General features: G+C 42.4%; 2 protein-coding genes, 1 long non-coding RNA gene and 2 pseudogenes across 7 annotated transcripts; 2 read left to right on the forward strand and 3 right to left on the reverse strand.

Moving 5' to 3' along the window:
- The first annotated feature begins 39,026 nt into the window (after nt 1-39,026).
- On the forward strand, nt 39,027-97,231 carry TAX1BP1 (Tax1 binding protein 1). 2 transcript variants are annotated; one of them, XM_070424486.1, is made up of 18 exons: nt 39,027-39,135; nt 45,520-45,685; nt 49,850-49,952; nt 52,593-52,780; nt 56,210-56,368; nt 57,062-57,210; nt 57,303-57,393; nt 58,458-58,643; nt 65,364-65,588; nt 66,457-66,603; nt 69,608-69,731; nt 70,911-71,014; nt 73,486-73,611; nt 77,141-77,212; nt 89,484-89,667; nt 90,010-90,158; nt 95,438-95,520; nt 96,104-97,231. In XM_070424486.1, the coding sequence occupies exons 2-18, from the start codon at nt 45,527-45,529 to the stop codon at nt 96,303-96,305; spliced, it is 2,451 nt and encodes an 816-aa protein (XP_070280587.1). In that variant the 5' UTR covers nt 39,027-39,135; nt 45,520-45,526; the 3' UTR covers nt 96,306-97,231. The 2 variants fall into 2 exon arrangements, with proteins under 2 accessions (XP_070280587.1, XP_070280588.1); XM_070424487.1 differs by having other exon boundaries at nt 89,484-89,637.
- Nucleotides 97,232-98,334: 1,103 nt separating this feature from the next.
- JAZF1 (JAZF zinc finger 1) lies at nt 98,335-398,206 on the reverse strand. Of its 4 annotated transcripts, none has more exons than XR_011472676.1 (6): nt 397,886-398,206; nt 232,280-232,352; nt 139,185-139,381; nt 106,355-106,524; nt 100,339-100,616; nt 98,335-98,463 (listed from the first exon to the last, which is right to left on the reverse strand). XR_011472676.1 is itself a non-coding variant. In XM_070424490.1 (6 exons), the coding sequence occupies exons 1-5, from the start codon at nt 397,998-398,000 to the stop codon at nt 105,430-105,432; spliced, it is 588 nt and encodes a 195-aa protein (XP_070280591.1). In that variant the 5' UTR covers nt 398,001-398,206; the 3' UTR covers nt 98,335-98,463; nt 105,413-105,429. The 4 variants fall into 4 exon arrangements, 3 of the variants coding, with proteins under 3 accessions (XP_070280591.1, XP_070280589.1, XP_070280590.1); XM_070424490.1 differs by lacking the exon at nt 100,339-100,616 and adding an exon at nt 105,413-105,462; XM_070424489.1 differs by lacking the exon at nt 98,335-98,463 and adding an exon at nt 105,413-105,462 and having other exon boundaries at nt 100,544-100,616.
- LOC139016996 (neutral amino acid transporter B(0) pseudogene) lies at nt 192,056-194,165 on the forward strand (annotated as a pseudogene).
- LOC139016445 (uncharacterized) lies at nt 363,536-364,293 on the reverse strand. The gene is made up of 2 exons (XR_011472677.1): nt 364,127-364,293; nt 363,536-363,655 (listed from the first exon to the last, which is right to left on the reverse strand). It is a non-coding gene; the product is annotated as an uncharacterized lncRNA (long non-coding RNA).
- Nucleotides 398,207-461,116: 62,910 nt separating the features above from the next.
- LOC139016997 (large ribosomal subunit protein uL15-like) lies at nt 461,117-461,549 on the reverse strand (annotated as a pseudogene).
- Between the last annotated feature and the right edge of the window lie 95,293 nt (nt 461,550-556,842).

Consider the following 556,842-nt stretch of genomic DNA (forward strand, 5'->3'; position numbering starts at 1 on the left):
AGAAAGGAAGTTCCTGAGTCCTTGACTATTGTTATCTTGTTCTGTTGACCAATTGACAGTTTGACTCCAAGTTTCCAACCCCAGAATATCTCTGAGGGTTTACTAGACAGATAACTCCTATGGTCCTCCTGATGGTATCTGACTTGTGGCTTCCTTCCCTCTGTTCAATCCATCACATGGTTGCATCTCTTTTCTGACGTCCAAAAAAAAAAAAAAAAAAATCTTCATCTGTTAGTGATTCTCATCTTATTCTTTTCATTCTTGGGATTTCATTTCCTTTTTTTGATTTTTGTTCCTTTACTTTCACTTTAATTGCAGCCAGATCAAACACATGTGCACCGTCTGCCATTCAAGTGGGAAGCCTCTCCTTAATTTTTAGAGTCTCAGAATAATTGTGTTGGTTGTCATCATGCAGAATAATTTACCTGCCTACTTTTTCTAGCTCATGGTGAGATCTAACCTCTTATATAATTATATGAAAGTGAGCTATTTAGGTGGGAATGAAATGTCACCTTTCAGAAATATTAGTCACATAGCACTTCAGGGTGGTTTTAAAGTATCAGCATAGACATTATAGGAATTCACTTATCTATTTACCACCAAAGCATTTAAGGAAATGAAGCAAACAATGAATGGGTGTTCCTATTAAGCATTGGTAACAGCCTGAACTTTTTGTAGGCTGTTGGAGTGTGACTCAGAATGGAGTCATACTAGTCTGGAATTAAGTGGGTGTGAGTGAAATGAAATGATGCATTATTCATATTTTCTTATTAGCAATTCATTATAAACATATAACCTATAAGCAGTGTTGTGCTAGTAAATTTTTAACAGCCAACTCTACAGGGGTAAAAAGTGTGTGTGTGTGTGTGTGTGTGCACGCGAGTGTGTATTTAGTATTAATTTTATAATATAAAAGATGTGTGGCATACAATTTACAAATAATATAACATATACAATATTTATTATAATTCCCATATAGTCAATGGATTCTTACAGAATTATTTTGTTGACTTTTGCCAAGCTTTTGTATCTGTAGCCAACATATGGTTGCAATTGAACTATGATTTGACAAATGGAGTTACATCCTAATATGCTAACACTTTTCCTAATAAATCTATTGTCATTATACCTGACATATGTAGTCAATTTTTATGACCAGCTTGAAAAATTCCTGAAAATTTAACAGTTATCTCTTGCAAACTGGCACAAGCCAACTCCAATACACCACTGCCTATAAACTCCACTTCTCCAACCTAGGGCTTAAAATGAGAACCACTCTATTTTTGTTATTCAAATAATACCCCTCTGACATCATTAAAAATGTCCTTCTTCTCTGTAATCCCCTATTTCTAACCAATGCCCATCTCCCACCATAAGGAATCCATATACATTAGGGACTGGGCAGTTAGCTTTACTTACCTCCAGAAGAGACACTAGAAATCAGCGTCAACTAAGGTGTCATATTGGGCTAGGGCTAGGCTGTTGCTGGCATCACAGCCACATGGTGGCGCAATTGAAACACAAGAATTGCAGTTGCCTCAATACCCCCTCCACACACTCTCTCCACCCCCACCTCACCCTACACCCACCCCCGGCTTGCCCCCAGTCATGCAGAACTTTATAGTGAATCAGCCTACATCTCCTCTAAACACATAGCATCCCTCTCCCCTTTCACACACTTTTCCTTTCAGTACAGGAAATTCCATCACTGTCAACAAGCCCATGAGCTTTCTGCTTGCCTAGAAGTTATATAACAAGACCTTCCTGTTTCATCTGTCTGGGTAGATGACCTACTTGTTGACCTCTAGTTTTTAAAACCTGTTACCCATGTCTCCAGGGGCCTCCCTGTCTCAGATTTACCTGTGATGCAGGTAAATCTTTGAATACTAGTCCAGGGCCTGGAGAAGTTCAAGGCCTTTTAATAATATGTATGTCCTTCCTTATTTGTGTTTTTCTATTTTTTCACTGTCCACTGTATCCACATGGCCTGCTAGGTTATGTTCCACTTTGGACCCCAAGGGGAAAACTCCATTCTTTGTCATCTTTCATAAGAAATCCAACAAAAGTCGGGGTTTTTGTGTTTGAGCAACTTCATTGAAATGCTCTCAATTTTATATAAATATCCCTGGGATGGGCTCTGATTCACCCAGTTTGCATCATGTGCCTAACTCCAGGCCAGTGTATGGTGAGGAGGATGGGATAGTATGACCTAGTATATCACATCACAACTTCAATGTTGCAGGAGTATGAGTGGCAGCTCAGAATTGCAAGGAGTGAGGGAAGTGAAATACTCCAAAGAAAGTAGGGAAATGTTACCTAAAGATGAAAGACAGAAATGTGGAAAGAACAAAGGCAACAAAAATCCACCTTTGGTAGAAATTTGACTTTTCCTCATAGTTAGTTCTCTCTTTTTGGATGTTTTTATCATTCCTGGAGAACAACAGGGAAAAGTATGCTTTGTGGGAAAGAACTGTAAAGTGAAAGCATGGTTAGCATAAAGTAATGCTGAAGGATATTATTTGAAGCATTCCTTTGAAATATTAGCTTCTCTATTATGAAGCATAGATTTTTGTTCAATTAGTATTCTCCAAGTAAGGCACAATTTTTGTATGCTTTCAAATCCTTTGACATGTGGTATTACTTTAAGTTTTTGTTTAATGTGATATAATTTAGGACCTTCAGTGGAAACATTAAATCAGAAGATGCCTCCTACTAGTTAGGTAGAGGCAAAAAATTCAAAATAATCTCAGTGCTATTTACTCACCCCACTATTCCAGCTCTACAAGTTTGTGTCGTAGAGGCTTTTTCATCTCTGAAAATTCATATCTAGACATGAGAATTAGGTCTTGGACTATGAGCTGTTCCATAAGGAGAAGCATTAATAAAGGAGTCCCTTTGTCCTACTGAGTTTCTGGAATGCCTGTTGCTGTTTGAGCATCTTCCCTTTGGAAGACTATCTTGTATTCTGGGATCTTTGTAGCATGTGCATTCTCTTTTAAAAAGGGTTTAGAATAGCAGACTTCAACCTGGGCACTCATACTCCTAGGGTACATGAAGACTTTCCAAAAACACATGGTGATTGGATAGTTTTAAGGCAACCTACTTTCAGATTCTCAGCTCCTGAGTCTGCTAGTACCTCCTTTTCATGTTCATCCTCCCATCACACAGATGAGAGACATCTCTCTCCCAACCTGAATCTTGTCTTGGTGCGTTGCTCCAGGCTATAAAAATCTTGGAGGCAGTTCAAAAGGAATGATTAGATGTGTACTGCCTCTGAAGAAGTATTCTCCCATTCCCCACCTAAAAATGAAACAAAGAGAGAGCCTCAGTAAAAACTACTCAAGTCTTATTTTATCTAGGCAGCCAACTCTTGGCAAGTCTCCATGCCTTCTCTCTGTATCTCTCTGTGTCATTCATGTGGAATTAGGATTCAGAATAATATTACCCCAATCATTTAAATTTTAAAATGATAGACATTCAGTCTGATTTAGCTGATGAAGATTGGGTTGACAATATTTATATGGTGGACTTTTTTAATAAACTGAATGAGCCCCAAGGATTTGATAAAAACAAAGTTGGAGTATATATTCAAATTACAATACACCAGGAAGTACATTCTCTGCAATGATTTAAAGTTAAAGATAAACCATCTTTAGATATCAATGTAAAATATTCAAGGGACCCTATGTTTTCCAGAATTCTTTCAGGATTATATATGCAAATAATTTTGAAGACCCCTGGTCTAAAGAACCAGGAAATCACCTCAAACAATTTAAATTCTTCATTAGAAAAATATAATTGTATGACTTGCAACTATAATTAACCATGAAAATTGTCCTATTTAAAAGAAGAATGTAAAAGAATATAGCATTTTAGTAAAAACTCATACTTGCCGAAACTGGTTTGGCTCAGTGGATAGAGTGTCGGCCTGCGGACTGGGAGGTCCCGGGTTCGATTCCAGTCAAGGGCATGTACCTGAGTTGCGGGCACATCCCCAGTGGGGGATGTGCAAGAGGCAGCTGATCGATGTTTCTCTCTCATCGATGTTTCTAACTCTCTGTCTCTCTCCCTTCCTCTCTGTGGAAAATCAATAAAATATATTAAAAAAATAAATAAATAAAGCTATCTTGAGTACTTCCTCTTCAAAAAAAAAAAACTCATACTTAACTAAGCTAACATTTTTCTTAGGTTCACTTAATTTTTGTAACCTTAAGTCTAATCAAATGTGGGTTTCTCCCTGTTAAATATAGTTTGGTCAGAGGGCATACGAAAGCTTTCCATTCCATCATCTTGCAGCCTGTTTGTTTAGGTTGTTGGAGGGAAGTGGCTAGTTCTTAAATTCTATTTTCCCAATTTTTAAGCCTATTAAGCGTATATTTGAACCCCCACAGACTAAAACTTTATGATTACAGTTCTCCTGATGGTGGTTCCCCCCACCCCCACCCCATCTCACCCTAACCCCCGCTAATTATCAAAGAAGAAGAAAATAGCAAATTTTCCAGACTCTGGTAGCTCTCATGACTCTGTCTACCCTATGAAAAAGAAAATCACAGAAGCACCACTAACTTTTACCCCTCCCCCCTTTCACCTCTGCTGCTTAGATACCTTAGGGTCATTGAACACAATACGATGCAAAATTAATGAGTGAGGTTTGCTTCTATTAAAATGCCAGACGGGTTTACTGACCCAGAGCCAACCCAGTTTTCTACTACCAGAATTTTCCTCCCTGTTTCTAATAACTGAAAAATGTTGAAACATATAAAGACATTGTAAACACTTAGCAGCACCGTTTTCTAACTTCTTACCCATTAATTAGCTGCCAACTGAGAGCAAAACTTAGCCAGGGACATGGAGACCCCTGAGAACAAGAAGGAGAGAGAGTAGAGGTGACTACAAAGGGCAAAGGGAGATGTTTGGAGAGTGAGTGTGCCAGGGACAAACTTCCTATTGAACAAACTTGCCTCTGGCCAGGCCAGCCTTTGAGGACAAGGCCCTCTTTAATCACCACACTTAGACTGGCATAACCTTGGTTTCAGGAGAAATAATAATTTCTTAATGTACATTTTTAGTAGAGGGTTCATTTTAATTTCGTGTTTCTGTGTTTAATTTTTATTTTCCATCTGCACTGTAAACTTAAAGTTACTTCCTATCTGCACTGTTACTTAAAGCAGCAAATTGGCCCAGCTATATCTTTGAATACAGAAATCTAGTTTTCAGAAAGATAGTCTACCTTTAGAATTTGAGGGGTTTCTCTCATTTCCTCCCGTATCCATAAGATTTTCAATGTTATGCCTGTTTCATCTATAATTTGTGTTTGTATCCTGTAAAGATGTTTTTCTGTTCACTCATTTGGGGAGTAAAAACTCCATCAATTTTTTACCCCAAAAAAATAATCCCCAAAGGGTAATTATGTATTCCCTGGGGTGATAGGAGCATGTTCTGGTCTCATCCACGGAGGCTGCGGAGCACAGCCTGTGCACAGTGAGTAATTGTTTGTGACGATAAAGCCATAAATAAGCAAAATTAAGAAAGTGTGGATTCATTATCATCAGATAATGCAACGGTGAACTTGTTACTGGAAAGAAACGACTTAATTATTCATGCAATATATTTTAAAACGATAAGGGAACCTTTGGTTTGTAGAGTAACTCTTTGCCAGCTCAGACTAAATGAAGATTTAAGTGCAGTTAAGGGCATGCATATGCCCTAGAATAGCCAGAGTCATCTCTTAACTGGCTCATGCTAATAAGGATACGGAGGTCACAGAGGAATTCACTGAGACTTTGCCTACACAAAGCCCTAATTTGGTTAGTTTTGAGACAATGCCTTACGGATATGTTCTCGGCATCATGTAGGAATAATCTTAATTTTAAAATATCAACATGGTCTACTTTTTTTAAAAAAATATGTTTTATTGATTTTTTTAAAGAGAGAGTAAGGAAGTGGGATAGAGAGATAGAAACATTGATGAGAGAGGAACATCATCGATGGACTGCCTCCTGCACGTACCCCTACTGGGGATCAAGCCTGCAATCCAGGCATGTGCCTGACCAGGAATTGAACCAATCAAACCGGTGACCTCTGGGTTCAACATGGTCTATTTCAATTCCTCAGCAGGTACTGCTATGTTGAAAGCTTCTGGTTTCCCCAGCCTTCTTAGGTGAAACTAACAAATATTAAAAGATACACTGGATTACTTCTTCAAAGTACTAAATCTACTTTCCCTCTGAAGAGTAATAGGATGATGCATCAAAAAGCAAATTGCAAACCAAGGGACTGACTAGACATTTAAGATGAAATGTGGAATGAGAAAGCAGAGACAAGGAAACATGGATGAGGAATTATCTTGTTTGGAAACATAAATTTAAAGCATTTCCTTTGATGAACTTCGGATTAAGAGTGAGTTCACTCAGAAGCAACATCCAACTCACACAAACCACCTCCTGCCCTCCCCCCCTGGCATAATGGAAAGAATGTTTAATAAATTATATGTAAAAGACACCTCCAAGCTTCAAAATGAGATGGGTAAAATGGGATATAAAATGATATGTGTCTCTATGTATGTGTAGAGGAATAAGAAAAAGTTAAATTCTTATCTTTTGCGTTATAGACAAGTTTATGATATATTAAATGAAAATAGTAAGTTTTGGAGTAATGTATATAATAGGATTGCATTTCATGGGAAACACATGCAAAATTCAATCAATCTCTTTACCTTTCTTCTTTTTTTCCATCTATGTGTATGTGTGTAACCTATATAATTGTGAACAAATTATATAGGTTTGATTATACTATATAGTTTGTGAAAAGATGCATGTCAAGCTTTTAACATGTTTACCTTAGATGACAGGGACAGAGTAGAGAGATAAAATTGGCTTTTTTAATATTTAAAACTTTGGGGGGAGAGACCAAGATGGCGGCGTAGGTAAACACCGGAGACCGCTGCCGCAAACAACCATTTCAAAAATACAACTAAAAGACGGAACGGACATCACCCAGAACCACAGGAAGGCTGGCTGAAGAGAGACTCTACAACTAGAAGGAAAGAGAACAGCAAATCGAGGCTCAGAGGCGGCGCAGTGTGGAAAATACAAAGGTACCGAGGTGCGCGCGCAAAGCGGGCTGGTGGCTGAGGGCGCGGTTGTCGTTTTCTGTCGGGAGTGAGTCTCAGACTCTGGGCTCCAGATCCGGGCGAGTCTCTAGGGACCCAGACTCAAACGGGAGAAGCGGGATTATCCGGCATCAGTTGGAACGTGAGGGCAGCTTTCTCTCCGAGGTTTGCAGCGGCTGCCGGGGTTCTGAGAAGCAGAGCCTCTGGGAACGGGACTGAGAGCGGCCATAACTGCTCCCTCCGCCCGCCCTGTTGATCCCGCCCTGCCCAAACCCTGCGCACAGCCATTTGCCGATCGCCTCAGGCAAAGGCTGGATTAGCGCCTCCCCAGAAGGCAGACGTTTTCCATACAGCTGATTCCTACAGCCAGTCGGCCTGGTGGTCAAATCCCTCTAGTGTTAACTACAACAATTAAGGCTTGGCTAGAACAAGACTGCGCACAGAGACCACAAGGGGGTGCACCAAGAAAGCATAAAAGATGCGGAGACAAAAAAACATGACAGAAATGGAGGATATGGAGCTAAGAATCGCAATTTTGAGGGCTTGCCATAAATTTGTGCAGAGCCTCACGAAAACTAATGAGACCCTCGATGCTACGATAAAGAAATTAGAAAGTAAGCATACACGGACTGAAATAAAGAATATTATACCCAATAGCAGACCAGAGGAGCACAAGAATCAAACCAAAGATTCGACAAAAAACACCCAATTGGAAAAGCAAAATGAAAAAAGAATCCGAAAGTGTGAAGATAGTGTGAGGAGCCTCTGGGACAGCTTTAAGCGGACTAATATCAGAATTATTGGAGTGCCAGAAGATGAGAGACAGCAAGATATTGAAAACCTATTTCAAGAAATAATGGCAGAAAACTTCCCCCATCTGGAGAAAGAAATGGACTTACAGGTCCAAGAAGCGCAGAGAACCCCAAACAAAAGGAATCCAAAGAGGACCACACCAAGACACATCATCATTAAAATGCCAAGAGCAAAAGACAAAGAGAAAATCTTAAAAGCAGCAAGAGAAAGAGGCTCAATTACCTACAAGGGAATACCCATACGACTGTCAGCTGATTTCTCAACAGAAACTTTGCAGGCCAGAAGGGAATGGCAAGAAATATTCAAAGTGCTGAATACCAAGAACCTACAACCAAGAGTACTTTATCCAGCAAAGCTATCATTCAGAATTGAAGGTCAGATAAAGAGCTTCACAGATAAGGAAAAGCTAAAGGAGTTCATCACCGCCAAACCAGTATTATATGAAATGCTGAAAGGTATCCTTTAAGAAGAGGAAGAAGAAGAAAAAGGTAAAGATACAAATTATGAACAACAAACATGCATCTATCAACAAATGAATCTAAGAATCAAGTGAATAAATAACCTGATGTACAGAATGAACTGGTGATTATAATAGAATCAGGGACATAGAAAGGGAATAGACTGACTATTCTTGGGGGGAAAAGGGGTGTGGGAGATGGCGGGAAGTGACTGGACAAAAATCATGCACCTATGGATGAACACAGTGGGTGGGGAGTGAGGGTGGAGGGTGGGGTGGGAGCTGGAAGGAGGGGAGTTATGGGGGGAAAAAAGAGGAACAAATGTAATAATCTGAACAATAAAGATTTAAAATAAATAAATAAAAATAAATAAATAAATAAATAAAAATATTTAAAACTTTGTATTATTTCAATTGTTACAACCAGCCTTTATTAGTTTTATAAGGCGGGGGAGGGGAGGGGAGAGTCAACCCAAGGACTTAAATGCATGCATATAAGGCATAACCCATGGACACAGACAGTAGGGGGGTGAGGGCATGTGCTGGGGGTGGGGGGAGGTGGGAACGACCAGGGAGAGGTCAATTGGGGGAAAAGGAGACATATGAAATACTTTAAACAATAAATAATTTTTTAAAAAATTAAGCAAACTATATAAAATAACATGAGGCTGGCCCTGGCTGGTTTGCTTCAGTGGGTAGAGTGTTGGCCTGCGGACTGAAGGGTCTCAGGTTTGATTCCAGTCAAGGGCATGTGTCCAGGTTTCGAGCTTGATCCCCAGTGGGGGGGGCGGGGGGTGCGGGAGGCAGCTGATCAATGATTCTTTCTCATCATTGATGTTTCTCTATCCCTCTTCCTTCCTCTCTGAAATCAATAAAAATATATTTCAAAAATAAATAAAATAACATGAGGCTGAGTTTTACACAGTGTGTGGATTTAGTGGTAAATGTCATACCAGTTCAGGATTCATATGTAAATTTTCTAAATTTTATCTTTAAAAAAATCCATATTCATTTTATGAAGATTTAAAAGTATAGAAAACCACATACACACAAAGAAAATAAATATCATCAATAACTCCAGTCCCTAGATATAGATGTTATTAATGTTTTGGAGTAATTATTTTCTGGCCTTCTTTTCTTTCTGTGTGTATCCATGTGTTTATGTGTATTTTTTTAAAAAACAAAAATGTCACACACCTTGCACAACCTACTTTTTTAAGTCTAACAAAAGTAAGTTTTGTGAATAATCAACTATCCCTTCTTAGGATTAGATTTGACAAAAACTAAATAACAGTGATTTAAACACAAAAGTGGGCAGTTCACAGGTGGTGGGTTGGTTTCACAAAGTTAGAACTGTCTACCTAATTGTGAGGCCCAAAGAAAAAGAGAAAACGTGGGACCTCTTGCTTAAAAAGTAGGGTATGCCTGGCCGGTGTGGCTCAGCGATTGAGTGTCAACCCAGGAACCAAGATATCACTGGTTCGATTGCTGGTCAGGGCATATGCCTGGGTTGTGGGCTCTATCCCCAGTAGGGGGTGTGCTGATCAATGTGCCCTTCATCTTTATACTAATGTAAGTTTTAAATGCAAACATAAGAACATGTAATTTGTATATGGAATCTCTGAATCACATGATTTGTATTTCATAGCATGTGCATGCATCTGTACCTGGTTCTTACCAAAACAGTAACAATGCTACACAGATTGAAATCAACTATTTTTATTTCACTTCTTGATACACATGCAGTACCTTCTACCAACACTCTGACTTCAGCTTACTGATGAGTAAGAAAGAAGGACTGAAAGGAAAAGGAACTATGGGTTTTCTATCTTTTCCTTCTCCATGTCACCATTTACAGGTCAGTTGTTGACTACTTCAGGGAATTAACATGAGTAAGAAATGATACATGTTTCTGGGAATACCGTTGCCTTCTTTCTGGGTAGCAAGTGTGGCCTCTCGGAAGTGTCAGGAACCCAGCTTAACACGTTAAGCACCATGTCAGTCACCGGTGACTGAAACGGAAAGGAAGACAAAACAGGCTTAGTGCTTAACATGTTAATCACTTTTAGATATAACACACTTTCCTTGTCCTTGCTTTGAGTCTTGCTGAACTCTGGCTCATTGGGGGATCACTGGAATTCTGAGCTCATGGGGATATAGGTATACAAATGGGGCAACAAGGAACAATAAACAAGCATATTGCCTGTACCCCTCTTCTCACACCGATGTTCTATCAGACCTCATAACACACAACTTCAAAGACAAAATTAAGAATTTCAGATAGCAACAATAGAGCATTAGCCAAGCAAAAGGCCCTTCTGAGCAGGGGTTCTTGTGTAACTGCATAGTTTGCGTGCCTGTGAACCAAACATCCAACAAGTTCAGTGACCAAAAGTAACCTCACAGGGTGGTGATCGGATCATAAATTCCTGTCTGCATAGGTCAGGTGATAGTCACGCCCAGGCCTATAACTTTTGAAATAAAAGGTTAGTCTTTGCCTTGAACAAGCCCTGTCCATTGTTCTTGTGCTTCTAGTTTAACACATCTTTGAAAGGCCAGAGTAATCCTCTTTTCCAGACCCCTCAGAGGCATAAGCACCCTCAGTGGAGCACATAGTCTTGGTAACTATCCAGAAATCCAATCATAGATATTTGCTCACCTTGCTTTTTTCACCTTCATGTAAATTTTCCTTACATTCCTGCCTTAATTCCAGATGTATAAAAGAAACTGCAAAACTGTCATTCTCCAGAACATTTGAGATCTTGTTTCCCAGTGTGTCCTCAGTTTGGCTCAAATAACCTCTTATAAAAATTCTCTACAGATTTGGATGTTCTTACATCAACATGCCCATGCCATCCTGAATGAAATTAGGAAGTTACTAAGAAATATAGGTTAGTTGATATAGATAGGCAACTAATAGTCTCTGCCTTGCCAACCTAAAGATATAATTTATTTAACCAAATTTTTTTTTCTTTAATCCTCACTTGAGGATATGTCTTTATTGATTTTTAGAGAAAAAGGAAGGGGGAGAGAGAGAGAGAAACATCTATGTGTGAGAGAGAAACATCAGTTGGTTGCCTCTTATATGATCGAATCTGAAACTCAGATATGTGTCCCAACAGGAATCAAACCTGCAACCTTTTGATGTATGGGATGATGTTCCAACCAACTGAGCCACCCAGCCTGGCTAATCAAATCTTAATTTTTATATATGTGGGTTGTTTCTTTTTATCATTATCAATATAATTTACAGCCCGGCCGGCATGGCTCAGCGGTTTAGCATCCACCTATGAACCAGGAGGTCACAGTTTGATTCCCAGTCAGGGTACATGCCCGGGTTGCAGGCTCAATCCCCAGTGTGGGGTGTGCAGGAGGCAGCTGATCAGTGATCCTCTCTCATCATTGATGTTTCTATCTCTCTCTCCCTCTCCCTTTCTCTCTGAAATCAATAAAAGTGTGTGTATATATATATATATATATATACACCCGCACACATATATATTTTTTAAATATACATATGTCATTTACAAACTTTAAAATTGCATCTTTAAGTTTTTAAAAACTTATTTCTAAAGCATATTTCTTTGGAAAAAAATTTCCATGAACTAAATCAAATTAAACACTATATACTTAATTACAGTTGCAATAATAACGACTGTTGTTTTTCTTTTTAAAGAGGACAATTAAACATACCGATATTTGTCCTGACATGAACACTGTGTGGATGGCTGAAAATAAACACATGTCAAAGTATATACCCAAATAATCTGTCAATATCAGGATGCACTGTATCATCTTATACTAATATTATCTATTGCTAATATTGAATATCAGGATGCCTTCTATAATTTGATTTTAATGTTATCAAGTTTCTAGTATTGAGTATACAGATGCATCGTGTCATCTTGAATTAATATTATCTATTTGAAATATGCCAGAACATGAAACCTAAGTGAAAACTAACTATTGTTTACTTTTGCATTAACATTTGCCTAGCATATAATCAAGCTGTTCTTTACTTGATGAAAACTAGTTCTCTGTTCAGTGTTAGTAACTCAAGACTAAAATAACTTGAATGTTCTTAGCTCATTGGTCACATCTTTGCCAAGCTTATCAAATTATTTCCATATGAAATGTAAAAAAGAGTTTACTAGCCTCCAAAACACTTTTATTTGAAGTAAATAACCAGGAAAGAATTTACTTATTCTAACTATTTTTAACCAATTCTTAAGTGACAAGAACTTGTAATTTATTAAACAGAAAGAACAGTTGTCTGCATATTTGGATTCTAGTATGAGGTTTTTCTGAATGAATTTGGGTACAATTAGATTTCAGAAATGGAACCATTAAAATCTGAGTATTACGAGCAAACTATTATTTATAGAGTATAGTTCTACATACTCTAACATTTTGTCCTTCACATATAAATATCTGCATACACGCACCATCTGAGTGTATAAAATTAAACTACCTGAACACCTTTAAAAAATTAAAGTAAAACGTTAAAAATGTCTATAAAAAGAAATTCATTAGAGATTTCAAAATATCCGTAAGTGCTAAATAAGGTTTCCAGAAATCAGTGATTATGCTGAAACGTGTCACAAGGGGAACTGTTAACAAGTGTTACTTTGCCAATGGTAGGAAGATTGCCAACCTTTAATTGGCTTTAAAGTTGGTGTTCTATCAATGGAGTATTGTAAAAGGCAATAATGCCCACATTTATGATTTAAGCCTGCACCGGGAACTCTAGATTTGACTAAATGTGGCAGTATGCATTAGTCCTTCTAATTAAAAATATTCAAATGCCCACCTTTTACATTTGGTTAGGATGTTGATTATCATGTTTTTATTAAAAAACAGCAACAAAACAAAAGATGTTTGTTTCCACTTTACAATATACAATGACCAGTCAAACCGCCCCCCCCACCCCCACCCCTTGCTTTGCTATGCATTAACTCTTTTGTCCTAATCATTAGGGCCTAATGGAAATACTGAGAATAGTTCTGAAATAGGCTGCTGGGAAGATGGGATTCTACTGAATGAAATGAAAATCTGGCATGGCATTATTCTTTGAATTCTATAAGGGAGGTGTCCTTATTCATAAATGGAAATGAGCGATTATATTGTCTTTAATAAGCAGAGTAAACAATGCTTTCTCCATTGGTTTCTAGATTTCTGTGAATTCCTAACTACTGGACCCAGATCCTGGGGCAATGCAAGAGAACTCATGAATAACAATCTGAACAAACAAATATAAGTAAACTTCCAGTCAAACCATTAACAGGGAAACCTCAACAGCAAGATCATTTTCCAAGTGTGTGAGGCTTCAGAGAGTCGGAAAAGATCCAGTGAGCTTTTCTGAGGGCACTCTATTTAGTATTCAGTATTCGGCTTATTAACCTGGCAGTCGTGTCTTTCTGACTTGAATAGTTTTGTGAGTTAAGGATAGTTTACAACTTTTCTGACTCTTGCAGGTGACTCATTCATCAGATGGCCTTTCTATACTAGCCACGTGTTTCCCACTCCTCTTCCTCCTACTTCATGTGACATTGCACATTCCACATTTTAGCTCATTGAGCATAAGAAATAGGCAAGGCACATGCGGTGACCATAGCTACAAGGCCCCTGTGGCAGACACTGTTGGCTGTCTTCCCAAGGTCATACCAACTTTCCCGGCTTCCTTGCTGGCGTGGCAGTCTCCCACAGCAGAGACAAAAAATGCCAAGTACTCGCATTCTCAGCCTCCCTGGTGACCTTAATTCTGGCCAGTGATGTAAAGGGAAGTCTGCTCGGAATTTATGAGAAAGAAGAAAAGAAAGAAAGGTTTGTCCTCACTCTCCACCCGCCGCCTTTCTGTTTTTAATGTGATTGTGTGAAGATGTGATGCTCAGAACCCAGGAGGCCATGTTGTGACAATGGGGGTCAAGATCAAGAAATTGTAGTGCTGGCTGGGTAGCTCAGTTGGTTAGCGTGGATATGCCAAGGTTGTGGGTTCGATCCCTGGTCAGGGCACATACAAGAATCAACCAATGAGTGCATAAATAAGTGAACAACAAATCAATATTTGTCTCTCTCACCAATCTCTCTCTCTCTCTCTTTCTCTTATAATCAATTAAAAAACAAGATCAAGAAATTGCAGAAAAAACAGTGAAGGGAAACAGAGTTTGCCACCCCAAAGTAAGCCTCTTTGCAATATTGATTATTTTGAGCTGATCAATTTTAACAAACGGCAGACATGGGCGAAGCTCTGAAAAATAAGTACAAGTAATCCTTTTAAAGGACATTCACATTTATAAGGGAAATCTCCATTTGTAAGGGTGATTCCCACACTGCCAGAACTTGAAAGGCAGAGGATAACTTTTCCTCCCTAACACCAGCTTAGAGCTTTCTGGACTTTTGTTTTGTGATAAAAGTAAGTTATTTTTCACTTTAAAATTTTATTTATATTTTACTTCCATCCAAAAACATCTTAACTAATATTTACTCTTAAAATCAATATAGCTTGCCCACATGAACAGACTGATGATTCAAGATGACTTTCAGGCAGTTCATGGTACCTACCTGGTTATTTCTTGATCCAGTTTCTTTGTTGCTATGGAAAAGCAGTCCTCAACCAAAGGTATGAGGCATGATAGTAAGAAGCTAGGGAAATTCCTTGGCAAGTAGAATGGGGAAACTGAGACAGACAGCTGATTTAAACTGGCCTCATCCAGCACTCAGACCCACCTGCCTCCTTCTCCCTTGCACATCCACTCCCTTAAGCATTAAGCCCTGAAGACAGTGAGCTTCTGATCAGCATCAAATCATCTTAGGAACAAAGCCTCAGGTCTATTGACAACAGACACAGAGTTTTGGTCAAACTAGAGATAACATCTAGGCCAGCGGTTCTCAACCTGTGGGTCGCGACCCCTTTGCGAGTCAAACGACCCTTTCACAGGGGTCGCCTAAGACCATCGGAAAACACATATTGAATATATAATTACATATTGTTTTTGTAATTAATCACTATGCTTTAATTATGTTCAATTTGTAACAATGAAAATACATCCTGCATATCAGATATTTATATTACGATTCATAACAGTAGCAAAATTACAGTTATGAAGTAGCAACGAAAATAATTTTATGGTTGGGGGTCACCACAACATGAGGAACTGTATTAAAGGGTCGCGGCATTAGGAAGGTTGAGAACCACTGATCTAGGCCTTAGTTGTGTTTCAGCTCCAGGCTCAGAAAAGCAGCAAAATCAGACAAAGTGACACCAAGGCCGACATCAGGACCAGATGCAATAATTAATGACTCCCCTACCTTAGCACCAACCAATCAGTAGAGACCACGACCCAGCTTCTGTCAGTTCATTTTGATGAATCAGCATATTAAAAGACACACCTGCAAAGCTGATGAATATTCTATTGAGATTCTCCCCCGGAAAACGCCCCTAAAATTCCTGCCTTTAGAAAACATAACTCTTAAGACCAAGGACCCAGCGCACACTCTCTAGAGCACTCCCTAACCTTCTTTTTTCAGGTGTGTATCTTTGCTTTCTTTCTCCTAAACTCTAAGGGTCCCTATGAGACTTGCAACCAAGAGGGCAGTGGGCAGCAGCAGCTCATGCTGGGCTAACCCTCTGAACCAGTCTCCAAGGGCCCTTCTTTTGCCTCTGTAACTTGTTTCCTGAGTCCGCACAGCCCAGATGATTCACTTCTTCTGCTTCTGTGACTTTCTTTCTTCTTCTTCTTTTTTTTAAACCTCACCAGAGGATATATTTTTATTGATTTTTGAGAGAGAGAGAAAGGGAGAGAGAGAGGAACATCAATATGAGAAACATGGATTGATTGCCTCCTGTATGCACCCCAACCTAACTGGGGATCAAACCTGCAACATGGGTATGTGCCCTGACCAAGAATAAAACTGGCAACCTTTTGGTGTACGAAATTATGCTCTAGCCAACTGAGCCACCTGGCCAGAGCTGTGACTTTCTTTTTAAAGCACCAAGTCAACTCTCCGAGCAGCCCACTTGAATCTTCTCTTCTAGTGTACTTAAGCTTCGCACACTAAGTAAACTCCCTCTCGTGCACTAGAGCTCTTGGCTCTGATTTTTTTTTTTTGCCGAACTCAAGAACTGAGAGCAACATTGCCAGTAACAGGTATACATGTCATTTGTTGAGATTTAAGTCAAATCTAAATAGAACAATGGCTTGTTAAACAATTTATCCTTTGTAACAAAATTCAACCATCCCAACACTAATGCAATCTTTGTCCTTGATACTTCTATAAACATAAGACAGAATGCCTGTGGACATAAAAATGTGTTTCTCGGAAAAATAGACATTTAAAAATCATTGTGGATAGCATCGTTTGTGGAATGTAAAATATGAAAAGACTCCTCACTACTAAGAGCCAAAAGTAGTGATAAGAACTCAAAAAGAAAAACAAAATTGACTTCCATTTTTTTTGTTTATGCAACTCATTCTCATGTAATCACAACCTATAATAAAAATTGTAAGTATTTAAACTTGAGGTTTTGAGTTCATCTCAGGAACATTGGCAAAAGGAATCTTTTGCATCTATTCTCAGAAAAATTGGCAAAAAACCTACTGTCTCCCATAAACATAACAATTATTTGTTTAGACAGGAGAATAAAATATGAAAAGGATAGTACATTTGTTAGGAAATTGGCTTCAGAGTCAGATCTATCTATCCTGAGGCTATCACTAAATTAATTTGGAGCTCAAATATCAAATCTTGACTAAATTACCTTGTCTGATAGTCTCTCCCTTCTTCTGTTGGGGAGGAAAAATATCCTCTAACCTTTGAGTTCTCTGGCAGGACTTATAATCAAATTAATATGAAAAAAATTAGAAGGAGAAAAACATTAAAGTTTAATAACATGCATGCCTCTTGAATATACATAAGAGAGACCCAGAGCCCTAGCTGGTTTGGCTCAATGGATAGAGTGTCAGCCTGCGGACTGAAGAGAGACCCAGGAACACTGAGTAACTTGCCAAAATGGCAGAAGCCACCACCAGAAATACCACCTCCAGCTAAAGACAAAAGACGTTATGGGAGATTACCAGGGAAAGCACAGCAGACAAGGGTAAGATTGTTATTCAGATTTAAGTCCCTGTCTTCTTCTTGATAATGAAGGCAAGCCTGGCACAGAGAGGGAAACTATACAATGGAAATAAATAGTTTTCCTTACAGATGGAAAAGATCTTTACAAAGGGTAACTTGTTTTTCAGACTATCTCTCATCCCTGCTGTTTGTTAAAATTAACCAGCCTAAAATAATGAATATCCCAAAGTGGCATATTTTGGGCTGGCAAAGTCTGCTCCCCTTCATTGTAACTCAAAAGTTACTTTAAAATTAAACAGTTTATTTAAAACATATACTAGGCTTATGCCTTATATTCTCCTAGTGTGTTCCATTTGCTAGTGACTACAGTCAAAGATCAGACTTGCCTGGCCGGTGTGGCTCCGTGGTTGAGCGTTGACCTATGAACTAGGAGGTCATGGTTCGCTTCCCGGTCAGGGCACATGCGGGGTTGTGGGCTCAGTCCCCAGTGTGGGGCTTGCAGGCAGCCGATCAATGATTCTCCCTCATCATTGATGTTTCTATCTCTCTCTCTCCCTCTCCCTTCTCTGAAATCTATAAAAATATATGAAAAAAAAGATCAGAGCACCCTTGTTCATACTTAAACCATCAGGCCCACATTCCAGACAGGAAACAGGAAGGGAGTGGTTGGACCAGAACTTATTCTGATGGCTGGAGAATTGTCCTCTTTTAGCTGAGCACACTGTTGCCTGGGGGGAAAAAAGATAATTTTGTTACTAAGAAAGAAGATAAGAATGGATATTGGGTAGGCAACCAGCAGTGTGCACAGACCTCCACATGACAATGAAAATGAAGTTGAAGCAAGGACAGTATTCTTCTAGGGAACATGAGCATAAAGTTTGATTAAAACCTGGATTTGATACTACCTCTGCTACTTATTAGCTATAGGGCCTCAGGCAAGCTACTCTCTGAGACCTAATTTTCTCTTGAATAAATGGGGAGGGGAAAAAATGTGCTTAGCAAGGTTACTGTAAAGATTAGCTGAGATAATAAGAGGAGTTTTTAAATTATCTGCTGAAAGGTGATTATTAAAAAATATATTTTTATTGATTTCAGAGAGGAAGGGAAATGGAGAGAGAGATGAAACATCAATGATGAGAGAAAATCATAGATTGGCTGCCTTCTACACACACCCCACTGGGGATTGAGCCCACAACCTGGGCATGTGCTCTGACTGGGAATTGAATCCTGACCTCTAACGCTCAACCACTGAACCATGCTGGCTGGGCTGAAAGGTGATTTTAAAAGAAGAGATCCAGGGCAGGAGCTGTACCTAGAAGAGACTCCCAGGACAACTTCATGTTGAAAGCAAAAGCTATTTGGTTCTCACAGGTCTGAGAATGGTCTCCATGGGCTGCGTTCCTTCTGGGAGGCCCCAGAGCCTTTCTGCCATAGTGGTCAAGTTCTCTGTGATGGTTAATTTTCTGTGTCAACTTGGCTGGGCCATGGTGCTCAGATATATGGTCAAACATTATTCTAGCTCTTTCTGTGAGGGTGTTTCTGGATGAGATTAACATTTAAATAAGTGGATTTTGCGTAAAGAGACTGCCCTCCATAAGGATGGCCTCATCCAATCAGTTGAAGCCTAAACAGAACAAAAAACTGACTTCCCTTAAACAAGAGGGAATTCTGGCAGTTAGAGGCCTTTGGACTTCAACTGCAATGTTGGTTCTTTCCGGGCATCCAGCCTGATGATCTTTGGACTTGAACTAAAAATTTTGGATTTGTCAGACTTCAAAATTGCTTAACCCAATTCCTTAACATCTCTCTCTCTCTCTCTCTCTTTCGCTCTCTCGCTCTTGCTCTCTCATACGTGTGTGTGTGTGTGTGTGTGTGTGTGTGTCTTTTCTATTGGTTCTGTTTTTCTAGAGAAGCCTGAATAATACATTCTCTAACAGAAAACCCAGGGATTAACTTTATTGTAGCCTCTTTGAGCCTAGTTTTTCTGTTGGGAAAAATTACCCTATTAACACATGTCATTAAAATATCATGTATTTGATATCACAAGATGATGACTCAATAACAAGAATACTGGTTACAGTGAACTTCTGTTTTGAAGGGCAAGTGGGGGGTTGGGGAATGAACTCTTAGCTGTGTATAAATATACCTTGCCTACTCCAGCTATTTTAGGACAGACAATACCATCATACATAAGGTAGGGACTATATAAATAAAAATGTAATATTGACTATATGTTTTATTCATATTACTTTTCAATACTGAGCTGGTGATTTCCTGGAATGCTTATTAATGTGAAAATTAATTGCATTTCTAAAAACTTTTTGCAGATTTTAAAATACAATTTATTAGCAAATACAGCACAACCACAATCACTTTCCAACTGTGAATACATTTATTCATCATTCCTTGATACTTTTTCATCATACATCTCAAAGTGCATTCTTAGTATTTGGTTGAGAAAACGTCAAGTTGGTGCTGAAATAAAACTATTGAACTGGATGTGATTTTTCTATTATCCTATCTAATAATAGACAAACATGGTAATTAACTGTATCTCCAACATGCTTCCCATTGGCTAATCAGGGCGATATGCAAATTAACTGCCAACCAAGATGGCGGCCGGCAGCCAGGCAGCTGAAGCAAACAGGAGGCTTGCTTGCTCCAGTGACGGAGGAAGCCAACGTTCCCCGCCTGCCGCTGCCGGTCTCTGAGCTGCACTCTAAGAAACAATGTTGCAATTATAGAAGCTAAACAAACCCCAGAAACCTGCTTTCAGCCAGCTGGGCCTCAGAGCTGGAGTTGCAACAGTGTTTCAATTATAGAAGCCAAACAAACCCAGATACCTGCTTTCAGCAGCCGAGGTCTCAGAGCTAGAGCCGAGCCTCAGAGCTAAAGCCAGCTCTCAGCTCCAGTGACAGCCATAGAAGGTAAATAAATCCCAGAAAAAAAAAAAAAAAAGGAGAGGTTGGGAGCTTCAGTTACCCGCCAACCTGAAAACGGCCCTCAGCCCCTCACCCAGACTGGCCAGACACCCCAGTGGGGACCCCCACCCTGAAGGGGGTGTGACCAGCTGCAAACAGCCCTCATCCCCTCATCCAGGCACCCAAGCGGGACCCCCACCCTGATCCAGGACACCGTTCAGGGCAAACCAGCTGGCCCCCACCCATGCACCAGGCCTCTATCCTATATAGTAAAAGGGTAATATGCAAACTGACCCTAACAGCAGAAGGACTGGGAATGACTGGTCACTATGACACACACTGACCACCAGGGTGCAGACGCTCAATGCAGGAGCTGTCCCCTGGTGGTCGGTGCGCTCTCACGGGGGGGAGCTCTGCTCAGTCACAAGCCAGGCTGATGGCTGCCAGTACAGCGGTGGTGGTGGGAGCCTCTCCCGCCTCCTCAGCAGCGCTAAGGATGTCCGACTGCAGTTTAGGCCTGCTCCCTGCTGGCAAGTGGACATCCCCTGAGGGCTGCCAGGCTGCCAGAGGGATGTCTGATTGCCATCTTAGGCCCAGTGCCCCGGGGAGCAGGCCTAAGCCAGCAGGTGGTCATCCCCTGAGGGGTCCCAGATGCGAGAGGGCACAGGCCGGGCTGAGGGACCCCCCCCCCCCCCCCCCGCCCCTGAGTGCACAAATTTTTGTGCACCAGGCCTCTAGTCTATATTATAAAAGCCCTGTGGCCATAATGCCATAATGACCAAAGACTGGCGAGCATGGGTGGGCGGGGCTGCGCAATTTCGTGCACTGGGCTTCTAGGAAAATATAAAATTCTACATGTAATGATGACCAATTTACACAGGCAGACTAGGTAACTGAGAAAGAAGTGATATGTCCATTTATTATTCCTGAATAACTACTTTATGACTATATGCAGGCCTTTTGATCATAAAGTAAGAATTAATTTTCCACTAAAGACAATATATAGCTTTTCTGTATTTAGATGCTTTTGATCACTTAAAGCTTACTGCTTTATTTTTAGCTTTTGCATTCTAAACAGCTGAAATCGTTTTATGAATCATGCCAATACTCTTCATAACACTCCCTTGAGCTATGTTGGGTATAATCTTTGGGGAATATAAGGTTAATGCAATTAATTTATTAATGTAAGTATTTACATATCATAAGAGAAATACACATATACTCTGAGTGTGTTCAATTCTTAACATTTTTACTGAGATGTAGGTTAAGTAACAGAGACAATTAAATAAATGTCTTTTATATATTTTTTACCATTGATTTCTCCTATGCAAAACTTCATGTTGATGAATGTCCAAAGATATATGCTGATGATTAAATTTATATTAAACACATACACAAAACATTACTATATTTTTTCTATGTACGTAAATGCATGGGTATAATCTGAAAGGATGCATGCTTAATTGATGACAGTGAATACCTCTGGAGAAGTAGGTCTGGGAACAGGATTGAGCTAATGTTCTAAAAGGACTTTAGCTTTATCTACAATATATAGTATATTCATTATTTTAATAAAATAATTTTTTAAATGAAGATGTTTAATGTGGTTTTTCTTCTTTGCAAAATAGAATTGCTAACAGTATTAGCCATACCCATTAACTGGGTCCCTGTAATCTCATATCACTACTTGTGACCTTGATCACCTTCTTACCACAAGAAATGGGCATGATAGAGATTTGTTCCACATGAGGCTTCCCTCATATATAGATAATGGCCAAGAACAAAAAATTGACCCACGTAGCTCTTAAGGCTCTGTTTAGAGTTTTGTTATGCTATGCCCAGGACCAGGGCAAACACTGGACATGCAAAGATGCATGGAAGTGATCTTGTCCTTAAGGAAAGGCGGAGATAATGGGCAGACATAAATTAAAGAATGAAGATAAAGTAAGAGAAAAGCTAATGGAAGTCTGAGCCAAGTCCCTGGGAAACACAGAGAATGGGGTAATGAATGATGCTGAGGACCAAGATGAAGAAGGAGTCAGGGAGCAATTGTTTGACATTTAATTGGATTCTTTTTTTTCCCCCAGTTCCAGAATTTCCTTATTTTTCTTTATTAATTAAGGTATTACATATGTGTCCTTATCCCCCCATAGTCCCCCCCACCCTACCACTCATGCCCTCACCCCCCCCCTCCCCCGGTGTCTGTGTCCATTGGTTTAAGTGGATTCTTAAAGCAAAGTAGATGAGTGCTAGATGCACAGAAGATAAAGGGCAGAGAGTCAGGCAGAATTATTAAACTCCCTAATCAAAGACTGCCAGGGGAACCTATTGATGGTCCAAAGCTGGGTGTGTACATATTGAGGAAGGCAGAGCACAACTATTGTGGCATCTCTAAAAGGAGGAGTCAGGGAAGGTCACTCAGAGGCTGCAGTTAATCATCAGATGGTCTTTGGTGACAGTAAGTGTGGTCTGGGCAGAAGTTGGTCAGCATTTGTAAATGAGGTGAACTGGAAGAGCCATTTGTCCTTTCTATAGAACATATGAGTCTGAGGGTTAGTTATGAGTTTATCTGAGGTCTTACTTGGAAGATGTGAATCAGAGGAGCTAGGGTTCAATCACTTTGATCTTTAATAGTGTGTGTGGCACGTTGTGCTTCAGTGCAGTTGTTCTGTTTTGTGAGGCGGGATGCATTTTTCAAGCTGCGTTTCTGTTTCATTTCTCAGGATCCATTTGTGCACATGTACAGGGCATGAAAGGCCATAGCCTGATTATAAGTGTTGTGTGAAAATAATTACTGAGACTGGATGTCAGCTCTAAGGCCAGGCAGTGATAGATGTTTTTCTGTTCCTTGTTGCCTAGCAGGTCCCTGGGACTTTATTGGCAGCGGGACCATCCAGGGCTTCAGTGTGTGGCAGGAGAGCAAGAACAAATCTGTGAGCGCTCTGATGTCAGAGCCAGAGAAGTGTGTCCAAACAGGTTGTCAAAGCAGGGAAAGCCTGAGATGAGGATGTTGAGCCAGTGTAAGAAAGAACAAAGAATAAGTTGAACAAGTGAGATTCCTAGTGATGTGCTTGCATGTAATACTAGAGGCCAAGAAGTCTGTTAAAAACCCACACACCAGATAAGAACTAAATGGCCTCTGGAGTCCTTTCCATATCCAAAACTTAATGTATTCAAAGGATAAAGGACAAAGGATAAAAGAACAAGATAGAACAGATGGACATAAGAGAAAGAGGCGATCATAAAATACATACAATTTTATCAAGAATGGCTTTTATCCATTCAATAGAGGCCCGGTGCACAAAAATTTGTGCACTCGCGGGGAAAGGGGGTTCCTCAGCCCATCCTGTGCCCTCTCCCAGTCTGGGACCCCTCGGGAGATAACGACCTGCTGGCTTAGGCCTGCTCCCGGGTGGCAGAGGGTAGGCCCAATCCCTGGATGCAGCCCCTGGTCGGGCTCAGAGCAGGGCCGATTGGGGAGTTGGGGCGCCGCCCCCTGACACGTACAGAGCAGGGCCCATCAGGGGGGTTGGGGCTTCATACCCTGTCACACACAGGGCAGGGCCCAACAGGGGGTTCAGGAGCTCCCCCCTCTCACTCACAGAGTAGGGCCAATAGGGGAGTTGGGGCACCGCCACCTGTCACACACAGAGCAGGGCGGATCAGAGAGTTGGAGCGCTGCCCCCTGTCACGCACAGAGCAGGGCCCATCAGGGGGGTTGGGGCTCCGTACCCTATCACCCACAGAGCAGGGCCCATCAGGGGGTTGGGGAGCTCCCCCCTGTCACACATAGAGCAGGGACCATCAGGGGGTTGAGGAGCTCCCCTCTGTCACTCACAGAGTAGGGCCAATAGGGGAGTTGGGGCACCGCCCCCTGTCACACACACAGCAGGGCGGATCAGGGGGTTGGGACGCCGCCCTCTATCACCCACAGAGCAGGGCCGATCAGGGGGTTGGGGCGCCACCACTGTCACACTCAGGGCAGGGCGGATGGGGAGGTTATGGTTCTACCCTGTCACACACAGAGCAGGGCCTGTGGGGCGGGGGGGGGGGGGGGGGGGCGTGGGGTGGGGGGGAGTTGGGGCGCCGCACCCTGTCACACACGGAGCAGGGCCGATCAGGGGGTTGGGGCGCAGCCACTGTCACACTCAGGGCAGGGCCGATGGGGAGGTTATGGCTCTACCCTGTCACACACAGAGCAGGGCCGATTAGGGGGTTTGGGCGCTGCCCCGTCACGCTGATCCAGTGCCAGGAGGCCTCGAGGCTCTGCTGATCCTGGTGCTGGGAGGCATATTACCTTTTACTATATAGGATAGAGGCCTGGAGGCCGGCTGGTTTGCCCTGAAGGGTGTCCTGGATCAGAATGGGGGTCCCCACTGGGGTGCCTGGCCAGCCTGGATGAGGGGATGATGGCTGTTTGCAGCTGGTCACACACCCTTCAGGGTGGGGGTCCCCACTGGGGTGCCTGGCCAGCCTGGATGAGGGGATGATGGCTGTTTGTAGCTGGTCACACACCCTTCAGGGTGGGGGTCCCCACTGGGGTGCCTGGCCAGTCTGGGTGAGGGGCTGAGGGCTTCTTTCAGGCTGGCGGTTGTTGATTGAAGCTCCCAATGGCTCCTTTTTTTTATTTTATTCTGGGCCAGCTTTAGCTCTGGCTCTAGCTCTGAGAGCAGGTATCTGGTTTGTTTCGGTTCTATAATCGAAACAATGTATAACTTCAGCTCTGAGATCCTGGCCTATATTTGTTAGAATGTTTCAAACTGCCAGCTCAGAGGCCTGGCAAGTCAGGCGGGGAACGTTGGAGTCTGCAGTCACTGCAGCAAGCAAGCCTCATGTTCGCTTCCAGCTGCCTGGCTGCCGGCCGCCATCTTGGCTGACAGTTAATTTGCATAAGGATATGCTGATTAGCCAATGGGAAGGGTAGCGGTTGTACGCCAATTACCATGTTTCTCTTTTATTAGTGTAGATTGCAACGTCCCCTTGATGAGTGGTCATGTGCCCTTTCCATGAACTACTTTGAAAGGGTTCCTATACTACTTGAGAATGTGTCCATTTGTGTGTGGACAGTTTTAATATCACCGGGGGCGAAACTGGATCACCTGTAATTTCTGCTGGTTATTTCTGCCTCAGGCACTATACAGCATATATCTTATCTTCCACACAAAAGAGACCGGCAAATTTTTGAAGGAAGTGCCCAATTTTATCATCTCACCAGTGTTCCTTATTTCTGGCTAAAATTTATTTAAAAATTTTCTTTCCATTTTCATTCTGATAGTTTCTTATTATATACACAGAAATAAATTATAAACATACATATAATTTTTTATTTTCTATAGTTTGGATATTGATAGATATTTTTAAACAATTAATAACCTTTTTTTTTCATTTTAGAATAGCATTAGATTCCTAAGGAAAGTTGCAGTAAAATTACAGAGTTGCCATTCACCACACACCTAGTTTTTCCTGTAGTTAACATTATTATGGTAGATTTGTTATAGCTAATGAACCAGTAAAGTCCACACTTCACTCATATTTCCTTAGTTCTTACCTAATGTCAAAAAGTTCACATGCCAGTTTTCTGACCTTTATAATCCTGGTCAAAGTTCTCTTTAAATGCCCAGAAATAAACATGATTCTCCAGAAATAATGTAGCTAGGGCAAATCTCTGATAAGAACTAAATAGTGAACAAAAATAGAAAGGGAAGGGTTGGGAAACCCCAAGGACAGATGTGAGGTCAACATCTAGGAGGCTGTTTCTTAAAAGCTTCACACTTCTCATTGGTTAACTTATTTAATCTTCCCCAACAAGCAAGGAGATAAGTGCTGTCATCATCTCCATCTTTAGAGAGGCTTAGAGAGATTGCTTAACCTTCCCAGGGTCAGACAGAACCTTCCAATCCAGGTGTCTCTGACTCAGAAGCTCAGTGTACCTTTCACTAGTATATATTTTTTCTTTCTTTTTTTATTTTTTTTTGTTTTTCTTTTACTAGTATATTAAAAACAAACAAACAAAAAAAACATGCCATGTCTGCTATCCATGAACCACTAATTGCTCAGACAAGATGCCAACACGAGGGGCATTTAGCCATCCTCTGCAGGTGGGTTCACCTATTTTAAAAAACATTTTAGTTCCTACGATGTGGCAGAAATGGCTGCATTTTGCAGGAGGGACTTTGGAAAGAAAAGAAGGGCAGACTTGGGGACCGGGCTCCAGCTAATAACCAGGCTTCCAAGAACAATAAATGCTGGAAAACTTGTTTCATCATGTGATTGGAATTGGCAATAAAGAGGAACTATAATTAGGAAATCAATAGTACCCAAGTCCATAAATGTGCAATTTGTACTTCTGTTTAAGGTGAACAGGACATTTATCAGGGTTCAGAGGTAAATGGGTGACTCTTAAGAACCTCAAGGTTAAAAACCACTGGTTTACTAACTAGATTCTATGTGGTTGAGAAACTATGAAGAAAGTCCTTTCTTAAATCTTTTGATATAAATTGCCTATTTAATTGCTCATGTAAAGTGATTGTGATACGATAAGCATGTAGTGATGATCGCAGCCACCGTTTATTATGCCTCTGATGCTGAGAGCCAATCTCTGCCTTAAGTGCTTGACATTCTCTCATTTAATCTTCAAAGACTGTGAGGGAGCTATCCTAATCACCATTCCACAAAGAGTGAGCTGAAGCTTAGAAAGATTAAGGACTCATTGTTAGTAATTTAGTATTGAGCCAAGGTCTGAGGCTGGTCTGTCTAACTCCTGGATGGGGAGGAATAGGGTGCACTTTACCTGCTCCAACAGAAGCCGTATGAGTTGGGGAAAGTGTGATGAGTGGCTGACCTTGACCAGGTCCACCACCTGGGTTTTGGAAATAAAGGTGTCCTTCAGAGATGAAGCAGACAGAAATGTTCAACTAGTCCTGGGATGTGCCAATATGTTGTATTATGAGGGTCCCATGGTCCAGGTGCCAGGTTAGAACTTTAGGCAAAGAAGCTAAGCCTCACCTATGAGTGGATTGATGAGTTTGATATGGTTTATTCCAATAAACTTATGATACCGTTTTTTCAAAGTAATAGGGAAACCTGCTAGATACATCCAAGTATGAGGAAATAAGTGTTACCTACCCATGCGGGTAGGGGGAATGTGAGAAAGATTGGGGAGATGGAGACATAAATACAGGGAGAAGAAGGAGGACAAGCCTGGTGGTTGTCTTCTGAAACCACAGGGTGTTGTCTTCCTGCACGAAATAATGATAATAAACATTTTTTGAGTACTTACCGGATGCATGCATTTATGTGAGCACTTCACAACTCTGCCAAGTAGGTGCTATGTACATGAGAGAGGCTCACAGAGGTGAAGGAATTCTCATAAAGTCACTCAGGTTTGTCTGACGCAAAAGCTAAGAATGTATCATATTTCTTAATCCATGTATGTATCACCCATTGTTCAGGCTGACGTCTCTCAAACCCTTCTCTAAGAAGGCACGGAGGCAAAGAAAGGTGTGGAGAGAAGGGTCGTGGATGATCTGAAATAGAGTGTTTCTGGACAGGGCTCTCAGGGAAACCTATACAGGTAATTGTTTAGCTTGACTATGGGTATGAACTTTGTGTTTTCCTTGCTTATGTTCCTTTGTCTTCAGTCAAGTTTCTTTGGAAAATTCCAGTCTGCTTCCGCTGTACTGAGAGAAACAATGTTCTTTTGTTTATGCTTGAGCCAAAGAGTGAGAACAACACTTTCTCTGTCAGGGGTGGAGGGAAGGATGGAACAGGGTGGCGGGTGGCATGGGGTAACAGTTGATACAAAGTGAGAGAAGCCTAAAAGGGAGACGCTGTGCACACACACTCCTGGGTCCTTTTCTCCTGTGTGTATTGTGGCAAGAGGGAGGGCAGGGAAGGGGGCAGGTGCCTTTCCACTTGTGTAGCTGTCCTCTCTTGACTGCAGATGCTCTAGGTGAAACGGGCATCCTGTGGATCATATGGAGGGATCCTTTTGGGGGGTCTCTATAGAGGAGCTCATCACTGTTTTTCCGATTTGGGGTACATGAGCCTGGTGTCTTTTAAAGTCCACCAGTTCCTTCTTCTCTCCCCCTTGTTGGGGTCCTCTTGCCCCACAGGTAGTCTTCTTGGGTCGGGTACCCTCAAGATAGCGCCAACTTGCTTGTACAATCTTTTTCATTGTACACTTGGCCAGAGAAACTTCCACATCCTTGCCATGCCTGTTGGAAATCTGACTCATTGATAAAACAATTGCGTTGTAATTGACGCACTCATGTTTTACCAGCTAAGCCGAAAACAGTGCCATCTCTGAGAACATCCACTGCTCTGCGATAGTAAAGAAGCAGGCTGCTCCTCTACTGTCCCCTCTCCTCCTTATCATCACCTCCCAGTTCCTTTTTCTTCTGCATAAATAGGCACATAGAGTAGATGGACAATTCCAGGGCATAATCCTAACGTCAGCCGGAAAATGACTCTCTTCTTGCAGGCACTTCCCAAATTTATGAATTGACAGTGGTTCTTTCACTGTTCTCCTCAGGCGGCCTGTGGGGGATGGGACAGGAAGAAGCAGGAAAAAGCCTGGTGGAGTAAGGGAGCTCACAATCCTGATACATGATTTTGAATTCTTGGTTTTTTGTGTATAAGCTGCTGGTGACAAGGATGATAGTTGGAGTAGCAAATCTAGCTTTGCTTTTAGCAAATTCTGAGGGCACATATCTGAAGGCTTTCTTCAGAACTGAAGGTGGAAAGTACAGATATCGGCTTTTGCATCTAATGTTCTCAGCTTTAGGGTTTGCCCAGCAATCAGGCAACAGGAACAATTTTGTTCAACATTCAATTATGTGCATTACTGCAACAACAAAGGCACAGAAATGTGCGTTTCTCAATTATAGGGTCAATGTGAGAGTAAAATGAAATAGTGTGAGGGCTAACAGCCATGGTAGCTCTTAAATCAGTGGTAGCCATGAGAGTTCGACAATCCCTAATTTGAAACCTGTAGGGCGAACTGTGTTCTAGAATTCAGAAGTTTGGGGATTTTAAATTTGGTAATTCTACATATTATATAGCACCTCCAGGGGGTCTGGAGCAAAACCTTCTAATCAAATACATTTATATTTCTGCAGTGAAACATATAAATAAGTGGTTTAAATAAAGACATTAAGTAGTCTAATATCAGGTCTAATGATAACCTGTCCCTATATGTGTTCAGACCAGTATATGGTTTTGGCATCAAATGAATTGTGATTAAATTGTCAACTTTCAGAGTTCCTAAAATATCAGTTTCAGACACAACATTATGAACTTGAATGAATAATACAAGGTCTTTGTTCAAGGAACTGAAAACCATCAAAACAAGTCACTGGACTACAGTTATCTTCACTGCCAATTCCCAACAATGCATCATTGATCTGGCCCTTTGCAAAATAAACTGCTTCATTTGACCCATTCATGTTTTACGGAGCTAGCCTAAAACAATGCCCTTTCTAAGTGCATCTACCACTCCGGCTAAAGTATTTGGTGTCTAGCAGACAGACCTCTTGGATGGCTATAACAGTACTGAGATTTATTAAATGGTGCCCTGCTGGTTAACAAGCATTCATACAACTCTGAAACATGCCTCTAATTATAACCAGGGAGCGTCGGGCACAAGGCTAAGTTCATTGGGAATTATACCCACCTTAAAGAACATAGAGTACACCTCTTATTATTAGTCCCTTTAAAGTATTGCATTCTGGCTACTATCAGTTGCTTTATATATGCCATGGAATTTGGCCAAGCTCCAGGCAATCAAGGATTCCTTCTACTTTTGAATGGCTCTTTCTTTTTTTTTTAAATTTAAAAAAAGGTAGAATAAAAACTATAAATTTAATCCACAGAGTTCCCAGATTACTTGTTTATTATTTAGCTTGAGATATTTACTACCAATTAATTGACTCATTTAAAATAATATACTGTAGAAAGCTTCATGTTGTGCTAAAAATATTTTAATACTAACTTATTAGAGTAATAAGAGTGATATTTTTAGCACAATGTTTAAAGGGTCTTAGAGCTTTAGAATTGAAAGACTATGTTCGTAACCTCCATAGATTTGGCATGAAATATAATTTTGAAGAAATATTTAGGATGATAAACACTCAATTTAGATAGTTATCCCTGTAGGGAAGGGAATACAATCTCAATTGTATTGAGAAAAACTTATTCTTTAGACTGGATTAAAAGTACATGGGTATTTATTGTTCTTCATATGTTTTGAATGTCTCAAATATTTCATGATAAGTATATATATATTGCATTAACTCATTTAGGTAAGGGCAAGAGAAGCACAAAATATATTTCTATGTCAAATATCTTAAAAATGACCTACTATTTAATCCTCAGCCATCTTCCATGGATTTGCTTCCTGTGTCCTCTGATATTTCTTGAGTATTGAATGCCCTTCATGCTCAAAATTCTTTATAGGAATTAGTTGGTAGACAGAGGGAAAGGCCTGCAGACAAAGTGTCTGTGGAAAATGATTCCATTCTGAATGTGAAATTGGACCTTTTATTCTTACAGGGAGATTGATAGCGCTGGAGGGACCCCCGGCCTCCTCCAGAGGCCACTGTGATCTCATTTCTGCCTCCTCGGTCCATCTGCTCTTCTACGTCTCCTCCAAGCCTTACCTTTACATGATGCAGAAATCGGTCATTGGTCATGCTATCTGCATCTCTTCTTGTGTGCTTCCTTTCTCATGGAAGCTATTGAAGTAAGGCATCATTATTACATGAGAGTGGCCTTTCCCAGAATCCCAGGCTTTTTCCCATGAAACTTTATATGCTGTAAGAACCAGAGTCCACATCAGTCATCCTTAACAAGATGTGGGAACCCAACCATGGGCCTATTTGGCAGGCAGAAAAATCTCCTTCAAAACAAATGGTAAACAAACATTATGAAAATGCTTTTTTAGCATTGGTGACACAAATTTAGGATATTCAACCGTGTCTCATATTAAAATTTTATTCTCTTTTTAGATATCATCCCAGTAATTATATAACATTCCATTATGAGTGTAGTTCAGATAATAAAGGCCTTTGATATCATGAACATAGGTGCTCTGTATAATGCTTGCAATATGAGTGTTCTTAGGATCTTAGAGAAGTATGTTTATTCTCTGAAGTGAAATGTGCTAAAATTAAAATCTTCAAATAAACTCATGATTTTCAAAATGTGTTGCTTCATGAAGAGGAAACCTAGGTTTTGTTGGTGTTGTTTATCCTTCTGCCTGTGGTCTGCCCTTTGGGGAATGGGCTATTCTAAGTCCTTTTGGCACAGTAGCTGTCTCTGCTATTAACCCCCCAAAGAGGTGTGGAAAACAGCAGGAGCAGAATCAAGGAAGAATAGGAAATCAAACTTTGATGAGAGTGTCCAGAACTCACCATCGAGAGTGTTGTCACATTAAATAGGGTAAAGGAAAGAGACTCAGGGGCTATGTCCTGCACAGCTCTGGTTTGGTGAATGAAGACAAGACCCTGGTTTTATTGCTTCCATGGACAGTGGTCTGGTCAATTGTTTGTGAATCTGCGTAATGTGTTCTGAGGAGGTTGGACCTACAGCTCTAAAGATCCCAGAGTAAATTCATTTATATTGAAAAAGCAATCCAAAATTATCTCCTTCAAAGGATAGGTTGGTTACATATCTCCAGCAATGAAATACTCAAGCTTGGAACTCCCAAGTACACATTCAGTAATTACACACCAGAGAGGAGACTTCATTCAGGGAAAGCATAATTTATTCGTATTTAAACATTCCTTCACTGTTTGACAATGCAGTGATACCACCAAGGGGTACCAGGGATTTATAAACATTTGTCTTCATGCCATCATGCTGTAGAAAGCAGCCAAAGTGCTCACCTTAGATTCTCTTAGCCCCTTCCGCACAGACAGGGAGGCACACGCATTGTCAACGACACATGTAGAATTAATGTGTCTCATATCGCTTGGCCTCCTATGAGAAAATCACAGATTTCATGGCTCTTTCTAGCAGTTTCAGGAGTCCTGGCAGCTCTTGCAATCTGTAAATGTGGAAACTTCATTAATTCTAATTAAGTGTCAGAAATGAAAATCGAAAACACACAAAGAGGCTTTTCCTTAATAAGGAATGTTAATAACATGTGACCTTAGCTGTGTGACAAAGACAGTACTTGTACTAGAGGCTAAGGTGTGGGGACTGTTGTGGAGAGTATTAAAAGTGCTCTGAAAAGGAAATTTCATTATTTTTAATGATAAGTGTCAGGTGGGAGAAATGGGTAAACTGCTTTTTGTTTTTACTTTAAGTACATTGAATTTAAAAAAAACCCATAAATACACTACACTCTTTATAATGAAAATGAAAATTTATAAATCACCCAGAAGATATGATCGATGTAAATAAGCTGGTGATTTAGACACCTTTACTTTTTAGCTTATATTGTCAATCGAATGTCTATCATACAAATCAGATAATTGCTAAATCTCCACCTTAATTTCTTCAGATTAGACTCAGTGTAAATCATTGATCCAGGCTACAAGGTAATTTTATTATAAATTTAAAAATAGCTTTTAATAAACCAATTAAAGAAGTCTTTGTGTGCGTATTAAACATATATAAAATACTGCCTGGTGTTTTGCTAGAATCACTCTCAAATTGCTCTCAACGCTGCAGACTCCAGAACCTTCTCACTGAACCTGCAGCATCCGCTTTGGGCCTTGCACTATGGGTGGGAGTTTGAAGATAGTGGGGGTGGTGGAAGCATTCCAGTAGAATGTACAGATGGGAAAATGTGAAACATATTTTAGAAAGTATAGGTCCAGTTTGAGTTGTGGAAGAGGAAGTGGTGAGAGCTGCGGTTGAAAAGTTAGATTGGAATCAGGTGGTGACAGTTCTCGATTGCTATTCTGAGTTGGCACAGGACTCAGAAAGTAGTGGGAGAGAAATTATTAGGTATGTGCATCCAGCCTTGCTCAGCTCTCTCACTCCATAATGTGGTTCTGAGCCAAGGAAAGAATTACTTCTGATATCCAACCTTGATCTGTTTCTTAAGCTGGTTAAAAACAAGACTAACAAGTTGTGTGTGTATTTGGAGAAACTAGAAGCCTGAATCCTTGAGGTCAGGGACCTTGTTCTATTTATTTTGATATGCTTAGCACCACACTTAAATTTGGCATGCGATTATACTGCTTATTAACTGTTCATTCTGGTTTTTATCTTCTCAATCATTATGTAGAAAACAATAAAGGTAGGGCCACACCCCATATATTGCCTTATTTTTCGTAATTGTATTTTTAAATTACAAAAAGACACTGAACATGTATAACCAAACACAATGTGTTGTATTGGACCTTGGCTTGAAAAAAAAAAAGGTACAAAAGGTATTGCTGGGATATTTGGAGAAATTTGAATATGACCTAGATAGATGAGAATATTATGAAATTATTACTCATTCTCTTGGTGCCTATAACTAACTTTCAAATGTTCAACATGTACAGAAATAAAGCAAACATATCAAAATGTTACTAATTTTTGAATCTGGGTGGATGATATGTAAGTATTCATTTTACTATTCTTTTCCTTTCCTAAATGTTTGAAATTATTCATAGTAAAAAGTTGGGAAAGCTTTTAATTTGAAAAATATACTCCATCAGTCAGTGTTCTTGGTTTCTAATAAATAAACCAACTCAGGCTAACTTAGGGGGAAAAAAGTCTTTATTAAAGAGATAGTGGGTAGCTCACAGACTCTTTGGGAAGGCTTGAAAATAATACTGCCCTACAGGTCTTATGAAGAGCTCCTTGCCTGGCTCCTAGTGATGTCACAGCTGGTTCAGCTAACCCCACCTGGGTGCTGCAATTTCTGATATGTCTTTCCTCCCGAGTTGGGCTATAGCTGCCAGCCAGCTGCTGCCTCTCCTGGGCCAGATTGGATTCTGTAAGCCCCTGACTCATGTAGCCCATGCCCTGACCACAAGGGACTATGGGAAAGCACGTAGCTTGTATTTCAGTTTCTAGAGTGGAATGCTTTGCCTGCTTCATAAGGTGAGGAATTATCCAGGAATAGCAAAAGTGGTTCAGATGTGTTGGCCAAGAACAATAACAAAATTCAACTGCTTCTCCAATGGAAATAGATGTCTATATTATTAAAGGTAAAAGTTATACTTCCCAGAGGAAGTCACAGTTTGACATGCAGGCATGGGTGTGTGTATGTACCTATTGAAAGTATTGATAACATATATAGATTCTTTACATAACAATAATGATGGTAGTAGCTAATGTGTACAGAACAATTTCTGTGTACCAGATACCACTTTAATATATTTTTATATGAATTAAAGTAATGCTCACAATAGCTTTATAAGATAGATACAAACATAACTATTTTCGTTTTTCTATGAGGAAACTGAAGTTCCAAAGGTTAAGTAAATATTTAAACTATGCAAGTTCTCAGAGCTAGTAAGTGGTGCAGCCAGGATTATGAATCCAAATAGAGACTGTGCTCTTTAATGACAGCCTCTCTGATAATTATTGTTCTATTGTTTTGTGTATTCACATATCAGTATATTGGAGAAGGTGAAGACAAAAGGCAGTAACAGCTGGAAGGAAATACAGATCAAGGGAATTTTTAAAAAATTACTTAAGAATCTTGAACAATGTTGAAAAGACACTGGGAAAAATCCAGTGGAGATGGAGGGCTTGAATATATGATGATACAGGATTCCTGAGAAGGTGGGAGGGGATGGGATCTGTGGGAATAAAACCACATTTCAGCCTAAAACTTTGATTCCACCTTTGTTAAAATTAAAACTTTTAATATTTCCTCGAAATAACTTTTATTAATCAAAAAAACCCCACATTGGTATGCAAGTGACTCAAAAAATAAAGGTATGTGATGAGAAACACAGAGGAAAGAAAGAACCTTATTGACATTAAGTGCCTAAAGAATTCAAAGTACTGTGTTGGCCATTACTCTTCTCAATAAGATAAGGAAGAGAGGTTAGATAATATGTACATTCCAGTGACCTCTTAGTTGCACAAGGAACAAAGAACACTCTTAGGAGCCAGGTGGGGCAAAGGTCTTACTCAAGTATAAACCTCTGCAGGCTCGGTTTCTTTCTTTCTTTTTTTTTTTGTTAATCTTCACCCAAGGATATTTTTCCATTGATTTTTAAGGAGAATGGAAGAGAGAGGGATTCATTTATTTTCTTACCTTTGCTGTCATATGTTATAATAGAGAAACGATGTCTTTTAGATATTTTTCCAATCAAAATACAGGATAAGTGGTAAGTGGTAAGTGGTAAGTTAGGCCAACTGCCTAGAAACTACTTGAAATTGTCATTGCTCCAGAAATGTTATGGGAAACTGAGGGATTTATTTTGCAATAATTCCTTGACCAGATCTATGATCTCTTATTCACTATTTTGAAATCCAAAACCTTTGATCAAATGTGTGTTTTTTTAACATTTGGTGGCAAAACCTCTTCTGACCCAAATTCATCTGTCAATAAAACGTGACATGGAACCGTGGTCAAGTGGCAAAACCTAAAATAAGACTCTGTCCTGCCTCAGACCTTGTGGGAGGTTGTATAACATAAAGTATACTTTTCTAAGGTCTGAAAAATTCAGACTCCTGAAATCCATTTGGCTCAAAGGTTTCATATAAGGGATTATGGATCCATATGTCTTATAGCCATTGTATACATTGCTATACATATAATAGGTTAATTTTTAAAAATTCAATTAAATACAGAAACAGTATATATTTATCTTGCTGGAAAAATCATTGTCCAAAAACTTAAGGCATTATTATTAGCAGGACTAATACGACTAAAGTAAGTTAAAGTTCCAAAATGAATATCTTCATGGGAGAGAATAAGGTCTAAAAATTCAAGAAATTATTAAAAATAAATAAATACCTGCATAAAATGTTTTCCAATTGTAACTTTTATTAAGAATATTGTTTTTATGATTTCATTAAGTGAAAATCGGTGGTAATTAGAATATACAGAGTGACATCTCTGAAAAATTGCACTTATAAAGTTTACTGCTATATTTACATTTAAGGGACAAGTATTTCTACTACCAGAAGGTTATTACCAGTAGCACCAGTGATTATTGATATTATCATACTGTTTTCTTCATCTGTCAAATAAGGAAGCTGGGGCTAAATAACCTATTAAGGTTCTTCTGAAATTCTGTGAAAAAGTAGAATCTACAGACAAGATTAGGTTCAAAGATTTCAATTAACAGGAAAGAAATTAATCATCAAATATTGAGAATCTATTATTATTGAAAGTATTGTAAATTTAATTAAGTGGAAGTGAAGATGAAAGTGTATGAAAGAGGATTTTGTAGTTCTGTACTTAGGAAGTGTTACAATGTTTAGTGTGATCTAATTTATTATCCTTTCATCCCTGATGATATTGCAAATTTTATCAGAGTTTTATGGCAACCCAGGAGTATGATGACTAGAATAGAACACACTTGCTTCTGTGGAATTAGGATTCAGAGTGAATGCTGTGGATGAAAAAAGGGCCACTTGCTAACCTGACAAGCTCAGGGAAGGCCTGCATGGCAGTCTTGCAAACGCAAAGACCTAAAGTAACCACAAAGGATGGTCTGAAATTAAAACTTTAACTAAAAGCAGTTATGGTGGGTAGTCATGTCCTAGACTGGTATCTTCCCTGACAAAGGTCAGTCTTTACCTTAACTGAGTCTATTGTCTTTTTACATCTGAAAGAACATATCCTTGAAATACTTGGGTAACTTGTAACTTCCCTTTTTCTGGACCCCTGAGGGCACAACCAAATGCCCTGGGTGTCAGGACAGATACCACAAATTCCTTCATTGTTATTGTTATTATATTAATGTTGACTGTTAACTATCCTGTACCCACCTAAGTAAAAGAAGTATGTGTCTATCATTTTATTTTTCTCAGAGGTTTCCTTGCTTTGCTTTCTCCTGCCTCCCTAATCTATCAGCAATGGATTTCATGTAACCCACCTACATCTCCTCTTTTGATTGTAATGTATAAAACAACATGAAAAACTGCCATTCTCCGGAGCATTATCTTAATACAGTACATTGAGACTCAGCTTTCGGGCAGTTGTCGACAGTTTGGCTCAAATAAACTCACAAAAATTCTTTTCGTGTTTGAATGTTTTTTACCTTAATAATGCCTACTATAGGGAGGTAAGATCCTATATAATAGAAGGCTAATATGCAAATAGACCAAACTGCGGAATGACCCGCATTTCTGAGTTATCTGCTTTTACTGTGTTATTTTGTGTGTATGACTTTTGTCCTGTATTCTCTGTTCAATTATCTATATATATATATAAAGGCCTGAACAACCGTTACAACTGGTCAATTGGTGGCAATGATGCACACTGACCACGAGGGGGCAGATGCTCAATGCAGCAGCTGCCCCCTGGTGGTCAGTGGGACAGAAACCAGGCTCATGGCTGGCGAGCACAGTGGCGGTGGCAGCACTAGGGATGTTCTTGGGGAGCGGGCCTAAGCTGTCAGTCGGACATCCTCTGAGGGCTCCCGGACTGCGAGAGGGCACAGGCTGGGCTGAGGAACCCTCCCCCGAGTGCATGAATTTCATGCACTGGGCCTCTAGTATACTATAATAATCAAGTAATTTTATAAGTTACTAGAGGCCCGGTGCAGAAATTCATGCAGGGGTGGGGTCCCTCAGCCTGGCCAGCAATCGGAGCCAGCTAGCCAGGGTAAGGGACCATGGGAGGTTGGCTGGCTGAGGGAATTTGGTTGTGGGAGCACACTGACCACCTGGGGGCAGCTCCTGCATTGAGCATCTGCCCCCTGGTGGTCAGTGCGTTGTCATAGCCACAGGTCGATGGGTTGTTAGGTTGACCTGTTGTAATGGTTGCTTAGGCTTTTATATATATAGATAATTGAAGAGAATACAGGACAAAAGTCACACATACAAAATAACACATAGTAAAAACAGATAACTCAGAAATGCAGGTAGAAAGAGGCCACTGCTAGGGCAAGAGGAAATAGAATCATAGAGCATTAGAGTTGAAAAGCTCCTAGGAGTCACCGAGGTTTTTACAGAGAACAAAACCTCACAAATAAGAACAGGACAGTGTCAACAACAACAACAAAATAGAGTTAAAAATAAAACAACTAAAAGACCACACAGGGCCAGGGGTTGGGAGAGAGCCTTGGGGTGAGGGGTTGCAGCTCCAGCTGTGGGGTGGCTCCTTCACTTCTATGGCTGGACACATTCTGATCTATAAAGTGAAAGGATTCGCTTCAACAGATTTTTTAAGAGCCACGAAGTGACCTGGTGATTGTCCATATACCTCTGGCCTATCCTTTCCACTTTACCGGAAATTTACTTAATTTTCCGGTAAATTAAAAAGTCATAAATGCAAATCCAAACGGACCCTCTTTGGTTACGACTAAGTTTCAGAGCGAAATGACAGGGCCTAAGAAAGAGGAGGATCCGGGGAGGGGGAAAGGCAGGCTCAGACCTATGAGGGTAAAGTGAGTGCCGGCCAGACTGGAGGGGGAACGCGAGTAGGGGAACTCTCCCTTCTCCCAAAACGAGGCGGCGGAAGGGGCGGACCCATGGGCGGAAGTGACGTAGCCGGCTTTGGGCTCTGAAGGGAGGCGTAGCCGGTCACTGGAGGTGGCATTGGTGGCGGAAGAGGTTCGGCGGTTGATGGCGGCTCCGTCTCGGGAGCCTCAGTAGGACTCCCCGTTTGTCCGGGAGCCCCTCCCTGGGTAAGCGCTTTGCCCGGCCCGGCGCCCTATACGCGGGACCCCAGCGGAGCCCTTTGGGGGCTCGGGAGACGCCCCTCAGCTCCTAGACTCTAGGGCCTGGCGGGTCTCGGGAATGGTCTCCGTGGTGACGACGCACAAAATGACGACGCTATCCCTGTCGAGGACAGCCTTTCCTCCCGGGCCGCGATTGTGACAGGGAGTGGGCGAATTCAGTTGGCAGTGGATTTGGAAAAAGGCGACGGGTGGTTGCCCCACGCCGCGGGGAGGCCGGGATAAGCCTTCGCGAGTTGGGGGAGGCGTGTGGGACGTGGGCGCTATGGCGGGGGCGAGTGGCGGGGGACCCCCAAAGCAGAAACGGGCCTGCCCGAGGCTCAGCTCTCGGGCGAGTGGTGTGAGGGTGCTGCCGGCCTAGGTAAGTTTGGGCAAACCTCCAGGTCGAGTCCGGGAAGGACGCTGGGGTTTGCTGGTGCGGACGGAACCCCAGTGTTTTGGTTTGAGTCGCCGGTGGAGGAGGCGGAGACTCCCTGCGCCGCCCACGGTCGCGGCGGGCGGAGTTAGCCCGGTCTCCGGCCGCACCTGGGGTGCGGGATTAGATAACGCTTTTCTCCGGCTGTTTATAAATGGCGCTGAAGCACAGCGTTCCCGGGGAACTTAGCAGATCTCCTGGGAGAGAGTCACATCTTCCTTTGCTTAGGCAACTGTTGTTGATTTCACAACTCTCCTTCCGGTCCACCCGACACTCCGCTGGGCCGCAGTGTGTTGACACGTCGGGAGTGTGCGCTCCTTGCTTTGGAAAATTGGAAGGGGAGGGGGGCGGGTGGAGAGGGCGGAGAAGTGTGTGTGTGCGTGTTTGTTGATAAACATATATTATCCTATTCATAATAGCTTTGCTTGAAAACACTGTGGCATTTGACCTACATGTATTAGGTTTCAAAAAGTAGTTATGGATTACTATTAAGTCGGGGATTTAGATTGAAAAATCCAAATTTTTCAACTGTCTGCTTTCCGCTAATTGCAAGGTTTCTACAAACCGCGCACGGACAATTACTAATTATAGTTTTGGGGCTCAATTCCAAAAAGCTTTTAAAGAGATTACTTGATTAACCAGTTAATCTAAACATGGGTTAGTTGCCTTCAGGTGCCATTCGGGTGTAATGAAGGCCTTAGTTTTGTTCTTAGCAAGGGTGAACTTGATTTCTTGAAGGATTACTTGATCACATTAGAGACGAGGTCTTACTAGGGTTGGGTCTTTTTTTTTTCAAAGAACATTTTGTAATTTTTGTTTTCTATTTATCACATTTTTTAATTGTACACTTCTGCTTACAATTATGGCCTCAGCCATTTATGTGGAATTAACCAGTAAATTCCTTTTCCTTAACAAAATAACAGGTATCTTGGAATTTTAAGTTTCAACCTTTTTAATGATGTTGAATAATTATGAAAAATCCTAACTACTTTTTTCTATACTACTATGGCGGAATTATCTCAGGTGAAGCTTATTGGTTTGTATTCTTTTGCAATTTGCATACTGTTAAGTAAAATTTTGGCTGGATGAACGCCTGGCTTTTTAGTTTATTTTGCCTCAAATAAATCCGTAATAGAAGAGAAAAAAATTCTCCCCTCTAATATAGTATATGGGCCATGATCGTAGCATTTTAGAAACCAACTTTTAAAACAGTCTAAAATAGTAAAAAGTGATGTCAGTGACCCCTGAGCAGAGAACTCACCTGTAAAGAGTTCTGGAGGTAGATCCCTGTCAGAGTGCAAATTAACAGATGGGTGGCTTTTCTGCCTCCGAGAAAGAATGCTAGTAATATTTTTCTGGTGTGTAAACTAGCTGCTAGTCTTTGTTTAAGTTATAGTATGAATAATTGGAAACTATTAAAATGTCAGACATTTTATCCTTCATATATTTGTGTGTCCTATAGGACTGAAGTTTGGAGGTAATTATAAATTTTATATATTTTTAAGTGAAGATTTAAAAAAATAATTTTGCTAAGTTTGTCAACCACTACTTGTAATGCGTTTTCACAACTAATTTTTATTTGCTGTGGTTTTACTTTTATTATGGAAAATTTCAAACATACATAAGGAGAACAAAGTAAAAAGAACCACTGTTTTGCTAATCTTGTTTTATTACCTCCCTCAAACATTTTTTCCTCGTTGAGTTTTAAAATAAAATCCAAGACATCAGGGTATTTCACTTATAATTAGTTTAGCATGTTTAAGTGGTAAGAACTTTGAAAAAATACAATCATCATAATCATATCACACAAAACAAAATTACCTTATTCTTGAATTCTAATTGTTAGAACTGGAAAATTATGTAAAATATTTATTTAAAAAACTTAATTTGATTCTGTATATTTAATGTATAGAAGTTTTTAAATATGGTCTATTTATTTATTTGACTAATGCTTACATTTTTTGGGAGTTAGTCAAATAAATTGAGTATCAGGAGCCACTGGGAAAAATACTAAGATCTGTTTGGGGCTTGAAAAAGTTTCCAGAGGAAGAAGTAAAGATAATATTGAAATGCTCCCATTTCCCCAAATTTATTTTAGTTAACTGAATGCCCATTGCATATTATTTACCCTTTTCCTTAAATATTGATGAATCCCTAAAGTAACAAAATTGGCCAAAGACTTTATAGTATAAAGTTCACAACATAACACATGTAAAGGAACTCTAGAGATGTTAGGACTTTAGAGACTATATTAGGAAACCTGGAAGCGGGCACTGCAGACAGCATTGTTTTTGTTTCCCAGTTAAATGTATCTGGTCCTTTAGTTTGGGGAAATTTTTACTTAGCCTTGGTTTGCATCTTAATGTACCCATGTTTCTTGAGATGTGCTTTAGAGACGGGAAGAAACATTGGGTATTGGTAAAGCTGCTTCCACTTCCCCTTGTGGATAGTGGCCATATTTCCTCTCCAACTGAGGATGCAGTTTGTTCTTTTTCTCAATATGTTAATGAAGTTACACTTCCCAAGCATTACCACAAGGTGATGCAGTGATTTTGCACTTTTCCACTGGGTGGTGTATATGTGTGTGCATGTGTGAGCATGCATAGTGTATTAATTTGCCTGTGAATCATCTTGCTGCGTTGGTATTCTCAGTGAATTTCAACATTTTAATAAGTTTGCCTATCATTTCACTCCCTGTCATCTGTGTGAGGAGAGAAACAGAACTATATGGGAATTAGAAATTTTCATTTTACTATTTAAAATGGGTCAATTCATGTTGTAATTATATTCAGATTACATTTATCCTTAACTTTTTGTGACTAGAAGATATTGGAATTTAATTTTAAAAAGTAAGGTGGAAACAAGAGTTGAATGACTTGTAAAATTTCTATAGTTCTAATCACATTGAAATTTTTTGAAAAGGTTGGGGTGTTGGAGAGGGATTAATGAAGATTATTAATAGGATGATCACAAATTATTTTACTCTTCAGGTTTATATGCATCATGAATGTATTTAAAGTCTGATGTTAGAGTTTTGTATTAAAAACTTGAATTTGGGGGGAGGGTTTAAAATGAAATTTGATGTTTATATGTTTATTTAAAGCATGAAAATACATTTATATATACTGGTAAAAATTCAATCAATATAGTTAAAAGTCCTTTATTTAAACATATGCTTCATGAGTAAAGATTTAACTATATGGTGAGTACTTTTTAATCCCTCTTGATGCATTATAAGCATATCTAAGTACTATATATATGTATACTTTATGCTGTTTTATACCTTGAAAACTTTTCAGTGAAGTAAAAGTGTAAGGTTGGATTTTGGATTTTTAAATCACTATTGTAATTGAGGTTAAATAAGTTTAAATTCGGCTCCCTTGTTTTATAACAAATAATTACAGCTTTGTTGATTTAGTTTACTTTAGGAAATGTGTTAAATTTTAAGAAAAAAAAAAAAGGTTTTATTTTTATTCCGCTTCTAATTAAAAACATGGGTAACTCATTCTAAGCTAGCCTTATTTTCTCCTTACTGAATATCTTCCTCAGAGAAACTTAAATATTCAGTCTTTTCATAGAAAAATGTTACTGATTCACTTGCATCAGTTTAGGTAGTTGTATCTATTAGAAGTTTGTTCAGTTGATTCAGTTATAGTTTTTCTTAGTATTTTACCAGTAGTGAACATTTTTTTCAAAACTGGAATCTGAATGGGTTTTTTTTCCTTTATGAAACCACTGACTTGAAAAGAGATTATCATTAATGACTTCATTAGCATCATGACATCCCCCTAAACCCAGATTAGCTCAGACAATTCAAAGAGAAAGTAATAGAACTCTTTAGTTATTTTAGGCAGGGTTCCAGTGTTTATAAGTGTGACTTTTTTTATTTTCCTGGAGGTTTTGGGTTATCAGCTGGGGAGTATTGACAGTTAAGTGTTTCTGTGAAATAGGTTGCTGGTAATAGAACCTTCTTGTTAATGCAGAGATAGCTAGGGAGGATTAATCCTGAACACTCTCTTTAGCTCCTAATTCTGGCAAACCACAAGTGGGGAGAGTCTTAACAGACAACCAGTCTGGTATTTTACCACAGTGGCTTTCAGGTTCAGGATTGACAGACTCTTTATGGGATAGCTAATATGTTGTTTTAATAAAGCATTACTTTTAACATAACAGAAGCAGAAAAGACATACAAAGAAAGTGCTTGTTGTTTCAAAACCTTAAAAATTTGCCTTAGTATTTTAAACAGGTCAGCAAAAGGAATAGTTGTAAAAGCATATTGTCTTAGAACTTCCTAGCAATAAAAACTTAATAATTATTAAAATATGAGCAGAGTCTTACTGTTGTGCTTGCCATGTAGAAACTTCATTGATTTGTGAAGTAAATTAGATAAATTTGGTTAGCAAAAAATGTTCCTTTTTTTTCATTATTTTTTATTTTTAAAAAAATACATTTTATTGATTTTTTACAGAGAGGAAGGGAGAGGGATAGAGAGTTAGAAACATCAGTGAGAGAGAAACATCGATCAGCTGCCTCCTGCATGCCCCCAACTGGGGATGTGCCCGCAACCAAGGTACATGCCCTTGACCGGAATCAAACCTGGGACCCTTCAGTCCGCAGGCCGACGCTCTATCCACTAAGCCAAACCAGTTAGGGCTATTTTCTTCATTATTATAGTCTTGTTTTGAAAACTCAGAAGCAAGTACCATAGGGTTAGTTTCTTATATGTATTATGGAATCAGTGATGATACCGATTCTGTGTCACACTGTAGAGATAGCTTTTTGAAGTAAATCCTCAGTTGCTATACTAGTACTTTTGAAAAAAAAAAAAAAAAAAGTAAAATCCCCCCCCTCCCCCCCCCTGCAAAGTATAGCACAGAAAGCATTTGGATCATGTAGATTTTTGTAATCTATTTTAACTATACATCTGCTATCCAGTGCTTGGTGTTCTGTAAGCCAGTGAGCATTTACTGAATCCATTATAGATTTCTACAGTTTGTATTTAATGTAAAACAATATATTTTTAATCAGTAACTATGTGGAAATTAATGGGAAGAAAAAATGAATACTGGAAGTCAAGGTAGGATTATTGAACCCAGAATGAAAGGGTAGAATTGGTATAGGTAGAGGAACAGATAGGCTGAGCTATTTTAAGTAGATCAGCTGAGATTTTACATGGTTTGAGAGATCTGAAGGAGCATGTACCAGAAGCCAAAGAAGACAGTTTGGGTCTAGGTATTAGTGGAAATGAGTGAGCGATGGTAATGAAGACTTAGGTTGTTGAGTTAGGTCAGAGTCTAAATAGTAGTTCTTTGTCCTAATCACATACAGGATTAAGATTACTTGAGAAAGATGCTAAAAACAAAACAAAACAAGATGTTCATATACACGTGCCCACACCCAGGTCCCACTTCCAGAAAGTCACTGTCTTTTTCTTTTTTTAAGGCCCCTAAAGATTCTTATGTGTAGCTAGGGGATCACAAACATGGGTGAGGAATGCAGGCACTGAGAGATTAGCATATGTTATAGGAGCCAACAACCTAGGAGAGGGATGGATGGGTCAGGTTAGGGAGGAAAATAATGAAGTTCAAAGGTCCAACATAAAAGCTGTTGGTTGCAAAAGAAGCAAAGAGCTAGGCTTTCCTAGAGAGTTCATAGTTTGTTTTTTATTTTGGTTTAAAAGCTTTTTAGCTCCCACATAACTTTCTGAGTCATATTGGAAATTCTTTATTTCCCAATTTGTCTGTGTCTTTATATTTAATCAAGATTTTTAAGGAGGAGTGCCAATATTAAAAAGTATATGTCTTCTCAAAAATTATGATGTAGATATCAATGTAAGTTGCATTTAATGATACATTTTCTGAAGATTAAAGTTTTTCTTAGTTGGGTATCATTCAACTTGTGTGATTTACTTGTTTCAGATTCACAATGACATCCTTTCAAGAAGTCCCACAGACTTCCAATTTTGCCCATGTCATCTTTCAAAATGTGGCCAAGAGTTACCTTCCTAATGCACATCTAGAATGTCATTATACCTTAACTCCATATATCCATCCACATCCAAAAGATTGGGTTGGTATATTCAAGGTAAGAAAAACTTTCTTCCTATTTCTTCCATCTGGGTACACTCTATTTTCTTTTACACAGTTGATCAGTAGCTTTACTTGCTCTATCTTCACTCTACATTCAGGGTCATTTTTGTAACGTCACATATAAAACATTTACATTTGTAAATGTAAACATTTTGTATTTAACAGTGGGATAGTATACAACAAATGTTGGAAACTTGAATCCAGGCTTTGCTGTCTATGATCAAAAGGTTTGGCTTCACTCAAGGTCATGTGAAAAAATTTTAAGAATCTTTGTTTTCTTTTTCCATTTTCTCCATTTCTTACCTGAAAAAATGAGAAGAATAGAGCAGGGTAATGAGGTTGAGGAAAGGACATTCCTGGCAGGAAGATGGTATAAGTAAAGGCACAGAGATGAGAATGAGTAATTTTAACTAGAACAAAACTTGACTTAGGTGGTGTAAGATAAGGTTGGAATTAAGCTTCATTCTGTCTACAAAGGACCGAAGTACTGGCAGTGGGAAGTCTTTGTAAATATAGGTATGTAGGTTGATGTGTGGAATAGACTGCATGACCTTTCTTATGTTCTGAATTTTTTACTTAAAATTATAACCACTTTCTTATTAATATAGCTCTGAAACATTTTACCTCGTGGTGGGACATTTATGCTGTTTATGATATTTCTGTCTAAGAATCAGCATTGCATCCTCACATGTATGTGGCATTTTTTCTGTATTTTTCCTTTTAAATAGAAAGGACCTTTACTCTTGATAATACAATATTTGAAAACTACAGTATATAAAAAAGAAAGTGAATGGTTCTATCCATTGTAGCCCCCACCTTCCCCAGAAATAGCTTGTGGTTAAGTTTGGTATATATTTTTCTAGATTTAAAAATTCATAGGCTTGCCGAACCGGTTTGGCTCAGTGGATAGAGCATCGGCCTGCGGACTCAAGGGTCCCGGGTTCGATTCTGCTCAAGGGCATGTACATTGGTTGCGGGCGCATCCCCACTGGGGGGCGTGCAGGAGGCAGCTAGCTGGTCGATGTTTCTCTCTCATCGATGTTTCTAGCTCTCTATCCCTCTCCCTTCTTCTCTCTGTAAAAAATCAATAAAATATATTAAAAAAAAAAATTAAAAATTCATAGGCTCATTTTCTATATTTCTTTGTAGCTTTTATATTTGTACACATATAACCAGAAAATATATTTTCAGTGCTTTTCCTATTGTGTCTGTCTCCCTTTACTTCCTCCCCCCAAAATAGTGCCCCCCTGGACCTCAGTATCTCCCTCTCCCTCCCTCCCTCTTTAAAAGTGCTCTTTTTTAAAAAAATATATTTTATTGATTTTTTACAGAGAGGAAGGGAGAGGGATAGAGAGTTAGAAACATCGATCAGCTGCCTCCTGCACACCCCCTACTGGGGATGTGCCCACAACCAAGATACATGCCCTTGGCCGGAATCGAACCTGGGACCTTTCAGTCCGCAGGCCGATGCTCTATCCACTGAGCCAAACCGGTTAGGGCTAAAAGTATGCTCTCTTCACCCTAATGTTTTTCTTTTTCTCAATGTTTCTCCAGAACTTATTAATATCTTTATTTTTGCTAGGTAACCTTGATGTCCTTCTGATCTTCTTTACACTCCCTCTCAGTTTCCTTTATGAGCAATACTTCTTTCTTTCTTTTTTAAGAGCAATACTTCTTATCCAATATGTTTTTCTAACAGGTTAGTTAAAGATTTTCTTTTTCTTCCATGTTACCCTTGCTTAATTTACTTTTTTGCTCTTATTTCACTATTGCATTAGTAGAAGAATGATGCCAGTACTATTGTACTTCCCCAAACTAAACTATGTGAAACATCCATTGTTTTGGTTCCTTCCTTACTGTAGATACACCTACACCCTTTTATAACTGGATTAAAGTATAGGTCTTAGGAGCAATACATTCTGACAGTCATAGGTAACTTTATAACTGTTCCATTGTTCAAAATGTTGTCAGGAGATGGTAGAAGCACTAGGGGATATGAAAAGAACTGTAGAGTCAGTTCACTGTCCCTAAAAGTCTGTGTGTCTTTGAACTAATATGGTAACACTGTGTGTCTTTCAACTAATGATAACACCAGTATGATAATGAAATTCGTGCACAGGGTGTGTGTCCCTCAGTCCAGCCTGCACCCTCTCCAATCTCGGACCCCTTGAGGGATGTCCGACATCCCTCTCACAATCCAGGACTGCTGGCTCCCAACCGCTCGCCTGCCTGATTGCCCCTAACCACTCCCCTGCCAGCCTGATCGACACCTAACTGCTCCCCTGCCGGCTCGATTGCCCCTAACTGCCCCTCCTTCCCCTGCTGGCCTGATCACCCCTAACTGTCCTCCCCTGCAGGCCTGGTTTCCCCCAACTGCCCTCCCCTGCAGGCCTGGTTTCCCCCAACTGTCCTCCCCTGCAGGCCTGGTTCCCCCAACTGCCCTCCCCTGCAGGCCTGGTTCCCCCCAACTGTCTTCCCCTGCAGGCCTGGTTCCCCCCAGCTGCCCTCCCCTGCAGGCCTGGTTCCCCCCAACTGGCCTCCCCTGCAGGCCTGGTTCCCCCCAACTGGCCTCCCCTGCAGGCCTGATTGCCCCCAACTGCCCTCCCTTGCTGGCCTGATCGTCCACAACTACCCTCCCTTTCGGGCCTGGTTCCCCCCAACTACCCTCCCCTGCTGGCCTGATTGTCCACAACTGCCCTCCCCTGCCAGCCATCTTGTGGCGGCCATCTTGTTTGTTGGAGTGATGGTCAATTTGCATATTACTCCTTTTTTTTTTAAGATAGGATGTAATGATCACTGATGTACTAGGTATTGTGCTAAGTGCTTTACAGGGATTATTTTATTTAATAAACACACACAACCCTTTGAGATTGTTACCATTATCTCCATTTTAAAGAGGAGGAAACAGAAGTAATTTATTTGAAGTCATAACTAGTAAGAGGTATTTTCTGGTAATCTGACCTATTTCCTATACACTGTGCTTAACAAAAATTACCACTTAAGGAGTACACACCATGGTCAGGCACTCTGCTAAGTGCTGCTTTTATATTCATCATCTAATTTTATCTTCTTATAGTTCCAAGGGGAAAAACTTGAGCCTTAATAGGTGAGGTAAATCATTTACATCACAGATTCTTTAAACTTCCTTTTCATCAGTAAAGAGATGAAAATTATAATGTCTTTCAAATGTTTTTGACCCTGACACACACAAATTCTATGATGCAACCTAGCAAACAAAGGTGCTTGCAAATACATCTGAAACAGATTTTTTATGAAGCAGTACTTATCTATCATGTACTCTGATCCTTTTCTAATTCTATATAAATAAAAAAGTTAATGTCATGAACCACTAAATTAATATATTCCTACTGGGTTGTGACCTACAGTTTGAAAACACTCCTTTGGAGACTAAAGATTGTTAAAATTCTTCCAGCTTCAGTGTTCTGCAATCTCTAAAACTAGGTCAATCAGAATTAAGAATATACTTATAATTTAACTCGGTGGAGTATTATTTCTTGTAATATTACTGGCAAATAGAAACCTAGTACCTATTTTACACATCTCTAATCCATACTTAGCACACTGCAATTCATCTGGATAATACAGACTGAGATACATAATGTATACATGTTGTCAGTTGAAAGTGTTTTAGAGATAGGACATAGGTAGTCTATTTGTGTATATAAACATCTTGATAATAAAGGACTTTTTACAAAATTTACCAATTGGCTTCAAGCAAGACTTGCTAAAGGTGAAAGATGAGTGAAGTTAGTGGATTTAAGGGGCAGGGCTCTAATTAAACACTTAACTTTGAAGCATAAAATAATGTTTAAAAACCTGTTTAATGAATTCAAATTTTAAGCAAAATGTAAGTTTTTCTATTTGATACTAAGATTTTCCTTGAGAAATTGGATATCAAATTGCATTTTAATACATAGTAGAGAAACTACTGTTTCATTTATATAGATTTTTTTATAGCATTAGGTTACAGCTTAATAAAAAACCATAAAATCTGACATGCTGGTTAAAATATTATGATTTGTAAGCATATTAACCCATGTCTTAACTTTAGGATGCAGTAAAAAACAATATGCTACAAGATACCACTCTATATTAATTAAACTACTTTCTAATAATCTCCATGTTTTTTTTCCTTTAGGTTGGATGGAGTACTGCTCGTGATTATTACACATTTTTATGGTCCCCTATGCCTGAAAATTATGTAGAAGGATCAACAGTAAATTGTGTATTAGCATTTCAAGGTAAGAATTGAAAACTGCAGAACTGGGTGAAACTAGGTATTTTATTGCTATTAAAAATGATGTACCCATTGTAATGGTCTACTAAGGCATAGCCAGCATACCACAATTGAATTAATTAGTATCTTTTTTTAAAAAATATATTTTATTGATTTTTTACAGAGAGGAAGGGAGAGAGATAGAGAGTTAGAAACATCGATCAGTTGCCTCCTGCACACCTCCTACTGGGGATGTGCCCACAACCAAGGTACATGCCCTTGACCAGAATCGAACCTGGGACCTTTCAGTCTGCAGGCCGATGCTCTACCCACTGAGCCAAACTGGTTAGGGCAATTAGTATCTTTTGTTTAGCAAAAGTCATAATGTAAATATCTACTGGCAAAAAGAAACCTAGTACCTATTTTAAACATAGGTCACATGATATTTTATGTAGACATTATAAAGGTTTTTGCTTGTTAACTTTCATTGAAGAGTTGATTTCTTATCAGCTCTTTACTTTTGATGTTCTTTTTCCCAAATGAGAAAACAATGCTATTACTCATGTTAGAATAATATAACAAACTATAGGCCCAGTGCATGAAATTTGTGCACTGGTAGGGTCCCTAGTGGCTGCCGGCCAGGGCCTCCCTCCCTTTCCCCAGCTACCTGCCGCCACCAGCTGGGGCCTCCCTCCTTTCCCCTGGCCAGCCCATCCCCTGGTCCAACTTCCCAAAGAACTCTGTTGGAGGGGACAATTTGCGTACTATACTTTTTTTTATATTGGATGGGATTAGAGGTGAGAAAAAGACAGGGATGGGCAAAAGTAGGTTTACAGTAGTAAGTATGTGAAACAGTTTATTGTATTATTTTTCTATATGAAAATGTTTCTTCTTTTGGGTTTGTCTGATGCTTTGTCATAATTGCACTGAGGTTATACATTTTCAGGAAGAATACCAGAGAACTAATGTTGTACCCTTCTCAGTGTATTTTATCAGGGAGCACTATGCCCATATATCTTATTACTGGTACTAATCTTGATCACTTGGTTAAGGTGGTGTCTGCTGGATTTTTCCACTGTAGAGATAATAGTTTTTCTTTTGTAATTAGTGACTATTATAGGGGAGTTACTTTGAGACTGAGGAAATAATCTTGTTTCTCTTCAAACTTTTACCCACTCATTTTAGTTAGTATACATTACTGAATCTTGCTTACAATAGTTATTGTTGTTGTATTTGTCTGGTGATGCTCCTCTATTCTCATTTCTTGTATATTTATTAGTTGGAATTATGTTAGGAAAAGTCCTCTTCACCATGGACTCATGGATACTTACTTTATTCTATGGGATAAAGTCTAATACTATCATCATTTTTTTGCTCAAATTGTCTTAGCTTTTTTTGATCCTAGGTAACTCCCATCAGTTGAACTCCTGTGTTTTGTTTTATTTTTAATATTCCCTTCATCCCCCAGTGCTTTTTAAAGGACTTCTTTCTTACTTTCAAGCACCAGATGGTGTTCTTGGCTTACCTTGTATTTTTCTCTGCCCCTCTCTCTTATTTCTAAAGAGAAAGGCCAGTTATTTTTTTAAGAATGAAATCAAATGAACTAGATACATAAGAATGAGACTGAAAATTTTAAGATATGGAAGAATAACAGCCATAGTGATTACAGATTTCTGTTTAATAGTAACATCCAAGACAAGGTGAATATATTCATTTTTTGTAGGTTCATTTCACAGTCATTTAATGCTTCCTTTTTACAGGTATTCCAGAATTTTTATATTCTATATCTGCCCTCAATATTTCTGAGGTCTTGATATAGGATATAAAAGCATGTGTATAATGAATGGTAATATAAGGTATATTGTGGAAGTTGTTTTTCTTAATGTAAAAGATACCATGGGCGTTTTGGAGGGAAGGGAACTTAATTTTGAACTAGGATAATCCAGCAAAATTTGAAAGAGAAGGTAACAATTGAATTGAAGAAAGAAGGAACAAATAGTGAACACACATTAGTGGCCTGGATGGTATAAATACATTATAGATACTTTGGAACTCTGAGATAGATGGCTTGGAGTCTGTTTTACAGCTAAGAAACTCTGGGGCACAAGAGGTTAAGTAAATAATAGTTAGTGGTAGAGCTGGAATTCCAGAATAAAATCTGTGTAGTTCCAAAGCTTTTTTGTTCTACAGCATCAGTGGACCTCATCCTCTTTTCTGCTGTTACACAGTTTACACGTGTAGCATATTCCTTTTGTTAATATCTCCCTTTTACATGTAATGAATTGAGGGAAGATTTCTTTAAATGGCATGTTCTCACTCCTAATAATCCTCCTAGATTTTTATGCTTGTTTTTCCCTTGCTCCTCCTCCAGCCTTCCTTTCCTTGAAAACTACATTTTGACACTCTCCCACATGACTTAGTTTTGCTCTAGTGAAGATTTGGGAAAAGGATATTCTGGGAATATAAGCTTAGACCCAAAGTAGAAAAATTCGGGCATGTTAAGGGAAGAAGGGAAAGTCTAGTTCTGATAATTTATGAAAAATAGGAAGAAAGACATATCCTAAATGCCTAGAAACAGGGTCAGGAATGAGAGGATGTGACAAATATTGTTAAAGTAACATTTTATAATAAGAAGTTTAATAATTTTTGGTTAACTTCCTCTTAGGATATTACCTTCCAAATGATGATGGAGAATTTTATCAATTCTGTTACGTTACCCATAAGGGTGAAATTCGTGGAGCAAGTACACCTTTCCAGTTTCGAGCTGCTTCTCCAGTTGAAGAGTTGCTTACTATGGAAGATGAAGGAAATTCTGACATGTTGGTGGTGACCACAAAAGCTGGCCTTCTTGAGGTTAGTACCAACAGTGAGTTAGTGATTCATAGATAATTTTAAAAACAGAGCATGTAAAAACACAGGTTAATTAGCATAAGAATTCTTACGTTATGCAAGTGTATAACCTAAAAAGCAGATGCTTTTAAACTAAAATAATTGAAAAATACTTAGTGTATTTTTTCCTGTTTAAAAATCTTTATTATTGAAAATATCACATATGTCCTCCTTTATCCCCCATTGACCCCCACCAGCGCGCTGCCAGCCCCTACCTCTGGCCTTCACCACCCTATTGTCTGTGACCATGGATTATGCATATATGCATAACTTAGTGTATTTTTGAAATGCTTTAAAAGTCTTTTTATCACAACTGTGTTATTGCTTTCACTGTGGCAGGGACTGTCCCTAGGCTCTAGAAGTGTTTTGTGCATAGTAGATGTGCAATAAACAACTATTGAGAGAATTTAGACCTATAGCTTTCCTAATATTTCCTCACCCCCAACCTTTCTTTGGTGGTGGCCTACTCCATTAAGTGTAGAATGGTAGAGATTTGGAAGGTGAAGCTGGAGGGAAAGTAGTGTACAGCAATAAATCTGTCATTGGATCTGAACTTTATTTTACTGTACTATGAGCATACTCTATCCCAAGTGTGGCAGTGAATCAGGGAAGCATCCCAGTCTCAAGGTTTAAGTTGAATATTTTTAGAATGATTTTTTTTCCTTGTCATCTGATCAAATGAATAAGTTTGGATTAACCATACTGAAAAAAGGTGAAAAGCTTCTCACTATTTTTTTTAATTGAATATTTGGAGTCATTGCATTGGCTCCAATAGAAATGTACTGTGCAGATGCTCTAATAATGCCTTATGTCTTAATTTTTAGTAGTTATTGAAGAAGAAATTAGAACATTCTTTCAAAATATTTCTCAATATTTTTACCCTAAACCTAAGTACTGGAATGTTACATTTGTGTTTCTGTGAAATACAGCTTCTTTAATTGGTTCAGCATACATTTTTGGTTACTTTATATTCACATTTACTGACAGGTCATTGCTTTTCTTTATAGTCAGATGAGCTTTTTATATGTAAATATTTTATGACTGATTTTATCTTATTTACCTTAATAAACTGAGATTAGAGAAAAAAGACAAGAGGTTACAGATAACATACTTTATTTTTTTATTTTTTTTTGTGTGAATTCTTCCATATCTACCCTTCCCCCTTCCAGAAATTCTTCTCTTATCTTAAATAAAGAAATGTAACTTTTATAGGCTGACTGAAACATTTTGTGTTGACAACTGCCTGATGATCAAGGTTTTTAGCCTGGTATTTGAATGCTAGTCAAAGATGCTGAAACAAGCCCGGCTCTTAAGAAGAATGCTGTTAGTTTACATTGCAGCTTTTTGAATACTTGCTAGACCACCCTGACTTCAGGGCCGCTAACAGAAGAAGGGGCGTTTTGGCATCTGCATCTCTTGTGCACGTTTTCTAAGTAAATTGGGACACCATACAATTTATTTCACTTCTTCTTCATAAAGAAATGTAAATTGCTGTCTCTTAGGGAAATATTTGTGAGATAAAATGTTTTTATATTCTGACCAAGTTTTGGACAAGTCTTTTAAATTTTCACATTCAGCAAAATCTTTAATGATTTTATCTAAAACTGCACAAAAATAGTAGATATGTGAGACATTGTCTAGGGTACTATTGAAATTAAAAATGATAAATAAAATATAATGCTTGAGTGTGTGAATCTTGACTGGATCCTGGAGTTTTTAAAAAATTACTAATTAACTATTATAATGGTAGTGGTTGAATAGGAAATTGTTCTTATTAGGAGATGCTTGCTCTCAGTAGTTAGGGGTGAAGTGTGCAATTTTGTTTCAAATGGTTTAGTTCCCCTCCTCCACAATTACATAAATAAATTAAGTACTGAATATAAAGGAAAATAAAATTAAAATGGCAAAATATTAGTGAATTTAGGTGATGGGTATATGGGTATTCATTGTAAAATTTTAACTGCTATGTGCTTGAAAGATATCACAATACAGAATCGGGGGCAGGAATTTGACTTGTATACATTTTAATCTAATTTGAATTTATGTACCAATTAAATGAATCACTGGGGAAAAGTGGTTCTTTTATAATGTTCCTTTTGCAGTATATCAAGATGTATCTGTGTTTTAAGCTATGAGAAAGTTTAGAGCCAAAAGTCATTATAAAAAATAAAATAGGCAAGGTATGAAAGACGTTCAGTAAATAAATAAACTTTTCTCTTTTGAGGGTATTTACTCCTGTCATTTTCATTTGGTGTGATGAATGAGGTGGAAGGGTCATTCTAAAAACTTATAGCCATTCAACTTCCATAAAAACCATTTTAGACTTTAATCAGTTTGGTTCCATGACCCTGGAAAACTGACTTGGGGTCTATTGTTGGGCATACATTTTATTTATTTATTATTATTTTTAAAATACATTTTTATTGATTTCAGAGAGGAAGGGGGAGGGAGAAAGATAGAAACATCAGTGATGAGAGAGAGAATCATTACTGGCTGCTTCCTGCACACCCCACACTGGGGATCGAGCCCACAACCTGGGCATATGCCCTGACCAGAATTGAACCGTAACCTCCTGGTTTACAGGTCGAATAAACGACTGAGTCATGTCGGCCAGGCCATTTTATTTTAGCTAAATGTATACGATGCCTCCTCTGAATATACAATCTTTCCTCATTACAGTCAGTGATGTCTGCCTGTAAGAGAAGTGTTAACCATTTTAGTTACTATTTTAGGTCCCTTAATTCATTAATTTTTTAGAATATTAGAGTTTAGATTTCCTGAACAGAATAACTATTAGAATTTCCATAATAATTAATATAATGTTACAGTCCGCATTTTAGTCCTAAAGTTTGCATTTATTTATAAAGTTTTTTTATTTATTTTATGCCACATAAAAGGCATCACATATTGAAATTTATTCCTAATACCTTATTTAAAGAACCCTTTTAATAGTAATCCCTAGATGAAGGCCTTATGTAACATAAGAAAGTTCTTAATAGAGTCAACAATTTCCCATGATTTGCATTCAGGAAGAGGTATATATCTTCTTCCAAATTATTACTCAAGATATGCCCAGAGTTAAGTCACTTATGGAGTTTTATGCCTTATTTTTAGTACTGACTTGAAAAGTAATCAGTAGGAAACATCATAATAAAATTCATTAGTTGTACTTTTAATTTTTTTCTTCTTTGCCCAACCAAAGGAAGCTTCATGAACTTTTGATTCATGAACTTTTCTACCTGAATGCTAAATAAGGCTATTTGATATGAAGTAGTATGTAAAAATTCTTTCTGAATGTCTTTACTATTTTTTTGAAATGGGAAATCAATTTGTAACATTATAGGACTATTTAAAAAAAAAAAAAGACCCAGTATGAGTTTTTTTGTTTTACAGTTGAAAATGGAGAAAACCATGAAAGAAAAAGAAGAACTGTTAAAATTGCTTGCCGTTCTAGAAAAAGAAACAACACAACTTCGAGAACAAATTGAAAGAATGGAAAGAGAACTTAACCATGAAAAAGAGAAATGTGACCAACTGCAAGCAGAGAAAAAGGTTGGTTGAGTCTTACATAACTGATAGGAGTTGATAGCCTGAAACCCACTTTTTACAAGAACTGAACCAATTACAGTGAGTGAAAACCCTGTGTTGAAAAACAATAGCATTTAGACAGATATTTATACAAAAACAGATCAGTTTCTATCAACCTTCTGTCACAACTTTTTTTATGTTGTAAATGATTAAAATTTTGGATTTTTGGTACCAGGCTTGATGACATAGTGCCTGACAACTGTTTCTAGATGCTTTATATCTAAATGTAGAGTATTTGATTGATTTTGAGGGGAGGGCTTGGAAATACAATTAGGAATGATAAACACTGAATAAAGGAAAATATAATAAAGTAGTTAAATTACTTTTCCAAAAATCAGAATTCAGTGAAATGAGATGTAGTATTAGACAAATATGAGAGTGACTAATTAAATTTTTTTTTCTCATTTTCGTTGCCTGCCCTCTGGTGGAGAAGTTAGTGAAATCAACAAGAGTGTATGAAAATGCAAGAAAAAAGTTAATTTAGTATATGTAAAGTTGAATGTATGTTACAATTTCTGGTTTAGTTTTTAGTCTTAGTTTATAAACTTTCGAGGGGACAAATTTGGGATTAAAATTTAAGAATACATAGATTTCTGTAAGATGCATATTTTATCATACTAATTATGTTTCTCAAAATACTGTATTGTTCTTTCTTAGGAACTTACTGAAGTATCAGAAAATTTAAAAATGGAAAATGAAGAACTTAAGAGGAGATACAATTATGCTACATCCAAAGCTGTCAAGCTTGAGGAAGATATTCTGTTAGTGACAAATAAAGCAATTGAAAAAGAAACTGAATTAGACAGGTATTTCTGACACTTATAAAAGATATTTATGTTCTAAAAATGTTTTAACAAAGTTATTTCGTCTATATTAATGTTACATGACCTTAACCCAGTTTAAAGGACAAACTCAGGAAGGCCCAGTGTGAAAGAGAACAACTTGAATATCAGTTGAAGACAGAAAAGGATGAGAAGGAACTTTATAAGGTAATTTATTCTTTCCATTTCTGTTACTTTTCTGTTGCTGTATAAGAAAATTACTCTAAAACTTATTTAGTGGTTGGGAATTGGGAGCAGCTTAGCTGAGTTTTTACAGCTCAGGATCTCTTGTGTAGTTGCAGTTCAGGATGTTGGCTTGGGCTGCAGTCACCTTATGGCTTTTTTGGAACGGGAGGTTCCATACATTTAAAGAGTAAAGTGCAAGAAGTATGTTAATTCATTTATCTCTGGTACTCTTTTTGTTTTTAATATTTTAAAATTTATTTTAGAGAGGAAAGGAGAGGGAAAGAGAGAGATCGAAACATCAATGATGAGGGAGAATCATGGATCGGCTGCCTCCTGCATGGCCCCTGTTGGAGATCGAGCCCACAACCCGGGCATGTGCCCTTGACTGGACTCGAACCTGGGACCCTTTAGTCCTCAGGCCAATGCTCTATCCACTGAGCCAAACCAGCTAAGGCATAGCTCTGGTACTCTTAACCAAAGCAAGAGAACCCTTTATAGTGGAAAGTAGTTTTGATTTGTATATCTGTTGTAAGCAAATGAACAGTCACAGCCAAAGTTTCTGGGAAAAATTTATTGGGTTAATTAACAACAAATATATTTTCAGGCATACAGAAAATACGTGATATAGTAGTTTTCACAAGCAAAAATTGAATTGCTTAAGATGTTTTCCAGAATCTCATTATGCTTTTATATCTGAATCTGTCTGTAACCTAATGCCAAAAGAACAACCAAATCCATTTGTGATTTTAAAGAGAAATTAAAATTATTAAATCAAAGGAAAAGACTTTAGAGATCAGGTAATATTATTAGACCTTAGAATTATTAGTGACTTTGGAAAGTTAAAAAAAAAACTTAGAAAAGCTGTGTTGTTAATCCACATGGTTAGCTAGTCACTTGGCAGAACTTGTGTCTCCTGACTCCAAGTCTGGTAAGTCTTCCCATTCCTTAATCATATTTGGGTTAGAGACAGACAGTGGTATTTTAAACTTGGACTGACTTAGGTTATGGAGTTAGAATATTCTTGACATTTTTAAGCACTGTTACAGGTCCATTTGAAGAATAGAGAAATAGAAAATACCAAGCTTGTATCAGAGGTCCAAACTTTAAAGAATTTAGATGGGAGCAAAGAAAACATGATTACTCATTTCAAAGAAGAGATTGGCAGACTACAATTCTGTTTGGCTGAAAAGGATAGTCTGCAAAGGGCTTACCTGCTTACCACCTCAAGTAAGGTAAGTACTTTTGCAACATGTATTTGAAGATTGTAAAACATTATCTCTGTTAAATGTATACAATATGATGGTTTATATTTTTAATCTCTTCCCCAGACTTTTCTTTTGAAGAAGTTCAAACTTATAGAAAAGTTGGAAGAACAAAACAATGAATACATTTTCTCAAATAAAGGCAAACCGTCTTTATCTCCCCCATATATATGCCTTTTCTGAGCCATTTGAAAGTCAGTTGCAGGTATTATGACCATAATACCATTAGCACACCTAAGAAACTTAACACTGATTTTTAGTATTCATTTTGTATATAGTTCTAGCCTACATTCAAATTGTCCCAAATATGTTTTTATTTAACCTTTAAAATTTCTTGATCCAGGCATGGTCAAAGATCATACATAAATTTAGTATTGTGTTCTTGGTCTGTTCTAATCTATAGTAGTGTCCCTATACTTTTTGTCTTTTTTGACATTGATACTTTTGAAGAATTCAGGCTTGTCTGAGGGAATGTTCCATAATTTAGATTTGTCTGTTGTTTTCTCATGTCTAGATCAGGTCAAACATTTATTTTTGGCAAGAAAAGGCATAGGTGATGTTTTGTACATTCTGTTGCAGTCATATCAAAGGTCACAGTGTTAATTTCATTTTTGATCATGTTAGGTTTACTCATTTGTTTAAAGTTATGTCTGCCTGTCTCTTCATATATCAGTGCCTTTCCCTCTGTGATTATTGAGTAATCTGTGCGATAATACTTGATATCATGTGAACATCCTATTCCCCAGTAGTCTCTCACCCAGTGTTTTTTATCCCTTGATGATCCTCACCTGCATCAGTTATTACTTTAATGATTGCAAAGTGGTGACTTAAAAATTCTGTCATTCCTTTTACATTTATTAGTAGGTACTCCTCTATAATGAGGAGAGGTTCACTATTGCCATCTCCCCCTTTTATTATATCACTATGGTCTTTGGATTCTTTTTTGTTCAGTGTATTATGTTATCATCAATATTCTTTTTTTATACCCAAATAGTCCCATATTTAGTGAGGGGGAACCTTTTCAAACCTGCTTTTGTGTCTTTTTGATTCAGTCCCTTAATGCTTTGAGTGCTTTTGTTTTGTGGCACAACTGTATGTTAACAGCTTTAGGGATTAGCCATTTTTCCAAGGAGCTCTGTTTTTTTTTTTTTTTTTAGTAGGGAATAGTATTTTGAAACTGGATCCTGTTGCTACTAGGGGTTGTTTCCTTGTACTTTCATTAAACATTTTGTGTTTAATTTATATCTTTACTTCAAATCTAGGACCTTCCTTATCTTTCTCTATTTAATATTAATACTAGAGGCTCGATGCCCAAAAATCATGCAAGGGTAGGCCTTTACAGCTCCAGCTGCCTCTCGGCCCCATCCCCTACTTGCACCTGGCTTGGCCTGGCACTGCCCAAATCCGCCGCCACACACCCTGGTTCCCCAGTTCTGTGGAGCCCCGCCGGTCATTGGTCCCACAGAGTGTGGTCTGGGCCTCCTTCTTTGGGGCGATCGTGGAGTCCCCCCATTGATCACCCTGCCGGCCGGTGGCCTGGGCCTCCCTCTGCGGGGCGATCATGGGGCGATGGTGGGGCCCCCTGACCAATCGCATTGCACCCGCCTAGGCTGGCCTGGCACTAGTGGGTGTCATAATGTGGTTGTCTGGATAGTGGTTCTGCTGTTTGGCCGTTTGGTCGATTTGCATATTACACTTTTATTATTATAGATCTCTTTTACCAATGTGAGAACCCTTTTTCCAAAACATCATTATATTTGTTTTCTACCCAGCTATATATGCCAATAAATTCAGAATTATGTCAATGCCACTTCCAACAATATGTCTGCTAAATAAAATTAAGATCTATTCCAAAACTTTTCGTAGAGTATATTTCACTAAGGAAGTATAGGACACTATGTTCAGATTACTTGAATTAAAATTTTAAAACTTTGTTATGAATTTGTAGTACAGTTCAGTGTATTTGTATATATTTAAGTTTGTTTTTTTTTTTAAACATATTTTATTGATTTTTTTTTTACAGAGAGGAAGGGAGAGAGATAGCCAGAAACATCAATGAGAGAGAAACATTGATCAGCTGCCTCCTGCAGGCCCCCCACTGGGGATGCGCCCGCAACTAAGGTACATGCCTTTGACCAGAATTGAACCCGGGACCCTTGAGTCTGCAGGCCGATGCTCTATCCACTGAGCCAAACCGGTTCTGGCTATATTTAAGTTCAATATTTGTTTTTACAATCTTAACCTTTTAATTTTTTGAATATGTGAAATAGTTGCATCATACAAAAGTCAAAATGATATAAAAAATTTACTCTGATGTCTCAATCTCTTCCTTATAAAATCCCTGTTTTAACTTATACCCATAGGTAAACATTTTCTTTACTTTCTGCTTTTTTTTTTTTTGGAAAAATTAAGCTTATGTGCAGGTGTTGGTGTGCACATACTCCTTTTGATCCCTTTCTTTCTTAAAAAAAGATGCCATGCTATATATATTTTGTACTTTGCTGTTTTTCATTTAACAATATAAACTGGAAATCATTCCATATTAATTCATAGAGATCTTTCTAATTTTTAAAAATGGCTGTGTAGTACTACTTTGTGTAGGTTTACATTGATTTATTAATTTTTATGGATGAGTATTGTTTTGTTTTCAGTATTTTGCTGTTAAACATGCTCAGACATAGTTAATATAAATGTCAGACATACATGACATTTACATTTAACTAGAGGCCTGATGCATGAAATTCTTGCAAGGGGCTCGGCCCTTGCAGCCGCAGCGGCTTGCCTCGGCCCTCACAGCCCTGGCTTTGTCCGGAAGGTCATCTGGAAGGACTTCCGGAAGGACGTCCACAAGGTCGTTTGGCTGTCCAGTCTAATTAGCATATTATGCTTTTATTATTATAGATGATTAAGGTCCAAGTTACTTTTCAGGGTATTTAACGTAGCAGATTGCAAGTGTAAAGGTGAAAGGGTATTTGATTGCTTATTCATTGTTTAATAAAATGCTAAAAATTTCTCTAAATATCCTTTTCCTATTAAAGCAAGACTTCTGTGAGGAAAAACATACATAAGGAATACCTGAAAAAATGATTATTAATTGTTAAAACTTTTTAAAAATTATAAAAGCAATAAATACAGTATCATGGTAATAAGAGAATTCAAGTAGTACACGAAGGTACAAAGTAAAAGTAACCCTCTGGGAAGAGATCAACCAAAGAACTTGCATGCATATATGCATAACCCATGGACACAGACAACAGGGTGGTGAAGGCCTGGGTTGGAGGGTGGGATGGAGGCAGGCTAGAAGAGGTCAATGGGGGAAAAGAAGGGGACATTGTAATACTTACATCCTATCTAATAATAGACAAACATGGTAATTAACCGTACCTCCGACACGCTCCCCATTGGCTAATCAGCGTTATGCAAATTAACTGCCAACCAAGATGGCGGCCGGCAGCCAGGCAGCTGAAGCGCACAGGAGGCTTGCTTGCTCCAGTGTCGGAGGAAGCCAGCGTTCCCTGCCTGCCGCTGCTGGGCTCTGAGCTTGCACTCTAAGAAACAATGTTTCAATTATAGAAGCTAAACAAAGCCCAGAAACCTGCTTTCAGCAGCCGAGGTCACAGAGCTGGAGCCGAGCCTCAGAGCTAAAGCCGGCTCTCAGCTCCAGTGACAGCCATAGAAGGTAAATAAATCACAGAAGAAAAAAGAAAAAAAGGAGAGGTTGGGAGCTTCAGTCGCCCGCCAGCCTGAAAACGGCCCTCAGCCCCTCACCCAGACTGGCCAGACACCCCAGTGGGGACCCCCACCCTGAAGGGGGTGTGACCAGCTGCAAACAGCCATCATCCCCTCATTCAGGCTGGCCAAGCACCCAAGCGGGACCCCCACCCTAATCCGGGACACCCTTCAGGGCAAACCAGCTGGCCCCCACCCGTGCACCAGGTCTCTATCCTATATAGTAAAAGGGTAATATGCAAACTGACCCTAATAGCAGAAGGATTGGGAATGACTGGTCACTGTGACACACACTGACCACCAGGGGGCAGACGCTCAATGCAGGAGCTGCCCTCTGGTGGTCAGGGTGCTCTCACATGGAGGAGCTTTGCTCAGCCACAAGCCAGGCTGATGGCTGCCAGCACAGCGGTGGTGGTGGGAGCCTCTCCTGCCTCCTCAGCAGCGCTAAGGATGTCCGACTGCAGTTTAGGCCTGCTCCCCGCTGGCAAGTGGACATCCCCTGAGGGCTGCCGGGCTGCCAGAGGGATGTCTGATTGCCATCTTAGGCCCAATCCCCCAGGGAGCGGGCCTAAGCCAGCAGGTGGTCATCCCCTGAGGGGTCCCAGACTGCGAGAGGGCAGAGGCCAGGCAGAGGGACCCCCCCCCCCCCCCCCGAGTGCACAAATTTTTGTGCACCGGGCCTCTAGTCATATAATCTTTAATTTTTTTAGAAATGTACTTATTTTAACAAAAATGTGGTTATATAATATTTCAGAACCTATAAAAAATTGAAGGAATGTCTGGGCATCTTGCAAAAGGAGTAAACATACAGATCTTTCTCCTTCATTGCAACAGCTGTGTAGTGTCTCTCTTTAACAGCTATCTAGTATGTAATCAGTTTTAATTGTGTACAGTCTTTATTATAAGCATATTGCAATAAAAATTATACAGATATCTAGACACACACATATAAATCTGTATCATAAATTCCTCCAAGTGCAATTGCTGGGTTGAGTGTTAAAATATTCAGTTATTTAAAAAAAGTAATATACCAACAGTATATGATACATGCTACTGTTTGTAATGGCTGCGTAGACTTTCATTGTGTGGAGGATATATCAATTTACTTGTAATAAATTCTCATATTTTTAGACATTCAATAATTATTCATTATATTAATATTTTATTGAATTCCTGTAAAGTTTAAACCTATGTTCCTACCCTTTATTAATTTTATTAGAAACTCATGAAAAATTGCTACATTAAAAGCCATGTGCTTTTTAAAGGTGTTCATGAATGTTGCAAAAATCTGATTAGCAAGGTTATACCACTTACAGATTATGTAAGTCCAACTGTTTGTAAATTTGTTGATTATGCTAACCCCATCCAAATATTGGAGTATTACAGTTCTTTAAGCTTTAACAATTTGAAAGATGATGAATGGTATTTGTTTGAATTTTTCTATTTTATTGTTCATGAGTTGAGTATTTTTGGTTTGCATACTAGCCATTTCTTTTTAAAAAATATCATGTTCATGTCTTTCTCCAGTTTTATTTATTTATTTATTGTTTGTTTGGGATTTTCCTTATTGATTAGAAAAGTCGCTTATACCAGTGGTCAGCAAACTGGGGCTCGAGAGCCACATGCGGCTCTTTGGCCCCTTGAGTGTGGCTCTTCCACAAAATACCACGTGCGGGCGCGCACGTACAGTGCAATTGAAACTTCGTGGCCCATGCGCAGAAGTCGGTATTTTGTGGAAGAGCCACACTCAAGGGGCCAAAGAGCCGCATGTGGCTCGCGAGCCGCAGTTTGCCGACCACTGGAAAGTATTATTACTCCCTTCTTCACCACCCCTTTTTTCTATTTTGGTATATGGAAGCTGACAATATTTATATAGTTAGATCTAACACTGTTACACCTACAAAGATTTTCTCCACCATAACATTACATAAATAATCATTTACAATTCCTTCTAAGGAGCTAACAGTTTAACAACCAAGAATGGGTTTTACTTTTTCTGAGCTTACAGTATTTTTAGTACAGAGGTGAAAATAGGAAAGTTGAATGAACTAGATTTTTTGAGCTCATAATGTCTAGTTAATAATAAGGGAAATAATTTTATGGCAATTTTAACTTTTAACGATATTTTTAGGCTTAAGGAATGCTTAATTAACTTCATTTCCCCAGTGCCTCATCTTTTCTATTTGCATATCAATATTTTTTAAAAACTTAAGTTTTACCAAAACTTAAGTAATGGTATATTAATATATTGGTTATTTTTTAGGTTAGATAGTAGAAACATTGTTTAACGAAAATTTTTTTAGTTACATCCTGGCTGGTGGGGCTTAGTTGGGCATCGTCCTGTGCACTGAAAGGTTGCCAGTTTGATTCCTGGGCACGTGCCGGTTTGTGGGCTTGTTCCCCAGTAGGAAGTGTGGGTGAGGCAGCCAATGTATGGTTCAATATCTCATTGATATCTCTGTCTCTCTCTCTCTCTCTCTGTCTCTCTCTCTCTCTCCCCCTCTCTCCCTTTCCCTCCCCATGCCCTTGCTCTCTCTCAAAAAAAAAAATTGAAAAAAATTTTTTTGCGTTACAAAGTTTTTGAAATTATTTTTATTGGTGATTGAAAAAATGAGGGTCAGTACTTCCAACTGGAGAGATTCTGGGGGACAAGAGCTTTCATTCTGGTCTCAGTCAGGCCATGAAAGCACTGAATATGTTGCCTGAACTTCATATACTTCATTTTACTTGTATAAAGTGGTATTAGTGATAGTCAGTGCATAGGTTTGTTACATGTGTACTCCGTGAGGAAACTTAAGTCACATCCCTACTTTTTTCTATACATATACTTTAAGTTCTGAATAGAAGAGCAATATTTAATTTAAAATTTTGGATTTGTTGAAATATGAGTATAAATAGTTTCTGCTTGTATTTTTTAATTGAATGTTTTAATTACAAATATATTTATCTGCATTTCTTCAGGAAGATACATTTTTCTTAAAGGAGCAACTTCGTAAAGCAGAGGAGCAGATCCAGGCAACTCGACAAGAAGTTGTCTTTCTGAATAAAGAACTTAGTGATGCTGTAAATGTGCGAGATAAAACGATGGCAGATCTACATACTGCACGCTTGGAAAATGAGAAAGTAAAAAAGCAGTTAGCTGATGCAGTGGCAGAACTTAAACTAAATGCTATGAAAAAAGACCAGGTAAAAGCAGGTTAATTTTGAGTTTCCATTTTGATCAAAACTTATAAGAGTGAGTTACGTTAAAATAAATCAAGTCAGATTCCTGATCAGAATTTTAAGTTTCCATTCATTTTGTTTAGTCATTGAAACCTCTTGGGTTGAAATTAATGTATGCTTTAAGAAAAACTGCTGTAAGCAAATTCCTAATGGTTAATAAAAGCTGGACTATTATTGCTAATTAAACTTTGTGATGTCAGGTATATATTACTTTGCTCGAATTTCTTATTTACTAGCTGCATAAAAGGTATTACGGTTATTTAACAGAGCAATACTTGCTCCTCAGGAGGTGGATTATTCTCTAGTTTTTTAATGAATCTTTGTCGTAAGAATATAAAGCTGGATTTATTAGGAGAACTAACTAATATGGCCCTATAGCTAAATCTCCAAAATAAAAACAGAGCCTGGCCTGTGTGCCTCAGTGACCTATGAACCATAAGGTCATGGTTCAAGTCCCAATCAGAGCCCATGCCTAGGTTGTGGGCTTGGCCCCCAGTAGGGGGTGGTGTGCAGGAGGTAACTGCTGATCTGTGATTCTCAGCACTGATGCTTCTCTCTCCCCCTCTCCCTCTCTCTCCCCCTCTCCCTCTCTTTCCCCCTCTCCCTCTCTCTCCCTCTCCCTCTCTCTCCCCCTCTCCCTCTCTCCCTCTCCCTCTCTTTCCCCCTCTCCCTCCCCCCGCCCTCTCCCTTCCTCTCTGAAATCAATAAAAACATATTTAATGATAAAAAAAGCCAAAAAGGAAAAAGTGAAAATGAAGTTTGAATTTACTACTGTTATGATAGAAAATTTTTATCTTTTTCTTAGAGGAGTTGTTTGTTTATTTTTTTTTAGGAAAAAACTGATACACTGGAACATGAACTGAGAAGAGAAGTTGAAGATCTGAAACTTCGTCTTCAAATGGCAGCAGATCATTATAAAGAAAAATTCAAGGAATGCCAGAGGCTCCAAAAACAAATAAACAAACTTTCAGACCAATCAGTAAGTATAACAGAATTCATACATAGTGAAACATTTCTTTTATCAATATCTTTGTTTGCAAATCAAATCATCATCTACACTAATAAAAGAGAAACATGGTAATTAGCATACGACCGCTACCCTTCCCATTGGCTAATCAGCATATCCTTATGCAAATTAACTGTCAGCCAAGATGGCAGCCGGCAGCCAGGCAGCTGGAAGCGAACATGAGGCTTGCTTGCTCCAGTGACTGCAGACTCCAACGTTCCCCGCCTGACTTGCCGGCCTCTGAGTTGCAACTCTAAGCAACTATGTATATGTTGCAAATAAGAAGCTAAACAAAACCCCAGAAACCAGCTTTCAGCCTGCCGGGATCTCAGAGCTAGAGTTATACATTGTTTTGATTATAGAACGGCAAACAAACCAGATATGAAGCCTCAGAGCTAGAGCCAGAGCTAAAGCTGGCCCAGAATAAAATAAAAAAAGAGAAAAAAAAGGAGCGGTTGGGAGCTTCAGTCAACAACCGCCAGCCTGAAAGCAGCCCTCAGCCCCTCATCCAGACTGGCCAGGCACCCCAGTGGGGACCCCCACCCTGAAGGGGGTGTGACCAGCTGCAAACAGCCATCATCCCCTCATCCAGGCTGGCCAGGCACCCCAGTGGGGACCCCCACCCTGATCCAGGACACCCTTCAGGGCAAACCAGCCGGCCCCCAGGCCTCTATCCTATATAGTAAAAGGGTAATATGCCTCCCAGCACCAGGATCAGCGTGACAGGGGGCAGCACCCAAACCCCCTGATCGCCCTGCGGCTCTGTGTGTAACAGGGGGCGGGGCCACAACCTCCCTATCCGCCCTGCTCTGTTCGTGACAGGGGAAGGCACCCCAACCCACTGATGGGCCCTGCTCTGTGTGTGACAGGGTGCGGCGCCCCAACCCCCCCCCCCCCCCCCCACGGGCCCTGCTCTGTGTGTGACGGGGTAGAGCCATAACCTCCCCATTGGCCCTGCCCTGAGTGTGACAGTGGTGGCGCCCCAACCCCCTCATCGGCCCTATTCTGTGGGTGATAGAGGGCAGCACCCCAACCCCCTGTTCCGCCCTACTCTGTGTGTGACAGGGGGGAGCTCCCCAACCCCCTGATGGGCCCTGCTCTGTGCGTGACAGGGGGAAGCTCCCCAACCCCCTGATGGGCCCTGCTCTGTGCGTGACAGGGGGCGGTGCCCCAACTCCCCAATCAGCCCTGCTCTGAGCCCGACCAGGAGCTGCACCTAGGGATTGGGCCTGCCCTCTGCCACCCAGGAGCAGGCCTAAGCCAGCAGGTCGTTATCTCCTGAGGGGTCCCAGACTGCAAGAGGGCACAGGCCGGGCTGAGGAACCCCCCTTCTCCCCCCCGAGTGCACAAATTTTTGTGCACCGGGCCTCTAGTATATAATAAAAGCCTAATATGCAAATTGACCAAACAGCAGAACAACCGGTTGCTATGATATGCACTGACCACTAGGGGGTAGGTGCTCAATGCAGGAGCTGCCTGCAGGCCCCAGGCCAGCCAAGGCTGGTGCCAGCGGGGCCCCCCCAATCGCCTTGCCAGTCACCTGGCAGAGGGAGGTGACCAGCGGCAGAGGCGGGGGGGTGGGGCCTACAAGTGGGCGGCACCAGGCCGACCAAGGCAGGTGCCAGCGGGGCCCCCCCTGATCGCCCCACCAGTCTCCCGACAGATCGGCCCTGATTGCTGGCCAGGCCTAGGGACCCTACCTGTGCACGAATTTCATGCACTGGGCCTCTAGTTTATAATATTGAAAATACCATTCTTTTTAATATAATTTACCTCTGCTTGATTTCAAGTCATTGGCCTAATACTGTAATGATTAAAATTTTCTTTTTAATCCTCACCAGAGGTTATTTTTTACATTGATTTCTAGAATGAGTGGAATGGAGGGGTGGTGGGGCGGGGGGGTGCAGTGGGGAGAGACATCAGCGTGAGAGAAACACATGGTTTGGTTGTTTCCCACATGTGCCCCTACCAAGGGCTGGGAAACGTGCAACTGAGATATGTGCCCTTGACGACTGGGAATTGAACCTGCAACTCTTCAGTTTGAGGGCTGACACTCTAACCACTGAGAAAAACTGTCCAGGACTATAATAATAATTTTTTAATATCTGGTATTTTTATTTACTGGAGAACCAATGAAGGAAGCAAGGGCAATAGCAGGGGAAAAAAGAGCCTTCTTTTCACCATTTTCCTCTTAGGTTGATTAAATGTATATTTCATTTATTCATTACATACTATCGAGTCCCGAGTCCCTCTTTGGACAATGACGTTTGTCTTTGGTGTGGGGTTCACCATTTACAAATTGTCATTGGTAAGTTCTTTCCTCCTATTCATATCCACTAGATTAGGAAGAGTTAAAAATCATCAGCTAATTGTTTTATATTCCATTTGAGGGTGGGAAGGCAGATTTAATAAAATCAATTATAATGCCCCTGCTTTGATGTCTGTGTGTTTTAATGTGGGTCCCCAAATTGTGCTTAAATATAAGGTTTTTTATGTAATGGAGCCTTGGAAGTGAAGAAACACATTTAAAACCCGAAGTTGAAAAGCACCACAGTTTTCTTTACTAACCACATTTACTGTAAAGACAGTTTTGTTTTCTGTCTTTTTTGAAATCTGAAAGGAGACAAAAGAAGCAAGAAATGCATGAGATAAAGTAGGAAGGCTTTTGTAAAGAAAAAAATAAATTACACTTTAACTCTGAACCAAATGTATAGATTTTGGTTTTGGGCCTTTAAGTATATTATGACTTTGTAGTAGAAAACTTGTGAGATTTCTACTTTGGTGGTCTTTTGATGTTTTGACAAGTAAAAACATAAGGTTTTGTCTTTTGTAATATGAGTAAAGTGGTGTGTGTAACTTTAGTCTTTGCTGGCTTTTAGGACAGTTAATAGCTTTGTGGACTTTCAGTATTTTTTGATATGATTATAAGGGAGAAAATAGAATTCATTTAATAATTTATTGTTAACATTTTGAATAGGCCAATAACAATAATGTCTTCACAAAGAAAATTGGAAGTCAGCAGAAGGTGAATGAGGCCTCAGTAAACACAGACCCAGCTACTACTACCTCTACTATAGGTGTAAAGCCACTACCTTCTGCAGGTAAAAATGTTTTAGATTTTTTGTGTAGTGTCCTGCCTTAAATCGTATTTATACTTACTTATATTGCCTTATTCCAGGAGTAAGAATTTTAGGGAGTTTATAGAAATCTTTATAGTATATTTAAGGAGTTGAGGCAAAGGGAAAGTAAGGCTCTAAAAGTTAAAGTCATGCATGTGGTGAATATACAAAATGTGAGTGTGAACTAGTGTTTATCTTCATGAGAATATTCACAAGTGTTAAATGACCTGGTGTTTGTAAGCTTAGATTCGTATAGCTTTTGGGCTATAGGACGAAAGCCAAGAATTGAATTTTTAATTAACATTCCACTAAAATCTATGGAATTTTGAAACATTTCTGGCACTTCAGTTCAATTCTGTTAGGGGGAATAACTTGTAAATCCCGTTTGGTGTGTCTCATCTCTCTCTCTCTTCGGCTGCTTTGGATCAATAGGGTACTTTTCTCAGTGTACTTGTCAGTGGATAAGATAAAATTTTTTATTACTTTATTAATTTATAGAACAGAGTAGAGAGAAATAATGAATACATGAACAACATGTAAATTTGAATTAACTCTAGGATTTTACTTTTCCTCATTTTTTTTCCACCCTGTGTTAATGGTTTAGCAATAATGAAGATAAGTACTAGAGTATGTAAAAGTATATTTCCATGTGTAATGTTTGGGCAATTGATGTCTTATACTTTTAAAACGTATTGTAAATTTCCTCTACTATTAAATATTTAATTAGCTTCAGCTGCTACAGAACAAGATCCTATTTTATATTTCTGTACATCCTCTTAGTTACCTACATGGTGTTGTACAATATTTACTTAATAAAGACCTAGTGAATAGTGATGAAAGATTGGAAAAATGATTTAAAATGATTTAAAAATTTAGAACTATTTTTAGCTAATTAAAAAAAAAATGATCCTTTCATTACTGAACATGAACTTGGTTCTGGCCAAACTGACATTTAAAGACTTCTTACCTAGAGTTTATATATATATTATCCTTCTTTGTTTGTTTAGTGTATGAATATATATTTTTTAAATAGGTGTTTTTTTCCTTCAGTATTCCATTTATTATATTTCACAGTATCCTGATCTTTAAGTTATTCTGAACAGGAAAATAAAATAAAGAAAAAACCAATTTTTAATGACCTTATTTTCTGCCTTGTTATAGCCGAGACAGATTTTGACATTGTAACAAAAGGGCAAGTCTGTGAAATGACCAAAGAAATTGCTGACAAAACAGAAAAGTATAATAAATGTAAGCAACTCTTGCAGGTAAGCTAGCCACCTTGTAAGTGAAAGATATATTTATCAAATGTAATGGCTTAGGTTACCTTTATTGTTTCGCTTGATGGGCGTCCTAGGCTTTCTTTTTTATACAGCAGGTACATGTACTGGTATTTCGTTTAGCTGTTGAGAGGGCGTTGTTGTGTGTGCCTTTTCGTGTAGATCTGTATGTAAAATAGTGGTCCTAAAATTAGTTTTTCTTCACCTAAAGCACTTCTCTTGATAATGGGCAAGTGATTGAGGTTGGATATTGTTTGTTTTATTATCCGGATACATGGAACTTTATAAAAGAGAAGTGCTCCTTTTACATTTACTGAAATAATAGTAAAGATTTCTACCAAATCTTAAAATGACCAGATTTGCAAAGTGGAAAGGGAACATTAATCAAATGAGTTGTTGCCTTTACAGTGTTACTTACTTTGATGATTTTAAACTGTATTATTAAAATATTTCAGTTTTGTAACTGTCTTGGTAGCATTCACTTCTAGAGTATGTAAAGGACAAAGAAAAAATGCTTCTCATTTATATCTGATTTGGAGAAGGAGGAAAAGCTATTTTGTGTATGTAATTTTTGTTTGTTTAAATATTATTTTGTGTCGGTTTCTTTGCATGTGGAGAGGAGAGGGATCATTTTTCAGAGCTGGAGAAGTGCATATATTAGCTCAAGGTTACTAGAGTAATTTAAAATATTTTATGCTACTGCCTTGTAAATAATATTAATGTGATTTTTTAAACCAGATTTTAAACTGAATGTTTATGTTGCTTCAGATGATCTTTCTTTCTGTGGAAGTGTTGATTAGTACAGTTTATGCTAGAGTTCAAAGTAGTTATTTATGATAAGGGACTAAATTATTCATTAAGTATAAAACAATTCTGGATGAATATTAAAAATTCATCATGTACTATTGAAAGGAAGATAGATTGTTCCATTGAAAGTAAAACCTTCCTCAAGATACATTATTTCCTTTTACAACTGTTTGAAGTGCAATTGAAATCCAATAAAGTCTGTAATTTGATCACTTTTGCCTATTTAGCTGTGAAACTTACAATGTCAGGGTTTTTTTTTTTTTTGGTATCTGTTCGCAACTCATCCCTCCCTCTGTCCCCATCCCTGGGAAACTATGGCTTGCTTTCTGTCACTATAGATTAGCATACTGTTTGTACAGTTTCTGTAAATAGAATCATATGGTTTGTACTCTGTTTCCTGTCCTCTTTCAGCATAATTTTTTGAGACTTAGGCATGTTGTTGCTTATATTGGTTCTTAACTCCTTTTTATTGCAAGAGCTCAAATCTTTACTATTTTAAAAATTGGGTTATCTTACTGAGTTTGTGTTCTTTATTCTGGCAATAAGTGCTTTGTCTCATATATGTGTAGTAATTATTTTCTCCATTCTGTAGCTTGCCTTTTCATTTCCTTAATGGTATTTTTAGAAAAAGTTTTAATTTTGATGAAGTACAGAGTATGAACATTTTTTTTACTGTTTTATTCTTTTTATGTTCTAAGAAACATTTACCTAATTTAACTTATATTTTCTCTTACCTTGTCTTCTAGAAATTTTATAGTCTTACATTTTACATACAGATGTATTAGCCATTTTAAATTTATTTTTGTGTGTAGTGTGAGGCATGGTTTGTATAGTATGGTTAATCAGTTGATTTAGCATTCTTTGATGAAAAGACTTTGTTTTCTCCATTGACTTGCTCAAAGCATATTTTAAAACATTCACCTTGAACAAAAATCTTCAACATGAAGTTGGCCACTTTACCTTTTTGTCGTGTTTGTAACTCCTCCCTTTTAACATCTGAGTTCTAGAGTAGAGCAGTGTATGACAAGTCAACCTAGAAGTTGTCTTGGTCCGGAAATCCCAGAGTTTAATTTATCAGTGTCAGGAAACAATGGCACTAAAAGTATCTGATTTTTATTACCTTCCTTTACAAAAGTAATACATGGTTATTGTGAAATATGGTATTATAGGAATAAAGAATAAAGATGGTAAAAAGTACCATCATGACCCTGATACCCAGCAATAAGAGCTATTAATAATTTATTTTATATTTTTCTATACAGTACTACATAGACATCATATAAAATTGTTAAACAACTTTTGAAACAAAGATAGGATTACACTATGTATTTTGTTTTTGCAACTTGCTATTTTCAGTTAATGAATCTTGACATTTTTCTTTGTTAATTCCATTATGTGCATATAAAGTGGTTTATTCAATCTTCCACTGACAGACATTCGGTTATTTCAATTTTTATACTGTTACAACAGTGTTACAATATACATTTAGCGTATACCTTAGTATTTTTTTTTATAATTTAAGTTCTTTATTGGTTAATATATTACACAAATCCCCCCCCCCCCCCCCCCCCATTGTACCTTAGTATATTTGTGTGTAGATATTGGCTCTATATGGATTTAAAATCTTTTGGTAATTTACTAATTTTATTTAGGATGAGAAAACAAAGTGCAATAAATATGCTGATGAACTTGCAAAAATGGAGCTGAAATGGAAAGAACAAGTAAAAATTGCTGAAAATGTAAAACTAGAACTAGCTGAAGTAGAGGACAATTACAAAGTAAGTTTAATATTCATATAACTTAAGGCATAGTTGCTGGTACTTTTGAAAATGTGTTATCTATAATTTTTATCAATCCAATGCACTTTTTTTGTTTTATAATCCTCACTTGAGGATACTTTTTTCATTGATTACCAGGTCCAGGGATTGAGCCTGTAACTGAGGTACGTGCCCTTGACTATAAGTGAAATACTGTAGAATACATTTTTGCCAGTGTAACACAAGCCAACAAATAAGCCTGAATGGTAAATGATATTTGTAAGAATGTTAGAAAAAAATTAGGCTGTATAGCTAATTTATAAGGAAAAAGGTATTTTTCTAAGGAATAAAGTGTAATCTTATATATTCCAAGATATATATGTGTATGTACTAGAGCAGTGGTTCTCAACCTTCCTAATGCTGCAACCCTTTAATACAGTTCCTCATGTTGTGGTGACCCCCAACCATAAAATTATTTTTGTTGCTACTTCATAACTGTAATTTTGCTACTGTAAACAATATGTAATTATATATGTGTTTTCCGATGGTCTTAGGCGACCCCTGTGAAAGGGTCGTTCGACCCCCAAAGGGGTCGCGACCCACAGGTTGAGAATCGCTGTACTAGAGACCTGGTGCACGAATTTGTGCACCACTGGGGTCCCTTGGCCTGGCCTGTGGGATCAGGCCAAAACGGTCTCTCCGACATCCCCAGAGGGGTCCTGGATTACGAGAGGGCTCAGGCCAGGCCGAGGGACCCCACTGGTGCATGATTGGGGCTGGGGAGGGTTGCGGGAGATTGGCCAGCCTGGGAGGTGCCGCAGGAGGGCGCCAGGGCATGTCTGGCCCATCTTGCTCAGTCTCAATTGGCTGGACCCCAGCAGCAAGCTAACCTACCTGTCGGAGTGTCTGCCCCCTGGTGGTCAGGGCATGTCATAGCGACTGGTCGACTGTCTGCCCCCTGGTGGTCAGTGCACGTCATAACGAGTGGTTGAGCAGTCTTAGCATATCATTAGCATATTACGCTTTGATCATAATGGACCAGCCGACCAGACACTTAGCATATTAGGCTTTTATTATATAGGATAGTTTGGCATACTTTTGTGTGTGAATAAATAAAGGAAGTTCTAAATTATTTAACTTTACTAAGGCATAATTAATTGTACCTATTATTTAATTTTGAAATGTAATATTCTTAGCGACACCAAGAATTCCTTTAGGTTTCCCCCATTGGGACTGGAGCAGGTGGCACATTACTGTGTAAGGTAATTTTACTGGTAGTCCTTTTATCATCTTATGTCAGAAGAAATTTTGAAACTTTTGTTTCATGATATTACTGTTTCTGAAATTCTTGTGGATATTTTCAATGGCTGGCAACTTCACTTACCACTTATAAAGCTGAATACTGAATTTATATGAAATTTTATTTTTGAAGATTGACAAAATGATTTGGTAAAGACTTATTGAAGCCAGTTATGTATAAAGGACTATATTAGCTATTAGTCGGGTGATCTTTCATAAAGTAAGCTACAATGCTGTTCTTAAGGAGTTTGTGAACTAGTAGGGATTGTTAGAAGTGTAAAGGTGATATTCACATTCACAGCCTAGGTAATCATCTGTCAAACAATGAGGAGCTAAATAATATTTTTACTTCATTAATGACAAAAATGAACATATTTCAGGTTATAACAGCTGGTAAAGATCCTTGGCTTTTTGTTTAGTGCCCTTTCCCTTATTTTTCACTGTTTATAGACAAGCACTCATACCAGACAAGGCAAACTGTGATGAATAAGTCAGAGTTCTTTAGGACTATTTTGAATTAAGAGTTAGACATTACGGAGAAACCAGACCTTTGTAAGACCCAGTGGAGGAGAGAAGAAGCAGAGCTAGGAAAAGAAAGCCACAGCATTCTAAGCCAACAGATAAGCGTTGTTATCTTATATAATAAAAGCCCAGCAACCGAATGGCAGAATGACCAGAATGACCAGTTTACCAGTAGCTATGATGCGCACTGACCATCAGAGGGCAGATGCTCAATGCAGGAGCTGCCCCCTGGTGGTCATTGTGCTACCACAGTGGGAGCGCCGCTTGACCGGGATCAACGGCTGCTCCTGCTGTGAACCCTGGGCCACGGGCAGGAACCCGGGCAGGAACCCGGGCTGAGATCGTTGCCTCCTCACCCCCTAGCCTCCTCCTCCTCGCTCCTTGCCGCCTCCTCTGGGCACCAGCAGGCCTCGCAGTGCTGCCTCCGGGTTTACAGAGCTGACCCTGGAGGCTGGGAGGCAGGTTCATGACTGCCGTGAGACTGAGGCCTACTCCGCTACCTCTCAGTGCTGTTGTCCCTGAGCCTGGCCCCGACTGGGTCCCCTGGAGGGGTGAGTGCTCCGGCTCCATTGAAGATGCAGGACCAGGGAGCAGCCGCTCAGAGTGTGGGTCCACAGCTGCTTAGCTGACCGGGATGAGCAGCGCTCCCACAGTGGGCTGATCCCCGCAGGCCACACTCCCCACCAGTGCTTGGGATTTGTGCACCAGGCCTTTAGTATAAGTTTGGAGGTCAGAAGTAGAGAGCATCATCTGGGAACTGTAGTGGAGTAGATGAGACTTAAAAGACAGGTCAAAGCCAAATTTGGGTGCATTTTGCTGTTCAGACTTTTCTAGGGAGAAAATGGACCAAACTAGAGTGGGTCTGGTAGTGCAGAGAGGATTTGTAGGTGGGAAGGGTTTTTGAAGGCAAGAAAATGCGGTGGAAATATTCTTAGGAGAATTGCTACCTTCCTTGGTCACTTACCATTGAATAGGACATGAGTTTATCAAGGAAACCTTTGGAAGACATTCTAATGGGAAAAACTGAAGAGTAATCTTATTTGTATTTGTATCTATAATGTTTATACTGTAGTAGATGAACAATGGGTGGTTGAATGAATGAATAAATGAATGAGTATCTGAAAATTTTGGGGAGGAAGAGGCGAAGGGAGAAGCATTCTAACATAATTTCCTAGCTTCAATCACAGTAGGCTCTGAGATTGATAATATCAATTAACAAAAATAAAATTAAAAAAATAGAAAAGTAGATCTGAGACATTTTGCCCTTGCAGGGCAGAAAGATAACAGTGAAACATGTCTAACCATCAATTAAAAAGGCAGATTTGGAACTTAAGAAAGAGTGTGGCACATGAGTTAATACTTGTGATTTATTCCCATTAGGGTTATAGTTGAAAGCATAGAAGAAAGGGAGTTTTCAGAGAGAATATAGAGAGGAGAAGCCAAAGAAGATACTTTGGGGAATAACATATTTGTAATTGTGAAGAAGTGGACACACAGAGCATGAGAGAATGACAATGTTGGTGCAGTTTCATATAAACAGGAGAGAAGTTTTAAGAGTAAGGAAAATTGGTCAGTAATGACAGGTAATTCACAGATGTAAAAAATAAGAACCAAGGAGAACATATGGATATGGTAATAGCAGTTTTTTGACATAACAGTATAATATTTCTTGAAGTTTAAGGAGAGTAGATAATGAAAAAATTAATTACAATTTTTTTTCTTTATTCAGCTTCAATTGGCAGAGAAAGACAAAGAAATAAATGGTCTAACTTCACATTTGGCAAACCTCTCCAGGGAGAAGGTATTGAACCATGCTCTTTAAAAAAATGTTTTGTTTGTAATACAGCTTTATGAAGAGACAGTTTTATAGTTCATGTGAGGGTGGTTTTTTAAAAAAATAGTTAATGAATAAAGAAAACACTGTTGAGACTCTTAGATGGAAAATGTTTTTTTGTTAAGTATTTTAAAATATTTTACCTCATAATTTGAGAAAATGCTTACGTGTTGAAACTTAGCTTAGTCTTTATATTTAACAATAAAACAGATTTTACAATGTTCAAATTTAGGAAAATAGTAAAGAAATTTTAAAGTGTATATAATATATTCATCTGGTTTTCTTTTGTAATAGGAAATGCTTTAGAAGTTGTTAAATGATTTATAGCATGACCTAACATTCAATCAGAGCATACCTTTGTATTGTAAAAAATGCTTGTTTGTGGTCCTTTTGGGGGGATGTTCCCATTTCCTTTTAGAAGTCTATGAAGATAAAACTCTTTTTATAATACTACAATGTTATTTTCTCAACCCCTCGCACCCCACTCCCACTGTGTTACATTTGCGCACTGTGTGCAAAAGTAGTGGTGGGAAACTGCTGACATACTAATTTATGCCAAGGCAGTAGCATTAATAGTTACTGTAGTCATCCCAACCATGCATTCACAGCTTAAAAAAAAAAAAAGCTGCTTTCATTTTAAGATGATGAAATAATAAAATAGTTTTATTAAAGTTTGATCCTGGGGTATACATCTTTTTAATATTCTGTGTGATGAAATGGGAAGTACCCCCAAAGCACTTCTGTTGCCTAATGAAGTACAATGATTATTTTAAGGTAAAGCACTTGGGCAGTTGCTGGAGTTATAGCCTGAACTAGCCTCTTTTTCATGGCATATTATTTCTATTTTAAAGAATAACTAATAGAATTTGTTTTTTCAGACTAGGGTATATGGCAGACATTACTTGAAAAGAAATGAGTGAGCCTGTTACTTTAAGGAAAAAAAATTGATAGTATTTGTGTCAATGATAAAGTTCAATCTTTTGAGCAAAACTAGAATTTTGGGAACCTTATATCTGCTATCATAAGCTCGATACTTCCCAAGGCTTACAGACTTTTCTAATGAGATTGGTAATATTAAAACTCTGAGGTTAAATAACTATTTAGTGAAATGTGTCAGCATTTGGAAGATCTTCATAATTCAGTGAACCAATCTATAGTTTAAGTGACCACTGATAATATTCCAAAATGGTACGTGGTAAAAAATACTAACAAAACACCACTCAAAAGTGCTAGATAGACCTCCAGGTTGGATGACATGACTGTGATAGGTGCAAAATTATGACTTTTCAAATCCATCACTTTCCTCCCTACATGTCCCTTGGCATTCCATAATGAGGAAGAACCTTCCTTTGCCCTCATTTATGTTCCAGCAACAGTTCTCTGACATCAGTCAACTGGATGGACTACAATTCAGTTCATCTTGTACACCAACTATTCAAGTTATTGCAGACCCAGTTAAGGGTTCAGCCCCACGTGCTCCCTGCTCCCCCTTCGATATTTTGCTAGAATGAATCACAGAACTCAGGAAAATACTACTTATGATTATTACACTTTATTATAAAGTTGTATTCTAAAGGGCACAACTCAGAAACAGTCAGATGGAAGAGATGCATGGGGCAAGGTGAGGATGGAGAGCTGCAGAGCTTTCATGCTCTCTCCAGGCATGTGGCACTCTTAGCACAATGATGTGTTCATCAACTGGAAGCTCCCTAAACCTAGTGTAAATGCTTTTAATATGGCATCTCAGTATACAAGTGTGATTAAATTGTTGGCAAAATAATTTAACTCAGTCTTCACCCTCCCTCCCATCCCTGGTGAGTGCTAAAATTTCTAGCTCTCTGTAATCATGTGCTTAGTCCTTCTGGTGACCAGCCCCTCCCATGAATCTATCTGAGGGTCCACCAGTAGTCATCTTGTTTGCATGAATTCAAGATGGTCTAAGTTTAAAAGGACTTGTTATGAACAAGACACTCCTATGATTTAGTAAATTCCAAGAGTTTTAGGACTTGTACCAGGAATTGGAGACAAAAACCAAATCGATTTTTTTATATCACAAAGTCTGTATATGTATGTAAGTATATATGTCTTTTTAATTTTTTTTGAGGGCCCGTGTCTATCCATCTCTGTCTATCTGCATACCTACCTTCCTGCTTTCCTACCTGATAGATAATCATCAGTATAAACTCTTTTTAGTCAGTGGATTAGAATTTGTTACTGTTCTTAATTTGATGTTCCATAGTCCTAGATTTGGTTAGGGAGAGCACCTTCAAACTGTTTTCTGATATGTCTAGGTATCAAAAGAATGCTTTTGGTTTTTTGAGCACTTCATTTCTTTTTTTTTTTTTTTTTTTTTTTTTTTTTTTTTTTTTTTATTTTGAGCACTTCATTTCTTTACAGCACTGTAAGATAGTCTAGCTCCTCTTGTACATTTCTTACCTCATCTTTGGATTGGCCATTGTTTTATAAGGAAAAAGCTCTGGTCTCATTCTGAAAGCAGTTATTTCCTCAAGGAGGTGTGATTCCTTACTAATGAGAAATGGTACTTAGAAATCAAAACAGTGGCCTAGGTGTGCACATTTTTACTGGTTTTTAGATTGCTTCTAGATTCTTTCAGTGGACAGAAGTAGGAAACATTTACATTTTAGATAAGAGTTTTAGTCCAGGTTCACAGGGTTCTTCCTTGCCTTCCTCGATTGCTATTTGTACACCTTGTCCACAGTGAGAATCCTGGCACTGAACAATGTCAACATATCTATTTATTTGCTAAATCCAGTAATCCATGTAAAATAGTTTCAGAATTGCTCGCACCATACCACTATGAGAAGGAAACCTACTAAAAATAGAATTCAAGATTGTTTGCAGTTTTTTGTTTTTGTCCACTAGGCTCTCAGTATATTGTGTTCATGTGTTACTTGGCATTAGTTTTCTCTCCCCATCCCTCTTCTTTCTCCCTCTCTTTCACTTTCAGTGTGTGGTAACACAAAATAGCAAGTGGGTTAAAAAAAGACTGCTGTAATTAAACTGTGGATTAAAGGTAATTAAAGCAATAGGAACACAAATGAAGAGTAAGAAAATTTTTATTTCTGGTATACGTTTTGGTCAGCTGTATTATAAATTTAAAATGATGATCAAATCAGATATGATAAGTTGGATACGTATATTCAAATGCTTAGGACAGCTTTTTGAAATACATATTTACTTTTGTTACCAGCATTCGGGTTCTTGGGTTCCCCAAGAGAGAAATCAAAAGGAGGTCCTAGAGAAATTTCCAAACAGATTTATTAAGATTATTCTCAAGTACAAGGGTGGCAGCACAGAAGAAAGGAAGGCTCTGAACTGGCTCCGTGTGGCTGCTTTTATAAGCTGGGGACAACGCAGGCTTTCATGAAAAGATGGGCTTTTGGAATTTTCCATGTTAGGGTAGGAGAAGCTAGCAGTTGGAAGATAAAATTCTGCCATTATTTTTGAGCAGGGAGTGGAGGGGTGGTGACATTCTTGTGGTTGGCTTATCTGTGTTTCTTCTGGCCATCTGGTATCCTTGGGATCCCAGGTGCAGGTCTCTGCTGTCTCACTTCCATGATTGTTAATAAGAAACCTAACTTTTAAGTATATGTTGTGCTTAGAGATAATACTAGAAGCAATAACGATACTTTATTTTTATACATTTTACATATCCTATATAATAAAAGGCTAATATGCAAATCGACCAAATGGTGGAACGACCAGTGGCTATGACTTGCACTGACCACCAGGGGGCAGACGCTCAATGCAGGAGCTGCCTGCTGGTGGTCAGTGTGCTCCCACAGGGGGAGCGCTGCTCAGCCAGAAGCCAGGCTCATGGCTGGGGAGCGCAGCAGTGGTGGCAGGAGCCTCTTCTGTCTCCATGGCACCGCTAAGGACCCCTTGGGAGATGTCCGACTGCAGGCTTAGGCCGACTCCCCACGGGCCTAAGCTGACAGTTGGACATCCCCTGAGGGGTCCCAGACTGCAAGAGGTCACAGGCCGGGCTGAGGGGACTCCCCCCCCACCCCCCCCAGTGTACGAATGTCGTTCACTGGGCCTCTAGTATATTTCATATATAAGAATATATATAAAATATAAGTTACATTTTACATATTTATATATGTATTTTTAAAGTTTCATACATGATTTTGAAAGAGAGACAGTCCTGAATGATTATAACCATTTATAAATTTTGTTGTGATATAAATGTCTAAAATCACACATGGAAAGTAATATGATGATTGTATTAACCAAATGATGTAACAAATTGCCCAAAAACTTAGTAGCTTCAAACAGAGACTTTCAGTCTTTTTCATCTCATGGCAGACATACATAAACTAATTACTAAAAATCATGTGGCACACCAAAAGAACATATTTTTTGCTGATTTGACAACAAAATAGGTATAATTTTTCACATCGGATGGCAATTGTTGTGTTGGCTGTTATTTTTTTACTAGAGGCCCGGTGCACAACATTCATGCACTAGGCATGGGAGCAGGGTGGCCCTCAGCCCAGCCTGCGCCCTCTCACAGTCAGGGACCCCTCGGAGGATGTCTGCCTGCCGCGGAGATGGGAGAGGCTGCTGTCATCACTGCTGCGCTCACCAGCCATGAGCCGCTGGCAAGCCTGGCTTCTGGCTGAGTGGTGCTCCCCCTGTGGGAGCACATTGACCTCCAGGGGGCAGCTCCTGCATTGAGTGTCTTCCCCGGTGGTCAGTGCGCGTCATAGCAACTGGTTGTTCCTTGGTTCGGTCGATTTGCGTTTTAGCCTTTTATTATATAGGATATAGGATTTGATAGTCTAAGGGGAAAAGTCAGTGCCCTTGACTAGATAGTCAAGTATTGCATGTTTTAAAAATTCTTGCAGCACACCGGTTGAAAATTGCTGGCTTAAAACATTTGTAATCTCACTTTCTGTTAGTGTGGCTTAGCTGGGTCCTCTGGCTTTAGATCTCACCCAAGACTGCAATACTCAGGGTATCAGTTGGGACTCAGTCATCTCACAGGTGTAGATCTACTTCCACACTCACTGAAATGATTGTTGTCAGGATTCAGTTACTTGGGGATTGGACTGGGGGCCACATGTCCTACTGCCATCTTCCATGCCTCTGTTTTTGACGCAGGTAAAAAGTTGTATAAACCATGGGCAGTGTAACCTTTAAAAATGTAAGGCTGACCACTCCTAATGGCCTTCCCAATCAATTAGAATACAGGCCAAAATTTATAACATAGCCTCTAATATTTTATATGACTGGCTTCCATTTATCTCTAGTTCCACCATAAGCCATAATTTCCTTTTTCACTATCTTCTATGTAGAGCAGTGGTTCTCAACTTTGGCTGCACATTAGAATCACCTGGGAATCTTTTTAAAATCCTGATTTCTGGACCTCATCCTTCAGAAATTCTGTTTCTTTGTTACTAATGTTGTGGCCCCACCCCATAACAAAGAAACAGAATTTCCGGAGGATGAGGCCCAGAAATCAGGATTTTAAAAAGATTCCCAGTTGATTCTAATGTGCAGCCAAGGTTGAGAACCACTGATGTAGAGTCTCTTAGTAGTTCGCAAACTTAAACTTGCATCAAAACCACTTGTATTGCTATTAAAACACTGATTTCTGGCTCCCATTCCCAGAGTTTCTGATTTAGTAGGTCTGGGGTGTGGTTTGAGATTTGCATTTCTAAAAAGTACTTGGTGCTGCTATTGTGGGACCACACCGTGAAAACTGTTCTGGTCACCCAGGCCTTATAACTCTCCAATTGCTTTCTCGTCTCAGGGCCCTCATTCGTGTCCTTTGCCAGGAATAGTCTTATCTATAATTCTTTACTTTGTTAAAACTTTTTTTTTAAAGAAGAGTTTAAGCATATGTGAATATAAAGAGAATAATAAATTCTGTTGAACTTCTCACCCATCATCAGTAATTGTTACTTTTGGCCATCTTATTTACCCAACCATAATACCCTTCCCTCCTTTCCCCAGTGATATTTTTTCAAGTATATCCCAGAATTCATATTATTTCTCTCTCATTATTTATAACTATTCCTACCACTCTTGACTTACCCTTAAGTTCCAGATTAAATGACTCTTTTAGAGAGGCCTTCTTTGATCTCCCAGTCTAAATTGGTTCATTCTAGGCACTCTGCCTGGGTCTGTTTTCAATGCTGAACAAAAAGGACTTAGTCCTAACTTTGTAAAGAATTGGGGTAGAGGTGAGGGTTCTGAGAAAAACTAGGAAAGAAGACAAAATTAAGCAAGGCCTTGGAATAGCACATAGAAATTATTTTAAAAACAATCTTTTGAAGTAATAAAATTCTATAGTGTCACCAGCAAGAAAATCACAAGTAACATAAGACAGCAGATAGAAAGCAAACTGGCCCTACCTTTGATGCATTTTATAGGGTGGGGTATTAACTGACAATAAACTGCTGATTCCTGTACATTTCTTATAACAAACGTTTGTATAAGCAAATGCTGTAAATTATGTTTGCCCCATTTTGTTTATTCATTCAACAAATATTTAACTTCAAATAAATAGACACAATTCCTGTCTTCATGGACCTTACAATTAAGCAGAAGAGGAGGCAAATGTTCGATAAGTAAGCACATAAATATTAATTTCAAATTATAAATAAGTCCTATGAAATAAAAATACAGGTCCCAGGTATAGAGGAACTTAAGTCCAGCTGGTGTGGCTCAGTGGTTGAGCGTCGTCCCATGAACCAAGAGGTCACAGGTTCATTTTCCGTCAGGGCACATGACTGTGTTGCAGGCTTGATCTCCTGTAGGGGGCGTGCAGGAAGCAGCCGATTGATGATGCTTCTCTCATCAATGTTTCTCTCTCTGTCCCTTTCCCTTTCCCTTCCTCTCGCTCTAAAAATCTATGAAAACATATTAAAAACAAAACAAAACAAATATTAAATCAAAAAATTTTCAAATGTTCCTGAACACCAGATACCTGATTAGTGATTTTTCTGAATCATCATTTTTATATTTCCAGATGACCTACTTTCCATCTGAGAATGGAAGAGTTTTCTATATATAATACTTAAAAATGATGAGTATATATATATATATATATATATATATACACACACACACACACACATATAGATATAGATGTGGATATATATACTTACTAGTATGAATCACTAGAGGCCTGATGCACTAAATTTGTGCAAGGGGCTCGGCCCTCGCAGCTGCGGTGGCTTGCCTTGGCCCTTGCAGCCCTGGCTTTGTCTGGAATGATGTCTGGAAGGTCATTCGGCTGTCCGGTCTAATTAGCATATTACGCTTTTTTTATTATACATCAGTAGAAATACAGCATTTCTACTGAAATGCAATAATAGCATGATGATTAAATAATGACCCCGAAGAACTGATCTTATAAAAATAATATAGACTACCATTTGTTTACCTTTTTTGCTGTAACTTAGCGGCTGCTTGGAAGTGATAAAAGAAAAAATTAGGAGGATTTTATACCTTGAACAACTTGTTCAGAGTTGAAAGTAATTCAAAACATTTAATGTCTGTTCTCCCTTACTCTCACAGCATCACATGTGGCAGATAAGAGCAATACATTGTTCCTTCTATTTAACAGTTGGAGTACGAGTAATTTGTAAAACTATGGCTACTGTGAGACATTTTGGGGCCCTGAAGGAAAAAAAACAGATTTAGGCACTCTTTCTAGCAAAGGAAAACCAGCAAAGCAAACTTGTGTTCCCTGGAACTGAAATTGTCAAAGAGGACTTCTAACGAAATCTATTTCTTAAATTGTGGAGGCTTTTTATTTTAGGAGAACTGCAAATCAGCTTAATATTGTTTTGCTCAGGTAAGATAGCTACACTCATGTTAATGATTGTCTTTTAAGATAGGGGAGGAGATCCCACATGGGTTCTTTTTGAAAAATATTTTTTATTGATTTCAGAGAGGAAGGGAGAGGGAGAGAGAGAGAGAAACATCAATGATGAGAGAGAATCATTGATCGGCTGCCTCCTACACACCCCTTATTGGGGCTCGAGCCCGCAACTGGGACATGTGCCCTTGACTGGAATCGAACCAGGGACCCTTCAGTCCACAAGCTGATGCTCTATCCACTGAGCCAAACCAGCTAGGGCCCACGTGGGTTCTTGACCAGTTTTGTTGCAAGGGTATTTTTATAGTCTGGTGAAGTCTATTTTCAGAAAATATTTTTAAATGAATAAAGCAAAATATATAGAACCACAAAAAAATAAATTCTAAGAAATAGTTATCAAAATATTTTTTAAAATTTGTGACATATGAGTATATGTGCTTGCTTATTAAAATGTTAAATAAGGTTTAGTATGTCTATTTACCATAATTTCAAAGTAGTGATGAATAGAATGGCTGTTTTGAGACAGCTGCAGTGACATATGAAATGAATATATCTGTGACTTCTGTAGGTGACAGTTAAAGGTACAGCAACTATTGGTGTATTTTTTTTTTTTGTTTGGCTACATTCATAAAGAAAATGCTAAATGTCAGTCAGAAGTTAGTGAAAAGATATAAATTTTCCCTCCCTTCTAAGTTCATGGATCTCCTCAATTCTAAACATGGACCTTTTGGGGGCAGGGTCGTTGTGAATGCAAATTTAAGAATCTTCTCTTAAGTCAAGAGTTGAGACTTCCAATTTGCCAAACAACCTAACCATAACTATTTTGGCCATGTCTCTTTACCCCCACCTCCAGTTTCCTCCATGAGAAATCCAAGCTGCTTATTACTGGTCCTTTTCTTACCCTGCATCCTACTTGCAGAGGATTTATGCATTTTTTTATGGTAGAGGAGAGGATATTAACTTAGAGTAAATTCTTTATTAGGTAGAACTCTCAATGAAGTTGCTTGACTGTACCAGTGCATGCATATAAATCTTTGCTGAAACCCTTGACTCCATTTAAGTAGTTTATTGTTTGCCCACAGAATAACTTAACCATACTCCTCTAATTAATTTGCCTAAACTTTTGCAGAAGTATTTTATCATCTCTAACTTTTTTGCTCCTTTTGTACCCTTTTTCTATTTTCTCGAATCATCTTTGAAATATTTTTTTACTTTCTCTTTTTTTTCTATTCACAATTCTGAGCTATTATAAATAGCACTAGTAGCCCAGTGCACAAAATTTGTGCACTCGAGGGGGGGGGGGTCCCTCAGTTATTAAACATTTTACAGCACAACACTGACCACATTGGTGGAGGTGGTGGTCTTGTCAGAATGTGTTATATTATGCCGATGAAAATCTATTTAAACAGATTTGATGTAGATATTTTCAAAGATGGAAGAATTGTCCCTTTCATCTATTTTAGTTGATTCATATCTTCAGTAATTGTCATCATTGCAAAGTTTTCAGTCCCCATATAGATTGCTGGATATAATAGGTCATGCGCTGTCCCTGTCTTTGGTAGCCTTTGTTACCTTAAGGACTCTAGTTTTCCATTTATATGTTTAAGTACCAACCTTACCGGCTTAAAAATGTAAGCTTTTAACACTGCTCTCTCTGTTCCGTATCCTTCCGGTAAAAAGTGGAGTTGGGTTGCAGCACAGGAGAGAAATTCAGAAGGGGAATATTGAAGTAATGACTACAGTAGGAGAAGAGGGAACCTGTTTCCCTGGCCACAGGCGTTGGCGCCCTAGACCACAGGGCTGGTAGCTTCTCTGGGTGGCTGCAGCCTGGGACCTCTGGCCAGTAGCTTGTCCATCTCCTGGGCTGCAGCCAGCCCCAGGCGCTGGCGCCAGGACCAAAGGTGGGCGGCTTCTTCTTCTGGGGGCTTCTTCTTCTTCTGTGCTTCAAGGGAGGGTAGTCAGTTAAGTGTCATGCAGAAATAGGCATCACCAATTGCAGAAGCCGGGTGCGGGGCAGGGAAGCCCCAGCCAGGGAAGCTGGCTGAGGCTGCTTCCCTGCCCACGCACCTGGCTTTTGTTGCACTGGGCTTCTGCAGTCACCCATCCCAGAAGCCGGGTGTGGGGCAGGGAAGCCACGGCTGGGGAGCTGGCGCACCCAGCTTCTGCGGTCACGGATTGCAGAAGCTGGGTGTGGGACAGGGAAGCCGCGGCTGGGAAGCTGACGCACCCAGCTTCTGCAGTCTCCGATCTCAGAAGCCAGGTGGGGGGCAGGGAAGCCGTGGCCGGATACGCTGGGGGTGGCTGCTTCCCTGCCCTTGCATCTGGCTTCTGTGATTGCCTTTGCACTGGGCTTCTGGGGTCACTGATCACAGAAGCTGGGTGCAGGGCAGGGAAGCCGGGAAGCTGGCGGCAGCCGTTTCCCTGCCCCTGCATCCGGGTTCTGCATCGCTGTCTGTGTCGCTTCCCTGCCCCACCCCCCAGGCTTCTCAGAACACCCACTGGTGGCAGGGCAAAGGTGGCAGCGGCGCCGCGATCTTGCGGGCTCCGCCCCTGGCCGAGGCGTCCGGCCTGGGTAGCGGGGACCCGCAGCTGCAGCGGCCCCGGGATTGCAGGCTCCGCTTTAGGCCCAGGCAAGGGACCCCTAGCTCCCGGGACTGCCAGCTTCACCCGTGCCCAGCTCCCATCGCTGGCTCCACCCCTACTTCCCACTATCACTGGCCAGGGCAGCAAAGGCGCCCGATTCTCCCATCATGGCCTGCCCCCCGGCTCTTAGCTCCCCCCTGGGTTTCCGATCACTGTCAGTGGCAGGGGCCTTCTTCCTGCTTTCCCTTTCGCCTCCCTGCATTGTGCCTACATATGCAAATTAACCGCCATCTTTGTTGGCAGTTAATTTGCATATCACCCTAATTAGCCAATGAAAAGGGTAGTGGTCGTATGCTAATTACCATGTTTCTCTTTTATTAGATTAGATTAGATAGACTAGAGGCCCGGTGCACAAAAATTTGTGCACTGGCGGGGGAGGAGGGGTGAGGGGGGTGTCCCTCAGCCCCACTTGTGCCCTCTCACAGTCTGGGACCCCTCGGGAGATAACCACCTGATGGCTTAGGCCTGCTCCCTGGGTGGCAGATGGCAGGCCCGATCCCTTGGTGCCTGCCCCGCCTCCCCGGGTCGCGCACACGGCAGGGCCGATCGGGGGTTGGGGCGCCACCCCGGGTCGCACACACGGCAGGGCCGATCGGGGGTTGGGGCGCCTCCCCAGCTCGGGTCGCACACAGGATGCCCGGGCGGGCCGGCTGATCTCTGCTGCCTCACCCAGCCGCCCCGGGTCGGGTTGCACATGGACACCCGCCGCCCCGGGTCGCAGATAGCAGGCCCAGATGGCGGCAAGGCAGGCGGGATGGCGCTGTCCCGCCCCACCGCCCCAGGTCGCAAATAGCAGGCCCAGGTGGTGGCGGGGCAGGCGGTATGGCGCTGTTCCGCCCTGCCTGCAGTATGCAAATTAGCCGCCATCTTTGTTGGTTAATTTGCATATCACGCTGATTAGCCAATGGGAGGTGTAGCCAAGGTACGGTCAATTACCATGTTTGTCTATTATTAGATAGTATAGTGATAGTTGTTTCCTATACTCATATTTCTGTGGTAAAGTTTGGAGCCATTATTAAGTAAAGTAAGGGTTACTTGAACACAAGCACTGCAGTAGCATAACAGTCTAATAACCAAGATGGGTACTAAGTGACTAATGGCAGCAGTGGATATGCTGGAAAGAAATGATTCTTGTACTGTGCAGTACAGAACAGGATGGAGTGAGATTTTATCATGTGTAATTTAAATTTTATGTATTGCTTATGGAATTTCTTCTTAACACATTGCGTACCGCATAGAAATCTCTAAGACATATGCCAGGGACCGCACGTTTTTGGGCAAACTGCACGTTATTTAAATCATCATAATGCACTTTAGGTGTTGTTTTTCAATAATTATAACATTTTTATTTATAAAAACAAACAAAGTTCCTAGTACTTTTTTAACGTATGGTACTGCGTAAAACATTTTCCTCTATGAAGAGGGATCAAACAAAATTTACATAAGTATCTTGATTCGATCCTTTTTCCATGGGCATGAAAAATGAGAACACTCGTGAACAGTCCTTAACAGATGGTGCGAGAAACACGAGAAAACTCCTGAGCGGTACGAAATGTGTTAAATGTTTTGGACAGTGGTTGACCATGGGTAACTAAACCACAGAAAGAAAAATTGGATAAGCGGGAACTACTGTAATAGGGAAATAATTTTACAGTTATATTTTGGCTAAATATTTAATGCTGCCCTTGTTATAAAGTATTTGATTACTTTGCCTATTGCCTTTGTTTTTGTTAATTTTAGGAACTTAAAAGGACTCTAGAAAATCAAGCAGAAGGGAACATGGAAGGTCAGAATTCCCAGAGTCCTCAGCAGATCTCACAGGGGCTCCACACAAGCTCTGAGCAAAATGGTCATGTTTCTGCAGTACCAGATACACAACCAGTTCTGCAATATGGTAATCCTTATGCCACACAGGAGACAAGAGGTTATTAAAATATTTTTAGTTTGGGGTTAGCTGAATTTGGAGGGTTTTTTTGGTGTATATTTTTGTGGGATTAGAAAACTACTGGTACAGTCAATTCTAATAGAAACATTATAATGAGCAGTTTTAATGTTTAACACTAACTGGCTTCATCCAGAAGTGATATGCCATGAATGAATAATCTATTTGCTTATTGCATACAGTTCTTATTTTGAGTCACTTGGGTTAAAAATATATTTTTTTGATAAGCTAAAATGTTTTTTTATATCGTTCATCATACCTATACACAGCGATTCTAATTTTAGTACCAGCTTTTACCCTTCCCTTGCAAAACATTTTTTTCAGATGGAGCAGATGGTGCTTTTTACCCAGATGAAATCCAAAGGCCACCTGTGAGAGTACCTTCTTGGGGACTGGAAGATAATGTTGTCTGCAGCCAGCCTGCTCGAAACCTTAGTCGGCCTGATGGTTTAGAAGACCCTGAGGATAGTAAAGTAAATTGAATTTCCATTTTCTGAGCCTGTTCCTTTTTTCTCTCCTATATAGAGAGTTATGTGGTTATGTGTATCTTGAGAAAATGTGTGTTTGTGTGTACACATGATTACTTGATTTTTTAAAAAGCGTGCTTGTATTTAAATTTGAAAGATCAACCTTTAATATGCTTCATATTTATACTTTAGGATTTATACTAAAATAAAATATTAAGTTTGGAGAATGACCTCAAAATGTTAACAGAAAGTTTAATTAAATTTTTTTTAATTGAAATGTAACTGACATATGACACTATATTAGTTTCAGGTGTATACATGATAATTTGATATTTGTATATATTGTGAAATGATCACCATTAGTCTAATTGACATTTGTTTTAGTTAGTTTTTCCCCTTGTTATTAGAACTTAAGATGTACTCTTATCAACCTTCAAATATACAATACAGTATTATTAAGTATAGTCACAGATACTTTAATCTTTATTTTCATGAAGTAATTTACTCCTTTGATGCAGATGTAGTAGACCAGAAGAAGCAAAGTATTATGATATTATGCTGTAGTGTGCATCTTTTCATTTTAGCACTTATAGCCTACTTTAAATTTTAAGGTGGACTCTTTATTTAGCTAGAAAAAGAGGAAAGTATATGTATTATTCTTTTTCAGAGAAATATTCTTTTAGACATTGTTAGTATTTAACCTCTCAGCAATACAATACTGATAATTAAATTAGTTTATGTAGTGTGTCACTGTTTTTATTTCATTTAAGGGATTTCTTTATTTAATAAATAGGTTTTTATCTTCATAGCAGCTCCTTCTGAATTTCCTGTGCATTAATAAGAATTTAAAAGAAATGCTTTATTGTGCTCTTTGCAAGTACAGTAGTATCATGACCTGTTTCTCATTTAATCTAGTTTGCTGCATTTAATTGCTATTAACCTTTGCAGAAACTGATCAGTGTTCAGACAGACATGATTTTAGCCCTAGTGCTCAACACTCATAATGGAGAAAAATGTATTTCTCTCTTTTGCCTTTTGGCCTCCTATGTCCATTACTGGGAATAATTAGGAAAACTGTCAGAACTTTTGTAGCCTATTTAAGGTCTAGAGTATCATTTTACTGCTTTTTCAAACCTTTATTTCACACTTTGCATATTTAATCTGATCATTCTTGGCACAGATGTTACATGTGACAAGCCCTTCTCTCCCGTAGTCATCTGCTTCAGTTTAATTAGCAGAATGTTCTTTCTGATCTGTGTGCTTTGCCCTTCTGCAAACCCATGAGAAGCAGTGTTAGAAGCTTGTGCTCATTTGCTGACATGCTTATTAGATTTGGTAATGAGATGGAAGGACTCTTAATAGGCACATCTTGGGTAATTGTATTTTGCAATCAGAAGATTTTTCACATCATACAGAAATTTATTTTTATGTACATTCAGACCTTTTTTTTTTTTTTAATTGTCATTAGAACAAAAAACACACACATCACTTGCAACTAAAGTATTTGAGTTAGTAATTTTAGTTAGAATATAGAAAACAGATTTGAGTTGACCTGTTCCTTTTCTTTGGTTGTCTTCCCTGAGAGTGATGAACAGCCACAGGACCCAGCATCTTTGAGTCAGGGTTGAGGTGGACTGCTCTTATGGCCTATTCCTGCCATATCTCCTCCTGTACCAGAAACTTGGGTCAGCTATCAGATCAAAAACCTTTTTTGACTTTCTCTTACCTAATTAATTGCAATAGCAATAACTAACAAAATTATCATGATGGTGATGGCAACAAACATTTCTATAGCTCTTTTTGCCAGCTAATGTTTAGCTTTCTAAATATATCAACTCATTTGTTCTTTGTAGCAGTCCTGTGAGGAACTATTCCTGTTTCTATTGAGAGGCATTATGAGCCAGCTTAACTGGCTTGCTTCACAGTGCTGGTAAGGTACAGCAGGATTTGAGTCTCATCACTTTGGCCTATAGAAGCTGTGGTCTTTAACCATCTATCAACTACCAACCAATCAAATAGGCTAAAGCAAAGTTTCCCAAACTTTCTTCTTTCAGGGCATCTTTAGCATCTCAGTACCTCATAAGTGGAATCTTTTTGTGATTGACATGTTTCATTTAGCATAATGTCCTTGAGATTCATCCCTGATATAATGTGTCAGAATTTCCTTTGTTTTGAAGGCTAAATAATAATCCATTGTATGTTTATGGTATACCTTGTGTTTATCCATTCTTCCATCGATAGACATTAGGTTGTTTCTACCTTTTGAGTATATGCTGACGTGACAATAGGTGTACAAATATATCTGCTCCAGTTCCTGGTTCTTTTGGATCTATAAATAGAATTGCTTTGTCATATATAGTTAGTTATATTTCTATAATCATTGCATTTTGAATTCAGTATAATTAACCCTGTTTTATTGTCCAAGAGATTAACCCATTTTAATATTATTTGTTTGATAAGAACATTTTTTTTCATAGACTAGATTTTGAGTTGGGCATCTAATGAGGAATGTTTGCAATTCAAGTAGAGCAGTTTACCATAGCTTGTTTCATTTGCTTAATAACCAATTTGTGGTGGAAATAGTATTGTGCTGATGGGTCTAGAGATTGATGAACAAAGTAAGTGGTTTAGACTTTTGTAGAAATGAAAATTTAAGAAAATTAATTATTTGGAACTGTTCATAAATAAATTTAAGTATGGTACTCCCAATAAAATTTGCTTACAAGATTATTTTAGTTTAGCTAAAGTACTAGGTGCTAACACTTTAAAATCTGCTATTCAAAGTTCTTTTGGGTTGACATCTTTTAGTTCTACAACTTGAGTACTTTAGTTTTGGGGTGGAAATCTTTCTAACCTGCAATACGTGATTCTCTGCCTTCTTAAAGAATACCTAACATAGCCTTGATGACTCAAGTTCATTAACTTAAAAACCAACATTAAAAGTTATGTGTTTTTTTTGTTGTTAAATCCTCATCTAAGTATATTTTTTCCAGTGATTCTAGAGAGAGTAGAAGGGAGGGCATGGGGAGAGAGAAAGAGAGAGAGAGACAGACAGGCAAACATCGATGTGAAAGAGACACATCGATTGGTTGCCCCCTGCATGTGCCCCATCGGCAGGCCACTGGGTATCGAACCTGTGACCCTTCGGTACATGGTCTGGCGCTCTAACCACTGAGCATGACTGCCAGGGCAAAAGTTAGGCTCTTTTAAGAGGTAAAGGTGTTAGCTCCAATGCTGAAATATTATTGGATGTTTCGAGTTTGTCTGCTTTTCTCTTTTGTCCAGCAGCCATTTTTTTTTATTGCTGCTGACAGTGGGCCTGCTTTAACAGCCTCACTTCCCAAACTAATTGGTTATATTTAATCGCATATGGTTTTGGAAACTAACTGCTGTTGATAAGTAAAATAGAATAAAAGCAGTATTTGTGAGTGATATTTGACTGGTCATTTTGCATGTCAAGGTTATGAGAGACTTTATGAATTGTCTATCATAGAACTTACTGTATACTTTCTGGTTTTGAACTGTTCTCTAAGTAAGTGATTTCTTATTTCATGGGAACTTATGTCTCATAACACCTAGAATTCTACTCGAGTCCCTCACTTGTTTTATTAAGTAACAGGTGATAAAAGATAGGGAATAATAGGGTCATCATTACCAAATTATATATGACTTAAGACTACTAAATGTAAATTGCTTTCCCCACCCCCTGATATTTTATGAGCAATCTTAATATGTCTGTTGGCTAATCTGAGTCTAGTGCCTTAGCTAGCAGCAAACTATTGTTAGCTGATTGATTTGTGGAAGCAGTAAATTGTTGTAAGCTATTAGTCATTATAAAATGGGACATTGTAAGATTTTTATCTTTTCCAATTATTTTTTTAAATGCCACTTCAAAGACTTTATTTTTTCAAAGAAAATGAGATTTTGTTCATTATTTGATATATAGTAGTATAAGCAGATTCAGTGTTTTAAATATTGTTACTGTCGTGTGTGTTAAGTTTAGTAGATTCAACTCTTATATTATTTTTTTCCTCTTTGTATCTATAGATTTAAAAGGTGTCTGGATCTTTTATTACTTAAAGGATTTTAATTTTTGAAGTATATGAAGTACGTTTTGTTTTCCCCAGCCCCTCATTATCTATCCTGTTATTTGTTGCCCACATATATCCTGAGGGAATCATAAATGTAAACAAGCATTTTCTCATGTGATGAACAGGAAAGAAGAAGCCTCTCAAGCCCTTTATTGGACCATTCAGGAGGGGATAATTGTCAGAATAATAGCCATGCTCCCCATCCCCCTAAAAAAGATCATTTGTCTTGTTTGTTCACCACATACACTTTTTGGGCACCTCTTCCTGGGACAGACTTGACTACTTAGCCCATTAATAGCAGCCTGGAGGCAAGCATGACTACCCAGGAATATAAGAACTCATCAGTGCCAGCTCTACCTGTTTATGTGCTGTTTGTTTAGTACATGAGAGCAGCTAACAGCTGCTCAGAGGAGGGAAGCAAATGGGCACCTGCCATGATGTGGCTGCTTTTGATGTAAAGTGAGAGTCTGTGTTTGGCTGTTGATTTAGCATGTACAGATCTCTAAAAAATGACCACAGGGATGGGGGCATGGAAATTGAAGCAATATTTTCTTTCAGATTGAAACTCAGGTTTACAGGTTTTTAGGATTCTTCATTGACAATCAATTAATCAAATATTTGATTTTGATTTTTATTCTTTTACAACAGGGTTTTGAGGCCTGTAGTTTGGAGCTTTGCTTTAACTTGGTTTTCCAGTTGGAATTGTCTGTGTGTGTGTTCATACGTGCCCAAGGACATGTGTACAAACTCATATTTAATAATTTTCATTTATGTGTAATTTCTGTATATTTCACAATGAGTGTAAGTTGTCGAAGATGATACTGTCTTGCAAATTAAGTTATTAAATGAGAGTAACAGGGAAAATAATGCAGTGTTAAGATTTTTATGGAATCCTAAAAAGAAAGTTACCTAAATGTAGGTTCAAAAAAGTTCCTGATCTCTACTGCATTCACACATACAGGTGTGGTATACTCTCCATTACACTAAATACTGCTTTTTATTTCAGGACAGTAATACTTCATCCACAGTGAAATATTCTGTAAGAAATTGTACTTTGAAAATCTAATTAATTTGTAATAGTATTGAAAATTTAAAAAGTGCAGTCTTAATTTCTTTATACTATGCTTGATTGAATTGAAAAACTTGAGTTTCGTTTCATTTTTCTCAAAAAGTTGCAAAATTATTTTTTGCTAGGAGGATGAGAATGTGCCCACTGCTCCTGATCCTCCAAATACGCATTTGCATGGGCATGGGACAGGCTTCTGCTTTGATTCCAGGTAATTTTTCTCTTTCTTATGTAAAATGTGGGTTATATAGAACATGACTCTCAAAGTTTGGTTTCTGCAAACTTGTTAGAAATGCACGTGATTAGGGACCTACTTCATTCCTTCTGAACTTAAAACTCTTGGTGTTTTAACATGCCTTCCTGGTGATACTGATGCACAAAATCCTTTAAGAACCAGTGCTGTGGACACACTCAAATGAACACTGTTGGGAATGATAAGATGTATTAATTATAGGTTTACCAGTAGCATTCGTTGTTAGTTAAAAATTGATTTCTTGTCAGTAAGCCTCATTTCACATAATGTAATTGTATTTGGGGGACTTTAATGAAAAAAGGTTTTTCTTTGTCAATCTAAATGTAAAAGTAAATTTAGAGGCTTTATAAATGCTTTACACAATTGTCAGTAGCAACCATTTAGAAGCAGGTTTCTGGAGTAACTGAAGAGTTTCAAGGTAAATTGTTTAGTATGAATATCAGCTTAACTAGATAAATGTAGCCTTGTCATATTCTGAAGAATGCTATTGTTAGATATTTATTAGAAATATGTAATTCTTTCATTTTCCTATTTCTTTAAGCTTTGATGTTCACAAGAAGTGTCCCCTCTGTGAATTAATGTTCCCTCCCAACTATGATCAGAGCAAATTTGAAGAACATGTTGAAAGTCACTGGAAGGTGTGCCCAATGTGCAGCGAGCAGTTCCCTCCTGACTATGACCAGCAAGGGTTTGAAAGACATGTACAGACCCATTTTGATCAGAATGTTTTAAATTTTGATTAGTTACTTTTTATTATGAGTTGATAATACAGTTTAGCAGTTTAAAAAAAAAATCATCTCAAATAGACCACTAGGAGCCCACAGGTAATCACTTCCATGCACCCTCTCCCGTACTCTTCTGACCAAGATCTACTTTGAGTTTGGTGTTACTAGGGTTGGGGGTCAATGTTTGGCTTATCGATAAATATAATTTTAACCTCTTTTAATCTTACCTGCTTAAGAAAAGAAGCTCTTGGGTGTTTGTATTTTCATTTATTCCCCAGTTTGCAAAATTATATGACTAAAGGAAACAAGGATTATTCTAATGTTACTGCATTGGGAAGAAAAAGTATTATAGTTAATTATTTAGCAGAATATTTACAAGTTTCTGTTGACCTTGTTGGTTGAGCATGACTACTAAATATTATGTAATAATAAAAAGCATTTATCATAACAGTCTTGCAAAGTAATTCTTTGAATACAGAAATTTGCATAATTTAGCCCATGAAATGTTTTTTTTTAAGCCTCTTAAGAAATGGAGCTCTACGTAGAATGAGATCACATGCTTGCAGTATGACAAATATTCTTTTTATATTTGAAATATTTGCTTTAGGAATTAAGGGAAGGCATATTTTACTAATTTTGTGACTAAATTTTTTTTAGAATAGCCTGAACAGTTATGTTTAAGCCATCATAAAGTTATTATTTCTATCATGGGAAAATGGAATAAGGTATGTTGTACAGTTGTTTCATATTCTATGATCTACTAAATAGTGGTGTTTGTGGCATAAAATCACAGGAAATGTATCCTTATCTTTTCACATTTTCCTAATTAGAGTATAACTTTGAAATAACGTTCTCAGTGATTAAAAATGTAATATGTAAATAAGTTGTGTTTCTGCTATGTATAGTATTCATCAACATTAAAGAGGACACATTTTTGGAGGTGATTTTATTGTTAAATTTATTTGTGATCGTTTTTCATTAAGTCTAGCATCTTGAACATCTTTTTTTGTCTGAATTTTTAAAATGTTTTCGGCACTGTATTTCTCTTTTATACTATCAATATTAAGAATTTAAAGTATTGGTTTTTTTATTCTGCTGCTGAAAATACTCAAACTATTTAAGATGTTAAGTCAACAGTCAGCGTGGTTGCATTTGGGGTGCTGTATATGAACTGCATCATACATCTGTATTTGTTTCTAGGAGCGGAATTTGTGAGCATTTCAATAGGTCAGTTGGTAGAGCGGAGGACTATAGGCTATGTCTAGGAGCAGAATTTGTCTATTGTTGGAATCCTTTAAAAAGACTTTTTGGTCTAGGGAAACCAGATGTTTAGGACTTCATATTTTAGCTTCCTTAAGGTCACATGATAAGCAGAATATTTCAGAGAAAATGTTCTGTAATAGAGCATTTTTATTGCATTAGTAATTATGGACCATGATGACCTAAAAGTCTTTGAATATTATAGTACTACCACCAGTGAAATAAGATTATTCATTTTAGTAGTCTTGGACTTTAGCTTTTTGCCTCAAGCTGGAAAACATCAAAGTAAGTTCAATTCCACTGTGGTCTGAGAACATGCTTTGTAGCATTTATATTCTTAGGAATTCAAGTGTGTTTTGTGGCTTATAATGAATGGTCTTTCTTGGTGGATGTTCTGAGTGAACATTGTGTATTCTGTTGTTGGATAAAGGATCAGTAGTTCAAAACAAGTTACTATAACAGTTAATTGTTGATGCTGTTGAGTTTAAATCCTTACTGATTCTCTAACTGCTGCATTGCTAGAGTGTTGTTGACATGTCAAAGTAAAATAGTGGATTTCCTTCTTTCTTCATCACTTTTTGCCTCCCATATTTTGATGTGCTGCTGTTAGGCAAATATTAAGCAAAAAATTAAATACACTCTACATGCTGAATTCTGGGGGGTGGGTGGGGAAGGAAAGGCAGCCTACGGTAGAACAAGGCACTGAGGAGGTAGAGTAGTTTCCGTGGTAAACTTGATACTGGCTTTTCATGATGGATGCTAATGAAAATAAAGAGCCATGTTTATTTTGGGTCAGAGACAGTTTATTTAAAATGCAATTTCATCTACATTTATAAGCAGCTTTTCTTGACAGGATTTTGATTCATTAAGTTGTCTTCAGTTCTAAAACCTCTGTCGCTTTCAAACTTAATGTGCTCTGTCCCAAACAACAAAACATATGAAAATATAATTTAAAGCACAGTTTTCACAGACACAGTACAATACATTCACTATACACGGTATAACAAAATATTCCCATCCTTACCTTTAGTAATACTGTCACAATGAATAAGCAAGTAGAAGTTGGAATTTGTTTTATAGTTGAAAGAAATGTTAACATGCACAATGACTATTTTATGACTGTTTAGCTGTTGAACTGCTGATCCAGCCTGCAATTTCTTGCACTAGAAAGAGCAAAAGCTAAATAACTGATGGCCTAAAAAATTTTTGGTCAATTATAGGTAAATGTGAAATAGCCAGTAGGGCCTTCTTATGCACCAACTAATGGCTTTTTCTGTCTAGATCACCCTTTTCAACATACAGAATAGCACTGTATATCAGGACCAAGACCATGCTTCAGAGATCTGAGGAAATTTTTAAAGGGCAGTGTCTTTATAAATACTTAAAAATCCCTCATTATGAGGGATTCACAACTTAAGAATATAGAAGCTTACTCATCTGGCTAACAGAAACATGGGAAGAAAGTTATTTTATAAGCAATGCAAGTTTGCGTTTTACCAGTTTTGTGAGCAGTTGGCCACCTCAAAGCAATTTTTATTGCATAATTAAGCAACTGGTAAACTCATGTTCAAGGAATAGCACTTGGGAGAAAAGAACACTCAAGGCATGATAGTATTGTTGGTGAGAAAAACATCAGGAATGGTCCAGACGTAGAGTTATTCTAATGGGTCATATATTAGTCATTCTTTGACCACCTGCTGCAAGAAAGCACTTAATTCTCAATAAGGCTCAATTTCATTTCGGCAAATTGTTTTACAAAGCTAAACAGACGTTTCAAGTGGAACACAGACATCTACAATGTGATAGGAAAAGTGCCTTTAAAGTCTAAAAACAACGAACATGAAGAGGAGGCAGTAGGGGCCTAAACAAAAATGTTCCCCTTTGAACCATGCTTGGAATTTTCTTATTTGTAACCCACAGGTTTGTTAGGGCAGTGGTTGTAAGAATTGGCAACACATAAAACATTAAATCTGTTGGCAATAGAGAACTACAAAGTGCTTTAAAACTTCACCTAAAGATGAAGATAGAAATAAATTTTACACAAAATTTGTATGTATTTCAAAATGTTTCCTAACAGATTTCAGGGAAACATATTTCACTAAATTGGTATCTTGTTCTGCAAGTATCAATAGACATAAATGGAATCCCTTGCACTCAATAAGTGTGTTAAATTAATGAGTGAACTGAACAGACTATTGTACAAAAACACCATTTATAACACTAAAATAATTGGTAAGTCAGATGGCAAGATTTTCAGCTTTTTAAAGGGCAAAAGGACTTGCAAGATAATATAAAACACAGAAAAGCATACCTTTTATGTATGTTATTTAAATATGAAAATATTTTTAGCATATGTTAAACATTCTTTTTTAATTTATATTTCAATTACCTAAAGTCTTTCTACTCACAAATACTAACTCCATTATGTAAGGCATGATAACCAGTTTGATAATGAAGGTATTATTTTGGTTTTGAACATAGTGAGTTAATGTGTTGAAAAAACCTCAGTCACACTACAAATCTTGGGGGGGGCTTGGGAAGCAAACCTCTGTGCCAGCCCCTCCTCCCCCAACTGCTATCACTGCAATACAACTGAACAATATGCAACATGCCCTCAACCATATTTGTTTTGGGGGAAATGTGCTGAGAACCTAGAGCTTTTTTTTTTAGCACCTTATATCAAAGTAATGAAAATGGATATGATGATTACATGTGCAAATGTACAAAATCATTAACTCTACAAAGATACATCATTCCAAAATTACAGAAAAAATTTAAAGCATGCATTTACTTCTTTAAAGGGTGGCTGAATGCTTCCCCTGAAAAAAGGTGGCTGTTTTCAAAATCAGCAACTGCTGGTGAGGATTCCTTGGCACAGTTATGACCAGCATGTTATTGCTGCATCTTCCTGATAATCTCAGCCGACACCGGGGGATGGAAATTGATTGTGTGGTGCCGCAGGCCCTGAGCTGTCTTGTAACTCTTACCACAACGACATTTGAATGGTTTGCGGACACGAATCTGTGTTCTGTGACCATTCTTAGCATGGTACTTTATGCCATTCACATTCTGTGGAGAAGACAGAAATACCACCTATTAGATGGAGTCCTATAATGTCCGTCCAAGTGGGAAAATGTCAGTGTGCTCTCGGATGCAGCTGTGCACATGGGGTCACCCCCACAGCTACCTCAAGGTAATTCAGATACGCCTCACTCTGAAAATGAAAGGACTGACTTCACATTGTATATAAAATATGTATTTGAGACTCAGAGGCTGTATAGAAGCACAGTTCCCTCTGCATCTTTTTTCTACTCTGAAGAAAGTTAACAATGGGCAATTATATAAAAATATCCTCAGGCTGCTCAAAAAAAAAAAACAACAACTCTAAAGGAAGAAAACAGGGCAGGGCAGTAGAGTTCCAGACATGTATAAAATGACAGCTGTGGTGCCGGTACCTCCCTTACTGGAATTCCTGTCCGTTTTCTACTCTGCGAGAAGTCAGTGTGTCTGCCATGGTGGGAACTCCATGCTCACAGTAAGTAATACTGAGCAGACTAGTATGTACTGCATTCCAGACCTACAGTGAACTTGAACATCTTCAGATTATGGAAGTCTCTGCACAGAAGAGCCCTAGACTTCAGACTGGCCTGCAGATCTTATGTGGCACCCAAAACATCTAAATGCTTTCTGCTAATTGGTTTTGCTCACTTGTTAGCATATCCTATGTAAGACTCCATGGCTAGAATCACTCTACAGATGTAATAGCTACTATTGCTCATCCCATTAGATGTGAGTAAATGGGCTCAGGGCACTGACTCACTGATGGAAGACTTAAGAATAAATGGCAGAGGTGATACTAGAGCACAAGTATTGGAAAATTCCCATCAGCTGTTGCCAGATTAGGGACTAAGAGGGAAGAGAGAGGACCTGAGACGAAGTTGTTGAGCACAGATCACCGGAGGAGTGGGCTGTTTCTGAATCTAGTCCCACTGAGCCCGGTCCTATGCCCAGCTAAAGCACTCAGCACAGTCTTCTCTATCTTCACAAGTGGCCCTTGGTGAGCTCCCAGAGAATGGGACGGACTGTCTGCTGCTATTTCATGAGCATCTAGCACAGTCTGGTATTTGAGTGAATGAATTGGTTAGAATGTGCAATTCCTCTGGGAGGAATTGAGAGTTGCCATTAAACAGTGGTTATTACTACTTACGTTTCCTTCTTAGCGTTTCACAGTGCTCACTGGTACCTTTAAAAGTTTTTGGTAGAGAATCCTGCTTGACTTTGTTGAGCCCAGTGGTGCCAAATAGCAACCAAGTGGCAGTGCTCGAAGTCTGAATGAAGGTTGTCCAGTGAGTTGATCACAAGAACCCTTTGCCCTGAACACCTACCTGCTCTTGGCCCTCCTGCATCAATCCCCGTGTGCAGGGCGAGGAAGCACCTCACTAGTCTTCTAAAGGGAGTAAGAGCTCACTGCAGTGGGACAATGGCAGATCAGATCCATTAAAATAGTTACAAGGGTAGCTATGCCGTGTCAGTCCCCTGCTGGCCCAGCCATCCCTCCAGACTCCCAGGCATGTAAGGAAGCCAACCTCCAGCTCTAGCCCCACCTGGTATCTTGCAGTCGTGAGAGACCCAGGTGAGAACTCCCCAGCTGGAGCCAGGCAACCCAGAACCATGGAAGGTAATGGGTTTAAGCTATTTGAAAGAGGAAGAGTTAATAATACAGTTTTATGACCATTAGAGAAAGATCAACTTTCCAAGTAATAGTAACATGTTAGGCAGTCTGGCTCACAAATGCCAGAAACTTGAATTTGCCTGCTCCATAGCCTATTTATTAGCTCAAGATATTCACTGCCTACTAGGGTCACTTTCTGTGGATGGAGGGTTATTAAAACATTTCATGTCTCTGTTCTCCCAGGGAACTTGTTACAAGAAGGATCTTTAAAAATCCAGCTACCCCTGTGCCCAGCAGTACCACGTGCACCTTGTCAGGGAACAGAGGACCAATAATAAACATCGAGCCAGGAAGCAAAAAGGCATAGCAGCGCCCAACAGGATCCGGGCCTGAGTGTTTACAGTAATTAGGTGAGGGAAACTTTGAAATCAAATGACCAAAGCCAGTCCAATACAAAGCCAGATGATCAGTGCTCACCAGAAGGGCAAACCCAGGTTCTGTGCTCCCAAATGGAATATGTACGTGGTGGTGCATGTCTGCCTGTGAGGAAAACAGCCAATTCCATACATCAGGCTTACTAATCTGGAAAGATGAGCTGCACTTTTGGGAACACAGTCCAAGAACTTAAGACCTACCTTACCACCTTTTTCTCTGTTGCTGTCATTTAAAATTTTCACAAGTGTCAAAGTATACCCTTACCACAAATGTTAGTACTCAGACTCCAGATTTCCCCATTCTATTCACACACAGAGGTGGGAACTCCCACTTTCTAAGACTTTAGAGCAGGGGTCCTCAAACTTTTTAAACAGGGGGCCAGTTCACTGTCCCTCAGACCGTTGGAGGGCCGGACTATAGTTTAAAAAAACAACTATGAACAAATTCCTATGCACACAGCGGCAGCAAAAACACCCGGCAGGCCGCATGTGGCCCGTGGGCCGTAGTTTGAGGACCCCTGCAGTTTAGAGTCTTAAAAAGATTCACTTACGTTTCTAATTGCAGAGACCTTAAGCTGAGTTTGGTCTTTAAAAGTTAACAAATAATGACAGGCAACTGGAAAATGAAATGCTTAAATCCTCTGACCTCTGAAGAGAGGAAAGGGAATTTAGTTTCAAAAGGGGGTGGAAGGTAGCTGACATGAAAGTCTCCTGCTGATGGCTTGCTGCCTCATTCGATAGCAGACACGGTAACTCCCTGGAATCATGGAGTCACGAAGCTGCTGGACGACAGAACTGCAGTGGGACCCGGGGGTGCCCGGTTCCAGAGTCGGCATTTCCCCCCACACTTCACGCCTACGTAAAGTGCCAGGTGCTCACTCCTTAGTGCAACCAGATGGTAGGCTCTGGAAAATCTTGGGAGTTGGGAAGGGTTGGGACACGCCGTCTGGAGAGAGCTGCCTGTGGAGTACAGCAGTCTGCCACAGGGCCAGCATGGAAGGGAGGAAGGGGCGGGGCAGGGGGTACAGGGCTGTGTGGTGGGCTGGGCAAGGTTGGCATCAGCTCATTTCCATGCCAGGAACGACCTGCCCGGATGAGGGAACTGGGCCTGACAACAATTTAGAGTCTTTTCTCAAAATTCCACTTCAAATCAAATCATGAAACCTAAAGTCAAGCTTGGCCATCGTGTCCTTAACACGTTAAGCGCCATGTCAGTCACTGGTGATGGACACTGTACTTTCTGTCCGGACCGGTCAGTCACTGATGCCGGCAGCATATCGGTGAAATCGGATATTGTGGGCTAAACAGAAGGAAGACAAAACAGGCTTGGCACTTAACGTGTTAACTGTACTTGATCTTGCTGTCTGAGGCTGAGTAAGGTATGTGACACGTGCCCTTGATAGAAAAACCATCACTTTGAATTTCCTGCAGCCCTTGATGTTCTACAAGCCCTTGAAGTTGCTTGGGGATTTGATGAGGAAGAAAAGCGAAGAAGCAAAAGTTGGGGGTCGTGGTGGTGAGTTTGGAATTAGAAGTAAACAGCATATGGAAAGGTCAAGACAGCTTTAGCCTACGAGTGGGGAGTCAGTCTGGGAACTGGCGGAGGTGGCATTTGCACCTTGAAAAATGCGGCGAAGAGGGCATCCTAGGCAAAGGAATTAACATGGGAAACTGCGGAGACTTAGGTGTCCTGTGGGTCCCTCTCTCTTGTCCTACTCAGTATGAAGCCTGGGAAGTGAAGATACTCATCTTTCAGTTCTGCAAATGCCCATGAAAAGGTGAGGAAAGCTGATCCTGAGTCAGTGCCCAAGACACTAACTGTTAGAGAATCCCTGACACTGGGGCAGATAGCGGACAGATGTGATGTTAGCCTTGGAAACAAGGTGGCGGCACTTGGGCATTCTGCCCGACCCCACAGCACGCAGCACCCAGTCCAGCCATCATGCGGTAAATAAGGAGCTCCACTGCCCGCGGCCAGTCACTGCCCAGCAGAAAGAGGCGGACGGAGCTTCAGGGAAGATGACACGCATCTCTAGCACTTGGGTAGGAGGAGTTACATGTTTGTTCTTGTCCCCTCTATCTTACTAGACATTCTGGTCAGAAAAGGAAACTCGTACTTCCCTTTTGGAACTTAGGACCATGAATTGCCACCACCCCTGTCATCTGTCAGGGATGCTGAAGCAGCCCAAGGGGTCCCTCAATTTTCGTTTGGCCTTACGTGGAGAAAAAGCACCCCCAAAAGCCCTATCGGCCCAGACCTGGACAACTACTAGAGGAAGTTGCTAGAAACCCAAGAAAAATCAAAGCAGAAGGATAGTGACAAATAGAAATGTCCATGGGGAAGGGTATAAAAAAGGAATGAAGCTGGAGATGGGAAAGGGAATGCCTCGTCCTCGAGCTAAAATACAGGGTGTAGCGTTTACTGCAGGTGAGAAGAGCCTCTGGAAAGCAGGCTGGTACAAGGACTGTTCCCTGGCAAACTCTCCACTTGGAAATGAAAAAAGGGAGAGCAAAACAAAACCTCTTTCTGCAATGCAGAGCTGCCTCTGGGAAAAGAGCTTGTCTAACAGTCCCTGGGGTCTGGCATCCTGTCCTCTCCCGCCTCCCACCTTCTGAGACCTGTTCTGACCTGAGCAGGGCACCCCCGTGTGACTCCTCTCCATCCTGGAGTTTCATGTTAGTCTAAACACAGCGCATCTGAACTTGCCACAGGGAGGTGTTCACAGTCCACAGAGCCGGTGAAGTCTTGGGCCACTTACCTTATGATACATTTGTTTCATTCTTTTATCAGTAGCTGGTATAAAAAGTACTGAAATAGATTATTTTTTAATGTTCAGTGACACATACTTAAAGAGCAATGTAAGTGCTTATGCTATCACACAATTTTTAAGCTTTTAAAAAAAGTCAGTTGCTGAGCTCTGGGAAATGAGCATATCAAATGCACCAGATACGTTTCTGATTTTTATATTTCTATCCCAGAGTTGGATTTTAAAGAACTGCTAACAAAGTTTGCATTAAAAAAAAAGTGTCCTCAACCCACACTGGCTTGCTGTGGGTGTTTTTCTCGTTTTGTCTCATTGAGGTTTTTAAATAAAAAATTTAGTGCCCAGGCATCCTATGACACAGAGTCAGGTCCTCAGAGTCATGGCTCTGTGCCATCTACAGAGAAGAGAGGATGCTGAACCTGAAGTGGGTGGTTTGGTGAGAAAAATACCAAAGGCCCCTTTTCTCCTGATCTCCTTTCATGCCCCTGGCGGGCAGGGAGCAAGAGCTTTCTCAGCTGGAAGCTAATACCAGACAACATTTCCCAAAAGGGCTCTGTGAGCCAGGCCTTTGTGACTTCAAAGTGGTCTCTGTGAGCCACCTGGACAGACCAGCACTGGGGAAGGTGTTTGGCAAATAAATAGGTGACACATTTTGTATTCTGACTGATACGGCATGAATCTGAAGAATATAATATCAAAGGTATGGTCCTCCTACCAAGAAAAGCTCTTGGCCTTCAGGTCCACATGCCAGTGGAGGGGAAAACCCACTCAACACCTAGAGGGCACGTATGTGTCCAAGTGGACACCGGACACCCAGCGGGCACAGGAGAGGGATGCTCTCAGGACTGTCCGCTCTCTTCACCAGGAAGAATGGGCTGCTGTCTGACATGGGACTCCTCTCCTGTATGGTCAAGCCAAGTGAGGTGGGACCTTTACCTTGTATCTCTTTTTACATCCAGGAACTGGGCAGGCAAAAGGCTTCTCCTCCCCTCCGTTCATGCACATGGAGCTGAGGATGGCCTCGGAGCTGATGGCGCTCTCTGTGGTCCAGGACTCATCGCTGTCCGACTCCTCGTAGTCCACCTCCTCCTCATCGTACTCACTGCCTGCAGGGTCACAGAGCAAGGCCTGTTAGGAGCAGTCACCTCCCCGCAGGTGCACTCTGGCCCCAGAGGACAGGAGGAGCCAGGGACCCAGGGGCAGGATGGGCAGCTCCTGCCCTGGGAGAGGGCATTCCAGGCACAAGAGCCGGCAAACATTATCTGGTCCTGGGACAGGCCTGGTGGGAAGGTCTCTGCATTCCCATCTAAGAGACCAGGTTAAGGACTTCCCACCAATCCATATCCCGGCATTGGCTGAGCAGGAGCTTGAACTCGGTTCTGTGGCAGCCCAGGCTTTGATTGCAAAGGTGCTGGGAAGCCTCGAAGCCAAAACCAAAGTGATCAATGACAACAAACTCCTCCCACCCCAACACACACAAACACAAGCTGCACCTGACATTGCCCCCTTAGTTTGATGCTTTGTTGGCCTAGTCAATGCAGGAATCTGTGGGAGGGGTTACATTTTACACTTACTAGGTATTTGCCTTTAGTGGGGATGAATTTCAGATTTTTTTTTTATATAGGTTATGCTGGAAAGACCATGAGGAAATTTGGAATTAAAGGGGGTTTATCCAGAGCTAGAGGACAGAAATGCCTGGAGCTCTGGGCAAACTGTCAGGGTCAGAATACAGCTCCAGCTCAGGGAAGACCACCCCTGACCCCAGGGAACTACCCCACATTCCCTGGGAGGCAGGGAGGGTAGGCCCACCCCAGTCAGATGGCTCAGGCGGGAGCCGGGATTCTCCGTATTGCTGAGGTGAACAGCTCTGCTGGTAGTTGAAGTTAAAATCTACTTCACTGACTTCTCCGGATGGCAGGGATGGGAGCCACTTCACCAGCAGCCCCCTTTTGCTCTTTTTAAATGAGGCCCAGAGCCATTTATTTTGAGCTTTTGCACAATACAACCCCGAAGGACATAATTCTACAGATCATAAACAGTGTAAAATAATATGTTGACAAGTCTTAATGCATTTACAAGCCCGGTGGAATAAATAGGAATTATAGCACAACATTAATAAGACTTATATGGTAGCAATTACAGTTGTGAAATTCATCCCCCAGGTGTGAGGCTAAATTGCACCAGGGGCCTGCCTGGGTGCTCCATGGGCTCTCTGCTACATCAATTATTTCAACACCAGATATTGGCACTTTTATTGGGTTTCATTTTAATAGGCATTAATAGGATTGTTTGAAGAGCCCGTTGAGCCAGGAACAAGGACGCCAGCATCTGAGGCTAACACTTAAAAGAAGGAGCCAGGGAGGAAGGAAGGGACCTCGGGTTGACTGAGTGCCTCTCATGTTTCACGCACGTTAGACGCCTTATCTCATTTAATCCTCCAGTGACCCTGTGAGGTGGGGATGACTGTCACTTTCATACGTTTGAGAAAACTGATCCCTTCGAGGCTCAAGAGCTTATGCATTCTCAATTAGCCATTAAGGGTGGTCACTTTTCCCCACACCACTTCCTGGCCCCTAATACCAGCAGCTCTCTGACGGGGTCCCAACCTTGTTGCTGGTTCTTCACCATCTACCACTCAGATGGAATTCAAAGTTGTCTGTTTTGAAACTCACAGATGGTACAGAAAGAAGTTTGGCAAAAGTGAGGCCCTGGAGTTAACTGGGTTTTGGTGAGCCCTGCTGTATACTTGGCTGTGGCCCCCAGAAATGAGATCTCTTTGGAAACACTCACAGGACACAGCACAGGGTCTGCACCACATGAGTTTGAGCTTTTGAACGGCCTTGTTTAGGACATTTCACTCAAACAAATGCCACATGCTGGCGCCCTTTAAATTGCTTGTTAGAGAACCAGACTCGCTATTTCGCAAAGCTCCTCCAGCAGGGCTTCAGGAGGTCAGAATGACTCATTTATTCATCTCATTGGGCTCATTTGTTAACCTGAACACCAAGAACCACGCAGCATTTACGATGGCGGGAAAGCCTCCGCCCGAGGAGGGCTTAATGAAGCCCAGCAGAAGAGAGAACCTCAAAACTCCACCAGATCAAAGGGGCCAGGTCTGAGGGGCTGGTGCTTTGGGTACAGTCACCTGCAAGCCACGTGGCATCCACAATCATTTCTGCAAAATTTTGCAAGCAACGATGATAAGTGTTTCCTCTGTGGGAAAGAGGGAGCTCAAACCCCAACACCCTGTCTGTTGATGTAGGTAATTGGGGCAGGGAGTTGGTTGGGACGATTTGGAGCGTGAGAGTCACAGGAAGCATCTACTACCCAACTGGGGCCCAGAGCCGGTGTCTGGGGATCAGCTGGCAGGCATCCCCAAGGCCACCCCCCTAGCAAGCTCTGTTAGGGAGCTGGGTCTGGAGTCAGAATTTTGGAACTAGGAGGAACTTAAAGGGCCACTGAACCCCACACATTGTAACGTCTCAGAAGTCAGCCCAAGGTCACGGTGACAGCCGTGTGTTTGGGTCGTCCTTCCTTCAGGCTACTTGGCTCAGGATTCTAAGCAGGAAAGGCCACTTTGGCACATACCCATTCATCTTCATCAACCCTTCCTCCTCCTCCACCCGCCCCCTTTCTGTAAGTCAGCCCTGAATCCTGCTGAGTGCCACCTGGGTGGGACTGGGTGTTCACAAAACAGGAAAACCTGCTCTCTGCCAACACCCCTCCCCACACTTTAATATTTGAAGGGTCCAGAGGAAAGCTTTCTCACAAATAAGAGAATCCACAGGCCTAAATTAAGAAAAACAAAGATCCTATGGAAACAGCTTCGTTAGAACAACGGCGCCGGGTTAGTGTCACCTACCCTCTGAGTTGAGCCACCTGGGGAAGCTGACAGAGCAGGGACCAAAGTGAAGACATCCCCTGTGTTTAAAACAAAGACCGAAGGACTGGCTCAGGTTTCTAATTCTGATGAACCCGTTATCAATTAGAAGACAACTGACCCACATCTCAAAAGGGGCCCAAGGTCAGAGGACACAAAGGACCAATGGGCTGCTGGGATGCCGGGAACACCCTGTGAGTTAGCCAAGCAGTCATCCTGGTAGGATGGTTCTTGTTTTTGCTGAGGCTCAGTTACAAAATTCCATGGCTCCGAGGCTTTGCCCCAACCTTCGCCCCATAAATCCTGGGATTTTTTAGTGCACCAGCGGGCAGAATAGGATTTCAGGAATTCATAGGTGGCATGATAGCCCAAATGCCTGGTTTTTAGATTTGCCCTCCTTTTGCTTTAAGTCATTTGTTCCTTAAATTCTGGTATTTACCTGCCTACCTTAACCTACCTGCACTTACTTGGATTTATTTTTTCAGTGGGAAATTGTAGCTGCCCAAGAATGAGCAAGTTTTGTTTTACACGTGCAGTTCTGGGAACAGGAGGAGTTGGGAGATGCCACTGCCATTTAGGTTCGGGTGGTGGGGGTGGGGGCTCCTATGACCCTGGTGCTTGGAGAGGACCCAGTTTAACAGAGGCCAAAGCTGGGGTTCAGAAGGTGAGGGGTTGCCAAGGTCACTGGCTAGAAATAGGCAGACTGGACTGGTACTTGGGTCTTTGGTTCCAAAGTTTGTGCTCCTTTGATTTCTTTTACAATTGACCACGGCCAGTACAAGGGAGATAAAGATGCAACGCACAGTCTGAATCACTGGGGAGGGAGGGAAATGGACACATCGGGTGGAGCCACCCACAGCCGCACGTGGGGGCAGTGTCCGAGCACGTGGAGGTCCAGTCTTTCAAAGAAGAGTCACCTGAGTTGTTAATTTGCAGACTCTTAGACATTATTAACCAACTTTAAAATGACATTCACCAGTGTTAGAGTTTCTACAGGAAAATGTAACTTCACTGTCACATGTAAATATTGGTGGCCACTAACTTCCTTGGATTGAATTTTCCATTTTCACACCCCACAGTTGCACTGTCCCCACAGGGGGGCCTGAGCTGGGCAGAAACAGCAGCTGAGAGGCATTTTGGGGGCCCCAGGAGCTCATTTCAGCATTTCAATTTGGGAAATGAGAACACTTAGCTAGGACTTCACGATAAGACAAATATATTGCTCAAAAATGCCTACTGGTTGTCAACAAAAGAAGTCAACACCAGAGCTGGTTTCATGAATCACATGAAACTGCAAGGCGGTGCGGAGCGCCTGTCCACACACTCACCCACCTGGCCTGAGTGCCCGGGAGCCTTCCAGGGCTTCTGCTGAGCTCACTCTCACCTGTCACAGAGCCATTTCCGATCTTGTCCCCTCGCCTCCAACCTCTGCCCACCTTGCCCTTTGCTCACCCTTTAACCTCTGCATTTGGCTGCAATCCATTTTAGCACCTACACTGTTCTCACTCTGTATTCATAAACATAGTGACATACAGATAAAAATAAGTCAACCTTTTCCAGAAACCCAACACGCCACATTTGTCTTATAACACAGGTCATTAATATTCATGAAAAAGTGATAACTGCAGTGACAGCAAATTAAAACTCTCCTGGGGTGTCAAATTCTGGCAAATACATTAGCAAAGAGTTGCCTTTCTGCCTTATAGATTTATCACTATAAATTAGCTTTAATTGGTACTGACCCACTTTATAGGAGCTGGAGCAACAATAGTCTAAATGAACTGGCAATAGACAATTATGAGGAAAGACACACTAACAGCTCCGGGAACCAAGAGCCAAGTCTTAAATTCCTGGCCTCCTTGCTCCTGGCCTCAGCTCACTCCTGGAATGTCGTTTCCCCCACCCCCTCCTTGGCTATGGAATGGGTCCTTGTTCTCCAAGCTGGAAGTGATGTCTCCCTCATAGGACTAAACACTCTAATGAATGATTAGCTCTTAGTATCCCATAGTGCCCAGGGTGTGCATGCATTCAAGGCGCCAATGGACATATGTTTGTTGAATGAATGAATGAGAGAATACCCTTCACAGACTTTAGTGGGGGACGGGATGCAAAAGTACACAGCCTCCCCCAATCTTAAGAAAAGAACACTAGATTATCTCACTTGCTTCCACCCACAATGGCTTCCCACAGCGCGGAGCAGCCCAATGTTTTCTCACGACCTCATTCCAGTCACAGTTGCTTGGATCTTTAATATCTGGAGGACTTTGTTTTTTGATAAGAAAACTTAACTACTTATACTTGGTTTAGCGCTAAAATTTCACACTTATGAATCTATTTAACATACATTTCTAAATATTCAGAATATTTAATGTTTATGATTTAATATTAAATAAAAATGTAGTTTAAAATTTTTTTATTGCATTTATTGGGATGACATCCTATATAATAAAAGGCTAATATGCAAATAGACCGAACGGCGTAACAACCGAACAACCAGTCGCTATGACATGCACTGACCACCAGGGGGCACACGCAGAACATGGCAGGTGTCGGCCTTGGCAGGATGGTGGAGCAGAGGAGCAGGGGTGCCAGACCAAGGCGGGGCACCAGTTCTTGTCATTGGGGCAAGCATCTGGTGGTTACTGAAAATTCTTTGCTCCTGTGCACTGCAGTCCCGCCCAGCGCTCACACCTGCTGCTGGCCCCGCTTGCACCCACTGCTGGCACCAGCCTAAATTGTTCCGCGCCTTCAGCAGGAGCAGGACTGCCGGCAGACAGGGGACCGGGGGCCGTAGTGGGAGGGGCCGGGCGGGAGCACAGAGGATGGGCCAAGACCCACCCCTGTGCCCACTGCAGCCTCGCAGCCCACAGTTCCTTTCAAGGTGCATGAATTCGTGCACTGGCCCCCTAGTTGGTTAATAATATAATTTTATTATAGGTTTCAGGTGTACAATTCTATAATACACCATCTGTATACTGTATTGTGTGTTCACCACCCAAAGTCAAATCTCCTTCAGTCTCTGCCCCCCCTTTATCCTCTTCTACCTCCCCACCCCCCTTTCCCTCTTGGTAATCACGATACTGTTGCCTGTGTCTATGAGTTTTTAATGTGCTTTGTTTTGCTTAATCCCTCCACCTTTATCACCAGCCCTCCAACCCCTCCCTTGTAATAGCTGTTAGTCTGTTCTCCGTATCTATGAGTCTGTTTCTATTTTGTTTGTTCATTAGATTCCACATATAAGTGAGATGATAATGGTATTTGTCTTTCTCTGACTGGCATAATAAAATAAAATGCTCTTATACAGATTTCAACAAAATTATGTCAACATTACCATTTAGGTAGTTAAGCTTTAAAAAATATCTTAAAACAGAAAAACAGCCCTGGGGGACAGCTCAGTTGGTTAGAGCATCTATCTGATTCTCCAAGGCTGCATGTTCCATCCCCGTTCAGGGTGCATTCAAGAATCAGCCAATGAATCCATAAGTAAGTGGAACAACAAATCAATGTTTCACTCTCTCTCTTTCAAATCAATAAATTAAAAAAATTATTAAAAAAACAAACACAAAACAAGCCCTAGCTGGTTTGGCTCAATGGGTAGAGTGTCGGCCTGTAGACTGAAGGTTCGATTCCAGTCAAGGGCACATGCTCAGGTTGCGGGGTCGATCCCCAGTAGGGGGCGTGCAGGAGGCAGCCTATCAATGATTCTCTCTCATCATTGATGTTTCTATCTATATCTTCTCCCTTCCTCTTTCTGAAATCAATAAAAATATTTTAAAAAGACCAGACAGATAATTACAAACTATTGCACAAGTTGGTCCTATAGCTTTGAATTCTTTTTTTCATTATTTCTGTTCTTAGTTTTGACCTTCCTGGGGTTACAAGAATCTGGCGAGACCTAAAAGAAATGAGGTGATTGTGGTCTCGTGAAGGCGGGGCTCTGGGTGACTGACCAATTGACTCTTGGTCAGGACACTCAGAACAAGATGACTCCAGAGTGAGCCTGTTGGCAAGAGTTCATTCTTTTGGATTTGTGACAACATGGAGGGATCCAGAGAGTATGATGCTGAGTGAAATAAGTCAGACAAAGACAAGTACTATATGATTTCACTTATATGTGGAATCTAAAAAACAAAACAGAAACAAACTCATAGCTACCCAGGACGTACTGATGGAGGGCAGATGGGATAAGGTTTGGGGGAGATGGGTAAAAAAGGTGAAGGATTAAGAAGTACAAACCGACAGTTACAAAACAGTCACGTGGATATAAAGTACAGCGTAGGGAATATAGTCATTATACTGTAATAATTACCAGCATCTATGTGTAATATACGTACTGTGTACTTAGGAGTTACACTAACTTAATACGATGCCAACGTAAGGGGTCCCAATCTGCGCGATGTGCACCACACAACAGCTTCATCCTCCATGGGAACCCGGTCAGCATAACTATACACCCCACACCAACCCTGTCCAGGCCGAGCCCAGGCGGGAAACTCAGGGCTGGGAGCAGGCTGCCTGGATTAGGACTCTGCTGTGCTCTTACACCTGGTGCCGCAGGCCAGTGGTTTCACCTCTTGATACTCCATGTTGTACCTGCAAAGGGAAAGTCACACTAGAGCTGACCTCACAGGGCTGCTGTGAAGATGGCAGGATCTGATACGTAAAAGCCTTTAATTTCTGGCACACCCTTATGTACCATATTAGCTTTGCTTGGTATTATTTTAATCAGTAATTTAAAAAGGTCTAGACTTGAAGGAAATGACCAGGGATCTACAAAACCTCTTCAGAAATTGCCCGGTTAGTCACCTTCCTAAAATGCACTCAGGAAATTGTCCAAAATTAGCGTACATTTTCAATACAATGGATTAGGATACTGATTTCTAGTCCTGCGGGGGGTGGGGGGGGGGGGTGGGGGGGGGTGGGGTGGGGGGAAGAGAAGGATGTATCACTTCTCTGACTTTCATTGATTCATTCACAGCGCTGAGACCCGGGGATGAGAGGCACGTGGCCTCCTGCCCTCTCGGTGGGCAGTGGGGATGCGGGCGCCCCGACACTTCATGGTCACATCGCCAACCCCTCCCCTGGGGGCGCGCCCTGCCTTTGATAACGTGAACTCAGGCAACACTGGGAGCCGAGGCCCGTCTTTTCTGAAACAAGTGCCGCTTTTCTCTGCAGCATCGAGGGCTGGATCCGGTGTGCGTTCCCCGCCTGACTGTGAAATTAACGGGCGATATTTCCAGGGTGCACCCACGGACAGAGTGAAGACTGTCCTGCCAGGGCCAAGTGCAGGGCGGAGGGCTGGCACGCGGAGGGTGATGGATCCGAGAAAAATGCGGCTATAATCAAGATGAGCGATAAGGAGGGACGGCCAGGCGAAGCCAGTTTCCACCGCAGGCGCAGCACCGGACACGAGATGCCACCACGGGAGTGCTGGGCGCTGGGGCGCATATGCCCCGAGATCACCGAACGTTCACACCAACAGCGGAGCCCCCGTAAGAGCTGGGGCTCACACTTTGTCCCGCGTGGAAGCTGCAGCCGGTGCCGCATGAAAAGCAGGTTTTATGAGATCCTTCTGATTTGTCGGAAGGCTGCTGGCCTCCTGGCAGCGCGGCTTCCGAAGGCGGCGGGCACCTCGTGGGCACTCACTGTGCCAGCGCCACCCCGGAACCCTGTGGGACGTGAGAAACTGCGGGTGCAAGGACCCCCCCTAGTCAAAGAGCTCTTGTGAAGCAGGTTATGAAAACGGGCGGCGTCCTGGGCTCAGGTTTGATGTAAGGGCTCCGGTGAGAAGTGGGCCTCGCGGCGTTGGCGTCCGAGCAGATTCATTTCCTGCAGCCGCCCCTGCGGCGGGTTTTAGAAGGCAGGGTCTCCGTGTGACCTTGCCAGGCTTTTGGCAACGGCTCCGATGTCACTGTGTGGCAGCCAGCCCTCCCGGTTCAGACCACCACTGCCACGACCACCACCGCCTTCCGGGTCAAGAACCAGCCCCTGGGGCCAGCAGGGTCCGAGAATGAGATCCCCACCCACGTGTTACCGCCGTGTGCAAATTTAAGGATGGTCTCGCAGTGACCTTGAGGATGCTTTCCCTATAAGCATCCTGCAGTGACCTTGAGGATGCTTTCCCTATTATTTCTGCTTCAGCAACGTCTCACGCTATCGCAGAGGATACTTCTAGCCCGACAGCCGGGGTCCTCACACCGGCTCCATGACTCCCTCCATGACCCTGGGCAGCTCACTCTTTGCGTCCCAGGGTTGAGGGTGTTAATTCACAGGGGAGGGCTTCCCCCGCGGTCTGCCCCACAGCACTGTCTGCTGTTAGTAACATCACTGGCTGAGCCACACGTGGCCTCACAAATTAGAGTCAACCAGGACAGATGTTGCTCAGTGTCCCCCTTTTTAAAAAAATTAAATATATTTTTATTGATTTCAGAAAGGAAGGAAGAGGAGAGAGAGAAACATCGATGATGAGAGAGAATCATTAATGGGCTGCCTCCCTCATACCCTCCCCTGGGTACCGAGCCCACAACCCAGGCATGTGCCCTGACTGGGAATCCAACTGTGACCTCCTGGTTCATAGGTCAATGCTCACCCACTGAGCTACCCTGGCCTGGCCTCAGTGACCTTTTTAAGGCCCTGGGTCAGTGACGAACCCCAGGAGCAACGAAGGTCAACAGAGATGCCCAGTTTCCCCTGCTCAGGTCGGCGTGGCTGGTTCCTGCCCCACAGTGCCCGTCCCCGTGCAGCTCCCATGCTCTGTGCTCGCTGGCTCGGCACCCCACCTGCCTCTCGGCTTGCCTGGCCCGCCTGTGCTTTACTCCAGCTCCTCCAGACTCATCCACCCATGTGATGTTGTTGGCCACCCTCACTGGGGTTTCTCTGGAAGCACCCAGAGAAATGTGGAGGCTACTCTGGCCTGGTCCCGCTCCCTCAACTCCTTGTCCCGGCCCATCCTGGCACCTGTTCTGTGACAAAGACATGGTGGCCCTTCCCCAGAAGACTGCATTCTTCTCTGAGATGGGCACAGGTGATTTCAAAAGAGGGTTGAGTGTTCCCTATTGCCACGACTTGCAAGCATCAACCCTGGCCATGAGAGGTTGCCCCGTGATAGGAGGCGGGCCCCTGGAGTCACACTGCCCAAACTCAAGTCCTGTTTGTGGGGTCTTAGGAGACTCACCTCCTCAAGCCCTGGTTATCCACCTGAAAACTGACATTTCTACCTGAAGCCGTGAAGAACTGGCCCTCATACAGAAGAGACTTTGCCTGGCAGACAGCAGAGTCAGTGCAGACCCTGGGCGGGCGGTCACACGCATCGCCAGTGTGACGTCCGTTTTCCTTGCTCAGAATAGACGTAGGTGGGCTCTTCCCTTTCCTTCACCCCCGTCCGCTCTTCAGTTGACTTCAGGGTCTCTCTGAGGGACATGCATTGTTAGCTGGAAATCCTGCATTTATGGGCCATCTCTTCTCATGTGTTTACAATACATCATGCCTCACAGAAAGATGCCCTATAAATGCCACATGACGGTAAACAAGAGGTTTTCCCAGGGCGCAGGAACAAGACTAAGGGTTTATTACTGGACATCTATTAAAGGCCGAAGATAATTACAGTCATGGGCTATCAGTCCGCAGACGCACTGCAACGGAAATAACCGAAGACCGTCACTCAGCCCAAACCCTCACGAGGAAATGGACGGTGATCTCTCTAAGGGTCAACTCCCATATCATCAGGTGCTTAAAATCTGTCCTACCTGAACTGCCTGTGGCCAGTCTGGATGGGGTGTTTATTATAATGAACGAGGATCACCAGATGTTTTGGAGGCTTTAGACAGCTGTGTCTTGATGGCACCAACCCAGAGGTGCCAGCGTCACAGCGTCAGCTCGGCTTCTTCCCTCTCCCCATATTTCCTCCCCCATGTTCCCAAGACAGATGATCAGCTCTCCCAGGGGAGACCTGAGGGGCTGCTCTGGCCTGTTTTCCAGAATCTTATCCGGGAGAGGACAGGCCAGAAAGATGTGGGAAGGAAGTAGGCTTTGTCCATAAACAACAACAAAAATCACCGCCTGGGCACCATTTTCTTTCCTTTGAGAGTTAGGAAATGGTATTTCTATCAAGATCTGACTCTCCGAGCCAAGTTAAGGAACAATTTATTTTGGATTTCTGTGCTCATGTTCTGAGACCCTCCTAACTGGCCCCAAATCTCTAACTTCCTTTATAAAGGCCTCCCTCACCATGAGCTCCCAGGCCTCAGTCTCATCCTCTGTGGGAGGGGAGGCGGACACAGAAAACAGGTTCTTTCCAGCCTTGCACTTCGGTTATTTTATGACCCAGTGATGACACCACAGCAAAATCAAACCTGGGCATTTAAAAAAAAATTATAATTGATTTCAGGAAGGAAGGAGAGAGAGATAGAAACATCAATGAGAGAGGATCATTGATCGGCTGCCTCCTTCACGCCCCCCACTGGGGATCGAGCCCACAACCCAGGCATGTGGCCTTACCGGGAATGGAATCATGACCTCTTGGTTCATAGGTCGACACTCAACCCCTGAGCCACGCCGGCCGGGCTGAGCTAGGGCGTTTTTAAATCAGTCCGAATGTATGACCTGCCATGAGCTCCTTTCTGCTGGGCCCTCCCAGGAGGTTTTCACTACTATGTCCCTCTTGGGTCCCTCTTCCGCCTTTGCTCCGCCCCCCACCTGCCCTCAGGATGCCTTCAGGGCTATTCCCAGTTCCAAGAGCGCCTGGACTTTGTTTTATGCTTTTCTCAAAGACCCATAAGTCCCGAGTGCCTGAAGTCATACATTCGGACTGAGTGATAAACGCCCGAGCTCGGCCTTGCTGCGGGGTCATCACTGGGTCATAAAATGATAGAAGTTCCGGCGGGGAAGAACTCAGTCTTGTGTGCCCACCGCCCCTCTCACAGAGGGAGAGACCGAGGCCTGGGGAGGTGACCTTCCCTGGTCACTCAGCGAAGGTCCAGGCAGGGGTGGAAGTCTGGCACCCCAGTCCTGGATGCCCCTCCCCTGCCAATGTCCTGCCAAGGGCTTCCTGGGCCAGGTAAATGGGAAGCCGGGCATTTGCCAGCCAGGTGACAGGAAACACCCCCCCCCCCCCCCCCCCCCCCGCATTTCACACATGTGGCACATGAAGGAGTGGCTCAGGGTCACACCCAGTCCCCCAAGGTCGAGTCCATCCAAACAAGAGGCTTATGTGCTTTTCAGAATATGCAGTGAAAGCGCACTTGTTTTGAAACACTGCAGGTTTTTCCTACGCCGTTTGACTATGTCTATGTATCCCCAGCTATGATCTGTACATACAAGCCCAGCTTCATGAATATACAAGGAATAAGAGGTTTAATCACATCTCTTCAACTGTCCCTCTATGTCAAGATAGGAGGGAAAAACGAAGGTGAGAAGTTTCAATCCTAAGTTACCACATCACTGGATAACTTTCCTGCCCCAGCCTCCTCTGCTGTGGTTTCAAGTTTGATCTGTGGCCAACACTAAATCCAAATGGTCCATTTTTCACCTCCATCCTGGCCCACAAGTGTAAAGGTCGAACTTGAAGAAACAGTTAGTCCTGCGGGCGAAGGGCGTGGTGTTTGTAATGCGACTATGACAGCCCTTAGCCAACCTCCGTTTATCAGCCTGCTTCTTCTCGCTAGTTTTTCCCTTGCTTTTGTTTTGCTTTGTAAGGAGAACATTCCTTTTTATCCAAAGACAAACAGCGACCCTTTGCAAGTGCCGTTAAGTCATATGTCATCCGCAGTTTTCCTAATGGGACAATCCCCGTGTCCCGGACAGTGAAGGAAGCATTTTCCAGCTCCTAAATGAGGATAAATGAACAGATACTCAGCAAGCCTTCAGGGGACACAGAAAGCCTCCGGAATGGGCCATGTCAACGAAGCCCAAGCCCTGCACAGCTTGCATTTGTAAGTGGCCGTTTCAAACTACTTTGGAGGCATCATTGTCAAGGTTTGGCATCCATGAGAAATGTTTTATGTGATGACATTTTTTCTAAAAAGTAGATGTTTAGTCCTAGCTGGTTTTGCTCAGTGGTTAGAGCATCAGCCTGCAGACTGAAGGGTCCCAGGTTTGATTCTGGGCAAGGGCACATGCCCAGGTTGGAGGCTCAATCCCAAGTGGGGAGTGTGCAGGAGGCAGCTGATCGGTGATTCTCTCTCAACATTGATGTTTATGACCCAGTGATGACCCTCTCCCTCTCTGAAGTCAATAAAAATATATTAATTAAAAATGTCTTAAAAATAAAAAATACATGAAAAAAAGAGCAGACATTTAAAAACCCAAACCACAAATATGTATAATATGATGCCTGACTGTTTGGGGGTGGGCCTTCAAATTAGAAGGACGGGAAGATAATGTGGTTGTCCCTTTGCCACCTGTTAGAGGTGACTCGTCCTACAGGCACAGGCTGCCGCGTGCGCTCCGTTCAGCAGGACTCAGGTTGGGAAACGCAGCCAGAACCCTTCTGAGGTGTTAAAGCAAACTTTGTAATGTCGCCGAGTAAAGTGCAGGGGAAGCTTTACAGCCGCCGAGTGCCCGTGGTCTCTGGAAGCCATTCCGAATTCTTACATAAACGCTCTCTCCCCGCCGCCCCTCAGGAAGGACTCCATTCCTCACAGAAAAAAGGCCTTTCCATCATGAACAGCCGTCTGTTCCACAGAGCACAGGAAAAACCTGATAAACCGAGTCGCACAGCCTGGGCCGTAAACATATTCTTCCCCCAGATTTCCACGCCGCCGCCTACACAAAGCACCAGCCCTTCGCCACTTGCAGAACAACAACAACAAAAATGCACTGGGTTTCCTGCAATTAAGCCGCGGGGTTTTACAGTGCAATTTTATTTATAAGGAAAGAGTAAATAAATAAATGTATCAACGGGCAAACAGACCCCTCCCGCCGAAGGCCGATTCTGCAAATTAACTCCGAGGCCATAAACGCCGTGCCAGCTGGAGCCGGTCCGCGCTCCGGGCACAGGCCGCCAGGCAGGTCTGCGCCAACAGAAAACAAAGTGGGGCATTTTCCACCTCGGCCGGCGATGTTAATTGAACTCTGGCAAATGTTTAAAGATTTCGTTGTCCGTGTTCAAGAAAGAATTAAAAACAGTCGAGCCAGGGAAAATGAACATCTGTTACTGACTTACACTCGCAGCCACAATGAGAAACAATCATAATTAAAGTGATTTTGCTTCCTTGCTAGTGAGCTCTGTAATCTTAGTTAAAAATACAATTGCAGACGCTGCTTATTGTCTTTGGGGCTTCTCTTCTGACGGCTGCTTGTAAAACATGGTTTACGTGAGCCGAGTTTTCTTCCGTTGGAATAACAATATGAGGAAACGGGCTTGCATAGAAAGATAGGGGCTGACTGCCGGGAGCACCTACGTAACCGAGCCTCGTTTTACGAAGCTATGAAACAGTAGTCGAGAAGTGTTTTATATTTGGGAGTTAAATACACTTTACAGCTGTGTAAAAAAAACCCAGAGCCATACTGGGCCAAACATAAACATTCCAATGTCTGTAAGGGTTACTCCTGTGGAGTAAGTTGGGCAGGCTCCTATGGCCTGGGCGGGGCTGGGGAGCTACGCAGAGCAGCGTTGAAAAGCCTTCCACATTAAGTCATTTCCTGTCCCACATGCAGAAATGTCATCAGGAAAGCCAATCTATTGCCATAGGTTCACCCTGGCTATTGAAACAACCTCCTGACCCGCCAGCCAGCAGCCTCTCTGCCCTCCCATCCGTCCTCCTCCCGCTGCCAAATTAACATGCCCCCAAATAGCTTTAATCCATAACATCACTCTTCTCTGATGGCATTAGTTCCTCCTCTTATTAAAAGGGGCTCCCTACCGCCAACTCTATTAAACGCAAACGCCTTAGCCTAGCATTTTAGGTTCCTGTATCTATGTGAGCGCTTCCTGAATCCAAAGCACAGCCTCACTGGTCCCCAAACCACCTCCCTGCTGTCGGCTAGGCCTGGGGGCGTGGAATACACAACTAACACCCACGTCACCCGCTCCTCTAACCTGCGCATCCTTGGAGACCTCTCTCAGATGCTACTTTCCCAAGTGGAATGACTTGTCCTTCCCCTGCCTATTGTAACCCTTGATGTAAGGCTCTCAGGTTCAGCGTCTGACAGGAGCTTTATGTGCACACTTGGCTTCCTCCACAACTAGAGCCTCGTGCCCCTGAGGGTGGTGGTTCTTTTCGTGCATCTCCGCAGCCCCACAGCATCAGCACTGGGTCGGCAACAACAGTCATCAGACCCGGGCCTTGCTCGTCTCTCCTCTAGAGTTGGTAGAACACTTTCTGATGCATGTCCGATACACTGCTGCCAAGGTAGGCGCAGATACTCTGAAGCAATTACATGTGGACTAGAGCCAGTCATGCCCACTTCCATCAATATAATGTGTAATTTGGCTGAACGGGTTCACCAGGCGTGGATTCCAACTGGAATGGCTATCTTAATCGGACCCTTTTCTTGGTCAGGGCAAAAGGGAGTTCACTGCTACTCATTACTTAACATTGTTTTGGAAACATCTTAAAACACAGTGTAAATGCGCTTACCGAAGTCCAGCACCGCCTTGTCTGCTAAAGGTCTGAGGCCACTGCCCGAGGAGGCCAGCCCGCCTGGAACGTCTCCTTGAGCTCCAGCCAGCTCTGGCCCCTTCCCACACCAGGGACTTCACCCGGGTACAGGTGATGAGGCTGGAAAAACCCCACGAGAGAAGATGGGACAACAAACCGTTATACCCTCAGCAGAACGTGAGGCTTTTTCTGAGGTTTTGGAAAATAAGTCTGGACACTTTCCTTTTAATGTGGCATTAGTTCTGCCTACCTCTCCCTTCCCTTACCCCCCCCCCCCCTCCAACTCCCCCCCCCCCCCCCCCCCCCAGGAACAAAAACCAGAAATGCGGAGGGAGCTGCGATGTTATTCCTGGCCCTCATGTGAGCGGAAAGTGCCATAAATCTCTCAAGAAAGCCGAGGCTCATGGGGTTTCCAGAACCAATCCTCCAATTTACGAGGATCCGATCACTGAGACAGACATCAGAGCCTTAGGTGCTTCTGAAAGACGGTACTGTGTGGGAACCTTCCTGCCACTTAGGGCAAAGCTATTCTTTTCAGGCTCCTCACCTGTTAGGGAAAAGCATCAAAGAGGCGTGGCCTGAATGAGGGCAGGCGGCCCACCTTCACTTCAACTTCAGTGACGTGTCTGGGAAAACTGCTCGTGGTTCCTGGGCCATGACACATGGCGAGATGCGGTGGGTGGTGCTGGTCAGCACCTGGGAGGAATGCTGCTCAGGCTCAGGTCATCGCGGCCGGCCTTGGACTGGTGCGGGGCTGGCGGTGCTGGCATCGCCTGGGAGCTGTTGCCAGCTCCCGGTGCCCGGCTCCCCTCCTGGACTGTGACTCACCAAATCTAGGGTGGTCCCAGGGGGCCATACTTTTAAGATGCTCCCAGGTCACTGGGAAAAGGTGGGGTACTACAGACTCTCATGACAGAGGTGGTTCAAGGTCATGGTTCTAAGAGAGTCCTTGTGTGTATATTGACCTAAAAACCTGTTCCTGCTCCTTCATGCTCAGAAAATGGCTCCGCCACCCACTCAGCTGCTCCGCAGAGAACCCAGGAGGCACTGCTCTTTCCCTCCAGATCCCCACCCCATCCTGCAGGCTCTTCCTCCAAGTATCTGAGTCCACCCATACCTGCACCCTGCGGTCCCAGTGCCACTGCTGTCACCCCTGATCTGCTGCATGGATCCCCCAACCCATCAGCCATTCTCAGTCCCACCGCCCAGCAACATTCACTCATCAGGCAGCATCATCACTTTCAAATGTAGGGCAAACCACCACATTCCTGGTTAAAATCCTCTAACAGCTTCCCGCTTCACTTAGAAAGCAGGGTGCACTCTTGTCCTCCGGGCATGTCCCCCCTCCCCACCCACCTGAGCCGGCCAGACTCACATATCCTCTTCTTTCCCTTCATCTAAGAGGTACTCATTCTTAAAAATCAGTTGGGTATCACTGTCTCGAGGTCTGTGACTCCGCGCCCCAAGGCTGGGGCCCCTCCCTTCTGTGCATGCGCAGAGCTTGTCTCTATCGGGGAACTCAGCGTCCCGTGTGGATTTCATCATCTGCCTCCCCCCACTAGTCTCTGAGCTACGGGAGGACCAGGGTCATGTCTCCTGTCTCTGCACATTCATTTGACGTGTAGTGGGCAGTCGCATGTCTGTCCTGTGTGCTAACAGACTCCCTCTCCTAGTTATACCTGGAAAATCATCGTCCCAGGAGCATGGGATGTACTGTGCGCTCCCGAAGGGCACACGGAGCAATTCATGTTTCACTCGTTCAGTCGTCGGGGCGGAGTACGCTTTGGAGAAGGCAGACCTGGCTCAAGGTCCAGGCACCTGAACTTACTAATAGAGCAGTGTGGCTTGGGCAAGTTACTCAGCCTCTCTGAACAGGCCCCCCTCCCTGCGTAGTTTCCATTCACATATGAAAGGGGGATTGAAGAGCATGGTTAGCAAAGCACCCAGCATGTTCCAGCTGTCCCCACATGGTGGCGGACACTGTCACTCTCACTCCTGCAGGCGCGCACACCACAGGCGAGCTTCAGTATCCCTTGCCAAGTGGGGTAGGGGGCAGAGGGTCTCGCTTCAGCCGATTTCAGTAACCATTCCATAAATCCTAACTCCTGATGTATTTGGCTCCTAAGATAATCTCTGTTTTAACATCATTTCTGAAAAGTTTTCTCTACTGGACCCAGTAAAGTTCAGTCACCTGATTTTGCCTCTACCCTTAGGAGACTCAGGGCAGGCCCTGCCCTGTCCACCCTTTCCCTCCGGAGTTCACACGGTTCCATTTTCCATCCCCATCTGTGCTGTCAGCATGACAACGGCCAACACTGTTAAGTACCTTGAGAGGAAAGATCACTGGGTTAGAAGTCTGAATCCTTTTTATCTCTCACTGAGTAAGTTTGCCAGCCTAGTTTCTTTTATTTTGCTTTCTTTTTTAAAAAAGTATTTTTATTGATATATATATATTTTTTTTTTAGAGAGGGGAGGAAGGGAGAGGGATAGAGAGAAACATCAATCGGCTGCCTCCTGCTCACCCCCTACTGGGGATTGATCCAGCAACCCAGGCATGTGCTCTGACCAGGAATCTAACCAGTGACCTCTTGGTTCATGGTTCAGTGCTCAACCACTGAGCCACACCGGTGGGGCTGCCAGCCTAGTTTCTTAAAATATCATACATTAAACTGCTTTTATCTCATTAGTCAATAATTTGGCAATCAGGAAGTTGGACCATTCTCAAAATAAACTGTAAAAATAAAATCCCAGGTAGTGTCCCAGGTGTGAAACGCAGGAGATGGAAGGCTGTGTGGAAGTTGAGAGCAGGGAGTGTATAGAAGGCTGTGTAGAAGTCGAGATGGGGTGTCGGTTCTGGGGTGTGGAGTCAGTGGGAGTTTCCATTGCTTTTCCCAGAGAGAGGGCGGGGCCCAGGTGAGAAGCGCAGGCTCCCACAATGAGCGCTCTGTATTTGAAAGCCCTTCAAGGCAGCGGTTTCTATTGCTGCTTTGTAGCTCGGGAACCCCAGCTAGTGATGACTTTATGGGTTTGTATGGTCTAGACAAGGGGGTTACTCCTTGGTGAGATCGGTCCTTGGGGAGGTTACTGCGCAGATTCCCACACAAGTCATTACCACTGCGAAGGGCAGGCTCCCAGAGGGCGCTAGGCTTTGGGGCTTTGGCGCTTTGGCAGCAGCTGCGGTTGGAAAGCCAGTCAGTACTCTCCGCTTTATCACCCGTCAAAACAAGGACAGGAAAGGGAAGAAGAGCGATGGTGAGAAATACCAACTCAAGATGCTCAGAGAGAACAAACGCTGCAGGCTGCCCCAGCTCCGACTGAGGGCCAGTCCCTCTGAGAAATGAGGAAACTGACCATCTTCTCGCTCCGTGTTTCCTACGGAAGAGATGTCAGCTTCCTCAGCAACTGTAGCTCGTTAGAAGCAAGCATGTAAAGATACGCGGGTTTAAGCTGGGGCTGGGTAAAATGCTTCCAAAAATATCAGAGGCTCGTGGTGCTGAAACCCAGAGGAACTCACAACTATTTTCGCCTCAGGTTTATGGGACCAGGAGAGGTAGGTGGCTGTACGCGTTCCTTCCATACTTGCAAGAAATAATTTTCACCAACCCCAGAGAAAACACTCACGTAGGAAACCTTGGATTCTGGTCAGCTGACTCTCTGGGAGGGAAAAAAAGGCCTCCTGTGGAGAGAAAGCAGGGCCTGCACCCCCAAGCTTCACCTCCAAATGCCATACAAGTTCTGGTAGGAGATGGTCTTCTCCACAGGTGCCTTCCTCACACCTGCGCGTGGGCGCCTTCTCTCCTCCCTGCCTTGCTCTCACTTCCTGGCACAAACACAGGCAGCTTTCTCACTGGTCTTGCTGCTGGGACACAGTCTCTTCTCTTTCCCACTACGTTCCTGAGACTGTGTCTTCTCCCACTTTTACTCCATTCTGATGGACCTAGTGATGGTCTTGCATGCTAAGTGCCTAAGATCAATAGCTAATTTCACAAAGAAGAAATTTCTACCAAGAAAGGCCTGGGGAGAAAAGGCATTTTCCCCTCTTTGTGGTTAAACTCTAGTGAGGGACCTTGTGCTCATTCTGGGCATGGGGAGTCTGGGACATCCCAGGGTCCGCAGGCCCAGAAGAAACATATGGGTCAGGTCTAATGAAGTCTCATGAATGGAGAACTAGGAATATAACACAACTGATTATGAAAGCACACTCAGTGTCTTGTAAGAAGCCTGGACTTTGGTATTATTTTGACCAATTTGGCTACATGACCTTGGGCTTGACACTACACTCATATGAGGAAGGGAGTCTAGATCATTGGCTTTCAAATGTCTGACCGTGACCCAGTAAAAAACTAACATTTTATATCACAACTCAGAAAACCACACACAAAACTAAAAGTTTCCCCAGATAATACTTATCATTACCAAGTGTGAAGCATCTATTTTCTTTTTCTTTAAATAAAAAAATATGCTTTCTTTTTTTAGAGAGAGAGAAAGGGAGAGGGATAGAGAGATGGAAACATTAATTGCCTCCTTTGTACGCCCCCCCTATTGGGGATCTAGCCCAAAACCTGGGCACGTGCCGTGATCAGGACTTGGACAGGGACCTCTTGGTTCATGGGTTGATGCTCAACCATTGAGCACATCGGCTGGCCTCTACTTCTTAAAAAAAGAATGCTGGTCACAACTTACAAATTTCAAGCGCCAAGATGATCTCTACCTAGCTCTGATGCTACCTGCCATGTGTTTTTCCTCCGTTGCTTTCTTTAATTGGGAGGATTTGGGGCAGTAATGCACCTCCTACATTCAGGGGTGTTAAGAAATGACCACTTACATAATGAAGCCACTGTCTCACCCACCTGCTACTCTTGCAGGAATTCTTTCCCACGGGTGGAGGAGGGGCGGGAGCAGCTCTCTCTCTCATCTCTGTCATTTTAAAGAGAGCAGTAAGTGGAACTGGCCCCCTTCCATCCAAGTCATCGAATCTTTGTTCTTTCTAGGCAACAAAGTGGTTTGAGGCCTCCCCAGTCATAAGCCAATGACTTTTACCAATTTGTATTAGTCTCCCATTTTTCCTGAATATTCTAAAGACATTTGCACTGAACACAAAAGGCCATGAAGACACACATGTTACAGCAATACTGCTGCTTTGTCACTGAATAAATTGAGGCCATTCAGAGTGCTTCACAGACACGTGGCTTTGAGGTGTTTTTTTTTTTCATACTCTTGATATTCTCACACTGACCTTGATCCCGTGGGTTAAGCCAGAGGGTGAGGCACATCTCTGAGAACCGGATTGGCCCTTTGTGTATTTCCCATATCTCCCCGATCCTTAGAGATTTCAAGGGACCACCCTACCTGGTGGTTGACCTTCAACTAGCATGGTTCATGGCCCCAAGATGGAGCAAGTGAATTGGCTCACATGGGAATTAAACCCGTGACCTCAGCCTTATTAACATCATGCTCAGGTCACCTGAGTGAACTTCAGGTCATGGCCTTTGGGTTGGTAAGCACCATGAACACAGAGGGAAGATGACTGACGATAAGCCTCAAAGAACAGGTGTGCGGAACAGACTCGAGCATCTTTCTCTGAACAGGAAAAGAATCTATAACAACCATTAGTTGGGCACCGACATAACAATGTGGTTTAGTAGGTTAACAAATTCAGGCCCCTTAGTTCACCTTCTAGACAGGAACCTGGTATCCCTCTGAAGAAGCCACAGACTACCATCTTCTGGAAGCTGAAAAATGAGGCTGCTGGTAAGTGTTCTGGGAAAATATCTATTTGCTTTTCAGTCCTGTCCCTTTTCCAAAATATACTAGTGTATGATAGAGAACACAGACAGTGTGAACCGAAATTCCAGGAGGCTGTGCGATGCTATTTTTAAAGAGGCAGAACCACCACGCAGTTGAAGCTCCTTCAAGTTTATGTTTAGCATAATTCACTTTCCAGTTTGCTCAGCTTGCCTGACAGAACGAAAATGGCCATGGGTATCAGAATGCCACCTTTACAGCTTTAGCCCAAAGGGCTCCCACGGGGCGAAGGACAAGCTTTCTAGTCTTGGCAAACCTTCCTCTCCCGAGGATGCCAGGAAACAGATCTTTGTTGAGAAGCAAAAAAGGAAGGGGAAAAATCCTTTCTGGAATATTTATTCCTTATTCATTTTGGGAAACACGGCCCTATAGCTTATTTACAAATGTGTTAACTGGATTCTATTAAACTTTTAATTTGCTATTTAATTGCCAAGTAGCATGTATTAGTTACCAAGGATGTATTTATGTGTCTGTAATGCATACTCATTATATAGTTATTCCAGAAACTCTGACTTATTAAAAAAAATTTTTTTTTAATCCCAAATTTTATATTTGCAGTTACTTCATAATTTTAATTTTATGGTTTTCGTTTCCAAAAGGGGCTTATTCATCTGCGAGGGAAAAAGCCCCGGGGGCTGAGGTGTGTGCCCACAGGTGGTGGCAGGACCCTCTCCAGCTTGTCACAACCAACCCCCAGCCAGAGCCCTTGGCAGCTCGCTCCCAACGGAGCGGCAACATTTTCATTTTCTGCTTTTAAAAGTGAATCATTTGTCAAGTTTTGTTAGTCTTAAGAAAATAATTTTCCTTCTGGTACCATATAGCCTGTTCTAAATTGCACACTTCCATTACTGAAACCAAGTGGCTTTAATTAAACACTTTTTTCAAAGACTGCTTCCCTCTAATGGCAGTGAAACACTGTTCACCGCATCAAGTTCTGCCAAAACTCACTTCATTGGGTGACTTTCAGGGCGACTTTCAGCACAATAAAGGCTTAGAACATTGTGTAATAGGAGAAAGTGACCAGTTAAGGGGGTGGTTTGGGGGCCTAGTTAAGGTACAGGATCTTGATCATGTCCCCAAACATCACCCTAAATCGGCTGCCCGGCATTGTCCCCATAATTGTTAGTGCATTAGACTTGGAAGGCTGCACATCCTGCCTGCAGACAGAGCCCTGGACAAGCCAATGGGCCGAGCTGGTCCAGGTCCCTCCGCCCCTGGGCTGAAGATTCTACGCAACTGCTTTTCAAACACTGTGGCTGGAACTTTAACAGTAACTGTTACAGCATAGCTCAGAGAGCTCGCAATGGCTCACTGGAAACCATGATGTTCACTATTTGCTACAAAAGAAATCTGCTCTACATGTATTTTTCTTATTTGAAAATTATGCTAATTTTGTTTTTTAAAAAATATAGTTTTATTGATTTCAGAGAGGGAGAGAGAGATAGAAACATCAATGATGAGAGAGAATCATTAATCAGCTGCCTCCTGCATGCCGCACACTGGGGATGGCGCCTGCAACCCGGGCATGTACCCTTGACCAGAATCCAACCCAGAACCCTTCAGTCCACAGACTGACGCTCTATCCACTCAGCCAAACCAGCAAGGGATAGACAATGGCAGGCACTATTTAGCTACTTTACCCCAAGTTATCCTGACAGCAGAGAAGCAGTTTCTCCCAGCATAGCCTGCTCTGGGGCCTGTAACCACCTGGTACACCCTGGCTACCCTTTCTGTCTTTAGGAAAAAAAGGGATATGTAGATAGAAAAGACAGCACACAGGGGCATTATCAGATGTCAAATGCCAGGCGACCCCCCATTTGATATCTTGGGGGTGATTTCCTATGTGTATTTCCATACCAAAGAGAGCATTACTAATTCAGCCCAGCGGAGTATGAAACACATCTTGGATCTGATGAGATCAAGCCGACTTGGTGCTGGTTTGATGAATAGACATGAACAGGATTTGGTGGCACTACCAGCAACCCTGCCTTCCCTGGCACCAGACAGGACCCAGCAGCCCGTCTCTCCCTCCTGTCACACACCACCCCTTCCCTTCGAGTGCACTTCCGAGAAGTCTGAACAAAGCCTTGGGAAGAAGCAGCAGGGAGATTCTGTACCTTGATTGTCTTTTCAGCAAGAACAAATGAGCTCAGAGCGTTCCCAGTTCTCTGCAGATTCTTTCTTTAATGCCGTGCAGCTGGGTGTGCCTGGGGATCATTCCATTGTTAAAACCAGGCCCACATGGAAAAGACATTAAATACGTTCACTGCCGTGATACCCACCAAGTTGAAAGGGCTCCTCTGATTTTAATATGCTGGGTTTCAGAGGGGAGGGGAAAAGAGAAAGGTTCTTTGGAGACACACACATTTGGTGAGTCCAGCAGGCGTTAAATCTCCATCACCTTCCCGGCAGAGGTGTGCTGGGCCTGAGCGCCTATGGGTGTTTCCAGGGGCATCGCACCATTTCCCAGGCCAACAATAGGCCGCTCTCTTGAGCGCTCACATTTCGGTGCTGGTACTCGCATTCAAAGGAAAATGACCGAGAAGTGTGCACTGATGGCTGTTGGCATGCAAGTGAGCGCAGGGCCTCGGCTTAAAGAGACTGCGTTCTTTTTTCAGAGAGGGTGTGAGCGGCACCGTCTGTATGTGTGCCCTTTAAAATAACTCTGCCTTGTGATGGCTCTTGATATTTTTTTGGCCAGTGCAGAGACCCCTGCTGGGAGACACACACACACACACACACACACACACACACACACACACACACACGGCAACAAGGTTCGAGGGCTAAAGCCTTGCCATTCATGGTGTTTCCAGCACCAGGCGAAACAAGATGGGAAAGACCTTCGAGACTCCTGGTGGGAATTCTTAACAGTAAGAATCACTATTTTTACTGAGTTTGATGAAACAATAACTGTGAATAGTATACATGAAATTTAGGGTTATAACTAAATGTCAATGGTTAAGTGTGATACGGCTAAAATGGTAGGCCTCAAAAATATCTTCATCAGAAGGTAAATTATTGACACTTTTCTCTTACTGCAAATATTGAATCAGAAGATAAGCTGCTATCTAGTGGCTGCCTGTTACAGAACCTGTGCTCGATGTGGGCTGAAAATGGGCAGCGTTCACTTTATAATTATCAACATTGTGAAGCATTATCTACATTTTGGATATTGAGAGATCCAGATGTTATGACTTTCTATCAGTCATTAATCAATTCTAACTGGGACCTAAGACCCAGGGTATGGCAACTGGCTTCTTCTTCCTCTTCTCTTCTCTTCTCTTCTCTTCTCTTCTCTTCTCTTCTCTTCTCTTCTCTTCTCTTCTCTTCTCTTCTCTTCTTTCTCTCTCTCTCTCTCTCTCCCATGTTTTTCAATTGTTTTATGTGGCTGCACGGCTGTTTCCTGCATGTTCCTAAGCTAAGAAAGCGGACACTAAAGGATTCCGTTTATGGTCTTTCTTTAATGGGGAGGAAATTCCAGAGATTTGCCTCCTCTAACTACTGCATTTATTTACTTCCTTTGTTCTTAATGACTGTTTACAGCAGAGGAAATGTACTTGCCGGGTCAAGGAATGGGTGGAAGCTGTGGGCTCTGGTCCCTCATTTCTGCCTGGGCCACCAATTCCTTTTTTCCAACTGAGGTAAATCCATACAGTACAATGCACAGATCTTAGTTACATAATGAGATGGGTCTGATCAATGTCTGCCTTTGTGTAACCAAGACCTCAGTCAAGGTCTGGACTGCAGCCAGCACTCCAGGGAGCTCTCGTGTACACCTTTCCTCACTCCCCTCCCCTCAAGTCCATGCTGTGCTGATTTCTATGGTCACAGGTCGGTCGGCCTGTACTGGAATTTCATATGTACTCTCGTGTCTGCTTCTTTCACTCAGCATCATGTTTTGGAGATTCACCCATTTTTCTGTGTAGCAGTAGTTTGTTCCTTTTTATTGCTAACTAGTATTCCATTGTACAACCAGATCCCATTTGTTTATCCATTTACCAGCAGATGGACTACTGAGTAGGGTGGGCTACTGGAAACAGAGCTGCTGCATACATCCTTGCACCTGCCTCGGAGCAGCTGGGGGAACAGCGCCCTCCAGGCACCGTTCCTCCTCCCAGCCGAGGAGGCCGTCACACGGCTTCTTCAGGCCCCAAGACCAAAATGACCTTGGCCTGGTAATTCCCCTCCAGGCATTGACCCAGGAAGAATGAAAACATATGTCCACAAAAGACAGGTACCGGGTGTGAGGCCATCTAGCTCTCAAGCAGCAGAACCAAGATCTGGATCCAGGTCCCGCTGAGGCCAGAGGCTCTCGCCACTTTACCTCCCTGCTCCCAAGTGCTGGAAGGCGGCCCAGGCTTTACATTCCACCCACTGTCAACATCTCCAGGGCTGCTTACCAATCCCCAGGCTGACATTCCCAAACGACCATGGCCTGTAAAACTGGGCCCAAACCACTTCCCCTCCACTCTCACTTTCCTCCTTCTCCCTCGGAATGTACATTTGTCTTACAAGATCTAGACATTTTCTGGATGTGAATATACCGCCTATCGCCGCACTAAACCAGCAGAGAGAGAATGACCCCGTGTGTCTGCCTTGCCTTACTAAACGTCCATGCTGATAATTTAGTCCATCTGTGTGCAGGTCACATTCATGAGGTGTCTGTCCTACACGTGAATAAAATGCTTCTACCGAGAGATGTAAATTCTAATCTACAAGGATTAGAGCAGTGGTTCTCAACCTTCTGGCCCTTTAAATACAGTTCCTCATGTTGTGACCCAACCATAAAATTATTTTCGTTGCTACTTCATAACTGTAATGTTGCTACTGTTATGAATCATAATGTAAATATCTGATATGCAGGATGGCCTTAGGTGACCCCTGTGAAAGGGTCGTTCGACTGCCAAAGGGATCGAGACCCACAGGTTGAGAACCCCTGGATTAGAGAAAAGCCTTTGGCTTTTCTGTGTCCCTGAGAGCTGGCACAGTGCCTCTAACAAAATAGATGTTCAGTAAATTATGCCAAAGGAAAAGCTGTCAAATCCTGGTGGTGTGGAAACCAGGATCAACTCCAGCTGGGCACCACATGGACTTAGGCAAGTTATCACTTCAATGAATCTTCATTTCTGTGTCTTAAAAAATATGTTTTAATTGATTTCAGAGAGGAAGAGAGAGAGAGAGAGAAACATCAATGATGAGAGAGAATCAACGATCGGCTGCCTCCAGCATCCACCACACTGGGGATCGAGCCCACAACCCAGGCATGTGCCCTACTGGGAATCGAACCTCCTGGTTCATAGGTCGACTGGGCAGTTTCTGAGTCTTTAAAGTGGGCTACGATAATGCTTGCCCTGTGTCCCATCAGGTTAATAAGGATCAGTTTAGACGGTGAATATGAATGTTTCTGTGCACTATAAAGGGCTGTAATCTATTATATTGTTATTATTATTAGTCGTAGTAGTATTACAAATCACTGATTTGATGGTTTTCTTCAAGTAAAAACACAACATGTTTTGTTCGGAAGCTCTTACAAATGAAACAGTCATTGAAATACTATTTCGAGGTTGCCATCCTTACTCTACAAACACTCTGAGTAGCAAGTGGAGATTAAACACAAGTAGCCACCTGAGATGGTGGGGAAGGAAGCCAAATTAACCACAAGACACTCAGGAAGCAGGATAAAGGTTTTACAAGTCAATCAACAAAGAAGATGAAAGAACAATGATTAGGACAAAGTGGAGTATAAACAAACAAGCAAACAAACCTCAGTCCAGGAAAGGGTGTGTTGGAGACCCTGACCCTAACTAAGCCAGATAATACTGCAACTGCTGGACAGGGAACCATAAAGCAGGCCAGCTTTTGAACAGGAAGGTTTTAGAAATGTTTCCTAGGCCTCATGCAGACATTCAACTCTTCAGGGCAGGACCTGCTAGAAATACCAAACCGTGGCCTCAGGAATTTCATAAATAGGTCACAAAATTCAGTGAGGCTGAAATAGTTTGCTTTGCTTTTCTCATTTTCCACCATTAAACCGGGTAGGATTTATCTCTCCATGATTTTTCCTATTTCATTCTCTTCTTCTGGATGCGTGGGGGAGGTATGTTATTTTAGATCTTACCTTAATTTATCTTTTTCTTCTCTGAGACTTTCTGCCTTTACTAAGCCTATTTAAGTTTATTTTGCCTTCTAAAAATGAAGGCATACGCTTCTAAATGTCAAGCATAATTCCACCAGTTCTATAAGTAATTTCCACCCTGAGGGAAACATTTACTTTCTAAAATGACTAGCTGTATGTCAGTCTCTCCTGAAAATTTCAAAATCCTTATCATTTGAATAATGTATTGCAAGAAGCCATAAAAGCATGTTAAAGGTGTACTATAAGGCTAAATAGCAGGAGACACAGAAATATGACATGAAATAACACAATAAAGAAACTTAAATAATGCATTAATAGATATAAGCTGTGACTTCACTGTTATAGGTAGCTTGGACTAGAAAGCGTCCGCGGGCGCGCGCACACACACACACACACACACACACACACACAGGTTTCATTTCCTTGGGTGCCTTTCTCTGGTTTAGTACTTGAATTTTTCCCCCCGAGTCAGCCAAAATATATATACAAATATTTTCCAGGAGAGACTACGCAACGCTATTATAACCCGAAACCCGGCCAACTCTTTCCATGGCTTCTCCATTAAGACACAAGCGCGCATCTGTTCAGTCCCCTTGGACTCATTTCCGAGGCTAAGCGAGTGGCTGCAGTCACCTTTCTCCAGACAAGGTGGGGATATGTTAACCCAAGCAAGAAAATACAGCTAGGACAACTGGACGGTCACACTGCAAAGCAGTGGTTTCCCAACTCTAGCTACAGGTGAGAGTTAACCCCGAGAACTTTTTAAAACCACCAGTGCCAAAGTCCCACCCACCAACCAAGTCAGAGTCTCGGGGTGGAGCCCAGGCAAAGGGATGAAAAATTCTCCAAGTGATTTCCATCTGAGAGTCACTCTTTGAAGAGGTCCAGTGGGCAAATATGGGAACAGGAAAAAAAGAAATTACTTTTTCAACTAAACTACACACTCTAATAACCAAAACAATCTGCTGGCTAAAGGCCCTTCCTAGAGAATGACCTCCTTCCCCCTAACCCTGAAAGGCCATGAAATTAATCTGAAGGAAATAAATTGATTAATTTCTCTTTTTGAGGGGATGGGGAAGCAGGGTCAGAACCATCTTGTCTGTATCTTCTGGTTCTATGTACTGAACAGTTGTTTTAGTTGCAAAAGTAATACAGGCTCATTTTAGAAAATAGGAAAGAAAAAAGAGTGCCTATTTCCCCATTACATTAAAGTAACCACAGTTAACATTTTTGAAGTAAAAAAAAAAAATAAGATTGGGATCATACTTCATATGTAGTTTTATAACTGGATAATGTCACTTCACAATGACCCATACCTTTGTTGTGAATGGCTGTGGAGCAATCCATTGTTTGCAGTGGCCAATATTTATTTATTAGTGATTGATTTTTGCTTTAGGCTGATTCACAGACATAGTTAGGCCCCTGATCCCTTGAATTACAAACTAAGTAAGATTAATCTGATAAGTATTAAAAGGAAAAGAGAGTGGTATAAAGGTAAAGTGGGGCGTGTGGAAGTCCGGACAGGTAGCATGTCCTAATTTCACTGGTATAAATACTCTCCCCATGGCCAATTTCAAGCTAATCCTTTAACTGGTTTGAAAACCGGAATATTTAACAACTAGAGGTCCGATGCACGAAATATGTGCAAGGGTTCGGACCTTGCAGCCCTGGCTTTGTTCAGAAGCTCGTCTGGACGGTCTTCTGCTGTTAGGCTGTTCGATCGATTTGCATATTATACTTTTATTATTATAGATTGGCTCTCTGGAGTCAGCTCCAGCTCACCCTTAAGGAAGACTCTGACTCAATGAAACCAGCAAATTCTGCAGTTCTGACAAGCTGATGGCAGCATAGTTCCTGTGAGTGAGGGTGAACCACAGTCCCAGTGTCCTAGCAGGTGCTGTATTTCGGGTTTGGAGCTGACAAGCAGTAATTGGGGCAGCTAGAGGACTGAAGGTCCAATAGTTTTTAAAAAGGTCTGAATGTGGAGAGCAAGTGTGAGTCCACTAGAAAGACCACCTTTTTGAACAGGTAAACATGGGGCTTAGTGCAAGTTGACCTTCCTAAGCCTCTATGTCTTTGATCTGTACATGGAAATAATAGTGGTGTCTCACTGGGACTGGTGTGAGGATTAAAAACAGCACCATACATAAAGTATACGGTAAGCACAGCCAGGAAACACTACACATGCCAGCTGCCACTCCTCCTTAGTAATTATACTCCAGATATTATCAGGAGAAAGGTATGAATTGTTTTAACATTTTATTTTCAGGGAATTCAATTATGTTTATCTTTCAATTCTGTATCTTTATGATTTAAATCAGGGATCTGCAAACCATGGCCTGTGGGCCCAATCAGGCCTGTGTTTGTAAATAAAGTTGTACAAAAATTTTTAATGGAACACACCATAACCATTTGTGTGTGTAATTCTATAGCTGAATAGCTGAAACAGAGACCCTATGGCCCGCAGAGCATGAGACATTTACCATCTGGTCCTTTATAGAAAGTGTGCTGATCTATAATTTTAACCATTCTAACCTTTGCTTAAGTGAATACTTTTAAAATACAAACAAATATATATATATATATATATATATATTCAAGCAAATAAGGAGAGGAAATGAAAAGGAAGAGATGACAAGAACCTCCTAGGATTTAGAAATTCCAAACTACATCTTGGTTCCAAGAATACCTAAGCAATACCCAAGACTCCAGATGAAGCCGAGCTCGGACCCAGTCTCATCACGACAGTGAACTGTAAAGAATGTTTTGTAGCCCTGACCGGTTTGGCTCAGTGGATAGAGTGTCGGCCTGCGGACTGAAGGGTCCCGGGTTTGATTCTGGTCAGGGGCATGTGCCTTGGTTGCGGGCACATCCCCAGTGGGGGATGTGCAGGAGGCAGCTGATCGATGTTTCTCTCTCATCGATGTTTCTAACTCTCTATGCCTCTCCCTTCCTCTCTGTAAAAAATCAATAAAATATTATTTTTTTTAAAAAAAGAATGTTTTGTAAATGAAATGTTCCAAAGATGACTTACTTCTGGACCAGGAATGTGCCTTGAATATGGAACTTGGGAGAGTAAATTCAGAAGGCAGAAACATGGGATATTATTTATAACCTGGCAGCGAAAGTGACTGAAACCACATTAGTCAGGAAAAATAAGCTGATCTCTCTAACTACAGGTAAAATAACATTTCAAACATTGAAAAATGTACACAATCAAAATTGTACAGGGTAGGGGTTTAAGAAACCATTTCCCCTGCTAATTTTTGATGTTTACATGGAACATTCTTCAAGCAGCAAATAACTTACCAATGATCTTGACAGATTGAAAGTGATACATCTTTACCACAACATAAATTAATCCTCGCGGTGGGAAATTGCTAAAATAGGCAAGGTGTCAGAAAGATTTCTTTAGGTCTGAGGGAAAGGAAATGAATGATTCCATTTCTCCCGAACATTCTTACATGAAAAATAATAAACTCTCACTTTTAAACTGTCTTGATTTTCCTGGGGTTCTAAGGAAACTTACTGACCGAGGCAGCCATGGTTATCTGATGCGGACCACGAGTCAGTCAGTATTAAGTCATGTATAAAGCACACCCAGGTGCATAACTGCCCCTTAATTCATATTCTGTATGAATAAGTCTTCATAGAAATACTCAGAAAAGATGATCACAGAATTACATTCTCACAGCATGCCTTAGATTCACACGGTAAACGTTTCACAACATGCTGGAAAGTAAATCTTCGCAGAATAAAGTACAAGGGAAGCATGGGGGCCAACGTAAGGAGATGGACAAATGCCCAGCACAAAGGAACCGACTCATCTTCTATGGAAGAATGACCCTGATCTGTTCCTGAAGCCACCACATGAAGACTCCGGACGGCACAAACATTTATTGGACGCCGGGTGCATACATGGGCTACACGTTAGACTGGGACACAGACATCTATGGAACAGGTGTATTTAGTAACTGGTGAAGGGAGCTGTTCAGGTAGGAACCCCGGTCCATCTGCCTCCGACACCGATCCTGTTTCCACAACGCCCAACCCTGACAGAACACAGGGTGTCTGTCCACCATGAGCCCCCAAGATGCCCCCAGGAAAAGAGGTCCCAGAATTGGAGTCAACTAAGTTTGGGAGATTTTACTAAATTCTCCCCCTGGAGAATAACAATGTATACGAAGGCCCTGCCTCAGAGAAACCATTTTTCCTTCGTTCAACCCAGCATCTCCCCACACGCATTAGGGAGTCCTTTACCAGCTGCTCCTCCTCTCCCCGGTCAGCCTTGCCTCCCACTCATCATTCAAGGGGAGCCTTCCCTGATCCGCCAGACTTCTCTCTGGATGCTTTCCCATCACTGAGTTCCTCCATAGAGCACTTGTCATGGTCACAGTGTCACAGTTATTGGTGCATTTATTTGGTTAATACCTGCGCCTATACTCCAACTGGGGAGAAGACAAATATATTCCCTGCTTCTCAGATGGGAAAAAGAAAAGGAGGGACCTTTCCAGCTTCTTTCTACCATCTTTCCTCACTCCTGCCCCCGGGGAGCAGTGACTCAATGGATCTCTGAATTGGGAGAAGTACGGTGCATGTTCGGTGGAGGGCTGGGTGCACACAGATCTGCGTGCACTGCGAGGTAAGCTAGAAGGGTGATTTAGGAAATAAGTTAACCCCCTGGAAGACCTACTATGAATAGCTATGAATCCATGCTCCGTCCAGCAGGTTAGCTTTCTGCACTAATAAAGTTGATTTTGAACTTCACCTCTGATTGCTGTTTTATTTTTCAGTGACTTGCACTTTGGGGAGGGGAAAACAAGAGTGTGCTTGTGGGCCCCCTAGAAGGCCAACATCTTCCACGAGGCCCAAGCTCTTTGGGACAGGAACGGGTCTCCTTTGCCTGGCGGGGGAGGCACTCTAAATATTCTTATAATAATAATTTTATTATGGGAACTATTTTCCAGAAGCAAAGATTGGGAGACTGGTGTCCTGAACCACTATGTACTCATCACCCAGCTCCAACAATAATCAACACGTGGCCATCTTTTTTGTCTACTCCTCCACCTGTGCAAACCCAAGCCATCCTATCCCTTTGCACAGAAGACATGGTAAGGGCATGAAAAGTATAAATCCATTATTGCATACATATGATGAACAGTAATTCACAAATATTTTTTCAATCATAAGTAGATGAATGAACCAACAAACTCTACCCGGACTAGTAAAGGGTCAAAAAGGTGGGTTTGAATTACCACCTATCCCTGGCCCCCAGCACACATCACACACACACACACACACTCACACTCACTCTTCACCAGGGGGTAGAGCCAAGCCACTCACCTGTCGGGGTGCTGCTGCGGAATGAAGAGGAGGGCGTGATGGGCGGGGTCACGGGGGGAGTAAGGCTTCCACTGCTGTGGCGTGGCGGCGTGGACACATTCCCCCGAGACACGGAGCTGGACAAGGTCAGTGAGAGCTTCGGCTGGATCTTCTTCTTGAGGGACTCCTGCTCCCGGCGGGCAGCGTCAGTCATGAATCTGAAGGGACATCGGCAGGTGAGTGACCGGGCCATTTACAGAGCAGGAGGACTGTGACAATTACCCCGAGTCTGACGATGCCCCCTCCTGGGATAGGGGCTTGTTCACAGGTCTGTCCCACTCTCAAAGCTCACAACAGAACCCGTTTTCCTGCACGATGAAAGCATCTGCTAGCTGGTTGGTTTAAGGTCCCTCAAAGCCAGGCCCATTTCTTCCCTAGGCAAACCCTCCTTGTGGGAAACTCACATACAGATTCCACCTGCACCCGCAGCAGTGCGTCAGTGACAAGCCCTGTCCTCTCTTGGGAGGTCCTCTCTCTCTTCCAACCTGCGGAAAGCCCACCCATTCTCAAGCTCCCAGCCACACCCAGGGAGAGAGGGCTCTCTTTGTAGATAGGTTAGCATCATGGTCACATGAAAACTGATTCTTGCCAAAACCGGTTTGGCTCAGTGGATAGAGCGTCGGCCTGCGGACTGAAGGGTCCCAGGTTCGATTCCGGTCAAGGGCATGTACCTGGGTTGCAGGCACATCCCCAGTGGGAGATGTGTAGGAGGCAGCTGGTTGATGTTTCTCTCTCATCGATGTTTCTAACTCTCTATCTCTCTCTCCCTTCCTCTCTGTAAAAAATCAATAAAATATATATATATATATATATAAAAAAAAGAAAACTGATTCTTGTGTCTGACTCTGGGTTCTCATATTGTCCTTCGGGCTTTTTAATGTTTTCACTGATGGAAGGCCTTGTCTCCGCAGCCATCAGCTGAAAGGAAGGAGCCTAGTCCCGCAGCGGTTGCTAGCACACTGCAGGCCCATTCAGCGAGGGTTTACGGAATGACCGAGTCAGCCAGCCCAGGCACATTCAAGAGGAAGGGATGAGCTCAGTGCAAGGAGGAAGAGCACTACTGAGGATCTGTTCCTGCTGTGATTTTATTGCCCTAAAGGCAAAAGTGGGCTTTCCTGACAATTCATCTTGGGAACTTCAAAATTATTCTTTCAACACTCCTCTTAGGTTAGTAGTATGCAAACTGTTCTTTCCTCACTGCATAACTTAACATTTATAAATTCATCCTATATAATAAAAGCCTAGCTGGCGTCACGTGCGATGTTATCACAAGATGGCTGCCACAGAGAGCTGCCATAAGATGGCCATCCTCACATCATCACAGGATGGCTGGCAGGAGAGAGCAGTTGGGGGCCAACAGGCCAGTAGGGGAGGGCAGTTGGGGGTGACCAGGCCAGCAGGGGAGGGCAGTTGGGGGTGACCAGGCCGGCAGGGGAGGGCAGTTAGGAGCAACCAGGCCGGTAGAGGAGGGCAGTTGGGGGGTGATCAGGCTGGTAGGCAGAAGCAGGCAGGCGAGTGGTTAGGAGCCAGCAGTCCCAGATTGTGAGAGGGATGTCCGACTGCCAGTCTCCTAAACTGGCAGTCGGACATCCCCCAAGGGGTCCTGGATTGGAGAGGGTGCAGGCCGGGCTGAGGGTCACCCCCCCCCCTCCCTGTGCATGAATGTCATGCACTGGGCCTCTAGTGTAATATAAGATTCAAAACAATCTATGAAATATCTCTTACCTAAAGAGCAAATATCTTTTTTGTATTGTTATTTTTTAAAATATATTTTTAATTCAGAGAGGAAAGGAAAGAGATAGAAACATCAATGATGGGAGAGAATCATTGATTGGCTGCCTCTTACATGCCCCACATTGGTGATTGAGGCCACAACCCGGGCGTGTGTCCTCACCAGGAATCAGACTGTGACTTCCTGGTTCATAGGTTGATGCTCAACCACTGAGCCATGACAGTTGGGCTGTATTATTGGCAGGCAGACTTTATCAACTGCGTTTTTGAAAACTGCAATGGAAAGCCTAGTGAACTGAGTGTTTGAAAGCATCTGGGTAATAAAACTGGCACCTGTGCCCACTGCCCAGGCTAAAAACAGAACATAACCAACCCCCTCAAGTCCTCTATGTACCCTGTCCCCCTCCATCAATTGTGTTTTGACTATTTCAATACAATTCATCATAAATTCCACTGCACTTAAACATACTGTTTCACTCAACCCATTTCACATCCTGCCTACAAAACTCCCTAACATTTGTCTTCCTCACGTTCTGAACTTTGGGACGTCAACAGATAGTTCCGATGCCTGGTAAAATCTGAGAGTTGATCAAACACCCAATGAAACAATATTACAGTATCGTTACAGTGTCTTAAAGTGCTTACTTTTCTACTTGGAGCATGAATGGCACATTGCTTGAATGGCTTCTGCAATAAAATCTAGATATATAAACCGCATTTTATACGCAGAATTGAACTGCAGTAAAAGCTACATGCTTCGCCTTGAGCGCTTAGGATTGGTGCTACAGGATGGCGGTGATTTAAAAAGAAAGGCACAATGCAAAGCAGAATTGTTTGCGACCGGTAGCAGGTACTCGTTTCTTTTCAGATGGCTCTGCTGCTCTTAAACCTGCCTTTTTATCCCCTCTCCATAAACTTCTACTCAAAATGTGGGCTCTCAGAGAAAAGCAAGGAGCTAGTGCTGTCTCTATTATCCTACTAGTAGCTGGTGCTGAGCTTCTCAACATGGAGTTAGCAGTGTGGGCAAAACCACAGGCCAGGCCTATGCTTCTTCCAGGAGGACCAGTAGTTCTCAGTGTCGGACTTCAAGTTCCTGTTTCAAATAGTCAGATAAACACAGATATGCTATGGGAGAGAATGAGAAACCTACACCTCACATTTTGGTGAAAAGTATGGGACTTGGAGTGGGCCAGGGTTCAAGTCCTGGCTGGGTTACTGACTACGTGATTGAGGCAAGCTGAGAAACCTCTCTAAACCTCAGCGTTATTTCCTGTGAAATGGGACTAAGAATTATAGGTGAAGGGTTGACATACATCTGTTCCCTTTCTGCAGGAGAATTTGATCTTTGGTTAATTCGGGTACCCTGCTAAGATACGTCAACTGTGCTCCTCAGGATAAGACTGACCCAAGACTGGTCCATCACACCTAGACCGGGAGGAAGGAGAAGTCCACGCGAACTGATAGGAAGACAGAACCTTGGGCTTCCCGAGCATGGGGTTCTTGTCCCAGACACGTCCCGGTGGGGAGCCGGGAGCATGCCCCTGGAATGTTACAGAGCCCGACCCCCTCTTCCACTGGGGCAGCTCCCACCCCTGCCCCAGGGCCATCTGACTCGCATCTGAACAGACTGCCTGCACAGGACTCCATGGAGGCGGACACTGCCTGGCTGTCAGCTGTGGCTCTGCCCACCACCCCCCTGAACAGACCCAGTGCCCACTGTGGCCCTGGTCATCTTGTGAGCCTCAGTGCTCATGATGTGAGAGGATCGCCTGCTGGGGACCAGGGCAGTGGGAGTGCTGACCTCATGGGGCTGTGGTGAGGCCTCGGTGCCTGTCACACAGGAAGTGGCTCAACACCCAGAGCTGTTATCATTACAGAAAGCTTTATAATGAGGTTTTATCTCCACCCCTTACCCGACTCCGGGTTGCCTGAGGGCATGCTGCATGTCCATGGCTCTCGTGTAGCGTGGACTATGCAATGGCTGACCGACTGGGCATCAGCCCAGACAGTCACAGGCAGCATCAGACAAACTCTTGTCAAAGGTGGGGGTTCCCTCCATGTCTTCTCTCACTCTGGTTAAAAAGTATCAACAGCTCATGCTTTTTATTGTAAAATAAATGCTCTCCTAAGCACAGATATAAAACAACAACTACAAATAACCACAACAACACACTCGTACCCCCACCTTAGCCTCCAAGCGCGTTAGGCTGGCTGTGGACGGCAATCTGTTTTGCCATGTGTCTGCTGAGTGCTTTCTAGCCGCAAGAACAAGGCACCGTGTTAAAAGCACTAAACATGAAACCCCTGAAGCACTCTGCCCGCCTTTCTCTCCCTCCACCTCCTTCCTTCTCTCGTGGATGGGTGGCTATGAACTTGCAGCTAGCCCACGAGTCATGGCAACCTTGCCCTGCCACGACCCATGGTGGCATGATTTACTGTCGGTGGGAGCACGCACAGGCCTGGGCACATGCGTGCCGTGGGAGCGCGGCCGAAACTCCCCAGCTCCTCACTGGCTGTGCTGCCCTGCTCCTCTTCCTCCTTCACTTACCAACCAGGACTCTGCCTGCTTTTGGACACATTAAACCCTAAAGTTTCAAAGCAATATTCCGTCGATACAGGTTTTTGTCAAGACCATCTTGTGAGAGTGAAACCTTATATTTTCAGGCATTTTGTGAGCCCCCATCACTAAAATTAAATTATGTTAATTTAATGAAACACCAACTCTTAAAATTTAAATTATGTGACCTTGTAATTAAAGTAAGTATATTAAAGGCAAAGGCAGTAATACTCAAAACTTATTGGTTCTTAATTATTTTACTTCATTTTACTATTATTTATGTGGTTGAGGTTATTTCCTTTAGTATGGTTTCTGTTTGGTAGAATTACTACCTAATAGTGGGCTACCGTGACTGCTCTCTCTTCCCTACTCTGCCCGTGACATTATGTGGTAGCTTGACATTGGCCATGGAGGGAGTATTGCACCATGAAAATTGGCAATTATTACAAATCAGGGCTTTCTCTCTCTGAGAGTCAGTTATCAAACACTGACCAGTACTTTAACTTTTTTTTTTTTAATAATAAAAAAAAGCATTTGAGCCAGGGTCCTTGCCTCCTCACTAGTCAGGGAAGGAATTAAGAATGGATAAGAAAGGCTTCTTTTCTTTTTAAAAATTATAAAAACAATCCATCTCAGTTGATAGAAAAAAGAATTTTGAGGTTTCCTGGTTCCCACATACAACTATGGCTGATTTTTCAGGGTCTCTTCCTTCCAGTATTGCTTTTCCACAAAAGGGGAAACTGAATATTCTTAAGGGAAAAACCCCATCACCTGAGGGTTCATTCACTGCTGACTAACCGCCGGGAACCTGCGGCTGGGCAAAGCCGCGTTTTCGTTTGGAAACTGAGACTGCCGAGGATTAATTTGAACTTTCCTACGAATCAGAAATGCCTAAGTTACTTTAATTTAATATGGTCATTTGTAGTAATATTTGTTATTGCTCGGGGAAGTACATATTCCTTAAGTAAATTTTCAAGACTCCGTTATAAATCTCTGAAATCCTCAGACCGCAACGCTCATTCAGTCTGACATGTTAAAGGTGGAAACACGAATGTAACACCACAGGGGGAAATGTCAACTGCCGGTCCGGGGAGACCAGCGTCAACCACAGACTCGGGAAATTTACGGAACTTGCTGGAGCCTGGGCAGAGCCCCCACTGGCCCCGCACGCTGTGGCCGGAGGCCTGGGCCTGTGTCCTGCTGGGGGAAGCCACTGATGGAAGTGACCACTCGAAACCTGAGTCTCTCTCACAAACACCTGGGAAGAATCCAAACTCTGAGTCGTGTGGTGTGGCTGGGTGGCTATTACAGGACTCCGAGAGGGCGTGTGATCCCCGGGCCTGCACTGTGTGGCAGGTCTCGCTCTGGGAGGGAGAGGTGGTGGCCTTTGGAAGAACCCCTCCCCATTCTGGCTGTGGGTTTTCTGCTTGTTAAAACGTTGGGTTTATGGATATAGGGAATATATCACCCCTATTCCTCCCCACCTCCAATGGAAAATGATTCCAGCAATAGTATCATGCAGTGTTTTCCAGACTTTTTTTTTTTTTTTTACCTCAACCCATTATAAGAAACTAGAGGCCCGGTGCACAAAATTTGTGCAGGGTGGGGTGCGTCTCTCAGCCCAACCTGCACCCTCTACAATCTGGGACATCCCTCTCACAATCCAGGACTGCTGGCCTGCCTATCTGCCTTATTGCCCCTAACCACTTCTGCCTGCCAGCCTGATCACCCCCTAACCACTCCCCTGCCAGCCTGATCAATGCCTAACTGCCCTTCCCTGCTGGCCTGGTAGCCCCTAACTGCTCTCCCCTGCAGACCTGGTCCCCCAACTGCCCTCCCCTGCAGGCCTGGGTCCCCCCAACTGTCCTCCCCTGCAGGCCTGGTCGCCCCCAACTGCCCTCCTCTGCTGGCCACCTTGTGTCCACATGGGGGCGGCCATCTTGTGTGTTGGAGTTATGGTCAATTTTCATATTACCTCTTTAATAGATAGGATGTTTCCCTATTGGGAGGCTGTACACACCTGAATAGAATTAGGTCTGCAATTGCAATTCTGACATCTCCAAAGCTCAAAAACGAAACTTATTTTCTTATAAGTTTGGCAGTAAAACTCACTGGGAGATAGACCCTGAGGTGAATTACTTACAAACGACTTTCAACTTTATTTATTGCATTTACTGTGACTATTTATATGCTTCATGGCACAAATATTAATGTGTTTGATTACAGAGAGCGCCTCCAACCCTGCAGGGAGTGTTTTGTAACGTGAAGTATTTGTATCATATTACCTTTCTGAAATCAGACAACTTGTGAATTACAAAACCTATGTGGACCCAAAGATAAGATGAATTTTCTGTAAACGTCTGGAACAAAACGTCAATAAACAATCCTTACTGCATGTGATAGTTTCCTAGTCTATTTCATTTTAACAAACTCTCCTGGTCATGACCATCGCACTGATTTCTTGGCCTGCTAATAGGACATGGCCTGCAGATTGGAAATAGTCGAGTAGCAGTTGAGACAGTGGGTTTTCGAGGTAGATCCTATAAATTGAATCTCTGCTCTATGCTCTCCAGCTGTGTGACCTTGGGTATGTTATTAACCTTTCTGTGCCTTAGCTTGCTCACTTCTCCGTGATGACAACCACAGGGCCTGACTTGGAGCCGTGGGGGAGACTGAGTTGATGCACATGAAGCACCTGGAACAGGGCCTGGCACGTCATGCTTGACAAAGGTAAGGTTCCTATTATATCATGGATACTCACAGTGTTTGTTCTGGAAACCCTAAGTCACAAATGTTTCATCTCCAACACTCACATCACCCATTTGGTTTCTTCGGAGCTGAATCACTGGGTAGCAGGATAAATACTGCCCTCATGAGTTTGGCTGTTCTGAAAGCAAAGAGCCACCTTTCCTGCTTCTGTATGCATTTATTAACTACCACTGTAAGCACAGGAAACCCAGGAAGGCAGCTGTAGCAGCTAGAATACAGACAGAAGGTTCTCTCCTTGGGGACAGCATGCTGGGGGCCATCTATAAACCCACACACCTCCTCTTCTTTACTTCTTTGCCTTGACTTTTAGAAGAAGAACCAAACTGTAGAAGGCTTTTAGGGCAGGGCGGGCCACAGGCGACGGTCCATGCAGCGAGCTGACAGAAAGCATTCTCTCTGTGCAGTTCAGGCCTGGCCCCGACCAGAGAGACCCATAGGCTGCTCAGGTTCCCCTGTGGTCCACAGCCAGGCCTCTGCACAAAGCTTCACATCCTACGGCTTCATCTCAAGTTCAAAAGCTTGGCTCTGCTTTTTCAGTGGCCCTTTGGGCATTGCCATTTTTCAGTGAAAACAAGTTTGTGCAACCCACACAGCCTTTGAAGGAAGCTGCCGGGAGCTGGCTGGTAGACCGTGAGATCCCGGGCACTCCCAGACCTGGTAACGCCTCGCTCCACAACGCAATCCGTCTTCCCGGTAGAGTCCAACCTGTGCGTGATGGATCGCTCTCTCCTCTGACGACTACTATCAAGTGCAACCCAGGGCGAGGACGGACAGAAAGCCAGCGAGGAAGCAAAACAACCCGCAGGGCATTGGAACAGAGGCTGTGGGAACGACCGTGGGAACCATGGGTCCACTTCAGTGTGCGCTCATGTGTGGCCCACATGTCAGAGGGTCTGGCTGCTCTAAGTCTCAACGTAATGGTGGCTTTCAGAACGCACACCTGCTAATAAATTCACAGGGTGGGTCTTCTTGTTTTAGCAGCAACTTGAAGCCACAGTGGAGCTGAGCGGGTATCTGGTGAAAACAGCTTGCCAGGGAAACGTGACCCGAGAGGGCCAGGGGAGGAACCCGTGTCTGTGCCCCGTTGTTGACATCGGGGGTCTTGTCTGGTGATATGGGAACTTCAAAAGTGCCCTTCTTTTCAGGAGACGGAAGAAAAGTTAACACTGATTCCAGAAGGTTTCTAGTAATGTTTCGAACAATCCTATGTTTCACTTCTCGTCTGGAGCAGCTATTTTTGACTTCATGATCTGAGTGAGGCCTGTGGGGTGGGTTTGGAAGCTCCATAAAATCTCTGCAGTGTCACCAAAATGCTGAGCCTCTTTCAACGTGTTGCTGTTAAAATTTTAATGCTAAATAATAAAACCAAAAGCAGCACCAGGAAAAACCCACACCGTCTGATCAGATCAGCTTGACACTTAGCTTGGAAGGGTTTTTATGTTGTGTGAGTTTCATGATATTCACGTGGGTTGTGGGCATAATTTGTGAAGTACTCAGCCAATGAATCGAATGTTGTGCTTGGGTACCAAACCAAAACTGACAGATTTCTTGTGTTGAGGCATTATTTTTTTTTCTTTTATCCTTTCCTTACTAAGTTTATATCTGACACCCCCCACCCCCAGAGGATATAGTTCTGGTCTAATTTGCATAAAATAAACTAACATGAGGGAAAGCCAATTTCACATCAAATCTTGTAGCTAAGGTTGCTTGTAAATGTTCACTTTATTTTGGGGACAGGGAGACAAGAAAAAAAGAGGGTAAGAAAAAAAGACAAGAGGTGATCTTTGTCTTATCTACTCTCTTGACAATCATATTTTATTTCTTTTTCTTTTTTTAAGGGGAGCCACAGTTAATTTACATTCTTTATAGTACAGTAGGTCCTCGGGTTACATCGGGGATCCGTTCCTACGGCACGACGTAAGGTGATTTTCGCCATAAGTCGGAACCCACCTACATAAGCACCTACGGCACTCACATGGAGCACATACACAGCAGTTATGAAATGAAACAGTAAAAAAAATTTTAAAGGAAGATAATTCCTGACCTTTACTTGTGGTAAATAAATAATAAAAAACATAAAGCACATATGTACATATGTCAAAATGATGGAACTTTTTTTTTTATAAATAAATGGGAGATGGCGACGTAACCACAAAATGACGTATGTCGAGTCTGACGTAACCAGAGGACTGCCTGTATACTATAGCTTGGATATTCTAAAACTCTTAAAAATGCCTGTTTAATAACTAACATTGGATTGCCAATTTTTATTGTCTAGTGGTGCACCTTATCAAACCTCTGGTGGTCTTTACTGACAGGCATGAAGACATTTACCCAGGTTACTAGCTGCATACTATCCTAGGGGATGTGTTTTTTAGATCCAGTGAAGGAACCACATCTGGAACAGGCTACAAACAGAGTCTTCCACCACCTAACAACCTTTATGATAATCCTCTGTCAATCTCCAAGACCCACCTGTCATCTGCACAGTCCAAAGAGACAAATTGAATGAGGATATGATAGGAATCACTGTTCCTACACCTTTCAAGTCTTTGATGGTGGAGCAAAGCTCATCAATTCCTCCAGGAACACAGTATTAATTTTGGGTTACTTACTATCTTCCATTACTAGTCTCTCACTAAAAAGAAAACCATTTGGCCGGAGGTGGGGTTGGGCTAGAAAAGCTCCATGGGGGAAAGACGGGGACATATGTAATACTTTCAACAATTAAGATTAAAAAATATAGGATAGACATAATCTTGGAATAAAATAATCCTTTCTTGAGAAAGACTCCTTCATTCTGAGATTATGATAATAACTAGAGGCCCGGTGCATGAATTCGTGCACGGGTGGGGTCCCTCAGCCTGGCCAGTGATTGGGGCCAACTGGCCAGGGGAAGGGACTGTGGGAGGTTGGACAGCCGTGGAAGATTGGCTGTGGGAACACACTGACCACCAGGGGGAAGCTCCTGCATTGAGTGTCTGCCCACTGGTGATCAGTGCACATCATAGCTATCAGCCTGTTGTCTGGTTGAAACGGTTGCTTAGGCTTTTATATATATAGATAGCACAAGACAGGAAGCATTTTACTTAAATTAGCTTTGAGATGCAGAGAAACTACAATATAGAATTTTATCATTATTTTGTAATCACCTCTGTACATTGTAAAATATTTATAATGATATACTGTTTATAATTATTCTCCAGATACAAGTTATTAAAAATATCCAACTCATTTTCTATCATTGCTGCAGCTAAAAATTGAGTTTTAAGAACGTTGACCAAAATGGAACTATTACGTTTAGGAGGAATCATTTGCAATGTTCTGGGCTCACTGAAAGACAAATACAAAAGCACCCACATCCAGTAGCTGCTGCTTTCCAAGAGCTGGGGGAGGTGAGAGTAGCCAGGGTCCTCCTGAGGGAAGCGCACACAGGGGGCAGATGCTGGGTGCTTCCTTTTCCCTGGCCTCACCTCCCCCACCCCTAGGCCACTTGGGGACTGCAGACCAACAGAAACACATTCATGAACAGCACCATTCAAAGACTAGCAGCTATTCTGTGAATAGTACTTTGGAATCACTTTTTTTTTTTAACCCAATAATCTCTTTTCCAGAATTTTAGCACTCATATGAAATTCGTGCAAGGAGTGGAATAACTGCAATAATGAACAAAATCCCATTCCCGAATATCATGACTTTGTGTATTCCCAATAAATACCGGGCATTTGCTCACAGCTAAGGAATGATATAGTTAATCTACCTTAATGAAAGCTCTGGTTCAGATGCCAGCAACCACTATTTTAAGCTGCAGGTCAGCATAAATGATCAGTGAGGCAATTAATTTTGATTTACTTTAGCCTAGCTAGAGTAAACCAGGGTCTTTTTTTCATGGTCAATGCCAAGAAGAAAAACCACTTCTGAAAACTATACCCACAAATCTTTGGTTTGGAGACCAACTGGAATACCCCTTTTTTGGCAACTCTCTATCATCCTTTCCATTCCCTTTCTGCTTTCATCTAATTAGGAATAATGTCGGCCATTTCTTACACATGGTTTTCATTGCTAATTTGACATCCGTGTAAAAACCAATGAACAAAACAAAGAAGTTGCATTTTATGAGGTTTTGTGGTACAAGCCTACAAATAGCTTTTGAGTTTTTCTTGTTTTGCCTCCTCTGGAAGTAAATTAAATGAGTTATTTGAGGTTTCCATGTAAACTGCTAATGACTTGATGCTTAACTCTCCCCATACGCTGGGAGAAGTTTAAAAACGCAAGAAAAAAATTAGACTGAGAGTCTCTGGAGTTCTTGTGCCAGTATCATTAATGGCTCTGAACACAGTCTGGCAGTTAAAAGTCTAGGTTCTAGAGACAAACTCCTCGTCTGACTTACGAGGTATTAGAGCTTGAACAAATTGCTTACCCTCTTTAGTCTTGGGATTCTCATTTACAAAACAGAGGTAACCCTAACACCTACTTCCATGGGGATTTGTCAAGATCTTATTAGATAAACACATGAAAAGCACTTGGCTCAGCAATATTCCCACATATGTCAGGAGGCCACTCAGTCTTGGTATTTCCACTTGTGTTGGCTTAATGCTCCTGACTCCCACCTAGGTTAAAAATGCAACAGCCATCTGACTGGTAATTCCCACATAAGATGTTATTTATGGGTGAAACCTATGCGGTCCACAGATGGACTTAGATCAATGGTTCCCAACCTTTTTTTGGCCATGTCCCACCTAAGTATCTCTAAAATCCTGATTGCCACCCCCCTCCCCCGTGACATATAATTCTTATTATTCAAAAAGTAAACTCCTATTCATGTGGAGGAAGCCTAAAAGGCCATTAACTTAGTCTAAACAAGCTTCCCCAAAACATGGCACCCATGAAAGAGAAAAATAAAAGAATGAAAGGACAATTGAAGTACTGAGGAAGAAATCACTAAGAAATTGTTTAAAAAATAATAACATGAAGTGATATGAGAAAACAGCAAATAAAGTTTCAAAACATATAATAGAGAAGTGAAATGCATAAATATGTTGCAATATATATTTATATACTGTATATGAGGCCCTAGGACCATAAAAATGCGAAAAATTCACTGTTAATAACTCATTCTCGAATTGCCCCCCTTTAAAAATCAAATTGCCCCCCTGTGGGGCGTGTGCCCCACATTGGGAACCACTGACTTAGACAGATTATCTACGCCTGGGATCAAAGCCTCTGTTCCCAGACAAACGTACTTCTCGGATGCTGCCACGACAGTCTACTGAAGTGAGCTCTTCTGACCAGGTAGGCTGGGTGGCGCTCAACGTTTAGGAAGGACAAATGAATCTAGCACTGGGTATGGGGCACATTGGAGGGCTCTGGTTAATGTTATAGGACTCAATGTCAGAGGAGATCTCAAACAGGTGGGGTTTGTTTATGCCATGGATGGCACGCACAGTGCCTCTAGAGCAGTGGTTCTCAACCTTGGCTGCACATTAGAATCACCTGGGAATCTTTTTAAAATCCTGATTTCTGGGCCTCATCCTCCGGGAATTCTGTTTCTTTGTTACTAATGTTGTGGCCCCACCCCATAACAAAGAAACAGAATTTCTAAAGGATGAGGCCCAGAAATCAGGATTTTAAAAAGATTCCCAGGTGATTCTAATGTGTAGCCAAGGTTGAGAACCACTGCTCTAGAGCCACTTATGATCCACTCTGCTCGAGACAGCCATCCCAAATCAGTCCCAGCACTCTCACCTGTGGTGCTTATGGATTCAGCCTTAGAACCCTCATCACCACACCCTACAATGCCACTACCCACTGACTAAGGTGATACACAGCTGAAAGTTGTCATCCCTGACTTATATATGCACCACTACCACTACTCCCACCCCCTCACACCTACTCCCCCACCAGTCCACTGATATCTCTACAAATATCCCAGTGTAGGCATTTCCTAACTCAACTGGTACATACTTTGTCCATTTTCAGAGAATTAGGGAGCAAAGATGGCAGAAAATAAACATGGTACCAGAGAGAAAGCTACATCCAAGGCAAGGGCTGTCCCCACTAAACATATTCCGACAGCTGCATGTATTCATAAATACAATTACAAGGCCACCTGCTCATTCACATTTATTTTGGTGTATATGTGACTCACTTATACACAGAGTGGCAACCAGTAGGTTAGCACTGTTTAGGAACTGAATGGAGCCAACAGCGTTCTCCCTTCAATGATTCATCCACTTAGGCAGTGAAACTCCTTTGGGGGCAAAGTCAATCTATACATGGGCTGTCTCTTCACAAAATACATGTCACAAGCTTACAGTCTTCAGGTTTCATGGGCCTTGGAAACTGATTTTATTCAAAGCGTTTTTCCCCCAACAGGAATTCATTAAGCTGCTTCTGGACTAAAGGGTTTGGTGTTCCCTGTTTCCCAGGAGGCTGGTACCTGGTAAATGTGTTCGAGTATTTGGCACACACATCTGAGGGCTGAATAATCATTTTTTTTTTAAATCAAAGGGATCTGAACTTCTTTCTGAGTTAACCCCATGAGTTTGTGGATTCTAAAGATATCTGGAAAACTGTAAACTGGGTGTAAATGTTGGGGTGATCCCTCACTGGTTTGGCTCAGTGGATAGAGCGTCAGCCTGTGGACTGAAGGGTCTTATGTTCGATTCTGGCCAAGGGCATGTACCTTGGTTGCGGGCTTGATCCCCAGTAGGGGGCATGCAGAAGGCACTGATGGATGTTTCTCTCTCATCCATGTTTCTAACTCTCTATCTCTCTCCCTTCCTCTCTGTAAAAATCAATAAAATGTATTAAAATAAAAAAAATTAAAAATATATTGGGGTGAGAGATGAGGGCACTGAGGAGGCAATAATTTAAATTTTGTGCTAGAGACAATTTCCAAAGCACACAAAGCTAGAGAGATTAGTATGTTGAATTGCCATGTTATCAACCTTTTGCCATTTTGTTTAAACTTTCTCCCCACCTCCTCCCTCTTTAGGCCATGGTTGTTCAGTTTCTCATCCTGTGTTCCCACAATCACTTGAAAAATACATAGGCATAAAAAATGAAAGAAGAGTAAGGGGGGAAATTTTTCATCATAAATCTTGGGAAATGCCTAATAGAGTCAAAATTGACTAATTTGGTTATTAACATAACTGTAGGGTCTCTTTCTCTCTCTGACACACACACAAACACGCACACACACAGAGCTAAACTACAATGTTTGAAATATGTGAGTGCTATCAATCAGAGTGTATATTATTGAATGACACAGTAAAGGTTTATTAATTTGGAAGGTCTGAGCCGATACGTCCCAACTCTTTCAGCTACGGGGACTGCTGTAATGTCGAAGGGTGTACTGCTTTGAATGTTATTATGGTATCTCTGGTGTCCTTAAAATTAGAGGAGAAAAAGGAATAACACAAAACTACTGTTCAATATGGCTTTGAAATGAATTTGTATTTTACAAGGTCCCCTATGTACCCTTCCCCCACAAGTTCCACCGCAAACTGGAAATTTACAGGTTATTTGAAAACACACACACACACACACACACACACACTCAGGGTGTGTGCATGTATGTGTGTTTAAAATTCTGAAGAATGTCACTGTACTTAACTGCTAATGAAGTGTTTCTTGGAGGGGCTTCCAGGCCTTCTGTTGATTTACAACGAGCAGCCTTCATTTGTATGCCAAAAGCATGCACTAATCCTGAGCATCAGCTGCTTCCCAGAAATGCATGTGCCCCTCAATTCTGTTTATCCTGCTGGTTTATTTAGCAGACCATTTTTCACAGAGAGTGCAGGCCCCCGTTCCAGTCTGGCCAACCTGATTATCCCAAATCCCTAATTAGTGTAATTAAAGCTTTAATGGATTGCAGCCAGGATATAAACCATGCAAAGCCCCTTTAAACTCGGTGCTTGATGAGTGTGCAGGACTGGTCCACGCCAGAGGGCTTCCTGTTGATGGACTGAAAGCCCTAGACACCTCTGCACCCCAAAGCCAGGCCATTTCTAACGCCCACGAAGCCTCATCAGGTACATGCATGCAAACCAAGTCGCCCCCCAGTATCTACAGAGAAGCAGAAGCAGACACGACACCTCTCCGTGCTCCTATGGATGGTAGCCTCGCGGGATTCTTCTCCCCTCATTACGTCCTGGGAAGGAACAAGGCTAATTAAAACAATTCCAATCTGGGAGAACCTTGTTAGATCTCACAGAGCTCTCGTGTATGAACCCTTCTGAGAGGGGAGTGCTCAGTACTTTTCCAATAACCAAACCCCACTGGTCTATAGCTTAGATCCCAGTATTCTTAGGTGTCCCTACAAAGTGGCAACTTACCCATTCCTTAATGGGTCACATGGCCTAAGCTTCAGTCAAATATCTAGAAGTTAATATTAGAGAAGAGATAAGGGAAAAGTATCCTTTTTTTTTTTAAATCCTCACCCAAGGATATGAAGTTTTCATTGCTTCTACAGAGAGAGAGGGGAAGGGAGAGAGAGGAACATCGACCAATTACTTTCCATATGGGCCTGACCAGGGATCGAACCCACAACCTGGGCATGTGCCCTGACAGGAAATCCCTTCGGTGCATGGGATGATGCTCTTAACCACTGAGCAACACTGCCAGGGCCAATAATTTTTTTTAAAAGCCTGTTCAGTATGTACTATGCTAACTGTCTTATAACTACTACTTACTGAATCGTCAGGAGTTATTATCAGTCCCATTTTACAGATGACAAAATTGAGCCTCAGAGACATTGGGTAGTTTGCCCAAGGACCCACAGCTAATAAAATGCCATAGGAAAGATAACAAGCAAAAATGGTAAAGCTCTGTGATGTCCAATCCAACAGCCACTAGCCCTGTGAGGCTACAGAGCACCTGAACTGTGGCTAATGGGACTGAGGGACTGAATTTCTAATGTTACTTCATTTTGATTAATTTAAATGTAAAGAGCTATCATATTGGGCAGTGCAGAAACAGGAGCGCATCTTCACAGAAAGTGCCATTGGCCAGTGCTGTGACAGCTGAGAAACACTCAGTTACACTCGGTACACTGGGCTTGAAGCCGTGGTGGTTCAAGGGGTGTGAATGGACAGGTCAGATTTAGGAGCTGTCCCAGGAGTCACCGAAGGGGAAAAGAGGAGAGAGGACAGGAAGAGCCAGGGGGACGAGGGCTGAGAAGAGAGCCGTGCGGGGATGTGGGGGAAATGCCTACATTGTAGACAGTAACTTTGGAGGAAGAGGAGACTCCAAAGTTACTGAGAAACAGAGTTCTTAGTGCCTAGTTCTTTTCTACAGTTTCCTGGTTTATAGTTCTTTTTTTTTTTTTTTTCAGACTTACTAATTTATTTCTCTTATATTTTTAGGTGAGCATTTGGGGAACAAATATATTGCTTGAGGTGGAACATCTTTCTTTCGTAATGAAAAAGTACACTGATTTATTCATTGGACTGTTTGGTGCAAAGACATCCTCCCTTTGCGAAAGGAAAGGCGCAGTGTTTACGTCCTCCAGCCCCGGGCACACTGTGTACAGAAAAAGGTTCACACGGGACACAGCATCACGTGGCTTTGATGCAATGTGCAGGAAGTGGTTCAAATGCAATTTCAAATTGTCCGCAAACCCCCTTAATAATGAGGTCCCAAGAATTGCTGAAATAAAAGCTTGGATGCAGGTCCCTGCGGTGAGGGGCACCTGACAATGATTTGCACTCCAATGGAGCCAGAAGTTGCCTGTGGGTAATTGGGGGTTTTGCCCTGGGTAAAAAATGTCTTCCTGAAGTTATCTGATTCTGTATTTCTTACCGTAACCAAAGTCACCCAGAGGAAAAGTCTAATCCTTTTCCTTATTGGGAGTGAAAAGTCTGCTCACCATGCCTTTGCCGTGAGGAATTTCACTTTAGTAAGAACTCAGACCGGAATGTTTTCCCTTGGAGAGGGTGAGAAAAACCTAGGTCCAGTTTACTCCCATATTCTTTATCTTTGAATTGATAGGGTCTGGAACTCCTACTGACTTCAAAAGGACAAATCTCCCCCACCCCATAAATGGAGATGGGCGAGGCAGAGAGGGAGGCTGGAGGAGGGGTAGTGAGAAAGATACCAGCAAGGCGATAAATCCAGTTAAAACAAAAACCTTGAAAGTTAGTGTTCTGAAAAGCTATTAAAACATTTCCTTTTTTTTTTTTTCCACGGGGCTTTGGTAACTACTCACAGTGCAAACAGCACGAAATGCACAAAGCAGAATTTGTGAGAGAGGAATTCTTGGAATTAAAATGCACGAAGCGTGCAAACAGTGCCAGCGCTGCCCATTAAAACGGGGAAAGATGGAGGATACCGATGTGAAGCGCCCAGTCTCCCCATCCTCTCTCCTGATAGATGCAGGAAGTGTTTGCAATCGGCCCTTAAATGACATACAGCCAGCGTCTGCCTCGGTTACGCAATTAACCACACTTTTCCCTGCTTCTGCCTCATTCCCTGGGAGAACATGAGGAATTTGTGAGAACACGTTATATCTTTCAGGATACCGGGGAGCCATTTAGCAGACGATTCACCGAATGGAACCCCAGTGCTTTTGAAAGAGTTAATTCACCTCCTGAGGGTGACCGAGAACATGACTCATCAGGCCTAATGGGACCAAAGGGAGGTCATTACCGAATAACTTATATGATTTTCTTTTCTTTTTTTTTTTTTTTAGTAAGCAAATTGATTTTTTCTGATCTTTTCACTTTAAAATTTCTACCACCATAATACAATACGTTGCTAACAAAACAAAACAGGAAAAAAAAAACAGAGGGTGGCCATAGCTTTTGGACCAGTAGGACAGGTGAGGAGAAAGTTGTGTTTTCTAAGGCCTGACTTATCTCACTCTCACGGACAGAGCTGGGAGGGCCGGGCAGTGAGGATGATGGGGGTCCGGCTCTAACACGTGCTAATTATATGCCTGCGATCCCATTTCCCATCTCTCTGGTCTTCAGTTTTCTCTTCTGTAAAATGGGCATTTCATTTACGCAGTTATTTATTTCCATTGGTTCTAGAACAATGAATAGTGGCTTTCCAGGATATGCAAAGTGAGATAAACCAGAATGAATAATAGAAAGGGCAGGAGAAGTAGGCAAAACCAAGGCTGGGGGCAGAGCATGGAGGCAGAAACGGGCTGGGACAAGCTGGAGTGAGAACACCCCATGACATCGTTGCTGTGTGGGTCGAATGTTCCTGACAATCCTTGTACACTGGAGAGTTCTGAACGAATGTGAGGAATTGGAGTGGCTATGGAGGGAAGGACTGTGTGCTATGATTCCACTCAACACACCTTCATGGGGGTGTGCAGCTGAGGGAGACACAGACAGGAGTGAGACAGGGTCCCTCCCCTCTGCGTCCTGTCCGCAGCAGGTCCAGGGAGGCACAGGTGATCCTAAAGTGAGAGGTGGGGAGTGTGAGGGGAGCAGGAGGCGGCCGGGTATGGTTGAGCCCGGGGCTTGGATACTAAGAACCTCGCCTCCGTAGTTTACGTCTACAGGAATTCTGCGTGCCCCGCTTCCAGCCCATGTCTCTGACTCCCTCGTGTGTTAAGAATGATGGCCAGGAAAAGAGCCTCATGCCTCTTACTAAAAATGGAAAATCCTGCTCACCAGCCAAGGACCTGAGGGGCATGTGGCCAACACTGACCTCGCCATTCGCCCACAGAGATGTACTACTTCTTAAAAAGGACTGCATGATAGTAACTTTCACTTTCACACGGGGTTCTTGTAGAATCTTAGCTGTCTGTTCAACCTTGACTCCATCTCATGCAAAACAGTCCCACAGAAAAGGGGCCTCTGAATTTCCCACAACAAGCACAGGGCTTCTCTGTCATTCAGAATCTCCCTCTGGATGCCATGCAACTCTCTACCTGTGGCAGCAACCACAGCGCCATTTACTTCAAGGCTTTCAGCCAGGAGAGAGGAACCAAGATGGTGGCGTAGGTAAATGCCTGTACTCGCCGCCTCCCACAACCACATCAAAATTACAACTAAAATATAAAACAACCCTCATCCACAGCCACCGGAAAGCTGGCTGAATGGAAGGCCTACAACTAGAGAGATAAGGAAGAAAGCACACTGAGACTGGTAGGAGGTGCGGAGGCACGGAACGGGCTGGTCCAGCACCCACATGGGCCGCTTTTTTAATTGGGAGGGAGATCCTCTCTGTAGAGGCCACCCGGAGGAGCAAGGGGTCCCAGACCCAAACCAACCCCCATCCCAGACTCCCAGAGCTGGGAAAAGAAGTTCCTGGAACTAGTCTCAGGCTGTAAAAACCAGCGGGGATTGGGGCTCAGTGACACAGAGGCTGCTGGAGACCCCACTATTCCTCTTAAAAGGCCAGCACCCCGAATTGAACTTACAAGGTCCTGCTTCCTCTGAGCTCCAGCACCAGGACAAGGCTCTGGGGGACACAGACACATATGAGGAGGAACTGGATTGTCTGGCAGCAGGGCAGGAACTCGGGGGCAGCTTTTTCCCAGGTGGAGGTGCTCCTAGGGATCATTGTTTCTGTGCTGGGACCTCCCCAGTCGCAGGACTGACTGGCAGCCATTTCTGTTTGCTTCTCTAAGACCCCGCCTCATCCAATTTACAACCCCACCCAAGCTTTGTATAGCAGCTGTTGCACATAAATGGCCTGTCCTTACTCAGGGTAAAGTCTCTCCAACAAGCTGCAGCTGGGGCAGGGAGCCCAAACCTATCAACAAAAGGCCCAAGACCCAGCACCAGCACCAGCCTGTCTTGCTTCATACCTGGGCCTTGTCTGGGCACTTCCAAACCTGATACACAGAGGAGGAATGTGCAGATCCCTCAGTAGCTCCTGCTGGGTGGCCCCAGGCAGTGGCTGACTTTGCACCTCCCTGGAGACCCAAGAGCCAGGGGAAGACATGAGCCCTAGTTCTAAAGCAAGGATTAGATGCAGCGCCAGTAACCAGTAAGATGGCAACAGCCAGCCATTTCAGCTACACATTCCTGGTGAGAGTTTACTCTCAGGATGATCCCTCTGAGCAGGCCCTATTAAAAAAATAATTACCATCTGCTAGTCTCCCTCTTTTTTTTTATTTTTTATTAAACTGGTCATTAATTACTGGTAACAACTAATTTTGTCTGAATTTTATTGAGTAATTATAAAATAAACAGGGGAGGATACCAACCTTCCTGCCTTGCTGAGGGCAGAAACTCTCTATAATGCTACATTTCAAAAGGGCACTGTAATAAACCACCCGATTCCATTTAATATGGTAATTATAATTCTCAAAATTCATCCTTCCTGTGGTTAACGAGTGCCTTCTTTCAGCTTAGCTCAGCCTGGCTTCTGCTTGGGTCATTAAATAGCAAGCTAGTTTTCACCCACTGGTAACAATAGATCTTTCATGGCTTATTGCCTAATTAATTGAGGTGCATAATGTGATCACTACAACTTTTAAAAAAATTTCATATTCTAGGTATCATCTAACAATACGATATTATTGTAGAGTCATTAAAAATGGAGGGAGTTTAAATGTTTTGATTAGAACAGGTTCATTATTCTGGGTAAGGGAAGGTGCAAAGTCTTACTAATGTTTTTCAACTACAACATTTAGGTTAAAAACATTTGAAACAAGCCATTAATTTAATAACATGCTCCCCCTAAACAAATCATAACTCATTTCTTTTTGCTGCAAAAGTAATTGAGTAATGAATAATGAAAATCACCCCACTGAAAAGGCCGTAAATATGTTGACTTTATTATTAATACTCAATTTTGGTTAATAAGGCAGCTATTAAATTTGAAACATGATGGACTTGATTTATGGATTATTCAAGAGAACAGGGAAATATTATCTAGTGAATACCAGGGTTCTTGCAAGAGAAGATCTGATCATAAAACAATGTGGAATTCAACTGACATTTCAGTTCACGTTTTTAGAACTATTTGTGCCTCACGTGTTCCTTAAAAGAGTTCATATGTGTCTCGTGTGTGTGTGTGTGTGCACGCACACACACATCTGAGTGAGGAAGTGGGGAGGGGGGGCTGACTAGAGCTTCCCACATCGCTCTGCATGCTGGCGAATTGGAATTCTCTGTTATTGATTTGGTCATTCTTAGACTCTTTCTAAAAGAAGTTTGTAATAAAATACCATGAGGACATTAGTCACACCTAATAGGTGGCCAGCAGCCTAAGTCTCAAATAAAACAATTTAGTGATGGTTCAGGGAAAAAACCACACTCAACCCATTAAATATAAAGGAGACTAATGGAATTTCCCCCCTCCTATAAGTAGGGTTGCATTGGATTCTTCAGTTATTCACAGTAGTTATGTTCCATAAAGTTGCTGCAAACACAGAATCAGTGAATACTGAACCACCGTGGTAGCAAGTACTGGGTTTGCAAAGACATTTAGTGAAATGGCGAATTCACAAATTCTGAGTCCACAAATAATGAGTGACTGTACTTTATACTATAGGCTTATGCTGCTCATTCACTCACGTATTCCATTTGCTTATCTACTATAATTCTTCTTCACTTAGAAGACAATCTCGCCCTCTCACAGGCCCTTCAGGCAATGGCATGGGCCAGCGCATACATACTTTATTTAGTAAAGCCTGAAACATTTCTGGGAATTACTAACTTTCAGGAGAATTAGGAAAGTAATTAGAGCTTCAAGTAATATATATTTTGGGGACATTTCAAGTTCTTGTCAGACATTTCCTTATGTATCTACATATTTCAAAGAAGGGCTTCATTTCATTCTAAGAGACATTAAGAACATCCTGGGTTTGTATAGCTCCAAATCATTAATGACATTTTGATATAAACGATTTCACGAAAGATTTCTTGCCTGTTACCTTCATGGGAAGGATATTCACAATGTAATCATAGGGTAATGTGTAACACCTCTCTCTAGGAGAGTTAAGATTCAATTAAAATTTTTAGTAGTTGCATTGGGATCTGAGCCAAAGAGCACAAATTGATGGCCTTAAAGAATGCTGACCCAAGATTAAAAAACAAGATTTCTCATGGCAACCCAGGCTCCCAGGTCCCGTTGGAAACCTGGCATCACTGGGCCCACGTTCTTCCACAGCAACGATGAGCTGCAAGTAGAGAACCTGATTCCCACACAAGAGCCATGTGGGCTTTCAAATTCACTCCCTATATTTCTAGCACCCTGCCAGCTCCACTCACTGAAATAATTTGTCTGACATTCCTAAGCACTTGAATTTCCTGCTCCTTGGCCTAGAAATACAAAACTTCAGCAACACTTATTCAGCAAATGTTTATTAGATGCCTACTATGTGCCAGATGGTCTTACTTTCTGAGAATAGCCTAATGAGCCTCCACCCAATTTAGAGAGCCTGAACTAGGTAGAAAAATCAATATCTCAACAAACACAGGAGCAACAAGGAGATCAATGACTCTCAACTGGGGAAGGGAAGAGATGAAGCTTTAAAATGAACTAAAAGGCTGGGCCGGCGTGGCTCAGTGGTTGAGCATCCCGTGAAACGGGAAGTCACGGTTCGATCCCCAGTCAGGGCACATGCCTGGGTTGTGGGCTTGATCCCCAGTGTGGGGCATGCAAGAGGCAGCTGATCAATGATTCTCTCTCATCATTGATGTTTCTATCTTGCTCTCCCTCCCTTTCCTCTCTGAAGTCAATAAAAATATATTTTAAAAAAATGTACTGAAAAGATTTTGGTTGGCAAGGGATTGTAAGAATCGGATTCCTCCATGTGGAAGTTGCCCCTGTGCATGAGCAGACATAAAGTAAAGAGCCACAATGTTAGATGGCATTTGTAGGATGTGCTGACTGTGAGAATGTCACTTTAACTACTTGGATAGGAAGAAGTGGATTCACTTTGGGAAGGTTTTTTTCTTGTATTAAGTTGGACATAGAGGGCCTCTTGGTTTGCTACATGCCTTCTTTTAAAAGATCCCATGATGCGCTGGTCGAGTGGCTCATTTGGTTGAAGCATCATCTGGTACACCAAAAGGCTGTGGGTTCAATCAGGGCACATACCACATACTAGGTTGTGGGTTTGATCCCCGGTTTGGGAGTGTATGGGAGGCAACCTATCGATGTTTCTCTCTCTCTCTCTCTCTCTCTCTCTCTCCTTTCCTCACTCTAAAATCAATTTTAAAGAACACACACCCACATATCCTCATGTGAGGATTAAAAAAAAAGATCCTGTGATGGTTTTTGAATGGCCTTAAGTTGTCCTTCAAGGCTCATCTGCCCCATGGAACATGTATAGATCCATCTGCAGAGGGGCTAGTTTATGAGCTAATGTGTCATTTTCCTGGGTTTCATAACTGACTTAGTTGACATGTTCTGTTCTAAGGAAGGCCTGGCTATGCAGGGGTGTGAGCACAGACCTATCCATCGATGCTCAGGAACGGACAACGAACCTGAGCTTGTTTCATACCCTTTCCTGAATCTGGAGCTGTCCCTGACACTGAGCTGACTAGAGTGCAAAAGTGGAGCTTTGGTATGTGAGCTGTGTAGAGCTGGAGAAGCCATGAGCTAGTGGAAAGGGCTACTGCACAGCCAGAGGGGTCTTCGAGTAGAACAAACTAGCGGGGGGCAGCGTTTCAGGCCTGTCTGACCCCAAAGAAGAAGCCGCTTCCTGGGAACTGTGGCAAAGCATGGAGAGCACTCACTGCTGGAGGAGAGAGTGGAACTATGTTCCTACAGCCTGGATGCTTTTTGCTGCAAGTAATCTCATTAACACAGTAGGTGTGATCTATGAAAGTGCTGGGTAGAGGTAATTTCAGGATGGTTAGTGAACTCAATAGCACCCAGGATTTGACTCCATCTATCTTTCTCTTCTATCATCCCTTGCACGTTGGATGCTCATCTCCTGGTTACAAAAAGGCTGCAGCATCTCCCATTATCACAGCTTTTCATGGGGCCACAGGCTAAAAAAAAAGGGACATTTCCCAAAATGCCTTCCTTCCCCCTGCAAACAAGCATGTTTCCCCTCATACTTTATTGCTAGACCTGCATCACATTATTAACTTTACATCAATCAGTGGCAAGGAGAATGGATTTCCACCCTTAGCTGACTCAGGTCTGGGGAGAAACCTAAGAATCTGCATTTCTAGTGAGATCTCAGGTGTTACTAATGCTGTTGGTCTGAGAACCATGGAGCTTGGACTATTCAAGATTTATGAGCTGAACAAACTTAGGGCCCTTCCAGCAAATGAAAAGGGGAGGGAGACTTTTGGGTGAAAACCAGCAAGATCTTTATAGCACGGATGGTGTCTGTTGAAACACTGGTTAGGGTATTTGCAAGTGGAGAGCTTGAAGGAGACTAGCAACTTGTATTCCCAGTTTTCTAGCTGGAAGCTGAAACCAAGCAAATTACTTAAAATCCCCAGAAGGTGAACTAGAGATTTTTAAGCTATGATCGGCTTGTGTAAGAGAGAGTTTTATTTACTGAGTATGCCAAGCGGTGTATTCCTGCTACAGGTTGGGTCAGTCACTGATGCTGTCCCTGAGTCTCTGGCTCTCCAGTGTCTGGTCACACAATGGGGCGTGGCCACATGACTCGGTTTGGCCAGTGACATCTGCGTGGCAATGATGCACAGTGACATTTTGTCTTGCTGTAGTGATTCTAGAATGTGAACCAAGATGAAGCCTTCCTCAGACTAGGTGCATGTGTCACTAAAATGAGCAGAGCACTCCCAATAAGCAAAAAAGAAGCTTTTGCTAAGTCACCGAGATCTGGAGGTTATTTGTTAAAGCAGTATAATCAAGCCCATCCTGACTAATAGAAATATATAAAATTTTTGTACCACATTTATACTCTTTTTTTCTTTTAGCCCAAATACCCCCCCCCCCCCTTAAAAATATATTTTTATCGATTTCAGAGAGGAAGGGAGAGGGAGAGATAGAAATATAAATGATGAGAGAGAATCATTGATCAATTGCCTCCTGCACTGTGGATGGAGCCCTGATGGGGAATAGAGCTGTGACCTCCTGACCCATACGTTGATGCTCAACCATTGAGCCACGCCGGCTGGGCAATATACCCCCTTTTTAAAAAAATACTAAGAATCCTCAAGCCCTGGCTATTACATTTTCATCATCACTCCAGCCAACATTTATCTTGTGTGGACGCCAATTCCAACTATAAGAAAGTCACAAGGCTCAGTACTTGGTGATTTTATAATGGGCCGTATATATTAATATCACTTTGCTGATTAGGTCACAGTCTTGGAGATCAGAGATCATGTCCCAGCATCTTTTGTATCCTCTTGTGAAAAGGAAGGAAATCAGCAGCTTACAGATAGAATCTAGCTGAAGAAGGGCACAGTCAATATTTTACAGTATTTGAACTTTTCCATTTATTATTTATAGTTATGGAGTGTATTTTGCCTGCACAGAGTTATATTCGAAATTTAAAAGCAGAGTTGCAAGCAGCCACAGGGTTGCTTCATTAATTGCTGTAGTTTTTAGCACCTCTGGAAATTTCCATTTCTCTGAACAACTGGACTCTATATTGGCCTGTTCATGACATCTTCTCCAAATGGACTAAGGAGTGGAAAACAGTGGTGATAATTTAGGGGGAGAAATTAAACTAGTGGGATTTAAAATGAAATGTGCTAAGCTCACATTACATTTCTGCTTACAAACGGGCAATGGCATTAATTGCTGAAAAGGAATGCTCAAGCATGTTTCGAGTTTCATGAATCTCAGTAATCAGAATCGGGGACTTTGTGAACTCGCCTGGCCCTGCCCCCTGCCTTAGACGCTTGCTTTCAAGCATGCAGAGTGTCATAGGCCTTAAAAGCAGATGGTCATAATAATACACACAGACCCGGGTCATGGGCCACTTTAAATATTCAACATGGGTGGGTGCACCATCCTATGAGATGGGCTATCCAATTATACTTTGCAGAATTACAACTTTGGCGCTCTCAGGAGAGAGAAATATTTTGGATCTTGCTTCAAGCTGTGACTAGAAACTGAAATGGGAAAGTTTGCAGGGATAAACCAATATGAAATAAAGATTTTTAGTCAATCATGCTCACACCTGTGATGAGATTTTTTTAAAACCCTATCATTTCATTTTTTAAAGGTAAATGTATTTAGTATGTTGGGCTCATCTAAGAATCTGCATTTCTTCGAAGTTCCCAGGTGATGAAGATGCCGTTGGTGTGAGAACCCCTGAGCTTAGATGCAAACATGTCAACAGTGCCCTAAAGTGCTGTGGCTGCCTATTTTGTTGTCCAAAACGTAACTACCAGCACGTTCTAATAGTTGAATATATAAGCAGGTCTGTTTCGAAAAGAACGTCTCACATAGATAGAGCAAGTATGAGGGCACATCCCATGATAACAGCTGAAGTAACACCAACTTTGCTGAAAGCACACACAGGTTTGGGTGAAGTCTCAGAAAAGAGGGGTGACTTAGGGGTACACGAGGAAGGAGAGGGCTCACCTTCGTGCTGTCTACGGGAGCACTCATGAGGACTCAGACTCCACAGAGCTCAGGAGGGCCAGGGCTGCCAGTGCTCCGATCTTACCCATGTTTTTATTAAATAACTAAAAGTAGCTCATCAGTTGGAGAGCTATCTGCTGGAAACAGGCTCTAACTCTAAAGACCACTAATGGCATTGTATATACAGTCGAGGAAAACGTACTCCTTGTTTCTAGCAGTTGAGCTTACTTTCTGTGCCTTTGTGTAGTTGCCTGCCCCTTACAGTCCTCCTTGATGCCGCCCTAAAAAAGCCAAGCAAGTGGATGCATCGCAGGTGCGAATGCCTTAGGGCAGTGGTTCTCAACCTTCTGGCCCTTTAAATACAGTTCATGTTGTGACGCCAACCATAAAATTATTTTCGTTGCTACTTCATAACTGTAATGTTGCTACTGTTATGAATCGTAATGTAAATATCTGATATGCAGGATGGTCTTAGGCGACCCCTGTGAAAGGGTCGTTCGACCGCCAAAGGGGCTGCGACCCACAGGTTGAGAATCGCTGCCTTAGGGGAAGTGAGCGCCTCCTCACCAAAAACCCCTGGCCCTGACCTAAGACTTGTCCGCAGGATTGTAAATTATAACCAAGAGTGAAGACATTATGGTCATGTTTTCTTATACTGAGTCCTTAGTGTTTAAAAAACTTCAGCCTCATTTGGCAACTGATGCCTCGTGGGGAGCAAAATCACTTACATCATTAAAACTTCATCAAGTAATAATTTTATTACCGTTGTTGACATAAATAACGGCAGGAACCAAGTGCGGAGTGATCGATTTGTTCCTGATATCTCGAGGGAGTAATGATTTAGCTCTGATCTATAAAACCGGGGCAACTATTTATTTGAATGGCAAACGGCATATCAACTACCCACTTGGGTGTGTTTTAATTTGCTTTAGGGTTAGCACATTCCATAGCTGAATATATAAGCAGGTCTGTTTCGAAAAGAACCTCTCACATAACAGCTACGTCTGAATGATGATGTGTCACATGGCATGTCAAATACTTTTCTGCTTTCCTCTGCTTCTCCCCCCCCCTCCAAACACCCCAAACCTATTCTGAGCTAAAATGAAATTCTGCTAAGATAGGAAAAAGGGAGGGGGTGCATGTATAAACACGAAGGTACCCGCTCTCTTGCAGTCCACGGGAAGTGCCTCAGTATCACAGGACACATTTTTCATTAATGTCCCCCTGTCCCCAATTCTTCTACCAATAACAAAAAAAGATACAGCCTGCTAAGGTAGATTCCCATAGTATAATGATGGAAGGGGAAATATATGGTTTAATACAGAGTGGTCTAAATACCTGTAAGTGGAAAAAAAAGGAGAAATGACCGCTTTAATTAATCTCATAATGTAAAACACAGCTGCAGCAATGTTGGCAAGTGTCCCCAGCCCGTTTTAAATTTGTGACATGAAATCATGCCACTTAATTAAGTCTTCATGCACAGAAATATATTTTATTTCCTCTTTTTATGGAATATCAGCATTTAAAGCTTTCTATATATGTGTGTACACGCTTTATAAATTACTTGAAACGGGGGGAAAAAATCGGACGACTACTAACCAGCAGGCACAAGGTACCAGTTTCGGTTTCCATAATGAAATGCCTTTTCGGTGGCCTCCCACCGCGGTGTGAACTAGCTGTAGGCCAGTAAACGAGTCCGGACAGTCATCCGATCTCAGGCTTGGTCCAAAACCCAAGGAAAAGGACCTGGCCCACAATTCCTGCTCTGTTTACCAGACTGCAAGCAGCCCGGCTGCATTGAAAGGCCTCTGGGCTGCCCCTTCCCCCTTCAGCCTGCACAGCTTGCTTTTTCTAGGAAAACACGGTCTTATGGAGCCCTCTGCAGGCCGGGAGTTTTGAAGGCGCTTACCAGCCCAGTGCCTCTCGGAGTGGCAGTAAAGGGGGAGTCACAAACTGCACTCATCACATCTCATGGGAAAGGTGTTTGTCACAAGGGCAGGCTGACACTGATTCTGCCTAAAGACTCACTGAAAACATAACACGGTTGACAACTCATTTAAGGCACGCTGCTTCGATGGAAAAGTTTCTACAGGCCCCTGGGAACGTAGCGTACATATAACACACTGCAGAGTGTCTGGGACAGAATTGTAATCACTGTCATCACAGCGATTCTTAAGATTATCCATGAGGCACATGGGGCTCGGAATAGTTGGCTTAGAAACTCCGATTCTTGCACATGTGGGCTTTCGAGGCCAGGAACCTGGGAAGGAGAAACTGGAAGTGAGCTCTGTGGACAAACGCCATGACTTCTCAGCCAAGTTTTCATTCTAATGAATGAAGTGTATGCCTAACAAAACTCAGTGACTTTCTCAAGTGTTTCAGGGATGTTAGTGTGAATTTTCACAGGGCGCTTTATATTGTGTTTTCAGCTTTTTTGGATGGAGCGAATGGAAATCATACTGACAGAAAGCAATATGTAAAGAAAGGTGAGGAAGCATGCTGAAGACGGAACGAAATAAAACATGATTTTGTTTTCATTTAGGCGGTATTTCTCAAACCACATTTTATGCTGGTTATAAAATATTCCTAAAGTCAGCAAAATAACCAACAACTTTTAATGGGAAATTTTTTCATCATATTTTCAAGTCGGCAAAAGTACTAACAGCTTTTAATAGTGGGCGATTTTATTTTTTCATAATAGTAGTCAAGGGAGTATTAATTTAAAAGAGGAAGTATTTGGCCAAAATATTTCCTTTTTACTGAGTTTAATTTGTGTCAAGAGAACCCAGAGATACATGCTTGTAACGACTCAAAGGGGCCGGGGCTGTCCCCTCCAAGGCTCTCTCCCAGACAGGAAAACAGCCTGGCCTCCAGCCGCCTGGAAGCCAGGACAAGCGGAATCCTAGGAAGATGATATGCTGATGAAACAGAAGCTGATATTACATATGATACAGTTTCTTTCCTCAAGACTTTTAACCAGTTAACGGGGTCTTTCGAAAGACCTGCAGTGAGTTAAGGGAGGCAGTGGTCTGGGACAAGGACCAAGGCTGCTGTTTTCTGCAAATCTCTAGAGGATTCTCAGGGGTTCCCTGGGGACTCTGGCGACAGTCTGACTGACCAACCGTGTAGTATGTCCTACGGTCATTGAATACAGCCAACGGCTGCTTTTCCCAAGGACATGCATTGAGTGTTGGAGGTTTCCCTCATCTCCTCTACTCAGCGGTGTAGACAAAACCAGCAGGTTCGTAACGTGATGTCAATAAAGTTTGGGTTCCAGTAAAACAGCCCTTCCAAATGAAAACCCCAAATCAAAACAGTGCGTCTCCAGCTCTGTCAGAGTTCAGAAACAAGTGCTCTCAGCAAGAACTGTTGACTAGAGCAGTTGCTGGCGCCTGTGGGATGCTTTCCATACCCTGTCCCAGCCTCACAGAGCCCAGGGTCAGACACCACTCTACCCGCCTGGCATCCGCTGCCAGCCTCAGCCTCCTTCCCTGGGCTCATCTCCCACGGGGAGGCTGTGGCCCTGGGAACTACATGCTTCTCAGCAGGTGTGGGCCTGGTGCCGCCAACATCTACAGCCATTCCTGGCGCCCCTTCTCCCTGCAGCCCCCATGCCCAGGCCCACCAAAGCCTGGCCTGCACGCAGACTGGGCCCACCGGGAGGGGACAGGTGATGAGGATTAAGCCGAAGGTACCACATATCTCAGCACAGGGAAGGAAATGGACACCGCACTGGCATGATGTAGTGGCTGAACCTAAACCCGAGAAAGCTCTAGACCGAATTTTGAACACCAGGAGACTGAGGGAAGGAGATGCAAATGCAACACATCGGCATGGGATGGGCTCACTGGGGTTCATGGGAGAAACAGGATGAAATGAATTAGTTTGGGTCCAAAGTGCCACTTAAAATTCACCCACACATTGTGCTGGGCATCATTCCTGGGCACAAGAAGTGCCTCCTTCACCTCATTCTTGTGGGATGGGAGTGGAGGGCTTGGCTGTTCTGGTCACTCCCACGATCCGTCCAGGTAGCTGTTTCTTAGCCTTCATGGGCCTGAAATCACACTGCCCACCATTTGCTTGCAGTCAAAGTGGTCTGACAATTAGGTATTCCGAAATGAAACACTTCATGGCTTTTTCACTATAAAGCATAAAGATTTTTAAAAAATCTCTCGCAATAGGTAAGAGAATGAGAACAGAATGAATTAGCCTTTCCTTTGGAGAAGCCAGAGAGGTCATATTTTCAATGATTATTTAGACAACTATGTCATCTGACAATGGAAAGAGGCAAGAAGGTGGTAAATGTTATTTCCATTTGCTGTCATAGTACCAAGGAAAACAGGTGCCATTAAAAGCATCTTCTCGCCCTAGCTGGTCTGGTTCAGTGGATAGAGCATCGGCCTGCGGACTGAAGGGTCCCAGGTTCAATTCCGGTCAAGGGCGTATGCCTGGGTTGTGGGCTTGATCCCCAATAGGGGGCGTGCAGGAGGCAGACGATCAATGATTCCCTCTCATCATTGACGTTTCTCTCTCTCTCCCCCTCTTCCTTCCTCTCTGAAATCAAATAAAAAGATATATTTGTTTGTTTGTTTGTTTGTTTATTTTTTATTTTTTTTTAAGTGTCTTCTCACTTTCATGGAGCCAGTAAGGTACCATGTGCATCCTCCAGGCAAACCTGCAGTTGTAACCTGCTTTCTGCTAAGACAGGGACAAGCTCAGCTCTAGGTAAACATGATCCCAGAATCGCTCTGGACACAAACACCACCAGCCACCACGGACACGGCGCTTTACAGACACAGCAGGGCTAACTAGAAAGTGACTAGACTGCGTTTAAGACAAATGCCAGGACACAACTAAAAAGGCGGGTGTGGGGCGCGGGTACAGTGTTTTGGCCAGGTTCAAGCCTCGCACTAATGAAAGGACAGGGTCCTCTCACTGCTACGTGCAAGTCCCAGCTGGAGGGCAGGGCCCTCCCAGCACAATCATAGCCAACGGCTGTGGTTGTAAGCTTGAACCTATGGTCCGAACACGTAGCCCCACGTGCCTTGTGATAGAGTTCAGGTTTATGTAGTTGAGTAGGGTTGAAACTCACGAGAATGCTGTAAACAACTTGATCACGCCCCTACTTTGCCTCTTGGCATCTGCTATAAAATAAAGACACGGCTTGTGGGTGCTGGTGCTGTCTCCTCATCAGGGAGCAGCGTCCCACCGAGACCCAGCTTTCATTCTCTTGTCTGTCTTTTCTCAATCCTTTCACCCCCCCACTCAGGGTCACTGAACCAGGCTGAGCTGGCGCGGCACATAAGGCGCCTTGGGGCTGAGTATGCCATGGCCGTGCCGGCTCCCCACAGGCGGGCTCCCCTCCTCACCACTGCCACCTCAGGGGGCCACGGGCACCTCTCCACAGTGCTGTCATTTCATTACTCAAATATTTTAGACTTCCTCTTGAAAACAACTTTAGAAAACACTGGGGATATCACTGAGGGTAAAAACTCACTATCACGGAGGCGCCAAAGGCCATTTGTCATCACGTTTGGAGAAAAAGGCGAAGGATTCAGCCTCATCACCCAGTGTGACACTTTAGGGGACAACAGTCATTTGGATGTACACACTCTGGTGAGAGAGAGAGAGAGAGAGAGAGAGAGAGAGAAACAGAAACATGCCCATCAGAGGAGTCCTTAAAAATCATGGTAGCCATGCCCTGACCAGTTTGGCTCAGTGGATAGAGTGTCGGCCTGTGGACTGAAGGGTCCCAGGTTCGATTCCGCTCAAGGGCATGTACCTTGGTTGTGGGCACATCCCCAGGAGGGGTTGTGCGGGAGGCAGCTGATCGATGTTTCTCTCTCATCATCGATGTTTCTAACTCTCTATCCCTCTCCTTTCTTCTCTGAAATCAATAAAGATATATTTTTAAAAAAATCATGGTAGCCTCTCCTATGCCTGGGTGAACGCAACAGAGGTCCCCTAGATGCAGATCATCTTTATTCTAGGCAGACACTTGGTCGTCTTTGACATTTTCATGGTGTTGCCAGGTCAACAACTTGGGTGGATTTTTCTGTGAACTGAATCAGATAATGCCCGGGTCTCCTAGAAGTAGAGGGAGGCAGGGGAAGGGAGAAATGGGGAGTCTGACACCCACGCTACTCCCAAGTGTGGGGTCTGTGATGAGTAGCTGAGGTTGCTCCACAAGTTCCCCAAGGTTCCCTGAGACAGCAGCCACAACCCTCTCCTGTCAAGAATTCCTCGTGGAGTCACTACCCTGGTGCTCTCCCCGGAGCTCCTATTTCTACTCTTTAGTATGGAAATGAATGACGAAGCCCCCATTATTAGGAGGGTCCTTTACAGACACAGTAAATGGTGCATGGACTCCGGAATCATGCTGTGTGTCCCGAATCACAGCCTGACCTACTCCCGGTGTGACCATGGGCAAGTTTCTCAACATCTCTGTGCCTTAGTGTCTTGGGAGTAATAGGATTGCTGTAAGCAATAAATGATATAAAGTGCTTGAAACAGTGTCTGGCATATGCGCACACACACACACACACACACACATCTATACATACCAATATGTGCTCAACAAATGTACTACAGTAGTTTTATTATCATAGTACCACATGTTGCCTTCTACAAGTAGTGAAATTTTAATGCCCTTTCCCTTTAATCCCCAACTAAACTATAAGCCTGCTGAGGGGTAGGGACCATGGTGTCTTACATAGAGTCATCAATCCATATTTCTTGTAAGAATAACACTCTCGCAAGACTATCTGTATTTAAAAGGAAAAAAAAGAACTATAGAGAGAGGTTACAAAAAGAAATAATTCACAGCAGTGAATTTGGGAACTCCATTTAAGTAAGAGGTCCTCAGCACCTTTTAAATCATTCCTAATGCTAATGAGTATTCTATAAGAACGTCAGAACCAATTCTGGAAGTAAGAGTTTCTTCCCAGAATCAATTTTCAGGGGCCCTACAATGAAAACTTCTCATGTTACATGCTATTGATAAAATGAAATAATAATTGGATCTACAAGGCCCACATGCAACATGAGGTCATATAACTTCATGTCAACATGTTTACGTATTATCTGAACAGTTCACTTGTGTATACTTAGTCATATATTTATTGAAAAGTAACACAGACTTGCACCAAACTGTGTCAGATGGTATGTAACTGCTACACTTAAAATGTTCAGATTATTTTGAACGGAGGGATTTATTTTCTTCTCATAGCTTTTGGGAGTCTGGACCTATCTGGTTTCAGTTAGGCAAGTCTTTGGCCAGCATTTTCTGGTACATTTGAAACTGTTGAACAATGAAAAGTAAAAACATGTAATTGCCAGGGCTGCTTAAGCCTAATGCAGATATAAACACAGTTAAGAGCTCTTTATTTAGGTTCTGCTTTATTATTCTTAACTTTCATAGTCATGTTGAATCACAATGCATTAACAAATTTTTATTAGCTTTCCCAGTGGAAAGCCAGTTGCAGGCAAGGGCTTTTATAACTATCACTAAAGAACGTCGCAGTTGATTTTAGATTTGCCTTCTAACACAGAAGAAAACAGGATTGTTAAAAGCTTGCTTTTGCTAAGGTCTAATTTGGTATGCTCTGACGTCCACTAATTCTTTCCTTCTATCTTTGCTAGCCCTCTCCCCCGTACTGTGCAACTCTCTGCCTTAACCATCCTTGAGTCATGGCCTCTGAACAGACGGAGCACATGGCAGTCAGCAGCACCAGGGTAGGGCCAGTGTGCCCCTGGGGCTCTGAGTCTAAGCATGGGCAAGGAGTGGGGTGCTCAAGATTCGGTTTAAACCGGCAGCTCAGTTTTCTTAAAACGCCTCCCTCCGATCTCTTCTTCAAAACCTATAATAAAGCAGTCTTCTAGGAGTCAATTCCATTGGAGGAGCCACTACCTTCTGCTTTATGATTTACTTAGTGGTTAAAATATTGCCCTGTGATTTAGGGTCAGGTGGCTCCAGTGGGCAGCCAGGCATTGCCCGGTGGCCTGTGGGATGCCCAGCATATTGTGTGCTCTGGCCAGCAGGGGGAGGGGTAGAAGTGGCAGCTGGCGGGCCAGGAGCCTCTCCAGCAGCCGCAGACAGCAGGAGAGGCAGACAGCAGGAGGGGAGGGTGATTCTGCAGACTTCAATGTAGACACTCACTACAGGGTGCGCTGCCGATCACTACACAGTATATTAACCACGGAAGTTCCTTAGCTCAAACTCCAGCTCCTTGACTACAAGCAAAGGTTTGCAGGGAGGAGAGTACAGTGCCTAAGAGTGAGTTCGGGTGCGAGCTGTGTGATCTTGGGCAAATGATTTTAACCTCTTGGGTATTAGTTTTTGAGGTTTGTGATACCTGCACACCAGAGCAATACTGTTAAGAATTAAATGAGATCAGGCATATAAAGCTGTTAGCAAAGTGTACATCAAATCCAATATTCAATAAATGGCAGCATTATTATTATTCATGAGACAGTGTAATAGAAATTTTTTAAAAATCATATACTGTATATTTTTTAAAAGCCTGTAAAGATGTACACCAAAATACCAACAGTGGTAATCTCTGGCGATGAGGTTATAGAAAATTTTCCTTCTAGTTGCTTTTTTCTTTATTTTCTATAGTGAACGTATGTATTACTTTAAAAAATGTTTTTGTTGATTTCAGAGAGGAAGGTAGAGGGAGAGAGATAGAAACATTTATGAGGAGAGAGAATCATTGACTGGCTGCCTCCTGCACACCCTCTACTGGGCATTGAGCCCACGACCTGGGCATGTGCCCTGACCAGAATTGAACCGTAATCTCCTGGTTCATAGGTTGACACTCAACCACTGAGTATTCATATGGCCGGGCCATCCGAATTACTTTTCGATCAGTATAAAGGTATTATAATACTAAAGGGCATCTTACATGAAAATAATAAAGAAATGGCTACAAATAAGAACAAGATGAGAAAATGTTACTGCGAGTCTCACATGTGTCCTCCTGGGTAGCCTCTGGCACACACTGCCTGTCCTCCCTTCCTCCCAAGAGGAACATGTCACAGGTGGCCACAGTGATGTTAATTAAAAAGGGCACATTTGCAGTGATACAAAAATGGCAGTACAACATACATATGTTCATTTTTGATAATTCTGTTGGTTGAGATATATTTAAAGAAAAAGGGAAGATCAAAATTTTCTTCATGAGAAAAGAAATGATGTTTTTTTTCTGATGTTTGAGAACAGCTGGGGAAAGTGCCTTAGGTGATTACCACCCTGGATAAAATGACATGTGGGTTGCATCAGCGCACGGATAGTTAGAATGCTGTTTGAAGTAGCATAATCTTATGTCTATGGCAAGACAGCGCTGAGAAAAATATTGTGCTTGATAAGCCATCATAATGCAGTACCTGATGACAAGTCTTGCTACGTAAAATCAGACACGATCTTCTATAAATGCAGGAGGCAAGTGGCACAGGTTATGGTCTTCCTCATCTCTGAAATCAGCCTGAAATGCTAAATGAAATTTAAGATTCCCAATTTGAATTAGACTTTTTTTTTAATAAAAGAAGACTAAAAGTGAAGGTTTCAGTCACACATGATTTATCCCAAACCATTTTAATGTGTATCCATTTACTGCAAACTCATCTTTTCTTTAAATAACTATAGCTAGAACTAAATCACGACCAAAGATGAAAAACGAAGTCTTTCAAGATGTCACAATGAACTTGGGGATGATATATTTAACAAGATTCCTGCCTCGCTCTCCTGCAAACCTTATAGCTGATGAATTTAGCACCATTGGGTGGTGATCTGGGAGGCTACTGAGAGAAACAATTCTTTTCTTCTAGCTTTGACGTTTACATACTAACCTACATTATTTTTTTTTACTTTTTGTTATGCTGATATTTTTAATATTCTGTATAAATAAGAACATGCTGAGTCAGAGATGTGGAAATCTGATCTTTAAGATCTGGCAATGATTACTTTCATTCACTGGGCATGTTACCAGGACAGACACTCTTAACAACCCAGTGATGCAGCTATTATTACTTCTATGTTCCAATAAGGGAAAGGGGGCTCAGAGATGTCAAGACGTCCAACAATGATTTAGGTCCTATATAGTAATCTGGGATTCAAATCTGGGCCTGTCTAACTCCAAAATCCATTAAGCCACTCATCCTTCTACAAATGTAAAAAATTCTAAAGTGAATATCAATCCAAAAAAGAGGTAAACATCCAATCATTTGGTAGAATTATTTTTTCTAAGTTCATAATACTATGCTCTTCACACTTAGAAACCTTCAAAAACTCCCACACCCATTCTGATCTGAATAAACAAATACTGTGGGGGCCTTTGAAATCTTAGGAAGAAATACCTTTACCAGTATTCACTTATCACCAGGAAATTACTCAAAAACTTCCCTGTTTTGTCTTGTATTGATCTCAGCTTAGATAACTTCTCTGGGGAGAGTCTTATTTTTAATGATTAGACTTATATCCTTTTTTATGCCTTTCCTCTTGCTTCAGAATTGGACTATTCAGAATCTCTCCTTTTCCTTTTCTTAGTATTCCTAGATTATAAATCTCCACAAACATTTCCATTTACTTCCCTATCTTCTCTAACATGTTTTTAGACCATCAATCAAATTCAGCATAAGCAATCAACTACTGAAATTCAAGTCCCCAGTTACCCATCACTATGGCATTTTTTCCCTTCATTTGTTTATCACACATGTTCAAGATCCCAGCCACATTACAGTGAAATGAGCTTTAGGGGTTAATCAGGGGCTCTGGTCACTGTGTAGAACACTGTTTCTTTGGAAAGTGCACTATTTTCCAACCAACTGGTTTATAAATGGACGTTTGGAATCCAACCCATTAGTAAGTTAGGAGCTGCCTGTAAATGGGAAGTGCATGAAGTAGAAGTTGCCTTTTCTGATTGGTTTAGCATTCTGTGGCTATGCTATTCAAAGACTTCTCACATACTCGAAAGTCACTGGGCTGGTCCTGGTATTGCTCCCATGTGCTAACAAAGAGCTCCTCCCAGTCCTGCGGGTAACAGGGCCTGTAAGTGGATTCACAGGCACAGAAAAGCCCGAGGCACGCATGAGCCAAGAGGAGTCCACGCTTCCATTTCGGTTTGGTAAAAAGCAGGAATACAGAAGCAGAACTGAGACCAAATAATCACCTTTCCAAAAACACCATCTCCATCCCTTGAAACTCTACCTTCTTTCTTTCACATGACACCTTATTTTGGACTGGGTGGTGGCAACTGTCTACAAAGTTTCTGCTATAATTCCAAAGAAGACCCTCTGATGGAAGAACTACAATGGAAAACTTCATCACAAAGCTCCTCAGTAACATACTAAAGGAAAAGTCACCACAATCCTTTTCTCGTCTGTTTGTCCTTGGCTATAGCTTCTGCTCCAGGAACTATGAACTTGATTTGATTCCACAAACATCGACTGAGTCCCTACTTGGGCTGGCACTTGGGGTAATCACAGGTTAGGTATTAAAACAAACCCGAGTTTCTCACCTCAAGGAGTTTACAGTTCAATGGGGGAGAGAAATACATACAAAACTGAATCTAATTTGAGGCAAGTGTAAATATAGCAAAGCAATTAAATGTCCCCTTCAAACATGTCAAAATTTGAAATTTCACTTTTTTCTTTCAGTAAACATACTCAAATCCTCACTTCTACGATTTGTCTTTACACGTGGCCCCAAATGCTCCTGACAAAGTCGGCCAAAGAAGAGAAAATGCTCGCTAGAACGCTCTCCAGTCAGTGGTGCGTACCATCCAACCCACGGCTAAAGAGACATGCAGTGCAGCCTAACTTTGAATTCCGACAGAGAAGTCAAAGACATGAAATAATCATTAGCTGACTGGCAGCTACTAACAATATTTTCCCAAAATGATCCTCTGAGGGCTGAGAAGAACTGATTGACATGTAAGCTCCAAAAAACCAGAACTGCTTCTAAATTTGGAAAAAAATCTACAGTAAAATCTCTCCCCAACCCTCCTTTGGGATTCTCTAGTTTATTAAAAACAATAACACATGAATATTATGATGTTGTATTTTAGGGAAAAGTACAAAGAAAAATAGGTAGTCTGGCTATAGATTTTCTTCCCAAGATGGAGAAGTTTTGATCTCTGAGTCACATTTATGACAATAGAGCCATAGTTAACTACAGATTCTTTATGGCGTGGTGCTTGCGGATATACTGTATTTTTGCACACTTGTGGACAAGATGTTGACTTCATTTTACAACCAACATCTTGTCCACATCAGGGGAGCTTTCTCACACAGACACGCATACCATGTGGGCTACCTGCTGAGTTCTGGCCAGCTTGGCAGACTGCAGAGCATAATGGGAAGGCAGTTGGAGTGGAAAAAAACCTTCCTGGGAATTTTTTAAGTGGTTAAAAAAGGGAGGAGGCAGGCCGTTTCCTAATGTCCCATACTGTGAGTTGGCATGGGGAAGATAATCCAGGAAATGAGATGTAAAAACTGTACACAGGTTCCTTAACAGAAGGGGCATTTTGCAAATAGCCAACATGAAGAATGCATTTCTCTAGGAAGCCAACCACTTGAAAGTTTTACTTTTTAATTAGCCACATGGAAGTTGAAAGAGCTGGGAAGCATCATTAATTCCACATGGAGATCTTAACCAGTTGCGCTCCCAGATCTCGGCGTGCTCACTTGATAGTTAAGGCACACGTTCAAAGTAACCAAGTGGGAGAGAGTATGTTCAATGAATAATATCCTAAAGAACGTAAATTAGATGAGGAGTATCAGGTAAAAGGCACCTAAATGCAGCATTTGAGTATTTGAGTTTTCTGTTTTGGTGTAATGTTTTCCCTCCAGGAACTAATGTGGCTTACCAAAGCAGAATATAAATCCTCTCCTAGCCAAAATGACAGAAAAGAGAAGAAACGCAACAGCACCACCTAAAGGGCACTTAACGGCCATAAAAACTAAGCAGAGGTTACAAAGCAGCAAGGACTTTCCATGTGGCCTGGAGGCACGGTGGACGAGGCTCACTATGATAAATACAGTTTCTCGGATGGCACATTGTGGGGCAATCTCTAGAGCAGCTACATTCTGGCTCCACATCCTGCCTGAAAAATTGGATAAAATTAACCAATCCACAGAAAAGGTCATTTTGTCAAGTTCAAAACTCAGTTGAATGAACTCAAATGGATCACAGACCTCAATGTCAGAGCTAAAACTATAAAACCCTTAGGAGTCAATCCTCCTGACCTTGATTTAGCAATGGTTCCTTAGATACAACACCAAAGCCCCCCCCCCCGCCCCCCCGCCCCCCACAAGACAATTGGACTTCATTAAAACTGAAAACGTCTGTGTGGGAAATGACAAATCAAGAAAATGAAAAGACAAGCCACAGAATGAGAGAAAACATTTGCAAATTATATATCTGATAAGGAACATTTAAAGAATTCTTAGAACTCCATAAAATAAGATAAATAATCCAATTTTAAAAACGGGCAAAGGATTTAAATGGACATTTCTCCAAAGAAAATATATAAATAGCCAATGAGCATATGAAAAAAATGCTCAACATAATTAGCCATTAGGGAACTGCAAATCCAAACTTCAGTGAGATTCCACTTCTCACCCACTAGGATGGCTATGATCAGACAGACAGACAATCGTAAGTGTTGGTGAGGATGTAGAGAAATGGGAATCCTCAGACACTTCTAGTGAAAATGTATAGAATTATGGAGTTGCTTTTGGGAGTTTGGGAGATCTTCAACATAGAATGCTATGTGCCTTAACTTGTGATTGGATCATCAAAATATGGTATATCCAAACATGGGAATATTATTTGGCAATAAAACAACGTATCTACATGCTATTAACATGGGCAAACCTTGAAAATATTATATTAAGTGAAAGCAGCCAGTCATAAAAGGCCACACATGACTCCATTTATATGCAAAGTCCAGAACAGAAATCTATAGAGACAGAAAGTTGATTAGTGGTTGCCTTGGGCTGGGAAAGTGGGGGAATAGAGTGAAAACGAATGTGTATGTGGTTTCTTTTAAGGTGATGAAAATATTATAAAACTAGATTGTGGCAATGGGCACACAACTCTGTGAATATACTAAAACCATTAAAGTGTATGCTTCCAATAGGTGAAATATAGGCTCCGTAAATTATATCTCAATAAAGCTGTTAAAAAGATTCAAGTGAAGAGTTTTCAACTGCTACTCACTGGCAAAATTAAAGATGTTATTTATATGAAAACTATAAAATTTCCATAGCCTTTGTGATCCTGCAGTTTCCAAGCCCCCACCACCATGTTGGAGGAGGAATCAGTTACTCCTTGGTGAGGTCACCTGGCTGTCAGCAGCAGAAGTGGGACCAGAACCTGGGGGGGTGGGAAGGGGTCAGAGTTCCATGCAGACCTGGGGCTAGGGTGTGGCAAGAGCACGTGGAGCAAACACAGAAGGAGGTGCCACTCTCAGTGCCTTGTCTGCCTGGCCCAGCCCTGGTTCTGTGCATGGAAACACGCTCTTGCCACAGGACCTCCCCAGGACATGCAAAACGAGATAATCTGTAAACGGGAACACTTCAATGATTATTAAAGCTTCAACCATCATTCCTCATTTGTTTTTCCTACACATGTCATAAAAAAAGGGTTTTCCCCCCTTTGTTTTCACTTTAGGCAAAAGAGAGATGACCCAAAGAACGAGGGGTTAAGCAGAGTTTGGAAGGAAAAGCAAGTGAGAAAAAATGCACGCTTGCCAAGAGGACATGTTTTCTCTGGTGACTAGAAGTAACAGCGCTGCCTATTTTAACTATTTCATTTAGCATGGTCTTCACAACATGGCTCCTCCAGCCGCCAGTGCGAGCAATCATTTGCCAACCCTCTTCCTCATCTGCGTCTATACCAGTGATGGCGAACCTATGACACGCGTGTCAGAGGTGACAAGTGAACTCACTTTTTTGGTTGATTTTTCTTTGTTAAATGGCATTTAAAATATAAAATAAATATCAAAAATATAAGTCTTTGTTTTACTATGGTTGCAAATATCAAAACATTTCTATATGTGACACGGCACCAGAGTTACGTTAGGGTTTTTCAAAATGCTGACACGCCAAGCTCAAAAGGTTCGCCATCACTGGTCTATACCAACACGCTTCATTTCCATTGGTCAACTTTCCTTGTGAGGTCAATGAATAAAAGTTTCCATTATGGAAAACACAGCTTATCAGTGGACACAGTCTAATGTTACAGTATAAATGTTGAGTTATTGCTACTCACAGTGCTTTATGTTTTATTTGCACATTTATGCACACTCTAAAGAAAGCTCAGCACGGACCCTTTGCATGTCGCTTGGTTTGTAGCCATTGCACAGACTCAGGTACCAAGTTTTCCTGAAAGATTATAGAGGCTTTCACCTTTACTGTGTCCACTTGTTTACTTCTCCCGAGACTGATAACAGGGGAAGGCAGTAAAGAGTAAAATGCGCTCCCACGCCTACCTTGATGACCTATCCTGCTTGCTGATGGTCTAGAACGGCCAGGAAGCCCAGCCTTGCTGTTCACGTGTTCTCATTGATTTGCTCTTATGGAAGAGACCCTGTTCGCTATCCCCTCCGGAATGAACTGTGTACTTCAGCCAAACATATTTTTATACCATTCCCTGCTTTACTCATAGCCAAATATTTGTAATCACGTCATGCTTGGTAACTCTGAGTTCAAGGATCCCATTACACAGGAAGTTAAATAGGTGCCTGGGCTTTCCTGTTCCAACGTTTAGTTTTGCTGTTTGTTTTCCTAGACGAGCACGTGACTCATTCCTAAATCTCAATGGGAGACTCTGCCAACGGTGTCAGGCTGTCTTCATGCACTTATTCTTGGGTGTCAACTAGAGTTGCTAAAGCGTGGCCAACTTCCCTTTCTGGATATACATCCTACCGACTCAAAGGCCTGGGCATTAGGAAGAAAGCTCTTGTACCCAAGCCATTTACTCCACAGGGAAGCAGGTGAGCTGAATGGATAAGGACTCCAGGAGAGGAACTTCAGGCAAAGTTTGAAACCCCACTCTGCCCCTTACTGCCCTGTGCACACTGCTCAGCCTAGCCGGCCTGCTTTCCTTAACTGAAAAATGGGACCAACAAAATGCCTACTCCATTGGGCTGTTGTGAAGACTAAATGAAGTATAAAGTCGATACTCAATAAAGGAAGCAACTACTCTTGCTGCTGTTGAATGTCTGCCTTTAGGATGCTTCCATGACAGATGCTTGCTCTGGTCTGCTCAGAGGTAAACAAAATATGATCCTTCTCTTCCAAGAGCATATGTACTAATTAGAAAATGAATTACTGCCTTGAAAACACTAAAAAAAACAGTAGAATAGGTTTACTGCTTACAAATAAGAAACAAAATTAAGTAATCAGTATTCCCTTTTGTTTTTATGGGTATATAACAATAGAATCAATATGCTATGGAAAACCTTTGTATCCTCCATTAGGAGATCTCATACACCTGACTGAATAGGACTGTCCATTAAAACTTGTGTTTGTTGGTTTTTAAATGCTCACCTGATGGTATGTTCCTTTACTGATTTTTCAGAGAGAGAGAGAGGAAGCGGGGAGGGAGAGAGAAAACTATCAAGCAGTTGCCTCTCCCACATGCCTAGACCAGGTGCCAAACCTGCAACCTAGGTCTGTGCTCTGATCGGGAATCAAACCTGCAACCTTTTGCTGTTTGGACAATGCTCCAACCAACTGAACCACCTGGACAGGGCCCAAGTTTCATTTTTATTTGTCGGAATAAAAGGCTGTATGCATCCTCAAGTGAACCTTGATATATATTTTTTAATCCTCACCCAAGGCGCTATTCCTAAACATATTTTTCCATTGATTTTTTAGAGAGAGTGAAGAGGAGAGGGATGTGGCGGGGGGCGGGGGGGGGGGGGGGGGTGGAGAGAGACACACACATTGATTGGTTGCCTCCCATTTGCACTCTGACCAGGGCAGGGGATCAAGCCTGCAACAGAGGTATGTGCCCTTGACAAGGAATTGAACCCATGACCCTTTGATTTACAGGCTGATGCTCTAGCCACTGAACCAAACTGGCCAGGGCTGAACATTGCTATTTTATATCTTTTTCTCTTAAGGAAGTTTAGGTGATATTGTACATAGGAGCATGGCTCATTTTGCTCTTAACTTTTCAACATTAACTCTTTCCTGAAACGCAACATCAAGGCATCTGTGTTCATGTTAAAATCCTCTGAGAATTGTTTCTCTGTCCTTGGTCTATACAGCAGCTCTTTGCTACTGAGCCTCCATGGAGATTCAGAGCATGTTAATCTCAGCTTGGCCTCTCACCGGAGCTACAGCCTTGGGCACTCTATACATCTCTGTGCCTTAGTTACCTCACCTGTGAAATGGGGTTAATACAGATGTGAGGATTAAACGGATTAATACAACACAAAGTGCTTTGAACAGTGCCTGGCAGTAAGTGCTCAATAAACAGCAGCCGTTATTGTTAATAGCTGTGTGGTTGCTTTTAACGATTCTTTTTTAAAGACCTGAAAAACCAATTTCTGCCCCCGCGTGGGGAGTATGCCTCACTCTTGTTTCCACCACGGCATGCTGCCTCTTTCACCTCCATCACTGTTTAGCTAAAAACCAGACGCTTGGGCCATGTCTCTAAAACACCCCAGTGTTGCAGAGCCAAGCAGCAGCTGCCGTGCCATGTGGTTTGAGGAGCACAGAGCAGACCTTTCTGCTCCAAAATACACCAACGAAATGCTACAGTTAGAGATTCATTACGTGGGGACCTGGGGAGCCATTTGGTTATCAGGAATCCAGTGCTTTAAAAACACCAAGATTCCTGGGAGGAAGAAAACTCTTCCGTTATCAGCTCACCACTTAGCGGTGAGCTGAGAGGGAGCTGAGCCAAAAGAGGTGGAAAGAGTGGCTTGGGGGCTGGGTAAGGACTGAGAACCGGGGGGATAATAGTGAGACGGAGAGCAGGATAGGAGAGAAAGCCTCACTTATTTCCAGGGTCCAGTTCCCAGGCACTGCCTTGGCCCCAGGACTCGGAGAGCGGCTAGCCAGGCTCGAGGGCTCTGGATCTGGAGAGAGGGTGCGGGCTGTAGCAGATGGCCCTGTGCCCTGTCCTCGCAGCCAGTTCACCTCAGCCTTTCGTTCCCCTCCACGTCCCTCTTACGGCAGTCTCAGCACCGAGCAGGCTTAGCCAAGCACTAAGGCGGCCTGTTAGAGGTGGGGTGGCCCTGTGGGTGAGGCCACAGGCTGCTACCCCCTTGCCAGCAGCAACCCTGATGTTGACTTTCTTACATCTGGCACTCGCCACAGGACTTGCTATACAGGGACTTACTGGGCTGTCTCCCAACTTCATGAGAACCTTTGTGAGGACTCAGATGGGTTTTCATCCCTGCGCTCCCATCATGAAGTCTACATGCTATGTTTATTGAGATGAGTAAATCAGAATTGGGGGCTGTTTTCCTTTTTGCCTGTAATTACCCCCATCACTTTCTAGCTAAGGGTGAAAGCTTATTCTGTGGCCACCAATGAAGACGGGTCTGAGGACTGAGGGACTGAGACAGGCAGTGGGTCCCACTGCAGGGTGGGCCAGGACCCCCCCCCCCCCCCTAAAGCAGCGAGCAGCTCCCAGGGTCCCGGGAAGAAGGAAGGCTGAGCCCTGCCCTGGTCCCCCTGTCTGCCTCTCACCTGCTTGTCAGGAAACACTGCCCCAGTTCTGAGCACCCCTTGTCTGTGCCATTCGAAACGAACCCGGGAACACTGAGTCCTCTTCAGTGTTTATTTGGTTAAGCTCCTTGTGAAGGCTGATGAAAGAGAAGACACCTTCCTGCCATGGCCACCCAACGCCTTCACACCTCTCGCCTCTCCTCTGCCTGCCCTCAGGCCCAGCCCCCCAGTTGCTCCTGACCTCTTGATGCCTCAAACACCCTTCGCCCGGTCCCGTCACTACCTTACATGCCCTTTGTGACCTAGACCCACCTCCATTCCCTGCTTCAGTCGAATTCATTTTACTTCTGCAGCTTGCATTCCTGTGCACAGCACACAAGCTCTCTGCTTCAGGGGTTCACCTACATCGTCCTACAGAGAATGACGGCAAAGCACAAGTAGGCTTTTAACAAAGGCTCTCTGATGACGGCAGGGATGTGGCTGAAATCCCTCAAGTCTGATGACAGCACCCAGTCGCCAGGATGGCCCACACCAGCCACTGACTGCTGGTTCTGGGGCGGGGCGGGCTCCAGCAGCTGCCTGGGCCATGGGTCTTCAGAGGGGTTTCACACCAGTGTGGCAACCCTTGAAATTCATTTTCTATGAAAACCCAAGCCTCACAGTTTGATAAACAAACTGCACATTTACTATGGGTTCTGGATCTGACCTTTCACACTGGTTTTGTCAACATAATTTACTGTATTCATAAATACTAATGTTCTCATTTGCTTCCCTATCTTTAGTGTACTGTAAATTATCAGCAAGTACATAAATGTCTTGGCCTGGGAATACAGTGGGCTGAAATGACTTCCTTTTCCCTTTAAAGACGTTGCATGTTTTAATGGTAGGTGTTTCTAATTAACTTGAAGTGCCATAAACTGCCCACGTATGAACCAGAGACAAGCGAGTTGCATGAAATTAAAAGTACAGTATCTGATTAATGTTAGCAAATTAGGCACGCCTTCCAGAGGCACAACTTCTCTGTTCAGAGTTATTATCTTATTCATGCAGAGGTACCAAGGCTCCTGGAACAGTCGTGCCAAATGAGCCTTTCAAAATTCTTTTTTTTGGGGAGGGGAGCATCAATTAGGAGTAAGATTTCAAGCTTTAAAAAAATTTCCACTCAGGCCATCTCAACATAGCATCTCCTCTCCTCTTCCTTCATAAATGAGCTCGATTTGGGGATCTGATCTTTTTGCCAATATCAGTCCAAATTAGCACTGTAAATATTACAATCAAGTGTTACCATTTGGCCTAATTTTCTTTCAGCCTGCCGTTAATCTTTATTCAGCCTTAATGAGTATTTATTGTGCGGCCCTGACAGCTTGCTACTGCTGTGATAAATTATCTGATTCAAGTCCGATTAAAAATGCAACCCTGAGTGCTAATTATCTCAACAGATCTGCTTAATAATAGCATTTCTTGTCAATTATGGAATCTCAGCATGGGTGTCAATAGCAACAAATGCGCAGGCCTACCTTAGATGCTGACTTCCCATAATGCCCTTTTACTCGCCATATGTAAATCAGAGCGCTTCTGTACCTGGGGTGACCTTTTATTAGCAAGCTGTCAAAATGATGAAACTAGCCACAGCAAAACCCCCACCACCGTACAATTAGGGGCTACAGCTTAGGACAACAGGAGGTCAATCAGACACGGCTAATTATGATGCATCTTACTTATGGCCTGTCCAGCAGGAAGAATGAGCTGTTTTTGAAATTTACGCCAGCGTATGCATGACCCACAGGAGGGAAGCCACTGAACGCAGGGGCTGGAGAGGTGGAGACACGGAATTGCACAAGTCTACAATATTTCAGGGCGTCTGGGATCAAATCTGAGTTCAATTTCAGCTCTGTCACTTACTTGCTGTGACTTGAATAAATCACTTCAACTGGAAAATGGAGCCGACCGTGTGCACCTCACTGAAGAGGCTTTGGGGGTGGGGGTGAGGATTAAGAGGTACCAAGTGTAGAAACACTCAGCCTGGTGCCATCACATAGTGGGTGATGAATATGTTAACTTTCTCCCCCTTTGCCTATTTCTGTTCCCAGGACCAAGAGAGCAGGTAACAAACGCCACCAGCAACATTCATGAAACTCTGGCTATGTGCCCTGATCAATGTCTTCCATGAATCCTGCCTCCTTTGCCATCCATGGTCAGAACTAAAGAGAACAGCAGAGCTGGAGACCATTTAGCTCAGCCTCAGGCTTATAGGTGCAAATGCCTTAAATGACTCACTCCAAGGATGAGACTCTTCTCAAAGGCTATCCGAAGCACACACTGTGCACCCTACCTTGGTAACAGGAGTGTTGACTGAATTGAGCATCTACTCCAGGCCAGTCACTGTGGAAGTGCTTTACATTGTTTAATCCAACAATAACCCTCTTCTCACCTTCCCCCTGGAGACCAAGAGATAGTGCAGAGAGGTGAAAGGACTTGCCCAACATCCCACAGCTAGTAGGTTCCAGTCCCCAGGCTTGAGTTGAGAGCCAATGCCCCCACTTCCCAAAATAGGAGGGACCCCTCATGATGTATTTTAGGACAGATGCTTTTAATAGAAAGGGCCGGAGAGGTTGACACTGGCCTGAGAATGTCATGCTACACGGCTATGAGGCATCCTATCTAATAAAGAGGGAATATGCTAATTGACCCTTATGCCATTGCAAAGATGGCAGCACCCATAGCCAATAAGGAGAGAATATGCTAATTGACTGACCTACCTTCAAAGATGGCGGCACCCACAGCCAATAAGGAGTGAATATGCTAACTGACTGCCCGCCCTCAAAGATGGCAGTGCCCACAGCCACAAGATGGTGGCACCCAGTCCCCTCAGCCCCCCAGCTGCCCAGGGCCGGCCCGAGGCACAGGCAAGCCTTGGATGGCAGCTGCCCAGCCGCCCAGGGCCGCTCGAGGCTCAGGTGACCAGAGCTGGCCGAGACTTGTGCTGCCGGCAGTGGTGACAGCAGAGGTGTGATAGGGTGTCGCCTTCCTCTGATCACTGGGTCGCCTCCCGCCCCTGAGGGCTCCTGGACTGTGAGAGGGGGGCAAGCCGGGCTGAGGGATCCCCCCGCTCCAGTGCATGAATTTTCATGCAGCGGGCCTCTAGTTTTAATTATAAGGAAAAATAAATAGTGTCTTTTGGCTCCCTGCTGTGACAAATCACAGAGTCCAAGAACAGGGGCTAAGTCTGAAACAATCCTCGGTCTTTTCATGGGGAGTGATGTGAGGAGAGCTCTATTTTGTCACAGGACCTCAAGCCTTTTCAGCCTTTGGTGGTAATTTTGGGGGCACAAACCTCTTCTCCCCTGGCTTGTACCCCACAGAGTCCTTTTTTAAGTGGAAACAACATCACTGCTCGTCGCCACCTTCCTGCCTCACCTGCCCGCTCTCCATAGGCTGACCTGTCGATAACCCAGAGTTGTACATGGGTTCCAAGCATCACTTGAAGCAACCTCCTCAGAAATGGTTCTGAATTTTCCCAGAATAGAAGGGCACCTTCTCAAGCGAATGCCTAAAATATACATGTCCACGTTTCTTACATCCAGATCATGTGGCCTATGTGCAAAGGACAGAGGATCCATCCTGTTTGGTGACCGCCAAAAGACGTGTCCCCAGTGGCCACACGCGGGATAGCTTGCAATAAGGATTCAGGGGGAACCATGCAGGGGGAAGGACAGCAGTGTAGCACCTCCACTGCTAACTAAGCCAGATGCTGTGTGGCTGGATGGCTAACGAGGCCCAGATGAGAGTTCCCAGGCAACAGATGTGGAGATGCAAGGGGAGATGGAAGAAAGGATCACGAGCATTTTCTTCTCAACTCACGTGTCCCCTCTTCCCCGACACCTCGAGCCTGGCTCATTATTACTGCCTTCACCGATGATCGCAAATCAGGAAGCAAGTCTTTCCCTCAAGAGGATGCCAAGTCAGTGCCACGAGGGCGTAAATCAAGTGTTTCATAAACAGTGTGTGGGCTAGTTCTCCTTCCAGCACTGAGGTCAGCCACCTCCCCTCACGAGCCCTTGCTGTTTCCCAATAAAGTAAGTGCGCCTACGTTTTCTTTGATGAGTGCTGCCAAGTGACATTTGGGGTGTGTCCACAGCACTTTCCCTAGGGTAGGAGCTGAGACTTATCGTGGCCCACAGAGGTCCCCAGTGGCCCAGTTTTCCACACCCTGAGCGTTTCATCACCTTGTTCTGGTCTGGTGAACCCAGATTTCAGCTGGGAATAAAACCTCAAGGGCTAGGTCTGTCTCCTGACTTTCACACTCCCTTTGATTCCTATGACACCATGCATTGTTGATGTGGAAATTGCTTGGTACCACTTCCCTCCTTGGTGTGTCCTTAAGCATGCATTTAAATTCCACACAAGGTTTCTAGGGAACTATGGAAACACATCCCCTACAGACAAGCTTCGTGTGAAAATTATTGCCCCACTGGGCAGAGCTTAATGGTCCGACAGCATTTAACTCTCTCTGAACACTACAGGGGGAACTAAATCTTTCCAAACACTTGGTAACAAGGAACACAATGTAGGTACCCGACGAGCTATGAGAGCCATACTTGTATCCTCTGTATCCAAATCTCTATGCATGAACCCCGTTCATCGGAAAGTGTGGCTCGAAGGCCAAGTCAACAGTGCATTCGGTAGTCACAGGCCTGTGCTTGCCTGCAGACCGATTCCTTATTTCTCTGGGTATCAACCGTTTGCCTTTTGGCTGCCTATTATGAAGAATATGCCTGTCGACACACTTCTACTGAAAAATTAAGTAATCTGAAATACAAACTGTGACTTAAATGGTGAACTCTATAATTTGTTTTGTATGCAGATGCCAGATTTGAGCAGCTATTATCAATTTTCATTTTATAATGTTGACCACATCTTAAAATTTAATTACGCCTGCTATTTATTTCCCACTCCTGGTCTCAGGCCAACAAAAGAGTTCCTTGAACTTGCCTGCAGCATATGGACGCAGGATTTCATTTATTGTTTTTGGTAAAGTCACGTTCATCCAAAAATCGTGCAGGGGTCACACGAGAACCTTGGGTGCTGTCATTTGCCTGAAGCTGTTTCCATTAGCAGGCGCATCCACAAAAACACATGTCAGCAGTTAGCCCTCCAGCACTGTGAGCAAAGCCAGCCCCAGGGAGCTTCATTTTTATTTTGGGTCCTCACTGTCCTTCCAAGGGGCCGAAAAAGATTTTGGATCGTTGGGCTCTGCAGGAAACCCTTGCCTAATTTCTGTTTTTCTACACCCTTTTTGGAAACCTACCATCAACTATGATGGGACTGTTAACATTTTGCATTTCAAGAAGTAATCTCTGACACCTCCCCACTATGCATTGTCAACAATGTCATCCTAAAACTATCATAAGACTATAGTCCAGTGATGGCGAACCTATGATACACGTGTCAGAGGTGACACTCGAACTCATTTTTTTGGTTGATTTTTCTTTGTTAAATGGCATTTAAATATATAAAATAAATATCAAAAATATAAGTCTTTGACTATGGTTGCAAATATCAAAACATTTCTATATGTGACACGGCACCAGAATTAAGTTAGGGTTTTTCAAAATGCTGACACGCCGAGCTCAAAAGGTTCGCCATCACTGCTATAGTCCTTCCATCTCAAATCTTTGGGGATATATTTGAGAATCCAGTTTGGTACTTCTGAGGCACTGAAAAAAAAAAGCTTTTTTATTTTCTTTTAATATATTTTTATTGATTTCAGAGAGGAAGGGAGAGGGACATAGATACATCAATGATGAGAATCATCGATCAGCTGCCTCCTGCTCGCCCCACACTGGGGATTGAACTCACAACCCGGGCATTGAACTGTGACCTCCTGGTTCATAGGTCGACACTCAACCACTGAGCCACACTTCCCTGGCAAAAAAAAAAGCGCTTTTAAAAAATCTTCCAGGGCCAGAGTTTAAACATTCAGCTGCTGGGCTCACAGTTAGAAAAACTAAGTAAAATAAGAAGCTACTACTCTAAACAGAATTGAGGGTGTGGGTCCTGGCTTTATACAAAATTGTGTCAGTGCTAGTGCATATAGTATCCAGGGAAGTCCAGTAAGCCATGCCCAGCAGGAACTTTCTAGATTGTGAAAATCTCTCCTGATTATCCCCACTGAGCATCCTTCTGAGCGGCCCCTCCTGACTTCTGACCTTGAGGTAGACCTGCAGAGCCCTCTGCACTCCCGTCTCCGTCCCAGGGCTCGAGGTGCCCTGGCACGTCAGATCTTTTCAGCACTTTCCCCTCCTCCTCTCTGAAAGTTACCACTGCTTCCCCAACCACATCTGCTTATACCTGTCCCTTTCTTAGGGCTACTCGCTGCTCTCCTGAACAGTAAGCAACACACATCAAGGGCCTGGTTCATCAACAGTTTTCAGGATGAGCTGTATCAGCATAGCCTGGGTACTTGTCATGTAATGACTCTTGGCTTCCACCCAGTCCTATGTGATTGTATGTAGTTTGAATCTGAGAAGCACTGGCCTGGAACTAAGAGACCTTTCTTGAAAGGAACAAAGTTTGGAGAGCTCATGAGTGATCCTGGAATCTGGGACAGTCCTCAGAATACTGGCAACCACAGCTGCCTTCCAAAACCTCACAGGTAAAGCTTTGTCTAATCCTCTAGTAAATTTCATTATTCAGTCTAGAAGGGGAATTCAATATTCTAGTTACTACACACCACGTAAGCATACAGTTTTGAAGACTTAACCCAAAGACCATCTATTTAATATGGCAAACCGAAGGCACTTTGGGATCTTGCAGTGTCACGTCCCAGCTGACAGGGACTAGAGAGGAAGCAGCCTGTTTTACCTGAGTTACTGGGAAGAGAGTGGAAGAGCCTCCATGGTTCCCCACGGTTCCCTCCATAACCACTCCTGTGGCCTTGAGAACAGGAATGCTCACAGGGCTGTGCCTTCCAAAGCCCACTGGGAAGACCAGAAAGCGGCACATCACCCCTTCTCGACCGGAATCTCTCGAGGCTGGCGCCAGGGGCCTGTGCCTTTAAGATCTCCCCCGCGGGGACTCAGGCTTGGAACTGGAAGGGTGCCTCTGGGCTAAGGGCCATTAACTCTGGGATCCAGGACTGCCTTCCAGGACCGCCTTCCGCCCAGTGGAAGGCCTGGCTCCCCTCTTCCCGGAGCTCCCTGTAAAGCCCCCACACTTAGCCTCCCGAGCCCTCCGCTTCCAGGACCCAGGCACCCCAGGTCCTGCCTCTGGGATCCAGGATTCAGGCGCCGGGGATCTGCGCCACCAGCAACTCGTCTCTGGAAGACCTTCAGAGCCCAGGACCCCAGGTCTCAGCGTGAGAAACTCTCATATTCTCACTCCCAGAGCCAAGAAACCCAGGCGCTCCCAATTCCCAGCTTTCGGGCTGCGGACCCACCCTGGGGCCTCGGACTCCCCATCTCCAATGGCCAAGAACGCGGGCGCCCTGAGCTCACAGTGCCGGGAACCTCAGCGTTCCAGCCCCCCTTCCCCCCATGGCTGCTACGCAACTCGCAACTCGCAGCTCTAAGGGACCTCAGCGTCCTAGGCAGGCGCCGCCAGCTTTCCCTGCTTCCAGGCGCTGAGAAGCCCTGGGGCGTTCACTATGGTGGCCGACCCGCCATATGGAGACCCCAGAGTGTCTGGGGCGGTGAAGCACACCGCCAAACAGAAACGGAGCAAACCAGGCGCGGCAGGAGGCGGCCTCGCCTCAAACCCGGTGCTCAGCTGCCTCCGCACCAACCTGCTGCTGCTGATGACCATGCTGTTCGTATTGGGGGGCGTGCTGCTGGGGCTGGGGATGTCCAACGCCGGCGGCGTGACCATGCTGGGCCCCTCGCGCCTGGCGGCCTTCGCCTTCCCCGGGGAGCTGCTGCTCCGCATGCTGCGCATGGTCATACTGCCGCTGGTGGTGTGCAGCCTCATCAGCAGCACCGCCAGCCTGGACCCGGGCGTGCTCGGGCACCTGGGCTGCTGGGCGCTCCTCTTCTTCCTGTTCTCCACGCTGATAGGGTGTATAACTGGCATCAGCCTGGCGGTGGCTTTGCAGCCCGGCGCCGCCCTCGCCGAGGCCAAAAACGACACGGGTGGGAGCCCCTCCGCCCCGCAGGGCTTCGGCAAGTCGGTGCTTGATTCTATCCTGGATCTTCTGAGAAATGTATTCCCTTCCAACCTGGTGACTGCAACCTTCCGCTCGTATGCGACCTACTACGAAGATGGAGATTTCTACGGAACCACGATGAAGGTGCCTGTGGGGCACCAGGTGGAGAACATGAACATCCTGGGCCTGGTGGTGTTCTCCATGGCCTTTGGCGTGTGCCTGCGGAAGCTGGGGCAGAACGGAGAGATACTCATCCACTTCTTCAGCTCCTTCAACAACGCCACCATGGAGATGGTGTCCTGGATCATGTGGTACACCCCCGTGGGCGTCTTGTTCCTGGTGGCCAGCAAGGTCATGGAGATGGAGGACATGAACAAGCTCTTCTCCAGTGTCGGCAAATACGTCCTGTGCATCATGCTGGGCCACGGCATCCACGGGCTCCTGGTGCTGCCCTTCTTGTACTTCATCCTCACCAGGAAGAACCCCTACCGCTTCCTGTGGGGCATCCTGACAGCGCTGGCCATGGCCTTCGCCACTTGCTCCAGCTCCGCCACTTTGCCGCTGACCATGCAGTGTGTGGAGAGCAACGGCATCTCTAAAAACATCTGCAGCTTCATCCTGCCCATCGGGGCCACTGTCAACATGGACGGAGCCGCCCTCTTCCAGTGTGTGGCCGCAGTGTTCATTGCGCAGGCCAACCAGAGGCCCCTGGATATAGTGATGATCATCACCATCCTGATCACGGCCACCGCCTCCAGCGTGGGCACCGCGGGCGTCCCTGCTGGAGGTGTCCTCACTCTGGCCATCATCCTTGAGGCAGTCAACCTGCCGGTTGACCTCTCCTTGATCCTGGCTGTGGACTGGCTAGTCGACCGGACCTCTACGGTCATCAATGTGGAAGGTGATGCCTTTGGGGCGGGAATCCTCCAACATTTGGTGGATCGGGGAAAGGCTAGTAGTGGCTCAGTGCCCCAGTTGCTCCAGGTGAAGAGTGACAGCTCTGTGGCTGCAATGCCGATCTTCAGACACTATTCAAGACCATCTAAGGATACTGCCAGCTCCAGGAAGAGCTTAGGCATGTAAGCCCCAGCAGGGACCTTCCCTGCTCTAATGGGGCACTTTGGATATTCAAGTCACGAGAGATGGATCAACGGACAAACTCGTTCTCTAGCAACCCTGCCCATAAACTATGGGGAAACACAGGCCCCAGCCTCTCTTCCCAACCTACCTCTTCCCAACCCCATATCTGGGAGGCCTTGCTACTGGGATATATGTGTATGTGGGTATGAATGTCTCCTCAAATCTCCCTGGTCCTCAACTCCTGCCCCCACCCAAGGTTAGGAAACAGCAAGATAGAGAAGTAGCATCCTCCACGCCTTATCCTGGAAGCCTGCCTGGCTTCCCCATCTTGGGGCACAGGTCGCCACGTGGAATTCTGACCTCTTTGATAGCATGTTCCCACATGTGCCAGCTCATTTGCTGGTTATTTTGGTGGCTGTAGCTGTGTGTGTGTATGCATGTGTATGTGTGTGGGTGTGCTGTGGCTAAGATGGTATGTCCCTCCCTGTCCCGGGAACTCTGGGTAGGGGGAGACTGAGGAAAAACACTGCTGTCACTCCAGAGGACATTTTTTTTACCAATAAAATTGTCAAGTATTAAAAAAATAAAAAGATTTCCCTAAGTGACTGAGGAAGGGCCATACCTGGGAGCCACTGTTCTAGCCACTGAGTGGCTCCAAAGTTTCTTTTTAACCTCATTCACACATATATTGATACACAGAGATTTAGACTAAGTAGAATTGTGACTCTAAAGGCAAAGGAGGGATTTGGCTGTATCAGTCCTTGAGTTTGTAAATAGCTGGTCTATTCATTACTCCAATATGGAAGGGCAGCAGGTCAATTTAAAAAAATAATTATCTTTTTGTTGAAAGTATTACAGATGTCCCCTCCCCCCCATTGACCCCTTCTAGCCTGCTCCCTCCTCGCCAACCACAACCTCAGGCCTTCAGCACACTATTGTCTGTGTCCATGGGTTATGCACATATGCTTATAAGTTCTTCGGTTAATCTCTTCCCATCCACCCACCCCCGCCCTCCCTCTGAGATTCATCAGTCTGTTCCACGTTTTTATGTCTCTAAATCTATTTTGTTCATCCGTTTATTTGGTTCTTTAGATTCCACATATGAGTGAGGTCTTTCTCTGACTGGCTTATTTCGTTTAGTATAATACCCTCCAGGTCTATCCGTGCTCTCTCACATAGTATTTCATGGTGTAAATGGTCCACAGCTTTTTTTATCCACTTATCTACTGATGGGCACTAGGACTCTTCCCAGATCTTAGCTATTGTAAATTGTGCTGCTATGAACATAGGGGTGCATAAATTCTTTCGAGTTTCTTAAGGATATATTCCTAGAAGTGGGATCACTGGGTCAAATGGCAGTTCCATATTTAATTTTCTGAGGAAACTCTATACTGTTTTTCATAATGGCTGTACCAGCCTGCATTTCCACCAGCAGTATACTAAGGTTCCCTTTTCTCCACATTCTCAAGCACTTGTCATTTGTTGATTTGTTGGTGGTTGCCATTCTGACAGGTGTGAGTGATAGCTCATTGTCATTTTAATTTGCATCTCTCTGATGATTAGTGACTTTGAGCATTTTTTCATAAGTCTCTTGGCCATTTGTAAGTACACTTTGGAGAAGTGTCTATTTAGGTCCTTTGCCCACTTTTTTATTGGATTGTTTGTCTTCCTTTTGTTAAGTTGTATGAGTTCCTTATATATTTTGGATATTAAAGCCTTATCAGATGTATCATTGGCAAATATGCTCTCCCATACAGTGGGCTCCCTTTTTATTTTGCTGATGGTTTATTTTGCTGTGCAAACTTTTTATTTTGATGTAGTTACATTTATTTTCTCCTTTGTTTCCTTTGTCCTAGGATAGTGGTCGGCAAACTGCGGCTCATGAGCCACATGCGGCTCTTTGGCCCCTTGAGTGTGGCTCTTCCACAAAATACCGACTTCTGCGCATGGGCCACGAAATTTCAATCACACTGTACGTGCATGCTCTCACGTGGTATTTTGTGGAAGAGCCACACTCAAGGGGCCAAAGAGCCGCATGTGGCTCGAGAGCTGCAGTTTGCCGACCAGGGCCCTAGGAGATGTATCAGCAAACAAATTGCTACGAGGGATGTCTGAGATTTCACTGCCTAGATTTTCTTCTGGGATTTTTATGATTTCATGACTTACATTTAAGTCTTTTATCCATTTTGAATTTATTCTTGTGTATGGTGTAAGTTGGTGGTCTGGTTTCATTTTTTTTGGCATGTACATGTCCAATTTTCCCAGCACCACTAATGAAGAGACTGTATTTCTGTTTGTTTTGTTTTTGTTCCTATTTATTTATTACCTCCCACCCACCCACCCTCCACTGCCTTCCGTCCCAGATTCCTCACTCTGTTCCATGCTTTTTGTTGAAGAGACTGTCTGGACTCCATTGTATGCTCTTGTCTCCTTTGTCAATTTTTTTAAAAAATATTTTTATTGATTTAAGAGAGGAGGGGAAAGGGAGAAAGAGAAACATCAATGATGAGAAAGAATCATTGACGGGCTGCCTCCTGCATGCCCCCTACTGGGGATCAAGCCCACAAACCGGGCATGTGCCCAACTGGAATCCAACTTGGTACCCTTCAATTCTCAAGCTGATGCTTTATCTACTGAGCCAAACCAGCTAGGGCTCCTTTGTCAAATAATAATTGAGGGTAATGGCTTGGGTCAATTCCTGGATCCTGTTCTATCTATCTACACTAATAAAAGAGAACCATGGTAATTAGCGTACGACCGCTACCCTTTTCATTGGCTAATCAGTGAGTATATGCAAATTAACTGTCAGCCAAGATGGCGGCCGGCAGCCAGGCAGCTGGAAGCGAACATGAGGCTTGCTTGCTGCAGTGAAGGAGGACTCCAACGTTCCCCGCCTCACTTGCCGGCCTCTCAGCTGCAACTCTAAGCAACTATGTACTATGTTGCAAATAAGAAGATAAACAAAACCCGAGAAACCGGCTTTCATTCAGCCCGGCTTTAGCAACATTGTATCGATGTTTTCAGCGGCCAGGCCTCAGAGTTAAAGCTGGCCCAGAATAAAAAAAAAGAAAAGAAAACAAGGAGTGGTTGGAAGCTTCAGTCACTTGCTTCCGGAAAACAGCCCTCAGCCCCTCAGCCACATTGGCCAGGCACCCCAGTGGGGACCCCCACCCTGATCCAGGACACCCTTCAGGGCAAACCAGCCAGCCCCTACCCATGCACCAGGCCTCTATTCTATATAGTAAAAGGGTAATATGCCTCCCGGCACCGGGATCAGCGTGACGGGGCAGCGCCCAAACCCTGCGCCCTCTCGCAGTCTGGGACCCCTCGGGAGATAACAACCTGACCAGGGGCTGCACCTAGGGATTGGGCCTGCCCTCTGCCACCCAGGAGCAGGCCTAAGCCAGCAGGTTGTTATCTCCCGAGGGGTCCCAGACTGCGAGAGGGCACAGGCCGGGCTGAGGGGCCCCCTCTCCCCCCGAGTGCACAAATTTTTGTGCACCGGGCCTCTAGTATATATATAAAAGCCTAATATGCAAAGTGTCCCCTTAGGAGTTCGACTGACTCGGAGTTCAATCGTTCGCTATGACGTGCACTGGCCACCAGGAGTGGAACAGAACAAAGGAAGGCCCCTGCCAGCAGCCAGGGAAGGGAGGCCCCAGCGGGCAGCCAGCAGCCTCTAGGGACCCTATCTGTGCAAAAATTTCATGCACCGGGCCTCTAGGTGATTTATATGCCTGTTCTTGTGCCAGAACCAGGCTCTTTGGATTACAGTGGCTTTGTAGTATAACTTGATATCTGGTATTGTGATCCCTCCAACTTTGTTCTCTTTTCTCAAGATTGCTGTGGTTATTCGGGGTCTTTTTTGGTTCCATATAAATTTTTGGAGCACTTGTTCTAGATCTGTGAAATATGTCATTGGTATTTTAATAGGGATTGCATTGAATCTGTAGATTACCTTGGGTAAAATGGACATTTTAATGATGCTAATTCTACCAATCCTTGAACACAGTATATCCTTTCACTTGTTTATATCATCCTCTGACTTTTTTTTCCCCAATGTCATGTAGTTTACCCTCCTTGGTTAAGTTTATTCCTAAATATTTTATTTTATTTTTTGCAATGGTAAATGGGATTTTTTTAAAGTTTCTCTTTCTGAGAATTCATTATTGGTGTATAAAAATGCCATTAATTTCTGGGTGTTAATTTTGTACCCTGCTACACTTATATTTGATAAAGTCTTTAGGGCAGTCTATGTACAATATACTGTCATCTGTGAATAATGGCAGTTTTACTCCCTCCTTTCTAATTTGGATGCCTTTTATATTTTCTTCTTGTCTGATTACTGTTGCTAAGGCTTCCAGTACTATCCTATCTAATAAAAGAGAAATATGGTAATTAGCCGTACCTCCGCTACCCTTCCCATTGGCTAATCAGGGCGATATGCAAATTAACTGCCAGCCAAGATGGCGGCCGGCAGCCAGGCAGCTTGAAGCGAACAGGAGGCTTGCTTGCTTCAGTGACGGAGGAAGCCAACGTTCCCCGTTCCCCGCCTGCCATTGCCGGCCTCTGAGCTTGCAGTTTGAAACATTGTTACAAATATAGAAGCTAAACAAAACCCCAGAAACCTGCTTTCAGCAAGCCGGGATCTCAGAGCTAAAGTTGAAACAGTGTTTCGATTATAGAACCCAAACAAACCAGATACCTGCTTTCAGCAGCTGAGGCCTCAGAGCTGGAGCCACGCCTCAGAGCTAAAGCTGGCCCAGAATTAAAAAAAAAAGAAAAAAAGGAGCGGTTGGGAGCTTCAGTCACCCGCCAGCCTGAAAAAAGCCCTCAGCCCCTCACCCAGACTGGACAGGCACCCCAGTGGGGACCCCCACCCTGAAGGGGGTGTGACCAGCTGCAAACAGCCATCATCCCCTCACCCAGGCTGGCCAGTCACCCCAGTGGGGATCCCCACCCTGATCCAGGACACCCTTCAGGGCAAACCAGCCAGCCCCTACCCATGCACCAGGCCTCTATCCTATATAGTAAAAGGGTAATATGCCTCCCGGCACTGGGATCAGCGGAGCCGCGAGGCCTCCCAGCACCGGGATCAGTGTGACGGGGCAGCGCCCAAACCCCCTGATTGCCCTGCGGCTCTGTGTGTGACAGGGGGCGGGGCCACAACCTCCCTATCCGCCCTGCTCTGTTCGTGACAGGGGAAGGTGCCCCAACCCCCTGATCAGCCCTGCTCTGTGCCTGATAGGGGGGAGCTCCCCAACCCCCTGATCGCCCTGCGGCTCTGTGTGTGACAGGGTGCGGCGCCCCCCCCCCCCCCCCCCCCACAGGCCCTGCTCTGTGTGTGATGGGGTAGAGCCATAACCTCCCCATCGGCCCTGCCCTGAGTGTGACAGTGGCGGTGCCCCAACCCCCTGATCAGCCCTGCTCTGTTGGTGATAGAGGGCAGCGCCCCAACCCCGCCCCCCCCCAAGGCCCTGCTCTGTGTGTGACGGGGTAGAGCCATAACCTCCCCATTGGCCCTGCCCTGAGTGTGACAGGGTGCAGCGCCCCAAACCCCTGATCCGCCCTGTTCTGTGTGTGACAGGGGGCGGTGCCCCAACCCCGCAATCGGCCCTACCCTGAGCGTGACTGGGGTGGCATCGCAACCTCCCGATCCGCCCTGCTCTGTGCATGACAGGGGGCGGCGTCCCAACTCCCCAATCAGCCCTGCTCTGAGCCCGACCAGGGGCTGCACCGAGGGATTGGGCCTGCTCTCTGCCACCCGGGAGCAGGCCTAAGCCAGCAGGTCGTTATCTCCCGAGGGGTCCCAGACTGCGAGAGGGCACAGGCCGGGTTGAGGGACCCCCTCTCGCCCCCGAGTGCACACATTTTTGTGCACCGGGCCTCTAGTGTTGAATAAAAGTGGTGAAAGCGAACATCCCTGTCTTGTTCCTGTTCTTAGGAGAAATGGTTTTAGTTTTTGCCTATTGAGAATGATGTTGGCTGTAGGTTTGTCATATATGGCCTTCATTATATTGAGGTATGATTCCTCTATTCCCACTTTGATGAGAGTTTTATAATAAACTAGAAGCCCAGTGCACAAATTCGTGCACCTTGAAAGGAACTGTGGGCCACGAGACTGCGGTGGGCACAGGGGCGGGTCTCAGCCTACCCTCTGCGCCCCCACTCTGGCCCCTCCACTGTGGCCCCCGGCAGCCCCGCTCCCATGCGCTGATGGCACTGGTCCCGCTCGCACCCGCTGACAGTGCGGAGCAATTGGGGCTGGTGCCAGCAGCGGGTGTGAGCAGGGCCAGTGCCATCAGCAGGCGCGAGTAGCAGCTGCTGCCTCAATTGCTGCTCAGGAGCAGGGGGAGGTGGAGAAGCCCTCAGGGGTGATTGGGGCTGGTGCCAGGTGCCAGCAGTTGGTGCAAGCGGTGTCTCTGATGCTGGCAGTGGGTGCAAGCACCCACTGGCAGGACTGTGGTGCATGGGAGCAAAGAATCTTCAGTAACCACCAGAGGCTTGCCCCGATGACAGTGACTGGTGCCCCACCTTGGTCTGGTGCCCCCGCTCGCCCGCTTCACCATCACACCACGGCCGATGCCCGCCATGTTTGTGCATGCCCCCTGTGGTCAGTGCATGTCATAGTGACCAGTTGTTCGGTTGTTCCACCATTTGGTCTATTTGCATATTAGCCTTTTATTATATAGGATGGGTGTTGGAGTTTGTGAAGTGCTTTTTCTGCATCTACTGATCATGTGATTTTTGTCTTTTAATTTGTTTATGTGATGTATTACGTTTATTGATTTGCAAATATTGTACTAGCCTTGCCTTGCTGGAATAAATCCCACTTGGTCATGGTGCATGATCTTTTAATATATTGCTGGATTCAATTTGCTAATATTTTAGCATCTATGTTCATCAGGGATATTGGCCTGTAATTCTCTTTCTTAGTAGTGTCTTTATCTGGTTTTGGAATTAGGATAATGCTGGCTTCATTAAAAGAGATTGGAAGTGTTCCTTCCTCTTGGATTTTTTGTAATAGTTTGAAAAGGATAGGTGCTAATTCTTTGAATATTTGGTAAAACTCCCCTATGAAGTCATCTGGACCAGGGCTTTTGTTCGCTGGAAGTATTTTTTATTATTGCTTCTATTTCATTAGTTGTTATTGGCCTATTCAGATTTTCTGATTCTTTCTGATTCAGTTTTAGAAGATTGCATTTTTATAGGAATTTTTCTATTTCATCCACATTGTCCAGCTTGTTGACATATAGTTTTCATAGTATTTTCTTACCATCCTTTGTATTTCTATGGTGTCATTAGTTACTTCACCTCTTTCATTTCTGATTGTATTTATTTGGGTCCTCTCTTTGTTTTTTGGTGAGTCTGGCTAAAGGTTCATCAATCTTTTTTATCTTTAAAAAGAACCAGCTTTTGGTTTTATTGATCTTATGTATTTACTAGAGGCCTGGTGCACGAAACTCATGCATGGGGGTGAGGGGGTCCCCTCAGCCCAGCCTGCACCCTCTCCAATCTGGGACCCCTCGGGGAATATCTGACTGCAGGCTTGGGCCTAAGCCAGCAGTTGGACATCCCTCTCACAATCCGGAATCACTGGCTCCTAACTGCTTGCCTGCCTGCTTGCCTGATCGCCCCTACTGGCCCCCCTGCTGGCCTGGTCACCCCATGCAGCCTGCTGCTCAGTCGTTTGGTGATCCCTCACTCCCCCCACCCTCCCGGCGACCTGGTTCCCCCACACAGCCTGATGCTCAGTTGTTTGGTCATCTCTCACTAACCCCCCTGCTGGCCCTGTAGCCCCACTCAGCCTGTTTGGTAGTCTGTTCGGTTGCAATGGCCCCTGGCTCTTTATATATATAGATTTACTTATTTTTTTACTCTCTATGTCATTTATTTTTGCTCTGATCTTTACTATTTCCTTCCTTGTACTTTCTCTGAGATTTTCTTGTTGTTCTCTAATTCTTTAAGTTATAGGATTAGATAATTTATTAAAATTTTTTCTTTTTTAAATGTTTTTATTGATTTTAGAGAGAGAAGAAGAGAGAGATAGAAACATCCATTAGAGAGATACATTGATCAATGGCCTCTTGCAGCTACCCCACTGGGGACTGAAGCTGCAACTTGGGTATGAACCCTGACTGGGAACTGAACCAGTAACCTACTGGTTCATACATTGACACTCAACCACTGACCCACACAGCCTGGCCTTTTTTGGTTTTTGAGATAGGCCTATAGTACTGTGAATTTCCCTCTCAGGACTGCTTTGGCTGTGTCCCATCGATTTTGGGTTATTGTGTGTTCATTTTCATTTGTTTCCAGGAAGTTTTTTTTATTTCTTTCTTGATCCTTGGTAACCCATTCATTGTTTAATAACATGCTTTTTAACCTCCATGTGTTTGAATGATTTTGAGTGTTTTTATTGTAGTTGATTTCTAATTTCATGTCATTATGAGCCGAGAAAATACTTGCTATGATTTCAATCGTCTTGAACTTGTAGAGACTTGTTTTGTGTCCTAACATGTGGTCTGTCTTTGAGAATGACTCCTGTGCACCTGAGAAGGAAGTATATCTGCAACTTTGGGGTGAAATGTTCTCTACGTGTCAATTAAATCAATCTGACCTAGTGTGTCATTTAAAGTTACTGTTTCCTTGTTGATTTTTTGTCTGGAAGATCTATCCATTGAAGTCAGTGTTAAAGTCAGTGTTAAAGAATGGGGGTGTTAAAGTCCCATTCTATGACTGTATTGCTGCCAATCTCTCCCTTAAAGTCCTCCATAAGATTTTTATATATTTAAGTGCTCCTACATTGGGTGCATATATGTTTACCAGGGTTATATTCTCTTATCAGATCAATCCCTTTAGTATTATGTAGTAATGTTTATTGTCTCTTGTTATGGCCTTAATTTTGAAGTTTATTTTGTCAGATATGAGTATTGTTACCCCAGCTTTTTTTTTTTCATTTGCATGAAAAAAAACTTTTTTTTTTGCATCTCTTCAATCTCATCCTGTGTGAGTCTTTGTTCTGAGGTGGATCTCTTATAGAGAGCATATATTTGAGTCATATTTTCTTATCCATTCAGCTACCCTATGTCTTTTGATTGGAGCATTTAATCCATTCACATTTAAGGTTATTATTGGTAGATACTTATTTATTGCCATTTTAATTATTTATGCCTGTGGTTTTCTATTTCTTATTTTTATAGCAGTCTCTATAACATTTCTTGCAATGCTGGTTTGGTGATAATAAACTCCTGTAGCCTTTTTTTGTTTTTTTTTTTGTCTGGGAAACTCTTTATTTCACCATCTATTTTGAATGATAGCCTTGCTGGATATAGCAGTCTGGGTTTCAGAACCTTGCTTTTCATTACCTTGAATACTTTATACCATTTCCTTCTGGCCTGTAGAGTTTCTGATGAAAAATCAACTGACAGCCTTATGGGAACTCCTTTGTAGGTAATAAATTGCTTTTTTCTTTCTGCCTTTAATATTCTTTGTCTTTAATTTTTGGCTTTTTAATTATGATGTGCCTGGGCATGGGTTTGCGTTTTTCTTGCTTGGGCAGCATGTCACTTTAATTCACAAATATGTGCTACCAACAAATGCCACTGCCCTAAGGGGGAAATGTTCTGAGTAGCCTTGCTATCTGTGACCACTGCAGTTAATCAGAAATGGTGTATTATTTGGTTTTAGGAAAACTTGGTTAAAGTCTAGATCATTTTAGAGTGGAATCATGAAACAATTTGTTTTGCCCCTCTCAGGTGAAAATAAAGAGTTTATGTCTGTTATATGTGCCATTTTACCTAATAAAGCATGTGCACTGCTGGAAGCAAATTCCAGTAGTTAGCATAATAAATTCGAAAAGTTTGTCAGAAGGCTGATGGACACCTTCAGCAGGGCTGAAGATCTGCATATTATCGCCTGCTGCCAGACTGCTGAGGGCAGTTCCCCCAACCTGATGGTCCTTTATTGTTTACCAAACCTTACCTTTGATATGTATATCTGCTTTGCTAAAGGGCAAAATGTGGAAATAAAAAGCCCTGGGTCCTGAGATTCAGGGAGCTCACTTCACTAGAAAGTGGAACCTCCCCTGGCTCCCCCATGCCTCCCAAATTTACATTTCATGTCTAGTTATTCATTTTCGTAGCAGACCCTTCTCCAGATTCCTGAACCCTTAATGCGGAAAGACCCTAGCAGTGCATTTTGATTATTTTCAGAGAGTATCTGCTTGTGTTGTTTGCTAGTAGGAAAGATTATGTAATCACTATTCCATGAGGATACTTCTATGTCATATGTTTGCAAAAATAGTTTTAAATACGTTTCAATTTAAAATGGTCCCAAAATTAAAATAACTGTCTTGTGTATTTTGCTCTCTGCTGACAGTTCAATTTTATCACTGGATGTACTTTTCCTCTAATGGATTTATAATCATTATGTAATAGTAGCCATCTATAAGGAACAATACAATAGGAACAATTAGTATATCAGGAATCTACCAGACAGTAATTTTGTTTGCTGTGTTTGCTATTTGTGACTCACAAGGGCATCTGCTTCTTTCAAATGAATCTGCTTTAATATAACATTTATTTCTTGACATTTCATGTAATTTAGTCAAGTCCATACTCCTTAATTTTTTCCCTTTGATCCATGATGATCTGTAAACCAACCAACTATAAAATTTGAAATGTAGCAAGTTTACTCTTCTTTCTCTCCTTCTATTTGGTTATTTACATCACCAGTCACATATGGTAATAAATTGCCATCACATCCACTCCTCACTGTGGATCAAAGCCTTGGAATACTTGATGAAAATTTATTAGGCCTCTGCCCACTGATTCCTACCTGGCTGCTCACAGTACCTGCCGCCAGCATTGCCTTAGGCTGGCTGGAGATGGAGACGAAGACTCTGATGACTAACAGCTGGGCATCTCAGCCAGCCAACCTGGCCTCCATCCTCCAGGGTTGGCCTCCACTTGCCTTCCTATTTCTCTTTCCTCATCTTACCTACAGCTTTGGTCAACTTGTAGCAGAGGCTGACATGGATGCCAAAAAGCTAGAGAGGATGCTGGGGCAAAGACGCTGAAGCTCATGTGTTAACAAGGGTGATGCGTGCTGCTCAGCTGGGAGGTAACGAGGACAATCTGCAACTCAGGGAACCCAGGCAGAGAAACTCTCTGAGAGGCTTTCCTGGGAGATTATAAGACCCAGGGGTGCTTACATCTGAGCATCTTATTTACTCTTCTTTCTCTTCTTCTATTCTCATGCCATGGTGATCCTGCTATCGCCAAAGGATGGTCAATAAAAACTACATGCTGGTTCTGGGTAAAATTTATATAGGAGGCGGAAAATATTTTATTTTCCCCCCTCACATATGTCCCATCTAATCAAACAAATCTAGCAATAAGTATTAGAGGCTTTAAGGTCCAAATGAACATTATTTCTACATTAATTTTCCCCAGTACACTACAATGCCTAAGGAAAAAGAACCCAAATGGAAACCTTAGTAATAACCTCTAATTACCTCACAGTGATAACTTAGCATTTATACAAATGTGGATGTGATGGCAATTGAAATTCTTCCCCCTCGCCAATTCCAGTCTTTAATAAGTACCACCTCACGGCTAGGCCAGTTTGCAGGGTTTATGTCAGGAGCCTCAATTTGCCCTTTCAGATTCAGGTAAAACTACCTCCCTGTAGTCTCCTAATTCCAATTTAGAAACTTCCTAGGATTCGTGACCATGGGATTTCCCTCCTTTTATTGAATACTTAAGAGCCAGACCTATCTTAGAGAGATTTCCTTGCTTTTTATCAGAGTTTGGACACAACCTCAGCCCAATCCACTCCCCTTTGTTAAACACAGGTGTCCATTTGAGTTTCACACAAATTGGTTAACATTTTCAAGGTTCAAGCTTTTGTAGTACTGTCATGAGCATAACCAATGAGATTACATAGACCAACATGTTTTGTAATCTGTAACGTATTACAGAAGTGGTTACTTGGGTCAGCTAGATCTCAGAGTGTGAGACTTCCCCTTTTCTTTACAGAGTTGTTGAGTCTATGGAGTCTGAAGTCACAGTGGGACACCCAGTGGCCACGCTAGACAGTTGACAGTGAATCATTTGAAGGCCTCACTATGCAAAGCTACTTCAATTGTAAGATGGTCCAAGTGTCCTTAGGTATGTTTGGAGCCATCTCCCTGAAACTCCATCCTTCCCAAGAGGGGCTGGGATTGTCCAGTGGCCCCCACCTAGCGTGATGAAAATACATCTATGGAAAACTATCCATAAATGACCACTGTCATGCTCATGGGACCTTTGAGTAAGTCTACATAGGTACTCATTTTACTAAAATATGGGCTTTTTATGATAATGGTCCCAATAATCATTGACCTATAGTAATCAAATACTGTAGATCAAACATTGGGCTGGTATTTATGAAGTCATTTTAATTTTGAACCAAACTTAGGTAACAAAACCTGAATTCTACATCATCCTACTAAATAGACACTATGTGCTATGAACTAGATATCTAACCCAATACTTGGCCTGCAATGTGCTGCAAAGAACTACACCAAGTAGTTGTCACAGTATCCATTACTAATGGGTCCTCCAAGGCCAAATGTAAAACACGATAATTACAAATCAATGCAATAAGTTTCTATTAAAAATGTACTAAAAATCTGAATTTCACTCACAAAAAAGACATCTCTTGCATGCAAGATGGTTTATCCTTTTTTTCTCTAATTATCTGCAAATACAAAATGAGGCCACTACCGTTTCCTTTTTAAATGATATTTAAATGCTCGTTTGAGTTCCACAACTGTGCCCATTCTTTTATGATAGGAAAAGGCTTAAATAGGACTTAATTACTTCCATTTACCCATCTTACTCAGGAAGCTTGGCTCAGAGCCTGCCACATAGAAAGGGCTCAATAAACAGTTATTATTATTAAGGCATTTCCCCTATTTAAGTATGCTCTTTCATTTTAATCTGGGTGTGATAACTTCCCTTTAGGAATACTATTCTGGCTCACCCTTTGATGTTTTATAATGCTCCTCACCTTGACATTCCTTGATGCATTAGGTCTGCTAAGACCAAAAGAATAGTTCTATTACCCTACTGAAATGTGTAGGTCTCTATTTAATAATGCATTTTTAGAAACCGGGCTCTAAAGCATTTGCTACCACAGTGTATGCAAATACAAAGGAAAAGCATGCATTTGAGATGTTAAAGCATAAGCCTTGTGCTTAGCTGTCTGATTTTCATGGGCAACCACACTGGCTTTGTAGCTATAAGAGTCTAAGTGTGCCCATTCACGCACGATGAATTAACTCATTCAGAGAACATTCAGGATTCTGATACTCAGGATTCTCAATAAATACTTGTAGAATGAAAAACTGATTCATGTCAAGGTTGCTGGGGTGGGCCCTCAGAGCAGCTGCATTACCAATAATTCACTTCAATATAACAATGCGTTTGTGTTCAATTCTAGGGTGTAAATGTGGGTAAGAAACAGCCCCTTCCTTCAAGGAGCCCCTCGTCTAGTAGGGAAGAGAGGTCTGCAGAAAGACAGATAAACATAACTGCGTACACAGCACTCAGCACACAGGCGTAATTAACTCTAGGGGTGGGGAGAGGTCAGGGAAGCCTTTCTGAAGGTGGGTTTGAGGGGTCAGTTGGCGTTTGACCAGATAGAAAAGGGGACGAGGGCACTGTTCCTGGCACTCAGTGAGATGGATCCTATGCTTCGCGTGTGTGACCATTCCAAATTGGGGGTCTTTTCCCGCTTTCCATGATAGGCTTTGGTAATGCAGACACAGCCCATGAGTACAAAATCACATTCCAATCCACGGATTTGGTTACCTTCAGCCCCAGGTCCCAGAAGTAAAACCAACAGCTGAAACACAGCTCTAGCGAAAAGCTAGCAACCCCTTGGACCTTCCCAAAGTGGCTGAGCTTCAGCTTGGAGTGGAATTGTCCTCTGGATGATGAATCGCCGAGGAAAAGGGAATGAAGAGAACCGTAACCAGCCACAGGGCTGCGAGCTGAACAACAGCATGTCCCTTCTTTATTAAAATCAGATGTCATCCACGTTCGCCTGTGCTCTTCTCTTTATAAGCATAGGCGAAGAAATGCGTTTAAAACATGTTCAGGAAAAAACACATTAAGATATTTTTATTCTTACGAGAGTGCAAGCATGTAGGGATTTGAAGGCACCTGCTATCAATATTCATTATAAAAAGTCTTACCTATTTGATCCCTTAAATGTTACCAAATGGAACCACATCCTGATCAACAAAGAGCTTCATGAGAAATAAAATCATCTTTAGCACAGAGAAAAAAGGGTAGTTTCTTTTGGTCGCTCGAAGGGCAGTAGCTTGGGATATTAGTTACAGTGTTAGCACAATCCTGAGCCTACTTTATTTTAAAAGCATGGAACAAATATTTGATGATGCTTCAAGTTCTACCAAACTCAAGTTTTTCCAGCTGGCAAACCACAGGCTAAGAATTTAAGTCGCATAAGGCTATATCGCCATCCTAAAAATATTCTCCACCAACGGGTACTTTTTCGAGCCCCTCTAATCCTAAGTGTAGGTGGATAAATTTTAAGCTTCAACAACATTTTAAGGTGTGGGCTTTTTTTTGTTAACTACAGCCAAGCGGTAAAAACTATCCAAACCAAATTCTGGCATTTACTGAAAAGGTAACATTTGATTTTAAAATTTATGGGTATAAAAAGGATTTACAAACTTCATGCTGAACCTAAAATGTGCTGCTTTAGTCACCAAGGCAAATGACAAATCCAGCCCTTGCACACCGCACTTAGCATAAGTGCCTGACTTTATTGCAAGCTCAGCTTTGAGAGGGTAAGAGGGGAGGGAGCAGGTCCTAAGGCCCTGTGGTTCACTGGGTGCCTGACCTCAGAACTGACCTGATCTGACAGGTCCAGGCCCTCAGAACCTCTAATTAGACCTCCGAGGATGCGGTGTTTTGCTGAGAGGGAGGTGAGGGCGGATAAAAAAGAAGAATTTAGCCTGAACAACGGGAAAACAGGCTAAAATGGATGTTTAAACCCCTTTACAGATCAGACCAAAGATCCTAAAAGACATACCCATCATAAGCTATGGGCTGGGTCTATGAGAAGGTGACCCGCTTCTCCAATGCCCTGGGGCTGTGTGTCCCAGACAATCATAATGCAGCCAGTTGATACTGGAGATTTCATCCGAGCAGTCAGAGCGATACTACAAACACCACTCCAGTGTGGTGAAAGGTGCTGGAGGCTATGACAGGTGACTCACTGGACCTCCAACCTCTGTCCCACCCCGAGGTCTTGCTAGACCTCCCCCTGCTGTGTGCATGCTCATCCCTCAGCCGGTTCCTCCCAGGCAGTCTGTCCAGGAACCAGCAAAGACGAGGTTTTCCATTTCTAACTGCAGACATCCCAGAGCCTCTGACAGATGTCCTTTTGCTCATCTGTGTTAGGCAGCCCACCTTAGGGACCCCACCCATTATAGGTCCTATAGGTAAACACATCGGTTCATAAGCGCCCTAATGTTTTCTTTTCCCTGCTTCCCTTCACTTAATTTCCTCCCCAACTACTCTGCCAGCCTGGCTGGGGATGGGTGAGGTCCCAGCGATTATGCAGCGTGGACGAAGATGGCCCTCGGGAAGCTCAGTGCCTGTCGTCACCTGCAGAGAGAGAGATGCCCAGCTATGGAACCACCGAGTCTGGGAACACTTGCTTAGGATGATGGCTTTTGTGGGACCTCTGTCACCATCAGCTGTCCTCTACCCAAAGGAAGTCTAATCTAGAACTCCAGCAATTTGTCATTATCATGACTGATCAGCCCATAAATGATGTCCAAACTCAGCAACTCAAAGAAAGGTGGCTTAGCCCTGGCCAGTGTAGCTCAGTGGTAGAGTGTCTACCAGAGCACCAAAGGGTCACAGGTTGATTCTCGGTCAAGGGCACATACCTGGGTTGCAGGTCCATCCCAGGCCCAGGTCGGGGTGCATGCGGAAGCAACCAATCAATGTGTCTCTCTCACATAGATGTTCCTTTCTCTCCTCTCCCTCCCTCCCTCCCTCCCATCTATTCTCTCTCTCTCTCTCTGAAAAAAAAAAAAAAATGGAAAAAAATACCCTCAGGTGAGGATTAACTAAGAAAGGTGGTTTAGGGGACTGACCTGTAAGTGCAAAAGTGACGACCATGAAAATCAAATGAAAGCCGAGGTCCAGGGGTGGAGGACAAGGCAAGCTGGGCTCCAACCAGTGGACAAGACCCCTCTCTAGGTACCACACTGAACTCTCCAAGCCCAAACAGGACTCTTAATTGACTTCTTCTAACTCCATGACAATTAAGGAACCTGGCCAATAAATTCCTGTGGTTTGGCCTACATATACTCTTAAAGTACATATTAGTCTTTTACATATTCAGTGTTGGTTTCTGCCAGATCTGTGAAGTAATAGAAAAAAGCGGTAATATGTGAAACACATCCTTTGTAACTCATGAAAATCAAGCCAGCATGCATTCCCTGAATTCAGTGTGTTTTTAGAAAAGAAGTGTAATTTATATCGTTTCATTTATAATGGTGCTAAGTTAATGCTCTTGGCTGCTTTTGACAGAGACCTTTCCAATCGGACTGACATGATTTGTTTCCCTGAAACACTTTCTGTACTCAAGGACTTTTAATTAGCTTTCGAGAGAGTGTTCTCCTGACGGACACCACCTCCCCAAAGCCTTGTAAGTTTCCTGGCTTCTAAAAGAGAACAAGAAGTTGACTCAGATTCTTCCAGTTTCAGGCTTTCTGTGGGTCAGGACCAAATTGCTGTTTTGCGAAATTGGGTGTGACTCCTAGGGACTCATGGAGACAGGCTTCTTTCTCCGCTCTCTCACCCCAAACCCAAACCCACTCAGCGATTTGGCTACGTTTTTAAATTTTACAACTGATGGGGAGGGTGGAGAAAGGTGTGTTCTTACACAAAAATGTCAGCTGTAAGAGGTAATAACATCTGAGACCACATTAGGCATGACCTTGACTTAATGAAGCACTTCCTAAAGGGTTCTACAGTCAAACTAATGTGGAAAGCCCTACTCTAAGCAAGGTTAATCAGACATCTTCAGTAAAAAAACAAGTTCTTGGCAGTTTTCATTTGTACTGTGAATCTTTAAAATTTGCATCATTCATCGTTACCTATGACATACAGCACTTTCCAAACTTAGTTGACCATAAGATCCTGTGAGGAGCATCTGGTGGAATGTGTGTTCTGAAGAACTCCCTCTGGGATATGCTGACTTCACTTACTGAATTAACGGAGTGCTGGAGGGATGAGCAGATGAGCGTGTGTTTTGATGGGGGTGGGTGGGTGTAGTGTGGATGCAGCAGGGGAAGGGGGGGCCAAGAAAGTCCTGGAATTGGGTACAGAGATCTTAGAAGTTTTGCACAACGATCAGAAACTTGATTCAGCTCCAAGAGTTTCAAGTACAAAGTAGAAGGTAACATATGGGCTAACACGGGACCCGTCTAATTTGGATATACCCTTTACCCTTCGTGTTTCCAGGAGAGCAGGTGACCCACTAGTTACACAAAACAAGAGATCCTGGACTCAATTACTTCTCTCTCTGGTTCTGCCATGTGTCCAAAGACCCCTATTGACAAGACCACACTCTTTGGGGTTATGACTCAAACATTCAAAATTATTTTGACATGGGAATGCTATCAAGGATGGTCATGTATTAGCTGTGATGAGCCAATGCCCTTGAACCTCATGAAGAGCTCCCTGTTACTCTCTATCTAATGGCCCTCCACTGGAATTGTCATCCATTGCCCCCATTCTTTACCCTCCACCATGACACTCAAAGCTACTGAGAAGGCCCTATGTGGAAGGCTGATAGCTCCAGCGAACACCAGGAAAGTCATCCCAATGGCCAAAAAGGAGGATGGGATGAAAACACAGTCATGCCAAACTTAATCTATTTTGGCTAAAACCAGGCCTAGCTGCTGTGGACACCTGCCTCCATGTCACAGGGCCAGGGCGTACGAGAAGAATATCTGCAAATTGTTAATTCAACCACTTGGGGACTGGGAAGCCAGAGGAGCAGTAAAGTCTGTTAAAGTGCTATCACTGAAGTAAGAGCCTATTCATCTGAGATCCCACAGAATCCAGGCTGCACATGAATAATGGCCAATCATACCTTTGAGAATTTTTGTTTCGGTTTAATTTTAAATATGTTTTTATTGATTTTGAGATGGTGAGAGAGAGAGAGAGAGAGAGACATCAGTGATAAGAGAGAATCATTGATTGGCTGCCTCCTGCACACCCCACACTGGGGATTGAGCCCGAAACCCCAGGCATGTGCACTGACCAGGAATCGAACTGTGACCTCCTGGTTCATAGGTCTATGCTCCACCACTGAGCCACGCCAGCTGGGCCATACCTTTGAGTTTTAATAGAAAAATTAAGTTTGTGCTGCTGATGCAGTTCTATTCTTCCCTGACTCTGCATTTCCTCTTCCTTCCCCTCTAGCGACAAAGGCCTGGTGGCCCTGCCATCCGAACCTCCCTGGGTTCTCTCCTGGGTAAGTGACAGTATTCACATGCTCAAAACGCTCCCCTGTGACCTACGTATGGGCACACTGGTAGGACATCGTGTCACTGGCCACACTGACTCGTTAACTTGCTAGCTTTTGTATCCCAGACATTAGGCCTCGCCTAGCACTTCAGACGTGGTCTTCAGTACTTATTTCACTTATAAAATAAATAACCTTATTTTGTGACTTTTATTTTCTAGGAAATGGTGACTCTTGGATAATGTGCAAGGTGGCTCAGAGGAAGTGACGTCTTAGGCTGGTTCATGTCATGGTGATGTTTCTGCAGGATTTCAAGTTATGCGGCTGGTAAGAAGTGTGAATTTCCAGAACATCAGACACAGACACATAAAAAATGGATGACTAAAAAATCAATCCAAACAGAGTGCTTCGGGTGACCTGGGGCACTGCATTGCCTTCCTAAGCCCAGCTCCATCGCTGTAACATTCTCCAGCTAGAAGGTCCTCATATTTTAAGAAACTATTTTACAAATACCCTGCTCCACACCCAGATGACTGCAATTATACAGTGAGATTAATGGATTCACAGGCAGTTTCTACGGATTTAATGGCTTCTTAATAGAATAGGGTGCACACACAGCTAGACTGCTATGACAAATCATAAAAGCTTTTTAATAAGAAACCTCAATTAGTTAATTAAAATTTACTAATTGAAAATTCTAAGAAGAGCATGTAAAATATTCCAGACCTCTAGGTACAGCAATAAAACACGTACCTAACATATCTACCAGACAAGTACTACGTATCTATGCAATTGGAGACCTCGGTCAATGAACTAAGAAATGAGAGAATAGGTCGCCACACAGAAACCTTGAGAGCAGCCTAATACGTCAGGAGTGAGGAGAGGAAATTATTATTATTTATCACACAGAGAGCAGGTGGGAGGAATAGGGCCACCCTTGTTAATTTACTAATTCCTTACTCTTCCTCCACCTTTACAGATTCAACTCCCTGCAGTGGCATAAAGGCTTATTTAAAACATAACATTTTTTTAAACCAATTTTGTATCTTTTAACATCTTTTCCTGTTTCCAAAAAGATGTACTTGATACTCAAGAAAATGCTCAGAATACAGCTCACTAAGGTGGTGGATGCACTGTCTCTATTAATAGCAGTTCAAATGCTGTAAACATCTTTTAAAATGCCACACAACCAGCTCCAAGTCCAGGGGGAAGGCGGACGAATGATAACAGTGCTGTGGGACATTCCACTCATCATTGTACACATGCCTAGAAACACTGGTGACGACATTCAAGAGTTGTTTTTTTTGTGTGTTTTTTTTTTCCCAGGAAAAATAGTGCCCCCAAAGAAAGCTGACCGTGGGAGCTAGAGATGGCCAGAAAGATGGGATTTGCCTGAATCATTCCTGGATAAATGAAAGAATGGAATGCCGACTTTGACCAGCTCTAGGATATGCACTTTGTTCATTAGACATTTTTTATGAAACAGGAAAACGTTATCCTTAAAACAGTTTCAGGAGGAGCGCCCGCCCGGGGGTCCCGCATTTTCCTTGTGCGCCCATGAGATAGTATTTGAGAATCTAGGGTTCAGGGTGCTCTCAGGATCTTTCCATCATGGGTATCAAAGGCGTGTGGTCACTCAGAGATGCTGGTCCAGTGCTTGGGACCTAACAGACACAAGTTGAAATCTCAGCTCACCTAGCTTCAGCTTCCCCTTCTATAAAATGAACGTGGCATCTGATTAAACACTAATTTCAAACCTTCCTGCTTTCTGCACATCAACTTTTTGTTGATATGAATCCCCAGCAGTCCTTTAGGTACAATATCCTGATTCACCACAAAATGGACATTCTCACTCAACTTACTAAGAATTTACCAGATCCCACACTAGCTGCACAGAAGAGGAAATATACACATTGATAAGAAGTATCAAATAACTCTTCTTCAAAATTTTCTGATGGTAGACATGCTTAACTTTGCTGACTCTCTGTTAGAAGAGGGTGAAACCACTCATAGTGATACTTGGGAATGTACAGAGATCAACAGCCTTAAGGGTGGGGAAGGCCAAACTCACAGGACACATGCATCACTATGAGAGGTTGATCCAGCTGGCTGTAATGATTGGGTGATTCACAGCCGTCCCAATCCACGCGGGGCAAGACTTGGATTTCTAAGCACAGAAGGCTTTCCTGCTAATCCTGGACTCCCCAAGGGAAAGGGGGAGCCAGGGGATCAGAAATGGTGGCTACGAGCGATATTTGGAATCCCACACGGAATCCAGAACTAACAGATCCACAGAAGAAAGGCAGCAGGCTCTGCCGGGCCATAAATTAATTACCTTTAATGGCCAGGCTCAGGGTAAAAGCAAATAGACACCCAAGCGCTCCCCTATCTGCTGCTTTCATTTTGGTATTTAGCACGAGAGTTAAAATCACTTTTAATCAGCAAGACAGGCAGTTGCTTTTAAAACAGGAACATGCTGGAGAGAGAGAATGTCCCCTGATAGTGCAGGGAATTTGAACTTTGGCCCTGGTTGTAGAATAATCCTACACATGCCTGTCTGGAATACACTACAAATCTTTTGCATCCCCTCTAAATCAATAGGCGAAAGTCCTCCAAAGATGAACAGAAATGATTCGACCCACCACCCTTTCTTTTAGAACATCCCTATGTGGGGTTCACAGTCACCTCTTGAATTGAATAAACGAAGCAAACGGAACAAAGCCGGCTTTTAGAATTAGGGAATTCAAATTCTGAAGTAAACTGCTTGTTGGAGTAGAATTTTTCAGGAGCTGATTTTCTGTAAATCAAGGTGAACACATACTGAGACTGCACATTTTCTGGGGACTCTATCCTCATATACATTATGTATAACTTGGCATACAGTATTCTGCAAACTTATTTTCTATTTGTTAAGTCAATGGCAATTTTAGAAGTATAAAAAATCATCTTTCTCCATGTCACAGTTAAATTTCTATTAATTCTAAATTGGAAACAATGTAGCTTTTAGGGTTATATTTCCACCTGTGAAGAGGATCAGAGCTAATTTTTGGAGGAGAAAACAAAGACTTGGTCTTTATTTCGTTTCACATTCTGAAAGGTCGGTCCCCGCCCGGGTGGTTAATAGTAAGTTAAAATGGTGGCAAGGGAGCAGCTTCCAGTCCTGGGCTCTCACACACAAATAAGCACACAAGTGATAGCACACGAACTGATGTTTGTAAATGACTCCATTTTTAACAAACTGAGGTAGATTTAAGGTTAACTGTATGAGAGGAGAGAGAGAGAGAGAGAGAGAGAGAGAGAGAGAGAGAGAGAGATTGAGAGAGACTTCCCTGCCTTTCCTGCTATCGTTTGTGGTCTGGAACTGATCGTGGCATCTGTGACTGAGTGTGTGAGTATGTGCGCATGTGTTTCTTTTTCTAACATTATCAGCATGAGAACAACTAGAAGTACGCTGTAGATTTCCCAGAAGAAGGCAAGACAGCTGTGACAGCTACAGGGTTTCATTTACAGACATCGACACCGCACATTTCAGTACAGATCAGACCCAAAGGTCAAAATATGTACATACCGTTCGTCAGCATGAAATTGAGGCAAAGACCATCACTCTTGACAGGACTAAAATGTTGCATTTTTTATTTTCTCAAGTTGTCTATGCCCAGCGCAACTTTATTCCATGATTTTTTTTTTTAAGAACACAAATAAGCAAACAAAAAGTCAGGCATCCAATAAAAAAATGCATCCATTCTACTTGCAGAATCCATGCTAAAGTAGAACTGGGGGCAGCATGAGAGGAAGATGTGAACATGTTTATCTTTATGGTCAAGTTGTCTCACGCAGCAGAGATCCATATGCTTTGCTTATAGCTGATATTAACGCACAAATGTCTATCACCCGGGTTTCTGACATCTCAAAATTACTGCTTGAGATGAATACGGGCTGTGGACCGCAGCGTCCTTAAATTTCCCCAAATTTGACAACATTCAGAAGACTGGCGAGTGTCTCCCCATCTAAGAACAGCTGTATTTCTAGGTGACATCTTTTTTTGTGGGACATTTGGCTATATTCAGTAAAGTGCTGATTAATCCTTCTTGATCTTTCCTCCTGACAAGGAATGACAGCCCCTTGTATTTTATAAATCTTGAGCACATTAGAATTTGCAAAGTCGAAAGACTAATGAAAAACAAAAGAGGAAAACAAAGCCAAAAATCATAAATCCTCCCTGACTCGAAGGCATTCCTCCCTTATCCCTAAAAGAAACCCATTCCTGCACATCTTGTTTGCATTTAACTTCTGAGGTTCGTCTTGTTCCATCTCTAGAACAAGTCAGGCGGCAGGGTATAAAGATATGACTACATGAATAAAAACACATGACCACTGTGGCCGCTGCACATACGAAAACAAGATGAGACAGGAAAATATGAACTGCCAAGTGACATGTCACTTGGATACATGTGTTTCTGTACTTCGTCATGAATGTTCAACTGGAAAGCTACTGGAAGTATCGGAATTCTCCTTCCCTGGCTATTGCAAAACAAGGTAGCATCAGGAGAAGCTAATGATCTGTGAGCGGCAGAACGGCATCACTTCCCCGTTCTAGAAGATTTGCTAAAAGAAAGGGTGTTTGACACATTAACACTGCACAATGCGCTCACAATGCCACAAGGCTCCTGCTCACACCACGCCAGCTTCTTCCGAGAAGGTGCCGGGTTTGAGTTTAACTTGGGAAGAGAGAGCTGTTTTTCTTTTATCCCCACCCCGCCTTTCTTACACCAGCCCTCTATGATTTACAGTATTTTTATTGCAAACATAGTCATGAAACCTCGCTTTGTGCACACTGAAGCAGCGAAGAGGGAATTGGTGTGGTTTGGCGGTGGATGGAGGTGAAGAGCGAGTTGCAGAATTCTATTCCTGTCGCAAGTGAGGAAAACGCAATTCAAGGCTGACCCTGGACCCGGTCGTGCTCACGGGTGTGGGGACTCCTGCGAGGCAAGGACACAGACAGACAGTGGCGTGTGGGTGTGGCCGCACCTGTCATGAGCTGATGTGCATAAACAGTATTACCCCCTTTCTGAGCCCCTGTACGTGCGGACGAGAGGCAGGAGGACACAGTCTGCCACAATCGTTACGTGTGGCCCAGCCTCTCGTGGGAAAGCCAGGCTTGTTTTCTCTCTAATATTAGGTGAAGCTTTTGAATCAACCAAATTCTTAGGAAACTCTCCAGGGACGGTCCTGTGTGACCTTCCCGTGGAAACCTGCTTGGAAAGTTCTGCATTCCTTTGGAGGTCTGGGATTCTGATCAGGTAACTTGCAAAGAAGCAGTGAGAGCAGCAAAGATAAAGGGGCTTAAGTTCTGACAAGAAAACCGGCTGGGACATCCAAGTTAACTGTGAGCTGGTGCAGATGGGGCTGCTCCCCACAGATCTGAGGAACTGGGCTGGTCTGGGGCCACATCACTTCTAATCTAAGAGATTCAAAAAGACCCAATTACCATTTCTTATCACAGTTTCCCACTTAAGACATCTGCTCATTTTGGAAGGGGCGGGGGGGAGAAAATGGGCGGCTAGACTGAGGGGCTGTTGAAAACAGAGAGGAACAGACATCAGCACACAGGGCACCTGGAGAGCAGCAAGGCAGGCCCTCTAGGCCCACCTGCACCCTGTCTGGCCACATCCTACCCTGAGGCCTGGGCAGGGAATGGCTCATGGACACCTGTGGGGTTCTCTGCTTGGGCACAGGAAGAAGAAATAGAATGCAGGGACATCCCAGTTTTCTGACTGCCTGCTCCTTCTTATGGTCGTAAAGGGAGGGATTCAACAGACTCATTCTTTTATCAGTGAAGAGATGGACTCACGCCTTCTTACCAGCCATATTTGTGGATGCACATTAGCCTGACTACCTATTATTGCACAGCAATCTAGAAAACACATACATGAAAAAGCAAAATTTAAAAACAGTTTCTCTCATCATTTTTAAGCATCTGTGGATAAACACTTGACAGGACACACAAAAGCATCTTATCTGATGAAATCTAAATGCCATTTCTTTCCCTTTTTTATTCCTATTATTATTTTGACATTTTTACATAACAAAAATACAGAGGAATGATGGATCAAAAGTAAATTGCTCTAAATACCACTAACCTAGTAAACCACTGGATAACTAAACTTGAAAAGACGGCCAATGCAGAGTGTCAGTGAGTATGCGCAACAGCCAGCAATCTCGTGCCTGTAGGAGAGTAGTGTAGTTCAGCTCCCTTCAAAACCCGTGCAGCTGTTTCTAACAGCTAAATACACACCTGTCCCATACCTCAGCAATTCCACTGCTAGTAACAGACCAAAGGGAAATGAATGCTATGCCCACAAAAGGCTGACACAAGAATGTCCACAGATTCTCTATAATAGCCACACACCATGAACACCACATATCAAACAAAAACAAAACATGTACTAATACATGCAATAATATGGATGACTCTAAAAAACACATGTTGAGCAGGAAAGCTCAGATCCAAATGGGAATTCAATGGAAAGACCACCTGAAATGCCTGATTGACTAGCTTTGCTATAAGCTGTATTATTCCATACATAATAGAATGAGTCCCATAATTCACAGTTCACATAATAAACTCATTAACAGATGGGAGAAATGACAGCCAGGGCTGTTATTCTGAAGATGGAATTCCAGAGCAAGGGTCTGACTTTTTGTACTTGACATATTTTAGGAGCTACAGATGTTGTGTGACCTAGGAGATCAGAAATTGCAGGGTTTTCAATAGTTTTTCACATTTCAGATTTCTTCGATATCATACACAAATATGTTCTTGCCTCTTTAAAACTCTAGAAAATAAGCACTTGCTGGCCTTAGCTGTAGAGAAATCTATGCCAAAGACCAGAAATAATTTTTTTTAATGGGTCAATGAGCTAAGAGCATAATGTGCCTTTATGACTAAACACATTCCGGCTTTGAGTTTTAAAAAATACGGCTGCTGTCTAGCAAAGATTAATGCAATATAGAATCGGCTTTTCATCTCAATTGTTTGGCCCAAGAGAACTGTACATCACTGAATCTGGTTGGTGCTGAACACAATGACAAAACAAGCAGGAAAAGAAAAAGGGAGTGTTTGCATGGGCACAATGAAGAACAGATCTAAGCAACTTCCCAGCTTATTTGCTCCAAATGAATCCGCCCCAATAATGAAAACTTAAATCAACTCTGAACCAGCAGTGGATTCGATGTTTCCTGGGAGCCTGTAGTACAAAGGCACCTGTTGCTGTCACACACGCCTAGAGAGGAAGCACCATAACATCATCCTCGAGGTGTAAGGATGAGGACCCCACAGCCTTCCTGCTAACCTTTGCTTGGGCAGAAGGCTACTTGGGCAGTATCTGACAGACAGAGGTGAGCACATGATTTGCTAAGGTGATGCTGTGCTCTCTGAGAGCTAAACCATCGTTAGACTTTCTCAACTTGAAATGAAAGATGAGTCGGCAAAGCCAGGCACAGTCAAGGGAAGATGTATGCAGGCACTGCTGAGAAGGCAGGGACGATTCCAAAAGCCAGTTCTCACTTCTGGTCTTGGCATGCTGCACCCCACCTCATTAGGGGAGGGAGGGAGCTGGCGGGAACTGATTGTATGGGGGCCCCACCATCTGGAAATTACATGGGTCCATGTTGTCACCTAAATCTGCAGGGACATTTCAATGATCACAAGGTGGAAGCCGCCGGGGAGGCTTCTCTGTAAGTCCTGCTTGTCGAACATCATGTTTACAGCCACAGCAAAGGTGCAGAGCGAACGGATCATCAAGGACAACGCGCTAACTCGCATCGAACAAGGGGAAACCCCTGGGACAGGACAGACACGAATGCAATGACCCGAGACTAAACTGCCACCTGCTTGGGGCTGAACGAACAATCCTCCTCGCTTGTTGTTTGGTTTTAGCAGCAACTGGAGACGATGACATAAAATACAAGCTAGCACTTCAATTAGTCTAGTTTGGTAACCTCATGCGATCTTCATGTTCAATTAAAGAATGAGATGAGAGTAAGGCCTGAGCTGTAGGTTTTTAGGGGCAGTGTGTATGACGCAAAACAATGGTGTTGGAAATGAGGAGACCTGGGCTGCACCCCAGACACGCCTGGATTCTGTGCAGTTTTGAGAGAAACCATCTGACACCCATGTTACTCTCTGGGTGATCCAGAAGAAGACAGAACAGGGTACACAACTAGAAGATACGGTAATTCAAATCCCACGTCTGTTATTTACTAGCTGTGTGAACTTGGGCAAGTCACTGAATTTCTCTGATCCTTGTAAAAAATGAGGTAAGAGCCATCTTTTATAGTAGAATCATGGCTCAATGGAGAAAATGTGTGATTGTATAAGAAATTAGGATATTTGGGTTATTTGTGAAAGTTCTTTGTAAAATAAAATGGGTTATGATACACACTTTGTTATTATTTGCTCCTACCTTATACTCCACAGGGCAGTGTGATGACATGTTAAGTAAATGAAGCTCTTATGGAAAGCAAGGTGATAGTATGGGGAAGCACTATGACGTACAAGTCAACACAAAGACTTTGGAATCACATAATTTGGGTATGAGCCCACGTCTTAAAGCTACTTAATAACTATGACATCTGAGGTGTCTTAACCTGGGGTCTGTGGACCCTAAGGGGCCAGGGGTAGAATTCAGGAGATCTGTGAACTTAGATTAAAAAAATTTATATCTTCAACTCTGTTACCACTCCCAAAATGTAGCCTTTCTTTCAACTATGAATATAGGCAGCCAATCACAGTATTTTCACAGTATCAAAATATTGTTTATACTTATCACTAATTTGAAATTATGGGAGCTATTAACCTGGCACCTAAGTTTCTTTTACTTAAGGTCTTAATAAAGAAGCACATGCTACCATACCACAAATTTGTTATTTTAATATTTTGACAATACATTTTAATATAGTTGGTTTTCTTTGTAATTCTATATATTTTAGTTTATGAATTTAAAAACATTATTTTTGGAAATAATCCATGGACCTCAACAGCTCACAAGTGGTTCAGGGCACTAAAAAGGTTAAGTGCTCTCACAACTGTCCCGGGTTCATTCTCTTTGGTGTAAAAGGGCGACAAGAGCTGTTTCAGGGTCATTGTGAGATTACAGATGACACTGTCAAGTCTACTGCCCAGTGTCCTGCATACAGTAGTGGTTCAACCAACAGAATCTAATCTGTGTTGAAAATGATTAAACAGGAAGTAATTCTCTGCATTACACATTCCATTCTACCTCAATATGACCATTTCGATAAAATGTAGTTTTGGTCTTTTAAGGATTTAAGGTTAATGCTCTCTGATGACTATCTTTATTTGTTCAGACTGGATGGACCTGTGTTGTTTGGGATGAATGGCTGTGCTGCTGTCCTTTCTAAGCCCAGATTGCCTTTTCTGGAGACCAGAGGTGAGAGTCTACCCTGTGGCTGAGGCTGGAGGGGCCTTTCTGGGGACACGGAGCTGACCTAGCTGCACTGCTTTAAGCCAACAGGCCAGGGCTTAGCCACGGTGTCAGAGATGAGAACACATTAGCAGAAACTGAAAACATGGAGCTCTTGTAAAGCTTGTGAGTGAAGAGCCTTCAAAGGCAAGACTAGTGCGTAGGCTCAGCATAATGACCCTCAATGTGAGAAAACTAAGTAATGTTTCAACTCGAGTCCCAAACCAACAGTCTCAGCAATATGAGTATCCTGCAAATGGGAGTGCATTAGAGCTACGAAGGGAAGATTCATGGCCTCCTTAATTAACTCCGAGGTGCTGTGCATAAGGGGAAAATGATAAATCAAGTGGATTACTGCCAGCGATCTGAATTTCCAAATGAAATAAGAGAGGTATAGCGCCTCGAGTCATTCTGTAAATGTGTATGGTGGCGGTGGAGGGGGATCTCCAAGGTCACACCTTATGTTGAAATTTACCACGATACACAGTATTCCCTGTACTTGTCAGTGTGAAGAGGCAGGAAATAGAAAGGTGCATAAAACAGAGAATGGGAGGTACATATAAAACTGTGACTTATTCATGCATGCATTCAAACACGGACTGAACACCTAAGGAGTTCGAGGCACTGTTCTAGAAGCTGAGGACACAGTGATGACCACAATGACAGAGTCCTTGCCCCCACGGAGCTCACATTCTCCAGGGGGAGGCAGGCACACAACAACAAAACACTTTCCGGTGCTGGTAAGTGCCAAGAAGAACATGAAAGCTGAGTAAGGGCACAGAGATGGGTGGACGGGAACTATTTCATTGGTGCTCAGGGAAGACCTGCAGTGCAGGTGACATCTGACCAGACACCTGAAGGAGGTGAGAAAGTGAACTGTGTGAAGCTCTGATGGAATAAACAGCATCCCAGCAGTGGGAAAAGCAAGGAGAAGAACGGGGATGAGGATGAGCTGGGTGTGCTCAAGAGTAGGATCTGTGGTGAGGGTGGGAGGCGAGGTGGTGAGGCTGTAGAGGTGAGGGCCCCTGATCACAGAAGCCTTGTTGGCCATGGTGGGGAGTTTCCCTTTTATTCCAAGTGTGATAGGAAAGGCACTGGCAGAAAAGGGAGGCAATCTAACCTAGACTCCACTAATGTAGAAATACAAAGAAATATTGGCCTGTAGAACAAACCAGGGGTCAATCCACACTGCACCACTGTCAATATTTATTTATTTAATTTTAATTCTTGTCTGAGGACAAGCTTACAGAGAGAGGAAGGGAAAGAGAGAAAAACTGATGTGAGGGAGAAATATCAATCAGTTGCCTGCCATACATGCCCCAACCTGGGACTGAACCCGCTACCCAGGCATGTGCACTGACCGGGAATGGAACTGGCAACCTTTTGATACACAGGGCGATGCTCAACCAACTGAGCCATTCCAGCTGATCTCCAGCACTGTTATTTACATAAACACATGCAAACAGATCTGGACACAACTTTAATGTCCACCAATTAGTAGTGGAAGAGTTGAATTGTTATACATTCATATCTTAGAAATTTACATAGCCATTAAAGAATGAATTAGAGCTATCTCCCACTTTGACTTAGAGAGATTAAATAAAAAACAAAAAGAGAAGTTATATTATATGTAGAGAGAGATCTGTATATTTGTATATTATATATTTCTTTACCTCTCTCCATCTCTCACAGTTTTATACAAACAAATGTTACAAACAACCAAACCCCTATATATACTAGTATATGCCTGCATTGAGGAAGAATGTAGATGGGTACCCACTATTACATTAACATTGCGGTGTGAATAACGGAGCCAGAGGAGAGGGGTTTGAGGCCACAGAGACCAGAGATGGCTGTGGAGCACAGGCCATGGTGCCAGCTTTGAACAAGGGAGAGAAAAGGAAGCGAACATGGATGAAAGACCCAGATGAATTAGAAGATGAGGGAGGGAAGTTGAGACTGAACCTGGAAATGGGAAACACTAGAAACTGATCAATTCAGCAAGGTTTTAACTAGGGATGAAGGATTACGGGACAGTCTTGAGGGTCCAGCTGAGATGGGAAAGGCTGTGTTTGTGGTGTGATGAATCACACTGCTAGGTGCTTTTCTGTAGTGCCTCTCAGCTGCTAGCCCAAAGAGAGAGACAAATGCATCTGAGGCTGAGATTGGAGACAATGGGTAGGCAAGGACATTGGGGCACGGGAATGAATCTAAAATGGTAAATTCAAAGTTAGTATCTAGCAACCAGCCTGCATGTGGAGGCAAAGAAGAAGGGCTGAGACCTTTCATTTCTCCCAAGGCAAATGTGGCAGAAAAGGAGGAGGCCATGGAGACTCGGATCAACAGGGAAATATCCCAGGTGGAGATACTGAAAGTATAGCAGCTCTTGCTTAGGACAAAGTCTAATAAATGGGTTTCTACAAAGGGGGGCAAAGGAAATACAAGTCTAATTCTAGATAGTTTCAGTATCACTGAATCTCTACTGGCCTCTAATAAGTTTAAAGATTTTTGGGGAAAAAAGCAAAAGAAAAAAAAGTAATGCAGCTCTGAACTGGATGGGAAGATGCATAACATGAAGATGCCATAAATGCTGATGGGTGGAGATAAGAAAGACTAAAAAGATGGTCTGATGTTGAGTTGTATAAGCAACCTGTTTTAAAACAATAATTGCCCTGAGAACAGACTGTAGATGACAAATTATACCAGGAGGCCTAACAAGCGAATCAGATCCCCCAGCTCTGCCAAGACTTCCCTCTTCTACCTCGTGTTTTGTGCCGGCAGCACAAGCTACTTGTCGGAGCAAGCCAGAATGCCACATAAGGGCTCCCTCTAGCTTCCCAGTGTCCCTCGAAAGTGCATGTTTTTTGCAGAACACAGTGAGCAAGCCAAATCAGGTTAGAGACATTACACGGGAAACCTGGCAGGCAGCCATCTCGGCTTTGTTTCAACCGATGTCCATAAAAACACAGGCTAAGAAAATGGTAGCACGGCGTCTGGTGTTTGAGATCTAACAGCATGCAACATGTTTATGGCATGCATTAGGCCACAGCCTTCAGTCTGGGGCTGGAGCACACAGCAGAACTTCAGATCTGGTGGACAAAGAAGGGAAAGAGAAACGCATGTCTTGTTCTGTAATAAATATGACTGCTCTCCGAAGACCACAAACAGGTGGTTTCATGAAAAAAGAAAAGAAAAAGCTTACTGCCTTTAGATTAAAAAAAAAAAATCAAATGTTCAGGCTTGTTTGTATAAAATAAATAAAAGGCCAGTGCACACTTGGCTAATTACAGCATTTTTTATGAGGCTATGACAGACTATAATCTGGCAAAAATGAGTCCAACTGAAACAGCAAGAGTGAGGGTTTGGGGGAATTAGCTGAGGTTTTGGAGTGGGAATAAAAGTGGGAAAGAGGAAGAAAGCTTTCATTAAGCAGTTCACATTTTGGTAGGAGGACTGAAAAAAAAAACAAAAAAACAACCCAGCATCCAGACTGATTTTATTTTCATTCAAAACAACCTCTTCTTTAGCATATTTTTCCTTTAGGTTCTTGAACACATTTATAATGACTGCTTTAAAGTCTTCGTTTCCTAAATCTAACATCAGGGGAGGGTCTCTATTGACTGCTTTTTTCCCTCTCATTTAAGGGTTAGATTTTCCCGTGTCTTTCATGTCTAGTGATTTTTTACTGTACATTAGACATATTTTTATCTGATTCATTCCTATGAAGACTAGTGGTTTTTGCTCTAGCAGGCAGTTCAATTTCAGGCTGATCATGTTGAACCTGTGTCAGCCTCGATTTGGTCAAATCTGTGGAAAGCCCGAAGTGTTTTCCACGACCTTCTAATTTCTAAGGATTCACCTCCAAACTCTGAAACTCTTATGGGGCCTTGGTTGTAGGTGTTGTTAGGGTGTCTCTAGAGCAGGCAACCCTCTAGGACAGACTTCTTATTTCTAATTTGAGGTCTTTTAGTATCTCATTTGGAAGATTAGGGTATTAACAAGTTGTTTTCATGCGGGCTGAGCTGGAATGCAATGCCTACCGGTACCACTTGGCCACTGGTCTCACTGTTTCATCCTTACCCCTGTTGCCACTGCACTTTGGTAAGACTCAGTCTCACCCTGAACAGGTATAGTCCACCCTCAGCCATGGACTCACGAAGGACCCCCACACAAACTTCTATGGCCCCTTTCTGCACAGACGCCTCATCGCCAATGCCCCTGTGCCACTTTACTTGCTCCAGCTCTGCCTTCTCTCTCTCAGCTCAGTGGGACTGCTCTGCCTGAGCTCCAGCTCACTCTCCTGCAAGAAGGAAACTGTCCTCAGGGAGTGAGCCCGGTGACCACAGAACTCATCTCCCACGCTTCCTTTGCTTTGGGGATCTCAGTCTTGTGCTGCCTGCTTCTTAGCCTGAGCCTGAAACCCATTATCTCATACTTCTGTCCAGTCCTTTATGGTGGAAGAACTAGTGATGGCCAATGCACTTGGATAGTAGAGGCTCCTGGATTCTCACCGAAGTGTCCCTAGAATCACTTATTTATTCACTGTCACACAAATTCATGTACATTCAGAGAAAAGGGTGACTTTGCATGAGCAGAATAGGAAGAATAAAAAGACCTATTACTTCTATACCATTGTGTCACAGGCACGTTTAGAGGTGCTTTATATGCACTGATTGATTTAATACAGTGAGGAAGGTATTGCTATTAACAGAGATGAAGAAGCACAGGCCGAGACTTGCCAACTTGCTCACATAGTTTGTGAAGAGCAGAGACAAGACTCAGCTAAACGGGCTGATTCCCGAGGCCATACTATTGCCCTCTTTCTCAAAGAGAGAAGAGAATTACATTGCAGTTGGGGGATAAACAGCGATGGTTTCTAAGCCAAAAAAAAAAAGCCAGCTAGATGCCCCGGCAAGTCATGAGAAGTAAATGGATCCTTATTAAAAGTGTAGAAATTAATGGAGTTAGCAAAGGCACAATTTTGTCCTCCTCCTCCCCAGTTGACCATGAGAAAAAAAGAGAGCATTCTGTATTTGGATCAGAAACAGCATAGAAAGCTGTCCTGAACAAAAGGCTCCAGGGTTCCTCGGGGGAGCCGAGGATGTAGGTGGAAGTGATAATTCTAGGAATGCCTGACCCGTATATGTGGAACTAATCCCATTAGATGCTTCAGGAAAAAGTGCTCTGGGATCAGGTACATATAAGAATTATATTATCCCTTGTGGAGATCAGCATAGGAGAGGATCTGATAATCTCGTGGTAAAGAAACCTTTTTTAACTTAACCCTGGATTTCCCAAACTTAATCAACCAAAGAACCCTTCTGTGAGTAACTCAGTTGTGTGTGTGTGTGCGTGTGTGTGTGCGCGTGCATGCGTGTGTGAAACTGGCAAATACCCCTTGTAATTACTGTTCTATGAAATCCATTTCAGAATTTGCTGTTTGACTTTAATAGCAAACACTAGACTAAATAAAAATCCATTTCTAGGAGGTCAAACCTAACTGCTATTGTGCCAAGCAGTGCAGGGAATTTGAGTAGAGCTGTCGTTTAGGTATAAAGAATATTATATTTTTATTAGTCAGTAAATGACAAGGATTGGGTACAAGAAGGTACCGACTTATGCCTAGACATGATATTCCTTCACAGCTTATCTACAAAAATGCTACATATATTTAAAAAATTTAAAGTTAATTGGGAAACTTCGATTTATATTATTTTAATAAAAACAGTTTGTAGAGAAGATAGTATAATTGATAGCCATGACAATGTATGTTATGATATCTTTAAATTATCACAGTTATTCATTTCTAGGGTATCACAAGCTATTAATACTCTATCTTGTCACCTGAACTACACTATAATAACCCGAAGGAAATATCCAGATGTAAGCCAGGGCTTCGCATCAGCTTTCTTATGGCGGCTCAGCTGACTTCACCCTGCAGCTCCCCTAGCACCTTGAGAAGTAGTGGAGGGAGCTTCCTGCATGCCCCCCACTCTGCCCTTTCTTTCCTCCTGATCTAAGGTGCTAAGGCCTCCTTTCCCTCTACAGCCGAGGCCTGCTAAGCTGGATGTGCCTTGCACACTCATCTCCTGGTGGCATTATGTCATTTAGGAGTTACTGGTCACCTCTCATAACATTTTTAGCTTCTGCTGTCTCCTACTGTTTCATTTTATTAGGCTGCTACCCTCCAATTATTTACAGCCTGGGAATTACTCTTATTTTTGTATGTAATCCCTCTGCCCAACTGTCCTATCCAATTTTTCCATTGGTTTTCCAAATTCTCCTCTTACTTTTCTAAACTAGTATTTTCCTTTCTGATAGCCCAACAAGTCAGGCTACACAATGATTAGGAGCACAGATCCTAGAGCCTGATGGGGCAGATTTGAACCCAGTACTCCCCAGGTTCCCCCCCCCCCCCCCCCCCAGAACTAGGGCAAGTTATTTAACCTGAGTGTCAACGTCTGTACCTGTAAAATGGAGATCATCATAGCACAAGGTGTAAAAGTATTATTTTCGCTTTTCCTAGTGTTATTTCTTCCATATTCTCTCATTCAAAATCTTCTAGTTTTTCTTCTTGTCTTTTACACTTTATTTTCCAGATGCATAAATAATATACAGACTAAACAATTAAATTTCCCATTACACAGACTTGTCATTGTTCCTCATATCACAGAATTAGCAGAACTTCCTATCCTTACAATTTATATCCATCTTTTTTTTCTGCAGAATTATTCCCACAACCTTCACTAATTCATTCAGTCTCCCTCATTCTCATTAAACTATTTCTATTTTAAATGTGTGGAGGTATTGTAACAGATCTATTTTTGAAGGAATTAAAGGTTTGTTCGATACATTATGTTCAAGAGAGTGAAGCAACATTAAATAGACATAAATAAAGGATCCAATTTCTACTCAATTCTTTTCATAATCCAAAAAGGTAGCTCCATTTTAAGGATCCAAACTCTGTTGATTACAGTCAATGTTATTGCCAAAGAAAGTTTCATCTCAATTTTGTCACACACCCAAAAGTCCATTAGAGTTGGACAAATGGATATACGAGCAGCGAAATATTAATTCTTTTCCTGCCTTCACTGCTCAGCAAAATTAGACTTTATTTTCCCCTGAGGTTTAAGAAAAAAAATATTTTACTTGTTCAGTTTTTTTATAGTCCTCTTTTCTGCTGTAGTCAGGATATTGCTGTTAAGCAGACTTCCTTTCACATTTTAACCCACATTGGTCTCTTCTTGAATCCATACTGGCTTTGTGACGTCCAATGCATCCCTTTTGTAACAAAGGCCCTAATAATTTCTTTTAAGCAGATATTCCCTCTGGCTAGACGTGGCTTCCTCCATGCTGCTGCCCGTTGCTCTCCCTCTTCCATTTACTAGGTGTTTATTTACCATCTACAAACAAACATCCAGAGGGTCTACCATGTGTTAAGTACCATGTTATGAATGTGGCACTGTCCAGAAAGGGATCCCAAGAGAGGAGGGTTGTTAGTAACCTGGGCAACCTTCCATACACGGTCCCCTTCACCTAGAAATCTCTAGTAAAAGTGTCAATCCCCATACACTGGTCTACTTTATCAGCTAAGATGACATGTGGTAAGTCCTCTGATTTCTCAGGCCTCTAAATACAATGATGTGACGGGTTCAAGGTGCGTCTTCTCCAGACCCAAATTCTAGTTTATAGCAAATACAGAAAATGGAGGAACTCACTAAATGACATCTTCAGGAAGACAACCAGAAGAAAACCCGGGAGGAAGGAGCCTCAGGTGGGACACCTGGCCTTCTCCGGTCGCTGTCAATTGAAAGGATTGTGCCAGATTAAAAGAGACGAGGGAAAAACATGTAGGTGCAATGCAGTGTTCTGGGTTGGACACTGGATGAGATAGACAACTCTAAAGGATTTGTTTTTTTTATCCGGGAAAATCTAAATATGATCTGAGTTAGATATAGATTACATTCAAGTGTACTGAAATGGAGAGATCAATGACTACAGAGTAGGTTGCAAAACAGTTTTCCCCCCCAAATATATATACAAATAAATACTCACACAAATAAATACAAAGGTAAAGACTGTGATAAATGTTAGTTTATATTAGTGCATTAGAGGAAGGCACGTTAAGAAAGACATTTGAACTGAAACATAAAGAGTAAGTGGGAGTTGACTAGCTGTCAACATAAATGATGAGAGAGGATCACTGATTGACTGCCTCCTGCACGCTCCCTCCTGGGGATCGAGCCCGCAACCCGGGCATGTGCCCTTGACTGCAATCGAACCTAGGACCCTTCAGTCCACAGGCTGATGCTCTAGCCACTGAGCCAAACCAGGTAGGGCCAAATATATTTTTATTGATTTCAGAGAGGGAGAGAGATAGAAACATCTATGATGAGAGAGAATCATTGATTGGCTGCCTCCTGCATGCCCCCTACTGGGGGTTGAGTCAGCAACCTGGGCAAGTGCCCTGATAGGGAATCAAACTGTGACTTCCTGGTTCATAGGTCAATGCTCAACCACTGAACCATGTTTTTTTGTGTGTGTTTTTTTTTAATAACCTGAAATGTGTTAAGGTATTATTAGTAGTGATAGCTGGGTGGTGGGAATGTGACATTTTAATTAAAAAAAAATTTTTTTTAATTATACTTTATAATTTTCTACAATGCTGTAATAATGCTGTATGGCTATAATAATAAAAGATTATTTTAAAAAATGACTCATTTTCTCCCAGAAGACTCATCCAAGAAATCTCACACCCACTGATTACGCTAACTCTCTAGGATTCAGGCATATCCCACTGCACAGTTTATGCTAAATTATCATCCTTGAGTCAAGTTCTCTGGTAGTGTTTTGTGTGTGGCCCTCGTCCCTATTCGACTTCTTGTGTATCCCAAATCACACCTGGCAGAGTATTTATTTTTTTAAGAATATTCTTTAAAATATTTTTTTATTGATTTCAGAGAGGAAGGGAGAGGGAGAGAGAGAGATAGAAACATCAATGATGAGAGAGAATCATTGATCAACTGCCTCCTGTATGCCACCTACTGGGGATCGAGCCCACAACCTGGGCATGTTCCCTTGACTGGAATCGAATCCAGGACCCTTCAGTCTGCAGTTTGACACTCTATCCACTGAGCCAAACCGGCTAGGGCCAGAGTATGTATTTCTTTAGTGAGTATAACACCTGTGTAATGAATAGATCCTTGCTGCCATCATGGTTGACAATTTAATCAGGAAGAATGAACGTGAAAACCTCATAGACTCTTATTAGAACAAGGCTTGGTATCACATGAATTTGTATATATCCAGGTAACATATTTTACCCCAAACACAATAGCCACATCATTGAAAAGTTCTACTTAATACCACAATTAATCTATAAGCCTCTTTATCCCATCCTTCACTATAACTAGGCTAATTAACATTCACATAATTCTAATGTATAATTAAAGACTTTTCCAAACCCATGCTAATCACTGGAAATAACACATATACATCTTTATTTGTACCTGATGTAATTTTAAAGGTGTTCTACTTTAAACATCTCAAAAATTATGGGTCATGATAAACTATAGATCTTTTCTCTCACTTTTAGGGAAGGCTGATAAGTAGGAAGCACAAAACAGATATGCAAATAGCTGCTTATGCTAATGAATCCTTTAAAAACACGCTTCATAAAAGAACTTGACAGAGCAGAGTCAACTCCGAAGCTCTCTCTAGACAAGACTGAAGCAAGTTTTCTAAAAAGGCATTAAAATGAAACAGTACAAGTAACTCATTCCCAGCTTTCCACTTCAGACCCTGAACCTCAGCTCTGGTACCAATGACTGCCAACACACGCTTTGTAGTATATAAACAAGGGAGAGTCAATAGAAAGTCATGCACTGAATTATGAGCAGAGTTTGTCATTCCCATTAAAAACTAGTTTGCTTGTGCTTTGCTTTTCTCTCTTCAGGGGTGTGAGTTTTCTTTACACAAGCTGATTTCAGGCTCTCTCCAGAAATCACTGTCTCCTTAAATTATCTGAGTTGGCTGAAACACCAAGTCCTCTTTCAGACTTGATAGGTCAAGTTCTAACTGTTCTCTAAACTCGTGCTCACATGTTCACTTTCAGTAAACACTCACAATAGTTCAGTTGCTGACAACGTTTTTACTCAAAGATGAGCTTCTACTAAATAGCTTTCTGGTACTGAATTATTTCAATGTGTTATATCCTGATATGTTCTGATACTCCAACAATGTACTAATTCATAAAATGCCTCTTCACCCCAGCGTTTAAAAGTTTCCCTCAAACATAAATCCATTAATCTCCCAGACTGCCCTATGAAGTCCAAAGAGTATATTCGAACTCTGCATACAAAATAGTTCCCGAATGAGCTTATAAATCAGTCGTTTTCAGCCATATGCACAGAGAACTAACTACCTCCTGCATCTCCCCAACAGAGACACAAGAACATTCCATATAAAGGTTGATTTTCAATCATCTCCCGTAAATATTTTTAAACTGAAAACATTTTTTTCTGCTGTCAGAAGTTACAGTGAAAAAAATAAGCATGTGGCAGATATGAGGTTGCTATAAATTCTGTAAACGGCTTACCTATTAATGTAACTGAGGGCAACATAGGTTGGCTGCTGTAATTCTTGTTTTTCTAAAACACGTGGATCTGTATCTGTAATAAAAAACACAATTATGATTTTCAGCTTTTGCATCAGAATATATGAGCCTACCTAACATAAACTAATAAAGGCTAGACAGAGAAAAAAATTAATTTACTAGTAGTATACTTCTTTTTAAAGAAAACTCAGCAAAGCACAATCGTTTGTCCATTCATTCGCAAATAACAAGATATTGCATTACTTTTCAAGGGAATTCCAAACATCAACAGTGATAAAATGTCCATCTGTCACGCAAACTCTTGCACAATCCCCCTCATAAATATTGGTTTTCACTGCTTACAGTTACAATGTTGGCATGGTTTTCGGTGGTTAATCGGCCTAAGAAAGAAAGTCTCTGTTAATTATGCTCACTTCAAGGCTGGAACAAATTAGTTGCCATTGGAAAGAGCCATCAATTTGAAAATGTACGGGGCATTGTTCTTGTTTGCTGAGCACGTTTCTGGATTGGGATTCACGTTCTGGAGGGCAGCTCTTCAACTTTCTAATTGTAGAATGAGTTTATTATATCTTCTCTAGACTCTCGATCAGAAATCCTCATACTGGTTTGGAATCCACAAACACCACATTCTTCAGAGGGGTTTTTCCTCTCCAAGACACAGAATTCAACGCCATAGCAACCTCTGAAAGGCTGCTTCTCAGGGCACCAAAAAAAACAAAACAAAACAAAACAAAAAACCCACCAAAACACCCGCACTGCTAAATATGCAAACACAATTGTTTATGCAGTAAGATTGGAGGAAGAGGAGCACATTTTTGTTTTCTCAGAAAAAGGTTCAGACATTGCACACAGATTTCTTTTCATTTTAACCTCCTTTAAAACCATCTCATTGTTAGAACTCTTCCAGCTGCACTTGGCAGTCACACCTGCTTTGATGTAACGACAGATGTTGTTTCCAGCACCTTGGTACAGGAAGTGTTTCCTGCATGTGGTAGAAGTAAGATCCACCCATTAACTCCAAAAGGCATTAACAGGGGATGAGCAGGGGTGCAGGTACAGTGGCCAGGAGCACGGGGGCAAAACGATAGCACGAAAATCAATCGACAAGGCTTCCCACTGGCAGATTAAAACTGGACAGCAGTGGCAAACTTATTCCTGGTGTGCTAATCACGTCACGTTCACTTGACTCTTTCTCCTCTGCCAAGAATTTCTGGGACATTCTATTCACAAACCCTGCTTCCTGGGTCTTTGCCATTGTAGGTCCTTGAAAGCCAAGTTCTGAAACAAGAGACAAAGATTCTCTGAATGGCTCCCTCAAGTCGGATCTCAAGGGTTTGACAGCACAAGTGAGGACAGAGTGTAAGTCAGCATTTGCTCTCCTACAACGGTCACACTGCAGCTGAGACTGTCTGCAGGTCACTGGCCTAGAACTACCCCCATGGTTCTCCAAATACACGGACAACAACCACTCTTCAAGGGAAACCTGGTTTTCAAACACAGCCCGTACTCACACTCATCTGCTTGCTGTGGCCCCAAAGTATGTCCACATTTCGGAGAGGAACGCTTTGTGCACTTCACTCGTGCTCACTAGAGAGCAGGCAGTGGACAATGCTCACCAGGGAAAGGTGTTTTATTCCCAAAAACGGTCCATTGGAATGCTGGGCAGGCCACGTGTGGAGATGGTGACTGGCAGACCAATCCTGCAAGCTTTTTCTAGGTGCTTAACGAAGTGAGGCACGAGAGATTGGAGAGAGAAGCCAGGAAGACGAAGAGAACGGAGAACGATGAGAAAGAACAGGGTGATGATTGCAAATGTCTGTGTGGAAAACATCTCAAAAACTCACAGAACCATTTTGCTTCAAGTTTAGGAACAGATGATCGAGGTACTTAGCTTTTGAGACGGGGCCTGAACCTGATTCATTAAAACTCATTCCTTCAGAGAGACATCCGGTGTGTTATTTTGAAAGAAAAGAACTTCGTTCTGAATCTAAAATGTGTGTATAAAGGGGAAAGAGTTAAGAGGCCAATTGACATTTTTATGTCCTCCACTTTTGCCTTTATTTTTGTAACTGATGCCCAGTATAACAGTATTCACACAAACCGTCTTTTAAAGCTTTCCTTTGTTTCCAAATTATATAATTTTTGAAATATTTTCAATGTTACCTTCATAAGCTACCTTTACTTTTTCTTTTATTAGTTTGTATGTGTAGATGTACACACACAATCTGTATTACTCTCTCTTTAAAAATATGTTTTTATTACTTTTTTTTTTTTTAGAGAGGAAGGGAGGGGACAGAGAGACAGAAACATCAATCACTGCCTCCTACATGCCCCCTACTGGGGATCAAGCCAGCAATCGAACCAGTGACTTCTTGGTTCATGGGTCAATGTTCAACCACTAAACCGGACTATATTACTCTTTTCTTCTTCACATTTCAGTACCTCTCTGGAAAAGGGAAAGAAAGTATCTTATGTCCAAACAAAATGCTGTTGGCCATTGACATTCACACAAACTTGTAACATTGCTTCCCAAAGAATCAAGAATGTTTGCCTTCTATTTGCAAAGCAAGGTTTTAAAAAGTTTTCTTACTTTGTTTCACCACCTTCCATTACCTGGACTTAGGCTCACATGCCCTGAAATTATGAATGGTGAAATGGGCTTCCAGAAGCTTCTAAATGCCATCCTCTCCATGACAAAAAGGCTGCCGCCTGGAAGCACCCCGGGCAGGATTCACCTCTGTCTAGGATGCAGACTCTGTTACGTGACAGGAAAGCAGAACTTCCAGAGAGACCGCCCATCAGGCCTAAAATATCATGTCCACATCCAATGCTTCCTTGGGCAACCTTTCGAACATCCACTAATGCTTCGAGTTCTTAAAATGAAAGGAGATATTTGGTGCCCATAAGTCAGGAGAAGCTGCTCGGAGCCTCCTCACACTCTTCCTGGCTGACTGGTTTGAGGTAACCCTGACTCATCACTTTATGGACTGAGTTACGCACCTTACCAGCATGAACTGAGAATAGCACTACTCACTGGATATGACCAAATTCAGTAAGGACATCTATATGCCATGTGCCACACCACTGAGCACTTCTTCACTTTAAGTTGCTACAAAAAGAAATGCGATATGAATTGCGCTGGCTGCCGCACACAGCCTCCCAGATAGTTCTCCCGCTTGTTTGTTTACGATGCCAATAAAAATATGAACCCGGAACATTGGCTGCTATTGCCCAGAGATATAATCCGCCTCCCGGAGATGGGCTGTGGGATAGAAACACTTAGATTTCCATGGCCACGTGATGCTCCTTAGACTGGCAACTGGCAAGGATGCAAGCGTTTCTGTAAGTGGCTGCTGTCTTCAGCCACACATTGGCTCTGCCACTTTCCTATCACTGAAAAGAGAAGGAAGAGAAACCAACCTTTTCAGCAGGGCGGGGTATAGCCAAAAAACACACTAAGAGGTTACTGTTTTCTGCCTCACACCACCTCTTGCACACTCACAGAGTTCAAGTTCACCGAGGGCTAAGAGAATTCAAATATTAAAATGGATTTGAAAACACCCAAGCAATAAAAACCTATGGGCTTGCTTCAAAGTTTCTGAAACACAGTGTCCTCTCAACGAGACTCCTTACTGCAGGGCTAAGCCTCGTCTATCGTTCCCGCCTGGTCTATCGTTCCCGCCTCGAACAGACACACTGTGCAAGGACAGACACAGGCAATGAGTGGAAGCTCCCATAACTTCCAGTGGCGAAGAAAAAAGCCAGGACACTGACAGCAATAAGAAAGATCGACATTCAGACCCTTCTCAATAGGAATTTGAATTGCAACAGGACCAAGGAGGGCAAACCATGCAGACCACCTGTCCATCAGTAGGCCCCGTTAACCAGCCCTGCTGTCCCTGGTGTTGGGGGCCAGTGGCAACCGAGTGTCTGAATTTGTGACATATTGAGCCTTTTATGGTGCTATCTTCAAGCCTAAATGAAAACACTATCAAGGTTGTTGGCTGGGTTAACAGGTTAATTGATGGGCTCATGGGCTTTGGCTATGCTCTAGCTCAGTGGTTCTCAACCTTGGCTGCACATTCTGTTTCTTTGTTATGGGGTGGGGCCACAACATTAGTAACAAAGAAACAGAATTTCTGGAGAATGAGGCCCAGAAATCAGGATTTTAAAAAGATTCCCGGTGATTCTAATTCCAAGGTTGAGAACCACTGCTCTAGTTGGTCTACTTTGTTGGAATTTCAAATACGTGAAATTCCTTATAATAAGAAAGTCGAGTCCCGCTGGTATGGCTCAGTGGTTGAGCATGACCCATGAGCCAGGAGGTCACTGTTCAATTCCTGGTCAGGGCACTTGCCGGGATTGCAGGCTGGATCCCTGATGTTGGGTGTGCAGGAGGCAGCCAATCAATGATTCTCTCTCATCATTGATGTTTCTATCCCACCCTCTCCCTTCCTCTCTCTGAAATCAATATTAATAATAATAAAAAAAGAGCAGTAGTACCTCTCAACAACATTGACAAGGTCTCTGTCAGCAGTGAGCTATTCGCAGGCTGGGAGGCAGCAGTGAGGGGCAGATGCGATGTCACGCACCCTGGGAAGGCCTTCTGCAATTTCTGATCTTCCCAAGGCCAGACTCTTTTCTAAGTGTGCATGGCAACCGTGGGAAGCCTGGGAGGCCGTGGGTGGGGAGCAGCGGGCCATTTACAGCTGGAAGACCCTGGAGAGGCAAAGGCCCACCCAGCCAGCAGAGTGATTTTGAAGATCTGGGCTGGATACACCACTTTTCCTTGGACTCACTCGGTAATAATTAATGGGCGCGGTCTGGTCACAGCCTTCCCCCAACAGTGGGATTCACGAAGCCACAGAGTTTTCGTTTACTCAGCATGGCCTTCCCCAACGTCCTGGCCGAGCTTGTCACATCCCCCCTCCTGTCTCTGCACCACTTCAAGCTGGCACTATCCCTGTACATATGTCACTCACTGTACAGGCTTTGTCCCCGCACATCATTTCTTTTCCCTGCTTCTCAGAGGTGAGGAACTGTCTGGGCCTTCATCTCTCCAGCACTGAGCTCAGGGCCAGCAGCAGGAGATGCATATAATTACTGACTGGATATGCAAATTAATTTTTAGGATGAGAAAATGGAAGACTTGGGTCAAACGTGGCAGATGGGTCAAGGGCATTTGTTTCCTTCACCATCCAAGGTCCTGCTAAAGTAAAGAAATAAACTCCCAGGGATAGAAGGAAGGGGAGACATCAGCAGATAAGTGATTCCGACCAGTGCTTTGAATGACGGATCCCCCTAGAGCAGTGGTTCTCAACCTTCCTAATGCCGTGACCCTTTACTACAGTTCCTCATGTTGTGGGGACCCCAATTTCATTGTTACAAATTGAACATAATTAAAGCACAGTGATTAATCACAAAACAATATGTAATTATATATGTGTTTTCCGATGGTCTTAGGCGACCCCTGTAAAAAGGGTCGTTCGACCCCCAAAAGGGTCGCAACCCACAGGTTGAGAACCGCTGCCCTAGAGAGTAGAGGAAGCTACAATCTCCAGTGCCTGAAGCAGGGGAGACCCATGATAAAAGAGGGGAACCCGCTGCCAAAGCCTCAGAGAGGCCGTGGACTTGAAGGTGCCATGTACGGCGACAGGCAAGGAAGGGAAGGATCAGGGCTGAAAACAGAAGGGTTGTTGAAAAGGTTGATTATCCAGAGACACTGAACCAGGGGAAGAAGCATAGGTGAGGTAGACTGGGAGAGTACAGGCATACCTCGCTTTATTGCTCTTCACAGAAGTGTGTTTTTACAAACTGAAGGCAAGGCCTTCCACTAGCAAAAAGGTTAGCGCTCACTTTATTGCGCTACTCCTCTTATTGCGGTGGGTGGAAGCGAACCCACGATATTTCCCGGCCTGCCTGTACAGTGCTGAAAACAGGGATGGAAGTGGAAATACGCCTACTCCGCGGTTCCCAGAGACACTGGCAGCCTGACAGGGAGATTCCTTGCTGATTAAGTTAAGTGGGGCTCGGAGAAGAGAGTTCCAGATGTGGACATCTGGCTCTCCCCTAATTAAATGATCTCCCTACACTTAAGCCCCGGGTCAGCAAGCTCCATCCGCGCCTCCACCCAGAGCCTCTCATCAGCTTTTTATTGCCTTGGTCTTAAATATGAGCCAAGAACAGTCAAGGAATGATCATTAGACATTTGAGGGAAAGTCATGAACATGAACGGGAGACACTAAAACAAATGGTGAGGAGGGAAGTAGGGGGACAGGAGCCAAGAAATAGACAAATTGATGCTGGGAAGGGTACCTGACATACTTACTGACACAAACCCACTTAACTGCAGGGCTAGGACCAGAAAGCCCTGTGTCCTGAGTCCCACTGGGCCAGCGTTCTGACCAATAAAAATGCTGCTTGTCCTCTCAGGCCAGCTCATTGCCACCGTCCAATTGCAACACTGGACTCACACAACCTTTACAGCTTTCTTAAGAGCCCAGCACAGTTCTGCTAAACTCACTCCATGTTCAGGGCTGAATCTGATGAACCAACAATTTACAAAGACCAACTTTTAATTCATGGCTAGTTTACTTCAGCTGCTGAAATACGTATTTCTTGTTGGCAATGGCCCTTTCAAAAAAAAAAAAAATCCCACAATTGCACATAACCAGCCTTTAAATGGATCAACTTTTCCTTAGTTTATAGACACGTCATTTGAAACTTTTCCCAAGCCATAATTTCCATTACAGGGCAGTCAGTGCAAATTACAGTGAGATCCTTGCCTTCCCAAATTCAATGTGGAATCCAGACGCAGTTAAGTGTTGCTGTAAACTTTACGAGTTAAATATCTGAAAGTCAGGGACAATGTGCAGCCCAATAACACCATCTATTAAAAAAAGCATTCGTGTTCACATTCGTAGCCCACGTTTTCCTCCACAAGTGAATGAATAAACATTAGTCAACCGAGGACCCTGTCGACAATATGCGGGGAGGCTGCTTTATAAACAAACACGGCACGTTGCAGCCCTGTGGTATCTGGCATGGCAGTTTAAAGTTATTAGAAATAGCCTGGTTGGCATGGCTCAGTTGTTGGGCATCAACCTATGAACCAGGAGGTCAAGGTTCAATTCCCAGTCAGGGCACATGCCCGGGTTGTGGGCTTGATCCCCAGTGTGGGGTATGCGGGAGGCAGCCAACCAATTATTCTCTCTCATCATTGATGTTTCCACCTCTCTCCCTCCTCCCTTTCCTCTCTGAAATCAATAAAAATATATTTAAAGTTATTAGAAATAGACAGTTCTGACTAGGGTGCTTTCTAACTCTTTATCAGCCCATCATATTCCTAGAGTCATTGACTGCTTGAGAGTGGTAACTATCTTCCCTAAGTATAAGATGTGGAACCCGGTGTCTAAGACACTCTCAGCCCACCCTCTTTAGTGGTGTCAGGGAGTAATCTACCCACTCAAGCTCTCTCTCACCTTGTTACCTGTGACAAGAGAGCCTGCCAGAGACTATCATGGCTGCCAGATATGCCTGTGAAGCACACAATCTGCACACCTGTGTACAGCAGCCCTGGAGACTGGGGTGCTGGGATTATACAACAATAAAACTCTTTCAAACAGGAGTAAGGCCAAAATGTGGTTCCCTTTAACCCAACATGCATGTGTGCATATACACAGACATTTACATGTCTGTTTCCCCAGAAATGAGCCTGATGGTGGAACCAAGTAGCATGTAATACAAAGGCCATAGGAGTTTCCATGTTACTCCCTCCTGTAGGAATAGCAAGTACCTGCAAGAGAAGATTGATGCTGGTGGGTGACGCTAAGGGCCAAAAGAGAAGGCAGGGAAATGAGGCTCCTGAAGGCCTTTCTCCAAGGCTGGAGGGAAATATTTGTTTATGGAAAGAGACCTTTCATCCCTTCTGCCTAAAACTGTTTGCCCAAGGAAACCCTCCCCATCCTCTAAGGTGCTGGCCTACATACCACCTCTACCATGTGTTGTACTACATATATTTGCTAATCTGCCTCAACACCCCACCAAAATGGAAGCTGCTTAAGGGACAGATCTTAGAGGCCACAAATCCTCAACCAGGGCTCACTGTGATGTATGCCGAGTAAATGAATGCCCTGGATATGCATAACACAAAAGACATAAAGAAAAGCACCCAGCTCAGAAAGTTCAGGAAGAAGAGGAAAATAGACCCATGTCTAAATGACTGTACCAGCATCTACTTTTACATGAAGAAATAGATCCTGTTGAGCACAGATGTTCAGAGGGCTACAAAATAATGCAAAATTCAGAATAATGGAAAGGGGTCAGATAGGTCTAATTTGGCAAGGTCTAATTTGAACTGAGTTGGGTTTTGAAGAAATGGAGTGAGACAAAGGGAGTCATTCATAGGTGAGATTAGGGAATCTAAAAATGGCATTAAATTTGAGGCAGAAAGCACACGTGAGAAGTCTGTGGGTACTATGGGTAGTAGAGCTGAAGAGCCAATGTTCATTAGTAACGGAATATTTTTATTTATTTTTAAAATATATTTTTTAAAAAAATATTTTTATTGATTTTAGAGAGGTAAGGAGAGGGAGAGAGAGAAACATCAGTGATGAGAGAGAATCATTGATTGGCTGACTCCTGCATCCCCCACTGAGGATGAAGCCAGCAACCCAGGCATGTGCCCTGACCGGGAATCAAACCGTGACCTCCTGGTTCATAGGTCGAGGCTCAACCACTGAACCATGCCAGCCAAGCCAGAATATTTTTAGAGATACTTTAAATCTGTGGTTCTGAGGCATGGGCATGCCTTCCCATCCGTGAGCAATCCCCCCAGCCCTACTCCGGGATGTTTGGCAATGTCTGGAGCAGGGGTCCTCAAACTATGGCCCGCGGGCCACATGCAAGTACAAATACTGTATTTATTCCCGTTTTGTTTTTTTACTTCAAAATAAGATATGTGCAGTGTGCATAGGAATTTGTTCATAGTTTTTTTTTTAAACTATAGTCCGGCCCTCCAACGGTCTGAGGGACAGTGAACTGGCCCCCTGTTTAAAAAGTTTGAGGACCCCTGGTCTGGAGACAACTGGGGAGAATCCTACTGGCATCTAATGGGTTGAAGTCAGGGACACTGCTAAACATTCCACAGCACACACACAGAACAGTCCCAACCTTGCCCCACTCCCTGACTATGAACTATCTGGCCTAAAAAGGTCAATGTCGAGAAACTTTGCTTTGGAGCCACATGAATATTATGAGAAATGGAGCTCTTGTTCCTAGACCAGTGGTCGGCAAACTCATTAGTCAACAGAGCCAAATATCAACAGTACTTCTTCAAAATAGACTCGCCCAGGCCGAAAACCGACTTCTGCGCATGGGCCATGAAGTTTCAATCGCATTGTACGGGCGCACCTGCACGTGGTATTTTGTGGAAGAGCCACACTCAAGGGGCCAAAGAGCCGCATGTGGCTCGAGAGCCGCAGTTTGCCGACCACTGTCCTAGACTGCTGTGGATGACAATTTCTGTAGTTTGCTCTGATCTAAATCAAGAGGCCAGAGGGCAGGTTAGGAAGCTACAAAAGAAGAATGATAGGAGAGGTTGTTTGAACTTAGATAAAAGCTGAGACCTCTGAACAGAGACACAGAAACTGAATTCGTTCTCAGAGAGACGTACTGAATTCTTGTGTGTTGCTTGTTCAAGGGAAATTCTAAGCCAGCAGATTCACAACTGAGCGAGACAGACAACCCACTTCACAGTTGACGACCTCAGACAGACTGATGCATGAGTTTAGAAAAAAGATGCTAAGTGATGTCGGAAGCAAGCACGATTCTCTGTGAGAATCAGGGAAACTTCTCGAAAGAGGGTTTTACATGTGCCTTAACCCAGACCTCCAGACACAAAAGGCGGGTAATGGGAGTCAGCACAGAGAGTGGTGTGAGCAGATGAGCAGCAGCAGAAACGAGCAGGGACCGGGGAGGGGTCCGTGTGAGTCCTGCAGCTGAGACTGGGCCTGTGTCCTGGACGGTTGGAAATGCTCCCCCAGCGCTGGCTTCCTTCTGTAGACAGTAGAGGGCTGGTGAAGGTGGAAAGTGATATGGCCCATGTTTTATAAAAATAACCAGTGGTGGTGTGGAGAGTGGTGGAGAAACTGGAACTGGAGATGTCAGATTTGGTGAGAGGAGAAATGGAAATACAAGATTCTTTCCAATGTTATACCTCTGAGTGCCTCATTACCAAAAGTAAGGCAGTAAGTAGAAAGTGAAGGGGTTTGACAGGCAAGAAAAGGAGGTCTGCTTCTGATGTGTGGTGAGACGGTTTGCAGAACCAAGGAGTCTGGGCCTCAAAGCGAGATAAAGGACTTGTGGTACAGATAGGAACGAAGGGCTGAGAATCCCATTCCTGCAGGCCCTGAAACCAAGTGCCCCTCTGAACAAAACAATGCTGCACAGTAAAAACCCGATTACTCGGACTGAAACCCTGGTTATCATATAGCTCAGCCAAGTAATCAGTAGGCATTGGTTGAGGGACGACTAGGTCTACTAGAATCCTAACAGAGATAAAGAAAAGCCAGAGGTTGCACCACATTTGAAACCAAGTAATTAGTGAATTTCACAAGGGTGTGAATATAAAAGATGGGGGCGGGGGGGAGGAACTGAGTCAACTAATCCTGAGTGCAATATTTTATATGATCTGGTACCCGAGCTTCTAGCACTCACTACTGTGATGAGCCTCTCCTTGGAAAAGCTGCTCCCCTCTTGGTGTTGCTTATGGTAATAATGCAGCTCCACACAAGTCAAACTGCCTCAGCTAATACTAGCAGTATAACCTGTTTAAGTATTAAAGTGTGTGTGTTTTTTCTTTTTCACCTGTAAAATGTCGATGAGGATAGTACTTTGGCCCTAGGGCTGAAATGAGGATTAACTAAGCAATGTGTTAGCTGTAGCTACTACTCAGTTCTTTAGCTCATAAAATGTTTTGAAATTCAACTCTGCACGGTTGTGGATTATCTCCATTTTATAGTCAGTGACACAATGACACACAGAAAATCTAGAAACTCGGCATTCACATAACGTGGCAGAGAATGCTGGCTGCCATCAGATACAGGCATACTTTGGGAGACACTGTGGGTTTGGTGCCAGACCATCGCAATAAAGCAAATATAGCAATAAAGCGTGTCACACATTTTTTTGGTTTCCCAGTGCATGTAAAAGTTATGTTTACATTATACTGCAGACTATGAAGTGTGCCACAGCATTATGTCAAAAACCAATATAAAATATATAAAAACATATATATATACACACACACACACACACACACACACACACCTTTACTGTTATGGAATATAGTCAACAATATTGTAATAACTGTATGGTGTCAGGCGGGTACTAGATTCATTGGGTTGATCACTTTGTAAGTTATATAAATGTCTAATCACTATGTTGTACACCTGAAATTAATATTGAATGTCAACTGTAATTGAAAAACAAATTTAAAATATGAAAAAAAAATATTCCATTGCTAAAAAATGCTAACCATCATCTGAGCCTTTAGCGAGTTGTAATCTTTTTGCCGGTGGAGGGTCTCAACTTTCATTTGTAAAAAAACAACTTGGAAGTGCAATAAAGTGAGGAGTCCCTATAGTCATTTTCCCCTTCTATCTCCACAGTGCTTAGGAACATGGCTGTCTTATATAAAGACTACATTTCCCAGTATTCCTTGAGCCAGGTACAGCCATGTGACTAACTCTTGGCCAATAAGACATAAGGCTTCTGAGACGCCACCTTAAAAGTCATGTGCCTTTCTTTGTGGTATCTTTTTCTTACTAGATGAAAGGATGACTGGAGTTTCTGCATCTACTCTGGATATGGGATAATTCTGAGAATGGAAGTCATACATGGAAAAGCAACACAACTCGCTGTTTGCAGGGTTTTCAGTTATGCATAGCCAAACTGAATCTTACCCAAAGCACAGAACACCCAGAATGCTAGTTTATTTAGGTGGACCTAAAATATATAATATTTTGTGTTTTGCCTTGTTTTTCTGGATTAAACACACACACACACACACACACACACACACACCTCTGTTTAATTTATCATACTAAGCTCATGGAAAGAAAATCAGACCTACATCACCACAGCATTTGTGGCTCACTCTTAAAACTGGGATAGTTAAAAAATGAGACGGGGAGGGGGGGAAATCATCATGTCAAATTATGGATCCTTTGGTGGCTTTAGGACTTTCTCCAGAATTGGTTATTAGTGGGCAATAATGAAGCAAATTGCACATGCATATTATTTCTGAGTTATGAACAATGCAACCAGCAGTAACCTTTGAAGCTGTCAGGATCTTTTCAGGCAAGCAATTAAAGTGAAAAATGAGAGAGCACACAACTTCCATCACCCAATACTACATGTAATAACACCACCTACAAACACTGACATAAGAGTGGGACTCAGTCTGAATATTTATTAATGCAGATCTGTTCCCATTTGTTCCTCTTTTTTTCCCCTGTAACCCATCCCACCCCCATCTGCCAACAATTCTTTTCTTTAAAGGGCAGTTCTGACACCTTGAATTGCATCCACCTGAAATCTACATACACTGTGGCATCTCTCCCATCTGCACCTAAACAAATTTCCATCCCTCTCCTTTGACCAAAATATAAATGTAGCACAAGTTTGGATTCTAGAGGAGAAAAAGATTAACAAGGAAGTAAGTCCTAATTGGGAAAACAAAATCAAGATTAAAGTAATCAACTAATATTTACAGAAAGCTCAACAGACATGTCAGGTATTAGGTGATAGACCCCAAAGGCCCCTTCCCCCCACCAAAAAGGTACTGTTCTCAAGTAGACCAGACTCTAGAGCAGCGGTTCCCAACCTTCCTAATGCCGCGATCCTTTAATACAGTTCCTCATGTTGTGGTGACCCCCAACCATAAAATTATTTTTGTTGCTACTTCATAACTGTAATTTTGCTACTGTTATGAATCGTAATGTAAATATCTGATATGCAGGATGTATTTTCATTGTTACAAATTGAACATAATTAAAGCATAGTGATTAATCACAAAAACAATATGTAATTATATATGTGTTTTCCGATGGTCTTAGGTGACCCCTGTGAAAGGGTCATTCAACCCCCAAAGGGGTCGCGACCCATAGGTTGAGAACCGCTGCTCTAGAGGATTTAAATGATCTAGTGTGAAAAATACCTGCTTTTCTGAAGTGTAGGAATCACTCACTGCCTCTGTTTGTGATTTAAATGCTTGCAAGGGCTCAGAGAAAAGGCAGGGATAAACACAAAGGTGAGCCAGTTGGAACAGGTCATTCCAAGCTGAGAAGAAACCTCTGTGCTGAGTCCTACGACCTGATGTCCATGGGTCCTATAAGCAAGTTTTATTTCATTTGGTTTCAGCCATTTCTATAGCACCAGGTACCTACAGACCAACGGTTCTCAGTCAGAAGTGCCTGTTAGTGACACTTCACCAGTTTTAAAACAATCCGGTGCCCAGGACCCATCTCCAAAGATTCTAATATGTAACTGCAGGTGATAATCACTCACACAGATTCTGTAACTGCAGGTGACCATCGCTCACGCAGACTCTGAGAAGGCTTAGAAACCAGAAAAGGGACCGAACTGGTTGGGAAAGTCAAACCAAACAGCTTGCATTTTTCTCCAAACTAAAGGGGCAATTGTGAAACTGGAAGTGAATTACTCAAAGCAACTTGAAGGTTTTATAAATAAATCTAACATCCAATAAAATCTTTTAAATTCAGACTTTACCTGAGACGCAGCCCTGCCTTTTACCTTCTATACAGAAAGTGTCAAGCTTAATAATTATGTAGAGAGGTTAGTGTCTTCGTATATTTTTCAAACCAAGTCACAAACAAACAAGCACCAGCAACCCTTGCACTGTGAGCTGTTTCCATCTATTCACAAGGGCGTTCTGACAAGACCTCCGACTAGGAATCTTTTTGGTCATTGATTTTCTTTCTTTACAGTGTGTTCCTAAAATTAATAAGACCGCATCACTTCAAGCATCCTGTGGCTCGGAATTTTCTGTAATTCATATTGGCTGAAACCAGTGTGGTTTTCCTGTGCTGTTATTATTCACCTCAGTTACAAATCAGGTCATAACCAGGCATATTAGTTTTGCATTTTGGAAGCCAGTCAAGGATTTGGCAAAAGGAAATCACCCGTATTACTTCTCATCTCCCAGGGAAGCTGAATCATTGCTTTAAAATAAGAAAAAGTAAAAAAGAAAAAAATGCACAGAGAGAAATAGCTGAACATCTGGACGGAGAGTGACCCGAGTATTCTAAACGAGTCATCAAACATGAGCGCGCACATCGGTCACAGCTTACTGGGGTTGAGGTCTGGTCCACAGAGCTCTGCCTGGCGGGCCCCCGGATCACTCACACCCACCGTCTCCAGGCCCAGACAGCAGCCAGGGGCCCGACGTGCAGGCTCGTGGGCCACAGAGGTTATGCAGTGGTTTTAGATTCTTCTCTCCCCATCCTGTGCGGGTTGTGCCTTCATTTTACTTGCTAATGAGTAGGGGCGCATGCTGGGCTGCAACTCAGCTCCATCTTGCTGATGGTGTGAATCTGGGCATCTGGGAAGGCCCTGGCACCCGGCAGATGGCTCCTGGCAGTCTTGGCTTTTGTGGAGGAGTTCTGGGAAGCTCTCTGGACCTTGTTGCCCCCTTTTTTTTTTTTTTTTAAGTAAGGCTTTGCTTTCTTTAGACAGGCAATATAATATGGTAGTTAGTTATGGTCACAATCTGCTACTTACTGTGTGACTGGAGCAAGTTTCTCAGCCGAAGTCACTGTTTTCTGGTCATGATTCATAGTTCCTACACACTGTGAGGTTATCATGAGGATTAAGAGAGATAAGCCACATGCGGCACGGAACTCAGTGGCTGGTACATGGTAGATGCACAGTGCACTGTAGCTATGACTATCATTATTTCAGGTGGTCAGGTCTGAAAGCATGTAGGGTTTACACTGTGGGACTACATTTGTGATGGGTTGTTCTTAAATAGCACTACTCGTAATAAAGATTTCATTGCCATTACTGAGTGCCCAGTAGGAGTCGATACAGAATGTGCGTGGACAGGCCTCATGAAAACCCTGTGGGAAGCTCTCTCCCCCAGCCCTTTCCCAAAGGACACTGTGGGGCTCAGAAAAGCCCCAAAGGACAGGACTGGAGAGAAGGCCTCAGCTCCGGGTGTGACTGCCAAGTGGGTGCTGCTGGATGCTGACCACGGCCTGGTCGTATCCTGCATTTAATATCAACGCTCTCAACTGCCAAGTGGCTTTTTTTTTTTTTTTTTTTTTTTTTTGCAGTAAAATTGTGTTTTGTGGATAGAAGCACCGCAGTGTAAGCACCGGGGCAACTGTGAGGACAAGCAGAACCTGTGCCGTAGTAACTCTGCTTGGACATCGTGACTAGGCCTGTGCCTCTCTCCAGTTTCTCCCTGGGTGAGGGAGTTCAAAGAACTCCAGATTTGGAACCAGAAGATACAGGTTCTAGACCTGGTTTTGCTTCTAACTTGCAGCATCTAGCAAGTCGACTTTCTCCCCTAGGAAGGGGAGACAGGGACCGTGCACCGCCTCCTGTGTTACAAAGGCTTGTCCGTCAGGGCACCGGGCACCTCTAATTGCGAGGCCAAGCACAGAATCCTGAGAGGGACGTACATCACAGAGAGGACTGAAGCAGGTCACCAATCCTGGCCACAGACCAGGGCCTGGGACACCGTCTCTCTGGGCTCCCGGTCAAATTGGCCATCTTTGACTTTCACGGCTCAAGTATCTGAATCGCAGATCACGCGCCTACTGCAATCGAATGAAGGTGTGGCCAGCAAGCACAATACACTGCCATCCACGTTGAACTGAAAAGCACAGAACACTTTCCTAGAAATAGGCCCCGGATCAAATTTTCCCAGTGCACCAGTGGCAGACTTAGGCCAGAAAACAAACCCACGGCTGCTTGTTAAAGCAACTCAAGCACTGGATTCTACAGCTGTAAAAATACAGCGGTTTAAAATCCAAGCCTCCAACAGCCACCCAAATCGATGCTACCCTAGGATTACTCAGGGAAAACGCACGCCTTCTCCTGCTACTCAGCTAAGAGGTTTCTTTCTTAAGAGACCCAGGCAAGGAATTAGGAACTCGCCTCTTGCATTAGGTTTCCCCCTGAGTGCAGTGGTTATGGGGTCCCAGCACCGGGAAGGAGGGATTCCTGCCATCCCTCCCCACTGCCCTCCGTCCCCAGGAGCATGCGCAGCCGTGCAAATGGGATGGCAGCAGTGACCCAGGCGGGGCGGGGCCTCTCTTCATCTCTAGCGATCAGACCCCTGGATCCTGGCTGGGAGAGAGGAATCTGGGTGTCAGAGAGCGGAATATGCTTGGGCTGTGAACCAGTGATTCTCTGAGGCGTTTCTGGAGTAGAAGGAAACCGTGGCTCCTGAAAAAGCACTCTGTCCTTCCGAGGAGAGGGACCTAATGATGGGCGGGCTCGCCCGCATGGCGATCCCAGCTCCCATCTACCTGCAGCCCCTGGGCACAGTGAGTGTGAAATGATACAGCAGCTAAACACGATGTGGTCCCTGGACGGGGACCTGGAACAGAAAAGGACGTTAAGTAAAAGCTTCCGAAATCTGAGTAAAGGATGAACTTCAGTTGACTATCAGTTGGGTCCGTTATTGTGACACATATACTATACAACTAGCATATGATGTTAGTAACAGGGAAAACTGGGTGTGGGAATATATACCCCGGTTCTGTCTATAACTTTTTTATACATCTAAAACTATTCTATAATAAAAGGTTGTTTAAAAAATAGGGAACGGATGCTCTGAGACATTTGCTAAAGCCAGACGGCAGATACAGCGTGTCTGGTGCATTATTTTCTCCATGTTTGAAACATTTCATAATTTGAACCTAGAAAAGTTATACACATGCACATACATTGCAAACCCCCTCCCCGCAAAAGGACTGTGTGTTTAGATAAGGATGCTGTGCTGGAGGCAGGCCTGAAAGACACCCTTGTCCACCCGCTGCTTGGGACCCTTTCTGTCTGAGTCCTTCTTGGCTGTTCTGTCACAAAGAGGGACCCCACCACCTTCAGATGATCCCATGTCCACCCCAGGCTCTGAGTCTGCCTGTCCCCTCACACCCACCAATGGTTCTTCCACATTTCATCAGACTTGCAACTCCAGAGCTTACAACTCAGCCAGCCCCTCACATGCCAGCTGAAAGCCGCCTTAAGAGGCTGCTCCTCCAAACAGCGTGGCTTTTTGACGAGGACAAAGGAGAGAGAGCCTCTGAGCCCAGGGGAGTGAACTGCACGCTGGAATTTCAAGGCACTGCAGCAGACCAAGCCCAGGGACATGGCACACGTTCCTCTGTGCTTCAGACGGGACTGCGACTGATTGGAGGTGAAACCATCCCCTGTTCCAGTGGGTGTAACGAGCGCTGCTTCCCGTGCCAGCCCAGAGCTCTTGACGTCGTGGAAATTAACGCACCGATTTCTTACATTTTCCAGCCACGGAAGGAGGCAGAAACAGGCGGTGAACGGCGGGGATGGGAATGCAGAGGAAGGGGGCCGGGGCCCAGACTGCCTGTAAACTCAACGCTAATCCCCAGACCAGCCACACGGCCCGAGGCTGCTTATTTTTGCTCAGCTGTTTGAAGGCCAACACCAAGGAATGTGAGTGGCAGCCAGCTTTCCCCTGACACCTCTGCTGTGGGTGTCACCCAGGCCAAATGAGTGAGGGGGAGTGGAGAAGCACCCCGGGGACATTATTTCAGAGGTCAGTAAATGAAACTGAAACTTACTGGTTAGTTTTCTAGACCAAACAAGTCAAGATCTGGTACCCACTGGTCCCTTATCTGTGCCATGATCTCATTCTGGACTGTCCTCCCTCCGAAAATCCAGCCCATCCCTACAGGGCCCATTAAAGACCTACATGCAGCCCTAACCCGTTTGGCTCAGTGGATAGAGCATCGGCCTGTGGACTGAAGGGTCCCAGGTTCGATTCCGGTCAGGGGCATGTACCTTGGTTGCGGGCACATTCCCAGTGGGGAGTGTACAGGAGGCAGCTGATCGATGTTTCTAACTCTCTATCCCTCTCCCTTCCTCTCTGTAAAAAATCAATAAAATATATTTTTTAAAATAAATAAATAAATAAAATGTTACTCATAGCTCCTCAGGAAAAATAAAAAAAATAAATAAAATAAAGATCGACATGCAGCCCAGGGCTCACTTTCACCTCATTGTTTCTTTCACTCAACATTTCTTCATTAAACACCTACTGTGGGCCAGGTACCATTCTAGGCACTAGAAATACAACAGTGAACACGAATGAGAAAGATGGCTCTTCTGTCTTGAAGTTTCTATTCTGGGAAGGGAAAGGTCAACCAGGAAATAAGCAAAAACATACTAGCATATATACTGTATCAGTAAGAAAACTAGGACGGGGGTGGGTGGGGAGGGAGGGCAGAGCCACCGCTTTCCTGGGCCCTTCACTGGCACTTGGCATATACCATTGCTGAACTTGGTTAATGTTCGTGTTGCCTCTTCTGCAAGATACCCTACATTTTCCAAGGATAGGGGCTGTTTCAGGGTTTTCTCAGCACAGGATTGTGTACCAAGTTCAACCAATTCTGTTGCCTGAAAGAATCTATAGGATGCAACCGATTACTGTTTTAGACCCCTAGGCCTTATGGGTACACAGGACAGGCAGGAGTGAATCACTCATTCTGCATGGATCTGTCTCGTCCCTATCTTCCTGGCAGGGGCAGCACCGACCAGACACCAGGGAACAGGCCAGATGCGATTCCTGCCCTCAGGGTATGCACATTCTGGTGAAAAAGGCAGCCAAGAGGTAACAAACAGGAAGTGACTTCAATATGTGCCATTTCTATGAAGAAATGAGCTGGGGGATGGATGAAAGGGAGAAGCACAAAAAGGAGGTCGGGGAGGGTGATCCGAGAAGGTGGGGTTCCAGCCAAGATCTAAGAGATTAGAACAGTGGTTCTCAATCTTCTGGCCCTTTAAATACAGTTCCTCATGTTGTGACCCAACCATAAAATTATTTTCGTTGCTACTTCATAACTGTATTGTTGCTACTGTTATAAATCGTAATGTAAATATCTGATATGCAGGATGGTCTTAGGCGACCCCTGTGAAAGGGTCGTTCGACCGCCAAAGGGGTGGCGACCCACAGCTTGAGAACCGATGGATTAGAAGGAGCCAGCTGGGCAAAGGGCAGGTTAGGGGTGAGGCTAGGACAGTGAGAGCGAGGATCCAGGTGGAAGAGAGGCCAGGGCCAGGCCTGGAGGTGGGGATGTGCTGAGTCAGTGCAGGGAGGAAGCTGGAAGAGGGCAGGCGCCAGGCCCCATAGGCCCTCGGGGGCCAGCATCAGGGCTGTGGGTTTCACGTTGGTGCCATGGGAAGCCACAGAGCAGTCTAAAGAGCAGGAGAGAACATGAGATTTATATCTTAAGGAGATCCCTCTAACAAGAACTCCCCAAATCAGGGTGACCACATGTCACAGTTTGTCAGGGACCATGTTCCTTTATGCCTGCTGCCCCAGCATGTTATTAATAGCACCCCATTTCACTCTCCAAAGTCTTCCAGATGAAAAGAAAAACTGTATGGGCAGCCTCTCAGAACCCACTATCATAACGAATACAATCCACTCTTATATAAAACATGATTCTCTCTGCCAATCATGTTCTCCTCAGACCGAACACAGCAGAAGCTGAAACGACAGCTACAGTGTCTGGGAGAGCCAGTCCTCCAGTCCTCTACTTCTAAAGGGTCTGGCTGTATTCTGGGTTTTTAAAGACAGGAAGACAGAAAATTCTGTGATGTTCTCTCCATGATGTAGTTCACGTTTCACAGCTGCTGATGGAAAAACTTTGCCACGGATCACACCGACGGTGTGCGTGGCTCAGCTGTGGTCTGTCCTCACTCCACATGGACAAGTACTGAGATGCTGAGCGCTGTTCCGAGGAAGCCTGCCCAGGCCCCCAGGACCCCCAGGTTACATAACCCGGTTTCTCTAACCTCTCCGCTCAGGTCTTATTTCTCAGATGTTCCGTCATCCCCGGGGCTCTCCTGTGCGTCCTCGCCAAGTTCTGCACTCGGACACCGTGCTTCTCAAGTCCCATTCCAAAGCCCTCTGCTGCTACCGGGGCAAACCTTCCCAGAAGCCTCAGGGCCGTCCTCCTCCCCGTCTGGGCCATGGAGCGGGGAGCTGGAAACAGCCCCCCACACCACACATTACCTCCCGTCTTGCTGTCACCTGTCCTCCTGGATCAGACCACCTAAAGAGAGGATTAGGAGTAATCTTGCCAGCTGGGGTACAAAGGCACACATGGGTGGCAACCTCTGTCAGCTGGGATTATACCTCCTTCTCATATTCCTCCGTTTTAGAACCACAGAAAGCCAGGGTAGAAGCAGCCTGAGCTATACTCTGTGCATTCGCAGGTTTATGGAAGACCGATCTAATGAAGAGCCCTTGGGAGGGCTGGAACGTGTCCTGCACCGGGGCCCTGCTCTCTGCTTGGCCACCTTTCCCTCCTTCCAAGGAAAGGCCACCGACCCATAGTTTCCCCTTGACCTTCACGTACATGTCTTTGCCCTTCTTGACTTGATTTTGCTTCTTGAGGGCAGAGAAGATATTTACCAGGGCTTTGTATTGTTTACAACATGGTATCTTCAGTGTAGCCAGGGCTCAACAGGTACTTGCTGACCAAGCCACACACAGATCCCTCCTGCATTTTATGGTACAGACAGATGAACAATAGTAATGGTACCAGCCTTGGGGTGGGCGCAGGCTCTGGGAACAAGCAGACCCAGGTCCAAACCAGGCTCTGCCACTTGTTTACTAGCTACTTATTAACTGAGAAGTGGGCATAATATACCCACTTCCCTTGGAGGTACAGGAGCACGCTTGGGCCTCAATACAATGCTTTCCTGAGCACCATTTTCCCTCTCTTGCTGGCTTTACTTAGTTAATATGGGTTGTTCCTTCTTTTTCTCTAGGTTAAGGAGCGAGAGAAAGAAAGAGACACACACACGCACACACACAAACCAAAAAAAACACAAACAACCCACCAAAAACCCCTCTCAGTACTATTACTATCTATACCATTCCGCCCCCATCCTTAACTACTTAAAACTCTCCTTAGAAAGAGATAAAACCATTATCTTGCAAACTTTTAAAGGTGCTGAGATAACACCTAAAAGAGGGGATTCCTAGGGTTATCTGTGACTCAAGTAGGAGCTAGGAAAGTATTTAAGTTTAGAGAGAGAACTCAGAGAACTGAGAGAACTGAGTTTTCCCAAAGGGAAGCTGCGCAGGGAAAATGAATCAGAAAGGCAGAATGTGGGCTAATCCTGCAGCAGGAGGAACCGGGCCACCATGATCAGTCTGTGGCACCCAGGACTGATACCATACTGACATCTTGTGGTGACAAGTATTATGACATGTAGGGGGCCCCATAGCCACCGTGGACCTGAGAATATTCCTACCATCTGGCAGTTTTGCAGCATGTAAAGAAAACAGTCACCGTTTTCACACCGTGGAGACCGAGGTGAGGTGGCGGCTGCTGCATCTAGGAACATGCGTGCTGGCCGGTGGCTTCACTGTGACATGGGCGTTTGTGCTCTGACTGGAAGGGGCTAGAACCTCTAATAAAAGCCACTGTTTTCAAGCATTTGCAAACCCTTGGCTGAGCGGTCCTTTTTAGCTGGCACCTGAGACTTCGGGTCAGAGAGTTACTGAAATGTGCTGGTTGTTTTAAAAGTGACATGAAACCTGCAGCTGGAGCTTTCAAATACCAACTGGACTTCCCCTCAGGAAGTCTGAGAGAGGAAGGAGGCAATAGGAAGAGGAGCGGCTTCTTCGGGACTTCAATATTAAATTTCTCCTCACAGCCAGACTCAGGAGCCACCTGGGAGTGGACGTCCGCCAGAAACCCTCCGTGGTGCACAAGCCCCCATCGCAGGGAGCGTCTCTGCAGTCACAGCGCTTGGGGGTCCCGACAGGCCCCAGGGAGCACATGGTCCAGGAGGCGGGGGTACAGGCCCTCCCAGAAGGCAGAGGAGAGGCAGAGAGAGGTGGATGGAGGTATGGAGCCCTGGGGTGGGATATACCAGGAAAGGTTTTCACAGAAGTGCAGCATTGATCGTTGGGGGCACACAGAGATGGGCATGAAGGCATTTACAGAGGGACACGGGGTGAAGGTGGGGGTGGAGGTTAAAGTCACAAGCCTTGGGAACCAGACAAAACAGGATTCAATTCCTAGGCCTCTCACTTCCTAACTATACGTCTGAGCATGTGTCTCAAGATCTCAAAACCTCATTTTCTTCCTCTGAAAGGCAGGGAGGATCCTCCCTTTCATATTGTAGGCGTGAGGAATGAATGAAATCCCATGTAAAAGGGATGACTCAGCACATAATGAGGCCACACAAATCACAGTGTCACTGTTAACAGCTGCAGGGGGCAGCTGGGACGAGATGAGCAGGAAAGGCCACCGCCGCCTGCTGAAACCAGGGTGTGTGAGCACAGTGGGTGTATGGCAGACAAGGGCATGTGAGGGGGGACTGGGTGGGAGAACGGAGGGCCCCCAAACACCAGGCTGGGGCATTTGAACATCTCTGACTTCCTCTGGGTCCAAAAGTGCCGCCCGAGTCTCCATCACTGAGTTGTATCATCTCTACATCCCACGCCCCAGAGGTTATTTCGCTTCCCAAAGGCACGGGCCACATGGCTCAGGGCACCCCGCAGGGCTGGGTCGTTTCTGGCAAATGAATCAACCTCTCTTGGTCACAGGTTCCTCATCAGCAAAATTCAAACAAGTAACAACACAGACTCTAAAGCAGTGATGGCGAACCTATGACACGTGTGTCAGAGGTGACACGCGAACTCATTTTTTTGTTTGATTTTTCTTTGTTAAATGGCATTTAAATATATAAAATAAATATCAAAAATATAAGTCTTTGTTTTACTATGGTTGCAAATATCAAAACATTTCTATATGTGACACGGCACCAGAGTTAAGTTAGGGTTTTTCAAAATGCTGACACGCCGGGCTCAAAAGGTTCGCCATCACTGCTCTAAAGGGTCACTGTGCCCAGAGCCACACCTGCAGGCAGCAGTTCTCTATGAAACCTGGTCTTGGAGACCCATGGATACGCTTGGGTTACATCAGGGAGGACCACACAATCTCACCACAAAAAAATCTGATAAGGGCCCTGCTCAGAAAATCGGGCTAGCGTCTTCATTTCTCAGCATTATGTAACTGCCCAGTTCTTCAGCGTCGCTCCAGAAACACACCACGGCGGTGCTGCCCTTAACTGCTTTTCCAGACCAATCTTTCCAAATGTCCCCCGAAAGAATGCAGCCGGCACCACCTCACCCTGATGGTCCTAGCAAATGGGTGAACCGCACTGCAAAGAGATGGGTTTGCTCCCACAGCGGCCTCTACCTGCCAAAGAGGTGTGGCTGCGGTTCCTGGGCAGAAAAACATGGTCTGTTTAAGAGAATAGCACTTAGGATATTTTTGGTCATCATAAAAAATAATGGCTATGCCTATAGGAACAGTGAAAAATCTGGAAAATAAACGTTACCCCTTGTCAACCATCCAAACGTGGTTCAGCTTGTGCAGTTTGCTGTATTTCCTCCTCGTCTTTTTAAAATGGGGTCCGTCTTATTTTCACCTTTTAGAACCTAAAGATTTTGGTTAATATTTCTCTCTTCATAAACACATGACGAGTACTCATTTAGTACATGAAGCTGTGCTTGGCCTGACGGGGACCGGAAAGGATGAGCGAGGAGTTCCGTGGTCTCCAGAAGGCTGTGCTGGAGCTGAGGACACATGATAACACTCAGGAAAAGAAATTCAACGAAAATGGCCATAAGGGGTTCACACCTAAACAAGGTGGCCCAGAATGGTCTAGAATGTTCCCAAGGGGGTTTCATGAAGGAAGAAACACACAGCTGATCCTGGAGCACTGTAATTCCACAGATAATTCTGAACTGCTCACAAATCTATTAATTACTCCCCTTTCTCAAGAGGAAAACTTTCCCAGAATGAGTGACTCATTGAAGTCATTCCCATTGCTATGCCTTTGCCATTATGGACAAAACTGAGCTCCTGCAGAAACAATAACAACAACACCACCTGCTTCTCAAAATACCCTAAAGGTGCCTAAAAGTAATTCAAAGCAATTTTTAAATTATGTTTTTATTCATAGGAAAACCACAACTTTGAGTAAAATCAAGAAGTTTTCTGAAGAATTAGAAGTGAATTCTGAAATTCCAGAATCCTGGTGTCTCAACAATACCAAATGTAAGAGATAATGTACACATTAGCAAGAATAAAATTTTTAGGGAGACAACCCTATTCCACACACCATCATGAAGTTTGGAACCACTGAGCAACCACACTTACCTCTGGGGGAGAGACTTTCCCGATTAGCCTGTGTTCGCCTACGTGTTCACTCAGAAAGTACCTCTGAACAACACAAGTTTGAACTGTGTGGGCCCCCTTATATGTTGGGCTAAGGAACACGGATGCTGTGGATAGATGCTGGGCTACGGAACATGGATGTTGTGGGTAGATGCTGGGCTAAGGAACACGGATGCTATGGATAAGTGCTAGGCTAAGGAATGAGCACCTGGAAGGGGCACTCTATCAACCTGGGCTTGGATAATGAAAGGGCTTCTCAGAAGAGCTGACACTAAGTTGAAGGAAGAATAGAAGACAGTCAGGTGAGGAGCAAGAGGTGTCTAGGAAGAAGGACTAGCATGTTAGAAGTTCTAGAGGAGACAAGCCATGGTAACATCATGGAAAAGAAATATAGTGTCCTCATAAAACAGATGACAAAACTGTTAAAGCTAAAACTGACTTCCTCCAGTGGATGGCTAATAAGGATCCAAACTCAGGCCATTTGAAAATATACTCTGTCTCTCAAGTTGGAAGACAGTGTGTTTGCTAGAGAAGACTGCTCAGGAGCCCACAGGGCCTAAGATTCCACCCAGAAACCATACCCTTAACTCCTCGGCCTTCATCTCTGGTTCAGTGGCATACTTCAATCTTGTCAGTATGGCTCTCACAGCACCAGATGTTGGACTGGGGTGAAATGGAAAGATTTCTGGCCAGGTTTCTGAAACCCTAATTCTAAACAAGCCTTCTCTAGTGGCTACGGGTTCCTGAGAGATGTGGTGGGGCTGAGGTTATTTACTCTGGCCAAACGCACACTGTTATTACTCAGAGCTTCGGCCCCAAACTTCACCTCGGCTCTGGTAAGTCAGGGAGGTCTGTGTGTCCCTGACGCATAAGAGTGGTGATCATATAATTTACTGTCCTCTGAAGGTGAAAGGGGACACTATTAATAAGCCACCAGGACAAATGTGTAAACCAGGCTGAGCCAGGACACAGCAGAACTTGTGGTCACCTGGTCATCAGCTTTTACCTTCTAGCTTACACCTAGATGACAGCAAGTCTGGAGGCCTTGCTGGATCTGGTCCCCAGGCCTATAACTTCATCCTGTTGCTAATGGCAACAAGTGGCTGCTAAAGATGAAGCTCCAGGGGGCAGGGGGATAAACTACAAAAGCATTCCTCCCTAAAACCCAGGGCTCGCCTCAACCATCTGCCCTAAGCCTGGAGCGGGCTGTGTTGCAGTAGAAACAGCCTGTTCATCTTACTACATCTAGGCCTAGGCCAAGCGAATGCCCTCTGCAAATGAGGGACATAAACATAAGAGAAAGGGAATTCAGTGCAGACGCAAGAACTTTTAACTTTGGGGCACCATAGTGACAGTCCCTGGCACTGTGGCCAATAAGAGCCCTGAATTGGCGCCTCTATCAGCTCCGTTTCCCTCATGCCTCAGGTTCCTCCTGAACACTGACTGCCTCCAGTACAGGAGGTGTACGGGGAACATGGATCTTCCTAGAATGGGCTGGTCATGTAAGTCCTAGGTGGAAGGAAGCCCGACCGATGGCGCCAGGGTCATTAGTGCAATGATTCAAAGCACCGTGCAAATGCTGGTTTTTCAAGTGTGCAAACATAAACGGCCTTTATAATTTGCACATTTGTACAAAGAATACACAAGTCTCATGGAGATCAGCCAGAGTTGAAAGACCCAATACCCTGCCCCTAGCACACAACTCTACCTAGGAGTCACTTACTAGATGTCCTGTCCACTGAAGAGAACCAAATTAAGTGTTTTTCAAATCACCAGCATCAGGAATGGGAGCGAGCAGCTCCTTAATGCTGACAGTTAAGGGACGTCCACAGAGTGGCTGGGGTCTCGAAGCTCACCCCTCCTCACCCCAGTTCTCCACGGAATTGCGTCGGGAACTAATTTGATTTGCTGTCCCAAGTGGGATTCCCCATTCACCAGCACGTCTTTTTCCATTTCCCATGTTTAAAAACAGACTCTTTAATTTATGGGCATTTAGGGCTGGTGAAAGTCTCCAAGCCCCAGGCTCACCACAGACTCGGCCCCTAAATGGTAACAGCTGAGTGGGCTTGTGTGCGTGGGGGTGATGGTCTTGTCTCCCATCCCTGAGAAAGAGCCCCCAGGGACAGACCTGGTGACCCCATCCCCAGGCCAACCTCACGGGCGGCCCCAGAGGGGCTCACTTAGGGCACAGTGACACTGAAGAGGGAAATCTCTTCCTTTGTCAGGAAAGTGGATCTGAAAGGCCGGCCCTGGGCTGTTCTGGTCTCTGCCAGGAGGTGAGACACTGACGAGGACAGCCCTGCACTTGCAGATTCTGGTCCCTTTGGGTTATAAAACTCTCCTTTTGCGAAACGATGCTGACCATATAGGGTACATCTGTTTTTTAAGTCTGTAATTGGCAAGAGAAAAAGTTAGCCTCAGTATGTTGCTAACATTTTCTGGGTCCATGAAAAGTGAAAGTCTGAGGAACACGGCTTTAGACCCAGGACTTTCAAAGAGCAGAGAAATGCTAATGGGTGGAGGGAGTGGGAAGAACACTCTGATGTCAGAAGGTCATTCTGTTCGGTGCAGCATGAACCTAAATTAATAGGTAGAGAGCCAGGCAAGAGAGAAGTCTTCAGCACCTGCTCACTTCACAGCACTATCTCAGTCATCCTCACCACTACGCTGCCAAACAGATATTGTAGTTTCCATTTTACAGCTGAAGGACAAAAATAAAGGGGCAGAGATGGGACCAAACCCAAGGTAACACCACGTGATTGGTGGACCGCTGGGATTCAGCACCAATGCCTACTTTCTCCCGCCACCATCCGCATGTGAAGCGGGAAGGCAGGGGCCTAAGCTCTTTGTAGTTCACGTTTGAACCACAATACAGCTCCTACATTGTGGAGCGAGCCCACTTCCAAATTGAGCCGATCTATTGAATTATAAAACCAAGGTCAGGAAGACATTGCAATGGAATTTTGTTTACTCTCTGTAGTTGCTGATCAGTTTACTTGAAACTTTGGTCTCTGCAATTGCAAAGGCCCTGGAAATGAACTTCATTAAAATAGACCCAAGTTCAGTACGAAACAACCACCTCATCTCAGATGTTACTCCACAAAGGAACATCATCCAGCCAAATCTAAGTTCCCCAGGTAGCCACCACCCCTTTTTTTCTTTACCTTTGGGTGTTTTATTGCTTGTTTTCCAACTCCAAAAAAGGTTAGGAAAGACTAAAATAACTGTCCCTTAAAACTATCAGAGTTTAAGTGGGAGGATTTTGAAAAATATGAGGACCAAAGAGTTCACTTGCGTCTTTACCTAGGGGTTTAATTCAACCATGTTATCACTACTTTCCAAAATGGCACAAACCACATCATGGCTATATCGTTAGAGTCACATGGCATTCAGTATTAGAGCATCGGTAGGACTGTATACAACTGTCACAAATAATGACAGGATCGGGCATCTCGTTGGGAATGTCTCCTTTGACTTAGCAACTCTGTTAAGTGTTGGTGAATAATATTAGGCAACCAGTCATTCATTCAACAAAACATATTGAATGCCTATTAAATATCACCCATTGTTCAGGGTGACAGGCACACAGAAGTAAATTAAAAATAAAGACAAAAATCCTTGCCATTACAGACTTTTTATTTCTAGATGCGAAGAGACTCACAACCAATAGTAAAAATTTTACTTCTTAAAATTAAAATGAAAAATTTAAATAGAATATTTTCACTTTTGAAAAGTTTCTTTCTCTCTCTTTTTTTTAAATATTTTATTGATTTATTACAGAGAGGAAGTGAGAGGGATAGAGAGTTAGAAACATCGATGAGAGAGAAACATCAATCAGCTGCCTCCTGCACATCTCCCACTGGGGATGTGCCCACAACCCAGGTACATGCCCTTGACCGGAATCGAACCCGGGACCCTTCAGTCCACAGGCCGACGCTCTATCCACTGAGCCAAACCGGCTTCGGCTCTTTTTCTCTTTTTTAAAATATGTTTTTATTGATTCCAGAGAAAGGAAGGGAAAGGGAGAGAGAGATAGAAACATCAATGATGAGAGAGAATCATCAATTGGCTACTTTCTGCACGTCCTCTATTGGGGATAGAGCCCGACACCCAGGCACGAGCCCTGACGGGGAATTGAACTGTGACCTCCTGGTTCATGGGTCAATGCTCAACCACTGAGACACAATGGGTAAACTCTTTTGAACAGTTTCCATGGTACTACATAGAAACCCATACGAGTTGCTCAAATTTCTTATTTTTTCATACTAAGGGGAAAATATCTGCAAAAGATTTAAAATGACATACCCAACTTGAAGCAAAACCATGCAGATATCTTTTGTTTATATCTATGTTCCTGAAATACTTTTCATGCGTTTTTTCACTTTGAGAGATTGAAGTGATTCAAGGGACTGTGCTGATTACTTTAGGAGGATGGTCCCAGGGAGGAAACCGGGTCCCACCACAGGACGCCCTCTTGGGATGTCCTGCCAAGCCCGAGTTCCTTCCTATAAAGCCAACAATTCATTTTTGTGCTAGACCGTTACATAGGATGGCAATGTTTTATTCAGAAAACTTGGGCAAAAGCTTAAGAAATATCTTAAGAATGAAGGTAAAAGAGTGAGGGTGAGGCAATGTACTTCACAGTAAGTATCTGACATATCGCACTTCTTTTGTTGTAAGGAATTACTAACAGATGAAAAGTAAAAATCCCCTCTTGGATAATCAGCTATCAAATACACGTAACAGAACACACTGGAATCATGCATCTCTTCCATCTGGCTGTTCCTGAGTTATATCCTTTTATAATAAATCGGAGTCCGTGAGTTAAAAATAAAGAAAAGAAAAGAAAGAAAGAGAGAGAGAGAGAGAGAGAGAGAGAGAGAGAGAGAGAGAGAGAGAAAGAAAGAAAGAAAGAAAGAAAGAAAGAAAGAAAGAAAGAAAAGGAATGCAATGTTACTTTTGTTATTTTCATTTGAAGTCATCAGAACCAAGTCTGCTGGCAAAGTGAAGGAGCATCCAATCCTCCAGGTGCTGACTAGAGTTCATTTCTAAGTAGAAAGCAAACCACAGGGATAAGGCAGAACGTTCAGACTAAAGTGCTGAATATTCCTTGAAAGTCAGGCATTTGCAGTCAAACAGAGCACCTCCTGGCTGAAGCACTGGCCTCAGGTATATCTGGTTTAGAGCACCCTTACTTTCAAGATAGAAAAATTAGCAAAAGCTAATACCACAGCTTGGCTATATCCCATCAGAGTGTAAAAGCATGTGAGCGGGTGAGCTTCAGCGAACATGGACAAAGGCTATCAGTCTTGCATCTATAGATTTCGATCCGAGAAAAGCAGAAGGAGCAAGAGCCCTTTAAGAGGGTGGTGCATGGATGTCGGACGGAATGTTTTTAAAGAAGGGTAAAGGAGTGTTCAGTTGAAACAGACATATATAGAATGCAGCCTCGGCCCCGACTGCGGAGCAGCCGGAATTTTATAGGCTTGTAGAAGGCAGAGACGGAATACCAACAAATCAGTGTGGGCAGGGGTAAGAGATAAACAGTTTTAAATATCTTGTACAACTAAGGGGTTTCTGCAGCCAGGTTCACTGCCAAAAGGAGACTTGGACCATTTCAGTCTGGTTATTCCAATCATAGGGCTTTATGTAACCACACAAGATACAGCCGTGCCTGCCCGAGAAAAGCAATGATGCTTGTGCAGGTAAATCTCCCAGGTGACGGTGACTTGCTATGGACAAGGCTGCAGAAGTAAGGACCGTTAATCCTTTCAAGTTTTGGCTTTCATTCTTCTTGGAAGGGACTAAGGAAGGTCTTATAAATTTCATATCATCTATTTGTCAGGTTGAGACTTGCACCACTAAAAAAAGTGCATGAGTTACTATGAACCTTTCAACTATTTATAATGTAAAATATATGTCATCAGTTACCATCTTGACTTTAAAATAGTATTTATTTATCATTGTGTTGGTTTAAAACTCAAACTTTAAATAGTCTCTCTCTCTCTCTCTCTTTTGGCTTAGGGAGACAGGTTAATAAAAGCTTTGATCTCTATTTTGGTTCTGACCAAACGGATTTCACAAACATTTACTAAGAAGATTGTCAAGTCTGACCTAAACTGCTTCCGGAATGAAGATACAAACCTTCTTATGATATATTCAGATACATATACTAATCATCTTCATTCTTGTGTCGTGATTCATACCAAGAGCACCGTTACCATGAAGAGTAACGAGAGTTCACAGACACTGTTTCCATTACCCAAGGTACGTACCTCTTCGTGGCAAAGCATGGTTGCTCTAAGTGCATTTACCTCTAAGCCCATAAACATGTCCTAAAAGCCCTCGAGTGGGTAAGGTATTGATTCTTCTAGAGCCATAAGGACACCTATCCAGGATCGCCCTGTCCTCTCCATCTTTTCTGTATTGATGGCACCTTCATTCATTAGACCCTGGAAAAGAAGTCAGGCTTTCTAAAGAAAAGCGATCAGAAGGTGAAATGGGCAGGAAGGGTCGAGGAGGATCTTGGTGGTGCCACTTCTGCCTGTGTGTCCACACCGTGGAAGTCCACAGAAAGCAAACACTGGCAGGCAGGGGAGCTCGGATGATGAGTGGGTTATGGCGGGGAGAAAGAGAAGGCATTTTGTGGGAAAACCCTCACTCCCAACACCCCACCCCTCAGCCCCAGATTGCTTCTGAAGGCAGAAAGCCAAGGGCGGGACAAATAGGGACCCAGTGAGACCTGCCCTGATGACAAGCACAGTTCTGTAGACAGACACCATTGGTAGATAGATAGCCTGCAGACATACACTGTAAATATGCACCGTTTGTACGAGTATAAGTTTCCCCCTAGGAAACTGGACTTCCTTTCTCTGATAAAGCTCCCCCGGGGAGAGGCAGGCATCGAAGCCTTGCCACATGGGGGGACTGGCACTGGGAAAGAATGAGGAGGCTCTTTCTGCCTGTGGAGGCTTTGGTTTTCCAAGAACACCCTGGAGTGTCTCACATATCCACAAGCAAAGACTGGGGACTGGTTCTCAGATCTTTACAATGAACCTAAAGGGAAGTTCCAGGTATGGCCTCTGTAAAAGCTGATCCTGGATATGTAAAAATAAAATCTGTAAAACATGTCACTCATGGCCTGATTTTCTCTTGGCTCTCCCATGTACCTTCTCCTTCCCCTCTTCTCTAACCTGTGTACTCTCTGTCAGAATCAAAAAAGAGCCCCCACATCTTTATATATAAACCAAAGAAAGAAAATATGCATTCTTTGAGAAAACTAGATAAGAACTAGGGTCTGTAATTTGGAAATTGAAAATAGAAGTGATTGGGCATTCTTTGTATGGAATGGAACACATCTCCTAAGTTTGGGAATTAAAGAAAGAGAAAGAAGAAACAGAGCTCCGCTGGGCCTCGCTGCAAGTCTTCTCTGCCCTGGCGTGTCTGTAAACAGTGTGCTTCCCTTTGCAACAGCTGGAGAGAGTCAAGCCCACTGCCTCTTCCCTGGCTCGGCGGCCTCTTCTGTTTGTGGTAAGTGAAACCTTATCTTCACTCGAACGAGAGTGTGTCCAATGTGTTTAGAATAGGAGCGAGGCCGTCCTGAAGGCTTGTGCTTCACTCATTTCACGTGAGGTCTAAGAGCCAACGCAGAAAGATTACGGGCTTTAAATAGTTAAGTTTGGACAGTTCTGGTCAAGGAGAGACTCGGAGAGGCACTGAGCTTCCATTATGGCATTGGAAGTTCACAAAAATGAAAACATTTTCTAAAGAGCTGAAGAGGAAGCCTCTGGACCCGGAGCCCGGTGTGTGGTGTGGGGTACAGACTTGAGACGAGCAACGTGGCAGAGGACAGTGGGAACGGGCTGGTGACAGCAGCAGGTGCTGGGCCACAGGAGGAGCAGAACGGGGGTCTCCTTGTTCATGAGACACCCCAGAAACCAGGACTGGTTGGCTCTAGGGGACCCACTGAGGTTGCATGTGTGAGCCTTCCAGGCACTCACAAAATTATTTGGGGAGCAAAATTCCTGGAAAAGAGAGGACATCTTACTAATGAACCTTGAAGGTTTGGAACATTGAAATTTGGGGGAATTACTGTAATGTGACCATAAGACACCTCAGACCCCAGCCGAGGAAGTCAAGGACACACCAGGGTTAACCCTGTCTAGAGAGCTTGATAGGATTCTTTTAAATGCCAGGCTGCAATAATCTACCCCTTTCTGTCGTGATTTTGAAATAGCCCTGATTTCCTCAATTATAAGACTTTGCCCACTGGGGTCCCAATGCCTTTAAAATAGATAGCCAGGGGAAGAAGATTTTGAAGCACAAAAGTAGTCCTTCTAGTTTCTTTTGTGACCAAATAAGTCAGTGGTTCTCAACCTTCTGGCCCTTTAAATACAGTTCCTCATGTTGTGACCCAACCATAAAATTATTTTCGTTGCTACTTCGTAACTGTAATGTTGCTACTGTTATGAATCTTAATGTAAATATCTAATATGCAGGATGGTCTTAGGCGACCCCTGTGAAAGGGTCGTTCGACCGCCAAAGGGGTCGAGACCCACAGATTGAGAACCGCTGAAATAAGTAGATCTTACTACTTGTTCTTTGGAGTATTAGTAAGCAGCCTTTGCGGGTGGTCAGTTACAACTGCAAAAGAATTTGAAAGAAGATAACTAACATATACACAGCGATTTACAAGTTATGGAATGTAGCATTTCATATTCACAACCTCTTCGTAGGGAAGATATTCTCATTAAACCAAATCCTGCCCCATTCCAAAAAGAGTTTACAAAAGAGGCTTCTTGCCTTTCATTCGCAGATGAAAAGAATAGAGGCCCAACCCTGAAAGTGATTTGCCCATGCTCACATACCCAGGTGTGTAGCCAAGCTGGAATCTGAACCCAAGTCTTCTGATTTCAAATGCTATGATCTTCCTAGAACAATACATGAATAATACTATCAAACACCCCCTACCCATCTTTAACAGAAACATGGAACTGGATGAAATATCGAGAGATAAATCCTGTTTCCTCTATTCACTCAGAAAGGAATTTGTTATTATTTTTTTAAAATATATTTTATTGATTTTTTACAGAGAGGAAGGGAGAGAGATAGAGAGTTAGAAACATCGATGAGAGAGAAACATCGATCAGCTGCCTCCTGCACATCTCCTACTGGGGATGTGCCCGCAACCAAGGTACATGCCCTTGACCGGAATTGAACCCGGGACCCTTCAGTCCGCAGGCTGACGCTCTATCCACTAAATCAAGTGAAAAAAGCAGACAAAGAAATAAGAAATTCAAAAATTAAAAGGAGCATCATTAAAAATAACTGGTTTAGAAATATTTTCTGAGAAAATAAAACTCTTTAAAACAAATGAGCTACTCAGTTAAGGCATCTTCCTTCCTAATTACTGATTTTGTTTCTTGATTTATTTTTGGGATGAGGGGCCAGAAGGAATAAACTGAAAGATAGGATAGAGACAGAAATGATGACATGCTTAGAAACTGTTAGCATGTGCTTCGTAGAGAGTATACAGAACGACAAAATGTAAATCAGAAAATATATAACCTGATACATTTTCCTCTGACTGGGCTTCCAAAACCCATCACAGCTTTCAACTGTTGTCCGAAGCAATTCTCAAATTGAATTCTAAAGTAACAGCAATTGAGACCAATTCATGCAAGACGGCGGTGTAAGTAAACGCCTGTACTCGCCGCCTCCCACAACCATATCAAAATTATAACTAAAATACAGAACAGCCATCACCCAGAACCGCTGGAAAGCTGAATGGAAGTCCTACAACTAGAGAAGAAGAAAGCACATGGAGTCTGGTAGGAGGTGCGGAGGCACGGAACAGGCTGGTCCGGCACCCACATGGGCCACTTTTTTAATTGGGAAAGAGATCCTCTCTGCAAAGGCCACCCAGAGGAGCAAGGGGTCCCAGCCCCACACCAGACCCCTAGCCCAGGCTGCCAGAGCTGGGAAAATAAGTCCCCATAACTACAGGCTGTAAAAACCAGCGGGCACTGGGACTCAGTGACACAGAGGCTGCTGGAGACCTGCTGTTCCTCTTAAAAGGCTGGCACCACAAACTGAACTTACAAGGTCCTGCTTCCTCTGAGCTCCAGCACCAGGGCGAGGCTCTGGGGGACACAGACACATACGAGGAGGAACTGGATTGTCTGGCAGCAGGGCAGGAACTCAGGGGCCGCTTTCTCTCAGGTGGAGGTGCTCCTAGGGGTCATTGTTCCTGTGCTGGGACCTCCCCAGTCGCAGGGCTGACTGGCAGCCATTTCTGTTTGCTCCTCCCTCATGGTTACCTAAGACCCCGCCTCATCCAATTTACAACCCCACCCAAACTGTGTGCAGCAGCTGTTGCACATAAATGGCCTGTCCTTGCTCAGGGTAAAGTCTCTCCAGCAAGTTGCAGCTGGGTCAGGGAGCCCAAACCTATCAACAAAAGGCCCAAGACCCAGCACCAGCACCAGCCTGCCTTGCTTCACAACTGGGCCTTGTCTGGGCACTTCCAAACCGGATACAAAGAGGAGGAATCTGCAGATCTCTCTGTAGCTCCTGCTGGGTGGCCCCAGGCAGTGGTTGACTTTGCACCTTCCTGGAGACCCAAGAGCCAGTGTACCCAGTGGTCAGTGTCAGACCATAGCAGATTATAGCTCTACACATCCATAAGCGACACACTGAAGGGGCAGACTCAGTGAGCACCAAAGCCCCACTGAAGCAAGTCCTGCTCCATAGGGGAGTCTCCTGCACAGCAGCTCTGCCACTGTAGGTGTAGCTGGTCCTCACAGCCAATTGGCCTGGAGGTCATTTCCTCCCAGTGACAACAATAGCATTCAAGTCTCTACAACAAGACTGTGCTCACAGCCCACAAAGGGGTGCACCTAGAGCACCCAGCTCAGGTGACTGGGGAGGCTGAGCCACTAGGCCCTATAGAACACCTACTACACAAGGCCACTCTACCAACTCAAGGAGACATAGCAGTTCTACCCAATACATAGAAATAAACACAGAGAAGCAGCCAAAATGTGGAGACAAAAAAACATGTCACAAATGAAAGAAATGAAAGAAAGCAAACTACTGGATACAGAGTTCAAAACCATGGTTATAAGGTTACTCAAAAATCTTCTAGAAACCTCCAAAAATAAAAAAATAAAAATGGAAAAGGACCAGTCAGAAATTAAGCATACTGAAATATAGAATAATATACAGGGATTCAACAGTAGAGTAGAAGATTCTGAAAATCAAATCAATGATTTGAAATATGAGGAAGTAAAAAACACCCAACCAGAAGAGCAAAAAGAAATAATAATCCAAAAATGTGAAGATAGTGTAAGGAGCCTCTGGGACAATTTCAAGTGTACCAACATTCACATTATTGGGATGACAGAAGAAGCGAGAGAGCAAGATATTGAAAACCTATTTGAAGAAATAATGACAAAAAATTTCTCCTACCTGGTGAAAGACATAGACTTACAAGTCTAGGAAGCACGGAGAGTCCCCAAGAAGAACCCAAAGAAGACCACACCAAGACACATTACAATTAAAATGCCAAGGGCTAAATATAAAGAATCTTAAAAGCAGCAAGAGAAAAGCAGTTAGTTACCTATAAGGGAATGCCCTGTTAGCTGATTTCTCAACAGAAACTATGCAGGCCAGAAGGGAGTGGCAAGAAATATTCAAAGTGATGAATAGCAAGGACCTACAACCAAGATTCCCCAGGAAAGCTATCATTTAGAATTGAAAGTCAGATAAAGAGCTTCACAGACAAAAAAAAGCTAAAGGCGTTCATCACCACCAAACCAGTATTATATTAAATGTTGAAGGGCACTCTTTAAGAGGAAGTAGAAGAAAAAGAAAAAGATAAAAAATATGAACAACAAGATGGCAACAAATACATACCTATCAACAATGGAATCTAAAAATCAAAATAAACAAATAAGAAATCTAATGAAAAGAATAAACTGGTGAATAAAATAAAAATCAGAGGCATGGAAATGGAAGAGACTGATGATTCTCAGAGGGAAGGGGGGTGGGGGGTGGGAAGAGATTAAACATAAATCTTATATGCATATATGCATTACCAATGGACACAGACAATAGGATGGTGATGGCCTGGGATGAGGAGGAACCAGGTGAAGGGGGAAATGGGGAGGGGGGGAAAGAGGGATATCTGTAATAATTTCAACAATAAAGATTTTTAAAAAGTGGAAAAAATAAAAAATAAAATGAGGCCCTGGGGGTTGGGGGTTTGCGGGGGGCGGGGGGGGAATAACAGCAACTGAAACACTGAGGACAAACCAGAGACATGTATGACGATAAATGCGAAAATAATAAGAAAAAATTAAACATAGTTGTCAAATATAATATCTTTAATCAGGCGAAGGGTATATTTGTAACAATTTAGCAAAAAGATAATTGTTTCTTCTAACAACATATCAAGTTGAGTCCCTCTAGCCCAGTGGTTCTCAACCTTCCTAATGCCGCAACCCTTTAATACAGTTCCTCATGTTGTGGTGACCCCCAACCATAAAATTATTTTCGTTGCTACTTCATAACTGTAATTTTGCTACTGTTATGAATCATAGTGTAAATATCTGATATGCAGGATGTATTTTCATTGTTACAAATTGAACATAATTATAGCATAGTGATTAATCACAAAAACAGTATGTAATTATATATGTGTTTTCTGATGGTCTTAGGTGACCCCTGTGAAAGGGTCGTTTGACCCCCAAAGGGGTCGCAACCCACAGGTTGAGAACCGCTGCTCTAGCCTCTTTATAAGTAAACTAGAGGCCCAATGCACGAAATTCGTGCAAGAGTAGGCCTTCCTATGGTGGCCAGCAGGCACCTGGGACCTGGGCTTCCCTCGCAGCCCTGGCTTTGTCTGGAAGGTCCTCTGGTCTAATTAGCATATTATGCTTTTATTATTATAGAATTATTATAGATGTATGCAGCTGATCGCTCAGGACCCTTGCAACTTTACTCAGGCAATTACAGTCATTTCTTTGTCTTGATGCATTAGTGTGTCAAAGCTTTGGGGGAAAATAAAAGTAAATCAAACCTTCCCCAAACCAGTCATTTCAACATGCTGCTCTTTGCAATAATTATGGTTCCATTACACACTAACATTCACTGGGACAGCAGCCCAGCCTGGGATGAACTTCAGGTTCAAGTCTACTTGATAAATATTTATTACCAAGCCGCCGGCATGATAACAAACTAAAACATATCTCGCTTTCCACCATGAACATCTTCTTATGTTTCATACTGTTACCAGGGACAGTCATATTATTTAAGAATATCAGTAACATAAAGTTCTCTTTTTGTTTATTTCTCCTCTGCTGTCACAGTCCCGGCTCATTTTGGGGGAATAACCAGAATGCAAACATAAGTGTTAGACTCATGCACCCCGACTCTGCAGGCAGCTTTGGACACGGAGCATCTTGACAAAAGCTTGAGGAGGGGGGCCCACCTCTGGAAGGCATTTGGGCTTCTTCAGAGGGTGTACAGGCAATTCTGGGGCCACCCAAATAGGGGAAGGAAGGAAAAAGGCCTCCCCAACGTGGACCAGTGCCTGTATCCCCTTCATTAGACATCCAGGGATTTCTAAATGCCTGGGCACTCTGGGACATGGGATGGAGAGGGCAGGGCAGTATAGCTGGGTTCACAGAACAGCAACTGGAAAGACACACATCGCTAGATGGGAGACAGCAAACATCTAGTAACCCTACAGCCGACCATCCGAATCTCAAGCACAAACGGATGGACCAGGATTTCTGTTCAGCTCTCCAATGGGCATAGCTCGGTGGCCCAGGTTCTTTTAGGAAGATTCTCATCTGTGGGACAAGAGTGGACAGCTGAGCAAATCCTTCGTGGGAGCAGAGAGAATCAATCTGCTCACAGTTTGTCTGGGTACATGCAGACCTTGCTTAACTTCTGCCTGCTTCTGGCTGAAAACTCAGTGCTGACTGCAGAAAAAGACAAAGCAGCGAGACTAGATGTACTGATTACAATAAATATTATGTTTTCTTGCAAGTGTCCTCTGCAATAAGATACACAGCCAAGGAATTTAAAGAAAACATCCATTGGTCTGCTTGGTCAGAAAAAGATCAGTTACTTTAAGTTACAATTAAGCCAATTTTAATTTAATTCTCAAGCAGTTCTTTAATGATTGATCTGTGAGGTATTATAAAAGCTTAGCAGGCCACATTTTGATCTCGGTTGAGTTTTTAAAAAATATGTTTTTATTTATTTTTATATAGAGAGGAAGGGAGAGGGAGAGTTAGAAACATCAATGAGAGAGACACATTGATCAGCTGCCTCCTGCTTATCCCCTATTGGGGATCGAGCTCACAACCTGTGCATGTGTCCTGTCTGGGAATTGAACCCAGGACCTCTTAGTTCATAGGTCGATGCTCAACCATTGAGCCACACTAGTTGGGCTTGGTTGAGTTTTTTTAAGTTAAAATTATTGGGGTGACATTGGTTAATAAAATTATATAGCTTTCAAGTATACAATTCTATGATATAGCATCTGTATATTGCATTGTGTGCACACCACCCGAAGTCAAATCTCTGTCCATCACCATACTACATTTGACTTCCTTTCATATAAAATTTTCTGAAAATGATTCAGGGAAAGAGAGGGGACACGGTGAGATAAATGTGAAGGAGGGATCATGAGAGCCGCGTTCTTATTCCCAAATTCAGTAACTAGCTGTGAGGCCTTGGATGGGTCATGTTACTTCTCAGAGCCTCAGTTTCCTTATCTGAAAGAAAAGAGAGGAATTTTCCAGTTTTACTTATATGTGAGTTTCTCTTATCTCAATTTCCTTATAAACTGGGCCCATTTGGTCAAACACATTTGGTCAAAACAAACCCTGTTTCTCAATCCGGATCCACAGGATCATACAGTGTCCAGAGTTAGGTGGGATGGAGAGGTTCCCTAATTCAGCTCTTACAGTGAACTCCAGAACATCCAGGGTGCCCCCAGCAATGCAGGACCTGCTCTGTGGTCCTGCCATTCTGACAGTGCAAATGATCACAGGTGACCTACGACAACATGCCTCCATTCAATGTCTACCTGTGTCTTCTTTTCTCTCCTCTAGTCATGTATGTCCAAATTGCTGTACTGGGAATGGACAGCGAGATTTTGGAATTTTCATTTCCAATGTCGCAACATCACAATTTTAAATAAGAAAAGATGACGTTGTTTTCCTCCAATGGAAAAAGCTTGAAACTCAGTTGACAATTCTTACAAAAGGTACTAAACAAAGGATGGGGGAAACCAAGGAGAACAAATCCACCAACACCACACGCGGGGCAGGAAGAATGGGAATTTTCCATGCAACAGAGATTGTCCACATGGACAATTCAAGGCCACAATCATTTCCCCCCCACCCAAGTTTATATGTGGTACATTTTCTTTCATCTGAATTATTCAAATTTTATTTGTGTCCCTGTTTCATTCAGGTCCCCAAATAGACTCCACAAGGGGTTTGTAGCTGTCCTTCTAAACACCAGATCAAAAGGCCTAATTTAAGTAAGAACTCTGACTTCACAATGCCTAGCAAATAGCTTCTTATTGTGCTTGTATTAACATAACTAATAAATACATGCTAATTCTTCAAAGTTTTATGGTTCTAACACTACATATCTATGTAGATTTGGACTTGCTAAGCAAATAATTCATATAATTTTCTTTTTATAAATGGACTAGATAAAGAAAGGAAAAGAAGAAAAGATAAAAACTCTACTATTGAATTTATTTTCCTCCAAGCATGTGTAAATAATGGAGATCATCTTTTTTTTAAAAAACAAAACTGTTTAACATCTGCTTTTTATAATGTTGTTATTTCTTGTGAACACTCCATGTTTGCAACTCTTGTTCCCAAGATTTACTTGCAAATATTGAATAACTGAAATTCCAAAAAAGGAAACATGTGCACACCTCATAACTCCAGGAAATTCTTGATTAGCTGAGAGCTGGAACCCAACCAAACAGAATTCCAGATTATCTGAAGCCTGTCCTTCCCACACGACTTTTATAAGAAAGTTGGAAACTATGAAAAAAAAGCAAAAGACTTTCTAAACATATTGGCAGGTCAGTATAGATCAGCCTGATTGTCTTTATTTGGCACACTTAACGCAGAGCCAGGACACAAGAAGAACTAATGTTCAGGATGAACCCTTCTCTCTGCCTCAAATCTTTTTGTTGAACAAAGTAGATTATAAGTAGATAGTATCACTTATCTCTGAAACTCTACTGCTTAGCAAATTGATTACACCTCTATACTGAAATATTTGTGTTAGCTAATTAATAAGTAGTGGTAATTAGGAGGCAAAGATGTTTAAAGAGGTTTGTGATCGTACAGTTTATTGGAATGTAAGGTCGTAGAATTTTAAGGGACCTTAGAGAACTATTTAGCCCTCCCTCGTGCAGGAATCCTCCAAGAACATTCTAATGCTTTTAAAAATAGTTTGGTATCCATACTGGGACCATATTGGACACACACATACAACATCTCACCACCTCACAAGATTCTGATGTGAAAGACATATTCATCTTTCAAACAGGGAAACTGAGGCTCAGAAAATGAAGGAAGGAAGATGAGGAAGAAGAAAAAGTCAGAAAAAAATTACTACAAGCTTTTGCCAATTCTTTCCTATGGTTAAGATCCAAGGCTCAACAAGAACTAAATCAGAGAAGATAAAAATGTGCCTCCCCTCCCCCCATTCAATCAACTTTCCATAATTAACTTATTGAGATATATGTAATAAGCCAAACCAGCCCCTGGGACATACTGTACACATAGATGTTGTTTCCTCTCTTCTCAGTGTGTTAAGAACATCGCAGTGACAGACAAAAATAGTTAGGACCTGTTCCCAATTTCGAAAATTCAGGCATTAGCACATACCAGTAAGTAAATAGAGTTACAAGGAATGCTAAAACCCATTCCCCTAAGAATAATCAGTACAATTGTGTTTTTTATTTTAAAATTCAGTAAGTGTGTATGCTTCCATCCCCCATCCCCAGGAGATAAATAACTGGAATGACTGAATACAGCCCAAAATACAGACATGGGAAAAGGGTGGCAGTTTTAACTTTGAAATGCACCATTCTTGTCAGTTAAAGTCAGACTAAAACATTAATTTATTCTGAAACATTAATTAACTGGAGCTTTTTTGCATTTAATTTTCTCTGGCATTTTGGAATCTATTCTCAGCCCTGTGGAAATGGCAGGTCTGATGTTATTAAAGTTAGCCTTTCAGAAAGTCCTCGAACTGAAGACTCCAACACATTAAAAAATGCTGAGAGCCCAGATAATGCAAATCTAAAGTATTATTAAAGGGTATTCTTTACACAGGAAAGAAAAATCTTAATTTCATTAAAAATGAATTCAACTCTTAGAAAGGTTTCAATTTTATATATTACCTGGGCTCTTCAAACTCCTCTTAGAAACAGCTAAAGCCAGTTTCATTTCATGAATTAATTAATTAACAAATTAATTAATTCAAATATCTATTGAGAGCCAAGAACATGTCAGGCAGGTGTTATCCTGAGGGGAGTAAGCAAGGTCCTATTTTTGTGAAGCTTACAGTACAGACGGGAAAATGACCAATAACAAATAAGAAAATATCTAAGAGTGATGAGAACAATAAAGAAAATAAAAAAGGTGATGTAATCAAGAGTGACTGGGATGACCCCTCTGAGAAGGAAGCATTTACAACAGTCAAGCCTTACATGATAAAAGTGAGCCACAGATCTGAGCTCAGACAGAGATCGTCTGGTGTCACTGCGAGAAGGCAACACTGAGATTGGCAGGTTTGAGGAGCAGGAAGGTCACAGTGACTGAGCCCCATGGCAACTGATGGCAACATCTACTGAGACAGGGAAGCCTGGAAGAGGAATACCTGTGCCCACACTCCCATGTGCATGCATGTGTGTGCGCATGTGTGTATGTGTGTGTGTGCCTGCGTGTGTGTAGGAGTGTGGGGGATTAAAGGTTCTATTTTTGAACATGTCAAGTTTTAGATGCCCACTTACAAGAATGCTTCAAATAAATAAACAGTAAATTATAGCAATTAAATCATCACCCAGAGTCAAGAGGGAAATTCAGAATGGCTTCTGCTGACTACTGCCATGTTGGATAAGAGAACATAGTTTTCTTTTCTCTTTTTTAAAAAATTTTTATTGAGTTTATTGGGGGTGACATTGGTTAATAAAGTTATATAGGTTCCAGCTGCACAATTCTATAATATATCATCTGTATAGTGTGTTGATTGTTCACCACCCCAAGTCAAGTTTTTTTCTGTCACCATTTATATCCCCTTACCTACTTCTACCTTCCTCCACCCCTCTTTCCTGCTGGTAATCACCATACTGTTGTTTGTGCCTGAGTTTTTGTTTTTTCTTAATCCCTTTACCTTTTTCACCCAGCCCCCCAACCCTATCCCCCTCTGACAGCTGTCAGTCTGTTCTCTGTATCTATGAGTGTTTCTATTTTGTTTGTTTGTTTATTTTGTTCATTAGATTCCACATATAACTGAAATCATATGGTATTTATCTTTCTCTGATTGGCTTATTTCACTTAGCATAGCACTCAGTTTTCTAACAAGCTTTATTCCATTATGCAAGTCACCTTAGATACTCAATTGAATCAAGTAATATTTAATGTAATATGCCTCAAGTTCAATGTGGTAAGCAAGTCATAAAACATCTATGAAAGAAAGTCCTTTAAGAACTACGTAGATTATTTCTGTTGTACAGTGATAGTGTGCTCTCAAAGACATAAATTCTGTCACAATGCAAATCAGCAGGTGTCCTACATGTAGGTGGCACATTTTTTAAACTTAAAATATGTACAACAGAAATTGTGTAGTAGAAATTAGAAGCAAAAGACGTTTAGTTGTGCCTCACAACACAAAGAATTATTGTTTGGCTGATGAATGTCGGTGTGTGTGAGCATGTTTGTGTGAGCGCTCGCACGGGTGAGCGTTGATGTTGGCTGACAGTAGAAGGAAGGAGAGTTGACCTCCTTTCCAAGTCAGACTGTCCCAAATGACTATACTTCCTTACTTGGGATTCTCTGAGGTTAAATTTTGATGGATTGATTATAGACTCTTTTTTTAAAGGTGACGCAGACGTGGGAAAAATGAAACTAGACATCTTACTAAAGTGTAAAATTATGAGGCAGCACAGAATTCCATGAGCACATCTACTTCCCAAGCCTCAGCCAATAAAGTATCTCCAGAAGCCAATAAAATACTGCTGCATCTCATGCCTCTTCATTTTCCAAGACATTTTTGTGTCTGAACTTCATTAGCCTGAGGGAAAGACTGTCACATACTTCAGATTATTTGAATTTGTAGGTTATGACTATAATACAGATAAGGGCCAAGAGTTTTGATTCTGAGCGTCCTTGCCAACATTTAGGAAAGGGCCACTTTATTCTTTATTAACAAATCTTCAGAGGAGAGCGTTCCCCTATAACATAGCTATCTGGCAATAAAGAGCCTAAAAACTCATCCTGAGCATCTCAAAAACAGTCAGTACTCTCACACCTACAAATGCTGACCACGTTCTTTGAAAACTGCTAAGGAGTAATTTCAACAACGGTTGGACTTTCAAGGAATGGCTCCCCTTTCATCCTATAGGAGGAGAGAAAGCCTCTCTACGTGGGTACAAGAATCTAGATCATCCTATGAAGTGCTGTCTTCAATCATGTTTACTAGTCCAGTCTAAGATGATGGGGTCACTGCACGAAAATAACATCCTGGGTGCCTGAAAGAGACAGTCCTCTTGGTGGGCAGAAGAGTAAACACTACAACCAAGAAGAAGGAGGTATTGAAGGCACACAGGATGGGTTTTGAAGGACAAATAGGAGCTAGGTTAAGAAGGTTGGAAGACAAAGATGGCATTTCAAAGACGGAACCCACTGTGTGATGACCAGGAGGCAAGATGGAGGGTGATGTTTGGGAAACAAGTAGCACCATCCAACTACAGCATAAGGTGGGCGGAGGAGAGAGGAGAGAATGAGGCTGAAGAAGAGACTGTGGCCAGTGCCCCACAGAGGACCCTGGAGCTCTTGCTAGAGGTTATCCTTTACCCTGAAGGACATGAAGATGAACTGAAGTTTTGCATATTTGGGGTGTCATGTGGCGGAGCGGGGTTCCTGACATGACCAAGTTTGCATTTTAGAAATAGCACTGGTAGCAGATAGGGTGACTAGGGGCCAGGGATGTGGCAAGGCTGTAGAAGGATAAAGTAACTAATGATCGTTGAAAAACCCCACCAAAATGACAACCATCCTTTCACTACTGCGTGGTAGGAGGCGTCTTCTGTTAACACTGTTTTCCTGCTGGTTTCCTGGGCACTCTAATGTATTGTACTATTAAGTGTGAGTGCTTTGTCTATCTGGTAGAGGCTTCTGGGGTACTAGGATCCTACAAAAATAGAAGAGGGATACAAAACTGCTGCAAAAGACCTGCATATCACGAGGAATACATTGGGATAGTGAATAAGGGTTCACCTTGAGAAGGGGAGCTAAGTCGGTAAGGAATAAACTAGGAAACTGACAATCTGGCTAGCACAGCCGTGGGCAAACTACGGCCCGCGGGCCAGATCCGGCCCGTTTGAAATGAATAAAACTAAAAAAAAAAAAGACCGTAGCCTTTTATGTAATGATGTTTACTTTGAATTTATATTAGTTCACACAAACACTCCATCCATGCTTTTGTTCCGGCCCTCCGGTCCAGTTTAAGAACCCATTGTGGCCCTCGAGTCAAAAAGTTTGCCCACCCCTGGGCTAGCAGATGGCCTTCTATGGTGCCTGCTAATGGTGGACCATTAGCCCCCTTTACCCCACAAGATGTGCTCTTTGAATGCAAAAGTCCCAAGTGTTGTGAGGCCGTCTCTCCCCATGTGACTTACCGCCTCCAATGTTCATCTCAAGTCCACCTCCTCTGAGAGTCAGAGTTTGAACTGCCCTCCCTTAAGCCCCATACCTCCCACCTCCACCAGGTCAAGCCCAACAATATTTCTGGTCATATCTCTGCCTGTTAATGGGGGCTGCTTTTTACTCATCTTTGTGTTATCACAGCCTGGCACATGGCTCAGTGTTTGTTTTAAGAAACAGTGTCAGTTAAACTTTGCTTTAAAAATATTGCACGGCTACTGGGAAACACAGTCTCACAGGTCCTCAGGAAGTTAGCCATAGAATTCACATATGACAGGCAATTCTACTCTTCAGGATATACCCAAGATAATGGAAAACAGATATTCCAACAAAAACTTGTTCACAAATGTTCCTAGCAGCATTTTCCACAATAGCCCCAAAGTGTAAACAATCCAGATGATGTCCATCAACTGATGAATACACAAAATGTGGTATAGTCATACAATGGAATGTTATTCAGGCATAGACAGGAGTGAAGTACTGATACATGCTAAAATGTGGATGAACCTTGAAAGCTGTTAAGTGAAAGAAGGCAAACACAAAAGGCCACATATTGTATGATTCCACTTATATAAAACTAGAGGCCTGGCACATAAATTCATGCACTAGTGGGGTCCCTCGGCCTGGCCTGTGGGATCAGGCCGAAACCTGCTCTCCGACATTCCCCGAGGGGTCCCAGATTGCGAGAGGGTGCAGGCCAGGCCGAGGGACCCCACCAGTGCACAACTGCGGGGAGAGACCGCAGGAGGGTTCCAGGGCATGTCCGACCCAACTCACTTAGTCCTGATCAGCCAGACCCCAGCAGCAAGCTAACCTACCGATCAGAGTGTCTGCCCCCTCGTGATCAGTCCATGTTATAGCAAGCAGTTGAGCGGCCTTAGCATACCATTAGCATATTGCGCCATCCCCAGGTTTGCTAGCAATGGACAAAGTCAAGCAAAGCCTTTAGTCCTCAACATTATTTGAAAAATTGGAGTTGCCCTAAGATGACCATCTGACAGCGTTTCTGCTCTAACGTTTGAAGAGTAATTTACTGGGATGTGTCGGTCCTACGCATGGGACACTCCCCAGCAGAGAATGGGTACAAGGATGAGAGTGCCCCTTCCTCCAAAGTGTCCGCACTGTCCCAGCTGAGGACTCGATCTGCTAGAGCATTTTAGGTCTGTCAGCGTTCTCTCAAAGTTCAGCAAGATAGCAGGAGTTACAAAGAAAGCTAGTAACCTCTTCTTCTAAGAAAAAAAATGCCCACAAAATGTATTTTTCTTTGGTTTTTAATTAAAATTGACCTTTCTGAATCTATGGCTGGAGGCTGCTATGGTCATGAAAAACGATGTCATTTACTGGTGTTGCTAACTGTGGCAGTACAATGAGAAAGGTTATAATCGCCACAGAATGCCTAGGTCTCTACACTCCACCTACTTGTTGGGGCCAGGGATGGGGGAAGGTAGGTACAGATTAAGAGACATTATAACCACATGGGCACAAAGCACCGCCCCAGCATTATTTGAAACCCAATTGGCTGGGGTATTCTCAGGAATTTAGTCTCAGCTTTTCCTTTAAGGAGTTCAGTTGTCTGAAAGAGATGAAATTTTGACACCAGGGGTCACCAGCCTCTTAAAGTCTGAATGAGGTGAGACCAGTGCCTCGCCTAAGGGGTAGAAAGGAAGGAAGGAGAAAGGCTGGGAGGATAAAGAGGAAGGTGAAAATTAAAGGGACATAAAAGAAATTCATTTGCTCTGCCTCTTTAAAGAAGGTGGGGGGCAGCTGGTGGGGGTGGGGAGGAGGAGGCCAGCCAGCCAGAGTGTGTCTACAGAAATGTGGCCGAATGGCTAAGTGCCCCAGAGCCCATATTCCCGAAAATCCAAAATGTTTTCTTCTGCCAGGATCTGACTTTCCTGGAAGTCAACCCAGACTGAATGACAAATGAAGGGGAAGCTGCCAGGGAAAAAACAAAACAAAACAAATAAACCTTTCTGAGGGAGACTTGGAGGAAAGCTCTACTGAGCCGAGATGAAACTTTCTCTGCTACTATTCCTGTACTCCAGATTTTTCAGCCTTTAGGGGTGCGGGGAGTGATTATAATCAGAACAAGAAATACCTAGTAGCTTAGTGACCACCACACAGACTGAACTGCTACTAGTAAAATCAGAGCGGGAACAGTGGTGAGACTGAGGCTGTTAGGGACATTTCACAGTACATGTGGATTAAAAAAATTTTTTTCCCCTCAGCTTTAAAAATCACAAACCAGCATTTGCCAATTTTTAAAAAGTGAAAAAAATCATTTTTTAATTTACCCAAATCAAAAGAAGTGTAAAGTTAGAAAGTGACTATCCGTCAACTCCTGCTACCTCTCCTAGGTTAATGCCAACAAGCGCAGTGATGAGCAACCTTCTCTAACTTCTTCAAAACACAAGCAAATTCGTAGCAGTCTGTACCACAATTTATATCTGCCTCTTGTTGAGTGCTTACTACTGCGCCCAGCATGATGCATGAAGTATCCCATCTACTGCCCACCAAATCCTTAGGAGGTATAATAAACATCCCCATTTTTACAGATGGGCAAACTGAGGTTTAAAATCATTAGAAAATTTGCTCAAATTCACCCTGCTTATACATGACAAGTCTATTCCAGACCTGGGCTTTTAACCATTATGCTGACACAAGGCATCTATCTATTCATGTCGAATTATACAAAATTAGTTGTGTGGTGTTTTTTTTTAATGGCTGCCTGGTAGTACTAGTATATACATTGAATACCCCAAATTTTATTTAACCTGTTCCCTTAGGGAGGGATTTAGGCTGTCCTCAAGTTTTACCCTAAACATTGCTGCACGAATTTCTTCGTATAGCAGAACTTCGAGGTGAGAAGTAGGTGTGCTGTATGTTTGGAGAGGTGCAGCCTTCCAAGGATGTATGAGAATGCCCTTTCTGACACACCTTCCCACACACTGGACATTATCAGTCATTTCAATTTTTGGCAACCTGGTAGATGACAGTGGAATCCAACAGTGGCTTTTCCCTGATGGTAAATGACATTGAAGGTATTTTGATGTTTATTTGCATTTTGTATGCGATTGGTCAGATCATCTCCACACTTTTCTATTCCATTGTCTTTCCATACTAATATGTGAGCACTGTCTTTAAATCCTGAATATTAGCCCTTACATATGCTTCATATATATTCTCCCAGTTGGTTATCCATCCTTTAATTTTATAATTTATAGTTTCTCTCACTACAATTTCATGAAACTGAATTTGTTAAACATTTTAAGACTTCAGGGCTTCTTGTCATGCTTTTAAAGGCCTCTCCATGACTATAAAAATATATTGCTTTATTTTCTTCTGGAATTTTATAGATTTGAAATATAGTGTGTGGCATTAAACAGGGATCTAAAATATGTATTTTTCCCAAAGGGATTGATGGTTGACTTAACACTATATATTAACCATTCCATCCTTTCCTACTGAAAGTTTTATCTTTGTCATATATTCTTATGGACCTATTTATAGCATGTCTTAGAATCCTGTATTCCAAATTCCCCCAAATTATTTCTTTTAAATATATTTCTTTGCCATTGTTGCTTATTTATCCTTCTGCATGATTTTTAGGAGCAACTTGTCAAGATTTAAAAAGAAATGCTATTGGGATTTTATTACCATCGTACATGTTATATTAATTTGGAGAAAACTTATTTTAGAAAACTGAGTTCCTAACCAGAAGTAGAAAGAATCTCTGTTTATCAACATCTCTGTGCTTTACTTCAGCGAAGTTCTATTGTTTGTCTCATATATATTTTTTGTTAATTTCACTTTCATTTCTAATAGATTGTGATGCAATTATGAGAGGTTATCATATTTTCCATAATACTGTATATGTGGTTAATGCTATCATATGGGAAAAATACTCATTTTTGTTGATTGATATTCTAATGATGAATCACTTTTACTGCAGTTTTATTGCTTTTCACCAATTGCTTCTGATGTTGATCACATTTAGCATTTTATCCTATTAACTGAGTGAATTACACTGCATTCCTAATACTGGCCTACCCATACCCTCCTAGGCCAAGAGTAAAATATCATGGTGTGTTGTTCTTTTGGTATTTTACTGCATGTGGTTTGCACTTATATTGATAAGTGAGATAGTTCTATATTTTTTGGTCATATTTTTGTCTGGTATAGGTAATGAGACTTATTATGCTGGTCTGCAGAATAAACCTGGATGCTTCCTGTCTTTCTCTGTGCTTTGGGGGCATACAAATCGTCAGGAACAAAATCTGTACCTGGTATTTAAGAGGGAGGGCAGATTGGCTACTTTTCAAAAAGAATTAGGTAGTTGGTTAGGATGGAAATGGAAGGTTGGATGGTTAGACGGACAAATGAATGGATGGAAGAGTAATTTTCCTCTATGGTTATTTTCTATTCATGTGTTCCTTTTTGATTCAACTTTGATAATTCATAATTGTTAAATTTTCATATTCAGAACTAAAAAGATAGGTGCATAGAAAATGCTTACGAACCTTTGGTTATATCTCCAACCAACTCAGTCACACTGGCCAGGGCCCAACCACATGTAGCTTTTGACTATCCCCAAACTTAACTACTAGTAGCCTACTGTTGATCAGAAGCCTTACCAATAACATAAACAGTCGATTAGCACATATTTTGTATGTTTATATATACATTATATACTGTATTATATACTGTTTATATATATGCATTATATACTGTATTCTTACAATAAAGTAAGCGAGAGAAAAGAAAAAGTTATTTAAAAAGTCACAAGGAAGAGAACATTCAGTTACAGTACTTATTGGAAAAAATCTGTGTAGAAGTGGATCCACGCAGTTCAAACCCACATTGTTTAAGAGTCAAATATTTTTAAATTTCCAGGTTGTTAGACTGGGGGAATGCTGTTCTTGTTGCTAACAACTAGAATCATTGCATCTTGTTTGAAGAACCTGGCCTACTCATGGTGTATATGTTTTGAAATGTAGTCTTTTTGTGGTCTGATCCATATTCCATTTTTGTGTCACACTGAAAGAATGTGTTCTTTTTGTTGTGTAATGATACTCTCATTAAAGCAAGTTTGTTAACTGAGTTACTAATATTTCCTATATGCTTTCTTTTGTTACTAATTCTCTGGGAAATTTCTGAAACTGTGTTGTTTGTTTGTTTTTTTTTAAAAAAACTAGTTATATTTGAAATGAATATAGGTGCTTCCTATAAACAGTTATCTCTAATTTAGTAGAATTCTACACTTTCTCCTGCAATCTGTCTTCTGAATACTAATTTTTCCAGCCCCTTTTGCATACTCTCCTTCTGTTTTCACTCTTAACTAACACATCTTCCCAACAAGCTCACCCTCCCACCTACTCTGCAGCTTAGAAAATGTCCTAGGATTCATATACAAGCTCCCTACAAAGGTCAATGCCACAAAACAGTGTTGTAAATGACACAGTCCATCAATATTTAAAGACTGCAAATAAGAACAATTAAAGTCAACTAGTAACTCAGAGTAAAACAAAAATTACAAGGAAGGAAATCACACCTAACATTGATCTAGACGGACATCAGAATCCCTACCATGTGGTTTAGTGGTAGAAACTAAACACTAGTGTGGTCACATGGAAAAGAAAATATGCTCTCATTTTTTTTGTTTTGTTTTGTTTAAAATTTGGTTCCCTGAATCTTTGAAACTGCAGGTTCACCCCAAGGGCAGGCCTCATGTGATGTTTAAAGGGGAAAAAAATTAACCTTGTGCACACCTCCTATATTCGAGTTCATTAATAAAAAGCCAAAATGTTTAATTTGCTCGGATGTTTCTGCTTTTTGTCATTTTTGTATAGTTAACAGGATCATAATTTAAGTAAGTCACACATTGTAAATAACCTGGCTATATTATTCTCTCCTCCTTGGTAATTAGACCACCTTTTGTTACAAAGAATCCTATAAACCATTTAACCATGAGTGGTTGTAAACTGCTCGTATTAAAAATTGGGTGCTCCCCCTCAGAAACTGAATATTACCAAGGAAACTGCATGCCTTTTCATCTCTACTTCATTTTGGTTTTATTTGAGTTTCTGGAATCAATTTGCTAATTTGATAATTGAAATGCAGGCATAAAAATCTACTATAAAAACTTTGGGAAGAAAGTAATCCCTATTGACACTGTCACTTTCCATCAGTGCAAAGGGAGCGTGAGGGTGGCATACAGATTTGTCATTTACTCGCCAAGCCCTCCCCTTCGAGTGGTTTCTTCTGCCTCCTTTGAAAATGACAAAGCCATCTAGCACAGGAGGAATTGGAAGAGTATTTAACAAATTAACCATTATCTCTGCAGTGTCACAAGGTGAGAAAAGCAACATGTGGCTTTGTGTTATTTCAGATTACTTGATATGCTAATCAGTCAAGATGTTAAAATCAAACAGGCAAAAATCATGCTAAGACTCCCAGTCTTAGAATAAAGGATACTCCCAAAGTTGAGGAATCCTTTTTTCCCCAAATAAACAGTGACACGTATGGAGACTATTTTGTGTCTATTGCGGCAAAAAGTACATCACATTAAGTTTATCAACTCAACCACTTTGAAGTGTCCAGTTCAGTAGTGGTAGGTATGCAAACATATGAACAAGACTGTGCAACAAATCTCTAGAACAAAACGCCACTTTGATGCTCAATCAATCCCATTTATCGTAGACAGAATGCCTGTCCTATTTGCTTTGGTATAAAACTGACCACACAACAGTTACAGAAGTTGAAGAAATGCAGCCTCAGGAATCTGCCCTTTTACATTTGACCAATCCCAGCGGTCTTTTCTAACAACTGATGTACAGCATTGAACTAGCATGTAGGAATGCCGTTATCAGCAAATGGAACAAAAATAGGTCCCCTTCCTGTGCATAAAGAGAACATGGTTCAACTATTTTGGCAAACTGCACTGACCTGGAGGATCCCTGCTCAGACCCAGCGACCCCTCCCCTCGTTCATTGGCTGACAAGATCTCTATTTGTGGTTTGTTTGGGGATGTTCTGGCCACACTACAGCTACTTGTAAATATTCCCAGTGTTTCCCTTTAAGAACCCCAGGGCTTGGTATAAAATGTGATCCTCTCACGCTTGGGGCCATTAGGGTAAATGTGCTTTCTGTAGCCCACTTAGAAAGTCAGCTCAGGAGGAGGTGCAGACTCGGAGACACGGAGACACCGTCTGCCTTTCTTCCTGCTGTCGGGAATGGTAACGCAGCCGGCTGCTGGGGAAGGAAGGAGACTGAGAAGGGGCTGGCGGGGGGTGGGGGATAGGGGGTGGGGGAGGATTTACCCCGTGGGCTGGTCCACCATCCTCCCCTGGAACAGGTACAGCGAATGGTGTCCACATTGCACTCAGTGTTAGAAGTCCCCCGAAAAGGCACTGGACCTATTCTCTATCTCCATCTAGATGGTGTTCACATGGATATATGTGCAATACAGATTTGTAAAAATGAATGGGTACACTTGGGGTTTGTGTATTTGATGTCAATAAGAGTGTTAAAAATTATTTTAAAAGTTCCCAATCTAGACTTAGTGAATAACGAGGTGGCTCCAATTCATTCCCTTCAGTAAACTTTTGCAAGGAATGAACTGACCTCTCCAAATTCCAACCCCTCACCTTTCCAGTTCCCTTTCTGCATCACTAACATGTTAAAACCGCCCAAAGTCCAGATCTGGTGACGCCACACCCCAGCTTACAAACCCCCGCCGGCTCTCCACAGTTTATGACTGTCTACAGACCCCCAGCCCGGCACTTGCACCCCACACCCATGGCTGGCCCCACACACTCAGTGTGCATGTTAGTTCCTCTCCCTTCCCTTCATCCCTGTTCACATTCCCATCTCGGACTGTTAAAACCCTACCCATCCATCTCTCCCTTTCCAGAGTCCTCCAAGTGGATAACACAACAGTAATCCAATGAACACTTGTTTGCTATGCATTTGTTAATAACTGTTTGATCTAACACTATTTATCACATAGGCAGGCCCTTTGGTTTACTCACTAACCTGCCCCATGCACTTGACGCAGTGCTGGCACACAGTAGGCACACGACTGAGCTAGTTTCCCACACACTGTGCTTTATATGAGTCATTTCGAGCCCTTACAATATGTATAACATAAGCCCCACAGTCTAGACCAGGAAACTAGAGTTCAGAGGTGTTAATTAACCGGCCCAAGGCCTCCCAGCTCTGGACAGTCACCTTGTCTTTCTTTGAATTCTCAGAAAGCGACGTACCACAACTGTGTGCGTATCTCCTGCCTGCCAGTGCTGGTTGTCCGCCCTTTCTGGTTTCCATTCTGTGTAAGCAGAGTGTCCATCCATCACAGTAGCCTCTGAAGCCTCCAGCTCAGCTTTGCAAGGTAAGGGCTCCATAAATACCTACTGAGCCACTGACGGGCAGATGATAAAGGGGCAGAGAAAGTATGATTTAGAGCAGCAGTTCTCAACCTGTGGGTCGCGACCCCTTTGGGGGTCGAACGACCCTTTCACAGGGGTCACCTAAGACCATCAGAAAACACATATATAATTACATATTGTTTTTGTGATGAATCACTATGCTTTAATTATGTTCAATTTGTAACAATGAAAATATATCCTGCATATCAGATATTTACATTATGATTCATAACAGTAGCAAAATTACAGTTATGAAGTAGCAATGAAAATAATTTTATGGTTGGGGGGTCATCACAACATGAGGAACTGTATTAAAGGGTTGCAGCATTAGGAAGGTTGAGAACCACTGATTTAGAGAGTCTCAAAAAATAAAATAAAAAAGGAGCATGCAATGCAATAAAGCAAAATGAGCACTAATTAGTAAAAGGAGGCAAGTTAATTAGTGGAAGGAGACAGTTCCCAGCACGTGTACATGACAGTAGAGAGCAGCTCCATTGTGGATGGGGCTCCTGGGAGTGCATGTCTTTAACTTATATAAAAATTAACTGCAAAATGCAAAGGGCAACGATACACTAAAGGCAGCTTCATTTCTTGTACTATTTTCGAAAAAAACCCCACACACACTACAAAAAACGGCCTGTTAAGGCTGGACTGAATGCATTATCTGAATGTGAGCATGAAATTTCACAGAAGAATAAATCATTCCAAACATTTCTCTCCATAAGAATCATGTCCACACATGTCACAAGAGCTAAACCAGTGGATTAGGTGAAAAGCAAACACAGCTTATGAAATAAGGAGAGGTCCCCAGCTTTGACCTCAGATGGGGCTCGGATTACTCTTTGGCAATAGCCAGAGTGGCTGAGCACTGCCCTTCTCTTTGTCTTCCGCATCCTAGCAATTCCCAGCGCACACCCTCGTCCCCGGAGTGTGCTCCCGAAGCACATTCCCAAGTCTGCCGCCCCTTATCTCCATGACGCCGTAAGTCACTGACGATGACATTTGGAAACACACCCATCTCTAACTCGAGGACAATTTATACTACATTTTATGAATAAACAGCTATACAAATGTTTTGTGCCTTTCAGGGATAAGATTTTTGAGCTGCTATCCTAGAACATGCAAAAATGTTAAGTCACTAAATTTGTTCTGGAACACCTGAAAGAGAATTCACATGAATGTGGCTATTTTTTCTCAATTTCTCAACAATAGAAAGTAAAATTAAAGCTAGTTCCTAGGGAATCACTGTCTGTGACCTTCCTCATTGAAGTGACTGTAAAGCCCAGTGATTGCCATTCGTTAAAGAGGGGTTCAGGGGACAGGTGGGATTTTACCAGTGACCCACGTCTTGGTAAAAAAAACCAAACAAACAAAAAAACACTCCCTAAAAAATGAATTGGTAGTCAAAGGAAGATTCCAACCTGATTATTGTAAAAGTACATCCATGACTCTAACCTATGTGTCTGCCTGTATGAGGTTTTTAGACATTTTATACTCTACTTTAGATCTCAGTACAGGCTAAAGAGAGAGCCCACAAATACGCCTAGGGAATGACAACAGCTAAAATTGACTAAGCGTTCATTATTGTGACAAGTCATATCAAAGCACCTGATATGTATTATCTCATTTACTCCTCACCAAGCTATGCGGTAAAAACACCTGGGCCTGGTATTTTGTTTTCACTGTGAAAAGGTTTTTGACTCCTGTTTGTAATGGTGATAGGCTACCCTGGTAGTTTTTAAAGTCAGTTTTAATAAGGACTTGTCTGTTCCATCTAAGATTTAAAATGTTCTGGCCTTAAATTAGTTCAAAATATTCTTTTATTATATTTAAACTAGAGGCCCGGTGCATGAAATTCATGTATTGGGCGGGGGGGGGGGGGGGGGTTTCCCTCAGCCTGGCCTGCACCCTCTCCAATCCAGGACATCCCTCTCGCAATGCAGGACCACTGGCTCCTAACCACCCACCTGCCTGCCTGCCTGATCGCCCCTAATTGCCTCTGCCTTGGCGCCCGCCACCATGGCTTTGTCTGGAAGGACATCCGGAAAACGTCTGGTCTATCCGGTCTAATTAGCCTATTAACCTTTTATTAGTATAGATGTCTGCCCTAACTGTAGATAATACAGTTTTCCCTTTACTAATAATGTTTATTGTCACTTTTCTCTTTTTGTTTTCCTTGATTAATCTTGAGAGAGGACTGTCAATTCTATTAACCCTTTCGAAGAACCAACTTTTGGCTTCTTTGATCCTGGTTAGTGTAACAACAAAAAAATGGTGTTTTGTGTGTTTTTTTAAAGTTGATTTTAGAGAGCGGAAGGAAAAGAGCCAGAGAGAAACATCCTCCCCGTCCAGGGATCTAACCCAAAACCTGGGTATGTGCCCTGACCGGGAATTGAACCCACCACTTTTTGGTGTACTGGATGACACTCCAACTAACTGAGCCACACCAGCCAGGGCAGTTAGTGTAAAATTTTAAAAAATTCCCCTCAATTCTTGCATTTATTGTTTCTCTCTGACTACTTAAGATCTTCTATTTGTCCTGGTGTTCTGTAGTTTTACTATCTAGTTATTGATCTCTTTAAGATTTTTAATCTTATTTGGAATTTGCTGGGTGCTCTGAATATGTGGACTGGTATCTTTCATCATTTCTGGAAAATTCACTATTCTCCTTGTCTCTTAACCTTTCTTGTATATTTTCCATCTTTTTGTCCCATAGTAATACATTCTGAACACTTTATTCAATCTTATCTTCCAGTTTATTAATTCTCTCTTCAATTCTGTCTAATCTGTCATTAAACTGCCTTTTGAGCTTTTAATTTCAATTACTATTTTATCTATATAATTAATGTTTTCTTTTTTCTCAGGATATCTTTGTCACTTTAATAGCTTGCTCCTTAGACATGTTTTCAACCTCTCCCTCCATTTTGAAACATAGAAAACATACTTTATATGTTGTGCTGGATAAATTCAATACCTGCAGTGTTTGCAGGTTGATTCTGCTGACTCTCTTTTACAATGACTTATTTTCTAATGTTCTGAGGTCTTTGAATGGGAGCTAATATATTTTAGAAACTCTCTGTGAGGGTTCTTTATGGTCAAATTAAAGTGGGTTCCTCCACAAAAAATTTGCATTTGTTTTTCTGCTAGGTGCTGAGACTACCAACCTGGTACCTCTTTAATTCTTAGTTTAATGTTTTTCTGACTATCCAGCTAGTGTGAATTCTCGCTGTAAATCTTGAGCTGTCTTCAGGTTACAAATATTCCGAGATTTATTTTTGCTCCTCCACATAGCTCTAAGTTTTAAGTCAGAAAATTTTCCTTGGAGAAACCTGTATTTCTTTTCCACCCTCGCATTACCAAGAGAATGTAGTTGAGGGGTTTCAGTTCCAGGGAGAGAGGAGTCTTCATTAATCATGCTGGCTAGCTTGGGTGGGTCCAGGGTGTTGCCTTCTGTGGCCCTGGAGGTTATAAAAAGGTAAAGGCAAGTTTAAGGTGAAAGTCAGCTTGCAGTGCTCAGCTTGTTTCTCTAGGTTTTCAAATTTCACTTGGCATTTAACATCTGAGCCTTATTTCTGTCTCGTCAGATTGCTGGTGCATTGAAAAAGAATCAATTCCACCCATCCTGTGTGAAGTATGGTATAGAGGGGTTCGGAGCGAGAGTTCTGAAACCAAACTGCCCAGGTTGAAAGGCCTGCACCGTACTTATTAACGAGGTAGTCTTGAAAAGTTTTTAAAACTCTCTGCCTCAATATTCCTATTTGTACAATGGGAATGAGACTAGTACTTGCCTCATATATGGGTTTTGTGAGGATTAAATGACAATAAATGTTAAGCACTGAGGACATGCCTGGCCATAGCCAACACTAAAAAAAAAAGTCATTATTATCATTACTGTTAGATGGTGGTGCTATGATAGACCTTACAATGCAGATTTTCTGCTCAGTAATATGGCTCCCCTGTATTACCATTTTGTAAAATGAACCTCTGCCAACTTTAATTTTCCATGAACATTTCTCCCAGTGTGTTCATTTTTCTGAAGCTTCTATTTAAGAAATTACACAAAACATGTAAGTGTATGCATAACAGTGAATGGCAGACACACTTCACTGAACACCCCTATTTACCCACTCTTATAATTTAGGACCAAGAGGGAGCACAATGAAATGAAAAGATGTAAGTTAAAAAACCCAAAGAATAATTTTATTGATGCTTAACGGAGGGAGCCAGCTGTTGCCATCCAGTATAAAGGTGAGCAACTCCATGGCATGCTGATGGGAGAATGGACTGAGGTTTGTTAAATATGATTGTCCCTTGCTTTTACTAAGCCTACAAGCAAGAGGCATAAGAGTTTTTAGACCTAGAGCATCTGTTTTTAGAGAGGTGAAAAGCTATTATGCTATAAATAATGTAAAAAGGCATGCAATATGCCTGTCTTTAATCTTAATCATCAGAGAGATGGCTTTTGTAAGACTAGTATTTCCTGATTTTAATAACTGATTATTTTTAAAACAAACTGTCAAAATCCATCTCTCTCATGAACTCAATTTTAAATTGCGACTTAGTTTATACTGCCAGCACTGATGGATTCTTCGGTTACAGAGAGAGTGAGCCCTTGGAGGGAAATCAGCTCTTTTTTTTAATTTGTTTCTCATTTTTTCTCAACAACAAGACAGAACATCTCTGGCTACATTGGAATTTGGGGTTGTGCCAGTTATCAGTTGATGGTGGCTCAACTCCAAATTGGCTCTTGAAGCATTTCTTCTTTACAATGAGCTCAATGCTAGGATTTACCAGTAGAGGGCGCTGTAGGGACATTGCAGCGGTTCCAGCACACAGTGCTACCATCATCTTGGTCCCTAGGCATTGCACACAGATGAGTCCAGAGCATGCACCACGCAGCACTGTCCTGGGCCTGGTAACCAGCTCCTCCCAGCCCTTCTACACAGACCCTGTATGCTGCAGGCTGTGCACCCACAATGGACCTTATTTCCTTTGCCCACCAGGCTCAGTAAGCCTGTGCACAGAGTGCTGTTTCCTGCTAGCCCAGCAACTGTGGCCAGTGGTGGCCCAGGCAACCCGGCAAGAAGGACCCCCTTCCAGTGCATCCTCCCTTCGTTACTCCTCTTCAGCTCTACGGGACACTTTAGAGTTCTAGTTACAACTTTATAGTTACTCTATCGTAACTTAATAATTCTTAATAATAACTGCGTGATTTTTGTCTCCTGGCTTGACTGAGAATGACTGACAGTGGTTGACACTCATTTCTGAATTCATACAGCTGTACTCTTTCCTCTTCATACAGCACAGCCTCTATCAATTAAAAAAAAAATGGTCCTCTTGCCCTAGCTGGTTTGGCTCAGTGGGTAGAGCATTGGCCTGAGGACCAAAGGGTCCCGGGTTTGATTCTGGTCAAGGGCACGTGCCTTGGTTGCAGGCTCCTCCCCGGCCTGGGCCCTGGTCAGGACTCCTGCAGGAGACAACCAATCGATGTGTTTCTCTCACATCAATATTTCTCTCTGTCTTTCCCTCTCTCTTTCACTCTCCCTAAAAGTCAATGGAAAAATATCCTTGGGTGAGGATTAAAAAAAAAAAGTGGTCCTTTAATGTACATTACAGCTAAAATATTGGCCAAGCATACTCCTCACATGTTTTAAAAATCCTTGAATAATGACAGGAAATGTCTCCTAAGCTGATTTCATTCTTTTCTTCTATCAGATGAAAGAATTCCAAGCTCAGCCCCTCACGTGCCCAAGCATTTAAAGGCAAATCAATTATTTCATCCTCTTTTAACATCCTGTTCTTTCTTCCTTTCACAAGGAGGACACGATCTTTGTCATATTGGAAATCCTTTTAATTGGACAGGAATTTGAAAATCCTAATTACTTCCAGAGTAACAACTTGCCACGGAGATAATAAAAGTGCATTTAAAAATATGGATTATTTGTCCATTTGTTCAATGTGTTTGTGGACTCAGTATTAGACAGATCACAGACTAGGTGCCATGGCACAGAAAAATGAGTGAGGCACTCTCCCTTCTCTTCCCTGGAACAGGGCCAGACACAGGTGAAAAACTAGGAGGAAAAAGGAGACCTGGTAGCAAAAGATAAAAAGTTTCCCCAGAGAATCACCCTTGTAATCACTGGTAAACATTACTAACTCTCTCTTAAGTATTACTAAATACCCATATATTTGGGGGGGGGGGGGGTAGAGAGGGAGGATGAACTAATCTCAAAAATTAAAAAGTTTCATACTACAGCCATTTGGACTCAGGTTCTTAAATGAAGAAACTGAATTAAATCTAAAAAATAAAACAAAGCTATACACAACATAGCCGTCACTCTACAAAAATAGAAAGAAAAAAAAATACAATATGCTTCATTTGCAATATTTCCCCGTTCCTTGGTAATGGAAACAAGCAGATATCTGGGATTACAAAAATTTTTTAGGACATCCAATTCACCAGGCATGCAAATAACTTGACATTTTACAACTGTAGCTTCAGTAGCGTTTGAGATCCCCTGAGTAAATAGTTTCCAATCTCTATGCATCTCCTTGACATGTGAGGGAGGCCTCAAGAAATGCCACCCTCTGAAAGTTATCACAATGGAATTTCAAATGTAATGAGCTGCATCTCATGTCCACGCAGAGAGCGTCATCAGCACTGCAAGAAATGTCCTATTCTTTCCCCCCCAAACAATTCTAAAGGTCACTCTAGTCGAAAGGTGATAAGTAACTGCCAAGAATATTTTTTAAATTAGGCACCTTGTAAATTATAATTTTTAAAAAAATAGAAATGACTGAGGCAGGCAAAATTTATATGCATCATGAAAAACCAAAGATATGGAACTAACACCCTTCGCTGACCAGAAAAATCTGGCCATCTAGTTTCATCTTCTAATTGTGTTAATTTCCCACAAAAGTATATTTGAACCCTCAGCATTTGCTGCTTTAATCAGCCAGCAGGAAAAACATAAAATTTAAGAGAAGGAAATTATGTAAAAAATATTATATAAGCAAATGCCTTTTTAATTCTTTTACCCCACCTCGTGCACAGAAAACACCATTTCTGGAAATTGGTTGTTATTAAATAGGAAAGAATGAAAAGAGGCATAATCTGCTCATCACCCACTTAGCAGAGAACTAGTTTTTAAAATGAAAACCTAAAACAATGCATTCCACAAAGTGGTTGCAAAAGAAATGCTGTAAATTTTTGCACTAACCTACATGATAGTCGAGAAAACAAACTGTCAACAACCGTCAGTAGTTAAAGGCACTTCCCCCATACTTCACATCTGCCCAGCGAAATCGCAGGAATGTGGGAATAGCAGGAAGAGATCTTATCATCTCATTTGGGCTTCTTGACAGATTATGAAATCCAAAACCAAATAAATTTCTTTTTTTTTCTCTAAGAAATGCTCTGTGGCTGGCCTCATGAGCAGGCAGGATAAATAGGGTACAATATTAGGGGCACTTGGACGAATAAGATATCTGAAGTCACGCCACTAGAGATCCCTTCCACGGGGTTGTATGTTCTATCTAAGAATCTGAAAGTTGGATGGGCATTGATACATCATTAGTCCAAACTCATTCAAGGAGCATATCTGGATTCCATCGGGGTTAAGTTCCTTTAGGGAAATGACAAGGTCTCCTTTACCTCCATAACCCAGGGCCTGGCAGACAAGTCGGAAAGCACAAGTTAACTGTAATGTTGGTGAAACGGCCAAAGACAGTCAGATGACTTTCTGAGCCCGACAGAGAACCCTCTGGAAGCAAGACTCTGGAGAGGGAAGTTTTGAGTAAGAAAGAGGAGGGGCTCCAGGGAACCAGCCTTGGGTCACAGAGATAGAGAGTGGGAGCTTGGGGTAGAGGAGAGGGTGGGAGAAGGGAGAAGTGCCCCAAGAGAGCATTCTGGAGGCAGAGTGAGGGAAAGGAAGGACCACACTTGGTTCATCGCACAATGTTTCCCAGACCCCGCCTCTGCCAATGAGCGCACTGTACGTGTCGCCGTCCTAGCCCAACATGTGCTGTTCAGTCGGTGCAAGATGCCTCAGAAATTTTGCAACTCTTCTGAAAAATTACCAAAGATATTTTCATGGTTAAAACCTTGTTTGTTAGGTTAAGTAAAACGATGAGAGTTTAATGTGATAGCTAAAAGAAAATCACCAAAGCACCTCATGGCCCTTTTTCCCCTCTCCTAGGAAATTCTAAGTTATACCGGGCCCATATTTGAACTTCTTTTTAAATGGGAAAAAAAACAGGGGAAATAAAATTTCTGTGTTAGCTCGACTGCCTGGGGCTATTTCTTCTTTCTCTTCCTTCCCCTCACAATGTACCTTTTAAATCTGACACAAAAGTCAGGAAGAAAAAAAAAAGAAGAAAAACTGAGCTCCATCAAACACATTTTTACTTGTGACCAAAATACTGGACCAGATGGACTGCAAACTTGCCAAGAGCACAGCTAAATATTCACAGGAGAGCTACGAACTTGCTAGTTCTTTTTTCTCTGATTTTGTTTTTATTCCACCAAAACCCGGGGCTAAGAAACACTGAGGAAATGACCCCCAGGCAGATTCCCCGTCTTTTGCTTAGCACGTCACCTAAGTGTCAACACCTTAGATGCACTGAGTTCTAACCCAAAAGATCACAGAAACACATCTCTAAGGCTGCAGAGTTTCGCCAGAGGCATTTCAAAACCTGCTGAATCCTGAAAGAACGCTGCTGGGGCTCTGACGTGCTGGGTCAGAGCTGGGAGCTGGAAAACATCAACCACAATGATGCAAGCCATCAGGGATCACAGGGCCCCGCGAAAGTACGGGGAGATCTAGGCAGGAACTGGAGCTGCCTGTGCTCTTCCTCGTCACCATCTGACAACACAAACAACACTGACCAGAGGACTGCTGTCCTGCTGATCCTGTTCTTGCCTTTTTAACACTCTAATTGGGAAAATCCACTTTATGACCTGAAGAGATGAATGGCCTTTTTAAGAAAGGCTTTCCAAAAACACCCAACAAAATCCTCCAAAGATGGCCCCACTCCCCCAGAGCCAAGGGAAGCAGCGAGTACCTGCAGACTCAGAGTAAGGCTGCGCTCCCACCAGTTAGCTCCTGCACCTGCCTCACCCTGAACCTGAGGGTCCCTGACAAGCTGCTGCCTTCCATCCTCAGCCAGGAGACACCTGGATGAAAACCCAGATACAATGCTGGAGTCTGTGTCCACTTGGGCAAACTAAGCAGAGCTTTACTGCCCAGTAGGCTCACAGCCGCTGAGGCAGGAAAGGCTGGGTGCGAGCAACATGAATGGGCAGAAGTATAGCCCTCACTCAAAGTGTTTCCCTGCCACTTCAGCGATGTCGGGGCAAAGCTTCCAGGGACGATGACCTGGGCATCGGCAGGACTGAACGCTGCTGCTGTTGGTGGTGAAACTTGGCACTATTGCTGCCCTGATCCTCCCTGGGGCCACCTTGGGCTCCTCACACCCCACAATCCAGCGACCAAAGGGACTTCTACACCGTGGGCCCGCCCAGCCAGCGTCTCCTGGGGGCTGCCCCTACCACGCCAGGCGCTGGGCCCTCTGAGGATTGGCCCTGTAAACTCTGGAGGCAGGCGATGGAGAATGGGTTGGGCAAAATGTCTCTTGTTTTCAGCCCAGTCTCACAAAAGGAGAAAAATAAAACGAGGAGGAAGATGGGCTTTGGCCAGTTAGAAAAACATAATGAATTGGAACCAAGGAGGGGAAAATCAGTTTGAATTTGGGAAATCTCAGTGTCCAAAAAGGCTGGATGGGGGCCTTTGGGAGGGGCTCCATCCAGCCTCCAAGCTGCACAGCTGGGTTAAGAGACGCCTGTCAGCGGCTGGTCAGTGCTTCGGCCTCTGTCTCTCAGCCTAATGCCCTCTCCCTGCCTCACTCTGCTTCTCCTGAGTTGTTAATTATTTTTAAGAAAAAACTATTTCTATTACTTTCACATGTACCTGAAACTGAGCTAGGAGAGGAACAATATGAGATGTTCTCCCATTAAAATGCAAGAAAGATCTCCATTTGGCATGAAAGTAATCAGTAAACACAGAAGTTTCTAATGTATGCAGAATTTATTGATTCCTTTAAGTTAACCATTCCCCTTGTTATATTAATATGCTAATCAATATATCTTATTAATTTCTCTAATAAAGTCTTTCCTCAATTGCACAAGTGCAGACTTCCCCACAGACCTGGCCAGGGATCCCAGTGCTCAACTGCCATAAATGAGATTTAACCCCAATAATAAATTAGAATTTTAACCAGGGCCACAGGAAAATCTCATGAGCAGAAAATGCAGAGGTTAAAATTCAGGTCTCCCCACCCTGTGTGTAACACGGAACAGAGAAAGAACAGGCCTAGGAAATGTCACTTAAAAAACAAAAACAAAAAGGAGGAGAGAGAAAGAAAACATGAGTCATTGATAAACAATCTGTTGACAACCGTGTTAGAAACCATACGAAGTGTGTTGGGATGAACAGTTGCCCGCAGTTTCCCTGGAACTCGGACAAGCTGGCTGTGATGGCATAGACAGATGGCCGGGCCATTAGCTGACTCATCCTTGAGCGCGGTTGCAAAACGCCGCCTGACATCATGCAACAGCACAGGAAGGAGTGCCGCACACAATGGGATCGAGGTCTCCGCTGGGGAAGTCCCAGGGGGTGGCTTCCACTTCCACGATGTTCCGGGGGTTCTGGAAACCAGGCCCTCACTTCAGCCACCCTGGCCTCAGCTCACAGATTCTCAGAGCAGGAGGATCTTCCCTGTCCTCCAACCTGCCTTCTTTTTTAATATATTTTTATAGATTTCAGAGAGGAAGGGAGAGAGAGATAGAAACGTCAATGATGAGAGAGAATCATTGATCGGCTGCCTCCTCATGCCCCCTACTGGGCACCGAGCCCACAACCTGGGCATGTGCCCTGACTGGGAATCCAACTGTGACTCCCTGCTTCATAGATCAACGCTCAACTGCTGAGCCGTACCAGTCGGGCCCAACCTGCCTTCTGTACAGACAGGCAGACGAGACAGAATTACGGAAGAAATGCAACTGTGTCTTGGAATCTCCTGTGAGACTTGGGCTTATGGAGACTACAAACATCACGCTTCCACCCACCCTGCAGGCGACCCAGCAACCTTCGCCAATGCCACATGGAGGGGCCACCGTCCTGGGCCTCGGGCCCACATCTGACCTCAAACCAAGCAGGGAAGGCAGCAGGCTCTCACAATCAATTTCCACTTTCAACCCCTCTCTGCTGGCTGCACTTTGGAAAAGTCTCCTCAGACGTGGAGAGCTGGGTCCAGGTGGGGCCCCAGGAGAGAGAACCTATTCTTGCTGCTCTCTCCTTGCTCGACCTCACCCTCCAACTGCTGTGAACCTTTCCCCCTTTGTTTTCAAGCAATTAAAACTACAGCTTCCTATCATCAGTGTGGTCCCCACACACAATATCTAGGGCGATGTTTCTTTAAGACTTCCTGTATCTCTCTCTCCGAAAGACGGAAAAAAGTCTAGAGACACCACATCCCACAGGAACGGGACCTGATTGGTTTTCATGCCTGAAAAAGCCATAACACTTGGAAATAAGAAGTTAAAAACATACATGTGGCCACATTTTTCCTCTCCTCTTGCTTCCATGTCCACATGGAAAAAGAGAAGAAAAACCGTAGATATTTGCAAAGGTTTTATGAAATATGAGCTTTGGCTGAGCCCATGTTTTTGAAAATATTTGAACCATCCAAATAGAACAGATGTTTTTGTAAAACTTTCCACCATCCGGGCGCTGCCGTCCCCTGCGTGATCTGCCCGACGTCCCGCCCGTGGGCAGGCTGATGGTGGCAGGGGATCTGAAGAAAGCTCCCCAAGTCATCTTGCCCTTCGTATACTTGAGAACAAGCCCTTTCCCCTCTACCCCCTTTTTTTCTACCTGCTGAGGCGGCTCTGGCATCTGAACGGCAACGGAGGGCCAGAGGCAGAGCGTGAAGCCAGCGGGAAGATACCAAGCTCTCCCCACAACATTCATCAGCGAGGCCTGCAATTTCACCAGGACAAGGCTTATTTCTTACTGTGTCCTGGAGCAGCAAGGTCATCCAAAATCCCCATTAAAATGTGAGCACCCAGCCGGCGTGGCTCAGTAGTTGAGCGTCAACCTATGAACCAGGAGGTCATGATTCGATTCCCGGTCAGGGCACATGCCCGGGTTGTGGGCTTGATTCTCAGGGGGAACGGGGGATGCAGGAGGCAGCCTATCGATGATTCTCTCTCATCACTGATGTTTCTCTCTCTCTCTCTCCCTCTTCCTTCCTCTCTCTGAAATCAATAAGAACATATTTTAAATGAACAAAAAGAACCCTGAGCTCCTCGAGGGCACAGACTTGTGTTTCACGTCCTCTTTGTGTGCCTAGCACGAGCCCACTGCACACACAGAGCCGACACCCAATAAATCTGGTTGGACTTCAAGCCACGAATCTCGGTGGGAACAGGGCCATGACCAGCAGGCATCTTAACTAGAACTGGTTGCCAGGTAGAAAGCAAGATAGACAGTATTCCTACATGGTGAATGCAGCTGCTTAATATGGAACCGGATTGGTTTCCCCCCATTAAGAACCAGCCTCTCTGTATGTAGAAATATCCTACATGGCAGCACTAATGCATGTGACAGAGAAGGTCCCAACGTTAGTACTTTCCGCAAAAGTATTTTTAACCCCACTCCTGACCTGCCAAGATTTCTCCAGAACCAGCCCCTCACCATTTGCCACCCACACAGACCTTCCATCCAGTGACACGCTTCTAGCTGATTAAAGGGTTTGGAGGTGATGACAAAAATATGCTTGGTTTACAGAAACAGGCAACATGGAAGGGCACATCTGTGATCAGAAAAAGCACAAGCGTGTGGAGGAAGCTGCTTTCAATTTGCATCCGGACGGCCGGGTTCAGAGGGAGGGAGTGGCTGCCCCAGATGCTGATGGCAGAGCCTCCTGAGGGGTCCCCTCCATAACGTGTTGGTGTTTCTTACTCCGAAAACATGGAACAAAGCTACTAACAGTACAAAGGAGCTGGTTTCCCCTTATTTTTTCTTGTTGGAAGACAGAACATGTTAAAAAGAACTTAATGATCTTGTAAGCGTAAGGTAAGAGTCTATAGAACCCAGTACCTGCGTTAAACACGGCTTCCATTCTAAAACCGGCAGAATGAACAACTCCCCGGCAGGCAGAGGCATGAAGGAAGTGCAGGCTGCTGGCACACCCTGGGTTCCACTATAACGATGGTGGATATGCGGCAAACACCGCTTGCACTTTAACCCTGCATCTGCTATAACTGCCCTGGAGCATTATCCCCCTCTTTCACTTCAACGAGAAAGTGTGATAATGTTGTCAACCCAGGGTGTAAAACTGACTTGAAACAAGCGGCTATAATCAACTTCCCCGGCCCAACTGAACTGTATGTGAGTGTGTAATAAATAATTAATGCAATTAAAGAAATGCATGAGCCCACTCTAGAGTTTAATCTGTTCAAGCTGAAGAATAAAGTTCATTTAAAATAATTGTTACCACATTTACGTATGGATATGACTCTACACAACTCCATGCTTACAGAGCATAACACAACTTCCAAAGTCAGGCCATTAATGGAAATTGGCATTGCTTCGCCTTGGAAACATACAATTCTCATTTAAACTTAAAAAAAAAAAAAGTAACTGTAGAAATGAGAAAATATAGAAAACATTAAGAAGAAAATATTAACAGGCGATAATTGCACTCCCTTCCACCACCCCGAACACCTCTGGTTACACTGGGAGGTAAAGATAAACACGTAACAGGCTGTTTCAAAAAGCTGGGATGGGGTTAAGGGATCAGGGAGGATGAGTTTCCCTTTCTTTGTACCGTTTAAATGTGTTATCATGTACTTGCGTTACAATTTTAAAGGAACTAGTTTATATATACATGCACATACCTTCCAGACTTTTCTCTGGGTACATATTTTTTAAAAAGCTGAAACCGCAATTACATCGTGGCAATGACAGAAAACTATTATATTTAGGAAAAATAAAAAGACAACCTCTCATCTTGTTTCTGCCCCCTTCCCAACCTGGGGAGGGTATGGGGGGGGGTGAGGGGGGACCCCAGCCTGAAGATACACGGCTTCCACAATCAGCACTGTGTGTAGGTGTGGGGAAGGGATGGGATGTGTGACCCACAGTCTTTCAAGACAAAATCCTATTGTTATTTGGATATCACTCATTAGAGTTGAAGAGGAGCTGCCCAATTCCCTAAGTTTTTAAACAAGCCACCAATACCTAGAAAGGCCACAGACACAGAGCTAATAAAGCCACAGCCTGGCTGGAAACCCAGCCTCTCCATCTCTCAGGACTCCCCCCTCCCCCCCCCCCCCCCGCCCCCGCCACCCCCCTTCCCGTCCCAGTCCCAGCCAAGGCTCTGCTTTGTAGGCTCTGGTATCAGCAGTCTCACTTCTGAGGTGGTCAGTCATCAGACCTGCCCTGCAGTGTGGGGACTTCAGGAAGCTCCCCCCAAGTCATGACCACGTTACTCTTTGGACCCAAATCTTAACATTTGCTTTATTTTCACTTCAAAGCAGGTTGTTGAGCTGAGTTTGGCCTTAATGGTTGGGCCTGAAGTGTTGGCCCTTCTGCTGTGGACAATCACACAAGGTGTACTTAAAACCACTGAGGTGACATCCTCTCCCCCACCCCGCCAATTTTGGGGTTAATCCTCACTTGAGGATATTTTTTCCATTGATTTTCAGAGAGTGGAAGGGAGGGGGGGAGGGAGAGAGAGAGTGAGAGAGAAATATCCATGTGAGAGAGACACATGGATTGGTTGCCTCCTGCATGGGCCCCCAACCAGGGCCAGGGATTGCAACCCAGGTACGTGTCCTTGCCTGGGAATCGAACTTTCGACGCTTTGGTGTGCAGGCTGACACTCTAACCACTGAGCAACGCTGGCCAGGGTGGTGTATCCCTTTTTGAGGAATACTGAATACTGAACCCTTATGTGTCATCATGCTGACTATATCTATTTATTCCCTCCACCCTCCTGGGGAAGGCTGGCTGGCAACCCCACGAGGGACAAGCATTCTGCTGGGGCTGGTTTCAAAATAACTAACCTTCTACAGGCTGAAGGCCCTGGATTTGTGAATTCTTTTTTGCAGCAAAGGGAGAGAAGGTTCAAAGACAATCTCATGATTACATGATCAAACCTAAGAAAATTCGATAATTACAAATGGAAAGAAACTGTATATGAGAGAGGAACCCAAATGCCAAATAAACTTAGTCATTTAAGTTGAAATACATGCTCAAAAATAAGAGGTTTTTCCCCCCGTTAAAAAATCAGAGGTGAGGCTTCTCCTCCACTGTACTCTACCACTTTCTCATGCTTTATAAAAACATAGCCAAGTAACTATTACACAAGACTTGCTGCAAATTTCACAGAGCCTCGCATTCCCCTGTGCTGCGCTAGATTTCAGGATTCTGGGAGGGATCTTCACATTATTTGGCAAAATGCATACTTTGCCCAGGTAAGCTAACAGGTCAGCATCTCAATGTCAGAAGAAGGGCCATTAAATGTTGGTTCGGGTCACCGGATGAGGCTCACTTGTGGCTAAATTTAATAATCTTTCCAATTTTTTTTTTTTTGTGGTCAAATACACATAACATAAAATTTGTCATCTTACCTATTTTTAAGTGTACAGTTCAGTCGTATTAAATACATTCATAATTTTGTGCTACCATCACTTCCAGCCATCTACAGAACTCTTTCACCTTGAAACTGGAACTCTGTAGCCATTAAACAATAACTCCCTATTGCCTTAGCCCCTGGCAACCGCCATTCTACTTTCTGTCCCTGAGTTATTATTCCTTTCATAGGAATAGTTTAAAGTTCAAGTTGTGGAATAGAGCTGAAACCTGAAATGGGATTTTAATATTATGCATAACATCTTAAAAGGCCAACAGGAAAGCAGTATCCCATATGAAGCAGAAATGCAAGAGAAAGAAGAAACAAAAGAAATTTATAGGGCTTTGAAACAAAGAAATAGAAATACATATATATGTATATATTCAGGGCCTATTAAATGATAAATGTTAGAAGATATGAGTCATTTGAGTAAGCAATCAACTTAAATTCAGCAATTAGGAGTTTATGAAAGAATATTTTCATAGTTATGCTGATGTTTAAATTTTGCATACTATTTCTCATTAATGAGGACATCCCACCTTGCCCACTGTGTGGAATTATTTATTTTTCAATTGAAATTGGATTGACATTATTATACATGCCCTCATTTTAGGACAAAGGCTTCCAGTCACTGGAGACGCCACTGTGAATCCCACGGGTCCAGAATGTTTTTAATGAGTGGTCCAAGTGTTTACAAGAAATGTCAACCGTGAACAACAATAACAACTCCTCCTGAACTATGTCCTCATTTTCTGGAAAGAAATCAAGGATGAAAGGATACAGGACCCTGGAAATATTATCTGCTTTTAGAGAACTGTGCTAAGAAACCAAGCAGGGCCTGGAGAGGGGGTTAAGGCCTAGTCTTTGGAGCTGAGCTGGGTTCAAATCCTAACAGCTCACTTCAAACTTGTGACTTGGCAAATCACCGAATCTCTCTGAACACCAGTGTCCTCAGATGTAAAGCGAGTGTCTGTGGAGTGAAGATGTTTGGAACAGTGATCTGAAATGAGGAACAGAAAGCTCTCATTCGGTAGTAAGTTTTCTCCCTATGATAACCCAGCATCTTGGGGACTAACAGAAGTGAGCTCCTCCCTCACTCCTGCCCCACAGAAGCTCATTCACTCACTTACAGTAAGTCATTGGCTTGACAGTGAGCTGACCTACTCCTAGAATATGAAAATTATTGGTTAAATAATTCAAAAATACACTTATAGAGTAAACAAACAAACAAACAACTTAGCTTACCCTCATCCCCATTTTCCCTTTTCATCATTAACGATTTGGTGTGCATTTCCCCAAACCTTTTCTATGCACCTATAAAGGTATATTGTAGTTGGATACTTGCCCCAAAAAACAGAATCACACTTTACATACTGTAAATAACTTGCTTTACTCAACAATATATAATAGGCAATATTCTTTTTATAGTGCCCTACAGTGAATGTTTTATGCACTCCTCATATTAATAGATATTTAGGTGAATCCACTTTATTTTTTTCCATTAAAAGGAAAAGTTGACCTAAGTGGTCTTGCTAAATACTTGATTGATTTGAGACTTAACCTGACACTAGCTACCTTGATCAGAGTGACATCAGATCATAAATAAGGTCACAATAACATAACAGGAGGGATGAGAGAACTTCCATTGGCATTTGGAAGATTTTTCTCCTCTTTGACTCAAAATGAACGCATTGCCCAGGAACGCCTTCTCCCATTCTCAGTGCAGAGACACAGCTCAAATGCTTAAAAGTACACGTTTAGGATTCTAGACTTGGTTTAACTCAAAATGGCCTTGATTGGATGGGGTCCCTCCGCTGTATTAAAACCGCTCTAATTGCATTCTTCAAGCCAGCTGAAAGCTGACAGCTTCCGCCCCCGGCTCATTATCAGAGCACTTCAAGGGGCTCCATTATGCACAGAGCACCTGGTCCAAATTTATTTCAACGGCCCAGGGCAAAATGGGAAGGTGCTTAATGTTCAACCACAATGGTGACATTTTTATGAGATATCCAAGGTTCAGAAACAAATAAATGAAAGGTTTGAAAGGAGCACGAACAGAAACTGTGACAATAAAAATTCAACATTAATATATCAATTTTAAACCATATACCACCCATACACTTGGGGTAAGGCCAAAGGTTCAATGCAGGCTAAACAGAAAGAAAAAAAGATGGGCGGGGGGGGGGGGGGGGGGGGGGGAGCCAATAGCCAACTCCTCCCTAAAAGACGGGTCGAATGTTTAATTTAAGGACATCATAATGAGATGTGGATAGTGAGTTCTGGTTAGGATAGCAATTACCTTATCCATCTGCACCAACGTGAGAATGAAAGACAACTCAGCCAGCATTTGGAGCCCCAAATGTCTCACGTTCGTACTCTTTCTCTAAGCAATTGCTTACCTAATTTCTGTCTTTCTCCCTTTTAACGTTTCCCTTTTGGAAATGAGTAAGTTAAACATTCCTCACACAGATGTTTCCATAAGAAACACTGTGCAAATATGTATTTAGAACTTTTTAATAAAGGGATAATAGGAAAGTTTCCCAGGTAGAACCTGGCAGGTCCTAAGTAAACATCACATCCCATTGCATAAATCCGTATCTAGACTTCTTGTCAAGTGGGATTTTGCTCTCTGCAGTTGAGCACTTGCAGAGGACTTGGTACACAGACGACAACCAATTGTAAAGCCTCCAAACCCAGCTGCAGAGCATTAGGGAGCTCTACCCTCCACTAAGACTCTGTTTAAAGAAATGTTTAAAATAAATATTTGTATTCTTTTACTAAACACAACAATGACACTCACATCGGGACCTAAGAAAATGATGAATGAAAAATGATAACACTGGCACTTTACAATGGGAATGCTGACTACACTGGAACTCTACGGATTTACTAAATGTTTAGTCTCTTAAGAGAAAAAGAGGAGGATAATTAATCAACTACACGAGGAAAGTTTTTTTTTAGCTATTAGTTGCTTTTGGTATTGTAATTTTATCTTTCTCAAGCATTTTCCTTATTAAGCCGACTATACAATTAATTGGCCAGACTATAAAGGCTTTAATTATTTTACTGATTTAAAAAGGCAATTAGGCAGCACCTATTTTTCACTTATTGATCGTACCTACTCCAGTTCTCAATCCGAATTCATGAATCATTGGGCAACTGGTATAACCACAGGATGCTACTTGAGCCTTTTTCCCCCAACAAATGAATAAAAGCCCTTAAAATTAATTATCTGATAGAATCACCCTAATTACCAAAAAGGAAAAAAGAATAGGTGGCAAAATCCCTTTAGAATAAATTCTGTATGTAAGTCACCCAGCAAAGTGACCATTTCTGGGACCGCCTGCAGCTACTGCAATGCTTAGTCTTGGAATCTGGGAACTTGATCTGGGTTTTCAATAATGGGGGTTTCATTTAGTTCTGACTGAGCCTTGCTTGAGCCTTTACTGGGTCCGGCTATCTCCTTTGAAACCACTTAAAGGGGTGGAGCTCTGGAGTCCACAGGGCATTTCCCAGTTCACCATGGAAACTGAAGCAGTTATGTGAATTACCGACATCCAGGTCCAGGTTTCTTCTTCACTTTGACCCCTCTTGTTATCTTCCCCACCTCCTTCCTATTTACGAGCTACTATGTAATACAGATAAAAATAACTGAGACCACAATGACAACTGTCCACGGGGCTGCTTAGAAGGCAAACAGTCCTAGCCTTTCCCATCTTCCCAGAGCAGGACACATGGGAGGGGTCGGGGGTGGGGATAGAAAGCTTTAACAAGATGCTGTGTCAGATAAAACATTTGAGAACCGTTGCCGTAGAACAGACGGTTTCTAGCCTTTGTGTGGCCTCCCAGCTCTACTTTAGGAGGTCATTGGAAGGATGATAATGCACCATTTATATGCAGAGTGGTATGGTGGAAAGAGACCTAGATTCAGGTAAGAAGACTGTGCTGGATTCAAGCACTGGATGGCATTCAGTAGCTGTACACTGAACACAGTCATCTTTAAGTCTTCCCAGATTTCATTTCTCCATCTATATGTAACATGAGGATAATTATGCCTGCTTTGCCTGTCACAGAGAACCGCTGAGACCTCCACACACTCATATATAAATTGTGTGTAAAACACTCTGTAGATTGAAAGCTAGCATTACAATCTTCACTATTTCTGCAAAGGCCATTTCCTTCATTCAATCACCTGTGCTGCCCTCTGGTGGTGAATGAGCATCAGTGCTACTCAAAAGTGACTGAATAGAAGATATTACTACAAGATTATTTTTATGAGACTAACTTTTGATTGTTAGGCTTGTGGAACATACAAAAGGTCTAGTTGTGTTGTTTTTTTATCTTGATTCCATAGCAGAGCCTGAATTTCAGTGACACAGAGAAGAACTTTAAGGAAAGAATTCTAAATTTGTGAGCAGCGAATCCAGACACTATATTCCTACCCAGTTTTTTGAACCGCTAGACCAGCGGTTCTCAACCTGTGGGTCGCGACCCCTTTGGCGGTTGAACGACCCTTTCACAGGGGTCGCCTAAGACCATCCTGCATATCAGATATTTACATTACGATTCATAACAGTAGCAGCATTACAGTTATGAAGTAGCAACGAAAATAATTTTATGGTTGGGTCACAACATGAGGAACTGTATTTAAAGGGCCAGAAGGTTGAGAACCACTGTACTAGACAATGATAAACAAATTTTTGGAAAGTGTAAAGTACTGAACAAACAGGGAACTTCTCTCGGGAGATCAGCTGAGTATTGGTGAGAAGTCTCACCCTCCCACTGTGTTGAACATAGACATTCAAGCCAGTGGAATTATTCATGAATTGTAGGAACAATAGGCCATCCAAGTATTTGCAGGGATTCTGGAATAGCAGGCTTTTAGAACCACGGAGTTCCCCTCCCTTTCCTTATACAGCGACTCTTGAACAACACTAGTTTGAACTGTGCAGGTAAACTTATACATGTTTTCCCCCCAATAAATACAATTGGCCCTTCATATCCTCGAGTTTTGGATCTCCTGATTCAACCACCCACGATAGAAAACAGTATTTTATCATTCCTAACCATGGTTTCCCAACTACAGATTTTCAACCGAAGATTGAAAATACTATTTCAACCCATGGTGGTTGAATTTACAGATGCAAGTGGCCAGCTGTAGTTTAAGTTTGGGGCCAGGGGTCAAAAGTTATGCATGGATATTTGACTGCATGGAGATTGGCAGTCCTCACTCCCTCATTATTCAGAGGGTTCGGTTCACTATAGTTATGAAGTGTAAAATCCAGGTAATTGAGAAGACTTACCTAACTTGGGCTGTGACTCCTGAAATCCCATCACACCCCCATCACACCAGGCTTCCGTTTCTATCACGTCTTAACTCACAGCCCAAAATGCATCTTCATTCCCATCTTTTTGTGATACTGGTATACAGAAATGAGAAATATGTTGAAAAATACTCAAACACTAAGCCATGTGGAGCAAAGTAGAATTCCAATGTTATCTTTTAAAATAATTCATTTTGATAAATCATGAAAGTAGCAAGTGTCCTAACAAAAATATTACTTGTGCCCAGCCAATGTAATTCACCTATAAACATGTACAGATTTCTGGCTCGATCCCTGGTGGGGTGGGGGTAGCCAATTGATGTTTCTCTTTCATGTTTCTAACTGTCTATCCCTCTCCCTTCCTCTTCTCTAAAATCAGTAAAAACATAATTTAAAAAATTACTTGAGAGTTTACCTGTGGGTTATCAAATAGTAAAATAATGCCAAAAATGACAGCCAGATAACAAGCAAATCAATAAATGCTGATTGATGGATTGAGTGAGTGCTCAAGAACTTGACTCCTCTCAAAAATGTTTCATTAAGAAATATTTAACTATACTCACTAGCAGCAGACCCTGCTTGCCCCTCCTAATCTCATCATGACACCACCATGCTGTTAACATCCCACAGTGAGTCAGGGAAGTGATCTGTTAATGAGGGGCTGGTACTGAGAACCAATTGGGTAAGTTGGTAGATTTGGGGGGACACGCAGAGGCCTCGGAGAAGAGCCCAGGAGAAGCGGCTGGCAGAGGCAGGGGATGCTTTGCATTCCTTCGACCTCAGGGCAGCAGAGAACACAGTCGGAATGTGACCGAGTCAAGCGGAGGTTTTGGGGACAGACTGACCTGAGTGTTCCCACTCCTCAGTAAACCTGGAACGAGCACTCCCCCCTTATGATACTTACAGCAGGATGAGGGAAAACACATGCAGGTAGAGCAATAGCCGGAAGGCAGGGCAACCCTGTCCAGCTCCAACATGGAGGATGGTTGGGGAGGAGCCTGAGGGGTCTACACTAAGGAGGGTGAGCAGGAGGGGAAGGATCTGGAGCTCTGGTTGCAAGGTTTGGTCAATAAGGCAACTGAACTGCCCGATCCACTCGCTGGTTCTATCCATCCACACTGGCTTAGGGGTTGCTTTTAGGGACTTAGAAGGGACTTGGGTCTGGGGAATGCAGTGTCTATGCTCCTAGGTAATGGTGGGACCTGGGGCGTTTGTACTCACCTCTGCTCTACCCATGTGCCTTGGCCAGGAGCCTGACACCGCCTAGCAGGAGGTGGGACCAGACCTGAGGCAACAGCGACACCAGGAACTTAGTAAAACATAAAGGCCAAGGAGTCTGAGGTGCTCAAAACTTCGTGGAGAATCATTCAATAGGCATTTAGACTTTGGCTTTCCATCTTCCCAAACAGGAAAAAAATATTTAACAGACTGAAAATTGTCTATTTCTATATATTCATATATTATGACATTCTTTTAACAACAAAACTCTGCACTTTTATACTTTCTTAGTAAGATCAATACAGCAAAGCTCCTCTTACTCTACATACCTGGCTGATAGTAGAGTTTAATAAATGTTTACTGAATATATCAATGACTGAAGGCAATATAAGGGGCTAGATAAATTGATCTCAGAAAGTGTTTTCAACCTAAAAATGGTACATCTTCAACCTGGCACTGATTCAGGGCCCTGCGTTGTTACTTAAGCCAACTGGCAAGTCTAATGCCTGCCAACCTCAGAATTACAGGTCCTGCTTCTACACTTCACATTTCACGGCAAGGAATCTAACACTGTAAAGCGAAGAGCTTGTTCCTGCCCAGGGTGATGAAACGAGGGCAGAAGCAGTTATGAGTATAGTTTGATACATATTTCAGGTACTAGAAAGAGGACGGGAGTATGTGCCCACCCTGTGTCCGCCATACTGCAACCCTCTCTGCCGCCTGCTGAAGATTCTGGAAAAGTCTTCTTGCTGCTGGGCGCTCCAAGAAATGTTCTGTCCTGTAATGGTTTGTTACTGATGCCTTAAAGGGAATGGCCTACTTTCCAAAGGAAGTAGGGAGGAAAGGGAGGGAGAAAGGAAGGGAGGAGAGAACCTAAAACTCATCCATCATTGCAGATTAAACAATTTTATGGCACAACCAAGCCCCCCCATCCCCCAAAAGACAAAAACAAATGAACAAAAAAAGCACCCTTTTAGTCAGGTCTACTAGTGGAACCAATTACGAAGTACTGCAAGACGACTTTTTAAATGAAAACTCTTAAGCTATCTAACAAGTCCAGTAAATTGTGGTAGCTGAACACCCACTGCAGAAGTTCGGGTTCTGACCCAGCCTCCATCCAACCCACTCAATTTCCAACACAGTTGACCCTGGCTTCCTGGCCTCCGCTCCCAGAAACCTGCAGGGCCTTCCGCACACTGACAACCATGAGGGGTCCTTCAGTCCTTCCCTGATATGTCGTGGAAACCCCAAACTCCTGTGGGCGACCCATCCTCCCGTCCCCACCATACAGGCTGGGCATCACGATGCAGTCACCACGCCTCCAGAGGGGACAGAGATGGCCTTGGGGCAAGTCCTGGTGACTTCCTCTCATGTCAAAACAAGAGTAAGTGTAAAATTATGTTCTCATTCAGAAAGGATGTCTGTCGTCGTATCCAAGGTGGCTCACTTCACGGTATACTGTCCAAGGCCTGCCTATTTTAAGCTTCGTCCTAGAATTCTGATAGATTTCGACCTAAAACATGACTTTATGTGGCTAACTGGCATACACAATCCAATGACATGAATACTGAATGATTTTTTTAAATGTCTTCTCATAGCATAACCATGTTTACAATGTTCCCTTCTGGTTTAAAATAAATGACCCAACACCCAAGTGTAAAGTACTTCCTTAGGAAAACAACGGAATAAAATGAACAACAAGAAGCCCTCTTTACTATTGAAATATTTCCTTTTTAAAATGTATAAAACTTGAATTTTTTTTATATGCGGCTTAGGTCTTCATAAGCACACAAACAGGTAAGTGGAACACTTAGATCTGATCCTTTAAATGTCCCAGGACGAGGGACTCATATTCAAAATGTCATCCCGAGGGATGTTTTGTGGCTGAGTTACAGACCCCTCCAAAACCGGGCTTTACAGGGAAGTGCTGACATCACGCAACGATTGCTCTGCAAACAGCCTAGTAATCAAGGCGCATTATATTTATGAGGCAGGTACACGTCTGTAGCCATTAATCACAGAACCACATTGGCAGATTCGAGGTTTGAGGTCCAACAAAATTAATGCATCTCATTTCTGGCATCATTGAGACCAAGAAGAAAATCTGCAGGCGTTTTATAATCCTAAGGTTTTGACATTGGTACAGAAATCAGGACAACGGTCTTGCTGAAACATTTACTTACACCTGCTTGGCCACGTTCTGCACACATGCCAGTGACTAGGGAAGGTTTTTCCACCAGATAATTCATGAGAAGGACATGCGTTTGCACAGACACAGACTTAAATGCAGGACCATTACAACCAGGGATTCTGTGTATCCGTGCGCCTCACCTACACTGGGGCCTCAACAAATTGTGACTAATTACCTAGGAATATCCCACTCTTAAAATATAATTCAACATTCCTACATAAAACAATCCAAAATGTCAGCACTCTGTCTTTATGACATCATGCCATCCCAATAATTCGGTTTTACAAGTAAATTCCTATTATACATTAATAAGGGCTGTTGGTGGCTCAACATCTTGCCTTCCCAGTAATGACTTGGTTGAAGGCAATTAGGGAAGCCAGGTGCAGCTGAGTTGGGCACTCATAAACGTTTTTAAATTTTACTATTTCCGTTTGATTTTGGGGGAGTGCATTCCGATCTGCCCAAATTAAAGAGGAAGCTGCATCCGTGCCTTTCAGCTGTGGTGTGCTCTGACCATTCCCGATAACGCCCTTTAAAATTTCTTTTTCTCTGCTCCTTAGAAGCCGATGATCTGAGGAGTTCAAGTTTCACTCTGAACATCACCATTCCACAGCCTGTCAGAGTGGTCGGTCTCTCTCTCTCTCTCTCTCTCTCTCTCTCACACACACACACACACACACACACACACACACACAGTCCCAGGGTAATGGAGCAGCACCTTCATTTAAGACTTTCTGGGGCAACCCTAAGTAGTAAAATTGATGCATGAAAGAAAGAACTTTACTCACTTTGTTAACATGTTTTTGTTGTAATTAGCTTGGGTCAGTGAAGGAGACATCAAATTAAAGTTTTATGTCATAATAGGAGCGATGATTTTCCCATTACAAGAAAATCAATTTCCTTCTACAAACTACAAACACTACATAAAAGAATTAATAAGTGCAAAGACTTAACACATCCGAAGCAAGAGAAAAGGTTACCTCTGATGATGACAAATACCCTCAGAAGTAGAATTTTAAAAAGAGTTAACAACTTACCCACGGCCGTATTATGAGGGTGATGTACCCCTGGGAAGTTTTCCTACCAGAATGACATGCAGAAAACACAGGTTCCTTTATTTCACCTGCTATGGTTTTTCTTCTCTTTATTAAATTGTAACTCACGCTAGTCAGTTTAACTCTTTTTTAAAAAAGTTGTTGAATGCTATAAACAGTTTTATGAAACCAAATGACTGATTTTATAAGATTTTCTGTTCTGTTTTTCAACAAGTTATATGGATATTCTATAGATCAATGATCTGGTAACAAGTAACTATGTACCAACTGCCAATTCAAGGACCGACATCATCGTGAAAGGCTGCGTGAACCTTATTATTGACAATAAGATGGGGTGTTGCTGATTTCAAGAGCACACCTGCCAGAACCATCCCAGGAAATAAACTCGGAGGGGCTGACTTGGTCCAAAGGCCCCCTTTAAAAGTGAAGAACCATATTCCATTTCATTGCAGAGGGCAACATGGACATGATCAGTCTTCAAAAGCAATCCCTAATTTTCTTTCTTGGCTATTTGGGGATTTTTCTCTTTGTTTGCTTTTATGTTTTTAGAAAAACCTACTTTTACCAGAACAAGATTTAAAAAACAGAATGCTGCCGTACTGCTTCAGAAGATAATCGTTCAGAAACGCACTGAGTCGCATTAATAACTCCTCTCCCCTGTTTGCAGGAGGACATCGCATAAAATAAGACCCTCTGCACACAGTCATCTCTTGCTTCCTAACCGAGAACAGTGTATTGGGGACTTATTAACTTAGAGTGCAATCATTACCCATGGTCTTTCAAAGAGAAGAGCCCTTTGTCGATACGAAACAAGAAGCACAGAAGTCTAACCTTCTCCTCGCGGTCATGTTTCCTTTCTTTGCCTTGATCAACGACTGTTCTCCAATAGAAGAACTTTTACAATGCCAGTTTTAAAAGAGAAAAAAGAATAATCACCATCAGTATTCTCATATATTCTCTTTCTCCTACTTGCTTATTTGTCCTTGTGGGAATGCGGGAGGTAAAGAGAGCCGTTTGATAAAGGGCCTCTATTTCTTTCAAGCAATTCCCCAGAAAAGCCTGTTTCCCAGTGGGTATCTCCCTGCCCACTTCCGCACCGCATCCCGAGCACTCCCGCCTATCAGATGCCCTCCATGGACAGACAGAGCCTTGACAACTAGGGGCTCTCACAACACCCCCTGAACCGAGCCAAAGGCCATGCTGGGTCAGCATTGGAGGCTACCATTTGCTGTGAAAGGGTAAGGGACATAGGCACATGGTGGCCAAGAGCAGTTCTGACTGAAACGGTGTGAGAAACGGTGTTCCACAAGTTTCATCACTTTTTAGAGTCCAATTTCGTCATTTCTCTCTCATGTACTGCTAAACCTTCCTGTTGCTGTTGATGCTGAGATATTTTTCTGTTAGGAGCTCGTTTCCCTACAGGCCCCCAGTGTCTTATAGGGAAATGCAGCAATCCATTAATAAATGCTGCTTATTGGTGGCTTGCTTCTTGCCATCAAGGTGCAGCTAGGTTGCAGGTCATTAGACTTGGGGCTCCGCTGTGCAACATGTTTTTCTGTTCCCTAATTACATGAGAAAAACCTCAGTTAAGTTCCAGTGTTAATAGGAGTGCTTCCTGCCACAGAGATCAAAGTCAGAGGTGAGTGTAGCGTCCCCTCTTCCTTCTCCTTCCAAACCCGACCTTCCCATCCCCCAAAGCGGGGGGGGGGGGGGGGGGCTGTCTCTGTTTTGGGGAGCGCCTCTGACCCTCCTCTGCTGGAACACTGTTATTTTCATCTGCCAGACCATCATTATTCCACTAAATCACTTTTACATCCTGGTGCCTCATGGATTTCCCCCCTCAGTGGGGATGAGCTTATATAATCTTTCTAAGGATAAATTCATTTTTAAACTATGAAGGAGCTTGATTCCCATGTTAATGCCCTCCTCCAAGGCTATTTTAATTTATCATCTCTGAGCTAGGAAACTGGTCATATATTCATATCACCAACCGCCACTAGTTTTCAACAAGAATGAAAATGCTGTCCATGACATAGTCCCCATTTGGATCTACCTTCTCATCAGATTGCATTCCAGTGAGCCATGGACGGAAAATAGAGACTAAAGCAATAATAGTATTAGATATTTAGGGAAACAAAATAAATTTAAGCAGCTATAGTCTCTTCCTTGTATAGTAACCACAGTTTGTCAAAATTATGCTTCTATGAAAAAAAATAGAGGTAAGAGAAACAAACTCAATGGTAAAATTATATAATTCAGACTGAAAACCCAATGTTAGATTTAGGTTTCCAAGAATATAACCACAGACACCCCAAATCCATCATGGTGCCCATGTCATTCAAGGGGTTCGCTATTGAGCAGGTTACTTAAACTCTCCAAACTGCAGTCTCCTCAACAGTCCATCAGTTTAATGAGTGAAACCCGCCTCTTTGGGCCGTCGTGAGGATTAGATCAGACACTGCCAGTGATGTGCTTAGTGTACCTCACACACCTTAGGAACTCCATGACTGTTCATCATCATCATCATCATCATCATCATCATCAGGATGAACCATGAACCTCTCTGTCTGATAAAGATCCAACGTCCGGTCAGAATGCAACTCAAATACTGGGTGTCCTCCAATATCTCTTCCAACTGTTAAACTTGCCCATTCTTTATCTTATTTTTTGTAATTTTAATTACCAAGTCAAAGCATAACAATCTACAGTTGACTTTCAATATAAATTCTAGGCCAATAAACATGCCAAAGGAAGATTATTTTAGGGTCCTGATGCATTCTTTTTTAAAAAATGTGTTTTTATTATTTCAGAGAGGGAGGGAGAGGGAGAGAGAGATAGAAACATTAATGATGAGAGAGAATCATTGATCAGCTGCCTCCTGAACGCCCCACACTGGGGATTGAGCCCACAACCTGGGCATGTGTCCTGACTGGGAATCGAACCATGACCTCCTGGTTCATAGGTCGACGCTCAACCACTGAGCCATGCTGGTTGGGCCCGATGCATTCTTAACCCCAACACTTGCTATTCTATCTCACTCTGTATTTGAATCATGTCATCTGAGCATCACAACGCCCTCTGAAACAGGTAATATTGCTCTCAGATCATAGAGAAGAATGTGCCTTAGCTGCTTAACTTACCCAAGACTGAAGGCTAGCAGTTGACTGTACCAGATTGAAGCCACTCTCTGACTTTTAACCATGCCTCCTCACCCTGTTTGTCTTCCCTTTCTCTACTCAAGTCATCCTTTCCTCCTATGCCATAGATTCTTTTATTTATTTAAAAATTAATTAGAATTATTATCATTTTCTTATTCTGTCAGGTGAAATAACATCCTTATGATTTTCATATACTTTGGAGAGTACTTTATTCTACCCTCCTAAACTTCAACTTTTCATTATGTCTCAAAGAAGTCTATATTTTCCTGAATATTTAATGCTTCCCTCTAACAGTCATGTTATTTTTCACAATTATTAAAGCCACAGTTGTTAAACTAGGTATTTATGAGGCATTTTCCCTTGCTCTGAATGTGCTACCATTAACAATTTTCACCACCAAGAACATTCTTAAAATAGTTTAGATTTTTTTATTTAGGTATTACTCCCATTAAGTCCACTCTTGGAGAAAAGGCAATAAGGTTTTAATTTCTCGTATGCTCTTAAACTCAACTTAATATTAACCTGGAAAAATAAATCCTGAATGAAGATCTCATTGTATATAGAATACAATCAAAGGGAAATCTGTTTAATGTAAAATTTGTTTATTACCTTTGGGTTTTAAAATTCAGAAATAGACTTCAACATCCAAATCTCTATCAGAATAGCCAGTGTGTGTGTGGCCTGACCAGGAAAATATTCTCTTGTTTTAAAGTACCGGGGCCCTTAAATCCCATTTTACGGAACTTAAAGAACTTAGCTTTTATCTCGCCGTGCCAATAGGTCTAAACCTTGCAAAATCAATTTAGCAATAACATTGCATGTATTTCAAGTGTTGTCACGTCAAGAAATTTATTTTTTTCTAGAATGGCTTAATTACACAAGTACACAGTAAAATTTGATTTCCAGTTAAAAGAGGTTAAGAATTTTGGAACCTCTGATTTTTCCTTTATCCTCTCATTGGAGGCACATTTAGAGTGTTACATATGACCCTAAGTATGTAAGAACACATATATGTAAACTATATATATATATATAAAGGGCACCCAAAGGATAGGGATTCATGTTTAAATCATCAACTTTAATTCGTTTCAATTAGTATTTTTTAAAACTGGCAGCAATAATCTAAATGCTAATATCCCATGTTAGGGAAAAGAAAGCAGCGACCCGTACTAAACACTGCCAAAGTAGAAAAAGAAAAGAAGAGAAAGACCTCACTTTCAGAAAGGATACCTCCTTATTTGGGCTTTCCCTTAGTTAAATACTGAATTTGACTGAAGTTGGATGTTGTACTTTGTGTGTTCAGATAGTGTTAAAAAATTATAAGGGGGAACTGCTTAAATGACTTTATAAAACTGCTTTTAGAATTTTCTATCTAGAAATTTCCATCCCAAGGCAAATAATCAATATGTTGTTTCATATCATTTTAATCCCTTTGTCACCACATGTCCCTTGAAGAATTTCTACAGGGTGTTCCAATTAGTTCTAGTTCCACTGGTCGTGTGCATGTGAAGGAGAACCTATAGGAGCGCATCTTTTTAAAAACATTCTTTATGGGTGACATTTCCATATCTGACTTATCACCCCCTATCTCCCACCAGGAGCAGATCAGTGAATGTGGTGTTGCTACTGAAACACTTCAGAGATGAAGTTGGTGGTTTTGCAAACTTAGCAGGATACAGTGCGTTTTGGGGAAGGAGCTGAGGGACAACATTCCACTTCACTAGACTGAGCCCAGAGCAAACCCCCACTGACCAGGGAGGCTCCCTTCTTTTCAGATGCTGTAGCGCCCCCCTGTGGCAATGCCTGCACACAAGCCTCTAACATGAACACCTTTTAGAATGGGTCACTGACTGACCACACAGTAAGGGGTGGGGCTCCGAGCAGGGGAGGACAGAATGAATTCAGTGCTCAGTAAAACTTGCTCCTTCCCCATCAGGATCCCTACATTCATGTGCAAATATTTGCCAAGCACTACAAGCACTTCCTAAGTGTGGAGACATCAGAGGGCCAGACCAAGGCCCCAGCTCTAGAAAACTTAAATTCGTGTGCAGTGACAGCAGGAGACAATGAACCATGTAAACACATAAACAAGATCATGTCAGATAGTGACACCTATCCCGTCTCAGAGGTCACAAAAAGTGTGAATGTCCAAAATGTGGCAAGACTATGAAATATATACAAGTCAGCAAAGGGAGCCTCTGAAAGAGAGGTCAAAGTCCTGTGGCAACAGACCCTTGTGAGTGGTATTTGTTTTTTTGTGTGTTTTTTTGTTTTTGTTTGTTTTTTAATGAAGAAAGAATCTATAAAAGAGCTGGCAGCCTTTATCCGTCCTTTACCCAATATCCATCCTTCCCTTTCTCCATTAACACAGATCTCTCATGTTCACCCAGAATAAAGGCTACATTTGTCAGCTTCAAGGTTCCACAGCTGACACGTGGTGAGGTGGAACTGGAAGGGCCACTTTACCAAGTATCAGAGATCACCATCTTTCTAGGCCCACCTCCTGGGCTGCCCTTTCTGCCTGAGGTCTATAAAGCCACCTCGCCTGGGCTTATGTCCTAGAAACTTAAACTAGTGTGTGGCCCTATACATGTTAATAAGCCGATTGCCACCTGCAGAAAAGCAGCCACCTCTCCTACAGGAATGCCACCCGGGAGAAGGAACCACTGGGCACAGAGCACTTGGACATTTATAGAAGAAGGAAACTAGGGCAAGCAGACCCCAAGCCTCTCCTTCCAAATGGGACACTAGCTCCTGCCTCCCGCCCCGTCTTCATGTTCCTGCTCACAGTCTTCTAACGACACCCCCTTTCCTCCATTGCCCTCGACTTTCCCATCAAACACCTTAGTAAGGCAGAAGAGGATAAATACCCAGAAATATAGCTAAAATCCCACCAAGAAAGCAGCCCCATCAAAAAAAGAAAGAAAAGAAAAGAAACAAACAGGCACCAGAGAAGTGCACAGTCCTTACCTGGGTGTGGCTAACCCCTGACAGCCACGTGTTCCCGGGAGTGTGGCATCTCCCAGTTGGAGCAGCTCCCTGTGGCATTGAGGCCAAACCACTCAGACTAGTTTTTAAGGCTTCACCAATCTATGCCATCTGTCCTCATGGTCTCTGTGTGCATCCAAGTGCAAGTCTTCACTCTCCATCATTTTAGACATTCACTCCTTCTTCCAGACCTCCTAGGCCAGATGCCCTGCCTTTCTGCCAATCCTCACCTCCTGTTCTTCCAGCCCAGCTTCTGCTACCTTCCAACACACAATGATGGTTCCCTTCCCTGTCCCTGGGTCCCCATAACATACTAAGGCTATCTTAGACAGCTGTGGCTGCCATAGCAAAATACCATAGACTGTGTGGTCTAAACAATCTATATACATAAAAGCCTAATATGCAAATTGTCCCCTCGGGAGTTCAACTTGGAGACCGGGAGTTTGATCGCTTGCTATGATGTGCACTGACCACCAGGGGGTGGCGCGGAATGAAGGAAGGCCCCTCACCAGCAGCCAGCAGCCAGGGAAGGGAGGCCCTCGCCAACAGCCGGAAGGCCCCGATCGGCCCAGATCACCAGACAGGCTTAGGGACCCTACCCGTGCACGAATTTCATGCACTGGGCCTCTAGTAGAAATATATTTTCTCACAGTTCTGGAGGCTGGAAGTCCCAAATCAAGGTGTCGGCCAGTTCGGGTCCTGGTGAGAGCCCTCTTCTTGGCTTGCAGACGGCCACCTGTTCCTTGTGGCCTCATGTGGCAGAAGAGCTCTGGCATCTCCTTCTTTTCCTATCAGATGAGGGCGCCACCCTGTGACCTTATTAACCTTTATCACCTCCTCACAAGCCCTAGCTCCAAATACAGTCATGTTGGGGGTTAGGGCTTCAACATAAGAATTTGGGGAGACACAAACATTGTCCATAGTAGAGGGAGAGTGGTATGGGATGTAAGACACTACAAGGGAGAGGGGTGAGAATTTATAGAGAAGCTACTATAAAGAGAGCAGGGGGGCCCTCACTGGTTTTGCTCAGTGGTTAGAGCATCAGCCTGCAGACTGAAGGTTTGTAGGTTCAATACCCGGCCCCGATCGGGGTGCATACAGGAGGCAACCAATCGATGTTTCTCTTTCACATCAATGTTTCTGTCTCTCTGTCACTGTCTGTCCCCCTCCCTTCCTCTTTCTCTAAAAATTTATAAAAAAATATCCTCAGGTGAAGATTAACAAAAAAATAAAACAAAACAAAAAGAGAGAGGGAGGAAGCGGGGACTGTGCTCTGGGGGGTGGGGGTGGGGGTGGGGGTTTGGAGAATGAGAGGGCCGGAGAGTTGGGTTTACCCAGAGGGTTTGTGGTGAGGAAAAATGTATGTGTGAAAAGCAGTGGTGTTATGTGATGAAGCACAACAGAACAGAACACAATAGAAAACAAGAGTCAGTGCTTGATGTTACTCTCTGAAGGTCACCAACACTTGACGGGACCACATAACTGGGATATGGCCTTTCCTTGACTCCCTTATAAAAATAATGGAAACCTGTCATACACATAAACTTGAAAAAGGCTAGTATTCACTAACTGAGCTGAAGAAAAGCATGTCTCATCAAATTAAATATTACATCTTCTAAATGCATTAAAATGACATACAGAAGGACTATACCTTTCACAGTCACGCATACTTGTTGATTAAGGAATCAAGAAAAAATTAAATTCATAAAATAAAATTGCAGCTCAATTCTGTTCCGGACAAATTATTTTCTTACCAGAGAACAGTCAACAAAAGACTTGTAAAATTTTTCATTGTCAAATAATTTTCTTTTTTTTTAAATCCTCAAATCACATCTCTGAAATAAACAACTTTTGGAAACACAGCAGTGAGAGGCTCAGTAAAACACTGACTTACACTGCCCTCTGCTGATGCATCGACCACATTGCAAGTTCCTTAGTTTACAAAGTTGCCAAAAGGCAGTTCCAGTATTTCGAACCAGCAAATTCTAGCCTAATTACTAAAAACAGGTTGTGGAAAATATTACTAAGTGGCTTAAATACCATCTGCACCACATCAGGCACACATTCCTAATGAAAAGGGCACATGTGTGGGGAGGGGTGGTGCCAAATCACATCTGCTAACCTAATATAAAGGGGTTTTTAACTGACTCTTTAAAATATGCATTAAATTCACAATAACGCCTTTAAATTCTCCCCCTTTCCCACCCAACCTCTGCCATGCCAACCAACTTTTCAGAAAACAAACAAATATAGTAAAAAAAATTAAATCTTGGCTTTTCCAATGCATTTGAGCTTCTGCGTAAATCAGCTTCGCATTATAACTGCATGTTACTGTTCTTTACAAAATTCGTTTCCTAATTATAGACTTTTGAAAAAAAATTTAGAAGCTGCCTATTTGCTAGAATATTGCTGAAAACATGCTGCTTGTTTAAAGACACACACACACACACACACACACACACACGAGCCTCCATTAAAATAATTACAGCGTCATTCAAAAGTCTAAAGCATTTATTAGGTGTCTCTAATTCCACATTTGACTAAGCCCTGTATAAACAAGTTAAACCAAATCCTTGCCTCAGAGGTTGTTTCCTGAAATAGATTAGGTAACACACCTTGACACAATGGAACAAACAGCACAGGTACATTAACTTAAGTGAGCGCACCTACATTTTGTCCTGAGGCAAGCAATGGCAGCGTTCTGAGCTGGATGTCCAAGGGAAATCACAGTTGTCTAGAATCTGAACAGGAATGTCTATGGAAAAAGATGGGATTCCAGGTAACTAAATGCAAAGGAAAGGCTGGGGGCCTGAACAGAGGAGGCAGCACAGAATTGTGGGACGACAGTGGTGAGGAAGTCAATCTTAGAAATTCCACACCACATCTTTACTTGGGCAGTATTTTCATTGGCCCAATACAGAGATAGACTAATTTTTCTAGTTATTGCCTTTGCCCAGGATTCATAGGCCATTTTGTTATACTGCCATTTAAGTAAAATGTGGGTTTTCTGAGCAAACAAGTAGTGAAAGGATTCAGTTAAGAAAGGCCTGTCAAGAGTTACACCTGGTATTGGCCCCTGCTAACTTCTCTCCTTGGGGTCATAACCCAGGAGTCAGATCAATAGAGCTCTGAGGTTCTGAGTTTACAATTCCATGCTGGAGAGGCGGATACCTCCTGGAAGGGGTCTGGGGATAGCACTTTTGAGTGAAACTCAAGGCCAAAGTAAGCCAGTTAAGTCCCAACCTCCTAGGATCCTGAGGCAGGGAGGGGACATGTGAGGGAGGAATGCAGGTGAGCCCAAGGGGAAGGGCTGGGTCTAACCTGCAAGTCAGAGTTAAACCAGCAAAGGAGATCTTTTTTAAAGCCATGCCATGATATCAGCTACGGGGAGGGGATGGAACTTATGTAGGCAGGAAGCTGTCCACATGCAGACAGTCCTATCCCTAAACATACTTCTCTCTCCAGGTGGGTACCAGGTCCCCTGCCTAAAACACTTCCTTTGTACCACATGACACCCCACAATTCAGATTCTGCATAGGGGGTGGTGGGCAAGGTTTCTTATTGGCGTGTTTAAGAACCTCCAGGGAGGGCCAGTAGTTTTAAAAAGCATTTTCAATAAATCTGGATTTTCTGTTTGTTGCACCTTTATATATATAAATAAATAAATAAATATATATATATATATATATATATTTTTTTTTTATTGATTTCAGAGAAGAAGGTAAAAGGAGAGAGAGAGAGAGAGAGAGAGAGAGAGAGAGAAACATCAATGATGAGAGAGAATCATTGATTGGCTGCCTCCTACAATGTCCCCTAATGGGGATCAAGCCCACAGCCTGGGCATGTGCCCTTGACCGGAATTGAACCCGGTATCCTTCAGTCCTCAGGCTGACGCTCTATCCACTGAGCCAAACCAGCTTGGGCTGTTTGTTGCACTTTTAATAATACAGATCATAAAAAGTAAAGTTCAACAATATCTTATTGACTGTTGAAAACCTTGGGGTTTCAAAGGGTTAACAATCAACCCTACCTTACTATAAACTACAGGCATCCCTCTGGTTCAGTCCAGACCACCACAATAAAGAGAATATTGCCATAAAGTGAGTCATGATCTTTTTGCTGGTGGAGAATCTTGCCTTCAATTTGTAAAAAAAAGTGCCACATCTGTGAAGTGCAATAAGGTGAGGCACAATATAGGTGTACCTGTGGATCCATCAGGGTGCTCTCCTCCTAGTAATGCTGCCCACATCCCTCCACAGTTCCCTGGTTGGCTCTCCTTCCCAATCCAGGCAGAATGTATGAGCAATCTCTCTCACACCCAATAATCTGGCTTCACTACCTCTCTCTTCGTTTTCAGCAGACAACTTTGCTTCCTACCATCTATACATATAAAAGGGTAATATGCTAAGTATCCGACTGTTGGATTGGTCACTATGATGTGCACTGACCACCAGAGGGCAGATGCTCAACACAGGACCTGCCGGGACACACACTGGCCATTTACAGAGAAATGGCACCACAGACCTGGTGCCCACAAAGCAACAGTTGGCTTCCCCCAAGTGGGACACAGGCCCCGCCACCACCTCGGAGCGACAGCCCACCAAATCACAGCCGACCCTGCTGAGACCCTATGGCACAAAATGTGGCCCACAGCCCAGCCCAGCCTGGAAATGGTCGCTGTGGCGCTGGGTAATGACGTCATGTAGCAATGCCTGGCTTCCTCTCCCTAGCGACTAGCCTCCTTGGAGCATCTTCAGCCCAGGAACCCGACTTGCTTTATAGCCAGGTGCAAACATTTTACACTCTAACCAAATGTCTGGGAAGTGTCTTCCCGTGCCTCATCTCATTTGATCCTCACAGAAGTCCTGGAGTAGGTAGATAGGAGACTTGGTAGAATCCTATTTTCTTTTCATTAGCCAGAAAACGGAGATTTAGAAAGCTTAGAAACTTGACCCAACTGAAAAGAAGTAAGAAATAGTGGACCTTGAAAATGACTTCAGGTTTTCTCACTGCACAGAATAGAGTCAAGCACTGCTGCAGTTAAATATTTTACTCTTTGTTCTCCCTATATGATCTACAATAATACTCTGCTTCGTGTTGATATTTACTGCTGTGTTGCTGACAATTACCTGAAAGAGAAGTTGGGGTGCTTCACCGGGCTGGAAAAAGTTTAGCTAAATCAGAAAGCAGGTCTAATTAAGTAAGTTTATTCTATATCTATAAAAGGTTAAGTTGACTCACACATGAGCGATACCTAAAAGCTCTCGCTGGTGCCAATCGCACACGTGTGTTTCAATCTGTCACTGTCTATTGTGAATTTGGTTGACACTTCTATTATAGAGAAAGGGCAAATAGCGATATTAAAATATTTCTTCTAATTAATTTCCTTTAAATGTGCATGAATTTGTGCATTGGGCCACTAGTGAAGAATAAGCTGTTAGCAGCAAGCTGCTCAGCTCTTCACCCCCACACTTGCAAAGTTCCAGCATCTACACCAGGCCTTTCTCCCTCCCTACCCTGACATCTTTTAGTTTCTCGTCCCCTTCTGCCTCAGGGCCCTTTAAGTGCCCCATCAGCATCTTTGCCCATCAGTATTTAAACCCACTTATTTACTGGTCTGACCACCAGTAAGAATACAAAAGAAAACCTTCCCCAACTCTCTACTTCGCAGCCCGATTCTACAAGCCTGGTCCACACAGCTGCCTCCCCGCCCTCCCCACATCCACAGCACTCCCCCTGCAGACTTCCGAGCCCACTGAGCCGGCTCTAGCTGAAATCACCAAATGACCTTTTACTCTCATCCGGGCCCTCTGCTCTTTTAAGAGCATGGACCCTCCCTTTGGGCAAGCATATCTAGCTCTAGAGCAGTGATGGCGAACCTTTTGAGCTTGGCGTGTCAGCATTTTGAAAAACCCTAACTTAACTCTGGTGCCGTGTCACATATAGAAATTTTTTGATATTTGCAACCATATTTTTAATATTTATTTTATATATTTAAATGCCATTTAACAAAGAAAAATAAACCAAAAAAATGAGTTTGTGTGTCACCTCTGACACGCGTGTCATAGGTTCGCCGTCACTGCCCTGGAGTGTCAATCACCACCTATGTGATGTTGCTGCCATGATCTGTACCCCACCTTTGATTCTACTGGAATGTCACTCATCAAGTATGTCCAGAACCCACCTCATCACCTCAATCACAGGTCTGCTCCCCGGTATGTATCCCCCACTTCAGCCGAGGTCACCACCACCCACTTGAATGCCCAGGCCAGAAACCTGGCATCGCTTTGTCTTGTCACCAGTCCTCAAGTCAAGATCAAGTCCTATCCCTTCTAACCTCCCAAATGAGTCTTGAACCCAATCATGTAGGCCATCAGGTCAAGGACACAGTCTGGTTCAAACCCTGCCCCTGCCATTTACACTGAGATGACTGGGCAAGTTCCTGGCCTCAGGTTTCTCAACTGTGCAATGGCATAAAATGATATACTTCATAGATTAATAGTCACAAATCTCCAAAGGGAATTTTGAGGATGAAATGGGCTAATATAGATAAGGCACCTGAGCAGCACCTGGCACAGAAGTGCTATGTAGGGTAGATGATGCCCTCGTGGTGACCATGGTCATCATGCATCACCACCCCGGTCCAGACCCTCATCACTTCCCACATGGATGACTCAAACCCCTTCTAATTGGCCTCTCCATCTCCAGGTGGCCTCCCGCCAATCCAGCTTCCACAGGTGGCCAGAGTGATCTTTCTAAAATGCAAACCTAATCGTTACTCCTCTTCGTACAGCTGTTTCCCTTCTTCTTCCTGAGACTTGCAGGCTCCTGCCCTCCCTCCACCCCGACCCCTGCTCTTGCCCTCCAGCCAGAATGAGGCCCAGTAAGCTCCTCTAATGAGCTATGCTCTTTGTGCTATAGACCAAGGCTCGTCCTGCCCTCTGCTGGGATATTCTGCAGCTCTCCTCACACCTGCTTTCTCTTCCAGGTCCTCCAACAAGCTTTCCCGAACCCCCCAAGTCTGGATGAAATGCCCCAGTAGCCACCAGGGAGAAACTGTACCTTGCAATTAGTTAGCAATTGCACCCGCCTCTTTACTTGTCTCAAGCCTTAAGAAAATATAAGCTCTCTGAGCGCAGGGACTATATTTTTCTCTTTCAATTTTATATATTCAGATCCTACCCAAGAACCTGGCTCATAAAAGGTGCTCAGTAACTATCAAACGACTTTAATAAACGCATCCTACTAACCACAACTTCTCGGATAGAATGCAAATTCCATTTTGCAACGAAACAGTGTTCATTTTTAATTTCAGGGTCCCTTTGACTACAGCATCCCTAGATTTCCACCCAGATTCTAGTTTCGTTGAATGCAGGGATACCTCATCCTGTGTCCCACTGGGAATAAGGGAAGGCGGGGATTCACAATTCAGCATTCGATGGGAACAGATGATAAAAAATACTGAGGATAATGGCAACAGAACACGAACTGTACATTTACAACATGTCGGGAGTTGTGCTAAGCATACCAGACACAACACTGCATCTAATCATCATCAGGCAACTCTGGGGAGCACACCGGTCACTCCCAGGGCATCCGAAGATCCATAAAGGAGAGTCCACTAATAATGCCAAATTCCTCTTCTGAAAGTGTCCACAAAACAAAGCTAAAGGCTCTCAACTAAATGGCCTCTCCTAACCCTCTCTCTCTGCCACTGTAGGCAGCCTCGAGCCACTGTAACTTTTCTCTATAAGCCTTGGGGGTAAGTTAGGGCCAGGACTGAAGGCTGCCAGCCCACTTCCCCCTGCCTTTCTGTTACTACTGACATCTGAGTCAACGTGGTTAGAATAATCTGGGAATTATTTGTATTAAGGGAACTGAAACTTTCCTCTTCTTTCCAAAAAGGATAGTATACTTTGTCCAAATGTCCAATATCTTACATCCTATAGTCAGCCAAAACACCCCCAGCCCCCAATTTTAATGCTACAGGGTTTGGGACTTACAGAACCAAACCAAAACACTTGTATTCAGAATGACTGCAACAAAATTCTATGAAATTTTCACTGTCTAGTCACAACCGCCAGCAACATTAAAACGCGTTTGTTTTTTTGTTTGTTTTTTGTTTTTACAGCTAATAAATCCCAGTTTAGGAAGGTTAAATCTCTTAAGCTTTGGAACCTTACCAAAATGGGGTAGAGCGAGCGTGCAAGATAAAACAGCTTTTAAACATATTTTCAAAAGCCACCCAGTGTCAAAAACAGAGCTGATGAACAAGAAGGGGGTCTTTGCTTTCCTACTGAGAGACTGGCCTGTTAGTCTCCACCAGCTTGGTGCCTAGAGAGCGGCTTGGCCGGCTTCAGTTTTGGGAAGAGCCAGAAGTTTCTGTGCTCGCTAAGGGAGGAGAAGCCCACTAAACATCCTGTTCTTCTTAATAGGCCTGCTGATACATATCCAAGTACTTGAAGTCAATGTTTTGAGAGATGCTTGCTTTATTCTGTTAATTAAGCTGAAACCCGATGTTGGACGGAAGAGAAATGGACAGTGTGTTCCATCCTCCCAATTTGTGGAAAGGGAGAAGGAGGCAAGTGGTGAAGAGCGGATGCGTGGAGAAGCCCATCCGCGTTAGTAGACGACAGTCCTGCTTGTGTTCATAAATCACGTTCAGGGTGAACTCTAAACCAGGGTGAAACAGCACATACGAGCATTTCTATGAGCCACGATGCCGACACGAACTCTGGGTTTTAGATTGGTGTCTCTGGGCTGGCCTAAACCGTCTGTAACGTAAACCACTGTGAAGCCAAAGGAAGTGTCTTCTTTCTGAAACCATGGATTGTTCACGTAGACCTTAGGTGCACATAACTAACAAGAGACAATTGTTACTGAGTGCGGAGGTTTCCACTCATGACAGGGAATGGAAGTTAGGCTTCAGGCAACACCCCAATGCCAAGGGTGATTCCACAAGTTTACTTTAGTTCACTTGTTCCGCATTCTAGACACAGCATGTCAGGCTCAATAAGCGGCATGATTCGTTTCCTAGGAAAGAGCTCCATGTAACTTAACCCACCACAGAAGGGCCCTTATCCTGTGATCACCTAAGGGAGCACGAGAATGGAAAAGAAAACAGAACCACAAGATCATCACCAACATGCACTGCTTTTAAAGTCTCCTGCCAGTATCCTGAAAAGCAAAGTTCTGCTTGGAAGAGAAGTACCAGGAGGATATCTGAACCAAGTTTGTAGAACATGAGCACTGGACCACCACGAAGTAGGTTCCAGGCATGTGTGTGGAAACGCTGTGCTCTGTGTTCGGTCAAAAATTAGAATGAGCCCTGGATAGTTTGGCTCAGTGGTTAAAGCATTGGCCTGTACACGAAAGGGTCGCAGATTTGATTCCGGTCAAAGGCACATGCCTGAGGTGCAGGTGCGATCACCAGTGTGGGGAGTGTAGGAGGCAGCCAATCAATGATTCTCCCTCATCATTGATGTTTCTATCTCTCTCTCCTTCTCCCTTCTCTCTGAAATAAAGAAAAATATTTTTTAAAAAGGTCATTAGTACAGAGTCATCTTTTGAAAATATATATGTCCACTTACATATGGCTGGAAAAACATCTAGACGGAGACAAATAACAATTTGTGAGCATGGTCATCTCTGAGTTCTCCAATTATTATCAATGACTTTAACTATTTTTCCTTTTGCTTATCTGTTTTTCTGATTTTTCTTCAATGAACATATATAACATTTATATAAAAGATATGGGAGAACAAAATATTCATACAAACTAAAAACAAAAGCATGGCATACTTCTGCTGAATTGGTGAAATTAGTGTAGACATTTATAATACAATGTGAGAAGCATGTGACCACATAAAACAACACACAAAGGGCAGGTATGAACAAAGGACTCTCAGGGCAGAAAGACAGTGAACTTGACTTTGAGCCCTAATCCAGATGTTTCCCAGCCATGGCCCTTGTGAGCCTTAGTTTATGAACAACGGCTAGACTTTGTTTTGACCTGCAGCAACACTGATAGCAATGATCATGCCCTCCCTTCCTGGAACACATTGACTTAGCTTCCTGTTCACACCTCCCCTGGCTTTCCTCCCGCTCCTCAGTGGCAGCTCCCTCTCTGTCTCAGTCTCTTTTTCTAGTTCCCCTACCTCTTCCCAGTGCCCAGGGTCAATCCTTGACCTCTTCTTCATTCTATCTAGTCTCACCTCCGAGGAGATCTCATCCAGTTTATGGCTTCAATTCCATGTATGCTCCAACTCTTCCTAAATATCTATCTTCAGTTCTGATCTCTCCCCAAAATTCCAGACTGGAATATCAAAAACTGCCTATTGGACATAATCATTTGAAGGTCTAACAGGGCAACTCAAACTTAACATGGCCCAAAATCAGGTTGTGATCTCCCTCCAGCCCTCAAAAATCTGCTCCTCCCAGTTATCCTCATCACAGGTAATAATAACCAAGTCCTTCTAAATGCTCAGGTAAAAAATTTGGAGTCATCCTTGTCTTCTATCTTTCTCTCATGCCTTAAAACAAACCTGTTGACCATACATGTAAAATATACTCAGAACTACACTTCTCACCACTTTCATGGCTATCACCCTGGTTCAACCATCATCTTCATACTAGATCATTGCAATAGCCCCCAAATCCGTCTCCCACCCACCCTTGCCCAGTCTATTCTGAACTCAGCAGCCAGAGTGATAACTATTAAAGTATCCATCCATCATGCCACTCTTCTGCTCAAAACCCTCAATGTCTCTCCATCTCCCGTAGATTAAAAGCGAACATCCTTGCACTGGCCTACATGTGGACACCCCCTACCTCATCTCCCACTACCTCGTTCTTCACTCACGCCAGCCAGTGGCCTCCCTGCAGTTCTTCAAACCTACTGGATAGGTTCCTATCTCAGGGCCACTGTACTAGCTGTTCCCTCAACCGGAAATACTGTTTTCCCAGATAATCACCTTTTTACCTCCTTCAGGTCATTAATGTCTTTCACCAAGGCGATGCCCCAACCACACCATTAAGTATTGTGACAAAACTCCCCCAATAACACACACTCCCTATCCCCTGTTCTTACTTTTTTCCATAGCAGTTTCACTATCCAACATAACTTGTATTTCACTCACTTCTTTTATTTATGATCTATCTTCCCACAGCTAATATAAGTTCCACAAAGCGGGTCTTTTTTATTGTTTTGTTCCCCACCTAGTACCTAGAACAGGGCCTGCCACATTGCAGGCACTGAATAAATATTTATTGAATAAACAAAGGAGATTAAATGGTACCTGCCCTTACCTCTCTCAGAGTTACATAAAGGACACAGGAAATAAAGAATGTGAAAGTAACTACTATGTAATTTGACACTTCGATAAGTATGTGAGTAGTGTTACCACGATCACTGTTATTATATTGAAGATGTGTCCCTGTCTTGACAGTTACAGCCTGAATCAGTCCTTCTTGAACTACAATTCCTCACCTCCCTTTTAGTTATCTATTTTAGTACAAAGTCTGATATCTGAGAATTTGCACAACACTAGGATTCTGGAAAGAATCAGGCTCATAGATCCACTCAAGGTCTAACCCTACAAATGATTACCTTACTCACAAATTGGGACTTTTGTCTTCTCTTGGAGAAGACTAGTGGGAGGGAGAAGGGAGATTAAAAGATTAAGCACGACCACTTAAGAGTGTCCGACCTCCCTTTACAGAATGTCATAAATACCCGCTAAGCTCCACGCAACGCAGGGAGAAGACTGTCCTTGACTTTTGCTGGGCCTTGATGATACAACCATGCCTCACCCAACGTGGATTTGTGTGTAAACTCTCAATGGACAAAAGGTTGGGCTCAGCTCAACCATCTCCATCTGGAAACCAAGAGTATACAAAACACTCCATTAACTCCAGGAGCTACAGAAAATAGCATGTTTTATTATGGCACTCCCGAAATTACTTTTGAACACACCAGAGTTAGAACCCTCTTCTAAATGCAAACGTCTCACAGTCAGTAACAAGCTCAGCTTAAAGACAAATTTGCTAACCTCTATTCCATCTTGGCTAGAAGGATTGTTTAAAACTCCTCTCTGTGAGTTCCCCCAAAGCCATAGCCCTTTAGACGCCAATAATAATACCTTTACTTGCAAAACTAACATTTAGTTACTGTGGCTAAACTGCAAAGCACTATGAATCCTGGGGAGGAGGATAATTAATCTAATTGAGCTGAACACATAAGGGCTTTCAAGTGGATAAAACTGCACCTTGGAAATTAAGAAAGCAAAAACGTGCATCCTGGGACCCCTGAGCCCAGCAACAGTGCCAGCTCCATGTAGGGAATGGGCAGAGGCGGAGCTTGGGCAGTCTGATCGAGCTTCACTCTTACCTGTCAGCTATGAAACTTTTCATCCTAGAAGTAGATTTCCTCCCTCACACCCTCCAACCCCTTTAGAAAGAAGCAACTCATAAAATCATAGCCTATTAAAGGCCCTAACATCAAAGTTAGAAAACTGACCGATTTAAGACGTAAGCAGCTTAATTGTGAGATTTCGCTTGTCGGCGACATACCAAGCCTGACCTTGTTCTTCTGACATTGCTGGGTTGAAACTGCATTACCCAAGAAGTGGGAGGAAGAAGAGAGTTCATCAGAAAAAAATTACACAATTTTTTTTCCAGAAAAAGCATTCCTTTTCCATGGTCTGTGACTAATTAGACGAGAATACTGCATCTCATCCTCACCAATCTTGGCCTCCCTATTCTTTATTAAAAATAAAACAAACAAAACAGCCAAATTATTTTGCATCTGGACCCTCTCTAAGGAGTAACATGTTCCCAAGAAGGATCGGATGGCCAGGGAAACTGTTTCAAGGGTGTGACACAGGCAAGCTCGTGATCCATTCTGCTGGACCATTCATCCAAGCACACAGGGAGGTTTTCAGCAGGTATCAAGAAGAACCCCACTCTGCTGGTATCTTACAGCTTCCTTCAGCATCTGAAATCCTCTATTTATTATAGTGAAACTAGAGAAAATGAATGAGTCCATACTAGACCAAAGGATTATAAATATAGAAATCCCCTAATATTCTGACATGACCTTTTTTTCTTCAAATGATTTTTTTTTTTTTTGGCACTTGCTGTTGACTCCACACTGGGTTTGATGTTTTCATCACACACAAGTCAGGAGATCTGGAAGGTAATGTTCCAATAGCCCCTCCTCCCATTCACCCCTCACAGAGACGTGCACCTGGCTTGGTGTGCCTCAGTGCACCGATCACAGCATGTGATCATTTCAATAAATAAAACTCAAGGGCAACAAGACAATGCCAGGTTCTTGGGAGACACAAGATCTGACACATGTTAATACTTCATTATCCATCCAGGCCCTCTGCCAAGCAGAAGGCACACAGATCACCTTTCCACATAAACACTGCAGGCCTTTCTTGCAATGAGGATCAAGTCCGGTATATTTATTTCATTCATCACACGATCCTTTTCCCTCTACTGTAAAGAGATTCAGAGAATAAAAGCTTTGTTAGTATAGCATTATGCTTGAGAATTCTAAACAAACCGGGGAGGCAAATCACTTATGGTTTTCATACCAAGCATACCTCAGACAGGCGCCAGACAAATACTCCTTCCAGCTTAGAACACCAGTCATGCCTCTCGGAAATGCTGTTCTCTACATGAGCAAGAGACACAGGTGCCACTGACTTAGGAAAGATGGGTGCACATGTTTACACGTCATCTCACAGGCGGGTCCTGTAGTTCAGTGGGTTGCCCAAGATCGGGACTGGAGAAACCTGAGTGGTTACAGGACGTCCTTAGTTCCTGACACATTTTGAGTTTAGGAATTTTTAAATAAAAATTATATCCCAGTTGCTTTATCTCAGAAAGATGGAATGAAAGTGACTGCAAATGTATAGTGACAGCAGAAATATCTAAACTTTAAGCAGTTGACAATGACTTGAGCTACAAACATCAAATTAATCTATCACCCAGACCTCCCAGTCTTTACAGATGTGCTTTTAAACTGTCCCTCAAATACCAACCAACCCCCCAAATCTCCCACAAGACTACGTTTCCAGTTCTTACTGAGTGAAGTTTATCATGAGGCATTTTTCATCATGCAGAGTTCTAAAACCTTTCTTTTAAAGTCTTTCTGTTTATTTTCAAAACCACATACTTACTATACAGAAGTTAAACCACAGAGTGGCTGAGCCAAGTCACCTGCAGAGAATACAACCAGGAATAGTGCCCGTCTTTGCACCAAATGCTTGGAGTGAAGAAATGTGCTTCAGGGGGCAGAGAACGTTCTTGGTACCTGTAACATGTGTGCTTCTCACTGCAGGTGGATGAGACCTCAACTGGGGATGTGTTTCATGATCTGCAGCATGAAACCGCCAGGAATTAGAAGATCTAGTGTCTCAACTGGCTTCCAAAGCCAAAAATTACACTGTTGCTGTCTAAGCCAGAGATCACCACCACCAACCGGCAGAGGCAAGATAAGATACAAGATTAGGTAAAATGAAGTCAACCCAAGTTACACAAACAAAGGAGGAAAGGGGCAGGATGACCTCATGGGTTACAACCTTCTCAGAATAAGATGCCATTCTATAATGATTCAAAGGCAAGAATACGGAGTCACAGTTAACGCTATTGTACATACACACCTAACTTAGTTTACTGTCAAAGAACTCACACAAAGCTGCGCGTTCCAGATCCCAAAGTAGAATTAAAATAATTTCAGAGGGATGATTTATTAAACTGATAGTGACTTACAAACTAAAACAGAGAGAAATAAATTCAATTTTAAAAAACACAGAGAGACATAAGGCTACAGGCTCATGTATTGCATCTAACCCACGCACATCTCGCTTTGCTGAGCTGAAAACCACATGCTGTGTAGGACTGCACAACACCTTCCCAGGCTGTAGCGTTCACGTGGGTGGGATGCAGTGAATTCTTCAGAAGACAGGCTTTGCCAGAAGGCAGAGTGGTAGTTCACCTGAGCATACAGCTCAATTCTGCAACTACATTTCCATATCATCTTTCTTGCACCCATTTATTAATTCAACAAATACTTAGCCAGCACTTACTCTGTGCCAGGAATTGTGCTCTCAGCATTGCTTTCCCAGCAGACACAGTTGTCCCCAGGCCCAATTCACTTCTTTGTTGGATCAATTTTCTAAGCTCTCGTCACGTTTACTTTTCCAGTGATGTCCAAAGCATTCAGTTCCCAAGGTCACCAGCATCCTAGCTTCCTCTTGATGCTCCTTTTATTACATTTTGGTGACAAGAGAGCCCACATCCCTGGTGTCCAAGCTCATCTCTCGAGATAATCAAAGCAGCTCATGTTTTTTGCCTTCTCTCTTCCTGCCAATTCTCTCTGTTCCTCCACCATCCACTGACTCGGCATCTGTTGACCTTATCATCCCATCAGGCACCTTGATCGGGAACGGCTTACCCCTTTCCTTATTCAGGCAACTCCGAAATCCTACCTTCCCTACTCAGTTCTTCTGATAATGATCTAAGCACCTATCTCAGTGTATCAATCACCTCCCCATGAAAAAGCGTCTGCAATAATAACACTGAGCATTTCATAAGGCACTTCTAATTACACCATTGCAGCCCATCTTCAACAACACTGTGAAATAGGTATTAGTTAACTCATTCTACACACAAGGAAACCAAGCTGTATAGATGAACTTGTCTGAGATAATACAGCGAGCGAGGGCCTGAACTGGTACTCAAACCCTGTCACTTGGTTGCTAAATCATGAATCATGACTTCTATTCCTTGCTCTTTCTCGGCCAAACCGTGCTCAAGAAAAGAGAAGCATGATCAAAAGGAAAAAATCGACTACAAAAATTATAATTACAACGTTTAAGAGGAAGAAGGTGGAGTTTTGTTACTAAGGTGGGAAAGGGATGTATATTCCAAAAGATTAAGATTTGGGGACTTGCCCATATGTCTGGCCACAGAGTTGCCCAGTATCTCAGTTACCATAAGTCACACTTAGCCCATGAGCCTGGCCTGGCAGGATCTTCCAATTCCACCCAAAAGCTCCGGTTTTCCCTTTATTCTTTGAAGAGCACAGTAACTGGCAAGAGGAATGCTTTACATCTACTAATAACTAGACAGAGGACAGGCACTCTGATTTTCTTGCCTACAGCTTCCCAAAGCCCCTACGCAGCAACTACATCTGGTTGAAGAAAGGAGGACACTGACAGTCAATCTCAGCCAATTTCATGCTTGATGACAATCATGTATCCAAGTATTCATAGGTAAAGAGATAGGGTGTTGTTGTTGTTTTTACTTAGCTAAGTAATGCTAACTCAATGACAGTCAATAAATATTTTGGATGAGTCTGTGATAGGCCTGCCTGCACCCTTGCCAACTCTGATTATAGGCAAAGAGAAAACAAATAGAAAATGCTCATGGCTTCCATGATTTTACTATCTGACTCTTGGAGATATTTCCCATTAGGGTTTTGTTTCATCTGTTAGGATTTGTTTTAATTTTATTTGCTTATTTCTTCATTTTTCCTTCATTCTTTCAATCATTCACTGAGCTTTTTATTGAAGTAGAACATGCAATAGAGGATTTGTGATAAAATATAAAAATGAGCCTTTATAAAATATCATCCCTTTCTACCACATGACACCTGTATGTCTTTGAGAAAGTCACAGTACTTCTTGGAAGAGGCTCTTCCCTAGTAAAAGAGGGATACTAGAGTAGACACTATTCATTTTAAAGTGGTTTTCTCTAAGTCAAATCAATTGATGAATCTGAAAGGAATTTAATATTATTAGCATGGATCTATATGGCTCAGAAAAATCTAGTAGCAAAAAGTATATATTTACATTCAAGAGACTTCCTAGAGGTATGTATGTGTGTGCATTACGTGCACATGTGTTATCATGTGTTATCAGCACCTGTAGTGGGAATGGCTTTGTGACTTCCAGGTAGTATTATCATTACCCATGTGCAACTATATTTCTGCAAGCGTCCAAGGTCAAGGTAGTAACAAAACTTGGCAACAACTGCCTATGTACCCGAACTTGAATTGTGTGAATATTATGGTTCTATCCCAACATCTAATTTTCAATCATTCCACCTCTAGAGCTCCCCCCCTCCCCACTTTGCTCTTGTTTCAAGAGCTTGACTGGTGGAGAAGATATTTGAAACTTCCCAAAACTATGATCAGTGATCATGGGGTGTTATCACCTCACTCTGCTGGTGACAGAAAAGTGGCTGAGAGTTACATGAAACAAGTCCCACTAGGAAAGAACTTCCTGATGAAAAACTTAGTGCCCTCCAGACTGGCAACTGAAAGGAACCACGAGTTAGTGAAGGAGAAGTCCCTGACATAACCAACGAAGGCAGTTTTATTAGCTTCATTCAGTGTAGCAAAACTTGGACCAAAAACTTCATTATTCAATCCAGATGCTGGTTTTGTAACATTCATGTCAATGATGAACTGTTTCAATTTTCTTTTATTTTGAATATGTAATATAAAGCAGGCAAATCACGACATTAATAAAGGCATTTAAATTAGTAGAGTTGGTTTGAAAAACAACTGAATGTAGGAGAGCTGTTTCCAAAAGTTTATTGCCCAAAGCATTTCTTTTTCCTTCTATAATCATGTCACAAAAGAAGCACAATAATGGGTTTAAGACAAGATCAATTATGGTCAGCAATGAAATGACCCTTTAGTGGCAATTAGCCCCACATCTTGATTACTGTCAGCTCAAATAATTTGGTCATAAGGCCTACAAAGTACGGTGCTCATCTATCTCACACAAGAACAAAGGAGAGCCAAGGAGGTGGAGAGGCGAAGGAGGCCGACCACACAGACCTCAGTCTAAGAGAAAGAAACTGTCCATAAAAACGTTTACTAAGCACAAACGTTACTTTAAAAAAAGGTTTGCTGATCACCTTTCTCTTAAAAACGATTATTTTCTCTCATGAAAAGAATGGTGAGGAACAGGTCTCAACCCCTGAAACAAAAGCAAGGATCTCTGGTGAAAAATGCAGCCAGGTGGATCCTGGGAGAAGGTGGGAGTAGACAGTGGGGAATGGAGTCCAGAAAGACTTTGGCCTTGGGACATCATCCCAAAAGGAAAGGGGCTGTTTGGGGGGCAGAAACTGGTCCTGTGAACTGCTACCCTACAAACAACGCAGTGGAATCACCAGGAGCCAATTTCTGTTGATATGGTCTGCTGCTCTGTGGATACAGAATTAGAGAACTTCAGAGATGGAAAAGATCAACACTTCCATTTTCACAAACAAGGAGACTCAGGAGCAAGTAGCTAGGCTGAAATTTCTTGGGACTAACTAGTGGCAAGTCAGTTTCCAACCCACATGTCCTGATTCCTTACTTACTGGCTTTCTTCCTCCCTCAAAGTATGAGGAGGCTCTGAAGAGCAGTGATGAAGGACTATTATTGCCCAGGAATCACTGCAGGCTGTCACAATTATGAAAGGACATGCTGTTCTTTTGCCTTGAATGTGCCCATTTGGTGAGTCAACAGGAGAGTTGCAAAGGAAAATCTACATTCCTATGGGAACTATCAACCCTATTTACAACATCTACTATGGTCCAGACATCAGTTTTCCTTCGCCTCACAACCTAGGTATCTATAATCTCATGTTACTGAAAAATGACGCTCAGAGAGGAGCCATCCTTGCATATGTTCACACCGTGAGGTAATGGCAACCTGGGTTCAGACCAGCTTTTCTAGTCCCTTGAAGATACTTTGCTTTCTCCTCTACTGCTGGTCCTTGAAGTTTTGCAAAAGAAAGAGGTCCCCATTCAACTGATTATGAGAGAAACTTTGCTTCATGGAAATATCTGAATCATTCCATATTAAATAAATGGGTCCTGAACAATGGAAGGAAGCTTCCAAAATCTGGGTCCAAACACGAGCCTGTTCAGCTACTTAGCTAACAAGGGAAGTTCTTGCAAAATTCCAACTTCTCCTATAAATCTTTGAGATCTAGAGGTCCTGGATATTCTGTTTATTACTCTTCTTTTCTTTTTCAAGCAAAAGCCAAGTCCCACAAGCAGAAGAGGACAATGGGAATCTTAACAAGCAGGAGTGAATTTCCACAGAGTTGGTCACCAACGTAAGAGCCCAACAAGGCATAGAGAACTTCATTGTTCCAGCTTGCAGCCTTCTGTGGCTGGCCGGCATCCATCGGTGTGCTCACCTTCTGGCAACCACCTGCCACCTTTACCTTCTGGAAACATGGGCGGGCATGTAGCCAGACCAGAGAATCCGCTCTCTGACTGAACAGAACACCTCTCATCTTCCAGCCAGACCAGGACTTGCTGTGGGTTTGGCATCAGGACCTCCCTGTAGCTTGTCATCTCCTGCCTGCAGGGAGGCTGGCCTGTTTAAAGCTAGAACATTCCAAAGGGGCCTATTCCACCAAGAGAAGACCAATGGGTTTGAGCCTGCTTTCCTCAATATATAGATTAGACAAACAGACGTGCCATCAGGCAAATGGGGCGTGGGGTGCTCTCAACAAAACACAACCAACCTCATTTTCCCAGTGACTTCTTAAAGTTTAGTTGCAGGTTCTTGGAACACAAAAAGGATGGGTTCTGCCTTTGAGAAGTCACGGTCTGCTGCGGGGACAATACCCTTGAAAAGATGATGGAAGTTTTAGGTGGTAAGTGTGAGAAGGCATGGATATACCAAATGCCATAAAAAATAGGACAGAAGGAGTAGGGAAGATTCATCAGAGAAGGGGCCACAGAACCTGGGCTTATGAGTAGGAGTTTTCAAGGCAACAGAATAGAGGTTCAGGGACCCTGCCAGTAGAAGGGACAGTGTGTTCAAAGGCTCACGTTTATGAAGGAGCCTATAGTCTAGGAGAGTGAAGGGAAGCAGTGTCTATATGTGAGGGGTGGTGGGGACCCGGAAGGAAGCATCTCAGAGACTGTTATAAAGGGTTTCTATAGGCATCTAGGAGTCAATGAAGGTTTTAAAGCGTGTTTAGCATTTTAAATTTTTTTTAGAAAGCAATTCTGGCAGACATGCCAAGTGAGACAGCCCACATTAGTGCTGCACAAGAAAATAAAATGTGAGCCACAGAGCCAAGCCACATATGTAGTTTTAAAATTTCTAGTAGCCACATTTAAGGTAAGAAAAAAAACAAGTGAAATTAATTTAATAATATACTTTAACGCCCCAAATTCAAACTATGATCATTCAACATGTGGTCAATATTTTAAAAATTATTGATGAGTTAGTTTACATTTTTTTCTTCTCATACTAAGTCATCTAAATCTGGCACATTTGCAGCAAATCTCAACTGCATGAGCCACATCTCAAGTGCTCAAAAGCCAGTTGTAGCCTGTGGCTACCATACTGAACAGCACAGCTCTAGATAAACCAAATACAAGACCCACTTAGGAAGCAGTAGTCAAGAGTCCAAACAAGAGTTGATCAAAACGTGGGCGGATTCTTTCTGGCCCTTGGACATATGCTAGACTGCCACTGAAATGTGACTTTACAGACACGTAACTTGTTTTGAATAGGAAATAATTCACATGGTTCACAAGTAAAAGTAATATGACAGGGTATACATAAACAGTGTTGCTCCCATCCTTTTTCTGACTGCTCCACACCCACCTACCCAGTAACCATTTTTATTGATGTTCTTCTGTTTGTTCATACTTTCCATGATACTTCCTTCATGCAGAGACAAGCAGCTATGAATACAACTCATATATTTTGTCCACTCTCTACCCCAAAGGTAGCACACCTCAGTCTGCTCTCTACCGTGTTTTTCATTTAATAACATATCTCAGATATCTTTCTACTTCCCTGCATAAAGAATGTCCACGGTTCTCCAAAGACAGAGAAATAGCGATCAGACTATCAATCCCCAGAGGGAAAGTAGGGGAGGATGGGGGTAAGTGGAAGAGATCAACCAAAGGACTGGTATGCATGCATATAAGCCAAACCAATGGACATGGACAACAGGGGGATGAGAACATGAGTGTGTGTGTGGGGGGGGGGGGGCGGGTTGGGGGTTAATGGGGGGATGAGGACACATTTGTGATACCTTAACCAATAAAGAAATTTTTTAAAAAAAGAATGTCCATGTTCTCTTTAGATGCTACACAACATTCAACTGTATGGATGTATCACCACTGTTCATTTCATCAGCCTCCTGGGAATGGAGTTGTTTCCAATCTTTTCTATTTGAGTCGTTTCCAAACTTTTCTATTACAAACAATGGTCTAATGAAAAACCTCCTATATATGTCACTTATATGTATTCAGATGTACTTGCAGGGACAAATTACAGAGCCAGATCGCTAGGTCAAAGGGTAATTGCATTTGTAATCAAGATAGATACTGCCAAACTGGCCTTTGGGGGTTGTGCTATTTTGTACTCTCACAAGAAGTACAGTGACAATTTCCCCCTGGGCAACAATATATGATTGTCACACTTTAGAATTTTTGCCAGTCTGATGAAGTGAGAACTGCTCCTTCAGTGTACTTTAAAATTGCAATTCTCTTATTATATCTGAGTCTGCAGATCTTTGCTTTGGTTTAAAAACAATCTGCATTTCTTGTTCTGGGAATCATATGTTCATGTCCTTGGCCTATTTTTCTGTGGGTCTGCCAGTCATTTTCTTATTCATTTGTAGAAGCTCTTTATATATAGAGATTATCCCTTTGTTTGTTGAAAATATTTTTTCCACGATTGCCATTTGTCTTTTGAATTTGCTTGCTATGCTTCTTACCAAGTAAATTTTTAATCTAAATTTAGTTAGGCTTGCCAATCTTTATCTTTTATGGTTTCTGGATTTTGAGTCAGTTAAAAAAAAAGCCTTCTTGCCCTGCCAGTGTGGCTCAGCAGTTGAGCACTGACCAGGAACCAAGAGGTTGCTGGTTTGATTCCCAGTCACAGCACATGCCTGGGTTGCAGTCTTGATCCCCAGTAGTGGGCATGCAGGAGGCAGCCAATTGATGATGTTCCTCTCTCATTGATGTTTCCATTTCTCTATCCCTCTCCCTTCCTCTCTCTCAATAAATAAGTGAATATAGATGAATGCCAGCCTGGCAGGTATCCTTCCCTTGGTCTCTGGGGTGGAAAAGGATGCCTGAACTGTGCACAGGTCTTCTCCCCTGGAACCCATGTGCATGTTCCCAGGCTGCCTGATGACTGGTGAGAGCTCTGCCCAGCTGAGGCCTACCAACCTGGAAAAGCCACCTGACGGGTGGGTGTGCCCAGTTCTGCACTATTGCACTCTTGCCAGCTCTCCACTCCCTGAAGGTTGCTTGAGACCTCAGTGATGCTAAACAATGAAACCCTAAGCCCATAGATTTTCCAACTCTCCCTTCACTGCCCCATGAAATCCGGGGCTTCCTTAATTGCACCATACCAGGGCTTTACCCTCCACCCTGGCCAGGGAGCAGCCGGGTCTCTTTGAAGGATATAGTTCAGTGGTTCCCAAACTTATTTGGCCTACTGCCCCCTTTCCAGAAAAAATATTACTCAGCGCCCCGTGGAAATTAATTTTTTTTAAATTTTAATAGCAATTAAACAGAAAGATATATGTATTAATGTTTCTACCTTTTTCGTAAAATATAGTAAAGAAAGGTGTAAATTAGAAACATTAAAGTTTGAAATTATGAAACTATTTATTGAACTCAGAATAGAAAGGTAATACAAAAAAAGTTAAAACAAATGCACCTGTGGCCATCACCGCCCCCCTGGATCGCTGCAGCGCCCACCAGGAGGCGGTAGCGCCCACTTTGGGAATCAGTGATATAGTTGGTGACAGCAGGAGCACCAAGTAGATATCAGATGGAGATGCATTTGAAAGTATCCACATGTCCAAAATCAGAAGAACCCCATGAGAAACTGGATTTGGAGCAGGCTAGTAGAGTCTAGAAGTCATCTTCGAAGTCATGAGATGTAGCATGATGTATGCATGCCAGGATTTTAAATAAGCCCCATTTCCATTCCCCTGTGTCCAAGTGATTTCCACCCCACAAGTCATTGAAACTCACAGGGAAATGTGTGATCATTAAGGTTTCCTGAAATCTCCTGGAAGTGAAAGGCTCGTTCATCCTTTGCTTGAACTGGAAAAAGTCACATTTAATAGAGCATAGTCATGCACATGTGGCCGGCGTAGATAAGAGTGAGCCATGGTCAGTGTTTCTCTGTGGGGCCCAGAAGAACTGGTAGTACTTAATTGGCCACAGATTATGAAGCTCACGCTCATCAAATTAGACTGGAGGTAATTGCCCTGCAGATGTTGTTTCAGGCTGCTGTTCCATTATTTACAAGTAAATCTGGGCATTTCAATTTATAATAACCCCTCCAAGTCGTAGCCTTTTGGCATAGCTGAATCCCATAACCTTGGAAGCAATCAATAGTTCCTTCTCCAGCTATCTTTGGACCTTTAGGGGAGATTGGTGACAATATTCACAAGGAAAAGAAAAAACTTAGTTTTCAAAATCAAAGAATATTCCTTACATTGCTGAAAACTTTTGAAATATAGAGACTTCCTACCTACAGCAGCCAGCAAGTTAATTTCTATGAAAGTAAATGAACTGTTAAAAGCAGGAAAAAAAATTCTAGGCACCTATCTGAAATCTTCTGATTTTAGCTTCTTTGGGGAAACAGACAGATTCATGCCTGAGCCAAAACCAAATAACATGAGTTCTTCCATCTGAGATATAGCCGTCAGTCTTCTCCAATGTGCCCCAAATCTACTATCCCTGCTTTTCCTCCCATGCCACAACCCCCGCCCCCCCACTACCACCACCACCAGCAGACAGCACATCTCCCACCACCACCCCGTCCCCGGACTGGCCACCATGTCTGGAACATGTTCTGTGGCTCAGCTGATGTGATGATCTGAACGAGGCCTATCAGAACTGGGCCACTGCGACCCAGGTCAGCCTAACAGGAACTGCTGACCCACACCGTAGGCTGGGGCTCTTTCTCTCTCCTGCTTCCAGCTGGGACTGGTTCTGGCAACTCAAGTGACACTGGGCCAGTGAGCAGGATTTAAGGAGCCCTCCCAGATCTGCAGAAGAGGAAGAGACACAGGCTGGGGGACCGCAGGGCCCAAGATGTCAGTGCAGCTGAGCTTCCAATAGTTCACCAGACCTGGACAGATGTCACACTAATGTGCCACTGCTTCTAAGGTTAGGTCAACCCTGGAGCACCACCCACTCAGTGACAGAGCATTCATTCATTCATCCTCTAGTTAGTAATGAGTCCCTGCATAGGTGTAGGCAGACACATCAAAATATGGCAAACCTAGCAAACTTCTATCAGCCTAACCCACTGAAGTATGACCTTCCATGAACTGGAATGATGGGATTCCTTCATATAAGTGACATTTCAGACACACTGAACACACCAAGTTACTGATACCCTCTCTGTCTAAAAATGCTCCCCCTTTGATCTACCAGGGAAAAAGTTATATTTATACTTAAAGCTACAGCTGTCACATCCCTAGGAAGCCTTTTCCAACTCCCCCAGTCTTCTCAGAAGGATTTTCAGCTATATTTCCCACCACACCTCCTTTACTGCACCCTTCTCTAGCTGCCCTGCCCTCTACTCAGTTCCCGCCTTCCACATTGAGCTACTTTCTACATCCAGACCTTTGCACATGCAGTCTGCTCTCCTGAAATGTTGCAACTCATGACCACCCGCAGCACCACAGCCCCTACTGCGCAACCATCATCAAAATAAGCCTCACCACCCTTCAGATCTCAGGTGAACCGGGAAAGCTATCCCCATCCCCAGCGTTATTCACACCTTCACATTACATGCCTTTCCTGCTCAGGCCATTTTTCTTTATCATTGCAACCACAGTGACTAGCTCAAAGGCACACAGTAGGCATAAAAAGTATTAGCTGAATGAATAAATGACCTTCTCTATAGTATTTGTGTCACTGAATTCCAATTGCCCATTTGTGTATTGGCCCGAGAGCCTGACTCCTACAAGCCACCTCAGAGTCAAACACTTCTCCACAATTCATTTCAAAAGGGAAATGGACATTTATACCTATCACCTACAATGTGTATAGCCACATCTGGAAACAATGAAGGGTAAAAATAAGGATCTTAAGATCCTAAGGTTGATGACCCTCATGTATTACTGAGGTCATGAAAAGTGGCCTTAGCATATATCTAAAAAGGTTGATATAAGAACCAAAAATAAAGGTGTGTGTGTGTTAAGTATTAGTGAATGTTTCTGATAAACTGTGACTTAACCAGAAAAATCACAACCAAATCCCATTTCCTGACTCCTTTTCAGTTGATGTTTTGACCACTGAGTAGACCCAAACCAAGTGGACTGGAGACAGCAACGGCCAGTTACGATGGTGCCAGTTCTTGGTTAGTGCCCTTTATGACCTGAATTGTGTCCCCCAAAATTCTTATGTTCAAGTTCTAACCCCCAATACCTCAGAATGTGACTGCATTTGGAGATAGGGCCTTTGAAGAGGTGATTTAGTTAAAACCAGGCCGTAGGGTGGGCTCTAATCCAATCTCACTGGTGTCCTTATCTCAGAAGAGGAGATCAGGACCCAGACACACAGAGGGAAGAGCATATGAAAACAGGGAGGAGATGGTTACCTACAAGCCAAGGAGAGAGGTCTCAGAGGAAACCATCCCTGCGGACACCTTGATCTTGGACTTCTAGTCTCCAGAACTGTGAGAAAATCAACTTCTATGGTTTGAGCCAACCAATCTGTGGTTCTTTGTTATAGCAGCCCAAGCAAACTAATACAGTGCCTAAGCAGCTCTTGAGGGAAAGAAGGGATGTTTGCAAAGTACCCATTGCCTGCCCCACTTTTTTTTTGTTTTGTTAATCTTCACCCAAGGATATTTTTCCATTGATTTTTAGAGAGAGTGGAAGAGAGAGAGAAAGACACAGAGAAATATCAATTTGAGAGAAACACATTGATTGGTTGCCTCCTGCACTGGCCCTTACCAGGGCCCAAGCCAGGGAGGAGCCTGCAACGAAGGTGCATGCCCTTGCCCGGAATCAAATCTGGAACCCTTCAGTCCGTAGGCTGATGCTCTATCCACTGAGCCAAACCAGCTAGGGCGCCGCCTCACTCTTTACAATCCTAGCTGCTGTCTTCTCTCCAGTGCCATCCTTTTTTCTTTATTTGACAAATGAACACACTGAGGCACAGAGCCACAGAATCAAGGGGCTGGAGCAGAACTTAACTCCAGGGCTACTTGCTTCCAAATTCCTGTCTTCCTAGTTATCCCTTAGAGAATGGGCAAGATCGCCCTGAGTCAAACTGAAGAACCAGATGAATTTGTATGCATTACCCAAGTAACCTGATTGAAATACTGTGAAACAGATGTGAATAGGAACTAATTTGCTTTTTAATGAGCATTTGGACCCGATCAATACTACAAAATGCTAAACTGCAAAATGTCATTACAATTTAAATACAACTGCCCAGTGATTGGTTCAAAGAGGCACTTCTACTGGGCTGAAAATGTACTTTCTCTTCATAAGAGCAGGAGTCTATTATGTAAAATTGTCAAGAAAATTTTAATTGCACTGCAGGAAGGACAGATCCTGGCCTAGCCCACAAGCCATGGAAAAACAGAGAGAAACAAAATGGGCTGAATGCCTAATCAGCTGTCTGTCACTTTCTGAATAATGACGACTATTCTAATTATTAGTCACCACACTAGGAAGGTGCAATTATGGAGCAGGGATGACTGCTTTAATTGCTGTTGTGTTAACCCACAATTCGTGAAACCTTTACAAAAATATGACTCAGGTTCCCATAAGCTACAGAGGAAAAAAAATGATTAACAGTTAAAATTCAGTTTTCCTCACTAAAACATTTTTTAAAAAGCTTTGAAGTTGTATTGACAGATATGACTAACAACTGTAATCACAGTAGTAAATTTAGTAAAAACGATCATTTATCTGTCACAATTTACTGAGGGAGCATAAGCAGCTCAGTAAATGTGAAGTTAAGTGAAAGCAAAGATAGAACCCAATTTTTAATGAAATGTAGAGCATTATTAATTGGTTTCCTAGCAACAGCCAGCTAAAATGACTTAACACGTCTGCTCAATCATATGCAAATATAAGTATTATCCCTTAAATGTTGATTATAGTTGGTCTTTTCAGATGCAAATCCAATGTGTAAAGTGAATGTAAATGTTGATAATGCTGATACAAAGAGATCCCGTGATCAACATCATTCTGGTGTTCCAAGCATCAGAATTAAGAATTTCCCTTTGCCAGGCCAGCAGGCTTGGCTCAGTGGTTGACCTTCAATTTATGAACCAGGAGGTCAAGGTTCTAGCTGGATCCCCAGTGTGGGGTGTGAGGAGACAGGGGATCAATGATTCTCTCTCATCACTGATGTTTCTGTCTCTTTCTCCCTCTCCCTTCCTCTCTGAAATCAAAAAAAATATTTTTTAAAAAATATTCCCTTTGGACCAACTGCAAGATACCTGGGCTGCCATCTTCCTTTACCTGTCCTCTCTGTCTCACCTTACCACTGTCCACACACCAGTGCAATCGTTAGCTAAACTAACAAAATGATATATAGCCTGGCTTTGCTGAATCACATTATAATTGTTTCTCATGCTTTCAGCTTACAGTTCAATCAGAGGATGCAAGGGATTTGTCAACCCAACACAAAGAAAAGTTGGTCTGGTTGCAAGTAATACCAGACCTTTAGATGATTCCATCAGAGGCCACGTAGACAAATTCCCTTCAAAACTGCCAAATAAGGCACTCCTTCAACCTCGTTCCAGCCTTGTCCTGCAATTCAAGAGAAGCTCCGGCAATAGAGGCACCAAGAAGAGACACCTATAGGGACAGAAAGGGTGTAGCCCCTCAAAATCACCATCAGGCTCCAAAGCCACCGTAATAATACACCATTCCAAGCAAAAGCAATGTGCTTGCTATGCTTTCATTTACTCAAGCAACACATATTTATGGCATAACTAGTGACCTGGTGCATGGATCTGTGCACACTGAAAGGAAATTAAATGGAAGGTGGCCTGCTGGGCGGGACTGGGCAAGATGGGCTGGACATACCTTGGAGCCAACTTCCTGTGGTCCCTCCCTGGCGTCTGCGGAGTGAGCAGGGTCCCTTGGTCTGGCCTATGGGGATCAGGCCGAAACCGGCTCTTTCACATCCCCTAAGCGGGGTCTTGAGTGAGAGAGGGCACTGTGCAAAGTTGCTGTCGTACAGGGTGTGGAATGCAAACACAAGTGTGCAGTAAACCAGATTCGGGGCCGACAGTGTGCCAGCAACAACATAACCTACGGCCAAAGGTGGAATCGCAGGGCCCCATGAGGAATCGGGCTCCTTCCTCTCTGGTCTCGGGGTGCATCACCCAAGAACCGCCGCTGCCAAGTCACTGCAGCTCGGCAGCTCCTGTGTTCAGCATCTGCCCCCTGGTGGTCAGTGTGCGTCATAGTGACTGGTTGGACGGTGGGAGGGACACAGCATATTGGCCTTTTATATATATAGACTAGAGGCTCTGTGTATGAAACTTGTGCATGGGTAGGGTCCCTAGGTCTGGCCAGTGATCAGGGCAGATTGGGGCCTTCCAGCTGCCGGCCAGGGCCTTCCTTCATTCTGCGCCGCCCCCTGGTGGTCAGCACACGTCATGGCGAGTGGTCGAACTCTGGAGGGGACAATTTGCATATTAGCCTTTTATTATATAGGATTACAATTTATCAGGCAATGACCTAGGTGCTGGACAGTGGTGAATAAGAAAAAAATCCCTATCTTCACCTCCTTAGTGAAGGGGAGAGAGAAGTCAAGAAACACATAAGATTTCAGGAAATGTAAAAAATAGGGTAATATAAACATTTCACCAGGCTTTGCCTTAATTCCTATTGACTCTTAAAGAGAAATATCACTAGAACCTCATTAAGCTGGGAGTCTAAAAAGAAAATAAAAGTGCCTAACAGTTTAGTTCATCAAAGTGGAGACAAATGTCAAAAAGAAAAAAAGTGGCCAACCACTCTATTCAAAAGAGGATTCCCCGTTATTTGCAGCATCTAATGCCAGTTCAAGGAAGCTTTATAAAATTTTGAGTTAAAAATCAACAGGTTATACATGTGACTGCAGTCTGGGTTGCTAAGATGTTTCTTTTAGGCCTGGGTTCTGGAAGCAGCATCAGCAATACCTGGGAACTTATTAGAAATGCCTATTATGGGGCCTACCCCCATACTCACTGAATTAGAAATCAGGCATTGGGCCCAGAAATCTGTGTTTTAATAAGCCGTCCAGGTGGTTCTATGCAAGCTAAATTAGAGAGCCACCTTCCCCAGCCAATTCAGCAAGATGGTGTGTCTCCGAGTTTATGCTTAGCACTAACTTGCTGCAGATTATTTCAATCAACAGCAAACCGAGGATCTTTGCACTGTACCTTCAGCATGATGGCATGCATTCAAAATAAACACACTAATTTGTGTGAATTCCTGACACAGTAACTTTTTCCAAAGAATGCACCACTCAGGACACAAGATGCTGATTTACTGATTTCTTAAAATAACCAATTGTTCCAGCTAAGAGAGAAATGAAAAGAAGAAAGATAGTTACTCTTTAGGAAACTCATTTGGTGTAGCCTTCTGAGAGAGGGTCTGATAGTCACTGAGTTGTGGGATCTAGTCTCTCTTCCTGGACCCATTCCAACACTGTCAGGGCTCTGTCCTAAACCACAGGTGCTCCCTAGGGTGGTGACTAGAGGATCTTAAAGGAGGACTCTCTGTAAATACTCCAAAAATCCTTGTGGAATAAATGACTCCATCAATTCTTATATTAAGAGAGAACACTTAATCTCTTAGTGTTCCTGACAATAAAACGAATGTGTGTGGGCATCCGTTCAACAACTTTGAAGATGAAAAAAAGAATCTAGGAGATGCTTTAAACAGAAGAGTGAATCTCAAATAAATTGGGCATTAGAATAATTTGTGATGCCTGATAAAAATGCAAATTTTGGGGCCCCTTTACCAAACATTTGATTCACGTAAATTGGGGTCCAGCATTCTGCCTGTTGAATAAGCACATCTGGGTGATTTGTATTTAAATTACCAACATGGTAATTTTTTCCAAGGGATATTAAAAAGGGGTAATGAGAGAGGTGTTTTTTTCACTCAGGAAAATAAAGCAATACTACAGCAAAAGTACTACAAGTTCATTTTTTCTCTATGTGTGTGTCAAAGTTGGAGAATTGTAGTTGAGAAGAAGTTTGTATATCTTTCATTAAAGTAACTTTTGACGAAGTAACTTCTGATTACAAAATTACACATGTTCTTTGGGGGGAAAAAATGGAAAAGCAAAAGGGGGGAAGTAAAAATACATACAATCCTGCCAGCTGAGATTACTTAGTGCATTATATTCTTTCAGATAACTTGCTCACACACACACACACACACACACACACACACACACACACTTTTTATTTAAATAGTGGGGACAGAGTACATGTAGTTATTGTATGATGTGTTTTTTATATCTAAAAACACTGTCAAAATCCTTCTACCATTCCTTGATTCTTTTAAGTATAAAATGACAGAGGTCTAAACATTAACTTTACTGTCTAAGGGTTGTTTTTTAATCAAGAAATTAAAATTATATTCATGTGGCCACTGCATAAATACAAATATTTGTACCATTTGTATAAGTATGCTAAAAATCTCATTATTGTTTTTATTACAATGATTTAACATAGATACAGTTTATTAGTAAGTTTTATTAGTTCATTAGTTCATTTTAATGAATGTATATACATTACTTGAAGGCCTGTAGACATATATACAGTGTATTAATATAACAAAGTATTTACTTTAATAAAATTTATTAGACCAAGGTTTTCTAATTGAATTCAAAGGGGGTAAAAGACTCTACTGAAATAAAATTGAGACCAAACATTTTTTTTACATGCCCTGAGAGTCTGTAAACTTTAATTCTATTCAACCAGGAAGTGGTCAAAACATAAATGCATTTCACAGAATACACACACCATAACTTGAAAAGCAAATACTTGCATATTTTTTAAACATGAGTTTATGTGACTAGCCCACATTCACACTCCCTATAGGACCCACTATCAGCAAGCCTGCAATGGCTGCAACATTTAGTAGCCATGCAAACTTAAGTAAACCCTTTCATTTTTGTATGTTGTTCCCTCATCTGGAAAATGATGCTAATAAATAATATCTGTGTTGCTGATTTCCAAGGGCCAAGTGGGATAATACATGTGAAGCTCTAAAGTACTACTCCAACGTCATCCAAAGTCCAGGTGGGAGCTAGCTCTCTGACATGGTGCTCTCTCACCATTTCTTAGTCCTCCCACCACATCCCTTAATCTTTTGAACACAATAGGAGATTGGACAGAATACAAAATGTATGCGTGGTGGGCCAAAGAACAGGGAATAATTTAACCATATAATATTTGGCTTGAGAACTGCTTTACAATTGAATCCCACCCCAGGATTCCTTACTATGATCATGCCAAGTCAAAGTGATCTATTGTGGGAATTCTTCGAGTAACAGCTCTTTGAGAGTGATGGGCATGGTCACACACTGGGCTTATCATCATCAAGTCAAAGAACCCACCATGACTGGAAACAAAAATTCCCAGACCTGACATCAGATATTCTAAGTTTTTAATGTAACCGAAAAAAAAATTTTTTTTTAGTTTTTAATATGCTTTTATTGAGTTCAGAGAGGAGGGGAGAGGGAATTTGTAACCGAAAATTTTTAAGATGCCCTGACCTATCACAATAGTTTCTAAGCCAAATTATTCTGTGTTAAAAAAATCTTTAGTTTAAAGTATTACACATATGTCCCCTTCCCTCCCACCCCCCATTGATCTCTTCTGGCCTAATTATTCTTACCATTAAAAATTGCTCAATCGTTTCTGTAAGACTGAGCACCCTAAGTAAAATATGACTGAACTGTAGGTCTGCGATTTGTACATTCACAAGGACAGAAAGCCCTCAAAACTGTTCTCGATCACTTCAACAAAAGCATCTATATAAATGACCTGACTATGCACAACCAACTTTCCTCTTGGTACCCAAGGTTAGGGAAATAATGAAAGTTTGGCCAGCCTTTTCCAAAGCATGTTTTATTTCACCACAATCTTCTCTCCTTACATAAATAATACCACAGTATGCACTAGATGGTTATAAAAATTTTAAACATCCTGAAAATTATAATTATCATCTCATTTTCCTTCCCTTTTTCCTGTAGAAAACAAGCAAAAAGGACAGATATTTGGCCCCTCCACCCTTCCCTCTGCATATATTGACAAAGCTCTGGACACAAGGACACAACATTCTTTTGTTCATTCAACAAATGACCAACATAAGCATTCTCAGCACCAACCACAAATCTGCAGAGCTTATCCCAGACCAGTATCCTACAATTTGCTAAGAGTTCTGTAACCATTCTTTTAGAGAATCAAATATTGCCTGATTTTTCTAATCTCCGGGTTGGAAAACCGAGCTGTGGCTTTGCCATGGGCATTCTTTCTCAGAGGTTTCCTCTACTGAAGCAACAGCATGGTTCTTTCAATGTACTACTGTTTGGTGCAATTCTTGAAATTCAATGCGAGAAAAAATTCAACACGGAAACCTTCAAATTTATTGTACTAAGCAATCTCACCTGGAACACATGGGTCCAGGGCTGACCACATACAATACTTATTAAAAAACACAATTCTTTGATCATACTGTTCTCGTGATCAGATGTTTCTTGGCTAAAAAAAACACTTCTTAGTTGGAATCCCAAGGAGAATATCATTATATGTAATTTTCCTACTAAAACTGATGAAATGGAATAATAAGTGCTCATTTTGTAAAACCTGTGAGTTATTGGTCACCTGATTACCATTAGAGAATACTAATTAGGGTAAACAGTATGTGGCAGTCTTGGCCTGAAAGACAGTTAGCAACGAATTCATTAGGGAGAATGAGGATCAGCAAGGCTCCGCTAATTTATAACACTGACCGAGACATGAAATCCAGTCGTGTTCCAGACCCAGAACTCATTAAAAGTGCAATGGGAGAAGAGGGAGCGAAGACTGTTTTTGCTTACAAACTTGAGGCCTTGTGGGAACAAAGTATCAGGATACCCATAGCTCAGGGGGAACCAGGACTGCCCATAAAGATTTCAAAGGAGTCAACTTCAAGGACGAGGAAGGGATTCTTGAGGGCGGTGAGGAGAGGATTAACTAAAAGTTATAAAGTGAAATGATTGTGAAGGCAATTTGAGCTACGCATAAGGAAGCAATTCCCAGCCATAATTTTAATTAGGAGCCCGGAGTGATCTTCTGTGTGATGCTGGCCTTTCAGCATTACCATGATGCAGAACTGCCCTGCCTCCATCTGCATGAACACAGGGTGCAAGTGAAACATACACAGGAACAAAGGTCAACCATCCTCCATTCTTTGTATCCCCCAACTGCAGGTGCAACTTCCCAAATAAAATACCTGTGTGTAGTTAGCTCTCAATTCATATTCAATTGACAAACAACTGATGAAACCAAAGAGCCCCCACTCTCCCACCCTCACCCCCCAACCCATCTCTGACCCGGCACATTTCTCCCACATATGGGACTTCCTGTTGTGTTGCAAAAGAATCTTGATGTTCATACACAGAAACCCTGAGAGAATCAGCGAGTGGAGGAGAGGAAGAAGCCATAAAAAGCAGACCCTGCTTTAACCACAGAGGCAAACTCCCAAGCAAGCAAGGCTGGGTCTCCCCTTTCCAAAAAATGTCATCCTCCAAGCCTCTCAAATTGTTTACTCATCTCTATTTTATCATCTGATTCATTAAAATAGGAGGTTCATTTGGCTTAACAAACACTCTTCTAAAAAGACAAATAATTCTATAAGCAGGCCAGAAAACATATCACTTTTTATTCACTCTAGGGATTAGATTTGCTCTCTGGCCACCAGCTGTAATTGGCTGCCTGGAAGAAATGAGAGTTTTAATTGAGAATGGTTAAAAGGGGAAGAAAGGTGAACTGCAAGACAATGAAGGACCATCCTATATAATAAAAGCCTATGTGGCGTCGCGTGACACCCTCACACGACATCGTCACAAGATGGCCGCCACAAGATGGTCACAAGATGGCCCGCAGGGGAGGGCAGTTGGGTGCAACCAGGCCTGCAGGGGAGTGCAGCTGGGGGCGATCAGGCCAGCAGGGGAGGGCAGTTGGGGGCGATCAGGCCAGCAGGGGAGCAGTTAGGGGGCGATCAGGCCAGCAAAGGAGCAGTTAGGGGGCGATCAGGCTGGCAGGCAGGCGAGTGGTTAGGAGCCAGCAGTCCCGGATTGTGAGGGGATGTCCGACTGCCAGTGTAGGCCCGATCAATCGGACATCCCCCAAAGGGTCCCAGATTGGAGAGGGTGCAGGCTGGGCTGAAGGACACCCCCCCCCCCCTGCACAAATTTCGTGCACCGGGCCTCTAGTAGGGATATAACAGAGAAGGGGGACCACAATGGGAAGAACATTAAAGAATCAAAAGAACACCTGCTGCTTAAAGAGGTAAGATAACGAGATGATGACACAGACAATGTACAAGGTGTGTTTACTTTTTAAAATCTGTCAGAAAAGGAAACAGAAATTTTCTTCTTCTTCTTCTCTTTCCCTGGCAGCAATGCTTTCAGGACCTGGTTTCCAACCTAGTATTAATACTAGAGTTCAGCTTCACTTTGAGATAAATGGACTTTTGTGCACTAGCCTTGCTATTGGAACTATTTGCTGTGATAACTCCTTACTGTGGCCTACCAGCACCCCACCTCCCTATTTAGCCTCACTCACAATGTTCCAGCCACACAAAGCTTCCTCCTGTTCCTTGAACAGGCTGACTTGTTTCTACCTCAGGGCCTTTGCACTTGCTGCTCCCTCTGCCAAGAACAGATTTCTTTCTGGAGAGTCTTGTGCATCCCTGTGATCTCAGAATAAATTTCACCTCTTCAAATGGGCCTTCTCTGACCCATTTAGCACCTTCTATTTTGTATTATGAACAAAATTCATATACAACTGTCCGTTTTGTATTGTTCCCACTGCCTATTTTATTTCCTCCTTAACACTTAGGCCTATCAGAAACACTATCCTGTTCATTTATTTAATTGTACATCACCCATCTTTTCACTAAACCCCAAGTTTTCATGAAAGTGGGATTCTAACCTCTTGCTCACTGTCCTCTACTCTGTACCTGGCATGTAGTAAGCTCTCAATATTGTTTGTTCCAAAAAGAACTTTAACAAACATATGGGACACTACCTCTCTTTTTTTAAATTTAGAGATTTCTCCATTATAAAAAGCATCAAAATCATATCCAATGAAAACCTTTAAGTAAACATATAGGCTTTTAAATTCCAGAGTTAGAATTGTGTTAAACTTACCAGTAATTCTCTTTCACTGAAGAAATACAACATGACCCTGGTTCCTCAGGACCCCCAATAAGAGCCCAGTCTAAAATGATTTTTATTTGGGGGCCTATAGTGACAATATAAGCTCCATCGTTAGGGAATTTCTCAAGGATATGAGAACAGAGGATTGAAACGTGTATATGTGTGTGTGTGTGTAGGTTTGTAACTCCAAGACTATATTGTCCAATCCTTGTTTACACTATCATTTATCATCTTTCATTTTGTATTACAGTTATTTATATGCATATTCTCTCTCCTGGATTGTAAGTACCTTGAGGAGTAGGACTCAGGTCTGATTCTTCCTACCTCCCACACAGCGCTTTATACATTACAGGCCCTCAACAGACACTGCCCGGATGCATGAATGATACTTCCACAGCTACTCAGAAGAAAGCAAACTGAACTATCCTGTCTGCAGGTAACAATTTTTCTAAGTGATGACTGGGTAAGTCGAAGGCACTAATGTTTCCTTATAAAATAATGTCATCATTTACTATTGAGAGATAGACTATTTGAAACACAAACAGGCACACGTTGCATTGCACACACACAGACACACTAGTGTGAGTGAAAATTAAACACAGAAATTTCAACATGGAAAGTTCTAGGCCCAATGTTTGTGTTCCCCCAAACTGAAGGGTCCTCTCTCCTCAACAGGCTACATACCTAACAACAGAACTGTGTTGCTATTACAAACACTAATGAAAAGGCAGATATGAGACAGAGCTTTCGCCATGTGGCACAGAGTTTACTGTTTAAGCTGTAGGGGCGGCCACATGTTACAAGTTTTACAACTGTTCTTATGTCGGTTAATTGCTTCTAAGAGCAAACGGCACCCTGCCACATGCTTGTAGCTGCATGTTCTTGGGATATTTTAATCAGAACGGGCCTGGATTTATAGCAAAATAACTTTACTCAGGACTTTCTGCCAAAATCTTATCTGATGAACACCCCCCACACGTGGACATCTGGGGACGGCGTTTCGAGGAACTGTTCTGAAGAACGTGGAGGAGATGTTTTCAAGGGCAAAAGAGAGCTTCAAAAGACACAAGTACTTTTTAAGTCTGATCAATAGCAAAGAGCATTCACTGTAAAATGCCTCTTAAACCCTCCTTTCAGTGACATTTACAGCAACTCCAAGACAAAACGCTTATAAACAACCTGGTGGTATGCTGGCTAAGTGGTACCAACATAAAATCCTCTGTGTTTATCTAAGTATCTAGGTAGAAGGAGGTTATCCACAGATTCATCTCTAGTGCTCTTCCTGTATTAGCATCTCGTGCTATTGTACCGGCTCTTTTATTTTAAGCAACACCGTGTTATGAAGTTTCTGCAAGCTGCTGAAATTGGCAACTGTACAAATACCTTTTTCCATTCTATTTCATTTCAGGAAAAATATTCATTTTCCCGCAATGTATGGATAGCACTGCCAATCTACACTGCTGCTATGGAAGCCGAACAACATAACAACAACAGAGCTCATAATCTGAGCAGGGACTAACGACTACAAGTTCATGCACCAGGTACTGTGCCGAACAGCCTGCATTTTTTATTTCACATAGCCCTTACAACTCACTTTATTTTACAGATGAAGAAACTGGGACACAGGGAATTTAAGAGATGTGTTTGAGGGCAACAGCTAAAAATAAGTGGTAGATCTGAGAGTGGAACCCTGTTTTCTAACTGTAAGTCCACTACACTAAACTTTTTCTTCCTCTGGTGATTTCTTTTAAAAAGATTATATATATCTACACTAAGAAAAGACAAACATGCAAATTGACCATACCTTCGCTACACCTTAAGCCATGCCCACCAGCCCATCAGAGCGACTATATGCAAATTAACCCAACCAAGATGGCGGCCGGCAGCCACGGAGCTGGAGCAAGCAGGAAGCTTGGTTACCCCAATGATGGAGGAAGCCAAGCTTCCCGCTTGCCGTGGCGGGCTCTGAGCTCCACGCAAAGCAACAAAGTTTCAATTATAGAAGGTAAATAAACACCAGATACCTGCTTTCAGCCAGCCGTGGCCACAGAGCTGGAGCGAGCAGGAGGCTTCCCTCCCACCCGCCCTGGCCATCTCTGAGCTCCTCTCAAGGCTACAAAGTTTTAATTATAGAAGGTAAATAAATCCCAGAATAAAAATATTAAAAAAAAGGAGAGGCTGGGAGCTTCCATCGCCGGGGGGCTTGGTCAGCCTGAAAATGGACCTCAGCACCTCACCCAGACTGGCCAGGCACCCCAGTGGGGACCCCTACCCTGAAGGGGGTGTGACCAGCTGCAAACAGCCATCAGCCCCTCACCCAGGCTGGCCAGGCACCCTAGTGGGACCCCCACCCTGATCTGGGACACCCTTCAGGGCAAACCAGCCGGCCCCTACTCATGCACCAGGCCTCTATCCTATATAATAAAAGGGTAATATGCAAACTGACCCTAACAGGAGAACGACTGGGAATGACTGGTCACTATGACACACACTGACCACCAGGGCGCAGACGCTCAATGCAGGAGCTGCCCTCTGGTGGTCAGTGCACTCCCACAGGAGGAGCTCTGCTCAGCCACAAGCCAGGCTGAAGGCTGCCAGTACAGCAGTGGTGGTGGGAGCCTCTTCTGCCTCCTCAGCAGCTCTAAGATGTCCAACTGCAGCTTAGGTCTGCTCCCCGCTGGCAAGTGGACATCCCCCGAGGGCTCCCGGGCTGACAGAGGGATGTCTGATTGCCAGCTTAGGCCCGATCCCCCAGGGAGCGGGCCTAAACCAGCAAGTGGACATCCTCCGAGGGGTCCCAGACTGCAAGAGGGCATAGGTCGGGCTGAAGGACCCCCCCCCCCCAAGTGCACAAAGTTTTGTGCACCGGGCCTCTAGTGTGTGTGTGTGTGTGTGTGTGTGTGTGTATAATATATTTTTTTTATTGTATAATATATTTTTTTATTGAATATATATATATATATATTTTTTTTTTATTTTGGAGAAGAGGGAGAAGGAGAGAGGGAAATGGAAATATCAATGAGAGAGAATCATTGATTGGTTTTCTCCTGCACACCCCCTACTAGGGACCAAGCTCGCAATCTGGGCATGTGCCCTGACCAGGAATGGAACAGTGACCTCCTGGTTCAAAGGTTGATGCTCAACCACTGAACCATCCTGGCTCGACCTCTTGTGATTTCTTAAATGGTAAGCCGACCTCCCCTGAGAAGGAAAAGAAATGACCTGGATATGTACAAGGATATGGCCTGTGCCCGTCCAGCAAGGATGAGTCTAGAAACAGCAGTGTGTTTAAAATCGAGATAGAAATAACACCGTCATTGAGGTGGCTGTCATGGGTGTGCCTTAAGCAGAGAGTTGAATATATGGTAGGACTGGACAGCTCAAACCCACCAATGTTTAATGAGTACCTGCCGTACACTGGCTACTGCAGTCTACGCCAGAATCTCAGAGGTAGCAGTGGCCTTGTCTCCATGGGTTTGCAGTCTAGTTAGGGAGAAAGACTGGTAGGGATAGCAGTTAAAATACTTCATGAAAAGACTCAATATTGACACAAGTTGTCCAGGCACAGGGGTATGATGCTAAGGAACTGCTCAGAGGCTCCCATAGGTGCTGGGTCTTGAGATTGGCCCTGAGGGAGCTGGCAGTGAGCTGACAGGACAGGCTGGAAGGCCGGAGGCGGATGGCTGTACACACCGGAAGTCTGTAGGAGACAAGGCTGGAGGCCAGAAAGGAATAATGGCGTGTGCCACACGCTTACTCTGTGTCGGGCCCTGGGTGAAAGCACTTTACTGACCAGCAACCCGGCAGGCTAGGCATCCTGATGCCATCTTATGGTTGGCACAGCTGAGGCACAGAGGAGGACAGTGACTGGCCTGAGACTGCTCAGCACAGTGGTGGGGCTGACCTGAGACTCAGGACATCCCTCCCAAAGCCCACAGCAGACAGCTGTACTGCCTGGCCTCTCGGGGTCCCACAGGGAAACAACATGACAGCAACCTCTCCCCAACTCCATGGAAAGCAGGAGGAGGGCTGGACTAGAGGCATGAGGCCAATGGGCTGCTGAGATGGAGCATTTTCTCAGTAGCCAACATCACCTCACCAACTGCTTCTCTGTCCTGCCAGGGCCCTGCACAAGCCTGTGGCATCCCAAACCAAGCGGGTGAAGCCTACTGGGGCCAAGAGGCCTGCAGCAAACCAGAAGCACTTTTGCCCATGACTCCACTGAGCTCCTCAACAGCATTTATCACAAGCAGCAGAAGCTCTTCCTTGCAAGTCCCTGTCTCCCTGGAATGGTGGCCGAGTTCTCAAATGAGTTATGCATATTTGTTACTTGCATATCCCCAAGATGTAGATGCAGATGCTTTCGGAATCCCCTCCCCTCTTTGCTGAGGCTGTTTCTCAGTGGTTACCGGGTGAGTGGCTTCTGCAGTGCAGCCAGGAACTCAGGAGGGCCAATGTGGGTCCTTTTCCATCTGGCAAATTCGAGTGACTTGGTGACACGCAAAACGTTATGATGTCTGTATCCTGGGAATAAAGAGCAACTGAGGACTGGTGGAGGGGGGCGCCATTACTAGTGTTAACCAATATTTATTTAGAACATAATGGGTCCTCTTCTAAGAACCTTAGATGTATTAATTCACTTAATTGTCTCGACAACCTATCGGGGTAGATACGATTATTACTCATTTTTCCGATAGTTCCACACCTTGCCCAAGGTCATGCAGTAGTGAGTGGTAGAGCCAGAGTTCAGTCTGGGGTAATCCCACTCAGAACTCACCATCTTAACAACTATCTCAAGAGAAATACATATTGCAGAACCATCCTTACTATGTGTTACAAGTCAAGCAGGTGTCACCTCTCTGTAGGGCTTACGTGCTTATTACAAAAAGGGAATAAAATGCAGATAGAATAGCACATGTTCTCAGAATCCTGATGCTGGTGGAAGCCACAATGGAAATAAGAGCCAGAAGCTATGAACAGACCCAGCCACACCAGAAAGGCACAGAGAACAAGTTAATAATGGCCTAAATACAGCGGCATCGCTTCAAATCCAACCTACTATTAATTAATTTATGTATTGCCACCAGGGAGGCGGCAGCTAGTATTAAGTTAGATTAAATTATGGAGAAGCTTCGGCGTTGCTGTGACTATTTCAACAGTAATTATTAAGTTGCGCTGCCTTCCCTCCCTAATAAAAGCCCTTTATTCTCATTCTCAGAATGCTTCACCTGTCGCTAGCGTCTTTTGACAGGCATGACAAGCTTTTCAGAGTAGACTAAAGACACTTTTCAAAGAGAACAAGGAAATCTGATTTGTAAATCCTAGGAGGCTTCCGATCTAAACTTGGATCTCCGAAGAATATTCACCTCCTGTTTCCTCCAAAAAGGGTCCTGGGTCTCACTGCTGTGCTGAGTATATACTTGCCAAGACTGACAGACTCTGAAGGAACAAGGAAGGGAGCACTGGGTGAGCAGTCCGAAGACCTGGCTCACTCCCAGACTTGCCTCTCAGGCATCTGTGAATTCCCCTTAGTGTGCACATCTAGAGAACAGAGGCACCTACACTACCTGCCTCCGGAGGAGGCGGCAGAGTGGGCGGGAAGCTAAAAGGAGGTAACATACATGAAAGTGGCATGGAAACGACAAACCTCACAAGTGTGAGCTGATTCATGAACTAGTTTGCCAAACATTGGACTATTATATTTAATATTTAAATGAGTTAACAGATTAATTAGGTTGTGGTAGACCTAACGGGGCAGGGCTGGGTCACTACCCCTTGGCCCAGCTCTGATGACCTCTTGACCTGCTACTCTTGCTTTATACCAGAGATAAACTGCCCAACTGCCTATAGGGACACCTGATCCTAGTTCAGATTCTGCCACCGAACCTGCTTTAGTGAGCTTCTGACTGCCTGGGGACCTGACGGACCATTGTCTGTCTCTGGCATGGCCAAACCTTTCTTCCTAGGAAAAGACCAAAGGAAGCTTCTCACACGGGCTCATTCCTTCCCCCTCTGCACTAGCTAGCGGGCCAGGGAGCCCGTAGTCATTGCTTTTCCTATTGCCCTGCATTCAGTAACTCATTCATTCAATAGACGGAGGACCATGAAGACAACACCTGCCCTCAAGGAGCTCCCATGGCACAGGAGGCCCAGCCCTGGGGACAAGCACAGGTATTCAGAGAGTACACTGGGGAATGGGGAGATATAGGTCCCCGCTGTTTCAGGACAAGGAGGCAGAAAGGAAGACCGGGAAAGGTTGAAAGCTTCTAGAAAGATTGAATGAAGTCACTAAAAGTCCCAGTTGCCCAGAAAACAGGCAGAGAGCAACATGATTGAAGTGTCAAAAGAGAAGAGCACTAACAGTGAAAAAACACGATTAGCATATTTTTACTACTATCTAGGAAACACATGCCTGCCTGGCCCTTGTCCCACACCCCACTGTAGTTCTGATTCAGGTCTGGCTGGGGAGAGAACACACATGCCCTTACGAGGCTCTACAGGTGATTTTAATATCCGGCCCCCAATAAATTCTGTTGGTGCTTGCAATATTTTTCACATCACGGAACAACACAGTACATGATATTTATACAACACATTGAATTGAAGTAGAGGTGATTTGGCAACACCTACATGGGGATTGGTTTAAAAAAAAACAGCTTTCCTTCTTTACATTTCTACAATAAGAAAAATAAAATGCTAGAAAGGATATTAATCTTTTACAATCACTAAATTCAAGAAATTTAGAAAGGGAGTCACAATTTGTCCTGTTAGAACTTTTTGAATGGTTGTAGGCAATATTAAATGTTTTAGCACAGTTAGAAATTCACAGCCTGAAATTTGTGGGTAAAACCCGTTCATGGCACACAATTTTAGAAAACTCTCAGGTTATGCTGTCACAGCTTTTAATTGGGGGTGGAACAGAAATTCACAGGCTTCAGATATGTCGCCACAGCTCGTATCCTATTCCAGTGAAATCCCCAGTCAAATGTTAAACAGAAAGTCGATCTAGGCACAGCTCAGAGGCATGTGACTTTGAGAAAATTTAAGTTCACAAACAAGATGAACAAGCAGCTCCCACATAGGAAGCCTGACACCCAGAGGAGAAGGTTTCGGAAAGGATCTTTTAAAGGCTCAGCTTTCTGAGCTCTAGAGGTGGAGCCAAGAACCTGCCCGATGTTCTGTAGGTATACATGGTGGAATGCCAGAAAATTCCTGTAAGGTGTTGGTCAGAGGCCAACACCACGCACACCAGGCCAGTTTCCTCAGTAAAAGGCTGCATTTAGAGTAACATCAAGTGAACTCCAACAAGACTCTCCATTCAACTGTTAAGCTATAGTATCTACAGACCCAAGATCAAACCAGGCATTTTCTATGCAGCACGCCTTCAACTACAAGGCATAGGCCAAACTAATAATACATTTTTTTGTATTCTTATTTTTTAAAACATATTTTTATTGATTTCAGAGTTGAAGGGAGAGGGAGAGAGAGAAACATCAATGATGAGAGAGAACAATTGACTGGCTGCCTCCTGCATGCCCCACACTGGGGATGGAGTCCACAATCTGGGCATGTGACCTGACCAAGAATCGAACCATGACCTCCTGGTTTATAGGTCGAACACTCAACCACTGAGCCAAGCTGGCTGAGCAATAATACATTTTTTAAAGTCCTGATTTTTGCATGTGGCCACATAAAGTAAGTTCAGCAGTTATTATGAACTCACCCGCAGAAAGATAACACAAGCTCCAATGTTGGGTGCCTGACAGATACTTTAAATATCCATAGTGCTCTATATCTATGGCTTTCCAACTTTTGACCACACCCTGAACTAAGAAACAATTTTTAACATTTCAACTAGTATACCTACACATGGAAAACTAAAAAAAAAGAAAATTTCACAAACACTCTTTTCTAATTTCTTTCATTTTAAAAATAAGACAAAAATTATACCAGTCATTATATACAAGCTATTACTGAATTTACAGTTAGAGAAAATACCACAGTCAGAAAAATATTAGTTAGGTACATTATAGTATATATGCACAGTGAAATAGGATGTAGCCATTAAAAGAATGAGGCAGATGTACCACTCATATGAATGATGTCCAAGGTAGATTATTAAATGAAAGAAAACTAATTTAAAAATGGTTGGGTTCGCTTCTGAAGGATGCTCCAACATGTTTTCCCTCTTCTTTGTCAACAGAATATGAAAAAATCACACAGAAAGAGAATTTCTCAAATGTTAGTGGCCATAAAATTATGTGGGGAGCTTGTTGAAATTCCTGGGCGCCATTGCTGGGGATTCTGCAGTGACAGACACTAGACCACAGCTACCACCTGTGTAGCAATACTTCCTGGCCAGAGGCCTGGCAGTGTGAGCCGGCGAGGCTCCTGACAGAGCCCCACTTAGGAGGAAGACCGCAGGGAGCCCAGACTCCCAGGGTCAGAAATGAGTCCTAAGGGCAGTGAAGGAGGTGCCTCATGTATTCCTGAGGGAGTACATGAGACCTTTCTACTGTGGGCATCCTTCCTTTTGCTTCCCCCCCACACCCCTATTTTTAGCTCCGAGCATGGACTAAGAGGCCAAGTACAGAAGGAAGTCCTGGTGTTGAAATGAAGTTTCTCCCTGTGTTTGCCCCTCAGAGCCAGAGTACATCTCAGGAGGCCACCCAGGGCCCTGCTCACTCGAGAGCCCTTATTCAAAAGAAATGGCTCTTCTTTGGGGTAGGATTGTAACTCAGCCCAGGATGCAGTGTGGCTGGCAGAGAGGAGGTTGGATTTCAGCACCCTCCCCCCTCCCCCACACATATATGCAGTGAACAGCCTGCATGACTGTATCACAGTGGTTCTCAACCTTCCTAATGCCGCGACCCTTTAATACAGTTCCTCATGTTGTGGTGACCCCCAACCATAAAATTATTTTCATTGCTACTTCATAACTGTAATTTTGCTACTGTTATGAATCTTAATGTAAATATCTGATATGCAGGATGTATTTTCATTGTTACAAATTGAACATAATTAAAGCATAGTGATTAATCACAAAAACAATATGTAATTATATATGTGTTGTCCGATGGTCTTAGGCGACCCCTGTGAAAGGGTCGTTCGACCCCCAAAGGGGTGGCGACCCACAGGCTGGTGACCCACAGATTGAGAACCGCTGCTGCTGTATCAGATGTAACCCAATTCACTGCGGTGGTCAACCCTGGCCCTGGTCTTACTCTGTTCAGGAATAAAAATTACAGGCACCGTGTGAGAGTAGAAAAAGCACCATGTTGGGAGTCAGGAGAGCTTTCCATCCCAATCCGGCTATGTGACTGGGATATAGTCACTGGACCATGGCCCGCAGTCTCCTTAGAGACAGAATGAAGGGCTTTTCCTGACCCTCAGTCTAGCCCAGTGATGGCGAACCTATGACACACGTGTCAGAGGTGACACGTGAACTCATTTTTTTGGTTGATTTTTCTTTATTAAATGGCATTTAAATATATAAAATAAATATCAAAAATATAAATCTTTGTTTTACTATGGTTGCAAATATCAAAAAATTTCTATATGTGACACGGCACCAGGGTTAAGTTAGGGTTTTTCAAAATGCTGACACGCCGAGCTCAAAAGGTTCGCCATCACTGGTCTAGCCCTTGGGGTCTTGCCTTACCTTCCACAACTCCATGTTTCTTTCTCCACATCCCGGCTTGACTGAAACATGGCTACTGGCACAGGCCACCAGGCTGTGCTCTGTGACTGCTGGTCTTTGTGGAGAGCTGTTCCCTGCTTGGAAAGCCCCTCCTGACACGAGTACATTTCACTCACTGGTCCATATCCTTCAAGGTCCAGCTCCAGCTCTCTGTTTCTCTGGGTAAGCCTTCCCTGGCTTCCTCAGGTATGGGCCTCACCACTACACCTTGAGTAGACACTCCTCCTCAGAGCAGGTGTTCCACTGAATTGGGGTTCTCAGCTAGAGTGTCTGTCTCCCCATCACAGGCAGGGACACATCCTTTGGAGACAATGTTCCACTGACCACACAGGGTTAGGTGCACACACACGGTATGTACTGTAGAAACGAATCAATGGCAAGACTGTTTCTTCTACCCTCTGTAGAAGTTATTGAATGTGTCCCCTTGTATCAAGGAGAGGAAACATTACCTGTACCTATGTCCAGTCTTTGGAACCACAGACAGATCCTTTTAAGTTAAGAGAAAATGATATTATACATAAGAGGCCTCTATGGTGTATTCTCATCAATGCAGCCCTTTAAAAACATAAGCCAGGTCTTGTTTCATTATTTTATTATCTGTCTTTCCTCCTAAAATGTAAGCTCCAGAAGGGCAGTCAATTGCATTCATTGCTGAGTCCCCATCACCTAAAGCAGTGTCTGGAACCTAGATGATGCTCTGTAAAAAAAGAAAAAGATGTTGAATGAAGGAATGGAGTAATAAATGAACCCATGAAGATGAAAGGTGCTTGATGTGTGTGTGTGTGGGGGGGGGAGGGGGAGGGGGCGGGCATGAAAAGAAGGGAAAGAATTTGAATCAGATTCTGCACTGCTAAGCATGTTTACAAATTGCTTTATAATCACTAATTAGCTTTTCTAAACCACATCCCCTGAGTACAGGCAGGCCTATCCTCCCAATTTTAAGATAAGGGAATTCAAACCCAAGGTCACATAGCAAATCAACTTCCCCTTCAATGCTGAGTTTTGAGCTGGTAATAAGAGTGAGATTAAAGATACTGATGATTTGTAAAAGGTTGAAAGATTAGAGGAAATAAAAGAGTTCAGGGCATGGGACCAAGAAAGCTTTGCATATATTCTCAGCACACTGCATGCAAGAAAAGCAGACTGCTCTGTCCGGAATCATACGTACACTATTCGTACAGCACTATTCGGTCATCAATTTCCACAGTCCTGAGAGGCAGACATTTGCAAGAAACAATGGGAGCTGCAGTTTAGCTCCAGCGTCTCAGGCCCAGCTGCCAATCAGCAGTGACACCACTTTGTCACACGGAGGCTGGGCTCATGCAACACCAGGGCCTGCACAGGCGCTTTACAGGGAGAATGCAGGGGGAAGAGAGAGGAGAAGACTAAAACACCAACTAAAAAAAGAAAGAGTTCATCAAATAAACAATAGGCTGACATCAAAAATAAAAATAAATATATACAATCATAGTTTAATTTAATCACTGTATAATCTTCTAGCAGCAAAAATGCTCATGAATATTGCAAATGAGACTCTAAATTATACTTCTCCCCCACCCCCCCAAAAATAAAGGAAATGGGAAGATGAAAGAAAGAGTCCTAATCGTTCCATTTAAGTTTTTTTTTTTTAATACATTTCATTGATTTTTTACAGAGAGGAAGGGTGAGGGAAAGAAAGCTAGAAACATCGATGAGAGAGAAACATCGATCAGCTGCCTCCTGCACAACCCCCACTGGGGATGTGCCTGCAACCAAGGTACATGCCCCTGACCGGACTCGAACCCGGGACGCTTCAGTCCGCAGGCCGACGCTCTATCCACTGAGCCAAAGTGGTCAGGGCAGTTTTGTGGGGTTTTTTTGTTTTTTTATTCAAAATGAAATTTGCTGAACCCTGGCTGGATGGTTCAGTTGGTTCGAGTGTTATCCTGTACACCAAAAGGTTTGATTCCCAGTCGGGGCACACACTTAGGCTGCAGGTTCAATCTCTGGCCAGGGCATGTGTGGGAGGCAACCAATTGATGTCTTTCTCTCACATTGATGTTCCCCCCCTGCTTCCTCTCTCTAAAAAATCAATAAAGCATATCCTAGAATGAGGATTTAAAAAAATTAAATTCGTTGAAAAATCATAGCTGGTTTCCCAGCATTATTAATAAGTCCAAGAAGGGAAGAGTACAATGTACATTTTGACTGAAATTAGAAATTAATTTTGGTTGGTCTTTTTCAATTTACTTTTTAAAACATATTTTTTATTGATTTTTGAGAGAGAGAAAGGGAGAGGGAGAGAGCAAGAGAGAAACATCAATGTGAGAGAGAAACATTGATCCACCCAAACCTGGACTGGGGACCAAACCTACAACCTCTTGGTACACAGGGACATGCTCAATCAACTGAGCCACACTGGCCAGGGCTCAATTTACTTTTTATTTAGTTGGAGAAATGAGATCAATCTCACTTCTGTTTTAACAATTAGTTTCCACTAAAACATAAAAATACATTTGACACTGGAGAAGGAAAGAGGTCACAGACTGCTGAACGGGGAATGGAGGAACCAAGAACGTTCGGAAACAAGGAAGCCCATCCTCAACAGTCCTTCAAGACTGATCCACATTTCACCAAGTGGAAGGGCCGAGCACAAGGTAACTAAAATGTCCAGGGCACTGGCAGGGCTGGAGGCAAGGCCAAAGTGTGAGATCTCTGCTTCTCTGGGTCCTGAGGGTATGACACTAGGGGGTCACGCCTCCCAAAATACTGGAAGCAAATAGGAAATCATATTGAAATGGAGACAAGGAAAACCCAAAGCTGGGGATAAATTATAACCCAACCCTGTGGCTTAATCACTCACTCAAACTGCAACCCATATAATGTCAGATGAGGCGTTCCTAAACATTTAGCATGGTAGCGTCTTCTCGACAGCCAACAAAACATAACAAAACTGAAAATGGTTTGTTACTAATTCATCTTCAAAGGTGCACGAAAAGAGATCGGAAGCTTTCACCATGTTAACTTTTAAAAACAGCTTTACAGAGATTGAGTTTATATAATATCCACCTATTTGTAAGTGTGTAGTTTGATGAGTTTTGGCAAATATATACACTTGTGTGACCATGATAGCAATAAATAAACAAAAAAGAGAATATTTGCATCACTCCCCAAAAGTTCCCTGGTGCCTCTTTGTAGTCAAGCACCTTTCTCCATCCCAGGCCTCAGGCAACCAGATCTGTTGCTATGGTTTTGCCTTTTCTAGAATTTCACGTAAACAGAATCATCCAGTGTGCAGCCTTGTGTCCGGTTTCTTTCACTTAGCACGCAGCTTTGAGACTCATGCATGCTGCTGTGTGGGTCAGGGGTCCCACACATTTTTATTGCTGAGTAGTATTCCGTTTCTTCATGTCACTTCCACATACTTCCTAGAAGCCCTACCATAATCCCTATGCTAACATCCTAAATGTTCTTTCTCTACATTCCTTGATTTTGTCCTCCGAAGAAATGTCAATATGGCTTTGGTCACATGGCCAGTACAAAAAACACCTCCTGTCAGGAGGGTCACGATCGTCAAGCCAACAAAAATTGAAGCACACAGTTGGAAATAACTAGCCATGCTGAGGAAAAGAAGGCCAAAGCTGAGAAGCTGACATCCCAACGAAATCTCCTGACTATAAAACACTGAGTTAGAGAGAGCCACTTCCTCACTGATCAGCTGATCAGCATTTCTACATTTTGGAACAAGGACACACCTGACCATTGTGAGGGGTACATGAGACACCCGCCCGGCTTGTGAAGTTTCACATGATTGGATTTTTGGATAACTGAAATTTATCTTAAGTGCCGTTAATTACTAAGTAAGTACTGAAGGGGACTAATTCCATGCCTTATTAAACAGTCTACTGAACATAATGAGCTGTTTACTAGATGCAAAATCAGCATTATAAACAGTCCGATGGCGCTAAGCTCTTGAACAGAGAGGTAGGTCCTCAGGGGTTACCAGACTCGGGTCTTCCTATTCTAAGTGACCCCAAAATACTGTTATTTTAAGTGGAACTTTCCATCTTCTTCCTATGTTAACTGGCAACCTTGATACTGTTGCTATGTCCTTGCTACTAACCTGCTACTATTTTTCCTTTAAAAATAATCATAAAATATCTCCATGATACAGAAAAGTCTTAGAAAATAAGTATTTCCCCTCTGAAACTGTTCACAACTGATGTATTTGTTTAAGAACATTTTTCAATACAGTAAAAAAAATAACTTTTTGGTGAATTTCCCTTTTTTTGTTGTTGTGCAACTGAGTTTGCCCAAATATTTGTGAGCATACATATACTATGGAATGTCACTTTTATGACATTTTGTTCAATCTGTTTTTTAGGCTGCTACATAAGCACCATTGTTTTAGATGCTGATTAGACGAGCAAGTGAATGTACCAGTTATCGAACCCATCCCATGTCATCATTACTCAAGTAGGATATTTCTGATTCCTTGCTACTGTATATGGACTTCAGAGAACATTCTACGCATATAGTCTAACTTCCTGACGTTTAACCTACTCAGAAAGCATATGTGAGCATTATCTGGCTTGAAAGTGACTCTGTGGTATCATCAGAATGAGGTGTAAGGAACTGTTTTACTCATCCATCCATTTCTCCATCCATCCATTCAAAACACACTTACCAAATTCCTACTTGACATTAGAGACTTTTTTTTAGTAAAATAAGTTAGAAAGAGTAAGACATGGTTCCTGCCCCCCATAAGCTCACACACTAGCCAAGGAGACAACCTTGCTGCACTTGAAGCATCAGAGAGCGGCACAAAGGAGCAGGGCGAGTCGTGGATTTGCTACGCCACATTGCGCAGCCGATGCCTGCAACTCAGCCTGTGGGAGGAAAACTCCCTGGCTGGCTATGCAGGGAGTTTAAAGATAGGTAAGGCTGTCTGTCGGTCCACTGACACTGGTTCTATCTACTATTCTGTTCTGATATTAACAAAGAGATGGTGTCCAATTTTTCCCCCCCTAATCCAAGGGCAAGCATAGCAAAACAGTAACTTTCTCTCTCCTGGTACTAAGCACTCTCACTGTCATTTTCGGTGAAGGAAACAAGACCTTTCTCATAACAGCAGAGAGCAGTCACGGAGCTGGGCTGTTGCCTGTGAACACCTCCTCTCAGGCAGCCCAAGCTCTCCTATTTTAGCAATCTGCACCGACGACAGCCCCCTTCTTGCCCTGTCAACAAATGCATGACAATCCCCCTTTTTTTCTTAATGCCTATCAGACTGGAAACAGGGCCGAAGAGGTGTGTCGCCAGTGTCAGGAAAGATGTACACAGAAAAAGAAAGAGCAGCGGTTCATGCCTGAAGGTCAGACACGAACAGGCAGGCTCAAAGGTCCCCACCCTAACCCCGGTCTCTCAGATATGTGGGGCCTTGTCCTTGTGAGCTGGTGCCAGCCCTTCTGGGCACGCCTCCTTCCCTGGTGGCGTTCTCAGCAAGAGATAGGGAAACTGATCTAGAGTGGAATAAGGAAGCAATGGGAAAGCCCGAGAACATGGGTTCAAACAAATTCCCACACAACTACCCATTTTTCTTCCATTTGAATGAGCGGAGAAGGAAAAAAAATCACTTCTCTTTAAACCTGGGAACTGTCTCAAATAAACGTATCAGCAGAAACATCTGATATGGCAATGAGCTGAGTAATTACTGGGTAATTCACGTGTTCTTAGCAGTCATTTTTTTTTCAATGTTTTTGATTTTAGAGAGAGAGAGGAAGGCAGAAGGGAGAGAGAGAGGAAGGGAGAAGGGAGAGAGAGAAACATCAATGGGAGAGAGCAACATTGATTAGCTGCCTCCCTCACACTCCCCACCAGGGATGGAGCCTGCAACCCCAGCATGAGCCCTGAACGGGATAGAACCAGCTACCTTGAGGTGCACAGATCGACACTCAACCAACTGAACCACAGCAGCCAGGGCAGCACTCATTTCGTTTTCTTCGCAATGTCAATGCTCTTATTCTAGTCTCTTCCCCCCAACCCCCAACCCTCCAATCCCCCAACCCCCAACCCTCCAATCCCCCAACCCCCAACCCTCCAATCCCCCAACCCCCATGAAATGAACACACTGTTTGTAAAAGTCTTACACTGTTGACTGGAAAAGCACCTTCCTCAGCAGGAACCTCGGCAGGAACACCCGAGGACACAGATGCTCTCGTGGTCACAAGAGATGGTGCCCTGGACCAGTGTACCTTCCTCTGTGCCCTTCCCAAGAGCGTCGTCAGCCTCAAGGAGCTTCTAGACTCTCCGTCAGGGAATGGAGTACCCGAAGGGAACTAATCATTCTACTTGGTGGAGAGGCCTGTCCAGAAAGCTTAGAGGGCGGTGCTCCAGGAGACCCTGACAGAAGTGCCATCCTGTCCAAGGGTGGGGATGAGCATGGGGAAGAGTTAGCAAGGAAAGCAAAGATATGCAAGGGACAGTCTCGGAAAAGCCAAGAATTGGACACAGCTGGCCTTCAAAAGAGTTGCTCACCGACTTGGATTTCACAAAGCAGGATTTTAAAAAACAAGTAATGTGCCAAAGACGGATCCAGAAAAGGAACGATTCTCTATTATCATCTTCATTTCATAAAAGAAAGAGCAGTTTAGCTGACCAAGGGCATTGTCTCAGAATAAAGGACACAAATGACAGGGTGTCTCTGTATTTTTCCTCATTTTGCTGCAGACCAATGGCAACGATGTCATGAGCTGGCGCAGGTCTGCACTTTGGGGCCGGGTCTCCACAGAGCTCAGGACAGGTGTTCCCTCTCCAAAGAGGCGAGCAGCTCTCTCCTGCTTCACACTGGTGAGAGATTCAGAAGCACTCAGGTTGGTCCGAAAGGAGGCCAGTGTGGCTGCAAAGTGCATGCGTGTCATTTGCCACAGGCTGCCCGGCCTCTAGGCCCCTGCCATGGCCTGACAGTGACTCTTTCCAGTTATTTCAGTGTCTCTAGGCTGAATGTAAACTCATAAACTATTTTAAATTACTGTGCATGAATTCAATAGAAGGAGCTGTTATAAATTTCATGTACAAAGAATTTCTACTACAAGTAAAAAATGTTTAAGTTATAGGTTAACAAAAATATGATATTAATTATACAGAATAATGTAATACATTGTGTAAACAAAGAGAAACTACATCCAAATGTTAACAATCACAGGCCTGGGAGGGGGGATTATGAATGTGCTTTATGTTTTATGTCTTCTAAATTTTCTACAATTTATGTTCGTATTTTTCTATATCTGCATTTTCTATAATACTTTAAAAAACAGGATAAAATGTATTTGCTTTTAGAATTTTGAGGGTCAAAACTGAATTTTTAAGAAACACAAGTTGAAATTGTTATAAATTGCCACAATGCAGCAAAGGTTCACAATAATACTCTTTACTAGTAAAAACAAACAAAAAAAAGAACCGCAGCTCATGTGGGCATTTACTTACTAATCATTTTTCTTTCTGCTTTAGGATATCAGGCACATTATAATTTTACCTACAGATTCCCCTCCAAACAAATCAGCAGGCTCTCGTCTTTATGCGGTTTCATTCTGACAGGATGAAGTGAGTTTCAATTTGACTAATTATTTCATCACATAGAGGTGAGATCCAGCCAGAGCTGTTGATTAAGCAGATGATCTCTTACACTTAAAAAAAAAAAGGCTACAGAGATCACCTCCTGATGGGTTTAAAAGGAAATGAATTAGATTCATAACACGTTGTCAAACCTCCTCTGTATAGTACTTTCCCAGAGTTAACCACATCACTCCAACAATTTACTACAATTCATCCAGATACTTTAAAAGTTCTACATTTAGTATAAAGTCCTAAAGTATGAACTGAAAAAAGTGGCTTGATTTACTTCTCATGAAACTTTGCATCTAGTTCCTGGTCTGAGTAAGCTGCCCTCTGACCCACTGACACCCCACCCACCAGTGACTCCAATATGCTCACCCCCATTAGCACATCCCTTTTCTCCAAGCTTTATTGCATTTCCTCCAATTCTTACTAAATGCTTACTCTATGCAAGACACTATTAGTGTCTTCTATCTCCCATCGACTCAGACGAAGGGGAGAAAAACATCAGAGGCTACATAGGTAAAAATAAATCTTGCTTTAGTCTTCCTTTGTAAAAGAGAAAGATAAAAATAAAAACTCTGACTCGGGAAATATAAGAATAATGGAGTAAATGTGGCAAATTAATAAAGAAAAACAGATGAGGCAGCAATGATTGAAGAAAGGGTTACAGATACAGGAAAACAAGGAAGGTAGAAAGTGTGAAAAGTGGAGACAGTGAGAAAAATGACAGAGTGAGAAAGCCCAGAAATGATACACAGATAAAACTAATACGGCTATACAAAGATTACTGTTAAGACTAAATGTTTTTTGCCCTAGTTCCGTGGTTGGCAAACTACGAGTCACATGCAGCTCTTTGGCCCCTTGAGTGTGGCTCTTGCTAAGCCTTAGGAGTACCCTAATTAAGTTAATAACAATGTACCTACCTATATAGTTTAAATTTAAAAAATTTGGCTCTCAAAAGAAATTTCAATGGTTGTACTGTTGATATTTGGCTCTGTTGACTAATGAGTTTGCCGACCACTGCCCTAGTTGGTTTGGCTCAGCAGATAGAGTGTTGGCCCACGGACTGAAGGGTCCTGGGTTCGATTCCAGTCAAAGACAGTACCTTGGCTGCATACTCCATCCCTGTCCCCAGTGGGGCGGTGTACGGGAGGCATCCAATCGATGTGCCTCTCTCCCATAGATGGTTCCTCTCTCTCTCCCTCTCTCTCTCTCTCTCTCTCTCTCTCTCTCTCTCTGTCTCTCCCCTCCCTTCCACTCTCTCTAAAAATCAATGGAAAAATACCCTCGGGTGAGGATTAACAAAACAACAACAAAAAAGACTAAATGTTTTTTAAATCTGTGTTGCATTTTCACAAGTACAGAGAAGTATTATATAGTTTCTTAGTTTTTAAAATTTATAAATCATGTAAAAGGTTAAGGAGCTATTTGGCTAATTTCCAACTTCAAGAGGCCAATTTCCAGTTTATGACAATTTTGCCTTTGAAGCAAAGATGGAGAAAAATGCTTCGGCAGAGAACAGTCTGGGATTGCCTCCAACCAAACTGTACAGCCCAGGATTGCCAGGCCAACCCCACACCCGCTCCTGCAACATAAAAAACAGAAGGAAAACCAACCTACTGGGCAAGGGTCAGCTCCCCTTCTCCTGCGCTTCCCTCTGCCATATGCGCCCACTCCCACCGAGCACTAGTCCATGGAAGCCAATTGCAACCTGCTCTTCCCACAGCCCCGTGCCTCTGCATGCAGTCACCCACGTGGAAATGTTGGCCCTTCTCATGTCATTCCTCCACCCTGCTCAGAGGCTGTCCGTGCTGCAAACCTAACACCGTTGCCCTAGGAGCAGTGTGGAGCAACCAGTAACCCCCAAAGTGAGACTGTGTATGCTCATCTTGGAGCTCACAGTTCCCCACACTCTATCTGCCAGGGAGTGGCGCCTAGAAAATGGGTTGATCAAATAAAATTAATTAAATGAAAATGTCTGGCCCTTTTGCAAACAAATTAAATTTAGATTAAAAACATGACTTTTATACCAAAAAAAAAAATGGTAACAATGTTTTTCACAAAATGTCTTTTCCTAAAGTCTGCATTCAGATCATGATTTTTTTTTTTTTTTTTTTTTTAAAAAGAGATGACTAACTTTTCTATTGGGGAAATTTTCATTATTAATATCCTGAGGGATTGTTCAATTCTAGATGGAGATACCAGGAAATTCTACCTGAGGCAAATTGGCCCACTGCGATCTCCATTCTGAACCCACATTAAACCATCTATTCCCTCTTCCTTGACAGGCCTCATAACTGGAACTGTGTTCTCTTCACCAAGCTTCGCATTACCAGTCTCTCATCTCATCTCATTCAAGGCTTCCAGAGACTTCCTTTTCTGAAGCCCTTGTCTGTAGACCTATTTCATTAAATGTGACAACCAGAATTGATGTGGTCCAGCAATGACCACAATGGGGCCGCCACTCACCATAGCCAGGATGTGATACCTCTGTTAAGGAGACTTTGGAGGCCTGCAATACCTTTGTGAGGACCCAAAAGCCCAGAACTATTTTGCATACTATATGTCCTCTCCTGCCCCCACTTGCCTTCTCTCCATGTTCCCCTGCAACAATCATCATGAAAATCTAAAAGAAATACCCATAAAAACTTCTCTAGAAAGAATCCAGAGAGAACACCGGGAAGTGCCTGGGTCCTTCCACAGTGGGATGGAGGAAATGAATGGCAGCCCCTAAAACAGGCTTTCCAAGGGTTTCGGGACTGGTATTCTGCCTGACTTCCCTCCCCCATGAGGATGACTGGCCTGTATAGGGAGAAGCTGCAAAGCACAGATGAGCTTTCGCTACAATCCCACAAATTGATCCCATAATCAGAGCCATCCAACAATAGAATGGAGCCCAATGGACCTGAAAGGAGATGATGTGCCCTTAATTATTACAATGGTCAAGAGTGGCAGAGCCATTTGTCAGGATTCCTATGGAAGAAATGTCGCATGGGGTTGCTGGATGGGTTTGAGACCTCTAATGACCCTTCTAGTACTTAAGATTCTATACTTATACAGGCCCTTCAAGATCCCTGGGCACCCTTAATCTAATTTCTAGTGCCCTGAAGTAAGGGCAGGACTCAAACATTCACTCAGCAATAGACCAACTAACCAAACCACATTTACTGAGCATCTCCCAATGCCTGCCACTGTCTATACAGGTGTAAAATAAATTCCATTCACATTCCCTACCCAACTGCATCCTTTAACATTTTGCTTATACCTTACTAATCTATCGCTAAGCAACTTGAGGATCTTGATTACCATTAATATGAAGCCACTACCTATCATTTATTAATTATGATAATTTCTCAGTTTCAAAATTTCTGTAACATCAATGACCACAAATATCAATTTCTTACTAAGGTGAAGCCTACATACTAAAATAAAAAATGGGTTCCTATGATAGAAAAAATGGTCTTTTCTCCTCAAAGAAGATTATAGTCAAAATAGACAAAACACACAAGAAAGGGCAAGAACACAAACATCCACAAAGAAAAAGCGTAGGAGCAGATACAGGAATCTGTTTGCAACTGCTATTTGCCCTTGTTCACTAAAACTAAAAAAATAAAATTGGCCTGTGGTTTACTAAATTCGGTTTCCAGTGCTTTTCTCACCAAACCACTCTGCAATCCCATCAATCTCTAATAAAAATGATTGGGAGAGGGAGGGAAGAGAGGCCGCAGTAAAAATATACTATATATTTTCTGGACTGGATGATGAAACAGAAGGTTTCACTTCTTGTTTCAACTATTTTAGCACCTTCTCATTTTACTCAATTTCAGGCCCATTAAAGGGACTGGGCAGTTGGACAGAATATGAAGAGAACTCATTTTGAGAGAAGATTAAAACCCACACCAGTCATAAACTGTCTTCAGTTACTGTACACATCAGTCAAACCAAACCATCCACTCGGGGTGTAAGGCAGTCTGCAGGGCTCTGGAATAATACATCCCTCTTCTGATGGAGGTACAAGTGCACTAATTACTGAATGTGCTGCCTCGGTCACAGGGTCTTCATTCTTCCCTTATAAAGAGTGTTTTAGTTTTGAGGCAAGAAGAGAAATTCAGATGGGAAATGAGTAATTTGGGAACCTCTTACAGCTCTCTGGCCTGCAGTAAGTAATCCTTTCTTCCCCTTTCAAAGTCCATCAGCAAAGGTATTGAACACAGAAAGCAGGGCCTGGTGGCTCGTGGCCCTGCAGCGAGAAGAGCCTCCACCCGATTCTGAACCGTCACACTCAGGAACAGCCCCTGCAAAGGAGACCCAGGGAAACAACGGTGTCAGGTCGTGAGAGCCCAGAATGCTGTGCGTATGGGTGTGCGCTGGTGTGTGCAACTACAGAAGCAGAAACACAAACACCACTTTTGGGAGGATGTGCTGTAGGGCAGTAGAGTATGGTTTCTAGAATCCGGGTTCAAATTCTCACCTGGCCTCCTACTGGGTAGAAGGCCTCATGCACATGAACCTTGCAATGTTTCAGCTTTTTGATCTGTAAGATGATCAGGAGGTCATACAGGCTAACACAGGTATTGTCTGAACTGCAGTACCTAGTATAGACAGATCTACCTTTGACAGACACAGTATTCATTCGACCCGAATTGCCACTCCCTCCAGCAAACCTGTGTTTTGTGGCTGCCAAGAACTGTGTAACAATATACTTACATACCAAGTCACCTAAATCGTTCTGCTGGAGCCATCGCTCCTTAACCAAGTCCTCGCTTGTGAAAGGTTCTCTTGGCCCTGTTTACGTTGGACCAGCATCAAGTGTCTGTTTTCCTCCGCATCTGAAAGTCACTGGGTCAAGGCTCTCAAGGCCCTTTTTCATACAGAGGAACCAGTCAAGGGCTGAAAACGCTCTGTGTGGTGGTGGTGCTGGTGGTCGCCTGGCCAATTTCGTGGGGAGTCACTCTGTGGCTTTGGCAGAGTCTGCCACTGTCTGCTGGAATAAATCCGGAGCCAAAATATGATTTGTCTAATTTGACTTGTGTACATTTTCTGAGTACAAGAGAGTATTGATAAGGAATCTAGGTAAGAGGAGAAAATGTTTGTTGATGGCTCTGAAAGCACAAAACGTTCATTCAGTGAAGGGGGCCGTGCCCGCATTATAATTATGGATTAAGATTACATCTTCTACACCAGTGTGCAGCAGAATTGCCTGGGAGCTTGTCAAAACACAAATTGCTGGTCCCACCCCCATAGTTTGTGATTTAGTAGGTCTGAGGCAAGAGGACTCGGTGTTGAGAATTTGCATTTCTAATACAGTCCCGGTAGATCCTGACCCTGCTGGGCTGGGAACCACACTTTGAGAACCACTGCTCTATAAACAGGAGTAGTTCCTTAGCAGTAAGAAGGTTCGGGTCAGGTCATAGGACACAGCACACTAGCAAGAAAAGAAGGGGTGATCATTCTCACTTTATGTTTATTGAATGAATGCATGAGTCAACAAGCAGATGAGTAAGCCTGCCTCCATCAACACCACATTCCCCATTTTGTTTATATTGAAACTATTGAACACTATACATAAATCAAGATGGCCTGCAATGTCCTTCAACCAATGATAGATTTTAAAAGAAAAAGACTATAACACACACACATACACACACACACACACACTCTGTGATAGTCTGCTAAATGTACCCCAACATCTATACTCTCCTTCCTCTTAATAATAGAAGCCTGACAGTTTTAGCTGAGCAAATGATTGCCCATTTGCAAACTATATTTCTCCACCTTCCTGCAGCTATTTGTGCTCAATAACAGGTCCTTCTTTCCATAGGCTGAAGAGCAGATGTGGCGAGAGGAGGCCAGCTTCAAACTATGGAGTCTGGGACCACACTCTGGAGCAGAGGTGGGCAAACTTCTGAAGGACCAGACAGTGCATTTATTAGTTTTGCAGGCTCCTCACAGATGCAGTAAGAATGAGTTAGACTTAATGAATTTCATCCTTCCTAGTAGATAAATGACCTATTATAGTGTATAATGCATACAAACTGAGAGTCTACAGTCTCAGACTTCACTCAGACTTCACTGCTTAAACAATTTTTAAAAATTTTCAACTCAAGCCCTGATACTTCACATACATAAAAACATCACTAGAAAACAAAGTGCTTTGAATTAAAAGAAACTTTTCTTAGATTAGATTGTGATCTTTTAAAAAAGCTACTTCAGTTTCACTCACAATAGCTAAAACATAACTTAACAGAAGGACAGGGTGCTGTCTCCAAGGTGGTGAAAAATGGGTTCTGGGGTGGGGCTGAGAACCTCACTCTGTTTAGCTATAAAGCACAGATATACGTTAACAAATAGGCAGTGAATCCGTGGTATGAACATTCATAGGCTGGGGGAATAGGAAACAATATCTGAATTAGTTCCTGGGGAGGGGTTCAATGAAAAAAGGTTGCAAGATAGGTTTACATAAACACCCCATCTAAAACAATATAGACTGAACTCCCACTGTCACTCTCTATCTGCTCTTCCTGCTTTACCTTTCTTCTCTGTACTAACCACTACCTAACATGACATATTCGCTGTTGTTGTGTCTTCTGGGTCCCCCCTATAGAATGTTGGCCCAGGAGAGCAGGGCCTTTGTTCACCGCTCTGTCCTCAGCTCTCAGAACAGGACAGGCCTGGGATGGGCAAGGCTGGTTGTGTAAAAGGAGGCTGTCGGATTAGATGTTCTCAAAGATTCCTTCTGCTATAAAGTTCTATGATTCTAAGATGCCCTTAAAAGCATGGTTAGTCACAAAGGAACATTTTTTATCCATCCCAGGAGGCCATTCCTTGCATACCAAAAGCATCTCATGAGAAGGGGGCCCATGTGTACGCCCCCAGGGCCAGGACCAGCTGTGTTTTAGGAAGCCTTCTGTATATTTATCAAAACAGCCCCCTGGTCAGAAACTTCAGTGTAACAGAACCTCATGTTGTATTGGGTGTTAATGAAAAGATTCCAGGATTTCTGAAATTATCAGCAAGATATGATATGGGCCTTTCTTACTCACACTCAACTTCTAATGGTCACAATGGAGGTAGGAAACTATTTGGGAGTCTTTCTTGGAGAAGAAAAGTCTTGAGCTGTCTGTATGCAGCATTTTTAGACCTGGGAGAAACCTCAGAAATCATCCATTCCTGCAGCAGAGTGTAGCTCTAGATCTCAAAGTCCAAGTTTGAATTCTGGTTACTTTCTAGTGAGTGACAATGGGCAAGCTATTAACCACTCTGTGGCAAAACTTCCTCATCTGTAAAAGCAGAATAATAATAGGTGTACCGCCCTAGATAAATTAATTCATGCAAAGCACTAAGAAGAAGAAGAATGCCTAGCACAGTGTAGACATTCAACAAATATTAACCATTATCAGTACAAGTACCCTTTTGGTTTTTATTTTTTTTTAACTTGAAAAATCCTTTAATCTAAGAAAACCCAAAAGCCCTATATATATAGAACACGAAAACTACTACAGTTCTACAGAAATCCTAGAGCCCCAAAGAGCACTCTTAATCACTGGCTTTTTAATACACATATTTTACACATAAGTCCAATACACATATTCTACTCCCCATGAAATGGAGATTCAAGGTTGAAGTGACCAGTCAAGGTCACACTAGAACCCCAGTGTCAACTACTGACTCTTGTACCCTGTGTCACCAGGTGCCTCCTCGTTATCAAAGATGTGTGTGTTGAAAGGACTTCACCGCTATCACAGGAATGAGGGGTCATGGGTGACAAGCAGAAACTGGAATGCACAAAGCAGTGTGCTTGACCTTCACAGAGAATCATGCAAATCACCAAGGCCCTCAGTGCAAAGCAGAAAATCCCTCCACAGCATCCCTAGTAGAGGTTTATGTAGCCTCTGACTGAATTATTTCCAGAGAACCCACTGCTTTTCCTGATAGCCTTTGCTGCTGACTAGCTGCAGAAGCTAGAATGAGAAGTAGCATGTGACTATCCTTCATTTTTCAGGAATTTCACCTTTCCTAGGGCAGTATGGTGAAGGCCTTGAAGTCAAGCATGCCTGGCTGTATAATCTTGATGAGATTACTTACCCTCCTTAAGCCTCAGGGTCTTGACCTATAAAATGCAGATAATAACCGAACTTCTTTTACAAGCTTTTTGAGAAGGTCAAAAGAGATAATTCATTAAATTGTTTTTAACAGTCTCTAGCACATAGCTTGAGCTCAATAAGTTGTAAATCCTATTAATTATTATTATAACCACCCACTCTTTCCTCATTAAATTACTAGACCATACATTAGCTATTCAACAAAAAGGCAAAATTCTCTAATGCAGACTTGTTGGTCCAGGGCAAGAATTTGCTAGCTGTCCCCCAAATCAGGCCCTCCCTTCCTCCATAGTAATAGAAATAGCTGGTGGCTACATGCATCAGCACCTCTGCAGATACATGTGGCCATGCAATTGAGTTCTCACCAGTGGAATAGGAGTGGAAGTGACTGGTTACCCTTGAAGGCCTGGGCCATAACATACTGTATGTGTACTCTTTTCCTTTCCCCCAAGAGGAATACAAAGGTTCATCTTCAGGAAAGGATCCCAAGTTTTTAATATAGAGAAGAGGAGTGGACTGTGGGGGAACAGAGAAATCAGGTGGAAGGAACCTGAAGTCCTGAATGGCTGCCTGGAGCCAAGTAGCCTATCCACCCTGAATCCTTATATGAAAGAAATAAACTTCTTGGACTTTTAACCTACGCAATGCTGGGTCTATTTATTATACTAGCCAAGTCTTTAATCTAGAGTGACCACTCCTTGAGAGCAATGAGTTAGCTGAAAATTTACAATACCTTTGAACAAGCTTATGGTAAGATCGCAGCCACAATCTGAGAGGCAACTCAAAGGATGGGCATTAGAAGAGTATTAGCACAAGTATTCTTTACATGCCCTTTAAATCATGTAGACACATGTGAAAATTAGCCTTTATACTATACTATTTTCAACTCATCTACTGTAACATAAAGTTCTTCTGTCCTTGAGTGTGTAGTGTCTAATGAAAGGAAAAGCATCATTCCCTCTTAAATCCTTAAAATTCCTTCAAGGTTTCAAAAGTCTTTATTTCAGGCAAAATGTGAACTTGAAAAAGAACAACTAAATCTCTTTTTAGGAGCAATTTAATCTAGTCCTTGGAGTTAAAGGCTTTATGGTAGAGGATACATGTCTGTATACAGTTCAGTGGATATTGGTTAAGTCCCTATATCATAAACAAAGTGCTACTGCAGAATGGGACACAGACTCACAATCTAATGAGGAGAAACAGAAATCCTATCCTATATAATAAAAGGGTAATATGCAAACTGACCCTAAAGGCGGAACGACCAGGACAACGACTAGACTAGTCACTATGAGGTGCACTGACCATCTCTCGGTCCCTTTCCCCCGCCGGCAGGCTCCCATCGCCCAATGGCGAACAGGGAACCGGGGGCAGGGCAGGCTGCGGGCAGCCAGGGAAGATGGCCCTGATCACAGGCCAGGCCTAGGGACCGTACCCGCGCTCGAATTTTGTGCACTGGGCTTCTAGTACTGGAATAACAATAATGGAATATTGTCTTAGTACCTCTGATAATAGAGAATAATAAAAGCATTTATCAAATGTTTAACATGTACCAGACACTACACTGAGATTTGCCTCTTACTTAACCTTCATAACAGTATAATATGGTAGATACCATATTCCCCATTTCCCAAATAAAAAAATTATACATTAGTAAGTTGCCCAAAGTCACAGAGAAGCCCAATGAGAACTTGGGATGTCCACCAGTGAATGCTCCCTCAGCCACCAAAAAGAGTGATGTACAGTGGGAGAATGGGGTGTTCCAACTGGCAGGTCAGCTCTTTTTCATCCTGTGACATTGGCTCAGAGCCGGGGGAAAGCAAAAGGGTACAAGATCCACCTGGCACAGCAGCCCAGGGCTTTTCTGAAGCTCTGAGCTGGGAACAAGCATCACAGGAAGGGTCCCAGACTTCTCAGCCATGCCAAACAGCTCAGGGACTTAGAAGACAAGCACAGAGCACTGGGCAACCCCAGTTTAAGCCTCTGGGTTCTTCAGTAACCTCAGAATGGAAACCAGGTCATCTCTAACCAGAGAAGCAGATTCCCTGTCCTTTGTGGCTAAGCAGAAATTATTCCCTGCTTTTACTAGTACTTCCTCTAAGCCTCAATTCCCCTGCTCATTCATTCCTCACTGGGGAGTCCCAGTGTATGCCTCCCAAGTTCTCTGGGAGGTTGGGGGTTCAGTAACCTCGTGTTTATACAGTATTGTGGTCACTTCAGGGAGAGGTTTGCATCTCCTTATTAAATTTCAAATCCTTTTGGACTTTTTCAATTTCTGATAAAAGCTATCTGTGATAATGGGTTACTGTTTGCTCACATCTCTCTCCCTTTCCCTTAGGGAGGAATCAACTTCCTGGCCCTATCAACTCTGCATGTGGCCTCGAGACTTGATTTAGCTAAAGGGATGTTATGGACATGACATGAATAGAGGCCTTAAATGAGCTTCTACTTATGCTTTGGGGGTCCACTCTGAGAAGAGCATGCCCTTAGTAGCTGCTGCCCCTTCAGCCTGGTCCTCAGAGGGAACACATGTCAGCTGATGTGTGCCCAGTCCACAGCAGATCAGCTGAGCAGCAGCCTGAAGCAGAGCCGCCCAGCTGAATCCAGCCTCCCTCAGCCACATGCAGTGTCCCTGCAAACAGGGAGCATGAGAATGAGCGCTTATAGCTGAAAGCCCCTGAGTTCTGGAGCAGTTTGTTATGCTGCTTTCGTGTGGCAGTACCTGACTAATGTATCATCATTTTGTATTAATGAGAAATTTAACAGATTCAAATACGTACATGTATTTCTGAGTATCTCACAGAAATACATGTTAGTATTTTTTCCTTGAATTTCATTAACTGCACAGCATCCTATTATCCAAAACATACCATTTCTCAATTAGTTTAACAAAGATACTGGCAGGTTAGAATACAGAGAAGAGGTTCATATGCCTTCAATCAAAACAAAAGTTCACCTTGCCAGTGAAATGTTTACACTAACCTCTCCCCATAAGATGCAGATGTAGAAGACAAAGCAGTATCTATTTTTCCTGGATGAGCTATAGAAAACATTACTTTTCAAAATAATAAAAGGTATTGATGGTGAAATACTGTGTTCAGGCTCATGGTCTATATAATCTCCCTCAGAAAATGTTCTCCCTTCTGTCAATATGTTTTAAGTTACTGGTTTCAAGAGCGTTCTCTCCTCCCCTTCTGCCAACACTCATATCCACTAAAATCCAGGTAAGATTTCACAAAACTCCTGAAGAAAAATGTTAAGAAACCTGTAGGTCCCCAGAGTTTGCAAACTGCACCCAACATTATTTTTAATGCATTACTTTAATGCTTTATTTTTAATGCATTATTTTAATGCATCATGATTATTTTTTTTATATTTTATTGATTTTTACAGAGAGGGAGGGAGAGGGATAAAGAGTTAGAAACATCGATGAGAGAGAAACATTGATCAGCTGCCTCCTGCACACCCCACACTGGGGATGTGCCCACAACCAAGGTACATGCCCTTGACTGGAATCGAACCTGGGACCTTTCAGTCCGCAGGCCGACGCTCTATCCACTGAGCCAAACCAGTCAGGGCGCATCGTGATTATTAATAATCCTTATTTTCACTCCCACTCCAGAATAAAATAGCAAAACACTAAATGAATTATGTTAGTCAAATGTATTACGTTTGTCAAAAATTTGTATTTCAAGATAGATTTCAAAATATAAACAGGGCTTTTAGAATTGAAGAAAAAGCAAACTAAATTTGAAGCGCTCCAGAGGCCATCAGGATTTCCAGGTCTCCAGAGGGCTTTGAAGGTGGCACTGGGGTCCTTGAGCTATTTGAGTGTTACAAAAAGCATAGTGGAAACTGTAGCCATCATAACCACTGGGGCGGGAGGGGGGGGGGGGGGGGGGGGGCTGGACTTATTGCAACTCCTCTGTGACTCGGGCTGACACACACATGCGCAGGCCCCTGACCACTGCTCCCAGCCCTTCCCCCACCACTCTCCTCACTCCCTCTGTCCCATTCCTCCCTGCTACTCCTCAAGCATACTTGACACCAAGGACCTTCATCCTTGCTAGTCCCTCTGCCTGGAACAAGCAGCCACATGGCTCATTCATTCCCCTACTTCATTCAGGTCCCTTCCCAGATGCCTCCCTCTCAAAGAGGCCATCCACCCCTGACTGCCTTATCTCAAATGGGCCTCTCAGCCTCTCTCTCCTGCCTCACTCTATCTTCTTCCCAGTGTTATGACTTTGAAATTATCTCATGCATTTGTGTTTTGTCTGCTTCTCCCAGGATCAGGGACTTTAATTGTGTAATTCACTACTGTATCCCAAGCTCTTGGGTAGTGCTCGCACAGTGCACTCAGTAAGTGTTTAATGAATGTATAAATTGGGAGTTTTAGATGTCACTGCATGAAAAAAAATAACAACAGAGAAACAAAACATTTAATTACTTTGAAATCAGATTGTTTGTTAGACAAAAATCTTTCAAGACATAGAGCCCATAGGGAGGGAGAAGGAAAAAAGAAGGAAAGGAAACCTCAATAATACTGGTAAAAGGGCAGGAAACCATTTATTTAAGTACTGGTAAGTCACATGAGCCTGGACCAGCTTGTGGATTGGATCCTGGCATATTCTCAGAAGGGGAAAACCAGTGACAATATATTCTACAGGACTGAACATGATCTCAATGGCTGTCAAATACCATTTAGGAATAAAGTATTTTAAATATTCCTACAATCAGTAAACAACTCAACCACTGCCACTCCAACTTTTCAGACGAGGCCTCTCCGGGACTTTCCTGTGAGACTTGCAGCATTTGAGTATGTGACATCTCAAGGACCATTATTAAAGAGATGCACAGCCACTTAATGAGGAGAAAACGGCATTTTGTTAGAGTCCTTACAGCCATGTTCCTGCCTTTTTTTCATCAAAGCCCCATAAGTATGTTTGAATGACTGACAATAAACCTTGACAAATGATACATACAAAATCATCTCCTGTTTTTCCATTGCTTAGTTGGTACATGAAAAAATTATGTCTTCTTTTTACAACTGAAGAAACCTCTCTAGTCCCTTAAAATGCCTTTTCTCCCAAATAGAAAATTCTATTTATCAAATATGGAAGTCATTTTTGTCATCACATGATCTAATGTCTCAAAAACTTCAATCTGGATAAACAATACTAAATTAAGGCTGGTATATTTTGAAACAGCAAGAATTTGTGTGTGGAATGTTTTAACAGCTCATGAATTCCTAGGACCACTCAGTATGACTTATACAAACACCAACCAAAACTCTACCAGGGAAGTCAAATTTCACTCACCATCCCAAACTGAAAATGCTTAGCGAAACCCAGAAATGTATAAGGTTATTTTGAGTCTTAATCTGAGGAATGTGGCCATGGTGCAGAAAGATGGCACAATCACATCAGTGTTAACATTCATGGGGTGCTTCCTAGTTGCCAGCCCCTTCATACACATGTTTTTCTTTAATCCTCATAACAACACTCTGAGGTAAACACTCACTATCCTCATCTGGCAGAAGTTGAGGCCTAGAGAAATTAAATGACTTGGCCAAGGTCACCTAGCCAGTGGGATTCGAGTCCTCCGCAAGGCAAGGAAGGGAACTGCATGGAGCTTTCTTTTCTTCAAAGTTGACCAGTGGTCCAACAGCTAACACACTAAGTATAAATGGCATCTCACTAAAGACAGGTAGTATTATTGTTCCCATTTTAGAGATGAAGAAAATGAGGCACAGAGAGGTATAGAGCATGGCAGAAGGAGCAAAGCCAGGGATCCAGATGAGGCAACTTGGCTCCAGGACCCATGAACTGAACCACTGCTCCATGCTGTTCTCTCCACTCCTCTGGGCCCAGCTCTGTTGCTCCCCCATGACTTCACATCACCTCAGCTTCTTCAGCCGAGGAATGAGTTAACTGGACTAGATCATGGCTAAGTTTCCTCCCGGTTTTTCAGTGATACGATGCTCAGACATGTGCAAAATGTATTCTTACCATGATGCAAACACTCAGGATGGAGTTTTTGAGGGATCCTGCTTTTTTGTCCCCCAGTGGAGGGAAATGCAACTGATGATGATCTAAATACACTCTGAGGATCGAGGCTTGTGGTTCAGAATTTGGTATAAACAAAAAATTTTCAATCACAAAGTTTTCTTATTAAAGTATAGTTAACCATTTCATAAAGAGAAATGGAAATTTAAAAAAAAACTAAACTAATTTTTCTATGATGCCTCTGTAGTTTATGTAGCTTCCTTGCTAGAAACAAAAGTCCTCAGAGCTTGCTAGTACATCTCAGCATTCATATGAACTCCATTAAAACACATGGCCTATCAATATTTCTTGTTAAATACCATGATTACATGGAGTGGTTTTCTTGCACAATATTTGAAAACCATCTGTATTAGTTGCAAACATTCAAAGACAGATTTCACATAAACATCTAACTCCTAGCTTCTCTCTCTCAAATAATAACATTACTGAAAGGATCTACCAGCCAAGGGCCTGCACTCCAACATGGCAACACAAGGCTGGAGGAGCAATGGCTGCCTTTTTAAGTGAAGCAAGGGCTCTCCAGTTTGCCAGTGTCCCCACCACTCCCACTTACATTGAACTTGGTCACTTCACTCATACATGTGTCCTGAGTGAGAGATCCTCAGGCCACAGGCTCCCCATTATGAGCATGTCTGCTGTACAAAGTACATGAGATATTATTACATCTTCAAACTTGCTCTACGGTAAACGACTGCTTCCTGTAAAACTAAAAACTACATCTATAGTAAGGAAATGCAGTAAGGGTCACGCCTCTTTAACAGTTGGAGTCACTTTTAAAATTCCATAATCCTTACAATGTCAATTATTTCATTAATGTACACCAGTGGGTTCTCAACATGGACAAGATATTACAATCAATTGTGTAATGTTAAAAAAACAGATCCATACCCAGCGGCATGGCTCAGTGCTTGAGCATCGATCTATGAACCAGGAGGTCACAGTTCAATTCCTGGTCAGGGCACATGCCTGGGTTGTGGGCTCGATCCCCAGTGTGGGGTGTGCAGGAAGCAGCCAATCAATGATTCTCTCTTATCATTGATGTTTCTCTCTCTCTCCCCCTTTCCCTTTCTCTCTGAAATCAATAAAAATATTTTTAAAAAACCAAAAACCAACAAACAGACTCTGGCCACCCCGGGTCAGTCACATAAGCTCTTGGGGTGGAGCTCAGGCAGCTTCACTTTTCTAGGTTCACCCAAGTGATTCTGATGGCGACCCAAGATGAAAACCCCTGACATAAACTCTACTGACATATAAGGTATGACTTAGAAATCAGTAAGACTATTTCTACAAGCCACAGATAAGAATAATTCTCATGACTTTACAATAAACATTACATAAACACTTAAGATGCTATGATCTTTCCAGGTTTTGACAAAATAATCTTTCTTTATTCCAACATCTGAAGAGAAATGTACACATAACATCTCTTGACCAAAGATTTTGTTTAATGTTCATATATTTTAACAGCAGATGTGTTGGTGTGGCCCCTGGAAGCGATGAAGTGAAGCCAGCCTATGAAAGGGGGTTTCCAATCCAGGCTGAACATGGAGACACATTCATTTCAATCACACATTGCCAACCATTGGGCTGAGTTGGTGCCAAAATCCAGACGTCCAGTGTTGGAAACACCCTATCAAAAGATCGACTGGGTAAAGATCTACAACCTGAACTATTTACAGGTTACTGGGGGCCTCTGAAACGCCTTGCCTGTCTTCTCTCCCAAGGAAAGAAGAGAGACTTAGAAAATTTAACCTGGAATTTCTGAAGTGAAGGCTTTCAGTAATATGTACTTCGCTTGAGTTTATAAACTTCAAAAACTTCATTTCCTTCATTTGATGTTTTATACCTAAGGAAGCCTGGGCATAATGTATGCTTATTACCATGGTGCTCAGTTTACTTAACAGTGAGCTGTACAAATATGTCCCCCAAATTCCCCTGCTTTTGCCATTACTTACATATAATTACACCATCTACTGAGAATCAGGCAGCCAAATTAGCATTAGAAAGACTTCCACTGAATGAGATAGGTAAGGAAAAGGGTGCTTCAATTTCAAGCCCCGATGTGCTCCACCATCAAGGCCTGGTGATGGAGTCATGTGACCTAAAGTGTGCTCTCTTTGTGAATGCCACCAGGGAAGTGTCTGGCAGGGAGGGCTCTAAACACATGCCAAAAGCGACCAAGGGTTTCGGCTCTTAATTGCCAATGTTTATAGCTGAGTCCTGTTAGGTTTCACAGGCCAAACACATTTAAAAAATAATGTACATGAACATAATGCCAATATTTTAATTTCAAAATCTAAGTAAAAGAGAATTTTTAAGTGTGTATAGTGTTAGATATTATGTTTGTCAGGAGCCCCCCACTCCCTGATAAATATCACTGAAAGGGAGAAACCTGGTTAGCAGCTTTAGACAGTTCAGTAATTACAACCATGTTAGAACTGCCAAATGATTGTTTTCAGTGCTGTTACTGTGATGATGGGATGCTCATGCACCCTCCTACCCTACATAAGCATTTTCTTCAAAAGTCTGGAAACAGTTCTGTTTCTACCAGAAGGCAGTCATCAAGTATCTCCCCAACCAGCCAATTGCTCCCTTTGGAAATCAGCCTTTCAGTGTGTAAGACGCATTGGTACCCAAGAGCCTTCTATTAAAATGCAAATATCCTATAGAAGGTCATAACTTAGGCTGGGAAGAGCAGGTGCTAATGTAGACAGGGACACCTGAGAGCAAAGTCTGCCCTGGCTGTGACTTCAGGCCAGGTTTCTGGTCTGCCTTGCTTTATGTCTGTGTCAAATGGGACTAATACTGTGCTCTTAGCAAAGAATATAAAGCAACTAGCCCATGCCTTCCTAGTAGGCCCTTCTAGGAAGGCACTGGCTAGTGACAATTTTATACTAAAAGGGGATTATCGGAAATATCCCAGTCTGAAAAGCCTGGAATCAAGATTCAATAATCCAGGTCTGTTTAGCCTCAGAGTCCAAGCTTCCCACTCCAATCCTTTGCCTCCCTTTATACCAAAAACCCCTAGCAAAGAGGCTCGAGGAAGCAAGATATACTTTGCCCTAGCATTGTTTAAGCCCTGAAATGTTCTAGGCAACCAAATATTGTAGGTAAAGCAAGAAATGACTCAACTAATCTTCATAATATCCTTAACCTGGAAAATAACTAACCAAGTTCAATTCCAAAGTATAAAGATAAAGACATGGGTTTCCTTTTCAAATCTTTTTAAAAGTCTTCCAATTCCCTTAATATTAACTGCCCTTGATTAATTGCATAACTGGTATTGTGCGTATGCCATGAACATATACTTAGAGACATATATGTATATCATTCCTCATATATGCACACCTCCAGAGAAGATCCGTTTCAAAGACATGTTCTTCACTGCCCAAAGTTACCCTCTCAACTTACTCTTTTCACAGCCCTGGAAGCACTTCTCGGGTTTTATTTTCATTTCATTTCTGAAAACACTTCTTGAAGAAGAGGCTAGGAAGAGGACAAGGCCCAACACTGCAGGAAGGGGCTGTGTTTCTGCAGGAGGCAAAGTGACAAGTAGTGACCACAAAGTCTGATGTGGGCAATCCTGGCACAGAGGTGGGCAGGTGCTGCAGGGCAGCGGGAAGGGCCAATTGTAATGACGCTGTCTTAGCAGGTAAAAGAGGCTTACTGTGCTGAAGGAAAATATTTCTGCTTTACATATAGTCTTACCAAAATAAACATTCTAGTTCATAGTTCACTAGGTAAGGTATTTAACAAATATGGTAGCATTCTTAACTCCCAATTGGACCAACTTCCAGGATGGAGTAGTTTACTTCATAGTTTTGCAGTGAGGGTGAATTAAACACTGAATGAAATTGTTCAGAACAGTCTCTGTACAAAATGCAGACTCACTGTGGGTATCAAGAAATGGACCCAAGTTCTGTAAGGCCTGCAGCTTTAGACCCTCTTTATGAAAAAAAAAAAAAAAAAAAAAGCAAGGTTACAAATACAAAATGCTTACAAAAGTGATCTTCTGTCACAACAAAGTACAAAATTTTAAAAGCTGTCATCACCAAAACATCACAAATTCAAATCCAGAAAAACAACCCAGCATGTGAATTAATTAACCACCTTGCACACCACCCTAAATGCTTCTTTTGGGCTGCACACTCTTTGATTACTTCTTACATGACAATGATTTATGTTAATATTTTCTATGAGATGCAAAGATAAATGAGTCTTTTCTCAAATGTGGGTGGCTGAAATTTGTATTTAATTATTGATAATTCAGAAAAGTTACTTTCAGACTCACAGTTCTTTATTGGTGATGCTATAAAATTTTTCGGATGGTTGTCAAATTTGTAAATACTTCTATTAATTTTCTTTCATATGTGAGCCATGAGAACTCAGGGTACTACAAACTTTCTTGTGCACTGACTTTAAATATTCTTTGTGTTAATGACACTCATTAATCAGTTTGTCAGTAATTATACACATACACACACTCTCAAATCAAATGAGCAAGAAATTTAAACACAGAATTTAAAAATGCTGCATTTGCTCTGGCAGTTGTGGCTGGTTCAATTATGGGTCAGGGCACATGCCCAGGTTTTGGGTTTGATACCCAGTTGGGGGCATGCAGAAGGCAGCTGATCTATGTTCTGTTCTCAAATGATGTTTCTCTCTCTCCCTTCCTCTCTCTCTAAAAATCAATAAAAACATTTTTAAATGGTGCATTTATAAATATATATTTGCATCATAACAGAAGGAATGTCCATATTAACTACACTTAGATAAGACTTAATCCTCTACTCACAATTCTATACATTTAAAAAGTAGAATTTTACATACTAGCTTCTGGCTCCATACATTCAAACAGATTCCTATTAGCAGATGTCAATAGTCCAGGTTCATGCTGCAGTGCTACCTTTGCCCCTATCCCTGCCCGTGTGTAAGGACCCTAGGTGAGCTGGCACAGCAGATGGTGTTCCTGGGAAGTGATTCCCACATTAGGATGGCTAGGAATAACCTACATAGACACACTGAGCTGTATAAATACATCCCACTAAACCCCAACTAAAGGTGTTCCCCAATTCACTTCCCCTTAGCTATGTCTCAAAAATACTCTCAACTACGATGTAACTGACCCCAAGGAGAAATGTTACAGAGGGAACGTCAGAGTGGAAAGGAAAGCATTAATCAATTGATATTAATCTTACTTTTTCAAGTTTGACAAGTTATGATCCCATGAACACAGTGCTGTGCACACTAATAGGGCTCCCCCAGTGCATGGAAAGGACTGGGTGGCGCCTAGCAATGTATTAAAAAATGGTGAAACATATATTGTACAAGTGAGGGATCCTGGGGTTTGAGCTTCATTAGCTTCATAATAAATTTGCCTCTATGGTTCCTATTATTATTCATCGTTTATCTCAGTCTGTACATGTCTAGTCTCTCCAAATAAATTTCAATTCCTTGGAGACAGGAAGTACTGTCTTAAATATTAGCATACAGGAAATACTAAAAAGTGTGTATGGTAGTTATCACTATCCATACTGATCTTGACAGAGACAGAGACAGAGAGAGAGAATGTATGTATAATAGAAATGTATGTTTGTATTACATATACATATACATATATACATATGTGATATATATACATGTAAATACATATGTACATATATTATTTACTAATGTATTATATATGTATTAGGGTCTTACTTATATATAATGTATGTATATATGTAAAGGAATATTTATTTATGTATAAACATATATACATTTATCTATGCATTATGTATATACATCAATTCTACTTATAATACCAACGGGACAGTGAGTCTTTCCAGGCTGATAACATGGTGTCCAGATCTTGTCCCTACAAGGAGGTCTATCTCAGGAGAAGGTCACTCTTATAGCCTAGCAGACAGTGAACAGGGCTTCCTTTGGGAAGCCACTGTGGGGGGTGAGGCGAGGGCCATGAGGAAACCATCAATGTTGGTGCTGGACAGAGAGTCTGCAGTTAGTGACTCAAGAAGAGTCATCGACTCCTGCCAACATGGAGGCAGAGCCATTGGGAAGACTCCATCCTTAAAGAGCACATCCATCAGTCTGGTCTCTGCTTGCAGCAGGCCTTAAAAAAAAAAAATAGGTGAAAACGAATGCAACATTCAAGGGCTTACTGTGAGCAGAAAATATACATTTTAAAACTGATTTAGCCTACTAAATGAAAGGCATTTTTAAAAACAAATACACACACACACACACACACATTTCTGACATTTGCCATTTTTGATTTTCAGATTCTAAATAAACATTTGTTATTTAACACATTAGCCAGGTCAATATGAAACAAATCGACTACCCCATCATGAAATAAAATGTATTGTCTGCAATCCATCAAGTATTTCTTCCATGATGCCTGTGACAGGTCTGCACTGTACAGATCTGTCAGGGGTAAGGAGGGGGCAGGGAGAGAAATACAAAGGCATGTCAAGTATGGTTCTGTCTTCAAAGCCAAAGCTGAATAAAAGGGAGGATTTTAAAAATATATGTTTTTTTATTGATTTCAGAGAGGAAGGGAGAGGGAGAGAGATAGAAATATCAATGATGAGAGAAAATCATGGATCGGTTGCCTCCTACTGGGGATTGAGCTCACAACCTGGGCATGTGTCCTTACCAGGAATTGAACTGTGACCTCCTGGTTCATAGGTTGATGCTCAACCACTGAGCAACACCAGCCAGGCAAAACGGAGGATTTTTAAGGGAGTCAATAGCATTGTGTCCTTTAGGACCTCAGTCTAGAATACAAGGCCTCTGGCTTCCAAATAGTTCTAGGAAAGCCCCTCTCATCAGATGTCACAGCCTGCTCCAGCCTTGAGGCTTCTTCACTGCCATCAACAGGAAGAATCGGGTTTTCTGAATACAGCTGCCAGTTTGCATTTCCAGAATTGTCAAGATGGGAAGTGTCTCCAACATATACTATATGTACTCTACAGGAAGCCATTTTCCAGAGAATATGGAAGGCTTTTGTCAACCCAGTCTGTTGCAGGCAGCAGGGTTTTCTGTCTGTATATTTCACACATCAGAAGACACATACACCAAAGGAAAATAATCAGAAGCTGCTTGTGAAACTTATGAGACAGGATGTTCACCGGCAATGTTTCATACAGGGTGAGCCGAGTGTTTACAGGTGAGATGTGGGCAAAAGGAAAAACTACTGAACATAGTGTTTTAGAGAATGTCATGCAGTTTTAGATTTGGGTCCTCCACCCCCTAGTGCAGGGGTCCTCAAACTACGGCCCGCAGGCCACATGCAAATACAAATATTGTATTTGTTCCTGTTTTGTTTTTTTACTTCAAAATAAGATATGTGCAGTGTGCATAGGAATTTGTTCATAGTTTTTTTTTAAACTATAGTCCGGCCCTCCAACGGTCTGAGGGACAGTGAACTGGCCCCCCGTTTAAGAAGTTTGAGGACCCCTGCCCTAGTGTATATGTGGTGTGCACAAGCGTGTGCATACGGTCATGCGCACGCACATGTGTACACACACACACACACACACACACACACACGCACTTAAACTTCCCTGGCTCTGTACCTGCAACCTTCTGTGAACCACGGGAGGAAGTAAGAGGGCATCTTGCCGCCAAACCACAGGGTGCAGGCAGAGAGCAGGGTAGGAAGTGACAAGCCTTTCATTCATTCATTTTTTCATTCACTCATTCCTTCTCCCCACAGGAAATGTCCTCATGGGACTCTGCCCAGAGGCCCAAGGCACAGTGCTTCTTTTCAGTCCTGGGTTTTTTCAAATAAACACAGGCCACAGAAAGGCCATGTTGGAAGCCACTGGCCTTGACACCACTTTCCAGTCCACACCGACAAAAGCCGTTGCCAGCATCTGAAGTACCTCTGGCCACACAGAAGAGAAAGTGGCCAGAGGCTGCAACCCCAATGCTGGACTGTCGAAGCATTCTCCTATATAGTACACTATTCTCAGTCTTTCTTGGGAAGGGCCTGATGATTTTACATAGTTGTGAAATGTCCCAAACAGTATCACAAGTAGGTGGACACACCCCACATTCTGTTAACCTCTAATGTAGACATTCACAGAAGGATTCCAAACATACTTATTTAGTAATACACAAAATGGCAAAAAAATGGGTGTTGACCATTTAATATTGCAGATGAGAACTTTGCACTTATTAGCTCACTTAATTCTCATCAGTCACTCCATGGGTTAGGTGCTGTTCTCATCCTCATTATACAGAGCAGGAAACCGAGGCACAGTGTATTTAAGCCATTTGCCCACAGTCAAACAGCTGACAAGTGGCAGAGATGTGTATTCAAACCCATATAAGCTGGGTTCACTATGCTGCCTCTTAGATGATCCTCATCTCAAGAGTTCAGTTACTTTCTGAAGGAGGAAACACAGTTCCATTGTGTCTGGAAGGCGATTAGGGATGGTACCATCTAGCTGCTTACCTATTTGACAATATGACAGGCACAGCTCTGCGTACCTATCGAAATTCAAATTCCAGCTCACACTTACCAGCCATGGAAATGTAGGCAAGCTATATAACCTTTCTGTGCCTCAGTTTGCTCACTTATAAAGTAGAGATGATAAGGGCCTAGTCCACATCATACACCCACCTATTTAGTATATCATGATGCCTCTCAGAGAAGTTAATGCAAATGTTCACTAAACTATCCCTGGAGTCAAATTCTACACTATTGATAGTAACTTCCTTATTTTGCTTTCCAGAGACTTTTATCTTTATTAATTACATGGTTTACAAATCTACCCTATGAAATGAAGCAGCATGGATTTATTACCTGAGATTTGGAGATGAAGAAACTAACAGGTAGAGATTCACACAAAACTTGCTGACATTCAGGGTCAAGAGCCACCAAGTCATAGCTACTGTGAGCCACTATTCGTCAATAATACTCCATCTCCTATTGAGGCCTCCACAGGAAAACCTGAGTCACCAACAGCAATGCTGAGGCTCCTAACATCTGGGCAAAGTTTCAAATGACCTGCTGGTTTAGTACCATCACAAGAGTAACTGAATTGGGCCAGATTCTGTGTTTCAGTTTAAAAGGTGTGTCCTGCCCCAGGGCCTTTGCACTCTCTGTTCCCTCTGCCTGGAACTCGATGTTTCCTGTATGTCCTCATGGCTAACTCCCTCACTTCTGTCAAGGTTTTTGCTCACCTATCAGCTTCTCAGTGAGGCCTATCCTGGCCAGTCAATTAAACATTCCAACACTTCCTCCTCCTAATCCATCTCAGCCTGTTCTAATCTTTCCCTTTTCCATACCACCTTCCAACATATTATGTAATTTACTTCTTATTCTGATAGCTTGTTGTCTATCTTCCACAACCATTACATAAACTCCCCAAAAACTGGGATCTTTGTTCACCGAAAAATACCAAATGGCTAGAACTGTGCCTGTGAAAAACAGGTGCTCAATATATATTATTACACAAGTAAATTCAAAATGCATAGGCACTTTTACAAATGTACCAAATAATCAAAGATTTCATAGCACTGGGATGCATGGATGGAGAAGCAGGCATTTCATGGGTCTGTGACATGACCTTCAGTGCTAAATTTAGTGCTCTTGCTGTTTCTGTAATTCCTAGTTACCAATTTAACTTCACCTATCTAGGATATGCATGTCAAGAATGTTTGTTGTTGTTGTTTTGGGGGGTTTTTTTGTTACAAACTCAAGTATCTACTCACAGGTAAGAAGCAAACACATCCTGATCAGCTTTTCCCTTCTCCAGGAAATAGAGCCAGGCTGTGGATAAAGTGACAGCGAGGCTGACGCAGAAACACTTCACAGTGACAGGGCCATGGGGTTTCTAGGCAATTTAAACTGGGGGAGGGTTTTACTGGCCTACTCAGGCTGTACACAGAGATAGGTGCTCCCCTACTAGACAGTGATGACACACAAAGAAGAAAACAGGAACACAGGTGCAGCACTCTTCCAAGAGAAAGGAAGAGAGCTAAAACAGCGGCTGGTGAAAATCATACTTCCCTTGGCTGTAAAGCCCCAGGTCCTTGTTCCTTATGGGTACAGGGAAATAATGTAAAACAAGAGCTAGGTGTACACGTGTAAGATAAAAGAGACAGCTACACTCAACTTAATGCACTTAAGCTGTACTAAACAATACAGTTATAATGAAAACTATGGGCCTTGTACACTAAAGGCCTTAAAAAATCTGTCAAGCAAGAAACATGCCATAGTCCCATAAACCTTCATTTCATTGCTGCTAAAGGGTTTTGACTAGTGGCTAAAAGGTAATAATTCAGAAAGGTCCTCAAGATGGAAATGCCACCTAACCATATCTCTAATACTCTTATGATTGCTAAATAGCAAGCTCCTTGAGAAAAAAATTAAAGAAAATATTAACATAGATCTCTTAGCCATCTTTTCATGCATCTTTCTAATGTGGCCACTGGACAACATGGACATGAAATCAGTAAGTCAATCATTAAAAACAACCACCTAACTGGCTCTAAAAATTTAGACTGAACCACAAGCAATAAATACCACTTAACAATAGATCTTTCACTAAATACTTTGTCTGATATATTTTTACTCATGTCTCTTCATCAAAAGCATAGTTATTTGACACTGACTAGAAATAAGGATTTTTAAATTCTTGAATCAGGTTATTTTTATTCTTTCTTTCTGCATATGGAGCTGGTGTTTGAAAGTAAGGGGCCGCTCCTCAGCGGAGGGACACAGTAATTTAAGAGGGTCTCTTCACCCTGGGAATTTCTACTGTTTGTTCATTTTAACATTTACTTTTCCATAAAGTTTGCCAATTTCAAACTACTTCCAAAGTATAGTAATTGTTAGCCTTGCTACACAGTTCTCCTAAATCATAGCTATTGTTATAAACTTAATTTTTCAATATTTTCACTACGAGAAAAACACTGGCCTTTTGAAAACGGTCATTACTTAAAAGCTGAGTTTAAGAAAATTTATGGAACCCTTAGCCCTCTTAAAAAATGTTTGCACAATCCTTAAGACAGTTTCTGCAAACTTAAAAGGCTCTTGTGATTCACCAACAATTAGTTTCAAATCATCTACAAATGTGTTACAGTTAATCCTTCTTGAGGATTAACTGTAACACATTTTAATAAATTTATACTTTCTTTTAACCAGCTAATCTAGTACGCAAGCAATGTGGAAAAGTTATTTTACATTAACTAGTTGAACCTGAAATAACTGTTAGCCAGAGTGATGAACTATGCAATGACAACCTCCCCTAGATGAGAAAACATATACTTATACAATATATACTTATACAATATATATATATTTATTTACTTTACTTATTTAGTTATTTTTCTATTTATTATTGAAGGTAAGTAAAGGAACTTGAACTAACAAATTTCTATTGGAACTTTGCATTATGGGAGTTTTAGTATTATTTTAAACTACCCATCATGAAAAATCTGATTTATCCTTTAAGCAACTTCAGTTATGACTATTCAATTATGAAATGAATCAGCAAATTTGATAACTCCATTAAACTGCTTTTAAGATGACCAAAACCTGCCTAGCTCTTCAGTCATACCTTTATCAGAGGAGATGGCAGAAGCTATTACATGGATGTTTAAAGCTAGGTATGTTTCAAAAACCTGGTCAATTACTCATCAGGATTATCTTTTGAATGGCATTCTGTAGACATTTTGAATGACTTTTTTTTTTAAACCATTCATCCCATTCTAAACAAGCATTCAACGCTTCACAAACACCCACTATGTGCTAATAGAAAGCATTACTCTAAGTAAAGGAGCTTAAATCGGCCTTGTTATTCGTGCATAAATACACAGCAGTCCAGATTTATTCTCTCAACTTTGTAGAAACGTGAGCGGCATCCACGTGGCTGAATCCATACCATTCATTTGGAAATGACTTTCTGGGGCAATTTACAGGTTCTTTGGATTAGGCAGCCCCTTTGGGGCATCACCTTCACCTTCCAGCCTACACAGGACAACTCGTGGGCGCTGGCCACACCTTCCGCAGGTGGCTGTATCGCCTCAGCCAGATGAACCGACCCATCACCTCTCGCTGGAGCTCCGGATCGAAGTGTGCAAATGTGTGCAAGGACTTGTTCGGATTAAAGGACTTGTTGAAAAGCCCCGGGGCCCTGAGCAGGAAAGGAAAGCGGCCACCCCGCTAGGCGCCCCCTCCCCCGCGGTCCCCGCGGCCCCCACGCCCGGGGCGCCGCGCAGGCCGCCGCTGCGTATCCGGGGCACGGCGGGCGCACCTCGGGCCTAGCTGCATTTGAAAGGCAAATCGCAGAGCCCGGGAGCATTTAAATGCCCGGCCGCGGGCCCGGGGGACAGCTCTGCAGCAGCCGCAGACGCAGGGCCTCCGGGTCAGCCCGGCCCTGGGGCGCGGGGCGCGGCCCGCGGGTGCACTCGGGACCTCAGCCCGCAGCGCCCCGGCGTCCGCGCCAGGCCGGGCGGAGGGGGGGGGGGGGGGGGAGCGCCCAGGTCCCCGCGCTGCGTCCCCGGCTGCTCCAGCGGCGGCCGCCGGCTCGGCCCCCTCCCGTCGCACCACACCTAGCAACCGGCGCTGACAGGACGCAGTGGCGGCGGCGGCGGGAGGAGGAAGCGGAATGGCTGCCGCGGTGGAGCCACCCCCACCCCCCGCTCCCACCTCCCCGCGCTGCAGCCGCCGCAGAACCCTGACAGCTCGAGCCCGGGCGGAAGCGGCGGACGCCGGCCCCCTGGCCCCCCGGCGCCCCAGGCCTCTCAGACCACCGGGCCAACTAACTCCGCGCCCCTGCCCAGCCCAGCGCCGCCTGCCCACCGGCCCCACCGCCGCCGCATCCCCCGGCGCCCGCCCTCCTCCCGCCGCCCCCGCCGCGGCGCACCCCCTCGCCCACCACTCCGCAGCCGGCGCGGACGCCCCTCGGAATCCCCCAGCTTGCCTGCCCGCCCGCGGCTCCTCGGGGCGCCCTCCCCCGCCCCCACCCTGCTCCCCGCCCCCAGGCACCTCGCGCCTCCGTATCCCGCCACCCCCACGCCCCGGGCTCGCACGCACCCTCCCCGCCTGCCGCCGCCAGCCTCCCTCCTGGCCACCCCTGGCCATCCTGGGGTTCTCTCCTGGGCAGGAGTTTCCTGGCACCGGGCACCCTCGCCCACCCCCGGGCCATTTACCGATGTGGTTGTCCTCGATGTGCTCGATGAGGTCGGCCAGGGTGGGGAAGTGGAGTCCGCAGCTCCCGAAGCGGCAGGTATTGGAGAAGAAGGAGGCGGCGGCGATGCCTGTCATGGTGCTACATGGAGAGCCCCCCTGGTGTCGACTCTGCGAGCGCCGGACGGGCGGGCGGAGGGAGGGAGGGAGGGCGGCAGGGTGGGGTGAAGAGAGGAGGGGCTGGGAGAGGGGGAGAGAGGCGGGGTGAGGGGCGCGGAGAGGACGGGACGGAGGGAGAGGGGGCGAAGCGATGGAAGGAGCGCGAGGAGAGACTGGGAGGCTGAGGGGAGGCGGTGGAGGCGGCGGCGGCGGCAGCGGGAGCGGCGGCGGCGGGAGCGGCGGGGGAGGGGGGTGAGGCCACCGCCGCTGGGAGGAGGGATCAGGGCGCGCGGCAACAGCTGTGCGGCCCCAACCTCTGCTCCTGCACCAAGGCCTCACCTGGGAGCGCCTGCCATCAACTTTTATCTCACGGGCCTGCCCTTCGCAGTTGGTAATAGGTGCAATCTGTTTGGAGCCTCCTTGGTTATGTATATTGCATTCTTAGTATAGACTAGTACACATCTATTAATTACACATGCATCCAGCCATGGGGAGTTACCCAGGCCCCTCTCCAGGACATTTGCTTGCACTTGGCCACCTGTCTAGGTGTGACACTGACATTCACAGGGGACCCAGGAAAGGTAATTGTGTGCACCTTACTATCTAAACCTTCTTAAAAAAAAAAAAAAAAAAGCCCTATTCTCTGGAGGTTTGTACTAACTAATTGATTTTAATGAAGTTTCCCACTAGGCCAGAAGAAAATCTTAGCTTTATTTAAATTTCAAAGTAGAGTGCTTGATTACCAAGTGCATTTATTAGCCTGTGTTTTACATATGTACCACGTTTGTTATATACCCTGCTGCTTTTGGGAAAACAAAAACTGAAATGATTTTATTTCTTCCCAGATTACAAACCCCACACTTCCCTAACTCGGATCTGGGAATTAACCCATCTGTCTCCCTGGGAGCAAACTGTCAGAGGAGAAATGACAGTGCATTGGTTAAGGCTAGATTGGTCAAGGGACATATTAACTCTTCATCTTTAAGAGAAGGGATTCCCCAATAAATCAAGGTGGCACCGTCCTGTAAGCATTTCAACCAGAATGTTGACCACTTAAGCACTGAAGTTGAATTTGGTAGCTCCCCAAATTTGGTAGCTCCCCTGAAAACAAGCATTTTCCCAAGAATCAATTACCCACCCCCACCTCAGTTACACTCATATTTTTGCCTGTTAAGTGTGTGTTCCTCTATAGCAGTGGTTCTCAACCTTCCTAATGCCGCGACCCTTTAATACAGTTCCTCATGTTGTGGTGACCCCCAATTTCATTGTTACAAATTGAACATAATGAAAACATAGTGATTAATCACAAAACAATATGTAATTATATATGTGTTTCCCAATGGTCTTAGGCGACTCCTGTGAAAGGGTCATTCGACCCCCAAAGGGGTTGCGACCCACAGGTTGAGAACCACTGCTCTACAGCATTTTTCTAAGTGCCTAAGGAATATTACATGATGAAGAGCTTATGATCCAATAGTGCCTTTTTAAATTAATGCAGGCATATCAAAATTAGCATTTCTCCTTTGGACAAATTTCACTTACCCTCTTGGTGCAGATATTTAGAGAAATAGTATTCCCCTCTCCATAAACTATACTCATCTATAGTGTTATTTCCAATAATAGGATTGTTAAGGTGTTTCATTTGTGTGTTTAGAGTAAAAGCATAGCAAAGTTTTGCAGCTACAATACTTGGGCATGATGAATTCCCTCACCCATGACATTTTCTCTTCTTGCTCCTTTCTTCTGTTTCCCAGCTCACAAGGTAACAAACTTATGCTGAGATGAGAGTTGGGTTGGGTGAGGCTAGGGCAGTTGTGTTGTTGAAGTTCAGTTTGGTGCCAAGAATGGTTTCCTGGGCCCACTTGGGGGTGGGGGCAGGGCCCCAGTGGGCCTGATAATCAGCCAAGGACCCGGTTGGCGGGAGACTGGAACTAGGGCCAAACAAGGATCTAAAGAGCAGGAGTTAGAATTCTAGATCTTGAATTAGAATTTTGGCAGCTGTGCAGTGCATTCAGTTGCCCAGGCTGGGAAGGCCTTCAGCTAAGAGCAGACAGGATATATGGCAGATACACATCAAACCAAAACAGGACAGGGAAAGAAAATGCAAAGGCTTTAGTCCAACAGGTGCCTGAACAGCTTCCCCCTAGAGATGTGTTAGGCACCCCCACCATGCATTCTCCAGAGCTCTGAAGAAGCAGCAGCTCTGTCCTCTGGAGGAAAAACTGTCAATGGGGAATTAACTCCAGAGAAAGTGTGGAGAGGAACAGAGGTAATTCACGAGAGAGAGCTCAGAGATAGAAAGTGCCAGAAATGTGTAGGTGAAAGATGAATGAAGTAAGGAGACTGGGTTTCCACTAATGGCTATCAGTTTCAGTATTCCTAAAATAAAACCTTGATCGGTCAAATTTAATAAATAGATTTTGATAACAAAGGAGTCAACATAAAATAAATCAATATTGTTATTTTTAAATTAAATTTTTTTTGTTACCTTGGGCAATTACTAATTTTTTTGAAAGAGAGAGAGTCTTTTTTGCATGTAATAACCCACTTTATCAATTCTTCATATATGAACTAAAGCTCTACTTATATGACATCTGATCATATTTTTTTATATGTCCACACTCTAGAGGCATTTCTGGTCTTTATATTAGGTACAAAGTCATGGTCTTTAAGATCTGGAAGGTACTCTGGCCATCAGACCCACTGATTTTATAGATGAGGTAAGGATGCAGTAAACTGAGGCCAGAAGCCTGGAGTGAGTTCTCAACAGGCACACACAGTCTGTTTCCTGTCTGTGTTCATAGTGCACGCAGTAAGGCAGCAATAGACAAAAAAAAAAGAAAAAAGAAAAGGGCAAACAGAGTAACCACAGGCAAACTTTAAAAAATTGCTTTATAATGGCATGCTTACCATTATATACTAAAAATGTTTGTTTCAGATAAAGTCAACACTAGATTATAAAAACATAGAACAAACCCTTCAACCTATTACGTCCAAGAGAAAGTGATGGCTGATATACCTCTGGGTTTTCAAAAAACATTTGACTGCCTGATTTGGGTAGTAAAGATACTTCAAAGGAAAGGGACAGTGAGAGAACTGAGGGGTCAGAAGGATATGATAGCAGCTGTGGACTAGAAACCATTTGCCTATTCCCAGAGCACTGTGCCTCCCAGTGTGTTGGCCTAGACAAAGTATGGACATATAGTGGCCCCATAGCTTGGTGCTTAGCATTACAAATGATCTGGTATCCAATCGCAGTTTCCCCAAACCTGGCATGGCCATTACTCAAATTCTAGGTGCCAGGAAGGTCTAAATCTATTAGCCCTAATGGAGCCAATTGAAGCCACCAAAGGGTTCTGTTTCATGCAATTGTCTGGCCTCCACATACAGGACTCTGTTAATCTAGGGATAACTGATAATCAAAACCATGCACTTCCTGTGCCCTGTGTGGACATCTGTTAATACTACAAGAGGATGTGTATGAACATTGGATTCTATTTTGAATTTAACTCTCCATACTGCCTTCCACTCTGGGTTTTCTGGATCATTCTGCCAGTCCTCTCAAGGGATCTTTCAGGTTTTCCGGACGGAAGCAGGATCTTAGGGTGGCTTGAGGCATTCCTGTACCGCCATCACTGTTTAGACAGAGCAGATCATGAACCCAGGTCTTTTTCAGCTCATGCCAGCCTATGGCCATTTATAAGAAGTTTTGACACTCCCCAGCTCTTGAAGACTCAGGCTGCCACTTCTGCCAACAGCAACCTTTGCCTCAATTGGATGTTTTCTTTAGGTCCCACCTTCTTCCAAGGAGGACAATGTCTACTCCAGATTTTCTTGTTTAATATTTATGCAGCCAAGTCTTAAGCTCTTTGTATTGATTTTATCCCAGCTCAGAAATGAATCAGCTTTATCTGCTCTTTGATGATTCATTCTCACTTTGGCCCCCAGTCTCATTCCTAGAATTAAGGGTTAGCCTTAGAAAGAGTAACAGGGGTTCTCTGGTCTGATGCCACCAGTGACCAACCCTCAGGGGCATTACCCTTTAGTTCCCCACCTGGCAGTTTCTGCCTTATTGGCTATATACATAGTTATGACATTGCATTTCCAGCTCCTTGCAGTATTTCTTCAGAACTAGATTAGTGAAATACCCAGCTGATGACTACAGTTCTAACTGAACATCACAGGACTACCCCCTACTGCAGTCTGCCACACTGCTGCCCGATGATAGCTACAACTGCAACCTGATGGGATAAGGCCAGCCCAGCCTCCACTTTAAATAAGAGTATAAGAACAGCCACGCCATCAGTATTTCACTGGTTCTTTTTTACATGTTTGAACATCTATGCAAGGCTCCTGGTGCACAATTGTAGAAGGTGTTCCTTATACAGGCAACTGCATTAACAGTGACCCCAGGATTTGTATAACCCTTCAGTCCTGATCCAAGGGATACACATTGAATAAGACAAGAACAGTCTCTCCTCATATGAGGGAATAGCTAATGCTTTGCAGGGTCCTCCTGAATCGGTCCTCAAAGCCTGCCAGTGTGGCTTAGTGGACTCCATGTACTGTTCTTATCCTCTTAGCTGCTTTGGTGTCTGCCATTTCCCTCCTGCATTAGATTATCAGCTTTGGCTATAATGGAGTCACCAAGGCACTAATACTTAAAAACAACTGCACAACCTTTCTGCCCAGACATGTGTCCTGGGCATTACTGGTGCTCACCCAGCAACGCCTAGTGTTGAAGATTTTCTGTCTCTTCAGAGGCTGCTAGCACCTTTTTTTTTTTTTTTTTTAATATATTTTATTGATTTTTTACAGAGAGGAAGGGACAGAGATAGAGAGTTAGAAACATCGATGAGAGAGAAACATCGATCAGCTGCCTCCTGCACATCTCCCAATGGGGATGTGCCCGCAACCCAGATACATGCCCTTGACCGGAATCGAACCCGGGACCTTTCAGTCCGCAGGCCGACGCTCTATCCACTGAGCCAAACCGGTTTTGGCAAGCACCTTTTTTTGTTTGTTTGTTTTGGTTCTAGCTTTTTGAGGTTTCACCAGCTCCCACTATTACAATCCTTTCCTCTGGGACTCAGACAAGTGTCAATGGAGACTGGGCTGGAGGATCAAGTTGGGAACACTGCTTCCTGGTGTCACCTCCCCTGCTAGAATCCCTCAGCACCAACCTTCACCATCAGAATAAGCTTCCCATTCAATGACCACCATAATGGGATCTCTGCAGAAACTTCCCAGCCCTGTTTCCTTCAGTCCCTCAGTATCCTGACATTTCAAATGCACTCATTGTACACACACAGGCCACCTTGCCTTTGCAGGTGCTGTGTAGCCCACCTGAAACATTCTTCCTCTTCCCTCTCCCCCACCAAACACACTTCAGCATCTCTGCTATCACCTCCTCCAGGAAGCCTTGTCTGTTGAGCTATATGCTTATCATCTGTGTCTCAGCCAAGCTCCTTCTGCATTAGATTTTGACTGTTGGTTAACTTGTCCTTCTTCTTCTTTTTTTGTTTCAATATATTTTATTGATTTTTTACAGAGAGGAAGGGAGAGGGATAGAGACTTAGAAACATCGATGAGAGAGAAACATCGATCAGCTCCCTCCTGCACAGCCCCTACTGGGGATGTGCCTGCAACAGAGGTACATGCCCTTGGCCGGAATCGAACCTGGGACCCTTCAGTCTGCAGGCCGACGCTCTATCCACTGAGCCAAACCAGTCAGGGCCGGAAAAACATTCTTGAAAACAAAGCCAAATCTCGACAAGTTGGAAAAGAGAAAGGCAAATATAAAGAAGAACTTATTGAGAAAATGAAGGAATAAATGTAACCTGTTGTGTAACCACAGTTTAGCTGTAGGGTTTTTTTTGTTTTTTTGTTTTTAAATATATTTTATTGATTTTTTTACAGAGAGGAAGGGAGAGGGATAGAGAATTAGAAACATCGATGAGAGAGAAACATCGATTCAGCTGCCTCCTGCACACCTCCTACTGGGCATATGCCCGCAACTAAGGTACATGCTCTTGACAGGAATCAAACCTGGGACCCCTTAGTCCGCAGGCCGACACTCTATCCACTGAGCCAATCCGGTTAGGGCTTAGCTGTAGGGTTTTTGTTGTTGTTGTTTTGTCTTGTATTTTTTTTAATTAAATATTTATTGTTCAGATTATTACAGTTGTTCCTCTTTTTCTCCCCCATAGCTCCCCTCCACCCGGTTCCCACCCCACCCTCTGCCCTTACCCCCACCCCACTGTCCTCATCCATAGGTGTACGATTTTTGTCTAATGGACAAAAATTGTCCTTCTTCTTTAAACCAGTGGTTCCCAAATCGTTTTTTGTTTTTGTTTTTTTAAATATCTTTTTATTTTGACTTCAGAGAGGAAGGGAGAGGGAGAGAAAGAAATATCATTGATGAGAGAAATCATCGATTGGCTGCCCCCCTGCACACCCCCTACAGGGGATCAAGTCTGCAACCTAGGCATGTGCCCTGACCAGGAATCGAACCCTGACCTGGTTCCTAGGTCATCGCTCAACCACTGAGCCGCACCGGCAGGGCCCAAAACTTTTTTTTTTAAATATATTTTTTATTGATTTCAGAGAGTAAGGGAGAGGGGGAGAGAGAAAGAGAGAGAGAGAGAGAGAGAGAGAGAGAGAGAGAGAGAATCATTGATTGGCTGCCTCCTGTATGCCCCACACTGGGGATTGAGCCTGCAACCCAGGTATGTGCCCTGACTGGGAATCAAACTCGGGACCCTTTAGTCCACAGGCTGATGCTCTGTCCACTGAGCCAAACCAGCTAGGGTGGCCCAAATGTTTTTAATCAAGAACCTCATCAATAAAAATTTTAAACTTGATCTCACCAATATTTATATTTTTATTTGTAAATTATATATAGGCACTACTATTCAAATATAGTATTTATATTACAAAATACATCAGATACTTTAAGAAGATAAGTTTTTCAAAACAGAAATGGAAGGTCTCATTATCTTCATCCCACACCCAGAGTATTATCTGACCCCCATCTTGGGATGACTGCATTATAGTTTGGAGGCCACTGATCTAGTCTTCTTGAGAAAAGAGACCATTTTTCAATTGTGTCTGCCTGTAGTGCTCAATAAAAATTGTACAGGGGTATAATTTAGCACTGTGATAAGGCAATGCACTAAGATTTCAATGCTGAAGCAATTTCTAACAATTTCTTACAGTTCTCCTTTTATGTAGCATCAGTGAAAGACTGTCTTCCATCATCTCTGAGTCTGGATAGATTACAATAGCTATACCTTCCCATGATCATGGCCCAGCCTTTAAGGAGACCTCTTTTCAGGTCCAGCACAGTGTCACTGCACTGTGGCCCTAATAGGCACTTACAAAGTGCTTGTCTCATTGGTTTTGATGGCACTAGTTTCCTACTCTCTGCTGATGCAGACAAAGCCATTCAACTGGACAGAGATAAGCAGAGAGGCATTCAGCCATGACATGAGATCTGACACCGGCTCTCCTTTCATTTGACTGACTAGGACACCTTTCCCTTTCACAGAAGTTCAAGTTCATCATGATGGTTGTTTTAAATAACATTCATTGAGTGCCTACTGCTGTGTCAGGCATTGAACCAGATGTATTAACATACAATAGTTTTTAAACCCTCTGAGATAGATGGATGCATTATGTCCAAATTGTGAATGAGGAAAAACAAGACCCAGGTAAATAAGGTAATTTACTGAGGTCCATAAAACTAATAAGTGCTAGAACTAGGATTTGAACTCAGGACAGCCTAACTCCAGGATTCTCTTCTTAACATAGATCCATACTTGCATTTGAGTATGATAGATTATTTTTCTATTTCCCCTTGAATTTGGGAGAAGAACCAGGCTCTTGGCCAGAGGTAGGATCATGCTCACATACCACACAGACACTAAGATTGGGGGCAAAAGCATCCTCGTTCTCAAATGCACTTAGGAGGGGGTACAAGGGTCAGGATGGGGTATTGATGATGGAGGGGGCTTGGGGCGTCCATCAGGTATTGAGGCTCTTGGCTTGTCTTTTCCCTTTCTTGCTCCTTTGGAAAGTACTTTCATTGCTGTTGCTTAAGTACCGTACTTTAAAATTGAACTTTATATAGAAATAGGACTTTGAAAAGATACTGGTGTTTTGCTCTTTAGCTAGTTCCCATCTTACCTTTCATCATGTACCTTCCTTCTGTTGATATTGGGGTAGAGAGGGGAACACCCGCATCACCTATCATGTGGAAAGGTGACTCTTTTTGCTTTTGTCATGGTCTTTGTCTCCTGTGTGTAATGACTTTAACCATGTTGCTCTTCAGCCAATTGCCTGACATAATCTTATTTGCTGTTGTAGTTTTAGTTCCATAGAACAAACAGCCCTGCTAAACGCCATCTCACAGGGCCCTGCAACTCAGCCCCTTCTCTTCCAGAGCTGGATTCATGTGGAAGCTAGTGTTACCTTTCAGAAAATGGACCGGATTTCAGAAATTCTACAGGAAGGACTTTCCCCCTTGGTTTTATAACTAAATGTACCTTTCTATAATTTTCATCCTGGTGTGCTTTTGCCAACATCTGTAGTGCCTCATTATATAATGACTTTAAAAAAAAAATTTAATCTTAGAGGTCTCAAACTCATAAGTTCTAAGGGCCAGGAAAAGGAAGTAATGAGAGAAGAAGGAACTATGTGTGTGCATGTATATGTATTATGTGACTGGTGGGGGCCAGTGAATTGGAGAACACTATTCTCCCAAAACACTGGAAGGCAAAAGAGTCCCATCTGCGGGACATATTTGGCCCATGAGCCACCAGTTTGCAACCTCTGTTTTCTCTTGCATGCCACAGCGCAACAATTAACTTACTTTCACTATCACAACAGCCAACAAGAGTCTGAATTATTTCTAAATTGCTCAATACTATGAGATTAGATGCAATCTAATTTTTAGTGCAGGTAACTAAAAAAGGACCCTTTGCAACTTAAATAGAATCTCTAACATGATGTTGGAGCTGCCCACTTCTTGGTTCTCAATTTCTCTCCGAATTTCCCAGTGAGTCTTAAGAAAAGTAATTTTCAACAAGCTGAATTTACTCCAAATTAACCTAAAATGAAGGCTATATATAAATGTTTTATAGTGCCTGACCAGTCTCCAGTTAGACTTTAAAATAATTAACTAAAACCTTCAATTGGTAGGCTTGGTCTTCCCTGTCTTTGAGTATCCTGTTCCTAGGTCTGCATTTCAAGGTCACATTGCCTGGCAGGCATTTAAAATATATGTGGTAATCTAACATTTTAGATTATAATTAATCTTTGGCATCAGAGCCAACTTCTCTCTTTTACCAATCCCTTCTCACCCATCTTCCCAATCCTGTACACCCCCCCATTTTTCTTTACCTTATCCCCTCACCCTCACCACCAGCCCTAACCCCCAATACCTTTTCGAGATTGATTCTTGAATAGAGCCTGGGCACAGAAAGTATTTGGTACTGTTTTTGAGAAAGTTGTAACAGAGGAGAGAATTTGAGAAAGAAATACAGTTAGGAAAAAGGAAATTGGGAAAGAAAAAGAAAAGCGGGGGGGGGGGGGGGGGGGCAGAAACAAAGGTTGAGATCTTTTTGTCTTCTCTCTCCTGTTCACCCAAAGCCATGCAGCAGAGAAATCCTCCTAATCCTCCTCTCTGACCACCCTTACTCAGTCTGCCCCTTTCTGAACCACAGTCAAGTCCCTACAAAGATTCAGCATCCAAAAGACCCAGGTCCCAAGTCCAGTTCTATCACTTAAAATCCATTGATCTTGGGAAAGTCAGTCACTCAAAAAGATTTCCTTGTCTGGATATAACAGTCCAGATGAAATGAGATGGCGCATGTGCAAACACATTGGAAACTAAAATGCTAATCAAAGACGAGGCATTATTATTATCTCTGAATCCAGTGCTCAGATGGTATGACATGTGGTCACCTCTTCTCACCAAATGTCCTTAGATTTCTTGGGGAAGGGGTGAGTGGTACAGTCTGATTCAGCAGCGAGGCAGACCTTCATGTTGGAGGAGAAAAAAAGCCATTTACAATTGCTAACCAGTGCTATTTCTAAGATCTCGTGAGGATGTGAAATCACTTTGGAGCATACCTTCTCTGTTCTGGGACCGTCCCATTTGAGTGAATCCTTTTACTTATGTACACATAGTAAGAATAAGTACCCTTTATTCCGGGAGAAGGAGCAACAGGAGTTGTGTTTGCCTTGTTTTGTTTGCTTAACTAGGCCTTGGGGCTTCAATTCTGCAGCAGATGGGGTCTTGCTACCAAAATTACTGGCTCAGAAGTTGGACCCAGAAGGTCCCAAGAGTTAAGCTTTGAGCTTTTATTCATGGTTGTCTAGATAGAGGCTGCTCTCTTGTCCTCATGTGAACAAAGAAGCATGTAGCTTGGTTGATGCTGGCAGGTATCTAATGACCATGAGGGCCTTCTGCCTGAGGATAAAACCAACCTGGCAAACCACAGAGTTGAGAGATTTCAGAGAACTGACTGGAGCTCTGCTAGAACTGTGCTGATCTTTGCAGTTACACAGGCCAAGCACTCACCTTTACAGCCTAAACCAGTTTGTGTTGGGTGAAAGGGCGAGGGCTACGCCCTCCATCTTGCCCCGAATCCTCCATTTTTGGGCAGCAGCCATGTGCTCAGCAAGAAGCTTCTTCCCGGAAGCCCAAGCCTCTGCTAGCCACACCTAGGATTTCTTTAAACTAACCAATGATAATCAAGGGAAGTGCGCGCCATAGATACGACCACACCCTGTGTAACAAGACACTGACTTTCGCCTGGCCAATCGGCAGGGCCCACAGTCCTCTCTCCTCCCCTTACTCCAACCCCCCTATAAACCCCTCTACCCACAAAGCTCGCTCTCTCTGCCACTTGCTCCTGCATCGGTAAGGAGGGTTGAGGAGCCAAGCCCGGGCTTGAATAAAGATTCTTATGCTTTTGCATCGGACACGGCTGGCTCCCTGGTGTGATCTCTTGGGGATCCTGAAATCTGGGCATAACATTGGGCTTTATAGTGCTGGATGCTGAGGGCAAGGTCATCCTAAATCAGGGGTCCTCAAACTACGGCCCTCGGGCCACATGCAAATACAAATATTGTATTTGTTCCCGTTTTGTTTTTTTACTTCAAAATAAGATATGTGCAGTGTGCATAGGAATTTGTTCATAGTTTTTTTTAAAACTATAGTCCGGCCCTCCAACGGTCTGAGGGACAGTGAACTGGCCCTCTGTTTAAAAAGTTTGAGGACCCCTGTAAATGGTAGAGTTTGAAGGTTTTTGGAGAAGGTGTGGAAATGTCACATAGCCTTTAGGAAGCTTACTGACAGGAAGCTGCTCCAGTCTCCTAATCTCCTCCACTGAGTTCCCAGTTGTATGCATCCTTCTGATGGGCTGAGGGACACTGATGAAAGGGAAACTGCTGGAGGTGGGTGCCAACAACAGGCCTGATTGTTCATAAAAAAAGGACAGCTGGAGTGGGTCCTAGCATGGGGTATGGATAAAGCAGTATCACTTGGCTGATGAGTGTCAATATAGTCCAAGTTCAGTTTTATTAGATGTTGTCAAACCACTTTCCAAAGTGGGTTTGCCAGTTTACATACCCGCTCTCAGTGTTTGAGAGTTCCCAGGGCCTTTTACTTTGGCTTTGCCCACAGGCTCATTAAACAAGGTGTACTGGTTTTACTGGAGCACAGCAGCTTACAAACAGCAAATTAAAAGGTTGCTACTAGAATAAGACATACCAAAATGTATACACATACACACAGCCTACAAAAGCATAAGAATTCAAGTAGCATAGCAATTTGGGGTAATGGTTTAGAGGTAAATACATTTCAGTTATCTTAATTAAGTTATTAAAAATGCCTGAGAACCTGCTGATTCTAACCTGTCCTCATGAAATAGGAATATATAAGCACTCCATCAAAATTTCCTTTCAGTATCCATAGTGGTGGAGTTGGGAAGGGAGTTTGTGTGTGTGGGTGTGTCGGGGCAGATGGTGAACGGGTGGAAAATGGTAAGAAAGTTTGGTTTCTACACAAGTAGCAGCCAGTCAAAAATGTTCCATTACATTAAATGATTCAATATATGTTGATGAAACAGGCAGTAAGATTTCATAAGATCTCCACTAATACTTGGTATTCATTCAGTGAACATTTATCGATATGCCAACCTATGCAAGGAACAAGATGGTGATTTTTTTTTTTTAAAAAAAGGTCCCTGCCACAGGTAGGTCACAAATCAATGGAGGAAAACAGAAGCATTTTCTGGACTTGGCCCAGAAATGCCAACTAACTAGAACTGAGAAAATAACAAGTACGATAATAAGTTCCAAAGCAATTTAGGAATACGAAAGAACATACAGTGTGTGGGTGATCCTAGAGACAAAAACGCAGAAGTTATTCTTCTATCTTTAAAAATAGCTTGCTCATTGTCCATTTCTAATGCTACTGAAATAATTAAATGTTCATTGGTATTTCATTTGTAAATCACACAATGAGAAAGCATTTTAAAGGCTCTTAATATGGCATTCTAGAGAAGACAGCATAGACTATGGAGCCAGGCTTTGTGGGGTTCAAATCTGGAGTCTGCTATTTACTAGCTGGGTGACCTTGGGTATGTGACTTAACCCATCTGAGTCTCAGTTTTATCTGTCAAGTAAGTACTTATTTCACAGTGTTATTGTGAGGATTAAATGAGTTAATATCTGACACTTTCCACCACCCAGAAAAAAGCTACATGTTCAGTTGGTTCTGGATTGGCCATGGAGGAGTTCAGTGGTTTGCTGAAATCCACCTATGTCTGATGAGTCAGGAAGACAGATGTACATGGCTGTCCTGGCTCAGGTCCACTGCCAACCTCCCTGGACAATGACACTAAGGGAATCTGCAACCAGAGGGCCTGGATTTTCTCTCTGACATTGATGCAGGGAATTCTGCACTTTCATGGTACTTAGTTATGGCCTAGTTGTTTGTAAATTTGGCCAAATACTCCTTCTGCCTGCTCTATGTACTTGTTTGTGAGACAAGTAATATGTTCTTTTATTAATTCCAACATTGTCCCTGTCAAGCTCTGTAAGATCCCCGGCTCCACTGCCTGGAAATCCAGGTTTCTGTGATGGCCACAACTGTAGCCATTCCAGGCATGCCTTCCTTTGGATTTCTCCAGTATCCCTGCTCCTTTGAGTCTGTCCTATGGCGTCCCCCTCATCCTGACTCTGCGTCATTTTTGGAGGCCTGTCCCTCTTTCTAGCAGTTTTGAAATGATGCTAAACTACCAGGACTGGCCTTACCAGATCATTAGAAGAAAAAATTAAAGGCTAGAGAACACTTAGCAGATACAAAGTGCTACATAAATATGAAATAACTAGTGGCCTGGTGCATGAAATTCGTGCACGGGTGTGGGGACTCCCTCAGCCCAGCCTGCAAGCTCTCTAATTGGGAACCCCTTGGAGGATGTCTGACTGCCGGCAGTTGGACATCCCTCTTGCAATCTGAGATGGCTGGCTCCTAACTGCTCACCTGCCTGCTTGCCTGCCTGATTGCCCCTAAATGCCTCTGCCTGCCTGCCTGATTGTCCCTAACTGCCCTCCCCTGCCAGCCTGATTTCTCCCCCAACTGTTCTCCCCTGCTGGCCTGGTCGCCCCTAGCTGCCTCTGCCTCGGCCCCCAACACCATGGCTTTGTCTGGAAGGAAGCAGATGTCCAGAAGATGGCCGGTTGACCCAGTCTAATGAGCATATTGCCCTTTTAGTAGTATAGATAGATTATATAGGATAGGATTGCTTAAATAGGGGAGGGGGACCTTTTTCAGCAGGAGGAGATGCTCTTGGCAGACAAAAATTCATAATCTTCATAATCCCTATATCTGGACTGATAGCCAGCCATATGCACTATACTGCCAAACTGGTCATTAAAAAAGTGAACCACTTTCTTACACCTTACACCAAACAGCTGTTGCTCTTAAAACCCCTCCTCAGCCCCTACCTTAGGTTCTGTCTTCACAGTTCACCCTGATTAGGTTCTGATTGGTCGGTTTCTATGCCAGTCAGTGTCAAAAGTTCCACTTTCTAGGCAGCCATGGGCTCCTCGCACTTCACCAAGATTTGGTTTTGATTGATCGATTTTATGCCAGTCAGTGTCTCTGGGCCTATCTCCAGACCTGATCAGAAAGGTGGGGCTGATTAGCAGCCCCCTCGGAGTCTCAGAGAGAGAGGCATGGCTGCTGGTCAGGCCTGGAGAGAAAGAGAGAGGTAAGTGCTGATCAACAGCTACCACGGAGGCTATGAATCAGACCCTGGTTCTCTCTCCAGGCTTCTCTTCGGGCCTGATCCTCAGCCTCCTTGGCAGTTGCTGGCAATGGCAACCCAGCACCAACTGCAGGACTGACTTCTGGTTGGTCAAGCCTTCGGTCTTTTTGGATGTTACAGTCCCTGGGTTTTTATATATTAGGATAATGCTTCAACTATAAAAATGTACATTTTACTGCTTTTATGGCAATATAGGTTACCTGACTCGTTTGTATCTGCAAAGCATTCTTCTTAAGTACTAAATTCATACTGCAACATTTGGAAATATATATTACCAAAGCCATTTGTTGTCTTGACTAACCATTCAGCACCTGCTTTTAAATGTCTAGGACTGTTGTTTATCTCTCTGCAACTGTCAACTTTGGTCTCAAAGCCAAACTGCAGAACTTTAGATTGTTTTCAGCAAGAAAAAGTTTAAAAATATGAGTAAGTAATTAAAACACCATGCTACTTATACTTTCCTTCATGCAAATTAGCTAAAGTGCTCTTCAAAAAAGCAGGAAGGACGAAGCAATTTACAGGTGGTCCCACTGCACTCTGCACCACCTCTGCTCTGGGGAAGGTTCACCCTAAAGCTAATGGCATTTCTGATTCAGGGCCCTGAAACCTGCACACATCCCTCCCAAGTCCTGTGTCTAATACTGTGTTCTTCTAAAGAGTTCCCCCTTAAAATTGAATAAGCATCAATCTTGACAAAGCCTAATTTTCCCTGTTGGTGCCACAGTAATGGTCACACATGGCTACTGGTACTGGGACAGCTCGGATGTGTTCTGTACTCAGCGTCGAAATCTGTCTTGCTAAAGATTGTGCACTACTTGTCCAAATGTTTATGCATTTGCTGACCTAGGGCCTAAGACACTATCTCCATCTCTGTTAGTTAGCCCCTGTAAGCTGAGAAATCATTCCCAAAACTTCTTCTTTAGAATCCTGCAGACTTGAGAACAGTAGCTCAGGCACAGGTAAGAGAAGACATTTTTAGAAGCTATTCCTTTAATTCATGGTTTATCAGCCTCAGCACTATTGACATATTGGGCCAGATCATTCTTTGTTGGGGAATGGGGGAGAAGGAGGCTGTCCTGTGTATTATAGGATGCTTAGCAGCATCCCTGGCTTCTATGTACTAGATGCTGGTATCAACTCCCCCCACATGCTTCATCTCCACACCCCTTCCACCCCTTTCACCAAATTGTGACAGTCCAAAGTACCTTCAGACATTATCAGATGTCCCCTTGGTAAAAATATCCCCTGTTCAAGAACATCTGCTTAATGGAACATCCCAGCAAATACCCTAAGATGGAAATTTTTCTTTTCTCTCAAATAACAAGATGGGCATTTTGCTGCTCGCTTGCAAGACTTCCTCTACTCCAATGCAGGCATGACTTTTGATTGACAAACTCAAAAACTAATTGTTATTCATAGATGACAGGATCTCATACATATAAAATCCTAAGGAATTCATACACACACACACACACACACACACAAATCTATTAGAATTACTAAATGAGTTCAGCAAAACTGCAGGCTACAAGATCAATATGTAAAAATCAATTGTATTTCTCTACACTAGCAATGGATAATTGAAAATGAAATTAGGAAAACAATTTCATTTATAAGAGCATCAGAAAGAACAAAATACTTAGGAATAAATTTAACAAAAATAAGTGCAATATCTGAACACGGAAAAACTAAAATGAAACATTGTTGAAAGAAATGAAAAGACCTAACTAAATGGAAAGATATCTCACTGGAGGACTTAATATTGTTAAGATGTTAACACTCCTCAAATTGATCTGTAGCAATATAACCCAGATTTATCAGCTTAATTCCTATTTTTAAAAATCCCAGCTGCCATTTATATTTTTTGGCAGGAATTTAAGAGTTGATCCTAAAATTCATATGGAATATCAAAGGACCCAGAATAGTCAAAACAATCTTTAAAAATAACAAGAGCCTGGCCAGTGTGACTTAGTGATTGAGCATTGACCTAGGAACCAGGAGGTCATGGTTCGATTCCTGGTCAGGGCACATGTCCAGATTGCGGGCTTGATCCCCATGGTGGGGTGTGCAGGAGGCAGCTGATTAATGATTCTCTCTCATAATTGATGTTTCTGTCTTTCTCTCTCTCTCCCTTCCTCTTTGAAATCAATAAAAAATATTTTTTTTTAAAAAGAAGAAGAAAGTTGGAGGACTAATATTTCTCAATTCCAAAATAACTACAAAATTACATAAATCAAGCCAGTGTGGTACTGGCATAAGGATAGACATATTGATCAATGGAATAGAATTGAGAGTTTACATTTATAATCCAGTGATTTTCAACAAGAATGCCAAGACAATTCAATGAGGTAAATAATAGTCTTTCAACAAATGGTGTTGGAACAGCTGCACAATAATAACAACATAAAAAGAATGAATTTGGACCCCTACCTCATACTGTATATAATTAATTCAAAAAGGATTAAATGCCTAACTGTAGGAGCTACACACATAAAACTTAAAACATAAAAGTAAATCCTGGATTAGGCAACAGTTTCTCAGATTTGACTCCAAAAGCAAAAGCAACAAGAAAAAATATATATATAAATTGGATTTAATCAAAACTAAAATTAAAATGTTTGTCCAACAAACCAACAAAAAAATTTAAGGCCAGCCACAACACAGGAGAAAATGTTTGCAAATTATATATCTGATAAGAGACTTGTATTCAGAATATATAAAGAACTCTTACAACTCAACAATAGAAAGATAAATAATCCAATTTAAAAAGAGCCAAAGATTTGAACTGACATATCCCCAAAGACATGGCCAATAACCATATGAAAAGCTGTTCAACCTCATTAACTATCAGGGACATGCAAATCAAAACCATAATGAGATACCACTTCACTTTTGTTATGATGGTTATAATAAAAAAATAAAAACACAGAGAACAGCAAGTGTTGACAAGGATGTGGAAACACTGGAATCCTCATACATTGTTTGTAGTAATGGAAAATGGTGCAATTACTTTCTAAAACAGTTGACAATTCCTCAAAATGTTAAGCGTAGAATTACAATGACTCAGCAATTCTATTCCCAGGTACTGAATTGAACTTTGAGCATGAAATATGAGAAATATGAATGAGACTTAAAAATATGTGCCCACACAAAAACTGGACATGAATGTTCATTGCAGCATTATTCATAATAGATAAAAAGTAGAAGCCACCTAAATGTCTATCTACTGATGAATATATAAACATAATGTGGTTTATTCATGTTGTTAAATATTATCTATACTAATAAAAGGGTAATATGCTAACTAGACCAGGTCAATGGGACATCTTCCGGACGTCCGATTCCTTCCGGACAAAGCCATGGTGATGGGGGCTGAGGCAGAGGTGGTTAGAGGTGGCCAGGCCAGCATGGTGGCAGTTAGGGGGAGGCCAGGACAGCAGGGGGGCAGTTAGGGGGTGATCAGGCTGGCAGAAGGCAGTTAGGGGGTGATCAGGCCAGCAAGCAGAGATAGTTAGGGGCGATCAGGCAGGCAGGTAGAGTGGTTAGGGGCAATCAGGCAGGCAGGCAGGTGAGCGGTTAGGAGCCAGTGGTCCCAGATTGTGAGAGGGATGTCCGACTACCAGTTTTGGACATCCTTTGAGGGGTCCCAGATTGGAGAGGGTGCAGACTGGGCTGAGGGACCCCCGCCCCTGCACCCATGCACAAATTTCATGCACCAGGCCTCTAGTCCTATATAATAAAAGCCTAATATGCTAAGTGTCTGACCATTTGACCAGTTGCTATGATGCACACTGACCACCAGGGGGCAGACGCTCTGACTGGTAGGTTAGCTCACTGCTGGGGTCTGGCTGATGGGGACTGGGTGAGACGGGCTGGACACGCCCTGGAGCCCTCCTGCAGTCCCTCCCCAGCCTGATCGTGCACCGGTGGGGTCCCTCGGCCTGGCCTGTGCCCTCTTGCAATCCGAGACCCCTCAGGGGATGTTGGAGAGCCGGTTTCGACCCAATCCCCACAGGCCAGGCCAAGGGACCTCACTGGTGCACGAATCCGTGAAAGGACCTCTAGTTCAGCAATAAAAAGGAATGAAATATGAATCTTTGCCATAACAATGCTGAACCTTGAAAACATTATGCTAAGTGAAATAAGTCAGTCACAACTGACCACATATAGTATGACTCCATTAAATGAAATGTTTGTAATAGCAAATCTATAGAGACTGAAAGTAGATTAATAGCTGCCAGGGATTAGGGTAAGGAGGCGGTGGGAAGTGACTATTAATGGGTATGGGATTTCTTTTGGGGATAAACATGTTCTGAAAATAGTTAGTGGTGATGGTTGCACAACTTTGTGAATACACTAAAAACCACTGAATTGTATACTTTAAAAAATAACCTAAGCCCAGCTGGGCCGCCATGGCTCTGTGGTTGAGCATCGACCTATGAACCAGGAGGTCACAGTGTGATTCCGGTTGGGGCACATGTCCAGGTTGTGGGCTCAGTCCCAAGTGTGGGGTGTGCAGGAGGCAACCGATGAGTGATTCTCACCCATCATTTATGTTTCTATCCCTCCCTCTCTGAAATCAATAAAAATATTTTTAAAAATGCCTAAAAAATGATAGAGCAGTTAGAATGAAAAAAAAAAGCTAATCATTTAGAGAGAAGCAGGATGGCTACAGGAACTTCATGAGAGAGGGCCTTATGGGGAATGAAAGGCTATGGGAGGATGATGCTGCATGTCCTGGCTAGGGGCAGAGAAATGCCTTACCATGTTATGATAACAGATGCACTAAGTCTCCCGTAGGGAAGGGGGCTGCTGGGGATTCTGCTGCCTCCAACTCTCCCCCCTTTTCTGGGCTATGAGTTAGTCTGATGAAACTTTAAGATAGCACAGAAGGGAGTCACTGATAAACACACAGAAAAAGCCCCAAGAAAACACTTGCTTACAAAGTATGATATGCCAAATGTAAGGATAACCAGACTAGGGCAAAGGACTCCTTGCCTCCTTCATTCCTGTAATAAAAATGAGGTTTCCATCCATGAACTGGACACTGACTATCTATGTCCATTCAGGCTATTATAACAGAACTAGAGGCCCTATGCATGAAATTTGTGCAAGGGGCTCAGCCCTCACAGCCGTGGTAGCTTGCCTCGGCCCTCACAGCCCTGGCTTCGTCCGGAAGGTTGTCCAGGAGGACGTCTGGTTTAATTAGCATATTATGCTTTCATTATTATAGACTAGAGGCCCGATGCACGAAATTCGTGCAAGAGTAGGCCTTCCTGCCCCCGGCTGTTGGCACCAGATTCCCTCTGGCACCCAGGACCCGGGCTTCCCTCACAGCCCCGACTTTGTCCGGAAGGTTGTCCGAAGGACATCTGGTCTAATTAGCATATTATGCTTTTATTATTATAGATACCTAGACTGGGTGGCTTATCAACAACAAATTTATTCCTCACAGTTTTGGACACTAAAAGCCCAAGATCATGACTCTGGCTGATTCAGTGTCTGCTGAGGGCTTGCTTCCTGGTTCATACACAGCTGCCTTCTTGCTGTGTCTTCACATGGCAGAAGGGATGAGAGGGCTCTATGGAGTGTCTTTTGTAAAGGCACTAATCCCACGATTGGGGGCCCCACCCTCTGACCTAATCATTCCCTAAAGTCCACCTCCAAATATCATCACATTGGGGATTAAGTTTCAACATACGAATTTTGAGGGGCACAAGCATTTAGTCAGTGGCACAAACCTTGTTCCTGCTTTTTAATGTGTTGTAGAAATCTACTTTCTTTGTAGTTTGGCCCCGTTCATTACATTAGATTCAGGACTGACCTTTTTTGTAGTTTATTTAAAATATAGAAAAAAGTAAAGAAAAAGGTACTAGAGATACAACAGTAAATCGAACAGATCCAAAATCCCACCCTTGTGAAACTTATAGTCTAGTGATTAAATGCTAAGCCTTTTTTGGGGGGCTTTATATATATCCTCATTAAATTCTTGTGACAGCTTTGTGAGAGAGCTACTATTACAATCCCTATTACCGGCTAGGAAAGCTAAAGCTCAGTGAGACCTCATTACATGCCTAAGCTCACACTACAAGGGAAAGGTCACAATTTGAACCCAAGCAACTAACTCTAGGACCCAAGTATTTAACATAATGCACATGGTTTCCAAACTGTGTGCTGAGGTACCCTAGAGGGCTATCAGGAATGAAGGGCCAATGCAGGAGCTTTTTTTTTTTTTTTTTGAATCCTTATTTGAGGATATGTTTATGGCAGGAGCTTTTACTTTTTTAGGGAAACACAGACATGTCAGATACCACATAAACTCCCACTCTTAAGTTGTTCTGAACTAAACTAATACATAAAGCCTTTGGGTATTTTGATGTAGTGGCACTGTGAAATATTATGCTAAAGGCACTGTGAACTGAGAAAGTTTTGGAACTTCTGTATGATGCTATTGTCCATTTACATGTCTGGTACTCCCTCTAGACCAGATGCTCTTAAAGCAGCCTGGTATATAGTAGGCACACCAAAAATGGTTGTTGAATGAATGAATGAAGAGTAGAATACAAGTAAATGGGAGATATATTATGTGATATAAATCACATATAAGTAAGTAGCAGGGACAATGAAGAGAATAAATGGCTGAAGAGGGTGAAACATTTGGGGACTAGAAATCATGTGGGGAATGGGACATAAAAGCAGTAGAGTGAAGTAGGAAGGCCTGTGTTCTCTGAAGCCAGACCACCTGGCTTTGAAACCCAGATCTGCCACATACTAGCTCTGAGATCCTGGACAAGTTACTTCACTTACCTGGACCTCGGTTTTCTCATCCATAAAATGGAGTTAAAATAAAATTGTTGGGACAGATTAAATGAGTCTAGATGAATAGACTGCTTAGAATAGTGTCTAGCACATGGTAATTGTTACATATGTGCAGTTTGATATTATTGGGGATATATTCAACAAGGTTTATTTATTTCTAAGAAGAGGAGAGAATAGCCAAGTTGGTGGCAGCTAGGGTGACACATTATCCTAATTTGCCTGAGATGAAAAGGCTTCCCTGGAGATGAGGCTTGCTGTGCTAAAACTAGGGAAAGTCCTGGGCAAACTAAGACAAGTTGGTCACCCTGGTAGCAGCTCATCTCTTCATTCCTGCAGGAAGTTTGAATGTAGGCTTGTTACTGGCTCAGGAGGGGGTCACTTCCTTGGCAGGTCCAGAGGAGGCAACAGTGAGGGATTCAGGTTGTTTTGTGGCTGAACAACAGAAGGCAGGAAGTGTGCAATTTAAGGCAGGAAGGCATATATGGTTTAGATTTATGTCAACACTATCAGAACAGAGAAGATCCATCACTATCTATCTCTACAAGGCACCATGTTGCTCTGAATGTATCTTCAAGAACTTTCAAAGAAGAGGAAACAATTATATTTCATTACATTTTCTAGACAATTGACATGATTTAGAGATTATTGAGCCATGTGAATATATATACCAAAAAGTCTTCCCCACTCTTGTCTCGTAGTCAGTCAGCTCCTTCCAGAGCCTCTTCAGCCACATACAAGAAAATACAAATATACATTTGCTTTAGCTGACCTTAGGAGTGGAAGCAAACATTCTGGAGAAGTTACACTTGAATAAATGGGCAACTGAGAGCCACTGTCACAAAGACTGTTCTCTTTGGGGTCCACTAAGAAACTGGACCTGAGTGAGTGGTGGTGACAACATCAAAGCCCAACTTTTAGAGATGACATCTATGTCTCTCCACTCTCTTACTTTCATATAAATACTGTAATTTTTTACTCTTTCAGTGTTGAGATTCACAGCCACTTTTATATGGATTATTCCTACTATTTTCAATATTGTTGTTGGTATCCATTTCATTCCCCCCCCCCTTTTGTCATATTATCAGTTCAGGATGTTTGGCACCCACCCCCTGAGGTAATGTCACCCTCCCCTGTTATCTCAGTTTCTAACTGGTGGTTTTAGTTTTGTCATGACTACTTATATGTTTAGGCACATGTCAATTTGGCTGCAAAAGTTGTGCAAGACAGAAAAAGAAGATGCTATAGGTGTGGGTTGGGTTTACCTAAACATTTTTCTAACCCCCATATGTTATCACCCTTTACCTTTCTGCTTGCCATTCTATGCCCTCCCTCTTTTCATTATGTTTAACACTTCTTACATCTCAAAAATTCCATCTGAGTTCACTTACATTCTGAATGCATTGCCTTCTTTAGAATTTCATTGAATGAGGGTCAGCTTGTAAGACATTGTTTTTGTTTCTTTACAAAGGTCTTTATTGACCTCTTTATGGAAAGTTATTTTCACTGGGAAATAAATAAAATTCTACATTGGCAGCTATTTTCTTTCAGCACATGGAAAATATAATCTCTAGTAAGTGTATATTAGAACTTATCACTCTATATTCCATGCCTCTTAATCTCTTTTCCATTTCCCCCATCTTTTTTTCTCTTGCTATGTTCTGAATATTTTCTTCTGTCAAATGCTACTGTTAACCCCATTTATTAAGTTTTTAATTTGAATTTTTAGTTTCATTTCTAGACACTCAATTTAGTTCTTTTTTAAATATGCTGGACCACTTTTTATACTTTCTGTATCTGCAGACATTATCAAGCTTGTGTCTAATAATTCCAATATCTCAATTATTTGTGGATCTGTTTCTACTTTTTGTTGTTTCTGCTTTCTCACTCTTTTAAATGTATATTTATTGATTTTTTACAGAGAGGAAGGGAGAGGGATAGAGAGTTAGAAACATCAATGAGAGAGAAACATCAATCAGCCGCATCCTGCACACCTCCCACTGGGGATGTGCCTGCAACCAAGGCACATGCCCTTGACTGGAATCGAACCTGGGATCTTTCAGTCTGCAGGCCCACGCTCTATCCACTGAGCCAAACCAGCTAGGGCTGCTTTCTCATTCTTAATGCCTAATTTCATTGGGTGCTTGGTTATTTTGACTGTGTTATACTCATTGCCTTTGAAAAATTACATGTGGGGGTGCTTTGAGGCCAGGAATAAAGGTGCTCCTTCTAGAGATGATTTGTCCTTGTTGTTGCCATACACATACCTGTACTGTCAGTCTAGGATTACTTTAAACTAAATTCATCCCTTGAAGTACCTTAGGACTACCCATATGATATAACTTTGAGGTAAAAATCTTTATAAGGGCCACTTGGTGCTTAAAAAAAAATCGCAGAATTGGGTTTCCCCACTCTCTATTCAGCCCAGAATAAAAGCAACTTCCCTTATATTCCCCTGGGGTTGGGGTTAGTGTTGATTTTATTTCTGGTTCAGTCTTACTCTGGGGTTCCTTCTTGTTGTGTGGTTTATTGTCCCCCTCTGGGGTGGGCTTGAGGCTTTGATTTCTTTTTCACCCTAACAAATAGAAGTCAAGATTGCTGGGATTGAAAAATGACCTCAGGACCTAAGTGGCTCCTGCACTCATCTCTTCGGTTTCTTGCTTTTGCTTGGATATCTTTTTCATTTGTTGGATTTTCCTGTTTCGTTCTGATAACTAATGCTTTCTCGATATGGTTGTGTTAGACAGGGGCAGGGCTTTTACTTCTCTCTGGATTGTGCTCCCCCATAATGGAGTGGAGAATCCAGATTGGCTCCTGCTCCCTGAAACAGGTGGACATCCATATGAATACCTCACTGCATGGCTGGTGCTTAGAGTGGGCAGACTGCACACGGTTCTGGGGAGGAAAGCCATTTTAGAATGCAAACCTTTCTCTGAAAGCTCGCTTAGAGACCAGCCTCCTGATTTACTAAGCCAAGATTTTTGAACTCCCTGTGATGAGGGTAGAATTTGGCTCAGAAGGCGATGACAGGAGATGGCATGCTGGGATTCTCAACAGGATACCTGTTTACTAGCAAGTTGAAGTGCAGTCCTTTTTGGTACCATTTGCAAACTATTTACATATGTTTACTGATATATAAAAATTACTTTTATTTGCTTAATAAAATTTTCTGTTTATTTTTTAGACTGCTTATGATAAAAATGCTATATTTCGCATTTTTTTGAGGAGGGTTTTGAAAAATTATTATTTGATATTCTTCTGGTCAAAGGAATTTACTTTTGTTAAGCATGGAGAAAAAGCTCAGTGCTTGGGATATGTTTTTCTTTTATATTTTCAATTTAATGGCCTGGAGTCATATTCTGTAGCATATGCTTTGGATATTCAAATGACTTAAAGACCTGGATGAAATAATTTCTTATTAAATCACTTATATTATACACATGCATAACTGACATATTTATATTTCCCTAGGGCCCATCACAGTTCTCCAAGCATTAAGTGATTGTGCAAACTTAAATGTAGAAGTCAAACTTAAGAACAAACTTTAAAAAAATAAGATCCCTTGCTTCAGGTACTTCATTTAGGAAAAAAAAGTAAAGAAACTCACTATAGCTGAACCAAATAATTGAGATTCCTCTCAAACTTCCTATGTCTTTTGTAAACTTCAATAGGAACTCTACAGAAGTATTTCACATTGCAACACTATTTATGCTTTTTATTTTTGAAATAATTTCAATATTACCCTAAAGTTGCAGGAATAGTTCCACCAACACCTATATATCCATCAGAGACCCTATTCAACTTTTCACCAATTGTCCTAGCAACGTTCTTCATAGCAAAATAATTCAATATGGTATCATCTGTTGCCTTTAGTTGTCATACCTCTGAAGGGAATCAACGTTTTGCCACCATGACGCTGCCTTTTTAGGATATTGATTTTAAGCTGTTTATTAAGAAACAAGACTCAGAAAGAATCATTGAACCCTTCCCCCTTTCCAGCCCAAGAGATTCGGACAGAGAAGCCTGCTTTAGGAAGGAAGTCTTGGCTTAATTCTTTAAGAATCTTCATCCTAGCACTGACCAAGGAGACTCCCAGCCTGTTAGTTAGATGCTCTGTGTCCCTTTGTCTGTGAATTGCCCAGCAAGAGTTCTGCCCTGTATGTTCCTGCTCTTCCTCAACTACCTGTAAAAGCTGAAAGGTGTATAAAATCTGAAGAACAGAGTATCTAACTGCCTGTAAATCACGTATTCTCAGTTCTGAAATTGAATACCCCATCCACTCCCCCTTCTCTTTTGTCCAATACTGTTAAATATAACCCAATGTTGCCTCACTGTCTTTGGAATTTTCATGCTTTTGTGAAATCTCCATGCTCAAATATTAAAATTTTGATTTTCTCCTGTTAATCTGTTTCTGTTGGATTATTAGCTCAGCTAGAAGAATTTAGAAGGTGGGAGGAAAAGTATTATTTTTTTAACCCCCACACCTCCTCAGTCCCTTTCAATGCAAGAAAATTCCATAGTCTTTCCTTGACTTTCAGGACTAGAACATTTTTTTAAAGACTACAGGGCAGTTATTTTGTAGAATGCTCCTCAATTTAGGGTTGTCTAATGTTTCTTTATAATTAGATTCAGGTTATGCATTCAGTTTTGGCAGGAATATCATGAGAACAATGCTAATTTCTTTTTGCATCCTGTCAGGTGACACATAATTTTAGTCTGATGATGTTACATTTGATGTTACACTTGAATAATGTAGCGTCTGCCAGCTTACTTCACTAGAAAGCTATTCTTTCCCCCTTTATAATTGCCTTTTGTGAAGAGATACTATGTAAATATCCCTTTTGTCATCTAACTTTTACCCACAAAGTTTAATAATATTATGTTTCTTGCCTGAATTGATTATTACTAAGATTGTCACCAAATGGTGATTTTTAAATATCTTTTACTTATTTTATATTTAATAGCTAGCCTTTTACCATTCAGAATAGCCTTTCCCCCCATTTACTTCACTTGTTTGTGTAAATCTGTATGGACCCCAGGATCTTTTATTTAATGGGCTATATTCCATTCCTCTCACTAAGTATTTTGATGCTCTAATTGTCTCAAATTTGCCCAATGGTTGGCCCTTCAAACAGGCTTCTGCATCATTTTGACACATCCCTGTCATTTTTTGAGTCCTTCATTACTTCCTGACATCAAATTACCTTTCATACTCATCTTATGTTTTTGTGGCTCTGCAAGGTGACTGCTCTGTCAGGTGGCTCAGCATTCCAGGCTACTTTGACCTCATCATCCCTCCGCCTATGATGCTACCAGGTCAACACAAGTCTCCAAGGACCTTCGAGGCAGGGGGAGAGAACGCAAGATGACCAGCTCTAAGATACTTTCTGATGGAAGGAACACATATCAATTTTGCTCACTATTTATTGGCTAAAAAAATTCACATGACCACTCTTCATTTCAAAGGGGCAAGAAAGAATAATCCTTTCTACTGCCCATGAGAGGAGAATAAAAAATACTGACAAATATAGGAATAATTACCACTAAGCCTTTTTTCTCTGAACTGTTAAAAATAAAACTAGTGCCTTGCCAGAGTGGTTCTGTGATTGAGTGTTGACTTATGAACCAGGAGGTCACGGTGCATGGTTTGATTCTAGGTCAGGGCACATGCCTGGGTTGCAGGCTCAATCCCTAGTAGGGGTATGCAGGAGGCAGTTGATCAATGATTCTCTTTCATCATTGACATTTCTCTCTCTCCTTCTCTCTTCCTCTCTGAAATCCATAAAAATATATTTTTAAAAAATAAAGCTAGCAATATTCAGATTCATTTTTTTTGTAAAAAAGATTTATTATCTATGCATAACCATAAATTTTTTTGAGATCCAAGATAATTAAGATAAAATTCACATTGTAGCAACTAAGAAAATCATTTTAAATTATTTACTTCCAAATTTATATGGACTTAAGTCTGAACTTAAAGATGGTTCAATGGGGGCTAAGAATAAAATTAATACATTTTTCTCCCACCTTCTTAGTTCTTCTAGCTGGGCTAATAATCAAATTAACAGAAGAAAATAAAAGTTTTTATATATGCAAATGGGGAATTCACATAAGCTTGAAAATTCCAAAGACAATGAGGCAACATTGGGACATATGACATTTTTGAACAAGGGAGAAAGGGGTATTAGATTTTAGAAGTGGGAATAGGTAGTTGAGGAAGGGCAGAACATACCTGGCAGGCAAATTATTGCTAGACAACTCAGAGACAATGGGACACAGTGGGTATCTAGGCTTTACCACACTTAATTCAAATTAGGCAAAAGTGAACATCCTAAGATTTCCTTCCTAAACAGGATTTTTTTTTTCTGTTTGAATCTCTTGGTCAGGAAAGAGGGGTAGGGTTAAAGGTTCTTTCTAAATATTGTTTTTTAATAAACAGTTTAAAATAATACCCCAAAAACGGTATCTTCAGGGTGGCAAAATTTTGGTTCCCTTCAGTTCCCATAGTTTCTACTCAGAAAAACCTTTTAGTAAATATTCCGAATGCTAGAAAGCTAGCTATTAAATATAAAAGAAATAAAAGAAATTTAAATATTACCATTTGGTGGCAATCTTAGTAATATTCAATTCAGCAATTCATAAACCAAGCCATGCTTTAGGATCACCTGTGAGGTTTATAAAAATAATTGCCTTGCCCTCACTCAAAGAGACCTAGGTATAATAGGCTTGGGGTGGAACCTGGATAGCAGCGCAGGAGTCTCCCCTTATCCACGGTTTCACTTTCTGAAGTTTCAGTTATCCTTAGTCGATGCAGGTTTGAAAATATTGAATAGAAAATTCCAGAAATAATTCATGAATTTAAATTGTGGGCTGTTCTGAGTAGCATGCTGAAATCTCATGTCACCTGATTTGTCCTGTTTGGGATATGAATCGTCCCTTCATCTGGTGTATTCATGCTATGTACATGCTCCCTAACCATTAGTCTCTTAGTAGTCGTCTTAATTATCAAATCAACTGTTTCAGTATCACAGTGCTTGTGTTTAAGTAACTCGTATTTTACTTAATAATGCCTCATTCACATAACTTTTATTACAGTACTAGAGGCCCGGTGCACGGATTCATGAATTGGTGGGGTCCCTCGGCCTGGCCTGTGCGGACTGGGCCAAAACCTGCTCTCTGACATCCCCCAAGGGGTCCCGGATTGCAAGAGGGCACAGGCCAGGCTGAGGGACCCCACCAGTGCACAATCAGGGCTGGGGAGGGACCTCAGGAGGGCTCCAGAGCGTGTCTGGCCTATCTCACCCAATCTCAATCAGCCGGACCCCAGCAGCAAGCTAACCTACTGGTTGGAACATCTGCCCCCTGGTGGTCAGTGTCATAGCGACTGGTCGAACTGTCAAAGGAATGGTCGGACACTTAGCATATTAAGCTTTTATTATATAGGATAGTGTTAAAATTGTTCTATGTTATTATTAGTTATTGTTGTTAATCTCTTACTGTGCCTAATTTATAAATTATCATAGGTATGCATATATAGGAACAAACATAGTTCATATAGGGTTCAGTGCTATCCCCAGTTTCAGGCACTGAAATTTCAAAGGGGCAAGAAAATTTCAGGGTCTTAGAACATGTCCTCTGTGGATAAGAGGAACTATTATAGTTTTTAAAATTCTCTGGTGAGTCTAATGCAAAGCCTGAGTCTCTTTCTGACATTGTTGCCCCCTGCCAGTCCTTTACCCTGTAGCCACCTTCCCAGGGGAGCCCTCCCGAACCAACCAGGTCTAGGTTATGTGCTCCTAAGTCCCTCTGAATTTTCTCTACCATATCCTCCATCACACTGCACTATATTAGCATGGATGCTTTGCTGTATCAGGCTGTAAACTCTATAAAGATCAGTTCATATTATCTTCACTTATTGAATACCCAACTCCTGGCATGATGCCTAACACATAGCAGGTGCTTGATTCATGTGTGTTAAATACATTAGTAAATCAGTACATAAAATTGGACTTAGAACTGTCATTTTGCTTTCTGATCCAGTATCAAGCTTATGGGTACAGATACAGCACTAGGGAATTGGCTTATCTGTATCCTTTGTAAATGATTAAGATTGAGCTCTTGTAAAAAGATCCTGGCCTAACTGCACCATGAACATTTGTAAAACTGAACAAAAATAGCAAGTAAAAATACGTGATGTTTACTGCGATTATTTGAACTCAGTTGAGGGTTAGACATACTCAGGAACTTTTCTTAGGAGAATCAGAAATAGCTAATCTACTTGCCTCAGCATATTGCATCTGTAGGCATTTGGATAAGATAAGAAATAACAATCATGCCTCCTCCAGGGTCAAGTATAAACTTGTCTGTTGTTCAAGGACCTTCACCTCTCCCTGCCTGCCTTTCTAACTCCTTTTCCCAGTTAAGTAGAGGTGGAAAATGCTTAGATTTTGAATCCAGAAACCAGGGAGTCAAACCGCTGTACTGCTATTCTATCTGAGAATATAGGGGTGGCTTTTGCATTTCTCTGGGCCCCCGTTCCCCCAGGGGAAACATGACCCACATCTCACAGCTGATTTGAAGGTTAAGTGAGACACTGCATGTGGCGGTACTTTGAACACTGGAAAGTCCTATGCAAATGCTGCTTGTGGTTAGTTGCCAAAGAGAGCTAATGATGGATGCCCCACTCACCTGAAGTTCCTTGACTTGGTGCCTTCCTCAGCCTACAATATTTTATCTTCACATTTCTGTCTGTCCAGTTATGCTCAGTGACTGACAGTGCTTTCCCTCTTGAATTGTTATTTCTTTTTTTATGAAATATACTTTTACTGATTTCAGAGAGGAAGGGAAAGGGAGATAGAAACATCAATGCTGAGAGAGAATCATTGCATGCCCCACACTGGAGATCGAGCCTACAACCCAGGCATGTGCCCTGACTGGGAATCAAACCTCGACCTCATGGTTCATAGATCAACTCTCAACCACTGACTCACACTGGTCGGGCTTAAATTGTTATTTCTAATGGACCCCACCAATGGATGCAGTGTGGATTACTGTCTTTTCTGTTGTGTTATAAGTGGAAAACAACAGGGTAAAAAGGAAAGTGATGCTCCCTCACATTTGCCCACCAATTTCAAATATGCTTAGAATTATTAATTTAATAACTAAATATTAACTTTACTAATTTAATAGTGACATATTAAATGTACTAATTTAATAATTAAATATTAAACTTAACAATTTAATAATAAATTATTAACTTAACTAATTTAATAATTAAATATTAAATTTACTAACTTAATAATTAAATTACTTTAAATTATTACTATGGTACTTCAAAGCATATTTTGTAAAATTCATAGAGTCTGAGTAATCTGAAACTTGCCCAGTTAGCCTGCCAGTACATCTTTGCCGAGAAATGCGGCAGTGGAATCCTGAAAGAATGATTTGATCTGTGGGTCAGGGACAGGAGGATTACGGAGGATTTTTATGTGTTTTTAGAATGCCTTTCTATTTCAGGAGAAAAATAATACAAATTCCATTTCACAGAAGCAAGTGGAGTTAGACAGGAGAATTACTTATTTAGTAAAGAAGTGAATGTTTACTCTAGAATGCTCATTATGTTTATAAATATTAAGTAGGGAATGAAAAGAATTTAGAAGGCAAAAGCAATGTTTGCCATTGAACTTTTAAAAGCTGAGGTTGACATGTAATTGAAAATATTTCAACTGTGTGAAGGCCTATATTAATTTTTGCATGATAACACTCGTTTCCAGGGTTTCCTGTTGAGATTAGAGACCTATACTAGCATTTGCCAGCATAGTGTCATGGAAGGCTGATTCTGCACGATGCTCTGTGATGGAAGGTTTCAAAATTAAGCCAGTTGGGTGAACCATGCATGCTCCCATCCCCATCTTGGAGATTCATGGTGCATACATGCCTAATAAAACTTAGAGCACTGCGACAGTCGAGATCCTGTTTAAATTTGTTTAACACTGTCATCCCCCAATTTCTTTGACTGTGGAACCTTTTTAAAAATTATTATTATGACACCTATTTACAGCTGAAAACCTTAGTGTGCTCTGGGGTGCCCATTGGGAAACTCTGAGTCGAATACATGGATTAAATATATTCACTTGCCCAGCTAACCACAGAGCATCCTTTCTGGAATGGAATTGCAGTACAAATTATGTAAATTTCTACATAAAGCATAATATGATTTAAAACTAACCAGGGTAATGAGGGCTTTTTTAGGGTGGAAAATGCCTTTTAGGGGAAGGGTGCCATATCCTTTCCCTTTCTCTCTCTTCTCATGCTTTTGGCTCCAAATTTTTTCACACATATTGAATTGACCTCCTTTGCAAAGTGTGCTTCCTGGAAATTTTTTGTGAATCAAAACTGATGCTGTTCTTTGACATGCAGGACTGGAGACTCCACCTCTTTCTCAATGATTGTCTACAGTCAGAGACACTGGTACTTGGTTCCAGCTCATTCACAGGGAATTTCCATGGGGACTGCAGGGAGCTTCAATTAAACCTTTTAAAATGTAAAAATAGGCAGGAGAGAGAAAGCTGCTCTCTCCTGAGGCTCTGACTGGAATCACTAGGGATATCATATTTTGTAAAGGGTCTCACAGCAATTTTCGGTAATTAGCTCTCAAGCGCTTTGTGGGTGAGAAGGGTTCTTCTGCCTAACAGAGCAGGTAAAGCAGGTCCTGGGCACAGGTCCTCCCCACCCAGTCATCCTGTCCTTTATGACTAAGAAGAGGAGTCTGGTTGTCAGGAGATAACTGGCAGTCTTTGCTCTAATACAGGTGTGGAGAAAAGTAGGTTTACAGTTGTAAAATAAATAAATACAAATAATAAATAAAGAAGTTCCACGTACTCACAGCTATAAACCTACTTTTGCCAACCCTGTATATCTTATGCTTCTGTATTATATAGTAGAATGTTAGCTTTAGTCTGTTAACTGATTGCATTTTTTTATTCACTCAACGAATACAGGTCAATGTCTACTGAATGTCAGGCATTGTGTTAAATGCTAGGGGTACAAAACAAATAAGAAACAATTTAAACTAGACATCATTATAATTTAAAAAATTTGTGCATTAAAAGATACCATTAAGAAAGTGGTTTCTTTCAGCCCTGGCTGGGTAGCTCAGTTGGTGAGAGCATCATCCAATATGCCAAGGTTGCGGGTTCAATCTCTGGTCAGGGCACATACAAGAAGCAACCAATGAATTCGTAAATAAGTAGAACAATAAGCCGATGTTTCTCTTTCTCTCTTTCTCTCCCCCCTCTTTCCTTTCTCTCTCTAAAATCTATAAATAAATTTAAAAAAAGAATATAAAGGGAAAAAGAAAATGGTTTCAAGAGAATGGGAAAAGTTTTTTGCAAATGATACATCGAATAGAAGAATAGTATCCAAAATATAAACTGAGCGGCCAGATTATTATGACTGGTCAGATTATTATGACCACCCCATCAGTACTTCGTTGGGCCACCTTTTGCCTTCAATACTGTGGCGATTCTTCTTGGCACTGACTCCACGAGATGTTGAAAGGTGATGTGAGGAATCTGACACCATGCCTGATGAATAGCACTGTCCAGTTCTGTGAGATTTGATGGTTGTGAAACCAGCTGCCTGATGGCTCTTTTAACTTCATCCCACAAATGCTCTGTTGTATTGACATCTGGTGATTGTGGGGGCCACCTAAGCAAGGTAAAGTCTCCCTCATGTTCTTGAAACCACTCCTGCACAATATGAGCACCGTGGCATGGCGCATTGTCTTATTGGAAGAAGCCATCTCCATTGGGATAGGCCATCAACATGATAGGATGAACTTGATCAGCAACGATACTTAGGTATGTTGTGCTATTCAGACGTTTATAATGATCTGGCCCTCTAGCAACTTCAGTGCGAAATTATAGCTAATTTGCCTACAAACGTCAGGTGGTCATAATAATCTGGCCACTCAGTGTATATAGAACCCTTACACTCACTAATAAAAAGACAAAGAATCCATTTAAAAATTGGGCAAAGGATCTAAATCAGGGGTGGGCAAACTTTTTGACTCGAGGGCCACAATGGGTTCTTAAACTGGACCGGAGGGCCGGAACAAAAGCATGGATGGAGTGTTTGTGTGAACTAATATAAATTCAAAGTAAACATCATTACATAAAAGGGTATGGTCTTTTTTTTTTTTTTAGTTTTATTCATTTCAAATGGGCCGGATCTGGCCCACGGGCTGTAGTTTGCCCACGGCTGATCTAAATAGACATTTCTACAAAGAAGTTATCTAAGTAAATTAGAAATGCTCAACATTATTAATCATTAGGGAAATGCAAGTCAAAACTATAATGAGACACTACTTCACATCTACTAGAATCTATACTAATAAAAGGGTAATATGCTAATTAGACCGGACATCTTCCAGATATCCATCTGGACGTCCTTTTGGACAAAGCCATGGTGGCGGGGGCCAAGGCAAAGGCAGTTAGGGGCCATCAGGCCAGCAGGGGAGGACAGTTAGGGGCGACCAGGCCAATAGGCAGAGGTGGTTAGGGGCGATCAGGCCAGCAGGCAGAGGCTGTTAGGGGTGATCAGGCAGGCAAGGAAGCAGTTAGGGGCGACCAGGCCAGCAGGTGATCAGGCAAGCAGGCAGGTGAGCGGTTAGGAGTCAGTGGTCCCGGATTGCAAGAGGGATGTCTGACTGCCAGTTTAGGCCCAATCCCACAGAGATCGGGCCTAAACCAACAGTTGGACATCCCCCGAGGGGCCCCAGATTGGAGAGGGTGTAGGCTGGGCTGAGGCCTCCCCCACACCCCGTGCATGAATTTCGTGCACTGGGCCTCTAGTCTATAATAATAAAAGCGTAATATTTAATTAGACCGGGCGTCCTTCTGGATGACCTTCCGGACAAGACCCGGGCTGCGAGGGAAGCCCGGGTCCCAGGTGCCGGAGGGAAGCCGGTGCTGGCAGCCAGGGGAAGGAAGGCCTACTCTTGCATGAATTTCATGCATCGGCCTCTAGTTGTTATAATAAAAAAGGTGAAGTTGGTGAGGATATAGAGAAATTGGAACCCTCACACTCTGCTATTGGAAATGTAAAACAGTACAGCTGCTTTGGAAAGCAGTTCTGTTTTTGTCCCTGGCAGTTCCTCAAAAAGTTAAATGTAAAATTATAATCTGACCTAGCAATTCCACTCCTAGGAATTGCCCAAGAGAAATAAAAAACATATGTTCATGCAAAAATTTCTTTATAAATGTTCACAACATCATTATTTATAGTAGATCCAAAATGTAGTGTACTTATACAATTTAATATTCTGCAGCAATAAAAAAGAATGAAGTACTGGTTCATGCTACAACTTGGATGAACCTTGAAAATGTTATGCTGAGTGAAAGAAGCCAATCACAAAGGACCATGTGGGGGCTAAAACAAAAATTAGTACTTTTCCTCCCACCTTCTACATTCTTCTAGCTGGGATAATAATCAAATGACCAGAAACAAATTCACAGAAGAAAGTAAAAATTTTAATACATGTGCATGGGGACTTCACGAGCATCAAAATTCCAAAGACAGTGAGGCAACACCGGGTGATATTGGGCAAAGGATAAAATGGAAGGGGGAGAGTACTAGATTTCAGAAGTGAGAATGGAGGTAGTAGAGGAAGAGTGGAACACACATGGCAGGCAAATTCTTGCTAGACAGCTCAGAGACAATGGGACAAAGGGGTAACTAGCTTACAGGCCCCTGCCTAGAGCTCTCCTATTTATCATAATTAATTAGGCTAGGGCAACATCCTAAGGTTCCCTTCCTGGAGTAGGCCTTTCTATCTGAATCTCTTGGACAGGAAAGGAGGGAGGATCAAAGGTTCTTTCTGAGTCTATCTATACTAATAAAGAGTAATATGCTAATTAGACCAAACATCTTCCGGACATCCATCCAGACGTCCTTCCAGACAAAGCCATGGTGGTGGGAGCCGAGGCAGAGGTGGTTAGCGATCATGAGGCAGGCAGGGGAGCAGTTAGGGGCATCAGGCAGACAGGCAGAGTGGTTAGGGGCGATCAGGCAATTGAGCGGTTAGGAGCCAGTGGTTCCAGATGGCGAGAGGGATGACTGACTGCCGGTTTAGGCCCGATCCCCCAGAGATTGGGCCTAAACTAGCAGTTGGACATCACCCGAGGGGTCCCAGATTGGAGCAGGAGCAGGCAGGGCTGAGGCACCTCTCCCTTCCCTCCCCCCCCACGTGCACAAATTTTGTGCAGCAGGCCTCTAGTTTCTTAATAACCAGCTTAAAAACAATATCCCAAAAGGCAGCTTCAGGGTAGCAAAATTTAATCCCTTTCAACCACACATTGTATGATTCCATTTACATGAAACATTTAGAATAGGTGAATCCATAGAGGCAGAAAGTAGATTAATGATTGCTTAGGGCTGAAGAGGGAAAATTAGGGTGATGGCTAAGAGATGTGGGGTTTCCTTCACAATTCTAAAATTGATTGTGGTGATATATACACAACTCTGTGAATACACTAAAATGATTACATTGTACACGTCAATGGGTGAACTGTATATAATATCTCAATAAAGCTATATTTTTTTAAAGACATGCTTTGTGTCAGATTATGAAGGATCCTATATGTCAGTGCTTAGGAGTTTGGTGTTAGTGTTGCAATGGTTCTCATACTGTGGCCCTGGACAAGCAGTATCTGCCTCATCTGGGAACCTGTTAGAAATACAGATGGTCAGGCTGTACTCCACATGGCCTGCACCAGAAACCCTGGAGGTGGGGCCCAGCAATCTGTGCTTGAACAAGTCTTCTAGGTGATTCTGATGCATGCTCAAATTTGGGAGCCACTGGACTAGAGAATAATAAAGGACTGAGGATGCTATTTCAATAATCTAGGTAGAAAATTATGGAGAGCACAGGTGGCCTGAAGTAAGGGAATAGAAATAGGGATAAAGATTGATTGGAAGGGAAAGTGGAGTAAGAGCAAATCTCTCCCCCACCTCAAATGATCCTGCTCTTAAAATTATTTTTATCAGATATATCCAGAAATGCTCCTAAAAGGGTCCTAATATACTTATCTATTAAAGCAGTGAGTCAGGAGGTAATGGTTAAAGTTGATGGAAAAGAACCTGACAGTATATTTAAATAGATAATGGCAGTACCCTATAAAAATAACTAAAGAGATAGTCATTAACATTTTTGGAAGAGAGGAGAAAAAGAGTAATGAAAATAAATTAAGTCTTTATCCTTTTGGCAGTCTTTTGAATGTTCTTGAACCTTTTGAATGATAATTTCTTAAATTGACAATTAAATTTTTGAAAAGAAACATAAATTTATGTAAAGAACTAAATCCAAAAATGGTTAGAAGAAATTTTCTCTGATGAGGTGGGTGGGGTGGGTCTCTTAATTATACAGCCTTCTGTACTTTAAAAAGTTAGAAAATAAAGGTTTATTTTAAAAAACAAAACCTCACCAAAAACCTTCTAATGAGGTAGATTATATTCTCTATTAATCTCACTAATCTGATCCTTCTTGAGGTTATCAGCTATCGTTTATGAGTAAATCTGAAAAACCAAGAGTTTTAAGAGAAAATGCCAGAGATTTAAATTTAACATGAGGAAACAGTCATCTCACTCTTTCAAAGCCCATCTCATCCAGAGAAAAATGCCAAGTAATCTTAGGTGTTTTCATAGCCTCAATAACTAGTATCTTTAAAAATATATATATATTTTTATTGATTTTTAGAGAAGAAGAGAGGGGGAGAGAGAGAAACATCAATGATGAGAGAGAATCATTTGATCGGCTGCCTCCTGCACGCCCCCTACTGGGGATCGAGCCTGCAACCCAGGCATGTGCCCTTGACTAGAATCGAACCTGGGACCCTTCAGTCCACAAGCCGATGCTCTATCCTGAGCCAAACCAGCTAGGGCAACTAATATCTTTTTGATTTGCGTTAATACCTGAAGATTCTTGATTCTTTAGTTATTTTGATTGTCTAACTTTGTGTTGCTCTTGTCTCCCAGATGTGAAACATCTCTCTCAATAGATTTGTTTCACTGGGTCCACCCAAATTAGTAACATCTATTGGTTCCTTTAATGCATGAATTCTATGGGTTCTTATACTTCACATAGATGACTAGACATCCCAGGAAGCCTGAAATACATTCCAATCTGGCTTTCAGCTCCATCATATCTCCAAAGCTTATCCTTTCAAAGCCTAGGTGATCTTTGTGTTTCTAGACTTAGTGGTCAATTCTTGGTGCACGTCTTATGCAGCCTATCAACTTTAGGTGGTCATTCACTCATTAGCCATCTTTACTTGGCTGCCAGGACCCTACTGTCTTGGCTTTCCTGATTGCTTCTTTTCAGTCCTCTTTGTTGGTCACACCTTTAAACACTGGGGCCTTAGAGATCAGTCTTCAGATCTTCACTCACCTACTGGTTCCCGCAACGATCTTACAGAAGTCTCATGGCTTTCAATGATATCTGTATGTTGATTCAACTTTTTATCTCCAACCCCCATTTCTATGAATTCCTGACTTGTACTTTCAGCTACCTATTCATTGTCTCCAGCTGGGTGATGAATAATCATTTCAAATTTGACATATTCCAAAACACTCCCCCTGCCAATCATTATTCTTTTGCAGAATTTCCCAATTCAGTAAATGGAAATACACATCTTCCTGTTGTCAAGGCCAAAGGACATGGAGTTATCCCTGTCCCCCTCTTCCTCTCATACCCCAGTTGTGATCCATCAACAATATGAAAGCTCTTCCATCGGATATATTCAGAAGACCACTTCTCAGCATCTCCATTTCCACAGTCCTGGGTCAAGAAGCCAGCATTTCAGCCTGTATTATTGCCTTAAATGGTCCCCCTGTGTCTACCTTTGTACCTTTCCCATTCTTCACATAACAGCCAGAGTGAACTTCTTAAAACATACCAGTACACTGGATCATGTTACTCCTCTGCTTGAACACTCCAATGGCTCCCATCTCACCCAGAGGAAAATGCCAAGGTTTTACATTTCCCCCCATGTGTGACCTTATCTAGCAAACCATGGTTCTCTTTCCCTTATCAGGGTAAGTTTCACTCTGTTCTGGATAGCCCCTTTCCCTGCAGCTAGCTATCTTAAAAACATAGGCAACTAAACACAGAGAATACTGAGAGTAAGTGGCAGAGTATTTCTATCTGCTAAAAACGAACAAAAATAAGTGAGAGTAAAAAAAAAAAAAAGAGCACTGTTGATAATGCTCCAGTGATGAATGTTTATATGTATAGCAAGTAACAATGTCAGTCTATAATCTCAGGTATTCCTAGGATATAGTTTTATTCTATAGCTCCATTTATATCTACAGCAGTGCCTGTCCCATAGAACTTTCTGAGATGATGAAAATGTTCCATATTGGCACTGACAAATATAGTGTACATTTATCCTTGGACAGCACAGACTGATAGGTGGAAAACATATTCAATGCTGAGCAAATTCAGTCAGAGCAAGGACTTCTCAGTCAGTTCAGGGATCCATACGCCCTCTTTATCCCTTCAGCTGCATCTAAGTTTTACAAGGGTCCTTGAGAGTCTCTAATTCTCAGTCTTCCAACTGTCATTTGCTGAAATGTCTGAGTCCTTATTTGGTCTCTGGCCATTGGTCTCTCAGATGTTGTATCTTCTGGTTAGCTGGTAAACCCATAAGTATTATTTGTGACCTTGTGGTATGTGTGTTTGCATTGGGTGTGATGGATGAATATGTATTTGCTCTAATACTTGAGAATATTTAATTGTGTTAAAAAAAAACACAGAAATGGAATGGTAGTACTCATAAAATATGTTAGATATAGATAAGTAAGTTAGTAACTTGTGAGGCATGTTAAACATAGATAAATTAAGTAGGGAGCTATGTGTATTGAGCACAGATAAGAAACAGAAGAACTAAAAGACACCTCATTTTCACAAAGCACTACTAATAAATATACATGGTGCATCAGAGGCACCCAATATTCATGATACACTAATACACAGAAGGCATATAAGCATTCAATATTCACAGAATCTTTTGAAAAATTTTATCTTTATTACATGTCCCCCTCCCCTCCTCCCCCAGTTAACCCCTTCCACCTTGCACCTGCCCTCACAGGGTCTTAAATTCGCTAGTCATTGGTGACACCATTCTGGCTCCAAATATCCTCTGCCAAACAGAATCTGTAGCTGCTTATCAGGCTAATTGGTAAGCAATAGCTCTGACCATGTGTACACACCCCTGTGTGTCTCCTGTGTTGGTCTCCAAGGCATCTTCTGTCTATTGGGCCTCTTTGCTCAAATCTTTGGTCCTTGTCGCCATACCATCAGCAGGGAAGGCTGATGGGGCATGGAGTGGGGTGCCTATGAGCAATGCATATGCAGGTTTTGGGTAGTGTGGTCCTTCCACCTTGCTTATACCCTTTCCTAAGTATGTTACCTACTACATCTCTTTCCCTTTGTTTCTTGCTGTGTGTTTTAAACCTATTTAATCAATTATGTGATTTAAAGCTCTTAATTTGGTCTCTGAGCCTTTCTGACCCAGCCCCTCTGGGGTAGCTTGCTTGGTAGTATACTTATAGGCTACCCTGGCATCAAGGTAATTACCCTCATGACTTTGGGGGTAAGTCAAAGATTTTTCCAACACTCTCTTGCATGAATCAGGGAGTGAGGCCACCAAAGGCTTTTTCTGCCTAGACAGGCTGTCCTATGTCTATTGTGAATGTTCTGCCATGCTGCTGTGGGAGATCGCTGCAAGATTTGCTGCTTCTATGAGTCCCAACTACGGAGTAAGACACAGCCATTGATTGCAATCAGATCCCCAAATTTATAAGAGGGTTTTACCTATCTAACTTCTTCAGACACCCACCAATGTCTAGCTTTCCTCCTCCTCCTCCCTCAGTTTGAGGGGTCTGTATTTCCTTTGGAAAGCATTTTTTCTCCAAATCCATAGATAAACTCTGCCTCTAGGCCTTAAGGACCTTGGTTTTGATCTTGCCTTAAGGACCTTGGTTTTGATCTTGATAATAAAAAACACACACCTTTATTTGAAACTATTCTCTCTAGTTTCAAAAGTCTACTTTAAATGTCAATGTCTCTTTGCAGTTCTGTCATGGCAAAGTGACCATAAGTGTAATGACCGGAATGACTGCTCGACCAGTTGCTATGAGGTGGTGGGCAGGGTGAGGGGAACTGGGTAGCTGGAGGTTGGGTGGGACCCAGGGCCGGCAAGGGGAACTGGCTGGCTGGCGGGGGCAGTGGGGTGGGACCGGGGACTGGTGAGTGGGTGGAAAATGGGCCTGATCGCAGGCTAGGCCTAGGGACCCTACCCACTCACAATTTCATGTGCTGGGCTTCTAGTTCAACAATGAAAAGGAAGGAATTACTGATATATGTAACCACTAGCTCCCATCATCCCTTGGTCAGGGGTCACCTCTTAGGGCACGAACACCCTCTTCTTCCAAATCTGCACAGACCTCAGGAGGCTGAGAGGGTTTCTATAAATGACTCACAAGATTGAGAAGACCTTTTCTCAGTGGCAGCAAGGTGCTGGCAGGTTATACATGCTCACTTGGTTTCAATAGCAATGGCTGAAGTAAAAATGCTGACTAATGGGATGTGAGGCACAAGAAATATCTAATCCAGGTACTATTAATATTTAGATAGTTCTCTCCCAGGTGTATGTCCACTCCCATGTGCATGCACACACATCAAATCACAGCTATGAACTCACCAAAATGGCATCATACCAGCCATACTCTGTCTCCTCCTCAGCTTTTGGTCACTTGACAATAAATTGTAAACATTTTCCATGTCAACAGATATGATTTCAGTGGTTGCAAATTATTAGATATACCACATTTCACTGATCTGCTGTTTTACATCATACTATTATAAATATATGATGTACATATTTATACATATATTTTCATACATATTTCTGACAAATTCCTTGAAGTACAATTGCTGGGTTAGAAGACATGCATATTTTTAAGACATTTTACCATATTACCTAGCCCAGTGGTTGGCAAACTGCGGCTCACGAGCCACATGCGGCTCTTTGGCCCCTTGAGTGTGGCTCTTCCACAAAATACCACGTGCGGGCATGCACATACAGTGCGATTGAAACTTTGTGGCCCATGTGCAGAAGTCGGTATGTTGTGGAAGAGCCATACTCAAGGGGCCAAAGAGCCGCATGTGGCTTGCGAGCCGCAGTTTGCCGACCACTGACCTAGCCCATAATATGTTTATCTTTTTATCATATTGCCTAGTCCATAATACTTTTATAACAAAGCCCATACCTTATGATCTTCTGAAGTCTTTTCTAACTTTATTAGTCTATAATTCTCTCATTCTAATATGGAAGTATCAATGAGTCTTGAAGGATTAGCATAAACCACAATAAAGAACTAAATAAATTGCTTATGACTCTATGTCCAATAGCCTTGAATAGCACATACTTTTGGAAACAAAACAAAGCCATTTTACTTTAATAAGAGCCTACCTAAATAAAGAAATAATATACTTTTTCCATATTTATGATCCACAGGAACAAACTTGTGGCAACCTAGAGATTGATTTTTTTTTAGATTTTAAAATTTAAATAAGACATTTCCATAACTGCTATTAATCACCAGTTTGAAATATATTATTCTAGCATGTCTTTAGACTCAAGAAAGCTTTTGTCTATAAATCCATCCTACATAGCTATTTTATTTAGAAGAGAGTATAATGCAGATGACAAATGATTCATTCCTCCTAGAGCAAAGTAATATTATTCTGGAACAAAAGAAAAGAGAAAAATAGTAACAAACACTGCTGTGATATTTTTGAACTTGGACTTATTTGACTTCTTAACACTATTCTAATGTATCATATGTTGTTTTTTTCCATTTTTCTAGTCAGAGCTCTAATGGCAAAAAAGAATGTTTGCTGTCTTACATTTAGCCTCCATTATTTAACAACTTAAGCTATTATCACAACATTCAATTCTATTACTCTGTAAAAGATTAGAAAATACAAAGTCACTATTAACAAAGTCAACATAGGGTTTTCTGAAAGGCATCAAATTTAACATTCATCACAAATGTTTACTGAGAACCTTCTCTACTCTAGTTGCAGTGCTAGGCACCAGGGATGATTCAGTAAGCCAGACAGACACCATTCCTGACCTCACAGAGCTTGCCATCCTATATAATAAAAGCCTAATACGCAAATCGACCAAATGGCAGAATGACCGGTTGCTAAAACGTGCACTGACCACCAAGGGGCAGACGCTCAACACAGGAGCTGCCCCCAGCACGCAGGCCCCAGGCCAGCCAAAGCGGGTGCCAGCAGGGGCCCCAGATCGCCAGCCAGGCCTAGGGACCCTAGTTGTGCATGAATTTCGTGCACTGGGCCTGTAGTTAAAAACTAAACTGCAATGGAAACAATGAAATTAAGAAGCAAATGCTGAAATTTTCCATAATCTTCCCTGGCTTCCTTTGCCTTCTCTGATGTTAACAATCTCTTTGGAGTCACTTCCTATCTGAACAATGATGGCTTGGCACTGGCTTAACTTTTAAGGATTTGCCAGATTGGATCCCAACACAAATGCACCCATTTTTATAGCAGAAAATAAGAAAGCAGCATAAGTAACATATGATTTTAATTAATCTCAAGTGTATTCCTAGCCTCTCTCCAGGTGGTTAACATCTTCCCCATTCTCATCCATACAGTGTATACAATACAGAGAGATTCTCTGAAAGCTCAGCTATTGGTAAAACAGGACTGTTGTCAGTGACCACAGAACCAAAGAGGTCAGCTAGGTTTCCAGGGCAAGGTGGTCTGGGGTAAAACTGTAAGGGTAATAGCCACCTATCATTGGTGCCCTCTTCTCTGCACAGTGAGAGGCCTCCTTCTCAACTCTGTATCAAACTCTCACACCTTTGCCACCATTTCCTTATCTAAAGGTTTACAGTAACCAATCTGATATTAGATCCAAAAGAGAAATGTATATTTTAGCAGGAGACAAAGCTTTAAATCAAACAGATAGTGCTAGGTAAGCAATTTAAGGCATGGGTGAGCATAAAGGATATATTTGGGCAGAACAATAGAAGGAAAAAGTAGTAACAAACTTGCTGGGGGTGGGTGCGGGCATCAGCTCTCAGGAGGAAGAGCCCAAATTTAGGATGACAAAACAAACCTAGGTTCAAATTCTTTCTGAGTGTCAGTTTCTTTAAGACAAATGGGGATAAGGATATCTATTTTATAAGATTTTACCTATTGATAGTGTGGATTAAGTATGATAATATCTGTAAAGCACATGGACCACTGTGATCACTCAATAAATATTGGCTTCGGTCATTATGTTTTTCACAAAGGTGGCTGTGAATTTTGTGTAAGAGCCCTTCTTTTATCTCTTTTTCCATCTGTAATACAACGGAATACAACAGGGTTCTTTTTTTATATTTTATTGATTTTCTACAGAGAGGAAGGGAGAGGGATAGAGAGTTAGAAACATCAATGAGAGAGAAACATCGATTCAGCTGCCTCCTGCACACTCCTACTGGGGATGTGCCTGCAACCAAGGTACATGCCCTTGACCGGAATCAAACCTGGGACCCTTCAGTCCACAGGCCAATGCTCTATCCACTGAGCAAAACCGGTTAGGGCACAACAGGGTTCTTGAGCTGAATTTGAACTCCAATAATTTGAAATACTAATGGAATAACATGGAAGACAGGGTGAGAAGAACAGACAATTTTTTCCCCCTTCAGTGTATTTTTCTAGAGTAAAGCAGTGGTTTTTATACTTTAGTTTGCATTAGAATCATTCAGGAAACTTCCTCCCCTTTATATATTAAGTTCTTCAGCCTATATTAACTATAAACATATCAGTGAACCACATATATTTTTCCTTCAGGAAACTTGTTTTTAAATGCAAAGTCTGGGGCCCATTCCTACGAAATTCTGATTCAGCAGATCATGGACAGGTCTCAGGAAATTTGCTTTTTAAAAAAACACTGTATGTCCCAGCTTGTGTGGCTCAGTTGGTTGAGCATTGTCCAGTGCATCAGCAGGTCGCAGCTTCAATTTCTGGTCAGGGCACTTGCCCGTGTTTCTGACTCGATCCCCAGTACTCAGCATGCAGGAGGTAGCAGATTAATGTTTCTCTCTCTCTCTTCCTCTCTCTTCCTCTCTCTGAAATCAATAAGTATATATACACACACATGTATACATATAATACATATAAAAAATATAAAATATATATTTATATTTTAAAAGCACTGTATTTCATTCTGAGGCATGACAGGTATGGACAAAAGTTGAGAAACATGGCTGGAGAAAGTGTACCTTGATTCCACTTTGAGAATACACTGTTTTGGAAAAGTCTCTTTTAGGGCCTTTGGTAATTTAAAGAATGAGCAAATATCCTTTTCAGAATTGGAAAGATTTAGGACAATGATAACAAAATTGATCAACAAAGTAAAATAAAAGGTCACCTTCATTGCGAGAGAGATGAAATCTTGGCAGATTGATTCTTTAAGGAAATGCTTCTTTGTTTTTAACATCGATTTAGACTACTATGAATCTGGACATGATTTTGCTTCCCAAAGAGGTACCAAGTAGTTACACTCCTGGAGAGCTGGAGCAGAGGCGGGCAGGAGCAGCAGAACCAGGAAGTCCAGATTTTCTTTGCAGATGGAAAGTCAGCAAAGGGGTGGGGTCGGAAGTGCCTCAATCCAACACCTTCAGTTTTATGCATGACTCCCTCTAGTGTTACTTCAGACCAAAGACCCCAAACTTTGGAAAAGGTGCTATTGTCACCTTGGATCCTGATGCACTGTCCTGTTGGCAATAGGAATAAGATCTTCCTGTAGATCAGGACGCCTGGGATGGTTGGCCATGGCAGAAGGTAGAAGATCCTGAGCTACAAAGTCCTCATTCAAGAGTTGATTGGGGGAAACCATAAAAATCCTACAAGATTTCATAGGCAGCAAAATAGCAGACATATGTCATAGCAATATCTTTACTGACACAGCTCCTAGGGCAATGGAGACTAAGGAGAAAATAAACAAATTGGACTACATCAAAATAAAAAGCTTCTACACAGCAAAAGAAACCATCAATAAAACAGCAAGAAAGCCCACTGCATGGGAGAACATATTTGCCAATGATATTTCAGGTAAGGGTTTGATCTCCAAAATTTACAGAGAACTCATACAACTTAACAAAAGGAAGATAAACAATCCAATAAAAATGGGCAAAAGACCTAAATAGACACTTTTCGGAAGAGTACATACAGAAGGCCAAGAAGCATATGAAAACATGTTCAAAGTCACTAATCATCTGAGAGATGCAAATCAAAACAACAATGAGATACCATCTCACACCTGTCAGAATGGCTATCATCAACAAATCAACAAACAACAAGTGCTGACAAGGAAGTGGAAAAAAAGGAACACTCGTGCACTGCTGGTTGGAATTCAGACTGGTGGAGCCACTGTGGAAGACAGTATGGAGTTTCCTCAAAAAGTTAAAAATGGAACTCCCATTTGACCCAGTAATCCTACTTCTAGGACTATATCCCAAGAAACCAGAAACACGATCAGAAAGGATATATACACTTCTATGTTCATAGCAGCACAATTTACAATAGCTAAGATTTGGAAACAGCCCAAGTACCCATCAGCAGATGAGGGGATTAAAAAACTGTGGTATATCTACACAATGGAATACTACGCCGCTACAAAAAAGAAGAAACTTTAACCATTTGCAACAGCATGGATGGAACTGGAGAGCATTATGCTAAGCGAAATAAGCCAGTTGGAGAAAGATAAATATCACATAATCTCACTCATATATGGGATATAATGATCAACATAATTTGATAAACAAAAATAGATCCAGAGACAAATGGCAGGGGAGGTGGGGGGGGGGGGGTTAGAGAGCAACCAAAGGACTTGTATACATGAATATTAGCATAACCAATGGACACGGACACTGGGGCAGTGGAGGCTTGCCGGGGTGGGATTGGCTGGGGATGGGGAGAAACAATCTGGGGAAAAAGGAGACATATGTAAATCTTTAGACAATAAATAAATACAAAAAAGGAGGTCAGCAAAAAAAAAAAAGTGTTGATTGGGGCCTTGGCTCTGGGAGAAGAAAACTGATCTAGGGTGCTCTTGTTGGGGAAGGTGCTACTTGTTGCAAAATGGTGGTCCTAGGCCAGGGACTAGGAAGATAGAGTCAGTAGACTCCTCTTTGGAGGGGTTCTCCTTCTAACTTTAGACCCTGACATGTAAGGGAAATTAAGAAATGAGCCTATTCGGTGTGGCTCAGTGGTTGAGCACTGACCTATGAACCAGGAGGTCACAGTTTGATTCCTGTCAGGGCACATGCTCAGGTTGTGGGCTCTATCCCCATTGTGGGGCATACAGGAGACAGCCAATCAATGATTCTCTATCATCATTGATGTTTCTATCTCTCTCCCTCTCCTTTCCTCTCTAAAATCAAAAAAGAAATATAATAAAACAAAGAAATGAGCTGGTGTCCAAATTGGACCAGGTTGCATGAGGGGTTTTACACAAAAGGCCAACATGCCTTCTGAGCAACTGTCAGGATTTGCTCCAGACCTAGAAAGATCTGACCATTAATCCCTCTTAAGGCTACAAATGATGGTCTCTTCCCCTTCCCCCTCCTGAAATCTTTTCTAAATTTGGACTAGCTCAGTGAAAATTTTTACCAATGCTCCTGAAGAGCTTGCGTGAGCAGCTTGAACTCTAAAATATTATCAAAGAAATTCTGCTCTTTCCAGCTAAAAACATTGGCTTCTGCTAGAAGTGGAAACTGCCTGATCAGTTTTGGTGAAAATGAGAATTGTTTATAATTAGCAATTACTGTTTTTGGCATCCACACAGCAGTCTTCCCTCTTTAAGCTAGCTCAAATCACTCACCATCTAATTTTAACTTCAAAAAATTTTCCTTTATAGATGGAATACCTACTCTTATTGGAAATATATAAAATGAAAATAAAAATAAATGGGAAAAATTTACTGATAGTCTCTTACACATACATTGTGATGCATTTTCTTTTTGATGTATATATTTTACATAGTTGTAATTACATGGTATACATAAAATTGCATATGCTGGTTTTTAAAATCTGGTTTTATAATATCTGCTAACCCTATGAAGCAGGATAAAAATACCACTTTGAAGTCCACTACCCAGACATGTGATCCCTTACCTTAACCTTTGGGCGCATTTCCTGATAACTCCTTTGCCATAGTTTCTAGGTTTTTTTTGTTGTTGTTGTTGTTTTTAACATACTTGTAATTATGCTGCATTGAAGATTTGTTAATGCAGGAACATTCCCAGATCCTGTAAGAAAGAAGGTATGAAAAGACTCAATGATAGACCATCTGCATTACTTGATGGCATTGCACATAGTAGACATGCAATGAATAATTGTTGAGCAAATGCATGAATGTATCTAATGGGCAAGTTTGAGAGAAGAGAGTTTGTTTGGAAATGGGAGAGTTTAGTGGAGAGACAGGGTTCCGAGTGCCTCCAAAAGCAGGAGTCATCTAATAGGACAGAGCTCCTGTATTTCTTCTTGGACTAGCACTTGTATTTGTGGAGCTAGATGGTGCTGAAGGAATGAATACATTTCTCCCTAGACAATCTCATCTTCTAGAGGCAAGAACTGGGAAGACTGACCACATTCGGGCAGTGCATTGATTGTCCTTGTTTTCTGAATGGTGAATTTTTATTTCCTGTGTCTTCAAATAAATTTTAGTGGGAAGATGGGCAATGCTGTTTTAAGATTTCTACCCAGATTTGCCATTTCAAACTGGACATCAAGTTATACTTTTAATTTACTCAATGAACACTTCATTGAGAATGAAAAGGTAATCTAAAGGCAGCTCAATTCATACCCCAAAGGGCAGGCAAGAGACTGCAGGTCTACATTATGTCTGTACTGCAGAGTATTTTAACAGAGCATTCTGTTATTAATTTCAAGTACATACAAATACCTACTCTTATTGGAAATATATAAAATGAAAATAAAAATAAATGGGAAAAATTTACTGATAGTCTCTTACACATACATTGTGATGCATTTTCTTTTTGATGTATATATTTTACATAGTTGTAATTACATGGTATACATAAAATTGCATATACTGGTTTATTTTTTTAAATCTTACCCAAGAATATGTTTTTTCCTTTGATTTTTTTTTTAGAGCAAGAGGAAGAGAGAAACATCGATGTGAGAGAGAAACATTGATCAGTTGCCTCCTATACATGCCCCAACTGGGGATAGAACTGGCAACCTAGTTTTGTGTCCTGACCAGGCATCAAACTCACAAACTTTTTTTAAAAAAGTGTATCTTTATTGTTGAAATCAATACAGATGCCCCCCTCTTCCCCCCATTGACCGCCCCCCCCCCCCATCATGCTCCTCTTGCAAATGTTTTTGGTATACAGGATGATACGCCAACCAACTGAACCACCCAGCCAGGGCCACACAAATACTTTTAATAATTTATATTGGCCAAATTCATTATTATCATTTAATGTACATTAGTGAGTTTTTACTATTTTAAAGGAAATGAGCCTAAATGATTATATAAAACATTTGGATACACACTGAACATAGGTTTTATCCATTTAGAAAATGCAAGAAGTAAAGATTAAAAGAAAAGTAACATCAAACCCATAGAAACAAGTCAAATGTATTGAATTGATTCTTTGGCAATTTAATGATACTGAGACTTTTTTCCCTTGAAAATATATCAAATTTCCCTTCTATCTTCCCTGAAGCATGAGAGAATAAATTAGTGACGGCATAATTAACATCCAGGTATTTTGTGATACTTTGATAGGGGGCTCCCCCTCTTCGAATCTTACTTTATATTTCAGACCACACATTCTCAGTCTGTTGATAATGCATTTGGTCCCAGCCTAAGATTTTTCCAGGTCTAAAGCCAGGTTCACATTTTTGCTTTGAAGAGACAGAAATTCCAAACAAATACAGATGGTCAGACCATAAACTTAATTAAAATTTCTACTTTACTGGATGTTACATTAAATATGGCCATAATGCCAAGAGAAATACATGCAAAATCCATTTATACCCACATCCTGCTGCTTCCACATAGTATAAAATAACAGAATGCTAAGAAGCATGTGTTTGTGTATGTGTGTGTGAGCACGTGTGTGTTAACCCAGCTCTCTTTTTGGCTTGGCTGTCATTCTAGTCATGTTTTGACCAATAAAAGATGGATTTTAATTAAAATCTGGGATTGGCCAGCTGTACATCTGCTAACTTTCCCTATATAATTCTCAAGTCCTAATTTAGATACTGTGGTTTTCTTTCTCCTTTTTGTGCAAATCTGGAACATTTTAATCTTGCCTACTTAGGCCAGAGTATTTATTTATTTATAATTATGTGGAGATAAAAATTCATCTCCAGAAGGGTAATAGGGGACATTCATAGGCAGATGAAATGTCTTTTTTATGGCATTTTAAGGGAAGGAAGGGACCCAGCCTTGTTGTTTATAGATGAGGACTGTGTCTTAGAGAAGACAATTGAGAATGAATAGCTAAGTTTGGCTAGGACATGCCAAGCCCAGTTCAGGCTGGGCAAGGAGGGCTAAAAGGACAGCTAGGGCCACATCTGACAGGTCTGGCTAGTCATGTGGTAGGACACCATCTACAGTTCCCACCAGGTGTGTTAGGCCAAATTCCCAGAAAAACAAACCTGAGACCATGGCTTATGCATGAGGACTTCATTGGTGACTGTGATCCCCAAGAGGGGAGAAGATGCAAACCTCGGAAGAGGCTATGTTCCAAATTGGCCATCACTATAGTCAACTGGTTGCTCTATCACACAGGTTCTTCTGAGGAATCTATGAAAGCATCTCGGGACCCTGTTGTGGAAGTGAATTGTGTCCCCCAATTCGTATGTCCCCCCAGTGTTTCACAATGTGACTGTAGTTGGGATACAGTCTTCAAAGAAGTGATTAAGTTAAAATGAGGCCCTTAGGGTAAGCCCTAATCCATCTGACTGGTGTCTTTTTAAAAAATATATATTTTTATTGATTTCAGAGAGAAAGGGAAAGGGAGAAAGACACAGAAAAATCAATGATGAGAGAGAATCATTGAGTGGCTATCACCTGCATGCCCCCTACTGGGGATTGAACCTGCAACCCCTGCATGTGCCCTTCACTGGAATTGAACCTGGGACCCTTCAGTCCACAGGCTGAGCCAAACCAGCTAGGGCTGATGCCTTTAAAACACACACACACACACACACACACACACACACACACACACACGACACAGAAACATCAGTGATGAGAGAGAATCATTGATCGGCTGCCTCCGGCATGCCCCCTACTGAGGATCCAGCCCAGAAACCTGAGTATTTGCCCTGACTGGGAATCAAACTGTGTGACCTCCTGGTTCCCTGAGCTATACCCACCAGGCGGTCTGATATCTTTTAAAGAAGAGGACATTTTTGCACATACACAATAAAGATCACATTGAGGACACAGCAAGAAAGTGGCTATCTACAAGTCAGAGAAGTCTCAGAAGAAGCCAATCCTGCTGACACCTGGATCTTGGACTTCTAGTCTTTAGAACTGTGAGACAACAAATTCCTGTTATTCCAGCCACCCAGTCTGTGGTGCTTTGTTATGGCAGCTCTATCAAATGAATACTCCCTCTAATAAGGGAGAAGAAAGAGCCAGTTTTGACTGTTGGAGGGCTCACTGCCAGCACTTCTGTGTTGCACATGCTCAGGTGTCAAACACTTTGCTCTGGAGTCTCATGCATTGGGGTCAACAGATGTCCTAGGGCAGCAGGTGTTGGATTTCAGGTGAGACCTTAGTGGGTACCAGATGTAAGAAGCAGATTGGAACCTGTATATTGGGCTGTAAGGGTGAAAGACGGGGAAAAGAGAGAGGTTGGAATAAGAGATAGGTAAGGCTGATAAAAGCTGAAGCAGAGTTGAAGTGGTATTGATCCACAGGGTACTAAAAATATTGATGATAATAATGACAATGATGAGTGATAGTTACTGATGTTCTATGTGCTCAACAGTGGGCTATGCTCTTTACATCAATGATCTCATTATTATTCCTATTTCACAGATGAAGAAACTGAGGCACAGAGAGGTTCAGCAACTTTCCCAAGGTCACAACAGCTGCTTGCCAGTAATGGAACTCAAGTAAAATTGAACCTGGTGCCAAAGCTTTCACCCTCATTCATATCACTCTGCTTTCTTTTGATGCTGTGATTGAAACAGTTTTAGAAAGATAAATTTGAATAGATGTTTTAACTTATTTTAATTTCACACACAAGTTATTTCTTTAAGAACATATAAGGTATTCTGTGCAGAGGATTACCCTAAGGTCTGTGTAGCAGAGTAATTAAGCAGATTGCAGAGCCAATATGCCTACGTTCAGATCGCAGCTCTCTTGCTATTGGCTGGGTGATTTTGAGAAAGTAGCTCAACTTCTCAGTGTCTCATTTCAAATCTGTGCATGATAAAAATAGCACCTACTTCTTGGAATTGTTGTGAGAATTAATTATTTTATACACAGTAAGTAGTTCCTGGACTAGGTGTTTTTTTATTATTACAATGCTTAAAAATATTGACTTCTAATAACTTTTATCCACATGAAATTATTGAGCATTACACATGGATCTCTAAATTTCTGCAACACTTCTGTTGCTTTGTAAGCTAAAGGACTGATTTTTCAAAAGCAGTCAAATGTCAGCTGTTAAACATCACATTGCCGGCATCATAAATGAAGTCACCATTTGGCAAATCATTTCTTGGCAGGCATGGTTCTCACCAACAGAGAAAATGAAAAAAATTAAAATAAAATCCCCACTGTGATTTGTTAAGTATTTCAGACACATGGCTCAGCAATTTTTCCAAGTGCAAAATTCTTTTCCTCCCAGTTAGGACTCAGAAGGCTGAGCTGTGTGGAGGAGGTGAACTTTGGGTGAATCAATTTTTAAAAAAAGATCCTGTAGCTGTCATTTCTGAAGGTGAGGCTGTTTACCATGGGGAGAAGATAACCACGTTATTCAAACACAGGCATGGTCTCAGGGCTCAGAGGCCACAGTTTATTATCTGATTGTTGTAATTCCATGTGGGGAACCTGGCTGAATGATTGCAATAGTTGTCCTTATCTCTGATCTCATTTCCTCCCTTTCAAGGGGAGATAGAGCAAGTTTCCTCATCTGTGAAATGAGGGGGGTGGTGGTGTTGAGTTGATATCCTCCAAGGTCCTTTGGCTCTGACATTCTGTGGCTTCAGATTCTTCCTCTTTCTTGGATATTGTTCTTTGTTTTCCAGTGCACTGGACAGGTCCAAACATCTCTACATGTTTTAGTTTTGGCTGCTAGGAGAGCAAAAGGCAAGGTCTTATACTTCAGTAAAGATTTGCAATTTATAATGTGCCCTCACATATGTCTCCTTCATAAAATCAGATACCCCCAAGGAATTTTAGATGAGGAGAATGAGATCCAGGGAAGTTAAATGATTTGTCCAGTCACAGGGCTTGTAGGAAGCAGGGTCTTCAAACAAGTTGTGTCCGTGCAGTGGGATTTGGTATTTGCAGTCTGCACAGTGCCTCACCACCTCAGAGGACCTGATGACATCATAAGGACTCTTCAGGCCTTCAGAGAATGGTCCAGAGTTGACTCTGTTGGTTTTGTTTGGGTAATATGTTCAACTCTGAACCAATCATTTGGTCAAGCCTAGTTACAGTTTCTTTCTGAAACTTGGAATGGAACCTGCTTCCCTGAATCACATAGTTGAAAATGGGACATGGAAAATCAGGGGCAAACATCAGATAACGAAAGAATAAATGACACACAGAAAAATAAAGAAATTTCAATTATACACAGAGAAAACATTTTTGCAAAAGCAGTTTTCCCTTGCACTGATGTCAAACCAAATACTAACTCTAGAGTGGGTGAGGGAATGTAACAATAAAAAGTGGATTATTTCCAGGAATGTGATTTCTGGAAATCCATACCCATTTAGTGTGTTAGACAAGCTCATTCTATTGAAATAAGGATTTGGAGCTTTCTCAGTCAGATCAGGCTAATAAATATTCTTGGACATCTTATGTCCAAAGTGCCCAAGGTAAAGAAAGGTGGTTAGGCAGCCATATTTCCTGCTTTGTCAATTTGATACCGCCAGCTAGTTGTAGTTTTCTGCTTCTTGCCATGTGATCCCCAGATTTCATACCTGTGAGACACTGTGCTTTTTGGGTGTGCGTCATTCTAATCCCCTTTGGTTTAGAGAAGCTGTTCAAAGGATTGTGTGTGTGTGTTTTTTTAATTGGTTTTGGATTATATTTTATTGACCAAAACTTTCCCCTTGGTTGTCATGGCAACTTTCATATTGCGAGAATTAGATGTTATTAGCCTAGAGGTTTTACAAGCAGATGACTTCCAGACATAGGGGCAGATTTAGGACTTTTGTGCTGAGACATAGAGCTTTTACTGTACTTAAAACTAGTTTACATAATTTATAAATCATTTCAATTTAAATAAGCTAACCTCTGGACCAACCATGAAGTGTTTGGTTATATCCCAAGTCCCTACATTCATTTATATTCTTCAAGGTTCACCTAGTAGCAGATTAGTTAGCCCAGAGATGTGGGGGAAGGGAAAGTCGCTGGTCATATTGCAGTTGTTAGCAAGTTGGGTGCTGTGTAGTTTTGCCGCCTAACCCATCTGCCAGGGTGGGGCTTTCAGTAACACTAACTGATCCCACTACTGACCCTCTGCCCCCACGCCTGGCTCTTACCTGCTCTGTGAGACCCCTATTCAGGAAAATAGGATTGGCAGATCACAGTTTGCTCACTGAAAGGCAACTGTTTGTGTTAAATTTAGGGTTGCTATTTTTAAGATTCTTTGCTTCATATCCTCAAATTTGCCTTTTAATTATTCTACTTTTTAAATGAAAGTCTGTATATTTATTTTTTGTTTATTGTTATTTGCATTTTTATTGGGAGAAAGTATTATCTGTGGTTCTAGTTCTTGAAACAAAAGCCCAGTTCTTTACATTGTCATGCAGAGGAAGAATGTGTTTTTTTATTTGAACAGTTTTATTGAGGTATAATTTACATACCATAAAATTCACCCCTTTTAAATTTTATATGTTTTTCTTGATTTTTTTTTTTTAGAGAAAAAGGAAGGGAGAGAAAGAAAGAAACATCCATCTGTTGCCTCCCTTATGCACCCCAACGGTAGATTGAACCTGTAACCTGGGCATATGCCCTCACCAGAATCAAACTAGTGACCTTTTGTTGCAAGTAAACACCAAACCAACTGAGTCACACCAGCCAGGGCCCTTTAAAGTCTATAACTTAACACGTTTTAGCAAATCTACAGAGTTGTACAACCATAACCACTATTCTATTTTAGAATATTTCTAATACACCCAAAAAAATCCTAGTGCCCATCTGCAGTCACTGCCCCTTTCTACTTTCAGCCCAGGCAACCCGCAAGAATCTTATCCTTTCCTAGCTGGTTTACTATTAACTCCTGGAAGTTCTTTTTGGGATGCTTGAATGGCCAGTGTTTCTCTCTCTCTCTCTCACACATACACACACACACACACACACACACACACACACACACACACACACAACAAAAATACAAACAAAGAGAAAGAAACAAACAAAAGCTTTTATTATATTTCTTTACTGGTTACAAAAGTAATACATGTTCATTGTGAAACAAATGTAGAATTTAAATAGCCCAGTCGGCATAGCTCAGTGGTTGAGCCATTGACCTATGAATTAGGAGGTCATGGTTCGATTCCTGGTCAGGGTACGTGCCTGGGTTTCGGACTCAATCCCCAGTGTGGAGCGTACAAGAAGCATCTGATCAATGATTCTCTCTCATCATTGATGTTTCTATCTCTATCTCCCTCTCCCTTTCTCTTCCTCTCTGACATCAATAAAAATATTTTTTTAAAATGTAGAATTTAAATAAAAGTGATTTTGAAATATGTCATTAGTGACCGAAATTACTACTGTTAGTATTTTGGAATGGAATATTTCAGGGTTTTTTTTTTTTTTTTTTTTAATGCAAGTGTTTATTGTAGAAAGTTTGGAAAATAATTAGAAGTACAAATAAGGACAAACAAATCACTGTTAATCTCACTATCCAGAGATAACCTCTGTGTATCAGTTAGCCTTTTCAGGGGAACAAATGGTCTCAAAACTCTCACTGGCATACAACAACGAGCAGTAATATCTTGCTCACTGTTCCATGGGTCAGCTCGGGAAGCCCTGTTTCAGGCTACCAGCTCTAGGTTTGTTACAAAAGTTTCACTTTCTGGCTCAGGCTAAGTGGTTACCTGGAACATGCCTGCTCAGAGGGTGAGTGGGAAAATGTGATGCCTGTAAGACCTGAGCTCAGACCCAGCACACTGCTACTCTGTCCATGCTCCATTGGAGGCCAAAACAAGGTACATGAAGTCCAACTTCAGTGGTTGAGGAGGTATCCTCCTCCCTTGGTGTTACTGGGGAAGGGAGTCAATATTTGCTGGATAGGATTTCAGCACACTGATACTATTCTGATATTTATATTTTCTTTCCCTATGTAATAGGTTTTTATATAAAAGGTCACTTGTTTCATAAAAATGATTTTTTCCCCAATAAGCCTACAAAACATCACTAATCATCAAGGAAATGCAAATCAAAAGCACAATGAGATATCACTTCTCACCCATTAAGATGATTATTTTTTTTAAAAGCCCAGAAAATAACAAGTGTCAGTGAGGATATAGAAAGACTGGAACCCTTGTGAGCTCCCAGTGAGAATGAAAAATGGTACAGCAATTATGGGAAACACTATGGTGGTACCTCAAAAATTAAAAATAGAATTACCGTATGACCCAGAAATTTCACTTCTGGGTATATACTCAAAAGAATTGAAAGCAGGGACTCAAATAGATATTTGTACAACCGTGTTCATAGCAGTATTATTCCCAATAGCCAAAGGGTCTATTGATGAATGAATGGATAAACAAAATAGGATGTATCCAATCAATGGAATATTATTCAGCCATAAAAGGGAGGAAATTCTGACACATGCTACAATATGGGTCAACCTTAAGAACATTATGTTAAGTGAAATAAGCCCATCACAAAAGGACAAATAGTGTATGATTCCACTTATATAAGGTACTTAGAATAGTCAAATTCATAAAGACAGAAAGTAGAATGGTTTCCAGGGGCTAGAGAGAGTGGGGATGGGAAGTTGTTGCGTAAGGGACATATATTTCAGTTTTGCAACAGGAAAAAAGCTCTGGAGATGGTTGGTGATGATGGTTGCACAACAATGTGAACGTAACTAATGCCTCAGAACTGTACACTTAAAAGTGTTCAAAATGGTAAATTTTATATTATGTGAACTTTATCCCCCAAAATGTTTCTTTCTTTACATGTAGTTTTAATTGCCTTAGCATTTCCAAATCAATAAACATTATTTATAACATTATTTTTTAAAGATTACAGTTTCTCAAAAGGTAGATATAACATAATTTAATTTCTTACTACTTTTTCTTGTTTATTTGTGCTATTACAAATTATACCTTTGTTCTTATCTCTGATTATTTCTGTTAGATAATTTCCAGGAATTAAATTATGAGTTCAGTGAATATGAACATTCAAAAATATAAATGTAAAAAGTCTGCATACTCATTTCTTTATTCACTTGCAACTATGATATGTTATTATTTTAAAAAGAATTGTTTTAGGCCAGATGAAAAAGGTTATCCTATAGATGTTTTAATATGCCTTTCAAAGATTGGTAATAAAGTTGAACACACTTTAAATGTGGCCTTTCTTCCCTCCATCCCTCCGTCCCTCCCTTCCTCCTTTCCCTCCTCTCTCTCCAGGGGTGAATTGGGGCATGGCATAGTAAGGGCAGGGCAATGAAAGCAGTCTACTCTGGGTGTGGGCAATATGGCGTTACATTATCTGTAGACAATTTAAAACTAATAATAAAACCTACTGAAAGCCAGTCTGCATCAGCACTATAAAAAGTCAATGATGAAATACTCCCCATCTGCCCCATCTGGACTGTCTGCTCCCACACCTACCTCTTTCTCTTATTGGTCTATAGCAGCGGTTCTCAACCTGTGTGGGTCACGACCCCTTTGGGGGTCGAACGACCCTTTCACAGGGGTTGCCTAAGACCATCGGAAAACACATATATAATTACATATTGTTTTTGTGATTAATCACTATGCTTTAATTATGTTCAATTTGTAACAATGAAAATACATCCTGCATATCATTTATCTACATTACGATTCCTAACAGTAGCAAAATTACAGTTATGAAGTAGCAACGAAAATAATTTTATGGTTGGGGGTCACCACAACATGAGGAACTCTATTAAAGGGTCTCGGCATTAGGAAGGTTGAGAACCACTGGTCTATAGCATTCCTTATATATTACAGTGATTAAGCCTTTGCCTGACACTCATGCTGGTATGCACTGTTTAATTTGTTGAGAGTTTTAAAAATTGTTTTGAATATTCACTCATATGTTGAAAGTTCTGAAAGTACAAGGGAAAAGCCTGCCTCTTATACTTGACCCTCTGTTAACTCACCCTCTCCCAGGCAACAACTGTGATTAGCTTCCTTTGTATCCCGTCATTGAATTCACCCAGGAATATTTTCTCTTCTTAATCAAGTAAGAGCTTGCTATAATACTGCACAGTGCCTTGCTTTCCCCCCCCCCCACTTAGTAATAGATAGTAGAGCACTCTCCATATCACTAACTTAAAACCTTTGTTTTTTTGTCTGCATAGTACTCCTTTGTCTGGAACTTCCATAATTTTATTATTTCTCTACTGACGGATTTGTATTATTTTGCATATGTACCAGTATATTTGTAGGATAAATTCCTAAGTTTGGAATTTTTGCATAAGATTTGTGGATTTGCACTTTTGATATTGTTATTCTTTCTACAGGTCTTATCAATTTCACAATCCATTCACTTTAATATGGATGTTTACTAGTTTCTTTTTTAAAAATACATTTTTATTGATTTCAAAGAGGAAGGGAGAAGGAGAGAGAGATAGAAACATCAATGATGAGAGAGAATCATTGACTGGCTGCCTTCTGTACACCCCCTAACTGGGGATCGAGCCCGCAACCCAGGCATGTGCCCTTGACCGGAAACAAACCCGGGACCCTTCAGTCTGCAGGCCAATGCTCTATCCACTGAGCCAAACCAGCTAGGGCTATTAGTCTCTTAAAAAGCCATTTTAGCAGGCCAGTGTTGCTCAGTGGTTGAGGGTCGACCCATGAACCAGGAGGTCACGGGTTTGATACCTGGTCAGGGCACATGCCCAGGTTGCAGGCTCGATCCCCAGTAGGGGGTGTGTAGGAGACAGCTGATCGATAATTCTTTCATCACTGATGTTTCTATTTCTCTCTCCCTCTTACTTCCTCTGTGAAATCAATAAAAACATATTTTAAAAATTTAAAAATTAAAAAACCCCACTTTAATGGGTGTACTAGTATAGTGGTATCTCATTGTGGTTTTAAGTTTCCCTTAGGATTAATGATATTAAGCCTCTTTTTATGGCTTAACATTGTCATCTCTTCTTTGATGAAGTGCTTACTTTTTTAAAAGTTGAGTTGCTTATATTCTTATTATTGGACTAGAGGCCCAGCGCACAATTAAATTGTGCACGGTTAGGATCCCTAGGCCTAGCTGCAATCAGGGCCATGTCCACCGTCCAGCGTTGCTCCTCCACCTCCGTGGCCCCTGCCTCGTGAACCTCCACGCTCACAGCCCCTGCCCTGCGAGGCTCCTTGGCCTCAGCCTCCCAAGCCCCACGACACTCCCCCGCTGCCCCGCGAGGCTCCTTGGCCTCACTGCTGCCCACATCCTGCAATGCTCCTTCACCTCACTGCCCTGTGAAGCTCCATACTCAGCCTCCGCGGCCACGCCGTGGGACCGGTCCTTTGGTCATTTGGGCCTACATCTCCCTCCTCCCGCCGCCGCTGCACCACAGGCGGCCGGGGGCCCACAGTTCCCACTCCCTCAGCTCCCTAGCCTGCTGTTTGGTTGTCCGTCTGGTCGTGATGGCACCTGGCTTTTTATATATATTAGGATTGTAAGAGTTTAATAATAGTCCTTTATAAGATAGTGAATTACAAATATTTTGTACTAATCTGTGGTTTGCCTTTTCATTTTCTTAACCAAGTTATTTGAAAAGTAGATCTTTCTAATTTGATGAAGTCTATTTTATTATACATATTTTTTCTTTTACAGATCATGTTTTCTGTTTCCTAAGAATTCTTTGCCCAATCCATAGCCACAAAAATATTTTGAGACATTTCATAGTCTTAGCTCTTAGCTTAGATGTATGATTCATTATAAGTTAACTTTTTCATATGCTGAGAGGTCAAGCAAATTGTTTTTAGCAATAAAGTATCACAATTCTGAAATATCCTACTGAAAGTTATATAGAATATATTTTAGCAACTTGATTCCAACTTCTTAAATGATGACTAAAGAGAAATGGGCATTTTCCCACTTATGAACTTTATTTTTTAATCAGGATATAAATAAACCTCCAAATGGAACAATCTACCCATTAAACAATTTCCTTAGTAGCATGCAAACTATCAGATTGGCTATTTTCAAGTGCAGAAGATAGAAATCTCAAAAATATTTATTAAGATGGGTTTGCTTTATTTTAAAATTTCAATGGAAATATTATTTTAGTTATTTACTTTACTATTAACTTTTCTATTTATTCAATAAATGCATTTTAAAAATAAACCTCCAAAAGAGGTATCTATAATAATAAAAGCATATTATGCTAATTAGACCAGACAACCTTCCAGTCGAAGCTGGGGCTGCGAGGGAAGCCCGGGTCCCAGTGCCAGAGGAAGCTGGTGCTGGCAGCCAGGGTAAGGAAGGCCTACTCTTGCACAAATTTCATGCTTTGGGCCTCTAGTTTTGTAATAAGATTCATTTAGATATAAGTTCAGAAAGAAGATCATCAACATTAATGACAAAGGAACATCGATGGCAAAACCAGTTGACAGCAGTAGACTGCACTGGGGCTTAATTTTTCTTATCACCCCTCATCTTTTGAAGACAGTTATTAAGATTTGTGGGCTGTGTGTGTATGTATGTGTGTGTATGCGCACACACACACACATGCAATATGCCTACATATGTGTGCTTGAAGAGACCTAATGGAAATTAGAAGTCTTTTCCACTGCATGTCTGTGAGGAGCCAGCCCTTTGGTGAGTGACTAGGGTTGAAGAGGCTGCTATCTGAAGGGTCTCTTACAGTTTATGATACTGCCTCATGGTCTCAGGGTGGGCCTGAAACCCTTGTCCACAAACAGCTACTCCATTCAGCCATTCAGCACTGCTAACTCTCTCCCTCTGGTCAACCTTTCCTGGGAAGTGTTTTCAAAATACAGTGTGACTAGCACTGTGAAATAATAACCCTTGCAGGTGGCCAGCAGCACTCAGTGCACGCTTTGCAGAATCCCACATGCAAACATTTTCATGGAAAAGTGGTATTTTCTATCCTTTACCGATTGGATTTAATAAGGGGTTGGTGTCAAAGTAACAAACAGAACAGAGGGAAGGATGTAATTGAGTGCTCAGCGTGTATCTACAAAAATTGTCTGCTGAATGAATCAAATTCCTTTTCAGGGCTGATAAAGGCCAAAATGGACTGGAATGCCGGTGTGAAGGGGAACCTAATATAATCACATTTTGGCTTTGGGCCCGGCTCTCTTTAAACTATGTCTTCTTTTTAAAATCACAGGGAACATGGATCATGAATCAGACATGGGGTCATTGACATCTCTCTCTTCTACCTGTGTGGGCCTGCCACAACTATCGGTGACCAGGAAGTCATAAAAAGAAAAGAGTTACTTTGAAATTCCATAATATTGTTAGCAATGAAAAAATGGCTAAGATCTTAATATCTTTAAAAAACTAAATAAAAGTGAATCTTTGTGTTCAGCTCTATAATTTAGTTAATACATCAAAACTAAATGTTACTATTAAAAAATAACTAGATGAAATTACGTAAAGCTTCTCCCTTTTTAATGTGGTTGATTGGTTTGTCTCTGGTGTATCTCAGTGAATTCCTTTAGATTCTTCCCAGTTCTAGTGGTACAAACCCGCCTCTTTGGGGAACAGTGGACTTGGGTCACAACCTGAGTTCATCCTGATAACTGACACTTTAAATGACAAGGTTACATATAGAAAGGCTCCAGAAAGACCAATGGCTATTTAGAGATTGCATCTGTTTTTTAAGTGCTTAAGATTTCAGATGTTAGTGTCTAGTGTTTCTTAGAAATTGTTTCAACAAATAATTTTATTAATTATTTCATTAACTGAATTGTGAAAATACATATATATATGCATATATGCAATAAAATATTTTGCATAAGTTCATTTGTGGATACCAACTCTTTCAGAATTGAGAATTATTAAAAAAACAATTATCTTGTATTAAAAGCCTTGCAGATAAAATTTAAAATAATTAAATATGCATATTGCAATAAAGCAATATATAGCAAGCATGAGTTTTTTAAACCCATATTTTAAAATACTATTTTACTTGGTATTTCAACTCTGGGAACTTTTTTAAGGACATAATGCAAAAGAAAGGAAAGCAGTATGTACTTTGATTTTCATAGCCAGGTTATTTATAACAAGGGGAAAACAAGGAAATAAATGTCTTATGAAGGTAGATGCTTAAGTCAATTGTTAACCATTGATTATTATGTAGTTGTTAAAATGACATTACTCATTATTTCTATTTATAGGGGTATAAAATGCCTATGATTTGATATTAACTGCAAAAGCAAAAGTGTGTGTGTGTACCAGATGACTGAAATGGCATAAAGTATATGCAGAAAAACAAAGATTGGAATGTTATTAAAAATAAAAGGATAGTGATTATTGGATTATAGGAAATTTATAAAATATTGAATTATTTCATGTCAATGTTCTCTTTTTGACAATATATTAGCATATCTTTAAATTGTTAAACCACAAAATTATATATAACTATATAATCTTAAGCTATATATCTCCAATATTCTTCATATACTTCTGCAAAACTAAAAAAGGAATATATACCATTAGAGACTCAATCATATCACTAAGTATACTTAAGTACACTATTAACTTCAGCTATTTGTTTTTAAAGCAAGACTTTGTTGCTGAGGAAGTAGTACTTGAATTTATGTTCTGGCACAAATTCCTCATCTTGTTGCAGACTGTTTATAAACAACACTCTGAGAAGCCCAGTTTTAGCCACATTCATCCTCTTCCTATTTCTCACACACGCCAACTTCTGTCTCAGGGGCTGGCATTGACTGTTTCTACCACTTGGGTGCTTTTGCTAGATTGCCCCATTCTTGAGTCCTTCTCAACACTTAGGATAGTCTTCATCAATTTATCCCAGCTAAGGATGTACCATGAAATCCCCCTTTCCTTTTCCTGGAACTTTTCAGCAACATCTTCAACATTTGTCTGTCTGGATTTGGGAGGGGGGATTTGTTGGTGATTTTTTGGATATGACAATGGTATGCTCAGAATGCATGCCAGCTGGGACCCGGGCAAGAGCAGGAATGGCCCTAGAAAATCAAGTCCCTTGGCAGTTACCAATGTGTGTGGGGAAACCTGCATTTCTCCTTGGCAATAGGAAGACTCCAAAGACCCCACAAAGGATCTGGGGAAGGTCCACACGGAGGCAGACACAGGATTGAGCATCTGCTGAAGGAAATAGGCTGAGACAAGCGACTCCAGAGGCCTCTACTTTTTTTTTTTTAAGTTGTGGATATTTTAATGAACTTCCCTCCAGGTAGCTTCAAGCTACCAGGACACAGGCCCCACCAATACCCTTAATCTTCTCAGCTCCTTTGCTGAAGAATGTGGCCTTCACAATGACATGCTGCTTTGGTGCTTTCCCTTCCCCAGAACTTTGTAGTAGCTGATCGCACCACCTCAATGATAGGAGCAGCACCAGTCTTGCTTCTGGCAGCATTTACCCGTGTCTGCTCACTGACCAGGGTCCACAGTTTATCAAGGTTGACAGTTGGGCAGAAGCTCTGGTTCCTCTTTAAGTGATAATGCCTCATACCAACTTTCCCAAAGTAACCTGGGTGATATTTGTCGAAGTTGATCCTGTGATGATGCAAGCCACCATAATTACCTCGGCCTCCCGGGTGCTTGCTGATGAGACTGTGGCCGTGGTTTACGTGGCCCTGAAGTTTTTGGGTCTTCCTCAGTTTGGATGGCATGTCAATGGCCAAGATGCCGAGGCCTCTTTACTTTCTAATTTCAATGAACCACCTGCCTTATCATCTTCCTCCTTTCAAGTAGCTGATCACCTTTGTTGTGCATGTATCAGAAAGTCCCACAGGTTAAGGGTCCAACCCTACAAGATTGACACCTCCCCCTTCCCATCTCCCCACTTCAGATGCCCCTCGAAAGTCCAGGTTCTCATTAGAGGTTCCAAGGACCCCTTCTTCAAATTCTATTAATTTGCTAGAGCATCTCATAGAACTCAGAGAAACATTTTACCTACTAGGTTACTGGTTTATTATAAAACTAGAGGCCTGGTGCATAAAATTCGTGTACTGGGATGGGGGGTCCCTCAGCCTGGCCTGTGCCCTCTCACAGTCCGGGAGCCATCAGTTGGACATCTTTAGCGCTGCCGCGGAGGTGGGAGAAGCTACTGCCACCATTGCTGCGCTTGCCAGCCGTGACCCCGGCTTCTGGCTGAGAGGCACTCCCCCTGTGGGAGCGCACTGACCACTAGGGGGCAGTTCCTGCATTGAGCGTTTGCCCACTGGTGGTTAGTGCACATCATAGTGACCAGTCGTTCTGCTGTTCGGTTGATTTGCATATTAGCCTTTTATTATATAGGAAGATATAAACCAAACAGTCAAGTAGGTCAAGGTATGGGGAAAGTTGGCATGAGAGTAGGATATGCTAACTAGCAGGACTGAGTTTAGGGATGTCCAGGAGAAAAATAGCAAGGCAAATGAGCACCACTCTCCACACCTCGTCACATGTTCACCAACCGGGAAGCTCTCTGAAGCCCCTCCTTTTTTGGGTTTTATAGAGGCTTCATTACACAGACATGATTGATTAAATCATTGGCTATTTATTGGTAGTTGAGCTCAATGTCCAGCCCTTCTCCTCTGCCCAGAAAGCAGGGAATGGGACTGAAAGTTCTCCTCTAATCACTTCGTTTGATCCACTAGTAAACAGCCCCAAGCCTCAGGTCCTTTCTAAAAATCACCTCATTAACATAAGACACCTTGCTGTTCTAATCAGTTAGGAAATTCCAAGGGTTTTAGGAGTTCTGTGCCAGAATCAGGACCAGGACCAAGACCAAATATATATTTCTTATTGTAAATCACAATATCACACTTAGGAAATAATGCTAGTATAATTTACTGGTATACCTCAGAGATATTGCAGGTTTGGTTCCTCTGTAATGAAGGAGTATCGCAATAAAGCAAGTTGCAAGCTTTTTACTGGTGGAGGATTTTGCCTTCACTTTGTTAAAAAGGCAACATCTGTGAAACATAAGAAAGCACAAGAGTAACTTACATGGTAAAACACATTTAGTTGTGGTTTGTCTATAACCTTTGTGCTTCTCTATTTGATCCCCAGATTTATTATTTTTTTAAATGTAGTTGTAATAAATGATAATTCTCCCCCCTCCCTTAAATTTGACTTGGTTGATTTTTTGCTACATATGAAACAAGTGAAAAAGACTATTTTTGCAAAGCAATGGTTGCTTGTGAGCTAGAACAAATCTCCCTATTTGGGAAGGAAAATGTGTAAATTTTCCAGAATCTTTACCTCAGACTATGAGAAAAAAAACCCCCAAACCACTTTGCCTTGGCCTTTTTGAAAGACCCTAGTTATCTAAGCTCCAAGAAAAAGGCACACTCAGTTTTGTGAATTACCATTTTATGTGAAGAAATCCAAGACTTTATACTATTCTTCATTTGGTTTCTGAAAGGCATTTAGATAATAAGAGCAATTTACAAAAGAGTATGTTCTGTCTGGGGCCAACCCCACTTCCTCTGTGGGTTGCAGGTCCTCTGCCCCCTTGTGGCCTTCCACAGGGATTTTTTTTTTTTTTTTTTTTTTTTTTAAACCATGTTTCATGTTTCCAGGCTGGGAGTGGAGCAAGATTGCCTGGTTCCCTGAACACCAGATGCCATTGCTAATCACATTTGCCCAGATGGGGGAGGAGGCCCCTCAGCCTACAGGTCTTAATTTCGGAAATTTACTTTCAGACTGAAGCGGGAGAGAGGATTGCTTTTCAAATGGAAAGGAATTATGTTACAGGCATTTGATTGTGTGAGGAGGCAGAATCCCAGAACAGGAAGGAAATCTTCAGAAGTTTTTTTTTTATTCGATCTGGGCTCCAGAAGACATTTAGGACAGATGGGCAATCTCCGTGTTATATCTTCCTGTCTCTCTTCTTGGGGACAATGAATTATTGTTTTAAAAACATTTCTCAGAAGTATATGTTTATTGTAAAAATTTAGGAAAATACTAAAAAATAAGATAAAACTTTCCTATATAATCCTATCACATAGTCACTATTCACATTTTGATAGAAAGAATATGTATACTTTTGTATCCTATATACAATAAAGTAAGGGTTTTTAAATAGACTGAAGCAGGGGTTGGCAAAATAGTGGCAGGGGGTTGAGGGAGAACAAATCCAGCCCACAGCCTTTTTTCCTCTGGTCTATGGGCTAAGAATAGTTTTACATGGTTAAATGGTTGGAAAAAAATCAAAAGAGTGACAGTTTGTGACATGTGAAAGTTATGTGCAATTCAAATTTCAGTGTCCATAATAAAATTTTATTGGAACACAGCTGTGTACATTCATTTATCTCTGGCTGTTTTTGTCCCACAATGGTAGAACTGAGTAATAATAGCACAGACTGTAGCCCAGTAAAGTCTAAAATATTTACTATCCCAGCCTTTTACAGAAAAAACTGGCCAATCTCTGAGATAAAGTAAGCATTTTCCAATGTCTTTAAGTATTTTTCAAAAATAAGACAGCAGAGTTATTGTTCATATAGTTTAGTGGAATGGATGCTACTTTATTCTCCCTCATTCTCCTGCTCTTAAAAACACCAGGTTTTTTCCCCACAGTGGTCTTTTAAAAAATACTTATTATAAAAAATCAAATATGCAATAAAACAAAAAGCAGAAATCACCTTTTCACCTCTCCCTCCTTCCTTCTCTGCCAGTTTAGTGGGGATCCTTCCAGCCATTGTCTTATTTGTATAAAAATAAATTTTATGACATATGTTAGAAATAAGGGGAGCCCCCCAGGTCAGGGGTTCTGCTAGAATACAAACATACTCGGGAGCCAGGCAGCAGGCAAACATCTGTACTATGTAGAAGGGAGCGCACACACGTCTGGGTTTATAATCCCTGACCCACGTGACCTGTCCCTTGCTCTTGATTGGAGCTCAGGCGCACGGTCCTTCCTGATTGGCTAATTCAAAGGGAGGGATTGGCCTTTGCTGTTTCAAGATGGCGGCCCCGGGTGAGCTGCAAACCATGTGGCCAACAGGGCGGCTGTCTAAACTGTTCTTTGACAGAAAAGATTACTTGTTTATTCTCACACATAGATCAACCACTTAAAATTATTTTGGGCTAAAAGAGCAGGAGAGGAAACCCTGGTGGGAGGACATGTGACAGCACTCCAAACGGGTACCTTGACTAGCCAAGATTGAGGACCCTTTTAAGTTATTAGTTGGGGTGGGATATGTTTTCTTATTTATTTATTTTTTATTTTATTTTATTTTTAAAAATATATTTAATTGATTTTTTACAGAGAGGAAGGGAGAGGGATAAAGAGTTAGAAACATCGATGAGAGAGAAACACCGATCAGCTGCCTCCTGCACACTCCCTACTGGGTATGTGCCCACAACCAAGGTACATGCCCTTGAGAAGAATCGAACCCAGGACCCTTGAGTCCGCAGGCCGACACTCTATCCACTGAGCCAAACCGGTCAGGGCGTGTTTTCTTATTTAAATGCCACCCATCACCAAGAAGCCCTCATCAGAAACTAAAACAGGGAAGGTAGTATGATGGGGATGCTCCTTTTACTGCCTTTTCCCACCACCCCATCTAATTGTCCAGGTAACAGGTGAATGAATACACAGTATTTTATGGATCTTGAATCAAGCCCCTCAAATAAGAGTCACTGTATTTAATTTGCCTTATTTATTTTGTAAACAAAATTCAAATTTAGGGAAAAGTTGCATGAATTATCTAATGAAGTACTATATACCCTTAACCTAGACCAGTGATGGCGAACCTATGACATGTGTGTCAGAGGTGACATGCTAACTCATTTTTTTGGTTGATTTTTCTTTGTTAAATGGCATTTAAATATATAAAATAAATATCAAAAATATAAGTCTTTGTTTTACTATGGTTGCAAATATCAAAAAATTTCTATATGTGACACGGCACCAGAGTTAAGTTAGGGTTTTTCAAAATGCTGACACGCTGAGCTCAAAAGGTTCACCATCACTGACCTAGACTCACCAATTATTATCATGCTTACTTTATCTCTTTCTGTATATTGACAGCTATTATCATCACTGTACAATTTGAGGGTAAGTTGTAGATATCATATCATGACTCTTCATTTGTAAATCTTTCAGTCTGTAAGTGCACTATTTTGGAAGCATCATTTTAGAGTGTCCTGAAGCCTCATGTAAGATTCTTCAGAGTCAAATTATATTCCATTATGTGACTATATTACATCTTGTCAATTCATCAGTTGATGGATATGTGGGTAGTTTCCCTTTCTTGGGAGACATAGTATTAGGAATAATACTATGAACATTTGTGTACAAGTTGTTGCGTGAAAATACATTTCAATTATCGTGGGTATATACCTGGGAAATAAATGGGCCACATGAAACTCCATGTTTAACCCTTCAAGGAACCTTTTGGAGGAACTACCAGTTTGTTTTCCCAAGTGGCTGTACCATTTTAGAATCCCACTAGCACTATATGAGGGTTTCGATTTTTTTTCACATCCTTACTGACCATACTTGTTATTATCCATCTTTTTAATTAAAACCATCTGAGAGCATGTAAAGTGGTATCTCATTATAGTTTTGATTTGCATCCCTCTAATGGAGGATGATATTGAGCATCTTTTCATGTACTTATTGGCCATTTATATATCTTTTGTGGAGAAATATCTATTCAAATGATCTGTTGCCCATTTTCTAGTTGGGTTGCCTTTTTATTTTTGAATTGTGAGATTACTTTATATGTCTGATAAGGAACTTATTGGATACATGACTTGAAATATTTTCTCCCATTCTGTAGGATGTATTTTTCCTTTCTTGATGGTGTCCCTTAAGCACAAAATTTTTTATTTTTAGCCATGTGGTCAGTGTGCTCAGCAGTTAGAGCATTGGCCTGCACACCCAAAGGTCATGGGTTTGATTCCCTTCAAGGGCACATATCTGGGTGTCAGGTTCATTCCCTGGCCCTGGTCAGGGAGCATGTTGGAGCTACCAATGTGTGTCTCTCACACTGATGCTTCTCTCAGTCTCTCTCCCCCTTCCACTCTTTCTGAAAATCAATGGAAAACATGTCCTCCTGTGAGGATTTAAAAAAGATGTTTTTTAAATTTTAATGAAGTCCAGTTAATTTATTTTTTCTTTCGTCACTTCTACTTTGGGAATCATCTCTAAGAAACCATTGCCTAATCCAAGGTCATGAAGATTTATGCTTATGCTTTCTTTTAGGAAAGTTTTAGTGTATATGTTGCCAAAGGGAGCACATCTTCTAGGAAAGTTTTATAGCTTCAACTCTTACATTTAGCTCTATGATCTAAGTTGAGTTAATTTTGCACATGTTGCGTGATAGGGGCATATGATATTTTTATGAATACAATTTTTAAAGTATTTTAAAAATAAGTTTATACTCATAATGAGCAAATGGCTTTCAAAATCTTAAAATTTGCTGCTTCAAAAATTGTATGTCCATAGGCTAGACATTGAAATTGATCATCACTAGACTGAATTGGAAAGCCAGCTTTCCCTTTATAAAAAGATCTAGTGATGTAGTTGTCAGATGGCTATTGCCTGTGACATTCTGCATGGCAAAGCATGCCATATCCCTACTGTTCTATTAATATTTGTGCCTAAAAACTTTCTTATTTTGCAAAAAAATCTAAAAGTAGAGGCTTAGGGTATAGATTTTAAACAGACGCAACTAAAAAATAACAGAAGTTTGAAATATCTGACAAAAATCATTCAAAAATGGCCCACAAAATCAAAAGTAATGTTCATGTATATTATCCTATATAATAAAAGCCTAATATGCAAATTGTCCCCTTGGGCAGTTGTTCGACCACTTGCTATGATGTGTGCTGACCACCAGGGGGTGGCACAAAACATGGTGGGTGTCAGCGATGCGGCATTGGCAGCAGGTGGCAGAGGTGCTGCCCACCCCAATGGGCCCTGACGAGAGCCGGACTGCAGCAGGATGGTGGAGCAGGTGAGTGGGCAGCACCACCCCAAGGCAGGGTGCCAGGCGGGGCTTCGGGGCTGTGAGGCTGGGGGTGAGAGCTGGCGCCACCCTGAGGGACCCAACCTGTGCACGAATTCGTGTACCAGGCCTCTAGTATAAAGATAAATGGATTTTAAAGATTCTAGTTCCCAGTTTCACAAGTTACAAAAAACTTTGAGGGTTTCTCCTAGATGTGTTTTCCTAACTACTTATTTTTATGTTAAATTGTAAGTTTTTCAATATAGAACTGAACCACCTTTGTATCTCTAGGCCCAGGGAAGCTGTGTATGCGGGTGGATTATATAGTACCCAGCTCTAAAGAGTGCCCAGAGCTAATCCATGTCTATCTGTCCAACTATAAGTGGTGGTCCTGACCTGCACAATACATTGCAGGCAGTAGTCTCGATATTCATTTGTTGAAATGAGATGAATTCCCATAAGTTCTCTCTAAAATCCATGGCAGGTTCTTGGTGAGCAGGATGCATGTAAGGCAGGTAGCAAAAAGTGGCCCAGATTACTATTGGTGTTAAATGCCTCTGTTCAGCATATAATAAGCATATGATGCCATCTTTCCGAACATATTAAGATAAACTCTAGTCTTTGTTCTACTAAAACCCATGACTGAATTAACCAAGGAAGAGCTTGTGAGGGCAGGTAGTGCACACCTGCAGAGTGCTGGGAGCTGACTTCCCACGTGTTACATGTTTCCTAAGGAGCATTTACTATCTGAAGGCTGCAGTACTAACACCCGCATCCCTGTCGTCCACCTTGTGGTCCTTCCTTTTCATCACAGAATTGAACTTGGCTTTCAAGTAAACAAGCCTGGTTGTGAGTGACTCAGCAGCTGTAATACCGTGCTGAGAGAATTCTCCTCTTTCTTCCAGTTCTCATTTCCCTTTTCTCTCCCCATCACTTTCTCCTCCACCCCCACCTCCTCCTGCTTATTCTACCCAATTACCAGACCAGAAACTGCTCCTGTCTCTCTTCTTCCCCAAAGAAACACTTCCTTTATTTAACTGCTTAAACAAATAAAACAAAGTTTCCCTTTTCCCTGAGCCACCTGCTCAAAATACAAGCGGGTGACCAATTATAATGGAGGAGACAAATCCCCTTTGAACAGCTGACCCAGGGCACAGATTTGGAGGCTTATCTTCGGTCTGAATCACAGGGTCATGCCAGGGTCATCCCGAGAGCAAATTGTCCCTTTGGCTTCCACTGAGCTTACCCTGAAATGTGCAAACTGGGTCTCTTTTCCCATGGATTATGAAGTTATTTGGTGAAGGCTGCTCATTTGATATACTAATCAGCGTCTTGACATAACACATGGGAAGAGTTTAAAAGTTTGCCTTTGTAGTGCAGGGCTTCTTGGGAATTTCTAATTATGTCCTTACAATCGTGGACAGAGGCTTGTGACTGTAAACCTGAGAAAAGAATTTCCAAAGAATAGGGAAGTTCTTCTCAAATGTTCATGTGTATCCAAATCATTCCGAATGTTTAAATGCACGCTTTGATTCAGTGGGGACGAGGAAGCCCAAGATTCTGCATTTCTAACAAGCTCCCATGTGGTGCTGATGCTGTGGTCCACCAGGCACACTTTGAGTAGCCTACTGTATGCCCAGTTGGCCAGGAGCCTTTCTGATTGAGGCATAATTAGTGAGAGTTGGTATTCCTTAACCACTACCCAAGGACCTCCCCCAATTTGTGCTGCTTCCCCAACTGCCCAAATTCAGCTGGATATTTCCTCATTTTTTTTTTTTTTGCCACTTTCTACTTTGTTCAAATCTCTAGTATTGCAGTGGTTCTATTGACTTATATTTGTTTATGTACCTGCCTCCTAGAGTATGAGCATGTTGAGGTAAGAGACCCAATCTCATTTATCTTTGGATCAAAGGCATCTAGAACAGTTTTGGGTAAACAGTAGACACTTAACAGATATTTACTGAATAAAAGAAAAATTTATTAAATTCATGAAATCAAAACCACCTGTCCCAAACATCATAAATAAGATGAAAAGGCAAATGACAAGCTGAGAAAAATATTTGCAGGATATAAAGATCTTTTACAAGTTATGGTTTGAATTGTGTCCCCAAAAAGATATGGCAAATTCCTGACCTCCAGGACCTCAGAAAGTGACTTGATTTGGAAAGTCATTGCAGATGTAATTAGTCAAGACAAGATCCTATTGGGATAGAGTGGGCCCTAAATTCAATATGACTAATGTCCTTATGGGGAAAGGAGCTATAGACAGACACAGGGAGACTCTCGTGTGAAGACAGAAGAGATTCACACAGCTATAAGCCAAGGACACCTGGGCTACCAGAAACATGGAGAGGCAAGGAAAGGTCTTTTCCTGGAGGCTTTAGAAGGAGTATAGTCCTGCAACACCTTGGTTTTGAACTCTAGTCTCCAGAACTGTGAAAGAATAAACTTTTGTTGTCTTAAGCCACCTAATTTGTAACATTTTGTTATGGCAGCCCTAGGAAATGAACACATAAACAAACAACAAGAAAAAGAACAATTTAGTAGCAAAGGGGACAAAAACCCCTACTGGCAGGTCACAAAAGAATAAATTCAAATTACTCATAAACAATTAAAGAATGTTTAAGGGCTAATAACACAATATAAATGCAAGCAACATTGAAATTCTGTTTTAATTATTTTGTTATTATTGTGTTTATCTGTTTAATTATTTATTATTTTAAATAAAAAATAGTATGAGGTTTCAGGAAAAATGGTTCTTTCTCTTCACTTGAGCTACTATTGCCTGTTGAGTTGACCTCTAACTATATCTTAAGACCTTCCATATCTTCTTCCACTGCCTCCTTCCAAGACATCATTATTGATCTTCTGGGTAACTGAGTTAATTTCCTAAATGGTTTTGCTACTTACACTGCTTATAGTAGCCAAAGGGAATCTTTTATTTTATTTTTAAATTTTTAAAATTGAATTTATTAGGGTGACATAAGCCAATACAATTAAGTTTCTGGTACACAATTCTATAATACATCATCTTTATATTGTAGTGTATATTTAATATCCAAGTCAAATCTCCTTCCAACACCAGTCATCCCCCCAGAGGGAATCTTTTAAAAAACATAAATCAGATCATGTGATTCTTCTGTTTAAAACCTTTCAATGATCGCTTCCACTGCAATTACTAGTAACCTGGTCCCTGCCTACTCTCTCTCCCACCAGCCCCACTGCATCTTCCAGATCCTTTGTGGAGCTTTTCTCTCCAGACCTGCATACTTCGCTTGTCCCTCTCTCAGAATGCTTGTCCCTCCACTCCTCACCTGCAGGTCTCAGCTGGAGGGTCACAGTGTTACTTCCTCATCATGCCTCCTCGGACCCTGCCTCGGTTAAGTCCCTGCATTTTATTTTCTCACGGTGCTGTGGTCTTTTCCCTTGTGATTTATTATAGGTGGGTATTCACTTAATGTCTCTCTGTCTAGATTGTAAATTTTGTAAAGATGGGTACTATATCTTTTTTACTCTCCACTGTAACCCAGACTCTGATATGAAACTGAACACACTGCAGGTTCTCAATATATATTGTGCATTTTTACTTTAATCCTTCACTATTGTATCTTGCCTTGGCTTTTAGCCCCAGATTGCATTTATTTTGATACTACCAATTATGTCTCAGATTTTTTGCTTTAAGTACTTCCTATCTACTTCGTCTTAATCTTCTTTCCTTTCATTTTTTTTAAATAAGAACACAGCTAGCCCTAGAAATCCCCAGAAGGATTCACAAGAAATAGGTAAGCAGGATTATACTCAGGGAAGGGATCTGCATTGGGGACAAGGAACAGGGTGAGTAGATGTACTTTTTTCTGAGTACTCCTGTATATCTTTTGCAGTTTGCAAAATATGTTATGTGTTACTGTTCAAAATCACACAAAAAAGGAACATCTAGTTCATTAGGACTTCTTAGTACTTACTCCTTTTTTTTGCAGGTTGACTTTGTACCTAGTTTCTTACATCAGTCAATAAATACATTCTAAACATTTCTTTAAAAAATTACTGGCTTCCTCTGATCTTTTTCTTGAGATACTAGTTTAAGTTAGTCCATGATCACCTTCTTTGAGAGTAGGATTCACCTTCAGTCAAATATATAACTTTGTTTCCAATACACAGCAGGGCCCCATCTCAGTCCTTCAAACACAAAAAAACCACCCCCAGTGATACTGGGAAGGAAAACACTATTCACTGAATTGGCCTTCTACTGAGTGGCCAGTTTTGAAAAAGCCTTCCCTACTGCTAAATTGTCCCATTTTGACAGTCTGGACAAAATATTCTTTGAAGGTCATTCTATTCCTTCCTTGTCAGTCCTTACCAAGACTCTAATTTTAACCTGGAGAGGTTGTCTGGTTCCTGTCTTCTGGACTATTATGTGCCCCTGGCTGAATTGATATTTGTGTCTGGAAAGGGGAAGCCATTACCAAATTAGTGAATTACTAGTAGAATTCAGAGTTTTGGGAAAGACACATCTGTGTAAGCTTAAATTTTTCTAAGATGCTTGTGGAAATTCAAGCACATCCAAAGGGTACAGATACAAAGGAAGAAACATTCAGTTTTGTAAAAATCTCAAATAACATTATTTTAAAAACCGTTTTTATTTTTCAATTACAGTTAACATACCATATTATATTAGCTTCAGGTGTAGTTCCAGTGATTAGACATTGTAAACTTACTAAGTGATTTTCCCAATAAATCCTGTGCCCATCTGACACCATACATCCCCTATGTTGTACTTTACAACCCCATGACTATTCTGTAACTATCAATTTGTACTTTGAGAAATGTTTTGCTAATAAGTATTCTCTACCTAGGATGGAGCACATAAATTCTGGGTCCAGTGCAAAATAGAAATGAAGGGTCCCCTTGTTCAAAATTAGTAAGAATTTCAAGGTAGTGACAACAGAACATTAAATCCAGTGAAGTCCTTCTGAGCCCAGGGCCTTTTGTGTCACATAAGTTGTATGCCCATAAAGTGGGTCCATAAAGTAGGTCCTGCCCCTAGCAAGGAAATTGTCTCTGTATAGCATGGTGGTTAAAGAGTATAGATTCTAGCCTGGCCAATATGACTCAGTGATTAAGCACTGACCTATATCACAGTTTGATTCCGGTCAGAGCACATGCTGGGTTTTGAGCTTCTTTGAAGGTCATTCTATTCCTTCCTTGTCAGTCCTTACCAAGACTCTAATTTTAACCTGGAGAGGTTGTCTGGTTCCTGTCTTCTGGACTATTATGTGCCCCTGGCTGAACTGATATTTGTGTCTGGAAAGGGGAAGCCATTACCAAATTAGTGAATTACTAATGGGTATGGGGTATGGGGTATGCAGGGCTCCATCGCCAGTGTGGGGCATCAATGATTCTCTCACATCATTGATGTTTCTATCTCTCTCCCTCTCTCTTCCTCTCTGAGGTCAATAATAATAAAGAGTATAGATTCTAGAGTTAGGACATCTGGATTTAAATCCCCGCTATGCTACTTATTAGCTGAGAGATCATGGGCAAGTTATTTTTCTCTGGGCTTTGTAATGGGAAAACTAAGATCACCAAACTCATAGGACAATGTGAGCATTATATGAGGGAATACATTTAAAATGTTTGAACAATGCCTAGTATGTGCTCCATAAATATTACCTCTGAATACACACACACACACACACACACACACACACACACATATTGCTCTGTTACCCACATTCACATATTTGAGACTCAAGGCCACACCATTTTTTACTTTCCCCTTTTATCTATTGAAACAATTTCTGTGTGAATCACGGCTCTTTGAGTTATTCTGCTCCTTTTTAATCCCAAGAATTTTAAACACCCAATAAAACCTTCATGATTCACAACCCAGAGTAAAAGTTTGCCTGCACCTTGCAGTCAGAACACCATGTGCTAAAGGCAACAGAATGGGACAGGCCTGCTTTCTCTGCACTCCACTGCCTGGTCTGTGTGGCTTCAGGTAAAGTACTTTTCTGTGCTTTCTTTCCACTGCACAATTGATGCTATTAGTGGAGAGTAAAGCCAAAAGTAAACACTTCTACACCCTGTTTTAGTTTGATATGATATTTATTTAGTTGTTGGTGCCATAGAAACAACAGCCAGATCAAAGTAGTAACCATGTCTCTGAACACAGGGCCACGAGTACAAGAGGAGGTCTGGCCAACTTCCAAATTGAATTCATCTTGGGGAAGGTTTTTTTGAAAGGAGAAATGTCCATGCTCAATGGAAGTGAGTACAGAAACCACTTCCTGGAGCTCCAGGTGGTGGTGTGGAGACCGGAGCTCTGAGACCAGACAGAGCTGGGGTGGGGGACTTGCACCACATCCTGTTGGATTGACTAAGTCCCTTTCCTGAGTCTTTTCTTATCACCTACGATGACAGGATACTATTGCCTACCTCAGAGGGTTGTTGCAGGGATTGAGAAAACATATGAGAAAATATTTGGTAACTGTCTTCCTACCTCCTCCTCACTGACAAAATTTCAAGAGAACAGCTGAGGACCATACATGTGGCTGGTGAACAGAAGTCAGCGCTTGATGGATACTTCTTCCTTCAGCTTTACAGAGTATAGAGATTTGCAGAATCTACACTAATAAAAGAGAAACATGGTAATTAGCGTATGACTGCTACCCTTCCCATTGGCTAATCAGTATATCCTTATGCAAATTAACTGTCAGCCAAGATGGCGGCCGGCAGCCATGCACTAAAGAGAGCAGGGAGGATTGCTTGCTACAGTGACTGCGGACTCCAACGTTCCCCGCCTGACTTGCCGGCCTCTCAGCTGCAACTCTAAGCAACTATGTACTATGTTGCAAATAAGAAGCTAAACAAAACCCCAGAAACCAGCCGGACTGAAAGCCAGCCGGACCGCAACATTGTATCGATGTTTTCAGCAGCGTGGCCTCAGAGCTAAAGCTGGCCCAGAATTAAAAAAAAAAACAAAACAAGGAGCGGTTGGGAGCTTCAGTTACTCGCCAGCCGGAAAACAGCCCTCAGCCCCTCATCCAGACTGGCCAGGCACCCCAGTGGGGACCCTCACCCTGATCCAGGACACCCTTCAGGGCAAACCAGCTGGCCCCCACCCGTGCACCAGGCCTCTATTCTATATAGTAAAAGGGTAATATGCCTCCCGGCACCGGGATCAGCGGAGCAGCGAGGCTCCCGGCACTGGGATCAGTGTGACAGGGGGCAGCGCCCAAACCCCCTGATTACCCTGCAGCTCTGTGTGTGACAGGGGGCGGGGCCACAACCTCCCTATCTGCCCTGCTCTGTTCATGACAGGGGGGAGCTCCCCAATCCCCTGATCGCCCTGCGGCTCTGTGGGTGATAGAGGGTGGCGCCCCAACCCCCTGATCAGCCCTGCTCTGTGCCTGATAGGGGGGAGCTCCCCAATCCCCTGATTGCCCTGCGGCTCTGTGTCTGACAGGGTGCAGCGTGCCAACCCCCTGATCGGCCCTGCTCTGTGTGTGACAGGGGAAGGCGTCCCCCCACCCCCACGGGCCCTGCTCTGTGTGTGACAGGGTAGAGCCATAACCTTTTCATCAGCCCTGCCCCGAGTGTGACAGTGGCAGCGCCCCAACCCCCTGATCGGCCCTGCTCTGTGGGTGATAGAGGGTGGCGCCCCAACCCCCTCCAAGGGCCTTGCTCTGTGTGTGACAGGGTAGAGCCATAACCTCCCCATTGGCCCTGCCCTGAGTGTGACAGGGTGCAGCGCCCCAACCCCCTGATCCGCCCTGCTCTGTGTGTGACAGGGGGCGGTGCTCCTACTCCCCTATCGGCCCTACTCTGTGACAGGGGGGAGCTCCTCAACCCCCTGATTGGCCCTGCTCTGTGTGTGACAGGAGGGAGCTCCCCAACCCCCTGATCGACCCTGCTCTGTGTGTGACAGGGTACGGAGCCCCAACCCCCCTGATGGGCCCTGCTCTGTGAGCGACAGGGGGCAGCGCCCCAACCCCCTGATCGGCCCTGCTCTGTGAGTGACAGGGGGCAGCGCCCCAACCCCCTGATCGGCCCTGCTCTGTGCGTGACAGGGGGGAGCTCTCCAACCCCCTGATCGACCCTGCTCTGAGTGTGACAGGGTACGGAGCCCCAACCCCCCTGATGGGCCCTGCTCTGTGCGTGACAGGGGGTGGCCCCGCAACCTCCCCATCGACCCTGCCTTGAGTGTGACAGGGGGCGGTGCCCCAACCCCTCAATCGGCCCTACCCTGAGCGTGACTGAGGGTGGCCACGCAACCTCCCGATCCGCCCTGCTCTGTGCATGACGGGGCGGCGCTCCAACTCCCCAATCGGCCCTGCTCTGAGCCTGACCAGGGGCTGCACCTAGGGATTGGACGTGCCCTCTGCCACCCGGAAGCAGGCCTAAGCCAGCAGGTCGTTATCTCCCGAGGGGTCCCAGACTGCGCGAGGGCACAGGCCGGGCTGGGGGACCCCCTCCTCTCCACCCCCCCGAGTACACAAATTTTTGTGCACCGGGCCTCTAGTAGTTATATAAAGAAACAAAAGCTAGTGCTCTGCAGCCAGACACAACTGGATTTGGGTCCCAGCCTGACTACTTACCAACTGGGTGGCTTTGTGTAAATTTTTTTACAATTAAATGAGATAACGCAAGGCACAGTACTTGGTGCTGTGCCCTTGCTGTTTAAGGACTGTATTTTGAGTAGATGAGACTGAAGCACAGTGACAGGGGCAAGTTCCAGCTCGTCACCACCAGCCCAACATTTTGCCAGGGAAAATTTGGAACAGTCCCATCATCTTGTGGAATACTCACTTTGACTCAGAGAGTCAGAAGGAACTTTCTAGCTTTATTTCTTCACAAAACAAGTAAAAATCAGTAGCCACTGATAATTTCCAAGGGGGCCTTTAAACACCTTTGGGGAAAGAGCTCTAGTTGGCATGGTTTTAGGCAGCTTTATACAAGTTTTATCTGTACTCTGACATATAAAAATCAACTTATGAATTTATAAGAACTACAGTCAGTTTTTATAAAACCCATGAATCTCTTCTCTTCTGATGGTGGGCATTGTGGTGCTTCATTTAGAGCCACCTTAAGGGCTGGGGAACTCATTCTTCCCACACCAGGAGAACAGCTATTTGGGGGCACTGCTACCTGTGTCAGGGAGCCTTGACAAGGTCATGCCCTATGTAATGATTAAAAGGGAGGACTCAGCCCTTTGCCTGGATTTGGGGCAAACTGAAGGGCTCCAGAGCTCCCCAGGGAATCTATTGACATCTTTATGGCAATTGTATCCCGGTTCAACATTCCCCAGCCCTGCTTCCTTAACTCCCATCAGGTGCTGTTTCCAGGACTCCCAGTGAATCTCCTGCACAGGGAACCTGACCCAACACTTCTCTAGGACTGTCTTCTGAAAGTGTCATTAATCTCACAGCAGTGGTCTCAGTCAGGGATATTTTTGCCCCCAAGGGACATTTGGAGACATTTTTGGTTGCCCCGACTAGTGGGTAGAAGTCAGAGATGCTGCTGACCATCCTACAATACACAGCAAAGAGGTCAATGATGCTGAGGTTAAGAAACACAGGATCAGAAGTATTTTGAATGTGATTTTTTATCTCCACCTGCAACAATGGGTCAGGGTGCTCACCCCCACATAGCTGACAATCTGGGTATAACTTCTGACTCTAGATTAGCCCTTTGCATCTATAGCATTTTTCATCCACAGTTAGGAAGCCACGGCTAGGAATCTGGGGTTGGGAATGTGAAGATACTTTTTTCCATCTGAGGTTCATTGAATCTGCAGATATGAAACCAGTGGATAAGAAAAGCTGACTATATTTAATGAAAAAAATCCGCGTGTAAGTAAACTGCGCAGAGCAAACCTGTGTTGTTCAAGAGTCAACTGTGCAAGGATGAAGATAGAGAATAAGTTTTGTAATTTGTTTGAGGAGTTGAGCTGAAGATAATGCATTTATTAAAATGGGAAAGGAATAGGGTATAAGGTAGGGGTACATTCTGTGGTGGGGAAAGATAAAAAATGAGTTCTTTTATGGACATGTTAGGTAGAAGATACCTATTAACCATTAAGTGATGTAAGCAGAGGAGAGGAAAGGGGAGAGGAGAAGAGAGGAGGAGAGAGGAGAGGAGAGGAGAGGAGAGGAGAGGAGAGGAGAGGAGAGGAGAGGAGAGGAGAGGAGAAGGAGAGGGAGAGATTAAAATATGATCGATAAAGAACTGCCATGAGATAGGAAGAAAACTCCTAGACTGTAAGGTCAAGGAAGCAAAGGTTATTTTAAATCAGAGAAACTGTTTAGCTGTGTCCAATGCTGAAGAGAGTGTTAATAAAATGAGGTAGAGATTGGAGGTTAGATTCCAAAACTCATAAAATTTAAATAAGGGAACAGGAACCAGAACACTTAGCTTACAGAGGCAAAGTGTTTGCACCTTGGCCACAGTACACGGATTAATAGTAAGCTGTTGCAATGGTCCCTAAAGGTAACTTTGAATACTCCCTTGCCACTGCTATCTACCCTCACTTCTCTCCCTTCTGACCCCAATTGCAAAGCCCTGAGCTTCCCATCATTCAAAGTATTTAATACCTTCTCCTAATCAAGAGGATTTCCCTTAATGAAATGGATAGAAAAAGTTGACAAGCCATGGCCTTGCTCTATCCATGTTTATGGTCCCTTGAGTTGCCTCTTTTCCACATCAGCACATCACATATGTGCAGAGCTGCTAGACATGGTGCAGGGACAGAGCATTGGTGTGGAGTCGCTTCACTTGATTGAATCTCACTGGGGGTGAAGTGAGAGTTTTGCACTGAAGGGTCTTTAAGGCCTCCTCTGACTCCAGTATTGTACAGATCTGAAGTGGTTCCATTTCACTGACCGGCAATGAAAAGCAGCATACCAACCAGTTGATGGGTCAATTTAGTCCAAGCAACACATTTCCCCTTCTTGAATTTACCTTAAACAGAGGGGGAAATGAAGGCTGCATTATTCCCAGTCTGAGAATCTTAGTCTTGCAGGGGACCTTTATTTGTTGCTAATGATCCCTGAAGCTGATTTTGGTTTTAATCGTAATCGTGCAAGCCGAGCAAAGCATAGACACTTGGGTTTGTAATAACGACTCTGAAATCAATACAGAGAAACCTTGGGTTATATGAAACTGCTACCACTCAGTGAATCATACTATGCAGTATTTCCTAAAAGATAATGGGTTTCAAAACCAAACATAAATCTTCTGTGACATGTTGACTATTTGTCATGTTTTCTGGCAGTAGAATTACAGCAGCTTCAATAAAATCCATTTGGTGGTTGAGTCGTAGATTAATATCTGATACAATCATGGTGTTAGGACCACAAGTGAAGTGCAGGGGAGGGAAGCAAGTTTGCAATTATTCTAGGAACTCTAATGCCAAACCTTGGCCCAGACATTGCTCAAAAATGGACAAGAAGCAATATAATGTAGGTCTTAGAATATTAAGCTCTGTAAAGCGATACTATATTCTTGAAATAATAAACATGACTTCCATATGTGGCTAAGTATATTCAACACTGCCAACTGTAATGCAAAGCAAATTGATTTGCATCTGTTTTGTTCACACCATGTTAACTCTGGGCTTTACACTCTGAATCCTTGACACAATTTAATCACCTCTGCATATTTCTCAACTTAGCAGAAATATTTTCCCCATGACAAGGAAAATGAAATTGATTTTCTGATTAAATGACTTCGGATAGTCCTTCTCAGTTAATAGTGCTTCTCTGTGACAGATGAGTCAGCAACGTTTATTGAGCCCCCACTGGGCAAGAAGTATTTACAAGGTGTTACATGAACCTATAGAACAATAACTTCGTGGCCTTCCTAACACATCCATGCTTGGAATTAAGCAGCTATTTCTGTCTGGATGCCAGGTTAACACCTAATTCTCTCAATGTTATGGAGAAAGGGAACTTTGTCTTGACAACAGTTTGGAAAAAGTCAAGTAGAAGAAATTCCTTAACCTAAAACTGCCATCTTAGCAATCGAATATAGATGCAAGCTCTCTTTGTAATTTAAATCAGTGTCTGGGTAAATATCTCTTTTTAAAACAATCAATTAAAAAAATCTGTAATACAGTTTTATGCTGAAAAAGTTAGAAAAGTACAAAGGGTAGCAATAAAGTGTCTTCCTCCCATTCCTCAGGGACCACTCCTGTGTCTTTGGTTTTTTGTATGTCCTTCCAGAGTTATTAAATGCATATAAAGGCCAAAACATATTGGCTTTCCCTCTCTTTTATAAAAAACAAACAAACAGAAATGGTGGCACATTTATTGTTCTGAATGTGTTTTTCTTGTATATCAGCACAATGAGAAATCTCCATTCATTTTTAAATTTATGCATAATTGACATGCTAAGTGTCCAGTCGACCGGTCCTCTGTTCAACCAATCAGAGCATAATATGCTAATGATACACTAAGGCCACTCAACCACTCACTATGATGTGCACTGATCATCAAGGGGCAGACAGTTGACCAGTCACTATGATGTGCAATAACCACCAGGGTGCAGACACTCTGACTGGTAGGTTAGCTTGCTGCTGGGGTCTCTCTGATCAGGCCTGAGATGGGCCACATATGCCCTGGAGCCCTCCCACAGTCCCTCCCCGGCTGTCCAACCTCCTGCATCCCTCCCTGGCCCCGATTGTGCACTGGTGGGGTCCCTCGGCCTGACCTGCACCCTCTCGCAATCCAGGACCTTTGGGGGTATCAGAGAGCTGGTTTTGGCCCGATCCCGCAGGCTAGGCTAAGGGACCCTACTGATGCACGAATTCATGCACTGGGCCTCTAGTCCTATATAATAAAAGCCTAATATGCTAAGTGTCTGGTCGTCCGGTCTTCCATTCAACCAATCAAAGCATAATATGCTAATGATATGCTAAGGCTGCTCAACCACTCACTATACATGCACTGATCACCAGGGGGCAGATGCTCTGACCAGTAGGTCAGCTTGCTGCTTGGGACAGGTTGATCAGGACTGAGCAAGATGGGCCGGACACACCACAGTCCCTCTCTAGCTGGCCAGCCTCCCGCGTCACTCCCTAGTCCCGATCGTGCACCAGTGAGGTCTCTCGGCCTGACCTGTACCTTCTCACAATCTGGGACCCCTCGGGGGATGTCGGAGAGCTGGTTTCGGCCCAACGGCGAAATAACTTGTAGTTATGACGCACACTGACCACCAGAGGGCAGACACTTGGCTGCCCCCTTGGTGGTCAGTGTGCTCCCACAGCAGGAGCACCACTCAGCCAGAAGCCAGGCTCATGGCTGGTGAGTGCAGCAGCCGTGGTGGGAGCCTCTCCTGCCTCTGTGGCAGTCGGACATCCCCCAAGGGCTCCCAGACTGTGAGGGGGGTGCAGGCCAGGCTGAGGGAACGCCCCCCTGAGTGCGCAAATTCCATGCACCAGGCCTCTAGTAATACTATATTAATCTACAGCGTACAAGATAATGATTTGATATATGTATGTTCTGAGAAATAATTTGCATAAGTTTAGTTAACATCCACTACTACCCATAGTTATCATTATTTTCTTGTGATGAGAACTTCTAAGATCTTCTCTCTTAGCAACTTTCAAGTATACATTACAATATTATTAACTACTAGAAGCCTGGTGCACGGATTCATGCATGGGTGGGGGTCCCTCAGCCTGGCCTGTGCCTTCTCGCAATCCAGGACCCCTTGGGGAAGTCGGACTACCAGGTTTTAGCACGATCCCTGCAGGCCAGGCTTCAACACCTGGCAGTCTGACATCCCCGCTGAGGGATGTAGCAGTGCCAAAGCAGCAGGTGGCCGGGGAGGAGCCCCAGCCGGGGCGGGCGCAGCTCCACTGCCGCTCATCCCAGCCCCGCTACGCCTGCTACTGCCGCTGCAGCTGCACTCACCAGCCATGAGCCTGGCTCTGGCGGAGCGGCGCTCCCACTATGGGATCACACTGACCACCAGGGGGCAGCTCCTGTGTTGTCTGCCTCCTGGTGGTCAGTGCACATCATAGCAACCAGTTGACTGGTTGTTTCGGTTGTTTGGTCGTAAAGGTCACTTAGACTTTTATATATATAGATAGTCACTATGTTGTATATTATGGGCCCAGGACTTATTTATCTTATAACTTGAGGTTTGTACCTTTTGTCCCCCTTCACTTATTTTGCCCACCACCCACTACTCTGCCCCTGAACCACCAATCTTACTTAATATGTAGGATTTTTTTTTTTGTCAATCTGAGAGGGGGAAATTGTATCTTAATGATTGGGGGGGGGGGGGCAGGTGGTGAATAAAAAACTGGACAGGTCTCCTGTCAGGTCAGAATTTCCTTCCTTTTAAGGCTGAATAATATTCCATTGTATGTATGCACATTTTGCTTACCTATTCATCTGCCAACCAGTTGTTTCCACCTTCTGGCTATTGCGATAATGCTGCTATGAACAAGGGTATGCAGATATCTTTTTGAGATCCTATTCCAATTTTGGGGGATATATACCTGAAAGTGGAAATTCTGAATCATATGGTAATTCTATTTTTAATTTTTTGAGGAACTTTCATACTATTTTCCACAGTGTCTTCAATAGCTGCATTGTTTTTCTTTGACTCAGCTACATAAAATGAGAATATTCCAACGTGTCTACCATTTTACATGCCCACCAACAGTGCACAAGGATTACAATTATTCTTCAACCTAGCCGACACTTGTTGTTTTATATATTTTTGACAGTAGACATTATAATGAGTGTGAGGTGTTATCTTGTAATTTGGATTTGGACTTCCTTAATGATTAGTGATGTTGCACATCTTTTCATGTGTTATTAGTCATTTGTAATCTTTAGAGAAATGTCTATTCAAGTCCTTTGCCTATTTTTAGCAAGTTGTTGTTGCTGGTGGTTCTTTTTTACTGTTGTTCAGTTTTAAGAATCATTAATATATTCTAGATCAGCAGTTCTCAACCTGTGGGTCGTAACCCCTTTGGGGGTCAAACGACCCTTTCACAGGGGTCGCCTAAGACCGTCGGAAAACATATATATAATTACATACTGTTTTTGTGATTAATCACTATGCTTTAATTATGTTCAATTTGTAACAATGAAATTGGGGGTCACTACAACATGAGGAACTGTATTAAAGGGTCGTGGCATTAGGGAGGTTGAGAACCACTGTTCTAGGTATTAGTTCTTTTTCAGATAGATGATATGCAAGTATATTCTCCCATTCTTCAATTGCCATAAATGAGGCTATTCTGCTTTTCTCCCTTCTTTCTCCTCTTCTTCTCTTTCCCTTCCTTTTCCCCTTCATTTCTTTCTTCCCTTTGTGCTAAGTCTTACATGTTTTTTCATGAATTGTCCTTAATAGCTGCATTGTTTTTCTCTGACTCAGCTACATCAACAACACGAGAATATTCCAACAATATGTCTACTTAGTCACAAAATTCTGAATGTTTTATCCTGTTTACAAATTACTGCTAATCTGTCCTGAATAAAGAATATATCCTAAGGGAAGATAGTAAACATTTCAAATGCTGCTGCTATTTGAGAGTCTAAGTGACAGGACTTTATATAATATTAATGCATTTAACAAACATTTTTTCATCACCTAAGCATCAGGGACATCTTAGATTTTTGGAGATGAAAATGATAGAGATAATATTTAGTTTGGTAGAGACAGAGGAGCATACTAGCAAGCATTCAGCTGCAAGATAAGTGGTTTAAAAGTTTGCCAAATGTGCACAGTGAGGGGCACCTGGTGGTGGTGGTGGTGGGGAGGGAGCGGGGGAGTTGAGGGAAGTCTTCATTGCTGAATCTACCTCCTCAGTTCTTGTTTCTTGTAATTTATGCCTCTTTACCTAAACTCAAAATTGGCATATAGCCTCATATTTGGCACAATCTCTCTTCCACTTACCCCAGTGTTGTTTGAGGATCCAAGGAACCTTGTGTGATAGTTTCTACCTTCTTTGGAGTCATGAACTACCAAGACAATCTGAAAAAAGCTTCAGATCCAGAGTATGAGTGGCCTGCCCCAAGCCACAGGCAATAAGTGGTGGAGTCATCTAAGGATTGTGTCAAGTAACAAATTTATGAGTTCCCACAGGGTCCTGAAAACAGGTCCTGGGAGATACTGGTGAATCTGAAGCAGAGACTTTAAGAGGACTCAGAAATCCTTAAGAGGTAACAAATGCCTTTGCCTTACTTATGTAGTACAAATATGAGCTCACAAATGGGGCTCTTCCTTCTCCACACAGGAAGTCTTTTAAGACTTCCTGAATTCAGCCAGTCTTATTCTGCTAAAGCTGCCAACCAAAGTGTCAACTCATGCCAAATGGGCCAATGTTAACTTCATGTTATTGTCTTATGCTTATGCTTGCTTTTGATCTGCATTTGTTTCAAGGAAGATTTGCGGCTTCTGTCACTTTAAAATGTCCCCAGAGATACATTTGTGAGATGTTGAGCTCCATGAAGATTCTCTGCCAAACTCAGTACAGACTTGGGCTCTCTTGGTCATGGAAACGGGGGGGATGCACCATCTGCCTACCTTACAGTGACAATGAATGCTGTATGGTCCTAATTGTTTTCAGTTACTCTAACTTTTTGCTCCTTAGACACTTGCTTCTTGGAATCTACATATACAAGGAACTTACCTGTATGTTATATTGAGCATTTTTCTCATTTGGGGAAATTCTACATTGAAAAAACGCAACTAATCCTATGCACGATTCTGTGACAGCATATTCTAGGTAAAATGCAGTGCTAGCATGCCATTCAAATTCTTTACTAGAGGATTAGCTACAATAGCCAGAAACTAATGTGGCTTTGGAACACTTAAGTTTACTGTAATTATAAATGTCCATAAGCTGATGATTCATGAACTTTCAAATTATACATCTGCATTTAATTTTATGTTGAAGTGTTTCTAAACCCTCAGAAAAAGATGTTACCAGATGTTTCTGGCTCACTAAAAGTGTTCTATTTTTAAAAATTCTCAATCAAAGGCAAAGACCCATCCAATACTTTCATATAAAGTTTGTTTGATGAATGGGAAATAAATTTATTATAATGTAAGTACTTTGGGCTAAGGAAATTCAGAGAGAATTTTCTTGAATCTAAACATGATGATTGTTGCTATGTTGTATTTCTTCTTAAAAAGTAAACCCTACAAAATGAAGCATTGATTGACTTAAGATGGAAATAAATGTGACAACATCACCATGCATATGGACAGGGTAGGTCACCGAGGCCATCATCATTCCCTGTATCTTAGCAGGCACTGTTTAGCATCCTAACAACTCAGGATTCTTCTGGCCAGAAAAGAGCCCTTCGGAGTCAGAAATTCAAGCAAGCACTTTGCCACTGGGTGGCGCAATTGGAAGCCTGTAAAGAGAGAGGGCTTGAAAAGAGCCCTTTTCCTTTCCTCCTACAATCTGGGATTTACAAACACAAAAGCGGCAGCCCATTGTGCTCGCTTTTTTTATTAGGGACTGTTTATTAAAATGAGGACATCCGTGGCCTTTCAAAGAGTGTAGATTTTACATTGGAAGTCTCTGTGTTGTCATTCCATATGAAATTAAGGGGAGTATTTTTCAGGTTTATCTTTTTGAGTTGGTTAATGCAAGTAGTGGAGCAAGAGGCAGACGTTGGACATGGCTAGGAGGTTGTTTGCAGAGGAAGTGGTTATAGCCTATGCTCTGGCATTATTCTCTAATATGGTAAGTTCCTATGCATGTAGCTATTTACATTTAAGTTCAAATTTATTGAAAGGCATAAATGAAAAACTCAGGCCCTCAGTCGCATTAGCCACATTGCAATTACTCCATCATCTCACGTGACTAGTGGCTACTGTATTCTACAGTGCAGATAGAGAACATTTTCATCACCACAGAAAGTTGTATTAGACGAGGCCACTAATATCCTTTCCTTCTTGTCCTTAGAAGAATAGAGAAATAATGGATGTTTTCTGCTTGTGCTACCTAAAATCCTTGGGAACCAATACACATTTTTTTAGAATTTTATTTTCAATTACAGTTTGTATTCAACATCATTTTGTATTATTTCAGGTATACAGCCTAGCAGTTAGACAATCATCTACTTTATAAACTGATCCCCCGATATTTCAATACCCACCTGGTACCACACATAATTATTACAATATTGTTGACTATAGTCCCAATGCTGCACTTTATATCCCTGTGACTATTTTGTTACTACAAATAAGTATTTCTAATCCTTTCACTATTTTCACCCAGAGCCTCCCACACCCTTCCTCTCTGGCAACCATCAGTTGGTCTCTGTATCTATAAATCTGTTTCTATTTTGCTTGTTCGTTAATTAGTTCTTTACTTATTATTTTTTAAATCTTTATTGTTGTAAATATTACAGATGTCCCTTTTTTTTCCCATTGACCTCTTCTATCCAGCATATGCCCTCCTGCTCCAGACCTTCACCACACTATTGTTTGGGTCCATGGATTATGCATATATGTATACAAGTTCTTTGATGAATCTCTTCCCACCCACCCACTCCTGCCTTCCCTCTGAGATTCAACAGTCTATTTTGTTCTTTAGATTCAACATATAAGTGAAATCATATGGTATTGTCTTTCTCTGACTTATTTCACCCAGCATAATACCCTCTAGGTCTATTCATGCTATCGCAAATGGCTAAGATTCCATTATTTTTTATGGTTGAGCAATATTCTATTGTATATATGTAACATTACTTTTTTATCCATCATCTATTGGTTGCACTTGGGTTGCTTCCATATCTTGGCTATTATACATAACATTGCAGTGAGTACAGGGATGCATATATTCTTTTGAATTAGTGTTTTGTATTTCTTCAGATATATACTCAGAAGTGGAATTGTTGGGTCATAAGACAGTTCCATTTTTAATTTTTTAAGTAAGTTCCACACTGTTTTCCATAGTGGCTGCACCAATCTGCATTCCCACCAACAGTGCACTAGGTAAACTAATACATGTTTGTTGAACATTAACCTAAGGTTAAATTGAAATATTTTATAATCCTGCAACATTATAATCCTGCTACCAAAATTTAGGAGCTAGGGTAGATTAATATACACATTGGATGTTATACACGTTTCATTGACATAAAGTTATTTTAAAATTGGATTTGCGTAGTGCCTACCATAAGAATCAGTTTAGACTACATACCACTAAGATTTTGATAATTAAATTTTTCTGTGATTCCTACTCTCTCCAGGTTCATTTTTATGTAATTTTTTATGTGCTTCCTTTTTATTTCTGTCATATCCGCTATCCATTGTGTTCTTTAAACTACTTCTTTTTTAAAAATTTGTTATTATTTTTTAAACCTTAGGTGTTTCATTTAAGTCATGCAGGGAGGGTTACACACCTTCCTCAACCTTTGACTCTTCATTACCTCTAAGGGGACTCCTTAAACTATGCTTCCCACCTTCCACGCATAAAGCCGGTTCTCAAGGCTGGCTCCCACTGGGGATATCACATTTACATGCTGACTGAACGGGCTGTGAGAAGATAATTTGCTTGTCTAATATTTGTGGCAACATTCAGAAGTTTTAATTACATTTATAGGCTGTCAAGACAGCTTGGTGAAAAATGAAAACTTCAGGCAATTGTGCCTTTTCTTGACAGAGCACATGCCCATCTCCAGGTGGCTGGTGCTGGGTGGACAATTGATAGATTTAGTTCTATAAACAGGTATTGAACATGGCTTTTGTGCTAGACCCCATGCTTGGTACCTAGGAGTACAAAGGTGTATTCAAGACAAAGTCCCTGCTTTTAAGGGGTTCACATGCTGGTAGTGAACAGACCCATAAATATTTTTTAAACCCCCTGAACATTTCATTTTTCCAAGAAGTTTTGGAACTAAGGATAGTCCTTGCCAAAATTGGTTGCGTGCTAGGATATGTGATTTAATGTGGTGAGACAGGTTCACAAGATGTTGATGTAGGGGAAACCAATCTAATTTTAATATTCATCTCATCTTTCTTGAGGACAGTGGTTATCAAACCTGACTGCATGTTAGAATCCCTTGAAGAGCTTTAAAGAATACTGATCCTCAGGGCCAACTCCTTGAGCAGTGGTTCGAAGTGTGGTCCAGAGACAAACAGCATTAGCGTAACCTGGGAACTTGTTACAAATGCAGATTCTTAGGCCTCACCCCAGACCTACTGAATCAGAGACTGAGTTTGGGGCCCAGCAGTCTGTGCTTTAATGTGCCCTTCAGTGAGTGAAATGCACCTGAAATTCCAGAACCACTGCCCTGGATAGTCTAATTTAATTGCTGGGGTATGGTCTGAGTTTTGGTTATATCTATCTATCTATCTATCTATCTATCATCTATCTATATACACATACATATATTGATTTGAGAGATGAAGGGAGGAGAGAGATAGAAACATCAATGATGAGAGAGAATCATTGATTCGCTGCCTCCTGCACGCCCCCTACTGGGGAATGAGCCCTCAACTCGGGCAGGTGTCCTGACCAGGAATCAAACGACGCCCTGGTTCATAGTTCCATGCTCAACCACTGACCCACACTGGCTGGGCCTGAGTTTTGGTCTTTTTGAAGGGCTCTCTGGTGATGCAAAGAACCAATGCTCTAAGAGAACCACTAAGAGTCACTGCTCTGAGAGAAAGTTCAAGTTTCCTCTTTGAGTTGGAACTGTTCTTGTGGCATGGATGGCATCAGAGAGCCAGTTTTTTCAGCTGTCTTTGGACTGTGGTCAAATAGTCACAAAGGGATTTCTATACTTTTAAAGTGTACAAGGGGAAGAATACACCCACTCTAGACTAGGTGTATGGGAGCAAAATTTAAGCAGTGATCCAAACCCATTGGGACATAATCCCTAAATTGAGGGGAACTAGTGCTACTCAAATGCTAATGCTCCTGCAGATCCCCTGAGGATCTTGTGAAATGCAGATTATGAACCAGTAGGTCTGGGGTGGGGTCTGTGAATCTGCATTTATTTCCAATGAACTCCCAGGAGATTCTGATCCTGCTGGCCTGGGGGCTTTGAGTAGCAAGTTAGAAATGAAGACTGAGGCCCAACAGAAGACTTATGGAATCAAGATCTACATTTGAATAAGATCCCTATTGTCTAAAGGTACTTTGTGCTCTAGACAAAAGAAAGCATCCTAATCTCTGGAAGCTACAGCTTTAGGATGAATTTTTATTGTGCTTGGGTTTGTTTTGTATCTCCTCAGAGAGTGTAGTGATGTGATGAGAGTCCTAAGGTTGCTGCCTAATGTGACAAAACCAATTGTGAATAAATTCTATACATATCCATTTTATAATGGAGATGTACATTAAATCCTCACACTGTACACTTTAAATATATACAATTATATTTGTCAATTATTCCTCAATAAAGTTTTTTAAAAAACCAATTTCTTTGGATTTGGTACTCATTCTCTAAAAAAATTTACCTTGGGACAAATTCTCTTGGAAGTTTGCTAGACAGGAAGAGTGAATGATGGTAGATCTTTGATCTAGTTTTGAAACTGCTTCAGAAATTAATATGATTGGGTTGAAAAATATTTTAAATGGTTAAACTCAGAGGATATTCGAATGAATTAGAAAATTTAATTTATTATAAATGTGGTATATCATTTAAGCTAAAAAGGTGGTATATAATTTAAACTGAAAATTATTTGAGTTAAAATGAAGTGTGAAATGTCACTATCCCGATACACTTTAAAATATTAATCCTCTACTTTTCAAGCAGCAACTAAAAATCTGCTTTCATATATCACAAGTCAAACAACTTAATCAGAGTGATTCATACATATCAAATCTAAAATTTATAGTGAACTTAATTTTTGTTATGTTTACTTTTAAAAATTCAACTATATTGCATATGATTATCTCAACCATGGATTTTTAATATAAAAACTTCATAGAATGTAGAGCTGGAAAAGATCTTAGATGTTGAATCCAATCCTCTCATTTTATAGATGGAGACTGAGAGCCAGAACATTTTCATGCCTTTTCTAAAATCCCAGAGTGCTGGACTTGAGTGGTGTAGGCTGCGTCCAAGAGGGGCAGGAAGTGCCTTCAATGTCCTGCTACAGAGTTTGTTGGGACCCTTGAATAAGCACGACCTGCCACCTTCCATGGAGAGCCAGCCCTCTCTCTAGCACAAAAATGAGGCTCCATGGCATCTCCCTTAAAGGCCAATGTAGAAAATCACATTAGGAGATCAGAAAACAACATCTGCTTGGCTTTGGTCCCACAAGAATTACAGAAATCACCTCTTCTTTGCCCACCAATTATAGTGATTAAATTGCTATAAAAATCAAACTTGAAAGGGAGTGCTGCTATGCTATTTCTCAAGATGATGGCAGACTATAGAGCAGCTCCTTCACCTTCCCTCATAATTTTTTTTAAAAAAATTCAGAGCAGAAAACTAATTTACTGGTTCTAATCTTAGAATTATTTGCAGTTTGTACAAATATTTGTACATTATGTTTAGTAAGCAGATCTGTAATGAACCTTATTTATTTGGATAAGCTATAGGACCTTGAAAATACAATGGTTGAGTAGTTCAATTCATAGGCATAACTTTTGATGCCAGTTGAAAATTTGAGCCCTCACTTACATGTTGGCACAGTTAACGAAGAACCAACAGAAAAACAAAGTAATGTTCGCTTACAGTTTCATTTTACTACAAGAAAGAAGCAATAAAACATTCTTTAAAAATACTATAATAATAAATCAAGAGGGAAGAATTATTCAGCCTTTATCTAGTTAATGCTCAAGCATTTTAATGTAGAGAGACTGTTTTTTGGCTTCTTGACTTTGCCGTATGTAAAAATATACGAACACCTAATAAATGTATACATGCCTTCTGATTAGGCTGCTTGACACAAATATTTGCATGGTTATTGAAGATGAATAGGAATCGTATATTGTGTTAGAAGTTCTATGAGTTAGTAAAATAATAGGATTGATATAAATATTCAGTTTTTTCTCCCTGTGGTCAATTTCTCACTTTCTAAAACCTTATGGAAACAATCCAAAATATACACATATGCATACATATTTAACTTAATGCTACTGCAAATAAGAATTTAAGAAATGTGGATCTGATTAATATTAACTGGGTTTTATAATATTTTATGCACAAGTGTTCAAAAATAAAGTTTAAATAAATGCAAAGAAAAATACCCATTTAATTTACATTGGCAATAAAAGGGAAATAAAATAAATATATTTTTAATATAAAAATCAGGCAATCTTGTTAATAAGAGAATAAATACCTCAAAAGAACAGCTGCTTTTTTATGAGTCCAATACTGGCATTCAAAATGCAGTAACACAGCTCAAATGCACAAATTTAAACCGTGTATTGTAGTACATAATGATAGCAAGAATAAACATAAAGCTTCATCCTGTATTCTTTAGCCAAAAGTCTTTTATTAAATATGTGATCCTAGTGTCAACCTAAATAAAGAAGTAAACTGAGGCAAGCTCAAATTACCAGAAGTGGAGTTTACTAGGGGATAGTAGAGAAATTGCTATACAGAATCATAAACTGTAGCAAGCTGCAGGCATGTCCACTGAAGGGTTGGGGTGAGCTGCATTTATGGCAAGGAGTACAAAGAGGGGGGTGTCCGGCCAGAGCCCAAGCAATAAGTTCATTGGCTTGAGAATGGAGAGAGATTCTTGGCCGATGCTCATTGGTCTGGAGATAAGTTTCTGTTCTCTGTAAGTCATACATTTATGGGAAGTCAGTCTCTCATCCCTTAAGTACTGTTCTCCTGGAGGGCACATGCATAAGATTCTCTATTTCCTATCATCCGGTTCCATTTCTGGTTGAAATCCTTGTAGGCCATATATCAAGTGCTCAGTCCCAATTATAGACTCATAGGACTAAAGGATATATGAAAATCCAGCTAATGGCCAGCATGTGGAAAATACTTAACTTTACAAGCAAAAAAATTACCATTTAAACAAACTATTGTTTTTGCCCTATTAAATTATTCCTTCTAACCACCCCCTGTACCCCCAGTAACTGGGGACTACTAGATTAATTATCATATATTTATACCATGGAATACTGTATCATTAGAATTCACATAGTGGAAAATTCATTTGAATGGGAACATTTTCATGTTATGCTGTTACATGGGAAAAAACAGGCTGCAAGACAGGAAATGCTGTGTGAATGTTACTTTGATAAAAACATATACATACATGTAGAAATGAAAGGCTGTAAGTATATACCCTAACATGTGTACAGTGATTATCTCTGGGCAATATATGTATGATTTTCTTCATTGAGATTTTTTTCATATTTCCCAAATTTGCAACATGCTTATCAAATTATGTAATTCGGAAAAATACAAACTTTTAAAAAAGTTAATTTTCTCCATTCTCCTGTTCTAAATTACAAAGCCATGAGTTGCCAATCTCATCCTAAAACCAACCCAGGGATATTTCACATTGCTCTTTCAGTGAAGTTCAAGTCCACATCTTGTACAATTCACTTTCAGTCTCTCCTGCTCTTCTTCATGTTGGAACACAATTCTGAATCCACCTGTTGACTTTTTTATCTTCAATCTTTTTGGCTTCCCTTTTCTAACCTTTTGCTCTTTCCTTCTCCCATTCTGGGTCTCCTCAGATAACATCCCAGGAAAACCTGCTTCCCACTACTGAACAGGGTCTGGAGGACAACCATCTATTTCTTCCAGTATTGATGCAGATGTCAGAGAAATGGCCTTCCCCCTGGGAATTCTCTCTGAAGCTCAGCAGAGCTGCCCCAGTAGTTTTGAGGAGTGTGTTAAGTACACACTCCCAAAGCTGTTGTCTTCCCTTTGTACTTTCCTGGTGTGAGACACAGTAGATAATAACCATAGGAAGGAACTTGCTGATGCATTGAGCCTCCTGAAGTGACCTCATGGAATTGATGGTGACTCATCTATTAATATCTCCCAAGAGCAATGCTTTCCCATCTTTTCCTGGCTTCCTCAGTGTTAGCCTTTCATACTGAATATCATCCATCTGTTTCACTTATTTTTTAAATTAATTGACTTTTTAATTGTGATATTGTGATTTGTAAGAAGGAATACATATTTGGACTTTGTCCCATTTCTGGCACAGAGCTCCTAAAACTCTTGGAATTTCCTAAGAGAAGAGGAAGATAAAGGTGTCTTTTGTTATGTAAATTAGGTGACTTTTGGAACAGCCCCAGGTCACCTAATAATGGGGGTTGTCAACCACCTGATTAGAAAGTTGGAACTTAAAGTCCCACTCCCTGACCTCCAAGGAGACTAGAGGGACTTGACATTGAGATCAAGCACCAATGATTGAATCAATGTCTAAGTAATGAAGCCTCCATAAAAACTCAAATCAATGGGGTTCAGAGAGGCTCTGGATTGGTGAAACTGGAGCTATTTGGAGGGGATGGTGCACTCAGAGAGAGCATAAAAGTGCAGCATCCTTTACCCATATGCATCTCTTTCATCTGGCCGTTCCTATGTTATATCCTTTTATAATAAACTAGAGGCCTGTTGCACAAAGAGATACGTGCAATAGACCTTCCCTTCCCCTGGCTGCCGGCACCGGTTTTCCTCCAGCACCCAGGACCCAGGCCTTCGCTCCGGCTGGAGCCTTCAGTCTTCGCTGCTCCAGCCAGAGCCTTCAGTTTTCCCTCTGCTGCTTCCTGCCTATGTATGCAAATTAACCACCATCTTTGTTGGGTTAATTTGCATACTCTCCTTATTGGCTGGTGAGTGCAGCAGAGAGACGGTCAATTTACATGTTTGTCTATTATTAGGTAAGATTAGTGGCCCAGTGAACGAATTCATGCACATTATAAGGAAATTAACTAGAAGAAATATTTTAATATCACTATTCACCCTTTCTCTATAATAGAATTGTCAACCAAATTCACGATCGACAATGACAGACTGAAACACATGCATGCGATTGGTGCCAGTGAGAGCTTTATATGTATCGTGCATACATGAGTCAACTTAGCCTTTTATATTTCGAGAATAAACTTGCTTAATTAGACCTGCTTTCTGATGTAGGTAAACGTTCCCCAGCCCAGTGAAGTACTCCAACTTCTCTTTCAGGTAATTGTCAGCAATACAGCAATAAATATCAACACGAAGCTGATTATTATTGTAGATCATGCAGGGAGAACAAAGGGTAAAATATTTAACTGCAGCAGTGTTTGACTATATTCTGTGCAGTGAGAAAACCTGAAGTCATTTTCAACGTCTACCATTTCTTACTTCTTTTCAGTCGGGTCAAGTTTTTAAACTTTCTAAATCTCCATTTTCTGGCTAATGAAAAGAAAATAGGATTCCACTGAGTCTCCTATCTACTTACTCCAGGACTTCCGTGAGGATCAAATGAGATGAGGCACGGAAAATGCTTCACATACATTTGGTTAAAATGTAAAATGTTTCCACCTGGCTATAAAGCAAGTTGTGTTGCTGAGCTGAAGAAACTGCAAGGAGGATAGTCACTGGGGAGAGGAAGCTGGGTGTTGCTATAGTGATGTCATTACCTGGTGCCCAGAGACACCGTTTCCGGGCTGGGCTGTGGGCCACATTTTGGCCATGGGGTCTCAGGAGCATCGGCTGTTATTTGGTGGGCTGTTGCTCTGGCGTGGTGGTGGGCCTGTGTCCCACTTGGGGGAAGCCGAGTGTTGCTTTGTCAGTGCTGGGTCCGCACTGCTGTTTCTCTGTAAATGGCCAGTGTGTGTCACAGCAGCTTCTGTGTTGAGTATCTGCCCCTTGCTGGTCAGTGCATGTCATAGCGGCTGGTCTGCTATGCAATTAGCATATTAACCTTTTATATATATACAGACTAGAGACCCAGTGCATGGTTTTGTGCACTAATGGGGGGTCCCTTGGTGTGGCCTGTGCCCTCTCGCAATGTGGGACCCCTCTGGGGATGTCGGACTGCTGGTTTCAGTCCGATTCCCACATGCCAGGCCGCGGGACCCATTGGTGCATGAATCCATGCACTGCGGCTCTAGTATGCATATAAGATCATTGGTTAATCTCTTCCCACCTTCTCCCCTCCCCACTTCCCTCTGAGATTTATCAGTCTGTTCCATGTTTCTATGCCTGTGGATTTTGCTCCTGTATTGAGCATCTGCCCCCTGCTGGTCAGTGCACATCATAGCTACTGGTCGGCCAGTTGGCCTGTCGCTTAGGCTTTTATATATATAGATATGTCCCCATTTTGCAGAGGAGGACACTGAGGTTTGGAAGGGATGTGGGTATCCCCTATGGGCCATCAAAGAACTGAAGTGCCTGAGTGTAAACTTTTCCAATTTTCCACTCCATGGCCTCAGCTCTCTTTTGAAACAGTAGCCTGTGAATTAGTGTCCTCCAGGGCAAACTCCCAAATCAGAAGTTTTTATTGCTCTTAAACAAAATAGATCCAGAGACATAGATGCTTGGAATAGACTGTGGAATCTCAGAGGGAAGGCAGGGGTGAGTGGGTGGGTGGGTGGGAAGAGATCAAACAAAGAACTTGTATGCATATGGACAAAGACAATATGGTGGTGAAGGCCTGGGGTGGTGGGCAGGCGCTGGCTATAAGGCGTCATGGGGGAAAATAGGCAACATATGTAATACTTTCAACAATAAAGGGTTTTTTTAAAAGTCTTTACTGCTCACAATGGCTTATGTTTTCTAAGAGCGGGATGAAAATAATCAGCATCAATACATGCAGATACCATTTTATGGTCATTAAAAGGGATTTGTGAATTCATGAGAGCTGTGAGATGATGATTGAAATTGGCATCGAATAGATGGCAACATTTGGGCGTGTTTGCTTTTACAGTGTAAGTGTGGCTCTAGCAACTATTGCTATTCAGATAAAAGCCACCCTTGAACTTTTTGTTTGCTGTTAAACATGAAACAGTGTTATGTGAGATGTTAACTCTTTGCAGATAAAGAGATGGATGTCAAATGTCCTTGCCCCCATCCCAGGACCCCTCACCATGCCAGATATTTCATTCATCCATGATGACATAACTTTAGAATTTTTCTCAACCTGGCATTTCAGTTGGCCATGACAAATCAGTTTGACTTGCCTGAGAGCTGAAACCTGTCATCTTTAGATTTAAAAATTTTTTTCAACACATTTGTTGAGCATTATGTGCTTAGCACTGTGTTGGGTCCCTTGGGTTGAGTTATGAATTATATGAACATGGTGCCTGATATTATAGAGTGGACTGAATGGGGAGGAAGACAGATGATGATTGAACATCTAATTCGAAATACATTGAGTAATATACAAGGAAGAGCAGGGAGCTACAGAAGCACATAATGGAGGCAGTTAACTGGTCTTGGGGGCTTTTTTGCTTAAAGTGAACCCTGAGTGATGAGTAGGACTTGGCAGGTAAACAGGGATGGGCCAAGGCTGGCATAGGGAACAGCCCTACAGTGGCGCTAAAGGTAATTCAGGGCACAGAGAAACCTGGCGTGACTGGAGACTGGCATCCTGGAGGGGGCAGGTAAGAGATGAGCCTATGTAGAGACATATTCAGGGCAGATCAGGCAGGCCTCAGAGGCCAAGAAAGGGATTTGGGTCTCTTTCCTAAGGATATGGGAAACTCAGAAGGGTTTTGATTAGGTAACTAAAATCAATTTGTCTTTTTAAAATCACGAGACTCAAGTATAAGAATCTCTGCATGGCTTTGTTCCTTCTCACTTTGCACTATTTGGAGAAAAATTTCAATTCGAACTTTCCTAAGTGCCTATGAGGTAGAGTGCAATAGTTAAGCTGCTCTAGTGCTTACAAATGATACCAGCAAGCAGCTCTATAGTACTTATATGGTGCCAGGCTTTACCAATACTTTTCTGTGCTTTACAAATAATTAACTCATTGAATTAAGGAATTACCGCATTTGACTTAGATATTCCTGCTATTCCCATTTTATGGAGGAGACTGAGGTGCAGAGAGGTGAGGTAACATACCCAAGCTAGCCAGTGCTGGAGCTGGACTCCAACCCAGACAGTCTGCCCATCGCCTGTGATCTAGTGATGAGGTGCTGGGTCACTGCTCTCCAAGGCTGGCAAAGCTGTCTGTCCCTTGTCCGGTCCCAGCACAGCCTCTTCAGCTCCCAGGCCAGTTCTCTCCTGACCGTAGCAGGGATCACATCAGGACTGCACTTTCATCCAGGTATAAGGCCTATCCTTAGTCTCACAGTTCCTGAACTTAATGATGGTTAATTTTGTGTTAACTAGGGTGGGCCACCAGATATTTGGTCAAACATTATTTTGCATGTTTCTTTGAGGGAGTTTTTTAAGGTGATATTAGCATTTAAATCAGTGGACTTTGAGTAAAACCCATTATCCTCCAAACTGTATGAGTGTGTCTCATCCAATCAGTTGAACAGTTGAAGGCCTGAATAAAACAACAACAGAAATAAATTCTGAGCAAGAGAGAATTCTATAGCAGACTGCCTTTGGACTCCAACTGGAATATAGGCACTCCTGGGTCTCCAGTGTGCTGGCCCAGCCTGCAGATTTTGGACTTTCTAGCTCCCATTATCCCTTATAGTATCTGTCTGTCTGTCTGTCTCTCTCTCTCTCTCTCTCTCTCTCTCTGTCAATATATATATATCCTATTGGTTCTGTTTCTCTGGAGAACACCGACTAATACACCCCTGTATCCTCAGTATTCAGTATTTGGCTCTGAATATGTACTGAATAAATCTGAGTGGCATTAACAAGCCTGGGCACCTGCTCATGGAGCCTTTGCCTCTGACCCTCCTCTTTCTCCTGATTGCACCACACATGCCCAGCTGGTTTGCCTGGCTTTCTGGCTTGTGCTCCTGATTCATGCTTACTCCTGATTCATGCCTACTTTCCTCTGTGGGGGTGGAGACTTGTCCTTGTCCCAGGTCTCTTGGCTGACAACCTGCATAACCCTCACCGGTTTCCCAGTTTGAGGGCCTAGTTGGTTTTGCCCTGGCACCCACTTGAGCTGCTGTTTGATTCTGCCAATGCCAGCAGAGCCTACCCCTCTTCATTTACTTCATATATTCCTTCCCCCCTTCTCTTTTTATTTGAATTACTAGAGGCCGGGTGCACGAAATTCGTGCATGGGGGGAGGGGTGTCCCTCAGTCCAGCCTGTGCCCTCTCGCAATCTGGGTCCCCTTGGGTAGTGTCCCTAGGCCTGGCCGGCAATCAGGGCCTATTGGGGCTTTCCTTCCCCTGGCTGCCAGCAGCTGGCTGGGCCCCCGCCACTGCCACTGCTTGCCATCTGTGTAGCACTGCCCCCCCTTCCCCTCCACGGGTCACCTCTCTCTACGGGCAACAGGCATGGGGTGCGATCACTTGGCTGGCCTGGGCCTCCCTCTGTGGGGTGATTGCTGGCCAGCCCCGCACACCCACCACAGCATCGCTGGCCAGTGGCACCCCTGTGGAGTGATCAATCGCAGGGCTCCCAGATTGATCACCCCGCAGAAGGGGGCCCCACCCACCCGCCATAGAGCTGCCAGCCAGGTGGCCTGGGCCTCCCGCTGTGGCCGCCGGCCGGGTGGCCTGGGCCTCCCTCTTTGGGGCAATCACGGAAACCCCCCCCCCCGCCCCTATAAATTGCCCTGCTGGCCAGTGGACTGGGCCTCCCTCTGCAGGGCAATTGTGGGGCAATGGCAGCCCCCCCCCCCCCCCCAACCAATTGCATTGCACCTGCCTTGGCTGGCCTGGCACCAGTGTGTGTAATAGCGTGGTTGTCCAAAAGGTCATCTGGATGGTCATTCTGCTGTTTGGTCGTTTGGTCAATTTGCATATTACGCTTTTATTATTATAGATTTTAAAACATTAACATGTCTTTCCGCACAGCAAAAGAAACCACCATCAAAATGAAAAGGTAGCCCACTGTATAGGAGAACATATTTGCCAATGATACATCTGATAAGGGGTTAATATTCAAAATATATGAAGTACTCATACAAAACGAATAAAAAAATAGTACTCCTACAACTCAACAAAAGGAAGACAAACAATCCAATTAAAAAATGGGCAGAGGACCTGAATAGACATTTCTCCAAAAAGGACATACAAGTGGCCAAGAGACATATGAAAAAATGTTCAACATCACTAATCATCAGAGAAATGCAAATTAAAGCCACAGTGAGCTATCACCTCACACCTGTCAGAATGGCTATCATAAAAAACGAACCAACTAGTGTTGATGAGGCTGAGGAGAAAAGGGAACACGAGTGCACTGCTGTTGGGAATGCAGATTGGTGCAGCCACTATGGAAAATAGTATGGAGTTTCCTCAAAAAGTAAAAAATGGAACTTCCCTTTGACCCAGTGACCCCACTTCTGGGAATATATCCTAAAAACCCTGAAACACAAATCAGAAAGAATATATGCACCCCTATGTTCATATCAGCATTATTTATAATAGCTAAGATTTGGAAACAGCCCAAGTGCCTATCAGCAGATGAATGGATAAAAAGAGCTGTGGGACATTTACACAATGGGATACTATGCAACTGTAAAAAAGAGGGATCTCTTACCCTTTGAGACGGCATGGATGAACCTGGAGATTATTATGCTAAGTGAAATAAACCAATCTCTAAAAAACAAATATCACATAATCTCACTTATTTGTGGAATCCAATGAACAAAGTGAAAAGACCAACAAAATAAGACCCAAAGCATGGAGCTTGAAACAGACTGACATACCTTGATGTGGGGATTGGGGGGATGAGAAAAGATAAACCAAAGAACTTATATACTTATATACATAACCCATGGACACAGACAATAGGGTGGTGAAGACCTGGGGTGGGTGAGTAGGGGTTGGGAGGAAGGAGATCAAGGGGGGAAAAATGGGAGACATCTGTAATACTATCAACAATAAAAATATATATTAAAATAAAAAAAGTAATAGAAAGTGTTTCGGGGAATTCTTGGCCATTAGAAAATGTTCAATTAAAGTTATCTATAATAAAAAAAAATAAAAGCTACAAATAAGCCAAAAATAAATAAATAAATAAATAAAATACTAACATGTCATTTCATTCTACTTGTCAATATACAGACATTTAAAGAAAAGATTGTAAAATCATTACACTTACTAAAAAGAACTTTGTATCATCTAATATTCAGACTATAATAGCATTTTCCCAATTGTCTCAAAAATATGTTTACTGTTTTGTTTGAATCAGGATCCACAAGTGACATTTAATCTTTTTTAAAGAACAGATACTTAAAATGCAAACAGTATTCTTCTGAGACCAGAGAGGATGGGCCTAAGCCAGTGATGGCGAACCTTTTGAACTCGGCGTGTCAGCATTTTAAAAAACCCTAACTTAACTCTGGTGTCATGTCACATATAGAAATTTTTTGATATTTGCAACCATAGTAAAACAAAGATTTATATTTTTGATATTTATTTTATATATTTAAATGCCATTTAACAAAGAAAAGTCAACCAAAAAAATAAGTTCGCGTGTCACCTCTGACACGTATGTCATAGGTTCGCCATCACTGGCCTGAGCAGCACTTAAGGAGACAATGCATCTGCATTGTGACCAGACACCCTTTGGTTGTCTTCCCACCTAAGACAGAGAGGTTCAGTTTCTCTCTCAGTCCTTTTTTCATGGACTCTTGAACCCTTAGGACAGTGGTCGGCAAACTCATTAGTCAACAGAGCCAAATATCAATAGTACTACTTCAAAATAGACTCGCCCAGGCCGAAAACCGACTTCTGCACATGGGCCACTAAGTTTCAATCGCACTGTACGCGCGCCCGCACGTGGTATTTTGTGGAAGAGCCACACTCAAGGGGCCAAAGAGCCACATGTGGCTCACGAGCCGCAGTTTGCCGACCACTCCTTAGGACCTATTTGCAAAGAAATATGTAGAAATTAGCTGTGGCCTCATCACTGAAAATAATAGTAACTAAGCAGTTAAGGGGGTCAAATATATGGTGACAGGAGACAACTTTGGGTGGTGAACACACAACGTAATATACAGATGATATACCATAGATTTGTACCCTTAAACCTACATAATTTTATTAACCAATGTCAACCTCAAAAATTTAATTAAAAATGGGTTAAATGAAAAAAAAAAAGCACACTAAAAAAAACCTCATGAAGAACTAAACACTTGTTGCAGAGATCACCCCAGATGAAAACAAGTGAACAAAGGAACAAACAAACAAACACACACATCTTGTGCAGTGCTTTTGAAAACCTATCTTTGTCCTCCCTTTGTCACTCTTTGTAGCTGTCTGCTTTTTAAATTAAAAATAAATTTTGGTCACATAGGATGTACTTTATATTCTACCCCAGGAAATTAGGGTGGCCACTGATGTGCTTGGTCTCTTTCTTCAATTTCCTTCAGTTTCCCATTGATCTGAATTTAGTTCCACATTAAGGCACATATCCTTTAGAAAACAAGAAATCGGGAGCCCTGGGTGCTGGTCTGGCTCTGCCGATGTCTGGCCAGTATGATCTTGGGCGAGTTACAGCACCTCCCTGGACTTCTGTTGCTTGCAATTACAGACCCTGACTAAAACAACCAGACAAAAAAAAACAACCACACTGGCTAATTGACCAGAACCTGCCCCTCCGCAAATCCTCAAGTGGTAGGCGCTATCTCTGCAGTCTTCATTCCTCCCTTTTCCATGACAATTTTCCTGCTTGTGTGGCCCCTTCCCACAGGCCCTTGGTACTTCCCATGGTGCTCTTGACTGTTACCTCTGTCCTTCCACCTTTTTCAAAGTCAGCCCTCATTGGAAAGGCCTAGGCTCTGTACCCCTTTGTTTCTCTGCCTCATGTAGAAATCCTCTTTTGAGGTGGAAAATATCTAATTAGTGAATTCAGACTCTAAAATGTAATTGGCTGTTACCAACCTAATGTGTTCTTTCTTTGGTGGTCATTTTAATTTTAGTGGATGGATGAAAATATTTAGCTAATTGATAGAAAAGTAGAATCTTAGTTACCAGTGTCCAGCTGGCTTATAAGGGCCTTCTGGTTGCCTTTACCTCACAACCCAAAGGCAGCCTCTTATTTTGCTCATGGAGGGTGGGTTTGAGGGCAGCCAACTGGAAGCATCTTGTGAAAGAATAAAATACCCACCGTCAAGATTTCATAGAGAGGAGGGGACAGAAAGGTAGAGAGCTGCAGGAAATAGTGGGTGTGGGCTGGAAGGCTGCTGTGACAGCGCCAGTGCAGGCAGAGGGCAGCTCGGTGGCTTGGGGGACCACAGGCACCCAGAAAATCTCTAATATGGGAAGAAGTGGGTAGGGAGTAGAACAGGAAAATGGGTATTGAGACTTGGGTTTGAATCCCTAATTCAGGCATTTACTGGCTCTATGAACACACACGTCAGTCAATCACTTTAAGCCTCAGTTTTCATCTGTAAAAATGGGGATGGTTATAATACCTATCTTATAAGATTATTGTGGAAATTAAATGAGATAATTAATGAGAAAGTACCTAGTAAAAGGTAGGTTTAGTGAGCCATGTCTCCAGAGATTCTGGGTGGCCAGGTATTGTTGTGTGTTTTTTTAAAAGCTCCTCAGGAGATTGGAATGCTAGAGCTTATAACAGCTGTGATAATATATTTCACTTCCTTCACATAATTCATAGTGTTGCCCAGGGGTCAGGCATGAGTGTGAGTAGGTGGTTGGTTCCTCATTTCCAAAAAGGAAATCATGTAGGCCCAAGAACCTTATTAGACTTGTGAAGTTACAGGTTTGAAGGGCCATCCAGTCCAATTATTCATCTGTTGGTTGCATCATTCTTGCCAAGGGGTAGTTTAGGCCAGTGTTTCTCCAACGTTAGCTGGTATCAGAATCACCTGGAGGGCTTGTTAAAACCCATACTGCTCAGCCTCTTCCCCTGAGTTTCTGAATCCATAGACCTGGGGTGTGGCCTGAGAATCTTGATTTTTAACATGTCCCCAGATGAGGATGCTGCTGGTGGTCTGGGGACCACACTGAGAACCACTGATCTAGACAGTGCTTACCAGAAAACTTCTTCCCTTGTGAGCCTGTTCACCTATCATCTGATAGCCTACAGCTCTGACACAATCAGCTGGAAAGTTCTGATACAGTGGGGCCTTGACTTACGAGTTTAATTCGTTCCGTGACGGAGCTCGTAACTCAAATTACTCGTATGTCAAATCAACAGTGAACGAGTGAGACACGTGATGCTGGGCTGATGTTGTGGCTTTCACTGTGACATTCGCTGCGCCAACTAGCAGTGGGGTATCTGAAGCTGGCTCGTAACCCGAATTTTAACTCGCAACTCAAAGCAAAAAATTGTCTGAGAGACGGCTCATATCTCAAAAAACTCGTTAGTTGGGACACTCGTAAGTCAAGGCCCCACTGTATTAACCTGAAATCTCTCTAGCCCTTTTACCTGTAGGCTCTTTGTCTTGTCCTTTGATGGTAGAGTTAAACATTATTTATATTAGCCTTAACAAAAAGCACTTTGGTTAGCTCTGGTTTGTAATTCTCCATTCTAAGGGTAAAAGAGAACCCAACTGTATTGGTACTTTAGAAGTATGGTAAAAACCTTAAATCTGATCTCCTAGTCCTAGGATTACAGTTTCAATTGAACAAATGCATTCTAAATGCCCAGTGTGTTTAAGGAGTGGGAGATACCTAAGTGAACAGCTACCTAAGGATTTCCTTTGGAAGGCTGGACTAGCTACTCCCAGCTCGATAGACATGGGTGTTTAGTGATGGACAACTCAGTGCTCCTCCGTGGTTCTGCCACAGCTTTGTGGACCTATAACCATTCTAGCAATGAAATGCATATTTTGGCACACACACAGCTTGCTCGACAAATAAAAGTTTAATAGACGTATATCTGAAAGTTTCTAGCACTTCAGGGAGATTTTGAGATTTATTCTAGCATACCATACAATGAGTTTTATTGGGAACTGCAAAATATGTAATTTTAATAGGAATTGGTAAGCACAAAACTTTGACACCACTGAAAAAATATTGGCCATGCCAAGGCAACCCCCATAAAAGTTTGCAGAATGTTTCAGAAAAGAATTATTAGGGGCTGATTTTAGTGGAGCTTCAGCCAAGGCCTCATTTTTAAGGAAACCTATCTATGTTTCTAAGGAAAGAATAGGTAGTGGCTGCCTTTAAAGACAGGCTAATCTGCTGATTTTTGTAGCTATGTGAGGAAAGGTCATGGATATTGTTTTGGGTATATTTGGTGAAAAAGACTAATAATTAAAGGTACAGCCAAATTTCTTATAACAATGAGTCTTATTAAATCAGCTATGTTTTAGGAAAACACTTCAAGGTGAAATGACAGTGCTCTTTTGCATTTAAAAGCTGGAAATTTAAGTATTAGGGAACTGGGTGTTTTCCTTATTACTCATCTTCATCATTGGGCCCAAGCTAAGATGCTTGATTTATTTTTTTAACACACACACACACACACACACACACACACACACACATATAGAAAAAGAAAGAGAGAGAGAGAGAGAGAGAGCGCGAGAGAGGGAAACATTGATGTGAGAGTGAAACAACGATTGGCTGCCTCCTACATACCCCCTCTCTGGGATCAAGCCAGCAACCCAGGCATATGTCCTGACTAGGAATCGAACTGTCAACCTTTTGGTACACACGACAAAGCTTAACCAACTGAGCCACACTGAAGCCACAGAGATGCTTCATTTCTTGCTGATGAATGTAGGGTGTGCATCTTGGTTCACTAGGTAAAGAGCTTTCCAGCCCCACTCCTTTGTGACCTTAACATCTCATTTTCATTGTCCATTGAAAATGAGAGAGTAATTCCTGCCCCATAGCTTGTTGTGAGATATTATGGGATGCTATACAAATGACACACTCAACACACACAGCCTGGAGACCAATACATGCCTCTATAATAGTCCATACAGCCTGGGGTAAGGGTCAGTGAATAGTGACATCCTTACCCCAAGGAAAAGAAAACCAGATGGTCACTCCCTGAAGGGAAACTGTTGTCCCAGGTCTCCACCATCTTTTTACTGAGGGCCTGTAGCAGTTCTTCCCAACTGTGTGCCCTGGAACATGGCTGTCCAATTAGATCTTAAGAAGTAGCTGTGAACACAGGGCTCTGTGGTCAACACAGTTGGCAAATGCTAACAGGCACATTAGCATATTAAGGTCAGTGAAGAGCCCCACAGTGAAGAAACCTGTCCAACTTTGTTTAAGGAAGTAGTTCCTAAGCTTATTCCAGTGACAGGAATGTACTGACAAGACTACTAACACCCTGGGGGACACTGGTACCCCTCAGGACAGAGTTAGGGAGCTGCTGATTGAAACCCTTTAAATCAGTAAGACAGACTTTGTCCTTGGTGCTTATGGGTCCCAGCCCATAGTAGGTATGGACCATATAATTGGTTGTGTGTACATTTCAATTTCCTGCCAAAACAATGGCTTCCTGGGGACACAACTTGTTTGCATTGTCACCGAAAACAGGGAATGCTGCACAAATCTTTTCCCTATACACCTCTGTCCCTACTATGATGCCAGGTTAGTGAACTTCATTAACAGACTTTGGATGTGCCAACATCTTGTTCTGACCCATCTTTCCAAAGAAGTCATGGTAAGGCGAGGGTTGTTTGGCCCAGTTGCCCAAAGCAGAGGTGGCTGCCTGTAGTTCACACTCCCCTGGGGCAGAGCTGAGCGATGGCCAGGTGCCAAGAAGCCTGAGAAAGGTGCTTCCCGCTTTTCTGCAGAGAACTTGCTTGCCAAAGGCAGGTGAGACCCCGAATCAAGGGTTCCGCTCTCCAACACCAGGCTCTATCACTGCGAGTTTCACTCAGGACAGTGCTTTTATTCTGTTTTTCCTTACAGCTCAACCCTCTTTCCTCTTAGAAAGGAAGCTTTTGTGTTTGGCCTGGTCCCGAGGCTTCGACAAACTTCCTGCCTGCGCTGGCTCTTGGTTCACCTTCCTGTGCTGACTTGTTGTGGCGAGGGCACGCTCACTCACAGGTTTTCCCTCCCCGGGTTCTGCACATGGCCCAGCTACACTTCTTCAGACGTGCTCCCTTCTGTGGAGAAATGAGCGCTGCCAGAGACGGGCTCTGTGACAGGGAGGGCTAGCTAATTGGCTGTCTGCCCTGAATGATAATCTGGAAGTGATCAGTGGAGAAAAAAGATAACACAGCTGTGATTTTCAGGGAGACAGGTCCCGGTTTTTCTACCTGCCAACCACGTTTCCTCTGAGGAGTTTTTTCCGCAAGTTGCTATAAAAGAGACCTTTTAATCTTGTTTCAAAAGCCTGGAGACCCAAGTCTTTCCAGATCTTGGGAAGAAAGCAGGCCAGGAAAACGTGCGTTGCCGAGGAGTCCGGGGGTTTATAGGGGAACGTGGTGGAGGGCAGGCGGGCAGGCAGGATGCCATTGCAATGCTGTGTCTCAGCTCCGTGTGTGCTTGAGAGGACTCGGTGCTCTTGCCTCCAAGGGCTTTCATCCACAGCTCTGATACGGTTTGTGGGTGGGGATAGAGGGTGTCTCAGAGGTTGACGAACATAAATCTGTCAGTGGGTGATTTTCAGACATCTGCCTGGAGCAATTGCAGACAAACATGGGAGTTATTGGTGCCACAATGTACCTGATGAGGCCTGGGAAAACCAGAGCCAGAGAGATCGCCTGGGAGACTGCTGGGCTGGGGAAAAAGGCTGTGTCAGTAATAAACAGTTTATCATTTAACTTTGGATCTAAGAAGGCAGAAAAAAAAAAGAACATAATCAATCAGGATTGGGAGCTTGGGAGTTAAACACGTTTTTTGTTTGGAGTCAATGAATGCTATAGAAACACGCAGCTGGATCCTGGCATTGTCTGCATGTATCTTCGGAATCCAGGGTCCATCCTGCCACCAGGCTGGCTTTAGCTTAGCGACATGGCTTAGGAAGCCCCCGAGATGTGGTTTCAGAGATTTACTCAACTGGGGTATTTCATCTTTCTTCATATTTAACTGGCAGAGTTACCTATATTTATAGTAGACGTTTCTGGGGACTTCACAGTAGAGCATAGTTGATTCAACAGCTGTTAATCTGGTTACATTTAAAAATACTTTTTAAATTTTTTTTATTTTTACTTTTTATTGATTTCAGACAGGAAGAGAGAGGAGGGGGGAGGAAGGGAGGGAGAGAGAGAGGGAGGGGGAGGGGGAGGGAGAGGGAGGGAGAGGGGGAGAGGGAGAGAGAGGGAGAGAGGGAGAGAGATATGAATGATGAAAATTATTGATTGGCTGCCTCCTGCATGCCCCACACTGGGGATAGAGCCCGCAACCTGGGCATATCCCCTGACTGGGAATCGAACCATGACTTCCTGGTTGATGGGTTGACATTCAATCACTGAGCCCCGCTGACTAAAAATACTTTTAAAATTACCTGCTGATTCAGAATGTAGAAAGCATGTGGTAGAAGGAAGCGGCGGGGGGGGGGGGGGGGGGGCCTGGGGCTCCTCTAAGGTCAGTATCCTAATCTTCAACATGGGGAATAATAATACTTGTCCCACAAAGTTGTTGGGAGGGCCAACCATAAAAATGACCTTGCCACTCATAGAATGCCAGCTTCTCATTCTGAAGAAAAGTCATCACTTAAGAAGCTGGCATACTTATGAAATTGACACCCACCTAGGAATTTGTCAAAACCAAAGGAGACCCTGTGTTTTATGAGACCCATTCTATCTCCTTCCCTGATCGTATTTATCTTATGACTCTTTGCTTTCTGCTGTCTGTGTCTCTGCTTCAGTATTTCCCTGTTGCACAATGCTAAATTGGCATCTCTGGCAAAAGGTTGAGAAATGGTGTGCACCCCTGCACAGATAACTCAGATCCTCTCAAATTACCCTGGTGGTGTAATGAGGAGAGATCCTCACCAGCATGAAACCAGAGTGGGCACAGCAGTGACTGCCTTTAAATCAGAAAGAGACTTCTGGCTGTTGTTTTTCATGTGTCAAAGACCAAACAGCTGGTTTCTCCCTGATCCCACCTGGGGCATCCCATAAACTTCAAATTTCAAAACACAAAACTTCAAAAGACACTGTGGGTGGGCAAAGGGTAGAGGCAAAGCTCTAATATATTTGACTTCCTGCATCTCTGAACTCCTGGAGCATCAATAGCCGATGCTGTGCCGTGTGAATCAGGAGGCAGAAAACACAGGAGCTAAAAGCAATGGCTTTGTACATATTCAGACAGACATGGTTTGAAGCTCAGTTTTACAATCCATAATTAAGTGACATGGGACATGTTTAGTTTTCTGACTCCTAGCTTCCTTGTCCTCCTCATTCATTGTCTTATTGCAAGAATTAAATTAGGTGATGTATGTAAAGTATTTTGCACAGTAAGTCTTCAATGCATATTTATTAATAACAATGTACAGTATATTTCAGATAACTGTTCCGTGTGTGTCACACATCTCTTCATTTCAGTGGTAAGTAATGTAAGGGGGACTGCATCTAATATTTCTTGAGTCCCTCATGGCGTCACCACAGCACTGACTGAACACACAGAGATGGTCATTCAACGTTGGAAACATTGGCCTCTAACAACAAGGCAAAGTCAACTATTAGCAGAGGAAGACTGAACCCAGAATCTACTTAAGACTCTTGAAGTCATTTTTTAAAGCTCAAATACATTTCTGGAATGTCACAGTAATACTGTAACAGTGGCATTTTCTAATAAATTCTTCATATATATTTTTCCAGATAAATGAAGTTATCTAGTTTTAAAACCTACCAGACATTCTTAGTATTTACCTCTAGGATTTTTTTTAAAGTTTAGAATGGTTCTGACATTCCAATCTACCACAGTCTATGTTTCTCTTCTACAAATCTATATATATAAAAGGCTAATATGCAAAGTGTCCCCTCGGGAGTTCAATCGCTCGCTATGATGTGTGCTGACCACCAGGGGGCAGCGTGGAACGAAGAAAGACCCCAGCTGGCAGCTGGGGAAGGAAGGCCCCGATCACCGGCCAGGCCTAGGGAACCTACCCGTGTGCAAATTCTGTGCACCGGGCCTCTAGACTAGATAATAAAAGCCTAAGTGAGCATTATTGTGGAACGATCAGAACGACCAGTTGCTATGATGCGCACTGACCACCAGGGGGCAGATGCTCAATGCAGGAGCTGCCCCCTGGTGGTCAGTGCGCTCCCACAGGGGGAGTGCCACTCAGCCAGAAGCTGGGCTCATGGCTGGCGAGTGCAGTGCTGGTGGTGGGAGCCTCTCCCTCTTCCGTGGCAGCGCTAAGAAGGAGTGAGCTGAGCAGTAAGGAGTAGCGAGCAGGCAGGCACTAAGGAGCAAGGGGTCCCGGACTGTGAGATGGATGTCTGACTGCCAGCTTAGGCCCACTTCCCGCAGAGAGTGGGCCTAAGCCAGCAGTCGGACAGCCCCCGAGGGGTCCCAGACTGCAAGAGGGTGCAGGCTGGGCTGAGAGATCCCCTCCCCCAAACCCCAGTACACGAATTTCATGCACAGATCCTCTAGTTCTCTGATATTAAGCTCATCTCCTCAGTTCAGATCACCACAAAGGGACTTTCAATATGATACGTGAATGTTGTATTATTGATATAGCCAATCTGCAATGTGTTGGTTCCAATACTGATGCCTCAGCCAATGCGATGCAGATGTTCTAGAAATACCCACTCCAGCAAAAAGTAAATTGCAAAAATGAACAGATGAAATTCTTTTCTAAGTTTCAAAATATGTTTATTGCATCCCTTGAGGTACTAGTGGGTTAAATTGAAAATGTAGGTATTTTTTTAAAAAAATACAAATATTTCAAAATTTTACTGGTTCTCCATAGGGTCTCAGTTTCCCCCCACAATACCTCATTCTCAGACTTACTTGAGAAAAGAGCTGAACTGCGTGGCTTGACCCAGAGGGCATGTTCAGGCTGGGAGAGACTAAGAGAGGCAGAGCCAGTTTCTGGTCCAAGAATTGTGCCAAAAAGACCTATATTTAAAAATGTACAGAGTTAAATACTCTTAGAAGAAGCACATGATACCACCCTAGGTCCTAAGCTGCTATATGGGAGAGAAAGAAATGTCATATGGTTCATGAAAATATAAATTGCTTAGGCTTTTGAAGATTGATAATATACTACCTTGAACTGATTACATGGGGGAAGAAATATGAAAAGTATCAGGCAAGTTCTCCCAAGCATCATCTACTCAACAGATTCCAATTCTGGACTGACTCTTGCATAAAGAGCCTGTCTTGTGGCATTTCAACTAAAGAAGCCAGTTTATCTAGACTATAAAAGGTCTAATTGAATTGGTGTACTGTCTCAGGAGATCATTCCTCTCTTTTCTAGTTTGAGTTAAGTCGCTAGAACAGTGATGGCGAACCTATGACATGCATGTCAGAGGTGACACGCGAACTCATTTTTTTGGTTGATTTTTCTTTGTTAAATGGCATTTAAGTATATAAAATAAATATCAAAAATATAAGTCTTTGCTTTACTATGGTTGCACCAGAGTTAAGTTAGGGTTTTTCAAAATGCTGACACGCCGAGCTCAAAAGGTTCGCCATCACTGGGCTAGAACATACTTTAAAACCTGAACCCTAGCTTGGAAAGAACAAGGAGGCATAGCGTAAAACTTCAGGGGAGGGAAAGAAAGAAAACAGCTCTGCCATATTACTTAGTTCATGTTACTTGGCCTATGAGTCAAAGGACAACTGAACAACTGAGTTGGTGAGGCCAAAAACAAACAAACAAACCACAATTGTCTTATAGATTAATGCTTGAAGCTTTATTTGTTCTTCACTTGTGTCACTTGCTTACATAGCATACCTTTACCCATCACTTGGAGTACCTTTACCTGTCAATGTTGGTAAGTTGCAGGACAGTTTAAAAGAGTGAAGGTGTGTTATCCTATGATTCTCAAGATTTGTGGTGAAAGATTGATAGTATTTTCTTGTTACTTTCTGAACAAAGGATAAAGAAGAGGCTGGATCTTCAGACTTTAAGAAAATGCCACTTCGAGCTCTCATGCTGCCTCTTGAGGTACATTTGGAGTTGATGGAGGTCTATGTAGTTGAACCCTCCACCTCACCCTTCCCATTGCCCAACCAGGATGCCTCATGATTTCGCCATGAAGTCCAGGATTAGCACCATAAAGAAAGAAATGATCACACACTCTGGAATTTGCTTCTTCAATTATTATTTACTAGAGACCCGTTGCACGAATTTGTGCACGTGTGCGGTCCAGCCAGCCCGCCCTAATTGGGGCCTGGTGGGATGGAGGGGCTGCCTGTGGTTGATGGGCTGGCCCTGCCCCCTAGTCAAACTCCCAGTCAAGGGGACAATTTGCATATTAGCCTTTCATTATATAGGAAGGATAGTCTCTCCCAAGTGTTATCCCATGCATTTGGAGACAGTGTTAACTGATAAAAGTTGTTGGGTGGCTGGGGTCTGGAAAAGTACCTATACTTTTAAAATTGATTTTAGTGAAAACAATTCTTTTTTATAAGTCTTTTTACTACAAATTAGTTAATTGGTTTTTAAAAAATGTAATCTTGATGTAACACCAACCCCATGTAAGCAGCACAGATTATAAAAGCTATAGCTATCTGATGAGAAAATGATTCCCTTCTTACCCAGCGGTGTGGTTCAGTGGTTGAGCATAGACCAAAGTCAGGATTTGATTCCCGGTCAGGGCATATGCCCTGGTTGGGGCTCGATGCCCAGTGTGGGGCTCAATGCCCAGGTTGGGGCTCAATCCCCAGTGTGGGGCATGCAGGAGGCAGCCGATTAATGATTCTCTCTCATCATTAATACTTCTATTCCCTCTCCTATCCTCTCTCTGAAATCAAGAAAAGCACACACACACACACACTGAGTGGCCAGATTATTATGACCACCCCATCAGTACTACGTTGGGCCACCTTTTGCCTTCAATACTGTGGCGATTCTTCTTGGCATTGACTCCACGAGATGTTGAAAGGTGATGCGAGGAATCTGACACCATGCCTGATGAATAGCACTGTCCAGTTCTGTGAGATTTGATGGTGGAACCAGCTGCCTGATGGCTCTTTTAACTTCATCCAACAAATGCTCAGTTGTATTGACATCTGGTGATTGTGGGGGCCACCTAAGCAAGGTAAAGTCTCCCTCATGTTCTTGAAACCACTCCTGCACAATATGAGCACCGTGGCATGGCACATTGTCTTGTTGGAAGAAGCCATCTCCATTGGGATACGCCATCAACATGATAGGATGAACCTGATCAGCAATGATACGTAGGTATGTTGTGCTATTCAGACGTTGTTCACACGAATTAAAGGGCCCAAATCATGCCAGGAAAACATGCCCCAAACCATAACACTGCCCCCACCAGCTTGAAGGGTTGTACTCATGCATGTGGGGTGCATGCTTTCATGCTGTTTCCGCCAAATTCTCACTCTGCCATCTGCATGATGCAACTGGAAACGTGATTCATCAGACCACATGACTTTTTTCCAATGCTTGACTGTCCAATCCTTGTGTTCCTGTGAGAATTGGAGACGCTTTATCTTGGTAACTGCAGACAGCAAAGGTGTTCGAACAGGCCTTCGGCTTCCATCTCCCGTACGATGCAGTCTACGGCTAATTTGCCTACAAACGTCAGGTGGTCATAATAATCTGGCCACTCAGTGTATTTTAAAAAATGAAAATGATTCCCTTGTCAAAGAGGAGAAATTCCTTAACCAGGAATCCAGGTGCATTTAACCAGGGGATCCTGCCTAGGGAAGCTGGTGATGGCAGAGGTTAAAGAAACTTATACAAGCACCTGGGCCCCGCAGGAGACTAGTTCCGTGGCCTTCCCTGTCAGGCTTCCCTTCCCCACTGAATCCTAGCTCAGATCCTGCCTGATCCTAATGGCCTGTTTTGCATAAACAAGCTGTCCTGTGTAAATACCTGTTTCAGAACTTAGGAAATGTGGTGGAGATTTTTTTTAATGAAGGTTTCAGGCCAAGTGGAGGCCCAGATCCTCAGCCAAGATAATTATTGGTGAGTGAATAAATTATGCTTGCCCATGCTTGCTGTCTATTTAAACCAAGATAACATTTTAAATATCAGAACCCTCACTTTACACAATAGAGACAAGATTATCCAACACTTCCATTTTAGTCGTGGGTTCATAAACCAGAAGACAATCCTTAAATTAAGCAACAACTAATAAAATGTGAGTGGAAAGGCAAAATAAGTACAGTTTGGCCCTCCTTACCTGTGTTTCGCTGAGGTTTCAGTTACCACAGTCAATCACGGTCTGAAGATATTACGTGGAAAATTCCAGAAAGAAACAATTCTTAAGTTTTACATTTTGCGCTGTTCTGAGTATCTCTATGAAATCTCCCACTACCCTGCACTGTCTTGCCCTGTATGAGTCGTCCCTTCGTGTCTCCACGCCGCACGCACGCCACGCTGCGTCTCCACGTCGCACGCACGCCACGCGCCATCTCCACACTGCACGCACGCCACGCGCCGTCTCCACGCCGCACGCACGCACCGTGCACGGCGCCGTCTCCACGCCGCAGGCGCTTGTGTGCCTGGGGACATCAGTCAGCAGCGTCAGGGTGATCAGATCCCCTGTGGTGCTATCACAGTGCTTGTGTTCAAGCCCCTCTTATTTTACTTACTTAAGGCCCAAAGCGCAGGAGGACTGATGCAGTAATTCGGACATGCCCAGGAAAAGCCAGAAAGTGCTTCCTTTAGGTGAAAAGGTGAAAGTCCTCGACTTAATAAGGAAGGAAGAAAAGGGTGTGCCGTGGTTGCTGACACGTACGGTAAGAATCAATCTTCTACCCGTGAAATTGTGAAGGAAAAAGAAATGGTGGTGGTTTTGCTCTTGCACCTCGAACTGCAAAGGTGAAGGCCACAGTGTGTGTGACACGTGCTGAGTGAAGATGGGAAAGGCATTTTCGTAAGGTGGGTTGAAAACATGAACAGAAACCGTGTTCCTAGGGATGGCAACATGTTGCACCAGGAAGCCCTGAGTCTGTAGGAAGCTGGCAACACCCCCTTTTCTGCGAGTGAGGGAGCAGGTTTGCACGAGGAGGGTGAGTATGCTGCAGTGAGGTACTTGGAGAGATACAGAGACCCCATGCACGTGACTTGTTGCAGTATATTATTATAATGGTTCTGTGTCGTCATTCGTGTTGTTGTTCATCTCTTCCTGTGTTTAACTTATAAATTAAACTTCACCATGGGTATGTATATGTAGAAAAAAACATAGTTTAATGTATGAGGTTTGATACTATCCGCCATTTTAGGCATCCACTGGAACAGAGGCCCTGTGGATAAAGGAGGACTCCTGTAAAGTGAATTCATTTTTCTGAAAGCTCTGTGGAAAGATAGTGTCGTTCAAAATGAATAAAGATGCAGGTACAAGTATCTATGATTGATTTATGGTACATGGAGGTAGAATGGGGAAGTTGTGGAGAGTTACAGACTCTGGAGTGAACCCACCTGGGTATGAACCTGGCCCGGCCACTTGCCACCTCCGAGAACCCGAAAGTCACTTACCAGCTCTGGGCCTCACCCTCCCATCTGTAAATGGAGCCGTCATAGTACTTACCTCCAAGAATTGTTGACAGGATCAAATTAGTTTAAATATATAAGCACTTGGAACATTACCTGATAGTAAGTGGTATACAAATATTAACATTTAAAAAAAACATTCTTTTTGTCGTCCTCCTCTTTTTCCTTATCCCTGTACCCCACCCACCTTTTCATCATCAATATTTTACATACTAAATGGCCAGGGCTGGCTACATCATTTGCAAGCACAGTGCAAGATGAAGTTGCAAAACCTCTTGTCCAAAAATAAGGAAAAAAGCGTTTCCCTTCTTTTGTGGTCTCGGTCTCTCTCTCTCTCTCTCTCTCTCTAACATATCACAATTTCTAAAAAATTTGCTATCTAATAACCTGCATCTTTTCAAACACAAGAGTATTTCCATGGACAGTGTAGACCCTCCCTATAATTTGGTGCTTTGTAGCAAAATCAACAGATTTTTAAAAATTCAGGACTGTTTACTTGGTATGAATAAATATTTTTCTGGGTATTTACCTTATGTTTTACTCCTTTTAAATTATTAATCTTACAGTTTGGAAGGAGTGGGGAAACATGGAAAAAGGGAGTCCACTTAGCAAGCTGAGATATTATCACATTTTAAAATGAATGTATTTTGTAATGAAAGTTGGCTTCACAGTCCTTCAACCATTTTACCTCCAATGACCTGTTCTTCACCTTCTGTGGCTACCCACTCCCAAGGCCACGTTCTTGACACACACCCCGGCCTGTACTCACTAGAAGTTTATTGACCTTGTTGAATTCTCTAAATCATTGACTGATCACTTCCAATCACCACCCCTGATGCCCTTCCCTCCATTTGCAGCTTAAATGACATGTTTCACAATTATGGACATTATTAACATCCTTCCTTCTTGCATAATCCTCCCCACTGAATTTTTGACTGGCAGAGCCCCAGTTAAACCATAACTGCCTATTCTGTGCTGGCACTTGGCTGGATAAAAACTCACAGCTATGTTGACTTGTATCAAGCCTCAAATGGACATTCAACATAGCAGCAGTCATATTTACTTCACTCTCCCAGTCCTCAAAATTACTTTTTTTATACCTTCTGCTCCTCATCCTCTCCCTATTCTTAATCTTATGACCCTGTCTGACTCTTCATTGGGAAAATAGAAGTAGCTAGATAGTAATTCTCCTATTTTCTTCCTTCTCGTTAATCTACCCATAATCTTTCCCTTCCCTCCTCACAATAACGTATCTTTGTTCCATCCCATCAAGAACTTATTTCTACTCTGTATCTGTCCCCTTAGTTTTCAGTTCATTAACACTTGGGAATGTCTCTCTCCTGCATCACAAATGTCCTGACTCTGTGGAGGGCATACACCATGAGAGCCAAAAATGTGATCTGAAAACCAAAATACAATACAAACCTTTCTTGACTCCATTTATCCTTTTAGCTTCTCCATTTTTCCACTCCCTATCCATAATAGCAAACCCTTTTAGAGTTGCCTACAAGTGCTGTCTCCATTTCCTTCTCTCACATTCTCTGCTTAACTCATTCCAGTTGGGGTTCTCTCCCCACTACTCCTTCTGCGACTGCTCTCGTCAAGGGCACCATTACCTCCATGTTACCAATCCCAGTGGTCTTAAATTATAGGACACTTGCTCATTTTTGAAAAAAATCTTGACTTCCAAAATGTACATACTCCTGGTTTTCCTCTTGTCCCACTTGCTATTCCTTCTTTGTCTCCTTTGCTGGCTCCTCCTTTCTACTAACTCTGTAAATGCTGGGAGTTTCTGGAGCTAATCCCTGAGCCCTCTTCTAATCCGAAGCAATATTTTTTCTCCACGGGTGATCTCATCTAATCCTATATAATAAACTCTGCTAAGTGTTTGTTCCTCTGTTCAACCAATCAAAGTGTAATATGCTAATGATACGCTAAGGCCACTCAACCACTCGCTATGATGTGCAATGACCACCAGGGGCCAAACACTCTGACAGGTAGGCTGATCAGCACTGAGTGAGATGGGCTGGACCCGCCCTGGATCCCTCCCGTGGTCCCTCCCCAGCTGGCCAACCTCCCGTGTCCCTCCCTGTTCCAATCATGCACTAGTGGGGTCCTTTGGCCTGGCCTGCACCCTCCCACAATCTGGGACCTCTCGGGGGGATGGTGGAGAGCCAATTTTGGCCCGATCCTGCAGGCCAGCCTGAGGGACCCCACTGGTGCACGAATTCGTGCACTGGACCTCTAGTTCAGCAGTCACCAACCGGTGGTCTGTGGACCACTGGTGGTTCATGAGGTCCAAAAGGTTGGCGACCCCTGCTCTAGTTCAATATAATGTACATACCAGTGACTCCCAAGTATGTGTCTCCAGCTCTGACTTTTACTTGGAATTTCAGATTTTCTATAACCAACTACTGTCTGACATCATCACATGGACGTTTGATAGGGAGCACAAACTTGTCATGGCAGTTGGAATAGCACTGTTTATATTTTCCTTACCCCCAAATCTGCTTCTCTCCCAATCATCCCATCATAGTAAGCAGCCCTGTCATCCACTTAGCTGCTGAAGCCAAAAATCTAGGAATTGGCTTGATATTTCTTTTCTTTATGGTTCCATGTTAAATCTATCAGGACTTGTCAACACTTTCTTCAGAATACTAGTACATCACTAAGCTGCCCACTTTTTCCATCTCCAATACCCCCACTCTACCACATGCCATTATCCTCTCTAGCCTGAACAACTACAATAACTTCTCGATTACTTTCTTTGCTTCTACCCTTGCACAATTATAATCCTTTCTCTATACAACAGCCAGAGATATGTTTTAGAAAATGTAAATCAGTCCTGGTTGGTTTTTCTCAGTGGATAGAGCATCAGCCTGTGGATCAAAGGGTCTAAGGTTAGATTCTAGTTAAGGGCACGTACCTTGGTTGCAGGCTCCTACCCGGCCTGGGCACTCGTCAGGGCTCGTGCAGGAGTCAATCAATCGATGTATTTCTCTCACATCAATCTTTCTTTCTTTCCCTCTCTTTTCCACTCTCCCTAAAACTCAATGGAAAAATATCCTCTAGTGAGGATTCACACACACACACACAGTAGGATTTCAAAGACCCTTGACACTGGGAATAAAATCTAACCTTTTTGTGCTGGTTATAAACTCTACCTAGTCAGAGCCTGTCAACTTCTCCATGTATGTCATATAACTCCTTTGTGTTCTCTATGCATACTTCAGCCACACTGGCCTTCCCTGTTCCTCAAACATGCCAAGGTCATCTTAACCAAGGAAACCTTGCACTAGTTGTTTCCACTGCCTGGAATTCTCATGACTCTTCTTCTCATTCAGATACTGACCTAAATGTTACCCTTAATTTATATTGCTATGGAATCATGAATTCCTACTTTATTCAATGAGTTATAATCAGTTATTAGTATTGTTAATTTTATTGCTGAAATTGTTCCAGACTTCGCCATTAGGAGTCCCTCCAAGCTGGCTATTGTGTCCTTTTGAGATGTCTCTGTTAATCGTTGAGTGCTTTATTACGTTTCGCACAAAAGGATGTTTCAGGCTCATTTTTATACTTTCTCCGGAATCAGCCATTTCTTCAAAAAAACTTTGATTCCTTTTAGTGGAGAATGGTATTTAGCTAAGATATAGGCTCAATATATGCTCATTGTTCCTCGGGTCTCACTGCTTTTAGGCCTTCTCAGAAATCAGAGCTAGAACCATATATCTTCTATCTATCTAAAAAATCACTAGTTCACACTGATACCCACAATTCCAGTCTAAGACTATGCACTTTAGCCAACTCTCTTTCCATATTTGCAGTTTTCTTTTCCAACAGTGAGAAATCTGCCTCCCATTATCCTTGATATATTTATTTGCTCAACCTTTCCATATGTAGCCAATCTTCTGGTCACACAGTCTCCTTGGCCGAAGCACTATTGATTCACACAAGCCTGTGTCAGTTGAGAATACAGGCTCCTAGCCCTAGTGTTGTTCCAAGTTAACTTATAATTTTTAATAGGTATTCATTCATTCTTTCGGTCATTCTTTCATTTGTTCATCTAACAAGTGTTTAGTGAATATGTAGCCTGTGTCAGGAACAATGCTGAGTTCTGTGAATACCCCAAACACCTATACAGATAGAATATCTGACCTCATGGCTATTACAATAGATCGTGTGTCTCTGCTCTAGATATATTTACATAAGTATATCTAAATACCTATTTTACGTATAATTCTTACTATAGAACTGGAGGTCTGGTGCATGAAATTTGTGCACAGGTAGGGCCCTTAGGCCTGGGTGGCAATCAGGGATGATTGGGGCCTTCCGGGCTGCCAGCTGGGGCCTTCCTTCCAGCTGCCGGCCTCTGGCCACGGGCTGGGGCCTTCCTTTGTTCCACGCCGCCCCCTGGTGGTCAATGCACATCATAGCGAGCAATCGAACTCCCAGTCTCCTGGTCGGTCGAACTCCCAAGGGGACATTTTACATATTAGCCTTTTATATATAGATAGATAGATTAGGGCTCATTTTTCACATACCCTTTGCAGTCTTCACCCATTCCCAACTTAAAGAATGTTACAGGTGGATATAATTGGATACGCATATAGACATCTTATTTGGCAGACTTTATATGGCTTTGGTTCTGGAATGCAAAGTAGGCAAAACCAAATAAGTAATGCTTATTTCTTATCAGTATGTTCATGTGTTAACCATGCCAAAGAGTTATATTTTGGCTCCAAGAAATTCTCAAATCTATGAATCTGCATTTTGTCATGTATCTCAGAGTTACTTAATGAGTTAATTCACACATTGTAATAAAACAATGGGTTCTTATAAAGCAGCGGTTCTCAACCTGTGGGTTGCGACCCCTTTGGGGGTCGAACGACCCTTTCACAGGGGTCACCTAAGACCATCAGAAAACACATATATAATTACATATTGTTTTTGTGATTAATTACTGCTTTAATTATGTTTAATTTGTAACAATGAAAATACATCCTGCATATCAGATATTTACATTAAGATTCATAACAGTAGCAAAATTACAGTTATGAAGTAGCATCCAAAATAATTTTATGGTTGGGGGTCACCACAACATGAGGAACTGTATTAAAGGGTCTCGGCATTAGGAAGGTTGAGAACCACTGTTATAAAAGAAATTAAATATATAGCTCTAACACTCATCAACAAGGTACATAGTAGGTATTTGATAAAAATGGTTTAATTGAATAAAAAGTTTGTCATATATGTAGTTTATGCACTGCTGTAGTATGTATTGATCAGGACATTTATTAATATTTCTCACTTGTCTCTACCCTTCCCATGTCTCCCACAGTTTGGCATGTCTGTTGGATTTGTAATCTGACCCTTTCAGAACTTTTTTCTTTCATTTTTCTATTTGTTGTGACCACACGTCCTGCTTTAGAATCTTGTCAAAAACATACTTCCAATTTTTAACATCCATAAGTACAGGTTTTCAGAATTTCACTGGAATGATTTTTACACCTCCCCCTGAGAGGAAAAAAAATGCTAACACAGATATTAGAAATTATTTATGAGGCCTGATCTATGACTGATAAGATGGCTTCTTAAGAGACGCAATTTGGAGATAAATGAGTTACTTTATATTCCATTTCCTTTTTCAAAAAAACAAGTCTGGTTTTGTTCAGACCCCTTATTGCATTTAGCTTCTGTTCTCATAATCCATCAAAATTACTAGCTGAAAGATCAAAAAATAAAAATAAGCATTCCTGTTTTGAAGCATATTGTTTAAATAATAGCAACACCCCTCAAACATATGGGCCTATCTCCTATTTGCTTCCAGGATTTCCTGCAAATCAGTCACTTGTCTGTTCCATCCAGTGAACTTGAAGAATAGATGAGAACAACCCACTCTTTTCGAATGGCAACTTTCCGTAACTGTGTTCAATCTCAGCCTGAAGTCCTCATTTTGTTTTAGCCTCCCTTTTTAGTAGAATTCAATCTATAAGCGTTATTTTCATTATACGTCATGCGTAGGGTTGACCACAAGAAAGGAACTAAGAAACAGAGCAGCGGAGACAGACTCAAACACAGAAGAGGAGGACTGTGGCTCCACTGTCACTTTTGGTGGGTTACAGAACTCACTTTCAGATAGTTTCAAATATCATTTGCAAGAGAAAGCCTTCAAGCAAGGTGTGTGAGTGCCTAGGGGCTGTGGAGTTTCCACCTGGCTTTTCTTCTTTTCCATTGAGATGCCCTCACTGCCCGTAGGTGCTTAAATGCTCATGCCAAATGATGATAACCGTAAGATTTGCTGACTACTTGTTGACTGAACAGATTCTTCCAAGTTGAGGTGGAGTCCATCTACATGTACTGTGTGTATTGCTGGCAGCAGGCACCCTGCTTGTTGGGAGTGGTTCTCAAACTGTCTCAGAATTAATCACTTGGGAGAGAGTTTCAAGTGCAGATCCAGGTCACCACCAGGGATTCAATTTGCATGTTTCAGGTGAGGATCAGGTTCCTAAATTTTTCACAAGCTCCTGGGATAATTCAGCTGTGATATTTAGAAAAAATATTGGTTAGGGTGTTGAGGGGACTCTTGGCTGTCAGCACATCTATCTTTACACAATAGATAACATTTCCAGGAAACTATATGCAGACATATTTTTATGAATACAGACAAATTTTATGCCATAGGACTGACTCTCGTTTCTAAGAGGCATCTCTGATTTGATGTCTGTAAACAGCACTTGGATAGAACCAGGGAAGCTCACAGTCAAAGGAATATCTTAGCAACTCATTTTGTACAGCCAAGAACCTATTTCTCATGTGACAAACCACCTTCAAATAGAATAATATGGATTAGCATATGGGAAGATTTCTCACAGAATAAAAGCAACCATTCTCCTATCATGGAACAATGACAGTTGTCAAACCCAACTGGCCAAAATCACTTATGTCACTGTGTCCTGCATTATAGATATGGTTAGAGTTGTGCTGCTAGCAGACCATAGGCTGGGGTGGAGGCTGTGTTTGTGTTTCCAGAAGCTCAGTCTGTGGGGAGTTCACCCTCGCACTGGCCTTTCAGCTCCCCCATGGGTGACACTGGGGAGAAGAGACTGAGGGGCCGGAGCCTCTCCACCTGGCTCTGGGCCCAAGGCTCCTGCACTCGGAAAACAAATCCAGATTCAAACTTAAACATTTATAAAAATGAGAATAGTGATATTTTTGACCTGCTGCCAACTTGCTCAACCTTTTTTCTGTTTCTTTTCTTTCTTTCTTTTTTTTTTTTTTTTTTTTTTTTTTATCAAATTGCTAGAATATGGTGTGTGATGTTTCAGAGCCAACACTTTTTTTTTCTCCCTGTTTAAAAAAGTTCCCCAGAGTGAGAAATTTTGTGTCAGGGTTGAGCCATGAAAGGGCACAGCTCTTTGTCAGTGACAAAACTGCAGTTCTCTTCCCATAATGTGACGATTTATGCCCTTGGCATCTTACAGTGTTAACAGGGCTGAGGGGCATAAATTCTCCACATGTTAAGACAGGAGTGGACCCCACAGCCTTGGCTGTGCCATCCCATGTGGCTCTGGTCGGAGAAGTAAAACCAAACCGAGAGCAGATGCTTAAGTACTTTTTAAACTGATGGCTTTGTGGAGCTGTTTTCATTTAAGGATGGAATAATTTGAAACACCTCTCCCCCTGGTTCATCTGCTTGGGCAGCAGTGAGCAGCTCCACGGGGCCTCTCCTGCTCGCTCCCTGCAAGGTTAGGTCCAGCGAAGGGTGAGCGTGGCCCAAGCCGCCCTCACTTGGCCACAGGTTTCTGAAGACATCTGAAAATCATTGTGGGAAACCGAAAAGTACAAATTCACCACAGCTCGACTCTCTTGAGTTGAGTCTGATATTTCCTGTTTTGAAGGTTTCCTTGGTATCCTACACGTCGGCTGTGAAACACCAGCTGCTCAAAGTGACTCAAATTTATAAACCCTTTGATCAATTATCTTACCCAATTTCTGGATAATTGAGAGGAGGGTTGGACCATGCCCTTATGTAAATATAAGACTTAATTTTTTAAAAATCCAGGCTTTTAGCAAGTGCTCTAGACAAAGCCTGCCTTTGTTTTCCATATGTAATTTGCTGTAGCAGTGGGGTCCTTTCTCTAATCAGAGTAAATCCCCCAGTGCTTTGCAGAGAAACCAAACAGGAAATATTGTCAAGGACATATTGAGAGTAATGTGCCTTATCTAAGATTCTCACTCTTTGCGGATTAATTTAATTTGTGGTATCCTTAGGACCTTTAATAAAAAGGGAACAGCAAACTCGAAGTAGCAAAGGCAAAGAAAGGTGGGTTGAAAAAACCAGTACTGATTTTTATTAGGCTTTTGTATTTCCTTTTTGGTAGAAATTCTAAAATGATGATTAGGGCTTGTGTCATAGACATTCATACTTGCAATGCTTGGACTTGGTTTGTCTGAAAGTCAAAGCAGCTGAACAAGGTTCATCGTATTGAGACATTTGTGTGTCATGTACTGATGAGGCTTAACAAATATTTCCATACTAGAGGCCCAGTGCATGAAACTAATGCACTGGGGGAGGGGTCCCTCAGCCAGGCCTGTGCCCTCTCGCAGTCCGGGACCCCTTGGGGGATGTCTGCCTGCCGGCTCACTGCTCCTTACCACTCGGCTTGCTGCTCCTTAGCGCTGCCACAGAGGCGGGAGAAGCTCCCACCTCCGCTGCTGCGCTTGACAGCCATGAACCCGGCTTCTGGCTGAGTGGCACTCGCCCTGTGGAGCACACTGACCACCAGGGGGCAACTCCTGCATTCAGCGTCTGCCCTCTGGTGGTCAGTGCACATCATAGTGACCGGTCATTCCGCTGTTGGGTTGATTTGCATTTTAGGCTTTTGTTATATAGGACAGGATGAGTCCTGACATTTTTCAAATGAAGGTCCTCCTTTAACTTCTGCTGGAATACTTACAGCATAGGATGCTTCCCGCCTTGCAGGGCAGACCTAGCTCACTATTAGTCTCCCTGAAGCTTCATCTGTTTAGTCAATTGATGAATTAACAGTTATTGAGCACCTTGTCAACACTTTGATGGCTATGAGATGGTCTTTGGTTCTGTGGAGGTTCTGGCCTAGTTCAGTGTTCCTCAACCTTATTTTTATTATTATTCCATTAAGGAGCCTTTTAAAGACATTTTCCCCACTAATTGCTCTCTCCACCCCTACTTCATAAAATTTTAATACTGCAGATACACACTATATCTGTTTAAGTACTATATGTATACCTGGGCTTTTACAATAAAAAGTAAGGTGTTTTTTTTCTTTTCTTTAAGAACCATTTCTATCCCTTGAGGGAAAGCACCCTTACTGAGAATACATGGTGTAGTGGGAGTGACAGGCACATGAGAAAACAACTAAATCCCTGAACATACACCAGAGTACCTCTCCTCTACCCTTGTTCTCTGCCCTCTCTTGCTCCCACACCTTGCATGTACTTCTAAAAAGACTGTATTATATTTTATTTTAATGATCTGTTTAGCCATTTGTAGTGGGTTGAATGATGCCTCCCTCCACCCCCAAGATAAGTCCACAAGGAACTTGAGAATGTAACCTAATCCTATATAATAAAGTGGTAATATGCAAATTGACCCTCACGCCCTTGCACCACAAGATGGCCACCCCCACATAATCACAAGATGGCCAGCAGGGGAGGGCAGTTGGAGGCGACCAGGCCTGCAGGGAAGGGCAGTTTGGAGCCATCGGGCCAGCAGGGGAGGGCAGTTGGGGGTGATCGGGCTGGCAGGGGAGGGCAGTTGGGGGCGATTGGGCTGGCAGGGGAGCAGTTAGGTGTCAATCAGGCTGGCAGGGGAGTGGTTAGGGGCAGGCAGGCAGACAGGCAGGTGAGTGGTTAGGAGCCAGCAGTCAGATATCCCCTGAAGGGTCCCAGATTGGAGAGGGTGCAGGCTAGGCTGAGGGACACCCCCTCTTCCCCCAGTGCACAAATTTTGTGCACTGGGCCTCTAGTTTAGAATAAAGGGTCTTTGCAGATATAATTAAGGATTTCAGGATGAGATCATCCTGGATTATTCAGATGGGCCCTGAAACCAATGTTAAGTATTCTTATCAAAGAAAGGCAGAGGGAGATTTGATACACAGAGGAGAAGGTCAAGTGAGATGAAGACAAAGATTGGAGTGATGTGGCTATAAGCCAAGGAATGCCAACAGCCACCAGGAGCTGGAAGAGGTTCTTTCTTTCCTAGCACCTCTGTAGGGTGTGGCCTCGCCAAAACCTTGATTTCAGACATCTGGTCTTCAGAACTATGAGAGAATAAATTTGTGTTTTTCTTTTTTGGTGTTTTTTTAAGCCACCAAAATTGTAGTAACTTGTGATCACAGTGAGAGGAAGCAAGTACCCCATCTCTCTTCCACTCTACCCTGGTTTCCTAAAGGCACAGTGTCTGTTCATCTGTGTTCGTAGTGTGTAGCCTGTTGACTGACATATAGTAGGAGCTCAGTTTACATTTGCATGGTAGGAACAGTGAGTGGGAATGACTCTGAGAGTCTGTCTCCTCTGCTTGATGGAAGTACCTGAGGGCTATGACCATGTATACCTTCCCTTCTCCCCACTCTCCCCACCAATCTTCTCCTGTGCAGGCTAAACAGTCCCATACCTTATATTGTCATGTTTAGAAACATGCATTTTAAAAATGCAGAAATGTTAAAAAATATTGACATGCATGATTTTGTATAAAACCGGATATTATTATACAGGTTCTTCTGTGACTTGCTTTTCCCCTCATTGAATAGTATGTAATGGGGATCCCTCCATGTCAATAAATGAAGCTACACATCATTGTTTTAATAGCTACCTGGTTTCCATTGTGTGGATTATTATAATTTATTTGACCAATCTATTGATGGAAGCAATGAAATGGCCATGTCGACAGAAGGAACTGTAAATCTGGGCCACACCAATATAGGGGAACTAATATTGCTTTTGACTTGAACCTTCCACTTATTTTAATGTGGCGAATGATTTCATTAGCTTTGTAAGGTAGTTGCTACCTTCTTTTGATAGCACATTGCTATCTTCTTTTGACCCTGTAATTAACTAAAACCGCTAAGTCTCTTAACCTGAATGGTTATGAAATGGAGTGCTCCTCACTTGTGTTTGAGTAATGGATTATATATATTTACAATGAAGTTCATGTGGGATTCTTACCTAATCATAATCGAAGCTTAGGCATGATCTTGTTTCTGCTGTTAAGCTCATAGCATAAACATCTTTCTCTTATGCTATTGATTTTTACTTAGTTTAAACTTTGAAGACTTTAAGATTTTACATTTATTATTGGGAAAAATGGATTTTTCTCCTATTATTTTAACTCACAGAGATAATTCTGGAACTATGCTTTGTACTCCATTCACATCTAATAATCAGATATTTATATTTTTTTCTGTGTTAGGATTGCTGTGTTGATTAGTGCAAGGTGAGAGATAGAACTCTGACTCTCACCTCAAAAGGCTTCCCTGCTGGTCGATATTAATTCTGGTGGATATCTTATCTTCCATTATTCACCTCCCAGACAATACCTCTATCAGATTCTACTGGCTTTGTTTGGCCCATTCAAGACAGTGCTTATACCTTACTGTCGTGTCTTCTCTGTAATACATAGTACAGTGTCTGATGTGAAACTTAAGGGGTGCCCAATAAATGGTTGTTGTTTTAAACTGAATTATCCCCAAGAATATAGTGACTTTTATTTGGTGGATCCAACAGCCTCTTAGCAATGAGCACTTTCTCTTGCCTTTGCTCATTAAGCATCTATTCAATAATCCATTCTGGAATTCATTAGGGACTGGTGCCAAGCTCACTGGATTATATTCACTTCCCGTTTCCTGAAAGTCAGGTAACAGGAGGAACAAAACAATATCTGAGTTTTTGTCACTTTTGAGATCTCACTGGGATACCTATATCTCTTGTTGCAGAATGGGCTTTGTTGTGATGAGTGTCAAGTGGAGGTGGAAGGAGATAGGCATGGTTCCAAATCCCCTTTTTGGGCAGGGCAGGCCCCTTGTGCTGGGGGAGGGGCGGGGGTCCTGTTTATTGCAGAGGCTCAGCCCAGTGGGTGAACAGGGCACACTGTTCACGGGGTGGGAGAAAGCAATATCCTGTCTTGGTTCTGGCACATGCTCAGCATGGGGCCCATGGGAGAGGGAGTGAAACGGCTGCCTGCTGGGAGGTGGGAGGCTCACATGCCATGCAGACCCTCAGCTATTGTCCAGGGTCTTGTGCAGCTTGACATTCAGCAGGAGACAGACCATCTCATGGGCCCTGGGCAGAAGCCCAGCCCTAAACTGCAGGGGTGAGGATGGAATGGGGGGGGGGGGGGGGCTCTGTTCAAACTGAAGATCAAATACAGATACCGTGTTACAGGAAGTGGTCACTGCAGGAATGGGCAAGTGTCACAGGTTGGGTTCCCCAGAAGTAGATTCTGAGAAACAAATGGGCATGCAGGAGGTTTATTTAGGAATGATCTTGTGATAAACATCTGAGGGAGGAAGAGATAGGAAACAGGATTGAACAGAGAGAGAAATTAGGTGAGATGCCGTCCTAACAAAGGCTTTAGCTGACCCCAGGGGAAAACTTGAGAGAACCCCTCAGAACTGTCCTAAGTTGGAGGGGGAGTCCTGTGAGGGGGGGTCAGACCTTTATGTCCCCACATTGATCAGTCATTAGATGGGGCTGCTGCTAGAAGGGTGACTTTTGGCCAGACACTTTTCTTCAACAGAAGCAATTCTCAAAGGTGGCTATCAGCTGAGGGTCATCTTTTAGCTCGGGGAGTGGGTCCTTCCTTCCGGAAAGGGGATCTGGGTGGGGGCGCATCACAGTATCCACCACAGTAAGTATTACTTTGGGAACATGAGTGCCCAATGGCTATGAATGATCTACTGGGGCATTAGAACTTTGATCAACATAAAAGGGAAGACAAAATATTATATTAACTCCCACTGGATTAATGGAAGGGAGGCCAGAGTGAGGGAGGGAGCATGAAAGAATAGGAGGACCTTGCTAAGACTGTTTGCATATTTCCCCTCTCTGTGGGTACCTGTGGGACATTTTTCTCTGTTAATTCTACAAATCTTGTGTATCATGACACTAAGGCTCATTACCCCTCAAAATATGCAAACAGTCAAATACTCATAATGTGCAAATATGCAATTTAATTTTAAGATATGTGACAGCATTGGTACAATTTTGTTTCTTAGGCCTACATTGATATTATTTTTCATGTGTGAGATTTCCAGTGTGTTGTTCCAGCCATTTTTTTGTTTTTAAGACCAGAGCATGAGATTTTTTTAATTGATTAATTAATTTTTAGAAAGACTTATTCCTTCCCCACATAGCTCAAAGTGGTCTTTGATTGAATACCACTGGGAAGGCAGGAGGGATGGAAAAATTGTTTAGATTGAGTCCAACAAAAAAGTTATTAATACCACAAAAACTTTCCCCTTTAAAAAGTGAAGTGAGTAAGCAGTGGGGAACTTGTATGAGAGCATGCTTCAATGTCAGCATTTAATGTCACAGCATTTAGCTCATCTTGGCAAATTACGAGATTTTTCTAATGCCTAATGTATCATTAAACAGCTGGTGTTTCTTTTCTAAATAATATTAACTTGCCCCCGCCCCCAATTCGGACTGTCTAGATTTCAATAGCTTGAATTTTGAATGCAATGGCATTAATTTCACTTTTGAATCCTTTCACGGATTCTGGATGTCCATTTCTCACATGGGGGTGTGACTCCGCATGAAATGGTCAGGAGTCTGCTATTCGTGAAAAGACTCAGCTGTAGCGGCATATGGACAACACACGTCCAAAACAGGGTTATTTCATAATTGCATCGACTCTGTCCAAGAAAAGAGAGCGCATTCAAATTCCCTGTAATTCAAACCATTTGTCAGCAGAGCCCTCCATCCTGCTGGGGAGGACTAGTATCATTGAAAGAGTGTTGTGTTCCCAGCCGTCCGAGACCCCCTACTTTGAAAATCGTGTTCTGGTCATAGAGTTCTGGGCTGGGAAGTTGTATGGAGAGGCTTCCCAGGTGAGGGCGATGAATGCTGTCCTTGGCTGGGCCTAGGCTATGTCCATGTGCTGAGATGCATGTGTTATTCATCTGAGCACTCCCACTGGTCAGTCAGGCTGGGTGCACATGGGCTCACTTGTTATTTGTGTGGCTTATTATCCCACACGGGCGAAGGCAGGCATGGCAGGAGACAGTGTGACTCAGGAGAAAACGAGAGTTTGGGAGCTGAAGAAAACTGGGTCTGCATCTGATCGCTGGCACATTGCGAGCCTTAATAAAGTCTTCTGAACATCATCTTCCTTGTTTATGAAATGACTAGAGGCCTGGTGCATGAATTTGTGCATGGATGGGGTCCCTCAACCTGGCCGACGATCGGGGCTAATCAGGGGCATCTCGCCCAGTCTCGATTGGGGCTGATAGGGGTGGCCAGCCTGGGAGGGACCACAGGAGGGCTCCAGGGCGTGTCCAGCCCATCTCACCCAGTCCCAATCTGCCAGACCCCAGCAGCAAACTAACCTACTGGTCAGAGGGTCTGCCCCCTGGTGGTCAGTGCATGTCATAGTGACTGGTTGACCGATTGGTTGAGCACTTAGCATATTAGGCTTTTATATATATAGATCTCTCTCTCTCTCTCTCTCTCTCTCACACACACACACACACACACACACACACACACACTCACCTTGCGTGGTAGTGGTAAGAGTTAGAAATAAGACATCTAAAATGCTCAGCATACTACCTGGCCCATAGTAGACACTCAGTACATGTAAGTTATTATTATTGTTAGCTATTACTTAAGAGAGTCTATGAAAAAGGTGTTTCTGTACAACTTAAGCCCTCAGTATGCTCATCTTATGCCCAATCTGGCAGCAAAAAATGGCTTGCTGACAGCATCCATCTTTCCATTCACAAGTCATATGAAATATATGGCCTTTTTCCTAACAGGTTCCCAAAGGTCTGCTAGGTTTCCTGGCAGTGAGACAGCAATTCAAGCCTGTCCAGGTACAGAACAAAGTTGTGCCAATAGCCACATTCCGTGCACAAAGCACTCCCCAAATGGGCCATACATATGGCAGCTGTGTGTGCCAGCCTCTCGGGCCTGGCTCACCAGGCAGCTGCATAAATTGCTTCGAACATGAGGTTATTTATGGCATAACCAATCCTGACTTTGGCCCTAGCTCTTGTTCTCGTTTCTTAAATGATAGTATTAGTGCTGGGGAAAGACATGCCATGTAGGAAACTGAATTCCACAGGCAAACGTTGCCAGGTGCAGGCTTACCAACTCATTGCACTGGACCTTGTCGGTTTCTTGTCGGCTCCGTAATCCCAGGCTCTGGGGTGGCAATAACTGTGCTAAGTGAAGACAGTCCACAGCACATCCGCGACGGCTGGGCAGAGAGCAGCAGCTTGATTGTACTGTAATTCTGAAGCTCTGAGAGCTCTCAGCAGGGTATTCTGATAGTGGTTATAACCTTAGAAGTGAAATGAAAATATATACAAAGGAGTGCCTACCACTAATTCTAATGTTTGCTCCTAATTTGCCCTTTACCTGAAGAAGCTTAGATGGATGGAATGATCTTTTATTCCTACCTTCTTCTAATTTTCAAGTCAAATTAGCAACTTATTGGAACTACACTTAAAAATTAATGGGTTTTACAGGTTTTTCTGATCCAAATTTTCCCCATCCCCAGTCAACCTAGAGTCCTTTTGTAGTGGGAAAGGGAAAGAGGGCTGTAAGCCTTGGCATTGAGTTTAGGAGAAAGGGCCAATAGGAGAGGTGTGAACTTGTTTAATTTTGCTTTTGCTCCAAGTTATGCCCTATGCACTAATTGAGAAAGGGGGCCCACAATTGGCCCATTAGGATTTAAATCAAATATATTTTTAAAACCATGTCAGTATGAGTGGTCATCTGCTTGACCAGGGACATTAGCTCCAGTGATGGGGGCGGGGGGGGGGGGGGGACACGCCAGGAGATAATGTATAGCTTGGGTTGTGACCATTTCCCTTTTTACTTTTATACTTGTGTGTGTACCTTATTCAATCCTTCATTCAGCCAAGGAAATATTTGTTCAAATATTTATTCACCTCTACTATGTGGCATATTCTGTAAACACTGGAGAAATAGCTCTGTCTTTCGTGTAGCTCTCGGGGAAGGAGTGGTGATGTCCATCCCAAAATGGTCAATTCTTATTTTATTTGCAGGTGAATTACTTGTTGAAATGCTTGCTGTAGCTTTGAGGCCTTTTTATTCATAAACTGGGTGCTACACAGAGGCAAGAAGAAAGGAAAGTTAACACCTTGAATTTCTCCTGTGATATAGGCGTTCAGCCATCATCAGTGGGAGGCGGGACAAAGTACTGATTTTGTCCTTCAGAATTACAAAGGGAAAGGTTAACCTAAGGAGTATACTAAGGAAATGTATCCATATCCCTATAATATCCATATTACATCTATTTAAGAGTAATTCGCTGTCTTCTCACCTGCCACCCTCCAGATTGTTCCATTCCTCAGAAGAGCCAGAGTGGCCACTCATTTAGGGCAAGCTGCCTGGGTAGACATAGTGTTATTGCTTACTGCTCAGCACACGCTACTTTTCTACCTGTTTTACAGTCCTTCAAATTTCCTTTGGAAAAGCTTCCTTCCTCCATTTTTACCATGAAGTGTGGGTAGAATTTTAACTCCCTTAAAATTTCATGGTAGAGTCCTAATTGGCTTAATTAAGCCAACCACTCTGTCTTTTCCTCTAGCCACATATTGCTTCAGGGAGAGGCCATTTATGCAGTGATATCTACTGAAATGGGAGAAAACCTTTACTGTAATTTCTGAGAGATTTCTTTTTCTCTTCCATGTAATTTGTTAGATTACTTGGTGTGAGTGTGTAAGAATGGAGACAGTTATTCATTGTGTGATCCCAGGGAGAGTCCTTGGTTTCAGGGGTGAGGCAGGGAGAAGAGCACAGGGGAGCTCAAGGGTAAAGCCAAACTGCAGATGGGAGAGCAGAAAAATGGAGAGAAGCCAGATTATTGGTGGTACTGTTTGAGCTGCTAGATCAAGCCTCACCTGAAGTCATAATCACATGACTTTTCAATCATGTGAACCAATACATTTCCCCTTTGAGTTGGACTTTGTGTCAATTATGACACATAGACACACATATGACATAAAGAGTCAGCACCATGGATTTTGAGCTCTTCCTGAATTTCCATTACACACCTTCATACAATGAGAAAAGTAAAATACAATCCAAAGGCACATTCTATACATCTCTGATCAAACAAATGAGTGGTTGGGGTGGCAGGGAGAAGTGGGAACTGAACCTATGCATGAGTGCAGAAGGCATTTGTGATTTATTTTTGGTAATCTATGATTTTCTTGAATAGCTTCCATGCTCCTGAATATTTTCATGAAACACATCTCCTAGAAAACCACTCATAGGACTATATGGTTACTAATATTAGGTTTTCCAATGTGTTCCATGTCCCCTCCCACTCATAGGAGTTAGTTCCTATTCAGGACACACATCCAGTGGTTGCAGGTCCACACTGCTGGGCTGCACAAAGGAGGAAGAAAGATGTTTGTGAAGGAGCCAGGAAGAAGGCAGGTTGCCTGTGCCAAGAATGAAGTGTCTTTTATGTTCTTTGATAACTTTGAGATTTCCCTTTCCTATGCCTTTCTCCTTGTCTATTAATGAGCATGAACTACATCCTGGCCTTTAATCATTGATATCATTTCATATACACTTTTTCATTATCCTCATCTCTCTTTTGCTCCTACGAACATCTGTTTCCCAGACCCAGGCTTTAGAATTGAGTGTATACATGGCAACTTTCCCCATCTCTTAGCCACGGAGCTAAATTTCCTATGCACCTTCAAGCATTAAATTGAAAATTAAGCTAAATGTACCATATTTTGTTATAATTACAGTTTAGGAAAAAAAATCCCTGTTAATTAGGTATCCATGAAAGTTATGTGGTCCATATGCTATGGAGGAATTTATAGTCCACAGTAACAAAGTTTGGTAATAAAGGGATAGTGATGAGTGAAAGGGACAAATGTAAATTAACATTCCCCCAAATAAATCAAACAGCTTAGAAAACTGGGCCATTCATGGCAGCCACATGCAACTAGTTATAATTGCTAGTTTTAAAGTGTCTGATTTTAGTTCCCTTATTTTTTTTTAAATTAATAGACATGAGTTAAAGCTTCATATTCTCCTATCATTTGACAGTTACAGGGCTTTTGAGACTATTACAACCAAAAATCATTCTAATTATTCTTAATAGAGTCTTAGGCAGTGGCCTGGATAATGATGGAAATCAGTGAGTTTTACCCAGGCAAGGTCCCTTCCTATGAGGAGGAACTTATCCTCTACAACTGTCTGTACTGGCCTGAACTGCATTGGGAACAACCTCTCTTCATTGACCCAGAAGAGTCCTCTGGTTGATAATGATGATTGACATCATGTTTCAAGGGCTTCCTCTGGGCCAGGTCCTGCACGGAGCTCTTTACAGGCATTAATTCTTTTTATTCTCATAGTCTTCAGAGGAAGCATATTATCTAAGATTTTTTTCAATTGTAAGTATGAACAATACAAACTAGAAATGACTTAAGTGATAAAGAAATGAATTGTCTGTAGAGATAAGAGATCTAAAGGGAGACCAGCTTTGAGATTGGTAGATTTATCATTTGACACCATTAAGAACCTGAATAGTTTTCTGTCCTTTTACTCAGCTATTCTCAGCCTGTGACTTTGTCTTAGGTTGGTACCCTTTAGGGCCACAGGATGACTGCCACAATTTCAAGGGTTGTATTTGCTATGTCAACCCCCAAAGGAAGCAGAGGGGCCCACTTTTCTCCTTGTCTCATTTTCTTCAGAGCCATCTTTTGCCTTTTTTAGGAGACTCTAATGGTAAGTAGAAAGCAGATGTTGAGTAGGCAACCAATCACATCTGTTCCAGGTAGGTGCTACCATTATCTCCATTTTATAGACAATGAAATTGAAACTAAGAAAGGTTGAGTAACGTACCCAGCATTTCTCTGTTAATAAGTGGTGAAGCTGGGCTTTGAACTGAGGCAGTTTGACTTTCCAGCACATGTTCTCATCCACTGCACTAAACTGGTTGACCATGGCAAACACCTTCCTAACTTTGAATGGGACCTTGGAGTCAGTTTACATGAAAGAAATAGGTAAAAATTGTGTTTTTTTTTAAATTTTATTTTCCTCATAGTAATTCTTTCCCTTAAAATTGTCTCCTTTTTCTCCCTGGGGTCCTGTCCTGGAACCCATAGCCTGATAGAAAAGTATAGGATTCTGGGATAGTCTATGGGAGGGGCAATGAACTTGGCCTTGGAGTGAGGAATAGTTTCCCAGAGGAAGTGAGTTACATTACCTCTACTGAGATCTGAAGAGCAAGAAAGATGAACCATATAAATAAGTCCTGGGGATGCATTATGCAGAGTAGTGACTGTAGTTAATAAAACTGTATTGTATATTTAAAAGTTGCTAAGATAATAGATCTTAAAAGTTCTCATCACAAGAAAAGAATTATAACTGTGTGGTGATAGAAGTTAGCTAGATTTATTGAGGTGATAATTTCACAGTATATGCATATATCAAATCATTATGTTGTACACCGGAAACTAATATAATGTCACAGGTCAATCATATCTCATTTAAAAAAGAAAGATTAGCCAGGTGAAAAAAAGATGTGTGTGTGTGTGTGTGTGAGATAAAAGTGTTTCAGGTAGGGGGAGGAGCATACAAAAATGAGAGAAGAGGATGCGATTGGAAAACTGAAAGTAGTTCAGAGTACCTGTGTCAAGCACAAAGGGTGGTGTTTTTGAGAGACAAGGCTCTAGAGCAGCGGTTCTCAACCTGTGGGTCGTGACCCCTTTGGGGGTCAAATGACCCTTTCACAGAGTTTGCCTAAGACAGCCGTGGGCAAACTACGGCCCGCGGGCCAAATCTGGCCCGATTGAAATGAATAAAACTAAAAAAAAAAAAAGACCGTACCCTTTTATGTAATGATGTTTACTTTGAATTTATATTAGTTCACACAAACAGTCCATCCATGCTTTTGTTCTGCCCCTCCGGTCCAGTTTAAGAACCCATTGTGGCCCTCGAGTCAAAAAGTTTGCCCAACCCTGGCCTAAGACCATCGGAAAACACATATATAATTACATGTTGTTTTTGTGATTAATCACTATGCTTTAATTATGTTTAATTTGTAACAATGAAAATATATCCTGCATATCAGATATTTACATTACGATTCCTAACAGTAGCAAAATTACAGTTATGAAGTAGCAACGAAAATAATTTTATGGTTGGGGATCACCACAACATGAGGAACTGTATTAAAGGGTCACGGCATTAGGAAGGTTGAGAACCACTGCTCTAGAGGTAAAAAGGAGTGAACCATTAAAGACGTGATTAAGGAATTTGAACTATATTCTGTGATCCATAGGGAGTGATTAAAAATGTGTAGCAGAAGATGGACTTTATCAGAATAAACTTTCATTCTTCTTTCCCTGATTGCAGGGTGAAGAGTAGGTTCTTGGAGTACTAAGGCTGTATTACAAGTCTAAGCTAAGTGGAGGAAGAAGGCCACTATCTAGCTAATTCAAGTGACCCCCTTTATGGCATTACCTGGGGCCTCCATCTGGCTGACTTTTTGGTTGACTCATGAGCCATTCCCAATTCCTTCTTTATACACATTCCACTTGAGAGACGAAAAATCCAGATACTTGCTTTCCTAGCCACTCATCTAGGGGTGGTTATGTGATTGTTTGTCCATGGGCTTCTGGGAAAGAGTTTAACTTTGATAACAGAAGAGACACATTAGGAGGTCTCCTGGTACCTGGAGCCATCTTTTGACCTTGAAGTACATGCTTACAGAGGGATGCTTACATGGAGCAGAAGGATGGAAAGGCTTGCATTTCTGATGAAATCACACTTTCTTCAAACCAATGGGTCCTAGCTACTCCTAATGTCTTATTCAGCAAGCAGTGATGGTGCCCATGACTTACATCAGTATTGGTGGCCTCTTCTGTTACCCATAGCAAAATGCATCCCTGGGAAAGTGGCCTGTATTCATCAAATACAAGAGATTTTTACCTTTCTATTTCATTTTGACCGTGTGTACACTGTTTGAATTCTGAAAGTTACTAGAGTGCACCCTATTATACTAGTGGGTTGGAAGGCAGAGCTCTGTGAAGCTTTTGCTCCCTTTGGGATAAAATGTGCATGTGCAATGCAGCACCTGCTCTGGCAGGTGCAGAGACAGCCTGGTGAATTCCTTCAGCCATGGCTTCATTTCTTCCTGCCCACTCATAGCATGACGTTGAAATAAAGTTCATTTGGCCTGTGACTAGAGTAAAGACACCAACAGCAATAGTACAGAGGATCACAACAATTTTTGAAAAATGTATCTTGAAGTTTGAAAAAGGCTTCATGTTTAGAGAAAAATATTACTTACAACTTGCTTTTCCTCAAAGCAATTTATGTTTGTAGAAAAGTGTCCTAAAGAAAAATTAAACACAGCAGTGGGGCATGTTATATTTTTTTCAAACAGACATAGCACCTTTATTGGCATTCTAATGAAATATATACCCATAAAAAGGTTTTCCCCTCTCCTACCCCCACCACTTAAACATGGCCCACGGTAGTCACATGTATGGAGTACCCAAGCCAAGTCTACTGATTAACATGTTGTCTGATGTCTGCCACCACCTGGCAGGATAAAGCTAATCTGAATGGACTGCATGCCACATTTTTATGACATGGAACCATTGGAAAGAACAGGGGTAATTAACTGGCAGTGTGATGGAGGAAGCGCTCTCTGAGCTTGGGCTGTCACAGGGTAACACCTGATATGGCTGCCCCGAGCACCAGGCCCACTGCAATAACACTTTTCTGCCGCTCTCTGAAGAACTGGGTGACTCAAGTCGCCCATCAGTGCAATTCATTCTGAAGAGAGCATGACAGCTGTGGCAGGTACCAAACAGAGGTGCCTTGTTCCGCTGAGTGACACTAATTACGGGTAAGGGCTTTGTAAACACGCCTCTCTGCTTGGGGAAGTGAACAACATACAGTAAAGCTCCGGCGTAACCAAAATGACGTCTATAAATAAATAGAAAATAATGGCACTTTTCTAATTGAATGCAGATAGGTAAATAAATCAGGGGGCACTTAAGCCCATTTAGATACAATGAGTCATTTTCTACTCCTTGACAAAGTGAAAAAGGCAATTGGCTCTTGAAGTTTACCCAGATGTGGCATGCTGGAAAGAGGGCTTTCCACCTAGGCAGCTGCTATCTCAATGAAAAGTGTGTATATATTATAACACATGTGTGTGCATACACAGATATGTGCACAAGGCTCTCTCAGCTTAGAAATAGACTGTATTTTATGGCATCATTTTGGGCAATGGTTTGACTTTACCCAGGCTGGCCCACAAGGTATGAGCCGAACTAGAGCACAAATAAACCCAAGAGGCAATGGATAGACTTGGGGGATTAAACTACATTCACCTTTTGTCTTAAGCTTACATTCAGCTGAAAGTAAGAGAAAACCCTGAAATAACAGCTTGGATGAGATAGACGTTCCTTTCCGTATCATGTAAAAGTACAGGCAGGTGTTCAGGGAGCTCTGGTGCTCATGGATTTGGGGAGGGGAATAGGCTCTCTCTACTGTGCTGCTTCATCATGGATTGTGCAGCCCCAGGGTCAACCATGGTGAGCACTGTGGTCCAGCAACAGGATGAGAAGACTGACAAGGACACTGCTTTTTTATTATGTTCTTGGAAGCTGCCACATGACACTTGTCATTGGCCAGAGCTAAGTCCCAATCCCATGGCCATATCTAGCTGCAAAGGGGCCGGTGATGTTTCTCCATTCCTGGAGATAAAGAATGTTCTTATCATAAAGAAGGGGGCATGGACACATAGACAGCTCTGTTTACTTGTTATGGTCAAGGAAGAAAGCTGTTTTGTAGACTATAAGACAAACCTCCCGGGGGCCCCAGGACAGGCACATTTTCTTCATTCTTCTTTCCCTAAATCCATCGTTAAAACCACAAAAAGAGTTACTTGGTGTAGGCCAACAAGCAGATCCTAAATGGAAGAATTTCTTCATCTTTAGGGCGGGGTAGTGGGAAGGAACCCTGCTGGTTCCTTTCTCCTAAACCTCACTTTTTGATGTCTACACACTTTCTTCAATGAGATTCTTGTTTGAAAAGCAGCTTCCTTCAGGAGTAATGTTCAGTGTCTACAAGCTTTTTACAATTTAATTTGAATGGATTTCAGAGTTTCCTATCTTTTTTTTTTTTTTTTTTTTTTTTTTTTTTTTTTTTTTTGAGAGCAGAAATCTTTACTAAGAGAAAATAAAGTTGGGCCTGGCCATCTAACTTGTAGAGAGGAAGGGAGGTATAGTAAATTAAGTATTTGTATGAAGTACTTAGAATTTTGCTATTTGTAGCCATTGGTTAAAATTCTGTTAACCTGGATTTTTTAAAGAACATTTACCCCCTGGGATCTTTTTTCATCTAATCAATTAAAAATTAAAGAAAAAATACTACCCCAAATCCTTCATTTCTTTTTCTGCTAAGTTTTTATCTCACCAGTTTAGAGATGTATGACTTCGTTTGCATGAATGTATGTCAGTTGGAAAACACTCTTGGAAGTCAAGGAGTGGATGCATTGGAATTAATTTGTGTATGACAAGAACTGAGTAAATACAGTGTTGTGCCATGAGTTCATTATGGAAGCAAATGCTTGGAATAGCATTTAGTGCCACTCTATTTAAGTCAGAGCTTTCATTGAAGAATTCTCGGAAGTGGCTGCAGCATGAATGGAAGGAAAGATCCCTAAAGTAAAAGGAGGGGGCATTTTGGAGAGTTATGAGCTGAGGAGGGTGGGGGAGCAGAGTTTAAACTCACATAACTGTATTCAGTATATGCTGATTCATAGCAGCAGGGGAGGCCAGTGTGGAGGAAAGAGCTTGGGTGTTTGGGTTCTACAGTGAAGGAGCTGATAGCCTTTATTGAGCGCCTACTGTATGTCATGCATTATACTAGGTGTTTTGCATACACACCTTTATTTAGTCCTCACAACAACCCTGGGGAACAGTACAGTTACTTAGTTTTACAGATGAAGAAACTGAAACTAAAAGAAATTAGAGACAGAGAGTCTTACCTGGGGCTTGAATATGGCCTCCTACCTTCATAGGCTCTGTCTGCTATTCCACACTGGGCTATGATATAAGGGAGGCAGAAAAGACGAGCTTGTAAGCTGTTTAACCTGGATCTCCTGCTCATACAATCCTCACATGTCCCACTCCCACCCCAACAGTCACACTTTCACCAAGGCTGGGCCAGCTGCTATGTCTCCCAGACTTGATATGGCCTCCTGCAGTTGGCAGGCCAGTGATGGTGGTGCACAGTGAGCATGAGAATCGTTAGTCGTTCTTGGATATCACTGCTTGGATATCCCTACTTCCTAGCAGATGGGACAAGGCCTGAGAGCTCTAGTGGTTAACCAAGGCGTGTTGTTTTCTTTTTAGGCATTGTCTTGGTTCCCAATTAGCCAGGGGTTTTGTTTTGCCTTGAAGTCACGAACATCCCAGCTGTCATTCCTTCCCTGGCCTCTATCCATTGTCTTTCCTTCCCAAACATCTGCAGCCATTCTGCCCTGGGCCATGAGCTCATCTGATCTCTTTCTCCAAGCTGCCTCTCAGTTGACCTGGTTTTGTCCATGAGACCTTCAGTGAAGGGCTCGGTGAAGTGGTATTTGTGAGTCAGTCCTCCCTCTGAGTCAGAAATAAAACAATGCCTCAGCATGTTACCATGAGATGGGGTTACACAGGAATGAACCTCCCCCCCTTAGTTCTGCAGGGATGCAAAGGGACTTGTGATATCTATTTGGGACCTGATTTTGCTAAGAGTGAGGATAAAACCTTTGAGCAGTCAGAGGAATTCATTTTCCCTTCTTTCTCTCCTCCTTTCCTCCTTCCTTTCTTCACTCTATATGACTTTCTACTCATTTTGAAATAGTGAAACCTAGTTATTCAAGGATAATTTATATTGCTCTTCGACATTTGATCATGGAAATTATTCCTAAAATTAACTATTGTTTACTAAAACTGTAGCAGAGTGGATAAAATGATAGGTTGGAAGAAAAGTAAGAAAACCAAAGTAAACTACAAATGAACCTAAAAGATATTTTTGAGTGGTGGCTTGACAAATTGAAAATTGAGAGATCTTAGGCAAACTCCATGAAGCTCCATTTCCTCACAGGAAATAGGAGGACAACCTGTCTTTCCACACAGAAATATTCTCAGCCACTAGTGGAATAATCCTGTGCGAATGCTTTGTAAATTGTAATGTGTTAACAGTTTAGGTTCTGGTTTTAGTCGGGTCTAGGAGCCATCCTTATATGATGTGAGTTGGGAAAATGTTTTTATCTCAGTCATTCTCAACCAGGGGCAATTTTGTCCTGCCCCTGTATTTGGCAGTGTCTAAAAACATTTTTGGTTTTCATGATTGGGAGGTGGAGTGCTACCAGCAGCCAGTGGATAAAGGCCAGGGATGCTGCTGGACATCCTACAGGGCACAGGATAGCCCCACCACAAAGAGTTATCTGGCTCTAATGTAAATAGTGCCAAGGTTAAAAAAAAAAACAAACCACCTTGCTTTATCTTAATAATCCTCAGGTTTTGTTTTTTTTTTTTTGTCTTAAGGCAAGACAAATAATAGCAATAACACTATTGCACAGAGTTGTCCAGATTGAATAAAACAACACAATTAAATGACAGTCCAGTGCCTGGCATGTGTTAAGTGCTCATGGAAGCCTATTTCGTGTTGAGTGTTCTGTTCCTGTGGCTGCTCCCCCAGAATTCTTCCTACCTGTTTGCAAACCTTAATTATCAATCCCTCCTAAACTTACATTAGTAAATATTCACCTAGTTCTGGCTGCCTGGTATTCATCCCCTCCCTTCTAGAGCACCAGTTTCCTTTTGAGAATTTCTTTTCCTTAATTATGTGAAGTCTTGGTGGGAACACAAATCCAGATGCTTCTCTCTAAGGAAGCGAAGGGGGCCATCTCCTTCCTCCCCTGCCCCTGCACAGCCAGGGAATGGTCATGCACGCTGACCTTGGCCAATCAATCTCTTCTAGGATGTTGATTCTTGCTTGTAAGAAAAAGTGATGAAAGTATGCAGCAGCGTGCTGGCCTTAGGGTTCGTGCTGCTACAGGTCTGTCTGCTTCCCCATCCACGGGGCTCCTGTCTTTCCATTGCCTGTTCATCAGCTCCTGGTGGACCCAGTAGGGTTCCCACGGCCTTCCAATACATTCCCAGAGTTGGTTCTGTTGGTGACAAACAAAACTCTTGACTGATGACTGACCTGTCAGTGACCCAATGAATAGAACCACAGGACTGTATGTATTATGTCATTTAGGAGAGGGCGTGGCTTTGCAGCCTGGATGATAGCAAAATAAGGAAGAGCTTCCACCTGTATTTTCCCCAGTAACACGGCAGCAGTTCCAAGTTTTACAGCTCACATTCTTTATCAGAGTAAAAGCTGAATCTTCCTCTTCTAGCCAAGTCCTTATCAATAAACATAAATTACCAAAGTGTTTTAGCTCTGTCCTGTGGTGAACCCTTTACATTTGGCTAATAGAACTGGGCAACAATATGACTTAAAATATTGATTTAAGCAAATTCTCAGAAGCACATGGTATATTTATTGTAAAATACACATTTGAAGCTATCCTTTTTTTTTCCACTTCCGTGTTTGCCAGGCTGTATATTAATATCCGTATAGATAGAAACTTACATTTGGTGTTCATTTGGGTGTAATCCAGCCAAGTAATGACATTGGCTAGTGACTGGAACAGGAAGAATAATGGGCACAATCACTAGCTATTGTTTTTAGGTTGTTTTTATGGATCAAAGTGTGGCTGCTTGGAAAAATAAATCTAATGAGCTTTACTTTCTGTTTCAAAATAATAGCTTAATAACAAATCACAGTTGTTCAGTGGTTTAATTTTTGTCAAGCGCTTTTAAGTTTACAAAGAATATTGTACCTATATATTTTCTCATTATAAATATAACCTATAAAATTCAAGTATGTTTGAAATTTAAGCAACTTCTATTTTTTATAAGGGTACAAAAGACAGTCTTTGAAACAGAAATTCAGAATTGCAATTCTTGTATTTGTCCATTATCCTCAACAGACAGAACTAGCAATTATTCCAAGTTTAGGTTGAATATCATGATCTGCAGTTAATATGCATCTGTAAAGTCAAATTATGTATTTACACGTGCCCATGGTGGTAGTTGCCATCTGCATGATTATTGAGTAAAGGCATAAGAAAGAAAATGGATAAACAACCTTTGCAAATCTTTTAAAAATAAAATTTTTAAGTCTCTGATGAAGACAGTTGTAAGTTCACATCTCTGAGGCTCAGTTTTCTCATCTGTAAAGTGGGGATAACGGTAGTAACTATTTCACTCGTTGTTTTAATGATGAAATGAGACCACGTGTATACAGAGTTTTAATTTTATTTGAAGAGTTCAGTTAAAGGCAAAGATTTTATAATTTCTAATGCCAGGGGGTGAAGATATTTTGTTAGTTAAGACTCTTTTCCAAGGATAAAATCAGGTAACCATTAGGAACAGCCACTATGTATCACTTTAGGTCAATTAAAAGAGGCAACATGTCATGAATGACAGCTCTAGATAGCCACATATTTCAGAGTGAAATCTAGGACTGGAAAGACCTTGGTCTTTTCCATTATTAGTGACATCATGAGGACATCTAACTCTCCATGTCCCTCTCCTCTCCCCCACCCCCCTCCTGTACAGTATGGCAACACACAGCATATGTGTTTGGTGTTAGGACATGAAGTAGGCAAACACATAATTTTCCTTTAATCAGTTTGGATACAGTCAAAGGAAATTGGCTAATGACCAAAGTTTGGGCTCTTGAACCCCAAAGGAGTCTGACTGATGCTTGGGGACTGAGCCCCATGGCTGTGAATGTATCCTTTCCCTGCTGAATTCCTGTCCATTCTTTGAACCCTCCATCCAACTACTATTCTTTCTCTTCTCTCCTTCATGGCAAAATTTATTGACAGTTGTCTTTACTCACAGTCTCTACTTCCTCATCTCCCATACTCTCTTCAAATTATGCCAACTAAGTTTCCAGTCCCTTACCTGTACATAATTTCTCTAATCAAGATGGTCAGTGCCTGTTGCCAGTCCAATTGTATTCTTATTTTACCTCTCAGCAGCATTTGACACAGCTGACCACCCTTTTTGAAACCTTTTTTCTCTTGGCTTACATGTGTTGTTTTCAAACATTTTTGCTCATATAGCCCCTATAAGAATTTGTAAAATTTTGTAGACCTTTGAATACTTTTAGAGTTGACATCTATATTTTTCATAAGTTTAAATAGTTTCTAGGGATAGAATTTCCAATATGTTATAAATATTGACATCTTAAAATGAAACTGTTATATTGCTGCTATTAAATGTGCCCAGTGGAATCTAAACACCATAGACATTTGATACCATCAACCATTTAGACAATACACAGACTTATTTAACCATTAGAAATTTTACATTGTTCCTATTCCCGTTTGAATTTATATTTTCATTCAATTTTCTGCACAAAAATGTCCCCCATGTAATATACTTTATCACACTATCACTTCTCTGTAACTAAATTATGTATATAAATTGAAAATAAAACTTTAAAAAATTCCTCTTACTATACGGCTCTACAAATTAATATATTTCTTTTAGATTCAGCTATCATTATGTTATTTATTTATATACTTGATTATACTTGATGAAAATAACATCAGTTTTGTATATTACAAAATTTGACAGAAAAGTATTAATCTAAAAAGAAAATTTCACTAAAAACATAAATTCCTATGAGTTGGCTAGGACTTTTTTCCCCTTTTCTCCCAATTAGTTAATATACCCATGGATACTACTTCTGTGACAGGATCCAGCATCAATTTTCTTTTTCATTCTCACTGTTCTCTCCCTGATCAGAGATGTCACCATCAGGGCTTACCTGGAGGACTGTGATACCCCTTTGCTGGTCTCCCTGCTTTCACTCTGTCACCCCTTATCCAAGGGATCCATGCTCCACAAGGAATCCAAAGTGTCTTTTAAAGGTACCAGTCAGATCATGCCACTCTATTGCCTGAAACACTGTATGAAAAATAGTCTCAGTTCTTTATCTGGGTCTACAACAATGTATGGACCCTGCCTACCTTTAAAAAACTTCTTTTTTTTATTATGTCTGTGTCTTCCTTGGTTACTGAAGCCCAGCTACACTGTCCCTCTTCTTCCTAAATACACCAAGCTTCCTTTTTCTCTGGTCCATGCAAGTGCTGTGTCCTTAGTCTAGAATTCTCTCCCTCGAGACTAGCCCATTGCTATCTAATTTTCCTTCCTTAGACATCGGCTCACGTAACGTCTCCTTTTAGAGGTCTTCTCTGACTATCCTCCTCTCCATCCTATTATACTATTTTTTATAGCATGTATGCTATTAGAAAGGGATTATTTCTTTTGTTATGTATGTAAGCTCTCTGAAAGCAGAGATATTTCCTGTCTTATTTCTGTATCCCAATGTCAAAACACATGACAAGTGCTCAATTCATATTTGTTGAATGGATGCAGAAATTTGCAATGTTTTCTTTTTCTTTTTTTTTTTAACAGGAGCCTGTACCGGTGATATTTTTAGAGAAGAATATTGACTGCCATCCATCCCACTGTTGAGTGTTGACCTAGAACTACAGCTGGTATCACAGAATAGCAGTCATGGGTTTTGGAGTCAAATAAGGATTTCACCCCAGAACTGCCATTGTCCAGCTCTATGACCTCAAACAAATAACATCACTCTTTATATCTTAGTTTCTTCATATTTAAAATGGAAATAATAACTTGCAGGATTATTTTAAGAGCTGGAAATAATATAGGTAAGTGACTGTCATATAGTAGACATTCAACTAATGGTAGTTGTTGAATTATTGTTCTTATTGTTGAATTCTTATTGTTATTGCCCAGTTGAGTTCCCCTAGAATTCCTTTTACTGGCCTATCTCATGGCCAGAAGCAGACTGGGGTGGGATAACATAAGGCTGCTCCCTCATCCCAAGGGAGGCAGACTCTGGGGAGCCCTGTCACATTTGCAGGACTTCTGTGTCTGCAAATCTCCCTACAAGTTCAGGCTAAAGCTAGTCTTCACCAGATACCACCTCCTTCCCCTTCTCTGTCCTGACTACTTCGCCCCTTATCAGTTTCTCCTAGAAGCAATGCCTTAATCAATGATGTGTGCATGAATCCCTATCTCAGGCTACGCTGCTGTGGAACCTGGCTAGGGCAGCGGATATCATCTTTTGTTCCACTAGAAAACATTTACAGAGTTTATTAACATAGCAGCTATTTTTTTCTAGTAATGTTAAATCCATTAACTATATCTATTTGCTCATAGTAAGGGCCTTATTTAGAAGTGAGAATTATCATGACATCTTTGCATTAGTTTAATCATGGCTGAGGAGTCATCTATTATTAGAAGAAGAAAGCATGGAAAGGACAAGCAATTACATTTCTCATTCGAGGTGTATGGGACAGGGCACTAGAGCTTTAAGGTTAAGGCCTGTCTATCTTCTAGTGACATATAAGGCAGCAGTAGCATGGGCCTAGCCTGAGCCTCAGCAATCCTGTGTTTAGGTGGCTGCTGCTGCTCACACTAAGCTGTGAGCCTGGGGGAAAATACTCAATATCTCTCTGCCTCATTTTGTCAATTGTAAAATGAAAAAAAAATAATACAGAGCTGTCGAAAGAAGTAAATAAAATCTTGTATGTGAGAGTTTGGTAATTATAAAACACATCATAAAGGTGAGGTGTCTGAGGTATAAAAGTGACATTCTGGTTAGTTCAGGAATTGGAAGTGAAGGCACTAAGCTTTAGCCCACAAGTGCGAGCCTCTTTATATATGTAGAAATAGGGAAAATTGAATTAGAGTCATGTGCATTGTGTTTTCAATAAATTATTTTTTTGGAAAACATATATTTCATACTTAAATAAAAGTAGAGTAAGGCAGAAGTACTTTGTAAATGATAAAATGGACAAGCGTGTGCATATCTAAGTTGCAGCTCCAGTGGTTTCTGAGAACTATTTAGGGGAGTTAAATTAACAGTATTTCATAGGATTTATTAGCCGTAAAAAGTCCCCCTGAGCTGCCTACATAAGGCTTTAATTATTCCAAAATTGCTCTTTGGCACCTCGAGCCTTGCCAAACCCAGAAATAAGAAAACGAACACTTTTCTGGTGGCAAAGAGACATTAAAAATTTTTGTGTGTGTGTGCAGGAAGCAGCAATGAAAATGGGAACCCCAAGAGTTTGAGGAACCCACAGCTTGAAGGTAACTTAGATGCCTGGGAATGGAGGAAAGAAGCACTTCAAAGGGATTGGGGCAGAGCCAGAAGCAAAAGAAAGAAATGACCGGAGACAGAAACGATAAGATGGACAAAGAAAAGCAGGCGCAGAAAGGTTAAGAAAGTGGCAGACAGTGATAACAGAAAACCAGCAGAGACAAAGGGACCTGGGTGGCAGCAAATCCTTCCACAGAGCAGTGCTGGGAGGACAGGCCTGAAGCTGCAACCAGCCTGCAGGGGGCGCTTTGAGCCACACCCTCCTTACCACCCCCTGCAGGCAGCAGCGGGCCTGGTAAAGTGTCACAGGTGGAAGTGACCTCTCCAGATACCACACAGGGAAGTGACCTTGTTTCTCTTTTCATTAGAGAAAATAAAAGGCTCACTGTCATTACTTGTTCTCTGGGACTTGGTGCACCCCTCCTCCCACAGGTGCCCCATCTTCAACATTCAGGACAGAGGCTGCTACTTGAAGTGCTTTTTTTGCTCTTCTAGATAAGTTTTAAGTCCCTTCTCTCTGCTTCTGCACTTCTTCCCTTACACCTGTATTAAGACACTGTACTCGTGTGTTTTCCCAGGATCCACCTATGAACTTGTGGAGGGCAGGCCTTCTTCATGACCTCAGCACCTACGACTTGATCTAGCACACCCCATTTTCACCGTGATGCTTAATAAAAGTGGTTGAGAAGGTAGGGAGAATCTTTTGAGATTTTGCAATTCTAATGGATCAGTACTTAGATGATTATTCCAAGGACCCACTTAATTTTGAGTGTGCCAGACTCTGCTCTGGGCAGTGGGGAGCATTTCAAGTCTGTAATAAAGTTGATGATGACAATGGGTAACACTGGGTCACGCCTGCCCTGGGCCAGGAGCTGTGCTAAGAGCCTTACATTTACTGTTAGTTCATCCTCATAGCAAACTGCCCTCAAGGAAGGCAGATAAATACATTACTAATAAACAACAGATAAATTATAATACAATGCAGCAGGCAATATAGAAGCATGGGAACTAAGGACTGGGGCTGAGCAACTTAGCTTCTTTGCATTTGGGGAGGTGTCTCTGTAATTTTTAAGTTATTTATTTGGAGACAAATAGTCCAAATAAACTGGGAAAAGTCCTCCCGTCCCAAGCCCCTTTGGAGTGTTAGCCTTGCAAAACACAAATTAAAGCACAGTAGTGTATTTTCTCCCATTGAAAAGCAAAAGCTCTGCGTTACAGTTTCATTATTTAGGAAGGATTCATGAATTGCTTAAATGTGCAAATATTATTTATGATGCATATATTTAACTAAGGTGATAGTATTACTTCCCTTATTTCTCCTGTTTGTTATAGATTGATATTAAGGCATGATGATAAAGTTCTTTGAATAAATCATTTTAATTCCTGGGTAGTATGAGTGTTCATGTTAATTAAGTGGATATTTTGCACATGGCAAAGAGAATTCTTTTGAGATTTTTCTTTGGAAAGATAGCTTTATAAAGTCTCCTTTGTGGGATAAATGGATTTCCTATTATCAAGCAGAGTACCATGCAACTATTTTAAAAATTAAATTTAAGCATGTAATTGTAATCTCTAAAATATAGAAATGCCCAGCAGAAAGTGGGCTAAATTAGCTGGAATGTGTAAGGTTGAATCAAGCTGTAAGAAGCAGTGTGGCCCAGCTGGTGTGGCTCAGTGGTTGAGCATTGACTTATGAACCCTGGGGTCGCAGTTCAGTTCCTGATTGGGGCACATGTCCAGGTTGTGGGCTCAATCCCCAGTAGGGGGTGTGCAGGAGGCAGCTGATCAATGACTCTCTCCCATCATTGATGTTTTTCTCTCTCTCTCTCTCTCTCTCTCTCTCTCCCTCTCCATTCTTCTCTGAAATCAATAAAATATAATATTTTTTTTAAAAAAAGAATCAGTGTGGTGAGGTGGAAGAGAGTTTATGTGTGGTAATGTCACACCAGGTCTAGGTCCTGTTGAGTGGTCTTAGTAAAGTCACTTTGGCTCTCTGGGCTTTAATCTCCTCACATCTCTTGTCAGATGCAGGATTGGGAATCTAACTCTAAAAGTCTTTTATCTGTTAAGTGCTAGGCCAGAACCCGCTCTCTCTTCTCCTATGTAGTAAGTCAAGACCCATGATATCCCTCCTATGACAGTCAGGATGGTTGGAGAAAAGGCATTAATTTGGAGATTTGAATAAAAACATTGCTCTTTGTTATCTTAGAACTTAGACGTGTATTAGAATTGATGTTTTATTTTTAAATGATGCACATTATTTTAAAAAGTGTACAGAAGTGATAATCATAAAAAAGTGGTTTGCTCTGGGTGGTAAGATAATGGGTCATTTAATTTTTCTTCTTAATACCTTTATATATTTTCCAAATTTTCTGTAATGAATGTTATCATATACATATTCAGAGACATTCATTCAGGAAAAAGCACTTTTAAAAAAAGAATTGTCTGTCATGTTTTTAAAGTGTCATCAATGAACCAAACTCCACCCTACATTTGTTTCTTACTCTGTGTGACTTTTTAGTTTTATAAACACTAAAATAGCTGGCAGCAACAGATGAAAAGGGTGGTTAGAATCATCAACAAATCAACAAACGACAAGTGCTGGAGAGGATGTGGAGAAAAAGGAACACTTGTGCACTGCTGGTGGGAATGCAGACTGGTGCAGCCACTATGGAAGGCAGTATGGAGGTTCCTCAAAAAATTGGAAATGGAACTCCCATTTGACCCTGTGATCCCACTTCTAGGAATATATCCCAAGAAACCAGAAACACCAATCAGAAAGGATATATGCACCCAGATGTTCATAGCAGCACAATTCACCATAGCTAAGATCTGGAAACAGCCTAAGTGCCCATCAGTAGATGATTGGATTAGAAAACTGTGGTACATTTACACGATGGAATACTATGCTGCTGTTAAAAAGAAGGAACTCTTACCATTTGCAACAGCATGGATGGAACTGGAGAGCATTATGCTAAGTGAAACAAGCCAGTCAATGAAGGAAAAATACCACATGATCTCATTCTTTCATGGATAATTAAGACCATTACAAACTTTTGAACAATAATAAATACAGTGGCAGAGCTGCCTCAAACCGATTGTCGGTCTTCAGTGGTAAGGCCAGGGAGGGTTGGGGGACAGGAGGGAGGGGAGTAAGAGATCAACTGAAGGACTTGTATGCATCCATATAACCATAACTAATGGACATAAGACACTGGGGGGTAAGGGAGGGCAGGGGCTTGTCAAGGGTGGGGGGGAAAAAAGGACACATATGTAATACCCTTTGTAATGCTTTAAGCAATAAAAAAAAAAAAAAAAGAAAAAAGAAAAGGGTGGTTAGAGGTTACCGCTGGTCACTTGTCCAAGGTCACAGAGCTAGTGAGAGACACCAGTGGGGCTTGAACTCAGGTGGTCTGCCTCCAGGTCTTATCCTCTTTCTTACCATGCCTTTTCCAGCTTCCAGTCTACATTTGTATGTGGATTACTGAAACCCTGGGATTGGCTCCTCAAACATTGCTTTCTTATCCAATTTAGTTCAGACTGATTGTATACTGATGCCAATCTTAGAGGTTGCACACTGTGACAGCTGAGACTCGGACTGGTTAAACAAAAGCAATGGTCTTCCTTTGTGGACTGCTTTCCTTTTTGAATAGCACCTTAGGATACCCTCCAGAGAAGTACTTTTGTGTCCTTAACATAACTAAACACTTAATTTTCTGTTAATGAGCTTCATGTAAAACTGGAACTAAAGGTGAGCTGGTTGGATGAGTACAACAATTAGTTGTGTGTGTTAGACACATGTTTTGAGTGGGGTATTTATTTCCAGACTGAGTTTAGCTCATTAATGTGATAATAGTCTCTCTCAGCCTCATGCCAAAGCCTGAGCCAAGCATATGGATCATCTTCATGGAAAACTTAGGCTGTGATCCATGACAAAAGAGGTAGCGGCAAATTGGCTCCGTTGCTGAGACCTGCCATGCATTGGCAAGATCTTTTTAGGAAAGGCTGGCTGGACACTTGTCCTAGAATATCATGAAGGTGGCCGTTTAAACAACCTTAATTCCCAAACATGACAGTCATAGAATTATAGCCTCAGAATGCGAATGGACTTCAGGATAATCCGTCCCAACCCCCCACCCTATGCAGAAATGCCTAAATAACCCTTGACAGGTGGTCATCTAGTCTCAGAACAAATCCAATGACAGAGACCACCTCATTGTATAAGGAGACCTGTTCCATTTTTTGACAGTTTCATTAAAAAATTCTTCCCCTTTTTACTTTTATTAATTGGTTCTCTTCTGCCCTGAAGACCTATAGACCTTTGCGGTCCAATACGGTAGCCACTAGTCATGTTGGGCAATGCAGCATTTGAAATGTGGCTGGTCCTAATCGAAATGTGCTGTAAATGTAAAATCCACATGATACTTCAAAAATTCAATATGAAAAATTCTACATTGATTACTTGTTGAAACAATACTGTTTTGGGTATATTAGGTTAAATGCAATATATTATTAAAATTAATTTCACCTGTTTCTTTTTACTTTTAAATGTGGTGATTAGAAAAATTTAAATTATACATGTGACCAGCATTATATTTCTAGTGCTTAGTGCTGCTGGGTATTACAAGTCTGTACCTCTTACAAGTGGTAGTTTGGAAGACTACTATTGTGTTCCCCTATTTTTTTAGAGTAAATGTCTCAGGTTCCTTCAGATGTTCTTAACATAATTTCCAGACCCTGCATCCTTAAGTGTATTTCAGTTTTGACATTTGGTTAACTACTGTAAACTGAAGACTATAGTTAAGATGTTCCAAGCCCTTTGGGGTTATTATCTCCATTGTTTGATATTATACTTTTGTTAAAGCACATACTAGTAGCTTGCAGTAGTTTTTATGGTGGTCCAATTCTATATTCAAGAGTTCTTAACTTGAGATCTGTGACCCCTGCTGGTCACAGATTAGTTCCTGCTGAAATTGAATGACTAGGGCCATTTCATCTATGAGATAGTGTTTAGCTTTTATAGATTTTTTAAAAATATGTTTTATTGATTTCTTACAGAGAGGAAGAGAGAGGAATAGAGAGTTAGAAACATCGATGAGAGAGAAACATCGATCAGCTGCCTCCTGCACACTCCATACTGGGTATGTGCCCGCAACCAAGGTACATGCCCTTGACCAGAATCGAACCTGGGACCCTTGAGTCCTCAGGCCAACGCTCTATCCATTGAGCCAAACCGGTTAGGGCACTTTTATAGATTTTCAAGAGATCTGAGACCCAGTAGATTGTATTAAGGTTGCACTCTTACTGGGTCTCAGATTTTTTTTCCTCACAAAACTACTTTTAATCTCAATCTCTCATACTCCCACACTTTTGCATTTGATTTTTTAAATGAATGATTTTACATTTATCCATATTAAGACTATTCTGATTCATGCCAGCCTGTTCTTTTAGTTTATCGGGATCCTTTGCCTCTCTTGGTTCATTTGACATTTAATGAATTAGGCTTCTCTCCCAGCTTTGTCACACCTGCAGTTTTGATAAGCATGTCTTTTGTGTCTTCATCCATCATTGAAATTTTGGACTGGATAAGCCAAAGATAGCACTTGGGAGTCTGCCATTGTGATTGCCCTTTGGGTAGGCAGTGATTCATCAAGCAGTCAACATTCCTTGGGTAAAGTTATTCAACCAGCAACAAATCTACTCTACTGTCATTTGTGTCATTCTTGTCCACAGAATGTCAAATTCTTTGCTGAAATCAAGATATATTTTTGTCTATGATATTCCCCTCTTTTCCCCAACCTGTAAAACTGTCAAAGAGGGAAATGTGACTGGTTTGGTGAAAGATTGATTTTGGGAACCTAGACTGGCTCCCAGCAATCAGTGTTCACTGGTTTTAAAATTGTTTATTTCAGAATATTACTAGAAGTTTGACATTAAACTCATGACTGAAGTGTTTGGAATCTATCTCCATTCTCTAACATCTTTCTGAAAATTAGAACAATTGTCATGCTAAAGGCTTGGTTGAAAATTAAATTTACATTGGATTGAAAATGGGAAATAACAGGCTTTTAAGTTAGCTGAGCCACACTAGTAAAAGTTGATGATGAATAATGATGCATTAAGGTAAAGGATAAAGTTATGTGATGCCAGGAGCCTAGATAACGACACTATCGATGACTCCAATATATTCTGTCCACCAATTAAACCATTTGCTTCCTAAAAAGAATTACATTTGTTTATCACAACTTGTTCTTGGTTGGCTCTTAATTTTTTTTAAGGTTTTGGAAGCTATTGTCTTTGAGATACCCATAGTTTATTTTGATTTAAAGTCTAGAGCAGCTAAATGTCGTAAACATTTCTCTTCTTTCAGAAAAGGTAGATGTCAGGATGCTTTCCCTGCTCAACCGTCAGGAGTTACTAAGAAAGACGGTTTGGCTCTCAAAGATCCGGGGCCAGTGGTTCCCACACGAGAGTCACCTGGAAGTTTTTTAAAATCCTAGTGTCTAGGTCACATCCCCGGAAGTTTGGATTATTGGCTTGGGTGGAGATGGACGTCAACTCGTTAACAAAGCTTTCCAGGGGATTCTAATGTGTAGCCAATGTCAAGTAATAATTGTAGGCAAGTAATTCTCCAAGTGGAATTCCAGACCAGCAGCATCAGTATGGCCTGGAACTTCTAAGAAATGCAAAATTTCAAGCCACAGATCTATTGAGTCAGAAATTGTAGAGGAGAAGATCAGGAATCTGTGTTTTAACAAGCCCTCCAGGTGCTTTTTGATACACAGGAAGGTTTGGAAACTACAGCTATAGGCTTTCTTTTCTCCCAGAAAAAAGCTTGCCCTGTCAAACATTATTGAGCCTTAAACATGTCTGGTCTGAACACCTTAGAGCTCTCTAAGGCCAAGTTGGCAGGTAGGCTGTGTAGAAAGCTTTGAGCACTGGGTTTCCCTCTGGGCCAGTGAGCTTTTGAGCCCTGGGCTGATATCAGGTCTCCCCGTGACAGTGCTGGATTCCTGCAGAAGCAAAAACAAAGAAAGAATACAACCCTGGATGTTAAAATGCAAATTTTACAGCCAACTCGGGCACTTTGAGGAAACAAAGTGTAAACATCAGCAGACAGTCAGACATTGGTGACCCAGCTTAGGTATCATGCTCCAGGCACAGACGGTTTGGGAGCAACTCTGGCCCAGCCCTGCACTGTCTGTGGCTGCAGGACTACTTGGCTGGCACTGGAGGAACTTGTAGCCATGTTGGCTCCTCTTCTTTCTGGCAGTGTGGCCTTGAGTAGCTCATGTAATTTATTTGAACCCGTTACCTCATTTGTAAAAATACAGGGAGCAATAATACCTACCTCCTGGGGTTGTTCTGAGGATTAATTGAGATACTATTTGTGGAAATACCAAGTAGGGGGCATTCTTTTACCCTCCTGTGCATCTGCTACCAAATTATAGTGTCATCTTTTGCTAGTTTTTCAGAACTAGGGCTCAGCAAAACTATGGAGCAGAACATTTGTGCACAGAGCCTCATCAAATCCTGGTTCCAGAAACTTTCTTTTTCCCTCATGGCATCCTCCTTCCTCCTCCAGCTGGGGCCTGGATCTCTCTTTACCCTTCTGGAATTCACTTTCACTTATCCATCAGTTAGAAGACAGCCAATCTTCTAATTAAGATTAGGGTATAGTAGTAGTACTATAGTAGTACTTAATGTGTTCGTGTTTCCAGAGTTAGCTGCAACTTAATAGTATTTAAACATCGTTTGGCTCTTTAGGAGGGAAAGGAACCCATACACATTGAGTGCCTTCCTCAAAACATATTTTGGATTCACACTCATTAATCCTCAGAAGAGCCACTGCTATTATTCTCACTTCAAAGGCAAGGAAACCAAAAAGAGTGGAATTTCAAAAACTCAGTCAAACTATTGGGAAATGGAATATTTTTTCTAGAACCACCTCAAAATATCACATAGGTTTCAGACTTTGATTCTCCAAAGGGTTAGCATAGATTATTGACAGAATCAAATAGAAAGGTTTGTTTTCAAATCCATGTTATATCTCTGCCTCATAGCAAGGCTTTAAAACTATGGAAACATTTCTCTACTCTCATGGTTGAATAATACCCAATATACCTAGCAGAATGAGCTATGTGGGTTTGTTGATTGGTCAATTCCTAATAAATTCTGACTTTTTCTGAAACCAACCTAAGATCATTACTCCAAAGTACAAAATAGAACTGTATCAAAGTTTCTATTTTCTCCCAGGGAGGAAATTGGTAGTGGTTGAATTTTGCTCACCTCTTGTTACACTACTATTTCCAGTGGTTCTCAATCTTCCTAATGCCGTGACCCTTTAATACAGTTCCTCATGTTGTGGTGACCCCCAACCGTAAAATTATTTTTGTTGCTATTTCATAACTGAATTTTGCTACTGTTATGAATCGTAATGTAAATATCTGATATGCAGGATCTATTTTCATTGTTCGCGACCCACAGGTTGAGAACCGCTGCACGAACATTATAGACTCTGCTGTTCATTGTAGATTGTCACTTCTCAGAATGACAACTCATCTTTTCATCATCTCGTTCTCTCCAAAGCCTCTCATACCCTGCATTCACCAGAAGAATTGATCCCTCAGCCCTTGCTGGTCCTCCCACAGCACTCATTCATGATAGCACCTAAAAAGAGTCTGTCTCTCCCCACCCCATCCCCATTAAACTACATATTTGTCAAAAAAAGGGTCACTGTTTTATTCCACTTTGTCCCTTTCTACTGAGTTATCAAGAGGCGGGAAAATAAACTGAATGAATCCGTGGAAATGGCTGGCTCTCTGAAAGGGAAGAAATGTTGAGAGGAGTGGGGAACAAAGTCTGGGGAACCAAGCAGAGGGATTTATACTTAAGGTTGAAGCAGCAGGGAGCCATGGTAGAGTGTGGAGTGAGTGGTGTGGAGATGCAGGTAGAAAGAGGCATAGATTGCACAGAATGAACCCGAGAGGCAGAAACCAGCAAGTGTGCCAGTGGATACAGATGTGGATATTCAGAGTTGTGCTGGGTGTGAATGCACACTGACAGTGAGAAAGGGTGGACCCAGAGAGAACGAGGACAAGCTGAGAACCTCTTCTAAGAGCCAATTCAGAGGGAGAAAAATATTTCTCTGAAATTTCTAGATCACAAAATTAGCAGAAGAGTGGAAAAATAAGTTGGAAGAGGGTAGCCAATTTGGAGAGTCCAGAAGCTGAGGAAGGAAGTTAGGATCAATTTCGTTAACTGGATTTCTATTTCTTTGAAGTGTCAAGTGTGTGTATAGATCTCTTAAGATTTAAATTTTGCTTTTTCCCAAAAGCATAATGAAAGGGTTTAATAAGCTCATCACTCTTTGCATTTTAAGGAGTCCTTGTTTTATACGTGATCACCGTAAGCTTTGATTCTCTTTGGAAAAGGAATACTTCCTTGGGTCTCATGGGAGCTCTTTCTTGTGGCATTTGCTCAGAGGACCATCTGAGCTGAGTGCTTATTATGAGATCGGGTGAAATATCATAAGGTTAGCAGGGAGACATCACAGGCCATCCACTGGACACCCTGGAAATGAAAAAGAGGCCAAAGGTCCAGTGTCTTTAACTGGAAAAGTACAACTGCAGAATAATGGTGACAACCCCAGTGTGCATTCTGGCTCATGGAGACAAGCGTATGATATCATAACAGATGAAGAAAAGGCTGCAAATTTGCTTTTAAGACCTGCGGTGCAACAGTTTCACAGTCTTTTGAATGGTATCTGGATTTGTTTCCTATTGCTGCTGTAACAGATTACCATGGATTTAGTGGCTTAACATTATCCCACCTATTCTAATATTGCAGCATTGTGCTTCCAATGAGAGTTCCCACCCTTACCCCTCAGATCGCCAGGCATAAGCAAGCACTAGGATCTCCATATTTGAAAACAGACAATTTATTTCATTTTAAAAAGAACCTTACCTGTTAAAGTAGTTACCTCTCCTAACCTAAAAAACAAGAGAGATTATTCACTTAATGTCTTGGAAACATATGAATGAACATAAGTTCTGTTTACTAGCTGCAGTCTGACAAGGAGATAAATTTAACACAGCAGAGTAATAATCAGAGAGCCAACAGCATACTTGGTGCCAACAGAAAAGCAAGACATGAAAACAAAGCCAGCTGCGGAAGTATTTTCCAGTTTTTATTTTTCCTGTTGAGGTAAATCAAAAGGAGTGTTAGTCGGAGTTTCTATGAAACCCTTTGCCATTGAATGCTGTAATCAATTTAAAGTCAAATTTGTAAACATGTCCTTGTTTTTAAAACTAAAACAATTATATAGAAGAGATTCAAATTGTACTTCTGTCTTAATCTAGAGATCTTTGATATTTCAAATTCACCAAAAAATAGAATATCACTGCTTATATAATTAACATTTCTCTCATTTAAAAAACAACAGTATTAACATTAGTTTGCTTTGAGAAGTATCTTTCAAAATAAAGCTGTATTTTAAAAAATAAGCTCATAGTAAATATTGTAACTCATAGTTTAAGAGAAATTATAATATAGCATTTTAGCACACATACACGTAATATTCAGTGCTAAATTTTAGAAGCATGTATCAAATAGTTGAAAGATAAAAAAGTACTGATGTCCTCTGAAATCAGTTCTTACCTGAGTAGAATTGTTTTTAAGTCAGGTTTTTTAAAAAAGCATCGAAGATCTTACTCATGGGTAATCACCATTGCTTGTTAACCGAGTAACCATGAATATGATTCCTGTGCAGCTCCTGTAACTAAATTGTTCTCCTTTGAAGCCAATGGAAGAAGTTATTTGCATGAGAGTGAAAAAAAGTTAGAGTATATGGCTTTTGTTTGAATAAAAATATGAATAGCATTAGCCCGTTTGACTCAGTAGTTGGAGTGTCAGTCCTTGGACCTGAAGGTAGAGGGTTTGATTCCTGGTCACGGGCACGTACCTTGGTTGCAGGTTTGATCCCTGGCCTCG

Source organism: Myotis yumanensis, unplaced genomic scaffold, assembly GCF_028538775.1.
Source record: "Myotis yumanensis isolate MYYU_CA2020_CCGP unplaced genomic scaffold, mMyoYum1.0.hap1 SCAF_9, whole genome shotgun sequence".
NCBI lineage: Eukaryota > Metazoa > Chordata > Mammalia > Chiroptera > Vespertilionidae > Myotis > Myotis yumanensis.

Bases quoted from the DNA above. Each gene is read 5' to 3' on its own strand.
- JAZF1 (XM_070424488.1), bottom strand. From the start codon at position 398,000: ATGACAGGCATCGCCGCCGCCTCCTTCTTCTCCAATACCTGCCGCTTC. The intron at 106,525-139,184 runs GTGAGTGGCTTG...GTGACCCTGCAG, and splicing joins CCGCAGCAGCACCCCGACAG to GCAGTGAGTACGATGAGGAG. The intron at 100,617-106,354 runs GTAAAGGTCCCA...TCTTCTCCACAG, and splicing joins GATGTAAAAAGAGATACAAG to AATGTGAATGGCATAAAGTA.
- TAX1BP1 (XM_070424486.1), top strand. From the start codon at position 45,527: ATGACATCCTTTCAAGAAGTCCCACAGACTTCCAATTTTGCCCATGTC. The intron at 49,953-52,592 runs GTAAGAATTGAA...ACTTCCTCTTAG, and splicing joins TTGTGTATTAGCATTTCAAG to GATATTACCTTCCAAATGAT. The intron at 58,644-65,363 runs GTAAGTACTTTT...GCATTTCTTCAG, and splicing joins TGCTTACCACCTCAAGTAAG to GAAGATACATTTTTCTTAAA.